At 37.7% G+C, this 576,716-nt stretch overlaps 2 protein-coding genes across 7 annotated transcripts; both read left to right on the top strand.

Annotated features, from left to right (window-relative positions):
* The first annotated feature begins 169,912 nt into the window (after nucleotides 1–169,912).
* On the top strand, nucleotides 169,913–539,908 carry EPHA6 (EPH receptor A6). Of its 2 annotated transcripts, XM_053970148.1 has the most exons (18): nucleotides 169,913–170,015; nucleotides 197,084–197,148; nucleotides 257,357–258,020; nucleotides 347,471–347,626; nucleotides 355,677–356,012; nucleotides 422,472–422,596; nucleotides 441,693–441,855; nucleotides 450,334–450,442; nucleotides 453,194–453,264; nucleotides 455,179–455,304; nucleotides 460,405–460,590; nucleotides 475,599–475,721; nucleotides 488,911–488,972; nucleotides 498,763–498,972; nucleotides 528,360–528,509; nucleotides 533,648–533,841; nucleotides 536,205–536,354; nucleotides 539,314–539,908. In XM_053970148.1, the coding sequence occupies exons 1-18, from the start codon at nucleotides 169,913–169,915 to the stop codon at nucleotides 539,426–539,428; spliced, it is 3,108 nt and encodes a 1,035-aa protein (XP_053826123.1). In that variant the 3' UTR covers nucleotides 539,429–539,908. The 2 variants fall into 2 exon arrangements, with proteins under 2 accessions (XP_053826123.1, XP_053826124.1); XM_053970149.1 differs by lacking the exon at nucleotides 475,599–475,721.
* Nucleotides 539,909–550,618: 10,710 nt separating this feature from the next.
* On the top strand, nucleotides 550,619–569,631 carry ARL6 (ADP ribosylation factor like GTPase 6). Of its 5 annotated transcripts, none has more exons than XM_053971748.1 (8): nucleotides 550,619–550,690; nucleotides 553,286–553,439; nucleotides 555,220–555,281; nucleotides 556,909–556,977; nucleotides 559,367–559,461; nucleotides 563,180–563,309; nucleotides 564,722–564,777; nucleotides 567,300–569,631. In XM_053971748.1, exons 2-8 carry the CDS (start codon nucleotides 553,317–553,319, stop codon nucleotides 567,323–567,325), a joined length of 561 nt encoding a protein of 186 aa, XP_053827723.1. In that variant the 5' UTR covers nucleotides 550,619–550,690; nucleotides 553,286–553,316; the 3' UTR covers nucleotides 567,326–569,631. The 5 variants fall into 5 exon arrangements, with proteins under 5 accessions (XP_053827723.1, XP_053827725.1, XP_053827728.1 ...); XM_053971750.1 differs by having other exon boundaries at nucleotides 550,634–550,690; nucleotides 553,289–553,439; XM_053971753.1 differs by lacking the exon at nucleotides 550,619–550,690 and adding an exon at nucleotides 550,797–551,013 and having other exon boundaries at nucleotides 553,289–553,439.
* The last annotated feature ends 7,085 nt before the right edge of the window (nucleotides 569,632–576,716 follow it).

Raw genomic sequence — 576,716 nt, 5'->3', positions numbered from 1 at the left:
TTTGTAGACCTAATCTACATTAAAATCTGCATTGTGAAGTGCCATAATCTTCCAATTTTCCTAAGGTTAAAAGGAAAAAAAAAAAAAAGTCCTGTACTTCATTTCATCTGCCCACCCTAAAACCATGCAAACACACCTGAATTTTAGCACAGTATCTTGGGCTAGGACATTCTTTCCTTCAAAAGCCCAGATGATGAGGGAAGGGAGTGAGAAGGGGACACACCCCCTTCCTAAAATAAACTTACATGAACTTGGCTTCCACAGGTAAAGCCTATGAACACCACTATTATGGGGGGGGGAGGTGTGCTGGTGGAAAAAAGAAACTAGAAGTTCACAAAGTCCAAATGTAATCTTCCAATCATAACAATTCACTGGGTCTACCTGAGAGGGGTTAATTTTCCTCATAGCAGTGCATGTGGTGCTGGGTTTTGAATTTCTGATGGAGATAGTGCTGAGAACACACCAATGCTTTGGCTGCTGCTGAGATGTATTTGCACAGAATGAAGGGGTTTTTTCAACTCCTCTCTCTCTCCCAGCAAGCAGGTGGGAAAGAAGTTGGGATGAGACACAGCCAAGACTGCTGACCTCAACTGGCCACAGCAGTATTCCATGCCATAGAATGCCATAGCCAACAGTAAAATTCCTAAGCAGAAGGCAGTTTTGGGAGGTGGTGATTCCTCAGAGACTGGCTGGACATCAGGCTGCTGATGGCCTTTGCATCACTTCTGAGCCTTTCTTGTTTCTCTTTCCCTGACTTATTAAACATCTTTAACCTGACAATTTCCTAAATTTTGCCTTATTCTCTGAGAGGGGGAAGCGAGTGAGCAACTCTCTGATGACTTAGCTGATTACTGGGGTCAACCAAGCACAATCAACTATAACACAAAGTATTATTTAAAGCAGTGTCCAAAGTACCATTGCAGCTATTTTCCTCCAATGAGTAAGGTTAAGTAGGAAATAAGGAAAATGACCTAGCACAGATAGTGCTGAATTTAGAGTCCAATTTTAATGAAATGTATTATTCAAATTAATGAGATTTAAGACAGTCATTTAAATTCAAGAACAGGAATTTAATAGCAGATGTTCAATGAACTCTATTGTTGAAACGAGTTTGTGTGAAAGTGATGAGAGAAAAGTGGGAAAAGTATTCTGTATCATAGAGGTAGCCTCTGACCTATCAGTAAGAAACCAGAAATTTTGCACATGTGTGGACACAGGTGAAAAACACACACAGACAGGCCTGCAGCTGTGATGAATAGAAGCATGAAAGGAAATCTATCATTTTTCCCACACACCTAACAAGCTCCTCAGAGTTTGATATTTACAGAGAGCAAAACAGCAGGAGTTACAGAGCAGGGTGACCACATTTTTTTTTGGGAGGTCACACCTACAGATTCCAGTGGTTTCATACTGCTGGGGTAGTCATGGAACCACAGCTCTTGCAGGACCAGAGACAGGTAACAAAACCCATCCATGGTGCACTGGTGATACCACTCCTAAAGGCTGAAAAAGTACATTCAAAGCTGTTGGGGGGAGGTTTATATTTTGAACTTTTGTATGTTTACACTACACCAATCAGTATTACTCAAGCCCTGGTTTTATTAGCAAGCCTTCTGATCTCACAGGCCTCTAAAAAACCCCGAAACAAAGGTGGTCCTAATTGTCTTTATATTTCACCCCAATCAACAACATGAGGTCAAATGCCACTAAAGCAAAACCTTCTGAAGCAATCAGGCCTTGCACTGGTGCTGTGTCCTTTTTTTTAGCAGGATTGTCTTTCGGATTATTAAGGATACTTTAATAGTAAGAAACTAACATATGGGGGTGCTGGGACAGATTATCCCACAGCTAATGATGAACATACATTGGAGAGATAGAGATGCTAAATTTTATGAGAAAGTTGTCCAAAACCCCAAACCAATTAGGAAAACTGCAGTTTCATTGAGAAATTAGTAAGCTAACTGGTTAAAGCAAAGGACCAAGAAAACAAAAAGATCACAAAACCCATTTAGTTGGAGAGTGTCTCAAAAAAGCAGAATTCCTCCAGTTCAGAAACTGAAAATCTGAGTTGCAGTACACACGATAACCCTTCCTTTTTATTCCCTAATTGTGTTCTTCCTTCTGCCAGCTATATGGGGTTTTTAATCAATAACTTAATTGAATCTTCTATAATAATATTACCACATTCCATGCTAATTTTGCAAAGCCACAACTATATCAAGGGCTCTGTGCAGTTATCACTGCCATCATTTGAGTTTATCCTGCCTACAGCATTAATAATAGAGATAAACTTAACCGAGAGCCATAATTCCTTCATCCACTGCACTAAAACAAATGGTGTTTACAGTTTGTCTGGAGCATTAATACAGTAAAAATGTCAAGTGCAGAGTTTTCTTCCAATCAAACCAACAGGGGGAAAAAAAACCCTTCTATTTTTAATTACTCCTTTGTATCTAATTTAAAAACAGAGTTGGAAATCCTTCTGGAAAGAGCATCAGCCTAATAAAACAACCAAACACCCTTAATAGCCATTGTCTTAAATCCATCTCATCATATCCAAACCAGCCTCTCCACCATTTTTCACTTTTACTTTGAATAACAAAATAGTCCACTGATGAAAGATAATTTATCCAGTTATTATAAGCAAAGTAGCTTTAACTTCCTTTAGATTTCCACTAACAAGATATAAAAAGACACTTCCCAGACACATCACCAGCACAATCGGGCCTTTATTGATTTTCAGATCATGTTCTTTAGCCTGAGATGATTCTCCTGTGGATTCTGCTTCCCAGCAGGAAAAAAAAAATGCCTTTTCTATGTTTGAATTCAATCTATTAATGCATCCCTTGCTGTAGACAGTGTCTTTTTTTCTTCTTTCCCTCTGCAGTTGATGTGTCTACACCTTGCTGGCATGGGATCCTAATGGATCCTGGGGTCAGAGGTCAAGGTGCAAAACCAAAAATGAAATTGCTCAGCTTGGGAATCAATAAAAAAATAGACTCCTAATTTTTCTGAGGGTGAAATGTGCAACCAATGAGGCATAAGTGTGTTCAACCTTGTGCCAAAGCTCTAAATAGAGTACCAAATGCAAAAGAAGTTACACACCTAAACTAAGACAAAGTTAATATTATTGTTCAGCTCGCATTAATGCCATCAGGAAATGGAATTAACGCCATCACAGCTGGAGGAACAGATACTGCTCCTCTTCTCTGTCATTAGGAAGGTTTCTCTGGTGCAATGCTGTCATCATCTCTTTGCCATACAATTTAAAAGGCTAAGAGACATTCATTCAACTTCTCAGGTAAGTTTCACAGATCAGGATAAACTGAGTGAATTTGTAATCACAGGTAAATGCAGACATATGACCAATCTGGGAAAAAGAAACAGTGATAAAAACTCTTGGAGATGGCAGGAAGGAGTTCCCACAGCCTTCCCTTGAATTTGAAAGTACATCAAGTTAGCTTTGTATTGTGCAGTCTATGGCTTGCAGGAAAGGATGAATTTGAAGAAACATTTCAAGTTTGCAATATCAAAATAGCTGCATAAAAATACAACACCTGATATCTTGTACCACCCAGTACAGAGTAATATGGTACTTAACAGCCAACAGTTACAGAGCTTACATCACTGGAAGATGAAAAATGGAAAGTTAAAAAGGCACAAAATAATTGCATGGCTCAATTTTTACTGATCTTTGTACCAGACATAAAATACAGCCATGTGATAGTTCTGGCAAGAGCTAACTCAGTTACAAAATGAGGAAGTTACTTGACAGCTAAAGAAACACATTCTAATAACAGACACTACACACACTGAAAACAAAGCTCTCAGCTGTGAGCCCTACAACATTCACGAATCCATAAATTCACTCCTCTGTGCAAGGGTGTAGAAGAACATCAACACCTGGGCCAGGAGGCTGAACTAACCTTCATTCCCCATAAAGAATAGCTGTCCTGCATTTTAAAGACATGGCAGGCACACAATCCACAAGTCCATGTTTCTGGATCTTGGTCTCCAATTCTTCTGGCACATTGCAGCCCCAGGTGATGCACATGCTCCCTTTTGCCAGCTGGGGGACAAGAAGATCTACTGCAGCATCAAGAATGAGCTGCTACAGTCAAGTGTCACGGGCTTAATTCCGGGGGGATAAAGAGAAGATCACACCCACATGGACACCCAGGGACAATTTACAAGTATTCACAGAAATGAACTGACAGCTCTTTCCGTTATCGCAGCATTTCATGACACCAAAAGTCATGCAACCAGTGGGGAACTGTATGCATTGTTGTTTTCCATGGAACACTTAAAACAGTACACAACTAACAGTGACCAAAACATCAGGTTTTATCTCTAGGGGTTGCATCCCTACTTGCATCTTTAGAGAGAACAAGAAGTTAGGGGGACTCAACTAGCAATTTGGTAGACAGGTCTCGAGAATGTTTGTGTACATTCCTGCCTCCCTGGCAAGTTTCACAAAAGAAGTTATTACAAAGCATCCAGCAAGAAAACCCAACCATCCCCTCAGCTGCCTCTTTTATTTCAAGTATCACAGTCACCAAGATCAGCAAGAAATCTGGCTCAAGGCCTTATCATCCAGTTTCTACCTTCCACCTGAACAGTTCTGCTTCCAAGCATCCCATCTACTCAAAAGTTAAATGCAGCAGGTCACTAAAAAAAAAGAGTCCTGAACTAATTAATATGAGACTGATTTTGCATTTTCCTAGTAGACCACAGGCCTCTTGCCAGTTTAGTTGTGAAATACTGAGTCTCTAAAAACAAAATATCTTCACCTTGAATTTGCCTTCCTTACAAACGTGTGAATGGGGTGCACTGGTCTCTACGTGGAATTCAGAGATTGTAAGGGCTTTAGTTTCCTCAGCCCTTCATCTATTATTAGCAGTCCTTTACCACCTGCTAAACCTCCTTCCATGGTATAACAGGGTACTCCTGCAGGGTGTCTGTCTCTGGCCCTGGAGAGGTAACTTTGACCTCCTCAAAGACCTGCTTAGAGCAATCCTGTGCTTTAGGGCTCCAGAAGAGAAGAGAGTCCAAGAGGACTGGTCTTGGAAACAGAAGACTCAGAGGAGGTAGAATTTCTGCAAGCCTTCTTTTCCCCAGTCTTCACTGCTAAGGGTGGCCCCCAGTAATCCCAGACTTAGGAGCTAGGAGAAGAAAACTGGAGAAAGGAGTCTTTTCACAAAATCACATTTTCAGTAGCTCAGTTGAAGACTATTGTATTATTAGCATCAGATGTTTAATTAACCATATCCATGCATTATATATTATTGACACTTACTAGGACATTCATGACCTACTAGAGCAGATATTTGCCACTAAGCTCTGCTGACAAAACACCTGCTGAGCAAAGACAATCCCAGTTTTGGCTGGGATGGTGTAGGGAATGTGCACACAGCAGGAACCCCGCAACAATGACTTGGTCAATTGATTCAATCTGAGCTGTGACCAGCAGGTGTCTTTTCATTGTGCTTTGAACAGCTTCCCGTGAAGCCCTGTGATTCACAGGAGCTGGATGCACATCAGTTTGGTCATACATCAGCATGTCAGGATTTCCTAATGCAAGATGCAAGCATTTTGAGCTCTCAGAAGTAGCAGCTCCCCACATGCTTCAAATTCAGGTACCTCCTCGGGAGAGCTCTCAAAAATTAACAAAATCAAAGACAAGAGGAATGTATTCATTTGAGTTGGCTTTGATGAGGCAAATAAAACCCAGTTTGATTTGTGGCTTTTCCTCCCTGTTTAACAAGTGAAGGATCAGATGTGTGCTGCCATAGCAGCCAACTCTTGCTGCAAACTGTCACTGGGCATCTGAAATACAGATATTTCTTTCTGTTGTGCTTTCAGAGAAGCAAACTACTGATATTCCTCTCTAATATTCTTCTAACATTCAGTTTGTCAGATTTGCTGAGAGGCTCAGGGTAAATACCTGAGTGTGAAGAGGGCTTATGGCATTTCACCTCTTCCCTGGAGTTTACTGGAGATTTTCTAGATCCCCGTGACATAGCCTTTCTATTCAAGCCCATATAAGACCTTTCAGTAGCACTTAACATGCACCAACATAGAAAACAAAGTTCTTCAGTGAGCTGCCAGGAAATTCAACTGCACAAATTTGTAGCAGTGCATTACAAAAAAGAAAAAGTAACTTTTAAAGCAACATGATTTTTAAAATACCAGCAATATACACACCACCATCCCCATTAGCATTTGGAACATCTGACTGAAATTACTGTGCACAAAGAGGAGTTATTTGGAATTGGCATTAAAAAAAAATAATGACACATTTAATCTCTGCAGCTTTATAATGACAACACTTGCAGCAGAAGGAGCCATGGTATTCTCAGTCCCTAAGCAATACCAAAATCCCAGAAGCAAACCAGATTCACACTCTAACTCCAAATTCTTTCACTTACACAACTGTCTGTCTACACCTTAGTCTGATTATTTTTAAGTGGTGCCTTTAGAGAGGCACCAAAGTTTTCATTTTCTCTATACAAAAAAGACCTTGCATGTGATAAACTGACAGTTTTGTAAATGGCAAAACTCAGCACATATTTTGAAACAGAGACAAGAATGTACCATTATTTAACAAGGTAACAACACAGAAGAAATAGCCACAACTGATGTTAAATATCTTTTGTGGATGGATCAATAAATGCCTCCCACAAAGGACAAATTCATGCCTACTCATTAAAGATCCAAATGAGACATAACCACAGATGTACCTTTATCTCATGTATTTCTGATTTTTAAAAATTATTCTTCATAAATGCAATTCCACCAGCAAAAACCAGCACTGCACTAAATTAAGTTTGACTGCTGCTCAAATGCAAATCATTATGGTCTGAAGCTCAGTGACATCCTCAAAGCATTTGCAAATATCAGACCAGAAGGTATCTCCCACAAAAAGTAAGGAAGTTCCTCAGGAAGAATTGACAGCCTCTCTGTATCAATGTACACATTTGCACAATCACATATTTGACCTTTTTTGTTAAACTGTCAAATGCTAGAGTGCCTTCACAAGAGGAACATGGCACTGGAGCAAATCCCAGCAGAAGGGAGCTGCAGTGAGGTAAGAAGTTTTACCAATCAGATTAAACCCTCTGAAGGCTTAGCATCAAAATACTTCACAAGAGAGCAAGTATGGCAATACTTTATGAGCAAGGTACCACTGAACTTGCAGCAGTAATTTACAGTACACACTTCTCTAAGCACAGCCATCATCTGTAGGCTCAATAAACAACCCATTACTCAGGACCAGCACCAGGCTTCTAGAGACAGCTGTGTCCTTCTCAGGAAACTCTTCATCCTTGAGGAGCTAAGACTCAGCTTTGCCACAGAAAAAGGGGGAAAGTCAGAGGGGGCTGGCAACATCCAGGGGCCACCAGGGAATTGGAAGTCACTGAAGCTAGCAGAAAGAATAGAAAACAAAAGCTTGTTGAGGCTTTTTGGAAACAGAAGCTGCAAAACGCAAGACTGCTGCTCAAGGTATGAAGACCCTGGGGGTCTGGTGACCACTGCTCCACACACTGATGTCCCCAGCAGCAGTCCTAAGCACCAGACTGGCATTCCAGGCCCTGCCATTGGCAAAGGTCATGCCAGAAGAAGATGCAGGATTTATATGCAACTCTGACCTTGCCCTTACACTTCCCCTTTTTGACCAGTAAGCATTTCCCTCCCTTCTTTTCTCAAATGAGGATAATACCCAGGAGCATTTCAGATCTCCATTTTATGCAGCTCTTCAATTCCACTGGGGGAAGAAAAATCAAGCCAAAAATCTTAACCTTGACAAGCAAGGGCTTGTAATCTTGCAAGTAATCATTTCTTGTTCCATCTCAGACCCCAAGCACAAGCAGCACTGAACCATAGACTCTGAAATATACAAGCCTAAGGAAGCTGAGGGCTTTGGGGACATATCCTTCATGAAATTGCCATCTTCAAGTCTGGCTCTAACTCTTACTACTCATTCAAAATACATCTGTGGCTTGATATGAGCCACTGCCCAAAAAAACACTGAAAAGCACTATCTGGAGCATCATTATAAATATAGTCAGAAGTATTTCCACCAACACAAAAGGCCGAAAATATCCTTGAGGTTACAGTTTCCATAACTAACTGAATCACATCAGCAATCTTATTTATAAGCTGGCAAAGGATTTAGAAACACTTGACCTTCAGGAGTCAAAGAAAGATGCAGTTGTCCTCGTTACCATTTGAAACTTCACTGCCACTTGCTGAGGCAGATTTAATGCATCCTCCCAGCTTATCAGCAGAAATGGTAAATAGTCCACATTCATCAGAACATAACCATCTCATCTTTTTGGAGATTAAGGTCCATTAGGGAATCAAAAGCAGATAAAGCAGAACTTCAGTATCTTGAAGCCTCTGCTCTGATTCTGTCTGAATTATCCTTGGGTTCCTCATAGAAAGAGAGTGGAGGAAGTGATTTATTTTCCAAGATATTCCCATTAAGAAAGAAGACAATAGATTCCCATTTTCTTATCCAGTTTTTTTAATCACATAAGGGCAGACAAATGCCAATAGAACTGACAACTCAGTGTTTTCTGGATTTCCAGCAAGCAAACACTGCTCTACATTCTGCGCTTCAAGATCAGAGCAGCTGAAGATGCTTTCAGGCAACTTACATGAGAAGAGAAAAAAAATAAAATACTCCACATCCATTTGAAATAATTTGACAAGTGTTGTAATTCCCAATTCTCAAAATTAGCGTGTGTTTAAAACGCAAGCAGTCTGGACATGGTACACAAGCAATTATCAAAGTTGTAGTAATTCTTCCTTTAACAACTGGTGTGACTCTCAGAGATCTTGCACTGGGATCAGAGCAAACACTTATAATGCAAACATGTTACACTGGGTTTTTTTTCTGATTATATGACTTTCAGTATAAATAAGATTTCATCAAGAAGCATTTTCCAAGAACTGCACTGTTTCAGAAAACTCGGTGCAGGCATAAAATATTGATTGAGACAGCCAGGAAACATCTGGAAAACCATGGACTTCAGTTCCTTGTATCTCATAGGTTTTAATTTTCAAACAACTACAGAACACACCTTTCCACATTAAAAAATACCTTTAATATATATTTTTGCTTCTCTCCCTGCACATGATAACATGCTGCAGTTCTTACTTCTATCCCTGCCATCTTATGTAAGAAAAATCCTGATAAGCTGAGCTGAAATCCTTCAGGCTGAAATATTTTTAAGGCTCATAATGAAGCAGAAAAACATGGAATAAGAAAACTTGAACAAAAAAATACCAGCTGTGTATATTTTGTGTAGAACCATATCCTTACTTCAACCACCACTCACTGCTTCCCAGGTTCTAAGCAAACTGCAAGGAGACAAAAAAAATTGTATTCAGTAAAATTGTGGAGCCACTCAGCATTCAGAGCAACAACATGTTCATTCCTTCCATGCAAGGAGATGTTATGAATGCTTGCAGTAAGTAGCTGGATTTGCATTCATTAAATCAAAAATAGTAAAGTTCTTTTCCACAGAGATTCATTACAGCACATATCATAACCATTGCAACGTTTCTTGATAGGAACAAGATGATTTTGTGTCCCCTCCGAGAAGGGAGGAACAGTTCCTGAAGAAGGTCACAACAGTATAAGAAATTTCTAACTAACATTTCTAACTAATGTTTCTGAACAGCAAGGAGAACAGAGGCCTATGTTGAAAATAAAAAATTCAATTAATCACTAGTTCTCTCAGATTGAGTCTACTCTGAAGAGGCTGACATGCAAATCCATCCAGAGACACAGTAAAGCCACGTGAACTAGCTTTGTGATCTTCTTACAACATATTGTACATAAGTATACACAGTACACATTGAGAAAAAAAAATGTTTTATGAATGCCCTTGTCCTTCCAGTGGGACACAACCATGCTTTGCATAGGAAGCTTTTGTGGAAAATACAAATGCAAGTTTTGTCATTTATAAATCACTTTTTCCTAGGGAAAAAATTCCATCTCAATCTCCAGCTCATAACGAGCAATTTCAATTTCTATACGTCAACTTATTTTGAAATTTTAAACCTCCAGACTGATTACACCTGAGAAAAGACCTATCCAATACCAACAGCTTCACTCCACCACTGTGGATCCAGGCACTGAGAGGAAATACCCAGGAACATAAGCCTGGGGCAAGGAGCATTTGTGGTGCTGCATGCACAAGCAGCTGGCACACTGGAAGGAGGCAGCACACAGGAGTGTGACAAATTTAGCCAGGTACATTCAGAAATTAAAACTGCTGCTCTTGGAAGAAAGCTAAGTTGCTTTCAGTTTGCTTTGCGCATTTGTGGGGATATTCCTTGGGTTTTATGGGTTTTATCTGGCCACTGCTGGTGAAACAGGGCACACCAAGTAGAAAATTGGCTTGGTTTTACTCCTCTGTATTTAACAGCCTCAACACACAGAGAAGTCTGTCAATAATCAAATGGACTGGGATAGAAGGAACTACTTTTTCTTCCTTCAAGCAGAGCTGCACAGCAGAACAGACAAGTGGGACAGGGCAGAAGCTGCATTCTCTTCCCCTTGGGAGGAATTCTGCCTCCAGAAGCATCCCAGCACACAGTGCTTCCATGCTCCTCGTGAAAGGCTTTGCTTTAGAGCCACCTAAGTCACCAAGTCTCCTGATAGACAAATACAGCCTGAAAAAATGTATTAAAAGCAATTTATCCAACAAATATTGATATTTACTCAGAATTCCTTTCAGCAGTTCATTATTTGACCAGCTCCACAGGATGTCCACATCCAGCAAATAACTTCACGTTTTTTTCACAGCTCCTGAACACCTGCTTAGGAATAATGATTATTATTTGACAAGCACATCTGTCAGGGTGTATTTTGTCTCCACCTTCAGTGTAATGGCACTACAAAAGCAGAGGAAAGAGGACTCATGGCAGCATCTCTAGAGGAGATTCCAGAAGTGCTACAAGCCTTGTAAGGTAAACACCAGAATTCCTGATGCAGAAGAGTTTTAGCTAAAATGAAGATTGATGTAGCACCCACTAACCCTCTGCCATCACTCACACAGAGCAAAGGAACACAGTCACTAATTCTCCACTCAGAGATAACATGCTTGTGTTGCAAACCTGCAGCCTGCTCCAAAACTGGAAGTGGATTTCACCACACACAAGAACCTACAGGACTACTCAGATTGTATAGACCTAGGGCCTAAAAATAACATTCAATCAATCCTTGCCTCTGCTGGGAGGTACAGGATGAGTCTAATTCTACATCACTTATCAAAGTGTGAGTAACATGCAGGCAACAAGACAGAACAGCTTTTTAAGACAGTCTTATAAGACCAAGAAATTGCAAAAGCAGCAGCTGAATGAAGCATTTGCAGCACTATTTTAAGCAGTGAACTCTTCCTGGGTTCACAAGGAGACACTATGAGGATATACAAGTAGGTAGATTTTCACTATGGATAGCCAAGAGCAACTATTCTATAGAGGAAAAAAAAAAGTCTAAATATAAAAACTGAAAGGAAACTTAGTGGGTTGCATTGCTCTGTTCTTTTACCCCTCCACCTCTACAATTTAAACAAAGAACAACTGGAACTACAGAGATTTTTCTGGGTTGTTACTTCCTCTATCCCTCCTTGCAAGGAATCAGCAAAACAAACTGCTGGTACCACCACACAATCTAAAGCACTCCCTTCTTGTACTTTCAAGTTCAGCCTTTTTTGCCTGAGGAATTCTCTTGGCTCACGGGTTTGATGTCAGCCCTTGATTGTGTTTTGATGTTTCTGCAGATCTACGATTGAGTTCAATTCTCAGCAGCCAAAACAGACATTTGTCATCCTGTATGCATCAAATTTCCCGTGGCACACTGCCCACTTAATCATGCAGGCAAGGGGAGCTTTGACAAAGCAAGGGGCTGTCTGCAAGCCCTGGTGACCCAGCATGTGTGGAGTCACTTGTAATTACCATTACTTAGAGGGATCACTCAAGGCTTCCCAGTGTTTCTGCACACCAGCTCAACCACTCCAGAGTGTCTGAGTAAATATTTGCACGCAACGAGGAGCTGTTGAGAGGGTTTTGTCTACAGGCACAGCCCCCAGTGCATGAAATATTCAGCACATTAAATGTCTCCACTGATGCAGAGTGGTGGGTTTTCACTCTGATTTGATTAGCAGTGATGATTCTTTCATGAGGTGTGACTGTCCTTCTAGATTAGCATCAGCCCAGATTCCATGCAGCAGTCACGGAAAAAGGGAGAGAGGAGTCGGACACGTTACAGAGTCTCTGTCAGGTCTGAGATTCCTTGTTTACAGGAAAATTCTAGAGCCTAAATCCTAATTTCATAAAAAGCATTGCTAAGTAGAACTCCAAATTTAAACACAAAAGTGAAGCTCAAATGTCAAAATTAGTAGTAATTAACTAGGAAAAAACCCTAAAACAACACAGGTTTAACTGAAGGAACATCTGAACAAAAAAGGCATCTACTCTTGATCCATAACAAGCTGGAAGCATTTCACTGGAAGACATACTTTCATATTAAGCATAATAATCATCTCCTAATGAACACTGTGGAACTTATACTGATTTAAAATGTGGCTGCATCACTCCTAAAAATTTTTTCACCTAAATACATCTCCTCACTACCCAAGCAATCAGCAATTTTCAATGATGATGATGTGACATTGGTTGCATACTTTTAATATCTATCTATTTTAAACTATTCCCTTATGGTAACAGTCGCATATTATGTCTATACCATAGCAGTGAAGTGAATCTAATGGAAGCAAGCAAATTTTGCAGGAAAAAGTAGTTTATTATTTATTTATTATTATTTAATAAAGTACTGGAATTGTCTTCCCAGGGAGGTAGAATCACCATCTCTGGATGTGTTTAATAAAAGACTGGACATGGCACTTGGTGCTATAGTCTAGTTGAGGTGTTAGGGCATAGGTTGGACTTAGAGGATGATCTTAGAGGTCTCTTCCAACCTCATTATTCTCTGGTTATTGGACTGAGTAGCTGGAATAGAGATAAAAAAGGACTGGTACTCAAAGCTACTCTTGTTTGCCAATCTGATCAGCTGCCTTGACCAACAGCACTTTGGACACAGCTCTGACTTAGACAAGTTGGATTTTGAAAATATTTAAAACTCTGCAACAAGCATTCTGTCTTAATAGGAAAGGCTGACTGTGCACCCACTTAAAAAGCAGAACACTAACCTCCCTAGTTAAATCCTAGTATGTATGTCAATACTGGCTGCACTGGGGACAAATGAAAAGCCTCTACACAAATTCACAGGCACAGCAAAGAGAAATTCCAGAGTCTATCAGACACAGAATTTTCACAATACATCAGCAGCATTATTTAGCACAAGAGGATTTTGTAATTGTCACTGAATGGGCAAGCTCAGAGTAGACAATAAGGTTCTGTTCTCTGTGCAGGCTTGTGTTAAAAAAAAAACAGAGAAGCCTATCAGTTTCTGGAGATAAGCTATCTTCCACATAAAACTCATTTAGAAACAGGATGTCTCACAATCTGCTTCAAACCATTAGAAAAGTTTTAAAACAGTCAAAGGCCAGCGTTGAGCCTGGAAGGCGTCAATCCCCACGAGCAAGTTCATCAGCATGGTACTAAAAAAATACAGCAAGGGGTAGGAGCCCACCATGCTGCTCATGGAACTCCTTTTCATTGCACCACAGGCCCCAGACAATTCCAGTTCTCCATTTAGCTCCCACTTAAACTGAGGTGACAGGAGGATGCAAGTTACACAGGCAAGAGATGCTCTAACTTCCTAGGAGTCCAACCAGCAATTGTGTTTTCCTAATTAGACCAGCAAGGATGATGGGGGAAACTGAACTACACAGGGCTAAATTAAGAAAATTATAGCAAACATTCAGTGCTTTGCTTAAAAGCATTTTAAAACACTGTCACTGGTCACAGGAAACTCCAAGATGAAGAAGCCATAGTATTCTTTGTACTGTCCTAACTTCCAGTATTGTATATGGATTATAGTCACCTACATAGAGACAACTGATGAGAATCCTATTATGCCCCCAAAAGAAGAAATGAAGCTACTTGCACTTGCTCCCAGCCACATGCAGATTTCACTACACTCCATATATAAAATATCATTTAGTTCTCTCTGTACTTTCAGCCAATTCTTTCAGGTAAGAGCTAGGAGCCCTTACTCACCCTTTCCTCAACCTTCAAAAAATAGTGGAAATTGAGATAAAGTGTGCACTTTGCTGAGCACACCAGGTGAGGTTTTGATTGCCACAGTGGCAGAGTTCATGGAAACCGTAAACTTTCTGTGCCAGAACAGGATCTTGACCCTTAATTACCTGAGGCATGATTTGAAGGGCTACTATAGTAAAATCTCTCTTTTACACATTCAGGTAAGGAGAGTTAAAATTAAAATGTGCCTGCCAAGATGAAATCCATGTTTATAAACCCCACTTTCCTCCAAACTGGCACCTGCAACCTGTGTTATTTGCAGAGCAATTGGTTAAGCCATTCTCAGGGTCAGCAGTTTATCTTGGAACTAATAAAATCCACAGCTACTCCATACAAACCAACACTTAGATGCATCATTCACACAAGCAACTTCCCAAATCACAGAACAGCACTAGATCTGCTCTGTAGAAATAGCTACAGGAGTGCCAGCAACCTCAGGAATCACTAATGATGACAAATGGCAAGCCTGGAAAGCCTACAAGATGCCAGTTTATGAAAAACTGCTGAATCTCTGCTTTCTGCTGTGTGGCCCCTTGTTCTGTCTCCAAAAAAAAGGTACTTAAAAAAACAAAGGTACTTAAAATTGCTGGAGTAGGAAGCAGAGAAGATAGGAACAGCAACACAAAAATGCTATCCAGCCAAATGAATCAGGAAATGCAAATAAACTGAGTGAATCCCCCAGGAAAAACTTCCCAAAGATTTCATGCACTGAAACAGGCCAATCACTCAAATAGATTGTGTGACTATTATTGACTTTTTGATTAAAACTGCACCAATATTTACAAGGCTTTTGTCAACAATTTCTACTGAATTTGTATGGGGTTTTTTAGCTTTGTTAGAAAGGATGGAGTACCTGCAGAAACTTCTCATATCCCTCTTATTTCTTATGGTGCTTCAAAAATTCATTTAGAGCTGATAGGCAGAATTTTCAATTTCTGTTGAGGCCCAAACCTTACCTTGAAGGGATGCTTAATAAAAATGCAACACTCCAATGATAAAATGCAACTAAATAATTTGCATTCCAACATTATGCAAGCTTCAACACAGGGTTACATTTTATACACAGACTGAATAGGGTGAGTCTATAGATCACAGAAATCAAAGACTCAATAGACCATCAAGTTAATTCATTACATATACAGGGGTACACATGAGCTCAACAGCATTAAAAGCCACAAGAGACAAAAGTGCATTTCCTGGAAAGCAATATCCAGGTGCTGAAGTACTTAAAAACCATAAAAACTACACCAAAATGAACTACAGCTGGAAAAGACAAAATGCTAACCTGATTTTGACCAAGTTGTTTTTGTTGTTACTATTTTATATTAAGTCAAAAATTCAAACTAAATAATAATCAAAATATTATTAAGAATCAAATTATCATTATTAAGAATCAAATTAATGGAATATATCTGTTGTCCCTGAAGTACCAGTCAATCATCATGTAACCTTCCCCAGCCATAAAGTGCTCTTGAATTGAAAAAAAACCAACAAAAACTAAAAGCACCACACACACAAAAAAAAAATAACTCAAATGTAAACACTCAGTGTTCTGACACAATTTGATTTTGAGACTTGTTGTTTCAAATGGCAAAGACAAGCTCATCTCTACTCTCAGCCTCTCTGCCAAGTTTGAGAATCTGAAAATCTCTTCTGTTTCTTTGTGAAATTTCCAATGTAAATATTAAAAATTAATTATGTTGGTATCACAGGAAAAAGACATGAAGATTTAAAACTAATTTTTAAAAACCTTTAAAATATTTCTAACTCTTTATAAACAGCATCACTAACTTTATAGTATATAGATATAAAAAAGTGTTTTAAGTTAGCTGGCATAAAGTTAAGAGGAGGAGTAGAAATGCCAGCATTAGGGATGAAAGAACTGAAATTCAAAACCAGGATTAAAAATTGAGAGCAACAAAATAAAACAAAACAAAAAAAAAACCTAAAAAAAGTAATCCATCCAAGCTCCACTTCTACCACACAGCAAAAACCTCTCTGTTGGGTCAGCCCAACTTCTCAGGATGGAAATCTCCATCATTAAAACAGGCCTGAGAGAAAATGTTACTTGATTTTGCATTGAGCCTTCACAGAGAAACTTAGCAAGTGGAGAAATATGAAGGCAGTTTTTTTAAAAAAGGATTTGACGCCAAACCTTATGGAAAACAAAGGTTGAAAACTCATAATTCTCGAAACCCTCTGAACATGAAAGGTTTGATGTTTGTAAGATACCGGGCACCACGGGGCTGGCCTATTTCTCCCACAATTTACAGCAAATGTAACCTCATCAGTATTCAAGATCAACCCTAACAGGGAGAAGAAAGATGTCATAGCAATAGAAGAGGAGGAGATAAAAGGAAAGCAGCAAGGAAGAAAAGCACATCACGTCTTAATTGAACTGGGGATGAGATAGGGACGGCTGATATGGCCTGGAGCAATGGGAAAACACTTCTGATGGTGCAGTGTGCAAGCCAAGCCGGGGATTCGCCCCAAAAGCTGTCACTTCCCGAGGACAGCTTCAGCAGCTCTCGGAGCACAGCAGCTGCTGAGCGCTTGTTAAAGCTGAATGAATAATTTGCCACAAACAATACGTTTGACAAACTTAGCCTCTCTCTTTTCATCGTGTTCCTAGAACACCGTGAATGGAATTGCATTATTGAGATGTAGCCGAATTTCTCTGCGGCGTTTCCCCACGTAGAGCTCAGCTGCCTGTATTCAGAGAGTTGCTGAGCTGTGTTCAAAAAAGACAATCTGGTACTTTTCCTTTTCCTGACTCGATGAACAAATGTAACCTACTTCTGAAAACAGACATGCACAAGTACTTAAAAATTGATTTCCATGAGTAACTGGCTATGTGACACATTCAGTGAGGAAAAAAGAGGATTTAGTAAACGTGAGTAGGACTCCCTTGCACACTAATAGTTAAGTTTGCTATTCAAATTTAACTGCACAAAAACCAACACACATTACCATATGCTAAAAGATGATCTTTCTCATAAAACTCACATTTTCTGGCTGTTCATGAAATCCAATAATTAATAAGTTTAAACAATTAAGCTTAAATATTTAAAGTTACAGCTGCTTACATTCATTTCATTGAACAATACTAATCCAGATCCCACTCGCATTATTGTGTTATCTTTCTTGGTAAAACACTCATTTATATCTACCTAAAAAAAAAAAAAAAAACAACAAAAAAAACAAACCACAACTTCTATCTCACTGTCCCCAGGATCTGCTTCTCACACAGTACAGCAATGAGAGCACAATTACTGAAATGAAGATGCTGGCAGCCATCCAGGTGCCAGTAAGAATACAACGGGTATTACTCACCAGTTCCTTGTGTGCTGTAATCTGCCAGTTCTAAAAACAGAACATTCCCAGCATTGCCTGTTCCCTCCTTTTGATGCCAGATTCTTTTGTAAAATGATGTCATCTTAGCTTAGCAGGAGCATCACTTATTTTTTAATTCCCTGTTGGTATTTTTCCCGTTCTCTGATGTGGACCTCTGAGATAGCTACCTTACCCCAAGAGCCTAAAACTCTGCAAATGAGCACCTAAAATCACTGCCACCTGAATTTAGCTGAGGGCAAAAGGGCCTAAGAGCCAATCTTTGGCATTTCTTCACCTGTGGGTGATGTGGAAAGCTTTCAAAGCCAAATCTGAGCAATAATTTCAGAAAAAAAACACTCTAGGCACTAGAATACTATCACTTTGGATAATGATTTGCCTGCAGATATCAGTTTTGCACTCCCCAAGCCAAGAAGAGTGAGGCAAAATGCAGAGGGGTTTTGGAGAAGCTGACAGGCATCAGCCAAAGGCAAATCAATCAGGGAAAGGCAAACAGAATAAGCATTCTGGGTTTAATTTGGGTGACTGGTTACATTTCCTGTTGAACTCTTGAACATTTGGTCAACCTTAGCAGAAACACTTTTATTCCTTTGTAGCCTCTCTTCTGTAAGGATGTGCTTGGTCACCTGCCTTAAACATTGTGAATTTCAGAGTTATTTTGGAATAACACTAGCTGGTACAAGCAAGAAACTTTCACATGACCTCAAAAAAAAAGCTGTGCTGGTAAAACCAGGCCACATTTAGTGTTGGATGTTCTCTTTCCTAGGTCACTCAGATCATCTGCTACTTGAAATATCAAACCTGGGAGAAAAAGGGGTAATATGAGGAACAGGGTTTTCTGCACCCACAGTTTCATCTGCAAGATCACTCCTCTGGTTTCTTAAATTACTGCGTCCATGAGGCTGGCAATACCTCAGCTCTGGAGCTGCAGTAGCTCTTCTGCATTCTCAGTAATTTTCTGCCTATCTGTACACAGGCATATATTCAGAAAACACCTCTTTAAAAAGCTGTTGCTTTACAGCAATGTGAAATATATTTAAAATATTATTTGCTCCTTTCCCTTGACTGTGCATGGAATACAGTGAGAAAGTGACCACACTGTCAATGTTTGGTCTCTTTAGAGGCACCAGATCCTCCCTCTTATCCCACATTACTTTTCAATTCCATGTATGCATAAACACAGATAATTCCTTGACTTTTCAAATCATCTGAAACTTAAAGTAGTTTTTAACAGGAATCACCAAAAGAAAAAAAAAAAAAAAAAACTGAGACTAGATAAATATTCTTAAATAAACTAGGAGTAAAGTACCTTTTGTTGTGGTAACTCCTTGTCCTCTAGAATTTCTACAAGTATTTACTCCAGTGTTTTGCTGGTCTTCAATAAATGTGTTGTACACAAGTGAAATATAAGTGAGGCTATGCTATGGCCATGAACCTCACAGTAAAGAGAGCTCAGTACAAACGCCAGGAATTCTGGAGGGGCATGCTCTGTAAATCACATCACCTGATCAGCTGCAGACTCAAACTTTTTTTTTTTTAACATCAGTTACACTTTTCAATGGCATTCTAATGCTGACCTGGAAAGTGAAGAAAGACCAGATCAAGCACTTGGGATGAAATGTCAGAGACCATTCCTCAGTTTCACTTCAGAGCCTGGCACAGCCCCTCAGCAAAGCTCAGCTACTCGCCCTGCTCATCCTTAGAACCATGGAATCAGCAAGATTGGAAAAAGCCTCTGAGGTCACTGAGACCAGCCCGTGACTGAACACAACCTTGTCAACCAGACCATGGCCCTGACTGCCATATCCAGTTTTTCCTTTAATGCCTTCAGGGATGGGGACTCCACCACATTCCTGGGTAGCCCATCCTAATACCTCATCACCCTTTCTGTGAAGAAATTCCTCCGAATGTCCAACCTGAATCTCCCCTGGTGCAGCTTGAGGCCATGTCCTCATATCCTGTGGCTGGTTCCCTGGGAGAAGAGACCAGACCCCACCTGGCTCCTTTCAGATGGTTGTAGAGGGCAATAAGGTCATCCCTGAGCCTCCTTTTCTCCAGGCTGAACACCCCCTGCTCCCTCATGGGACATGTGCTCCTGACCCTTCCCCAGCTCCATTGTTCATGTCTGCTCACACTCCAGCTCCTTCATGACCTGAGGGACCCAGAACTGGGCACAGCACTTGAGGAGCAGCCCACCAATGCCGAGTACAAGAAAAGCTCCTGAGACACGAGCTTAGTTCCTGAAAATTTCCCCCTAATGCATTACAAGCGCCCAGCACAAAACCACATCACTGCTGCACATCCTAAAGCATTAGTGGAGGCTCAGAAGCCACAGCCACCCCCCAGCACTGCACCCACCTCCACATGGGCCTCTAAGGGATGCTCAGAAAGCAAAACTCAGCCTGAAGGAAGGGCTGGTGTTGGGATGATGGTGGAGGCACAACCAACACCAAAGAGAGCTTCAAACATTTTCAACACTTTATTGTTCTACAGTGCAACCTTTTATACTCTTCATCCCACATGCATTGCACCCTCTGTTCCCTCTGTGGTTGGTCAGCACACCTGGGCACTCCCTGTCTCATTACCTTCACTGCTGTTCACCTGCTTTTGACAGCTGTACCCACTGGGGATGAGGCTGGGCCGCAGCCCCGCTCCCAATTACCACAAACTGTGTGCCTACAGCAGGCCAGGATAGGCCAGGATGGGCCCGATGGGCACCTGCCCTCAGCCGTGGTGCTGGCCCAGGTGTTGGACTTGATACGACATTTAAATTTTTTCAATGTAACTTCAGTCAGTTTCCACAGAATGGCAGAAGGAACTAGGTTGGAAAAGACCTTTGAGATCATCAAGTCCAACCCCTGTTCGCCTTTGTACCGGTGGAAGGGAATTGAAGTTTCTTTCCAGGGCATTGTTCCACCAGGTGAGGCCTGGTGAGACCTTAACATCTCAACAAGCTGGGAGTAGCACAGAAGATACACAAAAGATAACCATCAACAGCCATTAATTTAATTAACTCAAACATTGCCATTAAGTCCAAGCAGCACCCCTGGCATTGTCAGAGGCACGTGCTCTGGGAAAGGAGAGATAAGAGAACCAAGGAATGAGGACCTAAATATAGGAAACCAAATACTGAGAACTGTATAACTTGGGCTCAATGAACACTGAACCAATGAATTTCTATGGGCTTTGACTCTATAAGTATGTGAAAAGTCTAGTAAAATTGATGTGTGATGGAATTATTTCCTCTGCACAGCCCGGGCCCTGTGTGGATGAAATTATTTCTCTTGCACGTCCTGGCCAGAACAACATCCTGGCCAGCATAAAGTAATGCCTTGATTCTCCAACACTAAACATGCTGTTGGACAGTTTTTGGTTTTCCCTCAGTTTCAGTGACACAGGCGTGCCCCGCAGGGCCTTGAGGGACCGTGGGGACAGCCCAGCCATGGGTGGGGTTCTGAGTCTTCGTGGGGCCACCTCAGCTCACAGAACAGCACAATCAATGAGGCTGCAAAAGTCCATCATCGAGTCCAACCTGTGACCGAACACTGCCATGGCACTGAGTGCCATAAACACCTCCAGGGATGGTGGCTCCCACACCTTCCTGGGCAGCCCATTCCACTGTCTCATCATCCTTCCTGAGGGTTCAATTACTCCAAAATTCTCCCTGATGTCCAACTCAAACCGTCCGGGGTGCCTGTGCCCACACTGGAGCGTGCCAGGGGGCTCAGCACCAAGTCTGGGGTGCCAAGGGGGTGTTGGGCATTGAAAAAATTAGTTGCTTATGCTTAGGAAATTGAGTTGGATGCCAAGCTTGTTTTTTTGGCTTGTCCCCCTTATGTAAAAATCATCTCCTGCATGATTAACATGCATGCTACAACCTTGAGCTGGGGAAATCCAGCACGCCTCACTGTAATATTTTAATGGGTTTGGATCTGGATCCAAGGAAACAAGCTGGCACAGCAGTAATACAGCCCAGCCATGCACAGGCTGATGTGTGCTGCTGCTAGTAAAATCCCAGCGGGTATAATGATAAAACAGTTGTGGCCACAACCCCAGCTACTGACAATGGCTCACAGAGATATCATTCCCAAGCAAATTCCTTGTGTGTAATAATAAGTCTGATCGTAGCCTACTGATTGCATATGAGCCTGAACTCCTTCCTTGGGAGGATGTTAACAGATAGGCACTGAGCCTTGCAGTTCCCACAGGGCTCTGCAAACATCACCTTTTTCATCCTGAAGTCAGCTAAGCAGGCTGGATAATGTTACCTAATTTTACATTCAACAGCTACAGCAAGCAGATTTGGGAAAATAAATAAATCTGTAATTATGCCTTGAACTCAGGAAAGACTTTCAGGGCTGGTACAGATCTCTGTGTTTTCTGACACCTCTGTTGTCTTTTAAGGTAAACTCTGACTCACTGAACAGAGTCACCTCAAGTATTTGATGGCACCCAGCTTTGCAATGTGTTGACATTATTTTGAGATATGGCAAGGTAAAAAAATATTTTTAAAAAAAGGGTGTATCACTTTAGACTGCAAGTTAATACAGCAAGCTGAAAGTCCACCAAAAGCACCACCAAGCTTGTTCCTTTTTACATTTATTTTAATAAAAAAAAAACCAAAACTCTGAGAAATAATCCATGCCATAAAAACTGTTAATTTGCTCTTACATTAAAAAAGTCAAGAGAACAAGGTGTTTTTCTCTCATCCACAAAGAAACAAGGAGTAGAAGCACATTCTGAGAAAAACTGTTTATGAAGTAGAATTGAGAAGTTTTCAGTCAAAGCAATTCAGTCAGCTCTACTCCAGTATAACTTCATCCACGCATCTCAAGTTACTGTTTTCTTTTAGAGGATATGACCACAAAAATCTCTTATCTTCCTAAACATAAAGTGGAAAGACTGGCCCAAGCCTCTCACTAAGATACAAAAGCAGAAGCTTTGGCTCCCGAGACCAAACCAAAATCTGACTAATAACTATTCAGTGCAAAAATTACTCATCTGGAGTGCAGCATGATTTTCCATCCTTCAGTCAAGATCAAGTTCTTGATTATCACATGCACAATTAACTTCTTGCAGCTGTGAGTGAGGTTTTCTCCAAAATTTTCCTTGCTACATTGGAATACTGAAGGAAAGTAAGAGAAATGATTTTTCCAGCTAAATATAAAGACATTTTAAGTGTATAATGTACCCTAAAGCTGAGGAGGACAGCAATTAGCAGACAGTTGGAGAACAGAAATTGTGCATGAAATTGCAAGTGGTTTCTGTTCATTTGTTAAGAGAATTACATCTAGAAAGGACCTGGCCACTTGTGACTTGCCTTCAGAATGTGAATTGATCCATCTATGGTCTTTTGGACCTAGCTTTGACTTTTTTATCCAACAATCAGGAACCTGTGCCCTTCAGACTTCATTATTCACACAGATCACTTCCAAAATAACTTGCGTTTTAGACATAAAACCCAGTTTTGATAAATGAAACTGTTGTGACCCCTTTTCCCCACCTCAGTTTTTCAAGATTTAGTTGAAATTTCCAAGTTGCAGTGAAACTATTGAATGAAAGTCATAAATACCTAAAAGCCATATTGTCTTCCAGGAGTTGGATTAGCACCCAAAATAGACTCTACCTTGAAAGAGCTTTTTCTCTGCATCAGTCCTGTACAGAAGGTTTGTGATCCAGTTTTCCAGGCAACATTCCAAGATAGCTTCTTTCTTTTGACCACAGTAGGCCTTAAATAGGCCATGTAGAGAAAGACATTGGCCATTCACAGGGATGTGGGTTTAGATGTGAGTTTTCTCAAATGACAATTTTGTATTTTGAAGGAGGGAGTGGTGGGGTTACTGAAAATAAGGTGTAAGACAAATACTTCAGTTTACAATTTTTTTGGAAGACCAGAAAACACTGAGTATTGAGCAAATTATATTTCATAACTATAGGGATAAATTGATATACATTATTTAAATCATGGAGAAATATAAAGAAAATGTTTGCAGACAATCTACATCAATTACAGCTTGTTTTGTTCTATATTAAAAAATCATGGCATGGAGCAATAAGGAAGAGCTCAAGTTTGTTATTCTGACAAGAGGAGTTTTTTTCTGGAAAAACATCAAACTGACTGTGTGCATATGGTCAAAACCCAACAAGATAAATCATTAGTGCTTCTATAGAATGTTTAGCCTCAGGATCTCATAGTGTTTTGCAAACTTTAATTAATTCTTACATTAGTTTGGCAAGACAGGAAATAAAATGCTACCTCCAGATTGCCACCTCATCAGTAATTAGAGTATCTCTTCCAAGGCTGCACACCAAACTGGTTCCCAAGTAAGGAGCTGCACTCAAGTGAGGTTTTCTGAGTCCCTGCCCTAACAACTGCTGAGCTCTCACAGCCATAGCAAAGCAAAGTTAAAAGTCCTGCAGATTTCTGGTTGCTCATTATTGAAAAAGAGCACAGAACCTACAAAAAACAGAATTCAAATAAACTGCTGCCAAGGCCACTGGCTTCTGCATTTGTAAATTCTGCTCCAGACTCCCTTTATCTAACAAAACTCCCGGCTTTGATTTGGAATTCCTCTGTCTAATACATAAACCTACCTATTTTGTGGGATGGTGATAAAGAAGACTGAATTGTTTTCACTGTCATCTACTAAGAACGTTCTTAGCTGAGAGTCCAGGCTAAAAGTAAAGGCTTTTTTTCTTTATAAATGCTTTCAGACCTCAAAGAAAACAGAGCAAACCCCTATTAGTATAACAGTTTTTCTTTCTATCACCCACTACACCCTTTCAAATCATCATGGGACCAGGCTCAAGAGAGGATTTCCCTTTTAGATTTATTTTTCTGATTAGCATTGACATATTCATTACATTTTAAGGCTGATTTCTGACAGTAGGTGCACTTGCTAAAATTATGAGCTGTATTCTAATGAAGAACTGACTCCAGCTGCAATGTGTATGAAGTACTCCCAGTTCCTTACTCAGCTTTGACAGGGCTGTGTTTCATGGGACTGAGATGTGCTCTTACTTCATGAGGACCCATAAAGCAAAGCAGTCAGGGTAGGGGCCCATATATTTCAGAGAAAGGTGCCAAAATCTATTACCTTTCATTCACAGAAATTCTTGTGCTAATGCCAACCAATGTATGAAACAATGAAACTGGCAATTTGACATTTTAATACAGTAAGTAGGATTTTATAACTTTTTCTTTGCCCTTATTTACACTATTTTTGAAAGATATATTTTTACACATTTTTTCCCCTATATACTTACTGACACAATTGTGTGAAATCTATTTCAAGTGATCTGAATCTGATGGAACCTGGAAAGAAGCCCTGGAGTGCAACAGTGTTTTGGGCAATAATTAACAACATTTTAGCACAAAAATCTCAGTCAAATTAACTTGGACTGAGAATTACCAAATTAGCTATTAACTGTTTCTGGCCTGCAAAGTTTTCAGTGTCCCACTCTACTTCATCCCCTGCAATCATTATTTTCTGGAATAATGCCTACAAACATAAACCAACTGAAACCCAAGGAACTGACTCTTCTCTTGCTCCTCTTTCACCCTTCACAAATGTAGATGGGAGTAGAACTTACAGAAAGGAACAGAAGAAGGCTAAATGTCCTTTCTGCATTTTGTCTTCTTTATGAGTTAAAACCTTCTGTAGTGTTTGAAAAGGTGTGAAAAAAAGGGGTTTAGTTTCTATTTCTATCAAGCTCTGCTGCAGCAGCATAGAAAAGTTGTGTGTCCTTTGACAGAACTCATGGTGTCCATTAAAAAAATCACTTCAGTCCTTTCCCAAGAAGGCGTTAATGTCAAGTGCAGGTGTTGCTAGCCTGCAGTTAAAACCACACTTTTTTGCAAAAAAAAAATGTGTAGCCAGTGGAGTTCAGACCTTGTGAATGCTCAGGTGAAAGCACCTGGTAGCACCTTATCTCTTGCAAATCCCACAGCCTCTCTCTCTTTAGGTTTACTCAGTTTGCAGAGGATTTGGGAAGCATTTAGAACATTGCTTCCATGTGTAGGCAACAGGTATTGATTGCTTATACAAAAAAACTTCAAACAGAGAGGTAAATTTTTAAATATTCTACATGTTTTTTGCTTAGACCTCTATTTTAAACCATGGTTTCACTCATGGAAGTTGTAATTTTCTTGATTCTAGCAAACACCATGATGTATGTGAGACATTGTCTAAATTCTACATCAGCTTGTCAGTGCTTGATCATTAATTCTCTGATATCATTTGAGTGGAATGTCCCCTGGTATGTCAGCAATGTTTTCTCATATTAGTGACATCCGCTGTCTCTCTTGTATTTGTGTAACTTGTGGTGTATTTCCACCTATTTCTTTCCACTAATGCAATCCTTTAGCTATGCTGCTTTAGGCAGAACACTTGAAAATGCGGAGGATGTGCCAGTGGGTTGGCAGAATCAGGTATTTGCACAATGTTATTTTTATGTTAATCTGAAGTTTGACAAATATTCTATTTATATTCAGCAGGGCTTCTGTGTAATAAAATGTGTCTGTACATATGTGCATAATTTTGGCTAAGCAGAATACAGAATAAAAGTATGATTTATGAATGGTGCCAGATTTCTTTCATGCAATGTGAAATAATCTCTAACTAACAAATATAAACAGTTCCATTATAATGCCTTAACCCCTAAAGAATCTACCAGAGGGAGAAGCAGGTACATATATGTGTATTAGATTATAGATACACCCCTTTGTCTCCTCTTTTTCAAGCTGAAAATACAAACCAGCCCTCAAATTTCTGGCATGCAGGCTCACAGCAATTGCTGCACCGAGCCAGAGAATTAAATGACATTTAATATACATAGATGGGTGCAGATGCTGGGAGACAGGTATTAACTCTCATCAAGAACAAACTGCCTGTTACATAATGCAGAGAACTGGGAGAGAGCAGACTTTTAGTCATAAATAACCCCCCTAAATAAAGAGCAAAAGTCCCTCTGCCTGTGGTAATTTTCACTGTTCACCCTTGGACCTGTGTCTATTAATAGTTTCTATTAGGAGGATAAATGAAGAGAGTATTTCTGATGAGACTACCATTAATATGACACCACTTTACATAGGATTGTTATTATTATTATTATTATTATTATTATTATTATTATTATTATTATTATATGTGTTCTTCAGTGATTTCCAGACAGATGAAAGTATCCTGGGATGTCGTACTATGCAAACTGGGCCCCTGCAAGAACCCAGGTTAAAAGTAAAAATTTAAAACTGCTGTTCAACATTTTTTTCTTCTTCTTCTTTTTTTTATTTTTATTTTTTTTTAATCACGGTCATTTCTGCAGTTTGACTCACCCTGAAATTCCACAAGCTCATGGATGGGAAAAAGAGCAGGAGTGAGTGGCTGGAAGAAGCTGTAGGAGGGGGAACAGTAAGTGGAAGGAACACAAAGGGAAGGTAGTTATTAAGCTGAAGAAACACTGAAAACCCCTGCAAACAAGCTTAATTTCTGATTAAAGTTTTCATGAAGCTAAATTATTCATCTGGCTCTGAGAATGTTAGGGGTGATTCTTGATTTTTTAATTAACATCAGTAAAAGAAACACATTTCTGTATGAGGTGAGGGAGAGAAAGGGAAAGCATCTTGGAACAGACAAGTGGGGCCAGAATTCCTGCTCTTTGGGAAGTGGCTGTTCCTTAAGGCTCTTGGGAATGGGAACTTCCCTTCCCTGTGCCAGAGTACATTGTCTGTAATCCCAAATCAATCTTCATCCATTTGACAGATGCTCAGGCTTAGCTGCCACCTTCTTCTAGCAGCTGTCACCTAATCACAATTTGCAGTCCACACTCAAATTGTGTCCATATCCAGATTTTAGGCATCTCCAAACCATCATTCTCAGGGGATGTAGAGTTATGACCCCTGCTGTACCAGGACCACGACTCAAACGCCTCCTCAAGGCTGGTGCAGGTGACAGTCCCAGCCTTTAGATCTGTCACCTCCATCATTTGTCAAATGCTGTCAGGCTCTCAGCACTTCCACTCTTCATTGGATCACCTCTTTCAGTAGATCCAGCATCATCTTTGGTCTTTTGGACAAAGTCAGTGCATTATAAATCTCCTCTGATTAATATTTTCACTGAGATTCTACCAGCAAGAGACAGGGTTTTTCTCTCCTCTCTGGTCTCAGAAGGCTCTGTGCCCTCTTAGTGGTGGTCAGGGTGCTGCTCTCTGCATGCACAATGAAAATAATTCCCTGAAAGAGGCATTTTTGAACATAAATCCACATGTTAAATATACTTCATCTTTAAAAATACGTTTCTGTAGAGGACTTCTGTAGAGGTTTGTTTTTTTTTTTCTTTAAAAATATCCCAATTCTTGCATGACATAAGCAGACAAGTCCTGGCCTGTCTGATCATATTCCCTAGCTGTTCAAAAAGGGAATGAGGAAAGGAATGGAACAAAAGATGAAGAGAGGTTTGAGTGTGCAATGAGAAGAAAGTGCAATGACTAACGTGCACTTAGGTATAGGAAAGGAAGGCTGCAGCAAAGAGTCAGGTCACTGTCACAGGGGAGAGAAGTTCCAGTCTAAAAAAGGCAGAAATTTTCCTCTGTGAGAGGGGAAATACATTAAAAATTGATGCTACTGCCAAGCTTCAGTTCCTGGATGATTTTTCTCTACCATCTTTGGTAAAGACATTAGGAAGCAGTCTCTTGCACAGATCAGACCTGATTTTGGTATTGCTCTTGTACCTCCCAAACTGGCAGTCATGCATCTGGTTCCTTCCAGTTCTGATCCAGAGACAGCACACTCCTTAAATTAGGCTTCCATTTATCTTAGTTATCTTGATTTATGCAGCCTTCTGTGAACCATTCATCATGCAGCTAATCTTGAGTAACCTTGAGTAATATTTTAATCTTGCTGCCCCTAATTTTGCCCTTTCTTCCTCAGCATTAGCCTTTATGACTTTTCTTTCTATCTTCAAAAAACACACATGAAATCTTAGCAGGTAGCTCATATTTTCCTGCTAAATTTGTCTCCCAAACTCTTCCCTTCTTCTCAGCAGGTGTTGTTCCCCACCATGATTAAAAGTGTTGAAAATTCTGAGGTGTTTAAAGGGGCACCTCACTGGTGTGACACTGACTGCCTACAAAGTTTTCTGGAAAATTTCACAGCATGAAGTGGTTAAAACTTTGGTTCTTGCCAGTTCTCAAAATCTGGGTTATTTAATTTGGGGTTGCAGAGGTGTTTTTAATAGGAGTTTTTGCTTCTCTAGAAACTTGAGACTGTTTAAAACTTTGTTAAATTGACTGATAAACCTTTTGTGCCTCTAGACCAAATTGCTAACTGAGGCATCAAAAAATATCTCCCAGACATTCTATTTCAGAGTCCCTTCTTCAAGGACTAGACCTTATTTATTTAAAGTTTAATGCTTTTTAAACCTCAGTCATGTCCTCTGCCATCATTCTCCCACACTCCCATGATCTGTGAGCTTCTGAGGGCATGTCTTCAGCCCAGCTTCTTCCCAGCCAGATCCCTTCTAGGCTGCATTCTGCAGTCTGTCCTTCCCTTCAGACCCAAATATGATAAATTAGGATATTTCCATACCTAGGCCCTCTAGAAACAGCTCTGCAGTGATCCCTGGCAGCAGAGCTAAGTCTTTTCTCATGGTGATCCCATTGTTTCTTCTGGTCTGGTCCCACCTAAGCCTGAAACCATGAGGAAGGGGTCACTCCACTCAACCTCACTGATTCACACTGATTTACTAGGAGAGAACTCTCAAATCTCTCCAAAGGTTTGCACTCCTTCCTGTGTTTCCTTTCTGCTCCCTGTACACATTTATTTTTATTTAGAAAAAAAAAATTGAACAATAAAAAGAATCACTCCATTTTTTGTTAGCAAGTTTATGCAGCTGTAGCATGAAAAATTTAGAGGCCATGACAAAACTTTATTCTGTAGCTCAATGTAAAGTGTGAGGATCTAAAAGGTTTCCAAACAGCAAATAATTTCTCAAAGTGTACTCTATGCACAGTAATTCAGAGTGCACTAAGGACAGAATTGCAGGCTAAATTAATTTTGTGCCTTGATTTCTGCACAGTTTAGTGCTTTAATCAGAAAAATTAGCCACAGACACCCAAATTGTGCAGTTCTTAACATCTCTGTGAAGCTGTTTGATGAGAGTTTAGAGCCAGACTTGTTGCCTTTGCTTTCTCTAGAGCTCAATTCAGAGCACTTAATGAATCCAACTTGAACACAGCAAAGGCACAGCTTTGCTGCCTCTCCACGTTGATGAGTTCCTCCACGTCCTTCTGCTGAAAACAAAAGGGAAAAGCAGGAAAGCTTTTACTGAGAGATTTCCTGCTGGAGTATGTTTTGTAGGCTGGGATTTTTGCTAGTAGTACAATACAAAACAAATATCACTATTTGGTTAAATATGAATATAAAAATACATATAAACATGAATATGAATAGGTGGGATGGGGCCCAGAACAACCTGGTTTAGTGGAAGGTGTCCCTGTCCATGGTAGTGGGGTTGTCAAATGCTGTCACTGGATGATTTCTAAGGTCCCTCTCAATCCAAACCATTCTTTGATTCTATAATTTCACAAGTTCTTCTAGGAGGAAGCAGGAACAATGTCCCTGGAGACTTTCTGGCAGCCATAAAAAACACCACAGCCCAGAAGTCTTGTTGCTCTAAAATCAAGGCACTGCACTCAATTTCCCTGCACCTGACAGCATGGCAATGCTTGGAATTCCTTGCTTCCCATTGCATTAAGTAGTCTGAGATGTCCATTCTTAACTCTCAAATCAAAGTGGAAAGTAGCTTGCAGGAATTTTCAAGGGTGTGTTGAAGGACAATCAAGTTTGTTCACTTTTCCCCCCTAATTTACCACATACCTTTCCAAAAAAAAGCATTTTGGGGATCCTGAGATTTCTTTTTTATCTCCTGTTGGAGAAGGAAGCAAAGAGGATGAACATACAAATAGAAAAGCTCCCACACAAATATTGGTTGTGTTCCTCCTGGGATAAAGCAAGCAAACTTTTTTGTGGACCAAATTTTAGTATATTTTTAATAGGAGAATTTCTGTCTGGGAAAGGTTACATATTTAAGAAACATGCATGTTTTGGTGCATGCAGTTTGAACAACAATGGTGCATGCATTGTTTTGAACAATGTTGTGTAATTTTTTAGGAGAAGATCCTCCTTTTAGATCAGGCAGTTCAGAAATAGTATTAAATATTAAGAGAATTTAAGTTCCTTTCTAGCAAACACAAACCTGGAATAGAAAACATTATCAACCTTATAAATTGGATCAGTTTGAACAAGAAAAAACAGATTTCATATTCTTTGCAGAAGAGATGAAAGATATTTGAACTGTCCATCAATAATTAAAGGAGCACTGAATATGAGAATACTTTGCTATCTCACTGTGTGGTAGATAGTTGGATAAAATCCACCTTATTTTCATTTCCTTTTCACCCAACAGGAGTTCTGCTATTTTTGTCCATAAAATACTGCCACTTCCAAGCATCTCTGAATTACTGGTGAATTATTCAGGCCATGTCACAATGCCAATAGCATGGCACCTCACTAAAAACTGTTGAACCTAAATAAATTATGCATTTATTGTAAACCTAAAAAAATTAGGTTTATTTTGAGGCTTATCTTCAGCCTAAATGACTTTAAAAGTGAAATCATAGAAGTGAAAATATCAGTGCATCATTTAAAAACACAGCAAAGTCTACACTCCTAAGGAGATTTTTTTTTGTGGAGATGCTGAGCACTGCTCATATGCAGTGAGTCAGGGAGACTGAGATTCCCTCCTGGCAGTTTCTGTCAGCTGTGAAAGGATGTGTTGGATGCAGTGAAAGGATGTGTTGGATGGGTGTCATGTGGGGACAGCCCTACTGAAACACTCATTGCTTCAGCTCCATTGATTTTGGCAGGAATCTCCCTGACACAGAGCTTGATATTGAAAGGATGCTGACCTCCCTTATTACCCCAGGAGATGGGGTCTCAAGAGCTTCACTGGAGACTATTTCCTATTGATTTTAAGTCTGCTTGTTGTGACATGGATCACATTAATCTTGCAGGATGAAGGCAGCAGAGCAGCACCACAGCAGACACGATGGCCTGGGCTGGCTGCCTTTGTGGTTCCATCCATTCCCAGCAGCTGGGTGCAATCCAGGTGGGAAATGTTTATGGCAAATGACCCAAACAGTTGGCAACTTTCAAAAGCAGAATGTGCTCTGCTGAGGTTTGCAGGGTAATCTCCCACCACCAGAAGCTACAGGCTGGGGTTTGATCCAGATAAGGGAGAAGCTGACCCTGTGGAGGTGGGATAGTGTTGTTGCCTGGGATAAAACACAAAACCTTTTTCCAAACAGTGTTAAAATGATAATATAAAAGCCAATTCTTAATTGAAAGCCTTCAAGGTGTGCAATAAGGTGGTATGCACACGTGATACACTATTTCTACAATTTTATAAGTTAGTTGATCAGTATATCTATCAAATATTGTCCAATTAGAAGAGCAGTTGGTGAGGTGATTTTCCCCCAGGTTCTGCCCCGTTGGAGCCCTCCCCCCTCAGTCTCTCAGCCCTACACTTTTTTGTGTCTATGATGCATAGTGCAAAATAAAGTGCCCTTGCCAGACTAAAGGCAAGACTAAACACAATTTCAAGAATATATTATTAAGGGTTTGTTAAACTGTGGGGGAAGGAAAAGTAATAGAAATTATAACTGTGTACTAACAGTCTACAAAGCTACAAACACATGAAAAATATAGAAAAAGCTAAAAATCTTTAGGTATCAGTGTTTTTTATCATGCCAATGCCCTCCCAGGCACAACTGGCTCAGGCATAAAACTCCCCACTGGGCAGGTACTGGGACATTCACAAACAGGCTTGAGGGAATTCATCCCTTCTGGTGGGGCATAATTGACTCAAGGGGGCAGCTCTCATGTCTTAGCAGGGCTCATAAACCATCAAAGTGCCCCAAATTCATTTCTGGAGCCTTCCACCAGGGGGGTGCATGTGATTCCCAGTGTTACATCAGACTGTGTAAAACTCCCCAGACAGTGTAAAAACCTCCCCAGAGGAGGCACCTGGGTGTTCCCATGTAAACCTGGGCATTTATTGATTTATAATTCATTTATTAATATTTATGAAGATTGTGTTTCATGGGCTTCCCCCAACCCAGATGGATCAAGGTGGGACCACCAACAAATGGACATCAAAATTCAAATAATCAAGTCTTATCCCTAATTCCATGGGTGGTGATATCTTTCTATTTTTATCCTTTTTTTCATCTTTCTTTTTCTTATATATTTTCTTTAGTATTATTTTTATGCTTTTATATTGCTGTATTTCTGGAGATAAGAACCCAAATGGCTGCAAACCTCTTTTCCATTGCAACCAAATTGTCCTAAAATAAACCCACACATATATATATATATACACACAATTAGTTTGGAAAATAATTGAGCGTGAAAAAAAAGATTGAGGATTCCTAACTCTCTAAACAGACTGCTGCTCTTCTGTGAAAAAAACAAAGAGAAAAAGTCTTTATGACCCCAGCATGTTTCCATGGGAAGAAATGCTTTGTATCTTCATATCACATTTTATGTCTTTAGAAAGCATTTTTAAGGAACCAAAACCTAAAAATAAATCCTGAACTTAATTGCTAAAATTCAAGTAGCAACTTGGAATGACCTATGGTTTGGAAAAAGCCATAGATATCTGTGACATAAAATGTATTTTTGCTTTATATATTTGCATACAACACTCCATCAAGCCAATCCCAATTCTTTTGCACAAGTGTTTCTGTGTGTATAACCCTCACAGAACAAGATAACTATTCACTAAATAAAGTCTTGCTATATTTATGCAGCCACAGATTAATTTCTATCATTTTAATTCTGTGATTACTCAGCTATCCCAAGATTTTTTTTAATATCAGAATTTTATGTTCCTCCCTACAACTGCAAGTTATCTGTCACACCCACAACAAATTGTATCTGTCTTTGTGGTCATACATCAGTGCTACTCTAACTCTTTAAAGCTGGTCTAGATCCCCAGATATTACATTCCTTTGGGATTCTAATGCAGTTTACTGTAAGCATTTAAAGGGAAAAGAAAAAAAAAAAGGGCAAAAAAAGATAAAAAATAATTAAATTCATTCCATTACAGTCTCCTCTGTTGTTTCAATGCTCACATGTGGTAAAAACGTTTGGAAGGTAGACCTAAAAGAGGGTGACATTGTGGCAGTGCCAGGGCAGAGACATGGGGTGAGGGGATGTAGGATGCAGTGGGGCAGTGCTCACCCACGCCACAACACTGCCCTTATCTCAAAAAAAAAAACAAAAAAACAAAAAAACAGACATTCTCAAACAGGTATTAAATGAAAGCAGTGTGAAAATAAAACTTTTGGAATAATAAAAATTAAAATGACAGCTGTGCATTTCTTCCTCATAAAGTTTCAGCCACAGTGGCCTTTCTGATGAATATTAAGTTATGTATCCACTGCAATGTTTAGAAAACCTTCCTTAACCTCAGTTAAAAAAAAATATTTTTTCTTTATCAAAAAGAAAAGAAAACAAGTTGACCAAAAATTCACAGAGCAACATTTGGGAGAAAAGAATGATTAAAACCTACAGAGTAAAATATGTGACTGGATATGCTAAGGATGAAGCAAAGGAAGTATTTGGAGGGACACCTCTGAACTTCTTATACTGACACTATTTTGCTGTGTGAGAATGACTATTAATTAGAGCAGGGAGAAACCACTGAGTGAGAAACACTTGGATCAGAATTTCCCCCGGCAGTGGGGAGGAGCAGTGGCTGGGACACTCACCTGGGCCATTCTCCAGTGAACACCAAAGTCTGGCAGTGTTGACAGAAAAAGCTGGGAGCTCCTTCTCAGAATCACCTCACCACAGGGGCATTTCACAGGAGGGAGAGACAGATTGGAAGAAGTGACAGATTTGGGATTGCCTGCACCTTGGGGAACACCCCCACCTCCAAGCTCTTGAGCAAAAAGCTGAGCCCAATGATGCCATCTCCTAACTCTGCATTTAATGAGCTCCAACCACTCAAGATCTTTTGAGTTATCTTCCTGAACGTTTTAGGGGCCACTGAACCCACAGAGCTTGGCTAACTATCCTAGGCCAAAAATATCAATCTATTTCACAGGTCTAATTGGCATAAGTTATTCCTGCTGGGTGTCTGGGGAATTGGATGTGTGCCAATTCCTCTTGAAGGTTGTTTACTGATTTGATGTGTTAGAACCTTTCATCATATTAATTATTTATGCCATCAGTTGGAGGAAAAAATAATTGTAAGTAAATGCTTGCTGACTATTGAGACAGCTTAAAAAAAAAAAAAAAAAACAACTCCATAAGCTTGGATCCAGACAAAAAAAAAACCCCAGTCTATCTTAAAAGTCTTCTACACATTTATTAGTGTGCTCAGAAAATTATTTTGTACAAACTGCTGGTGTGCTTCTTTAATTAGATAAAAATATGTGTCACCAGGAACTTGCACCCTCCCAACTCCTTAATTCTGCTTATAAGGAACAAAACAGCAAATCCATCTGGAATGCTCTTCCCATCACTAATAACATAAACTGTGTTTGTTAGCTGACTTAAATAAAGAAATGAGAAGCAGATCTTACACACAAACACAGCCTGTGTAAACTCCTGCCTGTAGGCAGTACATCCATGGGAATGTTTGGAAAAAACCCCACTACCTACTTTATTCTAATTAATTTGTGAGAAATTGAAAACCAAAGGCAGCATCTTTAACAAAAAGGGAAAAGCTCTAATAAAATTAGAACTTCATGGCCTTTTATGACTTAAATCGTTGACCAAGAAGAGAATTTTCAAATCTGCTCATTAATTTTGAGGAGGTTTTTTCATGTTTCTTATTCCCATCAAATGATTTTTGTGTTACTTTATTTTGGGAAAAACAGAAGATCTGTGTTGCTTAAATGCAGACTTGTCTAGCCAGATAAAAACCGTAAGTCAAAAGAGCCTCATTCTTAGTGTTTTGACAGACGAAATACAGTTTCAAATTAAAAATAAATGGCACAAGTAACTTTTTGGTGGAGTGTTGGGAAAATAGGGGAAAAGGTCTTTCCAATTAAACATAACAAAACCCACCAGTTGAATAACAATGCCACTGGAAATACAGAGTGTGCATCTCATTACAAGCAAATTCAGACTTGAAGAGGAACAGTCAAAACCAGCCAAGTGCTCAGTTCTTCTTCTTTCCTACAATGAAAATTCCACCAAAATACTTTGGACCCTAGTTTTGTAGATAAGATTTCAAACACAGCATTGCTACTCCCAGAGGGAGGACCATTTTTTGGGGGTGTCCTGTGCAGGGCCAGGAGTTGGACTTGACCTTGTGGGTCTTTTCCAACCTAGGATATTCTGTGATTCTGTGAACAGGAGCATGGACTAAAACAGTGCAGGAGAATGGTTAATTTGAAAACTAAATTCCCAAATTCAATAGGCAAAACTCTTTCTTCCCCTGCCAGAGTACCTGGATATAAATTCCAGTTTTGCACAGCAGATGAGAATAATGTATGAGAGTGGTGCCTTGATACCAATCTTCCAGCTGAGAGGGACGTCATTGCACAGCCAACTGTGACAGTTTCTTTTGATCAGAGCAGCAAAAAATCTTTTGGTACAGGACATCAGCTGTTTTCTCCCCTTAGTTAAGAATGGTTTAGATGATGAGACAACTTAATTTGTTTCTTCAAATAAATTTTTGATTTCATATGAGCTAAGTAGAAATTCTATTTTGTCTGTAAGTGAATAACAAATTCACAAAAATCAGCTAAGCAATACAAGCCCACTCACACCTCAGCTGTGATAAAAGGATGTAACCAAAGTTTGATGCTTTTAAAAAGTAATTTTAATTATATTCTTAAGTCTAAACCCCCTTGTTTCTAGGGAATCCATAACTTTTCGTCTCTGAGTTTACAGCAACAAGCAAGTTTGTCTCTGTACTGATATGAATTAGTTATGCTATTGCACATTAATGCTGTGGAAAAATGAAGCTGTTGACAATCAAAAGCTGACAGTGTTGACAACTCAAAAACTGCAGGGTTAATTTCAGATTAGTGCAAAACAAATCCTATTTACCAAATAAAAACTTGTGACTTTTAAACCAAATAATATGGGCTTGAGGTTTTGTTTGTTTGTTCTCTGTTTTGTTTGGGGTTGTTTTTCTCAAAGAACAAACAATGATAGTCTGAATAAGAAATGTTCTAAGTAATGCCTAAATAAGTATTCAAACTGAAAACTTTCTTCAACACTGCAGTAAAAAAGTGTATGAAACAAAGTGACTGAAGATAAAAATGGGGATATTTCTGCTCTTTAGTGTTTGCCTTTGCCCTATTTCTCCACAAATTTTCAGGGTAGGTTTAAACCTTGGTGAACAAAAACATAATCCAAACAAATAATATAATTTTTAACGCTGTTAAGTTATTCTGTGGAGCAGTGCTGAGTGCAGTGTCTTAACACCTCTTAGAATTGTGGCCTTCAAACAAGACACTATCAGGGTCCACCAGTTTTTATTTGTTTTCATAATACTGTTTTCTGAAGAAAAATGCCCAGATTATTGGTATTTGCTGTCCCTAAGTGAATGGTTGGGATGAGCTGTCAAGGAATGGTCAGGATGAGCTCTTAAGGAATGGTCCTTGTGCAGGACCTCATCCTTGTTCTCTGCTTTCCTTTTCTCCTGGTGAGCACAGCCTTATCTTTGAGAGCACTGTGGAATTTGATTTCTTCTACAGCCTTTGGCTGCATTGGGGTCTAGCCTGGATTTCCTGCCAGGCTGCCTAGTCCCAGAACAGGGAATTATGCACCAAACCATGCTTGTTTAGGGTCCATTATGGACCAGACCATGCTTGTTTAGGGTCCATTATGCACCAAACCATGCTTGTTTAGGATCCATTATGCACCAGACCATGCTTGTTTAGGGTCCATTATGCACCAGACCATGCTTGTTTAGGGTCCATTTTGCACCAGACCATGCTTGTTGAGCTGTTCAGGGTCCTCAGTACTTTTTCTGGACCGTGGATCTGGAAGCAGCATTGGGCTGACAGGAGCTCTGCTGGAAGTTTTTCTTCCTGGGGATCTCCAGAGGGTTTGGAACAACAGGGTAGAGCCAGGCAGTCACTGCTGTGGTGCCCTTTGTGACAGGCTAGAGTGGCTCTTAAGAAGTAATCAGCTTCTATTAAGGAGCTTCACTGTGTTTTTTTCCAAAACCTGACCCTTGGCCAAGGCAAGAACAACTTTAACCAGCTGCTTCCCTCACTCAAAAATTTTCCATGACACCAGCTCCATGCAGGCTGCGGGAAGCCTGAATGGCAAAGGTGCTTGGCCCTGAGGGCACATTAAAAACCACTCAGAAAGAGTAAATCCTCCAAGGCTTGTAGAGTCACTCTCAGACTATCACAGCTCGGAGGATTTGGTGCTCAAAGAGAATTTTTTTCTTTCAGTACAAACCCACACTGGATTTTCCTCTACTAAGGTCCTTTGGGAACAGCTAGTGCAAAGAAGTTAGTCCTCCTGCAAGGTATAAAAAGTTAATCCAAGCATTCCCAAGTCCTGTGGGAGGCTGGTTCAGGCACCAGCCCACTGAGGCAGCTTCTCCCTGCCTCTGCAGATCCCTGCTTGAACAGCAAGAAAGAGGCTGAGCAGGGTGGCTCTCAGGTGATGTCTGGTTCACAGTGCTCAAGAACAACATGAAGCCAGAAAAAGGACTCTCCAGATGTGCAAAGGGTAATTTCTGCAGCCTGTTGATTGCTCTGCTCTTCCTAACATCCTGTCAGCACAGTACTCCCCAGGCTTGGGTTTTGTCTGTCTATGGAGAAAGCACACTCCCAGTTCTACACAAAAATTGTGTGTATTTTCTGCACCCTCTCTCACTGACCTTGATCTAAGGCTGGCTCTTTATTCTCAACATACAGCCAGGCAGCTGTAATTATTGCTTTATGTGCCTGATACATTTCATCTGAGACAACACATTTCAGCTGGAGGCTGATTTGACAAAGGGAATCCAGAAAAACAGATTTGTTTACATTGTCGGGCTGGCAGCATGTGGACTGCTTGACTTTTGTTTGAAAAAGTAAAAAAAAAAGGCACTCTGTGAAGTGGCTTCCAAAGTACTGCTATCAAGATTCAGAAAGTTAGTCTTTTTCACCATTGAAAAGTGTGACATTTATAGCTCACTTGCTGATTTTTTGTTTCTTTTTTTTTCCTTCTGTATGAGTAGCTCTCAGCACATTGTAAAAGGAAAACTTGAAACGTCCATTAAAAATAATTGAAGCTGAGGGAAAAAAAAGTGAACAGATAAAATTACTAGTTTTTCACTTCCATAGAAAAAGGCCAAGAAGGACATTGCATAACAAAAGCCAAAGGAAACTTTTTAAACATAAAACTTCTTGAGAGTTTGGGACAAGTGTCCTGCAGTTCAGCAGATAACCAGATCACATGCACAAACACCTTTCGTTTGGAGCAACTACAGTGAGGTTCTGTGCTCCAAGTCATTTTTCCTTGGGATTTTTATTATTTATCTATATACTAAAAAAATGGATAATATTGATATTAGTTCAATTGCTCTGCTGACTCTCTGACTTCAGATTATTTTACTTCAAATTTTTTCCTGCATCTGTAAATTTAATTAGCAAACAATAAACTCTTCTGCAATAATCACTTCTTTGTCCTTTGCTTACAGCGTTGGGTCATGTACAATCCTCCTTGCTTCATACACATAAACTCACTCCTCCCTTTAATGGCCAGTGTTGTATTTCTGTCAATTTACTACCCAGAGTAGCTGCTACGAGCTCTGTAGGACAAGAGTGGCCTTAAAATGCAGCAGGTTCAGCTCAGGAAAAGCTTCATGAAGACACGGCCAGCAAAGCCCTGGGAGAGACTATCCAAGAGGGCTCAGTTGGAGACGTTCAGGGACAGACCAAAAAGGCTCTGTGATGAGAGAGGATCCCCTCTGGGATCTCCTGGTGCTTGTTCTGTTCTTATTCAGTGATTTCCTAGGAAAACTAGCCTGTTTATACAAACAGAGTGTGACCCAAGTGTGACATCCTCACATTGTTCCTCCTGTCCAAGGAACGAGAACTTCCTCCTCCATTTCCTCCATCACTGGCCTCCAGGTAAGTGTTTGAGCCCCAAATGCCAACTCCTCCCTGTCCCTGCCTCTACAGATCAATCCCTTTCTGTCCACACCTTCCTCCAGGCACCTCTGCCCCTGTTTCTGGCAGCCTCTGACTGTTCTTTCTCCTCAGCTGCATAAATCTTCTCTTAAATGCTCCCCCACTGGGCATCTCCCCGTATCTATTCCTCTGGAAATACTCTGTGTCCTTTCTGCTGCTTCCCATGGCATGGTAGGTGTTTTAGGCAGCAAATGTAGTCAAGACTCAGGTGTGCTCCCAAGTACTTCTGTTTGCCTTCCCTCTCTCAGTTCATTGATTTCACAAATGAAAAATTGCCTTTTAGTGTATTTGAGGGGCTTAGGAAAGCTTGGAAATAGAAATTAGCCTGAGGACTATTAGAGATGTGTTTTGTCTTCTTTTGTATTTAACAAATTAATAAAGAAAAAGAGAATTAAACATACTACTGAAGAAGAGGAAAGAAGCCACACTGAAGGCAAGAAGTAGCAAATATGAGACAGAGAAGCTAAAATGAGAAGAATCCTCTTCAGGGTGAATTCAGTCATTAATTCAGTTCAGTTCAAACACCAGTCTTGCTAACGCTGCCCTCATGGCAACTCAGTCAGGTTTGATCATCAAAGGATGCAAAAACTGCCCCAGCACCGTGGTAGCACAGAAGGAAACTTGTCAGAGAGCACTGTCAGGAAAAAAATTAATCCTCAGTCCTTGGCTGCCCACTCCCTGTTGATAAATCCTCTGCAAGGGAGGATCCAAGCAGAGCCACCATGTCCCTGCCATGACATCCACGTCACCCAAGCAGCTCCTGTCCAGTCCAGCTCTCCAGACTCTCCTGGTGTTTAATCCCCTGACAGGTTGCACCAGAGTGGAGAGATTTCAAACTGCAGCCAAGCAGGATTTTGTGGTGGTCAGAGCAGAGTCTCCCACCTGACAGTGTACCTTAGCTGGTTTGTTGGCTCTGGGAAACCTCTTGTGCTCAGCTGCCACTTCAGAGCTCGTTGTTTATTGGGATGCTCCTGGCTTCCCTTGGGAGTTTTGCTCCTGGGAAAGCTCCTGATCAACAAGTAGCAGCTTGAACACAGATCTCTGCAGCTGAAGCACTGATCTGGCAGGACCTGTTGCAAGCTCAGGAGCACAATCTCAAGCTGTCACAAATGTCACCCCCCTTGCAATGCCTTCTGCTGTTCACAGTGTTTATTCGACAATGTGAAAATGCATTCCCCCGTGGTACTGAAAGGCACTGCTTCATTATCCCACATAAACTGGCATAAAATATATTAAACTTTTATGGTTTTTATTGCTAACTTTGGGTCACGGTGAAACCTGTGCTTGGCTAAGGGTGTGAAGTGTAAATATAATGAAAAGCTGCATGACACTGATAGATCCAATTGATGAGAATCTGTTGGCAATGTCAATAACACTGTCAAGAAACAGAATGTTGAATTTTTGGTCAGAAGAACCAGGCATGTTATGAGCAGGTTTTCATTTTTTAAGGATCTAAGGGGTTTTGTCGTGCCATAATTAGGCAAAGGTCTCCCTCCCAGAGGTGCCCCTTTACCACAGAGCAGGGCAGATTCTCCATGTGTGTGATTTGCTGCAAGCCACTGGAGCTTTTGATGTGCTCTGCTGCACATCACCTGTCATTAGCACTTAACAGGAGCTTATTAACAGGGTAATTTCACTGTGATGCTGCAACAGCCACAGCTGAAGCATGTGCCAAGAAACATAACTGTTTATCCATAAATATCCATTTTCTTTTCTTTTGGTAATAGAGCAATATGGGTTTTCTTCAAAAGCAGCTGGATGGATTGTTTGGTCCATGCATGGCTTATGACTGAACTGAAGTGGAAAGTGCTTGCTAGGTACTGGAAATATAAGTCATCTTTATCATCTGCTGCCAATCTGACCTTCCTGGGAAGGTGTATTCTGTAGGAAATTAGAAGCAGAAGTGGCACAAAGTGAAAGGAAGTAAACACAGTCAGTCAAGCAAAAAAAAGACAGATGTTGCACATGTTCCTGTCTTCTGGAGTAATGTGTGCAAGTGCCATGGATGTAGGAAGGGTTTCGACAGGCCAGAAAGAATCAGCACAAGCTAATATGATATGTGACATAATCATATAATTAATATAATGTAATAATATAGCCTAACACAAACCACTGCTTTCCAACACTGAGAGACCTACTTCGAAATATTTTGCTAAAATAGTATTTTCTCCTCTAAATGAACTGACAACAAATCTGAACTTCAGCAGGCAGTCTGGGGGACTGGGGGAGTCAGGAGCTCCAAGCTCTGCCAACTCAAGTGCTCCTTGAGGAAGTGGCTCCTCCTTGTCTGACTTTTGTTCCCTTGGGCATTTTCTCTGGTAGTCCTTAGGGACAGGGGCTGTCATTTACCACGTATTATAAAGGACAGGCTTGGCAAAACAATCCCTCCCCTGCCACCCTCTCTCCCTCCGGTAATCCTACCAGTCTTTAGCTATTATTTGTATCAATATTTCTATTTCCAGGGGTTTTAGGCTCCTCTCAGGTTATTGCAGTGCCTCTTCCTCAGCTCCTCTGAAGGAAACAAAGATTCAGATGTAAATGACTGAAAAAACCAGGCGGGCATCTTTACCAAGATGTATTTGTGTGGATTTGTTCTGGCAGAAGGATGCACCTGAAAGAGTGCTAATGGGAATTTGGCTCACAGGATGGATAGAAACCCAGAGGAGGTTTGTTTTTGCAGTGAATAGTTCACCCTGTTGAAAGGCTGCAATCTGTATGAGGGTGTACACATATATATTTATCACTCTTTTTTATGCAGTCGCATAAAGATACTGTTCTAGCAGCTGTTTCAAATAAAAGAAGCCTCTGTGACTGGTGCGTTGGTAAAGATCACTTGTAAAGAAAAGATCTTACTACACTGTGGACCTGTGTCCTATGCAGAACACTTGTTTTAGTTACAGCACTTCTGGATTGCAGGGTAGAGAAAATAAAGCATCACAATATATATTTTTTAAGTTGTTTGTTTATTTGTTTTGGGGGTTTTGTTTGTTTTTTGTTTTTTGGAAGAACTGAGCCAATTTTTTTAGAACTAAATAAAATAATTCTGAAAACTGCAGCCTTCCATCAGAAACTCTTGATGCTGAAGGCAGAACAGGCTGGGGTTTAGATCCTGGATGTGAACTTGGATTTGCATTTTTTCTTGTCAGAAGAGTATTTTTAGCTCAGAGGCAGGCCAAAAACCAATGACATAGCTTCACTGAAATTTCATAAAATCAATTTCTAAGCCTTCTTGGACCTCAAAGTCAGTAAAATTCAATTTGCTTTAAGCCACAAACTATATTTCTTAATGTGTTTTGGTGGGCAGCCAACAGTTCACATTTGACAAAGGCTTTTGTTCTGTGTGCATTTTCTGAACTTCTGACATTCTCTTCTTCTGACATTTTTCCTCTCTTCTGGATTATTTGAAAGAGATGCAGACTCCTGTCCCACTGCTGAAGTTCCAAGAGCACAGAGGCTCCTCCTTGCAGACACAGAAATGGTGGAAAGGGACAGAAAACCCTTCATTCTGCAGTGGGGCTGTTGACATCTTCAGCCTTCCTGAGCTGAAAACATCTACAGCCTGGACTTTGAATTCATTAATCTCATCATGAATTGGGAAAATTATGCCAATTTGAGTATTTATTTTCCAAAGGCTGTAATAGTGAATATTTAACAAAACAAGCAGGATTTTTTTTTTCATAATCTGCTTTAAAAAGCATCTGGCAGGAGGCAACACCTGTCCAAGCTACATCAAGTATTGTGGTTGCACTGACATGAAAAAGAGAAGCTTTTTCTCTTTGTATCACAAAAAGTGAAATATAAGAAATCCACTGTTACAGCACTGCAAAGGATTTCAAGCAAATTACTCTAGAGTTACCCTGGTTTAACTTGAAGCAGAAATGGGAACAGAAGTCTTCCAATTATTGTCAGAAAATTCATGATGACTGAAATACGCAGAAAAATCCCACATAGCTGTGATGAGCAAAAATCCTGCCAACTTGTGCTGCATCTAGAAGTGTAAACATGTCATGGCAGAGAGACAAAGCTGCTTTGATTAGCACAGGTCACCGCTCGTTTATTCCAAATAATTTCATTTTTCAGAATCCCGTTGTGCACATTCAACCCACTTCACTACTTCTGTGGGAGCAGAGACAGATTCCGCAGCTCTGCAAGAATTTATTCTCTTTTTCAAAATTCTGGGTGTGGGTTGAAGTGCTGTTTTCAAGTTTGTCAGCAGGCTGCTCTGAAAAGGATGAATGATAAAGCAGGCTCTGATTCCGGGGATGTGTTTTGAGATGCGATGCACGTAGGGAATGAGGGACCGACTAAAAATCTTGGAGAGCAGGGAAAAGAGAACGTGGGGAAAACATTTAAGTCTTCAAGCTATTTCAAATGATGTTTGTCATGATTTTGGAGGTCTATCATACACAGCAGGTGTGGATTTATTGCACAGATGTTCCCTTTATTGACTCATAGAATGCAGGCCTTGTGTCTGTGTTGTTCTACACACTCCTGAAGTTTCACAGCTTCACTGATTTCTGCACTAGAGCTTGGGTGGCTTAGAAAGCAGGAAACAAGCCCCCACTGAATAGGACTCATAATTTACCCAAAGATTAAAGAAAGGTGGGTGAGAGAGAGAAATAGCATGGCTTTGGGGTTACAAGCTAGGCTGTTTTCATTTTTCTCTGAGATACAGATATGTTCATCTAAGCCCTCATTTATTTAAGTGTTATAAATCTTGTTGCAAACAGCAATATATGAGTCCAAAAGATGTGAATATTTCAGTAAGGACTGGTAAAAGCTGAGATGTAATCATTGTCTTGAAATTGTCTTCCTTTTGACCCAGCAAGAGGCAGTTCCAGTTCACTCTGTTGTGAGCAGTGTTAATCCAGTAAAATCTAAAAACTTGTTCCCAAAGGCCACCGAAGCCAGAGAGAAGAACTGTTGATTTCAGCAAGTTGTGGGCCTGGCACTTCTGTTCTCAGACAGGAAGAGGAATGACCAGAAAGGAATATCTATCATTGTTTGCCATTAGGACAGAATTTTAGAATAACATCACTTGAAATTATAAAGAAAGAGATTTTTCTGAAGTTAATAAAATTACAAAAGTGTGGAAAATAGTGGTATGAATAGGCATAGACCTCTTTTCTAGAATTTATCCTATGATATTTTCTTTGTTACAATGAATTTCTGCATTCAAATGAGACATGGTCATGTTCCCATAGGAGTTAAATTATGTTTTAGAGGGAAACTTCTTTCTATTTTCTCACTGCTGCCTAATGATAAAACAAGTTGGATGATTTGTAAGGAGTAGGGCATGTTGAAGAGAATACAATGAAATAAAAATTAAAAAAAAAAAAAGAAACAAAAAAAAAAAAAAAAAAAAAAAAAAAAAACAAAGAAAGGAAAATAAACTTAAGAGACTGCTGCATCACCTACTGCTGTGAAATGAAACACTGTCCTCTTAGTCCTTTTTGTCCACAAGCTGGCCAGCTGTTATTGTGTCTTTAGTTATAGGGTGACATTCCAGACAGTCTCGCTAAACCCTGGGATGGGCTGAAAAAGAGCAAATTGACAGCTCATAAATGCATATTTGTACCTATCTGTAAGTATGTTTGATATTTGCAGTGGTCACTGACTTCAAAGCAATGTTGTTCTGTTATCACAAGGAGTTTAAAATAAGAATCCTTTTGAGCCACAGTAAAGGGCATATTATCATTTCTTCCAGAAATACTTCCAATGGCTGATTGTACAACCATTTTCATTAACATAAGACCTTTAATAAACCTCTCTTAATAACAAGAAAACATGCACAGGATGTGGAAGGCTTTTCTCTGGGTCTCTAACCTAAACATTTTCCCTCCTTTTGTCCCCTCCTTTCCCAGAGGTGTCAGCAGCATTGTGGGGGCCATGTCTGCTTTAGAACAACAAGAAATCTTGACTAGAACAGCTGCCTGGAGGCAAATCTCAGCACTGCTGCCTTCTCTCTGACATATGTGGCAATTCTAGTTTCAAACTGTCAGAAGAGCTGATAAAGCTGGAGAATTAAATCTAAAAAACATCATTTACTAACTTTCTAACCGTATAATCAGCAGCACCCTCGTGCTGCCTTCCAGCAGAGGACCAGCCCCTGGTCAGGTTGAAGGCTCCTGGTTGTGAAAAAGGTTCTCTTCTGTCAAACTCCCAGAAGGATATCACAGTTTCTTAATGGGTTTCACAGTTTTTTAATGGGTTTCTCCCATTCAAATACAACAAAGCTGCTGACTCAAAAACATTCAAACTCTTCTTTGCAGAAGCTGCCACGCTATTTAGAAAGAAGAAGAAATTAAAAACCAATGACTGTGGAATAAAAACAGGTGACTCAAACAAGGAGAAAGGAAACAAAAACCTGTCGAGCCCAGTGTTGCTGTGGAGGCAGAACCTTGCACCCCACAGCTGCTGGTGCTGCAGGTTTGCAGACATCTCTGGGTTTAGCTTTACCTTCAAGCCTATTCTTGGTTTCCTCTTCCAATTCAGGAGCAAAACTGCTCCTCTCTTCCTGTTTTTTTGTCACAGATCCCATGATATGCCTTAGAATGCATGCAGGTAAAGCAGATATTAATTTAATAAATTCATTAATTTAGATAAAGCAGAATCTAGTGAAAGGATGTGAAATACATGGAAATAATTTGAAATTAGATTAAAAAGGGTTATGAGTTTAATGGAGGGCTATTTAAAATGCAGGATGAGAATCTTAGACAAAAGATGGTTGTTGTCTGAATTCCAGTTTTTCCAATTCTCCTGAGAGACATGAGAAGCCTCTAGAAGATGGAAGACCAAAATAAAATGAAAATTTTAAAACAGGAACCATGACTTTATCCTTAAAACAAATTTATTTTCCTCAGAGCAGATGATAAATAATGTTTGAGCCTTTCCTAGCTGTTCCCATAAAAATTCAGTATTTCCCTGCAGGATTCTGAATTTATTTTCAGTTACAGCAAGTTGATCTTCAAGGATAAAAAGGGAGACTACCAAACTTGCCTCCAGGCTGTGTTTGTCACCAAAGTGCATTGCCTGGCTCTATCCATCACCATTTAGATGCTTAGGGCTATAAAACCCATTCCTAGCCTTGCAACTCCTGATTTCCACTGCTAAAACCCTACCCCAATTGCCTTTTTTTTTTTCTACCCTTTTTCCAGTCCTTCTTTGAATCTTCGTAATTTTAACTTTGTGATCCCTTCCTCCACACCTCTTGTATGCCAGAGCCAGAGAAGCCTCAGCTTATGTCTCCAGACTCACTGGGAGGGTTTTATTTCAAGTTTCACGTTCCAAGGAGTGTGATGACTCCTTGACCTGTGTGTAATTCATACTCTGTGACTAGAAGAGAAGAGAAAGAAACTGGACTTATCCCCAACAAAGCTCACTATTTTCAGTGAGGAATGAAAAGGACAATTTTGTACTCCTGGACTGAAAATTCAAAGATCTTTTCAACAAACTTTGTAATTTTCTGCAAGTTATTTTAATAATTTTGATTTTTTTTTTTCCCTATCCAGGAAAATAATCCCAACCAGGTGTAATATCTTAGTCTGCATTCTTTTTCTCACAAGTCTGGGTAGCAATGAAGCTTTGTGTGGAAAGGTTTTATTTTCAGTTTTGAGGGGAGGGGATGGGGATGTTGGTGCTCATATAGATTTTAAATAAAGTTAAATGAGGTCATAATTTTAGCTGGGCTAAATTACAAAAAAACTTCTATGACTGGTATGATTAAATCTCCTAGGCAAGACCATTTTATTTTGAGAATCATCATACATTAGTATTGCCTATTTTGGACAGTGAAAAAGAAACATCTTTGACCAACTTTTCCAGAAAGAGAAACCATAACAAACTGAGAGCATGCAATGTTTTTTTACTGTCACTAATCCCCAGGATGTTTCTGAAAATTAGAAAAGTTACTAGTCTGAAATGCAGAAAATTATCAATCAGATCCAAACTGGAGAACTAAAAATAATGTTTGCCAAAGCTGAACGGCTTAGCAAGGCCAGTTCCTTGAAGCTGGTAAAGAGTAATGAAGAAAACTGAGAGACAGAAATAAGAACTATTTAAATAATGTGTGATTTGATGGCAGGCAGCAAAGACAGGCAATTACATGGGGAGTGCCTTTCATCAGTAAATAATTGCAAATATAAAATAAAAAACTGCTTATCAAAGAAAGTACAAAACTTTTATTCTAGAGTAGAAATAATGTTAATATTGTACGTCCCCTAACCTTGAGTAATCTCCAAAATACACAGGGACGGCTGATGCAAATTAAGGCCTTGAATTGGTGATACCTTGGTTTAAACATTAAGGTTCTGCTGCTAAAGACTTGAGTAAATAGCAATCAATTTAGGCTGTGATTTTCAGTGTCTGTAACCCATGGGGACTGGGTACTGCAGGTCTCAGAGCAGATCTATTATCTCATACCCAAGATGATTTTTCATTAGTGCTTTTATTAATTTAAATCAGATATGTGCTGTGGAGGAAGCTTTTGTAATCCCCCTGGTCTCATAAAGCTGGTTCTATTACAATCTAAAGAGAGTGCTCAGTTTACAGCCTTGTTAACATGCTAACAAGCAAGATTTTATGTTCTACAAGCCCCTTAATAAAGTGATAAATTAATTAGCTTGCCTGGACAATAAAGGTCTGAGACCATCAACTAATATGAATTTAATTTTGCTTGTGTTTCAAACAGGGGCACTCACATCCCCACAACAAAGCTTTCAAGGTCAGGTCAGTGGTGTCAGGACTGGGTATCTACTTGGCCTCTCTTCACAAAAGTAGAATTTGTCCTGTAGCTCTTTCTCTGACAATTAAAAGCAGAAACCCCAGCCACCACTGGAAGCCTTCTTTGCTGCTCTAAACCCAACAGTAAGTAATATTTTTCTTCTGCAAGAAAGAAGGTTCCTATAAGTACTTGGCTCTCAGTACTCAGTGACTTTATTAATTTTTTTTCTCCTTCCACTCTTTTTATGCCAGTGGAGAGAAAGTTGCCCGCCTCTAATTAGTGAAATGCAGGATTGATCTGAATTTCCTATTCCTGTTTGGAATTTCAAAAGTTTATCCTTGCTCCTGCTTCACCCATACCTATTACTAGAATTTCATGTCATCCTCTGAAGTAAAATATTGGTTGCCCTGCTCTTCTGGCTCTACTTCACACTCTTTTTCCTACCCTTCCTCACCCCACCTTTTATTTCTTTATCTCTGCATTATTTTGTTTTTTTTAATCTGTTGTTAAGGACATAAAACTCTGAGCTCAGCCTGACCCTTGCACTTGCAAGCTGAGTCTGTTCACTTGCTTCCTGGAAAACCAATATTTTGTAGGGATGCAGGGAAACCAAGCAGCCATGCAGCCCAAGCTGGGAACAGGACACAGCTGGATTATTGGCAATTAGCAAAGAGAGAAGCAAAGGATTACAGGGCTTCAATCTATTCTGTGTGAAATAGAGGCATGAAATATTATAACCTTTTAGCATTAGCAGCAGCCATAAAGCCAAGAAAACTTATTGGAATCCTGCTTGTTTAAAATTTAATGGTGTTTTCCTGCACTGCAGATATTGTTATGGCCAGATCATAGTTAAACACATTATAGGATTCTGAACTGTAGACATTAGTGGAAACAGACACTAAAATCCAGAAGGGGTATCATTTTCTAAGTGAGGATAAGAGGTATCAATCCATGTCTTTCAAAAGTCTCATTATAAAGTCTAAATACTTTATGGATAAGAGATTCAGATAATTCCCAAGCTGTTTAGCAACTGGAAATATACCTCAGGTGATAACTTTACTAATGGGTTTTCAGCTGCAAACAGTCCAATTGTGGCTCCAAGGTTCTAGAACATTTTGTTTGTTCATTTGTTTGTTTGTTTATTCAGTGTATGTTTCTTCAAGAATAGAAATAATAGGGCAGGTTTTCATTTGTTGCTTGGGGCTTTTGTTTGGGGTTTTTTTTCCCTAGAGATCTTAAGGTGACACATGAAAATTTCTTCATCTTAAAGGCAAGCAAATAGAAGACCTTTATAAACAAGCAGCTTCAAATATCTTTGCTAAGATTACCATGGATGTCTAAGAATTGTCTGTCCAGAAGGATCTGCAGTGAGCAGCCTCTCTTTGGGTGACAGAAACCTCACAGATCTTTGCACTGTCAGAAGCAGGGAAAGAGTCCCATAAATCAGAGGAACAGACATCAGTGAAGGCTGTTTTAAACTTCTTGCAACCCATTATTCTTAAATACTTTCCTAAAATTAATTATATAATCAGTGAAGACATAAAAATTATGCTGAAAAGCAAAATGCAATTAAATGTTCAAATAGCTGCCATGTTGCATCTGAATGAGAAAGAATTTATGTTGATAGTTCTGATTCATAGACAAGGTTCAAAAATAGTTTTTTTGCTATTTAAGAGGGTGAAAATTGTAGACTGAGTGGGTGGTAATGAATAGGCTTGGAGGAATTTGGTTTGTATAAGGAAATAAACACATTTGAACCTTGAATTATGAAAAGACAGAGGGCAAGAGCATGTGATTGAAAGATAACACTTGTTCAACAAATAATTTAGAGGTAGGCTGCAAAAGGTTGGGAGAATATATCAACATGATTGCAACTGTAACATTAGGAAAAGAAGTTTAAGATTAGAAATATCTTTTAAGAAAATAAATACCCTGCTTTTAAGGGAGGAATTAGCAACAAAACACTGTACAAGGGAAAAATGAGAAACCAAAGTCGTCAAATTCTTACACTGAGTGCATGTTGACAAAGAAAGCCATTCTCACACATTTTTTAAATCCATCCTTTTTTCTCCCTCAATGTCAAATTAAGTACTTGTGATGAGAATGGCAAGAGGTAAAATCCAGAATGGATTGGGTGCACCGTGCTCTGTGATCAGGTCCCTTCAGTGAGAGCATTGGCTTCTTTATGATGCTGTACACATCTCCTGACACCCCTTTGGTGATATACAACCCCCTAAGGTTAAGGAGGCCATTTCTGCATGTGTGTATTCAACCTATGATCTTCAGCAGAGCTGCACTTCTGTATTTTACTGGCACGGGCATCTGTCCACCAGGAATTGGGGTAAGCACTGTAGGTCACTGACAGAGAGGAAGGAACAGCTGCTATCAGAGCAGAATTGATAAGTGATCTTTTGGAATGGATCTTTTTGAATGAATCTTTTCTCATTTCATCTGAGACACCCTTTCTTATCAACAGCAGTAAGGTGTATTTTTTAAAGTCTTTTCCTTGCTGGCGATCTTTCCAGTGGGACAGCAGCATTTTCAGACTAAATTGTTATTCTTCAAGATTTCTAGTAATCTTTAAGTTCCCACACTTGGTGTGTTTCATTAAAACTCTACTGCAGTTTTCAGGAATAGATCATCCATTTCCCCCAAAGAAGTGCCAGGCTCCTGTTATCTTTGGCCCAGGTCACTCTGGTACTGCCTGGGGACCCCAGTGAGGTCAGATACTTGGGCAAAAGCTCAGACCTTGGCTCTGAATTTGGGGAACGCTTGTCAAACAGGAGTAATTCCAAATCAGGTGTTCTGGAATTGCAGAACTGATAGTTTTCCATAAACAGAACTACCAAGTGTGCAGAAACATAAGGGCAAAAGGAACTGCAACTACTTCAGAAGAAATGTTGGATTCCAACCCTGTTTCAATATATTATAGGTATGTTCTGAAAAAAATTGCATCAGCCCATCCCAGGAAATCAACTTGTTATGTTCAAGGAGAAATAACCACCAAGACAAATGTAATTGACTTCATTGCAGTTCTACAGAAATAGTTCACAAACAATATTATAGCTAATAATGCCATGCTGCTGGGAAAAGGAAAAAAAAAAAAAAAAACAGTCTGGAAAATATAACCAGACTAAATAAGACACAGAGCAGTTCTCTGTTCTGCCCAGCCCTACTGAGACCTTGGCTGGATTCATGTCTCTGGGCAAAAATCTATTAGGAATTACTATTTCTCACTGTGCCCTGGGACTGAGCTGAACAGTTCCTGCCATCTTGTGCCTCATCCTTCCCAGCCTCTGATTCCCAACCAGCACTCTGTGTAAGAGAAACAAATTTATTCAAGGTTTCTGCAGAAAATATTATTGCCTTTGATTAGAAGAGGCAGATAAGTCATCATCAGAGTCACAAAGAGCAACCCCAGAGAAAGGAAAAGGCAGGAGAGCTCTGTGCAGCCTGGCTGGCTTAGGAACCTTTCCTGCTTGTGCTGAGTAACCCAGAGATGTTTATTTGCCTCCTTCTCTTCCCTCCCCTCGTCTAAAAAACAGTCTAGACATTAAGATTTAGATTTTCTGGAAAATATTTGTTCCATTTTATCAGCACACGGTAAGGTAAGAAGATTTAATGTGCTAAAATAGAAAAAGTAATTGATGTTTTATCTAGGGATAATTATCTGTCTTTCACATTGCTTTTTCCCACACAGAAGCTCAGCTAAAAACACTCTTTTACTTTTCAATTATATTTCTTCTAGAAGACCTTTTGCTTGCTAAAGCTTCTGAAAACATGGAATGGGATCTACATAGTACAGCTAATAAAAAAAGGCACTATTAATCATAATCATAAATTGTGATCAAGTCCACTACAGGTGTAATTTCTCTCTCTCAGAATATGATAAAAGATAGGATTAATCATTTAATATGCTAGTCACAGCAGTATTTTTCTTTTAGACACATTCTGGATATACTGGATATGCTGAGTATCACAAAAAAAATTGGGAGAAAAAAATAAAAATATAATTCTTTTTCAATGGAAATTACTGTAAAGAAATCTGGCAGCTCTGTTTTTCTCCTTAACTTATATCACAATTTAGCCTTAAGTCATAACCTCCAAATCTGCCTCTTGAAGTTTCCAGCTTACAGATGTTGAGCTCATAGAAGGGGATCCTTAATAAAATATCAAATGCGTTCATCTACAAATGTCATGAGGGCCATAAATCAAAATCAGGGGTTTCTGAAAAGCTGCTGTCTCTGTAAGGCATGAAATCAAAGTTCAAGATTCACTGTAGATTTTTAAAATTGTAGCTAAAGCTCAGCAGTTTTGTAGAGTCCTCATTAAATTCTAATTTTATATCCATGATGGGCAAGAGTCATAGAAAGGCACCCAGATTTCTGCCTGATTGGACAGCCTAGAAGATGAACATGGTTCTAAGAGTATTTCATCTGTGCTGTATAAATTTGCTATTAAAGCTATGAATACAACTTGTCCTTTTAAAATAAAACCCAACAGGCTAAATAGTCTAATTTATATCTCCACTGAACTCCAGCATTAGGGCATTCTGTGATCTTGTTAACTTCTGGGTCAGCAGTTTTGCTGGCCCCAAGACCTTCAATTTTCCTTTAAATAGAAACTTAACAATTTGCACTGATGACTTGGAGAATAAAGCAAAAAAATTCCTTGATTTGGAAGAAGAACCTAACAGCAAATCCATTTGGATATTCAATGGAAGTTCTGAATTTAGACATCCTAATGCTGAGTAAAAAAAAGAACAAAGATGAAGGGATCACTCACTTCTGTGCAGCATTTAAGTCACACTAGGAATATTTTGTTCAGTTTTGATCTTCCCAAGATTGATAAAGACATTGTAAAAATTGCCAATATAATGTCCTTGAGGGATTTCATAAGATTTTCAAGGAGAAAATCCTCATCTCTATTTATCCTATTTGTTATTGACAATAGGTATCTAGTGGCATCTATTAGTAGGCACCTACCTGTCTAGGGTCCTGCCTTGTTAAAAAAGTAGTACAAATAATTCCAATTTAACTTCTGATTTCAAAGCTAAGCTTTTTTATTATTTTTTAGGAGGACTGTTACCTCAGTCAAATTCAAAAATTTCAAATTTTGTGCCTGTGCTCCAACTCTTCTAGAGGTACCCTAAAAGAAGCAGCCAAAAAAACCTTCTAAATACTTTTTCTTTTTAAGAATTCAGGCCTAGAAATGTATGAAGTTATCAATTCATATAATTTCACACCTGACTCTCTATACAACAACCTTTACTGTCTGTAATTTTTTTTTTTTCTGCTTGGATGATTTTTCTTTTTTTGTATCAAGTGTCATTTTGTCCTCTGTTATTTTATGTCTACTTCACACAAAAATTGTCATACAAATGTGAGCCAATGTTTAAATCTGCAATCTCTGTACCCTGTTAGATGTGAATTCTATTTATACATATTTGTGCTGATAGACAGAATTCTACACTAGGACTCCATCACTTGTAGAACTCTTTGCCACTGGAGATTAAAATGTGATTTTTGTCTTCCTTTTAGTTAAAGGAAGCTAAAGATAGATAAGCTCAGTTCAATCGTGTTTCTTTCCCACATCTGAGTTATCTGAGGTGTCTGATAACATCTTGACCTGAAGATGTTGAGAAAAATGTATTATCTTTGCAAATTAAATTAATTTCAAAGACCTGATAATTAAAAAGGCTGGAGAAAATTGTGTAGCATTATTTTCTTCAGTTAATCAAAGAGAAGAGTAGGTGGCAGTTTCATAGGGTTCAAACAAAAAAAGTCTCTCATTGAACCAGCTCCTAGGATAAGGTAGATACTACAGAATTTTCTTTCTTACCTCTTGCAAAATGCTCATGCAAAGTGAGAAGACATGCGTTGAAATTAAGCATAAAAATAAAGCAATTATTAGACACTTACAATCTTTTTTTCAGGGTTTGCAGGTTCTTTTTTATAATCAGTATGTACAAACCACCAAATTTGTCAAACAGTGTAACAGATGAAAGCCATGCCTTTCTTACTTTGCCCTTCTGGAACTGCTCCCTGACAGATGGCCTTACTGTCAGCATCAAGGCTGATTTTTATTTTTCTTTTCAGGCATGCTGGTGAATATTAAGGCCTTTTAAAAAGAACGAGTGTGAAGGTAAAACCCACTACTGATTGTATTAATTGCCTGAAAGCTTGATTTAAAATGTAGGATTTTTAGAGAATGGTCGTTGCTCCACAGTGGAAGGAGCAGGAGCAACCTTCTAGGCATTGTTTCATAGTATTTTGCTCAGCCCATTAGATCTATACATGCTTTAAGCTGCACAATAATTTATTTTGCAACTGGCAAATCATTATATACTTAAGGAAAGGTGCAGCTTCTGAGTTTCAGCACAAACACAAAGAAAAGGGAGAGGCAAGGGCTGCAATTAGCTTCCCAAAACCTTTCACTTTGAATTCCGTGGTTGGTTTTGGGGAGACATTTTTATTCTCTTCTTCTTCTTTTCTCTGTGTTATTTAAGCAAACAGTTATGAAATAGCCAAACAAATTACAAAACAGGCTCCAAGTTAAATTTAACCTCACTATATCTGAGAATTTGAGAAGGCAAGTCAAGCACAGGCAGCCTTCCAAAAGACCTCAGTCCAGCTCTACCAGGGTCAGCAGCCAACACGTTTCCTCAGGCTCTGACTTTATCAGGAGGGGAGACAGCTATAAAGGAAAAGCAGCATTTTCCCTCAAGTAATGTGATTATTTTTACGCTTCCTCCACCAAAGGTGTCAGATGACATCTTTACACAGAGAAATAGATTTTCTTTCTTAACAGCCCTGCAACTGAAATGAGGAAAATTGACTGTCATCTCCAGTTTTTTAGCTGGGTAGCAATGTGAAGAAAAGTTAAAGGATGTGACCGAGGCAGAATCCCAGCAGAGCCATCTCAATGTGCAGCAGAGTCCAGTCCCCTCTGCTCCAAGGAGCCCATCAGCACAACAACATCACTGTTCCCAAACCTCCACACTCCTTACACTGCCACTGCTGCTGTTCACTCCAGCACAGCCAGGAAACCTGTTCCTGCCCCTTACCTCACTCCCCCATCCATATGGGGACCCAGACAGGTGATATGTGATCATTATAAATGTTAACTCATCAAATTCCATCCAAGAAGCCACACAAGGAAGGACTTTCAAAGTATTGTCTTCTCTTCCATCAGGATTCCCTGACCTGTCCAGGTGAAGTGTCTTGGTGTGAGCTCTCCAGCACAAGGCAGACACCTGAGGGACACACTCTTTCCCCACAGAAATCAAAATTTAAAGTATTTAACATTGCATAGTTCTGGTTTCAAAACTGGCACTACTTGTGCATTGATTTTTGAGTGGAGTGCAGCTACACCATTCTTTATTAAATCCATGCTCTTAGAGCATCACCCATTGTGGTTTTGTGCAAAAAATACCTCTTAGAAATTCCTTAACCTGTACCCTGCTCAGTAATTAATCTTCTGGATGACAAATACATGGGTAACTTTGACACTTTTCTTCTATTTTGACATTTTTTTGCTGGTGTTCCACTAGTGCTTATGGAAGTAAAGGGAATCTATCCCATATCAATAAATCCTGTCAAAATATGGGGGGGTGGAAATCTCTTAATTTATTCATTGTCCACAAAAATAATCCACAGAGCTAATGAGATCACCAGGTCAGAAACCTTAAATTGAAAAGGCAGATAAAAAAATCTGTCAGCTGGGATCAGAGATATAATTCCTTATTTTCTCTTACTCAAGCCATTTTTCAATGCAGACAGGTTTATTCTCAGTCTCTGAGCTCTCATCTGCTGCAGTAAGGCAGTAAATGCATCTTCATGAATGAATCCACTAAAATTTAACTAAATATAAGAAATTATACTCAACAGAGGGGCCAGAACATGTTGTGTTATATGTGTGGTTATAATTGTCCACATAGGATTTTCTCATCGTTGGTGAAAATGAACAATAAAGATTAATGTTGGCACCCTAAAGACATTTTGTTTCATGCATATGTGAGTTCTTATAAAGTCTCATTATGTTTTTATCCAGACAGAAGTACAATTAATTATTCTTTTATGCAGCTTCACCTTCCTCTCCTCAGCCTCCCCTTTCTGTGCATGATACAGGCAAAGGCAACACTGCAAAGTCAGATAAGATAAAATGAATATATATGTAAAAAATATATTAAATATATTACATGAGTTAAATATTTGCTCAAATCTGTCAGGGCAAGTTGAGCACTCTCTGTAGGCAATCTGCAGCAAAACCCTGAGTAGATGAACCTTTCTGAAGCTTCCCAAAATCTTGCTCACCTGTTCCCCAGCTTTGTCAGCTCAAGTAACTACAGCTGTCCTGTCAAAACTACAGGGTTGTCCCATGACACCGACACTCAGTTCATTCTTATTTACAGCCACATCAGCCAGACATCTCCTCCTAAAATGGTTCTCACTCAAAAGCAATGCACTGAGATCCAGAAAATCAGGTTTTCAGAAACCACGATGGTTCTTCTGTTTAAGTCTTCCCCAAACTCCACACACTCTATAAACCACAATTACAACTCATGGCATCTGGCTGTATACAAATTAGAGCTCTTAGCATTTTTTGAAACTTATTTCCAGCCTGGTTTTCTCTATGAAATTCTAGTTTACCACTCAGTGACATTTGAGAAGGGTCTACAGAAAGACTGTCAGGGTACTTTGGAGATGGTGAAATATGATGGGCAACATGATGATGGAAATTACCAATGCCTTGGAAACACCAGTACCGTAAAATTTTCTCTCTAATAAAGCATATCTTTGCAAAAGCAATCTTAAAATACTTTTAAAACCTTCTTGCACTAGAAATATTAAACTTGACGTTACATAAAAACTCAGAGGAAATATCAGTTCTTTAGACATTACTGGAAACAGGGTTATTCATTAAGTCTAATTACCCACTTCTAGTTCAGAAAAGCTATTTCATTTGTGGGCTAACCTCTCTCTCAGATATTTCAGGGGAACTTCCAGTTTCATGGGATCCTGTCCTTGAATTACCCTTAACAGCTTTTAACATTTTGGTATTTTTCTCAAGTTCACGACACTGGGAGCTGCATCTACAAAAAAACTTAGGGTTTCCTGGCAGTGGGGAGATTTCAGGGGTGGTGATGAGTATCTCTGTGCCGTTATCAATTCTTACATTTTCCTCTGAAATTTTCCTACTGCTGGTCTGCTGATCCTTACAGGGACACCTGAAATTAAATGTGTGCCCATCATGTCATTTCTTTTTAGGACTAAAAGAAACCTAACAGCTCATACACTCAAAAACTGAGTACACAAACTTAATACCTCATTGAATATTCAGGCAAATAGGCTTCAGGAAGCTCATGGAAGGCAGTGTTGATGAAAACATCAGGGAATTGAGTGACAAGTGGGTAAGTTAGTTTTTAACAGCTGGAGAGAATCAGCCATCAGTATATCTTAGTTGCAAATTACTGACTGTCAGTATTTGTTTTACAATTGTGATGTTTCAGTTGCTGTTGACAACTGCTTGTTGCTCGAAATTGCAGAGAAGTCTTTACATAAAATACGATATAGCAATTTTTTCAAATCATCCTTTCTTTCCCTAGTAATAAATTTATTCAAAGTTATATAGAGATCACTCTATTTGCATTGGCAATATAAGAAACCCATTTTAGCACTGACCTGTTTGCCCCTTTTAGCTATTTTTCACTCTTTTAGGAGGAGTTTAGGATTAGCAGAATAATCCTAACTAATATTAATAATATAATATTAAACGATAAAATATTTTCCTTTTTGCATAATATAATATTAAACTAATATGATAGGTAATAATATTAAAGTATATAATATAACATTAATATTAATACAAAATATTATATACTATTAAACTATAAAATATTTTTCTTTTTGCTTTTCCTGTCATACATTTCCTGAAGAATCAATGTCTTCTGAATGGATTGAACAATTAGAGCTCTGTCTAATACAGCACAACACCTGATTGGGGGGGGTCTATTTTTAAATTTACTTCCCTCTTTATGGGTTCTGTCCTACAAGCTGCACAGTGTGGGGTGTGAGGAACTCCTCCTCTACCATTTAACCAGGAGGCAGCAGGTGCAGCACTCCCATGCCCTGACAGATGAAAATAATTTGGCAACAGTTGAAATCAGCCTTGAAATCAAAGAGTGGTTATCAAGGACAACATAACAGGAAAACAGAACAGGGATTTTTTTTTTTGAACAACTGCTCCTCTGCCCTGTCTCTGAGCCCTGCCTTGCCTGCAGTCACTGTAGGGGATCAGGGTGCAGAGCAGCTGCTTTTAACATGGCTTTTTTATCATGTTTTATCATGTTCTTCTATGTTTGGATATCTACCTGAGATACCTGTGGTCATCAATAAGTTCAAATAGCACAGAAATAAAAGCAGAATGGAGAGGGTGAGCCCCCTTAGCACACAACGTGGCACCTGGTATAAATGTAATGTAAGGTGTTCATGGCTGTCCCACTCCCAGGTAATTTATAACAGCCTCGAGTTCCAGTATAAAAAGCACATAGCTGCAGGGATACACATCAGCTTTCCTTACACTGGCTGTCATCCCCTTGGAAACATAATAATTAAGATGTCTGCTGTAACTGCTTCTGTCAGAAATATTTTTAGATTTCAACCCATTTCAAGAAACCCAGAATATAAGGGGGAAATTACTGTATGCTGAATGACAAACTGAGGGAAGTCTTCCTACTGCCAGGAGAAACATTTGAACACATAGAGGCAAAGTTCCTTGTCAATAATGTGAAAATTTTCTTTTCAGAGAATATATAAATGACAAAAAAAGCAATTAATGACGATAGGAAAGAAGAGCATTCGTTTGGCAAGGAACAAGGGCAGCTGCAACAGAAGTGAAATGGTTGGTAGTGATGTGAGAGATCTCCATCTGGTTAGATGTTGAGTTTTCCAAGTTTTCCAAGTCTGGAGGTGCTGGTGTGAGCCGGCAGCTGCCTCTGCAGGGCTCTGGATGGATGTGGGATGATGGGGCTGAGCAGCAGCTCAGGAGCTGTGCTCTCCCAGCTGGGCACTGAGAGGCTCTCAGCTGCCTGAGAACAGCCCTCAGGAGATGAAACAAATGCAGTGAGACAGGGGCACAATACCGAGGGTGCTGCTGGGCTGTCAGAAACAGTGAATTCTCATTTAGCATTAATCAACGAAGTATGACTCAATTAAACAAGCTGCAACCAGGATTAACAAGTGACATTAATTTGCCAGTTTGGAAAGGATGATTTTTCTGCCCAGTTACACACTTCTCATGTAAGTTTCCATCTGTGGAGCTATTTAAAGGGAGATAAGTCTGCCTGTGTCATGTTCTCAGGCTTTTCTCTGTAAATATTGCCACTGACTGCTAAAAAATGTCCTGGCCTTAAAACCTGAAGTTTGGCCCTGAAGTTTGGATCACGGTTGTGGAGACCTATGGAATTAGGACACACACATACACACAGACAGAAGTCCTTAACAGAAATAACCTGAAATGATTCTAAGGACTGGAAACCTTTGAATGAGATGATGATAAAAACTTTCTTCTACAGTCTGGGCTGCAAAGAGCTCTCCCTCTTGCAAATAAAGAATTTCATTAAGCGGATACCAGATTTTATCAGATTAATGCAATATTATGTACCTTCTCCAGTCATGGATCTCCATAATTGAAACATCCTTTGGAAGGGGCTGATGCATTCAGTTTATTTTTGTCCTCAGTCACTCCATCCTCTGTTGCCATGATTTTTAAAAGTGTTAAGTTTTCTTTTATAGTTCTTAGTTTGAAAGTTCTCATAAAACTTCTTTAGCCTTCTGATAATGTTTACGTATTTCTATTGGAGTTCTCACGCACTGTTCATGTAAATAATGATTGTTTTGCATTCTTCTTTGTGGGAGGAGAGAATTGATGGACTGTTGATTTGACCAGTGTGGTTGGAGCATGACAATTCCATCCTCCAATCCACAGTCACCTCTGGAATTCTATAAATACCAGATATTTGAATAAAACTTTCTCTTTTTTCTCTTTTCAACTTACCAAGTTTCTCTGTACTCATTTCATGTTCAATAGCGACAATCCTCATTTTTTTTTTTTTTAATTTAACCTTCTGTACTCCCATCTGCCTTTATATGATTATTCCAACTAAAAAAATTCAATTCCCTAAGCTGTCCATAAATAAATATTGTGTTGGCTCTATTTTACAGCTGCCAAAAGATACTGAACAACAGAGATTAACCTTGTAGATGTACTAATTCCATCTCCAACTATCTTTCAATTAATTTTTCAGTTTTAACTACTGAAAGGAATTCCCCAAACTTTGCAGTTTTAAACCAAATACGCAGTAAATTGTATTTATCTACAGCTTTATTTCAACCATATAGTCAGACACACTTGTCTTGCAGTTCTCAAGGTTGCTCAGTTTGTTGATCTGACCTTGTCACTTGAAGTTCATGTCCAAAATTGGAGTAATTCCCACAGTATCCTGCATTTTTTTCCTTATGAATTGTCCTGTCTACTTCAGAGATTCCCAGTCCTCTGAATAATGAATGAATAATTTAAGATTCAATTTCTTAATATGTTGCATTCATTCATTTTACAATGACTTTGATGAGAAATGAAGGCACTAACCATCTTGCAGGAATGGACATATCAGATGTGATTTTATTTTTAATGACTTGTTCTCAGAAAAAAAAAAACACACACACACACAAAAAAAAAAAAAAAGAGAGATAGAATTTAAAGGAGTAATTGAAAGTGAAATCCATGGGCATACAGACATTAATTAACCCCCCTTTCTTCCTAACCCCAGCAGATGAAGCCTGTAGTTGCAGTTTAATTGATAAATTTCACTTTCACCACTTGAACAGTACAGCACTGTGGTGTGCAAGGACATCATCAGCCATGGAAACAATTTTCCACTCATTCCCACTCCTTGAGGAAATGAATATTTTGCAAAAATATGTTTTTAAATTCACCTATATATATCTCTTAGAATTCTCCAGATTTATTTGAAATAGCCACCTGTATAATATCTTCAACTACACAGGCACCTCTTTGTTCTGCTGTCTTGATGATTAAAGTAATTTTAATAGAAAGCATAGGAATTTTAATATGTCATTAATAATTAATATTTCAAGGAAAAAGTCTCTTAGAAGTTCTTGTTTTAATTCTGTTCTTTGGAGTTTCACAGAAAATCTAACAGAAGGTAATTTAGGGTAGTTAATATGCATAAATGCTGGAGGTGAGACTCACTGGAATCCAACTTTTTCGACCTCTTTAATTAAAACACTGCTTATTAACAGTTTTACTTTATTTCCTACCTTTGTCTATACAGACCTTAGTTTAGTTAAGAGAAGTTAGAGACAGCAAAAGAATTGTGATGGAAATAAATAAATAAGCAAAATAAATTGGAAACAGCAAGGAGTGGTTGATTTTAACCCAGGAGATACCGTTAAGTGCTTAGAGCTGAAGGAAGGACTGGGAGACAACACAAGGAAAAAGTTTTTGGGTACCCAACCAATTCTTACCAACAAGAGATTTCATGGTTGCTGTTGGTTTTGTCAATGTCTCTCATTATGTGCCTTTCATGAGGGCCAGCATGTCTCAAATGTGCCTTGCTTTGACATACAAATCACATAGTCAGCAATGGCTGTAGAGACTGAATCAGGGGCTAAGTGTTTCTGCACAGGACAGGCTCTGGGGCTGCATTTTATTACTTAGAGGAGGCTCTCCTGACTTCAGTGCTAATTCCTAGAGAGAGAAGGATGGCAAGCACAAACTGAACACAGAGCTGAGCACTGCTACTGACAGAAAAACTGCTCTCTGGCACAGAAAATTAAAGAGAGCACTGAGAGCCCCTGCACACAGGGTGATGAGGACAAGAACCCGTATTTATCAGTGGTGACTGCCATTAGCTCTCCTGAACCTGACTTGGGCTTAGAAAATATGTCTGGTGTGTTCATCTGCTTAATGAGACCGTGGTATCTCTTTACACTCTCATTCTGGGTATACTGAGCTTCCATCTATCAAAAAAAATCTCACTTATTCATCTTTTCCTTCCCCAAAATATCCTCTTTGCTACACATAAACATTATCCAAAGCTAGTAGGCTGCAGTCTCTCGGTTGGAGGCTTTTGGATAGACATGAAGAACTGAACTAGGAAATCAAGGGTGCTGTGGGGCTGTCCACTCAATTCCTGCTGACATTTTGGCTACCCCAGCTCATGCTGAGCCCTGATGTGTGCTGGGAGCAGCAGCATTAGGTCAAAGCAGGGCTTGGCAGGCAGGGCAGGAAGGGCTAAAAGGCATTTCTGCAGCCATGGTCACCTGCAAATCCCCGTCTCCTGTCATATTTGTTTATTTTAATTCTTAATGAGCTCATGAAATAAAGTTTAAGTCAGAGTATAGGTTGTCCTGCCAATTTCAGAGATCTAAATGGCCCTTGACATGCTGTCAGATTTAAATTCCTTAAGTAGTGTTCCTTACAGGAACTGCAAAAAGAACAAAAATAAAGGAACCTGAACTGAAAAAAAAATTGAATGCAGCTGCTCTGAGGTGTACTCTTTCCACAAGCAGCAAATCCTGAGCTTTGCTGAACAAAGCTCTGAGTGGTTTTCTTGTCACAGTGTTTAGAGAGACCAAACATTCATTGTTACACGAGTTTCACCTAATTAACCTGGCACACATACCGTGCTCTAAACCAGCCTTCCAAAAAATTAAAAGGTTTCCAACTCAGTCTTGGCATTTGTGTCCAAATAAGATCAGTTCCCTTCGTTTCCTTAAAATATAAGAAAGGTGGTTTTTTACCATTACTCAAGCTCCAGTGACTTAACTCCTTCTCTCATTAATAAAAATGCTGTAGTTAGCAGGTGTATTTGTACACCTGAGAGCCCAGAGTTCTCCATAACTGTTTGAAAACCTAACCCTAGGGAAAAAAAAAAAAAAAAGCAACAAGTTTTATGAATATGTGATTCTTATTTACTCACTGGACTTAATCAGTACCTTTTTCACTACACTACTTACAGTAGATTTTTTTTTTTTGTCTGAACATTGCAAAAAATGCCTCAGATTTTAAGTGGCATAATTGATGTTTCTGGTGTGTGGAATCAGGTGTTTGAGAGTACAACGAGTTTGAGCTCCGTATGGTTTTCCCAGACTTTAGATATTCAAAAAATACACCTCTTGTTAAGAAGACATATTTGATTCATTCACAACAAATTCCTCAAGGATTTTGCCCACTTTGCAAAAGAAAACATCAGCAACATGCAAAAAAAAAAAAAAGCAAATAAGAAAGGTTTTGCTGAATTGAACTTACAGTTTCTGCTAGGATGTAAAACATCAAAACCAGATGCAAATCAGCAAAGAGATTACTTTCAGGCTCATCATCATTTCCTTGAAAATTCTCAGATCTGCCCAACTGTTGCAAATCTGCTTTCAAGAGACCCACTCCATGAAATTTTTACATTTTTCATGTCCTACTATACCCCATGACCTCACACATCATCAACTCACCTAACTCTCTCTGACACAATTTTGCCAATTCTTCAACAATCCTTTCACTAACCTGGAATTTGACAACCTGAGAGAATCCACACCTTATTCCCTTTCATGCAGCTGATCCTTGTTAAATCATATCTGATCTCTTCAATTCAGTAAGACAATGCCTCATATTCTTACCTAAAATAAAGCACCTGAAAACAACAGAATGCCATGTTTCAAAAATCTCATCCTAAACTTTTAAAGTGTTGGGGAGAAAAAAAATCCTTGAAGGGTGTTTATTTCCAACATCCATGTTCTTCTCAGTATTAACTACTCCAACAGTAAAATAAATGAGGCACTCTCAGTAGGGCATGTGCTATTACACCCAGCAAAAAGAATGCAAAATCTGTACTTGTACCTAATCCAAATGTATGTTCAAGTCAGAAAAGACACCAAGTTTTTCAGAGACAGAGTTGCACCACTCTACCGCTTTTAGTGTCTACTTCTCCTAGAAATTAATACATGTTATAGATTTCAGACCAAGGAATTGTCTCACACAAATTACTTTTTAGAAGAAAAGTTAAAATATTGAACTTAGTTAAACTCTTAGATTAAATTTTTTTCCCCATATATATTTAAAAGCAGGAAGGAAAAGATTTTCTATAAGGTTAATGACACACTCACATGTTTTTATTGACTTAATTTTATACTTTTCAGTTACTAGAATAAAAAATAACCTTGAGAGTTTATTCTAACAAGTTTTGCTTCTGCAACATCAGGCTTTGCAATCAACCCATACTCCAACTTTCCAAGTTATGAAAATTTGCATTTGCTCAGCTAATGCTTGGTTACAGAAAGTACAGACACTTATTTGCATTTCAGAGCTAATAAAAAATTGTGACATTCCAATTTTAATCAATTTAACTTAGTCCCCATGGCAATCCTGGAGGAAATATGAGGGGAAACAGGGTGTTTTGTTCCTATTAAAAATAGCTGAATGATGGATTGATGGATTGATTGACTGATAGATAAACAGATGATGTGTCACTCATAAAAGAAGATCAGAAGCCTCCACCATAATGAGAATACCACCAAAGGCAATAGTTTCAAATGTGAGATAAACTGCTGTGAGAAAAGCAGGTGCATTGTCAATATATCTTCAGCTTTTCCCTCAGTGTTTTACACTGTCCTGCTTGGATCGATGTCCCCCACCTGCAGAAGTCTCTCACTGACAGATTTTATTACTTAAATTCAACAATGGGGAAACAATTTGTCTATTTTGAGCAGATGGATTTGCAGCATGGCAGTAAATAAAAATACTGAAAAGACAAGTGCCAGGAATTATATTGGTTTTGCATAATTAATTTCTGCCTTTATTTTTCTGGAGAGTTTGGAAAAGGAATATGAGCATTCTCAAGCCCAAGGAAAGAGCTGGAATAAACCTACCTACTCAGAACTAATTGGTATTCAAATGAATAATTACTGGCTTTGTCAAATAGATCTATTCTGATTATTTTCCCATATTAGGTCTGTCACTCCTTCTAAATTCAAACACTGTGTTTACATCAACCTGTCTTTACCAATTTGCCAGAGCTACACATTTGCACACGTAGCAATTAGAGTGGCCTGGGCATCAAAAGCAGCTCCTAATACAACTGTGGGTCAGTACATTCATTCATTAGGTTATTATCACTGATAACAAGATGGAAAATGGACACATTAATTAAGGGATTTCTTTTCTAGATAATGATTGTTATGTTCAAAACTGTATGAGGAGATATTCCCATTTATATCTTCTTCAATAATATATAGGAATAATAGTTGTTGCTTATAAATCTGTCAGATTTTCTAATATTCATGTGAATTATTTAGACTATATACATTCAGCTGTGTACACAGCACACATATTTTCCCCCATTATGTGTGATATTACCTTTTCTATGTGGTATCTAAATTCACTGCCCAAATTATATGTAGAAGCAGGGACTTTCAAGTTCATGTCTTCCACAAATATTTCTGGAATCTCTAGTGCAGCACAGATTAATGTATGGCAGATGTGTGACCAAGCAAACAAAAAGATTCAGTTTGGCTCTAGACAGTGACAGCCCAGAGCTCTCAGCTCTGCCCTGGCCCTGCCTCAGTTTCCCCCTGCCAGCCCTCAAAGGGGGAGCAGCAAGAGGCACAGGTTACTCCTGTGGTTAAAGCATCATTCGTGCAGCCCACAGCCCGTTCTGCCTGGCTGGCAATGAGCTGCAGACATGTGACAAGAGCGTGGCTACAAAACAATTTGGTTTCCAAAAGCATGCTGCAAACCCAGATCTCATTAATAGGTGTGAAAAGGTTCCCTACACTCATTTGCCCAGAGATACCACAACGAGATGTACCCCATTTTCCCTCCCGACTGTGTTCCTCAGGAGTAATGTTTTGTCATAAACTCACCCTCTGGAAAACTTCTCTCAGGGATATTCACTCCCTGCTTTCTGTGGCCTGTTTCTCACCACACTGTGGGCACATGCAAGGAAGATGACTGCACACAACTCTTGGGGCTCTCTAGAAGACATTTTTGAAGATAGAAGCAAGTCCCTAAGCATGAACACAAAAAGCCTCTTAGGTTTTAGGCCCCACAGGAGAATTCATATTCTTGACTAGGACACAGCCTGAGATTCAGCTCCTCTGATTTTATGTGTCAGGAGCTGAATGTCAGATGTTATGTGTCAGATTCAAACGTGACCTGGTTTGCTGTTAATCCCTTTTATAATTTATTTACAGTATCTTCCAGAATGACATGCACATGAATCATTTCTGTGACTTGTCAAGGATTTTTGCTGACTCCTTAAACCAGTGAACCCCACAAGCGCTCGCAGTAGACCAGCCCAGGCCAACATGCAGGATTCCCAGTGCCAAACACATCTCCTGCTTCCCTGGAATTCACCAAGGACAAATACTAAAGCAGGAGTGCTGTAAGAGAATATCAAATGCAGGCTTTAGGTGTGAACTGGACGCCAAACTGCTCAGCCCTATGAATGTAAAAGTGATGTCAAGTGGGTCCATGAGACAAAGATCTTTGCAGAACAAGACCAGTGATTTTCTTTTTCCCTCTCCCAATTTTGCCCTCAGCTTGGGCCCAGCAGAACAGTGGAGCTGCACATTTGGAACAGTTTGTAACTCAGACAGATTGCAGCTGAGCAACCTTTTTTCTTTTTCCCTGAAATCGGCAATGCTTGCGAAGTTGCCTCTCTGAGCTTGGAAACCCAAAGTAACACTCACTTCAATGAGTGCAATTTCAATAAAATCACACTTCCTACGCAAAATCCCACCTTCAATCACAGAAGGTGAGGTCTATCAAAGCCTTAGACAAGTGAAACCTATTCCCATTTGCACAATTTAAACATATTTTGCAGTGTGTTTTACGATATTAGCTTGATTTAAAATAGCCAACCACTCCTACATGAGAAAAATGGCTGGTATTATATAGAAAATCCATAGAATTTCCATGTTGATAGATCAATAATTATCGAGCAGAAAGTACAAAAGACAGAATTATATGACAGGTTCATTTGTAGACAAAGCAGGGTGTTTTGTATTAATAAAAAATGTTCTCACTCTAAGGTTAGTATTAATGACAAACATTGATTTGTTCAAACTTCTTTAGTTTTTCTCTAATCCATATAGAGCTGAATTTAAAACTCACTGAGCTGTCTATAAATATTTTGCATAGGAATAGCGATGTGCTGATCTGTGAAATATGTGGGCTTTTCTGCATAAAACGTTGCTTTTTATTTTGCTTGAGTGCAGAATGTATGGGTGTACACATCTTTTAAATTGCTTTGTTTTTATTAATGCTTAGATGTGTAATTGCTTAATTTTTTAAGTGCTGGCCATTTCACAGATGATATAATTCTTCAAGTTACCATCAATAATGATTAAAAAACAACAACAAATAAAAACCTCAATCAAACAAAGGAAAAAAAATAACAACTGCAGCAAAGAAAACACTATATTTAAGATCACCTAACAGAGAAGCATTTCTTTAGCTTAATTCTGAGATCAGCTGTGCCAGCTGCACTACTGATGACAATCCAGTGGAGACAGAAAAATGAGATTATGTTGGAAAAGGATGTATCCAAAATAGGTGAACAAAAATTTTTTGCTTTGATCATTTTTGCTGTGAGGCTTTTTGGGGTGGGGGGTTCTTTTTTTTGGTTTCTGTTTTGTTTTTAATGAAAACACAAATCCAGACCACTGCCCAGAGTACTGGGAATGTAATATGTGTGAGGTCACAAAAAAATCAGCCACATGATTTATAACAAAACGCACCATTTAAAAGTTGCAAACATACGGAAAAATGTCCTCTTAAAAATTAAACCCCTCAAGTTCACACTAAATCTGATGTCAGCACACAACCCATGTGTTCCCCAGCACCAAACCAATCTGTTTTTCTGGCTGTGTGCAAGAACAGAGCACCTACAAGCCTTGCTTGTGAATCAGTACATGCCATAAATAGGCCAGTGGCTTCACTTCATGATTTTCCTCCCTACTCCTCCACCACAGTCATCAAGAAAAAATTGGAATACTTGTGGGCACAAGGCCACTGAAGAGTTTCAGTTCAGGAATTTATTTCTGCAAACAGAGTGCAAGTGTGCATCTCTATTTTCCTTCAATTTGTGCGGTGCTGTTAGCACGAAATCAGTGTTCAGTTACAACCTTGGTCATTGAAGTCTGCACACTTGTGCAGAGATAAAACTGGGTATGATTTGTCATTTGCTCATTCAGGGATATATTGTTACTTGTTTACCTGTAAATACACATTTTTAGGTGTTGCTTTGTCTCCCAACTACACTTCTTTCTTGCAGGCCACTTCAAACCCAATATACTGTAAAATGCACCACCAATGTTTTAAAGTACACAAAGAAAAGCACTGAACACTTCAGAGATCTTCACTGCCCTTCTTCACATTGCTACCCTAAGGGAATAAAAATGAATAATCACAAAAAGCTTACAAATGTTCAGATTATTCCAGGACTGGTGCTAATAGCTACATCATCTGCTCACCCAGGATGAACACTTTAAAAGGGAGAAATAAAGAAGAGTTCACATTTCTCTGATTTTCACAATCCCTGGGTATAGTCAAGTGCCTGACTCTGTTCCGGTCCAAATAATATCCAATGTAGGCACTTCATGGGGCAAAGTGTGGGGGAGTGGAGGCCACTGGAAGATTTCTTCCCAAAGACCACTTCTCCTCTGAAATACAAAGTTTGAAAATACTACTAAATAAACCAAATAAATCTCAACTTCTGAACATCCGTATCCACAGTACACCACGACAGCGACTGGGACACAAGTTCAGAAGTTTCTGGAAGTTCACCAGTGAAAAAGCATCTCTGGAAAGCAAAGGCAGCTTTGTCTGTGAGAGGTAGGGCCTATTTTTCCTCTTCTGCTGCTCGCCCAACAACTTCTACCTTGCAGTGGGATCAGCAAATTCAGCATGATCACTTTCCACAGTCAGCTTGAGACAGCAGGCAGCACATTGAGCCTGCAACTTCCCCGGGTCAGGAAGATAATACACAAGTAATGCAAATTAGTTACTATCAAGCCCTCTGTTCACATAATGAGCAACTGATCGAAATTTTCTAGTCAAAAAAGAGTCAGCTGAGTAAAGCAGTAAATTTCCTTAGCATCTGTTGTGATGGAGATGGAGTAATGGTTCACAGGCAGGAGCTGGAGTTCTCAATCAGCTTGGTGCAGTTATGGGAATAATCACTGTGGACAGGAGTGTTTCAGGGAAAATAGAGTTCTGGATTAACAAATTGGCTGTGAATCATTAAGGGATAGGGCACGAAATGATATTAAGCCACGGCAACAAATGATTCCAATTATTTATGAAAAAAATCAACCGAGACAAACCGCTGTAGCATTCATTAAACTAATGAGGGGAAGCACCATGGACTGCAGTTTGAGGATAATACCTTGAGGTCAGAATGCAATTTGATGCAACTCTGGTTTGATCTCTCTGCTGAGAACTAGGAAACTGTTTAAAAATTAAATTTTATAAAGATCTGAAGCTGTTGATGTTGCTGCCCTTCCTTCAGAGAACAAAGGAGAGGAAAAAACCATGAAAAGTGCCTCTATGTGGTAAGAATGTTTGAACCTGAAGGAGTGCATTTGGGTTTGATATTAATATACTTGAGGAATAAAAGCTGGAAAAAGGATGAAGTGGCAGAACTGGCCTGGGTTTGCATCTGTCCCTCAGCACAAGCACAGCAGTACCCTCAGACTTCTGCAACATCCTGGCTAAATTCTGGCACGGGCAGAAGGACTTCCAAAGTCAACGTGACACCATGCTACTCACAATTCTGTCTTACTGCTAAGTTTAAAGAACAAATTATCAGGTCAGAGCCCTAAATATATATTGTGGTTGTGTAAACTCTGGCATGTGTTATTCAAAAGCTGGGGAGGAGGGGTTTAGTGCCATACACCCTGAATGGGCAGTGACAAGCCTGGAAGCTCTGCTTCACATTCTGTATTTTATCCAAGAGATAGATGAGCAAGTGAGGAAACTTCCTCACTGCCTACAACTGCTTATTCAGGAAGTAATTTTCTAATACCAGAAACTTGTCATGAGTGACACAACCAGATAAAACAAGGACAGAGGTTGATTTAGTCAAAATGAGACAAAAAATTGGGAGCAATTTTACGCAGTGCTAAGACTATAAGCATTGGAATGAAAATGGCAGGAGGGAGACAGGCTTGGAAAAAAAAAAAAAAAAAGGTGCATTTTCCAGGGATTACTTTCATTCTGAAAAACAAACAGAAATAAAATTGAAAAAAAGCATGTTTAAGTTCCAAACAAAATTATGTTGTTGTTATCAAAACCAGGAGCTTCTATTTTTAAAGGTTGTGCCATCCAGGAGATCAGACCAGGCAATCTCAGTAACCCAGTTTGGATTTTAAAATCTTTACACACACAGGACAGGAAAATTATCATAATACCTGGGCAAGCCTAGAGCAGGAGTTTGCGGAGACATTATGCATGCCAGCTCTGAAATCAGCCAGGCCTGCTGTCTAACAATCAGCTGCAGCCCTGGGATCCCAGACCAGAGGGCTTTTCATTCAGCCCCACGCTGCAATCACTTCTGATTTTCTAGAAGTAACAAAGCTGGTATTATTTCAAACAAGAGAGAAGGAGACAAGATAATTGAGTTTTTAAACTCCTGCAGAAGCAAGGCAATCCTCCTGGATTCAGGAGGAACAATTCTATTCAAACATCAAGACATTGCATCCCTCAAACTTCTGCTGAGCCATGGAAGTGGATTCACTTTGACAAATGTTTGAAATAGATGTATGTGCTTGATCTGTTTTGGGAATAATGCATACTAAATATTGTAAATAATATTTATTATCTATACAAGAACTGCATAAGTAATATTTCTACAAAGGAAACGCCATCACAAACAATTAAAGGCTTCTGAGATTGTAAGCAACTATAAACTGCTGGAAATACAAAATAAATAAGAATAAAGAAAGAATGGGATTTTCACAATGGTTCAGAACATTCATTAGTCAAGTCTGGTATCCTGTCTCTGTCCTCTACCATACAACTCACAAAATGAAAGTCCTTCAACACACATGCTAAGCTGCAGAAAAAAAATATTCCCCTCAGCTGCTCAAAATAAGAAACCAGCCTTGACAAAAGAGATTTGATTACTTCTGTTTCAGCCTGAAAAATAATAAAAAGTCATCACAAGATTATCCACACACACTGTCAATTCAGAAATTATATTTGGACCAATTTTCACTACTGTTGTACATTTTATTATCTCCACGTGTTATAGTAGTTTTAGATCAGAATTGAGTTTGTCCCTTAAACCTTTAATTTTCTCCTTCATGAGCTCACAATAATAATCTGGCCATGTTTTAAATTATTCAGTTATAATTTGCAAGAAAGTCGCGTTTTCTGTGCATCCACTGGTATCAGTGAAAGATTAAAATAAAGTGTGTTGTGCTGCAGCTGAAATGTGCTGCAGTGTGCTTGAACAGAGTTGCTTGAAAGGGCAAAAAATAGTGTTAAAATTAATATAACTGCTTGTTATTGATTGACAGGATCAGCACTGCAGAAAAAAACCATACAGAATTGGATCATGCACCAAAAAGAAATGAAGGGAAGGAACCAACACTTTCCAAACGAGGACAAACTGACAGCAAAAGGAAATAGGCTTATACATGCCAGAAATCATGATTTTTTAAAAAACACTGAGAAGTAAAGCAAAACAAAACCCACTGCAGAATTCTTGACCATTTCCCTTTAAATGCCCACGGTACTGCTACAGCTTGGATTATGATCTCAACTATTCCTGCTGGAGCAGGTGTCCTTCACATTCTGGGCTCACAGTCCTCAATCATTCATCGAAGGGGAGAGCTGCAGAAAATGCAGGGAGACCATTGGAAGTCTGGGCATTGGATACATTTTTTATTTCTTTGCATTTTCAGTAGTCAAAAACGAAAACCCTTCATCCATCATTTTGATAAAAGTCCACAGGGCATCCATTTATTCTCTTCCCAACATGATCCGATGAGTTTGGATCCTTATTTATGTTCTTTCAATGCTCAGATGTTACATTTTCTTGGCCATTATCTGAGCATTACTATTTATTATTGGTCCACAATGAAGATCCTATTGTAATGAACTGTGATGCACTGACATTTTTCACGTTGCTGGTTATACCAGATTTATTGCAATTACTCTTGAAAGGGATGGAGTAATTTCCTGAAATCTCATTGTGGGAAAAGGAACTCCTGCAGGAGGTTCTCACTGAATTTTCTATAAAGCTGTGCTAAGATCTTCCATTCCAAGAGCCTGAATGATTGCCAGACTGCCTAAGACTCATGCTTTACAGAATAGAAAGTTTTAATTAAAAATGAGCAATAAATTCATGATATATTTGTCTCAAAGCAATAGAAAGAGCACACAGTTCTAGTTTTTTTGGTTTTGTTGTTTTTTTTTTTTTTAAGATAGCATTAAAAGATGTGTTACAATGAAATTCCAAGCAAGATAATGAGGAAAAGGCTTTAATATAAAACCTTTCTTATGATATCAGGCTGTCTGTGGAGATGCCTGGTTTCAAGAGGTTCAGCTGCCTATTGGATGTCTCTGGGAATTTCCCATTTCAGCCCTTAACAATCTACACCCATGAGCTGAGCCCTGCCCCTTCCCGAGGTCAGTAAGTTCTGTGTGACATGAATATACTGACACAGATTTTCAACAGATTGGCCCTTTCTCCAGGCTGAGCTTTTGGATAAATATTGCAAGATTTCATGTAATTAAGAAACGTGCTTGAAAATTAAAAAATGTTTTCAATCAAAATGATCAGACAGACATCTTGCAGTGGTGTAGGCAGTTTTCTTTCATTCCTTACTGTTCTATTAATGATTTTGTTGGCATTGCACTTGGGATGAATTTGGCTGATTCTCCCTTGGAAAAAAAAAAAAAACCATTTGAAATTTTATTGATAGTAACCAAGTGAGCATCTCATTATATTATCCCCTAGATTTTTAACAATAGGAGGGAATAACCACCAGGGAAGGAGGAAAAGGCTAATCCATAAATTTCTCATTAGCTGAAAGAGTGAGAAACATTTGCTTGAATAATGGAATATGTTTAGCATCACAGCCTGCAGTTAATCATGTTTACTTGCCCTTACTTTTCCAATATTCACAGAATGAGAATGCACGGATTTCAGCACAAAATCATCAGCTCTCAATAAGTAAACTGACTACTCAAAAGTACATCTAAAAATGCACATTTTTAAAGCCATGAGAGAATACCTGTGTTCAGAGTAATAATAAAAACAATTAAATTTGCATATTGCACCATTATTCTACTTAAACATCAATAATAAGCAAAACTTAGAAATCAAGCTAAAGTGAATAATTCACAGCAAATAAGTTACCCAATTAATTTTCTCTAGTTTTCTGCTTAGGAAGGTTTGGATTTTTTTTAATCCACTCATTGATTTGAATTTTTTTTTTTTTTTTCACATAGACTACTAGATTCACCAAAATCCAAATTCTGTCCTTCATTTCTACAGTTTTATAAACCATTCAGAATAAAAAATAAAAAACCTTTGATAAGACAAATCCCACTGATTACTGGAAATAATTTGTGACATGAGAACAGCTTGGGAAAAGAGAGCCAAGGATGATTATAGAATTGAAAAACTTTAGGACAACTTTTGTTAAAATCTGCTCTTGTCCTTTTCATCATGTATGGGGAGAACAGGTTGTTCTCTTGCTCTTCAAGGAGGAGCTTATTTCAATATTGAATTTCTTTTTCCAGGATTGAAGCTGACGCAAACTTTCCTTGCAGCCACTGCTTTCTAGGTTTTCTGGGTTAGCCAACTTGTTTCCCTTGCCACATTAGTGGTGATGATTTATATTAATTTAATGATATGGCACAGAAAATTGGTACACAGTCTGTTTCTCTACCTGTATTTGTGCTTATCAGGACTTGTACCTCAACAAAATCTCCCTTTCAAAGTCCGTATCTCCTATATGCCAAGATCACCTTAACTCCTAAACCCATCTGCTCCCCAAACTTTCTCCTGCTATCTCATCCACATGAAGGCATTTAGTCAGCAAATTTTCACCTAGAAGTAACAAAAAAAAAAAAAAATTGGTTACTCATAGGCCCAAGAGAAACCTTCAGCTGTATTCAGTATATTCTTTCATTTTCACATGTGAATGGATGAGAAGTCACTTGCACCTGATTTTCTTTTTTTTCTTCAGTCATATTTTATATCATACTAAACTGATATCCTGTCATAAAGTATCCTTCACGAGAAAAGGAGCTCTAATGTCATGATGGAAAGGTTCATGTAATCTCTGTGATTACAGTTGATTTTCTTGTACTTTTTTTTTCCTTGGCAGTTCCCCAGCTAAAATATCAAAGTGAAGCTTAAATTTTGAATATACAGAGACATAATTCTTGAAATACTAGTTGCAAACTTAGAATTTCTTCAGTGTTTTCATTTGGCAAATGGCCTCATATTTCCTTCTAAATACTTTGATTTCTACTGGACAAGAGAACCACTTTTCTAAGGCGTAACTCCTACTGCAAGGCAGTTGGCAAAAACATTCCTTATGAGAGCTCTAAGCAAGCTGAATATGGCAGTCTGTGGCATTTAACCCCTTCACCAAGCAGTGCCTCAGATGCCAAGGTAATTCCAGTTGCTTCACCCTTCCCTGTAAATGTTGTATGACTTCATTGAAATACTGGGTTTAAATGCCTTCAAATTCCAACTCCATGGCTGGCAGCAGGAGCATCACAAGTAACAAGTAATACAGATGTACTGAGTATACCCAAAGTACTCAACCACAGACAGGTGGTGACATATCTCTCTGACAGATTTGCACAATTCCTGAGCCAAAACACCAAGCAGGTGCTCACAACAGCACAGGGCTAAGACCAAACAGAGATGGCAACATGATCCATCTTCACAGAACTGACACAAGGGAGTTGCTTGCCAAAACTAGGATGCAGAATGAAAATACATGCCAAAAAAACCAAGCAATAGTAGTTCTCTGGGTCTTCAAAAGGAGATTTCAGATGCCATCATTTTTGTGTATTTGTTTAATTTAAATGTAATAAACTGACAATGTATTGACAAGTGGTGGCTCTTAAAATACATTATATGGACAGCTTAATGCATTTTAATTTTTTTATAGCAAAATGGTGTTATTGACATGATCTAAGTAGCTGCAGATCTTACATGAATCCTGCTGTACCAGTCTTTCATGGAAATGTGATTAAACATTATAGCTTCTTGTTTCACAGAAAAACCAAGTCCTTCAGGTCCTTTGAATGCATGTGTGACACACAGAGAATACCTGTACCTCTAGAAGATGGATGTTTTCAGTTAATTTAGCAAGTATTATTGAAACTATTAGTCTTAATAGGATTATTGAGACTAATAACTGGGTGGGTATGCTAGAAACCATGCACTTAGTTTGACCTCCTATTCATTCCTATTTGACCTATCCTACAGATAATTGGTGAAAACAATTCATTTTCTTTGCAATCCAGACCACAGTTGGTTCTACTTATGGTTTAAAATCTAACCAGAAAATCTCATCACCCATTCTGTGCCTTCAGAGCTCCATTTCAAACCAGGAACATATTATCTTAAAGTTTTTTAAGTAGCCCTTCAATATTTTTCCTAGCAGAGTTGAGCTATTTGCTAAAGACAACCTGTTCTCAAGAACAGAGACCTGGAATGTGCCTCCTGCCTCAGCAGTCTCCCTGCACTATTTTAGTGGCTTTACCCTCTCTTTATATCATCCCACTTCTCAAGCTATCAAAAGCTATTTGAGACGTGTCAGCTTTCTTACCTCCTCCAATATCCCCACATCCACACAGCTCTATTGGAAAAAGCCTTGCAAAGATGATCCTTTCAGTTCTTGCCAGAGCTGAACTGAAATCAGGCCCTTTCTGTCTCTTTGGGATTCACTGTTCCATTGTTCGTCCCTGAATTCAGGGCAGTTTGAAACCTGTCCTGGAGCAAAGCTGGTCAGAGCTGGACACAATCCTTCTATGTGTCAAGATGACCCAGGAAATGCTGATAGACCTAAAAATCTTGGTTTATCCTGCTGCACAAGGAAGAACTCTGATTTTAATTGGCCAACTTAGCTGGGAGCTGCCAGAACAGCTGAGAAATCCATGTGCATGTGCTAAATCTCTGGCCTACGTTTCTGCTGTACAGGAGTCACCAGACAGTGATCACAAGTTTCACAAATACATTGAGAACTTGGTGTGGGATGCATTTGTCCATCACACCAAATTGACTTTGCTATGTCTGTGTTCAGGACTGTTTTTCAAAGCTGGTCTAGCAGTGTTAGAGATGCAAATGAGGCAGCAGGCACAAACAGAACAGCATTTATCTAGAATTTCAGAGTAATTGCTTTTAAAACCATCAGAGTTGGTTAGTTTACATTTCAGTGATTTTTTTCAACAAGTTCCCTGCTTTGAATCCCAAAGTTGGTAAAGCTCCATATTTATTCCCCATAAAAATTGAAACAGGCTGTCCTAGAATCTGTAATTTTCTTTGAGTCTGGTTTTCTACTGTAGTCTGAGCTACAGAGCAACATCCCTGAAAAGAAAGCAAGTCTTTAGAGATCACAAATAACCAATTTCACAGTACAAGCAGTTGTAAATAGAGCTAAATTCCCTTTAGTAATAAACTATTCATCTTTGTGCTTCATTGAGTTCAACGAAAAGCACTTTTCAAGTTTAAGCAATTAAGTTTACATTTTATTTTCTCCTCTTGAAAGGAAGTTATCACAAAAGCATGGGATTGAGAAGCCACTGTGGTATTGCAGGTATTCTCTGCGTATGAAATTTCAATTTAGCAAAGCATGTAAAACTCTACAGGCAGTTAAGGTTCAATACACTAAACCCACTTTGTTTTTACACCGTGTTTGTTTTGAATCATCACTGACCCAGCTGATTAGCTGCTGAATTAGGATGTCTGAACATTAGAACCATAGAATTGCTGAGGTTGTAAGAAGACCCTTAAGAGCATCAAGCCCAGCCATTAAGCCAGCAGTGCCAAGTCCACCTCTAAGCCATGTCCCTCAGGGCCATGCCCATGAGTTCTTGAAATGCCTTCAGGGATGGAGGCTTCACCACTTCCACTTTGCTTTCAGCACAGCTGTGTGAGTCAAAATTCACATTCAGCCTGCAGTCTGATTCCCAGAGTGCAAAATACCTGCAATCCTCCTGTGTCCTATGGCAGTGAGCCAAGCACAGGAGACAGAGGGACCTGGGGGCTCAATTTCTGTTGTGTCAGTGGGGATATAACATTATCTCCCTCTGAAGAAACACAAGGTGAAAAACCAAGACCCCAGCCACTTATGGATGCTGTAATGTTCCCATGGCTCTCCTGTTAAGTGCAAAATTGTTAATCTCAGTGTCTTGGCCACATTCGACCTCAGGTAATTACAGTTTGTCAACCTGAACTTCCCATGTAGATCCAAGTGGGTTTCTGTGTAGCTGAGCAGTCCCTTTGTTTCACAGCTTTTCAGCAGAGCATGAAATGATCTCTGCACAAGATTTGAATACCTTTCAAGTTTGCCTTCAGCTGCACAAAGGTAAGATCAGCATTATTAGCACCATATAGCTGCATGCTAGATTTCATGACTTCACTTTTTCGCTGGTTCCAGGGTGTTAGAGCTGTATTGACTGTCCATCCCACAGAAAATGTCTTCGCTTTTACTGAAAAGTAAGTTTAAATCCTGTCTTACAGAGGCCAGGTAAAATCCCTTCAGATTTTATTCATGTCATGGTAATTATTTTTTTTGGCTCTGTAGCAGATGAAATACAGCTGAGCTAGTTGCTTTGCATTGACTCATTTGTCTAATTTTGGCTTTTTTTTTCAGGTAGCTGAAACACGTGTGGTACTGCATGACTGTTTATTTGCACATTGATTCAGCAGTAAACTGAACCAGTAGATTGGAGAAATGACTGGAGCAAATCTCCTCATGAAAAAGTGAATGAAGACAAGGTGCTGTGATATAGGTGCAGCCCACTGAAAATCCCTAATTTTAAAACAAGCCAGAAATTTGGAAACAAATAAGGAAAGAACTGGTGAAGCATGTGACCTTGGTGCTATAAAATCAGATGTGGGAGCCTAGCAGCAATTGAAAGAAATGTTTCTGTGAGGGAGAAGCCTGTGAAAAAACAACACCCCCAATGAGCTTTTCCCATGAGGAAATATGAAATCTAAATATTCTGATGCTAAAATCCAGGCAAGGAATATTGGAGCAGCTGAACTCTTGAAAACAGAAGAACAAGTTACCTCAAAAATTTTATCTTTTGATGCAGAACTCAAATAGATATAATTCAGCCATTCATTCAATTTTCTTTCCACATATGAGACAGATGAATGAAAGCTCTGCCAATTCACTGTTGGATTTCAGTAAATCTACTCTTTACCCAAGCCAAACCAGTTGCTCAAGCCTACAAAGCACTGAAGAAAATATACATTGCCTATATAGTATTTTTTGGATTCAAAAGATTATAAAATTTAACAAGCCAAACATTTCATGCAAGTATAGCAGGTATCTTTAGGATAAAAATCCCGGCAATATGGTTAAGATGATTTACTGCAGTTAAAGGATATCACACCAGTTGTGAATGCCATTCATAGAATTTCTTTATGAGGTGCCAGCAATACACAGCCCATCTTTTCTTTACAGTACCAGTGCTGTACTAAGCACATTTAAAACTGATAGAAATCCTAGGTTAAGAAACTCAGAGCAGTCATTGTTCATTTATCCAGGGAGGGCTGGATAAGAACAGCACTATTTCCTCTCTCCTTTTCTTCACTCCTCAGCATTGCCTGTCTCAAATCAGATACTGCTTTAAATTTCATATTTAAACTATTTGAAATAATGTATAGCAGTCTAAAGTATCAGAAATAGTCAATCTATTTAGCTCACTATGTCTTTTATTATCTGAACAATTCAAAATGCTAACATTAAATACCATCATTTCCATTTTTACAGAGGAAAGACACAGTTCAGCTTGCCCAAAGCCACGGGGGTGTTTGGGTCATTGTGGTGACCTAACAGCTGTATTTCTAGATATTGAAAAATCACACAGTTTAAAATGGCAGAATGACACAAAACTCATTCTGAGGCAGCTGTAAAGTGGAATTTCTCTGATCTTGTTTTCTCTCCACACACACCATGGTGTGGCAAAGAGGAAAGACTGAGAGCAATTTTTTGGTTGCAAATAAGTTTTCAAGTAATAAGTAGTACAATTATGTCAAGCATGTGCCAGTAAAAGCTTTTTTCTGCAATTTCAAGACCCACATAATTCTACACTGAACAATAATAATTCATAATTCTACACTTACAGCTGTAAGATGCACAACAAAATCTGAATGTGGCATTACCAAGCATTGAAATCCATGGATATCCCTATTAGATAACCACTCTCTGTACCTGGATATATGCTCCATATTGATGTAGCCTCTAGCTGCCTTCCAAACTATTTTTTAAGATTATTTCCTAAAGCGAATTTGTGCCTTTGGATACATTTGGTAAAATCCCATGGGATTTGCATGTGCATATCTGAGCACAGACTTAGTGACAAATGCTTCCCCTTCCCAACACATTACATTGTTACTTGCAACTTCTGTATTTTTCTTTCTTTTTTTATCACACCTGAATCTCTGGAGGACACTACAAAAAGAAGTGCAGCACCTTCCATTTGTTAACACTTCATTTCTAAAAGAAGATTCAGTAATGCTGTATCCATGCTGTTCATGGGCAAGCATAAATGGGGTCTTGCTGCTAGTGCTATCCCTCAGACACATTTCTTTTCCACCCTCATTGAGCCTAAAAATAAAAGTTGAACAAGGCAGAAAAATAAAAATATGCAGGAGAATGCAAGCTATCCCTACCAAGTCCATGAAAAAACAATGAACTACCATAATGCTAAACACAGGATAGAAATATCAAAAGATAAAAATATTACACAATATGGCAATTTCCTCTTGCACATAAATATTATAAACCTCAGGGTCCAGCTCTTCTCCTCCCACTCCATCTGACTCAACCCACCTCCACAAGAATTATTAAAAAAATAATAAACATCCATTACATCATTAACTACAAGCTTATAGATTAGCACTGATCGCAGAGATATACTTTTAAGTTACTGAGTTCAATCAAAGTGAATCTAAATCCAAACTTTAAAATTTGTTTTTGACTTAGGATCATTCAGATGAGAACTAACAGTTTAATGTTTCTTTCACAACACCCAGATTCAATTTGCTTTTTTAACATTGTAGGTTTTTTTTAAAGTCAAAATTTCACAGTTTAAGCATCATGAATTTTAGCAATTCTGAAAAAACTCAGTAATAAAATTTCTGCCCTTGCTACCAAAACTGTGCTTTATTGGCCCAGAGTCCAGTTTCCAGGAAATGAAAAAAGTCTTTGTAATTCACTTTCCATAAGAAGAAAACAATTGTCAACAAGTCATTGCTTTGCAACAAGCTAAATTTTGTATTTATGAGGCAGTGATTGCCAAGTGGCATGCATAACACTTTTTAATTATTATTTATAATGAATAACATTAATGCTAAGGGACTTCCCCTGCAAGGGGTTCTAGGCAGGTACCTACAGGAATCAAAGACTTTCTACTTTACAGACTGAATATTTAATAATGATTCAATGAAATTCCTGACCATCCTTAAGGACCCAACAGTGTTCTCCAAAGTTGTCTTCCCTTGAAAAAAATTTCTTCCTTTAATACCTTGAATAGAAGATACCTAAAAACCTGACAGCATTGCAAATAATTTTAAAGCAGCTCAACCCATCTAACCAAACACTCCTGTATGAAAGAAAATCCCTGTGTAATGTCAATAAGAAAAATAACAAATGAAAAGAAAAAAAAAAACAAAACCATACTGGCATGCAAAGGAATTTTACCTGCAATATTTACCTCAGGTTCAATAGACTTCAACTAATCTAAACTTTTATATCCCAATGTCCTACTTGCAACCCAAAATCAGAGGGACTGGATATTCCTACAACAGCAAGGGAGGCTGTGTCTGAGGATGTATTTACCAAGCTCCTTTATCCAGATGTTTAATACACTTGTCTCGAGTTGTCTTTATCCCCCATACACCCTTTCCTTAAAAAAAGGAAGATAACAATCCTTTTAGCAAGTTATTTATCTGCAGTAAACCTTCCATGACCAGATCACGACCACCACCCCAGCCTAAGCTTTTAACCGAAATAGATTACCATGGGTTTTTCTACATTCTTTTTTTCTTCACACACATATCAAATCCTCCAAATCCAAGCTTTCTATTTTCAGACCATTTAAAACTAATAGAGCTCTGAATCACCATACTGTCATTAGTGGCCTAGCTGCCAGTCACATATTGTTGTGTCACTCTATTTTGAATGGCCTAAGATTTCTTGTTAGCTTTCTGAAAGCACAATTTTTTGTTTGAAGTAAGTTTCTCAGACCATTGTGTGCAGCTTGCAGTGTAAAAATAAATACAGGGAAATGCTGGAAATAAATTGCTGTAGAAATACTGACATTGAGCATGGCCTTTTGAAAAGAAGAAAAGAAATCTGGATATGGTAGTTACTGTCAGCATTATCCTTCCTCTAGGAGAGGAATTCAAAAGCAGACACACAGTTACACCATTTATAGCAAAACCTACTAGTCCATGAAATCAGAAGCTGTAAGAAAAGAATGTTTTTTTATTGTATCAAAATAGCAGAGAATAGAGCTTGGCTCTTGCTGCTCCCAGAGAGCCTTGAGGCCTTGAATCATGACTCTGTTTAATAAGCAGGTCTAATTCTGCAGCAAGTACAAACAAGACAAAACCACTTTGAGTGGGTTTGGAACCTCTTGTGGTAGCTGCCAAGACCTTCTTTGAAACAGACTTGCCTCTGTTTTCTGTGTTCTGCACATCAGGAGAACCAGCCTAAGGTAGGAATTAAATAAATGAAAAAGTCTATGACATCCAGAAAAATTAAAATCTACCCCTTAATTTTACCTAATTTAATTTTTTTATACAACACTTACAGCACAAGAACAGGGAAACAAGAGAACAAAACCATTTAAACGCCTACCCAGTCCAAACAAACTAAAAATCCACTGCAGATTTCCTCTTTTTTTTACCAAATAACAAGCAAAACCTGTTGTCAGATTTAGGCTTTAGAGGTTACAATTTTAGGCAGAAATAGAGGCCTTGTGCCCTGAAAAGGTTTGTTCAATATTTAGTTCCATGTGATTTGATTTCTGAAGTTGGAAGAAACAAATAAGTTATTTCTGAAGTTAAAAGTACTGTCAATATTTTCACATGCCCTTAAACAAAAGACATCTGGCTATATTTAGATATGGAACAATACATTACCTCAAGAATATTTGCCCAGTGACTGGGGAAGGACTACAGCAAACATTTGGAAAAGTACAAATTAGAGGGAATTTGAGCTTTTTCATTTTTCTTATCCCCGTGGAAATGAATTTTTACTAGACTTTAAGAAAAAAAATGATGGGGGGGAGAAAAGAAGATAAAGTACATATTAAAAAGCAGCTTCACTGTATTCATTAATAACACACAGCTACTGTGTTGTTGTGTGCATACAAACATACAAAGATTAATTTAATAGAATTGTAAATGAACCACTGGTCTTTGCAGGCTGTCTTGTTTCCAAATTTTACAGCAGCAAGGCTGGAATAGTAAAACAAGTTCTATTTGAAATGCCTTTTTTTCTGTACCCTAATTGGGATAGTGAATAGAATTAAATGAAAAATACATTAAATTATCTATTGTAGCAGCTATGAGCTCTATTTGCTGTACTCTGTCTTCTTTCAATACAAATGCTGAAGATAGAAGATACTCAGAATCTAAATCTGTTTCAAGTCTGAAGAAATGCTCCTAATAATCAGTGCCTACCAAAAATAGACTTTAATCATAGATCACTCTCTGTTTACTGATATCCTCAATAAACAACCCAAAGTGTGAAAGGTACACCTTGTCATGTGTCCTTTATTTGAGAGTTGACCAAGTTTTCATGCACTGCAGCTTAAAGAAATGCCGACTAAATACATATTTCCCTCATAAAATTCACCTGGAAGACTGGTAGCTTGAGCAGCTGCAGAAATCCATTGATCTCCATTTTGTCTTCTGCTTTTATCACCTGAAACAATTTTTTAATCCAGTTACTTGCCAAAGCTTTATAACAGACAAGACTAAGATATTTTGAACATACTATTTTAGAAAAAAAAAGAATGAAATAAAAGATTTGTTAGCAGTAGAGATGCATATTCTTTTTAAAACAGCACTTGTTAAAAATTATTGCGCACCCAGAGGCAGAATAAATATATTTTACTCTTCTTCTTGTTTTAAGTGATAAACATCAAAGGGGAACAGAAAGCTGTTATTACTCATTAAAAACTCACTATATTTTACCAAGGATGCTTTGGACTTGTTATAGAGTCCCAAGATCTGTGTGAGACCCACATGAATAAATCTCAACCCAGAAAAATGTTTGGAAGTGTGGGAGAACACTCCTAAGGATTAAGAATGTTTATCAACTTTTGATGACACATCAGGACTCAGAAGACTTGGGCTTGATCCATTAAGCCTCACTTAGTTTACAGAGCATTTTAAAGGGATATAGTTTGCATAGTGAAAGTTTTCTGTAAATATAAACATTCATTAAAATTTATTAGTATTTGTAAAAATAAATAAATTATAATATACAATCCAATGACTGTTCACAGACAAGAAAAACCCAGGGACCTGTCTTAAAACTAGAGAGAATATTTTATTTGCAAAGTGCTATAAAACACCATGCATGGAAGAAGTACTGAAGCACAGGAAGATGAGACAACTATATTTTTCTTTATTCCATGTAAATAAAATTTGTATATTTAGTGCATATTTAACTTTTCTAGACTCATTATTGTTTAAAAACTCCTAATTTTGCTTAGAATGGTTGTATTACCTTCATTCAAAAAAAAAAAAAATAAATCTGTGCTCTGATAGAAATAGAGGATGCACTGGGTCCTTTGTGTGCTTCCTGTCTTTCTAGAACTACCTTCATCCAGAACTGCAGCAAAAATGAAGTATCAGCCACACAAACACTTTGAAAAATACATTTTAGAAGCTTGCCAGAGTGGTTTGTATTTTCTTAAAAGATAATCTTAAAAACAGCTGTTAATCAAGGTGGATTTTTCTATGGTTTGTAGGTTTGCCACCTTGAACAGCTCCTTCCCTAGGCAGAGTTTGAACAAAGTTCTGCACCAAAGACCAGATTTTTGTCAGTTTTCCATCGTATCCCAAGATAGAGTCCCAGTCCCTCAGGAGCAAGAGATGTCTTTTAGGTTTGAAGATTTTGACTTACGTGCAGAAACAAATTTAAATCTGACATTTACAGAAGTTGCTGAACACACATCTTGGTGCTTTTAATCTTCTCCCCACAGATGCTGTCCTCACCACAGCAGCTGCTGCTACTCTGAGGTGGTGTCTGGTAGCTTGGAACAGGAATCTCAGGAACAAAGAAGAGAAAAAAAATGAACAGGGGAATGACTTCTAATGTGCTAACGTTTGCAAAACAGAGTTCCAGTTGATACAAAGGCAAAATAGAAACAAGATCTTTAGGATGAACTTTGTATTTTTTAGCATATGGCCTTTTTGTGTGCAAAAAGCTCAAAGCCTTTTCTGCTGACACAAATGGTAATTTAATGAGAAGTAAGAAATGGTTTTGCCATTAGGCTAATTATTACATTTTGTACAAACCAATGATGCTAAGGAATGAGGATATTTTGTTTCTTCTCAGTTTAGTGGGACATCAGCATTTGGATCCCCTAGGCAGCTCCAAAACTCTTTGTCTTAATGCTCATGTTGATGACTCAGAAATGCATTTCAACCTCTGAACTTACTTTGCAATACAGGCATAACACTAAGCAAGCACAAAAACTTAAAAAAAAAAAAAAGTGTATATTTCTAAGTATTCCCTATAGAACTTACTGAGATACAAGAAAAAAAAAAAAAAAATCTGAGAAACAGATACTAGTACAATCTACCCTGAAAGGTAGCTCAGTGGAAAATTGAGCAGACAAAGGAAGACAGTGTGAATTCATCTGGATTTTAGCAGAAATCTCAGGGAACCTGGCAAAAGAAGACCACGCTAAAATAAGGGGTAAATGCTGATGGAAAGCAACACCAATTACTACAAAAGATGTCACATAAGAAGACTGAAAGGCATCCTACAAAACAGCATTCTCCTTGCTACCTAGGCCACTATTATTCAACATGCCAACAGAGGATCTGGGAGCACAGATCATCCTAGCAGCATTTTCAAAGCAGCAGCAAGATATAACTAGACATAATCAAGTTGAGTATGGATTTATTTTCCTAATCTTATGTTTTTACCCAGAATTTTGAGAAATGCTTGTCTAACAAGGATGAGGGGAAAAATGAAAGGATTAGTTCAGAGCAAAAAGAAGCATTTAAAGATTACCCCCATGCCATTTTCTGTAGTCATATGATTTCTGGTATACTCTTAAATAAAGGCAATACTGATTGTTCATGATAAGCAAATGTGAGGTAGATATGCAGTAAAGATGAAAGAGTCATTTCTATTCCTATTTACTGACTTAATGCCAGTGATTTAAAGATTATCACTTCATGCCTTCACCACAGAGAAGGAAATAATTTTCCAATAATTCTTTGCCATTTTGCTCCTGTCTACAAGGAGTGTGAACGTCTCTCTTCACCCTGCCCTGCACCTCTCACTGCTGCATTCAGACTTCTTGTCAATTCACAGACATTTCAGTGGCACACCTCTTTGCAGCAGGAATATTCATTGATCTTATGCAAGGAAGAGAAAGCTGATGTAAGCGGAGCTGGCTGGAAGAGAGGTGATGAATCGGGATCAGCACGGTTCAGCTCTTGGGGTCAGGGCTCTGCAGGGGAGGGCCTCATCAACTCTTCTAACCCTGCAAAGCAGCAGAGGGCCCCAGGGCAGGATAAAAAGCAGTGCCCCCACTGCCAGGGATGGCCTGGAGGCAGGCAAAAAGCATCTGAGAGGAAGTCCTTGAGAAGCTGCTGGAGTTATTTTGCAGGAGCTGAGGCATGAAGAGCAGAGGCTCGGTGAGGCTGCCAGAGAAGATCAGAACAATCAATCACCCAAGGTGCCCAGGACTATCAGTCTTTGTTGTTGGATGACAGTGACAAGACCAAGGGAATGCCTCCTCCAGGAGCACTGCAGAGCTCGCCATCCTCATCTCCCGGGGAGCCAGGGCAGCAGCCATAAGGAATGGGATGCACAGATGTTAACCAGGGTCTCAGCGCTTTGGAGCACCCACTGCTGTCCTGCCAGGCATGGGAAGGATCCTTGGCCTCCCAGGCTGATCAGGACACAGCCATTTCACTACTCTGAGATCCCTGGGGTGGCTCCAGAGTGAGGGAGAACAGGATTTGGACATCTCACCGTAGAACAGCAACATCTCACCTGGACGGGCCCACGGGAGGGGAAGAGCAGGCTCAAGAATATCTGAGGAACTAAAGGTGCACAAACCCTTGGGTCCTGATGAGATACATCCACGAGTCCTGAGGGAACGGCCTGAGGAAGTGGCTAAGGCACTATGCAGCACATTTGAGAATCCACAGCACTCCAATGAAGTTCCCACTGACTGGAAATGTTGATCAGAGTTGGAACCCCTCTCCTATGGAAACAGGCTGAGAGAGTTGGGCTCATTCGGCCTGGAAAAGAGAAGGCTCTGGGGACACCTTATAGCAGCCTTCAAGTACCCAAAGGAGGCTACAAGAAAGATGGGAGTTTTTACCAGGGTGCCATTGGGAGGAAAGGGTTAAAAGCAGAAGATTTGGTGAAGAGGGAATAGCTTTGCTCAAAGTTACCTTGCAGCTGAGAATGCTAACAGTGTTGCTGTGGGAAACCTTCCCTTCATTATACCTATTGTTGTTCATCCTCTGCCTGCTTTGAGAGGAGGGATTCCCTGTGTGGAGATAACACATTCTGAAACACAAGCTTGAGTCTCCTGCTGGGAAAGAGAAATCATAAAGGCAAAGCCTTGTGATGAACTGTGTGTGCACAAAGCTCTTTGATATTTGGGGCAGGCAGCAGCCCACGATGATGAGCTGAGGAGTCTCTGCTGCCCAGCATTGTTAGGGAGGCAATGAAATAAATCTCCTTTACATTTCAGCTGTGGTTTGGTGGTCACTCTGGCTACCTGCATGTGCCCATTCCCACAGGCATGTTGTGAGTGGTAGGGTAAGGGGGAAATGTCTTCAGCTGGAGGAGGACAGGTTTAGATTAGAATTTAGGAAGGAATTATTTCCTCTGAAGGTGGTGAGGCTCTGGAGCAGGTTGTCCAAGAGGAGCTGTGAATGCCCATCCCTGGAAGTGTTAAAGGCCAGGCTGGATGGGGCTTTGAGCAACCTGGGATAGTGGAATGATTCCATGTGTGTGTTGGAATGAGATGATCTCTAAGGTGCCTTCCAACCCAAACCATTTTACAAAATACTTACTCATCAAGAGCTTATTGGTTGATACATCTAAGAACCTTTCCCTGACATGCACAGACCACTCAGGGTTTGCAGTCCTTTTAGTTTTGCAGCTAACAATCTTACCTCTGACCCACACTTCAGGAGAATGGTGTGGTATGTGCTTACACAGCTAAAATAACTTCAGAGTTAACAATTCCACCCACTGAACTGAAGATAAAAAAGTAATAAATGAGGACCCATACTGCTAAAAGAAATTAAAAAGTCATCTTTAGTGCAAAACAAAAATTAAACCTATCAAGATAGACACTACAGCAAAATTGTATTATCAAATGATATCTGAGTAGACCCATAGGTTTATATTAATAATTAAAATAATGAATATTGGGTGTGGAAGAGGAGGAAATCAAATAACTCAGTCCTATATATTGTCACCAAAAAGAGTAATGAAATTGCAAGGTTTTCTCCCCCCATGTCTATATATTCTCATAGCACTGTGATCTTCAGTTCACGCTATGCTATTTTACAAGTGCTTCATTACAAAAACATTTTGCTGCTGAGGAAACAGCTTTGAAAATATTTTTCATCTAGCACATGCCAAGAAAATCAAGTTAGTGTGGATGAAGCAAGTTTAAAGCTTAGGCAGCCACTCCTCATTATTATCCATTGTACATGTTCCCATTCTCCAACTAGTGTAACTCACTGCAAAGTTAACTCATTTTATTAAACATGTTTTAAATAAGTCACCAACTGCAACAACAAATTTTTAAAAATAATAAAATTTAAAAACCCAAGCATTCATGCTTCTTTCTCTGGTCTTCCTTCCTTTGCATCTTGCTGCCTCATGTTATAATACATACAAATATTTTTGTTTGGTCAGTCTGTAATACATTCTGAGGAGTGCATACACTTTTCTTTTTTGGCATAAAGATGTCTCAATTAACATGATCTAGAGAATAACATCATCTTATGCCCTAGAAGCACTCAACAATATTTGCTTGCATCAAAAGAAGGCTTATTTTTAGGCCTTACTGCTTTAATCTGTCCAGAGGCAATAAAATTCCAAAGGGGGAAAAAAAGTCAATTCTGAACAGCAGAAGTTTTTATAAGCACTGCTTTTCAGAGCTTGAGAGCTCAAAAAAACATCTTAACTTTTAAGTATTTTGCCAAAAAGCTTTATTAATTCACAAGTCCTGCAGAATTATAGTCAAGAATTCACATAAAGGTGGAGAGGAAAGAAAAAGATAATGGTGAAAGAGAAGCATATGCATCTCATAATGCATATAACCATATGAATTTACAAATTTTCAGCAGAACTTTATGCTCTTGGTACTTTCAGCCTTACGGATAGGCTGAAAAAAATAAAAGCTGTTTCTTTTCACAATTATATTTAAGGTAATTTACTTCCCCTTCCACCCTATTTTTAAGTATTTTATTGCCTGTAGCAAATTTAGAATATGTGGTTGAGTTCCACAGAGAGCTGTCTGATATGGCACCAAACAGAGAAAGAAATTTTTACTAAAATATTTACCAAAAAAAAACCTGAAGAAATTATAGAAAAACTAACTGGATACAAAGGAACACTGCCCAAAAAAAGCATTTGTATGACATTTCCAAGGGATATGGAAGACTTGATTTAAAGATGCTGTTATGTAAAATAAAATGAGCAGTATTTATTTACCCTGAAAAGTTTCTAGAGGTCTGCTGGTCACTGTGATCCATCTCAGAGGGGCTTGATTTGATAGTCATAAAAAACACTGATCATCTAATCCACTGATTTGGTTTTTGCCCCATGATCTAATTTTAAATATAATAAATAGGTTTCACTCAAAGATGATTTGTTGTTGTTGATGCTTTCAAAATTCCAACAGAGATCTTATTCTTACAACCTATGCATGCAATAAGTGTATTTGAGCTTCAGTTAGCTCAGTTGCAGGATTCTTCATTTTGATTTCAAGGTTTTTTTAATGTACATTCAACCACTGGCCACTGAGCTTTTTTGCAATTCTGCGTGAAATACCCAAATCTAACAACATAATTACATTTCTTTTAAAGTTGTGATGTTCTTTAATGAGTTGAATAGAAGACATTTTTGAAGATTCATTATGAAAAGCTCAAATTCTGTTAGATTCTGTTAATGTTAGATTATTTTAGTGGCTTGCCTTTTTACACTGCTCAGTATATTCCCCTGGTCGTTGACTGGATTAGAAGAAAGTCCTTCTAGTGATGACTTGTCCACATTATGATAAGGAAAAACAAGAAATTTTTTAAAAATCCATTTAAGGAGAGATTGGAGCATTTTTTTCCCCTCTCTCCCATTGACTTTGCATGGAAAACACCTGATTATTTCAAAGAAATTACACAAGAAGTGAATTCAACACTTATTTTCATTCTGCTCCAGGCTAACCCTGTCAAAAATGTAAGTGATTACAAAATATGCCCAGAACTGGAATGTTTTGCTTTCAGTCTACAAATTAGGGCTCTTTTCAGCACACGCAGCAGTTTCTTAAGAACCAGGGATATTCATAGAACTGCTTTTGTTCTCTCCAGCACACCGTTAGTGAAATGATGAAATGGGGATTTTTCAATGAGTATTGGCATGTTTATATTAACTCTTCCTGCTGGCTTTCCTCAAAACACCTCTCAGCACTAAGCATAAAAATAGAAAAGGAGAGAAATACTCAGATTTTGTTCTACCTTCAAGTTCTTGTCCCGCAGGAACATATTCTTAAAGCTTGCTTGTCCTCTTTTCATTTCTAGCATGGGATTCCACATGCACACCTTTGACACTCACCCCCTAATACTCAGGTGGTTTATTTCATGCTAATAGTGACAGAGAAAAAACTCCAGTTCACAATACATTAGAAGTATATAAGAGAGGCATCCTTATTGTTGTATGCAACTCCCATATCACAAGTCTTAGAGAAGCCCAAAGACATACAAGTACTCAACAAATCTAATTTTCTGTTCTGTGTTTCTATTTCTGAACCACTGAATTACTTATATTCAATAAGATTCAGTTTTAAAACTGATTTTAAAACTTGTTTTCTCATTTTGGGTTTTTTTTTAAAAGCATTTCCCTCAAATCCAAGGCACAATGGACCAAACAAATCTCTCATTCTCCATTGTTGTGCAGGCAGGCAGATTGCAAACTGACCCGAAGTTAATGAAATTCTGCAAAGGCAAAAAAATATGTACCTGTATAGGTTTGAGGTGCAGGAGTACAACCAGCACAGGATTTTCCTTCATTAAACTATGTATAAAAAACCCCAAACTCATAAAACCAGTTATAGATAAAGATCCTAGTTTTAAAGCCTCACTTCAACATTTACGTCCAGGAGTGCTGGAACAAATGCTAAATAAATTTGAAATGGACTTATGTACAAAATTATTCATATTGGTTTGACTGGAATGGCAGGAAGTTATACTCAAGCTGAACTGGCAGGAACAGTGTTAGAACTGTCCCCCAAGCAGGCAGATATTCCTGCAATTAGATAACAAGGATGGGTGGATCACTGGGTGATCCATGGTAATGTTAATGAACCTCATTTCCTACAAATTCAGGAGTCCAGGGAGGTGTCAGGGACATAAAAATTGCACAGAAGGGAGTGTGGAGTGGACACATTCTGTACCAAAGCGAAGCTATTTACATTTTAGGTGTCAGCAGTAATTTGCCTGGCATTTCTCTGGCTGAAACAAGTCATATTTTAAACTGTATTGACATGCCCAGAGCAAGCCTTGCTTTATCCTGAATCGATCCCAGCTCAGAGCAACATTACCATTCATCAAGTTATAGACAAGTGAAACCTCTTTATGGACCCAGGACTGCCCACAGGCAACAGAAGGGCTTTTCCCTGCTTGTTTCAGCACTGAGCAAAATTCTTATGATCCAAGATTTGTCTTGCACACAGAAAGAGGGAGATTTGGCCTATAAGTCTTGATTTACAAATAAGTCACGGTAATGCAAGTCCAAAATAGCAGATTCAGAAAGTTATGTATACAAAACCCTACCAGTTATTTTCCATTCTTTATCCTTCACACCCAAATACTGATGGAAATCCATGGTCTTCCCTCTATTTTTCTGCAAATCAGGGAAAGAGTGTCTTACTACCACTTCGATAACATCTTTCAACTATCTTCTCAAAACAGTCTTTAGAACATCAGAGTATTAATGACTCTTCAAACTTGGAGAAACTGAATTTTCAGGTGCTGGAGATCTGAGCTCTCCAAATGAAAATATAATTCAGGACTGTCACACTACAACACGAAATAACTCACACATGCACACTAGATGCAAAAGAGGGGAAAAAGAGGAAGTTCATTTCTGACTCTGTAATATATAGAATTCTAAAAGTGACAGTGGATTGGAGGATAAAATTGTTACCTCTCCAACTGCACTGGTCAAACCAACAGTCTGTCAATTCTCTCCTCCCACAAAGAATACAAAACATCCATTATTTACATGACAGTGCGTGAGAACTCTAGTAAAAATATGTAAACATCAGAAGGCATAAAAAACTTTTAGAAGAACTTTAAAACTTTTAAAAGAACAGGACAACACAGGACAGGTCAGACAAAAGCCTCCTTAGCTATGATCATAGTGAACAACAAATGAACAACAAATCCCCCTCTGTTCCTCTTTTCTCTGCCAAGCGATTTCAAAGACCCAACCTATACAGTGTTTCAGAGGGGAAAACCATACAAACAAAAAAAACCCAACACAAACAAAAGGAAAACAGCACTTCTAAAAAGGCAAACAGTAGCTAGTGTGACATCTTGAGATGGCTCTTGTTGGAGCCTGTAGGAGTGGCACACACAGGGTTACTTCAGTGCAGCAGTGGGCACTGCAAGCAATGCCAAACACTTACTTTGTAGTTAAAGGGAATGCTCTTTTATTTAGGATAAACTTGTTAGCCAGACATCTCAGATCTCATATATTAATAATTTTACCATCACTCAAGGCAAGCAGAATAAACCAGTGAGAGTGAAAAATGACACCTCACCCAAGTCTCCCAAGCACTCTCCTGTTTGTCATAATAGTTCTCCCGTGGGGAAAAAAAAAAAAAAGTGATAAAAGGGAGATAGAGGCAGATAATTTTTATAAAATAAGAAAAGAGCTTGAAGCAAGAAGATGAAAGGGGAAAATGTAGGAGCAAAATGCTGTTCTCTTGCTTGAAACATTAAGATTTGCCAGAGATTATATTGAAACTAGAAACTAGAGAAAGAATATTCTGTGATTCTGTGAAAACCTGAGTTGGAGGGGACCAACAGGGAGTATCAAGTCCAAATCTGAAGTGAATGGCCCATACAGGGACCAAACCCATAACCTCAGTATAATTAGCACCATGCTCTGACCAACTGAGTGAAGTCTTGCAGTCTTAGGTTTTCTGTCAAAAAAGGCTTGCTAAGCTGTGTGGAAACATTCTGTTTATCCACAAGGTAATTCTCAGAAAGTTCAGAGAAGAACATTGGTATCTAACTGAGACCAGTGTTTGATATCAGTCAGATTCCTGACTCCAAACATTTTAGTGGAAATCAAGGCCTTAACCAAGGGCATTTATGGCATTTGGGACAGAAATAAAAATTCACAAAAATCACAGTGTTGGAATAGAAAAGCAGAGTGAGAAATGAGAATGAGAAACCACATTCTGCAAATATTTAGGACACAGGACTTGCTAAGGGTTATCCTTCATTCAGGGCTTCACTCTGAATTATTATAGTGGAAAATCCAACTAACAGTGCTTTCTCAAGAAACAAATATTGGTCAGGCTACACTTCTCCTACGTGGCATTCAATTCCTGGATATAAGCTTAGCAAATCTAAGCCCACTCTACATCACTGGAGCTTTAAGTTCCATGAAGAAATACTGGCATGGCATTTTTTGTGGCGAGAGCTGCCTGCAGCAGGGGCAGCCAACGGGAAGAGAGCCAGCATTTTGAGAAGGCACACGAGTGACAGTGCCATGGAAATGGGATCACACACTCCTCTCTCCCAGGAAAACGTGTTTGAGGGAGGGTGAAGGAAACATCAGCTGATCAAAGCCCCCACGGAGCAAGGATCACTTGGTACATCAGCAGTCACACAGCTCTTGCTGAGAAATGAGGGAAAAGATTCCCTCCCACTCGTCAGCTTCGAGTGAGCCTTCCCACTTGAAGCAGCTCCTCGGAGCACCACAACTCCTAAAAGCTCAGGTCTAAGAAATTCTCAGAAAGAACTAATGGAAATAAATGCATTTTTAGCAGAACTCTTCCAGTTTCAGCTCAATTTTGTCACCTACATGACACTTCCAGTAAGTAAATAATTTCAGATGAGAAATCACAGGTGGATTAGTGTAAGCTTATCGATTGTCAAGGTAATCATTCTGCAGCACAGAAATCTGAGACCTCTTGACCAGAAAGGGAATGGAACACACATCTTACAGAAGCAGGCTTTTATGAAAAGATAATTTAGAGGCTTCAGGGCAATAAAGACAAGTTTGAGAGCAGTTACAATCCACTTTTAGATTATATTACCTCTCAGTCCTTTTCTCCTGAAATAACCAGATTCTCCATCTCCCTCTACCTCAATCTTCCTTCTTTCTTTGCTTTTCTTCAGAGCAGCAAGGGAATGAAGATTATGAATTATTGATGTGAGAAATACAGAAATCTCATCAGGTGAAGGGTTTTTTTCTTTTCTTCCCCCTGAAAACGCTCAGGAGAAAGTTTGGACAGGAGCAGAAAGCCTACACAGCAGAGGAAGGCATGTGCATAACCATCTGGAGCAGCTCCACACTTCCTACTGCTTTTCAGAAATCACTGAGACAAGTGACATAAGTAGACAAATTCCACCAGAAAAACAAACAAAAATTCCCATAAGACCCAGGAAACACAACACCAACACCCCACACCAAAAAAAAAAAAACTAAACCAACACCATAAACAGCAGCCCACCACCCTATCCAGAATATTCATCACAGGCATTTGTGATTGTTACACTGATTTAGACATTTTGAGACCTAGCCAGTCCCACCTGAGAGTGACAGTGAAATAACTTACATTCTTTCAAGTTTCACATCAATATCAGAGACATTCTTACTAGTCTTTGGAGTTTTATATAAGCAGGGGAGTATCCTCCTTGTGTTGCTACAGAAGGAAGGAATTTTTGCTCACCTTTTTTCCTTCAGTGACCCAGCCTACATCAAACATCCAAGGCTTCCAGCCTCAAGGCTTTCACATTTCATTTCTGCCTCACAAGGTGACAGTTACAAATGGCCATGTGTGCGAGCTGAGGCCGTGTCTGTACCCAAAAGGACCTTCAGGAGGCCAGCACAATGTAAAAGAGCTTGTAAGACTCGTATAAGCCTGTCAAATACCTATAAACTTTCACAGACACCATGGCTAGAGACTGGTTACCAATCTGCACTGGAATACCTTAGGTCTATTCTTTTCCTTTGATCCCTCTGGACATGATTTCACTGATGGAAGGTTGTGGGAACAGGTTTGTTGTTACCTCTATCCCAGAACTCTCATGCACAAGATACACTTAATATTTGAAGGCATAGGGTCAAATATGTTTTTCAGTCTCTCTCTGTCTGTGGTTTTCAATACACACTAATGGGATTTTAGGAATTATTCCAAGTTCTTTGAACCTAAATGCATCCCTTCAGCCTTTCTTAACTTTTCTCTTACTCCAGTAAAGGGCCAATCATGCCAAATGTGAATTGTCAAAGCAGATATCAATAACCTGAATCTAACTCCATGTCTACCTTGAACAAAAAAAAAAAAATAATACCACTGATGCAGCAGAAGAAAAGCAAAAGGCATCAAATATGCAAATGGAAGTCTGCAGACTGACTGCTCAAACTGTTCAAGCTGATAGCTTCAATACCACTCAGTTTTCCTTCTCACTTTGGCAGACATGTCTGCCTTAACCAAATGTCTTTGCTTCCTTTCCCCTAAGACTAAGGAAAAATGTGTCCTCATTTCTTACCTTTCTCTCCCCCTTCCTTCCACATGCCTCATTAACGTTTTTATGTAAGTTTAGGTTTAGTCTCATCATCCTCAAGAGTTTTTTACCTCAAATTCTACTTTCCTAAACTATGGATAGAAACCCCTGGCTGTTGTCTGTAGGATCCATTGATTGTTGCATCTTTATTTTTACATATTCTGCTCTTGGTGGTTACTGCTTCTCCATAATGGCTCTCTCACTTCAAGAGGGAAGAAAGAAAAAAAACAACAAAACACCCACCTTTTTTTTACTTTCTTTTTCCTCACCATCTCCTGTTCTCCTTCACTGTATTGCTTCCTATTCCAAGACTATGTTGTGTTTTGCAGTTAACTCCTACTTTGCATTTCTGAAGTGCTGTGTAACTGCAACAATGACAGTTTAGTGCTAAAAACAATTATTAGGATCCTCCATTTTACAAGGCTATAAACTGGTTTCCACTTAAAATGGAAATGAGTGAAATCTTCAATATATATCAATAGAACTTGTTTGTAAAGTTTCATGCTCTGGTAACCTTCATCTTTAATAAGGCTGAAGAAGTCAATCCCATGTGTCACATTTAGAGAAACACTGGCAGAAATAGCCCTGAAGACATAACAACCCACTAGCCCAAATAATTTACACTTTAAATGTAAATGTCTATCTTTCCAACCCCTGAAGCTTCATCTCCCAAAACCACCTCTAGAGGTTTATCATCTGTATTCAAACATAGATAAATACTTTCCATAATTTAATAAAAATAAGAAAGAGAGAGAGAAGAGAAAATCATAAGGAAAGGAGAGGTAGGATAGCGAGCCTGAAACACTGATTAATCTGCTGTGGTTAATCTATTTGTGGACTAATTGAACAACTAAACCAGTTGAAATAACCATTGGTAAGTTCTAGAAGACACAGCTTCCACTTTAGTTCTATTTATAGATTATCATTGCTTTAGCAACAAACATTTACTGACTGATTACCTCAGACTTTTCCGCCCTATAGAGTTACAGGAGGAGGTCAGGTGACATTATTATAAATCCTATCTATTCTATATTTTAAATAGAGTATATTCTACATAGCCTGCAAAATGCAGAGTCAGAAATAGAGACATCATTGGGGGGGACACACATTTAAGCAGATTCCCGAAAATTGCTCTGGTTTGACAGTCAGGTTTGGTTTACAAAGCTTACAAAGATTTCCTGACTTGGGAGCTGTGATGGAACAGTTTGTTTTAAATAAATAGGAGGAGATGAAGCTCACTATATAAAAACCTGTTTGGAAATTGTTAGAAAATGGAGATACTAAATTCTTACAGAGATTTGATTACTTCAAATAATTAACAACTCAAAGGAAAAGACAAATAATATAAGATTATCTATATATACAAATTCTATATATGTCATTTTACACTGCAAAACCTTTAGTCATTACATTATTAAGTTCTCCTACACACCTGTTAAGTTTAACAGAAAATTACTAAAATTTTCAATAAAAGATGAACTCATGCAATGACATTAGAAGTTGGATTTAGAATGTGAAACTTCCTATTCTCTCACATCTTTTCCCACTTAATTTACATTACAAATGAATTCTACTCAGATTAAAATACTTCAGGCTCTCTGTTCTTACTATATTTGATCATGAAGAATTACCTGGCACACTGGCGTTTCGCAGAAAAATCAGGGTGACGTACTTTTTTTAGGCTATTTCCTTTAATAATATTTTAAACCAAGAAATATTAGCATAACATCTATATATGCTTACAAATGTGTGCTAAATACCTATAAGTCAGTAAGAGTAAGCAAGGCAGGCATCACTCAACACCTTCCTCGCCTTAAGACTGTTCAGAATATTGGGGGAAAGAGCCATTATGTTCAGCCATTTCATATTTACAACAAAAAGGCAAATTGTGAGGGAAATAAAAAGATAAAATAATCTCCAAGCTGTCATGCACCCACTGAAAAATGAAGAATGAGATTCTTTTGACGTGTTTCTGTGTTTTACTCCTTTAATGCAGAATGTGAATTATGACATCCAAAAAAACGAAGGGGAGGGGAAGATGAAACATCAACATACACACACAAAAACCCAAGAAGTTCTTTCAAGGGCCAAATTCTGGCACAATCCAGGTTATTTTATGCAGCAAGACTGGCAACATAGTGGGAAGGCAGCCAGTAAAGAAAAACACATCTATAATCACCAGGGTTTTGGAAAAAAATTGTTCAGTCAGGTAGAATGCTATGTGAAGAACATTGGATATTCAGTCAAGCCCCTTTCTTGAAATAAAAAAAAGTTTGCACAAGGTGCTGTAGGACATCAGTCCCTGGCATTATGCAGCATGGCTGGCATTCCACCTTTGGGGATTTGGGATTGTCCCTGCATACTGCAAGGGCTTTTCTTTTGTTTTTAAAGAAGAGCTCCAGAAAGATCTATTTGTACCTGGCAATAAATATGTAAAAGTGTTGAGGCCATGGAAAAATTAAAAGAAGAGACTTCAAAAAGAAAGTTCTTAGCAGAGCTTCTAGCCTGATCCCAGATCTCCCTGGGTATACCCAAGAGGTCACCTTCTTTTATAGGTTCACTGCAAACTAAACACAACCCCAAAGAACCTTCTAAGCCTCCTCTCTTGGAATTATTCCTCATTATTCCACAGGAGAAGCTTAGCACATGACCTATTCAGGCCTCTATTGTTTTATTGTCAATCACAACCTGATCATGAGGCTTGAAGAGGTTTCATGAGCCACCATTAGTTCTGTACTACGGGAGCACAGACCCTCCCATCATCACCTGGAGTTGTCAGGTGCATTTAATATCAAGCACTTTTATTAGCCTTGCAGTTTCAAGCAAAAAGCACCATCATCCTCAGAAAAATGATCTCTTATTACAGCACTTCCTCACAGCAGGGAATGAAACAAACCCACTAAAATAAGCTCTTAAGAAGTTAAATTGAGGCACATTTTCACAGAACAAGGAAAAAAGAATAGACATCCAGTATAAAAGATTCCACAGCAGAAAAACAACAAAAGAATATTTGGGCATAAAAAGAAGAAAACAAGTAATTGACTAAAAAAAATGGTTGCTTTAAAGGCATTAAGTCATAAAGACACAAGTGCAAAGTTTCTGTTGCATTTGCTCAAGTCTGTCTTTGTAGAAAGTGCAGTTACAATGGGTGCTCTCACTGAACAGCGAAATTTACAGTGGCATCTCAAAGTACAGAAGGCTGCAAGGACAAGCTTATGCCAGCATTTGTAACCAAATGCTCTTCTGAGGAGCTGAACTGCTATTTAACATATTTCTTTAGTTTTTCATCTGAGAAGGAGATTCATTTGACACTACCACACCAACAGGGTGAAAAAAAAAAAAAAACCCACATATTCTCTGCTAGAGACACTGATCTATCAAAACCAGCTTTTAAAATCAGTTGAGAGCTACAGTGAAGGTGAGAAACCTGGGAAGATGTCCAAGTCTTTCCATTAGTGGGGCTCCATGCAGTCCCTGCATTTTCACATTCCACAGTATGGCTGGAAAATGTGGCAAAACCAGACTCTCCCCTCATTCCCATCAGGCCTGCACTAACCCCATAAAATAACAGCACAGCAGTACCACAACAGAGAATTTGGCCAAATGTCTTGTGAAGCACAGTTTGCGGTGTGGGGATATCTAGACCCAAGCAGCATCCTCGGGTTCCAAGGAGCTGTGAAGAAAACCTCAGCCTGAGGCACCTGTTTGTTTATCCCAGCGAGAATCTGCTGCGTGAAGTACTTGAAGCTCAGTCAGACACCAGATATTGAGGTGGTTTTTGCTCACAGACACTGCAAACCTAAGGTAGTCTGTGAAAAACATTGCCAGCTTTGTGTGTATTACCAAAACCAGGCTGAAAAGTGCAGCACAAATCACTGGGACATCTTCAGCCACTTTCTTGCTGTCATGGCACAAAAAAAATAGTGACATATGGGTGCCAGCAATTTAGAACCTTGTCTGTATTTCACTCAAAGCAGAAAGGTTACCCTAAGCCACAGTTACATTTCACAGAAGACATCCTGCCTGCTAACGTCGAGAAAAAAAGGAAAGCAAATTTCAAATTCAAAGATTTCAGGAAGCTCACTGCAATACAGAATCCATCTTGAGCAAATCTTGCTCTGTCAAAGCTAATTGTGGTCAACAAAAAAGCAAGCAGAATTTTAAGTGGCTAATCTTTTTCTTTCTCTTTAGATTAACTGGAATTGCATTTTCCTGAAAATATGAAGATTTCATGCTCTGACCCTTGATTTTGAAAGGCAAGAGCTGACAGCCCAATTGAAAACTCAGGCTGGTGGCAGAATTATGCACATTCTATTCCTCCTGCAAGAAAGTGGACAAAAAACTCTGGCATGCATGTACATGGTGTACAGGGAGGGAAAAGAGAGAGGGGAAGTAGCTCAAGTTTAACATTTTGTGCTTCACAATCACATATTCCCAGCATAAAACAGAATTTGCAAGTGTCTACCCAACAGATTTATATTTGAATACCACACCCAAATTTAAACCTGACATCCAAACAACTGAAAATAAGTCAGGCATTTGTAGTGCAAACTAAATTGCTTCACAGAGAACGCTCTAAAAGATGTACAAGTTTATGAAGCCTGTCAGGTATCAGCCAATGGGAAAAAAAATTTATGCATAGCAAGACATATGCACATTACATAAGCAGGGAGTGCAATCAGAATGTTAGGGGTGGAAAAAAAAAAGTAAAGCACCCAATTTCTGTGAAAAATCAGTGACATCTTAACAGAGTTTGGCAACCAAATCAGTTCCATGATGTTCAAGCCTTCCCTTCCAACACAGCTGTCTGAAAATGAAAGTCATGCTGAGGTGAAATGCATTTCTCCACACTCTTAGGTAGGGAAAGAGTCACCCCTGAATCACCACAGTGAGATTCCAGAATGCACACAATAAGTGACCATGCACTTCCACAGTTCTGAGGTTCTGTTGGACAAGAATTATATTTGAGAGGCGCTGGCATGATGGCATAAAACTATTCTATTTATAGTAATTTGTTGCATGAATACACTAGAAGGTGTCTTCAGTCATTTCATTAAGCTGCATTATTTGCTTATGAGTTCAGGGTAATGACTGAGGGGAATAAAGGAAACTTCTGAAGGCTGTCCTGAAATTATCAGTAGATTTCGTGCTCCCTTTCATTCAGCGAGACTCTCTGGTAATTGTTGGTTTTTACAGTATCATTGCACAAAGTCAGAACCAGCCAGCAAGTGCTTAAGATGATCTCACAGGAAAAAGCTACACTTTGAAATCAGAGCTCTAATTTTAAGACAAATATCACTGTCCAGAAGACTTTGGATGGTAAGAGCTTTCAAGCTTTGCCTAGCTTGAAGAGTTTCCACAGGTCACCCTCCCAGTTAGTTTTAGTAGTTTTAAGTCAAGAACATGACATTTAAAATAGGAGGTATACTGATATTCTCTAATTTATGTCAGATCTTTAACGTGTTTTGCATTAAAATGCTGCCACAAAGTGACTTGGCTCAGTGCCCAAGGTAACATTCCTTACACTGCTGTCTTGACTCACTGCCAAAAGGAGGCAAAGGAGGCATTTCCCTCAGACAACTCTGCTAATGAAAACTGTCAAAGTCCTTTCAACGCCCCTGATTTTGTTGTGCTTGTCATCTCAATTGTGTGGCTTGCTAGACTTCTGTTCTCAGCAATCTATTTCTTAGCAATATGCTCACGCCTTAACAATAACACTGAAATCTTTCCCTCTCATTGAAAAGAGCACTCTGAACACAAGAGACTTCACCTTTGGTTTCGACAAAAAAAAAAATTATTTAAAAATGACAACCAAAAACCCCCAAACCAAGACTCCTCACACCCACCACTGAGACAATAATGAAAATCTGTTCTTCTTTCCAGTTTGTAAGAACTATCACCTCCTTCCCACCCAGCAAAGTTCAGGCTGGGAAGGCTGTGGCAAGGGAGCTTGAGCTCTTGCAATCCTCTCTGCCCTGCTGCACAGCTGTGTGGCTGGAAATGCCTCACTTCAGGTGGGAACATTTCCTGAGAGCCCCACCACGTGAATATTATAAAAGTTGTTTGAATAAGAGCTGTTATCCACAGCTTTTCCACAACAAGGAAGCATTTGGCCTTAGCCTGATGGCAAATATTTCTGAATCAGCCAAAAGAAGTATCAGATGACATCTGTAGCCTCTGCTTCCCTGGAGGAATGAGATATGGTACAATTCAGGTGCACTGTGAGGAAGTCATCACTTCTCCTGACATCTGGATAAAAAGACAACTCTGTTTACCAGAGCAACCGAGAGCACCGTTCACACAAAGAGAGTTTGTCAGACTGTCTCGAGGAGAAAAAGCATTGCTGTGCTCATATTCAATCAAACTGGAGGCATGAAAGCCACAGGAGGATGGTGGCTGGAGGCTGAGCATCTGTCTCACATATAATCTGAGCACCATGGGAAAAAAAAAAAAAGGGGAGGAAGAGGAAGAAAAGTGGAACAAAGCCATCCTTTTGACTTGAAAAGTCTATCAGGAACAGAGACTGCTACAATCATTGCCTCCCAAGCCATCCTGTCACTATCACACGCTCCCATTGTGCCTTAAGAATCAAACACAGCTATTTCCATGCCACTCTTTGGTAGGCAAGCTTTCCAAATCTCACATCTGCTCACAATGTACACTAACAAGAGGGGAGAGAATGAATCCAAGACACATCCACGGGGGCCTCCCCTCAACTCACCAGAGTTTCTTGTCAATTCTCTGCCAGTCTTTCTGACAGGGACACTGGAAACACCAGCTATGAGGACTGTACTGATAAATGGAAAACATTTGGGTTTTTTTTTTTAAACAAGACAACTGATTTCAGAGCTACCTGCCATAAAAGACAGGCTGTGGCAGCTGATGAGAATTCAAAAAAATATTTGGAAGAGAACACTTGAACAAAAAAGAACTCCCAGAATACATTCAGATCATTATTGGATAAGATTCTGGTGTACATTTAATATAAGACACCCCAGCAAATAATAGGAAGTAAGCACAGTGATGAATAAATTTTCCTTCTTGCCATCCCACAGAATCCCACTGAAATGTGAATTGAGAACATTTCATATGCTGAAACCATTGAAAGAGACCAAGAATGATTTGGGATAAGTTAGGAAACATAAAATTTTGATGGTTTTTTTTTTTCAATCTCATAAAAAAATTAATACAGAGCAGGAAGAGATAGCATTAAGAAGTCCCACAAATTCCAAAGAGGTGCTGCATACGTAACAAGATCACATCAAGTTAAGTGACACAGACTGCCCAGTGAGGTGTAAATTGCCCTTCAACTCTTACCACCCACAGAGTTAACTCCTTTCTCCACGAAAATAAAGTCAGCATTGCAAGAAATCTTATTTTGCCACAAGTGACTGAAGGAAAGCAAGATGATATAACCAAGGCAATCATTTGCATATTACAGTGCTGCTCCACCTCAACCTACTCACCACATTTCATCACTTCCCTTCCAAATCCACAGTCTAGAAAAGCAAAAAGAAATAGCATCACTATTTCTGTTCTTACATTAGAGAAAAAAACACGAAAAGTGTAAAAAACATCCAAATATGGATCAATTTTCCATTATATTTCCTAGGGTGTCAGGGTGCATTGATTTTTCCTATTAGTTTATGCTTTTCTGTTTCTCTCCTCAGATACATTCTAACACTTTGTTGGGTGCAATTTACCAATCTAAAAAGGGGATTTTGCACAGCTGCAAGTCTTGGATGCCACAGAGGGGTTAGAAGAAAGTAAAAGCTCTCCAAGCAGCTCAGAGCTGAAAGAGAAAAGGAATTTTTGAGTGGTCCATTTACTGCTTTTGTGATCTTTTCAAAACCAGAGGGAAAGTGAGAGAATCAAAGGCTGCAATTTCCTCTCCCTGCTTTTCATTTTATGTATTCCTTTACTTGTCACCATTTCCTACCATCCCAAAAAAACCCCAAATCTGCTCAAACTTTTAAGCCTTTTTCTATCAAGATCTTAACAAAACTACCTTTGCTGTATTACGATGGCAAGATATTTGAAAATTAAGAGAATAGAATACTGCTCTTGTTGCCAAGTTGGTTATCAACATTCTGCCCAACCCTACATAACCAGTAGAATTTAAAAACATTTTTTAAATGTCATTTTAATTATTTGCAATACACAAATTTATGCTCCCAAGTATCAGCATATTTAGTTTTCTAGATATCACACATACAAACAGATCTCTTGGAATCTCTTTTGGCACTACAATAATTATTCTCAAACAATAAGGCCAAATCACATCTCCCTTCACTCCTTATGCTCTCAGCACCATGTGAGAGGCCTGCATCCCCTTGGTTCACTTTTGGAAGGATACTATTTTTAATTCTATGAGCTAAACACTGAACTTGCACTTCAGAAGACCATAGAAAAAGCCTCAGTCTGTGGTTTTCAAATACTTACCAGGCCACACAAAAATTCATCTTTCTTTTTATGCCCTCACATTCACTCCTAACTTCCTTTTTTATGTTTCCTGATAATTCTTCATTTAAAACAACTGCTTATAGGCACCTTCATGCTCAAACTCAGAGTTCTTTCTGCAGCTTTCTTGAAGACAAGCTCAGATTCATCACAGAGATCAAATCCACCTGAGAAAAAAAAAAAAAACTTCAGATAGCAGTCACCTGTTTTGGTTTTTTTATTTATCTATTTTGGCAGTACGAGTCCATGTGTCAGCAATCTCAGTTAATTATCTTGTTCCAGCAGTTTTCCTGATTGTCCCACATCCACCTCAGGCTAAAATGTCTGCAGAGAAGGAGGAGTGAAGAGTTGATTGTGATCTGCAGTGACAGAAAGCTTTGAATGAAGGGAGTGAATTCCTATTGCAAGCAAGTTTTTCCCTTCCAGTGCTTTCTGCTGCCCAGTGATGTCCAGTTTTATTGCTTTTCCTAGGAAGGTTTTATTGGAGGGTCCATGTTGGTGAGGGGCATTATTGCTATGAATTTGGGGAGCTCAGTCCCCCATCATACACATTTGGTAAGAGTAAGCTTGTAAGAATAGCTCCCATTTCTGTGTTTTTTTTCAATTCTTAATCAATAGATACATTTATAGGGAAATTCAAGATTTAGGCTGTTCCATAACAAAATTTCCTATTGTAAAAAGATAAGGAGACTACTCCCATTTTATTTTTTAAATTTTGTTTCTTTAGGAATAAAGACATATTCCTATTTCCCATAAAAAAAATTTAGATGCTTCTTCTAGTAATCAACTAGCTCATGGGTAATAAGTTACTTTTAATATTGTATCTAAAAATTGAAGAAATTTAAGAAATGTTTGAGGCAAACTCATCTGAGTGTCTCAGATCTCAAAAGATTTTGTGACTTTGACACCTGGGCATTTTTAAAAGTGAATTTTTAAAAATGAGTCTGGGTTAATGAAACAAAAAAAAAAAAAAAAAAAAAAAAAAAAACCTAAAAATTTTTATTTCTTTTAGAGGTATTATTCTCTTTGAATTGCATCATTTCATGTACCATTATCTCAAGAAACAGTAAATAACTTCCAGAAACCTTAATTGCCACATGAAACTTATGCATCAATTTTTATGCTTGAGCATCCCTGCAAAAGAAGAGGACATCATTTCCCCTTTTCAAGACTACTGCAACAAATAGAGGAAGCTGATCTATTACATCTAATGATTTGTCAAGTGGGAGCACAGTTAGTTGGGGGAAAAAAGGAAGCTTTTATTCTGCTCTTAATGTAAGACAGAACTGCTATCAGAATAGGCATGAGATTCTTTTCCTTTGATACTTCAGTAACAGCTAATTATCAAAACTTTAGAAATATAAGCTGAATTGTTTAGGCTCATTCAGTTCTGAGGGGCTTTGAGTGACTCCAGGAAACTTGCACTGTGGCTTGGATTGTGTAACTGCTTTTGTTGGTGTGTCTCCAGAAAAGAATAGGAAGAACTTCTATAAATGAACAGCAATTTGAAGAAAAAAAAACTTTTGCTTTTATGGGTATCATTGAAACACCACACTGAAAAGCATGTAAAAAGGGACCATTTAATAATTAGTGTAAATCATATAAATAATGTCCTGTTTCTTACAGAGATACTCAGTGGCATTACCCATTTTTTGCTGTAAGATGGTTGATGAACACAAACTCCTTAAATTGCCTTTTCTAAGTCCATGTTCAAAACTGCCAAGTGCTTAGCAAAGGGGAGAGTAAAGACAGTTTTGGTCTCCACAAGCCTTCCCCAAATTATATTCTTAGCAACTTCTATTGATTTCTAAAGGTATTATTAAGCTGGGCTAAGGACTTGAGCTGTTCCACAGAGGATTCTGTCCTCTCTCTGTGCTCCAGGCCAGCTGCAAATTGTGTGGCATCTGTCTGCCACTCGTGGGGCCCTGAAAGCTGAGTGGGGAACCAGCAAACTGCCTATGAGCAGAGCACAGCTCTGCCTTGATACAGGAGGAGAAAGGATGGGAGCAGCTTCATCTCCTGGCACAGGTTCTCTGCTGGTTTTCTCTACCTGACTGCATCTCCTTGCCTGCTGGCAGTGAATGTGGCACCTGGGGACACGACCTAGTGGAGGCCATGGCTGTGCTGGGTTAATGCTTGGATTGAGTGACCTTAAAAATACTTCTCCAACCTAAATTATTCTATGATTCTGTGAAGCCGTTCTTGCTTATGAAGCAAATTGGGCTGGAGTTATGAAAAAATATGTAAACTGCTCAGTATGCTGGAAATCTAAAATTCTACTTCTGTGGTTTTTTGCAGCAGTGAAGAGAAGCTCAGGTTCCTGTACCACAGAGGAGGTTCTGTTGCTCTTACTCAGCTGAGTAAGAGTGGTGAGCACACCATGAGGTTCACATGCCAGACACCAAAGTACCACTGAATGAGTAAAGGAAATAAAAATAAAAAGGTGATTCTTGGCTATGGAGTATTTTAGTCTGTTGGAACAATGAGGTTTTTAATATATTGAACCTCAACTTTTTTAGAAGTCAGATGAAGACAGTGCTTCACTCGCAGTCAGAAGATTAAAACTGCATAAGAAAACCAATGTGGTGCTGTTTGTAGATTCCTTCTGAGTGTGATTTTTGCAACAATTCTCAATCTCTGTTTCAGATAGAGACCTTATTTCAAGAAGGCTGGCAAAGTGTAAGCACTCAGGATCAAGCAGCTGCAGGTAAAGTATTCTTCCTTGCTGAAGGCACTCTCCCAGTGCTTCTTCAGTTGTAGATATCAATTGTAACAACTCTTTGGGAACAGCTTTATTTTAGTTTTCAAACCAAGCTCATATGAACTAAAACACACCAAAAAAAAAAAATCCACTCTTTGTTTTACCTACCATTTAATAAGTGGCAGAAGTTTTCCACAGTGTGCCTAGGTGGAATGATGCTTGTTAATGGTATGGCTGCCTTGCCAGGCTGCTCAGATGAAAAACAGCATATGAGACAAGCTGTGATGTATGCTTAGATGGAGTTCCAGCTCAACATATACAGAATGTATATGTATTATTTCTTGAGAGAAAGAACATTTTGTGTTTTGAGAACTCCAGGCTGATACTGGAGGAGCACAAGCCAGCTCTTCTTCCAGATCTGTCTTTCAATAAAAAAAAAAAAAAGCAAAAAAAAAAAAAAAAAAAAAAAAAAAAAAAAAAAAAAAAGCTGAATGGATCAATTACAAGACAGCAGCAATTGTGTGGAAAACAAAAGGGCTCAAATCCAGGCTGTCAGCCCTATATCAAATTTTTTCCATAAACTTCTTGGAGGACTTTTCAGAATGTCATGAAAATAGAGCAGTCTCAGGAAGGTGCCATTTGGTACTCCAGAGCATTCTCTTTCTATTTGAAAAGAAATATCACAGGAACAGCCTGTTCTCATAGTGGGATGGGAACTAACCCTCTCCATAAAATTTTCAGTGCCAAGCAGCAAGCCCCCATCTGTCTGCCAGCAGGAGAGAGAGAAAACAAATGAAAAAGGGAAAGGAGAAGCAACCAGAATTTGGGCACAGGAGAGAAACATCTGCTAAAGGGACAGAAAAAAATAAGAGGTTCTGAGAAAATCAAAGAATCATAAAGCAGGTAAAAGAACATAACCATGTTCCCAAAAAAAGAGAAAGAGAGGGAGGAAAAAACAGGTGGTGGCCATAAAAATAAAGGACATTTTTAGAAAGAAAGGAAGAGAAACATAAAGCCAGATATACTGTAGGTATTTACCTGTGTTAATAACAAGAGATTTGATGAACAGAATGGCTGAATAACAGTGGGTTTTGATTGCTGCAATAAATGGGCTTAATCATTGGGTTTGGTCTTAGTTTTTTAGCTTTTGAAATCCATGTCATTAAAATAAAACAAAATAAAGATCAGTCTGTAAAAGCTATTTTCCACATTTGCACAGGAATTGTGAGGAGGAAAAAAAAAAAAAATCCGCCTTTTAAACTTTAAAACTTTCTGAGTTTTTTGATTGCTCCAGTACAAACAGAGGAGCATTCCTGTGTGCCTGGGTGAAAAATGTGGGTAAAATGTATTAAAAAAATATATTAAAAAACCCAAAGAGAATAAAATGGAAATAAGTACAAAATCCCTAATCTTCCTGGAGATACACACAAGTAGCTGCCACAGATGGAATGATCCAGCAAGATTATTAATATTATTAATAATTAATAATAATTAATTATTAATTAATAATTATTAATAAAATTGCTGGGATTGACTGTTAGTTCTGAACACTTCAGATTTAGAAATTGGGCTTCTCAGAATTACCATGAAAAATGAAAATAATATCTGATTTTTTGTTGTTGTTTTGTTTTGAGATAGCTACACTTTGAGCACCTAGATATCATTCTTTGGAGCATTTTCTCTAATTTTTAGCTTTTTGTGTTTTTTTTAAGTGTAACCAATGTAAGGCTTTGTTTCTGTATCTAAATTTTCTCCCTTAGTTTCACTAAACCCAGAGGAAGACAGCACAATAAATCATTGTTACTTCCTTCATGCTGCCATGAGAATGATTAAACAAATGCTTTCCTAAGGCATTGCAAAGGAAAGCATCACTCAGATGATGCAGATTTCCATTGCTGACACCCAAATGCAACAGGTAACAGCCATGAATTTAGATTATCCTGCAGCATATTCCTGGAATACTCTTTATTCTGTGTATGTAATTTTCTGACTCTGTCAGCATTCGTGGGAAATGCTTATCTTAGCTACTACAACATTGTTGTTTTGTTTTTATATTATACCAGAATTCTAAACTCTTAATAAATCTCTGAGGTTCAATGACAGCTCCCAGTACTTGTTAGCATTTTATCACAGCTGCTCATTATAATGTTAAAAGTGCTCCCAATTTGTGGCCAGTCTTGAACAAGCAGAAATGTATCAAGTGTTTAGAAAAGGAGAAGGAAAAAAATAGACACAGATTTTCTTCTACACTTTGATCTTTTCTGTTCTGTTGTCTCATGCAAATTATTTTACCTCTTAGTGATACTTTCCTGGTGGTGTATCAGAGATAATTCACAGAAGAAAATATACCTGCCTTAAAATGCAGCAGGAGCATTTCTAGAAAGATTTCTAGATATGTATAGCCTTTGATGTTTATTAGTCTCACTGCATACTTAAAATTCAAATCAAGGCATCAGAAAACCCTTGAGACAAATGCATAATTCATATTTTCTATTTACTATACTTTTTCTATGTATTATATCAGCTTTTATTGATTTCTGTTCATGGAATATTCACAAAACAATAAAATTCTCTATTATTAATGTCTTCGGAGCTGACTTCTAAAGAGATGACACTAATGTTATTATTTATTTACCTTAACTAGTGCTACATTGGACATTTTTTAGATTATTAAATTACCAGGGGTAGTGGGACTTTCTGAAACACATGATCAGCATGTATGTCCAATTATTTTAAGGATGTCTTTCCTACTCACTGGAAACAAAGCTGATCATTTTTTCTTACTGCACAACTGCATCATATATCAATAGGGGATGGATATTTCCTGTTCATTTCTGATCCAAGAAATTATTTTAATGCTTGCTGCAAAGGAAGCTCTTGTTATTTTAGATTTTTCTGTTTTCCTCACCTGTCACTGTCACAGTTTGGAGTGGCACTTTGCATTGAGATGTTTCTACAGCTGATGACAAAAATATTTTATATTACAGTGTTGTCAGCATGACTGAATCAGGTACTCTGAGATCAGCTGCACCTCAAAGATGGTACACTTTGTGTAGAGGCTGCTGTAGGAAAATCAAATTGCAGATGGCTTGAAAGGGAGTACAAAAGGGGCCTAAAAAGGAGATAAAACTTCAGACAGTGTTCTGAAAGTCTTCTCTAGAAAAAAAAAATAAATCCATGTATAAACCTGGGAATAAGAAAAAGCCTTCAACCTTTACCTACAGGGCATCAGCAAAATCTATTTTGTGGTTCAAATCCAGCTTTAAAGAGCCCAGCTTAAAAGTATTGACTTATTATTATCTATGATATAGATTTATACACTATAATAATAAAATTTTACTCATTATGAAGTAACACCTAATGAGAGGGATAGAAGACTTAATACAAAGATGCCTTTTTATGAGGGGTGATGAAATTAGAATGGTTGTCAACCAAAATCTTCCTGCTTTTCCTTTTGAAAATACCTGAGAAGCAGTTTTCAGACAAAATTTGGAATCTCAATTTCTGAAATATACCTAGAATACAAATAGGATCATAGTTTGAGTTTCTTATGCACCCATTCTGTGGTGAGAAGTACCTCTGGGCCTTGAATTTTTGGAGTATTACAATGCTTTTTCTAATTCACATAAGAAGATGAAGAAAAGAAGCTGAAGGACAAGGACTTGCAGCTGCATCCTGTAAAATTAAAAGAAAAAAGATTGAAAGAAAATAAAAATCATCTAAGAATGGCCACTTCTCAACCATCCTAAGAGTAGTAAATATGGTGTAAGTTAGGCTTAAACCAGCATTTGCTGGGAGAACATTAGTCCAGATAGAAGCAGTTACTCCTTTCACATTATCTGTTGGATTATAAAATAATTACTGCTGACCAGTTCCCTATTTTTTGTTTATAGAGCATCTAAAAATTGAGGAAAGTCCTGAAGTATATTTTCCTATTATAAAAACAACAAAAAATTGTAATTTTTTTTCATGTAAATGTGTCTATATGTGGAGGGGAGGGAGGTGGAGGGAAACAGACCCTTTGTTTTCAATATTTTGAACTTCAGGGAAAATATTTTTGCAATGAGTTAGCCCACAGAATGTACAATATGAAACAAAAAAGAAGATTATAGAACTTATTTTTCTGTAGTATAACTTCCTAAAGGATAAAAGGCCTATTGGAGACAGGATTTAAACTTAGTTCAGTCACAACTTCTGGAATAAGGATAAAATGGAAGATAAAATATAGTAAGATTTTCATATGATTTCAGCAATCCACAAAAAGCCCCAGAGTTGTCTGTAACATCACTTCTCACAGATGATCACTGCAAGACCTTCCTGGGACAGTGATATCTCAGATACAACAAAGAAGACAAGAAAAATGCAGCAAAATGCAGTGCATAATTCCTCAGGTCTTTTGGTAGCTCTGCCAGGGAGTCTCAGCACTCATCACACACTGAAAGAAAATTTTAAGGAGCATCTAAGGGAAAAAAAACCTCTTTGAACTGCATTTTTATACGTCACTTTGACCTCATAACCTGGTTTATAGCTACCAGTTCTTTAAAGATGAGACCATGTGTCAGAGTAATTGGCAATTTTAGCATTTCTTGTTCAGAGGGACAAATGCACAATGAAGAGTGGGGACACTTTTAAAAGAACTTTTAGAAGTTCTAAACTTCTAAAAGAGCAGTTTTACCTTGCACACCAAAACCTGGACTTATTTTTGTAACTGCACTCATCCAAATACAACCTGGAATGGCTTGCAGGGCTTGTGCTGCCTCAGAGGGTACTGAGGAAAGGCATGAGGATGTTCCTTGTCTCAGAACCTCCCCTCATTACTCATGGTTTACTTCTAGGCACAGTTACCAGCTGCAAGCCATTCTCATCAATTCCCATGCAAGCAACTGCAGGACTTCAGAAAAATTTAATTTTATAAAATTGCGCATTTTTAAAGAGCACTTTCCATGGGCATGGCTAAAATGGCAGTGTCTGTATTGACAAATTCAGTCAGGAAAGGAAAAAAAAAAAAAAAAAAAAAAAAAAGAAAAGCTTCATTTCAAATCATAGCCAGCTTATTTATCACACCCAAGCTGCCAAGTATGGCTGTGCAAAATCTGTCAGTTTTTAAGTGCTACTTACTGCATATTCAAAGCCTCTTCAAAGAATATTTCCTTGAGTTACATCACATGCAGCCACCCACACCTCCCCACGTCCTGCCTACACCTCCAAACAATTCAGGTAGCAGGATGACAGAGCAATGTTAACCTCTCACATCTGAAGGGTTATGTAGGATTTTACTTTACACAAAAATAGAACAAAAACCCCCTTGCCTATTTCAACATTAGGCTTCCTAATACCTAAATTCTCTTTTGGAGACTATTTCCACAAATAATGAGTGCTGGCTGCTAGAGGCCCTTTAGGTAATGATTTCTGCAGGAAGTCTTGTTAAGCAAAAATGTAAGGAAAAAACAACTTCACCCATCAGAACTCCATGTTGTGAATATTTGTACAGCAAAATTCCAGCAAGGACTCCATTCTGCCACTTCAGCTCCACAGAGCAACACTTGGCTCAAGATGAACAGCTCATTTTAGGTGGAGGGATTTAGTTCAGGCAGGGAAGGATTACTCATCATGAGATAGAGTGGCAGAATTTGGCCAGAGATGCCAGAGCAGCCTTTGCAATACCAGCACATCATTTTAAAGCAGCTGGGAAATGGGTATTAAAAAAAAAAAGGTTATGAAGGAGGATTGAATGCTGTCTTAATTCAAGCAGGAATTCTGTTTTTAATTCATCTAATTGTGTTAAACTGCTAATAGGCTAATTTGAAGAGCCCAGCACATTCAACAGGCTGGTATTTAATTAACAAAATCACGTTTCACACAATGCCAGACAAGGGGTCAATCCTTGAATGAGGAGCTCCCTTGAGAGGAAAAGGCACAATTAATGCTGCAGAAAGTTCTCATTCATGCTTCTGCTGCTAAATATCACTGATTGGGAAGGACATCATTGCTTCCTAGCTAATTTTTTTGGCACAGCTTTCCCTCTTGTCCCTGTATCTGACCCCTGCATCCTTTCCTCTAGTGGATTTTGACCTCTATCTGCCCTTATGCATCCGTGATTATATTTATTATAAAGAGAGTATTATCCATGCAGACTTCTGCCACGGAAACAGGAGTTTCAATGATGCCATTTTAGTGTCCACCTAGAATTTCCAACCTTGTGCCAGGAAAATGGCTTCTCCTGGCTTAAGAGGATTTCACACACCCCTAAAAATACTGGGCAGACTTCAAGGGATTCCTAAAAAATGTTTCAAGCTGCTATTCCAGTCAGCCTCCACCCCTTAGTTTCAGGATAAGGCCTTGTAAGTGTTCATTACCTCAATTAAATTTTATTTCAAGACATTGCTGGGCATGAATAAGGGAACAGAATCCAGTCCCTGTTAGGGCAGCATGCACACACCAAAGTGAAGAAGTGAGAGGTTCTGGAAATATTGATGAACAAGGAAAAGAAATTATTTCAACACAAGCAAAGAGAGGCTGCTTGGTGGACATATTCAAGAGTCCTGGCAGGCATGATTATATAGGTAGAACTCAGAATAATTTTCAGCCAGGGAAGTTTCTTCCTTGCTCCCTAAGTCAGGGCTGTTAAAATCTAAGTCTACTATTGCTCAACTGAGGAAACATTCAGGAGAATACCTATAAAGAGCCGTGAGGATCTTTAAAAGGTAGTTTTTGTCAGTGGCAAGATGCTTTCACAACTAGAAAACTCTGCCTGGGGTTCTATTAACCACAACAGCCTTTCCTCTCCTGCCAGACTACTCAATTAGCACTAGGAGTTGCTTCTGGTTCAATACTTCCCATAACTAATACTGTGCTTGTTATCCTCAAGTGTTTAAATTAAGGTTAGTGACCTTCTGTTATTTATTACATGACATGGTGTTGACCTTAAAGAGCAGGTGTTTAAATGTATATGAACATATATTCATAACACTTCAGGAAAAAATTTACATTTATATTGCGTGGAAAGACTACAGCTTTCTGTGTCTGGCATTTTTGGTTCTTATAGACTTTATTCTGTGGACAATGTTAATGACTTATAAAGTGTAAGACTTTTCTCTTTTAAAGAAAATGTCACATTACCACAACATATGTGGAATATATGATTCCTCCCTGCAATTTAATCTGTACACAGTACTTGAGCAAAAGATCAAGTACAGCATCTTTTGAAAGATAAATAATTAAGAACCAATGGAAAACAATAGTGGGAGGGCAATGGCCAATATGTGGGCAGCCTTTGGTAACGATCTAAGAAAAAACACAAATTATATTTACATTCTATCAGCAAATAGGTTGATTAAAAAATACTTATTCATTGTACACAACCTCATTCCTTTTAGGCTTCAGCAATATGTTCTCCTCACTTCACAGCTGAAATAACTGCTTTCAGAATTACTTCACAGGTCTGAAAACAACTCCCTGGAAAAATGTCACTTCTGTTCTCTTTTCCCTATTGTATTTGTGTGATTCATTCACCATGAATGTTCAACAGTCTTAAACACAGAACTTTGGTTTCAGCAGTGCAATTATAGGAAAAGCAATTTTATGGTGTATCTTGGGGGCAAAAATACCATTTTATTAAGAATATGGGCATGATTTGTCTTGGATACCTCTGTGATCTAACTGTAAGAACTATAAAAATCCTTTACCATTGTCTCTCAATTCTTATGTCAGAATTAACCAGTAGAAATTAAATCTATTATGAGAATAATTTCAAGTGGAATTTTCAATAGAACATTCACATGCCCAAAAATTATATCCTTTACACCTTTAATATAGTTAAACAGAACAAATATCTGAATCAGCAGATAAACTCTACTCGTTTCTCTAGGTAAGCAATACTTTAAAAATAAAGATTCTTTAACATTTCATATTAGATTGAGCTTCCACATCTGTTCAACCCTCTAATTGCAAGCACAAAAAGAACACAATCCTGAATTGCACCTTTAAAAGTTAAATTAAGTGATTTCAGTGCCTGTGTATGATCCTTCTTCAGTGCAGCACAGATTTACACTGCTTTTCTTGTAGCTTAATTAAAAATGAAGAAATAGGTTCTTCCTGGAGAGTATGAAAATCTTTCATACAATGTGATTTATATAATAAATAACATAATTCATCATAATCCAAAGCTTCCCTTGACTGCAGTCACAGAAGCATTGGTAACAAAGTCTTACTACACTTCTGACCTGTGACATCACTCAGGTGCAGTTTCAAACTTAATTCTAAGACAGTTTGTAATATTCAAAGTGTTACTAAGCATCATTACAAAGAAAAAATATTAGAAAAGCAATAAATGGAAACTTATTAGAAATTAGAAAAGCATTCTCCCCATAGTGCAGATACAGTCCTTTAAAAAGTCCACATTCTTGTAAGAACCAAAAAAAAAAAAGAAAAAACCAAACACTGAATTTTTACCATCAATAGGTTCTACACGGAAATTTCTTGGAACTTTTATTTCTGCCCAAATTAGTCTTCTTTATCTATTTTACTTTCTTTATGCAGTTACAGATGCAAAGGCTTCATAAGAACCTCGAGGTCCTAAATCTGTTGGTGTTCTTACATTTTTACAGCCAGTTAATGGTCTCTGTTAAATAATAAATAAAAAATTTCCTTACAGAGTGTGCCTGTGGTTCTCAACAGCCTCTAGAGCCAGCAGTGAGTGAAACCCTTTATCTCAGAGGAGAGAAAAAAAGTTATTTTTATTAATCAGATTTTAAGATTTTCATTTAAGACCTTCTGAATAAAGTCCAGAACTAGTAAAAACAAAGGAACCAAATAATATGTCCAATAGAAATTTACATCTGCTTCATTTTGAAGCATTTTAGAAGAAAACTTCATTGGGAAAGAGATATCAAAATAAACTGACTAGCAGGTAGACATTTCTTAGCCCCTGCGTGGACTGGAATCATACTGGAGGTCGCAGAAGTAAATCATCAGCTTCTTTCCCTTGTTGTAATTTTCAGGACCTTGCTTATACCAATAATCTGAAACATCTCTAATTCTTTGTTTCAAAATAATGCCTTGTGAGCAGAGCAATGAAGATGCTCTCACTGTAATTATGCACAACTTCTCCAAGTGTGAGGAATTCAGAATAGAATTGTACTTTTTAATCCTTATGTCTTCCATGAGCTATGGGAGTACATTTAGTTGAATTACAGGTTTAAGAGCTGTTTTCACTATTTCATAAAACCCTACTATTAAAGTGGCTGCTTTATCAGAAATTGGTATTTTTGTGTCAAAAATATTTCCCTCTGAGTTAGAAATAATTCCTCTCATGCATTCATAGAAACCCTGCTATATCATCACTCTGAAGGATATCAGGAAAAAAAAAAAATCAGTGGATTTTTGTAGGATTTTTTATTAGGAAAAATAGGGATTGGAGTAACAAACAGGATCCCTTTATTCATCTGAAATTAGTATATTCTGCATCCCTACACTACCTCACTATAATATCTCTGAATATCTCAATGGCATACTATGTTTCAATTCTATAAATTTTGTGTAATAAGAAAAGTAAAAAAAATAGTTTAATGATGCCTGCTACTGAATTGGGTTTTCACATCTGAGTTTTGATAGGCTTTGGATTTTTATTCTCTGTTCCAACAACACCAGAGATATAAAAAAATTAGTTTTATGCTTTAAATATGTATTATATATATATATTTCGTTTCCTAAAAGCCCTGATGCAGAACATTATTTCACATAAAATTATGTAGCTTTCAATTTTTTCTTTCTTTAGATGTTAGAACATCCTAAGAAGGAAAAAGAGAATAAAGATTCATATACATAAGGAGAGATGCCTAGGTGGGCAAACCTTTTTGCTATATTGTGATTTAATTCTAAGGGCCATTAAATGCTGAAAATTTAACTGAATCTCAGCAGAAAATTACAATTCAGATTATTACAGAAGCAATAAAATAACTGAACTCTGGGGCTGTTCTTCACTGATATAAACTCTCACATGTCAACTAACTGGCTGGCCTGTGGAAATTAATGCCAAGAGACCCAGACTTGTGCCTTTGGTTTTCTCATACTACTTTATCTTCCAGTTTTTATTTTTACTGTTAAGATGGTTTAAATTTTATTTACACTGCAGCCTTTCAGCATTCTCTCAATATGTTCCATTTTTTTTTCCCAAAATATTAATAGATTGACTCATTACAAACTCAAAAAAAACCCAAAGCAAGCAAAGCCAAACCAATATCAAAAAATAGAGAATGAAAGACCCTAAATGTGATATATCATTTAAATAGAGTGTAATATTAGTATAAAATTAGATAGTTTATTCATACATTGCCTTGGTACATATTGCCACCATCTTGTCTGTAAAGATCTTCAGCATATTAAAGATTTTTGCTACTTCCTGACAAAGAGCCATCTTCAATTATAGACATGCTTAATATAAATAAAGAGAGGAAAGTCATGTTGAGAGCTTTTCTGCTTTGGCAGATTGGTTGGAGACAAAGTATTTCAACTTTAAGAACTTTGAGGAACATAACTTGGATTCTTAGGAAAACATTTCCTTGTACATCCACCTCTGAGTCCATGAAGTGTTGTTATCTCTCCTGCTTTTTACATTACAGGGACACAGGGAATTTAAAGTGTAGCACTTAAGTAGCTCTGAAAAACTTCTCCATGCCCAAAAATATGAGGATTTCAGACACCCTTTTACACAAATATTTTGAGATTGGGCCTGTCCTATATACAGATCACCTTAGTGCCTTGTTAGACAAAAGCAGAAAATAAAACTATGGCATCTGTAAATAAGGAATCATGATTCAGGGAAAAAGGGTGAATCTGGATACAAGAAAAAAATGGAGTTTAGGAGGGTGTAGAAACTTTCATGCTTTAGTATTTTATTAGTTGCAACCACAACTTCAGCACAAATGACTGATGGCTGATAAGTGAATATTTGTGTGGTTTCAACAAGTTTCATAATTCAAATGTGAGTTTTTTCCTTCTCTTCATTTCCTTTTTCACAGAAACCCTACTGATGCACTAATCAGGCATATTGGACATTAATAAATTAGCATAACTTTAGCACATCACAATTATTCACTTCAATATCTATACCCCCCTCAGATTACTAGGAGCAGATTAAAACATCTATCAATTTTTCCCTCTAACACAGGCCTCAGAAGTGATATTTTTACTGCATATTCCAGCCTTAAAAAGAGCCTCCCCAACACCATTCAGAATTCATTTATAGTTATTCAAGCACAGAGAGAAGTCAGTGAACTTGAATATCCCACCTCAAATCACTGCCCTTTGGCCTGTATTTATCAGAAACTGCATCACCTATAATTTTTTTAGTCCTGGAGATAAGGAGAAGAGTTTAGGATTAACAATTCAGAGATTTTAAGGCCTCTTATGAGAAGTGATTTAATGGACTGACCTTTTTGGAGACATTCATGACAGAATGATGAGAAAGAAAACAGCTTAGAAATTTCTCTGTGAGCATGGGCCTTCCACAAGGCTTGTGAAATACTGGCATCACTGAAATTGACTTAAATTCTGAAATTTAATTTGTTTTCACTCTTCAAAAGGTGAATGCCACCAGCAAAATTATATGCAAAACATGCAAGCTACATGTAAAGGAAAATTGATTAAATATGCAAAGAGGTGTTGACTCAGTTTTCCTGGAACACTCTCACAAGCAGAGTGAAAATCTATTCTTTAAAGTGTGTTATTGCTCTGTTCCTTCCTGGGAAGCTCTTCAGAGAATCCCCAAGTCACCTCTTCTCTTTTCATAGTTTTTTTTCCTTGAAATTCTCCTTTGATGGGAAATCCTAAATTCCTCACCAAAGTTTTGTTCTCTCTTCTCTTCTACAGCCTGGAATGTTTTAGCCTCTGCAAGTTTCTTTACCTAAACTTCCCCCCTTTTAGAGGTACCAAATAGCTTCTTTGATTATCAAAAATTGCACTATCATGTATGTATTGCATAGAAAATATACAATTACACCTACCCACACTGCAGGGCTGAAGACAAAAAAGCACAAGTAAGCAGCTGGCAATAGAGAGGCATAAACACTTCTCTAAGTAATAATTTTATCCATTTTCTCTCTGTTTTAAAGTAAGACATACACAAGGAGCCAATATTGTAGTAAAATCTTCGTACTTGTTATTGCAGTGGGTTCTTAGGACTGTTATTGAAAGTCAGCTGCTGAAATCTGGTACTGAGAGCTGTCATCTGCTGCCTGCCTACGAGCTGCCAATAGATTTTTCATTCCTATTGCCATGGAAACAAATGTTGGCATGACTTGGGGGGGGGGGGGGGGGGGGAAGTCTTTTAGACAGCCAGAGTTTTCAAACTTTGACCCAAGCTGGAATTCACCTTTATTACCTATAAAGGTCACACTGAAAGGGTGAGGCAGGGATAGTGCCTGGCATTGTCCCTTCTTTGTCTGATCTCCCAGCTGTCAAAACTGTGAGCCTGGGCCAGATTAAGTCATGGATACCTTCTCTCCAAAGTAGCTGCAATCAGGAGTGGGAAAGGAGGATGAATAGCTGGGATTTGTCTCACCTGGAAGCAGGACAGAGCTGCTGAATGTGCCATGTGTGGGAACCTGCAAAGGATTTGACAAGCATCACAATCACTGCAGGCCCTGAACGCTCCCATACTGTACCCAGAAAACACATTAATCTGTAGGAGCTGCATTTCTCATTGCAAGAAGCAAGCACTTCTGAACTATCAGCTAAAGAAGCTCTTTCCATGTCTGTTTAATAGAATAATCATGGAATAGCAGTCAAAATTTACCCAGCTTTAAGGTGGAACAACCCCTGTCACAGAGTTAGTAGCCATTCCCTGAGTCTGTCAGGTATTGAAATGTTCATGCAGGTGTTTTTATTATACCTGACAGTGGCAAACTAGAAATGGAGCTTTAAACATTTGCAAGCTTCCTTTCATCCATTTTTTCTCCCTGATACTTTGTCTTCATTTGTCACCAGGTGTCATTACCTGTGGAAGTTATCCCAACTCTTCCATTTTTTTTCTCTCAACTATCACTCATGGTTTTGAGCAATCATTTCACTTTTTAAATTATCACAATGAAAACTACAGTTTATTAAACAATTGGAACACACTCTTGATCTCAGTTTAGTTAGCTGGTGTACTTATGATCTGTTTATTAATTTTTTTTTTTAACAATGTCTTGCTCTTGACTGCTTGGACCTTCTGTCCATTACAGCTCCTGTCTGATGCACATTTTTTGCCCCATTTCTTAACTTCCTTTTGTATGACCTTTTCTTTGCTTCCTTTTACTTGAAGAGCACTAGGAGGGACCTGCTGGTGTTTCTCCTTGAGCAGTGAAGTGCCCCCTGTGCCATCCTCTAAATCCCACTGTGTAAGCCAGAGGCTTAAGCACCTTGAAGCTTCTGCAACACGACTTCTCTTCAGACAGTACCTCATCTCCTGAGCTCATACAGAGCAAATAGATTCTGTGGGCAGTATTGTACCTGCAGAACTTCCAAAACTACTGCCCTAAACACAGACTGGCAGATAAAGTGGGAAATGAATAGGGAAATACACCTGGACACACCTGTCAGATTTCTCTCTTAAAGAATTCAAGGGCTAAAGTCACAGATATCCTGGTCTAACATGATGCTTCCAGATCAATAAGTGGAGCAGCAATCGGGGTTAGCAAAGGTAAAAGAACATTACCACAGCTATAATTTGAGGGTTTCAATAGCAGCCTCTCATAAAAGTAAAGTAGACGTCCATTTTCCCTCCATACTCCCTATCTTTATGAAATTATTTTTAAAAGAAGTTTACTCTAGCCTATATCACAAGTGGATGAAAACTCACAGTACATAACATAACAATTTGGTCTACATTTAGGGTTTGGGATTAAAAATTTTAGCATTATATTTCCATTCTTCTAATTATATATGGAAAGGGTAGCAGTGGCTTTCTTGAAATGCACAACAACAAGTGATTATTTAATCATGTAATCACTACCACAGGAGGAAATGAAAAGCAAAACAAGAAGAGCAAGAGCTGACAAGTGGCAGCGCCACTCCCCTGCCAGCCCACAGGACCTGGGGAATCAGTTGGATCCTGGTGACCTGCAGACATTTACCTCACCTTCACAGCTTGTTTCAAAGGAAGCCTAAGAACAGCCCTGCCATGGAACAGCTCTGTTCTGCTTTGACAGCCTTCCTGAGCACCTCCCAGGACCAGGAGAAGCAGCTCCAGGGGACTGTAGGCACTCTGAGAGGGCAAGATCAAGCAAGGGAGGTCAGGAATGATGAAAGTGGAGAGAGCAAACAGAGGCAAAGACAGAAGTGACATTCAGAGATTTAAGAGATGGAAGAACAGGTAAAGATATGTTTGGTTTTTTTTTTTTGCCCAGTGGAATCAGTTGTGTTTCAAAAAATGTCAACATGCCGCTCAAAGGAGAGATCAAGGACACAAAGAGAAAGTTTAAGGAAAATGGGATTTGTGAAACTGCTACACAAACATCCCTCATAAACTACAGGCTAAAATTTTGTATTCAATCAGCTCCTGAAGTGGGTGAGAACACTGGCCCTTGCACTTCCATCAGATTATTTCCTTGCAGTGGCTGTCAGGGAATCCTAAAGCTTGCCTTCCCTCCCAGGTTCAGTGAGCCATGTTTAGGGCTACTTGTTTCAGTCACTAATCTCATATTTCTTAGTCAGTGCTACTGTCATTTCAAATACTAAGCTTTAGGTTCACACAGTTTTCAGTTTCTCCACTTGCTACATTTTTTTGCTTGGACATTTAAAAATTCTCTGAAAGTTTAGGTCCTCTTCTAAGAAAAAAAAAATTAATTTCTACTTTTTTTTATGGTTAAGTCAAGTGTCAAGCCACAAGCTTTATGTTTTAGTTATAAGATAAAACAGGCTTGACACAAAATCAGAGAAGACATACACAGAACACGCAGGGAGCAAAGAACAATTTGCTGCCCCTGAGTGATTTATTTTTCAAGACCAAAGGTTCCCAACTCAGAAACCTACTGAACAAAAAATGTAAAGATGGATTGAAACCTCTGTCAGGCGTACCTAGTCAAAGCCTCACAATTTTCCAAACACTGCTTTTCTGAAACTCTGGACTCCTCTTCTGGGGAGTTCTGGCTCGACTTCAGCATCTGTACCTGAAGAAAACACAGAAACTGCTGTGAAAAAGCAGAGTGGACACAGTGCAAAGAGACAGGAATTTTTGTGAGCCTGCCTCCAAAAAGAGTAACTGTTGGCTAAGCTTTGCAATTAAGTGGGATTATTTTTTTTTCAGTGGTTTCAAAACTTGTCAGGACCACTGGAAAACCTGTGGTTTCTCACAGGCACATTAAGCCTGGCAGCAGACATTACTTTCCCCTCTCTGAGCCAAGCACTCCAAAATGATGCTCCCATGATTCTGTCAGTCTCTTGTTCTCTAAGCTCTCTCTGAAGAGCCAGTTATATGAAGTGACAACCAGAGAGAGGAGGCATCTTTGGCAAGGATTTCCCCAGTCACTTTGGCCTGTCACACACCTGCAGGGAGATCACTCCACACAGTTTTCCCTTCCCCCCTCCCCGACAGAACTTGACAGTTATTTATTATTCTGTGCTTCTGCACAAAATACATCTGATTTCATTATTTCAAGCACCAGCTACCCCGCTCCTGAACGGCGCCACATGGAGAAAACTCTTCCAAGAAGACTTTTCAGAAAACCACTTTGGTGCCAGCAGAGTCACACCACACTTTGTGCGTAGAAGTTGCTCAAGTAGGAATGATTTTTGCTCCTTGGAGAATTCCACAACATGGAGCTGCTTCTTGACAAAGCCCAGTGCAGCAGCACTTGTTCTCTAGTGAGCCTCTCTTGGAGTGTCAGTGACAGTTCTCTCATCAGTGCTTTGTCTCAAAAGAAACATCTAACAAAACTTGACACGCGTTCAGATACTTTTTGGCACAGTGGAAAGCAAGACAGAATGCTCCATTTATAAGAATACACAATTATTTTCTCAAGAGGTGTAATTTAGAAGAAATAAGCCTATTTTACTCTATAGAGGGGCTCAAACTAAATGGACTTGAGCAGAGTGGCACTTTGAAAAAGTAAAAAACAAAGATATGTCCCCATAGATTAATTTTGAAGCAACATTAATAAAAGTGAAGGCCAGGCTGATCCCAAATGTGTTGTAGAAAGGTAATTATAAAACTTCATTTTTCTTCCTATTTTTCTATTTATCCTTGGTGGTCTGCAAAACAATGCTGGTTCTAGCCATGCATTTTAAAATCAAATTTTAAAATGTGAAAATTTTGTGATGAAGAGTTAATAATTTTAAAAGCATTATGCAATCATTTATGTGGAATATTTATCAGACCAAAGAGTGCTTTATCTATTAGAGAGTATAAAAACCAGTGTTTTTCAACACTCTGCAGAAACTTGGTAAGAGAATGTAAAACATTGCCATTCTCCAAGTTAGTCTATTGGCAACCAGGCAAATAAATGTTGGAAAGATATGTGCATTAGCACTTTAAAGCACCCAGAACAAGAGAAGTTAAGGCAAAATCCATGATATTAGACAGAAAATATTATCTTGCCAATGCTTTTACACAGAATTTTAATTGGCTGCCTAGTGAGTGCAAATTACCATTTGTGATTTGTTGCCACTACTACAATGTTTCATTACAGCAGTTTTGGAAAAAAAACCCCACATAACAGATCTGCTTAATTTTCTATATTCTAGTGCAGGAGTTCTATGACAAACAGTAATTGCTGTATCAAAGAGGTCTAGCTAATTCTCAGTGTTCCACATTCATGCTGGTATGCCACAATTGGTAAGGCAATTGTTTTCCAATATTGCATTGAAAAATAACAGATAAAGACCTCATGCTGATTTTCCACTGGCAGAGGTGGGAGAAGTGAGGGGAAAACATTTTAATCTTTCTCTCTGATTAATGCTGGAGATGGCACTTCTTTTTTCCTTCTTTAAAATGCACCTCATGGTTTGACCCCAGCCAGCAAGTGAGGACCATACAGATCTTGTTCCCTTCCCTGTGCCCTTCCTTGGTGGGATGGGGTAGAGAATGAAAGAAAAAAAAAGTAAAACTCATGGGTTGAGGTTAAAAACAGTCCAATAATTGAAACAAAGATATACTAATAAAATTATAATAATAATTATTGTAATGAAATAGAGAGAGAAAGAAAACCTGAGGGAAACAGGTGATGCACAACAAAATTGTTCACCATGCACTGAGGAATGCCCAGCCCAACCCTGAGCAGTAATCAGCTCCTCACAGAAAACCTCCCCAAGTTCATACACAAACTTTGAGGTATGGAATATCCCTTTGGCCAGTTTGGATCACTTGCCCTGGCCATGCTCTCTCCCAGCTTTTTGTGCACTGGCAGAGCATGAGACACTGAAAAGTCCTGGACTTGGGGTGAGCATTACCCAGCAACAGCCCAGACATTGCTGTGTTAACTTTATTATTCCCACACTAAATCCAAAACACAGCACTGCACCAGCTGCTAAGAAGAAAATAAACTCTATCCCAGATGAAACCAAGACAATGCAGCTCCACAGGAAAAATATTGGGAAGATACAGATAGGAATTTGAGCACACAGACATTGTTGTAAAAATAGCTTGTAAAAGTATAGATCTCTGTAAATTGAGAGGATGTCTTGGTTATATTTTCTCCACCTTATGCTGACTGCCCTTTCAATCAAACCTCCTCCCTTCCTGTTTATCATTCACAGTGGATTTATTCCTTCCTTGCACCTCTTCTTATATTTTTCCTCAGCCCTCACATTCTCCCTTTTACCCTACAATGTCTCATTCCATTTTCACACCACCATCCCCTAGAGGTGGCTAGGGAAAACAGAAAATAGGGTGTCTTTTTGTAGAAAGTTTACTTTGCTTTGCCTTGCTCCTCTAATCCAAAAACTTCAGCTTGGTTTTAGATAAATTTCCTCTTTTGCAAAAAAGCTGACTTCTCCAAACGTGCATAAAACCCTGTGGCCAAGGGTCTGGCTCTTGGTAACTCTTCAGGACCACTGTGCTGACCACCCTAATTCTTCTTGGTATCCACAGCAGCAACTCAACAAGGGATCTGAAACAAATCTGCCAGACACCCTAGTAGATCATACACAACTTGAAAGGGTCAGAGCTCTACAAGTTCTGTCCCAAACGGAGCCTGGTCTATGCAGATTACATTGCCATAGTGTAAGGAAAAGGTTCTTCCAGCACACAGACAAGGCAGCAGATGCCTTGACATAATACATCTTTGCTTTCAAAAATCCCTAAAAAAGAGAAATTATGATGTCACCAAACAAAAAGGTGTTCTTAAGAATGATAAGCTCCCAAACTGAATGGTATCAAAACCATCTATCTGAAAACAAAGCCTCTCTTTTTCTAGCAGATGAGAAAAGCTCTGAAGTCTGCCTAAGGCATTTTCAAGCATCCCTTTGTAGGGCGTTCATTAACTTCAACCTTGTTATCACCCCATTTCCCTCTGTACATCACCGGCCATCATTAAGTTCTTTTAAACTCTAAAGGTTAATTACAACATAATTGTTCCCTTTACAGTGACTGATCCAGAGATATGCCAGTTTTCTCCTTTTAAGTAACAAATAAAGAAATGGAACTGAACTATTCTTATTTAGGATCTGTTCTGAAAGAGATTTCTTAAATATTAATAAACAATTTCTATGCCAATAAAATCTAGCCAGTACCTATATAATTTACATAAACCAGTGGGATGACTTGAAAAGGGGGTTTAAAGGAATTGTGGGGAGGGAGATTAAACTACCCTTGTGGTCCATATTTCTCACATCAGATGCAAAATACAGCAGTAACTGTCAAAGTGCAGCTGCAGCAGCTGAGCAGTTTATGGAATTTCTAAGTAGGATTAGCAATGGGTTACAACTTTGCTGCTCACACAAGCACACACAGCTTTAATCTGGAGGGGAGTTACCATTTTGTTTATCTGTATATCAGTCAGGTGTGGAAAAGTGCAAGTAAGTCATAACAGAAACAGAAAAACACCTCCTCATTTCATCAGGATCCCAGACTTTAGTTTTTGTTCTTTGGCTTTAGATTTACTTTCCAACCATAGCAGATGACACACTCAGAAGATGTGGCAGATCCAAGAACTTAGACCACTTTTTGGTGACAGGCTAAACCTTATGTATAGTTTAAAATGGTAATTATTTAATTCTAACCTTCTGTCATTTTTATTTTATTTGTGGTTTATTTGCATTACAGGTGGCATGTTAAATTAGACTGTTTGTCTAAACAGAGGCCATGACATAGGGGAACTTGAAGGGGCTGATAGACAATATCCTGATTAATACAACACCGAGCAGTAGTCATTCTTTTTTAAAGCCCAATATATATTTTTGATGATGTAAAATCAAATAATCATATGAAGACAGAGGTGGAGATTCAAATGACAGTGCAGACATGTTGTCAAAAGTCCATCTGTGGGGGAAAAATGACAGAGGGCAAGTATGTGAAGCAGTGAGAACAAAATATCAGTGATAAATTAGTGGCAGACAGTATAAAGATCTCCTGTGTTTAGGTGCTTTAATTTCAGTTGCCAGTAGAGAGGCAGCAGTTGGTGGCAGATGTGAATAAAGTGTCAAAAATAATAAAAAAATAACCACCATTTTAGAGATATAATGTGCATTCCACCTGCAGCAGGGGAAAGGGAAAAGTCTGGCAATGAGAAAGACACAAAAGTTAGAGAAAGCAATGAGAAGGAAACAGGCAATGGGAAAAGGGAAGTTATGAATGTGAAATATAGATTTGTGCAGTAGGCTGAAAAGGGAAAGAAATAAAGGTCACAGTATAAAGAAAATGAACTACTAGACAGAAAACAGACACTACAATGCAGAGCAAAATGTTGTGAAAGGCATGGGAGAGTACAACACAGATAATGGTTGTTAGACCTTCCAAAGAAGAGGAATAAAGCAGCTCTTTAGGGAAAAGCAGAGAGGGGTTTTGAGAGAAAGAATTGTTATCATCAGCAAACATTTTGTCATTTGGTAAATCTGAATTACCTTAGATTCATTGGCATCAATTCTGGGGAGTGAAATTTCTGTTAGAGATCAGAAATCTGCAAAAAAAACTGATTTTAGATAAATGTCATTTCCAAATACCTATGTCCTGAATTACAGATTGTAACATATATCTTAGTTACATTAGGACATTAGTTGTGCTGGCAATATTCAGGGCTAAACACTTCAGAAAAGGACACCTCAAGCTCTAAAAGCTTGTACAATCCAAGAGAAAAGGTAATCCAACAAGAAGTATCTAAAAAACTATTTTCTCTGTTGGTCTCTTTTCTAATTAAGATAAAATTTTGAATTTCAAAGGTAGATTTTTCGTTTTCCTTTCTTTTCTAAAATATTAAAGGCAGTTGCTTGTCCTTGCAATTCCTGAAATTAATTAAGAGATGAAGTTTGCTCACATGCAAGCTGTGAGTGTTTAGATTCAAGTTTCTGGCAGAAGCCATATCAAATCTCTGTGTCCATAGTGCTTTTTGAAAGATGTTCAAAAGTCTCACTAATGTTACAGAATATATGATAAAACCCAGATGAAAGCATTGCACTTGGGACAAAAAAAAAACCCACTCAGTTGTATGGAAGGAAACAATGTGAAGATGTTATTCTCACTGTCTTTTGGAGAGCCTTGAGCTTATAATAATATTCTTATTCACATTTGATATAAGAACTTCTTTGGAGCAGCCAGCTGCACCTTAAACAAGGTTTAGGCTCACCAGCTTCAGGTTAGAAACACTTGGGTAGTATCTGTTGGCCATTATCAAGTTGACTTCATTATTATATCAATGTCAGATATTTAAAGATCTAATGAATATAAATATTAATTGAGAAATCTTAGTCTCTTGAACTCTTTACAAAATAAGCATGAAGTTTGCTTCTACAAAATTAGAGTTGCATTGCACTGCTAAACTGGTGTTGTATTAAATTAATAAACAAGTAATCTTGTTGGCAGAACTCTCAATCTTGATTAACATTTTGGTTGGGTATCTATTAAGACTTCTGACTGTTTACAGTATTTTTCTATTACATGTCAAACATAAAAAACATTACTTGTTTATTTCCCACGTCAGTCTACCTCATCCTGCAACTTTCATTTTCTGTTTACCCTCCCAAAAATGAAAATATAAAGTAGGAGGGGCAGAGAAATTTAACACAAATTGGTAGCAAAAACAGCATCATCATTTAAAATCACACCATGTCATTAAACTTTGTTATGATGGACTACTGGGGTTCATTTAGCTTGTGAGTCACTTAGACCTTTCACTTCAGATGAAGCAATGACAAAGCTAGAGCTCATGCAATCAGGTAGTAATACACAAAATTAAGCAGTCACCAGCTGCTCCACCAGAATTAATCAAAATGTGGAACACAGATTTCTTCTTGAGCAAAATGAGATTAGACACTTGGGAATATGTTTAATCTCACTAGGACAAGGTGGTGCAGTTACAACTGTACAGTGGAGAATCATAGGAAAACCCAACAGGTACTTTAGAACAAGCCTGGATATACCAATTTTTTTTAACAGAATTTATTTCCTCCATCACCATGTTTTATAAGCCATTCCTACATTAACTGAAATATTCTGCAGATTCCTGCTGGAGCTCTATAGAGACTTCTCTTCACAAAGGAGAAAAAAAAATGCAGTCCAAATCTCTGTACAGTTATTGGCTATACTCAAACTCCCTGCAAGGCATCACACCTTAACTATGCATAAATAAATAAAGCACATGGCTGAAATTTTGATGTCTGGTTACAAACTAAGCTCAGAAAGCAACAACTTGAGGAAGCTTGGTAAATCTCCTTTGAGAAGACAATTATTCAAAATTCCCAGTGAAATAAACTAGCGACTCCCACCGACCTTTTGCCCCACCATTTAATTTGGAGCAGTTGAATATGTGCAAAGGCTGGAGTTTGCAGTATTTAGTACAAAGTTTCATTAAGGTATCATGCAAAGGACCAGCTTTTTCAAAAGCATTAACAAGTGACTACAGATGCTTCACCAGAGCTTTCTCATTACAGCAAATGAGTTTGCAGCACTTTCTTTAGTGCCACACAGATGTCCCATCCACCATGAGAGGGATGCAGACGCTGGTTTTTAAATACCCTGAAAAGGAAGCCAGCCCAAGAAAACCAGAAGAATTGTTCAGTGATGTACCAGCAATGAACAGAGAAGGGGAAGACTTTGAGATGGTCAGCGAACCCAAATTTATTGTGGAGTACAACTGCTTATACATTTATTCTAGGAAGACTAGTAATGTTTACTACAATGATTAGGTTAAAATCACATACATAAACTTGTGTATATTACAACATTTCTTGCTTGCAGAGTTTAATGAAATTTTCTTTTTCCAGTAAACCTGTCTGATTTAATCTTCTTGCAATCTTGATTTAATTCTCAAAGATCCTTTGGCTTTTGCCAAGGCATTTTGTTTATCAAATCTCTTATGCTAATAAGGTCCAAAACCCATCATCTGTCTTGTGTCCCAATATCCCAACAGTGGCCTACTTACAAGTGATACTCTAAAGATCCACAGATTAAAAAAACCAACCCATTCTGTAATAATGCTGTCACAGTGAAGTCAGTTCAGTGATTATTTCACTGTTTTTTAGCACAGGTATGTGGAATTCTGCTCTCAGAACCACAACTGGCTATAAACATTGGTAAAACCCTCAGCAGGTTCTGAGAACTACTAATGACTTACAAAAGCAAGCTTCCAGTCTTGAAAAAGGATAGACCAGAGATTTATTATGCCCAATAATACTTTACAATGAAGCTGCTTTGCGTAAAAATCTCGCAGGTGAAATCAGAGCTCTCTGTCACAAGGGCAGCAGCCCTGGCCTTACAGGTGCTGCCCAGCTTGGCTTACCAAGCCCTGTCCTGACCAAAACACAGCCTCAGAGGTGCCCAGGGCTGGGGCCATCCCCAGCTGTCCCTGCCTTGGGACAGTGGGACAGGCCCTGCCTGCCCTGGCTCTCCCCATGGCCACCCCCACCACTGCTCCTGGTGTTGCTTAAGAACAAAAGGACAAAACCTTGCAGTGGTAGGACAGAAGCGACTCTGTAATGAAAGCTTTCAGGTGCACAAATACGGCCCTGCACTCATGTGATAAAGAATTACTACCATTTCTATAAGGTTAATTAATGTATCTTGCAGGTACATCCAATAGGAGACCAGGTAGTCCAGCACCCCACCCTTGGTTCAGCTCCTTGGAGTCGATCCAGGGGCTTCTTTGCCCCAGTTCTTGTTATGTCTCAAGTTCTGGTAGGAAAAAAAAGTCAGAAATTTTCTTCTTACGGATAAAACTAAACAGAATTTCAAGGATATATTAGTAAGAATTTGCTAAACTGTGAGAGAGGGCACAAAATGTACTAGAAGCTACACAAATTTATATATTGAAAATCCACAAGGCTACAAATATATGCAAAATATATAAAAAGCTGAAAAATATCTTTAGGCATGACTGGCACCCTGGTCCTGCTGACTCTCACTGCACACCCAAGGGAAGATAAAGTCTTTTTTTTCCCCCATTTTCTCTTTTCTTACCCACATATACTGACCATTTAAGACACAGTGCATGCTTACTCCAGCTCGATTTCTTCTTGCTCAGAACACTGCTCTATCAGGCCTTCTAATCAGTATAATCAGGAACACACTTATTACTTTCTAAGCACATATTGCAATTGTTAGGCTAACAAATGGAAAACCCTCTGCTGGTTTTCAGTAGTCATCCATTTCACTGCAGTATTTTTAGCTTGCTGCTTACTATTATTCACTTATTCCAAAGCTGAGACTTGTCAAAGCTTTCAGGAACTGTGGGTGAAAAAATTCCTTCAAGACCTTCAGCTGGGGACAGCAACAACGACGTCTTTGCCTTTCTTTTGCAAAACACCTCTCAGGACAAGCACAATGCATTTGTAACAATTCGAGTGAGATTGTTCTGCAGCAATTTTCTTTATTATTGTGTGAAACATCGTTGTCTGCACCCTTCAAAAAGGCCTCAAAGATGCAATTCACTGCAATAATCTTATTCACAACGTATCCATTCTTCTTTTCCATTTACATTCGAAAGTACTGCTCCTGGACTCCACCACAGAACAGCATTCACAAGATTAAGCACTTCTGTCCATTGAAAGGATACCGTTGAAAAAGTGAAAATTTTGGTTCTAATTGAAGAGAACTTAATTTCTTCAACATGCTCTGCTATCTACCTTTATAAACTCTGTTCCAACAGCCCTGATTAGGTCTTTTTAAATCTAGTTTTTCTCTACTGAGTGATTACATGACAAGTGACTCAGAAGATACATCCAGTAGAAGAAAAAAACAACCACATTTAGGATGGGGAGTAAGCTGTACAACAACTGGGGAGTTAAAAAGAATGACAAAACCATTATGTTTCGAGACAAAAGAATAATGTGTGGAAGTTGGCTAAATCAATAACTAATTGTAAAGTATACATCCAGTCCTAGGGGTGATCCAATAATTGAAATCTGCTGCTGGTCCTGTTTAGCAGGGTCAGCTCATAATTCAAGTGATTTTTGCACTTCTCATTGATTTTATTTAGCAGTAGATTTGTGGTTCAGATAAGACTCTTCATTCCTCAGCATTGGTTCAGATTCAATGAAAGCAATCACACTTGATTAAATACGTTTGTATGTAATCTTTAAAAACATGCAAATAAGAATCTCTTTTGACCATATACTAATAAAACTGTGCACAATAAAAATTGCTGGGTTTTTTTTCCCTCTTTAAGCTTACAATATTCATAGGAATGCTGTATTATTTTCATGATTTAAAGAAAAGCCAGTTGATAATCTTTTTCTGTAAATATTAGTTATCAGACTCAGGGGCAGTTAGAGCAGTAGGAGATGAAGGTAAAAAAAAAAAAGAAAATCTCAAGAAACTAGAGAAGTTCCTCAATTACGGAAACACACATATTAGCAAACTAAAACTGCTATTTTTGCAGTTTGACATGCTGCTTCCCAATGCAGAGAAATATCTTTTTTGTGTGTGTGAACTTTGACAATTCTATTTTATATTACGTTAACTGAAGGGAGAAAATAATAGGGGATGTGCTGTCTTCAGGAGTCATCCTCGCTGAACTGCAGTGGGACAAGATCTCCTCAAAGCTTCACTTTGTGTCTGGCACAGGGACTGTGGGGATCAGGGCCTGACTCTAGGGAAAATTATTAACAAGATTTATATTCTGCTTTTGTAGAAAGAATATATTTCACTTGTCATTCATGTGATGAGAATGTATTTCATTCTTGACTCACTTGTGATAGCTCAGTGGTATCAATGAATGTTCCTTTTCCCTGTCCCTATACTTTCCATTTCCATACCTTCAACTGTTAAACTTTTGCTTGTTTCATGGCCTTTTCCTTCTGCCTTTCTGGAGTCCACCAGACAAGAGCCAATATCAAAGAGCTAAGAGGGAAAACACCTGCAACAGCCACTGGGCAGTGAAGAACCAGGATGCTGAGGCACAGGCAGCAAAGCCCAGAGACAGAAACAGCAAACTCTGTTCCATCTGCCAACACTTCTCTTTGAGAGCCCCAGCAGATCAGCTCAAAAAGAAAAAAAGGTCACAACAAAGTTTTGTTTTGACACACAATCAAGGCAATCATCAGGACGAGAAATTAAGAGCAACATCAGAATTCTTACACCTTTCAGCCCTGGGGCATGTGCAATTCAGGCAAATGAATATTTCTGAACCAAGAGGGGTTTTTTACCCTACTCTAAAAACCTAAATAATGTTCTGCAGGTACTTGATGCAGGTTTTTTTTTTCTTTGGTTTAATCTCACCTTTAGCATTTCAGGTTGAAGACTTCTGTGATGCTCTGCTGCAATTTGCTATTGCCCTGGTTCCCATTCCTAACCCATGACAGAATTCACCAGACAGAAGGAGCTACACAGAGAAACAGAGCAATGCCTACAAATTCCTCTTTTTCAGACCTGCAGAAGCTTGTGGTGCCATTATAATCTTTGTGGGTGATGGATAACTGAGCAAGTGATAGCAAAGTTGTAGTTTTGATTTAGAAGCAAAAAAGTAAACTGTCCGTGCCCTTAAACAGTTGTTTAGAAAATGCTGCTTAACAACTTCACTATTTAATTTCTAGCACAAATTCATAGCAAACTTGATGAGATGGTAAACTCCATCAACTTCTAAAATAAAAACCCTCATGTATCAGACTCTCCATGTGTATTAAAACCACCAGAAGGAACCGAGAGGGGAAGAGGACTCAATTTTGTTTTATAAGATGATATTCACAATTTTCTTTGCAAATCCTCCAATTTATTTATGATGAGATACTTAAAGTAATATTTACTGGTCCCAGTTCTCCCAATAAGTCAAGAAAGCCTCCATTAAACCTTTTTCAATATTCCTTCATTTCTGGGACAAGAATCATGGGATTGAAAAGATTATACCTTTTTGAGTTTATCTGATATTAAGTAGAAGTAAGCTGTAAAATACAGACCACTTCTTCATTTTCTCTTTCTTTTAATTGGTTTTGGTTTGGAAATTTGTTGTCAGCACTCTACATCCTAAATAACATTAATCTTACTGCTATTTTCTCATCTACCTTTAACACAGAAGAGACCATTTAAAAACTGGAAAGTGTAAGAATTTCAGCAATTTATAGAGAAGCTTTCCTCTAAGTCAATTTTTAACTAAACCAGCCCCTTTTGTGAATGAATCTGGAAAAGACATCATCTGATGCACTACAACAACCATGTTAATATAACTTGCTTATTCACCTGAGTGAATTCTCAGAGAACTGCTTTAAGAGAACTTCAAGAATAACATCTTTTGTAGCCTGTCTTTTCTGAACCAAGAACTCTAACAACAAATAAAAGCTCTAGTCCTAGGCCTACAGAAAAGCAGCTCCCTATATAATATAGAGAGTGGCTAGTCCCATGTCCTGGCTAGAGGCTGTTAAACAGGTTAAAAAAAAAAAAAAAATCAAACCCCAGGTCTTTAATTCTCAAGTAAGCAGAAGATACAAAAATTAAATGCCTGTTTCTCTTGCACAGAGCAGTTCTAACACAGCTCCCCTTTGTGCCAGCTGGGAGGTGCCCTTTGACTCCTGCCTAACACAGAGTGCAGGATTTCTATTGGCAAAATTGCACTCTAACAGGTAAATTGCAGAGGACAGCTCAGAATTATGCTGATTTAGAAAAAAAATAGAGAGAGAGACCAAAAAAACCTATAAAAGCAAGCCTTATCATATTGCAGGCCTGCTGCCAAACCTCTGAGCTCTGCAAATATGAGAGGTTTGAGGCATTAGTGTAGAAAACAAATGTTCCCTACCCTCCACATCATTTGCAGGAAGTGTTGCATCTATGTAATCAAAACCTGTGTTTAAATATGCCATTTTCCATGAACATGATAACTTTATTAAGCTACACTGAGCTAAACAGACTGGGTTAATACCCTAGAATTGCTTGCTTCAGGACTTTCAGGTCAAATTCTGTCACTCTAATTGCTGCAAATCATTAGTGACATTACAGCTGCATCTGTACAAACAACTTGATTTGCTCCAAACCCCAAATAGGTGCTTCAGAATGCCCATGAATGAAGGCCCTTAATTCACACAAAACTTAATTTCAGTGCTCAGACACTCACATCCCCTCTGTGCTATCATACCTTGCAGCTGTGAAAACACCCAGGTCTCAAAATCCTGAGCTAGGGAGCCTTTAGACCATGCTCTTCCATACACACACACAAAAAAAAAAAAAAAAAAAAAAAAAAAAAATCAATCCTACAAGTAATGCAGTGACCTTCTGGTTCCTCAAAACAGTCATTTTAACTTTCATCTTGTCCAGTCTGTACCTGAGGCAGACTGGTGGCACTTTTAGAGAGTATAATTTCACACCTAGTGAAGAGCTGTTTTCAACAGTGCTTCAGAATAATCTCCTTTTTTGAAGGAGTGTTATTTTCAAGTAATTCTTACATTTATGGCCTCTTCCACTTTTGAAAGCATTTGGAAAGACCAGTAAAAAGACTTACCAGCCATTTAGATAGAAAGGACAGAAGAATGTGATTGTTAGCTAGAAAATCCCCTGGCATCTGCACTTGCTTGATGAAATCCAAGACACCAGGCTTGGATGCAAACCTGTAGTAGCTGATTTCATACTAAGAGCTTTAGCTTAGCTCTTTAAGAGTGCATAAGATTGTACCTTTAAAATGAATGGGACACTTCAGCATGATATACTCCTTATTTGAGGATGGAAACTACAATGCAATATTTTGCTTTAGTATTGTGCCCTCTAAGAAAACTCATGCAATTGTCCAATTTCTGCACCAGACAGGGTTCATTTCTTTGGTGTCCACACAGACCAAGGGACATTACCAAACAAACCCCCTGCACAGATCACAGACATGGACTAAATTTCATTAGCAATTCCAAAATTAGTCTTGGAATGCCAGCTAATACCCCAGTAATATTTGCTGCCTGTCAAAGTACTGTATAACATTAACCTTGATTATATATTTTAAGTCAAATATTTATTTTACCTGTCAGGCCTTCAAACTCAGCCTATACACTGATTCTAACAAAGACCAGGGTATTTCTATCCCTGAATTACACCCCCAGTTATGTCCAGAAGACTTGATATTTGAAACTGCTGTAGAGAAAAAAATTGTTGCTACACCTCTCAATAGTCGCATGTGGAAAAATAATCACCCATGCTTTTTTTTTTAAGCTTATTTTCAAAAGGAAAAAAAAAAAAACTTTTAAAAACACATCATGGAAAAAATCATACATGCTTATACCACCACATGTTTCTAACAACAAGTCTTACATGGCCAGTATAAGAAATGACAGATAAAATGCCATCTATAGAATTGCTTCTAAGAATACAAAACATTGTTGTTCCTACTGCTTTTAACTGCTATGATTCAAGTTCTTGGAAGTGCTATGGAACAATTGGACACTTCATATTGGTAATCCTAAAGATTTTATATGGAAGCTCTAATTAATGTTTTCCAGTAGCAAACCTGCATGTAGACAGCCTCCCTTCTGGTTTACCTGCAAGTTTCTGACAGAGATCACAGAATATATCAGTTATCAGCTGCTACATTAATTATTTTTAATTGCTCAATGAAATAACTTTCAGGCTGCACTATACTTGCCTTGATATATGATGACTATTCAGGCTGTTTTCTCTTACCTTTCACTTCCAAAAGTACCAATGCTCAAAGTCAGAACAGAGAAGAATTGTGTTCAACTCCCACAGCAACTCAGATAGTGAAATAAGCAAAAATATTACCATTACTGATCCTCTGAACCCCAGAATAACAACTGGACAGACACTTGGAATTGGTTGCTCAGACCCATCCTTCCACCAGCTTTGAGAGGCTTCCTTTATAGTGCTGTTTGTGTTGCAGGTGGGTTTGGCAAAGTGTGATCTAATTAAAATTATATGTGTTAGTTAAATTGTATTGCAAACATCTGCAGCTTTCACCACACAGACTTCATTAGCACAGCAACAGCCTTGGAAATACAGCAGAAGCTAAAAGCTCTTCTAAATTTCTCGTGACCTTTGAATCTTTTCCTGTCTTGCAGTCAAATATCTCAGCCTCAAAACTGTACCCTTAACACAGTCCTAGAGATGCCATTGGCTACTGAGAAACACTGTTCATTCTGCAGTGAGAAAACAATGAAATATTATAGAAAAAATATTTTATACAAATTAAAAGCTATTTGTTTCAATTCCCAGCTAAGAAGAAAAGATGATGTGCTTAGATACTGCTGTGTTAACACTCCTAGTTAAAGGACAATTTCACATACCTTGAGATGGGCTGGAAATGAGATGGAATGTGACTTCAAATTCATGTTAAATGCTGTATTTAGCAGTTCCTAATCAACTGCTAACCAAGACTCATCTACAAAATAAAGCACAGAGATTTTAAACAGTTTATTAAGATGGTAAAAGATTAATGCAGAGTTCAATAAAAATCTTTGAAATACACAAATAATGCAGGTAGGAAGCCTAACCTCATCCAGACAGACAATGAAAAATTACATATAAAATACAAGATAAATGTAACAAATTTACATATAGCCAGATACTGAAGGCAACATTTTCTCTCACTGGTGAAACAATGAACAATAATTATTACTTATACACTGTTACTTTGATTGCTACCCTAAGTTTACAAAAAATAATCAGCTTGGCTCATCTTTTAAAAAACGCTGGAGAATTTAGCAATAAGAATCAGAAGCCATGCTGCCAAGCCATGGGACATGTTAGATGTAGATCTTTAAAAAGGTCACCCCTTTTTAAAAATGCCAAGGCCAAAAGTGGCAATGTTTGGAGTAATTTTTGCAGTTTGGTACCTGTGAAGCAGCAGCTTCTGGAAAGAATGTAATGCATCATACGTCACTGCAGCATTGTTTGCTTGTGCTAAACAAAATAAATTCCTCTAATTATTTATGTATGTCAGTGTATTGCTGATTCACAGCTTCTCTAATTTCAGCTGTGTTTGGCATTTTGCCCTGGACTTGCTTCAGACCCCTGTCATTTGTCTTTGCAAGGGAATAACCATTTCCTTGGCAAAGGATGTGACACTTATTGTGAGATACTAAGTAGCCAAGCAGTTGTTTCCTTAAACGCAGTGGGAAAAGACGTTTTGAATAAAGAAGCTTTTAAACTAAATAGAGTAAGTGTCAGGGGCTTAAGATGTATATTCCATTTCACTGAGGGCTGATATTGCACCATTTATTTTCCACGGGTATGAAGTAGTCCAAGGAGTTGTTTATATTCCCACGCTACAGTAATGAATGCTTGTAGGGATTTAATCTGGGAGATGACAGCAAGGCTGACAAGGACACTAAACAAAAGGAGAGGGACGAAAGAGCCTGGAAAGAAAATGGAGGTTTTAACATAAAGGCCAGTGGGACATCTTAACTAGGTCTGCCATAGGAGATAACCTGGTGCTCTGAATTCCTGAGAATATTCTCTTCCTACACCTGAGAAGTCCTGCAGCATGGAAATTGTGTTTATGCATGTCACAGACAAACCTGAGAGCTGCTGTAAACAGTGAAGGCAACAAACCAAACAGTAATGGGAGGATATGATGGAATTATTAGGGGTAACAACTTAAAATGTAATCTCAGGCCTGTCTGTTCCTTGTACTAATCTTATTCTCTGTTGTTAAACACATTTTTGATGGGGTTCAGGCCTAGATCTCTGCATAAGTCAGATGCCTGCCAGTGAATAAATCACAATTGTCAGCTCAAGATCCAGCAAATAAGGCTATCACTCGTGAGAGCCACAGAAAATGGAAGAATTGCAGAGAAATCTCTGGGAGGGGTGACAGGGGAAAGATGATCTTGAAGTATTATTTTGTGTGGACTTTCTGAACCGAGTTCAGGAAATTGCTTTATCACTGAACATCCCAATGCCTAGTGAGGGAGACATACAGCATGTTCACTCATACCACAAGGGGGGTAAACAACTTGCAATATAGTTCCCCTCAAATAAGCACATTTTGGGATTAGGGTGATATTGGAGAAACACAAACCAGTTTCTTTTTAATGCTTTGCATGAGACTGGAGTTTAGAGGCAGAAATAAACATGTGAACACAGAAGTCATGGGCTAAACCTCTGATTTTGAAAGCTACAGAGATTGTGTAGCTCTGGACAAACCATTGCAAGTAGAACTGCAAGTCAGTCAGTTTGAAACAAAAATAGCCAGCAGATTGTGTTGTCTGTACTCACACAAGGCTGCTTATTTCCAGTGGTTACCAAAGGAGACTCCAGAGTGATGCAGGGAGGAGATTGTTTGCTGAAGGATCTTGGCCTTGTCTGTGGCCTTCACCTATGAATGCCAAGAGAAAAAGGGTAATTAATTCTTCAGCATTCAGCTATAATTTATAATTTATTGGGGGAAAAAAACCAACCAGAGTCATAATTTAGTGAGTAATTTTTAAATTCTCATCCTGCTAACAACAACAAAATTGAAATCAACAACACATTTAAATATTTATTTACCCTTTTTCCTCCTTCTTGCCCCTTCCCTGGGGTAGCCAGAGGACCCTGTGGGCCCTCCTGAGGCACTCAGGGATGTCTTTTCCAGGGCTCCAGAAACCCCCTGGGACTGCCAGCCCCTGTCCCCAGATGCCACAGCAGGGCTGGTGTCCCCAGGGAGTGTCTCCACCTTGGCAGGGGCTTGGGGCAGGAGTCCCTCCTCTGCCTGGACCATCAGCAGCCATGGCAGGCAGCAGCTCCTCTGTCCAGGTAACCTTGAAATGCCTGGAGACAGAGCAGGAGATCCAAAGGGATGTGGGACCAAGGCCATTTTGTCTCTGGGCTTTGTCCTAGAACAACCCTCCCTGCCCAGTGCTTGAGATTTTAGCCTCTGGTACATGGTGGTCCTCAAAACACTCATTCCCACTCTCCAAAACCTGGTTTTCCTCTCCTCACCCAGTGCCTGGGGGATTTCAGGAAGCCTTTTAAGTCAGGAGAGAGGGTTCACTCTGCTTTCAGGTTTCCCTCCACAATCAGCACATGGAGGGGCAAGGCTGATGCTTTGGAGTGGCTACCTAAAACAGAGGGTAGGCGAAATGAACAGAATAAAAGTGGATGTTTATTGAAGGCCTTCAATGGGTACACCTCGGGCAGTCAAAAGCCTCTGAGGGGCTACACCCAGGACACACTCATGAGTTTTTCACACAGATATAAGTTTGGTCAATTTACATATCATTTACATAATCCTCCAATTACAGTTTCACGTAATGAAGTAATTTACTCCAAGTTTGCTCCCCCCCAAATTCACCATTGTTTGCATCTCTTGGGCCTGAGACAGTGAGGTGTCCTTGAGTTTCAGGCCCAGAGAGGAATTGTTTTCTCTGAATAAAATGGGAGAACAGTAGCTGACAGGCCATGGAGTTTTAAAGTTATACACTAAAGCAGCAGGATCTGAAAAATAGAAAAGCTACATCCTAAGGCATCCCTGAGATCCCTGTGCCAGCCCTGAGCCAGCACTACATGAAACCCAGGACACAGCAGGCTTTTCTGGCTTTGTTTGCAGCTCCTGGATGGAGAAACACAACCCAGATTGCCCCACCCTGAGTAATCTGTGCTCACAGACTAAGTGTCAAGATGAGAAAAATCACACTTTAAATCATGTTGCAGCCACAGTGAGGAGGGTGAAACTACAGCTTAGCATTTGCTTCACCACTGATTACTCACTGTAAATATGTTCAAGCAATTGTGCTCCAGTGTAGAGGGTAAATGACTTTTCCTCAGGGGAGCCATATAGCCGTGGAACAACTTTATAATGTGAGATAAAACTTCTGACACACCAGTCAGAGATGGGGTTTTGACATTTAAGCACTTCCCTGGCTTCTGGGTGTCATGTTAAACAGAATACATTTCCTCTCATAATACAGGTGAAATAGACCTGTAAGACAGAAATATGTTGCACGCTGTATAAACAGGGAGGATAAAGCTTTTCCTGTCTTACTGCCTTGTAAAAATGGAGAGATGCCCAGACTGCCATGGCACAGGTTGGGAGAAAGCATGCAGACATTTTGTCTTTTCTTCTGTAACCACTTCATGCCTACTGGTACATGACATCTAACCAGTCTGATCTTTTAAAATACTCCATGTGGTTATACTGGTTCCTTTTCCACACAGTCCAATAAGATGACAAAATTAATACTTGTTAAAGTATTAATAATTAATAAGTATTAAAATTAATACTTGTTAATACTTACTAATTGTTTATTTGGGTACAGAGACTCTGTCTCTAGTAAATACATACAACACTATTTAACAAATGTTACAAGAATTTTGGGGACTTTTGTGCTTCCCATTCAGCATTGTGTTGTGAAAGAATACACCTGGCAGAGTATTCAAATTCCTGCTTTGTGTATTGGGAGACATTTCATTCTTCCCTATGTTAAGCTGTCATTAGGGTCTGATCACCAAAATGAGAAATTTTTTTAAGGCTGTAAAAGAATACTGTGCACCACCACCATTTTTTTCCCCTGTATTCTTTCAGGGGAGCAAGTAGTCAACGTGAACAAATCTTCCTTACTGACCTTACAACAAGAATTTCCTCACATATCATTTCAATGCTTGGATTCTCTTTTAAGAAACTGAATTATGGAAAGTAGATTCTCTACATAATAGAGTAGATTCTCTACATAATAACTCTTCAAGAAGGTGGACACAAAGAGTAACAGGTTAATAAAGGCCATAATTAAGTCTGTAGGGGTAGTGATGCTAAAGAGAAGGACAAGCTTCACACAATTATCTGGGGGATTCACATTTGGCTATTAGAGAGAGCCACACTAACATGCTGCTTTGGTTCTTTTGAAGTTCAGAACAGTGAAAGTCTAGATGAAAGTCTTCAAATTGATGTTGGTTTATAATCTGATTATTTAACATTCAGCCCTCCACGCTGGTTACCCGTGGGCATAGACTGAATGCAAATACATCAGTGTTACAGAACCCAGCTCCAGTGAACTAAAAATGGACTAGTTGGGATCAACTAGCATTGAAACCATCATAAGAATTTCAACAGGATTGAAAAAATAAAGCCTTGCTGTAGCTAGCTCCTAATTACATTTAAGTTTTCTTAGCTGTATGTGACCAAAAATCCAGAATACATGTGAGAAATGGTAAGTTTCCTACATCTTAAGGACCAGGAATTTCCCGTGGCTCTGTACAAAAGTTCAACATTTCTACTTCTATATTGTCGACAAATAATGCATTAAGTCATTGTAGAGTATCTAAAAAGTTTCTGCAAATGTACCAATGGATTGGATATTGCAACATCCATACACTGCTAGTAGTTTATTGCCCTGCACTCTGCAGCAAGAAACTTCCAGCCAGTGTGTTAGCACCTGGACAAATTACAGTCATTATTCCTCCATCTTCACACCATAGCATCACCCCAGTGATAAGATCTGCTTTTGGTTCAATAAGAAGGTTGTTGGCAACCATGCATTTTCTGCTCCCTGGAGAAAGGCATTCATTTCCACTTGGAATCAAACAAAAAATCTATCACAGCATCACAGAATATGCTGAGTTGGAAGGGACCCATCAGGATCAGTGAGTCCAACTCCTGGCCCTGTACATAACACCCCAAGAATCACATCCTGTGCCTGACAGCACTGCCCAAACACTTCTTGAACTCTGTCAGGCTTGATGCTGTACCTTCCACCTTGATTTATTTTAATTTTTTAAAATTTCCCAAGAGATTTATTGTGATCTACTCACAGAGACTTATTTTTCCACATAATGGCAAAATAATATTCTTGCCAAGAGGATAATTATATTTCAGTTCTTTAGATCATGGTTCTTGCTTATCTTTTGCTCAGCTAAATTTTGATGAAGTGGTCCCTGATTTGGAGGGTCACTGCTGGTGGTGGAGGTGCCACATTCTTGATACTGCAGCCACTGAATCCCTTGTGGCACATCTTGGGTGCTGCTGACCCTTGAAAAACCAATTCTGATTGCAGAAAGACAAAAAGAAACCCAGGCAAAAGTTTCTCTGCAGTAAAACCATCTATGAAATAGAAAAAATTGGCCTTTTTTAGCACTGTGATAACCATAAAATATAAATGTCTGTCTTAACTGACATAAGTTACATGGAATTGCAACATCATCCACTCTTTCACCATTGCTGCAGCAGAAGGAGAATCAAAGGCTGGGGAAAGGGGTGTGGGTTTAATATCTGCAGGCACGTGTGGAACCTTCTCTGGTTTCACAGCTCCCAGCCAGGGGCTCAGTTTGAGAACATTTTGTGTGATTTACTCAGTGATGGCAGGTGTTATAAGGCATTGCCTTTTGCTTTAACCTTTTTGTTGATTCACCAGATCTGGCTGTCTTGACTGTCATGAAAAGTTAGAACACTTTGCCTGGCAAAAAAAAAAGAAATAAACTGGCAGCATGAAGCAGCAAAAAAATGTCAGTTTGTGAAAGTAACAAAATGGCAAAGGTTTTAAGTTCCATCTCCCACTCAAGTTGAGCAGAAAAATGTATTTTCAAATGAAGTTGTTAAAACAGAATACTGGTATAACCAAATGCTGAAATGAACTAGTTTTGTGACCTGGATAAAATAAAATAAAAATAAATAAATTATTAATTGTCCCAACTGAACCACCAAAGAATCAGTGGTGTTTCACTACATTTTGTCTGGGTCCAAACTCTTCTCATGGGTTGAGGATGATGTTCCACCTCAATCCTTCAGAAATTTTCAGGGAAAACATATCAGCTTTTTGAGATTCTGAGTTAATATCCAGTCAATGGATCCTGAAGTTCTTGGAGCAATTCCTACACACAGCTTTCCTGACTTCCAAATTTGCCCCAATTTCACTTCAGTTGAGTGTTTGCACTCTACAATGGAGACAAAACTGAATGTACACCAGACAATTTTAATAAAATCACTCTCAACATAATTTCTTTTAAAAAAATATGGAAGATGGGCTGTGGAACAAAGAGATTCCTTTTAAATGAGTTCTAAATGAGGAATAAAATGTAATTACTTAGCACCAGTTAAAACTCTCAAACAATAATTATATCTCTGTTATTCAAGATTCTGCTAGATTGCAAAAGCAAAGAGCATAATTTCTTTTGTAACCAAAAAAAAAAAAAGTCCTTGCTCACAGAAAAAGAAAACAACTTTCATTATGTAACAGATTTTATATTAAACTAGGCAGTTTCAGAGGTTTTTTTCCACTCAATGCTTTTGCCAACATTTGCCCTTCCAGTAAGCCCCAGATGAAGAATCACAGCTCTTTAGAAGCATTTTGTGTAAAAAATGTTATTTTCATTTTTCTTTACTCCATTTAATGCTGATTCTATTTTTTCCTATTTCTGTTGGTCTAATGCCTGTTTATACCTTTCTGGGAACACCAGAAATCCAAGTATAACTTAAGTTCGTGAGGCTACATCTACATCTGTAGGAAGCAGACAGAAGGAAGCTGCTTCTTTAAAATAGATTTGGCAGTTTGGAAGCTGAAAATATCCACCCAGATGGAATTAAGATCCTGTAAAGGTTTTTTGTTATGACTTTTCAGGTAAATCCTTTCAGAGGGATATATTATTCTGAGGAGTGGCACAACTAAAAGTTGTAGAAGACAAAAAGGCAATAAACTACTGCTATAAACTCAAAAGGAGTAAATGGTTTTAAAATTCTGTTTAAATAAAACTTATTCTATCAATTTGATGGTTGAATGCATGTGTATCTTGCTTCATGCACTGTCTGAAAAAAAAAATTAAAGAGTTCTTGACCTATATTTCAATAACTAGACACAATTCTTTTGAGATTTAATCCAAGCATGTGTGTCCATCTCCGTCTTACCCAGGATGAGCATTGATTATTCATTAAGGTTTATTTGCATGAAATTTAGGAAGAGGAACAAATCTGCAGTTGACTAAATATGCAACAAAACCATTGTAAATTAAAATATGACTACTTCAGAACAAGAATGTGGCATGAATCTGAACCTGTAATGAATTCTGAGAGACTTTTTAGCTCCCTGACACAGGTGCAGACAGAGATGTTTTGTATTTTGTTGGAGGCAAACTTTGATTCCTTAAGAAGGATAGTTCTACTTTTCTTAGGGCAGAGGGAGGAAGTGAATATTGCAGTGTAAGTCTTCCACAACCACATACTCACCTTGGAAGGCACCCTAGAGAAGTGAAATTAAATGTTTTCTAGGGAATTCTCCTTTAGTTATGTAAACAGATAAAGGTGCTACCAAACAATGCTTTGTTCTGGTTTTTATCCACTTCTTTTTAAATTTCTTTCCCATATTTGGCTGAAGCCTTCCTCAAATTACAGAAACTTTATTTGCTTTAATTTCCTTTTGCTCATTTAAAGTTATAAATTCCCTTTCCAACTTTCACATACATTTCATATCCTCCTATCCTATCCTTAAGGTGAACAGATCTATTGAAGTGCATTTACACAGTCCTGTAGAACCTCTTGACATTTTAAAGGACTTTTGACAGGATGGGTGATGTCATTTATGGGGTGGATAGTCTAGATATGATGTATAAACAGAAGGCTGAAGAGTTAGGGTTAGTTCCTTGAAGACATTGAACATTTTCAGTTGCAGAAAGAAATTCAGTAATCAATAGCTTTCAGTATGAAATTAAAATGTCTAACATTAGAGGAGATTGGAGACTGTTGAAAATGTCACCAATTGCCTACATAAAGGCTAAATCCTCCAGGAATGAAATCAGAAAACAAATAAGTTTATAACTGTGCATTGTCTTCATGGATTCTGATCATATTTTCCTATAACATCAGTGATACATGAGTGGTCTTAAAAATTAGGTAGCTCCGGGAATACAAAGAGAATATAGAATAATATTAAAATATATCCCTTCAGCTGAGTTTTGAAAGATGGATAATAGTAGAATGATCCAGACAAGGCATAAATGTTTTTATGACATTTGCTCTTTCAGTCTGATCTAAAGGTTCACTATAAGGGACTGATATTTTTTGTGGGGATAGCACATTCTGAACTCACAAATGAGGTGCTCCCTCCTGTGTCTACAGAACATTGTGTGGGGCAGGTGTCAGTCTTGAACAAAGCTCAAAATGTGCAGAGCTCATTCTGAGACAAGGCCTTAATTCCTACAGGCAAAGATGTAAGAAATTGTAATCCATATTTTATACAGAAGGGAAAATGTGCCATAGTTAGAGAATTCTTGAAGGACACATAAAAAACTTTATCTTGAAACCAGGTGCAAAAGTCAATTTTCCTTCCAGCCCGGTTTTAAAAAATAATTTCTTCTTCTCTGGTCTTTTTATTGTAACAGCATCTCTTGTTTGACATATCAAATTATCTTATTTTCCAAAGGCAGGGGGAAAAAATGAGAGAATCTCTTCCCTTTGATCTGATATTATGGTACTAAGATGAAGATTTCATAGAACCCTTGTGAATCAGCAGCATCAGGGCCCGACCAAAGCTTTTCCCTTTTGTGGGGCAGTGCTTTCTAATGTAACATCAGCTGCTGGTAGGGAGGGGTGGAAATACAGAAGAAATTCATTGAACAGCACAGATGCCATTATCATCATAGATACCTAGAAAAAATATATCAGTTTAGGTGAGGTGAGAGAAGGAAAGAGACAGTATGGAGAGGAAACAAGCAGCACTTGTTTTATAATGATTGGAGGAGTTAAAATGGGCCTTATGATGTCAGAGAAGGGATTTATCCTTTCCCATAAAAACAGGAGCTGAAAATGTCTAAAAATCATGAAAAGGGCTCAGGATAACTTGAGCTCTTTGATCTGGGAAGTTAAGGATGTACCGAAATGTGTGTGTGGATATCTACAACATGAAATAATGTCAACTGTGCACATTACTGTACCCTTCATACTGCTGTTTTAAGAGGTTTCCTTGAAATTACATAGCTTCCCATGGTTTGCCTTTGAAAAGTCCAAATGCAAATAATCTGAACTCAAACCCCTCAGTCCTCACTAGGGTTTAGTTTAAGGCTGATTGTCTCTTTCTCTCTCCAGACCAAAATTATAGATGAAAAAGTGGTAGATACAGAGCATCAGACAACGTACAATTTTCCTATCTCCTCTGTTAGGCAAAACCCTCCTTTTGGTGTGTCAGAAAAGTGAGTTCATCTGATGGAATGCTGGAATTAAATTCTAGTCTTTTGAACTGACATAAAAGTATTGCACAAAATATGCTCCCCATAAATGAGCCATTCAGGATAAGTTTATTTTATGTCTTCATTTTGGGGGGATGCATCAATATCTGGAGAACAAACCACAGTGAATTGACTCAACTTGCATGAGAATATCTTTACTCAGACTTTTGCAGTATCATCTGTTATTTGCTCTTGTTATTGTTCTCATCAAGAGATGGTGAAACCTGATAGGGACAATTGGAAAAATATTATTGTACAGCTGATAATGCAAATATTTTTCAACTTTGTTCTTTTCCAACTCACCAGTTTCTTTTTTACTGGATGTCTGATCATGACAGGGTCATGATCTTAAGCAGGCAAAGCCAAGGTACAGTGGGATGAAGGAGATGCAGTGCAGTGGCTGCTAAAAGCTTGACATTTTGGTAGCAGCATGGTGAAAGTGGAGACCAGCAGACTGCTCTTATGAAACCATGAAAACCAGGACAGGTACTTCTAGAAGGTGTCATTATTTTCTTGTAGATTTCAAAGTCTTTCTCAATATGTTTTGGGACATATTTTACCTGTTTTATATGGGGTTTTTCCTATTTTCATAGATAAAAAATGAGTGTTAGGCTGTGTTTAATGGTGAATGTAGTAAACTAACAATATTTCAATTCTTTTAAGTAATTGTTATCTTTAATTTCCTTATTCCTTTCGTGACATTTTTTGAATGGTGGTTTTTGAACACCCACGATATAGCTGCATTCCATTTTTAAGAGACAGAAAATCTGCTGCTGCAAAAATTTTCAGAATAATTTCACAAACTGGAAGTAGATTTTCTCCCAGATTTGCTGTGTAACTCAAGTCCTGGGTTTATATGTTTTTGCTTACACGAAAGGTTAGTAGAAAACACATCCTTGGAAAGCAAATATGCATTTGGACTTGGGATTGAAAGTTACCACAGGAAACAGCAACCCAGAACTTCTGGGGTGACTGAGAGCTGGGTTTGGCTCCCATCTTCCCATTGTCTGTGCAAACACCTGAGCATCCAGGTGTCTCTGGTGCATTCATCCTGCCCATCACCAAAACCCCCAGATTAAAAATCTATAGCTCATTAAGTAAGAAGGGAGGAGTATCTTGCCTTAGAAATATTACTGTCTGTCATGGCTGCCTTGTTGCAGAGCAGAGACTTATCTGTAAAACCTGCACACAATTACTTCTTAATGATTTTATCCTGGCTCATTAGGAGAGCATCTACCACTGAGACTTAAGAGTAATCAGGCAGCTGTACCAGTGACACAGCTACCATGCATCTTGGGGTGGCACAACAGCATTAACTGGACTGAAATTACAAATGGTAAATGAGATCAAAGCCAGATAATACAAAGCTTGCAAAATGTGTCTGTGACATTCTGTTGCCATTTGCTTTGCATATTTTATTGAAAAAAATTTCTTGGACACTGTTTAAAACAGTACACTTCTAAAATTTTGGATTTGAAGTTTGCTTTACAAAGGATCGTAATGAGTTTTAGATTTGCTGAGAGTCTCTTTTCTTTTGCCCTGTTCAGAACAAGTCATGCCTTTCCAGTCACCCATGAGAATTTGGTTTCACACAGTTGGCCTAAGAAACAAGCAGGATTTTGGAATTTCCGGTGAAATAAAGTAACTGCATACCCATAACTTACAGTTAGGGATTTAAAGTAATTCTTAGAGATGTGTCCTTAGAGAAAGTTAGTTTAATATGTGAGCTCTGTTTTCCAGTTCACATCATCTCAAGCTTGTGTGTGAATATATGAAAAGCTCACCAAAACACACACAAAAAAAACCCCACACAAACACTGAGAGCAAGTTCACAAATAGGGAGAAATTGGTTGAAGGTCATTACCCTATGTCTTAAAAAAATCAAAGACCAAATCCTTGGAAAGAAATTAAAGGTTGTAGGCAAGGCCTTTTTTTTCATGATGCCACATTTTGAATCTTTATTTTTTTTTACTCTATTCCTGGGAGAAGCAGAAGCATCTTTTAAAAGACTTACAGGAGGAAAAAGCTACAAATACATTAGGTTCTGATAAACACAGAAAAAAAAAAATTGCAATAATTAGAAGATATGAAGTAAACAACCAATCATATCACTTTTTTATTTATAAAGAAACAGTCATCATTTTGTCCTTGAGTGACTCAAATTGTAAATCAAAATGCTATAAGCAAACCCATGCAATTACACTTTTTACTTTTACTAGACACACAATTAATCTGCTTGGTCATGTAGAATATACTAACTACACAATGAAAGATGGTGAATTTTGAGACTGCTTCATACACTAGAAAGTAAATAGTTGAAATAAATGTTATTCCCTATACATTATTTATTATACAAAAGTATCTGCAATGCCATCAAAGTTTCTGCAGATTTAAAACTAATAATTCCTAACCCCCACATTTTATATGAGCAAAAATGATCATTTTTTTCTGCTGTAAGGAGATGACCAGATTAATGGATGGGGGGGAAAAGCAGTTTTCCTTACAAACAATTAATGTCTGTTGCTAACATGGGGAGGAATAAACTTAATGATGCCCTGAAAGCAGTTGAGACTGGTGAACAGAAGTTCTACTTAAAAATGTCAGAGCACAGCTGTGCAGATTTTCCCTCCTCCATTTCACATTGCCTTCTAACCAGTGCAACAATGAAATCCCTATATTTGTATAAAGTTCATGTCATGCATGTAAGTTCTTACTTGCCAAGGATTTTATGTGCTTTGTAATGCACAGAGCTGGAGGGACTATAGTGAAAACTTCTCACCTCATCCATCCACCTTCTAAAGACATCCCGAATAACTTTGTGCCATTTGATATTGTCAGGATCATTCCTGAGCTATGTGGTGACCTGATGGGGCAGGGGACAGGGTGCCTTCATTGCAAGGCACCAGTGGCTTCAGCTGCCTCAGCTGGAGGAAAACAAACTATCTTTGTTTTATTGGTGGCTTATATATATTCCTATATGGTATTTTAAAGACCATATTATATTATATTTTATTATATTGAGTCTTACAGAATGCTGCATTCTTAGACTGGTATTAGTAATGCATTCAATGGAGAGTTTACAGTTTCTCTCCTGAGTCTTTATACAATTTAAAATCTTAACGTGGGATACAAAATAAAGCAATGACAGATCTTTCCTGTAATTTGGTCTCCCATTGTTCATATTTTTATATAGAACAATGAGATTTTACTCAGCAAGCATTATTACATTCTGACTTGGAAATACTTAAAATTATGTATATTTGAAAATGGCATTTAAAATTTCTTTTCAGTTGGGAAACTACACTTCTGACAGTAGAGACTACCCAGGGTAGTAGCAGGCAATATATTCCAAATGGAGAGGCAGCTGTAAATGTTTTATCTCTCTTCCCACTTTGAGTGCTTTCCTCCCTGGCACTGTAAAGCTCTGCTGACTTGACAGGGCTACTGAGAGTCAGAATCTCTGACTGCAGATATATTACTGCACTCACAGCTTGAACACCTCTCCAGGGTGGAATTTCAGTTGTACAGAAGGGTTTCAGCTCTTTTTCCTATCTTATCTGTTAAAGAAGATGTGTCAGGAAAGATAATATACTTAGATAAAAGAAACTAAGACATCCTTGTGGCCTTTATTTTCCAGTCCTTACAGACACAACTTTTCCTACAGTGCAACTCAATCTACTTCTGGATTCTTTCTTACGTAAGTTAATGCTGTATTTTTGTTTATTTTAGCTGTTTGATGGACTTTCTTGGGGACTACACAGTGATTTTGAAGATCTATGCAAATGAATATGCTCCCTTCAAATAATTTTTCTGCATTGATTCAGAACTGAACTTTGTAATACCTACCCTGTCTAAAAGCATCAAGGAGGAAGATCAGTTAAAATCTCTGGAGTTTAGAAATAGATACAATTTTTTTACTTTTTTTTTTCCCACAAAAACAACACACAAAAAAATCAGACTGTCTAAAAAATCACAGTGGTAGATTAAAAAAAAAAAAAAAAAAGGATTAAATATCTGTTGGAAAACCAGACAGGTTCTGTATCTTTGGAAGAGGAAATACATGTCCACAGAAAAATAAAGGAAAAACCACAAACAGAAGAAAAGCAAAGAGAAGGTTCATGCATCTCTTTATAAAAAAAAAATAGAAGTTGACCTGTTTTGACCTGAGAATAAACATTGCCTTTCAAATTCCAGAGGTTTGAAGGACCTGCCCTCCTTATTCCAAATGACATTGGTACATTTAAGAACTTAATAATACAAATGACAAAAAGCTCCAGGTTGCATACTTTAAGTTAGTGAGGAATTGAATTAATGTAGGCTGATGTTTATTATGACTGCCAACTTAAGAAAATCCTCTTGTAATCCTCTTGTAGGCATCTCAAAATTTTATTTGTTCCTTTAATGTTGTTCAACGTTGGTGAAAGGCATCCACTCCAAACATACCTCACTGATTGGCATGTTCAAGGCCATAAATGATTACAAGAAAATAACACCTCCCTGTTAGGAGTCAAATTCTTCCTCACACGGAAAAAGACACAGAAAAACCTTGCCCTCTAGTGGCTGGAAAACTGGGAAACAGCCATAAATCCAATTTTTACTAATTGGTACCCATCCAGGTCAGATTTACTTGTATCTTGAATCATTTAGTTGGTTTGAATAACTGAAGTCCTCCTTGCTTTCAGATCTGAAAGAAACACAAACACGAAGTCACTTGGTACTGGAACTCATTATTCCCTGGAAGGAAAAGTGTGGCTGGAGTACTAGAAATTACATGATAATTAGGTTCTGGAACAAGCTGAAGCTGGTTACACTTGTAGTCATCAGAATAATAGGAAAATCTTGCTGTAATGTGCAGCAGTTTTACTTTTCCAATCTTTTCTTCTGGAAAGGAAGAAGGCAGACATCATTTCAAAGACAGCATAATCCACTTTGCAATTAGTAAGGAATATCTGACTCTGTCTGATGTAGATCTATTGTCTTCCATTTAAAACTAAATTGCTTAATAAATAAAATAAAGCAGCATTAATAGAGAGCCATTTAAAGAACACTAGTCCAGCATTTCCAGAAGTAACTCATCCTCTGGGTATGCAATCTGTGTATACCAGGGCAGGAATTGGGAACTGCTCATTTCTGCTCTTTGCACTACTGCAATCCACTGGATTTGGAGATGGTTACTCTGCACTGGAGTTTAAAAGGATAATTAGAGCATGGCAGACACCTCTCAAACAGAAGAATTAGAACCAAGCATAAGATTGGGAAGGATCATGGCTAATTACATTTTAGAAAGCACAGAACGAAAAATCTTGCCTGTAATGTGTCTACTTAGTCAAATAAATATCCATTACTATGTTGAATTCACAGCTGTTCAACTGTGTGTCAAACAGGGGATTTATCTCTTGTGAGAACAAGGTTTTCACTTTTTTGTTCACTATGGAATGGATTATGCCAGAACAGAGTCCCTGAATGTTACTGATGACATATGGGTCAGCAGGAATCCAACTTTGGGCTGTCATGGGAGACAGTCTGTTGGTTTATTTTTCCAAAGAATGCATAATTGTTCTTTCATTGGCATTCAATTGGCATTCAAATCTTATTTGCCTTACTCAGAAAATTTGTTTCCATAAAGTTTAGTGGAACTAACCTTAATAAAGCAATACTTTTCCATGTTGGATTGGAAAGCACCCAAGCTTTATTTTTCCTGGTTTCACAAAGACTGAAACAAGAAAGAAACAGTTATTTTTCCAACATCTCTCTTACTTGGAAAAGGAATCACACATTCTCCTTTTGGAATACAATTTTTTTATTAGCTCATGCAAATTGTACACTGATTTTCAGAAGAGAGCAAACCACTGCTGTTAGTTGCTGCTGTATAAATAAAGCAGTCAATTAAATGACAATTGGTTTAGACTGTAATCAAAATCTCTGGCACGTTATAACCAATCAAATGGCAAATATGCAAAGTTTTTTGGTTTTGGAATTTGATTTCATTGTCTCAATTAGACACCTCTCAGACTTTTTGCCCACTTTAGTCTTTTCCTTTCTCATTCTATAGTGAAGTTCCTTTAGTGCTGTCTACAAATTACTGGGGAGTCCCATGTAACCAATAATATCAGTGCTTAATAAATTGGATTATTTCCACTGGATAGCCTGAACTTTGACAGAATATTGCAATTTACAATTCCATAGTAAATAAATTATTCAAGGCAGAATATTCAACAGATGTTAATAATTTACAGTCTGAAAATGGGTAATAGGCAATCTCTAATAAAAAAAAAAAAAAAACATTGCAGTATATCTTCAATACTTAATCATGGTGTACTTAAGAAATCAAAGTCTGTTATTAAACTATGCCCATAAATCTTATTCTCACAGCAATTTATTTTGTTTTTCAAAAGATAGCAAATCTAATAAAACAAATTACTTCTGTGGATCTTGAGAGAATTCTGGTTTTTGGAAATTAGGAAATATATTACCTATTGCAGAAAGAAGTTGCAAATTTATAAGTGATTAAGTTCCATTTAAGTCACAAAAGAGAGAAATATAACAAAGTGAGAAGCACAGCACTGAGAATATATGGCTGGCTATTTTCATGACCTTTGAACCTCACAGTAATTTGTCTGAAACTCTGAAGATTTTATATAAATTTAATGTAAGATGGTATTTCTAAGAAGACAACACATAAATGTAATTGTCCAACAATAGAATATACACTGTGCAAATCTAAAACAAAAGTGTGTAAAACAGATGTGTTAGGGAAAAAAAGTTGTCTATATGCATGGCAAATGATAATATTACTAGGAAAGTAATTGAATGGAATTTTAAGAAGGAATAATTTTCCCAGTATCAAAACTGTAGCTTGTGTGCCTGTGGAAAAGTGCATTGGGTTCCACTGTGAAAAGATGTAATTAAAGTTGTACATCCTCATTGCAGGAGTTAAGCAACCTGTGAACAAAGAAATGAAGCTTAACATGGTCCATTTTTAAGACATGGAAATGTAGATTTTTTTCCCCTAAAGGCTTTTTCAAGGCTCCTTAACTGCAACAGAAGTTCAAGGAATTTGCTATTGCTGATAACTCTGTTCCCTCCAGTAACACATTAACATTTAAACATTGCCACACAGGAGATGTTGTGGTTTACATTTGTAAACTTGGGAAATTCTAGAAAAATCTCAGCATTTGGCATCTTTTTTTTGAGCTGTCTGCAGCTCAAAAGTTATTTTCCAGTGTATCAGTTGTGATAAACACTTATTTTTTCCTCTTCAAATTTTATGTGCAACTTGCTAAAGAGATAAAACCTAATGTGGATGATGGGAACAGCTAAAAGAGGAGAAAAAATATTCTCCCAAATACTCCTCCCACTCTTAGACTCCTTCCATAGAAACCAGTCCACAAATATACAGGTATGGAAATTCCTTATTTATGTCATCTGCAAAAAAAAACCCAACTCAACGAAAATATAACCAAAGAAATAAAATACCTACCCCAAAGCAAACTAAAAAAAAAAAAAAAAAAAAAAAAAAAAAATCAAGAAAAAACCTGCACATTCCTCATTATATAATAAAGAAACAATGCAAATTATTCAAGGGACAAACAACCCTAATTACAGATGTAGGGAGCAGTTCTCCCATCTGTAGTGTAAAACACAAACCTTGCCCTCTCTTCCACCCTGCTCCACAAATCTGTGGCATTAAGAATCTAAAATTCTAGCCCAAAAAATTGCATTTTAGAAGTCAACAGCAACAAAAAAATTCTGATCATTTCCTATTGCTAGGTCAGACATCCCCCAGTGTGTTACTTGTGTGAATTCCATTCTAAAGACTGTCATTATTCCCATATGCACTGGAGAAAATTTAAATGTGTAAATTGAGACTAAACTCCACTACAGGGTCCAGCTTCTCAAAGTTTTATGCTCAAACATTGCACTCATAACTCAGCGCTCAAGCTTCTAAATTTATTTTATGCTCCATACCCAGAATAAAAACTGGCTGTTGGACCTGGTATTAACAACAAATCATCTCTGATCTCGCTCTCTGGAGGTCAGAGTTGGAATGCTGTGATGCCCAGGAATTGTGATTATTCTGTTTGCTCAAACAGCAACAGCTGAGCACGAGCCAGGCAAGTGGCCCCTGGTGGCTTGCAAAGAGGGGGTTGATGTCACTGTGTACCCCAGGGAGGGTTCATGATTGCACCAGGCTCTGTCAGGCTCTGATTTGATGGAGAATGTCTTTGATAAGGGCTGCTGGAGGTGCCTCAAGGCAGAGGGCGTTCCTGAGTGTGGCAGTTTCCAAAAGGGATAAATAGAAAGGAAGAAGTTTTCTGTCAAAATGGCATTTTTCCTGCAGATCAATAAATTTCCCGTTTAGTCTATGGAACTTGTGACTTGGGTCCAAAGATTAGAAAACACTGGAAAACACTGATCAACAGAATATTGGAAGAATCTTGTGAACACCTGAAAGGTGAAGTTAATACAACAAATTCAACTCCATATAAACCTTTTACATGCAATATATTGTTAAATGGGAGATCCTTTCCCACAAATACCTTTTCCATATTTCATGGTTTTTTATAAGAAGGATTCATCTCCAAATATGCTTAGAAATAGCTGTTTTAGTTAAAAAAATTATTGCCCCAAAGGATGCTTAAGTGCTTTCCAGCATTCTTATTAACAAGTTAGGCTCAGGGAAGTTCTCAAAAACCTCAAGCAAAACTACAGCTAATAAAGAATATATTTGGAAAGAAAAGGACTTTTTGATGTGAGGAATTAGCAAATTAAATAAAAATTTACTAGTCGTGGAATGACCATACCACCATTTCAGAAAAGATAATTTTGATTCTGATAGTAAATTATATAAGAGTCTCCTTAAAAATCAAAGAAAGTTTTATGTTTTCTCTACTGAAATGACCTTCAAAAGCCTGTCCTATCTATACACTACCTTTGGCAGGATTAGAATTAAAATCTAATGCCAAAACCTTATGGAGGCAACAGTAATCTGAAACACAAATTCTGGTTTCAGACATATCAGTGGTAAAATGATGAATAACTTGATGAAAGCAGTGTAAAACTAATTTTCTTTTTATTTTTTTTAGAAGACCAAATGTCCAGTTCTAGTACTGAAATTTCATCTCCAACAGATTTCTTTATGAAGGGAGAAGGAAATGGGGAGAGGACCAGGGGGAGAGACAAGGCAAGAGAACTTAAATTCTCTGGTTGGGCTGAAGTGGTTTGCCTTAATATGTGCTCCTAAATTCCTAATAGTAAAAGATTTTCTGATTTTCCAATTACTGTTAAATGTTAATGCTTATTCTGTTTTATTTTGCTATTTTGTGATATGTGTGAATTTTAACCTCTCCAGAGATTTAAAACAGAATCAATGAGGGAGTAATTGAACCACCTCTCTTACATTTTTCACTTTTCCCACTTCACACATCTTTAGTAACAGTGCCTTTTTAGATAGTGTCAGATGATGCAAAAAAAACAAAAACAAAACCAAAAAAAAACCCCAAGACTATTCCATTTAATCTACTTAATGCAAAAAATTTACTTATTATAGATTTCCATCAAAACCTTTAGTTTTATAGATTCCATTAAAACCTTTAGTTATGCAAGTCCTCTCTTCCTAATCTCAGGTGTTTGTAACACCACAAAATTATATCTGGATTAATGTATCTGAAATATAAGCTTCAGCAACTCCTTAAAGTTACCCAGTTCCATCTTTTGCTTTTCCTTGTTGTCTAATGGGGTAAATTTTACCTTGGATGTCCAAATAACTTTCTTGTTGTTTTTTGGGGTTTTGTTTGTTTTGTGTGTGTGGGTTTGTTTGTTTTATTTTTTTGGTGTCCTTCTACGAATTACTTGTTGTGTCAAGTGCAGTTGTACTGAATAGCAAAAAAAAAAGCCATTCAAGTGGCTTGGAAAAGATGTGGTGCAGCATTGCATTTTTCTAATGCTTGTAGAACTTGGCTGAAAGCTTTGTCAGTCTGGATTCTGAATCTACAGTGCACAGCTGCTGCATGCTGCAGCCTCTCAGCATTATGTGCCTCCTGAACAGTCTTTCCCTGCACAGTGCCCAGTCACTGCTCCTGTCTGGAGAGCTTAGCTCTGCAAAAAATCACATCTCCAATATTGCCTTTCACAAAGGTGTCAGTGAAGCCTCAAAATAACCAGATAAACATTTGGTTCTTCCTTACCTGGTCACTCACAAATGATTGGTTTTATACCCTTCTTTTGTTTCTTATAATTAGATCCAAATCCAAAATCTGTAATTGAAGTGGAAATATTCCAAGACATTGTTGGCTGAAGTAACCTTTCAATAGACACAAGTAACTACCACACCTCATAACTTCAAAAAAAAATCTGATTTTCTCAGAGTGTAGACCCCGTCCATTAATCCTCTTTTAGTAAGTTCAGCTATTTGTGCTAGAACAAGATAATACACAGCAGAATATTTGATAACCATCAAAGGCAGAGTAATAATTCAGTATTTTTGAGCAGCTATTAGAGGCAGAAAAGTCAACTTATCTTTCCAGGCCAAGCCTCTGTTAAGCACTCAGGAAATACATTAATTGTAAATTAAGGGTGAGTGACAACTTTTCATGGACAAAAAGAGAGAATAAACTACTTGAGTGCCCAGTAGCCAATAAATCACCACAGTCCAGAATTTGCCACGTTTTATTCTTTTTGCATATTAACAGAGGTGGCTGGGAAAAAATCCTTGCAGGAAAGTTTTACCTATGCTGCTGATTTAATCAAAATGTTCTATGATGGAGTTTCCTTTTCATTGTCTTCGTTTTCATGGAGGTAAGGTGAGTCATCTTCTTAATTTAATGTTCTGCTGTCAAATTTGCAGTTCTCCTTAAAATACAGAAAAGCCACACACAGGAAAATATTGGATAAGTTCTTAGGTATTTCAAGGGCAAAAATAATTTAAATAAAATGTTGTAAAAATATGAAGAGGTAATATTGTCGTAAAACCAAACTGTTGGTCAAACCAGGAATATATTTTCTCAGTACTCTTGATCCATTTTAAGAAGCACATGTTAAAGTTTTCTGCATTCTTCTTAAACTAATACTGTTTTGGAGACCAATTCTAATATTTTATCTATTATAATTTACTGTCCCACTAATGCATAAAGATTTATCCATTTTTTTTCTGTTTGATTTAATCTAAAAATAGGAACATGTTCTTTAAAGGCACTAGAAAGCAGACTTTTTTTGTGCAATACTTTCAAATTCAAGTTGGAAAGATTTAAAGGTGTTTCTTTTTCTGCCAGTGGTATTTTTCTAGATAAAGTAAACACAGCTTGCATGAACTAGAGAGGTAATAGAACAGATAATGACACTTTTTGCTTTGAATTAGATCCAACTGTTTCAGCAGGCTGAAATTATCATTACCTTAAATGACTCAACTCATTTGTGTCTTTAATTTCTGAGCAGTGATTTTAAAGTTTTAAATTTTATAAGGTCTAAAATTATAGCAAAAATTCAAATGTCTATAGCCTTTCAATGATAAAAGGAAACAGTCCCACTTCATTGTCTATTAGCTAATATAAATAGTCTGGAATAAAATGAAGCCAGCTATCAATGTATTTTAACCACACTTTGAGTTTTACAGCAGCACTTACATAAATATCTTTTTTTCTGATAGTTTGACTACATAGTTCACTAACAATTTATTTTTCTTTTTTATAGTAATACAATGTTTTTCTTCTTGGGCTAATGTTGCATATTTACTACCTGAAACAGATGTGTTGAAAAGCTTCAAAGGACAGAAATATCTTTCTAGTGCAGTTCAAGTGTTCATTTTATAAATGCAGGGTAGAAAATTCCTTGTCCCATTTAGCAGCTCACTTACAGAGCTGGTGCAGCCAGATCACTGCAAAGACCTCCTCTCAAAATTCATTTGAGAATCCTTCAATCCTTTTGCTTCATGGACTATTCGTGGTCTCTCTATATATAAGTTTCTCTGTTTACTTTGCATCCTGTTTTATTACAACACCCTGCTCTCACAGAAACAAACGAACTCTTGGAATTGCACAAATTGAATTTTAATCAGGGGGAGTGAGGATAACTTCAAAGGCACTTAAATCAGGTTCAGAAATCAAAACAGTCTATTTTTAGCCACGTGGTATAACAGTAAAGCTATGTTCCTGAGGTTTTTTAGGATGTCAATATTACAAACAAAATAAATTAAGATACTCATAAGAAAAGACAGAGATGGAAAGGCTGAGTCACTTTTTTGGTGTGATTAAAAAAATATAGATATAACTATATTTATTATTTATATTTCCATTTTTGCTAATAAATTATCTCCTATTCTTTCTGAAGCCCATGTGAGTGACTCTTGGCTGTACATGTCCCTCTAGTGGCATCACATATGTAACAGAGAGCCATAAAAGCTTAGTCCTGTTTCTCATTCCTAATCCCTACAACAGTTAAAATCTACCAATTAAACAAGCGTAACAGTACTGAGCTTTAAACTCATTTCATAGTCCCAGTAACAGTTCAGATTGTGTTTACATTATTCATATCATGCATCTTTAAGATTAATTTGTTTCCCTGAAAAATTTGCTGATATTGCTTAGTCTTTGGAGCAAGGTGTGTCAGGTCACCATTAGTTCTGAAATATTAAGAAGGTAAGAACGGGTTAAGTTCTCACCCGTTTTTTTGGCTTCTGGCTATAAAATAATTTTAAATGGTTTTGTATTTTGTATTTTGAAAACTGCTTGTTTAAAGAAGTCAGAAGTAATAGATTTTTTTAAAGCAGTGCCAGTGACAATATTTTATTTCACCTTTCTCATCTCCATGAGAACAACATTTGCCCTTAGGGCAAAACCCATTCACTTCTGCCTACTGTAAACTTTAAATATAGCATTAAGTAAACATTTCAGAATTAACAGCAATCCACCTTGAAAAGATGTTTTAAAAATTCAGGCTTAGATATTAACAGCATCTGTGCCAAGATATTTAAAATTCTTGCTTGAGTTATTATGAGTGACTGATTATCCCATGATCAGCAGTTCAAACAGATTTGCTCTCTTTCAAAGACTCTTTTTCTCTTAGAAGCAGCTACATTCCCAAATTGAAATGTCTAGTTTATACTTATTTAATTGCTGTTTATTGCCTTTTAGTTCCAGTGATTACGGATGTCTTTCAAATTCTGGAATTAAATAAACATCACAGATCAAAAGATGAGGTTATTCTTAGTGTGTAATGCTAAATAATAATGTAAGATTTTAGCTACTTCTTCAGTTGCTAGGTTCCCAGATGCAACACCTACCCTTTATTATTGTAGTTTTCTCCTATTACATCAGCAGTTGATGACTACAGTAAGTATATTTAGTCATTTTTATTTACAGAAATATCTTATTCTTCACAGAAATAATGTTGGCATCCAGATAGACACCTTAAAAGGCTTTTTTAGAGGTCACTGTAATTTATGTTCATTCTTAGATGATCTAGTATTAACAACTCTGACAAAGTGTTTAAGGTGATCCAAATTAATAGATATCAGGAACCAAAGTGGAATAATTTCTGTGTTGAACATATGAGGTTTGAGGGGTGGTTTTAATAATCCTTTAAAGCTCAAAAGCATTTTCCTATTGGAACACTTTCAGTTTTCACTAAATTCAGTGGACAGTATTGTCACAACTGATGCTTGTGGATTTGAGATAAAATGTACAGAATAAAATGTTGACAAACACTTGTTCCTCAAAGCTTGTGAAGAACATTGTTTACCCCCAGTCCCTCTGAGCCCTGACAGGATATTTTCAAATAGCCCATGGACATTGGTGATTTTTATATAGCTTCCACAGCACCACAGTAAATTATACTGTGGATAAACCCTGGTGAATAGAAGCAACCATGCATCTAGGAAGGAGGTGTTAAAATCCTGTTCCACATTATTAGGAAACACTGCAAGGATTAGGAAGAGGCAGCCAGATGAAGTTGTGGCAGGGAAGGATCTTGGCAAAGTCAGGCAGAAGTTCTTAAGTTCTTAGGAAATAATGAATCACAGCAAAGCTGAAGCCACAGACACCTGTGTAGAGACAATCATTGGAAGCAGGGAAGTTTCAAGGTTTGAAGTAAGCCCTCCAAGGGGTTGGTAGCACAAAATTGTCATACACACCTTAGATTTTAATTTATTTTTATTATTATTATTTTTATTGATTTCTTTGCTAAAAGATAAGTAAGCCCTTTCACCTAAATTTTTAACAGAAGATGCATTTTCTTGATTGACTTCCTCTTAGACCTGTGACTTTACAAGAATGTGTTTTAGTAATTCTAGGGGGTTTGTCCTCTATGATGATATACTATGTGATAAATTTCATTTATAAAAATTTTATTTCATTTATACAAATTTCATTTGTACCAGATTTAATGGTAGGGTAATTGGTTCTTTTTGTTATTTCTGCTCCAGTTTAGCTCTGTCACATACACCTGAACAGACCTAACCAATAATATATTACAATGGAAAGTGGCATCTCCTTTTCATTCAGAGCAATACTCCTGTTCCAAAGACCCCTTACTGATCTGTCCTTTTAATTTGGTGGAAATTGAAGGGAGCAATCCTGCAATCTGACACTTTACCACAGACAGTTGATCAGTGTGGGTCAAATTAGAAAACATGTAGCCATTTCTTTCTCATTTACCGACGTTTTAGTTAAAATCATAATGGCTTTGGCATTGAAAAACCCTGGAAGGTCTTTTGTTTCTTACTTCCCAGCAGTAACGTGCCCCGTTTTTCCTTAATGCTGTGTGTGATCGGTCAAGCAAGAAATATATTCCAAAACTTTATTCTCACAGGAAAAAAAAAGTACTTAGAGGAAAGGTTATGGCAAGATGGATGGGAAGAGAGATACTCACAGTCCAGGAAAGGGATCAGACCTTTTTTAAATTTTCTGACCTTTGGTCACTCCCTGTTTTATCCATTCCTGGCAATTCCAGCCTACGTGATCTGTTCAGCTACCTGTGATTATCGTTGACTTCAGTGACAGTGGCACAGCAAAGGGTCAGGACAGAATTGAGTTTGTCTTCCTGAAACTCACACAGCAAGTGATGCTGGTAATACCTTGCTGTCTCACTTGATTTTAGAGCCCTGAACACTTTAATTCTGTGCACCGAATGAGGCAGAGATTAGGCACTAAACCATATAAAATTATATTAGCAAAATAATAAATTGACAATGCTTATTTACAAGACTAACGCTCAAATCTTTATTTTTAACAATTTAGTCCTTGTTGCTTTGACTGAAATTATTTTATTAAAGTAAAAATGGAATTTCCAAGGTTTTATAAAATGCCTTGCAGGCATATAGCAACATTCTTTAACAATTCCCTTAATTCTTTATCACGAACAGCACTTGGAACCTCATCCTTGTACCTATCTGTTGATCACAATGTCCCAGCCCAGCATCTAATAATGGAAATATCTTGTTTATAAAAAGCATAAGAATGCAAAAAGCTGAGAAATTCACATATGAAAATTATGGAAGTAGCTAAACTTTGAGGATGTTCTTTAGTACATATCAGTATCCAATTTGTTATCAACTTCATAATCTCTAAAATCTAAAAATCTTTAAACACACATAAATAAGAACTTTCTGAAGGAATGCCTGAAGGAACAAACCCATGTCTCCTTACAGTTATGTGCAAAATTCTCTAGGACATCCAAATGCATTCCTCAAATATCCAATAAATGAGTTGAAATTGATGGTGGAAGGCAACGTGATGTCCAAGCAAAATGGTAATTTTTAGAGCTTCTGACACTAATGAATATTGTGTTTAAAAGTGTTAGATATTTTGTGGCTATTTTAAGTAAATAAACTCGACAACATATTGCCTTTTTGCAAAGTTTGCATCTCCATTCCAAGACATCTTTTTCATTTTTTAAGGGTAAAGTAAAGGCTGCCCGAGAGATCCAAATTTACTGCAGTTATGGTGACTGGCTACTTCCTATATGTCAGAGTGAGTGTGTGCCAAAGACAGATGTTTTCAGATCTGGGATAGCCTGTTTGATGCTGATACTGTTCCCAAATTAGTTGGTGTAGAATTTAGGACTAAATGGTTGCAGCAGATTACTTAAGTGGTGTGATGAAGGACCTTTGCATATAACTGAAAAGAATTTGATTTATCATTGCCAGGAGTTGTTCAGATTATATCACCTGTGCTGACACAATCTTTCCCCCATGCCTCACTCATGATGTAGTTATTACATCCTTTACCAGTTTTGTATGAAAATTGGTTCTTGTGGAGGAGGTCAGATCAGCTCGTGCAGAAATGGATGTATCACATCACACCAGTTGGTAAAATAATGCAAATATGTACAGGAGTCACTGTTCCACCACAACATTAATCTGTGGTAATGACAAACACATCTGCTCAGGTGCCTGAAGCAATTCCTGCATTAAGCTGCACTTGGATAAGGGCAAAATGATCCATCTTTATAAGCCTGGTTGTTTGCCTTTATTTTTATTTGTACTGAGCCAGCATCAACATTTTCTCATTCTCATCTACAAGGCAGAAATACCAAAAGGGAAAAACAATCAGGGAGATTTGAATCTTTAAGTACATACAGTAGTAGTTCAAGTAAAAGAGTATATAGCCACAGGGTTTGATTTCAGAAGCAATATCTACTAAATGTGAAAATGTTTCCATTTTTCTAAAGTATTATAAATCTCAAATAGGGTATTTAGATACAGACAGCTCCAATTTGTCCATAGCTAACACCATACAAAAGCAAAACTCCAGTTTTATCAAAACCTACAAGGGGAATTGATATTTCTGAACTCACTTTTGGTTTCACCATTTATATGGGTATGGTATAAGTTTTAAGTTCTTGCCTCCTCATAAAAGGGTCCAAATTTAACTCTCTTTTAATTTGCTAAACGTGGGGGGGACTTGTTAAGTTTTACCAATAATATTTCAACGGAAACCTGAAATGTTCGTCATTACAACTGAGCTTATAATCTTTTTAATGTCACCCAAATGTTAACAGCATTATCATTTCACTGTCAGTCATGGCTGTATTCACTATCACTTCTAATGGTTAAACAAATACCCTACTACAATCATTAATTGGTGGTCCATGTTCTCAGAACAGAACCTAAGAGGATTTAAGTGCTGCTAACCCTAAATCTTCTAATTTGCAGGAGAGAAGGAGCTTGGACCCAGCTTTGTTGTGTGCCCTGACTTCACCACTCTCACTCAGGGCAAGGGGACCTTTTGGATAGAATGAGTAGAATCTGCTTCACTCTCTAGTAACTACAAGGCTTTTGTCTCTTTGTCTTTCAGAGCATTTTTTTTTATTTGATCATTTTGAGACCCAACTCAATTTGCAATTCACTCAGTTGGAATTATTTAATTTAGTGAGATGGATAAAACATTTCTATAAAAAGTTTACTTGTTTTGGACTTCAAAGTTTGATTAATCTGTAATTCTGGTCTCTCTTGCATTTTAATTCAGATGCTACACATGTACATCGATGTCTCTGAAAATACCTCTGCCAACACCATGAGGAAAGGTTTGGCTCCTTCACTCTCAGTGAGGCCAAAATATTTACTTTTTGTGGTCTAGATGATCCAATCCTCTCCTTCAGGATCTGTGATTTAATTAATTCTTCTGCTTTTATCTGGAATCCCTTTGCTCTGCCACAGCAAGACTACACTCACTAAATTTAAATATTTAAAATATTCTCTGCCAAGCAATTTGTTATTCTTGAAAGATTTCCAGGATAATTTTATTAATATTAAACCTCCTGCAAAACATGAACTTCTTAGACTGTATCTACTGTTTTGCCCATTAATCCAAATAATCAGATTTATTTGAAGGAACTGCAAGTGAAAAGCATGGAAACTAACTTGTCTGTAACACTGCTTTAGAATTTGGATATATTGTTTATTTTATAAATTAATATGCAAAGGTAAAAGGAAATACTGGAACAGAAGAAGTGCTGTCATATGAGTATTTCTGTAACCTCAATATGGAAACTTTGAAAAATGCCTAACATTTTTTGTTCATCATATAATCTTCTAATCTTGGTATAGTGAAAAAATAATTTAAGGCAGTTCTAAGCCTGTGCATGTAACGAGATGGGGATGAAACCATACTGCACTTTTTATCAGTAATTTCCCTAAATTTCCCTAAAACGTGTTTTAGTGTAATTGGTTCATTTTTGCTTAATTAAATTGCACAGTGTCAGAATTAGTGTGCTCACTAATAGGTCAGAAGAGGTCCAAACCATACACAAGCCAACTCAAAAGAAAAATGTAATCTAGGAACAGAACTTAAATAATTAACAGGAAACACTTGGCCAATGACTTTCCTATATGTGTAGGAATCATTGCCTATAACAAGTGTTTTTCAGCACTGTAAATTCATAACTAAAGTGTGGATGTTGGTTCTAAAATTCAAATAATATTGTAATGTCAGAATTCAGTTAGCTATTTAGCCTACTTTTGGTATTCTTGTCTTTCTAGAAGATGTGTTGGGATAGGAAATTTCCTTTATGACTCTTATACCTTTTTCTTTCTTTATCTTTTTCTGTATCCACAATAGGAGAGAAGCCTCAAAACTTACTAAACTTCTACTTTGCTTCCCTTGATGTGTGATAGAAAATTGTCAAAATCTGCAAATACTTAAAAGCACTTCATGTGAATTGCTGCACATACCATGAGCATATTTGCGGACTATGGTAGGATGAAGAAATATTGATAATCATCTGGTGTCAGCCTGTCATGAAACACACTAAAAAATAAAGATATTGATAAAGTAAAAGGCCTGCTCATTCAAGCCACAAAAAAAAAAAGTATACAATTCTACAGACACAACAATATAATGTATAACAAAATGGAATTCACTTTCAATGTTATGGGAAAGTGTAATTTATAACCGAATAAAAGAGATACCATTGGAAGGTTCATTTCTGGTTACACTGCCAAATCAGCAGTGTGCTCTATTCACTAAAAAAGCTCTTGCCTCAGACTCCAAGAGATCAATAATACATTGTATTTTCCTTAGTATACAGGTTGTAGTTAAAGTCAGCAATTGTGAATGCTACTCTTTAAAAAATCCTAATGCAGGTGTTTTGGTCCAAACATCACAACATTTTTAACATCAGCAAATCCTAATGAGTGCTGCATGGAAAAAGTGGTTTAAGTTTATTGTAAATCTGTTCTTGGTCAGTATCCCAATTAAAATGTTTGCTTTGATCACATTAAAACATAGACAGTAAAGAGTGATGGTTCAAAGGACTAATACACAATATAACATTTTATTATGAGACATGTAAATGAAAAACTAATGGCTTTTGGGTTTTTGTTTTTTTTTTTGAGAAAGTCAGAGTTCCATTATAATTAACAGCACTAAAGATAAATCATGTATAGTTAATTAATAAAAAAAAAAAAAGGACAATGTGTAATTTATATCCTACATTTGGGGGTTTTTTTTGTTTCTTTTTTTTTTGGTTTTTGTTTTTTTTTTTTTGTTTTTTTTTTTTTTTTTTTTTTGTTTTTTTTTTTGTTATTGACAGAAAGATTATCCCTTTATTTAAGAAAATAATATAAACAGAACAGATGTTTTTCTGTTCACAGGGCAGATCACATTCTGGCTTGTTTTAAGAATGGTAATATATGGAATTCCTTGCTTCTACAAAAACACACTCTCTAGAAATCTGAGGATGAAGGTATTCAAACTGTGGCTCCCTTTCTTTATTTTACCTGGTGCAATCATCCTGTTTAATACTTCAAAGTTTATTATACAAAGTGGCATAAGTTTCAGAAGGAAAAATGTAAAAGTAGAAATCTAGTTTTTTTATATTTAATATTTTTGCCATCCTTTATTGCATTTAGTATGTTTGCATACATCTGAAAAAGCACAATGGTTAAGATTTTGTTTGGTATTTAGAATAATAAACAAAGTTACAAGAAATTAACCTGTGTGTAGATGAATGAGCACTGTTCTTACAAAGTTGTTCCCCTGGAAATCCTGCTAAAATTCAAATTAATAGCTGGTGCAGGGACACTGTGGAGGGAATGCCACCCATCGTTTTTAACTGTTTGGTTCCCCAACAGTTTCCTGTGACTTGTGGAGTTCGAGGCTGGCAGGAGGCAAAGCTGGGAGAGGAAACACACTCATTTTGTCTATGCTGCTGTCACATCTCTCCCTGCCTGCCTCCTTTTTGTATTCAGCTGTAGTCTGACATGACTTGTAAAAGCAACAGAAATGGGAAGCCAGACCTTCCAAGCTCCTTGAAGAAGGAATTGCCTGCCTGATGCGCACACAGGTGCACGTGAGGATGCACAAGTGCTCACAAGAGTCTGGAGAGTGCCTGCACAGACATAAGCATATAAATACACCTGCTGCTGGGGTTGTCTGGGAGCAGCCTGGTGTAAAACCCCAAATCTGTGCCATGCAACAGCAGAAGTGAGGGAAGGAACCTCAGTTCACTTTTGCTGTGCTAATTAATTGGCCTTTCCCAGCGATGTGTGAAAAGTTTTTGACTGCTCCAAATGACTCGTCTTCACCTGGGGCCCTTTACACAGGATATCCTGCATTAATATTTTATGATAGTCTGGCTGGGAAGCATCTTACTACTCAATCAGGAACTGCCAAAGAATTAAAGCCTGAATTCTCACCCCTTACCCAAAAAGAAAACTTTGGTAGGTAGTTAGTGCTACTTTCCTTTTGTCTGTGTTCAATCTAAACCAGAACAGTACTGAGACTCATAGCATCAGAATTATTTGTGTTGGAAGGGATCTTTAAAAGTTATCTAAACACCCAAACTGCAAAAATTTAACTTTCTCCTTTTACTTGCCCTTGAAACTTTCACTCTTTACCTGCCCTAATCACCCTTCACTATTTTGAAATTTTTTCCTCAAGCTTTTCTTGTTGACTTTCTTTTTGAATAAAAGTTCTCCTTATAGGATGTTGTTAACGCAGCTAACTGTAGGAAATATTCCAATGTGGTAGGCTCAGTCTTCTCTTTAAAGATCCTTCCAAATACCCACAAATACATATTTCTGTGTTGGCTTTGCTCATTGAACAACTCCTCTGAAAATAATCCTTAAATTAATAATTTTTAAAAAATTCTTTATTCTTGCATTACAAAGCTAAGTACAAAGCTTCTCTAAGCACCCATTTAGGCACCTCAGCAGGAACTTTGGTATTCTCTGGTGCAGACTCTTGTAGCTGCATTACCCACTCACTTCAATGGGATTCTTGAACACTGGGAAGCATTGGGAATTAGCTTTTCTTTTTTTTTCCCTCATTCTTCTGGGTTTAGACACCTGGTTTGATTCATATTCAGAAATACGAATATCAGTATCTTTCTTTGGGTCGGTTTTTTTTTTTTTTTTTTTTTTTTTCCCCGCCTTTGTAGAAATCCAGAAATTGAAATGTTCGATATAATAATAATAATAATAATAATAATAATAATAATAATAATAATAATAAAGACGACAAAGGCCGGGATGTGGAGCGTGGCGGGAGTGCGGCACTTCCACAGGGCGCCCATTCCAGGTGCCGGCGCACCTGGCCGGGGGGGGGGGGGGCGGTGTGAGCAGTCATCAGATCAGATCAGATCAGATCAGATGAGCGCACAGACACCCGAGGCGGCTTCCCCAGCTCTGCACAATCTCCTGGTACCCGGCGGAGAAATTAATTCAGGGAAAAAAAAAAAAAAAAAAAAAAAAAAGTACATGTTCCAGGGTTCCGGGGATGCCCGGACGCGGCCGGCTCACGCTCGCTTGTCCCTTGCATCCCCTGGCCGTAACTTTGCGCAGCAGCGGCAGCGCAGTGCGGCCCCGGGCAGCTCCCCTTGTCCCGGGAGCCGCCGCCGGCCGCGGGCGGGGCCCGCACCCCTTCGAGCGGCGGCCGCGGCCCTTCCCGAGCCGGGCTGCGCTCCGCCCGTGCCTTGTCCGCGAACCCCCTCTAGCGCCGAGCCCGCACTCGGCCCGGAGCTGCCGGCAGCGCCGAGACGAGGGGGCGCTTCCCGCGCCCGCCTCACGCACCGCACCGCACCGCGCCCCGCGCTCCCCTCGGGCGGGCGGCTGAGGAGGGGCCGCCGCTCCGACGCTCTCCTTCCACCCCTCCCTCCCTCCCCCGCTGCCCCCGGGCGCGCCGGGCCGCCCGCTGGCTGGCGGGGCGCAGTGCCGGAGCGCCCCCGGCGCGGGGCCGCGCTGGCTCCCGGCGGACCCGGCACCCGCCGGGCTGCGCGCAGCGGGGCGGCCCCGCGGCCGCGCCGGAGGAGGGGGCGAGCGAGCGCTCCGCGGGCGGCAGGGGAGCGGCGGCACCAAAAAACTGCAGCCGGCAGCGCGGCACGCAAATCAGGAGGGAGCAGCGAGCATCACACCAGAGCCGCCTGGTTCCTGATTGCTCCGCGGCAGAGGGGGAGAGACAGAGACTGACTGAGAGAGGGGCGAGCGGCACAGCCGGGCACGGCGGCGGAGGGTCGGGGATGCTGCCCCGCAAGTTTCCTTGATGCATTCGGGAGCGTGAGGAGGACTCGCCGACCCTTCTCGCCCTCGTCGCGCTCCACCTGGGGAACCTGAAGCCCCTCGGCGCTGCCTCCGGCCGGGGATGCGGGGCACCGTGCGGCGCGGCCGGGGGAGGAGGCTGCTGCCGCGCAGGAGGCTGCTGAGGCTGCCAGGGGCGCTCCTGCGGGGCTGAAGGTGCCACCGGCCCGAGCCGGCGGAGGGAGCGGGGCGCGACCCCCCCCCCCCGCCGCCGCCGCCGCCGCCGCCGCCGCCTGGAAGTTGCCGGAGCTCTCCCCGTCCCCAGCGCCGCCGCCCCTCGCGGCAGGGCGGCAGCGGGGGTCCCGGCGCCCCCGCCCGCCCTCGCCCTCCGTGCTGCCGCCGTGCCCCGGGACCCCGGCGGTGGATGCGCCCGCCCCGGCCCGCGCAGCCCCGGGCGGCAGTGCAGGCAGCGCAGCCCGGCGGGGCGGCGGCGGTCCCCGGCGGCCTGAGGGAGCGCGGGCAGCCTCGGCGGGCCGAGGTCGCGGGGCGCTCGGCGGGCACCAGCCATGGGGTGTAGTGAGGCGAGGGCACTGCTCTGGAGAGTCGGCCTCTTCCTCCCCCTGCTGACAGCGCGCCCCGCCGCCGCCGGGCACGTCGCCAGCAACCACGGTGAGTGCGGGCGGCCGCGGGTGCGCTGCGGGGCGGGCTGCCCGCAACTTTCCGGCGGGCGAGGGCTAGGAGAGGATGGATGGAGGGAGCGGTCCGCACCCGCGGCCGCCAGCTCGGCACCTCCCGGCCGCGGACGGGAGCCACGGGGATGCGGGACCGGGCGCCTCCCGGCGGCCACCCCTCCCTGCCGCCCCCAAAAGTTGGGGGTTTGCGGCCGGAGGAGCAGCGGGGCTCCGCTGCCGTCCCCCGCAGGGGATAACTCCGCGGCTGCCGGGAGCTCTCCGCTGTCGCCCCGGGCACCTTCGGCCGCTGGGGTGTGGGAGTGAGAGGAGGGAAGCGAAAGTTGCCTCCCGGCGAGGTGGAGCGGTAGCATCATTTTATTTGAAGTGTAGGTTTAAGGTTTGCTTCGGTCCTGCCGAGCGCAGATCCTGTAGAATGGGTTTGAGAGGGCTCATCGCGCCTTAAAGGGAATTGCTGCTGGTGAGCGAACTGTTCAAAGGTGCCTGACTGCCCTTAACACCTAATTTCTGCATACTCCGGGTTGATTGTCTGAAAAAAAACCCATTCAAAATCTTTGTAACAGGTGCATGCTCATCTGGTCGCACCGAAGACGGTATTTTAATTTTTCGGGTTGTAAGGTGTGTGTTTTAGAAAATTACCTCTGGATTAAGAAGGGAATCATCCTGTTCGTAGGAATAAAAATGCATAGCACGCCCAGAGGATACAGTATTTTGTTAGGAAGAACTAAAAAAAAAAAAAAAAAAAAAAAAAGAGCCCAGACCTGATTATGAAACATCATGTTACATGTTACCAAGCATCTGGGTAGAGCGGAGGATTTCCTGAACTCCTTGTTTTATGTACTTCTGTCTATTTAAGTTGCATATTTTCCAACAGTATGAAAGGCTTCTGTACCTTTAACATTATTTTTGTACAATTTGGCTTTCTTGATGTTTTAGTGTGATGTGACTGAAAATACAGGAACTGAAGCGTAGCTCTAAATGTTGCTGCTGACAGAAATTGCTTTACCTGCTATGTTGAAAGGAGCATTGAAATTGGCAATGGTGGAAAGTAACGGTGGAAGAAAACAAACTGGGTTTAGTCGTGGAGTACTATCAAGTATATAGTTCATGTGTTTTCACAGTTTTGCTCTGCAGTGTGTTTTCAGTGCTCTTTGTATCAGTGCTCAGTATCAGTAAAATCAGAGAATAAGATCTCTAGAAAACAGGGAAGAACTATAGCATGGCCACAAAGCCCCTGTGCCATCAGGATGAGTTATGGCAAGGACATTCCAAGTTAGTATGATTCCTTTACCTCTCCCATGCTAAATGTGATTAATAATTCCAGTTTGTAATTGTAGAGCCTACAATCATATCAAGGCTGATTTTTGCCCTTTTTTTATGTCTTGGAAGACATCAGACTCTCACAGTGGCACAACCCAGTTTTCCTTTGATGTCACAGGCATTAGTGCATGCTAATGTCTGCTGCATTATCACAAGGCCTAACACCACACATGAATGTAATTTTAAAAAAATCTATTCTTGGTCTTGTAGAATACATAAGGGAGCATAAAAGCATCAAAGGCTTTTTATCAATTAACACAACTTAGTTTAGTTTTCCAAACTAGTATTTTATATTCTGTGATTAAATTAGTAGTGTTTTAATAATGTTTTTAAAGGATGGGGAAGACAGTTGCCAGAAGTTTGTCAGGGTTGAAGTGGTTTCTTGATGTAACTTTTCCTAAGAAGTCCAGGTGTTGTGGTGTTGGCTGCAGAGAGTACTGGTGAATTTCCTAACTTCCGAGTAACTTATTTTTCTGCACATTGCTTCCAAACTTCAGTAAAATCAGTAGCCTCTTACCTTTGGTACTGCCATATCATAGAAATCAAATAATGAACATAACTCAACAAAACCCGAGTGAACTGAAAATGGACTGAATTAATACAGGTGCTTTCATACAACCCCCCCACCACCACTTTGTTAATAAAATGCTAGCAAAAAGAGTCTGCTTTTAATGATAACTTTCTCTAAATCCAGGAATTGAAGGAAAGGAAATTACTACAATAAAAAAAGTTGTCCATTGTATAAACACTTAAATGTGGAAGGTTTAAATGCTGGTTCCTAATACTTGGAATCTCAGCTGCAAAGACTTTTTTAAGATCTTGTGAGAAAACACAACTTCTTTAAATTTTCCTGAAGTGGTATTTTCAGCATGCATGTCTTGAAAACATCTTTGCAAGAATTGCTGTTGGGATTTTCACTAATAATTATTATAATGATATATTAACTTTGCTATCTGGTATATTTCATCTTCTATTTTGTGTATAGAAACATACCAGCATTAATAGTAAATTGCAAAGGAATGTATTGTTTTGTCTCTTGATGGTTTGGGTGAAAAGGATGGAAGGGGAATAGGTTTATTAATCTGACTCAGTAAACAGACAGCCCTTCCACTTCATTCTTAATGGTTTGTTTCCTGTTATTAAAGAGAGATTTTCAGAAAAATAATGTACTCTGGTCTTATAAATTGTTACCATAACCATGTTGGGATTAATCTTTTTTGGTCTTGTCAAACAGAAAGAAATAATTTTATATATATATATATATATATAGCTGTAAGGCTCTTAGCTTGTCATTCTTCACCCAGTAAATCAATGTGTGGTGTCTTAGAGAATTTGTAGCAAGGCAGGCACAAACTATACTATTGGCAGAGAAGTGAACTTACTCATTCATCTTCATGGAGTGGTCAGTTCAAAAACATATTAGGGCCATGCCAAGGGCTAATTTTTACTGCTCAGAAAAACCCTGTAGGGTTTGGAATTGCACAGGAGGAGTAACCACTGCAGTGTGTGGCAGGACTGCTTGGGACAGAAGGCTCAGTTAATGGTGGAGGTTGAGTGCTTGCATGTTCATACAAATTTTCAGTGGTTGTCCCTCACATCCAGTATGAACAGGCTGCTGTGCAAGAAGTTTCAGCATGCTGTGGTGTAGCTTTGTTCTTTGCTTGCCAGAACACCTTGAATTGGGCAATTGCTGTCAGACCTAAAATTACAGATAATGGCACCTGACCTGTGCAGCTCCTTGTGCAAAACTTGTGGGAGCTTTCAAGATAAAGGTCACACCAGGTAATGGCTCAACAGTTTCCTGTGCACACATAAGTGTTTCTACATATATAAAAATCAGAAACTGTATTTGTTTCTACGTATATGTCAACCAGAAAGAGTTTCTGTACCCTGGCTCCTTTCAGGTTGTATCTGCCATTATGTATCACCAGACAATTAATTCCTGAAGCCAATTATAGAACTTGCAGAGTTTATAATGAGTCATGTCTATCAGTGAGGTGTAAAAAAGCTGTTGCTTTTTCAGTTTCTAGGTATCATTACTTCTTGTCAGGTTATACAAACGTGGTCTTTTTATTCATACCTCTAAAAGGCATCTGCACTCATTTTTCTCCTCTTACAAAAAAGAAGTTGAAGTAAGAAATATTGTCAAATGTCAGTTCTGAAATTCATACAGCCTTTATTTTCACAATGATTACACTTGATGTAAATTGGGTGGCTTAAAGTAGGTAATAAAGCTTTTTGATTCTGGTAGTGAAATATCAGGTAGATTACTAATGACCTTGAGGTATTCATCAGTTCAAAGAAGTTGGCTCATTTTCATTCATATATTTATTTTACAGAAGTGCAGTCTAGGCACTCTTTCTGAATACAGAATTCAGATTTTTTTTTTTTCTGTAGCAATAAGGAGACCAAGGACTAAGTGTGGAGAAATTGAAATTCTCTCTGAATGAAGCTGATGTTTTACTGCTAGGAAATATCTCTTACTTTGAGGACTTGAAGTAATATAGAAAGGCTGTGCTGCTGCTTGTGTTGTGCTACTCCTGGGGAATTCTGATGTTCAGTTGTCCAGCTGACTTTAATAAGCTTTTAGATCATTACAGAAACATGAGAAAGTTAAATAAACAAAGCCATTGCACTAAATATGTCATTCCCTTTTCAGCATATAGATAAAATCATGAGCAAAATCATATTTTAGTTTCAAGTTCTTAAGAAACTTTTATCAATAGTTTTACCCATGTGTAAAATCCTACATCCATATGGACTTGTGTGCTAATGAAGGCCTGGGAACCTCTGCAGTTGTAGATGTGCATGAAGTGACTTGTTATCCAAGAGCCTCCATTTGTATGCCATGAAGTGAACAGATTTGCAATTAATGGTTCAGGATACATTCCTGGGTTGTATATGGCAATACTGAGGGCTGTCTGGATATTTTGTGGGGTTTGTTTTTTTTTGGTTTTTTTTTTTTTTGTGTGTTTTTTTTTTGTTTGTTTGTTTTGTGTGTGTTTTTTTTTTTTTTTTTTTACAAATGAGAATGATTGGTATGGAAATACTAAATATTAAGAAATGCATAGCTTAAGCAGACACAGTTTAAAACCAAATCAGTACAGCAATTTTTCATGTAATTTGCAGGAGTGAAAGCACCACAGAGGAGCAGAAGTGTTTCCTGAAATTTACCAATTTAACTCTCTGGTCAGACATCATTTCCTCTGAGAGGTCAAAAAGTTTACCGAGGAAAAAAGAGAGAAGGAAAAAGCATATAGGAAATTGAGTTTTTCTTCTGAAAATCTCCTCTGTCTTTCCAGATAGATACTTTTATATCTTAGCTCTGCATGAGGGTTTGTTTAGGGCATCTGATGTTAAAATTTTCACTTGAGAATTTTAGAGAAGTCAAAAAGTTCAGCAAGTTGTTTGTCAGTAAGATACACAGTAAGTCAATATCCATTTTGTTGGCTTTTTTTTTTTTTTTTTAATGAGAAGTCTAATGTTTAAAAATCTCATTTAACTGATGAGGGATATTGAGAAAATTACGCATGTGGTACAATATGGGAGGCCTTTTATTGTTCTCTATGTGCCAATATAGCATAGCTGGGTTAGGATATATTCCTATTCCAGCTGTGTGTGTTAGCTGGAATGTTTCATTAGCATCCTTGGATTTCCCCAACGTGACGTTGACACAAAGATGAGGCTGGCCTTGTGTTTGATATGCCCTTTAACATGCTGAACTCTGTGACAGAGAGAATGATAAAATGGATGAATTATTTATCCATAATCTATCCTGACCCCCAGAAGCGATCTTATAATGCAGGAGAGGTCAACAAAAAACTATCTGTTGTGAACAATTTGCCTTCAGAAGCTGGTTTTTAACTTGTAAATGATATGTCAGTCTTTATGATAAGCTGTTAAAACTGAGAATTACTGCTGAAAAGATGTCTCTCCCATGATAAAAACATGGGTTTTTTTGCAGGATTTCTTTCTGAGCCATACAAAAATGATTAAAATTAAAGAGTGAAATTATCTTTAGCTTGTTTGTTTCTCATAATCCCCTCAGTCTTCCTTAAACTTATTCCACTATCCTTATTTTAGTTCCAAGGATGCTTTCATTATCAATATTGCAACAACTTTTGTGTAGGTCGGCTATTGATCATTCCCACATCTAAGAACCAGTCTGTTCAAAATAATCATTAAGGAGAAGTCACTTCAGTTAATCCAGCAGCCGTTTGTGACCTCAGTACTAATTTTAATGTGGTACAAAGCAACGCTTAGAGACCAATCTTGTCTTTAAATAAACTGCACGTTCTATATTTGAAGCTGGCTAATCCATTGTATTCAAAAACCCAAAAAGCCAAACCAAAGCAAAACACAAAATTGTCTCAACAAAACCCAAACCAAAACTTCCTAAAGATTTTTCTAGTCAGTAGTTCTGCTGATTTGTCTCACCCATACAGCATAACACTTCTTGAAGTCAGCGTTTCTCTCACTTGGACTAAATTCTGTCATCCTGTTAAAAAAAAAAAAAACAAAAAACACTGAATACCTTGATAATTAATAATTAGAGATTTGTTAATTTTAATAAAGGAAGGTATTTTAATGAGGCTGTAGATAATTTTATAGATAATAAAAAACCTCTGCCCAAACAATGCATGGGTATTTCTCCCCCTCTGGTTTACGATACCGTGCAAACCGTTTTCTGCTCTTTAAACACTTGTTTTCCAGTAGGTTATAGTACTCCTCCACCTTCAAGCCAGTAGCTACTATTACTTTCTTTTATGGGTCTATTCTCATTCTAAATCTATAAAACATCAATAGCTGTTCTGTGTTTTTAAAGAAAGGGGTATTTTGATCTTTAAATTAAAACTAGATTTAAAAAATGCTGTAATGTTATTGACATTTCTTTTGACAGTCAAGTAGGGTCAGGTCTTTAAAATTCAAAAGCACTTATTTCATGAAATAAGTGAAAGGAAATTTAATGAAAGGAAATTTAAAATTTCTGTAGAACAGTCGGAGGACTGAAAATGTATTTTGTCTCTAAATAGAAATTCCTGTTTGTGTTTAGGTAGATTTCTGAGAAGCTGATAGATTTTATTTTTTTTCCTCCTGAGAGATGGTTTTGTTTGCTGTAAGTTGACTGAGTCCCAGACACTCTTTGAAGGTGTCTGGTGTTTGCTGACAGATTCTCCAAGAGGAGCAGCATCCCGTTAATGAGGGGAGGTGGGACAGCACAAACAATACTTAGGTGAGAAGCAGTGACATAAACACAGCAATCCAGAGGGAGCATTTTAATCTATGGGAACGTTAACTGCACTGATAGCACAGATTTCCTTGATGCCAACATGTTTCTGACATTAACACAGGGTTTAGATTGAAACAGTGCTGTGTCACTTCAGTGCAGAAGGAAAGGTGGGCAGCAGGCACAACCCCCTGTGGAGGTGCACACACACAATGAGAACACAGTTAAAAGGTGAATTTTCTGGGAGCTCCACTGCCTCAATCCACTTAATGGCTTCTGCACCTAGAACAAAAGGGGAAAAGTCACATACAGCAAACAGTATCATTGATGCATGTAATGAGTGATTTGTTTTGGCTGGGGACCCTTGGTTAAGAGTGCACTTGCTGCTGTAATTTGTATTCTCTGACTGCTGGTTGCTTCTTGCTTAAAATAAAGGAATAAAAGAACAATATAGAAAGCATTCCATAAGATAATGCACTAGCATTTTAATCTGGATAAAAGTGAGATTCTTTCTGACTGTCCGCAGGCTAATTTTCTCAGTGGGTTTCACTTGCTGGTTTAAAATAAAAGTTACAGGAAAAAGAATTTTGCTAATATTTAGAATTGTTTAAATATATTTTGGACATATTAAAAAAAATCAAAGGGGTCCTAGTCAGTTTCTTCTGTAGTGCTTCCAGTATTTGTGCCTGGAAATTGATTGCATGGAAAACATTTGGATGAAGGATTCATATTTCAAAATGTGGTTTGAATTCAGCACTTTCTGTTAAAGAAAGTGGGACCATACAAAATTGCACAGTCTTTTACACTCTGTTGTGTGTGGCTGCTGAAGACCTTTGAAAAGGAAAGCAAGGGAAATGTAAAACCTTTGTCTCTGGTAGATAGCTTTTGTTTGTAATGCAGAAGTTGCTAAACAATTCCACGCCGCAATGACACAGTAGAAACACCCACTTAAAGGATTATTTTAGATTTAATAATTTAGTTTAGTGGACTTTATTTTTTAGAGGACCATTTAATTTAGGTACATATGAATACTGTTAGCATTTAGGAATGGAGAAAAGTGATGAGAGCTGTGACTCACAAGAGCTTCTCAGCCAAACTCTCTCTCAGCCTCCATCAGATGCGATGGGAACCCAAACTCTTGCTTTTGAGACAACAGTAGGAATGCTTACCCTGTGATGTTGGTATGTGGTAAAAAAGTCATGAAGTTACAGATTTCCAGACACAGAATTTCAGAAAGAGCTAAGCCAACTCTCTTAAGAAATATTGATACATATCTCAAGGTAAGGGTAAGAATTTGCCTTTGTAAGATGGTGTTCTGAAAGAGGAGTGATTGGGTGCACTACACAGAGGAGAAATGGTCCACTGGAGACAAGTATTATATAAAAGCTTCATCTGAAGAAATCTGGGATTACAGCAGGCAACCAGGAAATCAGATAGTATTCTATGTCATTTTAGTGGTTCCTCTTGATGCAGATGAATATAATGGTATTATATACTCCAGTTTTTCTACTGATTATCTAAAGAGCATGTTGTCTAGTGTAGAAAGATGAATGCTGGTGGTTGGAAGGAATCCAGCATTTTTTGCCACTGTTGTTTAATCCAAGGCTCTGTGCAAACTTTAGGTTGCATGCAGAGTTCTTTCTTCAGCGTTGGATCTCTTCAAAGCTACTATTTTCAAAATATTCTTTTGAGTAAGCCTTCGTGTCTGTATAGCACTGATCTGAGAAGAGGTAAAGGCCAAAGCTTTTAGTTTAGGTGACTAGTCTGTGACACCCAGTGCAAATCCCAAAGAATTAGTTTTTGCTCAGATTTGGGTGGCAGAGGTAGATACAACACCTTGCCTTTCAGTGTAGTCATCCGTGAAACTTATTATTTTTATTCGTGTCCATAACTAAGTTGTTCTCTGCTAGGAACACTGTCTTCCTGTTTTAAAAATCCATGATATATCAAAATTCAGTTTCTCAATATGCTGACTGCAGATGAAGTAGGTTTGTACCACACAAATTAAAAACCAGAAACCTTCTTGCCATTTTGTGTACCTGGTCTCTTAAAAGCCTTCCTGAGGGCAGGGTCTGAGCCTCCCACCTGGCCCAGGGAGCTGTTTGACTCCCACTGTCAAGGGAACCAACTCTCTTTGATGGAGACTGAGCCACAGGGACTACTTCAGCTCTGGCTTTTCCTGACTTTTGGATGTGGAAGTTGCTAATCCCATTAGGGTAAAAATGTAGGTAATACAAACTTTCCTACTAGAAATTTTATTATTTTGAAAGCTTCATTTTTTTTTTTTTCTCTCTGCCTCTTCACATATCATTCACCTAGGGTGCTTTATTTAGACTGACAGTGCAATCCTCTACTAAATCACCTGAATTACTTAAGGCAAGAGAGCTGCCATCTTCCAGGGTGTCAGCATTAGATGATAATGAAAACCTTCACCTTACATGTAGTTTACATTAAGCAACAAAGGAATTTTGAAACTTACGTGCTCCATGTTTAAACTCCATGTTTAGAAGGCAAAAAACTCTGTTGGAAGTTCAAAGAGTTAATTAACAAGAGACAAAACCATAGAGGAGGCCAGTGGAGGTCATACTTGTAGTGAGTTTCCTGCTCTGTTACTTTCTCATGGCATCCCTTCAGCATCACTAAGTACATTAAAAGTTCCAGTAATGTTCATCCTATTCACTTTACCACTGATAATTTTATTATTACCACTTACAAATTTTATAACCAGTAGTTTGGATTGTAAGTAATGCCCTGAGGCCTTATCATTAGTAGGTTTCCATTACTTTAAAGCAAATTAGGAAATTATTTTCAATAGCTCTCATCTGACAGATGCATTTTATACTTGAGAGATGTGCCTGAAGAAATAAAAGCTGATGGAAATTTGTGTCATAGATGAATATTTTGAAAACAAAAAAGACGATCAGTAATAGATTAGGCTTGATTAGATGTTGACATTTAGAACTGCACATAGATTAAGTTAAATGTAGTGACAACAGACAGTGTTCTTCTTGATTTGCATTTGTCCCTCCATTTGTGCTTCAGGTGGATCATGGGACACACATTGTAAAGGTTAATGGATAAATTACCATATAGCTCATCTGATTGTTCAGGATTCAGCCTGGAGGGCTGGATGGTTAATAATCTAGTTTGTTTTACGTGGAACAGAATTTGTTTAATTCTTTTTCTATGAAATTCTGAATTGCTTAAGTGTTTAGATAAAATCACTAAATCATGGTGTGGTTGCATTAACAGAGATCCTGGTCTGGTCTTTGTTGCCTCTCCCGAGCTGTAATTATTTCCATGTTATTTGAGTAAATGTGAAATGTGGCCTTTTGATAAAAATGTCATTCTTAAAACCCTGTGAAGATTTTTGGCCTAAGTATCTTCTTCACTTGTACAGATACCTCAAAACAGGAGTTTTCAATGTGCTCTGTTAGCAGATAATCTACATTAGTGTTCCCTGCAGCTTTCCTTACCATCCCTCCGTGTGGTTAGTAACTATATGTGTCAGTGTTGGTGGAATCAAATTACTTCATTTTTGTAAGGGACTCACCATTTAAATTGGTTCCAGTAATTCACCTGAAATTCCAGAAGTAGGAATAAATGAATGAATTAATTAATGAAAAAATCCCTTAATAGCCATTTTCCCTGCACAAAGATAATTTACTGTATGTCCATTTGCAAACAAGGATGGCTGAAGTGAATCATCTGGAACTGCACTCAGCTGTGTAAATAAAATCAAGGGTACACTGTAATTCAAAGATGCAGTGTTTGGTTTATATAAAATCATACCCTTCAGTTAAGCATTGCTCAGTTAAGGGTCTTCCTTTCTATAGTGTCTTAGGAAAGGAGAAAGTTAATGAGTTGATGTTCAGTCTGTGGAAAGAGGAATTGAAGAACTGCTCAGTCTTTTGCAGTAATTTATTTTGCCTTTAACTGTGATTTGGTGTTCTTGAGTCTCTGACCCAAGTGATTCTTTTCCTGATACCTGGTGTTCTTATCTCCAGATGGGATGTGATTGCACCGAATTCAGTGAATGCATCATCCAAATTACCTGATTTTTTGAGCTGTCAGGTAGTAGCTCAGGTTGACTTCACAGTTATTCAACATAAACAAAAAAATTACTTGGAATATTTGGGTTTTGGGGCCTTTATTGCATGGGACATATGTTAGAAGTTTTTTGATCTGATTTAAACTAAGAGAAAACTATGAAAAGAAATGAAGAAATAGTCTTGCCATGACATGCTTTATGAATAAAGGAAAATTACTTTTCGTGAGCTTCATGGAGGTAGTGTTCTTTGAGCAGAACATTTATGCAGTTGTGGGGCACATCAGTATGATTTTCATTACACTAAAGTAATGAATTTTTATGACTAAAGCTAAAATAGGAGTGAGCCATCCTTTATTCAGATGGTGAGATGGAACAGTACATTTCTGATAAGGGAGTGGAGGGGAAGAAAATAGGAAGAAGGAAGAAAAGATAAAAAATAATCTAATTTTCCTGACTTTCTTATGTGAATATTGTAATTTACAAAATTTTGAGTCTAGTCTGGTGGTAAAAAAAAAAGAAGTTTATATAACAATGTTTCATCTATAGCTGTAAGCATAGAGATTTGTAGACTCCAAACAGGTCCAAGTGCTTTTAAAAATGTACATAATTTAAAAAATACAAAAATTAAATTAATTCCAGTGTAGGGTAGGAAAGAAATGTTATCAACTTGAGTCCATTGATTCTATTTTTATTGCTGAAAACTGCTACAGTTCATAAAATGCAGTTTTACAGGCTATTAGTCCATAATGTGGATTATGCCCTTTGGACACTTACGTTGAAGATAAATGCAGTAGTTTGGAGAGATCTGTATTGAAATTCTGTGAAGAGGGTTCTGTTATTATTTAAGTTCTTTTTACTGTGAACAAAAAGCAAATGGGTTGGAGGGAGAGGTGACCCTTGGCTTCCAACAGGAATTGAAATTAGCAGTGGAAGGGTCAGTTTGTCATTCAGGAAGTGGCTTCCTTTCCATGTAGGTGAGGAAAATAGGTCGCTGAAACATTACTGGCATTGAAAGTGTTTTTTAATTGTTCTTGAGAGAAAGAATTGTATTTGCATTATAGTGGTACCTGCCAAGATTATTTACACTGCATTGTGGGGCACTGTAACACAGGGTTGGGAAAGAGATTTCTTACCACAATCAAATACCTCCAGTGATTCTGTATAAAATTATTCATTTTCATCTTCAATCTGGTTAAGCCATGTTCCCTCATTGCTCCTGTTGGAAGGTTGTTCTGAACTTCAGTGCTGTGAAATTCAAATGCATTTATGGGCTGCATTTATTAGTGAGTGGTGCTTATTCATTTATCCTTGTGCTGGCTTTGTCTCAGAACTCAAGAACACCTTTCCATTCTCATTTTTCATCCTGCTCACTATTATAGGAGAAGTCATCTCTCTTGGGTTTTGGTGTGTGGTTTTCATCTTTCACTCAAGAAATTTTTGATCTCTGTGACACTTATAGTTGCCTTTGCAACTATATTCTTCATCCTGTTGAATTCACTCTTTCTTGAAAAAAAAAGAGGTGGCCAGTACCACATACAGCTCTGCTGGTGGGATTTTACTGGTACTTTGTGCAATAGTAGTATTTTTATCATTCTGAATATTGGACAGTTTCTGTGATTTTTGTCTCCTTCATTCTCGTGTTGTTGGATTGGTCCTTGGTTGGCTCGTCAGCAGTTAATATGCAGATGTCTTATCTTCTCCAGCTGCTTCTAGATTCCCATTTCATGAAGGAATTCTGCTTGGCTCCTCTTGGATTGCCTGATATTTTATATTTAATGTCCTTCCTTCCTTATTATCCCAGAAAATTATTCCTTCTCTTCCCATAGTCTCCCCCCCATAGTGTTTCAGCCTTCAGTTGAGTTGACAATGCCTCCCAACTGTTCCATGAAAAAAATCCCATTAGACCAAGCCTATGCTGGACAAGGAAATTACTTAAATAACAAATAATATCAGTCTCATGACTTATTTTTGAGGAATTGCACCGCAAATTGCACAGGTAAATCTATTTGTCTCAAAACCATGTATTTTATGAACTTGCTCACATTTTTAGCTCCGTATTTAAAGCAGCTAAAAACTCTTCTACAACTTGTTTTCATTTCCTAACCCAGACTTATTTCTGACATTTATACAATGAAATGTACATGATAAGCTAAAATGTTCACTACCAATAGGGTGCTGTCACACAATCAGTAACTTCATTACATCTTAAAAGAAAACATAAATAATTTTTATAGATTAAAAACACCTTTTGGTTCGTATAATTCTGAATTAATGCTGAAAGAAGTACTGCTTTCTTGAAGTCACATTGAATGAAATTATCCTCAAATTCAGCTGTAATTTTACCTTAATGCATTATAATTCAGATGTCAGATTTTTCTTCCATAATTTGATTCTGCTTGGCTATTAGGATTGCTCAGTGCTTACTCTGTTTTATTGCTCTTAGATGAAACAAATTAAGCTGTGTAGCAATATAAAAGATAATATTCATTGTTATAAATTTGGTATTTACACGAATGAAACATCTTAAATTCCCCCTTCATCTGTTTTAAATTAAGTATGAGATTTAAATCACTTGATCTGATTGAGAGCAAGCACTGGAAATGAAGGGATTGTGGGCAATCAAAAAAGCACTCTGAGATTCTGATCAAGGCATTCATTATTGGTGGTGGGAAACAGCACTAAACAGTAATTGATTGCATTATGGAGAGTGTAGAGAAACCTGCCACGACAAAATATTCTATTCATAGGCTGAGAATGATTTTGAACAGGTGGAAAGTGAGAGCAATAAGTATTTCCAGTTCCTCAGGTATGGTGGTCTCTAGCTCTAGTGAAAAAGGAGCCTTTGGATCAGTCTGGATTTATGAAATTTGTGTGATAAATTTGTATTCAGTTTTAAATGCTATCCCCCTTTATAGCTGGTCTTTTAACTAGGGATATAATCATATATTTAATTTTAACCATAAAACGTTTCTTTTTAACTCTGATTTTCTCCATCTGACTCCTTATAATCCTCAGTAATTCTTTTTATAGGCAAAAAAATCAACCCCATACATGAGGCAAAAAAATGCTTGGCCTGAAACTATTCATAGATCCAAGACTCTCAATTAAATCTACGCTAACTCTCTCAAGGATGTTGTTCACTCCAGAACAGCTCTATCATTATTGAAAATGATACCTTGCTTCTCACAGACAGCCTTATGCCATGCAATCTGAAATAAGAAGTGAAGACAGCTTCAGTTGTCTTAGTTTTAGTGTGTCTGGTAAATTGCTGCATATTGAAAGACAGTGATTTAGATTTTTACACAGATCAGTTACTTACAGCGATTTAGAATTTTACACTAAGCAGTTGCTGATGATGTATTTTGGATTCTAGCTATAGTTGTGGTGACAGGTTGTTTTAATGGAAGTAAATCTGGGCAAAACCTGTTAGCTGCATCCGTTTTCCAACTCCTGCCTCATTCCTCATGTGCAAAGGATAATAATGTTTCTTTTCAACACTCCGTGTTCATTGTCTTCCTGTACAACATCTAAATATGTCACCACTTCTCAGTACCCCTCCTGACTATGTAGCATTCTCCAATCCCTGTTTTCCTTCAACTCCAATTCTGCCTTCTGTTGTGAAGTTTTTTTGCTTTTAAGCATAACATCTCTCTTTCTTTCTAGTTTAAATTGAAAGAGGGTAGATTTAGATGGGATATAAAGAAGAGATTCCTTACTGTGAAAGGAATGTGAAAGGGTGGTGAAAGACTGGCACAGATTGCCCAGAGGAGTTGTGGCTGCCCCATCCTTGGAAGTGTCCAAGGCCAGTTTGGATGGGGTTTGTAGCAATCTGGGATAGTGGAAGATGTCCCTGAACTTGACCTGAACATTTGACCTGAACTGTTCTATAATTCTATAATTCTGTGGTATGCTGGATAGCCTTCCCAGACAAACTGAGCATTTTCATTATGTTGTAGTCTTCAGATAGGAGAAAAGAATTTTTTTTTTTAAATATTGCCTATTTTTTCCCTTAATAGAGTAACTCATCTCCACAGTCATGGTACTGTTTCTGGCCTTCTTGTGTTTTCTGTGCTCAGACATTTCAGGCAGAATGGCAAAAGAGGGGCAAAAAAAAAAAAAAAAAAGTTTTGAAGAAAAATGTCATAAAGCACTTTTTAATTCAAACATTTCCTTTGTGGTAATCATTGAAATATAAAGGTTCCTGTTTTCTTCACTGGCAGTGTGCATGTATTATTATATAGTCTATATTTGGCATTGCCTGCAGAGTCCCTGGGCAGTGCTCCAGCCATCCTCAGTGACATTGCTCTTGCATCACTGGGTTGTGTAACAGGCACTTAAGTCTCAAGTAGCCCATTGAAGCGGTGCTTTCAGCTAAGTCCCTGAGAGCTGCTGCCTTTCCAGCACTTGACTACTGCTGCAATGCTGTACCTGTCTAAATTATCTCTTGCACTGCAGAAGATCTGAAAAAGAACCTTTAAAAAAATGAAAAGAAGTCTTTTTGCCTTCACTTCTTGATGTGAAATCAGAAAAAATAGTTTATTTTATCCAATTAGATTATTTCATGTACAAAAGGAAAAAGGAGGGTAACTATATACTGTGAAATAGAAGCCTAGTTATTTAACAGTTTACTACATAAATGATGGCATTCTCAGATCTATTTAATGCTCTTCAGTTATCTTTGAAATTTAAATCTCCATGAATGTCTATTAAAAGTATATCATTCAAAGCTGAAAGTCTCTGCATAGTAGAGGTGGGTACTCTGTGCTGTCCAATATTTTACAGTAATTTGATCTTTGGTTAGATACTCAGACTTATTTCCTGTCAAGTAAGTGACATGATGCTGTATATTTATTTGTTTATAATGTTAAAAGTATTGCAAACCTGATTAATTGATAAAAACAGTTGAGCCTTCATGTTGATGTTCCACTGTACGTAAAGAGACCAAGATTTTTAAAGCCACTCATTACTGGTGTGTACTTTAGCTTGACAGCATGACCTAGCACCTGTAAAATGTTCATGCTGTGAAAACTTGGTGCTTGACACCATAAATTATAGATGAAAAGCTATGGAAGAAGGGACACACTGACGAAGTGGAACAGAGAATTACAAATTAATCAAAGGAGAGAAAAAAATGTTTTAACATCATGAATATAAACCTAGGAGATTCTGGGAATATCTGTCACGAGAGTAACAGCTCTGCTTTCTAAGAGTTGCATTTATTTTGGTATATTTTTGAGGTGCTGCATTAAAAGAAAAGAAAACATGTAATATACCAAATGCTAACCTCATTTTCTGAGTTGCCTTTATGTTCCATCCTGGAAGGTTTTTTTTGGTATAACTTCTGCTAAACTCCTCCTGTCTACGTCACGGTGACTTTCTGACTACAGTAGTAAGGCCAAGTGTATTAAGTATTTCACTTCTTAGGCAGATAACTTATCAAACAAACGAGATACACGTCAAGAAGCAAAGGAGAAAAACTGATCCATTTGCTTGAGAGCGTTTTACACACTTGAAAGTCATGGCTGCTTCTGCTTTGATGTGCCCACAGCTTGTGGCTCTGCTGATGACTTTCCTCATCTACTGACAGCTAAAGTCATTACTAACCACATTACCTCTACCCAGCAGGAAAAAAAAAACCCAAAGTAGAGTCCTCCTCTAGCTTTTGCATGTCACTTGCTTTCTTGAGTGCCATTGTTGATACATTGCAAGTACAAGGCAGCCACTTACTCAGTACCTCAGGTGGGATGGAGAGGAGCATCAAAAAAAAAGGTAAAAAAAAATAAAACCCTTGTTGGTTGAGATAAGAATAGTTTAATAATTGAAGCAAAGTAAAGTGTAATATAACAACAACAACAAAACAACAACAACAACAACAACAATAATAATAATAATAATAATAATGGTGATGAAGAAGAACAACAACAGTTGGAAGTAAAAAGAGAGATAAAACCTAAGAAAAGTAAGTGATGCACAACTCACTTGCTCATCTCTGTCCAATGCCCAGCCTGTTCCCAAGCACTTCACAGCCAACACCCTTCAGTTAACATATGGAGCATGATGTTCTGGGGTGTGGAATATCCCTCTGGCCAGTTTGGATCACTTGCCCTGGCCATGCTCTCTCCCAGCTTTTTGTGCACTGGCAGAGCATGATACATTGAAAAGTCCTGGACTTGGGGTGAGCATTACCCAGCAACAGCCCAGACATTGCTGTGTTGACTTTATTATTCCCATACTAAATCCAAAACACAGCACTGCACCAGCTGCTAAGAAAATTACCTCTATCCCAGCCCAAACCAAGATGCTGGGTCAATAGGGAGATCAGGGAGCATGTCTTATTGTTTTAGTAGGAAATACTGACTTCATCCTGTGTGTGTGGCAATGCCATAGGTCTGGAGTGGATAATAATAAATGTCCTGTCACTTCTGGAGGCCAATTTGTATGTCTTGTGGATGAATTCTGAGTGGTAGTTCAGAGTACAGCTCTGCAACAGATGGAGATTGAAAACAGCTGTGCTTTCCCACCCTCTACACCACTTCACACAGACACGTTTAACTTTCCTGTTAGCTGGGTAAAGCAGGCAAGTCAGGATCTGCCATTTCTGGGCTGGATGTTTGCTTTGCTTTCTGCGTTGTAGCCTTTCTGCCTGCAAAATAGGGATGACCCCATTTCATTTTGATGTAAAAATATGGACTGGATGTAGGTAAAGTCTGATTTAGCTGCCTGGAGTTAAAAACCTAGGCTGAATTACAGAAATAGTAGAAGATGGTGAGAGAACAGTAAAGCATCTTTGGCTTCAGTGGGTGGGTCTGTGCAGTGCAGAAGAACCCTCCTTCGTGTTTCATGTCTGGAACTTCCCTGACTGTTGTTTCCAAGTCTGATTTGCCTATGTGAGAGTTTCAGACTCCCAGTTTTTGCTCTCAGCCTGTCTGAAGCAGCTCTGCAGCTCTGAACACACCACCCTCAAGGGCTCTGCCAAAAATCCTGGACTGGTCCCTTGTCTTAGTTCTTGAGCCAGAGATTCTCAAACAGATCTTCATGGGCATGTGCTGCCAGTCAAGCACAAACTTCAGTTGCTTCAGCCTTTGTTCCTCTCCTAAGATTTGTCTGTTCTGTTCCTCAGAGTCACCAAACTGCTAATTTTTCATTATGGTTATTAAGTGACTACTTGAGTAAGCAGTGGCCATCTGTCCTCTCAGTCCCTATTTGTTCTCTTCAAAACTTCTTTCTTTCAAGGGACTGCTGTGGAACATTCCACACTCCACACTTCTCACTCCACTTAAAAAGAGACAGATTATGAGGTTGAAAGTTATTTCTGTATCAACCTTCCCAGGTATTGATTAGGAAAAGGCAGCAAACCTTTGCAATGCCATTTCTTTCTTTACTATTAGAGAGGCTATGTCTTTGGATCAGAGCAGGGCAAGTAAGAATGAGTGCCTAAGGTGGGTTTGATTATGCCCATGAACTCCACAGGGAAGTTTCTACCCCCCTTGAAGAGGAATTCCCAAAAAGTATGGGTATAGGAACAATAGCCATGGAGTTATTAACTTTGTAATTAGTTTGTCTGACAGTTATGTATAGGTATTGTTATAATTTCCCAAAAGCTTTTGTATGTTTTTTTTTTTTCACTTATGGATGTCGTGACATTAACTTTTTGTTCATTTTATCACCACCCAATATAAGTATTAAAGTAAAAGACATAAAAGAAACTGCTTGTAAGGATGCAGAGTAAAAAAGGTTGACAGCAAAGTGAAGAATATTAAATTTAGCATTAGTCCCAACCTAAGAGAACTGGCTTCAACACACAAATCATTTACCAGTGCAAGGAAAGATAAATCTGTTTGTCTGAATTTCAGTTGTTTCTAATTTCCCTAATTAAGATATACTTAGGTTAATAAACAGGGCTGACAAAACTGTCAGGTATTTGTGTTCATTTAGGAAATGCTGCCCAGTAATCTACTGTTGACATGAACATGATGGTGAATTGAATATCAATTAGTATTTTCAAGGCAGAATGAAAATTATGAAGTAGGGCAGCTGGGCTGCTGTCATCATTTTGTGACTCCTCTTTTTGTCAGGATTGGCTCTTGATCTTTTTGTATTACACATGTGAAACCAAAACCACAGAAAAATAATACCGGTCTGGTGGTGTTTTCTGGAGCTGTGAACAGCATTAATTTATCTCACTTCATTTTAACAGCAATCTCTGCTGTAAAGGAGTATCTTAAAGCTGAGTCAGTGGTAAGAACACATTGTTTCCCTGGTACCTAAACTCCTTTTTCCCCATCTCATTCTTTGTGAGGAGCACATTAAAGTGGAGCAGTCTGCCTCTGCCTGCCAGGACTTCCTCAGTTCTGTGCTCGCTGCCTGTCCTGCAGGGCTGACATTGCAGAGCTCAGCCCCCTCTGGTGCATTACAAACGTGGGAGTTCATCCCTCCTGGCTGAGCTGTGCATTTCACAACCTTCTCCTGCCTTGCTTTCCCGTCTGAAAGTGCATTGATCAACAAAATCACTTTGATATTGCTCTTGGGGAAAAAGCTCTGTTACAGGCTAGGAGAGATAGGACATTACCTACTCATTTTCCATTCCACAATTACCTGAGGAAAACTTGGGGCCTCATCTTTTTCTGAGGTAAGCCCATTTATTTTGGATTTGAGAATGCTTTCTTTTTACATCAGTAGTTTTATTTTTTTTCTTGTGCTGATGAGTAAGACTCACATGGGAGAAGCAAGTGCCTATGTGAGACCTCAAAATAGGAAATGTTTACAGCTGTCCTGGAGCAAGATAACCTGCTGGGTGGCAGAGTAAGTAGTTAAGATCTAGCCATATACAATTTGGAATTGTAACTGTTATCCTAGAAATATTTCAGTGCAGAAATTGTCATGTGTTTCTGCACTGACAGATTTTCTCTATGCATTTGGTGCCACTGAATGTATCAAGTGGATTTCCAAGGCTTCATTTGGTATTTGTGAAATAAAACTTGGAATCCACCTTACTGGGGAAGACTGAATCTCTTATTGACTGTTATTGCATGCCTTTAAATGATAAATTGTTGAATTTCTCCCCCTACTTTGATATCTTTTCCGGAGTTATAGACAGGGATAAAAATAACGGAAAGAAACAGAACACAAAATTGTACTGTTATTTCTTTTGGGTGCAAGGATTCGTGTTTATTGAAAATAACTCTTGTCTTAGGTATTTATAAATTGTAAGTTACAGTAATTGATTATCAGATATTTTGATAGGTGTTCAAAATATTGCAGTTGCTTATTTTATAGTGAAATGGCATTGGTAAGGGAAGAAAAATGCTCTTGTTAAAATATATTTGTGGTTGGAAACTTGAAACCCTGAAGTTAACTTAGAGCTTGCCAATTTTTTAAAAAAATCTGCATTTAAATCCTATTTTCAGAAAGACAGGTGTAACTGATGTAACTGAGGGGTCTGCAATGGTTGCCAGTGCTAATAATGATACAACATGAGAATAAAGGGGTTCATGTTGATTTTTAACATGAGAATGGAAGAAAGTATGAAAAAAGGATGTAGTAAAACTGAAACATTGAGTATGAAAATGTTGGTTTCCATTCCAGAGAGAGATGGAGCAGTAGGGTTACAGCAGCCTTCTTCTCCTCTAAGGAGAACATGCATCTTTGCATATGGAAAGGATCGTCATATTGGCTCTGTAATATGATAAATTTTAATTTCATTTGAAAAATGATCTTGCTAAGAGATAGGTAAGAATGTGTTCTAGGAAAAAAAGTTGAATGTAAAAGGTGAGTGGGAGCTTTTTTTTTTTCTCCCCAAAAGAACCATTGTTTGTTTTAATCTTGTTTTCTCAGAGCCACAGGATCTCAAATTATACCTATCCAGGAAGTTGTAGGAAACAGTAAGACTGAAACACATAACTGAAGCAAATGAGAAAAGAGGGGAAATAATTCCTTAAGCATCTGTATGTAATGTATGGAAAGAAAAATGGTGCTGTGGGGGAATTGGGTTTTGAAGATTCTCACTGGAGACCTTGTGTAATGGAGTAAAACAGTACCAAGATAAAGAAAGGCATTTATCCAATATAACCCCATCTAATAACATTGCAAATTTCTTAGCACTGACAAGATGAATGTATCATGAATGAGCTGTCTGGCCAGTTCTCATTCATCAGAAGAGAATTTTAAAAGTGTTTGTGTGAGTGTGCAAGTATGAGAATAAGAAAGGTGAAAGGGGAAATTCCTTTTAAAAGTTCTTGATTAGGAAATCACTGATCAGTAACAAAAGGCCAGCTTTGGATAACAGCTCAGCCTACATTGGAGGCAACATGAAAGCAGAAACTAGAAATATGAACATTTCTCATTAATGGAAATCATTAATGGAAAAGAGAGGATAAATGTGGAAATTAGCACATGTTAGAAAATACCTAGTGTAGAAAACTGAAAATAAAAAGTGTGTTAGATAAATGCCCAAGTCTCACAACACTCAGGAAAATGGGAATTTCTCTATTGCATTATGAATAAAAATGTTTGTGTGAGTGGTATTGAACTATTTTTAGAAAGAGGCAGAAAATAATGTGTTTGAAATTAGGAAAATAGAAATTAGTGATTTATTCATATAACATGAAGAATATGAAGTACTCCCCATCTGGTGTAAATAGTTCTCTTCCAAGAGTCCTGAAAGAATTGGCTGAGGATGTCTCTGGGCTATTGATGGTAAATTTAATGAGTTCAGGGACTCAGGGAATTCAGGAATACTGGAAAAGCGTAGGTGTTAGAGATGTGGTTTGAAAAGAAAAGGGAAGCACCATTAACCAGGTAACTAGATTTTTATAAAACTCACATTTGGAGAAGTCATTTATCTCCCCTGCTCTGCCCCAAGGCAACAGGAGATTATGCAGAAACCAGGCCTGACAGTGTTCAAGGTGTCTTAAAAGCCTCCTGGAGTGGAGATTCCCCAGCTTCCCAATTAGTCACAGCTCTCCCTCTTCTTTGTAAGGTAGCAAGGATTTTCTTGGAGTCTGACATAAAACTCTTGGAAATGTTGAGGAGAGTGGAAGGATTACTCTCTCTGTTTTGCTGGCTCTAATCCTGCTTATCTCAGGCAAACAGCATTGTCAATACTTTGTTTACTCTCTGATTTGCTGTGACTCCTGTACTCTTCCCTGGCAGAATTGCTATCTGGACAGGTGCTCCTCATACTTTATTACTGCATCTCATTAATCTTGCCTGAACCAGATAGCTGTTGAATGCAAAATAATGAAAATTATGGAAAAGGAATCTATTGATATGTGTATAATGAATGCCAGTTTATTTGGTTTATGTAAAACAGTCCTGGTCATAAAACCAAGCATTTAAATAATTTTTCCCAGTTGATTGCATGTTAATTACCAAGGTAACTTGGATATTGCATATCCCCTTCTTCTTTCTGTCTTCCTCAGGCAGGCAAGCCACAGCAGTAATATGTTGAAATTTTTTTATATTATAATAGAATATGATAGAGTCTTCTGACAGTAAGCTTCAATTTTTCTACCAAATAGGTTTTAAAGAAAAACCTGAGGTATAAGGAGCCTTAAAGTAGTTCTAGTGACTGTAAAATCACAGAATTTGAGATATTAGTTATTCACCATTATACTAACATTTTCATTAGTAACATGAAAACAAATATAAACTCAATACTTGACAAAAGAGCAGTAAGTAAAGAAAAAAGGAGAATGTGCAGACAGGTAGGAGCCTTTATCACTTAGTAAAAGTCAGCCCTTGCAAATGAAATTTGTTTTAGTTTAAACCAATGGATCTTTGTACATTCAAGAGCAAAAATTTAACCCAAACTGAAAAAAAAAAAAAAAAAAAAAAGATGAAAAGGAGCGAATCTGTATAGGACAGTGATCTTGTAGAGTAGTAGCAGCCTATGAGTGCAATGCTGCAGCAAAAAAAAACAGGCTAATGTGACCGTGGATATCTAAACAAGATATAAAAATAACCAGGACTCGTAATACATACTGTTAAAAGGAATGATTTCAGAATACTGCATGTGATCCTCTTCCTAAAAATGAAAAAAAAAAAAAAACAACGAAAAAAACCCCTATAAATCCTGAAAGAAAGTATAGACACTTCAGAAGACAGCAACAACTCTCTTGGGGGCTGGAAGTGAGAGACTTCAAAAGCTCTCTCTGTTTGCCTTATAAATAAACTTTGCAGTCAATAATAATGTTCTCAGGGAGAAAAAAAGGTGCCAGTTTTGCCCATTTCTGGGGATCATCTGTAATGTCTCCCTACCTTGCTGGAAGATACTGAAACTTTCATATTTTTGTTTTTTTTTATCTTTTACGCTGTACAGACGAGATGTTCCTGAGTCATTAGTGCTGTCTTCAGAAATTAATGTCTGTGTATTGCTTTGCTTTCCTTGCAAATCTTAGGCTTACCCACTCTAGAGGTAACAGTGAAATGTTTAAAATGAGCAGATCAGACTGGGTGATCCAGTATCAGATTGTGATTCCATGAAGTTGTCCAAAATCCTGTATTAATTGTGTTAATTCACACATACCCTGTCTGGAGATGTGTAAACAAAAGAAGAAAAGAAACTAGCCAAATGAATGTTTGAAAGGCTTTTTTACAGACAGGATTGCAGAGTTCATCTTTAGAAGAGTATTTTGGAGTGAAAATTAGGACCCTGTCAGTCCTTGGAGCTCTGCTCGTCATAATTTTAGGTAAAACAGTTTCCTTGGGACCAGCTAAAACCTCTGAAAAGATTAATTTCAGTTGTAAAGTCTAATAATAGCAGTGTAAGATAATGTCCAGAAAAAAGGAAACTGAAGCCCAATATGACATAATGAGTAATAATAAGATATATTAAAGTAGGTGCTGGAATAAAAAGCTAAACGCTTCTATGAATGAATGAAATGTGCAGGTAATTAAACAATAGACTTGCAGATGTATGTTCAAGTCTGTGTATTATTATGCAAGTGTTAGTATCCCCAGTTCAGTTATTCAAGAAAGGACATTCAAGTGCTAAATCTGAGTTCTTTTTATCCAAAGAGTTTTTTTTTTAAGTGTCTTTGAGTTCATTTTGAATTGTGACATGACTTTGTACTGGCAGACCTAAACTCTTGTTCACTGTGCAAGTTTAAGAGCCATCACCTCAGAAAAGTGCCTGCTAAAAGTGGAGGTTGGATGTCACAAATGTCAATAACATTGCTGAGTCTCAACCAGTGTACTCAGAGCTTTTCCCATAAAATATTAACTGCAGTAGTTCTGGACACACTTCTGTTTATGCCGGCAGCTAATGGCTTGTCCGTAATGGACACTTTTCATTTTTTTTTAAGAAAAATTGAGCATTTTATGGCATACAAAGGAGCATAAATAAGTAAATGTAGGGACAAAGGTCAATAAATATCACTTTGTGATTCCATTAGCTTTTTAGGGAATTTTCTCAATATAAGCATCGCAGGAGTAGTGCCCACCATCTTTTTTTTTAGTCTCTGCATAGAATTTCCAGTTCTTCTGAAACTTTCCCTATCCTGCAGGCAGAGGGGGAGCCTCCACTCCTGTGTATAATTCTGATGTTTACCTACTGGCATTCCTCTTAGCCTGGAGCTCTTTGGCAGAGGGATTTTCTGCCATAAGAGCTGTGAGTTGGAAGCGCCTTGGCAGTGCAGATTTGTCTGCCATCAGGTCTGTGCTGCTGGGGATAGGCTGCTTCTTAATCACCTCATTTAAAGATAGCTTGGGTGTCTCTGTCCCACACTGAAGCCTAGCATGTAGATATCTCCAAACCTCTGAAGTGCTCGAGGATTTTATTGCTTTATCTGTGTCCTCAGTTGAATAGCAGACTCTCTTGAATCCACAGCTTCACTGGAGTTTGTGTTTCTTCAGCACAAACATAAGGTTTACTTGATATTTCAGTATTTGCACATTTTGGACTGATAATTATTTCATGTCTTGTAATACAAGTCCTGTTAGAAAGACAGTCTTTTCATTGTTATGATTTTTATTTCTGACTCTGAAGGTGATACCATTGTAGTTCTGGTTAACAGTTGTTTGGTGGTTTGAATTCTCCATTTGGAGAATTCCCCAATTGGTTTGAATTTTCCAGTTCTTACAGATTTGGTAGCTACAGGTGAAAATATGTGAGCATTCAAGAGCCTTGGTATTTCAAATGTATCAAAAATTGTATTTTAACAAAACTCAATTACTCATTAGGGATGTTTGGTAAATGTATATGAGGAATATTATCAGATCATGACTCAACTAAATCTAAACTTAATATACTTTCAGTGATGAATTTACTCTAGTTTTTAATTTTTTTAATGTATAGCTTTGAGCCTTCAAGTAGTACTTGATTAATTCAGGCAAGGAATTAATTAATTCAGGCTCCACTGAAGAAATGAATTAGTTTTCCTTTCTGTATTTTGGGTCTTGTTCCACAGAAGTATTAATTTTGAATACCTGGATGATGTTTATTAAATTGTGGTCTTGCTACCACAAAAATTGCAAAACTGAAATGATACTTCACACCCTAATTAATGCTGGTCATAGAAAATTTTATTTCTGCCTGCAGGTCTGTAAGAATAGCACTTTACAAAGAGCAAGATACAACTTGAAACGCAGCTGGAAACAAAGGACATAATAAATAGTCCATGATTTCTGGGTGGAGAGAGGATGGGGGGAGAGATGGAAAGAAAACAAACACTTAAGATTAACTGAAATATTCTCATTCTCTCTATGAAAAAGAAATGTGTAAACCCAGGTGTTTTTTTTTTTTTGTTTTGTGGTGTTTGGTTCTTTCTTTTCTTTCTTTTTTTTTTTTTTTTTTGGAGTTAACAGATCCCTAGTTATAATCTACTTAAAAGTTTTACATGGGAAAAAGCTGCATCAAATGTCAAGTGAGAAGATGCTTTTTTTGACTCTTCCACAAGAGCATGGTAGCCTGACACAAATAGAAAATACTATGACAGCTGTAAATCACAGCTTTTTAAGCAAGAGGAAGACAGCAGTAGTCTCAATGAGGATAGTGATCCTTTTTTTTAAGTAAAAGTAAAATAGGGATTGTAAAAAGTTACTAATTTATACTCATATTATTCACAATTCATACAGTGAAGTGGTGAAGAGGTGGAGAGCAGAATACTCCCCTTTGTTGAATATATTTTAAAATTGTCATTATTTCTTCACATAAACCATTGAGCTTTTATGTGGTTTATGCTGAGCTTTTTACTTGCCTGTAAGGCTGTCAACGAGACAGCAAACTTCAGTTTCAGGTTAAAAGTCACCATCCATTCAAACACAGAGGTGCTCTAAGTGTCACTAGTACAAAAGAGAAGGGAAGATGCTGGGTCAGGTTCCATCTAATAAGCTTCCAAGTTCAGTGTCCATGCCAAGGTGCCTTTTCCATAAGGCAGAAGAACATGACCTGGCTTCTGCTGCTGCTGTACTGCTTTCTAGAAACACATTATATAGATATTATATTATATATAAAATAAATATATTATATATATAATATTATATATATATTAAATAGAACACATTATATAGGTAGTTGTACATTGATTATTTGGACAGACAAGAGGTAGAAGATAGCACACAGCAATATAAACCCCACAAATGTGTGGACAGTGGGGTCATGTTTCAAATTAACTGCTTAATTATTTTTCTCCATCGTTTAACCATTCAAAGAAGAACTGGAATTAGTGGGCTGTAAGGAGGAACGCAGCAATCAAAACACACCAACTCAATAATTACAATAAACTGCCCTATATAACACTTAATTTTGTGTTTAAATCCTAATATAGATTTCTGAAGTTAGAAGGTCAGATGAAACAATTCCATTAGAGGGTGGTAGTACCTGTGGGTAAAATGTCTCATGTGCTACATGTATTTTCTTTAGCATCAGTGAATGGAAGTGCAAAAGGAAGTTAATGTAATTTAAGATTAAAATAATGGAGAAACATTTGTAATATGCGATAATGCACATCCTATCCTATATCAAAAAACTGAACATGAATATGAGAGAAGTGATGCAAAATATATGCAGCTGATATTAACACTGTGATGCTCCATCCAAGAGAGAAACTGAAGTTTGTCTTTCTATGTTCTCAGTTTGTAAATTGTATAACTTTATGTCTGGGAAGTTTATGGGTTTCATTAAAAAAATCTTACTTTTGAAACTGTGTATTTTATTAGCTTTAATGCTACAGACTTTCCAGATTTCCAGGCAAGGGATTGCAGGAATGTGCATGTTTGATCAGGCATCTTTTAGTGGTTAAATATCAGCAGTGGTCTGTGATTTGGCAATTATTTCTACAAAAGATGTAGGGTTTTTTATGAGTTTTGAGGCTTTTTTGGGTAAGAAATGTAAGCCATGAAAGCCCAAATGAACCTGGCTAACATGGCAAGTTCAGTCCTTTCTGTTTTAATACTTTGCTGTGTCTAATCCAAGCAATACCACAAACACAATTTCTTTTTCCATTTTCAGTTGTGTTACTTGATACTACAACTGCCCTCGGAGAACTAGGATGGAAAACATTTCCCTTAAATGGGGTAAGTCTGTCACCATTTTGGTTTTTTTGGTCTGGATTTTGGCATTCTGAAACTCTGGAAGTAAATGTCTCTCATACCTGGGTGGATATTCTTGAAATGCAGACTTATCTGGAAGATTTTAGTTGTTCTTGGGACTGGAGCTGCGATGCAAGAATGACAAGAATACACATTGTTATGTTCTTCTCTTCCTTTTCTGAGTACTAAATATCCATCTTAATTTAAATCCAATTGTAACTGTTTTAAATTATAAAGTTTCATATAAAAAAAATTCCTGTGCTGGGGGAATGTGTTACAATTCCTTCTTCTATTTTAATTTTTTTTTTTTTTTTTTTTTTTTTTTTTTTTTTTTTTTGTGAAATAAAAGGAAAAATAATTTTCTGTTTTGCAAATTGGAGCAAATATCTTATGGTTTAACTGAGCAGAAGTATGGACTTTAGCATCTGATAATATGGCATTAGATTACCTAAATCAGGAAAATGAAAGAATTAATAGTGTCTGTTGTTCTTGGGGACAGTGAGCATGGGGTAGAACAACATTTTTGCTCTCTAGAGTTCAACCATCAGTCCTTTGCCAGTGGCTGCACTTTCAGAACCTTTTCTTTCCAACCAGCTAATGCATGTCACAGATTTTTAGGGGCATTTGGAGTTTCACTTTCAAAGATGCACTATTCTGGAGCATTTAACATGTTCTGCATCAACTTGTATTTCTGATGTCACTGTACATACTGTGTATCACTTATTTTTATACTAGCTTGCATTATCTCTTGATTCTTGTGTATGAAGCATATAATTATTTGCTTCTCTGAAATGAGCTCAGAAAATACTCTTTTCCTGAGAGAAACATCTTGTTCCATTTTCAGTCATTTTATTTGCCATGTTCTGTTCCAGAAGGAAGTAGAAACTGTCTACCCTCAGCACCTTAATAATCCATTTTTATAAAATGCCTTCTGTGTCTTTGCCTTCAGGGATTTCAAGCCATATGACATTTCTTAATCTCAGCCTGTTTTCAACTTTATGGATTACTCTTTTGCTTTGTATTTCTGGGCATAATTTCCATCTCTCACAGATACTTCTGTGTTTTACATTTTGTATGCAGTCTCACGCAATCTGAGTTATAATTCTGAAAGTTTTGTTTCCTTTAAAAATCCCAGACAAAGTAAATAGAGTCATACACCACAATGAGAAATGAATTTTTGCTCTAGCAAAAAGTAAGGACTGTCATCTACCATGATGAGAAAAATCCAGGGAGGAATGTTTTGCTTGAGCACTGGGATGAGCTCCACTGAAGTGCACAGTACACTTGGAAAGCACACAAGATATAATTGCAGTTATTGTGTAAATTCTTGAAAGCTTTAGGTACTCCAAAACAGCCACAGTATACAAACACAAAAACATGTGTGCTCCAAGTTAATTTAAAACACAGCTATTATAACATGTATTTTTTGGTTCATCATACATACCCTAAACAATAGTTTTGCAGCCTCATGAGGGTTTTGAGTGTCTTAGGACCACTGCTGTATATTAAGAACTAGTAGCACTTAATAGAATACATAAAGGAGTTTACATTTCAGTAAGAACCTCGGATTCAATTATTAAAATATTTTCCAAAAATGTACAAAGTGGTTTGAAAAAACAAAAGGAGCTAGAGTAAATACAAGGCAGAAAAATGGTTTGTAGCATAAAATCATAGAATCATTTATGAATGATATGAATCATTGTAAATAGAATCATTATCATAGAATCATTATGAAAAGACCTTTCAGATCACTGAGTCCAACTGTTAACCCAAGACCACCGTGTTCACCACATCCCCAAATGCCACAGTCACAGACTTTTTGAACACTTCCAGGGATGGTGATTTATATCCACAGTGCTACCTCATCTGAGTTACTCTTGTATCCTGATATAATCCAGAATATGGCACAATCATTGGTGTGATTGAGATTATCACTGCAGACATAAGAATCTGGTTTGTCCCATGATGGGCTCAATAGGATTTTCTTGTTTCCCGAAGGAGAGTGACAGATTTTGAATTGTTGGTGTTTTTTGAAAGAAATTTTTGTTCAGATACTATTGAAATCTAATGTGTTACTTTAATCAAACCTTTTATTTAAAAGTGTTTGTGTAGTGTTTATGTGTGTAAGAAAAATGTCACTGACATATGATTACTGCTCTGCTGAACATTTTTAATGTTAGGAGGATGAGATGATGGGTTTTCCTGAGCCTGTGACATTAGCAGAAGTCATTAATTTACTGGCACAGTCAGTCACAAGGAATGTTTTCATTAAATTGAAGAGCAACTGAAATAATAATGCTTGGGATTTGGGTAATATTGAGTATGCCTCAGAGATTTTAAACTATCAGGCTAGGGTGAAGTGGGATAAAAAAATCAGGAGGTTCTTTTGGAACTTGCAGAACCTTAACCTTTGCCTCCCAAACTTTTTATTTATAGTAGATTCATGACATAACATTTTTAAGTTTTCAGCAGTTTTGGTCATCATTGAGCTGCAAAGATAACTGTGTTATCTATGTCTTGGGAATGCAATGTGTGATTTTGTCTTTAAATTTTCTTCCCAGTTATTTGTGCATTCTTCCTGAAGCATGAGAATGCAATATTTTTTTCTTACAAATGTGTTTTATTTGTGTGTCAGATTTTTTTCCTTGTATTTTGAACAGGTCATAAATTTAGTGCTTAGAGCTACAAAAATGCAGCATAAAACATTAATATCTCTGAGGTCAATGGCATCAACTTTTGTTGATTGAATTCCAGTTTAGCTTCTTAGTGATGGGCTGTCTAAAATTTCTACCTTAATAATGGACACATCTGATACTTCCTCTGTTCTTTGGGCTATAGTTCGAAATGACCGATTGATTTATGAAAAAGCATGCACTATGAAAGGAGATCTTTACTCACCAAACTGTCACTCCATAACCTTGAAAATATAGAACAGAGGTTTGGGGTTTTTTGATTGGTACAAAAAATGGGAGAGAGAAGTTCATGTGTTTCAGAAGAGGATGTGAATGGTAGCTGGTGGGCAGTCTCAAGTGCTCAAGTGCATGTGAAGTAAAATGCAGCATTCTAACCAAAGTCAGTTTGCTGACCTTGGGGACACAGTTAGGAACTAGGAAAGAAATGAAAAAAATCTCAAAGTCCAGCTGAAATGCAGTGGTCCACAACTTTCCTTTACACATTAGCAGTAATACTAATAAAATAAGGTACCTTATTAACTGCAGTTGGTGAGGTATTTTCCTTCTGTCTTCAACATAACTTTAAAAAAAAATTATTTATTTCCTATTGCATTAATCATTGCAACACAATTCTGTGAGCAAAGTTTGCTCAGAAGCTATGGTTTGGGGACAGTTGCCATAAGGGCCTGCCCAGTCCTGATACATTTCTGCCATAGAATCATAAAATGGTTTGGGTTGGAATGAAGCTCAAAGATCGTCCAGTTTGAACTCCCTGCCGTGGGCAGGAGGCCACAGGACCACACTGCTCAAACCTCAGAGCATCCAGTCTGCCCTTGAATGCTTCCAGGGAAGGGGCAGCCACAGCTTTTCTGGGCAACCTGTGCCAGGGCCTCCCCACCCTCACAGGAAAGAATTTCTTCCCAATATCCAATCTAGACCTCCTCTCTTTCCGTTTAGAGCCATCAGCTCTCATCCTATCGCTCCATGCCCTTGGGAAAAGTCCCTCTCCAGCTCTCTTGTGGCACTGGAAGGTGCTGTAAAGTCCCTCCACAGCCTTCTCTTCTCCAGGCTGAACAAGCCCAACTTGTGTGTAGCCACTCCAAAAATCAGTTTAAAAGGAGGGCAAGGTGACTCACAGCACAAAGCTGTGAGACATTTACCTGTGGAAAAGACTTATAAAAGCTATCTTGACTTGTCATTGCAGACACAATGTATGGCCTCAGCAGTAAAGAACCTTCTAGAAGTCCTCTAAATTATTTGACAACTCTGTGAGTGATGAAACTACTTTAGTTTCCACAATTATTTGAACAGTTTCCTTGTCAATTGGCAATTTACCTATTGATCTATCCAGGGAAATAATTCTGGTTTTAATATCTTGTTTCTATAGGGGATTAAAATATATTTTTTAATAACAGTCACTAATATACAGTATTAATATTCTTCCTGTGTTATGAATTTTTGAGACTAATCTTGTTATAGTACTGATGTTTTTTCCCTACCAGACTGTTTATATTACCCTCTCTGTTAAAATAATTGTTTTACAGTAAATGCATTTATCAACAATCTATTTTTTAGCTGATTCTTAGCTAATTAGGAGACATTTCTGTAGTTTATGGTAACAAGAGTTTTGAATGGCTTGGTACTGTTTGTCACAGATGGCACTGATGTTTTCCTGTGCTGGCCTGCCAACATTTCTTTCAATGCAGCTGCATTCACTTTCACCTTCATCTTTTAAATATCTCAGAAAGTGATGGGGGGAATATATCTTGGGACATTCTTCTACAATACTTAACATTTTTAGCTATTCATTTCCTTAAGTAGACTGTCTTTGAACTGTATTTATAAATGTAAGGAAGTTTATATACTTAATACTTATTTTCTAAATAAAACAATTGTGTGTTTTCAGCACTGTTTTGGTCAGCAGTATAAACATAGCACCAAAGGGCAGCTGGAAAGGAATTAATTCTGTCCCAGAGAGACAAAATAAACATAATTAAATCCAAGTTGTGTGAAACTTACCAGGATACAACAGCAATACCATAAAAAGACTTCTATCTAAAAGTATTTCACTTCACTTTTCTTCTAAACAAATTGTAGAGTCATTTGGGCTGGAAATGATTTGGATCACTGAGTCTGACTATAAATTAACACTGCCAAGTCCCTCACTAGGCCATGTCCATGGGTGCCACATTGACTTGTCTTCACACACCTCCAGGGCTGAGGACTCAACTGCATCCCTGAACAGCACGTTCCAATGCTTGGTAACCTTTTCCATGAAAAAAAAAAATCCTAATATCCAATCTAAACCTCCTCTGGTGCAACTTCAGGCCATTTCCTCTCATCGTGCCACTTGTTCCCTGGGAGAAGAGACCAAGCCCTGCCAGGCTACCCCCTCCTTTCAGGGGTTGTAGAGAGTGATAAGGTCCCTCCTGAGCCTCCTTTTCTCCAGGCTGAACTCCCCCAGCTCCCTCAGTGGCTTCTCACAACACTTCAGACCCTTCCCCAGCTCCATACCCCTCTCTGGACACTCTCCAGCCCCTCAATGTCCTTCTTGTCCTGAGGGGCCCAAAACTGGACACAAGATTCAAATTGTGACCTCACCAGTGCCGAGTACAGGGGGACAATCCCTGCCCTGCTCCTGCTGGCCACACTATTCTTGCTTCAGGCCAGGATGCCACTGGCCTCCTTGGCCACCTGGGCACACTGAGCAGTCTGTGGAACAGAGAACTGCAGCTGTGTGGGGAGATGTTGCAGAAGTAGCAAGAAGTAAAGTTTTAACTAAGAACTGAGGAGGTTTTTTGAGAAAAAAAAAAAAAAAGAAGCATCCGAAAGTCTAAGTTTTTCCCCCTATTACAGCAGTTCAGCTATGGTAAAGATATGTAGTTACATCTGTGAAAGCTCACCAGCAGAATTTCAGAGGTGTTACAGAGGCTGTGGTTTTAATAAGAACTTTATAGAAGGTAGGGATTTAGCTGTCAGAACATTTAACAGGGATGAAGGGAAGGAAGCTAATCAGATTTTCACACAATATGGGGAATTTACAGAGATGACATTAAGAAAAAATATTGGCAGTCATGTATTTGAGCTGTAATTTGGGCATAATCAGATACCATCCTCTGTAATGCCATATTTAGAATACTTTTTGACAGTCAAGTCATTATTTGAGGAAAAAGGTTAAATCAAGGGGTAAGATTTTTGAGAGTAATTTCCATCTGCAGAGATTAAACAATAAGGTATATCCATGATCTAGTTAAATGGCTAGGAAAGCTTTCTTAAAGGAGTTGCAGTTGCTCAAATGAGACAACTTGCATGTGAGAATCCAGTTTCCATGTTTCTTTTAGGAGCATCTCTTAGACCATAAAGGCTTCTCTTGAAAACTGAATGTCCCAGAAACTGTCAGTGTCCAGGTAGATTGGTGCATGTCTAAATTTTTGGGTTTGTATTTCCTGGTAAAATGGCAAAAATCTTAATTTTCTTGGAAAACCCTGGAGCCACAGAAATAGCTGTAGCTCTGCTGGGAATTTGGAGTCTGCTGGATGGATGCAGGGTCATGGTAGCATGGTCCATCAGAAATAGGTAAATTCACAAAATTTGCCAAGCACTGAAATGTGATAGTATTTGTCACTCTCAATTTTTTTGCACATACACTTGAGCAGTATCCTGATTATTTTTGTGTGGAACATGTAATTGCAGATTTCACAGAGGCTTGACCAAATACATGGTTGTGTTCTTATTTGGATATTGCAAACACATTTTGGGCCCACTGGTGCTTGCCACTTGCCAGGTCTAAAACATTCCTAGCCTAATGACACGTCATAAATTAAAAACAAAACAAAAAAAAAAAAACCAACAAAACAAAACAAAACAACCAAAAAAAAAAAAAACCCACAAAACAAAAAAAAAACCAAAACAAAACAAAAAAAACCCCACTACCCATCCTCCCAAAAAAAAAAAAAAAAAAACCACCAAAAAGAACCCACCAAACAAAAAAAAAGCTAAATACAAACCTACAAACCACTTAAAGGGAAGCAGATATAATGGAGGAGGATTATAAACAAATTTGTATACTCCAGTGCAGAACAGCCATATGCTTGCAGCTCATATATAATCTGTAATAGTACAGCATTAGAAGCAGTCTCTGAACTGCTCGACCAAATGCAATTTATTGTGTTTTTAGTGTTATTATGTGGTAAATCTGAACTTGATGATAGTAATGTTGCATGGATTTTTGCATTAATTTTCCATTCCTGTTTAATTTAAACAGTCTTGTGTAGATACACACTCCCAGTAAAGGCAAAATTTATTGTATATATTGATTATTTTTCAAAGTATATTGTATATTATATAGCAAAGGAGGGCAAAGAGTGTCAGTAGCAGTATTTCTATTTTTTTGTTGTGTTTCTTATTTTATGTGTGAGAACCATTCTAACTGGTGGAGCACAGTAAACATTTAAGTTTTTTAGTTGTGCACACAAAAAATAACTTTTAAGTCTGTGTAGGCTGCACATTCATCTTTTGCATTCATAAGTTTGCAATATTTTGGCTTACCAAAGAGGGCAGTAAGGAAGAAAAAAAAGAAAGAGAGTATAATTTAGTGAAAATTAACACATTCTTGCCTTTTTTTTTCTCTCTTCGTAGAGAACTGTGTTTGAGAAGGAAAACACAGTAGGTTGAAAGAAGAAGAATGGTTGATTTAATTTTCTGTTTGGTGTCTTTTCAGCAGTGTTGGATTCCAGAATTTTACGGTTTCTGTCACGCAAATATTTTGAAATTCAAAAAATTCACTCATATGTATATTCCCAATTAAATATAATATTTTCTGTTATAATTCAGCCTTCACTGTGAAGACAAGTGGAGCAAGAAAGAATAACAAACTGAGTGCTGCCCTCAGTAAAAAATCAAGGAAAAGCCAGAACAAAATGAAGTCGAAGAAAAGCAATATTTATGGAAATACCAGGTGCATACTGAACACCTCTTTATCTGAACCATTGTATTTTCAACGACTTCAGAACTGCTGCACTGAACTCTTGGGAAATACCCTTTGAAATTCCTGTGTGCTTAGGAAATGGTCTCATAAATGCTAAAGTAGGTGATAAATATCTAGGTATTCTGAAAAGAAATCTCTCTGAATTGTTCCAGAGCCATAAAAATATTTTTTTTCCCAAGAGGGAAGGTAAAATTGGCCGCAGCAGAAGATGCTTCACTGTCTCATGACCAGGTGCTGCTTTTTACTCAGATGCTGTGTTCAGTAATTTAGGGGAACTCTAACCAAACTGCTGCTTTCTTTTTATCAGTTTTAGTGCCAGGAATAATTTATATTCTAAAAGTGGATCTCCTTATGTATAATGAAAAACAAAAGAATTAATATATTCTTAAGGATTTGCAGTAGCCTGACCTTATATTGGAAGCCTTTACTTCAACTTAACAGAAAAGAAAGCTAAAAAAAAAACCCGAACCATGCCAACTGTACTTCTGAGCCTTTTACAGATGTTTAAATACATGGAATGAATTTTTAAAATTACAGACAAGTAACCCGATTATCAAGCTTGAAGCATTCTCTAAGCCTCTTTTATGTTCTTAGGCACACAGAGTCCCTTTTGCAAATTGCAGTAAATCATTTATGTTCTGATGGTGCTTTAAATGATAGGATTATGGGATGTTTTTGGGTACTGGGAGTTTTAACCATTGCCAGGATGAAAATAAAGCATACAAATAGTTTTTCTGCTCTGCTGGAATTCTCACCAAGTGAGGGAAAAATACTCCAATTGGACTGAAACTGTGGTTGCTGACGAAATTCTCCTCTGCTTTGCCCTCTCTGCCAGTAGATGTCCAAACGTCTGGTACAGCATTTGAGCTTGAAAACCCCTCTCTGAAGAACAGTTAACTAAATGAACTGTGCAGCAATTGCTAGTCCAAAATATAGAGAATTGTAAACTTCAGATTTAAGAAGATACACTTCAGACATTAATTTTCACCCGATTTAATATCCTGCAAAAGCATCCAGGCGGGTACAGAGGCCTTTACCACATGGATTATGTATTTATGTAAGCAGTCCTAACAGAATTGGATACTTTTCACATAATCCTACCAATCTACTTCAAAAAGTGGAAAATAGATAGTTTGTATTTGTGTCTATTGGCTGCTAATAAGGAAACATAATTATTTTTAATAATTACAATTCCATGGAGAACAAAATAGAAACTCAGTATAAAATCAATGTATTTATGAATAGTAATTTATAACTGTATTTTAGATGTAAGAGTATAATCCTCTGCTATTGTTTTTAATCCAAAGAATCCTATCCTAGGAGTTTAAAACATAATACATGACTTGCAGAAATAAAGTGAAAGATCAAAAGGGCTGTTGAGATGTAGAACAGTGTTTGAAGAGCACAGGTGTTCTACCTGACCTTTTGTTTTGTCTTGTAAGAAGACCAATAAATGTTTCTTTTAGATTTCCTAGTAGTGTTAAAAGCTGGGCATATTGTAGAGGAAGTAAAAAAAAGGAAAAAAGTTATAGTTTAAGTTAACAGACACAACAGCTGAATAATGTAATGATATGCTCAATATGGCCTTGTTCAGTGATTTCTCTCCATGTCTGTTAGTAATTTTCATCAGCTTTCCATGCTATGAGGAATACTCCCAATTTCTTAATTTTCTGAAGGAAGAGCTCCAACATTTTGTTTTCCCTCTCAGCTGATGGATATATGGGTACTCTTGCATTATGGCTATGATCAACAGGTCATGAAGTAGTGAGCAGCTGAATTTTTATTCCATAAAAATTGAATAGAAATGTTTTACTGTAGGTGTTACTGCATCCTCCTGTTGGTTCTTGGCACATCAGAAGAGTGCTATTAATAATTTTATATCAAAATATTTAAAGGCTTGATAGAGTTCATTATTAACAGTAGCATAACTAAGGAGATTGCTTTGGTTCCCTTTTTCATGTAGGCTACTAAGGGGATTGACTTTAGCTCCCTGATTCTTGCCATGATGATTAAGGGGATTTGTTTAAACACCCCATTTCATGTGGTATAGCTACTGTAAAAGGATTAGTTTTGGATTCCACTTCCACGTGGGAAAGCTAAGGGGATTAGCTTTAGCTTTTCATTCCATGACAAAATAACTAAGGGCAATTGCTTTCACTGTCCATGTGGTTGCATCAAGATTTGTCTTGCTTTTGCTGTTCTTGTTTCAGTTTTTTCCCTCTGCTCTTACTGCCCAAAGTCATTTGACTTCAGGCTTTCTGACCTCCTGATGGTAGTCCCACTGCCCATACCGAGCTTTGCATCTGTTAAGGAAAACTAAAGAGGCGTGATGAATTCCCATGTGTTTTGTTCTTTTCCTCAAGGAATCTCAAATGATAGAATTCCTCTAGATAACATCAAGTGTAGGAATTGCCATAACTGTGCTAGTCCATGTGAGGCAGTATTTGATTTATGGCAACGAACAGGACCATGAGCTTCACCTGTAGGTGAAGGTCTTGGGGGATTCTTTACGCTGCCCATTGGAGCGAAACTGTGGAGATTTTTGATAAGATCCAACAAAGCTACCACCTGAGCCAGAAGTGGTGTAGCCAATTCAGTGCAGCACCAAATCCACACCAACAGGCACTGTGTAAGGATACAATTTGTTATCTAAGGAGAAAAAAAAAACCCTAGACCTGAGTGCTATCAGAAACTCTGCTCGTGTTTCTGCACAGCTCTGCTTCTGTGAATCCATTAGTCCCGGGAGAAAAAGCTCTCTGAGGTCTTTGTACCAAATTGCATTGTGCAGCCAGCACAAATTAATATTTTCAAATCACTTAAAAGCAAATAAGATTCCTATGTGTAAATTCAAAACAGGCACTTCATGATCAGCTAATGAAGTTTTGTCTGAGCTATTAAATAAACCAGGATCTGTGCCCTGGCTTTGAAGATGGGTGTCTCCACAAAGTGGTTTTAAATGCTTGTTCTTACCAGTGTCTGACTGGGGAATGAGCAGGTTTGAGTCTAGAAATCCAGAAACTAATGAGGTTCTTCCTTTGGCAGTCTTTATTTTATGTTGGGTTTTTTTTGTTTGTTTGTTTGGGGTTTTTTTAATGGGTTTTTTTTTAGTGGGTTTTTTGTTGTTATTGATTTTTTTGTTTTTATTGTTATTTACTTGTGTAGTGGAAGTGCTTGAAACTTTACCCTACAAAAACACTTAAACATATCAATCTTTATACCTTTAAAGAAGTGAAGCTTAAAATTGAAAAAAAAAAAAAATAAAAAAAATTAATTAAAATCTTATCAGGAACCAGCCTTGTGTATCCATCCTGTGTCAGAATAATCATAGATGTGAGCAATTAGGAAAAAAAGCAGATGTGAGCCACTGCCCAGCCCTGGCACTGCACTGGCACAGACGTAGCCTTAGGAGCAGGATTCTGAAGAGAATCCTTCCAAAAACACGTGTTATTTTTCCAGTATTTCAGTTCTCCATGGTGGAATATAGCAGGACTCTTTCAGCAGCTGTAGTTATGAGCTGCCAGCTCAAAAGCTGGTTATTTCTACAATGTGCAGCCACTTGAATTTTATATATACAGTCGTAACTGTATATGAACATGAGATGTGCATATAGATCCACACTCCTCTAGGATTGGATGTGCCCATACACTGGGAGAGACATCCTCTAGGATTGGCTGGCCCACTTGAGCTGTACAATTCCCTATTCTGAGCTTACAGCACATTCTGGAATTTACTTCACTCTTTGTGCTGCTCAGTAAAACCCAGTGTTTGAATTTGTCCCTTCAGTGCCCTGCCTCAGCTTTAAATTTCTGAGGCTCTTTTGCTGTGGTACTTTTCCCTTTGCTTCTAAAAATAAAACACATCAAAAGCAATTTAAAAAGAAAGCTGAGCTTCTATGAAGTTTTACACATTTCTTGAGGGAAAAAAAACAAAACAAAACAAAACAAAGAAAAATGCAATGGAGAAGTTCCTCCAGAAGTACTCACCTGCAGAATAATGTATATCTTTAGTCATTCATGGAATAGATGTATGTTAAGACAAACAAGCAGGAAACCACCTCAGTAAAAAATCTAATTCTCTGTAATGTATTTCAGGTAGCAGTGCCATGAGAAATATTACTTTATCTCAAGTCTTACTGATTTATCCACAGTATACAATCAGTGTTTGATGTAGATGAAAACAATCAAATTTTTTTCCCACTTGGGTCAGTGCAGGAAATTTCCTGAGGGAAAATGTTTTGTTTTTCATTTTTTTTTTTTTGTTATATATACTGAAAACTGTTTATAAGGTTGAAGGATTTTCTCCTTTGACTGCTGCAGAAGAGCCAGGATAACAGGATAAGAGTTACTGCAGTGGCTTTGATCTGAATATTCCCTCCTCATGGGAATCATCCTGAATCTACAACCTGGTTGCCTGAGCTAGAGATCATTTATAATCTGTGATTATTAGATTTTATATCTCTAGACTCCCTTGGAGTACTGTCACTTCCTGCATGTATTTTAAAGTTATGAATATACAATAAAGTAAAGGAATATCAAATTAATCACAAGCAATGAGATAAATTTTGTGTAAGAGCAAAGCTTGAATCTTTACAGAGTGTTGAGGCAGGTTTTTCACTGCTATCATATTTATGTCTTTTTGAGTAGTACTGTTGTATGTAGCAGGGTTTTTTAAAATTCTCATCACGTGTTTTATGTCCACAGAGTTAAGGTTAGTCAGAAAAACAACAGAACTTCTTTGGTGAAGACAAATTTAGGCACAGGAGCACTTACTAAGGGTAATGAAAGGTAATTTTGTTTGACAAAATGACAAAAAGTAGAATAACAGCAGTAACTTAAACACACAGTTGTGGTCAAATGCATTATGTTAAAGAGAGAACAGAGGCCAAGAAAGCTTATTTAGCTTGCAGCCCCACAAAAATCTTCACTTTTCCACTGGAAGAAAAGGTATTTTTTTTTCTTTTTAAATCCTTATTTGTATTTTCTCTTCACAAAGTAAAGCAACTATTAGTGATGTGTTGGGAGTTAGTAAACAAAAACAACCTTACTTTGGTTGCCTTAGTTCACTTGCCACCAAATAATGGAAAGTTTCACAACAGAAATTAAACTGAGAATAGACAGTTTTTTGAGAGCAGTACAAGAATGATTTAATATTTATATGAACTATAGTCTAAAATCTCCTAGCACTTTAATGTTCAGTGAACATTTCAATGAAATTTTATAATTGTGTACATATTTTAACCTACATTCTGCTGATAAATAAATGGTATAGAGATTCAAAATATTTAAATATATATGCTGACTAAACAGGATTTTATAATTTGGGTTCTTGTAAAATTATGGAAAAGTATATTATAAAGATTTTATGTTAAAAATCAAGTAGGGGATGCTTTTGTAAAGCTTCTAAATTTTAACTAAAACAAATGGTTGCATTTGAAATTACCGTGCTAATTCCTTTTTTGGAGTTGTAATTTTAAATAGAACTGTTGTAGTTGCTATGTAGAATTTAAATATTTTCAAAGAAAAGTGCAATAAGTGTTAAACCACATGTTAAGAAGCAAAATGCTTTGTTGAAATCACTCTTTTCTGTGACTTTAGTGAAGAGGAAATGGATTAGCTTCTAACTTGTGGTTTAAGAATAAGGTCAAGGATATCAAAGAAACCACAAATATTTCTGGAGATCAGTGAAAATTGTTTCTCTGCAATTCTGAGGGTATTTCATACAGTTGTCAGTTACTTTGGGTAGATTTGGTGGCTTTTCTTTTCCCTTGTTCTGATTTCTTGAAATTTCATTTCAGTACAAAAGTTGAATATTTAATTCTCATTTTTGATCTTTTTACGTTTGCACTGGTACATCAAAGCTGTTTAAATTTTAGGAATGATACTGGCATAGAACATGTAAAGAGTGTTGAACAGTGCTATAAAAATTCTGCATCAATTACATCCCACCTGGATTCCTTGCAACTCCTTGTTGAATTGCATTCAACAATTTTTAGATCCTGTGTGGTTCATATTGAAAGGGAAGCACAGCCCTTTAAAGCTCACATTTTTGTATGATACAATTTATGATTATTTTCATTAGCCTTGGGAATGTGGCATTAGAAGAACTATTCAGTCTTAGTTTGTCTAAAGTAATGCCACAGCCAATGCTGACTGACAGGATATTCAGGGCAGCAACTTTCTTAATCCCAGGATTTTTTAAAATCCTTTTAAAGAGTACAGTATATTTTGAGACCTTAAATTAAAGGCAAATGTAAAGTTTTTTACAATCCATGGATTCCCCAGCTCTTTTTTCACTTATTAAAGAAAACAGGGGACTAATTTTTCTTTTTTTTTTTTTTTTTTTCTTTTTTTTTTTTTTACTTACTGCACTTTCTGTCAGAGAGGGAAGCACACTGTAACAGGGGAGCTGTTCATACTTAAAAAAGATCTGTATCTTTAGTTTCAGGCATGTCTCTACTAGTGCACTTAATTTTTACATCCATGGATCCAACTCTCCATTCACCCTGGATGGGGGCTTCACAAAGAATGTTTTGTCAGAAATCTGTAGCATTTTACAACAGGAACTCAGATGTTGATTAGAGTGCAGCTGGAAGAATAGACATTTTAAGGATAAGGGAATTCAATAAAAAGTTGTAGCTGAAAATTCGTTTCCATATCCATACAATTTTTAAATAAAATGAAATACCAAGGGTTTCCTTCCTAAGCGAATTGTTATATTAACATATATTCTAAAAAGGAAGCTCAATCTAGTTTTAAGCACCCTATAGACAACTGACATAAGATTATTTTCTTTCCTTGGAATCTGATTCTAATTTGAGAATTATGAAGGGTGTCGTGTTGTTCCATGTAGAAATACTGTGCATTTTTCTCTCCTTCAACCACAAGGAAATTAGTCTTCCATCAATGGGACAGTATATTTCACATATCTGATATCATACCTTGTTAAAGAGTTGTTAGATTTCAGCTAGCTAGGAGAAAAAAGAACACTACACCAAACTGCTAAAGAAATTTTGCTCTGTGAATCCTGGAATTAGGCAAGAATAAAGGAGTTCTACTCTGGTTTTCTTTGTACACAGAGAATGAAATTCATTTTCCAGCAGAAAATTCACAATGTTTTAGGTAACCATGACTATTTACAGCTTAATTAAAACACTGTGTTAAATGCAGACAGTATTTGTTTAATTAGTTGGTGACTTGTTAATAGCAGTAATTGTATCTAATATAAATATCTATAGATCATTCTCTATAATCATGCATTCTTGAGCTGTGCTGCCTTTTAGAAATGACTATTATTTCCAAATTGTTGTAAGTTTGGCTTTTTGTACCTGCTGTCTCACAAGTTTCCTGGGTGCATTTTCCAGTTCCTTTGGCTCCCTTCTCCTCCTTTCCAGGCTGCCAGCAGGATTGCAGCATTCTCATCTCTGCTAGCTGCATTGCTCAGGTTCCCCTCAGTGTTCAATCTGTTCTGCATTCCCTTTGCCACCTTCTGGGCTGCGTTTGGAATGGTGTCCAGAAGCAGGAGCTGACAGTTGGTCAGTTGGAAAATGGGACAGCCAAGAAATTGTGGTGACATCAGTTTAATGGACTTTAAACAAAACAAAAAAATTACAAAGCATATCTAGCGTAATTTAATAACAAAGTGCTGCATTTATTACATAAGTATTTGGATTGAGTTTTCTGAGTCAATAGTGAAATTTTGCCTTTTTAGAAAATGTTGATACCTTGTAATTAAATATGTAGCACCCATCTTTAAACTTTCACCAGCATTAGGCTAACTGGGAGGGGTTTTTATTGTCCATATATATATATATATATATATATATATATATATATATATATATAAATGCTATATCAATTGAAGATGTGACTTGGGTTTTTTTAGTAGGTTCATGTTCATATTGAAACCTTAAACATGTACAATACATAAAGTATCTTTAAAACATTGCACAGCCTTTAAAAAAAAACACTAATTCAAAACAATACCAAGCTGGCCAGGCCCCCTGAAACATAACTTTTGGCCTTCCTCTGTGCAAGTACATATTGAAAACAAATGTGCTTTTTTCCAAATAGAAACAATTTGGAAATAGAGATGTTTGCCTTTTTAGCACAGTGACACTGTATGATAGCATCTACTTTTAAAATCTGAAGTGCTTTTTTGTTACAACTATGCATTTGTGTTAAGAGGATGTCAGCAAATGGATGCTAAAGTGTTCCCTAGGAAATTTCTGGGGGAAAAAAATGTTTAAATTGTTAGTTAGCAAGACTTTTTGCATGAAAGCTGTGTTGGAAATTATAGTAACCACATCAAGGAACAGGACTTAGTAAGACAGTGCATCCTCCTTTAGGTCATGTTGACCAGGTAATATTGCATGTGTCTCATGCAGGAATCATTGGGAACAGCTGGGTTTGGACAGATGTTCAAGAATTTAGAATAAAGAACTAGAGATGTTGACGACTAGGCTGTCACTACTGTATTTAAATGGTGAAATCTGCACTGAAATAGCAAGACAGGGATTTTGAAGGTGTCGCCATTTGAAGAGAAAAAGGAAACTAAAAAAACAGTCATAATATAAAAGATTCTTATCAACAGATAATAAAATGATTTCTTTAAAGTTATGAATGACAAGGTCATCTTGTCTTGGTATATATGGCTGTTACATTTTGGTGTTATGCATGATTTTATTACCAAATAGAGTAATAGATCAGGATTCTGGTTTTTATTCAGGCTGATGGGTAAAGCAGATACAACACATCAGGCCAAATGTTTATAAAGTGTCTGAAGTGCTTCAGAAGAATCATGTGTATAACATAAATAAATTGCCAGAAAAACAACTAAAAATAATAATCAGTGTAATACAAAAGTGCATGAAAGTGATATAGGACAATTAGTAAAACTGATGCAATAAAGATTAGACAGTCATAGACAAAATATTTTAGCTTACAGTAGAATACATTGATCTGAAAAGTACACAGTGATGTTTTGCTACAGTATTAATTTCAACAAAGCTTAATAGCTGAGTATATTTTTAATATAAATTTGACAGACCAGTTGCTTTTTGGGAGACAGTTTTTATAAAAAAATGGATAAAGAATGATGGTAAAGGTTTAGTGTAGTATTGGCTCAGATAGACAAGGTGATAAAATGCACGACAGAAATCTTTCAGATCAGTAAAATGGATCATATGGCAGGTAACTCCAATTGATTTTGGCACAGTGGTCTTAGCCACAGTTTTGGAAGTTTGGCCCATTGATAAATTTAATAGACTATGAAATAATTAGAGCAAATTTTAAAATGCAAATGTATGTGTCTTCTAATACAAAAAAAAAATTACCAATATTCCCATGCTGAGTGATGAGATAAAAAAAGGCTACTAATTTTGCAAGAGAGAGGCAGAGAGGCCTGCAGATACCTTGCAGGGCAGGATATTGGCAAACTGCCTTCTACTGTCATGAAACATTCTTTATTTTAGACTGTTGAGACATAAAAAGTTGAATCAATGGATGGAATTGAGAATGATAATAAATTTAATTTGTTAATTGACACCACAGAAAGGAAAGAGGAGAGAATGATGGCTATTTTGAGATCAATCTGCATGGCTATGAAAAACTTCCATAATATCTAATTTTTAAAAATTTCCCGTTTCTATGGGGAGGTGGGATTGTGGTCAGTTAAACTGTGTAAAGTAGGTAGGTCAAAAAGTGTGGAAAGAAATAGTCTGCTTTTATGTAGAAGTTATTGTGCAGGTGGAGAGTTTGCATATGTGAACAATTAAAACTCTGGTCAGATGTAAAAAAAAATTATCACCAATCTACTTTCAACTAGAGACTCTTTGTAGGTGTGGGTTCTTTCCAAGATTATGATAACATTTCCTAATTTATTATATTGTTATTTAAGTTTTTGAGAAATTTTAAATATTTTAGTCTGATTTTAGATGTTTCTGATTTTATTTGTGTTAACTTGTAGAAATACTGTGTTTTGTATTACTATTGCCTGTTGAGAAATTGCTTAAGCATAATGGATTTTGTGGTCATTTGTAGGGCAAGCACAAAAAATCATGTGATGGGTGTCTTTTCTCTTTATACCCGTGATTATGGCACAAGTCAAAAGCTATTTAGCCACTTTCATTTCACATCCTTCTGTTCTCCGTATGTAACAAGAGTTTTCCATATTATTGCCTGCATGAGAATTCCAAAAGATGAAAAGATCAGCCCATTCCACATCAGTTAGTTGCTGAATCTTCTCAAGAAACCAAAATAGAATGATTATTTTTAACCTATGAAACACTGTGCTCTCCATTATGACTCATGTTTACTCATAGAATTTGCTCCTCACCACTGCTGCTCTCCTAAGTCATTAGAAGCCATGAAATTACTGGGAGCATTTCTCAAACCAGTCACAGTCCACTGGAAACCAGTAAGGAACTGGAGGGTAATGAGCCTTTTCCAGATTACTCTGCTGGTCTGCAAAAAAGGGAACCCACAAATGAAATATCACCTGGGACCCTTAACACAAAAGAAAAAAAAAAATCCCAACCATACAAAACAGAGATTAAAAAAGATTGACAGAAAGCTAAATTAAAATATTCTCAGGTGCACTAGAAATAGTGAGAAAAAAACCAGAAAGTTCTTTTTGGATGAATGCTGATGATCTGGTTGCTTTAGAGGAAAGACACTACTTTTTTCTTGATTATATTCTCATCCAAAGAAACTCTCTTTGTCTTTTGAAAAGTGACTTCATCAAAGAAGTAATTAACTGCCTGTATTACCTATTATGCTTTCTACCAGGAAACCAAATTTTGATCAGTTTACCTTGTTGGGAGAGAAAGCTGACATCAAGAAATGTTCATTTAGATAAATATTAACCTCTCAAAGTTCTGTGGTCAAGGAATAAAAATAATATATCAAATTAAAATTACTCTTTTGGGAACATGGATACTGGAACTTCATTTTACTAAAATACCAAGTAGGACACTTGGAAATGCTGGGTTTTTTTCAATTAAAGGAAAAGTTACATGTAAAATATGACATTTATATTTCCATTATTAGCATATAAATAAGATACCAGAATGCTCAATTTAAGTTAATCTGAAGATTCTTCATCTTTGGAGGGTGTTGAGACCTGACTGGACAAGTCCCAGAGCAGTGTAGTTTGAATTCACTATTGATCCTGGTTTGAGCTAGAGGTGACTTTGCAAAGTCTCTTCCACCTTGGATGAGTCTATAATTAATACATCAAAAAGAAAAATATTTCTGCCTACATCCACTCATTTTAATTTGTTTAAGGACATTTCTTGTCAGCTCTTCTCTATTCTTTTGCCTCCAGACTTAAAACAAAAAAAAAAAAAAAAATAGGTGAAAGCACAGCATTTTTTATCAGCCTTTGTGTTACCACTGTAAAAGTTATTGAATTTATGTGATGTAGTGACATGCAGTGCTTAAAGGTGCACAGATACCTGAATGAATACACACAAGTGATTGAAACATATTTTGACCCAGTGACCCAACAGCATTTGGGAACAAACAGCTCATTCTAAATGTCTGAATGTGTAAATGACAAGTTGCTTATTTTTGCCTTTGTAACACGTTTTCTAGCTAACATAATTGACCTCTTTGGGCTTTTTTTCTTCTCAAAATGACTTGATATAAAGCTTGTATTCATTATCTGTCATAAAAAGGAAGGCAAAAGATGCAAAGTTCAAGCATTGAAAAAAAAAATAAAACCTGACACTATAAGGTTCTTCCTGCACTACAGGACTGAATCTGAAGGGTAAATCTTTAGTCTCTCTGTCTTGATCAAGTTAAGATGCTTTTGCCATTTTTGATTGTAAAGAGCATCACAGAAGGAAATTCCTGACAAGAATGAATCCCAGCTCAAGTGAATTTCTCTCTGTGCTCTATAACCTCATAACACTGATTTTTTTTTCCTGGAACATAATCTCAAGTTTGGAGCTGTGACACTTACCCTTTGGGCTTTGATTCTGTATCAGAGCACCAGTTAGGAAGATTTTCTGTGGGATTATTACCTTTATTAACTTACTGAGTTTCTCCATCAGTTCTCCAGAGCAGGAAGAAGAGAACCTTAGTGCAGCTGTAGTTGTCCTGGGAGATGCATTCCCCTCCTATCTTCCACAGATTTCTCCTCTGTGACTCCAAAAGAGTTCAGCTTACCTGGTATTTCTGTAAAGCAAACAGGTTTTAACCTTTCAGGCTTACTGAGGATACTGCCAATGATATAATGGCAAATTCTTCCCATGAAAAAGATCAAATCTTACTTGGGAAATGCAACAAAAAAAGAAGTGGCTTATCTCACTCCAAGCTACCTCAGGGTCAGCCAGTAGTGGGCCCACATTTGGAATTAAGATGCTTTTAAATCTTGGTTAAAGCGTTTTCTTTCTCTTCCATTCTCACACTGTTATATTGTATATAATGATCTGCCTTTCCACAAGAGCTGCAATCACTGATCCTACGCTGGGGTTTCTAATCTGACATTTCAAAATCAAGATTTACTATCGTGAGTATTTACACGGGGACAATTTTTTCAGGGAAAACTCTGGACAATTCTACAGGAAGCCTGGTTTCACTGCAAGAGGTTAGAAAATTTAATCAAAACATCTGATCTATGGTAGGAGAGCCTTTTCTCTGTAGCTTAATTCCTTAGCTCAGTGGCACATGAAAAGTTCTCTATTTCACAGGATCAGAAAAGTTTTATTTTTTTCCCCATACTTCACCTGGAACCTACATTCAAGTACAGAGCTCTGCATGCTGATACAGATCTCAGCAATTATTTGGTTTCATCTGAGGCTGAGGAAACTGAAGGAAAATATGCAGATAGGTGACAAGAGTGACCACAGCAAAGAGCACATCCCGTGGAGCTCAGAACTGGAGCACTGGGATGGAGACTTTTTGGAATAACGGGCCAAGAGGGAAATGTGCAGATCACAACAGCTTTAAATTACAGCAGCTGCTTCCAGATTTCCTTCAGCCACAGCGAACAGCATTCACAGCTCTACTCACAAGGAAAAAGAAATTCATTGGCAGGGAAAGGTGCTGAATTAATTTGAATTCCTTTCTATAAAGATTTCCCCTCTTCATCTGATTACTTGCAAGTCCAAACATATTTAGTAGATGAACATGAGTAAAATGTGATTGTTTACCAGGGGGTCTTTTCAAAACAAATGTTGCGCATGAATATTTCTGACAGAAAGAAAACTTGGTTGTAATTTGGCCCATGTAGGAAAAAAGGTTTCAACTTCTTTATATATATATAAATTTATGAGAAATAGTGCTCCAGAATGGCTATGTAACAATATTTTTAAGCTGGTTTAATGCTTTTGGGTGGAATAGATAGATTAGAAACATAATGTAAGTTGCTATTTTTTCATTTTCTTTCCATTTTTTATTTCCAGGTATTGTTAAAGAACCACAAATGGAATAAACATGTAAATGGGGAAAAAATAAGGCTTTATTAAAAGCCTACTATTCCACAAAGAAGAGCATGCTTAAAGCTTCTCTGTTTTTTATAGATGATGACCCAAATCTTCTCAGGTTGAGCTCTGCAGTAAGTTGTGGGAAATGGAGTTCAGTAAAGGACAAAGCTTCCTATGAGGCTGCAGGTTACTAAAGTGTGTTTAAGCAGAGCTTTCCTGCTGCCTTTGATGTTCTAATTCCCATCCCATTGAAGGGAGGGTTAACATTGCATTTGTTTTTTTTATATAATGAATGTTTTTCGTATTGATAAAAACAGTAGCATTAATGTGCAGTAAGAGTTGTACCAAAATCTGAATGCCCCATACTCAACTGCAGGTAAAATAATGAACATTTTTATTCACTGTAATTAAGGTGTTGGTACTATGTAGACATAAATTAGACAAAGTTTGTAAATAGAATTAGTTTAATTCATTAGACTGCTTCAGCACATAATCTTCCATGCACAAAAGGTTTTCTTCTGGTCTGCTTGGAACAGACTCGGAAATTTCTCTGCTTTTTCCACAACACCAATTCATGTAGTAAAAACTGTAGCAACCACTCCACAAATCTTTAGTTACCTATGGAATAAAATGGTTTGTTTCAACATCTAAACTTGCAATCATCTAAACAATAAACAGGATGCAAATTTTGAACACTTAAAATCTCAATTATGGGAAATGCTTAAAATACAATAACTACTAAAATATTTATCTAGAGGAATTAGTTAAGCAGTGGATAATTAAGAATACATCAGGAATATTGTCTTCAATAGTATTTTTATTCCAAATTTAATAGAATCTTCCAGATTTGCATACTTTGATGGGAGTAAATAAAAATGCAAGTTTCAACAATGTGCAATGTGCAATTAAATGCATAAAATACACATTTGTAATAAAAATCTAGACCTCTGTGGGGTTTAACTAGGGCTAGTTGTAGATAATTAAATCTTTAGCCTGAGTTCATTTAATTATATGGAGGTTTTATAGAAATAGCTGCACGTAAGAGATTCCTGTAAACAAATGTTCATAAATGCTTAATTGTTTGCTATATAAAGGCTTAAAAAAGAATATTTGTTTCTAGAAAAACTGAGACATGGATTAAAAAGAATCAAGGAGTTGAAGTTATTTTTGTGTGGACAGCCCTCTAAATAATAAATTAGGCCAAATTTTCATTCAAATTTGTATGCTCCTTCTGTTATGTTTTATTGATCCTGCTCATATCCCAGTGCAGGGCATGGTCCTTAGAGCTCTCAGTGATAAGTGGATTTTATGTATCTCACATATAGGCTGAGTAAAGTAACTGTAAATTAAATATGTTAAGCCATTCTTTAGACTTGTAACACCGTAATTTTATGAAAATTCAAGAAAATTCCACATTTCCAGTAACGTGGTTCCGCTCCAGGTGTTTATTAGATGGTAGTTTAGGACCTGCTTACTCAAAAATGTGACTTCTGTTGTCAGTTCTTTAAATGTAATTGCCTCTGACCATCATGGCAAAGACTGTACCATTCCCATTCTAGTTCCTGATAAAGTCAGCAGGAAGAGAGGAGAAAAAAAATTGCTGTTTCTGTGTCTTTCTGAGTGCTCTCTAGAATGAACTCAGTACCAGGTTTTATTTATTATGAAGGAAATTTATGTTCAGAACAGCACAGATGAAAAGATATACATACAAAGTAGAGACTGTTTAGTCTCTGTGTTCCTAAAATTGATGGTTTATTAAAAAAGAAAAGCTACAGTATATAGTCAGCTAACAGCAAAGTGGGCCTGGCCATAGTTAATCCATATCCAGCCACAGCATTTCTTCAGAAGTTGCTCCCAAAAGGAAAAGTGGAATTCCTGACAGCAGCCTTCTATCTAATGCCTAAATGTGGCTGGAACAACACTCCAGGTGCATGCCTGACAGTGGAACCCCAGAGCTGGATTTGAGTTTTCTTCATGCCAGTGTTACACTAAAACAGGAGAATATGTCTTTAATGATACTGTTTTCTTTCCCAAATAAAGAAGATGTCTTTCTTACCTGTCCTTGGAATGCTCCATGGCACAAACAAATCACTTACTTAATGCCATTTTCAGTTTACTGATAAAATGAAGCTCTGTAATCAACTCTGCTTTGGGGAAAAAAATTACAGAGGCTGATGAAAACAGACCAGGCTCTCAACAGACTGTCTTGGAACCTGCTCTACTCAGCTGTGATGACGAATAACTTTTGTCACCACAGCGTATTGCCAATCTCTCAAATCAGTGCATCCTATGCAGTAAAGCTTCCATCAGAGATCTAATCCTGCTCCTATTTAAGTCAGCAAGAAAAATAGAATAGGTTTGAGGCCAGTATATGCAGAGAACTATAATCTCTGTAAATAAACAGACATTGTACTTGTAATCAATCACAGGGCAAGGAGCAGCAAATATTAGGGGAAAAATACAGATCATTTGCTTCCATTACTGTAATAAGCCAATGATTTTACTGGCTTAAGACTTTTAGTACATAACAGTAGATAATACTGCTGCTACAAGGACAGAAAATTGGTTTTTGTCTCTTGTAATGCTGCCTGTCCCTGAAGGATAGAATGTGGTAGGAAACCCTCCCTGGGGTTTGTATTCAGTCCAATTCCCAGCCAATAACTACCCACACTATTTATTTATTTGTCTGATAACTTGGAGCATCTATTCTGTTTTGACTCCTAAAAAATTTGGAAATATTTCCCCTGTCTGGTCTTGACTGAGAGGCTGCAGTTGGGCATCAGTAGGAGGGTAGGAGAGTACCAAGTCACAAATAGTTTTTCAGAAAAACTAAGGAGAAAGTTGAAAGGAATTTTTTTTTTTTTTCAGCAATTTGCTGGCTCCCCTTACATGTGTTTTTATGGGTTTTTAACACTAAGCATGAAAAATAAAGTGTATGGCCATGTCTTGGTACCCAGTTCTTTGACAGTTTCATTATTCACAGGCATGAATGCCCACGTAGCAAAAATACCTAATGCAGGTATTTTATTTTATACAAAACTAGGTTCTAGAGAAATATTGACATGGCTAATGATGACAATGCTTTCATTTCCAAAATGAGGGAAACCATGTTAATTCTGTGTACAGCAATAAACTCTTTTCTTTTTTTTTTTAATCTTAGATGATGAGATTTTGGGCTAAACAGAAAGAATAATAGTCCCCAGCATAAGCTGGTCGGAATGCAGATTCTTTCAAGTGCATAAATGTGTAAAAGGGATAGCTACATCTTGTTTTCCTGCAAATAGGGAGAAAAAACCAAAGGTGTGTAAGAAGATATAAAGCACAGTTTACAGGATGGGTAACTCAAGCTTTGTGTGCTTTTTCCTTCTTACTTTAAAGTCTCACTTTTTTCTTTTTTTTTTTTTTCCAATAAAGGCAAATGAGGCAGTACTATTTAAATACCATTCCAGGAGCTGAATTGATGTCATTTCAGTGCCTCTGAAATGCTGATGTTAGGTGGCAGAGCTATCAATAAAGTTGGCTGCACACAGTTTAATGGTAATGGAGCAAAGGCAGCCTTGGACAAGGAATAAAAAAACTATAAAAAAACCAGGAAAAAAAAAAACAAAAAAAAAAAAAAAAAAAAAAAAAAAAAAAAAACAACAAAAAAGGGCCAAGTGACAGAGCAGTACAAGTGGGAGTGGGGTGAATGCCAAGCCTTACAGATATTTGTATGAAATATGGAATTTTTTTTCATATATGTTCTGTGATTTGTAAAGAAAGCATGAAAGTAAATGAAGTAAAACAAAAATGTATATTTGAATATTTCAGTACATAGTGGGCCTACATCTCCCTCTTTGTAGGTACATGAATTTTTTGCTTCATCTGTAGAAGTCAATATCCAATCCAGAACATCTGTACACCCCTCAGGATACAATAATTTAATTTATTTCTTAGTGCAATTTCATATTGATGATCCTTTGTATCCCAGACCAGTTGTTTTTGACTGTTCAACATCTCACCACAGTTTATCCTCAGACTGTTACATTTCTTCTACCAATAATTGATAATTGCACAGAATGTAATAGTTCACAAAAACCAGCGCTGGCTTCTTTGAAATCGTCTTCCAAAAATCAAGTAGATTTCTTGTATATTGAGAATTTATCTTCAAATATATATTTTATGGAAGGTTAGACAAATGGTTATCTGTTTGCAAAGGCTGTAATTAGAAATAACAATCACAACATCTTTTTTAAATGGCAATTGTTTCAGTAGTTTGCCTTATGTAAATTACCAAGAATTTCTTCTTTCACATCTTGAAGATTCCTTTCTTCTGTGACCTTAACATCTGTGACGAGTCTAATGAAATCCAAAATACAGCTTGATGGATGAGAATATTTAAGAGACTGTTTTCACTCTGTGGTGCCTCAGAGAGGGATCATCATAGAATCTTTTATAAACTACTTATTGTAAGTAAAAAATTAGTAAGATTGATTAGATCAATTAATTAGACTTAGAGAACAAATTGTTTTATAAGCTCTATTTAATATGCACAAGGACATATTTTCTGTCAAATGAATCATAGGAGCACTATATTTAATTTAGCCTTACAAAAAGGGTTACTGACATAGAATCATAATAAAAAAAACATCCTACAAGATAAGCAGTGTAGGTGATAGACTGCACAGCATTCTAAATAAATCACTGGGCCTCCACCAAGCATGCCAAGGATGCATCAGGATTGTTTTGGAAAGTAATCAGATAAATCCTGTTGGAAAACCTGAGTGGAGAAGAGGTTGCTTCAGGAATTTTCTCCTCACTGTACGTAAATATTGATATTTATGTATGTATGGTAGTGGGAAATGCCGTGGTAGTCGATATCATTAAGTCATGGACATAAGTTTTATGTGCCATACTTTAATAAATAATAACAAAACCAGAAGTTTCTGCTATTTTAGATTGACACATCTGTATATTTCTTGTTACTGTTGTTGTATTGAGGCAAGTAGTACCTTCCTTTTAGGCAGTTAATCACTTTTTCTCCATAGATTCATGTTCAGGTTTAGATAAAATACCTTGAAAAGTATTCATCTTCATATCCAAGCTGAACAGCACAACTACAACCTTTTTTTTTTTTTTTTTTTTTTTTTTTTTTTAATAATGGACATAAACAAAAAACTGGAAGAACATTTGCTGATTAAGCCCAAGTAATGTCCCAGATAAAAACCCTTATAAAAACCCAAGCTGACTGGCTGTTGATGCTGCTCTGGAATATATCTTTACATGGATTTTATGTTCCTGCATCAGCTGTATTTCCCAAGAAGTGCCATGTCTCTCTGTTAATATATGAACCTTTTAGTTTACTGTCTTCCATAGCCTCTAATAAATCTAGTGAGGAACAATCCTTCCTTTTGAAACACATTTGATTGGAATTTATTCAGGGGATGGATAGTTCTTCTGCCTCCTCTAAGCAGCATTTCAGCCTTTGAAGCAGCACTTGTCCTTTTTTGAGACATCAGGGCCACTCGAAGGTTTGGGGGGAATCCTTCCCACAGCCAGGGCTGATCCATCATCCACCTCCTTCCTGACCCTGTGCTTTTCCATCTTTTCTGATGAGCTGCCCTCATGACTGACCTCTCCATTCTGTACCAATAGATGTGTTATCAAACAGACCTGATGAAGACATCATATTAGGATAGGTCCTTTCACTGAGGTCAGATACAGTGACAGCTAACAGCAATGTAGCAGGAGTGAAAAATCCCTGAAATCCATCCTTTGCACTGTTGGCAATAAAGCAGATTTTAGAGATGACTGTTCTAAGGGATCTGTTGCTTTGGGCAAACACGCTGTTTTATGTAAAAAGGCAAAACCTTCCCTCATATTCTTTGATGGTGAACGTGGGCAGAGTCCTCATTACAGACATTCCAGTGTTGTGCTCGACAAGTAGAAACACAGTGATAAAATACATGTTTTCCACTCCCTAACCTCTGTTCTTATCCTGCCAACATTACATGAGATATAAATAAAAGGGATAATGTGCATTAAAGTGCTTTGCAGCATTGATTTATAGAGACTTGTACTTCTCCTTCTGTAAACTGTCATCCTGCTTGATGCAAAATGGATGCAGGCTTTTTTTCTCCTCTTTTTCAAATTCTATATCTTAGATGAAAGCTACTGGATGTATTTTTAATTCAGAAAGTGCCTTTTTGAAGTCCTGTCTGTGTTTCTCTTTAATCTCTTTTTATATTATTTTGTCTGGTTTTTCTATTTCAAATGTAAGTCAAAGTGAGGCAGTGTACATATTCTATACTTTTACATGCTTCCAGCCGCTTCTCTACAGCTGTCTTTTCTGCTGCATTGATGAAGAATTTTTTTTTCATTACCTGCCCACACTTCTGCTCTTTTTAATCCTTGGATGTATCAGTATAACTCTTTTTTATCTTCAGAAATTCTGCTCTTGCCCAAATGCTGTCATGTACAGTAGGGCTCCTCTACGTGTCCTCCCTTGGCTGCATGTAGATCTTTTCTTTTCTTATATTCTTTTCTGTCCTTTAGCCTGTTCTTTTTAATATGTCTATTCCAACTTGATAGCTTAGTGCTTTTAGCCTAAGTAATTAATCACACAGGACTTTTAATTAAAACTTTCCTACAAATGATATGAACTATGTTCTGTATACAGATTTTACATATTTTGGTGCTTACCCCTTCAGTAGTAGAGGATAAAAACTTTTGATGACTGTATCTTTGTTTATGATCTAAATTTCAAACTGGGGCTGCTGTAGTTTCCATGATTTTTTCCTTTTTTTCACAAAGTAAATTTAGCTTTCTATTTTTTCATACCATCTGGACAAATTTTCCTTTTGGTTTAGTAGCCATAAAATGTACAGTGTGGCATAACTTTTTAATGCTTATTAAATATGTAAAATGGAACTGCCTTAAATAAAAATAAGTTTCACTGTACAATCTTATCTTTAAATCAGTAGCTTTCCTTCACTAACCTTGAACTTAGCTTGAGTAGTTCCCACTGCCAGTGGGCAATGTTGTACTGCCATTATTAAATGAAAAAGTAATTTATTTAATAAGAAATGTTTCAGCACAAATACCCCATGGCTGAGCTCTGGAGCTCTGCAGTGGAAAGTTGCTCTATTGAAAATGTGATGAGCTTCTGAGCACCAAGGTGTTTGCTGCTTCATACTGTGAGGAATTTTGCAATTCAAGTTTGTTTGAGCCCTTCTACTGAAACCAAACATTAAAGGTAAATGTAGGTAAATGTATAGCTCTCTTTTTCTTTTTTTAACATTTTTTAGTAGGTAAATATAAAAAGAATATTTTAATTTTTCACATCTTGTATATAAGATTCTACAGTAATTTAATTCACTGAAAACTAGGGTCACAACTCTTCCTAACACCCCAGTTGATACTAAATTTAGTTGTTGTAAGACTAGGTAATACAGGCTGAGGATGCAAATTCATTCCAGAGAGGACAGTGTGGGCATTGTTTATTAAACAAAGCAGATTTGCCATCAGCAGGCAAGCTTGACTCAGAGTGGAGGTTGTCTGAAAGCTGTGTTCAAGCAGAAGATGCTGATCCTCTGGCAAAGTACACAGCCCAGATTTGCAAAGCTGGATGGAAATTAATGGCATAACAACCCTGTCAGTGTTGGAATTGCAGCAGACTGGTGTGGCCACAGTTTTATTCCTGTTAATGAACTATTAGGAATGAGTATATGATCAGAAGAGCAGCTGTCCTGGACAGAAACTATTCATTTGGTGTCTGCTTCTTGGTGGGAGCATCTGAGAGACAAAAAATAATTTATTAACTACCTTCCTCCCTTGTAAAAAAAATAGTGTTCTAGTTCAGGTAACTGTGAATCTGTTGTTTACCTTGCCTTTCATGGCGCTTCTCCTAGGATAGAAGCAGGAGGAGGATTTAAAGAGTAAAGAATCATAGAATCCCAGAATCATTTGGGTCAGAAGGGACTTTTAAAGGTCCTCTGGTTCAGCCCCTCTGCAGTGTGCAGGGGCATCTTCAGCTCTGTTAATTGGCTCAGAGCTCTGTCCAAGCCTGACCTTGAAAGTTTCCAGGGACGGGACGTCTACAACCTCTCTGGACAACGTCCTCCCTGGTTTCAGTGCCTTCAGTGTGAAAAATTTCTTCCTCAGAACAAGCCTTTGCTTAAATATAAGGCAGATAACTGGGAAAAAGACCAGGAAAAGATCACCACTCACTCCCCCATCAACCCATATCTGTCACCACACATGCACCCATCCAGGGGAATAGTGCTTGTAATGTCCAAGGAAATAACTGCTTCTCTTCTGGAAAAGGTTTTATTTTCTGGCCAGAAATAAATGAATAAATAAATTTCTTCATTCAGCTCTAGTAAGCTAAAGTTGCTTTTAACCATATTCTTCGTTAATTGTAATTATCCTTCTGTGACTAAAAAAATAAGGAAGTTTCTCAATGAAAAGCAAAAGTGAAGACATAAAGTGGCTTAACACAAATGATGACAATAGTGATAACAAAGATAAGAATGCATAGTCTGGCCAGTGCCTTTTCTCAAAGGAAACCAGATGATTTTTAAAATCCAGCTAAGAACTGTCTAAATGAACAAATGAGTGAATGAAATGAGTATTCAAGTAAACCCAAAATCTGTTTCATTGTCCAGTTCTGAGGGATGCAGATATCTGGGAGTAGAATTGTCTCCAGTATCCTGTGTTCCGTGGAGAAGAGAGCTCTGTCAGTATGATGGATTTTTTAATGCTCTCTTCTCCTCTTCCTTTCTCATTGGATTGCCCTTCAATTTAAGGTTGTTAAAATAAATGTCCCTGTTTTGCCAACAACTTTGGCTGAACAAGTAGTAAATGCTTTGTCCATCTTAATAAACAAAGGACACATTAGGGGTGTGAAGTACAGGCAAATTGCCAGTGTCTGGAAGTTACTGATGTTAGTTTGTGTGTGTACCCCAAATGTCCTCTTTTATTACATTAGCAGATTAAGCTCTGTGAAAAAATTTCCAAGGGTGAAATAGTTTATTTGTGAAAATAATGTCAAATAGATTGTTTGGGCAGATACATCAGGGATCTAAAAATCTGGCCATCAGCATAATCAGTTTGGAAGAGAAGGTGCAGCAAAAATATCTTTGTTTCCTCTTCCGACATTTACCTTGTTTGACTTGCTAATTTAATCATTGGTGCTGAAGCTAGGGCTCAGATATTCAGTGGAAGAGGTGAGTGTTTCCCACTGATGTTAGTTAAAATTTCTGCCTGATTTGAATGTAAATCATGAAGAAGAAGCCAACCAATCAAACGGGTTGGGGGTACTTCATTTTCCAGTGGGGAAGGGAGTGTGCTCTACTCATCAGGGGTATGTGTTTAATTAAGAGCTTCTGCATTAAGAGCCCTGTAATAAAGTTCTGGTTTTCACTGGCTAAAAAGGGGGTTTTACCACCATTTCATGCATGGTTTTATAATGTGCACAATTATCTCAACTTAAAAACACTGTGGCATCCTTCCCACTTGGCTTATGGTTGACCATCTTTGATTTGAGTTGCAGGCAAATTGATCTGTCTTGTATACTCCAGAAAAAAATGCTTCTGAAGAGTGAAAACAAGGTGTTGTATGACTGTAGGCAGCAGTGTCTGAACAGAGATATCCACATTAAATATTTCCTAACTTAATCTGTTGCCTCAGAGATGAAAATCATACACCACTTGGCTGGAGTTATTTTGTAATAAATATAACAAAGCCATGAAGTAGTTCTGAATTCATGATGTGGACCTGCATTAATTTTCTTATTCATCATTGTAGGAAGGAGTATTGAAATCACTGCACTTAGAAATACAATTTTTGTTGGTAAAGGGAGGGATGTAGATGTTGGGAAGTGAATTACTTTCATGCAGGGAAATCATATTTTGCCTTAGACTGAGAGAATCAATAACTCACAATCCTTCTTTGCTATTCAGAAAGGCAAAGCTTACTGTTAGTCACTGAGTTATTATACCTTTAGAACTTCAGGCATTTTCTCAGGACTCAGATGTCATTTGTTAAACGTACTGGCCAGGATTTCTGATACAGGCAGATATGCAAAGTATATTAAAGTCTTAAGGAGCTGGTGTAGAAATAGGAGCCTGTGATCTTTCAACAGTGTTCAATCCAAGTCTTCTCAAAATTCTCTTAGGAATATCTCGATTTTTCTTTTTCAGAATTGAAATGTGAAAACTATAAATACTTGAAATGTTTGATAACCTACACTGACCCTGTATCTAGAACCTGCAAGCACAGTGATCTTCCATACACCCAGTACAAACCTAAATACTGAGTACTTTTTCCCAGGAATTAACAGACATGCAGTGGAACTTACTAATGTATAATTTAGACCAGTTAGCACACAATGTGTGTGAAATAATGAATGGACTTTTCTTATTCATACTGTGATGATATACATTTCCCTGGTGCTCATCCTGTCATTAATTCCAAAATTCCATGCTAGGAAATGAATTTTAATTATACAATAACTTTTAAGATGGCAGCCTGTTATTGGCATCCTAGCTTTTCTTGCTCTCTTCTCTTTCTTCTCTCTATTAAAAAAAAAAAACAAAAAACAGAAAGAGAAAATTGTATAGCACAATATATTTTATCTAAAAACTTATATATTATGCTTAGAGAGAACTTGCTATTTTATTTCTCTGCTTACTTATTCCATCTATTCATCTTATTAGTAAAATATTAAATTATACATCTTTGCTGACATACTTGGTTTCATTGTTTTGCTGTTACTCCTATGGACTTTTATTTCAAATAATTATCAAAACTGTTCAACATGGGTTAATCTTCTCCTATTCCAGTAGCTAAATAGTATCCTTTGGGTAAAATATCAAAGCTTCTGCCAGCTTTAAAGGTAAATTTAAAGGTTGATTTGCTTTCTGTGTCACCTTGGTAAAGGAAGCAAGGGAAGGGGCCTCAGCCTGGACTTGCAGCCACCAGGGTATTGCACAATCCTCATGGGAGAGGGTGTCCAAGTGCTCCCATTTAACAAATGCTGTGGCCTTGTCATCCACGGGTGGCCCCACAGACACAGCTTCTGGGAATCACTGCCTTAAAGGCAGATTGCTGCCAGAAGTATTTGTTAGCTGTGTTCCCAGAACAAGCTCTGCTTTCAAAGCCTTGAGCTGTCAGGCACAATGAGATCAGGATTAAGTCGACAACTTTTCTTTGTTGCATCCAAAGCTTTGCCTTTCTGGTGCCTTTGCTAATGAAGGGTGTATGTTTTTGTGCTCCTGGCCTCTCACTGCCTGTGTTTGTTTGTGCTTTCCCAGTAAGGAAGCAGGAGTTGCCTGCTAACTTCATGAAAATCCTTCACAAGAAGGTTCAATGTGGCTGCTTTAACCTGCTCCAGTGGTTCTTACTTACTGTCTTAAGTAATTGAGATTTAATGTGGATGAGTGTAATTTGGGTACTACTGCCAGTGAGCCCTGAAAATTCCTTATTTTCTAATAAAATATTGAGAATACAGAACTTCTGACCATGTCACTCTGTAAGCACTGAGATGAGCTTTGCTTCCTGTCACAAGTCCAGTATGCACTTTTGCCTGTCCGATGAGCTTGAACTCCATACCCTTGCTCATGTATTTTCCAAACCTCATTTCTCTCCTTGTTTTGTGTTTGAGTCTCACTGTTTGGAGAGTGGCTTGTTACCATGACACCTTATTTTGTACTTTCTAATTGGATCTGTAGTGATTTGCAAATGTTAATACTTCAGGTATGAACAGGCACATACTTCAAGGGGAGTATTAGGTTATTACTGGAGGCAAGCTTTTCCAGAACTGTGGATTTATGAATGTACAGAATAATAGTTGTTTTCAATTTGTAGCTTGCATTATTTGGCCAATTCTGTAGCTCACATGAGACCTGTAAACCTTCAAAGCTTGGTTAGTGAAAGAAACTGTACTGATTTTGTCAGGATTTCAACAAACTCCATTTAGCACCATGGCAGTTGCACTGCTGTGAGGTGACAAACCACAAACAAAGAGAAGGGGCTCATTTCCCCTGTTAAAAGTACAACAGCCTTGTGGATCTGAAGTTCCTACATGTCTCCTGAAAGCTGAGAATTACAGGCGAGCAATACAGATTTGTAATATCAGTGCACAGCTGCAGTAATACCTCCCCAGTTTATGGGTCTGATTTGCTGATGAGCTGCAGCTGGGGGACCCTACCAGGATCATTGCTTGCAGCTGGCCATACTGGAAAAACAGGAATGAGGGAACAAAGGAGACTTAAGATGTGTGTTGAATTCAAGGAGAAGTTTTTTTATCTACTGAGAGGTGCATTTAGAACATAATTTTTATAAGAGGTAAAGCGGAGCTTTCATTCTTGGAGAATTTCTTCAGTTCAGGTAGGTCCAATGATTGTTGTTCAGAGAGTGTTGTGTTTGCAGGTATCTTTCTCCTAGACTGTGCTCTGTGTTTTAATTTTTCTCTGTGTGTAGGTAGCGTCCCAGCCTGTTTTTCAAGATGCTTCTGTGAATTTTAATCTCAGTTTAGTTACATGACCCACTTGTGAGTCACATGAGCATTTCCCTGGTAAGCCTGGCTGAAGATCAGGTGCCTTCAGAATTTATGTGTTTTTATATCCCATGAAGATGCATCCTTCCTGTGCTACTTTTGTTTTTATTAAGGCTGTAGTAGAGGCTGTGTACTGCAGTTCAGTAGATCAGAGTCTGGCTCCATCCTGAATAAATTCCTAGTAGTGTTCAGTCCTTGCTTCGTAGAGTTTACAATCTAGTTCTGGCATAATTCTCCCATCCTGCCTCCACAGAGAAGATTTTTTTTTCTCAGTCACTTATTGACTGGGAGCTAAAAAAGCCCTTTTTTGATGTGAAAGGCTGAATTCCTGAAGCAACTGCTTTGACTGAAGACTGTGAAGTTCAGATAGGAGTGGTTGACCTATTGTGTGTGAATACAAGCAAGCATTGCCTCTGTTGTCGAAGCTCCTGAAATTGTGTGATTGTCCCTATTTAATTAGGGCTGTCAGATTATTTTGCCTGTTCATCTTGTTTTTCTTAGCCAGATAGTTTGCTGTAGCTGTTGTCAAAAGGCTTTTAGCTGGAGTAGAAAATTCAGCCCTGAATTCAGTCAAACCACACTGTTCTATCTAGTTCTTGGAGTTTGAAGTTCCCTTGTGCAATTTAGCAACTTCCCTCCTGCCAAACCACGCTGGTAGATTTTAATTTACAAAAAAAGCTTTGTAAAAGTACCTCTGTACACCTTTCCTGCCCCTCAAAAAATTTCCTCCAGATGCCCATTTCTCTGTTATGAATGAGTACTTTCCAGCAATGCATTATTAAAATATTTTCTGTGCAGGGTTAATTGAGGAAAGGTGTTTGCCTGTTTTGAGAGAAAGAAGGGATAGAAATGCTGAGTTTTGCATTTGAAGACCTGAGATGGGCATATTGAGGAGCACTCACAGGTGTAGGATTGGGTACCAGAATGGAAAATCAATTCTCATGCTTTTAATTGTTTATTTGAGAAGCAAAGGGCTCATGAAATTGTCTTTATCAGAGCATTCCATGTAGGTTCCTTTGTTTTCTGGAAACTGTCTGAACTTAGAATACTTGCAAAATTTTGATATGCCATAGTAGTAAGTGGTTTGTTTTTTCAAATATCATCACAAGCTGTGTTCCCACCATCCTGAAAAAACCCAGCTGGGGAAATTGGGAAAATCCATCTTGTTTTGTGAACAGTATTTCAGCAGGATGATTCTTTGCAAAGAAGTAAAGAATTCCTAAAGCAGTGGTAACTGCTGAGTGTTTTCTTTGTGATTTACTGACTAAAAAGCTCTGATGGGGGTGGAGATAGTTATTTGTCATGGTGGCAACTGAAAAATAATGTGTAGAAATTAATATAAAATTTTTAATGTGTCATTATAACACTTGGATAGCTGAAGTAAAAAGTAAGATGTGGATAATTGGCAGAAAATAATGCAGGTAATCTAAATCACACTCCAGTCCTGCAGTGTGTGAGTAAGAGATGTTTAAGAACTAGATTTTAAAACCAATGGGAAATTTGAGTAGTTGAGCTACTAGCATATTAAAATCCTATAAAGAGTGAAAAAACTGAGTAGTGAATATTTTCACATAATTAAAGGTTTCCAAAAAATGTAGCAAAAAGATCTTTGCATTTATGTGTTTTAAATATTTAAGTATTTCTGCATACTAATATAATTTTCCATAGTGGAAACAGCGTTCTCAAATTAAAATTATTCTTCATGTTCTTCTAATTTAGTTTTTTCAGCATCAACCTAAATAAGCAGGTTTGAATTGAATAATATTTTCTGAAAGTGACTTTTTTTGGTTAAGAATTTTTTTGTCCTCTTTCTAGCCTTATTTTAACACATACAGTGCCAATAGCTTCTGCTAATGGCCCAATAATTATGGGACAAGTTTCTGAAGGAAACTTGACACCAAAAAATAAAAAACCTCAAATAAAACACTTCTCCCTACACAGTTGTAGGAAAAATGACATCAGAGTTATCTGTCTCTGCCTGTGTCTTAACTTTTCTTAGAGTTCAAGTAGGGATCTTGTGTTAGAAATCTAATTTGGTTTTTATGTCCCTAGGGATGACTTCTATGTGTTGTAATGACATTCAGCACAATGAATAATACTGAAGTATTTCTTTTTATCAACATTTTTTTTTATTTGAAATGTGAGTAGCCATTTATTATTCTGTTTAGTCTGCATGCATAAGAGTTTGGGAAACTTTCTGAAGGTTAAAGCAAAAACCTAAAGAAGTTGAACTCTCTAAAGTTTTGAAGACTTCCAGTATTCAAGGGGACTCTGTATTCACTACTGTGAGTTATTTACTCTTTAACACCATTGGGTTGTCAATAATACTGTTAATAGATATTCCCAATGACTTGGCTCTGGCATACACTGACAGAATAATCAGAAAAGACTGGTTTTGTTGGTAAAATAGGCAACAGCTTATGAATCCCCTGAAGGGACTGCCTGAAGGAATTATCCTTCATCTACTTGCTGCTCTGGAATTTCACATTTGATCCATGTCTGTATGTCAACAAGTCCAATCTAAAAAGCACACTTTGGGGCAAATCTTTGTGCTAGTTATGACAAAAATCTTTGTGAAGTTATGACAAAATCTTTGTGAAGTTATGACAAAATCTTTGTGAAGTTATGACAAAATTTGCATTTACTCTCTTGCTGTGAGGGTGTGTTGTTTCATCTAGAATTTTAGGGAGCTGCATCCTATTACAGAAACATAAATTATGTTTCAAATAAACATCAACAGATAGATTTAATATCAGACTAATAAGAAAATAATAACTTCCTAGATATTTCCAAGAGTGAAAATTAGCTCAACATTGAGTTGAAAACTTTCTAGTCAGTACTTCACATTTTTTTGCTGACAAACATACGCTCAGTATTGGTACTGTGACTCAATCCCTGTGAAGTTAAAAGTGTTTAGTATTTTATTTTCAACCCAAATAGGATAGGATACTTTTCCACAGAGAGTTTTATGCTATTTTATGACTGAATTACAATGCTAAGTGTTTCTGAGTATTAGCTTATTCCATGTTTGACTTCAATATTTCTTAGACATTCTAAACATGATAACTCATTTAGAACTGGACCCCAAAAGGCAGTTAGTGTTAAAATTGGCTTGTTGCATTTCTGTGTTTGCATTTGGGTGACTTGCAGGAGCTAAATCTTCTCTGTCCAGCAGCTAAATAACAAGACCATGTAAATGTTCCTGGTATGGATTTTGATGCTGTCTTACCACATCTTGAAAAATTTGTGTTGTCAGCTTCTCAAATCACTTTTATCTTCTAAACCTCGTCAGCTACTCTAATAGGATTTCACCTCTCCATTTGTTAAAGACTGGGATGAGGATTTCTGTGGCAGCTGGTAGGCATGAGGCAGCTATTCCTGTTACCAGTTGTCACCAATTTCAATGAGGGTTGCATGCTCTGGTGGCTGTGACTTCCCAAAACTCCAACACTAAGTCTCTGTTGGGTTGTGCCCCACCTCCCTTGGGCTCCAAGCTGCAGTTTAATGTTCAGATCCACTACCTGCAGAACATCAGGCTGCTCCAAGATCACTGTGTCAATCCTGCTACAGCTTTCTGTTGTATTAAAAAATTTAAACATGGAATACTCGAGCTGCCGTTTATGGATGAGCCATTTAGGGCTTATTGAGTTTAAGTTATAAAGGATTCATAGCTTAATAAATTTCCATTTGCCTTACACTTTACAGTATGACATAAAGACTAGCTTCGAAGATGTACTGAACTACTCAAATCAATTGGGATTAAACGTAACAGAGTGATTCATCGATTCACAATGTTGGTTTCTTACCACCTAATAAACTTTAATTTGCTTTTCTGTTGTTTTGTCTGCAAATGATCAATATTGAGAATATCAGGGCAGCTGCAGGGCTTAGAAGATAGGTATTTCCTTGAGGGATTCAAACCTTTTTTTTGTAGTTTTCTTGCCATATTGCTCATTAGCCTTTTGATTTGGTACATCTCTTTAATGCCTATAATTAGCAGTTAAGTATGCATAATGACTTCTGAAGGTACCTGGAGAACTGTTAAGCTCCTTTGGGAGACTGCTGTTGAAAACAAGTAATAAATTAGTGAAGAGGGGCCTAAAACAATATCAAAGTATCCTTTATGTGCTAGGGACATTTATGAAATACTGTGCTAAGGGTGAGATGTTGCTGCAAAGGGATGGCTCTTTTAGGACTTTGTCATTGGAGTTGTCTTCAATGGGGCTATTTGTAAAGAGATCAACTTCTTAAAAAGAAATGCTGAGATGGAAGATGATTGAGTATAAAAAAGTTGAAGGATTTGATGTCTATTCAGGTCGGTTGCATTTGTGTATTGCTTTAAACCTGCCTAAATTTCTTTCTCAAGGTTTTTTTTTTTTTGGAGAGGAATCTGTGGTCAAACTATGGTGTTGTTGTGTTACCAAAATACATCTCTTTCTTGTAATAAATGTTTTTCAGCTCCTTTGTATTTCTGTTAAACATATCTCTTTGTTTTGTATGTTAGGATAATATGTGGGCTGTAGCTTTCTGGTTGCCTTCAACATATGAATTGGCTTTCTGTGTTGTTGTGTCCTGTTATAACTTTGTTTCTCCCAAATGAGCCAACATGTACTTCTAAATTTCTTGGGATTTTTATTATGGAGAAGTATTTTATTAATTATGTCAATTGATGTTCAAAAGAGCTTTAAAAATCTAGTAGTAGGAAAAGAGTGGACTGTATTGTAAAAGGACAATGATATTGAAGCACTTTTTTCAAACACTGGCCTTTCTTGTGTCTTGTCTATAAACATTCATTTAAAATATTTTACTGTAAATGAATCAAAATTAATGTAGATCTCTAAGGCAGTACTTATTAACTATTTCTTAGATATGTTGATTCTAAATCTGCAGATATCTCAATAAAATTAATTCGGTAGAAAGTTGGAACGTAAAGATACAAAAGACTGCATTAGCATGTTGCTTCAGTACTAATTACACTTTAATTACTGTTGCTATTACACCTGTTTCAGGAAAAATAATTTTTAAAATTGCAGCTTTATCAATATTCAGCAGTGTAATAATTTTACTGGAATGAAAAATCCTAGTTGAATATTTACCTCTTAAATTTATGGCCTCTAAGGGAAGGCTTTTTGCTCTTGGGTACTTTAATGTGAGCATTTGAACTGTAGTAGTAGTAGAATGTAGTTCTTAGGTAAAATAATGATTAAAAGTTACTTTGTTTTAAACCTTCTTGTGGAAAAAAAAAAAATATAATCTGAAATGAAGTCTCAGCTAGGGAGTTTATTTTTTCCAGGAAGCTGAAAAATGTATTTATTGCTAATAAAATCCATGGGAAAGGCTTCCTACTAAGGAGAAAAGAGTGCCATCTAAAATTTCTCTTGGATATACTTTTAATTACACTTCACTTGTTTCATGGCATTTGAGGTTTGAGTTTTCTCAGGATGGAATTTCAAAAAGGGAAGGGATCTTCCAACAGACATAACTTGAGAATAGTCTTTTTTTACCAGTGTCTCTTGTTAATTACATTATCTTGGTTTATTTACTGTGCATGCCATGTTTTTACCACCGCTCACAGTATATCTTATTTCTCCTATACAGGGAAAATATTTGTATTTCCCCTGAAAAACTGCTGCAGAAAGAGAGATTGAAATAAAAGACAGGATTTTGCTATTCCTATGTGATGTATTGAGGATCAACAGTCAGGCACTGGAAGTCAATTCCAGTGGTGGATCCCTGGTGGATATGGCAGAGGGCAAAAGTAGCACTGCTTGACTTCTACTGTGATTCTCCACTCCTCCCTGGTGAATTTAACTGGGTATTGATACAGGTTGTTAGGGATGTTACACAGCTGATGAGAGAAAAGGAGTGTTTTTATTCTTGGTTATCACAAAACATCAGCTATGAATGTGCTTTTAATATTAACTACAGAGAGACAAGCAGGCTCTTTAGGTCCCAAAGAGGTAATGGCAGCATACGAGATATCAGTAGATTAAATAGGCCTGGGGATTTTTATTGGAATGACTTGCAGCTATTTTGGAGTGTCTTGGCCTCTGGAAGAGGGTCACTGTGTGCACACTGCATATTAAAAAGGGCCTGTGGAAAGGTTTGATTTTTAACTCTGAAAACTGTGCCTGGTAGGTACCTGGAGAGTTGTCCAGGTCACAGAATATCCTGAGCTGGGAGAGAGTCACAAGGATGATTGAGTCCAGCTCCTGGTCCTGCACAGGACACGCCAGGAATCACACCCTGTGCCTGAGGGCATTCTCCAAACACTGCTTGAACTCTGCCAGGCTGGTGCAAAATGTGCAAGGGATGATTCCTTCACTATGGAATAGTACAATAGAACATTGTCTAAGACTATTAATAGACAATAACAGCTCCATCATATACCAGTGCCTGGCCTCTTTCCTGGACACTTCATTTTCCCATTTACTGGCTTTCTTGGGTATAGAAATGATGAACTGACTTTTAAGCTGAATTGAAGAAGCTGATTGTATTTCTAATTGATCAGGGGAAAATTTGCTGTCCTGGAAAATCCATGAAGCAGGTTAGACAATTAGTAGCCCAGCTGAAATGCACCAGGAAAAGGGGGCTGAAGCAATGATGTGTAAGGACCAGCTGGGGACTGGAGTGGGGTTTGTTCAGCTCCTCTCTGCCTGGAGAGGAAAAGCTCAGGGGACCCAGTTGCAGCAGGAAAGTGACCATGGGCCTGTGACAGTGGATTTTTAATTGCACAGCAGTTTTCCACTGTCAAACTCTAAATCAGGTGTCAAGGGGAGTTAGTTGGATGCCCATCCCCAGGGATGAGCTGAGAGAGGCTCCAGGCATCTTCTTCATTTGCTTTTATATCTGCTGGGTAGATAAGGTGGTAGTAGACACCTTCCAGATGTCCCTTTTTTAACTTTTTTTTTCCGCCTCCCCTTCTCTGTCTCCACGTAGCCACTGCTTTTCTGCATCATGGTGAACTTCCTAAAAATGTAGAAAAGCTGTTGCTCAGTATACTGTGCTAGGCTGTAGAGAATGTATTATATTTATGTATGTATTACATTAAAAAGTACTGCTTGCTGTGATAAGTAAACTGCTTGAGACTTGCTGAACTCATGCTGACTAAGGCCTTTCAGGCAAGCAAAAAAGACAGTTTTCATCTGTAAAACTAGATATTGTTAAATATATTTCATTCTGGACTGTAGACTCGCATGTGTGCAAAGCTGCATCCCGGTGTATTAAACTGAAAATTAAGGGGGAACATGTTCTGCAACCTTCTTGTTTTGCAGTACAAACTGTGGGTTTTGAGTAACAAGATGATAGCAGTTCAATCTTAGAATAAGGGAAAGTGTTTCTGTAGCTTTGACAGTGTTTTATGAGCTGTTTGCTTGTAGTTGTGCTTATTTTAGTGCAAAGAAATCAATCACAAGGCACCGCTAATTGCACCTTTTAAAAACTTCATTGCATTTATAAAGTACAGCTTGAAATAGCTTCTGTCATTAATACTGAAATAAAATTAGCTAGCTAAAATGAGATTTCTCTGAACCCCTATCAGCTGTAGAGTGTACCACATGTGTTTCTTTATGGGGAGTGTGTTTATTCAAGTATTTGGCCATTCAGTTTTTCAGTGTCAAAAGAACAGAAGGGATTTGTTTGGGGTTTTTTTAACTTGTTTTGAGCAGGTTTGCTTTTAAACCATAAGCTTCACTCTCCTGTTTTATCACCAACATGTTTATTTTTAAAATGTTACCAGAATAAACCATCATTTATCCTAAACAGTAATTCTATTCTGTAACACCTTAGCAAATAACATAAACTCCTAGAAAGCACTGGGATGTTTTTGGGATTTTTCTTGTGGGGGATAGCCAGATGATTTCAGCAGACATGTGACATAACAAATACTTAGATTAAAAGTGTATTTCATACATTCTTCCCTATCCCAGGTTGCTTGCACTATAAACTCCTATTATGATATGCAGTATTTTTGTTGGCTATTATTCTTTCTACAAAGATAAATCACTATTGACTTGTAATGATAATGAAAACTCTTGAACTAGGATTTCAATAACTAAAAGGAAATGGTTCTAGATTTATTTCCTAAGGGCTTCCCTTGTGCATTTGCCTGTACTGGGGAATAAGAAATGCAAATTATGGATTTCTGTAACCATTTTACAATTTGACTGTCATTGCTAAAGACATATTTTGGTTTTCATTACTTACAAAATTTCCATAATTGGAGGAAGTAATTCCAGAATCAGTAGCTCTCTGTTAGCAGCAGCAGCTGAAGATGATTACTGGGGAGTAGAGAGATGTGAAATGGAGCAGGGAAATTCAAACAGCCATTGAGAAATTCTATTTGTGGCTCATCTTTTCTTCTATATTCTGTTCAGGAACATTTATTTTAAATAAAGGAGCGGTACAAACATTTTGTCATTCTGTGGAGCTGTGGTGATGCCTTACTTTGTAATATAAATCCTACACTAAATGTACCTTGAAAGTCCTATTTGTGTTTTGCCACTGGAAAGTACCTTTTGAATGGACTAGAAATAAATAAGTAGCTGACATCTGAAGGTATTTTTGTTTAAAATGAACAGTAACAGAACACTCCTGATATTAGAGACTATTTTACTTGGGAGGGATGCAGGAGGTAAGAGATAGGCTATGGTCAGCAATTGAAATAAAAATTTTATATTTTAACACATTTTTGAAGAGTAAGGCACAGTTGTGAGCTGCATCACTACAAAACATGAAAAATAACCCTTTAAAAAAAAAAAAAGTTCTTATTAAGGGTAGTAATCTTTATCATGACTGTGCATGAGTCATGAATCTGGAAGCTGGGCATGAGCTGACCACGCTGCTTTTGTTAACACAGTAAAAGAACTAATAAAAGAGTAGTTTTTAGTGAAAGCTTTGTGACTGAAGACAGAGTTGTGGGACAAGCACCCCTTGATGAACACTGGGAAACTATTGCTCTGTGAAAAAAAATCTGTTTTGTTTCCTGTTTTTCCACTTGAGTGGTAGAAAAATCAATGAGGCTATCTGTATTTTATCTGCTTGGTTTGGTACAGCAGTCCCAAAGCTACTTTGAATATGGGTTTTCTTTTTAATTTAGAGCAAAATCTACAAATACTGAAAAATAGTTTGGCCTCATATTGTCAAAGGCAGCAAGAGTTTGATTTGCAGAGGGACTTGAAATGTCTCTGCTTGAGCAAATTCTGCTCAAGTTTTGAGTTAAGCTTCACCACCCTTTTGAGATCTTCACTTGACTCTTCTGAAAATCTCTCTGAAAGTATGAATATTATCCCAGACTAATAAGAGACTTTAAAACACTGCTGTTATTGTGTCCATATTTGTAATTTTATGCACAAATTCATATTTTGTTATGCCCTCAAGAGTAATGGCTTATTTAAATTACGTGCTGTACATTTTCATGCTGACTGCTGTCACAGCAGTTCCCTCAGCATCCCATCAATTTCAGAATGTACTAAACTTCATCTGCTTTTCTTGCCCAGTTTATTTAGCTTATATATGTGTAGAATTTAATTATAAAACTGGAATATGAGAAAAAAAGCTTTGATAGTACTATCAAATTTTAATAATAAAATTAAAGGATCTTAAATATTTGATCATCTGTGTTGCATAACTTGCTGCATGGAGAAAGTCATTAATGCCTGGTTGTGAATGCAGATGAAACACACAGTTCTGTAAAAGGCTTTATTAATCATGAAGACACATTCCAAATTAATTGGATTGTTAGATCACACCATAGTAGCCAGCTCTACTAAGCAGCCTTATCTTTGTGGCTGTGAGAAATGCAGAATATTCTTCACCAGGGCTAATAAAATACGATCCCCACTATGAATCGGAAATTAATTAACATAAGAAAAGTCTGATGAATTTGGAAGGAAGTCTCCTTTTCTTCAAAAGATAAAGGGAGAACAGACTTCAAGAAATAAAAGGCAAACTGAGAATGGTGGTGGCTTTGAGACTGTAGGGTGTTTTTATTTGGGGGAGGTGCATGCACACTATTACATGAAGACAGACACCCATAGGTGCAGAAGGATATGTTTGTCTGTAGTGATTAAACTTAAGTACTGAATTCAGCACAATTCATGTCTTCTGATTCTCAGATTTGCTGTTTGTTTTTGTGATATCTATGCTTAAGAAAACTTGAACTTTAGTAGATATCTGTAAGCCTGGTATGCCTGAATATTAAGATTTCTTTGAAAAAAACACCCCTAACTCTACATGGCTTGGGTTTTTCTAGCTTTCCTGTTACTCTTGTATTTGTTTTCTGTCTTTTAGTGCAGTGGTTTTGAATTTCTGTTACTTGAAACCCTCACATTTGAGGACTCCATCTTTCTCTCACAGTTTTTATGAAACTTGAGCAAATTATTTTTTCATTAGTAATGAAAAAATTTAAACTGCAAGAATGGTATAAGAACTAATATTTATTTGTATGTTTCTTGGATTTTAAACATTTCTTAAACCTAGTAATTATGATCTTTACAGGTTACAGTGCAGAGGATCCCATAATTTTGAACTGGGGGGAAATGTAGGTGAAAATCCAGGTAGATTCTGTGGGTGTTGAACACTAAAGAAAATTTCTGTGACTTCACTTTTGAGAGACATATTCCTTGTAGTCATAAGGAATAGCTGCAGGTATGCACTGACAGCCCTGTGGCCCAGGCAAATCCATTACAAATAAGAGTGGTAAATAATGATTTTTAAAAGTGAGATGATTTTTTTTCTCTCAGTATGTTTTACATATGAATAAAGCATTTTTACTAAAAGACTGAACTGAAAAATATAACTTTTAAATAAAAGTATCTTTGCCTTTTTCCCAGTCTGCATTGGAATACTGATGCCTCTGTTTAGTTTCATTATGCAGAATATCAATTGCAGTTTTCTTACACTGTCAGAATTTAAATTACCAGAGGTCTGCAAGATTAGTCCTGCCTGGTGTGCTGAAGTTCAGTGTGCTCTATTTAGATGGTCTGCCTTAAATTTACATTTTTATAGGCACGCTTCTATTATGGAAAGTAAGTAATGTTAATTTCTAAGGAGGGGGAAAAAAAAAAAAGTAATCTTGTAATAAAATCTGTGATTGAGCTTATGGAGCTCAGGGTGGAAGGATGTGCAGCCACAGGCCCCACAAAACAGAGCTGCAATGCTCTCATCACTGACCTTCCTCCTCACCTTCACAGATGGAGCTCAGCAAGTTAAAAACCCCCCAAACTTTATTACCCGTGCCCAGCAGAGTAAAGGTTGTTTTTCTTTCTCTGGCTATATTAATGACTTTCAGCTGACTGCATTTTAATTAAAAACACCAGGTAGCCTCTCTTGGCTCAGCACAGGGCAGTGCTGGCTTTCAGCATCTGCGGGTGCTACCTGTGCAGCCAGAGTGGGGGCCCCTTGTCCTTCACTCTTTGTATTTGGTTTTTTGGGGTTTTTTGGGGGGGTTTTGGGTTTTTTTTGTTTTGGTTTGGGGTTTGTTTTGTTTTTGTTTTTTTTTTTTTTTTGTTTGTTTGTTTTGTTTTATAGGGATAATGTCAGACATCACAGGGAGGCTCTAACAGACATGAATTCTGGAGCTTTTTGAGAACTAAGGGCAGAAGATGGGCAAGTTGCTGAAACAGGTGCTGTGTTTCATCCTTGCAATTCAGAAATTCTTGTTCAATTCTTTGTTCGTGCAAACTGTGCTTGTTTAGACAATTGCATACCAGCTATTTTCACCCTTATCAACAGTGAAATGCTATTTATCATTTAATGTAGCTGTTCTTAATTTTGTGTGCATGGAGATACCTAGAATCTTTGTGCTCTGACACCCGTGCCCCTAATGTTAAGGCCATGGCTGCATGGTGCAAAACTTGGTACAGAGAGGGAAGGCAAAAGCAGGACTTACACAAATCTGAAAATATTAATTAGTTCTAGGTACCCTACATGCTTTTTAAGCTACCTCTGGCCAAGAACTTGGATATGAGGATATTAGAAAACAAAAATATGATTGTGTTCTCTTTTGTACAGAAGAATAAGGACAGAATGCATCAGACTTCCTTTCCTTCCTGCTATGCCTGGAGAACAACTCTGAATTAGACCATCCATTTTTGGTTCTATTTGCTGTTTTGTAAAGAGGTTTGTTTTTTTTTTTTCTGGAAATATACATGGGAATACCATGACAATACAATACGGACAAGATGTTCCTGGGACAGTCATTCACTGCTATTTATCTTTGCTTTTCCGGGTAGATGAGGGCAGAATTGGAAAAACATGAGATTCAGCTGTGCATGCATCTGTTTTTCCCATCCAGCCAAATCAAGGCGCTTGTTTTCTGTTTTCCCTGTTTCCTTTTTTTTTTTTTCCTCCTCTCATGTGTCTCTCCTGTTTTCCTCTCAAACTGTACTGTGGTTTCATTTTGTAATTTTGGTTTGGCAGGGAAGCCTGGGAAAAATTTATGGAGATAACAGTTTGGGGAGTATTCTGGATTAGTGGCCCTACCCAGTTCTTAAATTTCTCAATGACTCTCTCAGTGGTCACTGCTAGGAGTAGGATGTTGAAGCAGCTGGGGCTTTTCACTGTTTCTGCCTTTTCTCCACCCTCCAATCCCCCAGTTATTTTTCTCTTTCTTCTATAATTATATGAAGAAGAAAATACTTAGATTTTGAAAAACCTCTCAAATATTAAAATGCTGTTGTGTAATACACTTTGCATTTGGTATAAAGAAACTTTAATGGTGTAAATGCTCTAATGAAAAAGGTTAAAAATGGGTGAGCTGCCTAGATTTATTTTTTTATTGCTGCTGTGATTTTCTTAAGACTTTTTGGGCTGAAGCCTGCCTTATCAATAATACCTGAGATTACTGGAGCGCTTTGTTTCTTTTAAGCATAACTGCCATTTTAAAATAAAATGTTGCAAGTAAGCAAAACTCGATGTTAAAAGCTAAAAGAGCAGGCCCAAGGGTCTTAGTTTGTATTAAATATTGCATGCAGTGCTATCGATTCGTGACACTATAGCATAGTTGTTGGTGTTCTGGTACAGCTTTCCAGCAAAACAGCAATTTTAAAGGCCAAATATTCTTTGGGAAAATAAAATTGCAGGAAAAAGCAGGAATCTGTACAGTTTCTAACATAACTTTATTTGACAGCATCATTAAAATAGCATCATTTTACAGATACATACTATCAGTATCTGTATACTAGAGATACTTTATAGATACATCACTTGGTTCTAAGTAACTGTTCATTTCAGCAAGGCAAGTCCTGTCAACAGAAAAAGCCCACCAGAAGGAGTTTGTGCACACCAGAGCTTATAAGATTACTTCCTAGATGACCTGCTAAAATCTAAATGATGCTTTGTGAAGGTGTGGGAGAAAAAAGCATGGGAAAAGGCAAAATAAAGACTTAAGTCCTTGATTTCAAAGATGCCAGAAGTGCAGTTTCCAATAAAATGGGTTTTTTTTCTGCTCACTTTTTTTTAGCCCTGCGTTTATTTAAGCTTCCAGCCAGAGCCTCTGAATCACTTGAGTCAAACAAGTATGACTCAAGAGCTGTTGTTTTATGTACTAGAGACTCGTGTATTTATTTTACTCTTAGATTCACTACATTTTTAGCACACCATGGTTTTCTTCTTGGTAGAAAAATGTTTGGGTATAGCAGATGCTCTCTCTTACCAGGTAAAAGCTGCTTTAAGTGGCTTTCATCTGAAATTTTTAGTAATTTTTTTATTCTTTTCCAATCTTGGGTCTAAGTGCCTCTCCTGCATATATGAAGTTGATGCAAGAATACACACACAAGGCAAAGAATGATGAAATTTGTGAAATTATAGTAAGGATTTGTGTCAAATTTAAATAAATGGTTTCCACAGGAAGTTGGACTTGAAAATCTCAATTAATAGGTAAAACTTTATTTCATTTGTGAAGGGAACAAAAATATTAGACCCTACTCTTGAAGCTTTTAAATTCTTTCACATGTATTTATTGTGGTTTTGTCAGCTTGAGGCTTTAGTATAGTTTTCCTTTTTTTTAGTAGCACAAGTGTTACATCAAAGCTGACAGTTCATTCTGTGCCTGTCTTTTTTTTTTTTTTTTTGGTTGCTGATCTCCTGGTTTTGTGTTTACAATGCTAAGATTAAGTATTTCTTGCTGTGCCAGAACAATGAGCAATGCAGCAACTCATCAGAGCATGAAAAAACTGATTGCTGTCAACTGTGGTGCTCTTCCCTCCCACATCAAAATCACAGGTTGTCCCAAAAACTCAATCTGATGTTTCTCATCTCCAGCAACTCTGAAAGGTGAACTTGAGCATGCCAGATTACCTGAACTGTCTAATTGGCCTTTGTGAAAAGTCACCTGGTTATTTTCAGAAACTAGTATTGAATAGCGGGACTGAAATAAAAGCACAGATTGTGAGGTTCTGTGACTTGTGCTGTTACGCCCATTTTATTGCTTTCCTGTTGTTGGTGGCAAAGATTAATGAAACTTTTATAAAGTTAGATAGAAACGAGAAGGGAAGTACATTAAACTACCCCAGCTTGCTGTGCACTAATTATTGTGTCAGATCTCATTAGGGAACGGATGCACGCAGCAGACTCTGCTTGCTTATTTTAACATGTCTGCTTCAAGAAAGGATTCTGCAAATTGCAGAAGGGTTTGAAGGTCAATATTCTACATATGTCAATTTACAAAAGACATTTTTTTGCTTCTAACTATCCTTCATCTCATGTTTCAGCAGAAGAGCAGAATAATTAGGGAAGAGTTGTACTGTGTTTGGGGCAGTGGTGGGTGAGAGAGGACTTAAATTCAGCACACTGTGCTCTATGAAAATTCTCATTTTTGCAGGCATATAATTTCAGTAAAAGTGATCATGAGACTGTGATTAGCAGATAATAGAATTTCATGGGTTTTCATATGCAAGCCTCTCAAATGTGATAAATAAGGGTAGAAATCTTGTGAAGTGTTTTCGTGAGAGTCAAAGCTTTGTATTGAAAAACGGGTATGTAAGAAAAATATGCCCTTCATGTGGCTGTACATAACAAATGCAATGCAGCAAAAATAATACAACTATCTGTACATTAAATTGATAGAAACGGTTTGTTTCAGTCAGTCATACATGCTCATTGTCTGTCTACTCCAACCTGCTTGGTTGGGATTGATGAAGAGGACAAAAATGTGGTTAAGGAATGAGTGATGGATCGGTGATATCTGTGATTATAAGGTTCTTTTCTATCTCCTTTGGGCTGTGTCTTCCTTCTTGGGTAGCCTCAGTTCCTTGCTCCTTTGTATGGAACCATGGATCCTGCAGCTTTTTCGTTTCTCACATGCTCCCATTTTTCTCTCCAGAATAATCAGAGTTAGTGGGAGGATGATATATTCCAAGATTTTTCCCCATATACAAAAATGTGAAAGGGTCAAAGCCTTGAAGATTGCAAGGTCATGTCATAAAAAGGGAGAAGTGTTGCTCCTAAATACTTTTCCATTCTGTTGTTAAGAGGGAGTTGCAGAACTCAGATTTCTGATTTGATCATAGGCTAGTAAAGAAATTTTCAGGGAATTGTGAGAATTGTGTTTCTCCATCATTAACATTCTGCAGTACCAAAAAATAAGTAATTTGGAAATGTCAGAAAACTACTAAATGGTTATCATATATTGAATCATTTGATTTCAGCAATTTTTATCTGTTTGATAAATATTTTGCCTTTAAAAAACGGTAGCTAGATGTAGTCACTGCTGTGGTTCCCAGGACAGTTCTTGGACAAAGAGAGGAGAAGGAAGATAAAGTTGGCTTCTTCCTCCTTTTGGTTCTTGTCTAACCTCCTAATTTTACAGGATTGACATTCTCTTCATAACTCTCAAAGCTGAATTGTGCTGCCATCTTCCCCAGCCCTGCAAATACTCCAACACTGGCATTCTAGAAAACTGTGAGATCTGTTAAAAGCATACTTGTAGTAGCAAAAAAAACCCCTAAAGAGTAGTTGTTTCCTAGCAAAAATTTCTCATTCTACAGAAAAGTGGTTAAAGATTTTTAGTAATATTCTTTAACTGTGGCCTGCTTTTGGTGTGCTTTCTTTAAATGATACTAAATCAACTTTTATGAAAGCTTTTTTTAGTGTTTCATACTTAGACCAGAAAGTCGTGGGATATTTTTTAAATATATATATATGAAGAGCACAGTTTGGTTAAAAAAAAAACAAAAACCAATGAACTTATGCTGTCCTTCATTTAAAAAAAAAAAAAAAAAACCAACCCTGTGAGGACATATGCCAAGAAACCTTTCTCTTTTTACTGCTCTGAAATGACAAACATAAATGGCTTTTCCTTTAAAAGGACATCCTGCTGGTAGGTGATATATTAACTAGAGGCACTGGACCAACATCTCAACAATTGTGTTCAGCTGTAACTTAATAAAGCATTGCTCTCTTAGGGTCAAGTTGGTTGTGACAGCAGAGAAAGTTCTGCAAGATATATGTGCAAAGTGTAATCTTTTGGTAAATTGCAAAAGAACCTGACATCTAATTTGACCTCTAGTTGACATTCCATGACCACCCCCTGCCAGCTGCAGTGATTTTTATCTACAGTAGGTTCCAAATAAAGCTCTAGGTTTCAGTTGTGGGTGAAAAAAGTCTTATTGTACTTAAACACTGAAGTCAGGTACAGCTGTTGCAATTGCAGTATCTGGAAAATAAAAGGATAAGTATTATCTATCAAAAAAAAAAAAAAAAAAGCAAACAAAGCCAACAATAAATTAAACTAAAAATTGCAACTTGTATTTAGGTACCTCCTTGATGAAGACATGCCCCAAGCACAGTGTGCCCACATGGTTTGTGTTCCTTTGTGTTATGACCAAGGTCCTTTTGGAAAGCCAGAGCTTGTTCTACATATCTTGGGGAGATTGTGGTGTTTCTAAGTGTGAACTGAAAATAGAGTAAGCAAATGTATAAATGTATAAATCTCTCCACAGTGCCATAGGTTGTTTTCCTTCAGTAACCTGAACAGCAGACCTGTGAAATAAATGTATTTACTGAAGCTCTCCATGTCTTGTCACAGGAAGTTCTTTGTTAAATACCTTTTAGCTGCTTTCTAATCTGGATGAACCTAAAGGGATTGCAAACCTACATAAGATGTCCTGGCCTACCTACCAAGTAAACTGAAATACAGTCAAATGAAATTTTCACCTTTCTCCCATTAGCTCTGCCAGAAGTTGATTCACAAAATTACTTTTAATGTAGCTGAAAATATGAGTAATGAGATGAGGGAGGTTGAAAGAGCATGGGAGTCATTATTATAGTTCACATCTTTTCTCTTCACATACAGGACTATGTAGAAATGAGATGTCTGAGAGTTTGTTTTGATGATGCACTCCTCAACTGTAGTGAATGGAGTGGGTTTAATGCCAGTTTATTTATAGTATAGGATAATTAAGAGTTTGATGCTCCCTCCATTTGTGCACTCAGAAATGGGAAGAAAGGAAGGAGCCCTGGGGAAGGGTAGCAAGTGATTTTCTTCCAGGACATTTTAATAAGTATGTCTGAGCCTGAGCTCCCTGAGGAGACAGTGCTACTTTACAAGTCCTCAGTAAATAAGTAATTACATAGGAAGGATGAACAAACTGATATACTGGAAAACACTGGTAATTGTTTTATTTTCCTTTCTCTTCCCTTTTTTTTTCCTCCGTTCCTTCCTTGGAGTTCACAGACTATAGATAAGGTTCATATGGATTGCTTTTTTTTTCTTCTAAAAATACTCTGGGCTTCTTATTTTATGTTCTTATTTCTCAGCACATTTTGGACACTTTGTTAAGGATGTTTGCAACCTGTAATAGAAGTTGTACCATGGAGTTTTCTGGCATGGCTCTGTTTAACCTAGAAAATGAGTGAGGTTGTAATGCATGTAACTGAAATACAGAAGCTTATGAATTTACATGGAAATAAACTGAGTTGCTACTGATGTTGTTATTCAGCTTCTCCACTTGTAATAATTGATTCTTCTGTTCACCTCTCAGATTTTATTTCCAGAGGTTTTAGGCTCAGTTAAATGGCACTCTATGATAGCATTGCTTTTGGCTTTCACTGGAGTATATCAACATGATCCCTTGCAAGCCAATAAATATAAGTTTGTGCCTTTAATTAGTCACATAGCTCTAATCTTGGTTTCCCCCCTTTTGATCCCCTGCCTAGAAGGGATAAGTAGCTTGAGAAAAAATGAAGTCATGAATTTGTTATTTGTAGATAACAATAACACTTGTTAGGATGGTGGTGGGAGGCTGGAGGGCATTTATGAAAGGTGCAAGTGTTCAGTTCTCCAGCAGCAGTTTGGTCACAGGTATTCCAGCCAGATGTGTGCTGCAGGAATGGGCTCCACCAGGCAGCGCAACAGCTGGAGGGGAATGGAGAGTGGTTCTAAAGGAGCCCATTAGTAAATGCTCAGAGGAAGAGTTGTGCTGCAGGGGAGCTTTGCAGTGTCATCAGTTCAGCTCCTGTGGGTAGTGTCAGATCAGGGCATCCACAGTGATGCAGCTCCTGACACACAGCATGCTGGTAAAAATCACTGATCTGTCGCTTCACCTTCCTCTTAATACCTTTAGTTTTGCTTCTTTAGTTTTATGTCATAGGCTGAATGAATGTGTTAGTGTTTATAAAGCACTCCACAGATGAAAAGCCTTACATAGCTGCTTTGTGTAATTATTATTTTTAATTGTTTCCATTTGTATAATTTCAATTAGAATCTCTAATGGACTAGTACGAGCTCAATAAGTAGAAAAGGCAGGATTTTTTTTTTCTTTTTTTTTTTTTTTTTTAAGAAAGTAGACTTTAGAAAAAACTGGAGTGAGATGGAAGAAGTGGACAGATAGTCTTCTGGGTTTCAGTTCATCCATATTAACCTCATTGACTGCTTGCTAGCTGCAGGAATTTAAATATGCCAATGCCCACATAAAAACCTCTGAGATCCACTGCTTTTCAGTGAGAAAGGCCGGAGCTTGAAAAGGTATTTATACAATTTCTGCCATCAGTGCTATGGAAATGCTTTTTCCCTGGAGTGACTAGTCAGGAAATGAAAATGGGAAACTGAGTCATAGCCCTCTTTGTAGGTGCACATAGCCAGGACCACTGGTGTGCTGGGATTCTGTGCTAGTCACTAAAACTCCACTGCTTGGAATGGTAAAGGCAGAAAATATTCCGTTGCTGAGGGGGAATTTCAAGTATCAGAATTGTAGATTCAAAGCAGGGAAAGCAAGTAAAACAGAACTGATATTTGGAAATTTGTGCATTCAAGTCAGGTTTGTGATGTGATGCAATACACAATTTCTGAAGAGTTTAAGTGGTAAAAGCAGTCATTGGACTCAGTATGTGCATTATATCATGGGGCAGACAAGGTCAGCTCTCAAACTGAGGGCTGAGAAAATCTACCAAATATCTCTGCCTGCCCTTAAAGTTCTTCTGGCTTCCCAGCAGGCCAGCCCAATTGGCAGGGTTAAAGTTCATGGGAAGTGCAGGTCTGCCAGGGGGGAGCTTATGGCCCAGCTTGGCTACCAAGGGGCTTGGCGAGTCAGAGCCAGTGCAGTGGTGATGTGACAGCCCAGGGCTGCTCACAAACACCTGAATAAGATTAACAGGCAAACTCTGAATTTGTAGAAATTTCTAAACTAGAAATGTAGAGCTTGCTCAAGGCTTGTTCTTTGGGTTTTTTTTTTTTTTTTTGTTTGTTTTTTGTTTGGTTGTTTTTTTTGTTTTTTTTTTTTTTTTTCTTAAAGCTTCTTCCACACTGTTTTTCTGTGATTCTAAATACCTGAGGACACACAAACATTTACCACAGCATTATCTGTGCTACTTTGGAGATCCAGCAAGGTCCCCCAGGCCACATAGCTGATGCAGACAGCTATTGTGCAGCATTACCAAAGTACCCAGTGGCTTCACTGAGCAGTGTTGTAACATTCTGCTCCAGTTACTCCAAGTGTACGAGGCACTGGGAAGGGCAGTGGCAGGATTGCTGCAGCTCCCCATATTAGGAAATAAAGCAACACAGCAGCAAATAAGTCTTCTACTATTAAACAGCTAATACTTGTTGGAGCTTAATTGGAATATATCTACAGTTTGATTTAGTTCTATTCTGTAGTTGTAATTTATTTCTCAGTCCTGGTCCATCTTATTCCAATTATAAGGAAGTATAAGCATTAACACTTATGTATTTTAAGTCATTATATATCTATATACTAATCATATTTACTAATTTACTACTACATTTAGTAATGTAGTGATAGGACAGGGGCTTTAAACTGAAAGAGGGCAGGTGTAGATTAGGTATTAGGAGGAAATTATTTCCTATGAGGGTGGTTAGGAACCAGAACAGAGGTTGCCCAGAGAAATTGTGGGTGCTGCAGCCTGGCATAGTGGAAGGACCCCCTGCCCATGGATGATCTTTAAGTCCCTTTCAACCCAAGCCAGTCTGTAGTTCTGTTGAGTGACCAAACTTGATCCTTCCATCCACCCATCTGTTATTCCACAGTAGACCCCTGTGTTTCAACATATGTGTGTTGATGTTTAGAGCCGTCACATTCTTCAGGTATTCCTGGTTAATCCCATAAATCTCACTCAGCCAAGTGGGGGTTGCTGGGCTCTTGTTCCCCTTGCCCTGCCAGCATCAGCATTATCAGCATTATTCTGTGTTTTATCACAGCAGACTCTGCAGCTGCTGGCAGCCAAATGTAGCACATAACTATTGTGATTAGCCAGACCCAGCTCTATTCTAGTGAAAGATACCTGTAAAACCACTGGGTTATGTATTTTTTATTATTTCTTTTGTAAGACAGAGGCCAGCAGAGAAGGTCGCTGTCACAGGTCCCAGGGACAGTACATTGCCAGATTTTTGAAGGGCACAGAGCAGGGTTAAGTGTTATGAACTGTAGTTTCTTGAAAACGTGTAGACTTTCTGTTCTCACTTTCCATTCAGTTCTGAATACACGGGAAGTGTTGCATTACAAAGGGATAAGATGCCCCTGGAAAGGTGATCAGCAGCACTTTTTAGAACTGAATTGTGGCATCTCTCACCACCTGCTGAGGTTTTACTAGTGTGTTTAATTTGTGGCACACCATCCTTGCAGATCCTTGGTGCAAGTCGTTGAGTCTTTCATAGTCAGTAATGCATTCAGGGAAACAATGGTCTTGTTCCAGAGTGCTGGGGGGAAAGGTATTTTTTATAGTAGTGGCTGGTTTCAATGATATTTCAGTTTATAATAAACAGCCTTCATGTGTATGCATATGTGTGCGAATTCTTTTGGGTTTTCTTCCCATTTTTCTGTAGATCTCTTCTGAATGTACTTTTTCATGATCTATCAGGGAAGAAATTATGTATTATCTTCTCTGCCTTCTGTTTTATACTTTAGATGTCCTGGCCAGACAGTATGAACATCATTCTGTGTGTAACTTTTTCACTGGTGCATTATCATGCTCCTGTCTAAATTCTGGTCAGTCAAATAAATGGATTGCCTCACTAGCCTGAGCCCTACATCAGAGTAGGTATTTTGACATCCAAATACATTAATTCATTTCTTGTCATCTTGATATTTTCTAGCAGATGCACAAAGTTCTTTTTTCAAGATCTCTGATGCCCTTTCCTTCTGGAACAGTCCCAATTCACTCTCAAAAGCTGGAGCAGTGCTCTCTTATTTTGCCTGCTGATCCCAGAGTCCTACGCTGGCTAATCCCCAAGTGAGGGTCAATTGTTTCATGTATCTGAAGTTGGTCTCACTTGAATTCCAGGGTTCATCCCCCAAATCTCACCTAATCCAGGTCTTGCTTGCCTGTAGAAAACATTTATATGAACCAGAAGAGTTTTCAGAGCAGAGTTGGATCACCTGGAGCAGCTCATCTCTCAGTTGTTCAGTGCTTCATGTAAATAACAGAAAAGCAACTCACTTCTGAATTTCTGTTTTGAGTGCATGAACAACTTTCTCTCCCACATTCTCTTGTTTATATTGCCCTAACTATTCTTTATTTATTCAATTCTGATTTTATTTCCTTTTAATCATGTTTACTTTCACAGATTTTGAGGGCTTTGCCCTCTTACTCTCATATTCTGTGCCTGTATAGAAAACAGATGTCACAATTTCCTCTAATCCTGCATTGTGATTGTCATTTTAGTTCTACAGAGCTAATAAAATTGTGCTACATATTGCTATTCATTCCCTAAGCAACTTTAAAACACCTCAACTTTAAATGTAAGAACATAAGTTGTTCAGTTGCTGTTTTATTTTGCCAGCTACATCGACTTGCACTTGCTAAGATATATACAAACAGCTGGGGAATTTTCTCTGTTTTTTTTCAAATAGGCATATTTTGGGAGTTCAGTGTTATCACCCATCTTTGGGGGTCTGAGCACCTGTTTTCACATACAGAACTGTAGATCTTGGGAAAAGTGAAGGCAAAGAAAAATGAGTTAGTGTGAAAGGGGAAAAATATTACCTTGATACCTTTAACTTAGAGCAATTCTGGAGCTCTTTTAAATGTTCTTTAGTCTTGCTGTTTTCAATGTCATTGTAAATGGAACTGTGCCTTAAAATGTTCATTTCCTAAGCACGTTACTTTGAGAGAAGTTTCTTTTTCTTCAGTTCTGTTATGTAGTGTGTAGCTAGTTTTGCCTGAATGTCACTACAGCAGTGAGGTGTGTAAATGTGCATTGTCAGATGGCAGCTGCATGCCAAGTGCAAGTCCTGCTCTGGTGTTTCCTCATTTGGGCCTTTCTGATCTCATTTTGTGAACATCATCTCACTGGAGATTAGTATAAGGGAATTTTAGAAAACTTTAAAAACTCTCTTTATTTTTACAGTTCCGCTTGTTTCCATGGAAATGGGATCTATAAGATTGCCAGGCGTGAGCAGCTGATAGTGTTCTACATGTATAGATTTCATTAGGTGACTCCCAGCTGAGATCTGGGATGACCTAAATAAGTAGTAAACCATTTAATGGGGTAAAAAAAAAAAAAAGAAGCCATTTAGAGAAAACACTGTATGCACTCTTTTTGTCCTCATTGAATGTGGTAAGTAAGAAAATGCTTATTTAACTGGGTACATGAGTTGCATGGACACACTTGCAACTTTCTTCAGACTTTTTCAGGGTAGTAGCAGTTCTGTACAACAAACACAGTCCATCCCTTTGATAGGATGGACTTTTTAACTGTGACCTGAGCTCTCTCAAGTGGATGTTTGTGGGCAATGAGGGATATATATGTCAGAAAATTGCATTTCTACAGTTCAGGTTCACTGAATTTCCAAATGTCAGCCTATGTTTGCGTGTAAGAAATAGTTGACAATTCCATTTCTGAAATTACCTCACTTGCTGAAGCCAAGAGAGTAAACCAGATCTCTCGAACATGAACCTTATATATTTGTTCCTCAGTTTAGAATGGAAACCTTCCTTTTGTTGCCAGGTAAGAATAAAACTTACCGCCACTGAGGATTTACCTTAACAGTTGTGTCTTTCTTAGCAGATAGTAAAACACAGAATGGCTGAAGTCGACAGGTTTTGCTCCCCAGTTTCCTATCTCATGTTATTTTCAAGCACTACTTTTTCCTTCAGTTCTCTGCATGGAAAGCCAGTGCTTACCCTCATGTGTTTTGCTCAACAAGTGGTTTGTGTAGGATATTTTACCCAAGGGTGCCATTGTGTGCCTGATACCCAAATGTGTTCATGTTAAATCTGCCACAACCTTCAGGGGTGAGCTCAGGTACACTGGTTAGGAATGTGCAGGTGCAGAATCCTTCATTTTTAGAGAATTATCCTTAGAGTAAAATTATAAGGATAAAAGTGTGTGGGGGGGGGGGGAACTTTCTTGCTTATAATACAGCAAATGCTTATGATGCAGCAAAATTAGTAAGAGCAGATGGTTTCTTTCATAAACTGGTGAGTGAGGGCATGGGCTTAAGTAACCAACGTCCACTCTTTTTTCTTAAAATGAGGTAAAATATCAATAAAGAATCTTAAAGGTGTGCAGGATTCTGAAACTGCCATCCCCAGTTACCAAACTGCTGCTGGGCTCGGTGCCTCGGTAACTGTTATCTGAGGTAGAGAACCCAATATTAATCCATCAATCAGTGTGACAGCTTGTGGGAGAGGTGTCTTTCACTACATGTGAAGTTTACCTTGATATCAGCTCATTAGGAAGTAGATATTTTCACCTGCATGATATATCTACCCCTATTAATTGGAACAGCTTTCAGAAGTGATGTGTACTAAAACATTCTTGCTGATTTTTTTTAAATCTCCAGTGTTTTAAAATAGATTTTTTTAAAAAATGGAATCCATGAAGATAGATTTCAGTATTATACAGTTTACAAGCCTAAAGTTACATGATTTGCTCTTAATAGTGTTCTCTGTAGAGCTGTTGGATATTAGTGAAGTTTAAAAATGAGAAGTTGTAAAGTAGTTTGTAGCGGTATGGAAACAGCTGAGACTTTATCTAACTAAAATCCCAGTGTGGTTTGTAGCCTAATCTCATATTTTGTACTTGGATGTTACGAGGAATCTTGGAATCTTCTCTCCACCAATATTCAAATTCTATGTTCTCCTATTTTAGTGACTTACACCTCCCTTAATGCTGCATGTAAAATGTAAGCTCTTAGCCATGCTGTTGTTTATTCTATTGTTCAACTAGAATTTTGAAGTCTTTCCTCTAAATGATGCTTTTAACATGTCTTTTCCATAAGTCCTGCAACTCCAGGTATAAGAATTAGCTTTATGCTGCTGCTGCTTCCATCAACATTAGGGGATGTTTTCCTCATTTGAAAGGACTGTAATCAAAAGGTTTTGAAGGTAAAGCAGCACACTGGGATGGGCAAAGTTTGAAGGTGGTCTGAACTGTCAGCTTGTCTAAGCCAGACAGCTCCTGCCAGCTTTTGTGAGTGTCAGGTCAGGGATTTTTGAAGGAGCCACCACATTCCTGTGCAGACATCACCAGTGAGATGCTTCTGTTCATTTGGTTTTGAAGCTTTGCACAACTTAAAATTTGATTAAATGAGAGCTATAATATGAAATGCACCCAAAAGAAAACCTGTGTGTTTGATAAATTGTCTAGTTTTTTTGTTGACTGCACTGAATTCAACTGCTGCCTTTCCTGACTGAGAATTCAGGTAACATGAAAAGCTGATGGTATTTCATGGAGGGAGACTGTGTCCATGTCAGAGACTATCACAGAGTGAGTTCTGTCAGACTTTTCAGTCACTGAAAATGACATTTTGCGGTGGTGCAATAATCTTGTTTCCACTCAGTATCTAGGACCAGTACCTAACAGCACATTCTGTATTTGTAACCATACTCACCCAGCATGGCCCAGTGCAATAGCTAGGTTGAGATGTTCAATGTTAACATTTTTCCAAATATTTTATGTATGATGTTTAGACTACTGGCTCTATTAAAACATTTTGCAGATTTTAAGCAGTTTTCTTGCCCAAAGGTGAATTCCTCTAAAATGAGAGATCTCAGCAGGCTATCTGGGAGCACAGTGGAAAGACACAGGCACAAAGCATGAGAGATCTGCTTTGAATGGACTAAAGCCCTGTCCATGTTTGATCAATCCATATTTTTTTTTATTCTTTGAAACCACTTATTGAAGTGCTGAGCCTTTACTTTCCTACAGAAGTAATAGATTTATACTATTAACTGCATGGCTAACAGCTAACTTTAGAGCTTTAATTTCTAAGTTCAAATTAAGGTATTGATTCAGAGTGAATATATAAATATTTCTGAGGAGAATCCCCTGGTAAGAGGAGGATATTTTGGATATTTTTTTCTTCCTTAATAATTTTAAGAGACCGTATCATATTGAGACTTTTAAATTAAGCTGGCCTATGCCAGTTTGGAAAGCTCTTCTATATTTTAAAAACAACATTGTTTTTTTTAAAACAGCCAACTACTTTTTAATTCTGCTTGGTGTGCTGGAGTTGTTTGGTGGTTTTTTTAGCTCTTTTTTCTTTTTGAGACCTCTCTGGAGCATCCAGCGTATCTTCCTTTTAATGCGACTTTAATGTTGGTTGGTTTTGGTTCTTATTTTGACTTTTTTTCCTACTGCTTCTACCCCAATGGGTCAGTACATCTAAAAGCTAAGCTAAAACTTCTGGTGTGATACAATATTTTTGGATACAGAACTATAAATATTTCTGTGTTTTGATTAAAAAAAAATCTCTAATGCTACATTGATATTTTGTCTGCTCAGTAGAAAGTTGATTCTGTTGTATTAAAGCTGTTTTTGGGAGGTTGGTAATCTTTTGGAGTAGCAGATTATATAATATCTGGTAAGCCTTTGATATAAAATATATGGAGAGATGTATATCTGTAAAACATAAACATGGCCTGTATTTCCTTCTTTGCTAGGCCCCAGTCATTTTTTAATATTTTTATTAATAGAAATTTATAGTGGACCTTCAGAAATCAAACTTGTGTGGTGTTCTGTAGTTATCATCTTTTAACCACCATCTTTCCACTAAACCTGAAGTAACTATTCATAATTCAGCCATAGGTGCATATACATGGGGCACTTGTGTGTGTGTGTATGCATGATACATATTTTTCCTGGTTTTTAAACAGTTTTATTTTCTTTCCAGTGGGATGCCATAACTGAAATGGATGAACACAACCGTCCCATCCACACTTACCAGGTGTGCAATGTGATGGAACCCAACCAGAACAACTGGCTGCAAACCAACTGGGTCTCCCGCGACGCCGCGCAGAAAATCTACGTGGAGATGAAGTTCACCCTGAGGGACTGCAACAGCATTCCCTGGGTGCTGGGGACCTGCAAGGAAACCTTCAATCTCTACTACATGGAATCAGATGAGCCTCATGGAGTAAAATTCAAGCCAAACCAGTACACCAAAATTGATACCATAGCTGCTGACGAGAGCTTTACGCAGATGGACTTGGGCGACCGCATCCTCAAGCTCAACACGGAAGTTCGTGAAGTTGGGCCGATCAACAAGAAGGGATTTTATCTTGCTTTCCAGGACATTGGAGCGTGCATTGCCTTGGTGTCAGTCCGTGTCTATTACAAGAAATGCCCTTTCACGGTCCGTAATTTGGCCATGTTTCCTGACACCATTCCAAGGGTGGATTCTTCCTCGTTGGTGGAAGTACGGGGCTCCTGTGTGAAGAGCGCCGAGGAACGCGACACTCCAAAATTGTATTGTGGGGCAGATGGGGATTGGCTGGTGCCTCTGGGACGATGCATCTGCAGTGTGGGATATGAAGAGCTGGAGGGTTCCTGTCATGGTAAGTAAACATTGTTTGATTTTTTTTTTTTAATTTTTAAGAGAAGTCATATACTGTCATATTCTCTTCCACTGTCCATAATAGTTTGAAATTACTTGAGAATAAGGTGCTTTTTTCTTTAGTAATGGTTGTAAATAATAATATCTCATTGGCTGCTGAGGCTGTCTGCTGTGATTCAACATTGGTTTTGTAGAAAAAGGGGGAGAGAGAGTCCAGACCCATCCTTTATAAAAATGACTCTGTCATTTTGCTCAAGAATTTCTCAGATTGGATGGTGCACAGCAACTTTGGATAATAGAGAGCATTAAAAGCACTATGCACTGTAATCAGAAAATAAAATTCCCTTGGTTGTCTGATCTTGCTGGCATTAATTATAAAAGTACACTCATTGCAATGATACAGTGTTGACAGTGCCATTATTGGGAGCCAGCATAATTTCGTACATAAGGTCAAAAGGTTTCTCTCTTAATGGGATAAGGATTTTCTCTGAAATTTTAATGCTGAATGAATTCCTGTCCATTATGCAAGTGAGTCATACACTAGATCTGTACATGAGCAATATAGGCAGCAGCCAAAGTCTACCAGAAATGTTTTCTGCAGTACATTGACTCCACTGGTTTATTCAATTTGCCATCTGATCTGTTGAACAGGACCTTCAAAGTGAAATGAACTACCCAAAGCCACGAGTTTTTGCATATTCTTACCTATTTTCCCTACTTTAGAAAATTCTAATCTAATAGAGCTTCCACATATTTTGAAATAATTTTCATAAGTTGATGTTGTCCATTTAATCTTCTACAATGAATCTGAATTTTTATGCTATTTTTTTTTTTCCTGACAGTTTTTCAGAATACATTTGTCTTGCATTGCTTTGTGAATATCATGCCCAGGGCAAGCCCAGCTGCATGAGATGCTGTTATAACTAAAAAGCACAATTTAATTTCAGTAGTTGCCACTCTGCAGTGTGTAAACCATGAGTGGAAGGATTCCTCCTGTTCAGGGTGGCCACATTTGTGCCAGAGCTGATGGTAGAAATGCATATTTGGACAGCTGGGAATGCATTTGTACAATGGGATTTTTTCGGTGTGACTGTGCAGGTTGTGAACTGAACCATGATATGCGTGTTGATAGACATCTTTCAAACAGCCATAATGTTCTATTTTGAGACTTTGCTTCTTGGCTGTGACATGTAAAACAAATCCAGAGTTTGAAAGAGTTGTTGCTTGTTAGTAAATCCTGAGCTTACTCTTAAATACCCATTAAATAAAAAAAAAAATACCTGAACATTACTAACTCTCTGAGGAGAACATTTTTTGAATTTACATTGAGCTTCTTTTCAGGGAAGCAGAGAGGGGAGGACTAGGTGGAGGAAGAGTGGAAGCCATGCTATTTTAGCCTGACAAAAGCTGATCTATATTTATAAAATTTTCATATCTTTTCAGGTCCTTCTCCTAAACCCCAACCCAAAGTTTTGCCCCTCCCATTCCCCTGCTAGAGTTGTTGCAAATCTGAGTCTTAAAAGTGTTTTGCACCATTCTGTCAGTGCTTTGTGTAGGCATAATCTGTGACATACTCAGGAGAGAACCATTTATTTTTTCTGCATGAAAATAAAAAGTCAGAGTAATAATTTTGCATCTTGAAGTCTGTTCTGAAAATTAATTGGGTGGTGGGTAATACTTGCTGATACTTGAATATATTTTCTTACTTACACATGGTGTCAAACTTTTTATACCCCAACCTGTGGCTCAGTAGGGAATAAGCACTTCATGGCAAATATGGCTTATCTGTCACATAATTTAGAGAATAAATTTCTGGTTTGATGTTTGTGGAGATACAGATTCTCTATTCACACAATACTAAGTGACATAAGGAAGGATATTCTGTCATTGTCATTGCTCATCATTTTGCAAAGCAGGAAGGATGGGAATAAAACCAGTCTTTGATCAGTTTTACTGCTGCTGTTAAAAATCATAGGTTATTTTCAGCTGCCTAAATCTCATTTACCTGCTTTCCTAACTGGCAACATTTCAATTATTTCAAGATATGTCAGATTTATGCATCTCTCTCTGTGGATCTCCCAGTATTCCCTATCCATTGCATTTTCTTTTAAAAGCATAATTTCAGAGCCAAAGTGTCTGAGAAGAATTCCCAATTGGATTGAAAATATCCATACCTGTTAAATGTATACCCAGATGTCTCCAGTTAGTTCAGAGGCATATTAATAGGGAAATTTTCAGTAATTTGGGACTGTTTTCGTTTTCTGAAGTCAATGGGGGGAAAAGTGGCATTGACTGCAAGAGATTCCCAGGTATTTGTGTGTTCTGTACATTTTTAATGGCATAATCTGGAATATACCAATCTTCTCTAAGTTTATTACATAAACTGTCTCTCAGTCTTTGATTTTAATATACTTTTCAAGATTTCCCCCTCAAAATCCTGAAATAGCAACATCATTCACATGTTCTTCTGTATCTTTAGCCATAATAAATAAATCAGAAGTAGTAATTTGGCACTGCAGATCAGAAATGGCTCTGATATGAACTGCTGGCTTTGCCAATTCATTGACACCAGCCCCAGTACCAAGTTTCAGGTTAGAAGGAGGAAATGCTGCACAGGATTCTGGTAAACAACAATTAAAAGTGGCATGTTCAATACTCTGTTTTCTGAATGTCAGCCCAAGATATGAGTTGTGCTAAATTTAGTATATTATAATATGTACAGGTCATATCAGGACTTTTTGGTGGGGGTTTTTCACATAGGAGCAAACAATCATGACAAGGAACCTTTTATAAACTTAATCATAATGGTTCAGTTCTGTTAAGGCATGATATAGAAATAATTGGATGACTGTTAACTGAAGTTTGACTTTTTAATGATTTACCAAAAATTATCTGAATTATTCAAGGTTAGGAATTAATTGCAAAGAAAAATTCAATTATATATAGCAAATACTAATTATTATGGTAATTTCAGATTTTACTTTAGTCTTAACCAACCAAACACAGTGCAAAAGTGTATTTTGCCAGCCATAAAAAGTTGATTCTTCTTGAGGAATATTCTTAGGGAGCCATCACTTCCAAAGTGGGATATATTTGGTATAGCTGAAGCAATGCTAAGTGTTAAAAATGTAAAACAACAGGCACTGACAGACTCACCTGGTTTATTTTAATTGAGACAAATAGAGTTAGAAGTGAAAATGTAAAATTCAAATTCTTTGACCTTGAGTTGAGTAAACAACACTTCCTAGGGATACAAATGCCTGAATACATGGAATTTTTAATTGAACAAACAGTTCTTTCCATTATTCATCACTTGAATCACTTGTAATGTTTCAGTGTTAGGATTTCTGCTTCGGCAGCTGATCTTTGTGTTCTTTAGCCCTTCCATCTGATCCAACTGGAAACTACTCTCGTTTTTCAATTATTAATTAATCCCCTCCTCATATATATATATATATATATATATGTAGTATTGCTTTGTTTTTGGGAAACCAAGCAGTTCATGTTACAGTCATGCTTTAGTTACCTGTGTGCTGGCATCAAAACAGGAAAAGGGGGGAATAAACTATTTTGGAACTGCAAGTTACAGAGATACAGCATTGTGTAAGGTTCCTCTTGGGTTTTCTTCCATGTGTTTATTTGCTCATGAGATCGAATCTTTACCAGGCACTGAAGGAAGCATCTTTAAATGAAAACCATAGAAAGGTTTTTGACTACAGAAAAAGGACAATGAGAGATTAAATAGAAAATTTTCAATGGCTACAAATTATCTTTTTAAGGGAAAACCTTTCCATCAGAGTCCTTCCTGCAGCAGAGCTGGGGCTGTTCCACAAATGCTGGAGTAGATCCCTGAGATACAGGGTGTAAAATTCCAAATTTCTCTTTCCTGTCAGCCAGAGACAGGAATTTGTCAAAGAACTCCTTTTGAATGAGTGGAGAATTAAGAGAATCCACAGACTTTTGTCTTAGTGGTGGAATGGGGCAATCACAATCCTGTCTGGTTTGATATCTCACAGAGATAATTTAAATAGTTGTCTTTTAATTGATTGTCTTTTAAAAAAATATCTGTGACTTATCAGATCAATTTTTAAAAATTGCATTAATTTTTTCAAGTAAACAGCCATATATTTAATGAAATTTATAATACATTCTTAACTGTGACTGCTCTGAAAGGAATCCACACTTCTTTCCTGTGCTTAGGCAATGATGGTTTATTTTATATAATTTGTGCAGAGCTTTACATTTCACCATTTCAGTGGTAGTATTTGAAACCTTTGTGATTATTCGTGACATATTTTTCCCTGAAAAACCTCCTCTTTAGCCTGTGTAAGGCTGCACATCTGTGAACACTCAACACAGATTTTAACTTTCGGTTCTGAATATGGATAAAGTTGCATTGTGATTTGTCGATTCCAGATTCACTTCTTAGGTGGAACTGCTAAATAGTTGTTTTTAATACAATGCAAGAACAAGGACAGGAGAAAAATAGAAGTTGTGGATAATTGCAAATGTGTAGGTTAGAGTATGGAAAAGTAATAGATAATGACTGTTCAAAGCTTCTGAATGTATTTAACCACATATAGCTGCTAGCATATGGAAAAACTCTGAACTCAAGGCCTGTATATATTAGAAAAAAAGAGTATTTTCAGTAGACAAAAATATAAATTACTCTCTGTTCTGAAGGGACATTGCAGATGCTACTGGAAGCATTTTAAGTTCCCATATCCTGGTTTTAATTTCTAAATGGCAGGTCGTGTGCCAAGCTATTTCAGGCTGTATCTCTCATTTGTACTTTTTCCACTTGCACGACGAAATTCATTTTGTCCTTAAGGCTTGCAATTAGTGTGAATTAAAAATAACATTGTTGCCTGGCTGAAATAGGAGGTAAATGAGGGATGGTGAGCTGTGGTATGGATGGGATATTACTTACTGTTGAAAGGATGAATTTTTAGTGAGCTGTACTAATCTTGAGAGGTCTGACTTGGCTGGATTCAGTAATTTCACCTTTTTTTCAACACTTTTATGTTGTTTTGATGGCTGCTTCTGGTTTTGAGTTAGTTTGTTGTGTTTTCATTTGTTTGGACATTTTAATTGTAGCATTTTTGCATCATCTTTTCAGTGCTTTAAAAATGGGGATATTTAAGTTAGTTACGGATTTTGATTTTTGAGGGGGGGTTCTTTTTGGTTTTGGGGTTTTTTTTTTAGTGTAACAAAGTTGTAGGAATTAAATAAGTACCTGAGAGCACCTGTCTTCAATGACTGCCTGAGTTAACAGCCAGAAAAATCTCAGTGCTGTATAAATTCACATTGCAGCTCACAACCAACCCTTTCTTACGTAATCTACAACCATCTAAAGATTGTTTAGCTGGATAAATTGCAACACAAAAAGTCTAATAAAACACCTGGAAAGGGATTCTGCTTCAGAAGTAAGGATTTAAAAGACAAAAAAAAAAAACAAACAAAAAAACACAACCCTTTACACTTGATTTTGCATAGAAAGGAAACTCCAGTGATAATAGATGAAAAAAAGGGTTTTTTCACATGCTTGTCATGTCATTCATACTTGCATTATTTTGAGCAAATAAAGAACCTTTCATTAGTCACTGTAACCTGTTTTCCACAATATTTCACTGTAAAAATTCAAATCAAAGCCTTTGTTTTGTAATTGCACCTAAATAAATTATGCATTAATAGAAAACTTCTTGTTTGCAAACTGAATTGATGTTGGAAATTGCTGTTTTTCACTCTGATACTGAAATGTGCATTGAATTGAAACCTGCCTTGATAGCAGAACAAGGAAGCCAGCTGAGGTTAAATAGCGAGGTTCAAACTAAAAATCTTCAATATTTTCAGTTTGTACACATAGACATGAAATTTCAGCAACAAAAGCTTGCTGATAACTCAAGTGTGTCTTGCCTCAGGTTTTGCGTTAGTGAATATTGCTGGATATTGATCCTACCAGCTATCCTTGATAAACAGTAGACAAAAATTGTCCAAGGGACTGCAGGGATTGATTTTGCTCTTGTTGTGTGTGACTTGGTAACAGAGCTGCATGATTTGACATTAGCAGGAGCCCACAGTAAATTAGCTATTTGCTCTTGCTCTGCTGAAAGAAGTGTGGTGCAGTGATGGCCACAAGGAAAAATTGTGGTACTAACGGGAACAAGCTGTTGAGCTTTTACAGAAAGTATAAATACAAGTGTATCTGTACATCTGTTCAACTGTATATAGACTAAGTACATTGTAAAACTGTTGGCTATTTTTTAACTTGAAGTTTCTCCTGTGTTGCCAAAAAGCAAGAAGACTGACAGCTTGGATGCTGTAGTGTGTCAGGAGGGGAAGAAGGAAAGCACTGACTCTATGTTGTTGTCCTGTGTCCCTCACTGTCATAGGATTTGTCCTCAATCCTAGAGACACTATCAGAAACTGTGGCCTCCATTTTTAGGTAATGCAGCTTTCCCTTGCTTGCCATGGGTTTTTTTTGGTGGTTTTTTTTTTTTTTTTTTTTTTCTTCATCTGGAAGTCAGTAGCTAAAGCTTCAGCTCAAACATTTCACGTTAATTTGCCTTGGAAGATGTTCATTGCACTTTACCTATGATCAGCTTTAACTGTTTCAACAATTAAATGTATCGAATGCGGGTGAGTTTTGTTTGAGTGAAACCCTTGGCCTGCTGTAATTACTGAATGTAAAATTTCAGCATTGGTGGCTTGCATCTTCCTACAGCCGAAGAGGTTTTCCTGCAGCTGGAAGAGAAGTGTATTTTTGTGTTTTGGTTTTTTTTTTGTTTTTTGGTTTTTTTTTGTTTTTTTTTTTGGTTTTTTTTTTTTTTTTTGTGGGTTTTTTTTTTTTTTTTTTTTTTTTTTATGGCTGAGTATATCCTCAGCATGTGGGTTTCCTCAGTGTGCTGGAAATGTACATTTGAGTTTGGAGGAGGTCTTGTGTGACCAAAATGGAGGAGAGTAAAACCATAATGCTTCACTTACAAAGCCCTGATAACGCTTGTGGAATACAAAATGCCTTGTGCTACTCTTGGAATTTGTTAAAAGTCGTGACAGAGAAATCCTTTGTGAGGAAACTGCGATGAGCCTTGGCCACCAATTTACAAAAGAACACAACTGTGTGCACAGTACAGTTGTGTTTTAAGGACTTTCATGGCTATTTCTTATAGGAGAATAACAGTTCTGGCACAATAATAAGGGCTTGATATATTTGTCTTTGGAAATTCAGTTTCTAGAATAGTTGTTAGTCCTGTTTGCGCCCAGAAAATAGATATAAGCTAAGAGAAAACATTTTAGTCATGTTGCTCAGTGAAAGTTTCCGAAGTTTTTACACTACAGTGGATTGTGGATTTTTCAATAATGATAAGAAATCTGAGTCAATTTGTAGAATATATGTAATTCTAATTATATAATTATATGTAATATAATGACTCAGAAATTCTCAAAATCTAGGAATTAGATTTTTTTCTGTTTGAAGATTTTTTTTTTCTTAGGCTTCTGAGCAAAAGCACTTAAAATTTGTGCTTTGAAATAATTGAAACATTTTAGAATATCATTATTATTTCAATATAGGTTATGTCCCCTTTGAGAACCCATAAGGTAGAGATCCAAAATCTGAAGATAATCAGCAGTACTTCCTCCAAGGCAGGTTACTAATCAGTAACACTTTCACAAATAAACCATAAAGCATGTTCTGTAATGAAACTGTTCCTGTAGAGGTTTAGCATCATTTCATTCAGTCAATTATTAAAGCATTTGTGCTGAGAAATATAATTTCAAAAGTGATCAATAAGAGGTTTTCTCTGGTGTGGCTGAGGAATCACAAGCAGGAGTGAATGCACAGAGGGATTTCCGAGTATGTTTGTCTTGAATACAGAAGAACGTCTGTGGGTGTTTAAAAACTTGAACTATATTTGCTTTTTGCAAGTCTCAGTAATAATGTAAATGAGACAAGATTCCCTTTAGCCAACACGCTCTGCCTTCTCTTACTAAACCTTATAGTGGAGAATAATATAAAAAATTAGTATCACTTGTCTTACATAGACTATAAGGTCATTCTGTGTCACAGAATAACTTAGATTTTAAAGGCAGTGGTATTCAAAATGTTCTCAGAAACTGCACCAACCAAAATATGTCTTCTCTGAGGCTTTTTTTGGGCAAAGCAGTTTGGAGGCTACTCACAAGCTTAAGTTCTTGCTAAATGGGAAAAAATGAAAAATTGGATGGCAGAGACAGTACTGTTAATGACAAAATTTATAACTGACACCTTTGTATAAGATAAAAGGGAAATGAAGAAAAACTCCTGTGAAAGGAGAGGCACAACTTGGAGATTTTTCCATCCTCAGTTAGTTTCAAGAGAAGTCGTGAAGATGAGTTGGCTTTTGAGCTGCACTGCTTTTGGAAGACTCTTGCAGGGCTCTTGGCAGGAGGAGAGGATCAGTACCTGGAACTCCAAAATGTCAGCTACCTCAGTTTTGGATGCCAAATTCTGAGAAAGACATTCTAGATCTAAATTAACGAAGATTTACTGTTTGACATGTCTCACAGTCCCATACTGTTTTAGTAGATGTGCTGAAAGTTCTGTCTTAAAGGGTTTTGTGGGATTTTTTTGTTTGGATTAGCTTCCACCTCCCTTAATTTTACTTTTAGGAGTCCCATCAGATCTCAGGAGAATATTCTGCTGGGAAGAACCTTGAGTTTACTGAGGTTGCTGACCTGGAGATGGTGGCCTATTGAGCAGGCATTTCTATGAATCTTTCTATCCTGCAAAGTAAATATCCCAGCCTGGGAAGGTGATCCTTGGGAGCCAACCTGCTGCAGTGAGCCTGTCTGTTCTAGCTGTGTATCTAGGGATGTGTGTGCTAACAGCAGAATAAATTATGTAAAACTGGTCTCGTACCTACCAGGGAAACATCTAACACAGTCAAGGACTGCACTTGAAATGTCTCTCTTTAAAGAAAAGTTGCTTCAAAGGGATACTGATCAAAGCATGAATAAATTCCCAAAGGACATGGAAATGTATGCACAGAGAGATTATACTCCAAATGCTAACAATGAATGTTTAGCTATTTGGTATCTGGCTATTATATAATAATAGTTATGGATGTGAAATGTCTTAATTTTGCTGTGACAGCTTGACTGTATTCCCAGATGTTAAATATTTCAAAGCTTATCTTACATATATTCATAAACAAGATGAAAGTGTTAATTCTAATTAAAATGATGCACAGTTCAGTAGCAGCCCTAATAAAGTCCCTGTGGAACAGTGAATTTAATAGCAGTCTATCTTTTATGCAGAATCAAAACGTAGATTTCAATTTTACTGTAAACCAATCTTCAAGGAGAAACTGAGCAGTCAAGATGGAAGAACTGAAAAATCATATTAAAGAGTTATTTCAATATATGCAGAATTTTACATACCAGTATCTGTGTGTAATAGTAGTTCAGAAAGAAACTGGGGGAGGAGGGGGAGTACAGGCAGGCAACAACCCTTCCCAAATTTAAAGAATATTCCAGTGTCCTGAAGTACATGTTTCACTGGGTGAATATTTATAGGTCATGCTTGTGGTAATATTCCTCATCATATTTACCTGTTACAATTTTTCTTGCAATTATTTTTAATCAATATTTGAGAAACCACTGTTTTTTAATGTAATTTAATACTTACACACGTGTATGTTCAGGATGCCTTCATAAGGATAGCAAAAACTTAAGTGTAGAATTATTGGGAGGTGAAAAACTGGAATAAAAGATGTAAAAATATTTTTTTTTTTATTTTAAGGCAGAACAAATTTTCCAAAACAATTACCAGAAAAAATAAAAGAAGGTAAAAAGTCAGGAGATGGTAAAGCCCTGGGGAGAGTCCAAGGGGAATGCCTGGAGACAGGCTTGGTTTGTAACAGTTAGGATACCAGGAAAGGCAAATCACAGATTATGAGGAAATGTACATTTTTCTTTTCAAGATCTGAATAGGGATTCTTTGACATGCAGTAAATTAATAATGGGTTTAATTACTTCTGTGTTTATTTCTTTTTGTAAACTAGGAATGATTACCATTTTGCCTATTTATCTCAATTTAATGTTATATACCCAGTTACTGCAATTGGCAGATCATGTTAAATCATGCTAGTAAGAGAAATTCTGTGAAGGAATTTCATTTTGCAAAAAGTCTTTTTCAGTTCTTAAGAAAGACCTGAATTCTCTTCAGAAGAAAGTTCTGGAGGAAAATTTAGATTGATCAGAATTTTTTTTCCCCTTCTATGTTCTTTCCTTACAAAACATTAAATAAACTGATGGAGGAAAAAAAATTATAAATTCTTAGTCCAGTATAGAAAATTCAAAACTCCATTTTAGAAAGCTTTTGGGTATGTTGGATTTTTTTTCTTACTGCAATCACACAAAATGTTTAAATTTTGTCAGAAAATCGGATTCTAATCACAAGGGATTAGTATTTGGGGTTTGAGGCATTCATGTTTGTTTCAGTTTTTGTGGTTTTGTTTCTTTAAGTATTTCACTTGTTTTGGGTTGTGTGGGCTACATTTTTTTTTTTTAACTTGTATTGGTGGCTAAAACTTTGAAATCAAATTTCACGTTTGAAACTTCTTAAAAATTGATGAAAATCCAAATATTTAGTGAAAAGTCGCCACATAACCTGCAATGTTTAACTGAAAAACAGCTAAACAATTATAGCAGAAGAGGATGAAGTCTGTATATATTGCCAATATCCTAGAGGAAATGATAACCACGTTGACAAAATCCCATTAGAGATTTTTCACTTTGCACTGGGGGATATCTCTGAATGGCTCTTTGTCAGTCTGTGAGGGGCTGGCTGTGCTCCTCCTGCTGAGCTTCCTTAGATTTTCCCTTTGATCAATGGCTCGGGTTAGCTGGGAAAAAAAGGTAATTTTCACCTTTCTTTTCTATGCAACTGATGTGTTTAACTGTTTATTAACTGTTGCATCTCAACCGGTTCATAGTCACCGCCAAATTTTGCAATCCTGTCTGGTCAGCTGGCATCACCAATATTAGAATTAAAAATGCAAGAAGAGGCATGAAATCATTATTAATCAGGATTAATCTGTTAACAGGAGTGAGGTGGTCCAGGGCCATATGGAACAAATCATGCACTTCTCTCAAGTTAGGCATGAGGTGGACTTGCAGATAATTATTGAAATATATTTCTTGTCTGTGGACTTTTAAGGGGTTGTTTAGAACTTCCAGTGATAAATCCTGATTTGTGCTCATGGAAACACTACACACTAAGCTCAGAATTTTCAATATCAAGCCATTTAATCATTTGCAGCTCTGGGTTCTGATCCTGATGAGACTTCTTAAATTAATTTGGAGATAGGGTGATGGTGCAGTCTGGGGGTAGTGAGTGAAAGGTCTGTGGTTTCCAAAGGAAAATGGTGACTCATTTCTGTTAAGGTCATGGAAATCAGAAACAAGTCAGTGCTTGGCTAAGTGATTGTTAATACATCAGGGAAAAAAATCTAGTAATCAACTTTATAGCTCCAGAATCCTCCACTATTGTGATTTAATACTTATGCAGCGCTTCATAGAGTTTGTTGGGTGCTTTGTTTTAGGGTTTTGTTTGTTGGTTTGTTTTTTAAGTATAAATGTGCAATATATGAAGTAAAGTTGCCAGGAAAATCTACTCTAAGGGTTCAGGCTGTTTTATGCTATGGATCTGCCACATGCAGATGAATCATTGTGGCATTTTTAAACTTAGAAATAACTTTGTGATGTATTTAAATCTAAAAAATGCCATAACACAAACTCCTCTAAGTAGAGAAATCTTGCTTAAACTGAGTTCCTCCTCTAAGGGAGGAAGTGGCCCAACTAAATGAGAATAAATTTTACAGCAACCCACTCGTGCTCAAGGTAGCTGTTGAGAAGAAGTAATGACAATATAAATGTAAAAATCTGCAAGTAATTTTCCGATTGCTCTCTGTGGATATATTTTGTTGTTTTAAAAATACAGGTCATGCTATTCACCACAGCCTATAGAGAGGAGTAATCTTTTTTTTAAAACTGTAAAGTAAAAATTTGAGAAAGCTGTCCATGGATAAAATGATATGATTTCATGAAATACATTGCTGAGTCTAATGAGCCCAAACTAACCTAATCATTTTAAAAGGCAGCCTTGAGATTGCTCTTATCCCACGAGCCTTGAATTAGAATAAATTTCCATGTGGCAGTATTGTAAGAGAAAAAGATCCGCAGATGAAATAATGTTTGATATCTTACCACTCTTGTACCAAAGCATAATCCTCTTGCATTGTCTACATACTTTTTAAACATTTTCCAGTCTTTTCAACTCTTTTTACTGGTGCTGCAGTGTCTAAGCAAGGACTCCTAAATGTAGTACTGACTCTTTCTGCATATATCTAGGAACTACTGCATTGTAAATGTCTTGTGAAAGCTACAATTTTGTGATTGTAAATAAGTATTTTATCTACAATGTGAAAGTTCTCATTTCAAAATTCTCAAATTTTATTGTTGTTCGTGAGTTGTTGTTGGTCGGCTTTGGTTTATTTTTTTCCCTGAAGCAGTGTCCAGTCTTCTTAGCAATAAAAGTAATATAATTTGTAAGAAATAACAAGCAATGGTGGAATCTACTGGGCAGTAATACTTACAGTTAGTTAGAAAAGGAATTGTATAATGAAAGATTTTCCTTCAAGAGAAATGTGTAAAACTTATCTTTGCTTCTGATTTATGGACTTTGCTACACTTCAGGAATAAATTAGGTAAACCTGAAATAACTGAAGGCTCAGTGGCTATAAAACAACGTATTGATTTTTGACTAAATCTCTGTCTTCGGTAGTTTTTACAGTTGCCTGCATCCAAAAAATCCCACAGTGTAACTACTACGGAAACAATTTAAGTAATTGGTATTTGATTGGCTCTTTATACCTACACCTTATTCCTCTTTACCTAAGTGTTAATAGTAGCAGCAATTTAACCTGAAAATCAAGGACAAGGGCACAATGAAACTCTTCTGTTAATGTAGAAGTGAGTGGTAGTAACAGTAAAGATACTCAAGGAGTGTTTATTTTTTTGCTTTGAGAGCATCAGCACTTTTCCTTTTTCACATAGATTCTCCGGGGTCTTTCTGCAGCTTCTTTGTTTTCCCTTTCTGAAGGGACAGAGATTGCGCTTTCTCGGCATTTTTGGGGTTTATTTATTTGTTGGGAGGTTGTTTTGTTAATCAAGAGGACTTCAGCAGAGATACAAACCATGGGCATTCTGAGGAACAATCAAATGGTTACAATGGCTGTCATTCCTGAGAAAAGTCCATGATAAAGCTATTGCAATAATTATACTCTTTTTCTCAAAAAGGACTTGTGCCTGAGAGAATTGCATGATCTCAACTCTACTGTGAGCAATTAGCTGTGGCAGGTACCTTGAAAAGGGGATAACTTGAAAGAAACCTTCAAGTATTTTTCTTCATTAGGCTTCTGTGCTAGTGACAATGGGAAAATGCAGTGAATCCTTAAACATATTTAAAAATCAGTAGAGTGTGCAGCTTGCACACTTAGTGATCTTGCTTAATATCCTGTTAAAATAATCAGTTTAAAAATATTACTGTTTAACCTTTGCTGCTAGTTTTTATTTGGTCTTAAATGTTACTACACTCCTGTACTCTGAACTTCTTGGAGCATTCATTCTGCATCCAGACTGTGCTGTAGCAGGGTGGAAAGGGGACAAAACTGGTTTTTTTTTACATGTGGAAAACAGGTTGTAAGTGTATTTGAAAACTGTTTTGGCTTCCCTGCAGAATTACAGCAGGCATATTTGTGAGATTTAAAAATAGGGACAAATGAGTGAATGTATTTTATTTATTAGCAGCATCCTTGAGATATTTCACTCTTTACATTTAAATATTGTCAGGACATTACATTTCAAAACATAATAATTCCCCTGGTAGAGTGTTGTGGCAGAGCTTGCCGTAGTCAGTGCTCATACTGCATTTGCCAAGGAGTGTTTATCTCTGTCTTCTCGCTCAGGTTGTGATGCTCCTCTTCTGAGGGGATGTCTGCTGGTCAGTCAATTTCTCATTCTTTCAGAACAACCATTTGCATATCAAAGGCCCGATAGGAGTAAACACAGTTTATACTTCCATCTGTCATTCTCTTCCCATTGAGACACAAAATAAGAACAGTGTAGCAAGCAAGAGGTTTAATTTTTTGTTCTTTAATTCTATACCATTTTGCTTTGAAATATGAAGGATGCTTGGATACAGTTTTCCACAGATTTCTTTCTATTAAGGTCTCTTGACTGCAGCTACCCTAAAAATAAAATCAGTACTCTTTGGAAAAGTGGCACTTCTGAGATTAAAAAAAAAAAAAAAACACTTTGGAAAAGTGGCACTTCTGAGATTAAAAAGAAACCAAAACCACATTTGTTCTTCATTTCTTAACTCTGTATTTTCTAATATTTAAAAAGAAGCAAAAGAAAAGAACATCTTCAGTCTTTGTCCAGTAATACAACTTGAACTCTACATATCTTTATCTTCTTGCAAATTAAATATTAATTAATATTGTTTTCAAAAGCAGGCTTAATTTTTCAGTGTCTATGGGAAATGTGATCAGGTTTTGTTTTCATTTCTCACTTCTCTTGCACTGGTTCCCAATATAAATTTTGCTTTGTAATTTCAGGGAATGAACTTGTTAACAAACCAGGATTAGGGCTGTGTTAGAGGTCACCAGCAGTGATCAAAGTGCCATTGTTCTGAGTGCGTGCATTCAAAATTATTTTGAAAACTGCACTCATTCCTTGACGGGGAGTTTAGGTGAGCATCCAGCTCACATCTCTGCCCAGCCCAAGCAGGTCTGCTGCTAGCAGGGTGTCACTGGTGTGAGGAGCAGCTGCATGAGGATCCCAAGGGAACAACAGTTCCTCTGCTTATTAACCCCTTCTGGGATGGTCTCCACCGGCTCAGCAGGGAAAACACTACTGGGACTCTGCTCTCTCCCATCCCAGCACGTGCTTCCATTGGAGCAACAGATCTCCCCCTTCAGTTTGCATCATGGAATTTTTAGAATGAGAAATCCAGATTCAGTGCTGACTTTTCTAGTCTCTTTTCCCTTTTCATAATTTCTGAAGCTCTGCTGTTCATCACTTGACAAGGAGTTCATTGTGTGAGACCAAAGAGAAAATCGTCTGAAGTTTCTATTTATTGTAGCTTGAAACCAAATCTAGATTTGCTGCCAGAGAATTTTACTGTCTTTGATGGAGAGGATGAGTTCACAAACTCTTTGGAGCGTGGATCTCATATTTTCACTTGAACTTGTATGGTACCAAGCTCACTAGGGTCACAACCTCTGCTGGGTTCTTTGAGCAGTATTTTAAAGCTATGAACTTCTAAGGCATCTGCTTGGCAGTTCAGAATGTTGGATGCAGCCAGAGGCCTCACTCTCTTGTCCTTAGAAGTCATCTTTTTGGCAGAGGTTAGTGTAGGAAAAAAATACTCAACTAAATCAATCAACTTTTGTGTCCAGTTAAAAAAAAAAAAAACAAAAAAAAAAACAAAACCTGCTGTGAAAGACCTCTAAATGAAGCTGGAGGTTTTCCTTTTCCCCTCAGTAAAAGTTTCTCAGGATCAATTAATCTGGCAAGAACCACAGTGCAACTGCATGGGCTCAGTCAGTGAACAGGTGTAGCTACTGAACTAAATTATCTTCTGTCATGTGGGGATGCAACACAGCAAATATTATTTTTAAATGCCAGGACAAATATGTCAAAAATAAAGCTCTAATATGACAGAATGCACACAAGGAGAATATCTTAGAACATTTTACTGGTTTCCTTCATCATTTTACTTATGTTTCTCATTCTTCATCAACAGCAGCACTGAAATTATTAGAAGAATATGTTCAATTTTTGGCATTTCTTTTCTTAGGCTTTGGTTTGTGGAGCTTTCTTCTGATGGACCTGTTCATAGTAGGATTTTGAAATAGAGGGGATTGTTGTTAAAAAAGCAGATGCCTGCATTTCCTAAAGAGCAGAACTTGTTTCATAACTGGAGTTTTTGATCTTGGATATCATAACTTGAAATTTGTCCTCTGCTTTGCTTGAAGGAGACACAAGCAACCCCATGTGAAGACTGCTTCATACAAATTGTGTTGTAAATTAGGACAGTGATTTAAAGTGGCATCCAGTTCTTACAAGGCTGCTTGAAAAACTGAGCTATTATTCAAGTTGAGTTTAAAAAGAGAATTTTATAAGACGCTGAGCTTTTTTATCATGACCAATAAATCCAGTAGACTTTTTATAAAAGAGAGAGAAATCTTGGGAAGCTCTTCAAGGCTGTTGTCCCTTTCAGTGATAACTTGATACGTTGCTTTTCTTTCACTTAAGCTGGTTGCTTTCCACTTTGAAAGCCACAAATGATGGTCTTTGAGAAGGAGGAAACAAATCTTACTTTCTAATTGATGCCAGTGAAAATCATCCTAATGCTTGCACCATGCTTTTAATTTGTATTGGTCATAATTTTTGTTCCAATTGAACTTGAGATATAAAACCCTCTATTATTATAAAGATTTTACCTGTGACTTCATGGTTAAAAAGACACACGTGTATTATTGGTATTTTTCAGAAGTACATATCTGGCAGTTGGACTAGATGATTGTTGTATTTTCCATCTGTTCTAATTAGCAATATTTGAATAGGTCATCCAGCTAAGCATTTATTTTTAGTTTTGAACTGGATATTCAAAGATAGTGATGGCAACTTTGTTTTTGTAAAAAAGAGAACAAAAACCACCACAGGCAAAATCACCCAAGAAATAAAGTCTTGAGTGTTTTTCCCTACCTTAAAAGCATGTAATACAACTCCTTTGCATTCTATTTATTAGTATTTAGAAACTTGGAAGGGGAAATCATACTTTGAAAAGTCAAAATATGGTAGGTATAGATGTTTCAATTCTACATTATTTCAAGTATTTTTTTGATCTAATGAAATAAATGAGCATATCAATCTCCCTATACTTTTTTTTTTTCACAAAGCATTTTAGCATTTTGGCTGGATCAATTCTGAAGCCACCCTCTGCTATTATTTTCTCATAAACTTTGAGTACATTTGGGTAATGAAGAGGGACTGGAAACAAATTATGCAAATTAGGACAGAAATATCTTTACTGGGTCTTCATTCTGTGTTTTGCTGCAGGTGGCAGCAAAGCCAAGAAACATTATGCAAACAGAGACACATTGTCTGAACAACGTCAGAGCTGTGAAAAACATAACAAATTCTGATAAAATTTAATGGCACATAAATAGCTTCCAACATGATTGATAAATTTGAAATTCTTTTCTGAGGCAGAAGAATGAGTTGTTGTTTGTACATTTGCTAAACTTTGGGGGAATTCTTGGTAATTGCAAAGTCAAAATCTATTTTTTCTTTGGAAATTTCACAGGGTTTAGATTAAAATGCAGTCAGTGTTGCTACTTTTAAGTTGTAAGGTAAGATTTTTCAAAAATATTTCTGTACATCCGTCCATGTATTGGCGGAATAGGCACAGAGTCTCTGGCAAGGCTGAAATCTTAATTAAAGGAGTTCCATATTTTACATTAAAAAGTCTTTAAGCAGTCCTAGCCCCTCAGAAGACATTGAAATGATATTGTAGCAATAAGTTAAAAAGATCTGCCTGGATTATTCAAACAATGAAACAGTTCAAACTGATCTTATCCATTGTGGCTGAACTTACCTTTACATAAATTGATAGCCTGGAGGTTAATGAGGGAAGATCATAAAATAACTCCAAGAATCTTGGACTTTACAAGGTCAGCAGTGTTGTGGAACTGGGCTAGACAAAGAAGGAACCTAAACTGCCTTAAGCTGCCTGCATTTGTTTGGCCAGTTGCAGTGTCAAGAGTGGAAAGCTTTATTTTAATGAGTACATCTATTAGAGTATTGATTCAGCCAGCAGCTGAAGGGGGGGAAAGGATTGAAAATTTCATATTTGTTGGGGGATTTCTTTGAGAAGATGCTCAGATCATACAAACTGATCAGTGCAGGAGGAATGAGGGCTTGTGTTAGCATGGTGGAGTAATCATAACAAAAGTGAGAAGTCAGATGCTTTCTTTTTGTCAGGAAAAAAAACACAAATGGTGATATTCTTTAAAGATACATCAATAATAAAGAAATATATTATAAATTAATAGCCTTGCCGTATTTTGTCATTGTGTTACTTATATTAGTTAAATGTTCTAAGTGGTAGAACAGAAACCTGTTATATCTAAGTGCTGTTTAAAAGCTGCTATAAGAATTTTCCTAAAAATACACTTGCAGCCTGTTTTGGCTCCCACAGGTGAATGCAGAGTAGATGAGTTGTTGCTGGGCAGTGCAATGTCTACAGTCTTAGCTCAGAATTGGCTTTTCAAAATCATTTGTGCAGGCTTGATGGCAGGTGAGGGAGCTTTCCAGTAGGAATAATGAAATTATTCTTCAGATGTTTATGAAGCAGGGAAGCACAAAAAATGCCTGACTGGAAAGGTGGTAATGAGGGTTGGTGTTTGAGGCCAGCTAGGGAGAGGGGAGCTGGTAGAATGCCAAGGGAAGTGAGCTTGGGTAGACCAAAAGCAGCTCTCAGGAAGACAAGGGGCTTGTATTTGACAGTATAAAGAAGGAAAAAGGAGAAAAAATGGAAATGCAAAATGCAAAAACCTGTAAAGGTGATCTTTGCAGTAATATTCTGAACAGGGACGAGCAGAGCAAAATGTGTGGTCAAGGCAAGAGAGAGGGTGTTACAGTAATTCAGTATTAATAAATGAACTTGAGTGTCTTGGGGATGTAATAAAAAAACCACAGCCAACATCTGTCTCCATGGAGGAGAAGGCAGCATTTTGATAGGAGTCTGGTCATTTAATCTACTGCACAAGTGGCTAAGAACAATATTTATAAAGTTTTGCTTCAATTGAAGTTGATCAAAGTCCATTTGGAAAGAAGCTCTTAATTGCCTGGTATTTTTATCAATAAATGCTTCCTTGGATCATCCAAAAGATGCTGATTGTTTATTTTTAATTAGTAGAATTAAGTAGCAAACAGAAAACTATGAATATATTGAATATTTAATGTAAGAGCAGCAGTCTCCAGAAAGAGGGACTTCCAACCTTAGACATTTGGTATATGATTGAAATAGCAGATTTTAATTTGTTTGAATATGACTCCAAAGAAAAATGAATTTTTATGCTTTGTTCCTTTGTACTCTTTTACCTTACTATTGTACAACAAATGATAGAAACCCATGACAATCTATAATTATTTAATATTTTCTCTTATTTAGACACATATTTCTGAGTATTTTCATCCTCTTAAAATATATTAAAAATACATTTCCCATACACAGCTAGAATAGCACACATTTACTCTCTCCCACATACTGAGGCTATTCTTTACTTTTTCCAGAATTACTTTATGTGATGCAGCCCTGAATTCCTTCACAGATGGACTGTTCTTGTTCTTCCAGTGTCTGAGGATAATTATCATAGCAATTAGATGAAGAGATTGGGTTCCATTTACATGGAATGCTGGGTGATTTAGATTGATCGAGTAAAAAGTGACACGATTTTGAGTCTGAGGCTTGTGTTTTGGGGGCTTTTTTTTTGAATATTTCTATTTTCAAGTATTTGTGAAACCTCTGCCAAAGTATTCTCATTGTTTAATGCTCTCACAACATATGCTTATGGTCTCCAGTGCTTTCCAAATACCTCCAGCATTGTCATTTTGTCTTAAGCCCAGACTGTTCATTTTGACAAATGTCTAGTAAATTTTAGAGGCTATTAAGCATTGTTGTTGTGCCAGTTATTTTTCAACCGAACTTGTCACTTTTTGTGCAGAAAGCAAAACTTCCTTTTGCTTTCATACTGCTTGGAATAAAGGTAAAAAGGAAATATTTTCAGTTATTCTACTAGAAGCTATTGCAGTATAGAATACTGTATTTAACAAATATATATATTATTTTTGTTAGCATTTTATGTATCTTTACCTAAGAGGATTAATTTCCATCCAAAACATTATATTTTTCTCTCTTTTGCAGACTAAGGTAGAGCTGTTGTTCCACACAAATGTGATTTGGACAGTGAGAACAATGAACATTTTTTCAAAATAAAGACATAACAGCAAGAAAATATTATTTCCTATTTTAGTTTTGCTGTATAACGCTTGGCCTTTTATTTGGAATTATGTGTTTTTCCAGGAATAAGCTGCACACTTTCAGGGATCTTAATTTGATTTGTCATCTGCTTCTATCTGCATCTCCAAAAACGTCTTGTTATTTGATGAATTTAATTCTCAGTGTGAGAGCTGTTCCTGAAATGCTCCATTCTGTGGTAGAGTTTCCTTTTTTGACCTAAGGAATGAATTTTTCATCTTGCCTGTGTGCAGCAATGATCTGTGCTGCATTGACATTCATGCCCTGTATTCTGAGGCTGGGTAACACCTGGGGTGTTTTGTGGGTGTGCAGTCTGTGTCCTGCTGAAATGAACTGAGTGAAGCCTTTGCTCTCGCATCACCAGTGATGATTCTGGCACCTAACAAGGCACACACAGAGTCCTTTTTAACAGAAGATTTCTGTGTGCTGTCCTTTGTTTTCAGGACAGGCTGTAACTACAGGAACTCAATCCCTTGAGGGAACATTGGCAAACCACATAAGAGTTTGTAGGGCATTATTTACCTCTAGCTATAAGTGAGGCCATTGATTGTACACTATTTTAGTCCCCAGCATTTGTTTTGTAAGAAGAAATCAGAAGTTTTGTTGGGGTTTTTAAAAGATGAGGGTAATGACTGATGCCATACAAAAATAACTCTGAGCCACAGTGGTGTTTGCCTGAGCATTTGTACTGTTACCAATCATCTGGTGCCTCAGCACCTTCCATTTTTAAATCATTACACAGAGACATTGCTGATGATTTTCATGGAAATGGAACAAGGCTGCTTGATTGGGAAAGCTTTGATTTTAAGTGTAATCTTCACCAGAATTACTTGTTGCCAGTCAGGGAGAGCAGATCACACACAGCCTTCCCTTGGGTTTAGGACAGTATTAGTTAAACTGCTAGCTTTGGTCCTCCTGAGGTTAATCAAACTACTGCTCTTATTGGTACCAATTCAAAGGATTCAGAGCATATGAATTATGGCACCAAGCTACTGAAATCTCTTCCATTTTTTCCACTGACTATCAAAGTTAATCCAGTGCATCATCCAAAGGCAGCATTTTCAATATCCCCAATGGAAGGCACAGCTGCTGCTCCAATTTGTGTTCTTCAGTGCAGCCTGGAAAAGTTTTAACTGAGTTTACCACAGTCTTGCTTTGCTACTTGCCTTCTCCTCAGGTGCATCCATGCAGTCTGTAACATGCCTATAAATATGCAAGCTTCCAACTAAGTGTGCTGGACATTTACTTCCATGCATGAAAAATAACTCAGGTTCATCTTCTCCCTATGACTGAACAATCTTGAATGGTTTGATTGCAAAGTCTTACTAACCGTGAATCTCCACAAAAGATATTTATAAAGAAGGAAAGATAAAGATACTTACATAAAACCTATAAACTTATTTGCTAACCTTGTTAAGTATTTTTCATATTGTTCTCTTCTAAACAAGCACTTGAGATCCAAAGCAAAATAGAAAATCAAAGCAGTAATGTCCTAAAGTATCATGAATTAAATTATTTAAAGGACCCTCAGTGTCCCCAGAAAACCTGTGCACTCAGATCTTGACTGAAGATGTTCCTCTCAAAATGCCTCACATCATCAAACCCTTCAATACTTGGAAGCTTTAAGTGACACTTTCTGCAGAACTGCATCCCACACACCTTCTACTTCAAGCCCTGCAGAAACTCTGAGATTACCTTGACCAAAGGTTATCTTTATGCACCTGGTGTGAATTGAAGAAGGGAAGCTACATGCTGGCTATAGAAGATATATATATATATAGATATATATATAAAATAAATAAATAAATATTATTAGCCCCAAGCCTAAGAATATTTGAATTTTGAATTGGTTTTGGGGAAAATCACCTGCAGCTAACTAGGGGATCACGAGGTAAAGGGAAGACAGAGGAAAGGAAAGAGACTCTGGGGTTCTAGACCTCATTGTCACTGTGATGTGTGACTTGTGCTCTTCCAAGCTCTGCACAGTTGGAGGCACAATATTTCCGTGTTTTCCATCTGATAACCTGACTCAGAATTCACCCCAGTATAGAATAAGATGTTAGAGTGTTTAGGGGTTTCTTGTAAAACCATCAAATGTCTGATGAATGGAGCTTGCTGCAAAGTGCCAGCTGGAATGGTACTAATATTTCAAGCAGAGCACAAAATCTATAACTAATTTGAACCTTAATTTGAGTAACACTTTTGAAAAATAGTCATCTATAGATGCATTAATTAAAGCATCGTGTGGAACATCCTGACCAGTACATAATTTGACATATAAAAGTCAATATAGTGAAGTCGAAGAGTAAACTAATGAGGTATTTAGTGATTTGAATTCCTAGGATCAGAGAGGCTTGACAGAATATTCTGGATATTGGAATCTTGTACTTACTGCGGTTTTCTTCTTTGCTAACTTTGGACATTATATTATCATTTATCAATTCTAATTGATTTTAACCAATCTGTAGTAACCCAGATACACACAATTCTTTCTGTTGGGCTGGTACTGGAGTGAGAATAATTTAATCCCAATTGCATTTGTCAGATCCTGCAGTGACAATATCATAATTTTTCACCTTATTCTAGAAGAAGGAGGCATTCCTTTACCATGAGGAGCAAGAAAGTGTAATTAAATTAACTGCTGATGAGCATCTTGAAAATGTTTTGTTTTTCGCTTCTGTTACACTTTCCAGCATTGCCATCTGTATTCCATTAGGCTAAATGAGAGATGTTGAGGATTAAAATAGGGGAAAACAATAAATAAAACCTGTGCTAACCAGATACACCCAGATTTCAGATATGCTGTGCTCTTTTGTTTCTGTTTTAACTCTCTTTTATACAGAGCTGAGAATATAATATATTTATAACTTTGCTGATGACCTTCCCTTATCCACCTGCCTTCTAACTCTTTAACTGTTGAACCAGTCACATACGTTGTTCTGGGTTTCAATCATTAAACAGCTTTACTTGTTAAAATTTTATCAGTTGACATGACTTTTGTTCCTAAACTGCCAATATTATATGAAAAAAACATAAAATGCAAGGTTTGGCTGAGGTTGACTGGCTTTGACTTGCATTTTAAGCAGTAAAAAGGGATATTGAAGCTCAGGCATGAAGATCTGTTGTCCTGATTTCTGCCCTTAATTCTACTCCGAAATAGCTGAATTATACAGGCAATTAGATGATTATAAATGAAGTGCTGTATTTATTAATATACTTAAGTGGTTTAGCATCCCACTGATGACAGAGAGCAGCTGTGAACCCCCCTTACTGAGTTATTGTATTGTGGTTACTGCTTGTGAGTACTGATGATGCCTCTAAATTATTTCCCAGGTTTTTTAATTCCTCTTTTTGATTTTTTTTCGCATTCCTATGTAAATTAATTAGTTGTTAAAAATTAAAGGGAAAGAAAGGGAAAAAAAGAAACCAAACAAACAAAAAAACCCAAATAAACAAAAAAAACCCACAAACAAAACCAAGAAAACCCCACCACCCAAAAGACAAAACCCCACACCAAAAAAACAGGAGCAGGGAAGTAGCTTGCACAGTAATTGGAGGTTTTTTGAAGTGTCTAGTATTTTATTCCATGTAGGAATGAACTAAAAGGTGAATTCAGGAGATACCATACATCTCATTTAAAGCATGACAGAATTATACCGTAAGTGGGCATATGGAAGCAAAAATTAGAGAATACTCATTAATAACACACATCAATGTTACTTTCACAAAATACAGAAATTATGTTAATTTTGTTAAAAATTAATTACAAAATATATACTAAAAACTGTATTAAAATAAAGTTTAAAAGCACAGACTGGTAATTTAATGGAGAAATTAAAAAGTAATAGTATTTAAACCATCAAAATTGCTTAGAGACTTATAGTCACCATAATGCCAAAAAAAAATTTAACAGACATCAGAAAAACTTTGTATTTGCAGTGTCTTGTCCTCATCCCCAGGAGGGAGTAACTACCTCCCTGCTGCCAGAAAATGTTCATTTTGTGCTTAGGATTTCCTATTCTACATGTATCCCACAGGAAAGTACCTCTGACATCCAGGGCATTATGTGTTTATGGCTCCAGAATTATCTTGATTCAAGAACTTTCAGGATTTGCTGAGGCAACGGCGTTTTCATTATTGTGCTAAGAACGTGCACAGTGTAGTAGATAATGATGTGCCAAAGCTTTTCCATTAGTCTTCATTTGCTTATGATGACTTCATTCCTCATTTTCAATGTGGACTTTCTAAGTATGGCTGAAATTAATCTAATTAAGAACACCAGTATGCATTTAAATGTGTGTCCATATATGTCTGATTGTTTATATTTCTATACCTATATGAACAGGCACTTTTGTGTGTACACCTCACATTGCTCTGTTCTTCTCAGGAAGACATTTTTAATACAACCAGAGAGCAGTTAAAAAGATTTATGCTCCATGGGGTAGTCATTATCTCTGTTCTAGGCTTGAAGTATTTTTATTGTACTGGAATCAAAAGTTTTACATCAGTGGGATTTTATCAGATGTATTCCAGAGGTTTTATTAATCTCAAATTTTATGGCACATGCAGTGATTTTTTTTTATAATTATTTTTATTGATTTGATTTTCTTCTGCCTCTTAATACTGCTCTCTTTAAAGCAAGGGAAGGATGCTTTTGACAATGTTGCTTATTATCTACTTAATTTTTGCACACTTATACCACTAAAAGACTTTATTTCGCTATAATGCCCACAAGGGAGCATTTATTTCTGTAGCATTAGGATAATCTTACTGTACTTTATAGACTCATGGAATGGTTTGGCTGGGAGGGACCTTAAAGATCATCTGGTGCCACTCCCTGCCATGGGCAGGGGCACTTTCCACTATCCAAATCCTGTCCAGCCTGGCCTTGGACACTTTCAGGGATCAGCCACAATTGTTCTGGGCACCCTGTGCCAGGGCCTGCCCACTCACACAGTAAAGAATTTCTTTCCAATATCCAATCTCTCCCTACCCTCTTTCAATTTAAAGCCATTCCCCCTTGTCCTATAACTACCTGTCCTGTTAAAAATCCGTCTTCAGCTTTCTCGTAGCATAGATGGAAATGAATTATCACAACTGTGACAAAATGTAAAAAAAGAAAAACATTTCTCTTTTTTTTTCTGATGTATCCTGAACATAACCTACTCCTGCACGTTTCAAATCCACGGTTCATTGAATGGTTGCAATCAACCTGTGTAAAAATATTCTGAAGTTAAAATGCTGCTTTTGCTTGCTAAATAGAAAAGGGTTTTGATATCTAAAGGAAAGGAATTTTTTAGCTTGAAAAGAAGAAAAAAAAAAAAAAAGGAAAACAAGAAATCCTGATTTCACTTTGCTGTTTCACAAGATGTGAGCTGATCATGTCACTTCATTTCCCTCTGTATTGTGGAAAAGAGGACAGGGTTTTCATGGGTAAAGCTCCAAATTGTGTTCCCTTTATTGTGTAACATCCAAACACAGTCTGGTCACCATATTCCTCTTCTTGGCTTTGTTTGCATGTTTTCACCTCAAAATTACTTTAAAGTAATTAAAATTACTTCCATTCATAATAATGGCTTTGAGTGGCTGAAAAAACCCAAACCAAACAAAAAAATTCTTAAAAAAAGGAGCAGGGAAGTAGCTTACACAGTAATTTGGAGGTTTTTGAAGTGTCCAGTTCCACATTTTATTCCTTGTAGGAGTGAACTAAAAGGTGAATTCAGGAGATACCACACATCTCATTTAAATCATGACAGAATTATACCATGAGTGGGCATATGGGAGCAAAAATTAGAGAATATTCATTAATAGCACACATTAATTTTACTTTCACAAAATATAGAAATTATGTCAGTAATTTTGTTAGGGTGCCTTCTTAATGAAGAAACTAAGAAAATATGTCTAAAATAATGCAGATTCTGGATTTTCTGTGCTTTCACAGCTTCTGAATTTCCAGATGACAGAAAAGAATGGAGAAAATACTTCGGAACATCAAACCCTATGCCTCAAAACTGAGTTTCCTTTCAAAAAAAATTGGAGATGTATGTCTGAAACCTTAATGCTCTGAAAACCATTAATTAATTCTCAAGAGTATTCTTTAAGTTAGGGTACAAAATTAGAGCATGTTTTTTATCAAAATCTTGTTAGACGGATGCTTCAGTGAACATTTCAGTACAAACCTGCTGCCTTAGATAGAGAAAAATTACAATTAGGCTTGCATTGATTATTCACCACTTTGTTTCAGTTTCAAAGTTCTATTTCAGAGTTAGACTACAGCAGGAGAGAGCATAGTTTTTTATTCTGTCTCCTATTTAATTTTTATATTGCCTAGGAATAACAGTATTATAATCCTTCTGGGGAACAAGCTTTAAAATCTTATTACTTTACAACAGTGGGAAAGGTGTAGAAGTCTCTTGTGATGCTGAGAGTTATGTGCAATTTTTTTCAGTTAAATGCTTTTTTTTATATCTAAGTATGTCATAGGAGCCATTTATGTTAAATTATCTTCCTGTAGCTATATAATAATTTAAAAAGCAAGCAAATCTTGCCCGTTCTTGTCATAAAGATGGTCTTTTCATACCTTTGCCAAACTTAGTCTGCTTTCTGTAAGGTACATCTGTACAAATTCAGTGATCCTCTCAACAGGGAATGACAGGAAAGATGTTTGCTAAATCACCTTTCTGCATGAAATTTTAAAAATCTACTTTATTATATTTTTCAATATATTAAACTTAGCATTACTAGTTCTCCTGCACAAGTACTTAGCCACTATTTCATTTTTTCATCCCTTCATGTGTTTATCATTATTCTTCGAAGATCTGTTCTGAATAAGCAGGCTGCCTAAAAATTAGGCATCTGTAGGAGAAGAATTGAAAAGGAAAAATTCTTTGAGATGAAATCAGCTGTGAGGTCAATGAGTTTAGGGTCAGAGAAGTATTCTCCCTCTCCGATTAGGTTATGGAATCCTATCTAAAAGTCAAAGGGAATATTTTTGTTTTTTCTCTTTGTATAGACCACACTCTGTGAGAACTTCAGAATTTCAAAATACCAAAATCAGTGAGCAGGATTTGTAGTTCATGAAACTGCCATTTATTCTCTGCAAATGCTTGGAGTAATGAAATTCTCTGAAACTGAATGAGACAGCAGGCTTGACTTCTCTTACATTCTTGTAAAATTAATCTCTCTCAACTTGTTGTAGGAATTTACTTCTTGACTTGCCCAGAAATAGTGAAAGAAGGATGGATACTGTTACTTATGCAGTTGAATATACTTAGTTTGAATGCAAAACTTTTAATTCTTTCCAACATCCAAAGAGTAAAGACCAGCTTTTAAAACTCTTCAATAAAATGTAGCTAGGCTAAGAGACAATTTCTTTCTAGTTTTGCTAGAAATTTCCTGGTATAGCTGATGCTGCAGACCTTATAGACACATCAACAATTACTGATTTTGCAGAAGATGCACAGAGGATGCTTTCAGAAACAGCTAATGCATTTGAATTTGATAGTCTACATCAATTAATATCCATAAGCTCAAGTATCTTGTTTATAGAAAGACTTTTTGACTGGGTCATTAGGTTTTGGAAAGATTTGTAATCTTCCAGGAATTTGATTCCACTGTCAAATCACTGGGGGACTCCTCACTTTTAGTTGGATATACTTGAATTATGATGGCAGGAAGCAAAGATAAGCTGATTGTATTTTTGGCTCAGATGCTGAGGCAGATATTATTTGGGAGGGTTCTGCTCTCAAGAACTGAAACATCCTCATGAAAACAGCAGTGGTCACTGATTCTGATCTCTCATCTGTTTATACTCTTGACTGTTGTGTGTCAGAATTCTAAGGAGCAGCTTCTCCTCTTCACACCCCCCTCTTCATCTTGAGGTTTGTGCAGCGAGAAAAAACGAATAAATAAAAGTTGATTCTATATGGAGCCCTAAATTAAACTGCAAAGGAGCCTAAAATTAGACCAGTTTCTGAGTGACACCTTTAAGATATCGAGACTTCAGTCAAAAAGTTGTATCACTTAGAGAATTCCTTGTGCTCTCATTAAGGGATGAAAAATAACAGTAGAAATGTTGAAATTTTACACTTTTGCAGTGCCTTACCTCCATTATACTCTTGATTTGTGAAGTGTCGACTTAGCTAAGAGCTAGAAAGGAAAGTGTGTTTTGTTAACATAAATTCCAGCTACTGCTAGAATCTGTTAATTAATCCCATTGAAATAAAATCTTGCTGCAGCACTAGTACTTCATACTAAACCTTAATTATCCTACTGTTTATTCTATTGCACGGCTAGTGCTTACCAAGTCAAGTCACACCAGGTATTCCAAACAGCTTGAAGATTTCCTGAGATATATGGTGACTTGACTTTTCTTTGCTTATCATATGCCAATCTTCTCTTTTGTCAGTGATAATGCACTTAAACTGAATGTTCTCATGGTTTGGAGGTAGTGGATCTAATCTGGAGTATTGGATGGAGTTCTTTTAAGAAAGGAATTATTTAAAAGGGATTCTTAATAAAAACCCAAACACTCAAATTTTTTTTCATATCTACATTTAAAAATAAATGGAGACATTATTAAAAAATACTATAAATAAATAGATGTAGTAATTGCTGGGTAAGTGAAAAAGTATGCCAGAAGTCTTCTTTTACATTGCATCTGGGTATCTTACACTTGAAATTTGCTGACAGCTGCACAGATTTTGTTTCTCTTATGTTTTTTTTCTCACCTCTCTCATTCTTAAGTACATAACACCAATGGGGAGCCTAAAAACTGCAAGCACAGGCACCTTCAATGCTGTACCCAGCAAATTACCCCCAGGTTAGGAAAGCCCAGTAGTGCAGAGCCAGAAACTGTTCAGTAAATGCTAACTTGTTCCCTCCCGTGTTTTTTATGCAAAGTGAGATGCACACCCACACCACACTACTCGCAGTCCCTGGAACCTGGTGTCTGAAGCCCTTTCATTATTTTACACCACGTTTCATTTTATAGCAGAACAATCTGTTGGAGCAGATTGGCAGAGCTGTGACCGGGCTTAGAAACGACCGAGGGAGTGGAGGAGTCGTAAAGTTTAGCAGCCGTTTAGATGATGTTCAGGAGATGGTAGCAGATGTTGAGCAGTTTAGCAAATTCCTGCAGAAGGGCTCTTTGATTGTTAGGAAATGGAGCTAAATCTCGCTCAGGAGTGATTCAGATGCCTTAGGGAGGTAATCCTATCAGCCAGAAAAGAAGTATTAATTTTACACAAATGATTGTTATTTTCATTTCTTCCTTTTCAGAAATGTTTTATGAAATAGTTCTGTAAGGCTCTGAACTTCTTTTCTTGGCATTAATAATTACTTTCGTTACCAAATTTCAAAAGTCTTTTTATAGGGAAAATAAAAAAAAAGTTTGGATGAATGTGTGTGTGCTTTTCTTCCCCAGTGTTGGAGATTATTTACACAGTGGTAGCTGTAAGTAGACTATGACAGTGTCTGAGTGAACCATGCTGTGCCTGCATAATCCCTACCTCATCCTTTCTCCTTAAATGAAACAGGCAGGGAAGAGTGCTCTGACACTTCTGAAGAGTGTAACTAGTAACTGAGCTTGTAAAAGAAATGAGAGGTGATATTTGATAAGCACAGCCTTGTCCTGAATGCTTGACAGGTTTCTGAAGGGAAGTTTGAGTGCCTGGAAGCCTTTACAGAAGAGCAGCCTTTTTTATTTCTCTCCCACTTTTTCATCCCTGCTACAGATAGTGCCTCATCCTCTCAGTTCACACTCTTTTGAGGGAAATACTTTTATCTTTTGCCATTAATTCATTAGCATTTTAGGTGTTACACATGATAAAAGACATAATTCTCTTTGAGAGGTACTTAATTGGACATGACTTGTAGAGGCCTGAGCTGTCTTGGGTGGAACATTTTGCAGGGGTTCCCTGTTCTTGGGGCACAGCTGCTTCATAGTGAAATTTCCATTTCCTTTGTTCAGTTACCTCCTGCTTAGACCCTTCTGTGTCCTGGTCTGCATGCACTTTGGGAGATAAAAGATTTTCCTTCATCACTGCTTATTACTGAATTTACAAGGAATAATTGAAACCAAGCACATTTCTGATGTCTCTTCAAAAGCTCAAGTGATCCATATTCATATCACCAGTCCTGCTTTGAGGCTGCTGAAGATGCACCACACTTCTTAGTTAAGTTGAGCAAACCTGACTTTTATGAAGGAAGGGGCTTCATTTATTGTAGAACTACAACTTTGCTCCCTTCCTACCTCAAACACAAGGTATTAAATGTATAAATGCCTTGAGAACACAGAATAGCTTCAAATATTGCAAGGAACTCTGTCACAACTGAAGTTTTAAAAAGAAGCATGCAGTGCTCTGTAATATTCCTCACACAGCTGCTGTCTTTGATGGAGAAGTGGGAATGTGAAGCTGAGCTCATGTTGTTTTGTCAGGCTTTTGGTTTTGGGTATTTTTTTCCTTTAAGTGCCATCAGAAACTAGCTTTGATTATGCCAACTGTGCACTCTCCAGATGATGCTTGTCCTTCCAGATATATCAGGCTATATGGTTAAATTTATGATTTTTAACTAGAAGTCATTAGCACCAGCTCTTTGGATTTCATTTTGCATCCTCTCTCTCTCATTTCAAAATATTTCTTCATCAATGCCACATTTTCCAATGATTGATGACATTTAAGGAGTAGCAAAGTTGGAATACCAAAAATGTTTTGTACCACACCAGCCTTGAATAATGCTGAATGTACAAAACAGACCACTGGAAAAATAGCTTGTAATACAAGTCTGGAATGAATTGCAAGTCTTATTAATCATCCATAATTGTGCTCAGAAAGGAAAAGGGCAGTGTTTAATACTGATACTGAAAATGGCAGAATCTTGATTAAATATGAATATGAATGGAAATGAATCAGCTGAGCGTCGTATCAGGGAAAAGATATTTTGAGTCTTCTGCTACTTGTTTGTGAAGTGGAAAGAAAATAGCTCAAGAAGGATGGGAATATGTGAAGGAAAGGAGAGAAAATGAACAGAGTAGCTAGAAGTGCATTTTTCAAAAGTGCTTCTATATAACTACATTTTCACTTAAAAGTTTGTATGAGATGTGTTCATAATAGAAAAGTATCTATGTCAGAAACACAGTTTACTAAATGTGATGCTGTGGTTCTCTAACAAGAGAAATTTATTTGAACCACCTGAAGTTTGTGGTTTAAAATATTTTTGGGGGAACCTTTATTGTTTCAGTAGGTCTATATTTAAATTCTGGTGGAGTTATGAGTGTTTCCAGAATTTTACTTGCTGCACATTAATCAAATACTTTTTTGTTAATTACTGAGATGTAGCTTCCAGCATTTTTATCAGTTTGGTCACTGCTTCTCCTGTAAAGAATATGTTCTGTTCTTGTTTCAAAAGCATGTTTGTGTGCAGCCAGGTCATTTTTAATTTGGTGTCTGTTTAAAAAGGCTGATCACTTGCACAGAGTAAGGAAAACCTGCTCCACACAAAGAATATCTTACTTCATGGAATTCCTTGTTGCATCAGTACAGCATTCACAGCTTTTTGCTTGGTGTTGGTCTTTTCTAGCTATAAATTTTATTTAAAATCAGATTTAAGGGCAAGTGCTCATGCACTCAATATCTGTAAAACAAAATATTTTACCTAGAAATATGATCTTTGTTCTCTAATGTTTAATAGATCATCAGTACCATTTGAGGTTTTTCAGCCTGTGACAAAAGCTCTGCCACATACTGTTTATTTTATTTAACATCCCCAATGCCAGCTCTTCAGGGTAGTTGGTCACACAGACTTGAAAATCCATCAGAAGTTCACCCAGAAAGGAAGGCTTTTGTGACTGTTCTGTGCTTTAAGGGCTTCCAACCCTTCTTCATCTTGCAGGTGTGTGGAGTGTTCCACAGTAGATAGTTTCCTCCCAAAGGATAAAGTCTGTATTTTCCTCTGCTGTGTTACACACAAAGAGCTCGCTCCCCTGTGTGGTGCTGGTGTGCACACAGAAATGTGGTGTCCTGTGTTAGACCTAAATATCCCCTGGCTCTCAGAGATGTAAAAACCTGTGAATTTACATGTGGTGAGGAATTGATATCCAATGATGAAAGTACAGAAACATAAATGAGGTGAAAGACACATGAAAAAGCTTTTGTAACAGTCTTAGTATTCTTGTGATCAGGTGCTTGCTATGAGCTGTAGGGTGAGCTTTCTTTCCAGTTCTGTATGGAATCTGTCTTGGCATCGGCTTGTGTACCGATTATGGACTGGTGCACTGGGAAAGGCTGCCTGAGTCTGGAGGTGTACATGGATTTATTTTCTGCCTCCCTCTGGCAGGGAAAACTGGGAAGGCAGCACTTCTGTAGCACTGGGCCAGCACCAGAAGTGATTCCTGTTTCTGCAACAGCTGACTCGTGAAGTGATGTGGCAGAAAGGATGCACGCTTGTCATTTAGCATTATCTCAAACCCTAGCTGCCGTGATGCACTGCCTTTAGATGTGCCTTAACTTTGAGGAGTGACTTCCCAAGGAAGGTCATGGAGTGTTCTGTGCACGCTGCTCCAGTAAATCCTTAACTAAACCAGCTGGAGGGCTCTGTCCTTCAGAGACAAATCGCACCAAAACAACAGCAGAGACCCTTCAGTCTTCTTGCTGCACGCAGGCTTTGCTTTATTCTGTCAGAAAGTGGCCTGACTGTTAGGGCTGAAGATATCTGACAGAGTGCCTAAGCAATTAGAACCTTCTGGGTCATAAAATTTACATCAGAGCCCGAGTAACGCTGCTATAAACGTGAAGTGACACAGCACACAGCCAACGCTCATGCAGAAGGAATCTCTGATGCAGTGATGGAGTGTGACCTTCCTTGAGGCAAGCTGCTTCCTGAGTGAGAGCTGAAAAATACTGTCTGCTGCTCATGGTACGTGGCTGGCCTTGGAGGAACATGACATCAGCTTGTCAGCAGCTTGACTTGCAAAAAATCCAGAGGTTTGGCCTTGGAAGATGACAGTTAAAGAAATGGAGAAAGGCATTCTTGATGGTTTCAGAAGGAAAATAGCAGCCACAATGTAATACTTTATAAATATAATATAAAATATTTAATGTGTATCAATATAGACATTCCACAATATTTTATAATGCAAACAGATGATAATAGCACTAACTCAATAGGATAACATGAGTTCATTCCTCTGTGTGTGTTTTGCTTATTTTCTCTGGCATCCACTTGCATTTCTATTAGCACACATTTGTTTGTGTGAAACTCCGAAGTGTGAATAAAGCCCAGAAGATCATGGAATATTTGCTGTATGGCCATATGTGCCCGTTGCCATATACACACAATGTTTAGATGCAGAAAAATGTCAGTTTTACTTGTTTTCCCATCCACTCACAAAAGCACAGTTTGAAGAGGGCAAAGTGTTGGAGATCTGAGAAGATGCTGCTCTCCCCATGATGGTTTTGAACATGAAACAGGTGGTGATACACTTGTCTGTGTTTTATCTTAAACATAATTTCCTAATCTGTCTATAAAAAGAGCTCTTATGTATTTAAAAGGAAATAAGTATATGGATTAGTTTACCAGACAAAATAAGGTCAAACTTTAACATTTATTAGGTCAATTCCTCCTTGTCTTAGAGCAGGCACAGTTCTGCAGTGAATGGAAACTGCACATACCAAGTTCCACAGCTTGTGCTTCACAATACAGAGTTACTTTTAATGTATTACCAAAACAGCTTTAATGTTTGAAACCACATTCACAGCCAAATTTAAAAAGGAAATTTTTTTTGTCAAATGAAGATTAAAAGCTACTCCATGTTTTTGTTGTCTTGCTCATTTGAGAGATTTGCTGAAGATTTTGCTCTGTTGTAATGAATAAGATTATACTGTAATTACAAATATGGCATTGGGCCTAAGGAGTAGATGTTAAGTTAATATATAGGACAGTGATATATTATCCTAGAATCAATAAATGGTCACATATTTGCTCATGTAGTAGATTCTTAAGCTTTCAACTAGAAAAAGGATAATAAATATTATTTCCAAATGATTAATACCTTCTTTTTCACTTGTTACATTGAAACAGTTCCAAAATGTTCAGCTAGCATTTGCAGATACCAGAATGGAGTTACATGAATCTTAATTTGCTGGGCTAAAATGTCTTTGACAATAAAGAATAAAAACATATGAAATGAACACAAAACATTTTAAACCATATTTTTTTTTTAGTTCAATTGCAAAATAAAATCTTTGCCATGAGCGAAAAATGTACTTCCCAGACTGAAATGAATATTTTTTGATATTTTCTTTTTTGAATTTTTAAAAACTCCTTTGAAATTTACTGTTGTCCTCAGAATTTCATCAAGTCATTCCCCTATGGCTGTCATTTGGAAATCTAATAAATAGAGTTTATCCCCATCACAGATTTTTTTTAATGGAGAAGGATTCTTGAACTGGTGTTATCACTGACTTCCCTGCTGGCTGGCAGTGGTAGCAGACAACGTGGTGGCTTGTTCTCATGGATATATAGTCAGCTAAATTCAAATATCACAGCTAAATATGCTCACTTGCACTTTTAGGTTTCAAGAATGGCAATAACATGTTTTTCTTTAGGATGAAATAGCTCTCTGAAGGCTATCTTCTATGAGCAAGACAATATTTGGAAAATTTGTCTTGGTTAACATGGTTTCTAGTTCATTTTTTAATAAATATAGTGTTAGTGAGGCTTACTACTATGCAAGTTTTAATAAAAAAAAAAGAAATGTGAAGTCCTGGGCTATGAAACTTGCAGCTTTCATTTCAGTGTAAGAGGTGTGATTTCAGTTTTATTTCAGTGAGTACAGTAAAGCAGAACAAATCATGTCATGGGCTGCCTACAGCAGATTGAGAGTTTTGTAAATGCTCTTATTTATTCTGTCCCTGTGAAAAATCAAGTTTCAGAAGCAAGCAAGTTCAGTTCTATTCACCTGCACAAACACTGCAGCACTACAAGATGAAACTTCAGAGGCTTTCCCTTCTCTCTGCAGAGCTGTTCTTTAAAGGCTCTTTCTGGCCCAGACTATTACTGTAAACTCTTCAATCTCCTTTATCTGCAGTAAATGGGCCTTTTGCATCAATTATTTTTTTCCTGATTGAAAAAAAGGGACATTATAATCACTCCTTGTAACAAATGTGCAACAGAGCTATCGATTTCTGAAAGAGCAGCTATTACAGCTGCTGCAGGAGAAAGGCTTGGTGAATATATGCAATTATGCATGAAAGCCCCCTGCTCATTCAGCAGCACAGTCTGATACATTCCTGATTGTTTGTGCATGGCCTGCAGCCATCTCAGGCTGCAGATTATTTATATTTCTTCCCACTTGAAGCCCAGCCCCACAAAATACTGTATATTACTCTGCACACCCAGTGTCAGTAGCACTGGTGATTTCAGCCTTAAGTCTGTGTTACTTTGCTGCAGGTGTGGGTTACAGGGTTAACACTTCTGTGGCTATTTTTTTTCTCCACTTCCCACTCTCTTCAAGAATATTAGAGTTGTTGGCTGTCACCATAATCCAAGATTTGCTTTTTCCTGCCCTGCAGGCAGTGTTGTAAGTGGAACATGAAGTGGGATTAATAACATATTCTAATGTGTTACCTGCAGTGATCAGAGCACTCATGGAAATATGAGCCTTGCAGGGACCTCCAGAGGTTATTTAATTCAGCTGCTGGCAGTAATGCAAGGTGTACTGTACTTCATGCACACCCTGGAAGATGTGTTTAAAATTTCAAGTTCTTAAAAATTTGACTAAAGGAGACGACCAGCTTCCTGTCGCTGCCTTTCATCACTGCAAGACTGGGAGAGCCTTCCCTTTTATTCACCTTGATTCCCTTTGTTGCAGCTTAAACTGCATTTTGTGTCTTACAGCTTCATCCATAGGATAGCAGCCTCTTTATCACACAGCAGGATGGAGAGGTTTATTCCTCTTCTGTCCCTCTCCTTTTTCTATCCTCCTAATCCCATTCCTTCAGTTTTGCCTTTTTTTTCAGTTTTTTAATTTCATCTCATTCTTCTTACCTCCTTTCAGGCTGGGGTTTTGTGGGGTTTTTTTTAGGTTAGGTTTTGGTTGTGGGTTTTTGTGGAGTTGGGGTTTTTTGTTTTTGTTTTTGTTTTTTTTTTGGTTTTTTTGTTTTTTTGTTTTTTTTGCATACTTTTAGAAGTATACATTTATCCATTCTGAATTCCTTTCAACATAGTTCATTTACCTTACATTTTGTTCCAGTTACTGCACAGGCAAATGAAGAAGTTGAGTTTAAAATGTGCAATAAATGCCATTGTCAAGATACACATATACATAAGATACTAAAGATGGATTGATTTATTTTGGAGAGCAATGTAAAGGTTTTGATTAATGGCACAGCCTGCAAGTACATGATTCATAAGTACCTATAGACAGGGACATGTAAAAATATGTCTTGGCAAGCAAATCATGCCTGATTGACTTTGTTTATTTTATTTACATCTGTGTTTAATATCACATGTCTGTATGAAATGATTTAAATCCCATCTGTGCCCTATTATGCCAGTCAGTCAGAATTCCCCTGGATGTCTCTAAAGACTGTAGTTGTGGAGGGCAGAAGTTGAATGTGATGCACAGAAGAAACAACAGATAAAAGTTTAATATTCCTTAAAATGCCTTTAAGTACTGCAACCCTTAAAAGCGCAGGTCTGTAAATACTCCATTAGAAAAGGAGAATGAACTGTAAATCATCCTAAAGCAGTCCTGTGGTTAATGCTGCTGGAGTTTTTAAAGAAGATGCAGAGTGGGACCAGGTGATGCTTTGGCCTCAGAAGGTCTTTCTGAAGTGAAGAGAATGAGTGTGCCAAGTGTGGGAATGGCTGTTTGTATGGCACAAGCTTGTGAGTAACACAGGCATTTAGCCATTATTTAGAATGAATTTTCTTAACTAGACCAGGCAGATGTAAATCATTAATGAGTAGATTTAAAATGACTTGTAGAATTCATAATGCTGATAGTAAATACCTCATGAAGAGACCAGGAAAATTACTTCCCTTCTAATTTCTGTATTTCTGTCAGTGTAGCCATCTCAGCAGTGATGGCTGAAACTTCTTTTTTTCACATTATTTTAAATTTATTCTGTTTAGTCCAGTCATATCTGAATCAGAAATGCTGCATAAGTATATAGTTTTACTTGTATTCACTCAGTCAAATCAGTCCAATGTCTCTATGTGGATCTGGCAAGATTGTTGTCATTTCTTATAAAATTATTTGAGAGAAGACTCTACTTGAATTTTGAGCAGATTATTACCTGCATCTGGAGCACTGGCAAGTAAATAATTTGTTTTGCCTATTATCCACATCTTGGCCTGGTCAGTTGATAGACAAGGAAAACCAAAATTTAGTCTCTTTTCAAAGTCAAATCACTATCAAGAGTCTAAGATTTCGTGCAGGAAAAGAGGGATTTGCTCCAAAAATAGGACGGGGAGAGGTGTCTTTCCTTCAGCAAATCTGGAGAAACCATCTGTCACTAAGGTGGCTTTGACAATTACTTCTAGCCAAGTGTGTAAGAGGTCTCTCATCTCCCCCAGCTCTGAGCTCTTCAAGCCACACTCACTTGCTCAGAGACTCTCTTAGGAGCCCCTCATGTTCTGTATCATCTGTCAGTAGAATTTCACAGATCTGTAACAATAATGTTGGGCTTTTTTGGGTTTCTACCAAATGGCTACTCTTTCCAAGTGCTGAAGTGTGTTTTCCTATTAGATATGTGCAAACAGCCCAGGTGAGTTCTCACAAGATGCTGGCACCCTGAAGGATTGCTAATGCTGCAGCCCATCAGTGATAAAACCTCTTCAAAAGTTTGTTTACTCAGTTTGATTCTATCAGCCATTTTAATTGTGCTCAAATATCTCTAATGAGGAGAGCTCTATTAAAGTGAGATTGCTGATCCCTTTCATTCATGGTCTCATAAGTATATGTATTAAATGAAGTCACTTGAGTCTTTTGGGGAAAAGTCCAAATTGTAATGTTTTGGCAATTAAGTCACCTCCGGTAGTACTTATTCTACTTAGATGATGATAGTGCCCATTAAAATGAGAGCACAGCACACATGAAAAGAAAATATTCCCTACCATTTACTATTTTGAATGAAGAGGAGAGTAATAAAAATTATGCTGAAATTTGGCCTGCTTTTAATTGCCGTGCAGTGCACAGCAATTGATAGCTAAAGTGCTAATTATTTTTAATGTAATTACATTTAATTATCATAATTGCTACTCATATCTCCTGTCCTAATAGAAAGATGTTAAGGGTCTTATTCACAGAACTGTTATGTTCCCATCATGCAGAGGAGAAATGAATAGGGAACGTTCTGTGGATTGTTAGACAAACAGTCCCAGTGATTGCTTCATCTGGGGACTCCAATTTGCAATAGGTGTCCATTGCAGTGTGAAACTGAGCTCAGCTTTTCAGAACTCTGCCCATGGCTCTTCCTTTTGGCCTGTGCAAATGGAAGTCCAGAAACTGGGAACAGACACCAGATAATCCTATTTCTGGTTTTAAATTTTATTCAAAAAAGTATCCTCCCCCCACACACCACCACTTCAAAAAAGAATCAGCAATTACACACATGATTGCAATTATAGCAGTGATGAGATGCGATCTGTGCTGATTGACTTGTAATATTCACCAAGATTTTTGCTAAATCGGTACACAGAGCAGGCAGTTAAGATATAATGTTCACTATTTCTGGTGTTAGAGCAGATGTTCTGTGTTTTATCATAAAGCCTACAAAGTGGGACATATGTCAATGATGTTCATATTCCACATGCTATATAAGGAATTTTTTTTTCTCTTTAAAAAGCACTAGCTAAATATTAAGAAATGGTCACTGGATTTTTGCTTGCCTATAGGCATAATTACATTATTTTCTTCCTAGAAAGTTAAAACTCATAGAAAGGCATGTTGCTTGATGTGACTGAAATTCAGCACTGGATCATTATTCACAGACTTTTGCACTTTGCTGTTCATGTTAACAAAATAGTAGGTACAGCATCCTTTGGGGGGGGATCAAGGTCTTTTGTGGGAATACTGAAAACTTTAAAATCAAGTGGATATTGAGACGTAGCGTTAAAACTTCCAAAAGCTTTAAAATCGAGCAGCAAAATGAGTGTGCATAACTGAATGTCAGATAGAAATAAGCTGTGCTAAAGCTAGTGCTTGTGCTGGACAGAAGTGGTGCTTGTGCTTCACTGCTTCTGATAGATCTGAGATGTAAGAAAGTGCACAAGTGTATTAACTTTCTTTTCAACTCCTCCATCAAGTGAGCCAAATCCCTGTGAAAAAGAGCATCATCGCAAACCTTGTGATGGTTTGCTGTTAGTACTTCATCAGTAACTAGAATGGGGTAGATTGATTTCATTTGCTCAAGCCTTGTGCTAATTAAACTATTCTGAACTGAAGAACCATCAGAAAAGGAAAAGAACAGTTGTGTTTTAAAACCAGAGCACGAAATGCCGTGCGATGGGAACGTGGCCAGTTTGCAATGAGGGAACCAGCCACAACAGATACAGAAAGTGTCATTTTGTATTTGTTGGCATGGAGAGGATGTGCTTAGCAGTGTGAGCCTAGACATGGTTTCTGGGTTTGTAATTGTGTTTGGAATATTTTAGTCGAGTTCAAAACTGCTCAAACTGAGTTTATGTGCAGGACCAAAATCTAATTTATGTTTGCATGGATAAAACTGGGAGTAACACTCAACAGTAACTTACATTCTTCAGTATAGGCGCTGTGAGATTATGTTTCTTTGTAAAGGCATAATTGCTACAAATTGGATACCTGGAGCTCTAATTGCTCTCTCTGGCTTTATATTTATCTGTTATTGTTATATAGTGTAATTCCTGAAGTCTTCAAACCAGGTTATATTTAGGAAGCTGATTTTATTTTAATAAGTTGGGGGTTTTTTTGGGTTTGTTTTTTTTTTTTTTTCTGGTGGTAAAAGGCATATAGGCTGATAATGTATTTTTTTAATAGTCTTGAGATTATTCAAAAGGAAAGAACTGAGGAAAAGGGGGAAAGAAAACCATAATGAGTGAGACTGGGAGCAGGATATAATGGAAAAATGAGTGATATGGCTTTGAAGAAAATAAGGATGGTTGTAGGAAATACTTGTCTTTTCCAGGATGGGAATTTTGAGATGCAGGACTCCCAAAAAGAATGATACTAACTGCAGAAAGGCTGATGAGGGCTTTTATGTCTATTTCTGTAGGTGTTATACCAATCTCGTAAAAACTGATAATTTTTTTTCTCAGTGTTGTCTTAATGACAAACTGGAAGGAGCACAAGCTATCAGTTTCTGATTATGGCATTACAGTGAATGAGATCTCTCCTCAGTAAGTTGTATAAACACAGATATCAAATTATACTTAGCCTTTGTCTTCCAGTATAAGGTCTTTGTCCAGGCAAAGAGACAATTCAGTTTTGAATTGTGTTCCAGTTGTCTGTCACCAAAATGAACTGTGAGGAGTCAGTCCTGTGAGCTTTCATCCGACTGCAAGTGCATCTCCTGGAGTTCTTGTATGATTTTTGAAGTACCTTTTCTGCTCAGCAGTGACTCTTCCAGTTCAGATTACTTACAATTCAGTTACTTTTTTTTTGTGATTTTACAAGAGACCTGAGAGTTTCTGATTATACAAGAGATATTGAAGTAGTTTTTACCACTTTTGAAACAGCTATGGATTTTTGTAGTTCTACTTATTTCTTGTCTATTTTCTAACCTTTGAGCAGAAGTTTTCTGCACATTGACGTCCAAGAAGTGCCTACACTGTAGATATGTCTATGACAGTCATTTGCACAGTGTATGGTGATCTTTCAATATGTATCCAGTGGCTCTTGCAGCCCAGCTTGCCTCCATCATTGGGTTCTTAGAATAAAATCTGCAATTTTATTGCAGACACCTAGACCTTGTAGTCCTCCCAAGGAGAGAAGGTGCTGGGACTTGCATTTCAGCAGTTACAGATCTTCCATCTCCTGAAAATGGGTTCTTTGGAGGTGATATTTCAGCTGTGGCACTGCAATGCTGTTTCTGCCAAAGGAAAATCTGTAACAGGAAAGAGATGAAAGAATTGAAACTGGAGGAAGTTGGTAACAGATTTTACTTTCTGGGCATTCAGTAGTTACTGGAGATGGATATAAGTCTGTTTCAGAGATCTTTGCCGCTTTGAAGGTGTGATTCTGAAAGTTCTTGGGCTGAAATGGGAATGATTTTTCTTTTTTTCTAATCAGAGTTAATCTCATGTATTCCTGCACAAGTACACACCAAGAGTGAGGGAGCAGCAGTTGAGCTGGGAGAGGGCAGAGTTAAAACACCCAAAGCAGTGCTGGTGCCTGGGCCAGTATGTCGTAAATGCTGCAGCTGCATCTAAATCCTGGTGTTACATCCCAAATAGGACAGCTTAGTAAATGTTTTTACTGTTCCTTGTTCACCTCCTTGCACCACGCTGTTATATTTCACTTGTTTTAATTAAATTAACTTCTTACTGAAATGAGTTTTCCAAATCCTAATGAGCACTCCCTGATTCACACTTTTTTTTTTTTTTTCCAAGTGACAGATTTAACATTTGGTCCAAAATCCCCCTCCCTCATAGATAAAAAGATAAAAGGCTAACTTTTTAATAGAAATTAGGCTATTCTAAGTCTCTGGGAATAATTAAAAATCTAGTTGACCTATGAATATTTATAAAAGTGTTAATTAAGGGATGTGTGAGTGAATCCACCTTGCTGTGTCACAGAGTCATTAACCCTAGCAACTCCCAGATGTTCATCGTGTCAGTGTTTAGGACAAGCCACAATTCCACTGTATTTGACCAGTTTGAGGAGGGCTTCCCAAGGTGGTGTTAAAATCTTTCAATTGCCAGAGGACAGGTTCAAACGTGCTCCTCCAAGCCAAAGTTTCATGTGTGGGGCATTCACCAGTGTAGCTGTAGGGATGATGCTATGAACCCAACCTTGAAGAAACAAAACACTTTTCAAAATTTTATTTCTCAGTTAATTCTGTTTATCAGACTTGATTCAGTATTGTGCTTATTTTTAAAAAAAGCCCAATTACTGATACATGAGTGTAATAGGGGAGGGGCTTACTGTGTCTATTTTGTTACATTAATTTAAAAAAATACCTGAGGTTTTGTGCATGATTTTTCTGAAATTGTCCTATTAATAACTTTTAAGCATCTTAGTGAATTAAGATGCTTTCTGCAATGTAGCCCTTAATTTGTGTGGGCTGAGGAATTGTCCTCAGACTTGCAAGTGTTCTGCTTCTCTCAACGGGTGTCCCACTCTTCTGCCAAAGGACACATGGGATATTTGCAAGGCAAGAAGGGCAAGAAGAAAGGAGAATGGGGGAAGAAAAAGTTCTCAAAAAGGAGAACTGATTTTTTTTTTTTCAGTGCCAAGGCATAACACTGATTGTGGTTTTGTTGTTTTTTTTTTTGTTTTTTTTTTTTTTTTTTTTTTTTTTTTTTTGCTTTAGTCTGATCTTGGAATACACCTGGGACATATTATGTGAAAGGTGACAACTGTTCTGTATTATTGAATAAGGGTTAGTAAAGTACATGTATCTTCCCCATTGCACTAGAATTCTGAATTAAAAGAAACTAATATTAGAATACAGCATTTTTTTTCCTTTTTTTTGGGGGGGGGGGGTTAGAGTTCATGTAACATAATTTTAAGAAAAGTTTTGACTGTAGAAGTATGCAAGGCCTCTTAAAACAGTGGCAATCTAAACCTCAGAGTACATGGAAATAGTGGAATTCGAAGATGAAAAAAGCCCTGTTAATTACATCACCTTGCATATCAGCAGTGGGAAACCTTGCTGCTTTCTGTGTCTGCAAAACCTGGATTTAAAAGAGCTTAAATGGCACATGGCTGAGTTCTGAGCTGCCAGCATAAAAAACCAGCATTAAATGTCACCTCTCAAAATGCAGGAATTTGGCTGCAGTGCCATGCCAGCTGTGCTGGCTCCAAATGTGTCGCTGCCCAGCTGCTGCAGGTCAGGTCAGAGCAGCTGCGTCCCTGCCAGCTGCTCAACAGGTCCTGGAGGGTTGGATGAGCTGCTTTCAGAAACACCTGCAGGTACCTGCAGCTTTCACTGAGCAGCTGGACAGGGCTAATGAAGGAACTGTATTAATTAAGCAACCTCCTTCCCGTTTTATGCTTTATGGGGTGGCCAATAAGTGCTAGGAATCGGCAGGGTTGAGGTGTGGGGTGTCCTAGGCTGGGATGTTTCCCCTCTCCTCCTTTTCCAAGTGACTCCAAGGCTTTCCAGCAGCAGGAGGAGGAGGTGCAGCTTCCCTTGGTGGGCCTGGCTGGAGGGGGGAGTGCTGCTTGCTGAGATAAAGACAAGCACGGAGCCATCTGGACCAGGGGGAGCTGAAAAATTTGTGTCCTTATGTTAAAAACCAGACCTCACAACCCCTCCAGTCACATACCAAATATAACTTATTTCCCTCCTGAAACAACATATTTCTCAATTTTTGGCATTTTTTTCCCTTTATACTCGGCATTCTGTCACTTCTGCCAAAAACCTGCATATCACGCAATTTAAATTCAGGAGGCTTATTTAAATTAAAGTTGTTCTATTAAACTACCTTTCCTTCAGTGTTCGCTGACAGAGTGTTCCCTACTGTTCCAAGATAAATTGGAAGCAATGAAAGAAGCTTTATCAAAGGCAGAAGATCTACAAGTACTTAGATTTTATTAGGTTTTATTAAAATTAAGTATGGCTGGATCTGTTTTGTTGACTTAGCTACATATTGGAAACCTAGGATTCTGCCCAGACTGAGGAAAAGTATTTAAGTTCATAATCCGCTGTTTTCCCTTAAAGGGCATAAACAATTCAAAATTAGTTAAACTGATGTTTAAATGTCAGACTAATTATCCCACTGTGGTCATGCTCCCAGAGGAGAATGAACCTCTTCAAGGCAAAACCCAAAGCTTTTATTTCCATGCAAATAGGTTTTTTTTCCCCTGAAACTTCTCTTGCAATAAACATTATTTTTCAAGTTAACAGATATTCTAAATCAGTATTTTAAAAATACTTTTTTTGGTTGCAGGTATATCTTTGGCAGTAACTCCCTGGGGCTATTTCTTTTCAAGTTATACTTTTGAAAGAAAGTGGGTAGGGTGGAAAAAACAATTTCAAAATAGTTTTCATTTTAGGTAAAACCCCATTAAAAAAAAGAAAATTAAAAGAATATTCTCTGAGAATTCCTATATTTTGTTTTATTTGCATATGTATTTATGTTCTAGTTTACAGAATAGTGAGCTTTTTACGTTTCAGAAAGGATACTTCTGAGTATAAACACTGGGATGTTAAGTTTATCTCCTATGAAAGCAATGGGAAATAGTTTCAGGAAAGGCATATAATGATGATCTGGTAGAGAATCAACATCTCAGACTGAGAGAAACAGATAAACAAAAGGCAAATTAGTAGCTAATAACACTTAGTGCTGGCCAAATACTTTGTGGTTTTAAGTGTGTGTGTTTTTGTTCTGTCATTAGCATCGGAGCTGAACACATTTTAACAAAATTGCCGTCCAGGGGGTATTTCTGTTTGTTTATTTTAAAGGTGTTCTTGGAAGAGCAGATGACTGCGTAGCAAACTAGGCCAGGATTTTTGTGTAGTAATAATATTAGAAATAATCACGTTAAAATATAATGAGCTGTGTGCTTTTTGTTAAGATAGAATTCATTTTTAGTTGTTTCAGTAGGTGGCTTTTCAGAGGGACTCTGATTGCTGACTTGTTGTGTTAATGGAGAGAAATTATGCCAGTGAATTGAAGACAAAAGTCAACAGGTGTAATTTTCAATTCAGAATAATCACTGCTAATATTGAGAAACCTATTTCTAGAACACCATCACACAGCGTCCTTGTTTGCCAGAATAACAACTTCATTTTTGATAATGTTCCTGAAAATAAACATTATTCAAACTTTAGGATTCTCATCTGAAGGCATTTTTCTAAAGTAGTAGGGTTTTTTTAAAAGCATTTTGAACTGAGATTAAGAATAGTGTTATTGAATTTGTTTCTGAAAAAGGCTGTGCTTCTAATGCAGTCAATATAACGGGAATATTTTATAATACTTTATTCTTTCATAAACTACTTCCCCCTTGTAATTCTGTTGGACAGCTCATTAAATATCTTCTCACGTCAATGCCTTTTATATTTGTTTATGACAAGTTTTTGTCCAGCTTCATTGTTCTGGAGTTCTCATTAAGGAATCCAAAATCAGGGTTGTGCCTGTGAAAAACTGGAACATGTATATTTTCTCTTTAGAATGTAGCTATTTATATTAAAGATTCAAATTGTCTTAATTGTCATTTACACATACTAATAAAATTGCATTTATTAATATTGACAATGATCCCAGGCAGTTTAGAAGCTCAGTTATTAAAATTATCTCTAAAATACAGTGGTTATCTAAAAGGTTGTTTTGATTCTCCTAAATTTAGCCAGAGAGCTGGGTATTATTCCTCTACATTAAATAATTCTGATGGCCAGCCTTGTGGTGTTAATTTTTGTTTTAAATGTGCAATATTTTTATACATTGGATGGTGAATTTTCTCTAAACTCTAAATGTAGCACATCTTAGACTATCATAATTATTAGATTTTTTTTTTTTTTTGGAGGTTTTTTTTTTTTTTTTTTGGAGTTTTTAAAATCTGGTTTTGAGATAAGCAGCTTCCCAGATGGGTAGAATGAGGAAGAGCCCCCATTTCCAGCATTTCTCATCACCTGGCTAATAAGAGGGTCTTGCTTCTCCTTTGGCTGCAAGCTGAGCTGCACCTTGATTAAATAGAGAAATGAAACTGCTACAAATATAAATCAGTGACATGACCAAAGTCCCTGCCACCCCAGGAACCCCAGAGCTCATTTCCAGCCTGGTTTTGTAGCCCTGATTTCCAGTTGTTCCTCACAGGGTGTCCACACTGGGAGAGGCTGAAGGAGATGCAGGTCCCTCAATCAGTTGCTGGAGAGGATAAACGACTTGGGAGGTATCTTCCCCAATATTTCCACTGTTTTTCTGTTTAAACAAAGTAAAGAAATCCTTCCCCAGTGAAACTCTTTGAAATGGAGAGCTCAAGGTTGCACTGGACTGCGCCAGCTGCTCGTTTTGTGTCACTTGGTGACTTCTGAGCACGGTGGCAGCAGCTGGAATTGGTGAACTTTAAGCTCCTGCAGTCTTAAATCAAGAACCTGAGCTGTTTCCTATTTTCTCCCTGGAGCAATAAAGTGGCTTTAAAATTCTGTGGGCTTTTTGTCCCTGAGGATTACATCTCCATTAGTGAAAAAGTTCCAAGTTATAGTCCATCTGGGTAACTAATGTTATCTTAGTTATGAATACAAAAAACACATAAAACTTTCATAAATGGTACAAAACTCTTTTTTGAAGCTTAACATTTTATTTTAAAGGGGTTTTGGTTTTTTTTCATTCAACAAAAAGCCATTTTCAGGAAATTCACCCTTTTTTATCGGTGAGATTTGCAAAAAATTAGTCTCTCAGTGCCAAATATTTTATTAGTTTTTTTTATCAGATGAAAGTATTGGAATATTAAAACTTTCCCCCTGAGTATCCCTATTTCATGCTCTAGCTTTGAGGGGGAGAAAGTAGTTTAGGAGTCATTAAAATTCTCAGACTACTTTGTGTTATTCACATAACTAAATATTTTTAATTTAAAGGAACAAATGAGACCCTCAGGCAGAAATCAGCAGCCATCCCTTCACATATAGATGCAAAATCAATCTTTCCTACCTTTTTGCTTCTCTAAGTCAGAAAAATCTTCCGAAAGTTTCTCAACCTATAGATCATAACATATTGCTCAGTAGTTTGCAGAAGTATTGGCAAGAAAGAAAAAGATTAACAATGTGGCAATTAAGATACAAATTTAGCTGTTGCTTCTTTTATAAGTAAGGAAATGGTAACAGTGAAACAAAGTGTAGCTCTGTATCTGCTGTAGTTTGTCCCTGAGGATTTTAATGCCCTCTGTTTTTTCATCGCTGTTCTTTTTAATGTTTAGGTGAGAATTATTTATGTACAAAAGGTGATCTGCTTAAACATTGTTTAATTTCATCCCTCTGCAGGTTCTCTTGGGTACAGTTTGTCTCATATTCAGTATGAATGCTGTGTTGGGATGGCAGTAACTTACTAACTTTTCTCATTCTGTTTTTCTGTGGCTGAGATTGAGGGTTTGTTTCTTAAAAGAAAATAGCAAACTGATTGACGAGGAGACCCTAAATTCAAAATCTGGAAGGCAGGGAACAGATTGCCAATCAAACAGCGTTTTCTCTGTCAGTGGAAAAGAGTAACAGAAGGATTTTCAGTCGGAGAAAATCATATGAGTAATGTAAGCAGGATCTGAAATTGCCTGCTATTTAAAACAGAAAGAAAATTGCAAGTGCAGTTGGCAGAGCCCTCCCTGGCAGCATTATTCCAGAAAGAAGGCCCGAAGAGGCAGATGGATAATGGTATATATATCATGATATATCAGCTACAAAATGGACCACTGGTTTGGGTTTTTTGTGGTTTTTTTTTTGTTTTTTTTTTGTTTTTTTTTTTTTGTTTTTTTTTTTTTGTGTTTTTTTTTTTTTTTGTTTTGTTTTGGTTTTTTTTGTTATGCATCTCTACTTCTAAATTTCAGAAAACTGTTGTCATTAAAAACTAATTCAGTCATATTGAGCAAATGGGTCAGCATTCCCCATATAACTTGTTCATTAATAAAGGGTTTAGCTTTGAAGTGCTTGAAATGGAACCTCAGATAGATTTTTTTTTAAGTAAGCTTTCATCCAGTAGGTCACCAGGAATTGAGAGTGATGGAGATCTGCTTTTCCAGTGTTTTTATTTAATCCAAGCAGGGTACTCAGGGAAGCCTTACCCCAAAAGCTCATTATGGGCAGTGTTGTTTTGGGAGTTTTTCAGAATGGTCATAAGTACAAATATTTTCCTGTTTCTTCTTGGCTAAGAGGGCTGGCTCATTTCCAGCAGCTGTATAAGTGAAGCAATGTGGGATCCCAGCTGTTCCACAGTCATGTGACTGGATGGAAAAATGGAAAATGGGAGAAAGGAGCTGTAAAGAAATTGTAACTGAACACTGAGGTGGAAGTAAGCAACACTATGAGTTAATTGCCTGTAAAAGTTCATATTTGAAATATTATGTCAGTGACTTTTTTTAAGCATGTATGTGACATTCTAAATATGCACACATAGTTAAAAGGAATAGTATTCAAAATAATGAAGGAAAAAGCAAATTGTAATTTTTTTTTCTCTGATGCTGAATTTCAGCCCTGAGAGGATTTTACCATTAAAATTACAAATTATTGGTATGTTACTGTTATAAAATAAATGTGAGTCATAATTTGACATGTAGCTCTTGAAGGAACTAGATGATCTTGGATTATTAACATATTTTTATGTTCCCAAGCAGAACATTATCTCACAGTATTGACCAACTAGTTTTTCAGGACCTAACTCTTCCTGTTGGTTTTAGCAGTAACTCTGATGCACACAATTTGGCTTCCATCTCCTAAAGAGAGAGTAGTTTGATACAAATGGCCCTTATAATTCAGAGTTTTCCCTAAAGAGGGGGAGATCCCTTCACTTGTCCCACAAAGGCAGTTTTTAGAGCCTTTTCATCTGTAATGTTGAGGACCAGTCTCTCCACGTCACTGTTAGTGGTGTCTGTGAGATGTTAAGACACTTGAAAAATCAACTTAGCAATGTAGAAACATGATATCCAAGAGCTGCTTTTAAAAGGTATGCCAAATTTTATTTTAAATCTGAATTTTTCTATTTAATTTATTTAAGCATATATAAATAAATACTTAATGAAGAGACTTCTATGTATAACAAATCTGAATTAATTTCTCATCTCCTGCTGTGCATGAAGCACCCACCTTACATTAGCTTAGGTTCTTAACTTCTTTTTATGCTTAATGCAGATACTTTGTTACAGTATATGTACATCACACCAAGCACCTGTAACACTTCCTAAATATACAGATGGATAGCAATATCAAATTCTTTAAGGATTAAATATAAAGTGAATAATAATAAAGTACTTTTGTAGAGGATGGGAACATCAGTATCCTTTCAAAAAGCACTTCTTTTTTTTTTTTTTTTCTTATTAGTGGCAATTTCCATTTTCATTTAGGATATTATTGGCAAAAGGAACAGGCCAGGATAGGCAGGTTCTTATCTTACACAGTAAGAGGAGCCACTTTACCCAAAAATTATACATTGTGTCTTGATGTTTGAATGCATATTTAATGTTATTCCAATATACTCAATCCTGGTTTGGGTGTCAGGATAAATTCTTTTTAGGCAATTTTTGATGCTGCAGAGTGGTTGTGTGTGTGGAGGCATAATTGGAACAGGGATCTTTGTAAAGAAGGGCAGCTAGCTCCTGTCTTGCTGATTGTTCTGATTCAGTCAGGCCAGCAAGTGTTGTTTTTTTTTTTGTTTTGTTTTGTTTTGTTTTTTATATACAAAGTAGGTGCATTTAGTGGGCTTTAGAATCACTCCTGAATAATGGTAGCAATATATTCCACGTGAAGTGTGCAAGCGAGCATAGTGGCAGGTTGTTTTTCTTCTATAGTTTCTAAACAGCTGCATCAGATTAAAAAAAACAACTCTGCAGCAGCAGCCCATGAGATTTGCAGATCTTTGCTGTTGGGATGTAGCAAAAAGTGTTTCCTCTTTCCACGCTCAATATTGAAAAGGTGAAAACTGAAGGACAGTGAAATAATTGCCAAGGAAAGAATACAAACCATCTTGAGATAATAAGGGGGGTTTTTAAAATTAATTATTTCCTTGTTGTACCTGTACACTTATGGTTAGTGAACCACCAAAAGTGCCTTCACACTTCTGGTAAGCTTTGTAGCAGTTGCTGTCACTGGTGTTAGGAATTAGCTCAAATACTGGAGTCTGTTGCACGGAATTCCAGCTTTCCTTCAGTCTCAGGCCAATTAATGCAGTAGATCAGCAGTTTGAAACATCTGTGTAGCCACTTTGTTTACATCTAGAGAACATGTATTTATAAAAGAAATAAGCCATGTAGGAGCTCATATCTGGGGGACTATGAATGCATAACAGCAATTGGTGTTCTATGCCAGTAGGGCTGGATGAGGATTTTCCAAAAAGTTACCTTCTACTGTCTTCCCTTCTTCTGTCCTGTCCAGGATGGTTTTTTTTAAAACCTCTGAAATCCAGCTCAGAAACAGATACTGGGGTGTTGCTTTGGTGGGGAGCACCAAGTGCATTTTGGGGTTTTCCAGATATGGCAGCCAAGGGGAGGGCAGTGATCAGCACCAGTGGGGCCAGTAAGAGTTGATTTGGCTGGGGTACAGAAGGATAAAGTTTAAAAATGGACAGAAAGCATGTTGGAACTAATAGGACGTGATCTGAGGGAAGAAAATAGGGAATTTCTAAGCAGAGGTTTTGCTTTGGGAGCATGACGCCTCTAAGCACTCAGGTCTGCAAGGAGAACAAATTCGAGGATAAGGGAGGATGGAGAAATTTGGGGAAGGAAACCTTTGTGAAATGCACACTTGGGGATACTGAACCAAGTACGAGGGAACTCAGTGGCAGAAAATTCTGTAGGATTTCAGCTGTGAGGTGAAGGACTGGAGGATTAGTGGGGACAGCCTAACTCTGGCATGTCTGACTTGGTTTTGAGGCAAGAATTCAGACAATGCCATCAATACAAGATTCTGGCACCCCTTAAAAACAACCAAAAAGCAACAGAAAGGTCGTAGCCTTACTAAATGAGTTCTGATTTTGACAGAAGCCTGCTGTGAGGTTTCTCCCTGCTTTATACACCAGTCATTGCTTTTAGGGCAATTCCAGCTCTGTGGAGGTGCAAGAGCAGGAGGTGGTTCTGCTGCAGAATGCTTGTGCCGCTAAAGCTGAAACTTTTCTCATTCAGCAAAGTTGCCTTTGTAGCAGCACATGTGCAGGACAGGGCAGGCAATTTGGATTTCCTTGATGATTCTTGTCAGGTTCTAACCACAAAATCAATTCTTGTTTCCCTTCTGCTGCCTTTTTATGTTCTTACATACATCCTCACTCTCCTCAGCTCCTTTTGTGTTGTAAAATTCCTCGCAGAGATGAGTCTTCCCTTCCATAGGCTGTTCCAGACTTCACTAACTGGATCTTCACCCCCACAGTTGGCAAATTTGGCTGTATAGGTGTTGTCAAGTAGTTTCCATTAGCTTTATTTTTAACACCTTTACTTTTCTTCACACCAGGTTCATCTCCTCCTTTCTACACACAGGCAGCTTTTCTCTCTCCTTTTGAAGATGACATTCACTCTTTCCTGCTTCACACCACCACAGACAGTGCCTTTCAACTTGATTTGCTGTTTTACTCAGTTACCAGTTTTTCTGTTGCCATACAGCACTAAACAGTATATTTCTCCGTGCTTTCCCTTCTCTCAAAATAAATTTTCTGTATCTAGTTCTGTTTTATTACAGAGTTTGCAATAGCCATTATAAGATTAGTAAGCAGCTACATGTCTGGCCATAAAAGGATAAAATGCCAACTTTCTGAATTTAAATAATGAAAATGGAATTTGTTCTCCATTACACTTTAGAATTTGTCAAAACATGAATATATTTATTGGTTCTAACAGGGTAACATCTTTCTGGTCCCTGAAGCAGAAACCTAAATCTGAAGCATTGAGGTCGTTTAATGTGCCCCCAAAATGTACAATTTAATGTGCCCCCTTCAAAAGCTCTCTAAGAATGGGGATTTTATAGCTTTATCATTACAAGCCACTATAATGTGGCTTTCTAAAATAATAATGAATAATAACAAAATCCTACATTTTTATTTGCAATAAATATTCCAAGGACTCATGGGTGTTTTTCATCTCTGCTTCATTACATTGTCAAAATAGCAGCATATGTTTTTTTTACAGCCTACAAAGCAATACTTCAAAGCGTCAAGATGTTATTTTTCAAGATGCAGAAAATAAACCCCTCAAGTTGCCATTGACTAAATAGCTTGAATCACAAACACAGTGACAGCCTAGTTTCCACACTGATAGGCAACTGTAACTTGCCATTTGTATTTATACCTTTATAAACAGAAAGCAAAACTCAATTTTGATATTTAGGCAGAATTCTTTGCAGTCTTGCTTAAAAAAAAAGAAAAAAGTAGTTCAGTTTATGATTCAACAACAAAGTAAAAAACATTTTCGTTGTTATAAATTCTGGTAGGAGCATAAAATATCTGAAGCCAACTGATGAAGCATTTCTGTCATTTTAGGATGCTTGGCTGTGTAAACTGCCGAGAAGTGGAAATGAATTAAGCTGAAAGGTCCGTGTTTGAATGGATGTTTTATACTACTCAGTTTATCAGGATACAGAAATAAAATTACTTACGAATAAAATAAATAGCCTTCATGAGATCTACTTATACTCTTTTGATTAGGACAAGAAGCTGCATTCTCTAGGTCAGTACAACCTAAACTTAAACTGAACCTAGTGTTCATTGCCTTTATTGTCTCAATTTTACTGCATTTTCTGTTGCGTTAACACTTTACTGTAAAATAATGTTCGTGCCCCTCAGCATGCTTTTCATAAAATGGTGTTGACTAAGAAATGCTAATTCCAGGTAATGATTTAGTCCTGATTCTAGACAGTGTCATTTATTGAATAATCATCATCTTCTGCAAAATCAGGTCATCCTTGAATTGCTCTGGCACTGAGCATTAATTATATTTAAAAGTAATTATAGTAAGGAAGTAACTTTGGTTTGAGTGTATCTAGTAGAATACGTTCTGACTTTTTCTGAAGTTTTGACTGAATAATCAGTGAACTGACTCCTAGTTGTCCCCATTTCTTTTTATCAGTTTTGATAAAAGCTTAATTCCAATTATGCTTTATGAAGCATAAAACCTAAATAGGAAGGTAAAGAATCTTTTAAAGATAATGATGTAGATTTTATTTTAGGATGACAAAACGATAGAGGCACACACAAGATAATGAAGTTGATTCTGATAATGACTTAGATCCATGTCTTCACTTAACATTGATCAGACTTCCTCTTAAGTACACAGGACTCATCCCGTTCTTTGCTTCTCCATTTTTGTTCCTGATAATTTAACTTTGCTAGGAAGACATTCACTCATTCTGCTGAGAATTTCATAATATATTGCAATGTTACAACTGACAGTTTAGTAGAATGAAGTTTCAACATTTCTTGCCAATAATTGTGCCGGTGTTTGAATCCAAAATTGAATTCATGAATAAAAACATGGCAACAGGAAACCATCTGTGTCTGTTTTCTTCTCAACACTTCCATTCACTTGGAGGTTGATTGCTGCTTCACTAAAATAGACATAGGTTTTTTTTTCCTCAAACTATTCTGTGACATGAGATGAAGTTAGGCAAATTACACTCAACCTGCATTTTCTTTCGAGATTTCCCACAAAGGAAGCTCACTGCAGAGTCAGGCATCTGCAGATGGCTGACACAAGAATGGAGCTTTTCCTGCACAGTGGATGTGGCCCAGCAAGAGCAACACAAACTGCTTTGGGGTTTCCCACAGCACTTTCTGTCATTTCTACCTTTCTCTGCCCTGGTGTTCAAATCTCTGCACTCTGCTGAGCTCAGCTGAGCATCCAACTTCAGCTCTCTTTGGAAAACTGGTCTAGTCTTGTAAGGGTTGTTCAGACTTCTGCTTAGTGTAAAAGCACGACCCTTTCACCATGCCTGAGCACATCTCTTGAAAACGTCTCATTTATTTCTGAATTCTACCCTCCAGGAGACAAAGGTTTAAAAGTCATTTCAGGTGAAGGAATATGTCCTAATGGGTGAAGATTTGATAACAGTGGATTCATCAGATTGTTGTATAATGGTTATTTTCTCTTCTTGTTTTTTCCTTCCTTACTTATTTGAAGATTTGATGCATCTTCTTTGGATTCCTCTCTATTTACCAGCCTCCCACCCTGTGATGACTGAACAAAAGGAAGGGCAGAACAGTTTGAAATTATAATTTGAAATTATACTGGTCAGCTTTGTTTTGAATTAACACTGCTTTATCTAAAGACCATTCAGGAACTTCATTGTACTGAAACAGAAAGGGAACCCTAAAATCACTGGAATGAGAAAATGTCAACTGTATGTAAAAGGGAAATCTGAGCCTTTTTATTAGTCAAATTCTGCTCTGGTTGTACAACCCTCAACCAAAATAAACTGAGAACAAACAAGGAAGTTCCCATATTCTTCTTGAGCACTTCTAATCAATGACTCTTGTCCATGAATTGAAAGAAACACCAAGATAATGTTATAGCGAAAGGCAACAGGAAATAATTTGGAATTATATTTGTGGATAAACAGGCACCTTCTGGGCTATTACATCTGAATATTGAGCAAATGCACCACATGGTAACACTGCGGTAAATGTTCCATTGGTTTCAGGCAACAGCTTTTAAAGTCTTCCAAATGTACCCATTATATGGTGAAATTCTTCTAAAGGATGGGGTATTTTCTTAATTATGATGTTAAGTATGAAATCAACTATCCCATGTATTCTACAGAAGAATGCTACTGCAAAATAGAAAAATGCAGGAATAATATACATTATTTTTTTAAGAATATATAGCAAAATTTTTGAAACCCATTTACCTGTTGTATTAGAAAAGCAATTTGTTCGAGTTGTTTCTAATCTGGTTGTTCTGAGCTGCTAAATTCAGACATTTCAGCAGATTTTTCATATGATTAGATAATTTTGTCAGGACTCTTTGTGACTTTCATCAATATTCTGAGATTGACATTCAGAGATTTGAATATATTTAAGTTTAGTTTGTAACATCTGCATTAAATTATTATTAGAATAACATCAACAATTATATAGTCTTGCATACATTATTTTTTTCTCACAGATTTTCTTTCAGCTGTATCAATTTCCATCAGCCTAAAATGTGTAATGGCATTTGAATTTCATCATATTTTAAAATAAAAAAGCCTCACAGTCAAAAATGAAATAAACGAAAATCACAAAGCTCACGTATAACCTGCAGACTAAGAATAACTTTTTGATTAAAGTTAGATGATCTTGTAGTCAGGTTGTAAAACATTTTACTGCTTTTTGTAATTTCTGTGACTGAAGTATTCCATATTAGTAGCAGCATATTTGTTTTGTGCTGAAGAGTCCTGAGAGTTTTTTTAGTGCTCTAATATTGTTCATGTTAAGCAGATTATATCCATTACATCCATCATTCCTTTTCTAGTTGTATTGCAAGGATTAAACTTCACTTTTTACATGCAGGTAATAAATTAAGTGACTTTTGAGTGTTCAGAGTTTCTCTCTGCTCCTGCTGAAGTAAATGTGTGATGCCTGCATGTAATTTATTTTCTGTTCTGATGGGTTTGCAAACTGGAGTTTGGCTAAAATATAATAAACATGTCTATCTGCATTTTTAAAGGCTGTTACTAAATGAAAGAAAAATCAGGGGCAATCTTGATTCCTGGCACACTCTTTGAGGCTGTTTTGCATAGCATATGGAATTAAAGAGTATGTTACTGTGAGGACTGAAGGCAAGAGGGTTCATCTTAAGAAGCAAAAATGTATTTTGATTGTTTATGGTCTTAACTTAAGAGGCTCCTTTTCCTGTTCTATCAAGAAGTAATTACAGTTGATAAATCCCTAAGTGTTCACTGTGTTTTATGAAGAGGTTATTGCTCCTGAGTGCAGAGGTCAATGGCAAATTTCACCACGTGTGAAGGATCCATTTAAACCTCAGGGATTCTTAGAAGAGATGAAAATTTCTTGTCTTTTCCAAGGTCTCTAACGGGTGGTCCCCTCCCCTGATATTCAACAGACAGCTTGAGGGAGGCTTCCCTCTTTCCTAAACCACAATATCTTCTAAAGCATCTCCTAAAATTCACAGTAGTTTTCTGAAAAACAAGATTTGTGTCTGCTTACAGTAAGTTCAGTGCCTGCCCACCAGTTAGGTAAAGAGATTTTTAGAAAGATTTAAGAAAAACTCCACCTTTACAAATAGTCAGATGGAACAAAGAGTAACTTTAATCAACAAGGACTTCATCAAACTAAAGCTGAAACTGTGAAAATCAATACTGAGAATTTCAAGAGAGCGAGGAAGAGTTATTTATGCAGTAAATGCTACTATAAGTGTTTTTTCAGACTAAAAGCGACTAATGAAAAGATGTCATTAAATAAAAACCTAATACTTGGAAGGGTCTGTTAAGGAAAAAATAGTGAATTTGCATGAAGAGACCGAAGCCTTAAATTTCTTCCATTTTTTTCTAGTGGATGACTGTTTTGGCTGTTATGGAAACTGTGACAGTTCTTAGCATTTTTTTTTTTTTGTGAGAAACACTCTTTATTACACATTCATTTTTTAAAAAAACACTTTAGTGGGAAAAGGTCTTTATCTATAGTAATACTTACTTGATTTTTATATTACAGTGCATGTCTTTTCTTACTATGTGGGTCACAACATTTCATTTAATAGGAAAATAGGTGTTGCCCTCCTGACTCAGACAACTTCCAGCCACTCCAGCCTCCTTTCTTTGATAAAGCCAATACCAAACTCTTCAGAGGGAAGCTAAGGTTCTCCACAGATGTGGTATCATCAGCCAGAGAGTAGCTGCTATCTGGATATCTAATAAGTAAATTGCTGTGAGCTTTGTGAACATGAAATTCTATATCTCAACATTTTTCTTATAAATTATTCTGAAAATTCTTGATATAAAGATATCATTTTCTTAAAGTGTGACTAATGTACTTATTTTGGCTCTTACAGCAGCAAGCATCATCTACATGCCACATGATTTTTGGAAAGAAGGCATCTCACTTTTTATACTCCATGTCCAGTATCCACTGACTGTGACTGGGTTACAAAATAGAAAGAAATTAAATCTCTAAGATCTCTCACCCTTTAGTGTTCCTTACCTCATTGATTTTTATCATACCTTTACTGTGGTCTTCTGTGTTGCCTTGAACACTGCACAAAATTTTGATGGAGTAACTAGTGCAGATCACTGTGGCATATATCAAATAGATTAAAGGTTGTCTAACCTGTGCAAGAAGCACTTGTGTTTAGGGAATGAAAGTTGAAGTCTTAAAAAGAGTAGGAAAAGGATGCAAAGTAGAGTTTCCAAGCAGCTAAGTGACTTGTCATAAATGTTGGCCTGCAGTAAATAAAACGTGTTTGAGTACCATCATCCAGTATGGGGTCAGGTATCCCTTGGAAAGGGTTGGAGGCTCTAAATAAATGTTTGCAGAGGCTCTCAGGGAACAAAGACTGACTCTGATAAGATTATACTGTGACATTAATGAGAAATTCCTTTGATTCCAGTTTAAGTCCAAATTCAGTATAGAACATCACATCTATTTGTAATTCATCCAGGACTTAAAGCATTTGCTTTTTGCACTTTTGGCACATTTTGTTGTATGTTTTGGTAAAGAGCAGCAGTAAATCCCATTGTTATTTTATATCTACACAAATGTATATTCTTTCCTCTCAGTGCACTGTGGGTGTAAAAACTTCTACAGCAGTGGTTAACTGTAAAAAGCCAAATATGGGGTAGCAGGTGGTTCAAATTTAGAAGGAAATCAGTTGCTTTAAATTAAATATCCCACAGTATTCAGAATTTCAATTTTCAGATTAAAATAATTTCTGAAAATGTTGTTGCTGGTTTTGCAATTTCACAGCACACATCATCAGGAGAAGTTATTGTCCATAGCATGCAGAAAGAAAAGTTGCAAATCTGTATGAAGCGGGCAGTTGGCATATGGATTTTATACAATTTCTGGGGTGTAGAAATCGGCATCAGAGTAAAATTACCAAAAGCACGCCAGTCTAATTTTTGAAGTTGATGTGCATATATATATATACATATATACATATATATATATATCTTTCCAAAAATCTTCAAGAAGCAGTTCTTGAGTAGTCAGATTTTCAGAGGTACGGATTGATGCTTGACACAATTTTCAGGAGCACCAGGAGGAGCTGAACTTTCTCTGAAACCCGTAGGTTTATGTTTTCAGTACATGCTGCTGGTGCATTTTCCCTGCTCAGAATTTTCAAGGCTAATTATTACAGCAACCTGTTCTTTCTTCCCATCTGTGTGTTTACCTCTGAGCAGCTGAAAAGATCAGGACTGTGCAGGCACACTCCTGGGCTGATTATTTACAAAAAAAAACATGTATCTGTTGCAAGGAGCAAATCCCATTATTGAGATAATTACAAGATGATTATGAAACACTTTGGAGATGTTGTAGTTGAGAGGACAAGGTCATTTGGCTGAAGCCACCTGCAGAAAGGAGACTGAAGCCAGTTGCCCTGGAGCTCAGGGCTGGACATATTGGCCAGAAGATTTTGTAGCAAGAGATATGTCACAGAAAAATGTTTTTCTTCATAACATCCTTTAAGAATACACAGACACCAATAAGGATTTGTCTGTTTAACAAATGAGTGGGAATAAACATGCCATGAACCTGATCATTTTTAACCAAGACTTGAATCGGGGAAAAAGAAGTCTTCAGAAAATATCTTCCGAACACATTTTTAATATCACCAGGCTTCTCTGCATTTTTGTAAGTCATGGGTTGTGGTGGCGAAATTTGCAGCCATACCAAAGTATCAACACAGAGCCTAAACTAGCATGAACTTTAAAATAAATCTCAGCCCCATGGATTTGTTGGGGGTGGGGGGAAGCCAGTTGTAAATATACTTTCCTATTGCTTGGTTTTTTTCAGCATTTAATACATTAACTCCTGCAAACAACAAGGCAGGTACAGGGCTTGTTACAGCTACAGTGTCGTCACAACTGATGTCATAATTGATTAAAAATGAGAAAATTATTTTCTAAAAAAATTAAGATGTCTATCTTAAGCATTCTGTTGCATACAAAACTTATACAAAACCCAAAATCTTCTATTTGAAGTCTATATCTAACACATTTTCATGTTCCCTGCTTCTTTTGTCTGGCTTGTGTAGCCAGTGAGCTAACTTAGGGGACCCAGCCAAAGCAAATAGAGAATCAATGGAAGGGCTCTCTTTGCCTTCAACAGGCTTGAGATTAGTCCTGTGTTGTAAACCTGGTGCTTACAGCCCCAGTGCACTAATTTTGGACAAGTTTCATAGCTGGAGGAAGGTCTTACATTCACTGCACACTGACTGTGGAAATTCCTGCTGCTCAAGGGGACAGAGCTTCCCCGTGGAGCAGAATCCCTGTGGCTCACTGGATTCTTCGGGTGTCTGAAGATACTGCTGGATTTAAATGGTTCAAACAGCCTGGAGATCTTTTCCCATCCCTTTCTGACCGTGTTTGGGAATGTGTTGATGTGAATTTGTGTTCAATGCATTTGAAATGAGTCTGGTTTTGCACATTGCATTACTGGATAATTGCAACTCTCATACACAGTTTCATGGGGAGTGAGTGTATGGGGTACAGCAAATTTTCCCCTTTAATATGTACAGAGGAGACCAATAAACCCCTTAGATGTGTTGTTAGGTTTGTATAACTAGAAATGTTATGTGTACAAAATGTTCTGGATACTTAGGTTTATTACTTTGGCAGTCACAGTTTGCTTAATGAAATTTCAGAGTGTATGTAAAATCAGTGAGAAACCTTCCATTTATGTTGGCTTTCCTATTGATGAGCATAACTTGTTACAAATAATTTTTTTTTTTTGGTTGGCTGTGGCATTTGATTTCATCTCAGAATGAGAGAAATCTGGCTATATTTTATATAAAATCTTGATTTTTTTTCTTCTGCTTACTGAATATGTAATCTTTAAGTATGCATTTTTTTATCACAATGCAGGATCCTCTTAATAATGCATTAGGCATATTTATTATTGAATGTAAATTTATATCAATATATGGGAGAAAACTTTTATATTAACAATAAAGATGTCTAGTTAATTGGAGTTTATTTTATGTCAAGCAAAAAGACCCTCTGAGGCTCATTATCTACACTTACAGATATACAGAAGGCAAACTTTGACAGATTATATTGCCACTAATATTCAGTTGTTCTTCTTGTAATCAAAAATACAGGCAGGCTAAAGAATTTTTCTTTTTTTTTGATCCTATTAAGTCACCTTTCACCAGATCATAGTGCTATTGCTATTTTAAGTTTATTCCTCACTGATTTCCATGTATACCTTGGAAGAAGGTGATTCTAGTGGAAAGCAAATTCAGGAGAGCAAAATGCCCACCTGGCTGTTCAGGTCCCTGATGTCACCAAGACATGCTGTCCCCTTTGTGTCAGCTCTGCTCTGTCCTCCCTCCACCTCCTCTGGGAGTAATGGAGAGCAGTGGGGAATACTTGGATCTCTAGGGATGTTCTCTTGGATATTCTGCTGAAATGAAAGCAAGCAGCTCAGCAGTTTCCATCAGTTTGCTGCAACTAAAATAGGAGGGTTTGGATTTCTGAATGGCATCCTAATGGTTGTGGATAAGGAGGTGCACATGTAGGTAGCATCCCTTATTCCCTTCCCACCTGCTCTGCTGCCTGGATCTCTTTGGCACCTGCCACCATCCTGCCCTTCCAACTGAGACCTTGGCTCTCTTCATTCCCAAACCCTGTCTCCATGCAGGAGGTCCCAGTGCCCATCTCCCATCTTAGGCTGTGTTATTTGGGTCCACATCCCTCTTTGCACACTCCAGCTGTTCTCCTTCTCTGTCCCCCTCAGAGTTCCCTTCCTCCATGCCTCCATGCCCTATTTCTGCATTCCTTTTCCACTGGCTCCCAGCCACGAGCAAATTGTTATTCAGCCACATTCTCCTCCACTTTCCTGATTTGTTTTTTGTCTTTGCCCTTTGAGCCCTAACTGTGCCCTCTCTACTTCAGCTGCGCATTGGATCTGAGTCTACCCAGCTCCACAAATATCCTGGGTGGGATTTTCTGACCCCTTGCTCTTATTTCAGGTATCTGGCACAGCTGTAGCCGGGTGCAGCCAGTACAAGGAGGATCCAGCTTGGGGTTGAACCCCTGGCCAGGCTCGTGTTGATGCCTTCCCTGGGGATGATACCTGTGGTGACTCATGCACAGGAACTGTGTAGGTCAGAAAAATTCAAATTGCACTCCACAGCGCCCTTATTGCAGTCCAGCTGTGTGTCTGCCTAAAGCCATGGCCTGTCTCATCAGCCACATGCTCCTGTCCCAGCTTCACAGCCACCCGCAGTGGTAATTTGGCAACCACACAGCAAACAAGATCAGCCCTGCCAGTGGCTGACACAAAATGAACCTGTCAGACCCCAGAGCTTTTCTCTTAACTCTTCAGGCTGATCCAGCTCACTGTGTACTCATAATTGAATCTTACACAAGGAAGGGGGCTGCTCCAAGTGGCCAGGTTGAGAGAGGAAAGGAAAGAAACACAAGGACTTTCCCTCTTGGGCAGCATCCACCTTGTAAATCCAATCTTCGGGCTTTTGGAGTGGCTGCAAATGCCCTGATTGCTCTACATCCACGTGCAACATCTTTTTCTTCCAGAAAATCCAGAGTTTTCCAGCACTTTGCTTGTGCCATTAGAATCACTTGGCAAGAAAAAAAGCCAACCAAACAACAGCTGATGTTTTCAAGATTTTTTTTCCCCTTTTCTGCTTTTCAGCGTTTTAGAAATTTGGTTTCTCATCAAAGTGAGCAATTCCTTCTCTGTCTATTCTGTCTGGGAAGAACCAGGATCCTTTGTTCAAGATGTCTTACATGCTTAATTCTTCCTGTTTCTTCTCCACTTTCCCAGTTTTTTTCTTTTTTTTTTTTTTTTAATCATAAATTAAGTTAGCAAAATAAGTTCTTGCAATTTTTCATTTTGTGAACTTTTTTTTTTCATTCATTAGTTCTGTGCCTTGGGCATGGAGATTGTACTCAGAAGAAAACAAATGATCTTCTTCTGTAATTGCTTTGCACAGACACAAACACACACAAAATGCTGAAGGGTGTTAAGGGCAGGATTTTATCTAGGTAATCATAACCCGAAATTGATGCCATGACATGGAAAAGAGACAGATAAGGAGAAATGAAATTAGTACTTATTCAGGGTAGCTCATCCTTATCATCATTTTGCACACTTCATTATGAGCTATAGATCTGAAAAATGCTTTTCAAACTACATTTTCTAATGTTCTAAAATACATTTTATCATCAGTTCCTCTTCTGACTTGTACAGGAGGATAAATGAAAGAAGTGGTTCTGCCAGGTTTTTTTTCCCCATGGGGATAAGAAAAAACTATACACTTCAGAATAGAAATATCCTGATGAATGTAGTAGAGTCCTCTCAGCTTTATGGTGCTGCAGCTCTGTAATGGATAGCACTGAGCATCAAAGAACATATATTTATTTAAGTGGGTTTTCAAGGATGAGCAAGGAAGTTTGGCTGCTAAAAGATTTTCTGCTAGTACATGTAATGTAGGGAAAGGCAAAAGAGTAAAGTGAGATTTTTAATTATTTAGGCAGCTGCAAATTTTCAACCATCTATATGGGTGTAATTCCTGAGACCACAGAATTGATGGTTTGGGTTGGAGTGGACCATAAAGATCATCCTGTTCCCATGGACAGAGACACCTTTTACCAGACCAGGTTGCTCAGAGCTCCACCCAGCCTGTCTGAGCACCTCCAGAGATGCCCAGGAGTGGCAGTTTCTGGATGAGGGCTCAGTGGTAGGAGACAGAGAGCACTGTGGGCTCTGCCTGAATTAGAATGGCATTTGAAAATACAATGCTGCTAGCAGGGAAAATTAATTTATTGGGTTTTCTTCACTATTAGGATCAGAGGCAAGTGCAAACAAGTAAATTATTCTGGCCCTTAAACAATAGCCATGAGCCTGTAGCCAGTAATTATTTGGCTCTTGAGTGCTGTATATTTCTGATCCTGGAACAGTAATTTATCAGGGGGGTGAACTGAGAGACCAGTTCTTCTTTCTAATCTAGCAGGGTGAGATTTGTCATACCTGACTTTGGATGTCTGCATCTGAACCAGCAGCTGAGTAGTTAGTAGAAAACACTGGTGATTTTGGTGCAAGGACAGTATGTTGTATTTTAGAGATTTTCTTTATACTTTTATACAAATATATATGTGTGTGTGTATGTGTGTATATATATATATTTTATTTTTCTACATTATTTGGCTAGCTTAGCTTAATTACTGTAGACTAAGCAGAGCAGATATTTTGCCCATGACTTGCTTTGTTTTTCTAATCCTTTATAAGGACTGAAGTAATTAGCATTATTGGAAAACATCTGCAAAATTACCAATTACTTCTGTATGTGGGTCACTGCCAGCTCTCAAGCCTGTGTTTCCTCATTCTCTGAGAACAGAATTGAAACTTCTGTAGCATCCTCAGGTGTCAAGACAGGTGTCAAGACTTACTCTTGGCAAGCATAGATTCAATTTAATGAACAATTCTTACTGCTTTCTTTGGAAAACAGATGGAAAAACAAATAAAAATAAAGGAAAGGTATTCTGGGTTTGTTGGGATTTTTTCTTTCTTTTTCCCTCAGCAAGTTTGAATCTTGCTAAGGAATTTAGGTAGGATGTTTTACTGTAATTTTGGAGGCGGAGTTGTTTTAGATTCCTTGTGATTCCTTGGTAGGGAAAACGAACCTTTTGTACTTTAATCAGCTTTAACATGTGCTGGACACAAGTCAGTAGCATTTCTCACTGGGATTAATATAGTCAAGGAACTTCTCTCTCAGCGATGAACATTCATAATTCTATTTAAAAGTGATAGGGAGTTATGTGCACATGTTCTTAAACTGGAAATATAATTTCAGTATGAGAAAAGAAGTTGCCACAACCCAAAGCTGTGCAGAGGAAATGAAAAAATCCCATAAACTGCATTGATCCTAAGGACTTCTCTTATGTCTGTAATTTCAGAAGGGCCTGCTGAGTACAGAAAGTGGTAGCAAAGGTGCTAAAATATTTCCTATCAACAGATCTGCTGGAGACAGCAATGATTATTTGGGACAGCAAAGCATAGTGTGTTCTACAGTCATTCTAAATTTCTCATGGTGAGGAAATTCCTTTGTCATAGCCGATTCATTTTCTTATGTTTTAGTATTTATAAATTAATATTTGACAAAGGTTTACTGTCATGAAATAGGCAAATGAATTCTGTTTAATCTGGGATGATACCAGGAACATGCCTTTGATGCTGTATGTTTTCTGGTTTGAGCACCAAAAAAAGAACTCACGGTGCTTATTTGTACCTCCTTCGAAATTCATCATCACAAGCTCAATGCATTTATGGAAAGTTGAATGACAACTTTCATTGTCATGAAGAAATGAAGAAATGCTATAGTGAAAGTTTTTAAGACTGCCTAAAATCTGTTTCTTTTCTCAGTGTCTAGATTTAAGCTTATCAACTTTAGACATCTAAAAATTAGTTTTATTCTTATATTCCGTAGGAATATGTATGTGGATTAAAAATCACAGACAACAATATTTATTTTCTAAGCATTTATCTAATGTGAAAATATTGCAATATCAAGGCAAAAAAAGAACTTGCTGTAGGAAAAAAAAATGTCCTGGAATAAAACCCCCACTTATGGATTAGCTGAAAAATTATTTGATGCCACCTTGGAAGGGAGGAGCACGTCATTTCTGAGACAAAAATCTAGTCCTACTATTATATGTTGCTATTTTATCTACCTCATGCAGTAATATGTGTTTATAAGCCACCTTTAGGGGCAGAAAAAGCTCAATTTCCCCAGATCAAAGATCCCTTTTTATGCCCCTTGGGAGAGGAAAGCATAAGGCTGTTTCCTCCAATATTAACATTATGCCTCAGGGCAAGTGGCAATATAATCCCTATCATTTTTACTCCCTGCTGCTCCTGTGGGAAAACACAACCCAGCCGGGCGTGTGTTTGTGGCTCTTCCTTTCATTCGTGTTTCCTGCTGTGCCTGTGCTGTAACAGGACAGCAGCAGGTGGCATAAATAAAGGAGAAATGTGGCAGAAAGCTCCAGACAGCTCCTGAGATTTCCAATTTGGCCATGAGCTAGAGTGCCATCTTCTCCAGGAGAAAAGAACAGGTGGTTTTGTTTTTGTGGTTTGTTTTTTTTTTTTTTTTATCAACTCCCCACCCTTTATCAGGAAGCAAAAATAAAAGGAATGCTTTCATTGCTCCTAAGAACATAACTTCATGATTACATGATGTTTGTTACTGTGTTTTCCACTGCTGGCATGCTTTGAAACTGGTTCAAAATTAAATCCAAACTCACCAGGAATCAGTGGGAAAGGAAGAAGTTTATTCACGATGCCTGTACATTACTCTTCTGTGCAAAGGCTTCAATGGATCCATGTTAAATCTGTGAAATTTCTTTACAGAATACTAACAGACAAAATGTATTATAACCAAATAACTTCCAATTTCATGGAATAATTGAAATTATTTTAAATTATTATAGGTTATCTTATTTTATATTTGGTTTTTATACATTCTTGGTTTTTATACTTGGTTGATTTTCTGGAACAAAGTTTTTCATGTGTTATTAATTTTGATATTTTATTTAGAACATCTCATATCAGAACATAAACCACAAAATGTTTGTTAGGTAGATTAACAAATTAGACACAAAATTTCAATTTGTTTTGCAAAATGTGGGTTAAAGTATTTATAGTTGTTATGGAGTTTTCATCACCAACATTATTGCTTCACATTTTTTTTTTCTGATTCTAAGAGGTAATTATATGAATTTTAATTGTATCTCTGAATTTAAATTTATACTTTAAATAAAGGGTAGGGGATAATCTGTGTGTATTTTCAGGACAGTGAATCTGTGTTTGGGTGGCAGATGTTACCTTTACTTTACCAGAGGCAATAATTTGACTGGGAATTTATAGGAATTAAATGCACAATTTGCTAGAAAAGGTGAAACCACTGAAAATAAATCTAAATAAGTAATTTTTAAAAAAGAAAAAATATTGAAATCACAAATCCATCTATATGAATCTGAAGTGTATTGAGTGCTTCAGTTACTTCAAGAAGTTGATAATAGAAGACTACAGATATATATATCACTTAGAGGAGCAAAACTGAAGTGACGACAATTGCTGTCACAAAAATATGGCTGCAAATAATCAAAGTGAAGAATGTAGTTGTTACAGTCTCTTGAATCAGCATGAAACTTTGTGTGCATTTAAAAAATTGAGTAATAAAAAACGTTCTGCTTTGCATCCCACAGAAGATGGCTCACATTCAATGAACAGCCAAGTCACTTAAATGCAGGGCATAAACAGATGGATGATGATGATTTTCTGTAAGATTAGACAAAGAAACTCAACCATAGAAAATCACACATTCTCCACTGAAAGTACAGCGTAGAAAATTACCAGATTGGATAAGGGGATTTCTCTGGCCTCTCTTTTGCTTGTAGTGAAGCAAATTATTAAAATTTAGCTTTGAGAATCTCAAACTTGGCACCTGTGACATACTTCCAAGTACTTATGAAAGCCATGTGTCCAGAGGGTTCAGAGCATGCAGACAGCTGAGCAGAGGTTGCTGCTGCTGCCAGTGCAGATGGTAGGATGTGACCAAAATATTTATAGTCCAAACTGGCTTGAAAAACCACAGGTTTTCAAGAAAAAGAACAAGCTGGTTGCTAATGTTAGTCTGTGTCTTGGAGTATTTGGATAGGTAACAAATAATGGATCACTTAATAGGATAGAAGGGGATTGCTTTTTGCTATTCATAGTGAATGAGAAATTAGGGGGGGAAATGTGGTAAAGCATTCAAGGTGCCTGGGGAGTGTCAGTGTAAATCAGAGGGATTTCTAGAAGTCAGATGGAATAGGAAGTTGAAAATATCATTATTACATAAAGATGAAAGAAAACAGTGGCAGATTTTTATTTTACTGGTGTTAACTGGCACCATCTACTCTTTAGCCTCCCAAGTCCTTGAGCCTCAGTGGAAATGAAGATCCAAAGTATTGGAAAATGGAGTTGGGGAGCACTTAAATCACTGGAGGCTGGCCCATGAGACCAGACTGGATGCACTCAGGGGAGCTGAGCAAAGTCCTGGTGAAGCTGCTTTAAAGGTCACAGTGCTCCATGGAGGTTACTGGTGACTGGAAAAGGGGAAATGCCACACCCATCTTCAAGAGAGACAAGGTTAAGTGCATCCAGACCAGTCAGTATCACTTCAATCACCATGAATGCTGTGGAGGAAATCCCCCTGAAAACCACATCCAGGCACATGAGAACAAGAAGTTGCTTGGTACAGCCCTCTTGAATTTATCAAGGGCAAATTGTATCTGATCAAACTGATTGATGATTGATAGATTCCTTTCAACTTGAATTATTTGGGGATTCTATGAATCGAGAATATTTTTTCCCAGTTATTGACCGGTAACTGAACTGTCTTCCTCAAACAACCAACAAAATTTAAAATGTATTACTATAACTAAGTAACACTTAGACTTTTCATGAAAATGTAAAAGGACAGAAAGTAAGAGAGATTTTTGTGCTCCCTGAGACTCTTTTGAAGCATCAAATCTTATTTCAGATAATGAGTTTCTGGAGGATGTGGAACTAATAAAAATTTTAACAGTATTCAACCCCGGAGTTGTGGTGTCTTAGCTGTAGTTCTCCCTCTCCTCTGTCCCTATAACCACTAATCTTTGTGGTCTGGAGCACACCTGCTCCTTTTCAAAGTACAGCAGAGCAGCCACTCTTTCCTCTGGCCCTATAAACATTCACTGTAAAAGAAAAATGAACATATTGGAAAACTGTAACCTCTAGCAGCTGAATGTGAAAAACAAGGTGAAGATAATGAACTACAGTGCTTCCTGCTACTCAGAAACAGAATTAGGAATCATTCCTGCTTTGGTTTCTGGCATATAGGAAGAAGATATATTGACTTGGATTTGGGGGTTTTTAATTCTCATTGGGAAGATGGCAGGGCATGGTAAAACGAGATATAATTTAATATATAAATTAATTTATACTTAATTTCTGAGCCCCAGACATCCAGCTGTGCATGAATCAAAACCTAAAACTGATCATTGCATATTGTTTGAAGAGAAAATCACATTATTTTGGTTTATACCCTTTTTTACTTTCTTTTCCATAGCACCTCTTCTGTTCTGTAGCACTTTGAACATGCTTAATAACATTTCATCAACCATCAACTATCCCTAGGAAAGCCTAAAAAGATACATTGCATTGTTCTGTGCAAGTGAAATTCTGGTCTTGAGAACAGATGATTTTCTGTAGACTTCCTCAGCTATGTGGCATTTGCATATTAGTATAGAGAGGTTGGACTTACTGCAGTTATTTTTACATTCCAGAGAAGATTTACTACTTGTGACAGCACTTGAGAGTGTGAAGTATCTGCCTGCTTTATTTTAGAAATTTAATTGTGCTGAAGTGGAAGGAAATCAATTTAAAAGTGTAGGTTGAAAATGAGGAATGTTCATCCAATATTTGTGTGATAAGTAGGGAATAATTCAATTCAGCACAATCATACTTGAAATATAAACCCATTTAAAGCCTATTATTGTAATTGCATTAACTATTACAACAGAACTAGCCATATTCTGAAAAGTATGTATTGAAGTTACTAATTTCTATTGGAAGAAAATTTGTTGACCAGTTCTACTGCAAAATGTGTATTAAATTTAAATATCTAAAGTTTTAATTCTTTGTTATGCTTCAGGTTTAGTTTCTGGACTCTTCTTTTTTCTATGCTGAAGAATCAGGTACAGGAATCATCCTGTCCTAATCATCTAGGATGACACCAGAACTCAGTTTTATTATTGGGATGAAGTGTTAGAAGATATAACATTATTTTACTCACCATTTTTTAGTAGGTAACTTAATGTTATATCACCTTCAGACACAAAAGGTAGCAGTGACCAGTGGCTTTTTTTTTTTTTTTAAGAATGGGGGGAATATTGGAATATTCTGGTGTTAATAACCTATCCTGAGAAAGTTTAGTGTTCCAAGAGCCACAGAAGTGCATGTTCAATGTACAGCATCTACTACTTCATTTTACAGTCACATTGTTTATTTTCTTGTTAATGGCTCTGGGATCATCAAGGTTGAAGGCAGCTAAATAAACTTCTGTCTGATTTAATCACATCAGTGGAATTTACTGAATGTTTCATGGTTGTTCATGGTTGGAGTTTCTAAGGCAGTTGTGCGAAAGGCTCAATCTTGCATCAAATTGATGTCATTCAAAATCCTTAAAGATATCTAAAAAGAACAGCTCCTGCAGTGCAGAGCTTGAAATAGAAACCTTTTTGTCTCAGAGTATTTAGGATTTGGCATGACTATTAGTTTTAGCCATCTTCATATTAAGGTAGATTTCCACTGAAAAGGACAATACATTTAAATATATATAAAAGGGCAAAAATGGAATCAGGACTAGGAAGTGTAATTGACTTTAAGCCCTGTGGAAAGCTGCTTTGATTATGTCACATTACCAACCTGTCGCTGTCCCAGTATGAAATAACAAATAAATTTAGATATAAAAGTAGCAGATAGCTTTTAAATGTTTTTTCAATTAGTTCAAAATAATTTCAAGTGTTTCATCAATCCTGTATTCACTACTGAAGCCTATGAATAAGATATCTACTTTTAGGTTTATTTTTTCCTTGTTCTCTTTGATCCATGCAGATTTGTCTGTGGATGTGGTGTGTGCACATCTACAGGAAAAACTATAACAGCAAGAGTTGATTTTCTGTAGTTCTGGTAATCAATGTCTGCACTGCCTGTCTGTGAAGAGCAGCCTCATCCCTCTGTTCCTTGCTGTGCTGATGACCAGTTGCACAGCGTAGCTAAACACATTTGTGGTTCCATAGAATGAAGGATATTTACATTTTTATTGCACAGGCTGCACACCATTCATAGCTTTGACCTTGGGTTACTGCTGTTGAGACTGAAACTTCATGGCCAGTGAATATTTGTTATGGATATGGATTCCCTCAAAACTCTCATTAATACTCACCCAAACATTCTGGGCTTTGACATTTTCTGTAATTTCACATCATGTCCCCCTACAAACACGAAGCTTTCCTTGAATTTGGCCTGTCTGTTGTGCTCTTTACCCATGTTCATGTTTGCAGCAATAGAGCAAACCTGTGTGCAATGGAAAATTGACCAAATTCCGTTATCAAGGTGCTCTTGACTCAACAGTGATGTATTAATTCTCTGTAGCTCTTTATTTTCATTAGTGTTCTCAGCTGCTGGCATGGCATGCAAATGTTTTATTTCAAACTGCTAACTTGGCCACCCAGGAGACAGCTCTTTGAATTCTGGCACTATTAGCGTGTTCTAGAATGGGAAGATGTTAATATTTCCTATAGATCTTATACACCTTATAACAATACTACACAGATATATTATATGAAGAGTATAAACATTAGGTATAAGAAGAATAATCCAAGTCCTAAAGCAATCGTTAGGCCATGAGGAAAGCAAACATCTTTTGTGGGTTGAAGTTGTCTAGGGCCTGTTCCCCCTATTTTTACACTTTCTGGTTTAATTTTTGGAGGAGAAAACATACATCCTTGCTAGTTTTCCCCTACAATTCTTTGTGCATCTCCTCTTTGTTGCAGTGCAAGAAAGTTCAGAAAAGACTGCAGTAAAGTCATGAAACCCATTTAAACAGAAACTTATGTTTCCTATGTACTGCTTAGGAACCTTCATCAGGAATTAAAAACCATAGAAACTGCTTGTATGAGTAGAATGGTGTGTTTGGAATACATTTTTCAGCTGTGGCAACTACAGATTTTTGGAGAAGAGTTTGAGCAGCCAAAGCCTGGCAATGTCAAGGCTACTGTTCACCTTTTCCTCAGAAAGCCCAGAGATTGAATCCATCATGCATTGCTAGATTCTCTTCCATTTCTTATTCTGTTTTGTCAAGGTTTATTAATGCTACTCTACCCTTGTTTTTAAGGGTAAATGCAGCTGCCAGTGGGCATCTATGAGTGTCACTGAAGGCTAAACTGAGCAATCACTGATGTAGCTAATTCTTTAAGGAAAAAAAAAAAAAGCCAGTGGGAGACTGCTTTCCTCAAGAGTAATATTTCCTTTTTATCACATACTTTGATTATTTTATGTTGGTATGATGGGACTTCAATTGCAATCCGCAGAGAATTCTGCCTCTGAACAAGGTGAAGCTGTTGTCAGGTACCTCTGTCCTGGCAGCATTTGGAGCTGAAGTTGTTGATCCCCAGCAAGTTCTTCAGGATGGCTGGCAGGAAAACAGGGCACGTTGATACAGATTTGTTACAACTTCTTCTTTCCCTTCTCCCCAATACATCAGTTTTCTGCAAGTAGCATTTTTCCAGGGGAAAATCTATTTCAGTGGTAAATTGCTGATCTGCTCTAAACACCATGGGCAGGAGAGGTCACTCTGTCACTTTGGCAGTCCCATTACCCGGCCATTGCTGTGGCCCTCTGAGTTACCAGCGTTCATTTACGGGAATTGAATTAATGAGGAAACGAGGGCACCCTAATGGCAGTAATGCCTCAAGGAGGGAACGGGGCAGCAGATCCCAGTGCCAGGAATACAGATTGTGCATCTACTCAGAGCATGGTGTGTTTAGGCTGCGGATTCTCAGCCTAGTTGGAAATGCTCTTGACTAAAATGCTTCTTGAATAAAAGCTGGGAGCTGCACAGTGAAGGACTGGTGTGCATGGAGCTGTCTCAGGGAGAACCTGATCCTCAGTTAGAAGCTGCCACAAATTTCCTTGTAATAAGAATAGAATCTGTTCTTCTCTGCTAAAGATAATTTGATACTTTTCAAAGTAAATAGGATTATTAAGTGTAGTAAAATGGCATTAATCACTAGTATTAGTAGATAGAAGACAAAGGGAGCAGATCTGCTGTTTTAAGATTATATAGTTTTAATTGTGAGAGCTATTTTTTTACCAGGTCACATTTCTATTTAAAATCCTGTTTCAAGCAATCTGCCACATTGGAAATCTTTAATATTTTAAATCATGTGTGATTTTCTCATTTGACAGTGTTACCAGCTTAGTCTGGCAGCAGAGCTTATCAAAATCCTGTCTCCTCAGCACCGTGAATTTGTTCACATTCTAAAACTTCATTTTTTATTAAATTAAGAAATCAATAGCTAAAAGGATCAATGGATTTGGTAGCAGCTGGCTTAATCTCAGCAGAAATGGATTGCTGCCAAACTCTATGTTGCTGTTTAAATTGATTCAGCCAAACATCTTTTGCTCAAAAAGTCAATTGTGGTGAGAGAAACGCATTTTGTTTAAAAATGGCATATAAAATTGGTAGTCTTTTGTACATGTGTGCACATGGACACACACACTCATTTTTTTTTTTTTTTCAGAGACCCTAGGAAACAGAAATTGCTTTACTGAAGACACCCTCTCAGCATCTGCTTATAGGTCATTTTGCCCAAAGTTGGCACTGCTGTTTAGAAAAATGAAAGAGCATTTAAATTTTTTTCTGTTTATGTGTTGGTTTTCTGCTCTACATGTGTAAGCATTTGATACTGCTCTCTATTTTCCCAGTCATTCAGCTCATACATACAATACAGGTAATTTTTTTTTGCCTCGGAGTGCCAACTAAAAGACAGCTAAGAACACAGTAGGCACTTTACAATCCTTATCACACACCATTAGACACTAATGTACTACAATAATGATCTTGATAATTGCTCTCTCACCTCACAGCACACCTGCAACTCAGTTAATAACTTTTTTGATCTTTTTCTTTTACATAAATGAAATCTCCTAATGAAAATTCTATAATGAACTTTCTATGATGAACATATAGAGCACCATATGTAGAACTGTGATTTAAATGGGTGTGAAACATTAGAAATTCCATCTCTTTCCCCCCTGTCTGGGTATTTGGGGCATTGGCTTGATTTCAAATCCAATATTGGAATCCCCCCCAAAAGGCTTCTGTATTTTGCTGGGTTTTATAAGGCAAACTGGTAGCTTGACCCAACTCAGGTAACTCTAGAGAATAAAACACAATTGTTGGGCTAACCCTGGAAACATAACAGGCAGTTCCCTAACTGAAAGCTGGTTCCTGAGGAGTTGCCCAAAGGCAGTTGGATTCCTCCCTGAATTTCTTTCCCTGTTCTTCTTCACACTCTAATTTTGGCAGGATGAAGTGAAACAAGCTCAGGGCTTAGACTGTGCTGGGGTTGGGCCCCTGAAATTAGGGTAAGACATCATGCCCTTTATTTTTCCAGCTGCTGTGTATCAGCAGCTGCCACAGTTTTACCTGACAAGCATATCTTCCTTCCCAAATCCTCTTCTTTTGAGGATTTCTTTCAAGAGTGACTTTTTGAACCTCACTTCAGAACACCTGTGCTTGAAGATCCATCCCAGTGCACACTGAGCAGCAGGGGCACAGAAAGCCTCTGTCCCCTCTAGTGACAATCCAGCAGGTGTCAGAGACTCAGTGAGAAGGCTAGGCTGATGGAGGGGATGCAGGCTTTTTATGGAACCACCCTGAATTCCCCAGAAATCTCCCAGTCTGATGAAAGATTCCCTTTCCATGACAGTCACCTCTTGTGATAGATCCCAGAGGTCTCAGGACTACCACTGCCAGCTCCGTTGCTTTGGGAATTCTGACTCACTTCTAGTCAATTCCCTTCATGACAGTGAGCTGTGAAACAAAGGTTCTCTTCTCTTTTCCATTTTCCCTCTCCACCTTTGGTTTTTTGGACAAGTTATCATGGTAACACACTACCTGGGGCCAGGCTGGATCATGGCCACTGATAGTTTAGGAAAGCCATGACTCAATTTATACCTACACTGCCTGCCTGGCCAAGTACCTTTTCAGGTACCACTTTCCAGAACAGCTCTACTCATATGGCTCTTGGTGTTTTCAGTAAATTTGAGGGGCTTGGTATCAAATGAAACATCTTGCTACAGTTATTTCCTAGTGCTATTGGGAATGCTTTCAGTCTTCAATTCCCTCTTAGTGTTTGACCTTAGAATACAGACCTTAAACATCACCAGAATTGGGTGTGAGAGATGCCCACAGTGTGAATGTACAGAGGAACAACACACCTTGAGGTGCCTCCAGTGACTGATGGGTTGTATTCCCTCCACAATAAGCTCAGCATGTTCTGGAGAGAGGCAGAGCATGGTGTGTTTCCTTCACCTCGTTGTTCAAATTGTCACTACCAGCACCTAGCAATTCTCTTCTGTCACCCTAATCCATCACAATATTTCAGTGGGATGGAGAATGGCAGGCAATAAAATGTCTCCTGGAATATAAATCAGCTCCTAATTTGTTTTTCTCTAAGCCATTATTTCTTGTGTGATGGTCTTCTCCCAGGTGTTTCAGGCCTGTCAATCAGTTGCTGCAGGCACTTGTTTTCCCTTCCCAGGTTGTGCTATCTCTGGACCTGGCAGTAACAGAGTGAAGCACCCAGCAGCTGTAATGCCATGTTAAACCCAAACAGTGTTCAAAGCTTGTCACAAACAGAATCTGAAACACAAACTGCATTAGCAGAAGGGCAAAGTGTTCTGCACCAGGACCTAGTTCAGTTCCCTGGGTGTTGTTGAAAGAGTGCTCTGAGCTTCCTGATCACTGGTGGAAAATTAGTTGCTGTGAGACGTTGATTGATGGAATGGGAATGTCTGTGCTTTCCATGTCACAGCAGAGTATTTTGGGACAGTAACAAGAAATCCTGTGCTCCAGTGCTCTCTGTATCTGCGTTACAGATGCTTGCCTCACAGATGTGCTTTCTGTGCTACTTCTGCTACTTCTGCTGGAAGTGACATTTAGTCTTTGCTCATGTTCTGAAGGCCAACAGCACAAGCTTCCTGACTGATTGATTTCCAGGTAATCAGCCTGTCCAAGAGGGATTGATTAGTTCTGCTTCATTTGTGAGCATGTCTCAGAAGATCCTTTCTTAACAACACAGAGCACTCAGCCACCAGTGCTCCTGCACTGACTTCAGTCATAGGGAAATCTGTGATACCATGGGCTAACTAATTATCAAATTGAGATGGACAGAACTGGAGTGTAGTGCTTAAAAATATGAGTTATAAACCCCCAAAACCCATTAGGTTATGTAATAAAAATAAAATAAAATACTGGCATACAGTGAAGAAAACAAAATCTGGCTGGTTGCCAATTTACCATATTAAATTCCAGTTGGCTGTTTTCTCAGCAATGCCCAGTTAAGATTCTGTGCAATGCTTACATGAAGTGTCTGGGTCACTGTCTGTACTGACAACTCCAAATCATCTCTCTTTCTACTGTTTTCATTGCCCTTTGGTACAAGACTCCATCAACTGGACCCTCCTTTCTGACCATGAATACCTAAGCCACAGGATGCACCTTTTCAAAGTGCACAATAAATTAACAATCATTTACTAGATCAGTGAAAACAATTTCTAGTCAATGTTAGCAGGTTTCAAACTAGTTGCAAAATTAAGGGCTAGGGCTTCCTAAGGGTTAGGGTTAATATTTTATTTTATATTTATTATTGTTTATACTTCTCATTTGATATATAGTGCATCACCATCTGAAAGGACCTTCTCTTCAATTTGACAGCTGGGCATTTTAATGTACATGTAAGTGTTCCTATAAATTGTCTCATACAAAGGAAATTCTGGCAGTGACCAAGTGTTTTTCTCCAGTTAGAAGTACTAACAAATTCTATTTCTTTCTATTCTGGGTAAAGCCCACAGTCAGTAAAAGGCTGCATTTTTCCTGTAACACCTTTTTGCTTTTGAAGCCCAAGAGAAACCGCCAGTCATTTGTTCAGGTCAGTTCTATTTCTGTGTGCTTTGCTTGAACTTAATGTGGCAGAGAAGTAGAGAAGAAAAGTAACTCCATGTCCCTTGAATTATTTTAGTGCACTGAGATGAGTGAAAGTAAGACAGAAGCCGTGGCACATTTCATCTGATGAAATAATGTTCAATTTATTACAGCATTTTAAACCCTGGCTGCTGCACTACCAACACGGACCCTGAGGGTACCCTTGTCAGCTTTGCCCTGCCACTAAGAAGGCCATCATATTCTAGAAACATCAGCTTGATCCCATGTTTCTGGTTAGTGCATACCAGGCTTGCCCAGTTAGAATGACACTTTGGCACTTTAGCTGAAATCCGTCCCTTCAGCTTGATATTATGTAATAAAGGTTATATTACATAAAATATAATACTTAATAAAACCCAGCGCTAACTTATCAAAAATTATTCCAAATAACAGTTAGGAAGCAACAACCCACTGCTGTGGAACTGATCATTAGCTCTCCATCATTGCTTTGAATGTGTGGGCATCATATTTTTTATTTAAACAATGTGCCAACAGCAGGCTGTGCTAAAATGCATAACCATCAGCTGCAACAGCTTGATGAATGCATAAATTAATTCCAGCTGTTTTCTTACTCCACTGTGTATCAAACACCTCACCTTTGCTTCGGTATGTTTTAGAGAAAAGATGAAAGACAGATGATAGATACTGTTAGTGGTCAATGAAAATTTTTTGTAGGCAAACAGACATCTCCTCCTTGGGGATTGTCTTGGGGGTTTTCAAATTTTACTTTACCTGTGTGGAGATTAACACAAAAAAGTATCTCTTCATCTTTTTTACGGTTTCAGGCTGTTTTTATAAATCTAGGCAAACTTGCATATGTAGACTCAAGGAGCCATAAAGGGACTACTGCTGTTAGTGGTGTGAAGAGAATTCCTTCTTTTTATCTGTTTTTGAAAAGTCAAGTTACTTCTTTAATTCTAGTGCTTTGTTCCTGGCTATGAGAGGGGATTATCCAGGATGATTCCTCCCATTTGCCACATTGTACTGAACCTCACTCTTCATCTTCATGGCCCACGTCAAAGCGAGCTCTTAGGAATTCAGATGAGCTCGCTTCCATCTTGCTGGAGGTGAGTTGTGACTGCTGCTCATGAGGACTCAGGGACAATCTGTGTCTTTCCCCAGTGTCTTGAATGTTGATGCACCTGATGAGCATTAGCATCAAGGAGAGAAGGGTTGTTGCAGCTGTAATGCAATATCAGCACAACCCTAAACTCCAGTTTGTCACAACCACCACAGGAGTTCTTTCCTCTTCCTTCTGTCAGAGAACATCTTTAAAAGCTCTTGCAGAAATATTTTCATTCTGAATTAAGGATGGCATTTAAAGTTCCCCCTGCTTTTGACTTTGACCAGATGAGTTTGTAGGGGTTCTGATTTCTGAGTTCTTGTGGGCCTCCCATGGAAACTTTTCCATTTTCAACTCACTCCTTGGGAAAATACAGCTCCTGCTTCAGCCTGCTGGGGTGGCATGCTGAAAGCAGCACCAGCAACACAAGTGAGAGAGTAGAAGAGAAAGCACAAATGTTGCTGAGGTGGCTTACTTACTGTGACCAGTATGAACTTTTGGTATTTACATTAATGTTTACAATTAATTTTTTCCTAACCTTCTGCTCAGCCCTTCAGGGGAAAGGCTGACGTTGCACTCTGGAAGCTGATACTGCTGAGTTTGATTAGATTATAGGGAAAAAAGATTTTCCATCTTCCCACACCTCTTGCCAATTAAGATTAGGAGTCTCATAGTTGATTCAAATCTCATTATTCCACAAACATTGTTAAGATTGCATGCACTTCAGTTTTGCAGTAGAAAGCAGTCTATAAACAAGCAGTTGTAATATTAGGGATGAAATTTTAAAGACTTAATTGGGATAATGAAGGAGATACTAGAGGCACTATGAAGGCTAACACTGTACCTCTGAACAGAGGTTGCTTGCAATTTTATATTTCAGTAATATTATAACATAGTAACTCACAGATATCCTCTTTGTATTGACTTCTTTTTGTTTTTACAGCTTTTGATTGCTGTCTTAAGTCCTTCTGTAAAAAAAAAAAGTATCTGAGGTCATTGATTTCTTCCAAATATTATCAAAAGTGGCAGGGAATATACCTGACAGGCCTCTTTGTGGGACGTTTGTATGCCTTGAATGCGTGGCCTCAAGAACATAAAGAGACTGATCAGAATCTATTCTGCAAGGACAGAATTTATAATATATGATGGAGGTAAGGGAAATGAGGATAGAGAGAAGGTGTAATTAATTCCTAATTATTGGAAATATTATAGGTGTGTAGCCTGAGCTGATATCAAGAAGAATACTAGAGATGATGTATATGTTTTCCCAGACCAATGTTACTTGTAAATGAAATTACCTGTAGCTCCAGTCCTGTGCCTTTCTTAATTGGACTGCCAGTCAGGCCCCTCTTTATCAGCTGTGATAGGTTTGAAATGTATAGATGCAAATTAATAACTAAGATGAGATGTATTAATTTAATATTGATTTCCATTTTCAACCTAAGCTTCTGCTTCCGTTGAACCCTAAAACATTTATCTTTGCAATAATTACGAATCAAAAAGATTGTTATTTACTGTCCTTAGGTAATATAAGATAATCTTTCTGTTTTAAGCAATGTTAAATTTCATAACAAAAGTTCTTGCACCACATAAATGGCATTAAGCATCATCTAATGGAAAGGTCTCAATTTCAGATTTTTTGGGTTGAATTACCAAATTCATCTTCCTGTCACATTTTACATAGGAGACTGATCCCCACCTTGCTACAACCTCCTTTCATGTGGTTCTAGAGAGTGAAAAGGTCTCCCCTGAGCCTCCTTTTCTCCAGGCTGAACACCCCAGCTCCCTCAGCCACTTCTCATATGGCTGACTCTCTAGAAATATTTTTTTTAATTCCCAAATAAAATTAATGTATTTTTGTGTATATATTTTTATATCAAGTATCTAGTTTTCTAAAACTAAACATCTGTGGCTATGTTGCTTGTTATTGTGATTGAAAGTGTTCATTTCAAGTGTAGTTGAATTATTGTAGCTGAGTTTAACAGCGGCTGTTTGTCTCACTTGAGTTTTCTATTAAAAAATTAGCCTATAAAATAAAAAAAGATGCCAAATGTATAGTCCATTGTTATTTAGATGAACACAGATTCCTGAATTTTACAAATACTGAATGAAGGCACCAGTGTCTCATTTACTGTCAGAATTGTAGCTCCTGACCTTTGTCTCGCAGTCATTTTGCTCGCAGTATGAGAAACGTGAATGTAAGTGAAGGAAAAAGGTGAAAATTGACCACATACAAGCAGTGTGCCACCCCCAGGTGTGAAATAAATGTAATGTTAACTACTGGAAGACTGAGACACAACCAGAGCCCATAGATCAGTGTGTGAGCTGTAGATTCCTGTCATGTGTCCACACCTCAGCTAGTTGATAAACTTTTGAGTTTATCAACTCAAAAGTTCTCTGTCCTGCACACTTCCTAATGAGTATTTAAAAGCTGAAATTGAGTTAAACTTTATCAGAATTAAATTCACAATCTGATGAGGAACGGCAATGCAGCATCAGTAGTTGTCATTTTTGTGTAATCCTAATTCTGAATTTTATTTTTCTTTTGATTGAGGGATTATTCCAGACATGTCTAATCATTGGTCAAATATCTAAAATGATACATAAAATTTGATGTCAGGTTTTTTTTTTTTTTTTTTTAGTTGTGTGATTACCCTGAAATGTTACCAAAACCACATATGCCTATTTAAAACTTTAAACATTTTTCTTTCAGAATGAAAACTGTCATGTGAATATACATACTTAAACATAGCAGGATACCATATTCACACAGTCCTACTAAGGTGATGCTAATAACTTCTAAAAAATAATTTTTTAACTAAACAGTCTGTAGTTAAGAGGTCGGTTTCATGCCAAATCTCTGTCTGATTGTACATTTGCAGCTGTGAAGAAAAGTGGGAATAAAAGAATAAGTAAATTCAGTTGTAAGATGACCTTATGGTGCTGTTTTGGGGTGTTTGGCTCCTCATTTAAAGAGCTACAGCCCCATCTGGCCTGTGGCATGTGAGGGCCTGGCACCTGTAGTCAGGATAATTAACTGCAAGAAAATCCTGAAGAAATCCCACTGACCTCTCCAAGCTTAAGGCTTTGGTTGGGAATTTTCAGGATGGGGATAATGTTATTTTCTTCATTTGGAAAATACTTAACACTGCAGTGTGCATCCAGTAGAGTTGAAAACTAGAAATAAACCTCTCTGGTACTTCTTCAGCACTTTTAGGAAAGATGCAGCTTTTATGCAGATTTAATATGTTTTTATAGTAATACTTACCTGTGTTCTGGAACTCAAATTTATCACTCAACACTAGAAGTCTTACTGGAGGGAACATTTTTCATATCAACCTGATTATTTGAGAATTCATATTAAAGTCATGGTTCATCTCTGTGAGATTCCTGTGAAATCTCAGTGTGTTCATTAGAAATACTTAACTGTCATTCTTGTCATCAATAATGTGAAATATTCTAGACACAAGGATTGAAGATTTATCCCACATAACTACTTCAGTGAAACACAAATTAGAACCCTGCTCAGCTAAAGAGCACCTTCCTGATTTTTGCTTTATTTATATGGGGTTGGATTTGCATCATCAAAGGATTTATTCCTGTCCTAGAAGGCCAGTAGATGAATATTTGAGACAGTAGTCAGAGCTTTCCCTTGGGTTACCAAGGTATTGCCTATACATTGAAATTCACATTAATCTGAATATGATAATGGATTGGGAGAAGTTGGCAATGTTTGCTTATGAAAAAAAAAGAAAAAACAAAGAAACCAAAAAGAACAACAAAAAAACCCAGAAATGTTGGTGTTATCTGTACCTGTGTAAATACAATTAAATAGTTGCTGTAAATTGGGGCTAAGTACTGCAAGTGATTCTATGTGGATGTGAGGAAAAGGAAAGCTTGAATGAACTAATTTCAGAATTTTATGTGTTGGTTCCATGGCAAAATAGGTATTTGAATACTGTGTTAGTTGCTGACATAAATCACAGAATTTTTGTTCACAAGTAACACATTGTGTTACTCTTATGTCTTAAAGCAATGATAGAATAGAATAAGATTACATAAAATTGAGTACAATAATGTAGAAGGCAAAAAGATGGGTTGAAAATAATTTTTAATAATCAAGATTATTTGCCTGTGAGCTTATGGGTGTTCAGAGATAACAGAAAAGAAAATTGTATTTGCTTCTCACAGAGGCATGAGTACTTTATTTTCAGTGGTAAGTCAGAACTGAAATAGTCTGGGAGTCACTAATCATGTTTGGTGTCTTTAAAAATCAAACTTGTGAGCTTTTCTGCAAACACATCCAAAAGGACTCTATTTCAAAGGCCAAATGCCTGATTTTATAAGAACATTTCAGCATTTTTTGCATATGAATTACCCAACTTTACAATTGCCTGTTTGGGTTTGGGCATTTAAATATTCCCCATGATTACAGTAATTTTGTCTGTGTGCCCAAACTCCTGACTTGTACCTGCAAATAAAGCAGGGCTTTAAATAAATCACATATTCAAAATCTGTACCTGGGTGTGCAGTCTTGGTAACCATAATTAAAAATGCAAGCATGATTTTAAGCCTCTCCTTTTAAATATTGGATTATTTAAAGTATTTTTAAAGTGGGTTAAATTGTTTTCTCATTGCTATTGCATCTTTCTAATTACATTAATGTAAAAGAGACAGTTACACAGAGAAGAAAAAATTGCATCACTTTAGCTGATCTATTGTCAAAATAATTGCTGTAGTGAAAGCAGTGACCCCCAAAAAATTTAGTTTTAGATCTTGAGCCATTAAAAACTGCGATGTTATATTAAGGCCATGACAAGAAACTATAACCTTGTAAATGGAGACTGCACTGTACTTCAGATTTTTATTGTTAATAACTGCCTGTAAGAATATTCCATTCCTTCAAGGTCTGCCTTCTCCAGACAGCTTATCCAGTAGTAAGTCATGGCAGGGGGAGCTTTTGTAGGATTTCAGTGCACACCTTGAGTGCTTCTGGAGGCATGAAGCCAAGTGACATTAATTATTTGAGAATGGCTCAAATTACTAAACAGTAAATTACTGTTTTCACACAGAAAATCAGTCTGACATAAAGCCAGCCAACAAAACACCATTGCAACGACACTCACGCTGGAAGTTTTGGTCTTTGTCAAAAGTGGAAACAGCCTCAGAAAAAAATTAGTTTCAAAAAAACCCTACGTGCAAAGCAAATTGAGTAATGGCTATCATAGGAATTAATTAACCCAGGCTAGCAGATTAATTTGTTGTCGATAGAGAAAAGTTCATCTGCAGATACCAAGGGGCTGTTATTGCATAGGAAAAAGAGAAATCCATGACTAACTACCTATCATATGTTCAGAGCTGAAAACAGAAAGGCTTACTGGGGGGAAGAAGGAGGGAAAATGGGGAGAGGGACAACGGAAATGACAGTTGATGTGATATGTAATAATATGTGTTATTTTCCCTCTATGTCCCAATAAAAGGGACAGAGAGGGAGAATAACACATATATGAGAGCATTTGATATAATATGATTGACACACTGCTCTCCATAAATGAGCAATTTTTGTACATGGCGCTTTAAATCTTTCTAATAGAGGGAGGGATTTTTCTAGCATTTGGTTATTATTTTCAGGCCAGAAGATGATGATTCTGTAACTGAGTTCACCAACAAATACAGGAGATAGATAATGTGCAAAGGAATTAGCCACAAAATGCATCTGATCTACTCAGACCATTTTTTCCTCTTGCAGAAAGAAATGTTTGATATGGTCTAATGGCTGTTTGCAGTGTCTTCTGATAGGTTGTACACAGGAGCATGAAAGGTTCTGTGAAAAGAGAAGTTGGACACTAATTCCTCTTGAAATAATACAGAGAAATTCCAACAAACACAGGTTCCTTCTGTAGTTAGAATAAATATTTCATATTGCTGCATTCACTGCAGTGTTGAGAAACTTACCACACTCCTGCCGTATCCTTTCCCCTCAAAAGTCCTTCCAGCTAATTTCAACAATGGAACAATGATTAAAAAGTAAAGAGGAACAATGAAATGAAGCATTACTGATATACTTTAAAATAGAGTTTTCACAACTACTGTGGACAGATTGGAGGACTCAGTGAGTAAGTTTTGCATTGCCCTGAAGTGTTCTCAGGGTTACATTTCTCCTTTTCTGTTTAAAGGTGATTGCTGGAGATGCTGGAGATGGCTGCTTGCAGCTGTAATGATCTTTTCCTTCCATTCTTTTCCTGCAAGACCTTCCTGATCCCAAGAGTATGCACTGATATATGGCAGGAAATTACTTCCCTCCTTTTTCTCTGATATCATGTTCCTCGATTACCATTTCTATTGTGTGCCCTAATTACCCTGACTGATTCCTTTCATTCACTATCTTCCTAAAACACAGTGATGCACCTTTAAAAATTATGCAGTATAGAACACAGTATTTTTACTGTCTCCTTTAAGGGTTTATTAAATCTGTTTAATTGTGCAATTAGTTTTTCTATGGGGTATATCCATGAAATATCAACAGAAATAAAGACTAATTTGGGTGTGGAACAGTGCATTTGAGTGTTTGTAGTTCCCACCTCAACCAATTTTTTGGACTTCAGGGATCTCCACCACAGAATCAGCAGCACAAATCAGTGAAGTTGGTTTTGTGTCTCTTCTTCCATCACTGATAAAGCACCTCAGTCTTGCAGCCATTTTTGTCACTGCTGCCATTTTGGCACTGCTGTGAGACTTTAGGAAGTATCTGAACTAAAACCACACAAAACTGCTGGAAGTTGCAATACAGCAAATTTAAAAAAAAAAAAATCTCTTGAGTCATGAGTACAGTTTGTGAAATATTTTTAAGGGGTAATTTGAAAAGGGTGCAGCCCCTCTTTGCAGCTGCGTAGCCTGAGTTATCAACAGGGGTTTTTTATGGAGATGGTCTTTATCTGGATTTCAGTGCTTGATATTTCAATGAAATGAACCTCTTTTCAACTGCTTATTTTGTTAAATTTGTATTGATTTATTGTATTTAATGGAACACTATTTTGCTAATTCTGTATTCGGTGGAACATGCCCTTACATGCCATCTATCTGTTGTAGTAGTAAGTTTTATTTACTGTATTAGTCTGGAAAAAAAAAAAATCACCTAGTTCTAAGAATTAAGTGAATAAGAGTTTATCAAGATTGAAAACATTTTTCATCTCCTTCTTTGAGTAGTATCTATGCATTTAGAATCATATTCTTAAATTATAGCATTTAGGATGCTCATTTTTGTTTTGTTTAGGGGTTTTGTTTGTTTGTTTTAGTAGAACAAAAATGAGTCTCTGCAGAAGAGGATTCACCTGGGCTGTGTAGCACAGCCCCCAGCTCTTTGATGAGTTGTTGGATTGTACCTAGTATGACAGGCAGTGATAAAATTAATATAATCAATATCTTGTCTGTATGTATTTTTTTATAAACTTCACATTCTTTTAAAACATCCTATGTGACCTGAATAATTGTTCAAGTTATTTTGTTGAAACTAATGTTTTATACAGAGAAAAATTGCACTGATGTGAACTGAAAATACTGTTTGATAGGTGGCAATTATCTCCTTTGTCATTTCTTCTAATAATTTTCATTAAAAAACTTCCATAGGATATTGAAATGTGGGAATAACAGAAAAGTCACTGGGGATAAAAAGAAAAGCACAAAGAGGAAGAATATTTAATTTCATTTGCCTATTGTCATTATGTAGTCATATTTGAAGAAGCAGCCTTCTACCTGCCTCTTTTTGTCTCCTCTGCCTTGCTCCTCTCTAATGCCAAGGGTTTGAGTAACGCTCCTATCAGTTCTCCAAATCTAAGACTAGAAATATTAGAGAGCAGAGATATTGGCAGGAGAAGAGATTGACTGCAGCATATGAACACAGATGCATTTAAGTGCAGACCATAGGACCCAGAAATATTAATTATCAACTTTATTGCAAATGAAAAAGGGAGATCAGTCTTTTGTCCCCCCAAAGTTGGGTCATTCTGTCATTAAGTTTGCTAGGGGTGTCCCCTGTCCCATCCTTACTCTGTGTAGGAGCTAAATGAAACTGGAGCTTTGCTTTCTCAATACCATGATGTCTTTTATTTTTGTAGTTTGAACTAACCAGCATGTTTGATAATTTATAATCTGTGACAGCTGGCCTTCCTCCACTGGATTCTTCCTCGGGTTTCTAGCAACTCATGCTGCACAGTCCCACTATCAGTTTGAACACGACCCAAAGTGAATCCCCCTCACAGTCCATTCATGACCTGAATAAAACAAGAATCATGTGAGAAAGATGAGATTATTTAACCAGATAGTGCTCACAATCAAAGGTTGCCCTCATAGCTTTATTGTCCTAATTCTGTAATATCCTAATCTTGATTTTGTGATTGTATTCTGCCTTTTTTAATATGGAGCATCCAACTTTCACTGCATTCTTTTTTCATGTTCTTTTCTATCTTTTCTAGACACTTCTACTAAAATATAAATTGGTTAAAGTAATATCATAGTTCCTTCTTTCTGCAGAGTGGTAGAATAGAACAGGCCTTATTGGATTGCTCTTTTTTATAAAGTGAGCAGATGGAAGAGGGGTAAGAGGACTTTAAAATTGAAATAATTCAGAATATAACAAATATGAAAGATACCAGTCTCACAGGGTATTAGCGGGATCCAGTAAGCAAGGTTAAAAAAATGTATGAAGTGGAAATGCACAGCAAAGTGTGTGATGCAGAAAGATTAAAACACCTCTTGCACGGCTACCAACGGTTGCCATTCATTGTAAATGACAACAGAGTCTTCTTTGATTTAATTTGATTGATGAGTTCTCAGCAATCTATAAAAAATCCATTTTCATGACAAATACCTTCCCACCCACAGACCAACAGTACCTAAAAGTTGTTCCTAAGTTTCCTTTGGACTCATCTTCAACTAGAACTGTAGTGGTCAATTCAGCTGTTGTGAAAATGAAACAAGTGAAAACTGGAATCTTGGACAATGATGTGCTCCCACAGAACAGTGAAAATGCTGCTGCCTTTTTTTTTTTTTTTTTTTTTTTTTTTTAAGGAACAAGGTTTTATGACCAGATGACTGCTGCATATTTATTTTCTGGGTTTTGTGTCTATAAGAGCCTCGAGCAGTAAAGACTCTTCCACAAGAGAGCCCACAGCTGTGTTTTGGAGTGATGGAGCCATGGCCTTATTTACTGGACTGGGCAATTCAAAAGACCCTCAGGTGGCCATGGAGTGAACAAACAAAACTAAATCCCATCTATTCAACATTAAATAAGGAAAATTAAATCATTTACGAAACTTCTGTAGTTTCCAAAACTCACAGTCAAATCCTGGTGAAATGTGCAGCAGAGCACATTTACAGATGTGTTTTCTTTTATGAAGCCAATTAAATTATCAGTGTTTCTCTGCCTAGTCACTCATATTTCACTGGAGAAACATGTAGTGTCTTTGAACTGTTGATTCAGATACTCTGCTAATTACTGAACCTTATAGACAATATACTGTCTTTCCCCAGGCTTTACAAAAGTCAAATTTCATACAGTTCTATAATCATTAACTCATAAAGTCACCTGTGGTAGAAGACATTATGGGAAACAAAATGTCATCCAGTGATTTGGAAGGTAGAAAAAATACTCAGTGGTAACAGAGATAAAGACAGACCCTTTTTTTTTTGGGGGGGGGGGTAGTCATCTAGAAATCATTTGCAGATTTTTGGTGGAAAATTGTAAATTTAGTAATTATTTTGGTTAATTTGCCACTGAAAGACAATAATTGTTGTCAGAGTCCAAGCGTAGATATGTATAGCAGCTGAAGTGCTGTATTTCAGACTGAGGTTGCATATTCCTTGACTTTGACACAGTTTATTTTCTTTCACCATGAATGCTGGCAGTCAGCTCTGAGTTAGCCAGAGGGATGAGTTTTCACAAGCTTGTGATCATTTTGGGGCTTTCAGCTTATGTTACTGTATCTTGTTTATGAAGGGCTGTTTTTTATTTGGAAGTATCCAAATAAACCTCTCAACTGAAACCCCTCAATTTGTAAACCTCTCAATTGAAAGCTTTCCTGGTATCCCTGTAGCTTCTTTGCCACAGAATTTGATACATACTTGACTTAAGGGATAGATGTACTTGAGTTGAATTCAGAAGAAGTAAAGTTATCTACTTTAATCCATTTATTTTTTCCCTCCACCTTTTCCATGAGTATGTATGTGCTTTTTTTTTAAAGACTTGCCACGTCAAAAACATAATTGCTTTAAATACAATAGAGACTACCATTTCAGAATAAAACATTTGCTTTTTATTTTAATTAGCAATAAATCTTCTTCCTGAGTTTTATTTTGAAATAGTGAAGTTCTTTAATTTTATACAAAATATTGCTCTTGAAAGAGAAATCTGTGTTTCTTTTGATCCAAAGTAATTTGTTGTTTGGCAGAGAGAAAGGAAGAAGGAATGATTTCAGAACTGACAGACATGAATTTCAGAAGTAATAAGGATTTTAAAGAGCAGTCATTTTGCTTTGAATGAAACTGTAATCTGGAATTGTCAGCCCTTTAGTCACAAATGTCACATATGAAATAAAGCAAGAATTTAATATTTATCAGGGCAGGATTTGGGCATGAGAAGATAAGGAGGGAGAAGGCAAGCACCCTTCTCCCAGTTTTGCCTTACCTCCTCTCTGCCTTCCAGCAAAGCTGAGAGGAGGCAGTGCCTACAGCCTGTGTCTACAGTGCTGCCTTCTTCCCTGCACCAAACCTGCTGCCTTTCCAATCAGTGGAAAATTGCCACTCACTATAATCACAATTGCATCAGGCCAGTAGTCTACTTCCAAGGGGAAAATCCCTGCTGTTCCCACCCCTTTTATCTCTAACACCAGAAATCCTTTTTTTTTTTCCCAGTCGGTGACAGAAGGGCAGGATACCTCCCTAATGTCTATTCAGCAAAGTCAGAACAGCACACTAGGAGGAGAACTGCTGAAATTGCTGGGTCAAAATTAAGCTCTTGAAATTGCATTTGAAAAATTGGCTCTTGGGTCCTGAGAGGCAATCAAGTGTTATCTTTTTCAGTGTCATCTTACTCCTTTTCATTCAGCTGCTACTGAAACTGCTTTGATATCAAGAAAGGCCTTCGGAATCAGAAGAAAAACTGATGCTGTATATGCTATCTATGAGTTGATACTTTTTAATAACTCAATTATTATGAACTGACACTGAATCCATTAAATGCATACTTTGAGGTACTTTTTAAAAACACTTAATTTTAAATCATTTTGTATCTTATTACAAGAAAAGGAAGTACTGCCTATTTCCTCTAGCAGTGTAATGAAATTAGTCTTGAATATGTCAAAGTGAGAAAAAGCCACATGGAACCTAAAAATTATATTTATAGTGCTGGTTTCCATTGTACTACTGGAGGAGTCAAGAGGAAAAGGAGCCTGTAAAATCTGCACATGTCTAAGTTACTCTTTAATTTTTAATGTTTTCATATGGGGAACCAGAAGACAGAAACTGCAACACATGCTTGGCATGTGCAAATGCTGTAGCTGGCAGGAAAAGAAAGAAATCTCTGTTTAAATGTGTGTGATGAAGTCTGAGGATGATTTTAAAATAATATCTCAGTATCCATGCCCAAGAGATCTGGGATAAGATTTATTTTAATAACTTGTTTCTGCTTTAAATGCCAGCAAAAAACAAGGCTTGTGAGCTTGTGCTGTGGTTAAGAACAGCAGGGACACCAGCTCTCAGTAACTGGGGAAGTGATGAGCTCTGAGCATCCCAGCATTCCCTGTCCAAGGCTGGCTGCTCTCCAGGTTGTCTCCCAACCCAATCAGGAGAGCCTCAGGCTTGTGCAGGTTTGTGCTGGATGCTGTCAGCATCTCCTTCCTTCATCTCTTCCTTCATCCCTTCCTCATCCTCCACCCTCTGGTGTCAACCGCTCTCAGAGGTTTTTTGGGGTGCTGTAAGCAAGTCAGACCAACCATAAATATTTAGGGATGTCATCCCTGTCTCATCAAGGAGTTGTGGGGGTAAATATTTTAGGTATTGCAAGTTGTCCGTTACTTCAGTAAGAAAGCCTTATAAACAGCTCTGGCAGATATAGAAATTATACTGTCTTTTTGGTTAATACATGTGGAGAAAACATACATAATGTTTAGTGATAGTAGTGAAGTTATTCAGAGAAAATTTCAAGCAGCACCGAGGACTGACTAAAAATTGGGGAGTTATCTTTCTTAACAATTCCCCATTATATACCAAGAACAGATTCTTAGGTTTTTTTAATCCGTATACCAAAATGAAAAATATCAAAAATTGTATCATCAAAGCATCTGTATCAGAAAGGAAAGAAGCAGCATTATTACTGCTTGGAACAGATTTTATTTATGACCAAAATTTTCTTCTATTAATGAAATGTGTCTTCTTACTTTGCAGCTTGCAGGCCTGGATTCTATAAAGCATTTGCTGGAAATGTGAAGTGCTCCAAGTGCCCTCCACACAGTTTGACTCACATAGAAGCAACTTCTGTCTGTCAGTGTGAGAAAGGTTATTTCAGAGCTGAGAAGGACCCACCAACTATGGCATGTACCCGTAAGTCTGTTCATTACCAGTGTTGGCAATTCTGTTGCCTCCTTTATTTGATTTTGTATTAAAAGGACCCCAAAACCTATAAGTTTGTGAAGAATTCCATTCCTGCTAATCAAGAGATTTTTTTTAAAATCAAAATTCAAACAGCACATTTCTGCTTAGTGTCTAGATAACCCCAAACTTACCCAGGTTTCTTAGTTTGGTGACTTTTGAACTTGTAATTCTGAGATATAATAGGAGGAGGAAGTGTAATCATTGACATAGATAACAATGTGGTGTTTTCACTACCAGTAATGTGCATTTTATGTATTTGAAAATTTGCTGGTGCAAAAACTTTCAAAAAGCTGGAGCCATGTAAAGGAAAAAAAAACTGATATAACATGCTCTTATGTCCCCTAAGATTTAAATGAAAAGTATCAGACAAATATCCCCACACAATCAACTAAAAACTTAATGCTCTAAAAAAGACAAGAAAGTAATTTTTAGAAAGGAAAAAAATATATCAAATCAGAATGAGATATCATTTAAACCTCTTGCACCATCACCTTCTTTTAACAGAGAGTTATTCCCTCTTATGCAATTGTGATAATTCATTTTTTGAGATGAATTTTAGAATGCATAATTTTGTGATTTTTGACTAACCTAAATTTGCCCTTAAGACAAACCTAATACCCATCATTCTGGGGGCAGAAATTCTGAGAAAAGATTTTTATTACTTTGATCAATGGACTTTTGTCTAGAAATACATAGCATAAGTTTTCTTACCACTTAATAAAATATTTTGTATAGATTTCCGTTCATGATTCATTACCCACTGGGATTAATTTATTGATTGTAAAGCAACTATATCTGTTTAAAAACTGGAACAAACAGCAGTATTTGAAAAGCTGTGTGTAAAATACTGTCTTTTAATAGGCTATTAAAATCACATCTTTAATAAAGGTGATTAAAGACTTTGCAGAATCCTCTAAGACATCCAGTTTTTGGTATAACACTTTATTAATTCTTTAGGTGGAGGATTTGATCTTGGTGCTTTTTGTGCCACAGTTAAGAGAATTCTAAAAATCCAGCATGTTAAATTCTTAAAATATTTTGACATATTAAGTATACAAAATTTTTAAGATATAAAGCCCTAAAGACAAAGTGCTGTTGCAATAACCATCAGTGCATAGCTGTGTTTTGGGATGTTTTATGCATGATCACAAAAAAATAACTGAGCTAACTAATTGAGCTACTTCCTCTGCTCATGCTGCTTTTTCCACTGACACTGGAACTGGGCAAATTTGGAATAGACCTGATAATTTAAAGCTGATTTACAAATTCATAGGCCCTGGGGTCATTACCAAAACCAAGACATTGTCCATCCACTTCATGAGGGTGATGGTCACGAAAATGGCACTCCTCAGACCCAAGGCAGAAAAGTGTTTAATCTAACCAGAGGGTTTTCAGGGGGAAGGTAAGACCCAGCCTCTGGGTACCTCAGGGGCTTGGGGTTCAGAGAGTGTCCCCCAGTCCCATCTCACTCTGGAGCAGATCACATAGGCCTGGCATTTTGCATGAAGTATGTGAGGGAATAAACAGCATCCTTTCAGGCTTCCCACAGGAAAATGGGGATTACAAAGAATTCCACTCAAATCAATGCCACAAGCACAGGCCATTAAAAGCTTACTTCCAGAGTCAAAACATCCCAGGTGTTCTTGACACTTTCATGCTTGGGAAGAGGGTACATACATTATGCAGATGTGGCTCCATATTATTTATAAGTCATTGATTTTTCATCGCCAAAAGAGAGTTCTTTGAAAAATTACTCAAACGTGGCATTATGATTCCATAATTATCTTTCAGGGCACAATTTTAAGCCCTGATACCCTGAAATGTTAATAAGGTAGGGAAGAGCATGAGAGCCCTGTGGCATCAGAGTGCAGTTACTTCAACACCCTGCTGATCTCTTAACAAATGTGAGTGCAGAGAGCTGCTTTGGGTGAAAATTGTCGGGAAAAACTTGGTGCCAGACCTCCACATTCCTGCTGAGGATGTCAGCCAAAGTAACTGAGTGAGGTGAGGCAGGGCAAAAATCAACCACAACAGGATGTCAGTGCCTCATCTCACCTCAGCTTGGGAGAAGGAAGAAATAAAGGAGACAGTGAAGCACATTCTGGTGTCTTGGTTCAGTGCCACCATGCACTGTCTTCCATTCAGCCTAGGCTGCAAGGTATCAGTACATCACTGATTGACACAGCAGATGTATTCATCTTACACCTACAACGATGATTATTTCACTAATTGTCAGCTCTGCTAATGACACTGGAGCTTGACAGGCAGACTGTGTTCTTACCTTGCACATCAGCAGTAATGGAGAGTCTTCAGGCCAAGTTATTCCCTAAGTGATATCTTCAGCCCCAGTGCTTTCAAATTAGTCTCTCAGTTATTAAAATTATGTTTCTGTCATAAATACAACCTCACTGCTTTTGGTGGATATGTGCAGATGTGGCTAATTTGAATTTAATAAACAAAGATGCATATATGAGTGGAATTTAGATTTTTTCCTTCCAAACTGTCATGTTTTACTATAATAAAAGGAGTTGAAAAGTTTTAAGAAAATTAAGAACTTTGACTAAATAGACAGAAAATGCTGTGCAGAAATGAAATGCCATTTTTACATAACCACCTTTGGGAAAGATCTGCATTTTCCATATTCATTTTCAGATTTCTATCTTGGCATGTGAGACATGACATAAGAAACAGAAATTTTTCTTGGGACCTTTGAAGGGAGAGATATTCTTAAATGAAACATTGAATGAACAGTGGATTCCCCTTACAAATGTCTTCATGTTCAAATATTTTGACTGACTTCATTGATGCCCATTTTCTTTGCTCCCCCATGTCCTGCAAGGTAATATGCTTAAAATAGATATTTTTTTTTCTTTTCATTCCTGTATAGGGCTAGGCAGTATGGGGTTAGGCAGTATTCCTCACTCCAGAGCTCTTCCTCAGTACTGAGAAACTTGCATATGTAGCATTATGGGAAAAAAAAAAAACACCTTGATTTAAGACAAGCATCCACTTCTTTTAGATGAGTTTCAAATCCACTTTAATTAATTCTGTGAAAGTACTGTGTGCTTTTACAAAATTGTACAGCTCCCATTTTTACTTTATGTAGCTGCATTTTGTAGAGGAGAGTGTTCACTTTGCGGAACACCATAATAGAAATCTAATTTCAATAAGAGGAATGAAAATTACATTAGAATATATTGTTAATCTCCTTCTCCTAGGCTCTTTTCATTTGACTTACACTTCTTATCAATCTCTCACTGCTACTCTTCCTTCTTATTGTATTTCTTTGCCATATGCAAGTACTCTATCAGAAATCTCTGCATAAACAGTGAGCAACAAATAGCATCATATCTAATCCCCTGTCTGATTACTCTGTACATAAAATCTAACATTTCCCACTATAAAGTAATTGGATGAATTGATCCATCATTTCAAGGTCAGGCAGGCTTATAGTGGTTGTCTGAGTTGTCTGAATTCCTCTCTTTTAATGTTATACTTAAACAATTTGAACCTGACAAACCTATGCTGCGTTCAATAACTTCTGCCACAAAGTGTATCCTCTATTTTTAAGTCAACACTGAATTTCAGCAGCAAAATCAGGCAGCACATTTGAAGTCTTTACTGCCTCTATTGTGTGTGTGTATATATATATATATATATATATATACACACACACACTTTTTTGCAATTTAACCTTATGCTCAGACTTGGGATATTGGTTTGCAGTCACTGGCTTCCATTCTTCCTGCCTGCCTCACAGGAAAAGAATAAGTGAAAAGCGGAAAATGTGATTCTATATCAAGTGACACTATTTATCTATGCTACATATCAAAATGCAATTATGAACTCAAGGGGCACAGCCAGATGCTGATTCTGAGTATCCTAAGGTGATGGTTAATCTTTGCCCTTCTGCTGTAACTTCAGTAGTCAAATGACATAAAATTCTAAGAGTCCAATGGTGTATAATGGACAGTTCTTACTTTAAAGTAACAATTTGTTTTTCAGACAGTCTTCACTCTCAAGTGTGTAAAATACTGCATTGCCCTCACCAGACTTCTGCAGTGCTGGGTTTGCTCCTCTTCCTTCCATACACAGGAAAATGCACTTTACCTTCAGAGAGGAAGAGAATACATAAAAGGAGATGAGGTGCAAAGCACTGCATGAGGCACAAACTCAGCTCTGTAGCTTTCAGAGTAGACCTGCTTCACCATAAGACATCCACGCCAGTCTCCTCCACAGAAAGTGTCAAAATACTTCCTCATTGTAACTTGTAAATGAAGCAAAAGACATTACTCATGCTCTGGCTGAGTTCCCTCTCAGCAGAAGAGCTGCTGTTTTTATAATGCTCATCCATCTGAACTGTATTTTATTCTTTCGCATAAAACTCAAAGTCATGAATTTTACTGTGAGGAAAAGATCCCTTATTTTCACGAATATACTTGTTTTTCTTAAAAATCAATATAAGGAAAACCACAAGAGCTTTGCATACAGATGTCTGCAGAAGGGTTATTGCTGCCAGCTTTTTCCAATGTGCCAAATAATCTTTGTATAATTTATAAATGATAACAAAGCAATCAGGCCACATTCATAAAAGCCCAGTGACACATAATTTAGCTGAATCTGAGGATTACAATTAATTGTCTCTCTTTGTTCCAAGTTCTAAATCTTAGTAAATGATTCACTGCGTGTCATTACAGCTTAATATTTGCATGAAATCACAATTTAACTGGCATAATTTAACAGCAATTAAAAAGCTATTTAATCCTCATGCAAATTGGCATGAGGGGCCTTGAGTATGAAGTGTATTTGTGGGTTTTTCCTGCATTTGCAAGAGGACAGTCATATACTTTAATACACCTCTAACATAATCGATAGTTTTGCTTTTCACTGAAATGTGAATGCACAAGAATGTGTGATTATTCTTACAACTGAGAAATAAGTCACAAACCATGACTATAAGAAGTTTCACTCTCTAGTACAAAAGAAAAAAATATCTTTTTAAAAGAGTATTTTATTTACTGTATTGGTTCTCCTATAGATGCCATTCCATATAGTACAAGGAAAATCTGATAGAAAATCAAAATCCACAAAGCCAGACAAAACCCTCCTATTGCCCAGATGCATATTCATTCCTGTTTGGGCCTGCCAAAATTGATGAAATAATATCAAAAATACTTGAGCTGTGATGACCTGTTGTCATACTATCTATAGTTTATGTAAGATTAAATTTAAGCCAGTTTTAGAACACTGGCTTCAATCCTTCAAGCAATTACACAGCTGCTTAGTTTTACGTGCATTAATATTACCAATTATTTCAAGGGGATTACTCATCTACTTAAAGTTATGCACATATGGAAGTGCGATTACGGCTCATCCTCCATATTCCTAAAACTCCTCCATGGTTTTAACAGTGGGAACTTGTTAAGATCCAGTCATTATTTAATTCTCACAGCATGGTTTTAGAGGAAACATAATTATTCCTGTCTTCTGAATATAAAGAATAAGAACTGAAGCTGAAGTAATGTGTGCTGGTTTTAGCTTATTCCAATCTCAGGACTGTTTTCTAGAGTAGCTAGAACTGTTATCCTCATAGTTATTTTATGGGAAGATTGGTGATCTATTAACCATAAACTGTGGACAGATAAATGTATTAATAAATGCTCATCCATTCAAAAGATTTTAAACTTTCTTATTCACTAAAAAAATTCAAAGCAGCGTAACACTTCCATCTATTTTAAATATCAAGTGAAATCCAGCAGGTAACTCATCATTTATTTCAGGGCAAAGTTTACTCTCTTATTAAAAGTTACAAGTAAATACCAGAAATGAAAAAGTGGCTGAATTACAGTCCACAGAAAAGTTTAATGTTTATAATTCACATTAGCCACTCCCACACAATACCAGCTTTTTTATTTACAAACATTCCAGGTTTTAAACCCATGTTTATGCCACATAAGTAAATAAAAGCCATCACTTAAAAGTTATGAATGTTACACGCTGTATAAAAATTAGCTGGTGTCATTTGCAAACGTTTCTTGTAGCCTTTCAGTCTGCTTAAGAAACTCTGAAATAAGGAAAAGCTCACTCAAAATTTTGCCAGTGTCTCAATCAAAACTTTATGCCTAAGTCCTCTTGGCACTTTTATAAATCATCAAAAGCTGCAAAGCAAGCTGAAAGTTTTCCAAGTTCTGCTAACCATTGGTGAAGCACTGTGATTTTATTAAGAGCTGGGAATATAATGCTTATTCAACTCATTCAGCCCAAAAACCCCAGAGGTCAGCAGCAGTGTTTACCACAGTCATCTCACATATATCAACGCTGGGAGTATAAGGCTTCACATTTTTCCAAGTCCATGTTTCTTATAATAATTTTTATTTTGGGATTACTTCTAAATTGATTTTGAAAATCATACATCTGTAAGTGCTTGCTTGAAACATGTTAAGTGGAAGAAGAGTAATACAATAAAATTGAGATGATTCAGATATCCTGTAACAATTCTTTCCTTTCACCCCTTCATTAATTCCTATCTAAACAATAATTAGGTGGTAAAGTTCTTCTGTTAGACTGTGGAATCTGATATGGAATCATAGAATTATGGGATTGTTAAGGCTGGAAAGACCTCAGAGATCACCAAGTCCAACCTTAGACCAATCACCACCTTGTAAACCAGACCACAGCACTAAGTGCCACATCCCGTGGTTTCTTGAACACCTCCAGGGAATTTGGTTTCACTGCCTCTGAGAGCAGTAAATTCTAATGCCTAGCCACCCTTTCTGTGAAGAAATTCTTCTTGATGTCCAGCCTGAACCTCCTCCTGGCACAGTTTGAGGCCATTTCCTTTTTTCTGTCACTCGTTGCCCAAGAGAAGAGACCAATCCCCACCTGGCTGTACCCTCCTGTCACTGGAGAGCACTAAGATCTTCCCTGAGCCTCCTTTTTTCCAGGCTGAACACCCCCAGCTCCCTCAGCTTGTCCTCATCAGTCCTGTGCTCCAGACTCTTCTCCAGCTCCATTGCCCTTCTCTGGACATTCTCCAACCCCGCAATGACTTTCTTTAAGTGAGGGGCCCAGAAATGGACACAGGACTCGAGGTGCCTCACCACTGCTCAGTACGGGGACAATCACTAGATCATGCTATATATTTATATATGATTTCCATGTGATCCTACACAGTAAGTCAGCAAGCAGATTAAAACCTGTTGGACAGTCCATGACTGTTGTGTGATGAGAGGGAAGTTGGAAGTGGGTCACTTGTGGTTCTCTGGCAGTGCACAGACAGCTCTGACACCTGCTTGTTGTCTTTGCATTCCTCCTCACAGCCTTAAAGTACTTTTTCTCCTGCTTCCTGATCATCCTTTTAGACCTTTAAGTTGAAAAGTCGATGTCTTCACTGTTATCCTGATGCTGATGAGATGCCAGGTGGGAAAGAAAGAAAACTTGTAAACTGTTTCTTATGCCTAATAGTCTTGGCCTGTTGCCAAGACACCTAACCCTGTTAATGAACAGCAGCAAAGAAATATCTGGCAGTGCAAAACTAATACAAACAATTTAACCTCTTGTCTTTATTCCAAAGCTGTTATTTATTTATTACTCAATTTGTCTCTTAAAAAACATTAAAGATTTTAAGTCTCAGAAAGGCCTACATTACTAGACATAAAATAAGGATATAAATTTTGTGGTTAGAGCTCTGCCTCAGTATCCCACAGCATCAAGAGCCATTTATTGAAAATTAGTGTTATCTAGTCTAGGTTTGACGTTCCCAAGTCTTTTTTGTGTTGCCTTAAATTCTTTCTGAGTTAATTCTAAGTTGTTTTTATCGTTCATCTTTTTATGATGTCACCGATTTACTGTTCTTTTTTTTTCAAGGATTGTATGTAGACAACTTTTTGAATCTGTCATTGAAATGTAGCTCTTATTCGCAAATAATTGCCTCAAGGCAATTTTTTTTCTCCAAAGAAGATAACACTGGCTTACCAGGCTTTCCCCTCCTTTTCTGCAGGGCCACCTTCTGCTCCGAGGAATGTGGTTTTTAACATCAACGAGACAGCTCTGATGCTGGAGTGGAGCCCCCCGAGCGACACGGGCGGGAGGAAGGACCTCACCTACAGCGTGGTCTGCAAGAAGTGCGGCTCGGACGCCAGCCAGTGCGAGATCTGCGGCGGCGGCATCCGCTTCATCCCCCGGCACACGGGGCTCACCAACTCCTCCGTGACCGTGCTGGACTTCGTGTCGCACGTCAACTACACCTTCGAGATCGAGGCCACCAACGGCGTCTCGGAGCTCAGCTTCTCCCCCAAGCAGTTCACAGCCATCACGGTCACCACAGACCAAGACGGTGAGTGCCAGCGCTGCGTGTCTGTCGCCGTGTCCCTGCCGCCCGGGCGCTCGCCGGGGGGGATCCCGCATTTCTTGGAAGCCTGGGCCAGTGGTTAGGGGGTTTTGCAGATTGCTGAATGTTTTTTAAGTGCCTTCCGTGAGGACTTTGAGCTTCTGCTGATGAGGGAATGCGTTGTCATTAAATGCTTCTGGCAGGTGGCCCTTGACCCCGTCACACAGGGCACAAACCCATACCTTTCTATTTAAAATGAAGTGCAGGCTTTAGCCAACTGAGACCAGCTGTGTCAGTAGCTCATCAGGGCTGGAGTCTGTCTGGTGCTTTTGCAACTTCAGTTTTGCAAGAGTAAAACACCACAGGTTATCCATTACAGCTCCACAATTCGAAGGCAGAGGGAAAGTGAACTCACTTTCTTTGGTATCTGTGCTTCATAGCACTATTACAGCCTGCCTCACTGTAATATTCTTCTGCATCTGCATGAACCATTTCCTCAGGCGCGCTATCCTAATAGATTCTTTTTTAGTCCTTTAACTATAAACTTCGCATTATTGTTTTGAGCTTTTTCTTGCCCCCCATTTCAGTTTGAATTCATGTCCAAGGTGAAACTTTGTGAGGAACATGGGAAACTAAAAGAGCTCTCTATTTTTTGTTTATTTCTGGAACTTTTTCTTCTTTAGAAATACTTACTGTGCCAGGAAACAGCATCATAGATTAGCAACAATGCAATCCATATAGCACTGCTCTCTTCTGGCTTGTGTAACTGTAGACAAGAAGGTTATTTCAGAATTATCCCTTGCTGACATTTGTTCCAGAAATGTTTTTCACCTGCTGTGCAGTGACATTGCAACTGCAGCTGAAGTGTTTAATGCAGAACAGGAACTGAGCTGGCAGAACTGCTGTTTGCAGTAGAACATATTTGATGATATGTTTCTGCTAAGTAAAAGTGCTAATGTTCAGGAGCATCCTGTTATGTTCCACTTGTAGGGAAGGCCCTGGGTTCTTTCACTGATCAGCCTAGCAAAAATCTGCTTACCTGTGTATCTGGGACGAGTAGTTTTGTCGATGAGTAAGTAATGACTCGTTTGCCTTTGGGCATACAAAAATGAACAGCTTGCTGTGATGATGATGATAATAATGACAGTGATGGTAATACTAATAATATTCATGAAAATTGATTTGAAAAGGCACAAAACCCACTCACTCACTGTCCATGATGGTAAGAGAAGAGCTAATGATAGAAGATGCCTAATGATATATAGGCCTTGCATTGAGACTTGCCTGAAGCACTGAGGCACTGTATCATGTTGGAAACCTGCATCTCCCTTTTCCTTTCTCACTAAAGGGAGAAAGTGAGGTGCCAGCAACTTCCCTTGTGGAAACTTCCTTTTGGATGTTTTGCTCCATGGTATTAAATGCAGTCACCAAGCTCGCCTAGGTGGAAGTCACCTGAAATAGAGTTCATTTTTAAAGTGGATAACAGCTGTGTGAACACAGCTTGTGATGTGTGTTTCAGTGGTAGGCTTTTAAAAAATAATGTCTTTTGCTGTTGTCTGTCCCTGGTTTAAGGATATAGATTTTCTCTGTGGTTTACTCAAAACAGGGAAAAGACCAATGCTTTGATAGTTTTTGACACACTGACAGTAAACTCTAGACTGTTTGCCTTCCCTTTAATAATTCTTGCATTACTAAAAATGCTATTGGAAAGGCTTCAGAGGATTTAAGACCAGATTTTCAGAATATCTGTCAGTTTATCTGGATATAAAAAGACAGCTTTGTGTGAGAAAGCACTGTAATAAATGAAATGGAGTCGTATATAAAATGTAGTTATAAAGAAAAAAACATCTCTGTAGGCATACAGGCTGTGTAGTTGTATAAAACTATAAGCATGGTGCCTATATAGTTATAAAACAAGAAAAAAAATGCAAGTGTTGTATGAAATGTGGAAGAAAATTCACAGAGTTTTTGTTGGAGGAAAGTACGGAGAGAAAAATGGACATCTTTTTGAGTTACTTTTAGTCATAAATAACAAGGGATATAGAAAAAGGTAGGGTATCCAACCTCAGAAAAGTAAGCCGTAGAACTAAAGCTTTGGAACATTGCAGAAATTTTATTATAAACTCACTGTTGACAGTCTTTCCTTACAATCTTAATTCTTATGAAATGGGTAGTAGTTATTGCATGATGCTGCAGGTTTGTGCACATATTCATTCATCAACAAAGATCCAAGATGAAACATATGACATGACAACAAAAATATATTCATTTTTACAAGGATTGCTTTTCCAGAAGTAGAAAGATATTGGTTTAAATCCATTTTTTTTTTTCATTTGATATGTGTCTAATGTGAAAGATACAGGTGTGCACTAAATTATTCCCACACAACATATTTATCCCATGTTGATACTACCTTTTTATATGCAGTCTTTTCCTACATACTGTTTTATTGGTTTTGGTATGCATATTGCATGAAGTGCAAGATGTCTTTATAAATACATTAATTGTTTTATTCAGTTGTCATATCTTTGTTAAGAATACACACCAAAATCTTCTGTTGTTGTAAGTCCAAACCATTCTGTTAGCGACAATCATTTAGAGTAGTTTTTTTTAAATTTTATTTTATTTGAGCATATTGGATTTACTCCCTTCTAGTGGCCTTTTCTTTTGACTGGTTTGTGTGAAATTAACAGATTCGTCATTAAACATGCAAAATTATTAGCTTGTTCTTCGGGGGATTTTCTTTTCTCTCTTTTTGGAGAACAATATTGCTGAATAAAGTAATTCAGTGACGAGTTCTGTGGGCATCCACAGAAACTGAAGAATTGTATTCTGCCACATTAGTGAAGAGAGCAGTCTGAGAGCATCAAAGAGGGGAAGTATTTGCTGACAGGAGAAGTGAACTAATTCAAAAGTGATTCAAGCTGATTTTTATGCACAGAGCCCTACCACAACTAATATTAAAATCTTAACTGCCTCCTCATGCAGTCACAAGTATCAAGAAGATTAAGTGCAGTACTCAGCTTTAACAGTGACAAGGAGCAGACTGAAGGAATGTAACACTTTAAAAAGGCTTTGCAAACTGCATCCCTTAAACCTCTGTAATTTGATGTCTAAAGCATTCCAGACCTGATCAAATACTAAAAAAAAAACCCAAAAATTACTAACATTAATATGAGTAAGTCTTGTAAAATTCGCTTGGTAATATTGATTACCTTTTCCTTTAATTTTATACAAGGACTCATAAGTTTGACATCCATGGGTTTGGTTTTTAACCCTTGGCTTCATTAGGAAACAAAATTTCTGTGGCCACATTGTCTGTCAGGCACTACAAAGAAATATGAACCCATTAGCCAACATGAGTTTGATAACAGCAGAATTGTGAAGAATGACCCTTCAGTCACCAAGCCCTTGGTTAGGTCTGCAAGCTGAAAAGCAAAGTTCAGCTATGTGAGGGTTGCTTTCTGTATTAGACACCAGCTGACTGACCACTCGGTCTGCCTGCTGACTGGCTAGCCAAGAAAATATATCAATTTATGGTCTTGAGCAAGCACAGCATGTGCTGTGTCTTGTCCAGCCAGTGTGGCAAACAAAGATAGGGCAGGGTGGGTTAGGAAGTACAAATGTTGCAGATGGAGAGATGAGGGAAGTGATCTATATGCTACCCTTGAGTAGCTTTGTTTCAAAGTGTTTTGAGATACCAGAATAAATCCCCACTTTAAACTCAGATAAATGGACAGATAAACAAGATTCTGCTCAGAAAAGCACTTAAGCAAAGTTCCTGCTCAAGAAGGAACATTAGTACATATTAAAGCACTTTCCCAAATCACTGCTGAAGTGATTTGTAAACAACTGAAAGATAAAACATGTTTTCACAAAAAGCCTCATCAAAAAATGTTTAACAATGCTATTGTTCAGGAAAGTGCCTGGATTCCCTTTCTTTATGAGAGGAAGTTTTATACAGCAGTAAATATGCTGAGTACAAAGTAATTGTGCTCAATCAATTTTATATCATTGTGTGAAGAAGCAGAGAATTATATGCTGAATTGTGATTTATGGTTCCCTTATGACTAATGGAAGGAAAAGACATCTCAATATATAACTTTCTTAGCATGCCATAGTGTCTGCATTGCCTAAAGAAAATTCAGAAGTACTTGAGGTTTTTCATGCATAATTAAAGTAGTAAATCATGAATAATTAAGCAAAACAGAACTTAGACCAGTAGTTCCTATTTCCAAATAACAGTCCATGTATGCTTTCACTCACTGTGCATTCATACATTCTATTCCTTTAGAGCAGAGGGGGTTTTAACTTTACACTACAAGGAGTGGGACTATGAGACATATCCCAAGTGGTGGAAAGTTTACACTGGAGAAATTCCCTTTCTGCCATTGCATCCTGGAAAGTCTTCTCCTTGCTCAGTTCTGCAGTTTGTGGGTGACTCTGGTTTCTCTGACATCAAAGACCTGCTACCAGCTGGTAGAATCTTAGGCACAAGAGGCTTCACTCTGAGGGCACACACCCTACCACTGGATTAAACACTTGTCTCATTTTCTGTGTCTGTCTAGTGTTGACAGCTGAGAGTTTCAGTCAGACCCAAAAGTGCAAATCTGTCAGGATTCTGTTGTGTAATACGTCTTATTTTATGTGAGCCATTGGCAGATACATCCTAGGTGATGTTTCCTAATCTGCTGGTAAAATCTTGCCAATGTTTGGAAGTGTTTAATCTAATTCCTTTTTCTAACTAAGTTAAGGTCTATTTCTAGTACAGGTGGCTCCTCAGACATATTTATAGCTCAGTGGAGACAGTCTGTAGAAAGAGGAACCTCTTATCATTCATTGCTGTGGGAGTTGATAAATATCTGGAAGGATTTTGGTGTCTCTTCCAGGAATAAACATGACTGTATCACCATGAATTAAAGGCATGAAGTATTATAATCACTGTGGAGATAGTGTAAGTGGTTGAGAGCCTCATCTGGCTGACATGCTGTGTCTCAGTAACACTACGAGGACAGGTTATCAGTTTATCAAGATTAATCCTTGTGGCTGGTGACAGTAGAGTTTCAGGCTCCTCACCAGGGTGGCAGGGGGAATCCCTGTTCATTCATCCTAAACTGATTCCCACAGTAGCATCCAACATTCACCCTAATCAAAAGTCAACTTTCCTTTTTATCCCCCTGAGTCTCAAATCTCTGCAGAGAAGGTTGTCATGTGTGACTTTAAAGTCAAGAAGGCCTCTCTTTTCATAATGACACGATGAAGCGCCTTTGAACCATCTTCCAAACTGTTTATGTTAATAGCTTATAAATCTAAAGGAACAGCTCTTTTTAATGGCTGATTTTGGAACAGCAGATCAAATAAAAGCCAGTTATGAAACAGTGACAAAACCCTCCATCAGATATTGCTAGAGCTTAAAGCCCACATGAGAGAAAGAACATGACATTTTCATAGATGACAATAAAAAAGAACTTTATGGCATTTGTTTACTGGACATCTACAGCTGCATTGAGAGTTCCACCCAACACTGCACTGTTGTCAGCATTGCTGATGCTATTTTTGTTAAAAATTTGAAGAGAAATATCAACTTCTTGGTAACTAACTAGGGACAGTCTGTAAACGTCTATACTGAAGGTGATGTGAAGACAGCAAAAAGTACAATATTTAAAAAAAGCTTGAAATGCATGATAATACATTTAAACAATACATTTTTTAAGGAATTCAGCATTATGTAAACAATATTCAGTGTGTTTATGATATGAATATGTATGCATATTTATAGCAGTGTGTATAAAAATTAAGCATTTTCAAATGGAAAGAAAACCACAAGAAAGAAATCCTGCATCTCAGTTCTTAAACTTGTACAGGTCTGCCAGAATTAAGAGTTTAAAGCCAAGGTCTTTGTGCAACATACTTATTAATCACTGATTTTCATCTGCTGGTCATCTCTGTACAGCTACACTACTTGTAGCTGATGTTTCTTTGCACATATGCCTGATTACTATACAGTATTCATAGGAGAAAAGTGCTTTTGAAGCAATCTTGATTTTTTTTTTTCTGAATGACTTTTTTAATGCTTATAAATTTTTTAACAGATATGTTCTTTTCCTGCTGGAAAATCTGGATGACCAGTCATTTTTTTAAGGCAGCAAAAGTCAACTTGGTTGCATTTACTTTCATCTCTCATACACCAGAATTAGCCATAAGTGAGTCAGCCAATGCATACATTTTAAGATACATTCCTCTCACTTGCACAAGTGAGGAGAACAAAATCAAATTCTAGTTTGAATGAGAAGGGGAAAGGTTAATCGATGCTGTATTTTTTCTCACAATTTACTTACCAGTGTGGTCTTTCAGCTTCTGTAATCTTTTCTTTCATTGCAGAGTGCACCATTATTCATAACCATTAGCAATTTGTCCATGACATGCATTTTCAGCAGATTTCTGATTTAAGTGGTAAAATGCAACACCCAAGTGCTGCAACAATTTTATATTTAATAATAATAGTTTATTTCAATTTGTGAAAGGGGCATTTGTGGAGAAATATGTAAAACAGTCATTACAAAGAAACTGGCAGGCACACAGCACTGAGATAAGAAATATGCCTTGATTTTGTTTGTTCCTGTTGTAGTCAGTAGCTGTGAAGGGCATTCAGCACATGATTAAAACCCCTAAGAATGAAATGTGTATTTATTGATTTTGGTGATTTTAACTAGAATGTCAAATGAGCTCATTGGTGCTATCTCCACACTCGCCTAAGAACCATGTTAAGATAATTAAGCACATTTCAGTTATCTGGTACCTCTCACAATGAATGATACACAGTGGAAAGGATCACCACTGAATATTCTAGTCAGGGTAGGGAGCAAGGTATTTCAGATATGAACTGAATTAGTGAATCAGAAATTTCTGCAACAAATGTTAATTGACCAACTCAGGAAAATCTTCAGACAACCTTCTGTTTTCAAAGTTTACCAAAACATTTCTGAAAGATATTTAATTAAAAAACAAAACCAGCCAACCAAACTAGAAAAAACAAGAGCAACACAAAACCAAAGGAAACTGTGGTGTTTACAGTGCATGATAAGCAAAATTATGATTTCTGTTGCATTCTTGGTAAAAGTAGTGATTTTGGTTAAGTGTAGTAAAGGAAGACGTTCATCATGAATGGTCAATCTGAAAAAATTCACGTTTATACATCTCATGACTTTGACACAAATCTTTAGGGAGTGTGTTCAAAATGAAAGATACAGGAAATTACAAACCAATTCTGATAATGTTCAGGGTCTTTAAAGCAATAATGTTTCAACAGTTTGCCTGATTAATTTGCTTCCTAATAGTAGTTTCTTCGTTCCACTCAACAACTCTTGTCTCTTCCCTATGCATTTGCCTTAGGCTCACATTTTGGAAATAGTTTTAATTTATACACAATAATGACATTAAATTGTGCACTTTGGAATGAGAGCAGATTCAAATTTACATTGTTTCCTAAGCTTTAGAAGTTGATTTTACAGCTCTGTTAGCTTCAAGATATTTCTAATAACGTGCTTTTACCTTTTTCTGCCCTGACTAACAATGAGAGACATCTGTTGGCTGTCTTCATATCTGTGTTGCATATTTAAATGTTTTCCTATTGTGGTAAAATTTATGCTGTGCTCCTATGAATGAATAATAAAGATTGCTCTTCTGGAAAGTTTATAGTAGCCAGAGTATGCACAACTAATATTTTATTTAGAAGTGCATGTTGTATTTAAAAACACCCTTTCTTGTATTTTAAAAACACCTATTTGAAGTGAGACTTCATATTTGAGTGTGAATCCTCACCTGTCAGAGGTGAGACAAGGGTCAGGATTGGGGGATGTGTTCTTGGCCAGGGACAAAAAAGGAAAAAAGCCACTCTCATAATCTGCTAAATCTAATTTCCATCCAACATGCAATGTCTGGTTTCCAGTGAGAACTGATTTTTGCATATTAAATATGCATTTTTTTCTTTGTTTCTCTTCTTTTAAGGCTTCCCTTAAAACCTTCAATTAAGCAGGAATAATATCAGATATTCAAGACATGCCTAGAGGTTCCAAAGTGGACTTTTTCAATAAAACCATTTTAAATCCTTTTCATACTTCTTGACCTGGAGCAAGTGCAACTAATTCTGTGAAGGACTAGCTTTTCAGAGTATTTTGTTTTTTGTTGTTTTCACTTGCTAAAGTGACGTACATTGCATCAGATACAAGCATTTTATTTTGCTATCTACATGTAGAGTCAGGATAGCCACAAGGAGAATGAAGATGGCACACAAAACCATTCCCATGGCAAATCTGAGTGAAAGAAAGAGCCATGGTAATGAAAGAATATATAGTATGAAAAATAAACTAAAAAATTTTAATAATTTTTTAAAACAGGTGTATTCAGCAAATTTGACTTATTTAATCGCCATATTTCTTTCTTGAAATAACAATGTCATCTTTTACATTAAACCCCCAGTGTTTTAAAAGTGAAGTTTTAAAGCAAATATTTACAAGCAATCTCTAATTGCAAAATTAGATTTAATGTCCCAAAGCTGTTTCACTACCAGTCAGTTACAGATGTCCCACTGGATAAAAATGAAAGGCAGTCCTCACTCTGCTCCTGTTCCCTGAGCACTCCTCTGCTCTTGCTTAGTTCTTTTGCCTTTATCCTCAGTACTTGGATAATTAGTCACAACTTTTCTGCTGAAATTAATGGCAAACCTTATAAATTGCTGCAATGTTAATTAAATCTAATTCTTTGAATGAATTTACATTTGCAAGAATTATCTTTTTGCTTATTCTGTCTGAATAGGAAGTTGAGTTTTTAAACTTTTATTTTCCATTTTATTTTAAATAATGCGTGAAACTGCTTTTAAATCATGAGCTTGATCTATAATTGTATTGAAATGTTTAGATATTAGTGAACATTTTCTAAGTGATTTATAAATTCTAACTCCTTACACATGGCAAACAGCAGTTGTATGTTCCTGTAAACCACTGACAAGTTGTTCAGCCAGTTTCCAATACTGACTTTTACAGTTTAGAAGTGAATTACCATTATATTATATTAGCTCAAATTTGTCTGTAAAAAAAAAAATTGTCTGATTCCAGTAACTGGTTCATATATACATAGTATTAAACTCCAAGCTCTATTTTTCAAAATTAGATTGTTCTTCTAAAATTTTCTAATAATTCTGTCTTTTATCCTGTAATTTAAGATCAATGAAATCTAAAAAAAATTTACAGGGTAGGGTAGGGGAGTACTGGGATTGAGGAAATTCAGTTCAAGGATGATGGGCTGCAGTCTATCAACAATAAAGAAAATATGAGTTTGTCTTTTCCCTCAATTCATACATTTTTTTGTCAAGCTAGAAATATCACTAAGTAGACATGAGATGAAATTTTGATATCTCATTCATAGATACAATTTATTCTAAAAGGGAAAATATTTTAACTGATGCTTCAGCATCTCTCTATGCAAATTTACATAAACTATTGATTTCAGTTTATAAATAATGCAACTCTGACCTAGGAAGTCTTCAGAGAAAGTAAATAGAGGAAGTAACATTTTTCTAATGTGGTGTTGAATAGCATTTAACTTTAAATATGCTTGCTTGAAATTGGGAGTGAATTTTTTTTTGGTCAAAGAAGCAGGTTGAGAGCATGGAAGATGAAAATCTGTACCTTTACAGAGAATAAATGTGGCTGCAGAGCTGTATTAACTTACTTCCCTGATGTGTATTATTTTGGTGCTGGGAAATTATTTCGAGCAGAAGAGCAGAGTTTAATCTGCATTCATCTCCTTGACCTTTTCCTGAAACAATCAGGTTCAGTGGTGCCAGTGTCAGTACCTTTGCTGCATGAAACAGCACATTGTAACACTGAAAATTGGTTCATCTCAGCTAAACAAAAAAAAAGTTTGTGAGATTTATGAAGGTAAATTTCACTGAGAATAGCTTCTCATGGTGCAACCCATGGGAGCAGATGTAAAAGAAAGTTGTGTCCCAACACCTCCAGCCCTGCTCCAAACACACCAAGGCACCACCATGGACTGTAAGGGTTTACCACCACATTCCAAAGTGTGTCTCGCTGCACTCTGCAGGGTTAGGGACATGCTGCAGGAGGTTTTATCTATTGATCTGTTTAGCAGCTTATCCAATATCACATTTGCTTCATTGTTGTCTCCTTTTATAATTCTTTCTTTACTGTAGGAAGTAACTTTACTATAATTCTTCCTTTACTTCCTTTACCTACTCTGTAACAGAGCTGGTTCATAAAGATGGCCTAACATTTATAGCTAAGCATCAGGGATGTTACAGCCACAATTCTGGGTGGTGAACAATTCCAACAGAAAATCTATGCAGATATTGGTCTTCCATATTCATATCTATAGTAGAATTCTGGATAAACTTCCTAGATAATCTTTACATTCTCATAAACATCATAAAGCTAAGCTCTTTTAAGCAGCACTGTGAATAAAATGTGTTTGCCTTTCAAGATGATGGTTTTATTGTCAGACATTAAAAATGTGGCTTTCTAAGGCAGTTTAGGGAAGATAATGCTGACGTCTTCAAAAAAACTGGAGTGGGTGGAATACATGTCAGTTTTTATGAGCACATCACTATTAGTCTCAGTTGATGGAAGATTAAAATTAATTAAAATATCAATACGATTCTTTTCTATAATTAAAGATATTTGAAGGATAAAAAAGGCATAATACTATATATAGTTTTGTTTCTGCATGCATCCATATATTATAAAAAGAAGTCTTTCAGTATATGTGTAAATAGTGTGAAATAATAGTTTATCACTGATCCATTAGTCTTACTAAAACTAAATACAGGTTGATATGTTAACATCTTTCTACTTGCTATAAGAATATTTAATTTTGTGGAAATATTTTGTAATACTTATATATTTTCCATAAACTTTTTCAGATTATTTGTTCTTTCTTCTTAGATATTTCTGCTTATCTATTGGGGTTTTTAGATACCCTTACAATAAATACAGATAGAAAGAATTAATAAGGGTAAATATTATTATAGCATACTCTATGGACTTTAAAGTATGAAAATATTCCATTATTCTGAGTTAGAGCAATATTTGATAGTCCTTGCAAAAAATGCAATATTTGCAACAGAAAAAAAGAATGGCACAAATTTGTCTGCAGCAATAAATATTCTCAAGATTTAAATAAATCTTTGGTGACTTTCACAGCCATTTTATGCAAAACAAAATATATATGATCAATCCTTTAATGGGTACTGATTTTCTATGTGGTTTTATTTCTGGAAGCTTATTTCCAGTGTGGGACATTTCATTACAAAGTGCAGCAGGTTCCTTTTGGCTGCTTTACTGCATAATAAATTGGGAAGGGAACCAACTCAGAGTAGTAGAGTGGGGGTAGATAATCCTGTAAATTTAAGGATTTACAGGGAGACTAATGAGAGAGAAAATGGCCCTCAAATCATCTTTGGCTATTTCACAGCCAAAATCTTTGGTGTTAGGGTGACACTAGTGATCTCAAAACAAAAAATAGTGATTTACCAAAAGATTAGGAATTATTTAGGAAATCGTAGCATCTCTTTCTCCATGGAAAATTATGGTCAAGGAAAGGCTATTTAGAAAATAAACCAAAACAAAGCATTCCATCCACATATCCACATTAAGTATATTTTAACATTTTTCAATTACTTCCCAGTTTATACAGAAAAAGACTGTTTATTATTGTGTAATACAGAGTTGTATGGAGTAATATATGGACTTCTGTTTCTCTCCTTCACTCTCTATTTTTCTGACCTGGGTGCATGAGTGTTTTTATGACACCACTATACACTGACATGTGGATGTCTCTATTCAGTCTTTATTTTAGTACATCTTTTCACAAGTAATAAAAGTAAAAAAAAATTTACCTGTGGCAGCAACTCTCTGGCCACATGTACCTATCTCTTTAACCTTTTAAAGTGATATAAAATAATTCTAAATCAAATTAACTTCTAATTGAGATGTTGGACCAAATAATCCAGATTATTCACCTTCTAAGTGGTTCAGAAATCTAACTGACATTTATTTTCACAATAAATTCATATGAAGTATGTTCTTCCATTTACAAATTCCTCTCAAGTTTTTGCTACTACCTTCCAGCAGTGAAATAGTGCATCAAAGGTCTGAAAAGAGAACAGTACCAACAATTAGACAGTTCAGGGATCGACATTTGGTTATTAGTTCATGGTTCTTTAGGTTGGTGCACTCACCTTTATTTGCTTCACAATATTTCCTGAGAACACATCATCAATAGTCGGCATCTGTCCAGCAAGTGGTGGCTTAGTGCTGCAATAAAATGTTCTTCTCAGTTTAAAGTGGGAAAGGAACTGTTTGAAACGTTAAATTCCTTCTGTCAGGCAGATGGGGATTTAACTGGAGCACCCTCAGTTATAAAACAAGTTTTCATTGATCTGAGTGGTTGAATTCCTTATTTTCCCTTTGATTTTGAATTCCATAAATGCCAGTCATAGCTTTTAGAATGAAAATCTTTGGCATGGGAGTTTAAATTAAAAGTGATAAATTGAGACTGCTGCTGACCACTGCCTTATCCAAACACCAATGCCATGGCTCTGCCTCTAAACATTGCTATATGCTTCATTTTAAATTGTTACAAATTAGGCAGGGAGCTAATTGCTAGCTTGGAATAAAAGTGATGATGCTGATTGGAAAAGCCATCCTAAACCAATTGATTTCTTTGCAGCAATGCCATATGACGTATCAAAAATAAAGAAATACTAATAAAAATTAGTCTGAGTGTAAAAATGGGCATTTGTTATGGGAATAAGTGTGGCAATAGCTGTGTGTATGTGAAGGTGACTTCCCTTCAGAATGCATTTGCCAGCTTAAAAATGTAAGAGAAGACTGAAAGATGCAGGAGACATTGTTCTCCCTCAGCCCTAGGTTGTTGGGGGTTAGGGACATATATCTCTATCACTGCTGACTTGGTATATTAGAGTTGCTATCAACTCTTTTAGTGGCAGCAAGTGCCAGGATGAGCAATTACTCATTAAGAGAGTGTGACCTTAAAAAGCAGGCAAAGCTGTAAATCTTAACTAGTCTCTCATTTATTTTACTCTCTGTCCAGAAAATGCACAGCTGTAAAAGCAGGCACAACAACGTTCAGGGATTCATCAGACAACAGTTTCCTTTTTCTGAAGTTCTAGATTTAGTGCTAGTTTCAGCATCAGTGGGACTATTTCACAACTAATCAGTTGTTTGTTCTTTCTAGCAATGCATTACTTCCTTATTAGCAGCATGAAAAGGCCCTTGATAGTATATAAAGTGATGAAATATTTATCTGTTTGCCTCAGGTGAAAAAGTATAAAAAAACCTAAACCAACTACAAATGCTGCATCAATGCAAGGGAGTCTGCCTCCTAAACCAAGGACAGACGTATTTGAAGATAAACATTTATCATGAGTTTAGACAGAGCTCCCAGTGCAAGTGTGAAAGTATAAACAAGAATACTAAACTGAGCTCTTTGTTTTCCTCATTACTGAGCAGCTTGCTTGGTACTCACCTCTCCACCCTTCCACTTCCTTTCTGCTCTGCTGCTTGATTTGTTTTGCCACTGCAAAGTTGGTTGGTGTAATTTGTGGGTGTTGTTCTGCCTTGGAGTGACTTGTAATGCATGTATCCATCCATCCATACCTTACCAGTTGTCCTGGGAATTTTGCTACTTGTTGGTTGTTCTTAGAGGGCACAGCCTGAAAGTTCTTTAACCCATGAGTGAATGCACAGCAGACTTTCCATGTCCTCTGTGGTTTTGAGTCTTGTACCAGTTTGCTGATCATAAAGTAAGAAAATTGCTGTATGCTCTCAAAAAATACAAACTGTCTTTATTTTGGAGAGTTTTTAATCAAATTTTGTTACCGTGCTATGTGGTTCTGCGTTTATACAGTTAAGAGTTTTCCAATATTCCTACCAAACATGTTATCAAAATTTGAAGATTCCACCATAAATATTTATTTTTCAAGTTACAGTTGTAGAGCATCAGAGCAGGAGTTAAAATTTAGTGAACTGTTAAAATAATTGTGGTAGGATGGTATCATGACAAGAGAAAAGATCCTAGTAGTTTGGAAACCTTTTCTTTCACAGCTAAAACTTTCTTTGCAGCAGAAAAAAATGTTGCAAGATACTAGATAAGACAGACCAACTGATGCAAAAGAACTGAAAATTTTTAAAAATTAAAAAAAATTATGAATTTATATGGATTGCATAGAAAGTAGCAACTTCTGATTGGATTTTGGAGATGCACCTTTCTGCTCTGTTTAAACTATGCTGTTTTGTAATACCTGCCTGTTACTTGAACACCAATGGTAGGGCTTAAACAAGGGAGCTTCAGACCTTGAAATTCAGAGTTTGAAATCCTTGTGCAGCTCACTTAAGCTCACAGAGCTGGGTATGAGCTCACTAGAGAAACATGAAACTTTATTTTGAGAAAAAGGCATTATCTGAAATAGTCCTGCATTTGCTGCATTCAAAATCACCTTTTGAAATATATCTTTTATAGAATTACTTAAGTTGTATAACTACTCTTAGATACAAGCTGCTAATACCTCATTAGGGAACGTGAAAAAGGCAGTTTGTAGTCAGTGTGTCTTGCAGTTCAAGTGTTTAAGTGTTGTTTAAAAGAGTTGGTTTCAGGCATTTGCTGCTTATATTCCTTCTCCTAATCTGCCTGAGTAGTTCTATATAAACCACTATTTTTTGGGAGAAACTTGTCTAGGAATAGATTATTTTTACATAATCCGAAGTTATCACAGATTCTGCTGTGGCATTTTCAGTGAGGTTTTGTGTGTAACCATTTACCAGCTTGCTTTTTAACAAAGAGATTTACCTACTCTGCGGTGATTTAGAAGTGAGGCATCATCTTGGAGTCATGTCTTAAAAGACTGGTGTAAAAATCACAATAATTTTTTTTTTCTTTTCTTTTTTCTTTCTTTTTTCCTGGCAACAGAAGTCTCAATTCTAAAGAACATGATGCCTCCTAATAAAATTTGTTCCACTTAATTAATCTCTGGAAATTTTAATTATCTTTGTACCATGCCTTCATAAATACAGGTCCTTAACTTGAACTTTGTTAATTTAATAAGTTCTGGTTTCCTTTTGTAGAAAGTTTTAGAAACTACATTTTCTCATATCCAGAGATATCTCTGTCTGAATATAGGATATAAATAGATCCAGACATGTATAAAGTCTTTATCAAAAGTCATGCCTAGCAGATTTTAGCCTTTTACTTCTTTTTAATATGTATTATCTCTGTGTTTTTGTAAAAATATTCTTTCTTTTTCTCTTAAAGACTTAATTATTTGTAGTATCAGTAGCACTTCTTCATTTCCTTCACATTGGTGCTTGAGGCTATTTCTTCTATTTCCTACTGATTTGGCTGAAAGACAGGTAGAAATCACCACAATTCATTCAGAGTTACACATTTATTTCTGGGTCTATCTTCATGCAGATATTGATTCTCAGGAAAGTTACAGAAATAGATCTTTTGGACTTCTCTATATTTGTCTGAAAACTGCCAGTTTTCTGCAAAGTTGTTTGTGAAGAGCTAGCAAAAAGATGGGCAAACAGCACGCTCCCACAAAGTGCTTTTGCAGGAAGAAACCTTGTTTCATTTTAAAAGGCACTATTTCATTTTACTTAATTTAGTTTCGGGTTTTTTTCCTTCGCTGAAGAGAAGTAATGACAATGCCAGAATAAATTCATTAGGGTTTTTCATGCTTGTCAGGCCTGCGTTATTTTATGCACAAACAGACATATGCATACAAGCATATCTATATATGTACATATATATATATATGCATGCTTGTATGCATATTTATGTAGAGAGATAAAAAGAAAGAAATAGGTCATACAGTTTGACACCTTTCAACCCATTCTGCATTCTGTTGCAGGCAACACTTGGCCAGCTCCAGCTTTGTTCTCTGAGCTGTGGCCAGGTGCCATTGCACACCTCTCTGTACCTTGGCTGTTTCTGGAGTCCAGTTTAGGAAATAGAGACATTTCTGCAACTGGGACAATGAGCTCTTTGCTTTAGCACATTGAAACTCACCATGCCAAGCTCAGCACAGCCATGTCAGAGAATAAGCAGCAAGCCCTGTTGTCCCCAAGCTGTCCCACAGAGCCACAGCAAGACAGTGAAAACAGGAGTTTGAGCCTGGAACTGAATGAAGGGGCCAAGCTCCAGCTTCTGTTGCAGCTCTGAGTTGAGGTGCCTGGGGTGGCTGCTGGTGCCCACTGCCAGCTGATGGCAGTGCCTTTTCTCCTCATCTGATGCCCTGGTGCCAGCCTTCAGTCCTTTCTGGAACAGAACAGCTTCTGGCAGATTTTCTTCTTGTGTTTGATGGGTATCTTCAATCACTGTTAAAGCAGCATCACAGCAAACCTGCTGGATGTCACACCTCACAGGCCTGTGGGTGACAGAACTGTCATGTCATGTCAGACCTCATGGGAAATGGGGAGGCAGAGACCCTCCCTCACACAGTCACTGGGTTGGAAAGGGTTGTGCATTGATAGGAAAGCCAAGATTTCTGCCTGCCCTCTGACCTTTAGCAGTCAAAGCCTTGCACTGATGTACTTTGGGCAGCAACTGTTATTTTACTCACAAGTCCCCTGAAAAATCGGACAAGGTCATTTCTAGAAGATCTGGCATCTTCAGTAAAACCTTTGTTTTGCCAAAATTAAGTTTCTGATATTCATGGCTTCTTGGGTAATGGTCTTGGTTTGCACTAACTTAAGTTAGTGCAAAACTTCTGCTAGATTTTAGAAAAGGGTTCTTCACCCAGAGGGTGGTTGAGCAGTGGAAGAGGCTCCCCAGGGAAGTGGTCACAGAACCAACCCTGGCAGAATTCAATAAGCGTTTGAACACTGCTCTCAGGCACACGGTGTGATTCTTGGGGTGTTCTGTGCAGGGCCAGGAGTTGGATGATCCTTGTGAGTCCCTTCCAACCCAGCATATTCTGTGATTATATTTGCTAGATTTTCAAAAAGCTCTGTTTTAAGATTTTTGCTTTAGGGTACATTTTTTTTCATTCAGCAAGAGTCTCAGTTTCTGTTTTGATACACAAATACTTTTTTCTGTTTGTCAGCAGTTGAAAAACAAGGTGAAATCCTGCAACCACAGAAGTCCTGAAAACAGTTAAGTCCCCAGGACTGAGCTAAGGCTTGAGAACACCCTACTGCAAATAGGAAAATCCTATCTTTTTGCTATACTTCACATAAACAGACAATTTCATGAAGCAGAGCTGGTCCCCATCACCAAATCCATGCCTGTGTTAAGTTCTGAAGCTTTCCACATATGTGATTTATGTGTGACTATGCAAATTAAATTATTAAAGCCAAACATATTTGCTTGGAAAATTATCAGAACCCATTTTCTATACTCTTGAATCACAAAGGAGTCATTTGATGGGCAACTTGGAGCTCTGGAAACAAGGCTGTGAGAATGGACACAGCCAGGGAAGACACTGGACAACATCTTTGTACTCAAAAACGCAGAGCAGAAATAGAAATACCCCAAAGAGCAAAGAGCTTAAGATATTTTGATTTTTCACATATGCTACAGATTGGAGATGGTGACAGTTCTGGCATTTTCATGGTGATTTCTAGACCCATGATGTTCAGATCAGTTGTGAGGAAGCTCTCCAAATTATGGCTCAATAACAAAAGCCTCAGTAATGAGAATGCAGCACATCTATTCCTATTTTGTTAATTTTATTATTTCCTACTGTTAGTGCTGCTCATACTGTTATTTTAAATATTGCCACCCCCCCTGTAGTCCTTATCTAGAGTCAGATGGTTGAGTGTAAAAGGAAAAGGGAGGAATTCTGAGGTGGGTTGTATCTTTTCGCATCAGACTGCAAGGTGCTACCTTTATTTTTTATGGAATTCTTCAGCTCACGTAAAAAAACCAATTTCCATTTCAAATCAAGGTTTTAATAAAACATTTTATTGCAGTTGCTAAAGCCTAGTTTGAGAATGTCTTGTAGAGGAATTTGTTTTGTTATTTGGCTGAGCTAATTACTTGTATCAACCAATATACTTTAGAGGGATTACAGGCTAGGGCACTTCAGAAAGAGGCCTTTGCTTGCCTGGAAAACATAATTTTGGTTGCTAGAACAGATTGCTACCAGTTTCCATCTTCATATGTTCTGCATTAATGCTCACTAGCATTCATTCAATTTTTATTTAATTTTAATTGCCTCACCAATGAAAGGGAAAAAAAAAAAAAAGCAATTGGGGATAAGGGAAATAATCCTGTACAAATTGCTACCTTTTTAATTCTTCACAAATACTTTATTTGGCTTTACTCAAAATGCCAGATATGTCTGGCAAGAATCTTATGAGAAGCAGCTTTTCTTAGTGGTATTACAGACCCAGCTACTGTATATAAATTTACACAGCAGTTCACTGGTTTCTGCTGCACAAAGATGAAAATGTACTATTCTCTGAAAATCTGCTGTATTTTTTTACAAGTCAGTTTACTTGCAGTAGTTGTCTTCTGAAGTCCTTATGACTTCCATAAATAATAGGAACTTCATTCCTTGACTGTGGCAGTTCTCAGTACTTTCTCAGGTACATTTTCAGAGCTCTGGGATGAACAAGGTGCTGAACAAGCAAATGGGATCTGTTGCTGCTGCTGGTGATTGTGTCCATGCAAGGAGGTTTTATCTCTCCTTTCCCCTCACTAAAATATCAAGATCTTTCTTGCAGTCCAGGGGGAAGCACTTCTCACCACCTTTGAAACCAGACATGGGTGAGGGGGTGACCTGAGCATGCACCAAAAAAATCACAGAATCATAGAATATTTTGGGTTGGAAGGGACCTTAAGGGTCATCCAGCTTCAACAAAAAGCAGGGAGTTATGGGCTGAGAAAGGCAGCAAACGAAACAGTTGAAACCACATAAGATTCTAGGTACTTATAGGAAATAGAATACAGAGAAAGGAATGTAGTCAAATTTTAAATTAAAAAAATAAACCCCATCATTTTGAGAGGATGTGTAAGTTCAGAATGTGTCTCACAGCCCAAGTAAATATGGAAAGCCTTCAAAGTTTCTGCCAGTGTAAACGACAGTGTTTTCATGGTTTCTATAATTTCCCAGCTCATCAGGTGTCCTGAGCAAAGCTGTGTGACTAATTGATCTTTCATCTCACTGGCCATAATGAATATTTAAAAAAATAATACTAATTGAGTGTTAAAAAAATCTAAACCATAGGTTTAATTTAAGCATGTGTAGGGGTCAAAACTTTATTCCTTCTCCAAATGCAATCGGTTTTTTAACATTCTAAATTCACGACCCTCCTTGATAACTGTTTATCTTTCTTGCCTGGCAAAACCACGTAGACAAGATAATTAGGTGTTAGACATGATGGAGGGTCCATTTAAAATTGCAGGGGTTTTAAATGACAGGTCTGAGAAGCTGTCTATAGCATAGCCATGATTCTGTCAAATGTCACTAACAGGGACTCAGAATTCTGACTGATAAATAAATTGCTAGATGTGTTTGCTGTTAAAATGCAATGTTAGCCACAGCTATACCCTGTCATGATTACAGAGATGCTTACTCTTCTTTGTTTACAGAAATTTTGGATCATTCCCTGATAAAGGGCTCTCATTTTTAGCACTTATGAAATCTTTTAGTGTTAGTCATTAACTAAGCAAAAGATACAAGATTATTGATTTATGCTGCTTTGGAGGGTTTTTTCTTTTTAATATTATGGATTGATTCTCAAAGAGTAACATTGGAAATGGTTCTAGAAATGCAGTAAGAAATAACTGGCAGAATACAATGAAACAAAATGGTTCCTGAAGTCAGGGGGAATTTTGCCTTTTGCTTCCCTTGAAGTTGGTCCTAGAATTTCTTTTTTTTAGAGTTTTTGGTGGCATTAGGTCCTGTCTATACTGAGAAATTAAGAAACCTGTATTTCTGTCTGGAAAATTCTCCTGCTAAACATACTCTATCTATATGATTAACAAAAGTAAATGTCTTATGACAGTAAATATGTATTTATAAAGCAGTCATTTCTCTACTCAAAGTTCTGAACTTCATTACTTCAAGGACCTTTCTGACTGGCATGGAAGGAATTATAATAATTATTATAACAATAATACAATTTTTTACCTTTTTTCAATTTAGCATAGAAAATATGCTTTAGCAGATCAGATAATTATCCCCTTAAGCCATTAATTAATTTTTCTGACAGTTATCAATACCATAGAATTCAGAGTAAAATTCAAGAACCATTGACTAGTTACAAGGTAATCATCTGAAGTTAAATGCCATGTATTTCACAGTATTAGTTAGATTTTATCCCTTTCAAAATATTCATTTGCTTTAAAATAACTTCCTGTTGTTTATCTCTCAACATCCAGTCAGTTTTAGGTACATTTGGTTTAGAAAACACAAAATCCTCACTGCCACAGAACCAAAACTTCAGACTTTTATCCTAGAAAGACTAATATTCCTTTATGCTGGACAGATCTTCACATTGCCCTCTATTATTTGCAGTAGACTTAAAAAAAAAAAAAAAAAAAAAAAAAAAAAAAAACTTGCAACATTTATGATTCTCAGAGGCTTAGCCAGGAATCTGCTCAGTGTCATAAAAATTTGACATAAAGCTCAGTCCTTTGGGGACTGAAGGTGTGTGTGACTTCCAGGGCTGGAGGCAGCTCACTGTGAAGGTCTTGCTTTGCTTTTCGTCTTGGAGAACTCAAACCCAGACAGTTCCAAGTGTGCTGCACATAGAATAAAACCATTGTGGGATGATAACAGTGAAACACAAAATTCTTCCTAAGGTTGTGAGGCTGTTTTCAGTTTCTTGAGTATTTAAGAATATTTTTTTCTTTTACTTTTCTATCTTCTTCACCACCTCTTTCCCTTACCATGTCCTACTTATTTATTAATTTATTTTTTTAGATTTTGCACTTTTTAATTGTATGGAATTGGAGCATATCATACATGATCTGCTGAAAAGCTTGGTGTTTTTTTAAAGGCTTTTCTATATTTCTCTGACTGCTGATATTATACACTAAAAGGAACAGCTGTCTGAGATGCCAATTTGTCACAATGGAGTAGAAATACCCATGGTGGTAGTACACTTTCCATTGACAAGGAAAACGGTGGAAAATCACAAAATTACTTTATTTTCTAAGTGATTTATCAAGTTACAAGACAAGTTATCTGTCACTATTTGATTTTTCAGAATAGTTTTCAGAACAAGGAATTCTTCCTTTGGATTCAAATAATGCAAATATTTTTACTCGCTCCTCTTATTTTACCTATTTCTTAAATGTATTCTGTGCTGTTTTCTGCATTTCTTCTGTGCTGTTTGCAGTTTGAAATTTTCTGGTGATACTGTACTGATACAGCCCAAGACAATTTAAATGTCAGCCTGATGAATGTGGCAATAATGGTATCTGATCGATTTATCAAGTGTTCTACACAATGCTTGTGAATATCTGTTCTTACCATGGTAGCACCCAGTGGCTCAGAATAAGAATAAAAGAAGACACAGGGACCAACATGGAACAGAACAGCAGAATAATTAAATCAAACTGATCATCCAGCTATTTTAGCTTTCCTTTGTGTCTTCTGAATGTAAGAACAAGGATGAAATGAAGGCGTCTTCTTTGGGATAAAAACATTACATAATTACATATTGTTAATAGGTCATACTGTTTGTATATAACTGTACAATAATGATATCATTGCATCAAAATACTGCTGGAAAATATTTGGTATTGATCCTTACTGACAAAAGTACTTGTCATAGTAAATTTTATAAATATGAAAAGAACTAGAAATCCCAAAACAGCATGCAGTTTTTAGCCTGAAATTAAATCCACAAATTTCAAATGAAATGCCTTAATGAAATTTAGGATTAATTTTGTCTATGTAAAACAAAAAGTGTTGATAAGTGAGGTAACACTATCAGAAATTTTGCAGAATAAACCTAAACTCACAATCAAAATAATTTCTAAATGTCAATGAAACTTCTGGAATTAATATCTCATTAGTTAGTTGATAATTCCTAGTACCTGGCTTCTTATTGCCACCCAGTAACCAAATGATAGGGAATGCACTCCATCTCAACTTAATGCAAAAGTAATGTTTAATTAGAGCATAACTGAATTCAGAAGAATAAAAAAGATACAAGGGAGATCAAGAAAATGGAAGGGGTTGGCTGATGTCTTCTCTACATTATTTATGAGGGTTAAAAGGAGCCCTGCCTGCCTGGGCAAAACTCCTCTGCAGGACAGTGCCCTGATCCTGCTCAGGCAGCTCAGGTGATTGATACAAATCTGAGAAAGCATAAACTTCATGTTAGACAGAAAGTGAGACTGATTTTCAGAGATATGGGATGTCTTGGGCCGAGTCTGATTTCCCAGGACTTCCTGTGCTTCCCTGGGTCTGTGCTGTGGGGAGTATGGAAGTAGATCCCCAATGCAGGTAATCTGACGAGGGAGAACAGATGAGTTCCTGACAGTTTTGTCACTCTTGTTTGAAATGCTCTGTCCTGTGGTGTATTCTGAGTAACTGTCACCACATCTGCAGGGATATTATCCCAGGTGTGGACAGAAAAGGATGTACTGACACATGATTCAAAACTTCTGAATGCTAATTAGGAAGTGGGTGTTTCACTCCATGTATTCCTGTTTTAACATGGAACTTCAGCCAGTTTTCTGTATAAAGAACTATTGTGATTATCTAATTTGTATGCACACTGAATAGAAATAAAAAAGTATTGGCAGTAGGGAAGCAGATAAAAAGAACTCAAAACAGAAGACATGCCCTGTTCCCACAGAACAGGACTCATTAACTATAAAACACATGTGAGAATAAATGTGCTGTTTCAACATTCCTTATTTCATTTGTGCTACATTACAGCATTCATTGTTTTATTTAATGGCTCTATACTGGCAAATTTCATTACTGACGTTAGGATTTTTATTATTATTTTATGTATGCTGTGAAGATATTCACTTAGGGAAACTCCTAAAAGTGTATTTGACAGGTTAAGGTTTCTCTGTGGTGTTGCCTTCAGCACTACATTTCAGTGAAATTTTCACTGGGTGCTTTCCTTCTTGTAAGTGACCAAACTGCTCTTGAAGTCATCACCTCACAAATGCAGTACTTGATTTTTTTAATTATTTATTTAATTTTAAAATAGTAATTGAAAACTCAAGTTTTTAAATATCATAAATATCAATATATTTCTTCACCATGTAAGTGATCTCAAGAAAGAAAGAAGCAAACTGTTTTGTTTGTTCTATAACCAACCCCCTTTTCGATAAATGACTAAATGTTATGCTTCAGCTGCTGTGGTTATGGTGAAGAATAAAATCACTCTTAAAAGACTTATTGGATGAATTTATAAACATCAGTGACTAAAAACAGAAAAATACAGAATCAATAAATACAATTCATAGCAGAAGTAATTTTTCCCAGAATTAGAGCATAGAATAATAAACAGCAAAACAATGAGTTAAAGACAAGATAGGTCTATCTGTGGAAATATTTGAATTGGCTTTAGTGCACAGTCCTTCACATTTATTGGGATGGGATTGTTAGGTAGAAAAGGAATCATCTGTTCAGAAGAATGTATTTATTCAGCTGTATTACAGGGAAAAGTGTCAATCCCCTTGTCTCCTTTGACATTAAAGTTAGAAATTTGGCATATGTATGTGTCAATCATAGCATGTAAAGCCACCCGTTCCAGCAATCCACCAGTAATATGATGCATGCTTGAAATACTGATTTCTAATTCATTTTCTCTCCAGACCAAATTAAATCACTTTCAAGGGAAAACTCAAATCTCTATTACTTATGAAAATACACAGCTTTTTTTAGTGTCTGTGTTCTAAGCCCTACATTCCTTTTAAACTTTATATATCAGGCTGAAACCCTGTGGTTCAGTCCATGTGCACGATTTACACACACACAGCTCATGTGGCCTGTCCCATGCCCCACCTCCAGTCCTGCAGGAATTTCTGCAAGAAAATATCTTGCAGGGTGATGTTGGAATAGGAGGGAGAGAGATGTTGGCAGTCTTACATGAATAACAAACTCTCCTTCCAGAATAACTCCCCTAAGAGTGTTCTTCTCATGGCTTCATATGCAGGAGGAAATAAGTAGCCAGCTAGAACAAAGGAAAGCAGAGACTTAGGAGAAAAGCCTTTACTTGTTTAGGGATGGTGATGAGAGATCAGAAATATCTAAGAAAGAGGCCATTTGGCTTAGTATAAGAGGGAAATTAAAATTTACTCAATAATGTATACAGTATTACATTGCAAAATTAAGCTAAATTTGCAATATTCAGAGGTCTGCTGGTGCAGTGTTTCACAATCAGCTTCAGAGTTGCTCTGTTTGGTGGTGTAAAAAAGCACCAAACTCTTTATATATTATTTTTATCTGTTCTGTTATCAAGTTGCTGTGTTTTTAACATATTTACTTTGCTCGTTAACATCCTAGAGTAGGATGTTAAGGCCTAGAGGAAAATCCTGCTTGCTTGGTTTTTTTTAAGCATTATCCTATGCAAAGTAGAAAATATTATTTGCATTTTCTTTCCATCTTTAAGGAAGCCTCTTGGTAACAAATGGAACCTTCAATACAATAAAATTTGCATGAAACAAGCTGCCATTTGAGAGCTGTGTGGTTGGAATGATGCCAGTCAATAATAGATTGCATACCTCTGGTTAATTTATTAGCCACCTGTTCCAGAACCCATTACAAGAGCACATTAAGATGCTATCAGGTTGGGGGAGCATTTTGAGCTTCAGGCCTTTGAGGATGTTTTTTGTGTAGAAAGTCAAGCTAATAGAAAACTGAAATGCACAATGGAGAAGGGGAATATTCCACAGGTTGCTATTTCTGCCTGCATCCTCTTTGAGAAATAATAGAGGGGTTTATGAAAACTTCTTCTCAATTAAAATGGAAGCTAATAAAGGAAACCTAATAATGCAAAGATTGCAAGTGTTAGTGCAACTGATGGTCTTCACAGACATGGGAATATGACAAAATGATGAGGTATTATAGGCTAATTTGTTTACTACTTTTCATGAGTGAGAAGGCATCATTTTCCATATAAATATTTCTGCAATTCAGAGCTTAATTTTTCATAACCCAGCTTATGAGAGTGTATTGATCTCACATGCACAGTTAGAAAATAGAGTTCCAAAACCAGAAGCTGAGAAAAATGTAGAGTGGAGAAGCAGATTGCCAGAGGAATTAAGATTTTAAGAATATGCCTGGATAGAAAAGGTTTGGATCCCTTCTGTGTGCTCATTCAGTCTGCACCACTGTGTATGGTGCACACACAAATGAGACAAGCAAGTGACACAGGTTTGCTCTCAATCCTGAGGAGTAACAATATGGCACTGAACAACAGGGATATCATGGAAAAGATCCTAAAATATGTCAAAGTTCATGCAGTAGGGTCCAGGTAGGAACTATTACACCCTTGCTTTTAGAAAATACAGGAGAATTAAAGAGGCAAGAGTGGGAATAGCACACATTCTCATATTCATTTTGAATAGTACTAATGGCAAATACTTATGTATAAGTAAATATTTGTACATATACAGGTATACATAATACATGTATAATGTATTATACATACTATATCTATAATATATTATGTATAATATACATAATATATTATGTATAATATTACAGGCCTGGGTGATTAGCAGTTTTTTATAGATATCAGCTATTTATTTATCTCTTTTTCTATACCTATATATATATGTGTATATTTATATAGCTCAGTTGGTGAGAGCATGATGCCAATAACACCAAGGTCATGGATTTGATCCTTGTACGGGCCATTTATTTAAAAGTTGGACTTGATGTTTCTTGTGGGTCTCTCCCAGCTCAGAATATTCTGTAATAAACAGCACACAGTAACTTTAGCATTGATTGAGTACTGATTACAGAGCAGTAACTACTGAGCCATCAGGAAAACATTCCTTCAGTATCTGAGTTTGTTATAGAGGTATCTTGTTCTGATCCTTGCTGGCCTCATGTGAAACGAGGATAGCCAGAGGGGTATTGCTGTAGGCATGAAGGGAAAGAGGGAAGACAAGAGAAAAGGTGAAAACCCTAATTCATCATCTCATCAGGATTGCCAGAATAAAAGCCACATTTGTGATTAATGCAGTATACCATCACTATCAGAATTACCACATTTGATTCTTTAAACTTTAATGAGACAGCGAAAGTTTTCATGACCTATCAGCTCTCTATGTGATAGAATTAAGTTTTCAACTGTAAGTTGCTTAATACTTAAGGAAGGATAGAATAGTAAGACAGGAATACATATTCTTGAAACAGCTTCAATGCAACCACTTGTTTCTGGGTATAAGATGGAGTCATACTGCTGAAAATGTCTTTTTGGAAAGTTTAATCTGTCTCTAATGCTACTGCTGGATATTCTCAGCTGAGAGAGAATGATTCAGGTTCTGCGCTTACAGCTGCACTTGGTTTCAGCCAGAAGGAAAAGTAGCAATAAAACACATGGAAATGTGTGTGTGATCCTTTGGTACTTTTCATCTTGTGTGGACGTGTTCAGTTTTGCAAAGAGAAGGGAAATACTGTTATTGTGAGCTGATATCTTTTAGCCCTCATACTGTATGAATGCAAGTACTTACAGAAGATACATTTCATTGAATAAGACTCAGTATCTCCTCAAGGAACATCCTCACTAATATGCCATTCTTTAAAAAAATGTTACAGATACCTGATAAAGGCTCTGCAAAGTCCTACACGTTTCTCCAAGCTGTCCACGTGTGCAGCTTTTGTTCAAGCAAACTGATGCTGAGAATTGCTAAATAAATAGACTTTTTTAAAGGAGTGATAGCATGGAGCAGAGTACTAAGTGGATCACAGTGTTGTAGTTCAGAAGATCCTCTGTTTGTATTAATAAAGCAGAATTTATTTTATTAACAAGTTCTTATTAATGACCTCAAAGTGATATTTTGGGTGACTTTACTGTAGGGTTTATAACTTAAGAGACCAACAGAGGTGGCATATCTCTGTTAAATATAAATACAGAATGGCTGAGTCCTCTCATTCCTGTTCTCCATTTTGTTGCAGTATGCTATAAACAGAGCAATTCCTCTGGGACTCTCCTTTTTATTAAGGTGCTTTGTCCTGGAAGCCCTGTGACCACACTGTTCCTTGGCCAGGCTGCCACACTGAGCAGGCACAGCGTATCTGAGCCTGTGCCAAGCCTGAACAGCTTCTGTGATTGCTCTTAGCGCTTCTGGGGGCCAAACATCCTGCCCCAAACCACCTCAGTGGCATTAAGCCCATCTTTTTCTTCCACTGCCTGTGCTGACTTAGGCAGGAGAATAAATTCACTAAGACCAAGCAATTTTAATAATAGCTCAAAAGTTGTTGCATATATTTTCATGTTCTTTAGAATTTTTATGCAATTTTGTTCCATAATTTTAAGCCATTATTAAAGTGGCACCTGTCTTGCAAATGGCTGTTCATTTTAACATAGTCCTAAGTACTGAAAGCAGAACAAAAGATTAAAAGATCACTGCTGAGTAATTTTTATGGAAACATCTCATCATTCCTAGCAGATTTAAATTAAACTAAATTGATTTTAAAGCAGTAGCACTGTACTGTTCCCTCTGGTGAACTCTAAGATCAGTGGAGAAAAACCTAGTTTAAAAAATCATCTTCCTATCAGATCAAAAATTTTGTATTTCAGACTCTGGAAAGAACTAAGTTCTGTCTCACTGTTCATTATAAAATGTGCTACAATAGTCACCTTTAAGCAATACATAGGCCATATAAAGTCTGGACAAATTAAGGGAGTTTTGAAGCAATTATTCCTGACCTTGATATCTGTGAGCATTGGCTAGAAACAGAATGATTTGAAATTGGTTTCAGAGAACAGTTTATTTTAATGTTTAAAAATGCAGTTAGAACGCTTTCTAAGGAAGTCCTATCCTCTCAGCTGGGTGGACTCCTAAAGCAGTGAAATTTCCACCACAGTGTGGGGAAGAGTAATTTTCTTCATTTGAACAGAAAAAAAGGTAACATGTATGTCATCACAACAGAGATGTCTGCTGTGAAGAATTATTCAAAATTGTCTGAGGCTAGAAAGCGGCAAATGAAAATACAACTGTTGAGAAACTTCTTTTCTAGTAGTGAAAACCTCGGGATAGTCTGGCATAAAAGAGCCATCTAGAAGAGGCATAGAAACAAAGGGTTGAAGCAGCAGAGGAAGGGAGGGTGAAGAACTGCATCAGCAGGGCATTTTTATGAAGGCTTCCAGTGTGCTGGACCACTTAAGCTTTGAAAAGAAAGATAAAGTCTTTCACAGAACTACAGATCTATTCATAAGTTCCTGGTGCCTTATTCAGATTTATTATGAATAGTTTTGCATGTTCCACTTAATTTGCATGGAAATTAACTCTACCTGCAAAAAAAATAATTCTGAATACTTTAGAGAAGTGAAAATGAGCTTTCCCCACCTGTTTCCCTGCCATTCTTGGTCAATAGTACATTTCCTCTGAGGATAAGAGGATGTTGGTCCAGCCTCATGAGTGAGTCAGCATCTTAGCTGTGTGTCCAAAAGGAGGCATGAAGTGAAACACTTTGGGTTCATTTAGTGGATAAAAGCCTTACTGACAAAATAGGAGGTGTTGATGTTCAACACCAAGAGTGAAGCCTGAATTCCAGAGACCCCATTTTGTTAAATGTCTTTGTGAACATCCCATGCAACAGGTATTGCATCAAAGCACTGAAAACACAACAGCAGGAAAATAGCATTAACAAAGTATGTTCTAGTGACTAAAAATGGGTATTACCAAAGGCCTGACTTTATGCTGGGACCACATGACTCTTCAGAGCTCTTTGCCTCAGCAGCTGAAGAGCTGTGGGGAATCAGTATCACACTGACAATTTCACTGTAGAGCAAAATCTGTAAGTCTGTAGTCTTAGAGAGTTTGGAGAGATCTCATCTTGTTCCCCTTTTCCTTTCTCTCCGTGTGACTGATGTTTGTTGTATCCTTTCAGAAAGAGAGGAAATAGGGATTTTAAAAGTCTGTGAGATGCACAGAAATATTGAGCATTGGCACAGGATGTGAAATGAGGGCTCTGAAGCCCTCACCTTGTCCATCACAGGACATTGCCATGGGAGGTCTGTGAGCACAGAGGATGCTGCTACAATTTCCAGGCTGTGTGCTGGTAGATTTGCTATAGCAGTCCTAAAGAAACCCAAGACACAGTGTAGACTGGCATTGTCCCTCTCAGAGCAATCTTAAGCTAGTAGGGTTTCTCCTCTGCCTCTTAAATGTTTGTGATGTTAACAATTATTCAGGAGTGAATGTGTGTGTGTCATAAATGGAGCATGACTGGTTTTGGGAAAAAAAATCAAAATTATATTAAGGTATTAAATGGTGAAAAGGTGGGAGGAAGATAAGGGGAGATGGTAAAGGACTTCCCTAGAACAAGAATGATGAGAAAGAAGAGGGATTCATTTTGTTGCTGAGAGGTTTTGTGTCATTGTAGCACCTGCTGGGAAAACTTCTTGAGTTTGATTTTCCAGTATTATGAAGATGTGTCTAAACCATGTAAATTTTACAAAAGTGCTGAGGTAAGATGTATAAACTTACCCAGATATATAATTTTATTTTAGTTGCTTTTATATGAATGCACTTCTACTCTTCTAATTATATCAATTGAAAGCCTCACACAACAGGATGCTATTAGTATTATATAATCATTAATCCAGAAATCATAACTCTTTAAATATTAAATATTTCCATTAAATTCCATGCACATGTTCATTTAGACTCAGCTCAAGGAAATCTGTGATTCAAACCAAACATTACTTGTTTGAATGGTGACTGTAGCTCTGTGTCTGTGTGCAGCAAATTTCCATGCTCCACTTTACCAGGTAAGCGAAGAGGCTCTGCTCCTACAAGAGAAAAATAACAGCAGTATCCTGTAGCTTTGTAAGTACTGAAAGCAGTGTGTTCTTTCCTGCCATTTAGGCTCAAATTATCCTAAATTCCAAATCTGAGTGTTTATAATCTTTGCAGAGGAGCTGAGGCTGGGAAAATCTCCCTTTGTTTGCCAAGACCGCAGCTGGTGTCTCTCCTGTGCTGAAATCCCTTTGATGTCTCATCTGGCCAACTAAATAATCAGTGCTGGGCAACAGCTCCTTGTTGTTGCCGAATCTGGTGAAGTGTCAGGGCATGCTCAGAGTTGAGGGCATGCATGCTGTCTTTGAGCTGGCAGAGCAGTGGGGAATAGTGCAGAATATGTGAAGGAAGCTGCCAGTTCACGTGCAGCAAATGAGCTCCTTCCTGGCGAGGCAGCGCCGCGGATAATGACGCACTTCAGAGAGCTGGCGTCACGAGAAACTCTCCGGGCTGACAAATCCTTCTCAGGTAAAGCAACAAATGAGCAGTTCACAGGAAGGAAAGAAGGTGACAAGACAAAAAGCAGCTCCCTGCGAGGGCTTACGAGGCAACTTCCTTTCTCTCTTCCCTCACAAGATGCAAGTTACATAAATATTCAAAATAAACATCTGCCGTGGATGTACCCAGCCCTGGCTATAAATTAAAAATAAAAACCAGAACAGAGCTGGTGGGGAATAAAGGGACAACACAACACAGCTGGCACCTTTTCCTTAAAAGTGAGTAAATATTTGTCTAGGTGTACCCTTTTCCCTTTTGATCTCTGAGAAAATAGCACATTATAAAGCCCCTGAAACGAAACGTTCCAGGGACACCCATGGCAATTACTCCATCACTTGCTGTGAGGGTTCCTCAGGTGCAAGGTTCTTCAGCTTTCCTCTTGTAAGTGACTCAGGAAGGTTTGGGAGATAAGCAAGATGTGTCCTTGGCCTCCTAAAGGGAAGAGCATGCAGTAGCTTGTCTACATTTGGAAATTATCTGAGTAGCCGTTGCACAATAAATTATTCCACAGTAGCTGACCTCATACAAGCATTATTGTGAAATATTTATTGCATTTTCTGACTAATTTTTCAAAGAAAAAACAGTTTTTCTGAGGTAGGATAACCCCACAGGGAGTTAAAGGGCTAATTCTTTAGTAATCATTCCTGTGAGGTGACCTAGACAGAAAGCTTCTTAGCAATGTTACAAGTGAAGGAAAAGGTTTCACTTTATCTTCTTGCGAAAGGGCACACTAAGTTATACTGATCCAATTTCACATTCCTTTAGTGATCCAACACTGCATGAGATTTCATTTCTGTTGACAATTCAAGGAAATAAATATGTTTTGTGATCAGCACCGCTGAGTTACTCAGAATAAAATATAAATGAAGCCTGTGTATTTAACACTGCATGCTCACTGAATAGATCATAGCCATCCTGTTCAATTGTGCAATTAATTTCATCTTTTCCCTTATAGCACATGTTTGTAGGTGGGAGGAAAGAAAGTATCTTGCTTTGGAATTGCACACCATACAGTTTAGTTCTGTTTTACATGGGCAATACTGATGGATTTAATTGAGCTGCAACTTGTAATGAAGATAGAATTTTGCTATCCCAGTGTTTACTTTCCAGTTAACCTGTACTTCTCATTTATTAGTACTTTAGTTCAAAATCCATGTCTCTGCTTCTTTTCTATTCATATTAATTAAACTGATCCCTTGCAAGAAGAATTCTTTCAAGTCTAATAGTGTTGGCATTCAAACTTATTTCTTTTTTGTGAGTTAAAATGTGAGGCTTTAAAAATACATTGGGGAAATGTAGTAGGGGCCAAATGAGTCATCAGAACTCATTCTGGCTCTCGTTTACTAGTCTGCTTTCCTCAGGATGTGCTATAATGATGCTCAAATTGTTATCTGCATTTGCTAAGTTAAGAGAGGCTGTTCTGTAGGATGAAAAATAAATGCAGATTGGAAATATCTGAAGGGAAGGTGGAAAGAAGACAGAGCCAGGCTCTTTTTGGTGTTGCCCAGTGACAAGAAAAGAGTTGATGGGCACACACCAGAACACAGGAGAGGCTGCCTGAACATTGGAAAACACTTTGCTGTGAGCCTGACCAAGCACTGGCACAGGTTGCCCAGAGAAGTGGGGTCTCCATCCTTGGAGATAAAAGCAGGCAGACATCAGAGGATCCAGAGGGTTTCTCTGGGCACCTCAGTTCCCTGCTGACAAAATCTTTAGCTTGCAATAACAATATGGCAGGTGCAAGGTTTGTTTATTAGATTTCATAAAGCAGCAGATTGCCATGTTGCCAGAATTTGCTTTTTCACTGCTGCTGGTTAATTTTCACCCTCTGTAGAAGGAGCTGATTTGCAGTTTCCCTTTGAGCATTAAAAATCATCAGACCGAGGCAAAGTCAGGAAATTGTTCAACAGAGGCTCTTTCCCAGGAGCTGAGGGAAAAAAAATGTTAGGTCCACAGTTTAAAAGTACTTGGAATCTTTTCTAGAATGCATATTTTTTTTTATAAGTTCAGGTTTCTGAACAGGTGAAACTGTACCGTTGTAGATACAAAAACATACTTACAATAGCAAAAAATATTATTTTTTTTTTTATTTTCCTCCTTGCCATATCAATTTATAATACCTGTCTACTTCAGGGATGTAAGAGAGCATAAATTTTGATGCGGTTTGCTCTTGTTTGAGAGTCTACCTTTCATCTTTCATTATTACTTCTTACATAATTAGGTTTGTTTCCTGTAATCCTTTACAAGGAAGTATCCCAGTTGAGTTGGTATTAAATTCCAACTAAAAAAAATCCATGTCTTTTCACAGTAAGAGAACTGTAGCTTTGATGGAGAATCTCCTTTTAGGCAATGAGAAAGTCATACCTCTCTTATTTAAAAAAAAAATAAAAGAAAGAATTAGTGGTTTGTGTTTCTTCTGCTTAGTAACTGAAAAATTGCTGATGTCTCTATTCAGATTAAAACTGGGTTAGCTATTGATGTCAGGGAAAGGAAAAAAAATCAATAATTTAATTCATTCTTGACTGTTTGACCCAACTCAATGTGCCTATGTATGCCACAAAATACATCTACCAGAAAAGAAAGCGAATTATTTCTGGAAATTAGGGCATGTTCACAGTGTTTCAGCAACTGAACTGAGAAGTTTACTTACTGTCAGCTGCAGCAGGAATGGAGAGTGGCACAACAAGCAAAGGCCAGGCCAGGCCACAAAAAAGGGTTTGTGTGGCACCAATTCTACAGCATGTCTGATACCATTTAAAATTATTACTTTGAGGAAAGACATTCATGTCCTTTTAAAATATGCTGTGGGTTATGGACCAGTCTGTGCAAAGAGAAGAATTCTCTGCTTTGGGCAGGATGAAGACTACTGGACAACTTCAGTCTGTCACAAGCAGCTGAGCAATTTTATATTACTTGACCCCAAATAATGTGTTTTTATAGACAGAAGACAGAAGTGGGGCTGACATGAGCTCCTGTTCTTTCAGACTGCATGAAAATCTGACTGTATTTAACCTGAACAAATATCCAGGTACCTGTGAGCGTCCCAGAAGTTATAAAAAGCTGATTATTTAGAGGACAGCATAAACCCTTCAGGGAAAAAAAAAAAAAAGCTTATGCACCACACTTGGAGACGCAGAGTTCAATTATTTAGTTTTAAAATTGATAGAGCCAGTTTTCAAAACTGTGGGTCCCATTTGCAAAAAAGATTTTGTACTGGGCTTTTTTTCTGCCCAGCTCCCTAGGGAATGCACCTGCAGCAGATGCCATATGGTTGGTACATCCCCATGTTGTCCACTGATCAGTCTTCATTCACTTCTGAATGTTTGTGTTGCAAGCTGTGCTTGTCTCAGGTTTGCACATCAGTGGAAAAGCTGAGGGACAGAGGCATGAGGCAGGAGAGATTTCACTTGCAGTGATACCACAAACCTCCAGAACCCCGTTTAAAATCTGACCCTGCATTATGCTCCCTTCCTCCTCTCTGGCAGCTAAGGCTGCACTTCAGAGCTGAGCTAAAAGCTTTGAGTGGAGCAGTTACATTTTTATTCCTGTTTCTTTCCAATAAATCCAATAAAGTACCTGTTAAGAACTATTTAAAACAGTCACCAACTCATGAGTCTAAGTAGTTTCTTCAATATCGATGCATTGTAGGACTTTGGTATTAAAAAAACCCCACAAAGCATTAGCCTAGAAACAGAATAGAATATAGTCACATATATGTGTGCAACACAGATTGAACTGTTTGGCATTGCCTAAAGAAATAAAACTTGATAAATAACTCTGCATTCCCATCCATATTTCCTTTTACTTTAGTAATAAAATGGATGGAGAGACCAGGATTAACTTCAGGAAGGAATTTCAGGCACCCATCATCTGCTAAAGATGTGCCCAGATAGTAATGTGAAAGACTTTGACCAAATTCCATTCCTATATAGGATTTAGGACTCCTACTCCTGTTTAGGATTTTTATTCTGCTGGGCAAATAAATTCCTGACAAACTCCAGTCCTGGTGTCAGTGGGAAGCCTGACAAGGCAAGAGCATCAGTGTACTTTGAAATCCTCATGAGAGAGGAACATCAGACAGTCATTCTAATGTGGCTTGTTTATTTATTTCATATGTCACCTACAATAAGGCAAATAGGGTGGATTTTGTTGTTGCTAAATGACTTTTATTTTTATACACACTTCAGTGCTGTTTTAGTAATCAGTAGCAGAGGCAAGTTATTGTTTTGTACATTGCTTCACTGTTAAAGCCATTCCCAAGACAATTTCTCAAGTATTTCTGATAAAGTAAAATGAAATCCTTGCTGCCATGCCCACAGAATGATACATACTGAAGATACAGAGCAAAAATAATGAGAAAAATGTCAAGAGCTAAATTGCCTAAGACAGAGGGCTAAATTGATAGAGTCTTTATGTTATGCCTCAACCACTTGAACAGAATTTTTAGTTTATATCTCAAAATGCTCCAGGAGGAAGGCATGGGGCTTTTTTGTTAAGTGCAGAGCTGGTGGTTCAGGATGATTGTCTTCAAGCATTACCTTGACTTTCAGATGTTTATTTTGATATGCTGTTAGTCAATACTGCAATCATGACATTTTATGCTGGAAGCTGCTATGTCAATAAGCCCCTTATTCTCTACAGGCAGTGCAGTGGCATTTGCTAACATTTTGTATAAGATCTTCATTGAGCTGTTACAGTGTGAATGTCACTAACTGAAGCAAATTTTAAATTAAAAAAAAAAAAAAAAAAAAAAAAAAGGAAGGAAGGAAAATACCTGTGGTTTTGCTTCCATAATATATGACTTGAGATATCTCTGATTTCTATAAACTTATTTTCTTGATGCAGTCTTCTTGTTCAAAATGTGTTCTTAATTAAATGCACACAAAATGCCATGCAAATGTGAGATCCATGTAGGGCCATAGCCTCCTTGACTTGCAAACAATTTTTTTTATCTTTGGGATTTGTGCTATCTACAGAATATGTTTTTCTATCTTGAATTATACAGTCTTAATCTTTGTTTAATACTTGAAGCAAAAGAAATGTTTAAGTGCATTTTTAATCTAGATCCTATTCTGACATGTCATCAAAATAGTACTTTTTATCTTTCCCATCCCGTAGTTGATAAAAAATGATAAAAAACTCCCATCTTCAGATGCTTTTGAGCTTCTTTTTTCCAATCAGCCAGAGCACCTATTCCCCATCCTCCCCCTCAGCTGGATGCTGTGTGCTTTCTCTGTTGTTTTCTGCTAATTTTCTCTTTGTGTGGAGTTTCCCTGCTCTTCCCCTTTCATCTCAGCATGTGATGTGTCAGCATTTCATACTTTTTAGCCCCAAACCTGCCTTCACACCCAGTGCCTAGGTCACCAGAGAATATGTGTGCCATGGCTCAGTTTCAGTTTGGGTCTTTTCTTACATCTGTGCTTCTGAACACCTGATCTCTTTCTCTTTTAGCAAAGGAAGGGGTTTATTAAGGCACACAAATGAGTATGAAAAAGCAGGGTATTCTGTTGTAATTCCCAGTATCAGCTATTCCAATTCCACCCATATCAGCAAGAATATATTGAGGCATATATGAAATAAGGCTCTGGTGTTAAAACTGGTATTTTCAGGACTTAGGAAGAATGGGTGGTGTGTGGTACTGGTTTAGGATGCCATAAACTCATGGATGATGATTTTTTTTCCTATTCTATATTATGGAATGCAAACTTTAGGGCACACTGTCTCAGTGTAGATTTCTCTATGCCAGAGGCAGCATATATGTTTCAAGAAACTTAACTTCTAAATCCTTGCCTTTTTTTCTTCTTTTCTTCTTTTAAATATAGAAAGTAATTCACCTCACAAAGACAATTTTGACACTCCATCTTGGTATTACATTTACAGATTCCTAGAATGGGAACATGGCTTTTTAGAGCCAACAGCAAATATGATCTGGGACCACATTTGTTCAAGATAAGAAATATTGAATTACTTCCTATTCACTGAATATGATTCATCCCATTCAGTAAATGAAGTGGTGGAATAATGGATTCATGCATGTAATTAAGGATAATATCACAGTTTAAATGCATAGTGTTTAATTGGTTAATAGCCATTCTTAACTCTTCGAAATTTTGAATGCTTTCCTCTGCAATCTTACCTTCTAAACAGAATTAAATATATTGTTACCTGTGATAGCAATACATATATAACATTACCAGCTTATTAGTTTTTATCATAATTTTTCAAATAATATAATCACAGGATAATTGAGGTCAGATTAGATATCTATAAATCATCATCATCAACATCAAGCTCAAATCAAAACATATCTAATAAGATCAGGTTGCTCAAGGCCTTTCATATTTGAGTTTTGAATGTCTCCAAGAATACTCCACAGGCCCTCCAGACAACCATTTAAAGGGTGAGAAACTATATTTCTTTATATCTTCCCAAAATGGAAGGGCTGCAACTTTTGCTTCTTGTCCTTTTGCTGTTCAGATCTGAGAATAGTCCAGCTCTAAACAATCCTATGTGGTACTTATGGATAGCAGTAACACCTCCCTCAGCCATCCCAGGCTTTAGCAGCTCTTTCTCCCCACATATCAGCCACTCCTGCAGATTTGGTAATGACCACAAATCTGGTGAGAGTTTATTTCATTCCATTGCCTGAATGGTTAATGAAGACATTAAGTCAAATTGGGCCCAAGCAATAAAATAACAGTAACAGACTGTGTGTGTATAAAACAGTGCCCTACACCACATCATCACACAGAGCCAAGCAAAAGCTAAAAGAGATTAGAAGATTGGTCATGTGCACCATGAGGTACTTGCTGTGATCAGCTGCTTTAATTACAGCTCACCAAGGGCTGAGATGACTCCAGAGACCTCTGTGTTTTAGCTTAACCCAAAGCGTAGGCTGTCACAGGCAGCATCATGTTTACTGAGCTGTTAAGACAGACTTAAACCTAAATCTGGACTATTCAGACAATTTATCTTTTCTCCAAAGTGCTCCTGGCATGTTTTCTGATCAGTAGAGGTTTTTAATAATACCTAGTTAATCAGCCAGAGGTCTCCTCCCACATAAGGATTAAATCTTTATTCTAGGCAACCTCTATGTGGTGAGAAATGTGCCATAGGGAAAGGGTTTGAGGCACCTCCATGACATCCAGGATGACACATGACCAGAAATTGAAACTCTCCAGGCTGTGCCTTCATGTCTTCAGTGTCTCACTCTCAGGTCAAAGAAAGGCAAAGTTCCTGGCATGAGGAGCACTTTGCAGAGAGTCTAGAACAGCCAACAGACTTGGAGAAGGAAGCCAGTGCAAAAAACTTACCTGAATCAGTGACCACAGATGTAATCAAATCCCAGCACTGCTGCTTAAAAGATTTTGGGTTGTTTTTTTTAAGAAATTACATTATTCTTAATCAATCTCTTTTTCCTGAGAGTTGATTTGTGGTTTCATGGCTGATAGGTTTAGCAGTGCTTAACTCACTTACTCAGCTGGGCTGTTGAGCACTCAGCAAACTCTAGGACCAAATTAAAAGTTGTTGGGTGGCAGTTTTGGAGAGAAATGGGTCTGTAGATCACTTGATGTTCTTACAGAGACTAAGTTTTCTCTTAATCCAATTTGTTTGAATACTTTTCTTTACACTGAGAAACAGAATGAACAAAACAAGGCCAAAGAGCCCAGCTCCAGATCACGTGGAAAAATTGACCTCATAGTTTCAACTACTTAGTTGTTGTAAAACTTCTCTCTGTGTATAGTGATGGAAAACTTAAGTTCATTACACATATTTTCCAGGCTAAGTCTGTGGTATTCTTCCATTCACAATCAATAATCATTCACCTCTGTACTTACTAGATTAGCTAACATAATTTAGCATATTTAAGGGGATGCTTTAGTGCTAGTGTATTGCTACAATTGGCTGTGATGTAGATTTTAGAAAGGTCTATCAGTTTTTTGTGAGTTTCTGTCCAGCAGAACACCTGGTTCTGGGAACAATAAACATAGAGAAGCCCCATGTGCTGTGATTTCAGGTCTCAGACACTCCTGTGTGGATTGTCTGGTGTTTCATAAAGGCTGAGAGCAGTCTTTTGTTCGATGAAAGATGGTAAAAAATGTTTTCTAATCTGCTGAAATACTTAATACTTGTGGAAACTTGACACGCTGCAGACTTCTATCCTATCTTGGGAAATACTCAAAACTTGTTGAACAAAGCCCAAATCTAACTGGGCTCTGCTTTGAGCCAAAGGTTGGACCAGGTGCCCTCCAAAGTCCTTTTCATCCCAAATTACTCTGTTTCTGTCTCCAGCTTGATTGGGATTGACCATCAGATCAGAAGTTCCTGAGGAGGAGCTGACAAGATATATATGGCAGACCATGGAGGTCTTTTCTTTCTAAAATCTGATGTTAACAATAATCCTAAAGAGGGTTATCCAAATACCCTAAATTTAGGTAGAAGTAGTAAGCAACTGCAAGATGCATTTTTACAATAAAACAAGAAAGAACACCCTATTTGAATGAGCTATCTTGCTTGCATTTGACTTGTGGCTCATGTAAATGGGATTTGCAATTTGATTTTGCAGACCACTGATGAAATGCTAAAATATGCAATAAAATCTATGGGCTTAATTAGACAGACTACCAGATTTTTTTTTTTTTTTTTTTTTTTTTTTTTTTTTTTTTTTTTTTTTTTCTTCCCCACAAACATCTGGTACATATTTATACTATGCAGTAGGAGGGTCCCAAAATATTCTGGTCTATAAGCAGAAAAGGAACAAGTAGTTCTTAGTAACAGCATTTCTAAAGGTTTTTTGCTTTCAGACTTTGGTTTAAATAGAGAAGTTAATATTTCCAAATAGGTCAAATGTAAACCTGAGAACAATTTTAAAAATTACTGTAAGCTCCATACCTAAAAAATGTGCATTGCAGTAAATGCAAGACCTCTGTGTCCTTTATGTAGAAAGGAAGAGCCCATCTAGGAGAGTAATTTATAGCTGAGGTTGTTGAAACCATCATTTTTCTAGATTTGGTGGATTAAGAGGATTTCCTGGCTCTGACAGGAAATAAAAAGTCATGCATAACATGATTTTAAGGCATTCTTCTGAGGTCTCAGAAAGAAAGCATCATTCCCCCTCCTTGGTCACTTTGTGATTTCCAAGCATCAGTGTTCACATGAGGGCAGAGCTAAATTACGTATTTTCTCCTGCATTGCACTGTGTTCTTAAATTTTTATCATGTGGCTGTCATGGTTTTGAAAAAAACAGTTCATATTTGTTTTTCTGTACACTTGCTAATGACAGAAAGAGAAACTGGAGCATTTCTTCATCTTCTTCAAAGGCGTGAAGGTTTTTGAAGGTGTTGCCTTGGCAAAAGCCAAGATTTTTGAAGAAGCTATTTAACCAGCAGCTCATCAAAACCAGTAGATATTCTATTATTTGCCTCTGTTGACCACATTCAGTTGAATAAGATTGCTGCCAGATTTGAAGAAACAAGAAATCATCAGTCATGCTCTGAAATGCCCTTGTCTGCTTAGTAATTGCAGAGAGAACTGACACAGGCTGGTGCAGTTCAACACCACATTTACCTCAGCTCTACTTTGGGTGGTGGAGTGAAAAATTCTCATTTCAAAGGCTACCTAATTTTTTTTCCTAGCTGCAAAACAGTCTTTAAATGAAAAAAAAAGTCCTCATATTCTTCAAAGTAAGGCTTTCCCCCAACTTCCTCTTTAAACAGCAATAGAAGATCATAAATATTGTAGGGAAATCTAAAAGAAAAGCTTCAGAGACAGTTTTCCTTTACTAGCACTAACTGTATTTTATAGATTGAGTTTCCATTTTGTCTCCATCTTAAAGCTCTAAAACAGCTCAAGCTGTAAAAATATATGATTGTATATGGTCCTAGAAGGACTAGAGAGGTTTAGGGATGGTCTCATGAATTAATGCCATTAATCTTTCAAGGCTAATCTCTAACATCAGTCATTATAATTCTACTTTGTAATATCAGTTCAGATGTGCTCTCTTTCTCTGAAATGCCTTTCCTTTTTCTTTCTTCTCAAATAAACCTTCTTTTCCACTGATGAGATTAAAAAAAAAAAAAAGGAAACAAAAGCTTCTCTCTTCTCAGTCTCATCATGGAGAATTATCCAGAAGTTATCCAGTTCCACCACACTTTGTTTTACCTTTTTACGTGAGTGGTGCTGCAATAAAAACGGTTGTGCTAATATTCCATGGCTAGGCTATATTTTAATTAAGAAGGCTTTTAAACCTAAATAAAACCAGTGATTATAGGTATTAGGAAAATCATTACATTCCCTAGAACAACAAAGGGTTTCCCACTTGGTGGTTATCCTGTTTTACCTATGGGTACCTGTTAGTATTCAACAAGTCCCTCTGGCTAGTCCAAAGTGTTCCATTTCAGAAATAAATTGAGTAAAAAAATTAACATTAAGTACATGAGAGGAAATTAGATGCCCTAGGTTTACTTTATGATGATGCACATTGAAATGTAATACAGGGGATACTCACATTTTCTACTTTTGGGCACCTCTGTTCTGCCAGCCACTGTCAGCTTCCCACACAGCCTGGGAATGAGAGGCCAACTCCATCAGGACATGCCCAAGTTAGGTCTGCCCAGTGTATTTATGCCACACCTATGAATTTCACAAGAAAATACTGGGTTTTGTCACAAAAGGGTCAGCAGCTGTCTCAGGATGCATTTCAAAAGCAGTGATGATTTCTATGTTTTCTTTTTCCTCCTCTGATTAAAACTTTCAGTTACCTGGCAAGAAAAATATATCAAAATCAAAGGAAAATTTATATAACATGAAATTCTGAGAATAATCTTGATGGACTAATCCCAAGAATACAGTAAAAACTTTTCAGAAATATGCCGTTTCATTATGCCCCTGCTTCACTCTCTAAAAATAAGATGTGTAATAACTTTATTGTTAAGAGGGAATTCAGTCTTGAAAATTAATCTCTAGTGTCTTTCAGGTATTGTAGACTTTGAAAATCCTGCTATTAAAAAGACATGGGTGGCTGGCACTAGCAGTTCAGTGTGATTGACCTCACATTGCTTCATCTGCACAGCTATTGATTTTTCTTTTTCTCTTCATTTTGACATTTCACATGATTCAATCCAAGATTCATCATTTTGGAAATGTCAAGTTTTAAGGTAGGTTTTTTTGTATTGTTTGGAAAGAGTGATCTTTGAAGTGTTTTGCTGCCTAATTTTTTTCAGACACATCAGCACTGAATCAACTCAGAATTGAGTGGTTTGGTTTGGTTTTTTTCTTTCCTAGTGTATTCCAATGTGCCTTTTCACTGCTTGTATCAAAGTCAAAGATAGCAGCACTGTTTTGGATAGATTTACAGTGTCTCAGCACTTTCATGAGAAAGCTCTCTAGGGATAAAAGCCTTTATGCAACACCACGCTGTGTGATGGGAAAGCAATAGAAGGCAGCCGTAGCACATAATAATGGAGTGTATATTACAGAAATATCAGATAACATTTCATGACATTTATTCAGCACCTAATAATTACAGTTATACTCACCAGTTGCACGGGGCATGAGAGCAGTGGAAATCTGAATGGAAACTGTCTGAGCTGAACAGAAAATTCTGAGCAAGCACCATAAACTTGATGATGTGGAGCTGGTGCAGCTGCCTGGTTCCACTTCACTCCTGTTTGCTCTCCAGATACAGCACTTGACTGAAAGCCAAAGAGTCTCCAAAACACGGTGCAGCCTTGAATGTCCTTCTAATGGGTGCTGCAGCACACATTTAAAGTGTTGAATGGCTGCTAAAAATAAAACTTAAGATGTTTGCTCACTGTGTCAGTGTCCCATGAAACCCTGAGAGCCGCAGACCAAACTGCGTGACCGATCAGGATGCACGAGTCGTGTGCCACATGTCAGAGAGCAGAGAGGAGCTGGCCACCAGGAAATTACAGAGGCTCCCTCCAGGTTGTGGATTTCCTTTTGACACAGGACTGGAATCAGAAGACAGCTGGTTGCCAGGAGAGCCCAAGGAAATTGCCTGTAGGTGTCTCGCTTTCTCAGCATTGCTGTGGGTCCATGCTATATCCAGCAGCCCTTGTGGTAGCCCTGCTCCTCTGCCAGGCTGGAAATGTAGCAGCCTGTGAACCATGGGGGAGCTGATTTCTGGCTTTCTGAAAAGGCCTAAAAGCCCTTTAGGGACTGGTCACTCCTCTGGAAACCCACATGTGCCCTGGTGCTGCTCCAGCTATAGCAGGCTGTGGCTGATCACTGGCCCATGGAAATTTTCTCTCTGTACAGATCTGATCCAAAGAATCCTTTACATTTCTCCATTTTACCACTCCCTCTCTCATCTCTTTTTACTGACTTTTCTCCATCTGACAGAGTTTAATTGCTTAGTCTGCTCTCTCTTTACACCACAGATCCCAGTAGTGTAGACCGTGCATGCTTGTCTCTCACTCTCCTTCCCAGTGTGTTCCTCCCTAATGGGTGCCATTATTTTCCCACTCCTCAGAAAATTTTCCCTCAGGGTTGGTGAGGGAGGAGCAATATGTCTCATGCAGAGCAGTCCTGAGTTTGAAACGTCCTGGTGGAATGTATCTAGGCAAGATAAAAACAAAATTTGGAAAAGGTCTTCTGAAACAGTGAAGTGCTGTGGGGTAGCTGAAATTAAGGTGATGATTTGTGCAAGCAGAAGCTGTCAAAAAAACCATGCTGAAACATTTGAAAGAAGGTATTATCTCAGTGAAGGTTGATTAATTAATTTTTGAAAGACTTCTCTGATCTTTGTCTCTTATGAATTTAGCATTACCTGGGCATGGTAGTAGCTGCATAAAGCTTTGTCAAATTCTATGTCCTCATCATCTTATTATTCAATACACCTGCCAGGATCCAATTTTCTTCGGTGTTGGTGATTCAAAATTTCTTCTATTAACTTCTACTAACATTCTTATGATATTAAAGAGATGCCCCTAAGCAAATAAGAATTTGATATTCTGTAAAAGAAGTTAATCTAAATTTAAAATACCAGGTTTTATGAACTGTGGGCTCCAGTACACATAACATCCAGCCCTTTGCTGAGTTATTGGGTTTCTTACCTTGAAGTTTCACAGGTACAGAATGTTTTTCTCTACTCTTTGTGAAAAATCCCTTTCATTGTACTCAGAGTTGCATCAATTTTGTTCAAGCTGTATAGGTATTTATTTAGTGATTATCCATACACAAATTGAGCTACCTGTGTCAATTTTCCATTAATATTGGTAGTGTCCTCCAAATTCTGAGTATTATGTGGGTAAAAGTGGAAACAAAGTTATAAATAGAATGTAGAATATAGTTATAAATAGTATGTAGAATAATCTACATACATTTTTAAGCAAAATAATATCTTTATTGAAGACAATTCAGTAGTAGTAGTACCACTGCATTAGTAAAGGTTTCTTTGTAAAATCCCAGAAAAGCCTTTTCTCCTCCAACTCTTGTAAGTAGATGACAATAGCAAGTCCATTCAAAGTGAGACTTAGAACATGATTCATTTTTTTCATAAACTATTGATATCTTCCTAAGTTGGAATTGACAAGGGAGAGTGGAAATTCAAGAGCATTAAAAAAACTAACCAATAACCAGTAGAAATAATACTTCATTTACTCACTTGCTAATGTAGGAGAGTTTTCCCTTTATAAAAATTTAGTTACTTTATTGCTTTTTTAAGATTGGCGGTATCAGAGTTTGAGGGTGAACTCATATCAGGGTGGAAAACAAGGGCAGTGCAAAGGTCAGCACTTTGAAATCGGACTAATCTGTCAGCACAGCTCGACTTCAGTGCCAGTGAACCATTTCTGGAAGTGTTTTGTCTTCATCCATGGCATCCCACCTGATCTAGTGGAAGGTGTCCCTGGGTAGGAGCTAAATGATCTTTAAAGGTCCCTCAACCCAAATCATTCTGGGGTTCTGTGATTTCTGACAGACCTGGTGCCTTATTGGTGACACTTAGGGTGTCTGTCTAGTAAAAATAAGTTGAATTATAGTAGTACCGACATCTATAATTTTACTGCCCATTTTTAATTTGCAATAATTTCATAACTTCCCTTTAATCTTAGAAATCTTGAATGCCTTTTTGTGAAGTGCATGGGGTGTCCTCTCTGAAAAACAAAGCAAAACAAAGCAGAAGTTTTTTCTCTTCTTAAACGATTCTAAGTCTTGTATAGGAACCTTATCAATGCTCATAGATTCCAGATATTTCCCATTCAGATGGTTTCTTCATGCAGCATTTTGCTACCATTGTTTCTAGGCATTTCTTGAGCAGAGTGCTTCTTACAACCCAAAAGCTGTGGTACTGCTGTGAGAGCCACAGGAGCAGATGCCTTTTGAAATGATTGCAGGTTGGATTCATGGGAAGGGGAACAAAAAATACTTCGGCATTCTGAAATTAGCATTTTTCAAACAAACGTGAACATTAGAAGTTGTATTTGTCAACTACAAAAACTAGGTGTTGCAAGAAAGAGATAAACAATGACAGAGAATGAGGGTAGAAAAACAGAATAAGGCTGGATTTGTCCAGCATTGAGGATCTCTTATCAGTTGTGACAGCTGTGCAGTCCATGCACTATGTGCCATTTGAAAAAACAATAAAACCTCCAGTGAGTGTCTCTGCTGACTGATTGATACTCCTGAAGGCTCTCTAACACTTGAATTTAGTAAAGGTGGGGCAGCACATGATGTGCACAGCACACAGATAAAAATAGTTTGTTAAACAAGCATGTTATCTCAGCACTTTAGGTTATAAGAAGCAGTTCTTATCATTAGATTTATAGGTGACCACTCGTAAAGAAATATATTTTCTGCCAGATCTTGGAGAAACAGGAAGACAAGAGAATGAACAGGAGACATTTACTCTGCTCTGGGTGTTCTGCAGCCATTCAGAATAAGTGTTATCAGTTACCTTATTAAACATATCCAGTAAATCATTTTCTTACACTTTCTCTTTGGTATTTTGAAGTAAAAAGCTCTGGGTTTTTGTTTTTGGGTGTTTTTTTTTTGTTTTTTTTTTTTTGTTTTTTTTTTGTTTTGTTTTGTTTTGTTTTTTTTTTGTTTTTTGTTGTTTTTTGGTTGGTTGGTTGGGGTTTGGTTTTGTTTTTGTTTTATTTGTCAGGACAATTAATGCGCATGTTTGAAAACTATTTCAATATTTCAAACTAGAGCGACTTGAATCTATTTTCTTGATGTATTCCTGACAAAAAGGTTGATATTTGCTGCTGATAGTGCTTGCAAATAACAACATTGCTACTGATCTCCAGTTCAGCTTTATCTTTTTCATTGCATGACATTTTTTTAGATTAGCAGTTTTGAGACTGTATATTCAAGGTGATATGGAGTCATAGTTTTCCTATATGTAAATATGATATTTATTCTATTCCTTTATCAGCAAATCTACACCAAATCCCAACACAAAAATACAAGGTGAAGGGCCCTAATGTACCTATTTTCTGAGATATTTCTTGACCAATACAGTAAAATATAGTTAATATTTTTATTTATATATATATGTATTTATAGTTTGGGGTTTTTTTAACTATTGACAGTAACTTTTAGTGCAGAGAGGCCTAGAATTTGGAAGGGAGGCATGAAGGTGTCAGAAAAGCATCCTCTGAAGAGGTGACAGGAGGACATGTGGCCCTTCCTCCCAGTGAGACAGGGCCATGGTGCAAGGCAACCTTGCAGAAAGCTGAGCTAATTGCTGGCATTTTCTTCTGCTTTAGGCAGGAACTCTTTGGATAGGAAATCTGACTTTCTATTAAATTAAATTTGAAGAAGTCTTAGAATGAGCATTCTTTAATGAATACCTTGTTAACTCCATCTCACCCGTGCCTTCTCTACAGGCAGGGCAATGCTTCCCTTCCAGCTCACTGGGAAATCACTTGAAAAGTGTGAAGGTTCTGATGTTGGCTCTTTGGGAGGCAGCAGTCAATAAAAAAGATCATGAACTATCTGCAGTAAAATATTGCTGATTCCCAGAAGAATGAACAAAGTTGTGCTCCACTTAACTGTCTCCATCTAATACTTGTCTCTGCTTGTGAATGCCAGGAAAGATAATCAAGAAAAAGCTCCAATGCTGCCAAATCCTATAAACTGTTAAGCAAGTTATGGGATATTTTTTCCTTGACAAATATTGTCAGACTGTAGCTCAACAAGGAGCTATGAAAGTAAAAGATAAATGAAAATCGAATGCAAATGTGATTTAAAACTAAACAGGGCATCTGTCTTTCATCACTCTGTCAAATGGGGCAGAAACACAGGTCTGTGAACAGACAAACTGTTGTGTGCAATTTGTAGCAATCACCTTTCTCAGAATGAATGGGAGCAGCAGGAGCAGCCTCACATGTGTGAATTGCATTAGAGATGGCAATTGAGTCATTGTAACTTAAGGCAGCAGGTTCTAATTGGGAAATGCTATCCGTAAAGAAAACAAAGATGGCCTTTGGGATGAAACTGAAAGATGAGGTGTCAGGGAAAGAGCTCCATCCTGGCATATTCTGTAGATTCTCCTCATGGGTGGTAATTTGAAGTAATGAGTAGTCCTTGTTGAATGACCTTGTACAGCTGCTGTACTGCCTGTTCAATCTGTAACTCACTTTCCATCAATTGCACTTTTATTACAATTAAATGTGCCATCATAAAGCCCTAAAAATGAGCAGCACAATCTCTGCATATGTTCACAGCCATTTAGCTTGGGACTGGGAGGGTGGCAGAAGTCCATCCTAAACCTTTTGTTCATGCCAAAGTGCAATTTGTTGATTGAAAGATGCTGGGTGATGGAGCTGGAGAGGATGGCAGGCTTTGTTCAGCATGCACAGAAGCACTCACAAAACAATTTGAGATTGGAATGCCTGCTTGAGCCAACATGCTGCCAGGAGGCCACCTGGATTGGGGCATGAAGAACAAACTGCCCTTTCCCTCCCCACCCTCAACACCTCATCCTAGGCAATACAAAACATGAACAAAAAATGTTCATGCACGTTGCCATTTTGACAGCAGAGACGTTCCTGTTTTGTCAAGATAATGATAACCACAATGAATGTGGTTGACAGGTTTTGGTTCTACTTTTATTTATAGGGGAGAAACACTCATTCCAGTTTTTCACACTGCAGTATTTAGACAATATACTGCTTTTAGTTACTACTGAAGAGAGATGGAAGGAATGGATGCTGGTGGTTCCCAAGTTATTGTTAATATCTTTAAAGATTCAATTTTGGATTAGTTTCAGCATTTTGTTGAGACAAATACTGCTTAGCATCATATTCAGAATTTTTAAAATGTGAAGTAGGTCATTGTGATTGTGTGAAGGCTGGATTCTGCTGTGTAACAACAGAATTGCTTTATTTCTTTTGCCTTTACACATTGAGACATCCTTTTCTGGATCAGTGAGTAAACAAATGCAATTGAGTGAAATATTTGTGCTGAACACAACGAACAGTGAAGAACTAACTGTATTAAAATTTCTTCTAAATTATCCTTTCCTTTAGTGTGTTTTAATGTGGTTTGCTAAATTTGAAGCTGTTACAGGATGGGGTTTTTTGTTCTTGATATTTGGTCAAAGCATAAATTTTTGTGTCTATATGATTTTCTTCATTATGGTAGGAGAACATGGAGATTTTAAGTATGAATAAAAGATGTACTTGAAGTCATCTTTCAAAAGAATGGCTGTTAGGATAAATTGTCCACTTTTGTAACAGAAGTATTAGAATCGTAATATAATTGTGTGAGCTACTCTGGAACAATTAATTTAAAGATCATATGCATTTATTTCTATAGATAGCTTTAAAGAAAGCTGAATCCACATAGGCACTTTAACATTTCTGAAGCTGAGTCATTCCAAAATGATTCCAACAGTAACCAGCACTGCTTATACATTATTTAGGATACAAATGCTCTCAGATAATTTCAAGTAATTTTACTAAATTTGTTACATATTCCAGACTTTGTGGCAGCCTGCTAGAAGTGACAGGAAAACACAATTTATGTCCTCATTTAGGAAATCATCTCTTACTTCCCCTTCTGTTTTTAATCCTTCATCTCTCATATTCAAGCCTTTGAGACAGGGACCTTTCCCTCCTACTCACAGTCTTCATGTTAGATCATAAATAATGGATCATAATCAAGCACTCTGAAGTATATTGGCTGCCAGTGTCATCTCCAGTATTTATCTTGTCTACACTCCACTTCAGTGTTTCCAAATGCAGTAAATCTGAGACTTCAGCCTGGTAACAGTCCTATCTCTTTATGATTTCATTGACTAGGAATTCAGATGTATACTTTTCCCATCTGTCATATCTTAAGAGCTTTTACCACATTGTAAATTGTGCAAGACTAGATTCACTCTGTCTCAGGAATATGATTCTTAGCCTGGTCTGATTTTGAAAATTCCCCTCTTTCCTCCAATGTCTCATTTGCCATGCTTGTGGTGAAGCCAGCCCATGGAGTTCTGGGATTAATTTGCATTCACCTCATCATTGTATAAATTCTGTAAGATTTTAGTGCATCATTTTGATCAGATGCATTTTTAATAAATGTACTCTGCCTATGTCTCAGATATATATTTCCAGTGTGCTTCAGGATGGACCTATGTGCTCACTAGCATCCAATTTTTTTGTCATTTTGACATCTAAATAGGTAAGTATATCCTACAGGGAGAAAGCAAAAAGCTTAGAGATGTAAATATAGACCAACTGGTTTTTTTGGGTTTTTTTTATTATTTAATTTTTTTTTTCCTTTAAAATCATCATTTTCATTGTGCAAAGTATTCTTTTATTGGAAATGCTTTGCTTTCAGAAAAAAAACTTTGAAAACTGAAGTTTGGCTTCAGTTGAAGCCAAAAGTGGAGTTCAGGTGATCAGAGCTGAAATTTGCTCATGTCACCATCTTCTTCTGTCTCCTTGAGGCTGTTGCTCACATCCATCACAATGGCCTGATGTCCCAAGGATCAGTTGCCTAAAAAAAGATCTAGTTACAACAAAGATCTAGTTACAACTAGAAGAGGAATGGTGTATATAGGAAATCTGGTAAAGGAACAAAGTCATTATGTACCTGAATAAAAACTCAAAATGAAACATCCCCAGCATTCCCAAATTAAAACATTCAAGAGTTATGGACTGAGTTATCTGACCTTTGCATTGTGTTTACACAAATACTGAAATGGATAATTACAATATAAACACTCTTTATTTTCTGCCAGGATTTTCTCTGGCTGGGAAAACACCCTTGTCTTCAGTGATAGAACAGAAAGGGAAGCAGGATGGCTTCTAAATAGGAAACCAAAGTACAGAAGTGTTTTCTGTGTGTTTACTGACCACTTTGACAGCATGCCTTCTTTAAACAGCATGCACTAAGAGCAGAAATAAGCCATGTGGAAAGAAAAATAACTAGAGTTTTATGTCTAAATCAGTTGTATTTCCTTTGGTTGCTCACCCTGTTGATCCCAAGTAGCATATGTTTGCTCACAAGGCTAAGCTGTACAGTTGTGTACTGTAGATGGAATCTGAGATAAATAACCACTCAGTTTTAAATGCACTTATTTATCAAGTAAAAGATGTCTAGTGCAGTTACTAGATAATAATAAGAGATTCTGATCTCTACCTGTTTTGTTTTGCTTTATTTTAAACAATATTATTTATTCACAGAAAAATATGTTTGAAGGGTTAACTGGGTTACCATAATTGTTAGGGATAGATATGCTTCAAATACAAAATTACTTATGAAAATGAAAGAAAAAGCTGAAAAAAAACCCTACTGTGGTGCTGCAAACTGAAGTGAAAATACTTTGGACAACAAAAATGCTCTCTCTAAAAACATGTAAGGTTTGATATTTTTTTTGGGAAGTCTGTTTTTCATCTTGTGTTTTTTTCTTGCATCACTGTGATTGCTTCACACCTCCTAAGTAAAGCATACAGACTTTCACAAGTATGCAGTGTACTTCAAGTTCAGAATATACATGTTCTCTGCCTAAAAACTTTTCAGTAAATTAGTAAAACCTGACTGAAGCCATCTGGCATATCTCCGTATTCATACTGTTGTTTCTTGCCACTGGAGAAGAAAACTCAGTTTAAACTTCCAAAGAAGTTTGTGTCTTTCCTTATCTTTCATTGCATGATAACAGCATAATCATGAGTAGAAAATGTGGGAGCAGAAGGGATGTTTTGGTTTGTTTTTTCACATGCTGAGGCATCTCTTCTTTCTAAAACCAGTTTGCAGTGAATACATATGTAGAAACAATGACAGAAAATGTAATGCATTGTAAAGCCTCCCAGAAGCTGCCTGGTTTTATGCATATTTAGGTTCACATGCCAGGCAGACTTACAAACAATCCCTGCAGAGCCTTGCTTCCGGGACAGTTTAGCTAAAAAGCCAGTTCCTGTGCTGGTGATCCATTGGACTGGTGTGGGCACAGCATACAAATGTCTGCAGGCAATGACACGTCCATCAGGATGTGACTGACAGCCTGAAGTGCCACCCTGGTCCCTGAGCCTGCAGATGCTCCTCCACCTGCAGCTGAAGGAGCTGTGGGGGGCTTGCAGGGCACAGGCAGGGCAGGACTCAGCTCACGTCTCTGTTTCAGACACAACATGCCTCAGCCCTTCTGCTGCCAGCACACAGATGGGGCAGCTTCAATCTCTACATATGTTCAGTTTGATCAGTAGCCAAAGTGTGCTTATTATTTTTTGACCTGTGGAAGGGGAGTAGATATTCCTTATTTTATGTACTGCAGGATATAAGCAGTGAACATCCAAGGTTTTATGAATTACATCCAGACTAAACGTGCTATGCAAACTTTATGAAGTAATAAATCTCTCCACATGAGTTTTTCCATCCATTCCCATCTTTACTGAATTAAATGGTTGCTATTTTGATAGTGATGATACTTAAGACAGTGCTTGAGTTCTTAAACCAAGAAATTCATGTTAAGGAATAAAGCTCATACTTTAAAGAAATTAATGTTTCAGCCACTCTGAGGCTTATGAAAAAAGATCAATCCAGTGGTGTGTGAATTTCAGCACCAACTTCGTGTGGCTATACAAATCCACAGGCAATGCAGATAATGCAGATAATCCACTCACAGATGGGCTAATATTTCAGCATACCCCATTTTTGGTACCTCTAACTCCCTGTAGATATTCCAGCAAGTTTCATTGCAGTGCTTCCCTGCAAAGGATCTTTTCTTCCTTTGCTACTGCAGTAGATCTGATGTCTTGAAGTGTCTTTGCAGCTGCATTTCTCTTCACTCAATGCATATCCTGCAGCCTTTGTTCATCTTCAGGCATGGATAACAAATGGTGATGCTGAGAGGACTCTTCCCATTCCTGACCATCCCAGAGGAGTTTGTCCTCTGACGAGTCTGCCCCAGGCCAAAGACACAAAATCTGTCTCCCCTAGAGAGTCAGCCAAATGCATGCACCTGTTGTTAAGAAATTCCCACATTTCTCTGCCCTGGCAGATTCCCTTCTGGAAGACTGACTGGCTGTCCAAAGAGCAGATGTGCAGGGTTTTGGGAACTGCCTGACTGTGGGGGTAGCACCCAGTGCCTCAGCCTCCAAATGAGCTGAAGAATTTCTTGGTGTGTTGTCCATAGGATCTTGTGGGAGTGTGCTGCACTTTAGGTTTTCTTGTGTATTTCACTCCTCTGCCTTCAGGCATGGTCAGCACTTCCCAGTTTGTGATAAACTGTCTCTCTGCTCACAAAGAATACGTGCAGGTGGACTCGGTGATGGATGAGTGCAGTGAGTCTGAGATACAGCAGAGGTGCCACAGATGGCACAGATCCTGCAGTATGCAAGATACAAGCAGTTTCTCCATGCACGTGCAGCAGACTCATTGAGATGACTCCAGGCTTCTCACCACCATGCATACACACAGAGAGATGAAAACACAAAAAAAAACAAACAAACAAACAAACAAACAAACAAAATGGCTAAGGCTTTTCATCAAGCTACTAAGTACCACAAAAGGCAGCAACCCTGCTCTCCTCTTACATTTTGTGCTCCTGTTGACTGTACAAAAGAGCAGCTGTACTGGATCACACCGTTGGCTCATCTGGCTTCACATCCTGTCTGGCAGTAGCCAAAAATTGAAGACTGGAGCTGATTGAGAGTACAGAAAAAGTTTGCAAGATGCATTTACTGAGTACTCAACCAACAAGATGTACTTTGGGGGGACATCCTTGCCCAGTAGAGATTAAAAATTTATTACTAAATACATGTTAACATGTACGGTATCCATTGGCAAGGAATTCAAAAGCTTAATTTCACATTTTATTCACATCCTTTCGACTTGCCATGTGCAGCTTTTGTGCTGCAGGAAGAAAGGATCACACCTTGTGTTCTTTGGATCATTCCTGCTTCAACCTTTCATTGCATTCTTCTTTTCGGAGCCCACTTATTTTCTTGAGTTAGCTGTGTGTAAGCCATTCCACAACTTTAATTTAGTAATTACTGTAGATATTCCCTGTTCTAACATACAAGTTTTGAGATGACAAACCAAAATTGCACGCAGTATTCAAAATGTGTTTCAAATATGCACATATGCTGTCACAGTATGAAGGTCTGGTGGCTTTTCTTTTCCTTTGTAATCCCTAACATTTCATTTAATCTTTTTTTTATTATATTGGAGCACAGAGCTGGCATTTTCATAGATCTATTTATTAGAACTCAAAATTCTTGTTCCTGGGTGGAAATGGTGAGCTCAGAGCTCATTTTGCTTATGAAATTAGGGGTTCTTTTCAGGTGAGCATTCCATCTGCCATTTTATTATCCAGTCAGCTGATCTCATGAAGCCCCTTCACATTTCTCCACAGTCCTCCTATTTTCCTACTCTCATTAAGTCTAGCAGACTTTCTCATCTCAGCAGATCATTCATAAGCATCTGAAACAGCACAGGATAAGCAAAATGTATAGCAGAAGGCTCTTGGTAGACTTGGTCCACTGTAAACAAAAAGCATATGTAGACTGTGGACATATTTTTCAGACACTGAGAACAGTTTACATATGACCCTGGAAACAGAATTATGATAGCTGAATATTTCAATTATGGATTTATCATAACAATTGTGTCTTACAAATTATTATTCTGAATCATAAACCTTCTAGAAATCATTCTTGAAGAGGTGAAATTTTCTTAATTATTTAATCAGCTTGTGTAAGCATTGAAATATGGCAGCTATTGTCTTCCTTGCTAGTTCCAATTACTTGAGAGTACTAATAAATGTCTGCCTCTCAGCTGTTTCATATTTTGTATTCAGGATTGTGTGCTTACTGAAATGTCAGGTGATGATTATTATATCAGAATCTGAGGCTCCATGCCTGTATTTCTGTCTCTTTTAAAAGGAAGTAAACAACATCTTTGAACTTGGCAATATAGCAGGATTATACCTGAATACCTGATGGGAGGTTCAGACACAAAATATTGCATTATGAAGTGTTTAATACATAATTTAAAATATTTTTCATGGTGATATCAATATTTATAGAATGGAGTAGGGTTAGAGTGATTGTTATCTTAAAAACAAAACCATTAAGGTGGTTTTGTGAGTGTAGATTAAAGGAAACACATTTCACTGGTTGAGGAACGAGAACTCAAGTGTCTTTCCAGTGTAGGCACTGAGGAGAGATGCAGAGCATGGACCAGACAGGCTGACATAATAACATTTGTAAGATGTGCCATCTTACAAACTTCAGATTAAATAGAATTGCTACATTTCTTCTGATAAATGGTTCCTGATGCTTCTAAATTTAGGTGTTCCCATGGAATTAGATGCTTAAAGTAACTGAGAGTAGATGGTGTAAATATAATGGGACCTGACCAGCAAATGGAGACCGATAACAAAAACCATCAAACTCAAGGAGTTCAAAGAGTTTGAAGAGTTCTTGTCAGCCAGAGCCAATGAATTAATTATCAAGATATCCTTTCTTCCTCAAAACTTTATGCTTTCAGTTAATGTGGAATTTTTTGGAAGGACATTTCAGGGGAAGATCACCTTGTATAACATAAGCAGTTGCAAACCCAATCAGATATATATCTGACCAACACTACAAATACTTTGTGATCATGATCACTAATGAAATATGGAAAATTCTGATATATTGCAGAGTTAGCATGATGTCTCAACAAATTCATGATATTGATGTAAGACCATCAAAATGATAACCAGTATATTTTAGAACAAAAAGTTGCAAATAGTCCTTTTGTTTCCAGTAATTATTTTCCACAAATTTATTGGCACAGAAATAATCTGTGCAAGCAGAATAGTATTTTTTAGAAGCTATTACAAAGCTATCCTGTATTATTTATTTTGTTGGTATTTTTGAACTTCCTTTTTGACCAGATTTTATTAACCCTTATTTTTTGAACAGTACAGATAAAGAGCTAGAAGATCAGGAATTGACACATTTGAGTGTGTCAGGACACTTTCATAGCCATGGGAGGTTAGTGTCCTCTAGATGGCATTCAAGGAATTGCTGCATGTGTGGAGGATTTTTTTTTTTCCTCATGTATCAAAGATTTCCTTAGCTGCTGGTTTTTTTTTGGTGGGGTTTTTCTTGCCCAGGTTTCACCATATGTTTGAGATGATTGTCTGCTGTAGAAATTTTAAGATGAAGGTCACAGAAATGGAGATCACTGCCAAGCACTGAGACATGGGTCTGAATTAGCAGGTCTTACTGTTTGGTTTTGTTTGTGTGCCAAAAAACTTTAAATGTCCTATGTGGACACACTGATTTCTCAAACCTTCCAAACTACAGATTCACAACTGAATCACACATCAAAGTATGACGTTGGGCAAAGAGAATTGCTTAGAATACCTAAGGAGGATTCGGAAAGGGAAGATTTTCTCCATGATAAAAATAAAAGAGGCTGAGCAAAATCTTACTACTGACATTATTTGGTGGGTTTTTCCAATGAAACAATATTGCAGTAGTGCAATAGCAATGTCTAACCTTGGTGTTTAACATGAGCTGTCAAACTGAAAGTTGTCTAAATTGTCAAACTCCAGTTTTGTGCATGCTCTGATTTCTTCTGGGTTTGACAGTGTTAAGGAGCGTAGGCACAGAGTATAACTTAACTCTGAATATTATTCTGAGGATCAGGCATCTGAAAGTTAGACCCCAAAGCACTCAGCTGCATGTCACTAATGCACTGTGTGGATATGAGCCATTAGTTCTTACAAGCAGCTCCCAGAGCTGCAAGAGCAGGGTGTTTTCTCTCTGTAAAATTTCTGCAGTGCAGAAGGCTCTTTGGGGATAGATGAAAGCTTGTTCCAGAAGGAGGCTGTACATAGCCAGCTTGCCTTTGGACTGAGCTAATCAGAAAGCTTTGTAACCAGATAGTGTATCTGAATTTCAGAAGGCTCATCTAGTCCATTATTTTTTTTTTTTTTTCTCTTTCAATAAGCTATGGGGTACGCTGATGGAAGAAGATCAGGAAAATATCAAATAATTCCTATCCGTATGTGGTCTTCCAGTTCCCAGCAGCATTCAGAAGCATCTCAGTTAATAAGGAATATTTTCTGTTTCTTGCTTCAGGGTCTGTCAACTCCTTAACTTTTTGGACACCACAGAATTTTTATGGTCCTTTTTAGAAAACAACCAGTACAAATTCTGCATGTGCCAGTAGGTCCCCTAGACTTCATCCCTTGTTCAAGAAGAGCTTGTGGAGGACAACAGTGCTCAGCTTTCCTCCTCAAACTTTCCTTTTCTTTTTTTTATGTGGGAAGCACATTTGTTCTGCTCCTAGAGATAGGAAATGAAAAATAGACCTGGGAAAAAATCTCCAAGAGCAGAGTTCAGCACACATAATGTTGAAGAACACAAAAACTCATTAAGTGTCAAGAAAAAGAACAGAAATACCAAAGGGGCATAATGGAAGAGTTCTGACAATTCAGAGACTCTTGCTAGGAGGGCATTCCTTGGGTAATTAATTTCTTGGAAAGAAAAGGCAGGCTCCTTAAGCTAAGTGATGTACTGACCTGGAGGTGTGGATGCTCAGGTTTCCTTCTTACATGAATGTCTGTCAGGAGATTGCCTCTCCACGAGCATGGATATGTGTAGTAGATATTAAACCACAAGCTGCAGGGCATGAGCTAACTAGCAGCAAATAGTTGAAGAGGCTTCCTTTTTGAAAGGTTATTCCATAATTACCAGCCTTCCACAAACCTCTCTTGGAAATATATTTTACTGACTATCATCTGATCTAATTTCTACACTTCTCTTCTTTCTCGGTGCTTTAATTTGTATACAAGTCAGAAAGATGAAAACTCTTTAGATCCCAATGGTTTTTCAGCTCTGTGGCGTTTTGTCTTTGTGAATAAAAGCAACTCAATCTTCTTGAAAGAGGAAAACACACAAAAAGAGACATTTCTTTTTCAAATGCATTTAATATTAGTGTGACAAGTTTTCAGAATATGAGTTCTGTAGTCCAGAAAGAGCCACTGGCCTCTTCCGAAGCTCAGGTTTTAGACATAACAGAAGTTAAAGGCCAGCAGCTCTTTGCTTTTAGAGTGGATTTGCCCTGATACCATCAGGTGTCATTGCTTCTATCCATCACCTTGAGAGCCTGCCCTCAGACTCAGGGGTGTATAAACATCCCCAATGAGCTAACTAAAAGAACATAAATGGTCTTTCACTGCAGAGCATGTGCCTCCATATTTTGTCCATGTTTTTTTTGGTAACTTAAACAGGCTACTTCACGTGGAAGTATAGATACACCCAACTAAAAAAAAAAAAAAAAGAAAAAAAAAAAAAAAAAAAAAAAAAAAGAAAAGAGAAAAAGTTTATTTAGCATCTTGACATATCTGAAATTACTCCTGCATTGCTGTAGAGGTCACCTTTAAAGAAGATCCATGACTGACTTTGCAATGAGCTTCTGTGCTGATGGTAGTGATGCATGTGTTAAATACTGTGGCTGAAACATTTGATCTACCAGCACCCAAAGCAGGTTCAGCATCTCATCTCCTGAATACAGAGGGATTTAAGACAACTTGCCAAAACGAATCCCCAGTTTTTTAACTTACTTAAGTCAAGTCAGATTCTACCCTACTTGACTAGAAATTGAATGACTAACCTACATTTGACAGCAGCAGTGCTTTTCAGTGATTCGTGTGCATCAAGTACAAACCATCGACTTCCTGGCCTCCTAGAAGTGTTTCTTGTCTGTATGCCAGAGTTTAAAAGGGTCTGCTTTTCTGTGCAGAGGTTTCCACATTAAAGATTTAAAAGATACCTGACCCTCACTAAAAGGGAACTAGACTAAGCCTTTGGAATATTTTTAGCATTTATGGAGTATATAATAAGTTACATAGTTTGTAACATCATTCTGGGAATTAATTTATGAGGCCATATTAATTTAGCATCACTGTGGTTTATAGAATGCTTTGTCAAAATCAACATTTTTGGGGAAATCATTTGAAGATGTACATTTGAAATCAGTGTTGGATGTGACTCTATGCACTTACACACATTCATTCAAAATATTGAAGTACAGTAGCTCTGACATTCTCTGCACATGCCAACAAACACAGCTTTTACAGAAGGCTCACAGAAGATGTTCACATAAAATATTCATGATATTCTTGCTAAAAGAAAAACCTCTTTCAGGCCTGTAAATTACTGTTTGACAGAAAATTCCTTACAACCTGATCTAGTCTCATATTTGGATATAAACAAGAGCGGGAAAGATTTGCTGAAATGAGTGTACATTTTATGTGTGCCTTTGTTACATCGCAGGACGAGTGGCATTTAATGGAGTGAAAAGATGGCAGATTTCCTAGTGCTTTTTAACCTGCTTATTTCATTTTCCAACTTCTGAGATCAATTTAGCAGCAGGAAGTTCTGCAGAGCAATTTGGTTGCAGTTGACCCTGGAGGGGTTGTTGCTGAATGAGACTTAGTTACAGCTCTGTTTCCGTAATGACACCTCGCTGCAATAAATGACGCCTTCTTAACCTCAAGTTGTATTTCCAATCAATTTACAGCAATACCCAAGTTACACCAGGAGGCTGAAAACAAAGTTCTCTGAAGAACTCTGTCACCACAGGTTGTCCCCACATCACAGGGCACCTAGCAGCACTGGAATGATATTTTTAACTTATATAACACACGGGCTGGAACACATCTTTCTTCATGCTGATTAACATCGTTATAGTAGCAATCTGAATCTGCTGATAAACCAATTTTTCCTGCCTCCTTCTCTTTTAGCACAGTTTTCCTCAAAAAGGAAACCCCATAAGCCACTCTGCCTTCTTTTTTAGAGGAATCCTGTGTGTTAGGAATAGTAGCCCAGGAAAGCACACACACCAATTTCAAACATGCCACCAGCTGACACTCAGCGGCTCGCCACAAGGTCTGAGTTAGGAGGAGCAGTGAACAGCACAACACAAGAACATTTGAGGCTGTGAAAGCAGAAAATCTGCTGGTTAGGGACATAATGTTCTGTTACTTCTCCTCTAGGCACCACAGCAGGGTTTATAATTGTCATAAGGAGTGATAGGAAGGGAATGGACTTGCCTGGAGTGGCCTCTTGCCTGGTGTTTTGATCCAGAACAACAAACCTTGAAGAAACCAACCCTTCCCTGGTTTTTGATCCAGAACAACATGTCCAGAAGAAGCCACTGAAGAGAAGGGCCTTTTTTCCCCAGTTATCATTTCTTTACTGTGCCATTCAGCCACAGAAGTTGTTGCCACCTGTTGTGAGCTGATGTACCAGCCTCACACAGCCTCAGTTTTGCCTTCTGCCAAACAAGCAGAGGGCAGCTCCGGTTTTCAGAGAGCTGTTCCCTCAGGAATCCCCGTGACCTATTAGGTCTTTAAGTCTCTTATTGCCTCCTGCTGCTCCAGCCCTAGAAGGCAGTGGAAAGGAGCCAAGAATCTGCTTATTCTGATGCAAATCCCTTTGGTTGCCAGAGGCCTGTTGATTTGACATTATTTCCATTTATGTGGTCAGCAACCTGGTTTAGCTTTGCATTTTTTTTTTTTTGTTTGTTTTCATCTGATTCCTGGACTCACACCCATCTATGCTTTCTTGAACTGAATTTATTCCTCTTGGTTCAGACACACAGAGCATATAAAGTAACTCCTTAAAACATACATGTAGGTAAAGCGTTTGCATGATTATTAAAGGGATACTATTAAAAAAAAAACCAAAAACTTGTAACTAAGATATTTTTAATCATTCATTATGTTATAAATTGTGTCAAATACCTCACAATACTTTTTGCCTTTGAGGTTTTGCACATCATCAGAGAGAGCAGAACAGCCACACAGTCTGACTGACAGATGAGAAGGTTTTATTTTATACTGTTGTTTTAAGTATCTTCTAGTAAAATCCACTTTGAAGTATCAGAAGCTGAGTAGGTCCTGTAAGAAGTAAAGGTTTAGGAGTGCTTCTATCTGAAGCTCAAAAAATGGAGAATGGCAGCACGTTCTGGAAGTGAAAGAAAATCTGTAGCGTTGCAAAATCGTGTGGATGAATAATTACTGTCTCCTTACATAAGATCAACAATAGATGAAAGAGAAATTAGGCAGCAAGGAAGAAAGAATTGCATTATGGAACACACAAAAAAAAAAAAGCCATGTTGAATCTACATTTACCCTAGAGGAAATCTGGGGGTTGTGTCTATCATGACCTTTAGCCCACAACACTGTAAGCAGAATCCAGTTTTTGACAAGGGTATTGGGTTCACTTTGCTTCCAGCCACCATTTCTGAGCAAGCAAAGGAGATCTGCAAGGGGAAAGACTTTAAGATGGAGGGAGAGATGATAATTATAACTTGCTGGAGGCCTATTTTCAGTAAATGAAGTGCTTCAAAAGAAGCACGCTGCTCTGCTTTCTTTTGAGTGCAAACCTTTAGGGAACTAGTGTAAGAAAATGAAGTAAAAAATACTTTTTTAAACTCCAAACTTGTTAATTTGCAAGCTGTAATGCTTTGTCAGGGAAACACCATGCTCAACTTTGAACTCCAAGGTTAGTGCCACTAATAGTATCCCCTCCAAGCACTGTAACTGTGAATTACTACTGAAATTATTAGGAAGATAAGAGACTCTATTATGGGAAGAATCAAATATGTAGTCACTGTACTAATTGAAAGCAAGCTTGTGTGGTAAGAAAACAAATTCTTGCTGAATTCAGTATAAACCTGAAGATGTTTCATCCATGTGAACATCTTTAATATAGAGAGGTGGGTTATGAACTGGGGATATTTTTAATAAAAATTTAATATCTGTTCATATTTCAGTGGTTTGTTTCCCATGTCAGCTTGCGCTTAGGTTTTAGTCTTTTATATTCACACACTCACACTTCTGACAAGAAAGTGCTCACGTATTGCAAATAATGGAACTTATTGACATTCACATTGTGTGTTAAGATAGCTCAGTCAAAAGATTAAAGAAAATCTCTGGAGCACAACCAGAAAAGAATATAAACAGAGGTCTCCTGGATCCCTATCACATCCCTTGTTCATAAGATACTCTTTCTTCCCTTATCCTACAAAGATAGCAACAGAAAGATGAACAAACAAACACGAAAGGAAGGATGAACTGCATCTCTGCTGGAGGATTAATAACCATACTGCAGGAGTGAAGACTGCTCTGGATGATAGAGAACACAACTACGTCCTTCAGGTGACTGATCATATGCTTCACACATGGCATTAGTAATGCAGGACCAAGGCTTCAGGCCTCTTAACTTCCCTGGAAAACCCTTGGCAAATAGCTCAAATAGGTAAAACACTGGAGGCACTACCATTGATCAGGAAATATTGTTTCATTGCTTCCAGTTCTGTTATTGGAGTAAAATGTCTTCTCTAAGACAGCATCTTTCTACTGCTTATAACCTTTCTAATAGTCTTCCTAGAATCAGAAGTAAAAGCAATATTTTTCTTACTGTGCCCTGAAATAATGTCTCTTTTTTTTCCCCAAATGTAGCATTGTGAATAAAACCTCAGTGCTCTTTTTATTGATATTTATAATATAAAATCATACTCAGTGTCCAATAGTATAGGAATTGTAATATAGTTACAGAACATAGGCAGGTGAAACACTGTAACATTATAATAGCATTTTCTGGTAGAGAAAAAGTGCAAAGAGTGTTTCTACCATCTGGAAGAACACTTGAGATTTGGACCTTGATACATCTCAATACTGTTTCATTGATTTCCTAACATTTTTGTTTAATGGGTTTGGAATTATTAGATAACTCTAACTTCTATAGGGTTAAGCATGGTTTACTGTTAATTTGTGCTGTTAACCTGTGACTGAAACTTGAAGAAGCCCTTTTTTTTTTTTCATGATCAAGAAAATAGTTTTCTTTTGTTCTCTGACCCAACACAGTCAATGTGAATTACTCATTACAGCACTGGTATCTCTTCCACCCTCAACTGTCCTTCTCTTACTGAAAGAACTTAATCCCCAACAGGAGGAATGCAGGTTCCCTGCAGGATGTTAAAGCAGGTTTCCTCCTCTGTCGGGTGAACCTACACGGATTAATGAGTTTTAAAAGAGAAGCAAGGGGTTTGAGTAGAGTTTAGTCAGTATTTTCCCATAACTGCAGTTGAGAAGTGACTGAGATAAGAGAGGAGGAAGAGGCAGGGACAGGGGTGGATTCCCTCCTCTGAAGGGAAGCCCCTGCTCAGAAAACAGGTGACAAAGCCCTATATTTTGGTGAGTGTGATCTCTCCTATGCCTTGAAGCAGTCAGAGGTCTCAAGGAAAGAATTACAATTAATTATGCAATTTGTGTCATTGTTGGCAATGGCAGAGGTATAGAAACAGCAAACTGAATTAAACACGTGATCCCAAATGGCATTATTTTACATATTGAGACCCCAAATATTTTCCATACTGACACCCACAGCCTTTTCATGAGGATGCTGTCCAAAGGAATGAAGTTGCTCCCCACAGCATCCGTACAGTTCAGATCCCACTTTCACTCTCTCCTCTCCAAATTTGTATCTGCTGGCACTTCATTGGTTTTGGGCAAAACAAATACAATTCAGGGGGAAGGAAGGAGGAGGACAAAACTGTTGCAGCTGTTATTTGATGGTAGATTTTTTTTTTAACAAGGAAGTGACAAGAAAGGGGGAGGCCTTTGAGCTGTCATGGTTTCTCTTCACCAAAGAGAATTCTCATTTGAGATGAGATATGAAGGGGTGGAAGATTCCATGCATAAACAGGTATCAGGTGAGCTTTGGTCATCAGCTGCCATAGGGTCTGAAGCTTCCTCACCACGAATGAGCATCCTATAAAAGCTGTTCAGTCCTGGAAATGGGAGACATTTCTTTGCCTGCTTTTGGGAGTGTGAAACAAGAAATAGCACAATTAGAAAATGCACTACAGGAAAAAAGCTTCAGCAACCCTACAGATCACCTATTTTGAAGCCAGACAGTTATGGATAATGGAAGTCAGCCTCAGAAAAAGAAATTTTCTAGGGAAAAGACACTTAGATGCAGTCATTGTTTAACATACACATTTTCTCTCCTGTATGTAGTGCATGAGAAAAAAATGATTCTGAAAAAGAGAAGCCAAAGGAATTTAGAATAAAATCAGCTCTCTCTGAATTAAAGAATGAACTTCCATTATTCAATAAAAATTTGAAAAGACCGAGAAGCTTATTGGACTAAATTAAATGAGGAGCTCACCACATTGTAGATGACTCATCCTAATTCAAGAAATTTACAACAGTGTAGAAGAAAACAGATGGTGCAAAGAATCCTCTGTACAAAACACAGATCAGTGCTGAGCTCCAGAGCCAGAAATCACCCTTCAGCCTAGGACCAATGGCAAGAAAATGCTGCCCTTAAAGTGATTAAAACCCATGCTGCTCTTCTAAGCATTTATTTTTTGAAATGTTTTCACTGGGTAACCATATTAGAGTTCTTCTGCAGCTACTGGATTTGAAACAACTAATTAAAAGAACTTCTCATTGATTCATAGGGACATTAGAGCAGCCTTTAGGAATGGGAAAATAGGATTTACCTATCTTACAATCTTCTGGTTAAAAAGAGTTTTAACAACATGTGGATAGGATCTCTAAGGTCTAATTGACTTCTGCTCTGGTGAGCAACAGTTATAAGGAGCTGAAATTTCTCCATAGAACTGAGTGCTCTTTAGTAGCACTTCACAACAAAAGAAATAGAAACTCAGCTAGCTGTGCTTTTAATTACTTGGGGTTTTTTGTCTGTTTCTTCATACAATAAATTTCTGACTGGAATCCTATCTGGCAAACACAGGATCATCCTTTTCTGCACATACAGGAAATGGTCAGTGGTGATTCTTCAGTGCCTTTTTGTTAAAAACCACACTTTTTTTTTTTTTTTTTTTTTTTTACTTGATGAAAACACAAATACACTTTTTATATTCACAGCTTTATGTGCACATCTCTGCATTTGAATTTAGATGATTCAGTGCCGGCACAGTGCCACAGGTGTGATGTGAGCCTTGCTGTATGGGCTTGCTGGTTTCAAGTGCAGGTCAAGCACAAGTGGTTTAGGGGAGATCTAAAGTAATTTTGTTCCATTAATTTCTGACTGAGTTCTTTCCCAGGAAATTATATACTGAATTATACAATATACTTAATATTTATATACTTAATATACTGAAGTTTTGGGAGGATCTTCCAATGCACCAGGACTGTGCTTTTGAAATGCACTTCGTCAAATGGAAGAATTACTGTGTTGAGCTCAGGCTGAAAACATGCATGAATTGCTGTATAAATTTAGAAGTTAGAACACAAAGAAAAATCACCATCATGCAGTACATATGAAAAGCTTGTAAAGTTTAGGCTACAATTTGAAGACGTGTTTTATCAACAGTGTCTCTTTTATGAGCCTAAAAGAGACAAGAATATCATTTTATCTACAGCTTAACCTGGTGTTTTCTGTCATCAATCTTAATAATTTTGCAAATATTGGGTTGTCTGACCAGTGAACTCCCAGATGCTGTGGGATGAAGCTGCAGTGTGCTGGGAAGGTGGCCCAGCTGATGCTCATCACCTCTAAGCAGGCACACAGGGGGTACCAGATGTATCTGACAGGTTTCTATAGCTCCCTCAGACCCACTTGTAAATCACAGCTCAATGCCAGTGAACGACTTAAAATAATAAATAGTAAAACTATTTATGTGAGCAGTGCCTTCCTTGGCCTTTGATCAGTGTTTAGCAATTACAAATCCATGTTTGCTAGCTCCTGCTTTCCTTTAAACTGACTTGTCTTTATATCTTGCTTGGAGAAGCTGATTGTACCCCAGAGAAATATTGTGAGAGCTCAACTTCACCCTCAGTTTCAAGAGTAAAAATTTCATTTCAGCTGAGGGAGTAGTTATACCTGCCCAGGGATAACATTTTGGTTCAAATCCTGTGAATGCTTTTTATTTATTAGTTTGTGGTTTATTCTGTTCAGTTATTTACACTATGCTGTTTAAGGGCTTCCTGAAAACCAGGTTAATCTTTTATTCTGCATGGCAGGAATATTTTCTTTTTTTCCTCTGAAACACTTGCATCAGGCCTGTGGTTAAAGTGGCAAAGGTGTAGAAGTTTCCTGTGTAAGCTCTTACACTTTGGTAGGGTTTTTTTCTGGTGTTATGTGTTGAGTTGGGTTTTTTTTTCACATCAGAGGGGACAAAATTATTACCCCACAGAATAGTTGCCCAAAGGTAAGACTGGATGGAAGTTAATTTTCACTCTCAGATAAATGGATTATCACAGGGAAAAATGCTTATGTCTCTGTATAGAGTTTCCCTTTTTCCAAAGACAAACACATGGTCTTGTTTTCTTCAGTGTTTGTTTGCATTCTAGAATTTGTTGTTTTCATTTCTTAAGCCTCCTGAAATGTTTAAAGGAAAGAGAACTAAGGCGTGAAATTTTGTGACTAGAAGCAGATTCTCTTTTCATTTTCCTAGGGAGATTCTTTCGTTCAAAAGATAAAACCAGAAGGAATAAAAATGTGTTATTTTTAGGAGACAACTCCATGGAAACTTGGAAGAAGTTAAGTAAGATTCAGAAAAGAGATGAATGGGGGAGGGTGCGTAATAAGCTAATGTATTTTAGTGGAAAGACAAATAGTGAAATCCATGGACCACTTATGGTAGCTGGATTGTGGATCTTAGTTGTGTTCAAGACTGTTGAATGATATGACTGGGTTTGCTGTAACATTTGGGAAAGCTGCACATCAATACTATTTAAACCACATTAGTGTCTGGAGAATATTTTTACATGCTTGACCAGATTAATAAAATAAGCAAAGATCGTTTTCTAGAACAGAATCTTTGCACCATTTGAAATCATTGCATAGATAACCGTGCACCTTCTTTTCCAAAAAGGCAGAAAAACTGGTTGTTAAAATTGGTTAACCCCAGAGTGAGATAATTTGGCTCCTGGGTGCATCCATGCATGTTGGGCCCCTTCCAGAAGCTGCTTTTGCCCCCCAGTTTGCCCATACCCCAATCCCCTCCAGGGGCTCCTGAAGGAGCTGGCTCTTGGTGCACACAGACACCTCGCAGAGGGCTTGCCAGAAAAGGGATTCGTTGCATCTGTTTTGAGCTGTGTCGCTTTATTTTACCCCAAGGAGTAAACTGAACGTACATCCTAAACAGTTGAGTCATAACATTCAATGAAGATTAACCTGCATGCAGAATTTGCTGCCTCTGCAATGTGGTTCTGCTCTGGACACGGTGTCCCTGGAGCCAGCAGTGCTGCCTGCTTGGGGCAGGGCCCAGCCCAGGCGTTTTTTCTGTATTTTTGCACAAAGCCATTTTTCAGAAGCTGCTCTGCACTTCAGCAGAGGAGTTACCAGCGTGTACTTGAGCCATTCATTCCAGGTTAAATGCTTTCCCTGAGAATTGCCATCTGTCATGCTTTTCTGTCTGGAGGTCACTCCAAGTTGCCTCGGGTTGGTACCTCAGACAGGAGGTTGGAAGGATAAACCTTGTGCTTCGTCTTTAACCCTTAGTTATCCTTTTCCCTTTCAGCACCCACCTTGATAGGTATGGTAAGGAAGGACTGGGCTTCCCAAAACAGCATTGCCCTCTCCTGGCAAGAGCCGGACTTTCCCCATGGAGCAATTCTGGACTACGAGATCAAGTACTATGAGAAAGTAGGTCTCACTTACAGCATCACCCACACTCAGATCCTAAAGAGCAATGTGTTTTGTATTTTTAATAGTATTTTTAAAACGTTTTTCACTTGACCCCACGTACAATGCTGTGTATGCCAGACATTTTATTTTGTGCTGATTTTTTGTTGTTTTGCTTCTAACTTGTTAATGACTGTCTTGTTTCACACCAGAATCGAGTAGAGCAGCAGACAGATTGTACATTTACTCATCTCATAGTAACTACATTTATAAACATGGATAAATGGATCACATGCTTCAACATATTTTGATCTATGGACTGTAAAAACTTCACATTAGAGTGACACTGATGCAACAGAATTAAAGTGAATGGGAACGTGATTTCATTTTGAGGCAAAATATGTATTTATTTATTATTGCTAAATAAAGCAATAATATGTGCTTAAAGGATAGAGTGTACCAGCCTTGTTTAGAGAGTTACAAAAGGTTACAAGAGAGAGAAACTGTCGAATTTCTGTTGCTCTGTCAAAACTGGGCAATTTCACCCAGAAGAGAGCTACAACATGCATTACAAGTAAAGGTACAAGGTGTACATACAGCAGGTGTTGGCAAAGCATAATTTTGAGCATAACTCATGCTACTCCATAAGCACAAAACATATTTGGTCATTTCCAGTTGCTACAGGGCCTGGTACCAGTAAAAAATTCTGTGCTGACCAGTGCCTTCAGTCCTGAAGACGTAGGAAGATTTTGGTGTCTGTACCTTAAGCAATTCCCTGCTAAGTCAGTTCTTGCAGTTTCCCTGCCCCCATCTGAAGTCACAGTGGAACTGATGTGCATGCATGAAGGTCACAAAGAACAGAAATACAAACCAAGTCATGAAAGAAAGGATTAGGGATATTAGGCTCTGTAAATATCTGAGAATTTTATTCCTTGAATTCTCTGTTGAGATTATGCAGCCTTAATGATGCAGAAGAAAGGATAAACTGGGAAAAAAATCCAAACCATTTAAATAGGACAGCTAGAAGGAGAAGATGGATTGCTTAGAATATTTTGTAAGTCACAGCAAGGAACCCTATTTTCCTACACTCATGGAAGTCCTTCAGGTTCTGATCCATTATCATACTAAGCCCCATTATGACTTGAACTTCTTTTCTTCATTGATATTAAAGAGGTGAGTTAAATATGACAAATTGTGAGATTTTATTCAGTTGAATTGGAACAGTTCCAAAGATCTATAGCCATTCATATGGATGTTAAATTATAAATCTTAGATATGTGTTTAATAAAATCCTTTCTCAACAGATTTTGTGCCAAGACCAGTCAGTGCTGAGTGACAAGGCAAATAATTTTTGTTAGAGGTCTACTTATTCCTTAGCCTTGACCATTGTGCAGCAAGACTACATGCACAGGCTTTAAGACTCTTTGCTAGATAAAAGTTTAAACTACTCTTATCTGTTTTTACAAAAGAAAAAAAAAAAAAAAAAAAAAGAGAACAATTGTCCATGTCCACCTTTTAAAATATATAAGGAGCATCTTCTATCTATAAACTCTTTCCTCTGAGGTCAGGGGAGATAAATGCACTGCTGGCATCTACCAGTGCTGTGGCACAGGTGTAATTTGCAAGACCTCTCTTGGAGACCAGGTTCTAGATCAGAGAGATTAATAATCCAGTACTGCAAGTCAGTCTGCTTATTTACAGCATTAAATTGGAAAATCTTATTTCACACCACTTTAATAACATTTAAATCTTGCTTTAATCATATTTAAATCAAGAAGCATACATTACAACACTAGCTAAGTGTAGTGGCCAAATGAAAATGAAAATTTATATTGAGAAAGAAAAAGGGATGGTTCCTACCTCAAAGCCAGAAAATATTAATATGCACAATTAATTTAATTTAAGTTCCAGTTAATTTTTTCTTCTTCACTGTGGAGCTCTGTATATTAAAAAGCACAGTTTGTGTTATGACATGGCTAGATGTGGCCAGTGACACTGTAATCTCTCAGCCTTCCCAGGGACTCTGAAACAGGGGAATATCAGCATTCTTGTTCTCAGCAGAAGTGACAAAATAGGGATGTTGTTGCATGCTCACAGGAAATATGATAAGACTGAAATAATTTTCTACTGGATCTAGTATGAATTTATCACCAAGACATCCCTCTAACAGAGACCAAAAAATGCAGCTAAAGAAGAACATGTAAAATATGAAAAGGTCAGAAATTTTATTAATGTCTTAGGGAGTCAAGAAAAAGGCAGAAAACAGTAGTCTTAGCTACTAATAAACACATTAGGTAGAAAAATGGAACAACTTTTGCAGTCCATCTTTATCCCTTTCTAGCTGTCATTTGCATTTAATAAAGGGTTTGTTCTGATAAACAATATAAGAAATGGAATGTCTCCATCACATACAAACACTCAATTCCTCAAATTCAGCTGATTATATCAGTTGCTTTACTTCTTGAAGCTCTGAAGAATTATGCAAGATTCTAAACTTTTACAAGTATTACTGCTATTTTTTTTTAAGGTTCCTTGTTGACATTTGAGAAATTGTCAGTACATCATAGGTGAGCACATTAGGGGAGCAGCCTGCTTTTAATTATCACCAATAGCTCACAAATTCTGTGGCTCACAAATGGAAGTTGTATCTTGTCATGGGCTCCCAACGTTTTCTGGAAGACCTGTAAACTTCAGGAATCAAATAGCTGCCCAATAAACTGTAAGCACTCCACAAAATGGGGCAGTTTCCAACAACTTCATAAGGAAGACAAATTAATGATGATGAACATGGAACATAAAGATGCATCTTTGCATGCATTTCCAGAAGAAGCACAAGAAGGGAAAGAGTCTACACTGTGCCAGTTATGCAAGAAACTTATATTTATACTCTTGTAAAATACGAATTACTCACAGAGAACTATCAAAAGATCAAGTCCTCTCTGTTAAAAATATTCTTCTGAGGAAGACTACCAAGTTATAAAGAAATAAAGTAGAGAAGGAAAGTTACCCAGAGGTCTCAATAAGTTACAAATAGGGTTTCATACATTAATTTCAAAGTACAATAAAGCAGTGCAGTAATTTTTCTGCTTTAAAGTACCTTTTCCTATATGACCTTCATTTCTCCAAGGAATTGCTGTAAAACACTCAGAACTTCACGAAATATTGTCTCTAAAAATGAAAATCTTGTGCCAATAACAAAATTTCATCGTGAGCCAGTTGCACAAATTTGTAGTTTCTTATTTAGGAGCGCACTGGTACATTTTTATGTGGTTGTCTGACAAGAGGTCATTTTGTTCTGCAGCCTTTCAGCCAAAAATACAGTGAACAAAATCTGACCTAGGACACAATTGGAGAGCTGATTTGGCCTAGGAGAACAGAAATTCCTCAACATTCAGTCCAAGATTCTCCGAGTTCTGTCACAGCAAAGAGAAAGGGTTTTCCACTGTTTGAATAGTTGTGTGATATAACCAGGTAGAGAATATTATAATCCTGAAATAATTGCCTTGTTGAGGCTTGGTAGTTGAAATACCTGATTTCAGGTAGATTATGAACAGTCTGAAGTCTATGCCTTGGACAATAAGTGAGTTTTTACAGCAACACACAGAAGATCAGTTAAATGTTTGCCCTTGGAGATCTAAGACATGCTCATAAAAGCTTTTCTTCATAGACATTTTTTGGGGTCTTGAGACCCCAAACATTACAAATTTGCTAAACATTGCAAATTATCTCTGTTGATACAGGGTGTCTGCCCTATTCTGCACTCTCTCCATTATATTTTATGATCCTTTGATATCATCCATAACCACTATTTCTAAAATGAAAAAAATCTCTCGTGGGCTATATTGTCTTTCCCTTTAAAAATCAAACTCTTTTATATAATCTCAGTGCCATTGCTAATTGCAATTATTTTTTCTTCTATACTTTTAAACTTTTATTCAGACACTGACCAAAGCTTGCGCTATTTGCAGGATTCCAGGGCATCATAATCTCTTTACCTCTCATTTTATGTTTGAGGCAGATGAAGGAGTGGGGCCTTGTTAGAGCCTTGTAGTGACACTGAATCCTTCTGTAGGAATTCCCCCATGGGAAAGGGAACACAGCACACAGTGGGTATAAACCTCACCAGCTGCACTCCAGCTTGTGCAGCTGAACTGGAAAACACTTATTCCTCCCCTTTCCATCCAAACCCAGAAAGTTAATCATCAAAAATTAATGCTCCCTAAGACCTGTATTAGGCATACCAAGCTGTATTAAGGTGTTTTTTGTTCTCTCACGTGGCCCAAGCCCACCAGCTGGATTACATTTCCTGTTACACAAAAGATAATATGTAATTGGTTAAGGAAACCTGTCTGGAAGGGATTTTAATGGAATGTACCCAAGCAGTAACCCAAGGCATTGCAGTGAAATCTCTAAATTGAGAAACCAGAGAATATTTTCAGAATCGGGATTTGGAGGAGAGGGCTGATATTTCTTTGCTTTCTTGTCTTTTGATGAAATTTAAAGCCAAATACTTTTGCCAAACTACTTCATTTTGTTGGGAGACTGAATTTGCAGCTCACAGGCAGCTTTCACATAAAAAAATTAACCCACCTCCATAGGAAAGTGAGTGGACAGGATATGTAGGATGTCAGCTATTACTTTTCCTTCATCTCAGTGTTATTTAGAGTTGAATTAATAAATAGAAGTGAGAGACTATCTGAGCAGTAGAGGCAAGAGGGAAATTAGTTTTCCAATGAGATTTGAAAAAGAGATGAAGAGCTGATGAGGCAGAGAGATAGAGGAAAGTACCAGATTTAAAGAATTAGAAAGCAGCATGACCTTGTTAATTTTTCAATCAGTCTACAGCTGTCTTCACTTAACTTATACAAGAAATGATGCTCAGTCTTAAAATCTAATATTAAACCAAAGACTGCTATTTCTTTGAGTAATCATTAATATGAATTAAAATGAGACATCCTGAATTTGAGTGACAGACCTTTAGGTAGATTACATTATAGGAATAATGAGAGATTTTAAGACTCCCAGTGCATAATGTTTTGAATGACAGAATTATTTTTATAAGAATTAATATGAAAAATTATAAACACCATGAGACTCATCTCAGTTTAGAGGACACCAGATGTTCCTCTGTGTCTTCTCCAGCTAAGGAGATATTGCCTTATGATCTCACGTTAATTAACCTGACCATGCTTGAGTATGGGCTGGAATCAGCCTCAGTGAACAGGAGCCACACGTGTTCCCAATAGATAAAATGGGAACATTTCTCATAAGAAGCCACCTCATGTAGATCAGATTCAGTCCTCAGAATTTCTGGGTGGAATTTTGGAATCATGCAGTAAAATCAGTCATTTCTCTTGTAAAGCCCTCTGCCTTTCTCTGAGGTCTGCATGGAGTTCATTGACCCTCAACCTTCCTACTACTAAAACAGCCAAACCTCTCCATCCTCTCCGCCTCTTTAGTCACCACTTTGCACAGTGTTAACTAAGTTAGAAGGGACACATTTTTTTCTGATATGGCTGTTCCAACTGCCCTATTTCCTTTAAGCACCAGCTGTCACTTTTTTGGTTCAGATTTTTCTTTTATGGTAGATTTTTATATCCTGAAGAACAATGTATGCAGCAGCTCCCAGTGGCATGAGGCTGAAGGGAGCCTGGGGGCTGTGTGACATTATCCATGGGCAGAGGTGTTTGTTTGGTGCTGGTGTGGCTCTTTCTCTGGGCATATTCCTTTATTGTTGCTATCCCTGTTGCTAAATTTTAAAGTCAACATCATTGATGGGATTGGGGAAGAGGTACAGACTAACAACAGTAGGGATAAGCACCTGAGCACTTCAGGTATCTGGCCATTTATTGAGTATACACAGTATAAAACGCTGTTTGCTTCAAAAGATCAGCTGGGCAATTTTTAACTTCATGCTAATATTTTTTTTTAATAAGCAGTTTTCTTCTGTAATATTTTTCAAATTATTCAAATCATTTAAGGCATAAGTAGCAATCTGCTGCCTGCAAGTAAAATGTTTCTGATATGACTGGAATCAAGAAACGTAGGACTCGTGCAATAATACATTTTCATTACATTTTCAACAATTCTCATCAAAAGAAAAGTGCTGAGGATTTGGGATGTACAAGAGCTTTTGAGCAGTAGTTTTAGGCTGCTTTTAGTGTTTGTTCATAGCATGTCACAGGGAGGCACCAGGGCACTGATCAGCACCTCAGGCATTCTCAGCCCTTTGTAGCTCCTGGGAAACGAACCATGTCTGCTGAATGTTTTTAAAAAATAATCACTACAAATGTGCTTTGGGATATAATCATTAAAATGAAATCTCCTAGCTTATTTTAGCATAGTAACTGGTGTTAAACAAGCTTCTTAGTTTTTCTGTTCTGCTGTTATTAACCCAGTTTCCCAAGGGAAAAAAATTAAAAGCCTCAGATTCTAAAAAGAGGAAAAAAAAATAGGTCTCAGAACTGTTGAAAATGAGAGTGACTAATTACCAGACTCTCTGACCAGATATAATTTTTGCCTTGCAGGAAAGAACCTAAGGACCTTGCAGCAGCCATTATGAATGTCACCAATGTAATTACTATTAGGAGAAAAAGAAATCTGGCATCTAAATATCAATTACAGGCAGCAAAGTTTTTAACAAAGAAGTTCTAAGCTAGACCTCTATTAGATGCCTGGTTTGGCTTGTCTACTAATCATTGTTGTCAATTATTTAGAAACAGCTTCTGAACTTTTGTATTTAATAATAAAGTAGCCCATAGAGGTATTGCTGTTGTTCCTGCTGAACCAAAAACTCTCGATGAGAAGTATAATGCTGTTTAAGCAAGCCTGGTGGATTTGATACTAAAAAAAAAACCCATACTTAAGTATGCTGATCTTGTGTTCTTGCCTGTAGCCAATACCATTTTATCCAAGGAAAATTACATGTGCAGTGCTTATTACAGTAACTACTAGAGGAGCTGCACAAATGCAGAAAAAGTGTATTAATGGTTTTGTATAAGTGGTTTTCAAATGCTTTCAAGGGCATAGGCATAAGCATAGGAGGTATGCAAACTCTTACAAGACAAAAAACACAAATAGTTCCATACCTCAAATAAAGCTAGGAAAGCTAAATCCATTGATAACAAAGATTGGTTGCTAATAAAAGTAATTATTTTAATTAATTTTTTTTCTATCCACTAAAGCATAATAATAATAATAATAATAATAATAATAATAATAATAATAAATAATAATAATCTCAGGAACCAGTGTTAATCTTAAGTATGTGTTTAGGTGGGGTCAAAAATCAGAAGCAGCTGATTCATAGAGAAGAAAGTTTCAGCTAAGGACAACATTTAGATGATTTTGATGAACATACTGTAAAAAAAAGAAATGTTTTCTTGTCAGAGATAATGTATCAGTTACACAAAAGGAAGTGGTAAGGAGTTTAACATGTTTAATCCTGAATTAACACAATAGAGAATGTACTCACAAAGCATTTTATTTTTATTGTTTCTGTTATTATTAACTGCCTGCAGTGTGTTCACCTTTGAGTTTAGGTGCAGTACGTTTTAGTTGCATATGATATGATAATAGAGTTGGATTTCCCTCAGATACCTTAACAGAAATTCAGGAGTCAAACTTTGGGATTGAAAGTCTGACAGATTTTTACAAAAAAGAATGGTAGGTTTTGTGAGCAATGACCTAAATATAACAAGCATACCTGCCCTAAGATGGTCATCTAAAAGAAAGTGATTTCCTTATTTGTAAATTAAATACAATATCTACATCTCCATTTCTCTAAGACCAGTCAGAATGTTTCCTTTAGACCCTCTCAAAATACAAAGTAGCTTTAAAAATCAAAAAAATCTTCTGTGAGCCCAAACTCTTTTAAAAACTGAAGCTAGCACAGAGTTTTCCATAATATACAAATGACTTACTGTTCATAAATTGTTGATTTGCAGCCATAAAGGTGGAGTCACAGATTAAATCAAGATACGTACCTTGAGACAAGAGTTTATATCTTTGTCTAAATGAAGGAGTGTTCAATTATCATTTCATTTACAGTTTCTTCCTGCAATATTCAATGTATTCAAGAGATACCTGGAGAGGTACAAAGGTATGCATCATTTTGGAGAGTAAAACCAAAAAAAGTTCCTTTTTTTCCTCTGGCTCCTTTTTTCTGAGACTGCATTTCAGTTGTACTTTAAGCACAGAAAAGGACAGGATATTAGTTTTCCTCTTTGAATGGTCTCTTTTTTCACATTAAATGAAGCCACTGACTGTGTAATATTGGCAACATCTTTTTTATTAAGCAGCAGTGTCCCCAAAGCAGTCATTCTGGAGGAAGGGAGAAATATCCAAAGGGAAAGAGGAAGCTCTTTTAGGGAGAGCCCTTCTATCTTAATGCACTAAACCACTACTTTCCTGTTTAATAGCAGTATAATCACTTTACTATGTATTAAACAAAAGCTGTGTGTTTGGCGTGGGGATGTGGTTGTTGGAATCAAAATGAACATTAGAGGAGCTTTTAATTTAAATTAATAATTTCATCAGCCAACTTGAATTCATAAAAATTGTACCTCATTCAGTAACTCCCCTGTGGTTTTGCTAGGTTTGTACCCGAATAAACTCACAAATGTTTATTTGATTGATTGAAACAAGTAAAATCTTACAATTCTCTCTTTTTCTTTTGAGTTTTTTCATGTATTTGCATTAATAGTTTCAAAGTGCCCTTTCTTGATGTGCTTGTTGGGATGGCTGAGTTAACAACCTATTATTCTGCACTCCTTACCGAGCTCTTAATAGCTTTAGAGTCTTTTGCAGGAATTCACCTGCTGCTCATAAACACATTTATGTTGCTGTAGGAACTTCACCAGGTTGATGCATCTTGTATTTGCAATGACCTTGCACAAACTACCTGGTTTTCATGCATATACAAGTATTCATATTATATTAACAAAATTCTTTAGTGGCTAGAGCAGCTCTTTTTGAAAAGGTATTGACATCTATCTGTGAATTTTGTTAACATTTTTTCTTGTTGTTTTTGTTTTTACCACCACCAGAAATGATATTTCTGCTCAAGTTAGCTACATCAGAAATGGGCACTTCTCAAAAAAAAAAAAAACAAAAAAAACAACGAGCAAAAACTTGCTGTGTCAGTTTTGAAAGTGCAAAATCAGCTTTTTGATTTACTTGCTAGTTTGTTTACTTTGCCCTTGAAATTCATGTTCAATTAATTGGAAAAAAGATTGCTGTTTTTGCTTTACACCCCATTAACTCACCGAGGTGTTTGAAGAAAACATAAACTTGAGGAATATGCTGTGTTTATTGTTGATGTATTGCCAAGTTCTACACTACAGTCATGACACCAGAGGTGAAACCAGCCCTTCTGAGTTAGCATTACAAGATAGATGTTTGCTGTTTACCTGCAATGAGACACAAAAAGATGTTTGCATGTGCTCACAAATACACCAAAAAATGTGATATTTCAGTGACTTTTCAGCAATTATTATATGTTTCTATCTGAAGAGGCTTGCATAATGAAAAACAATACACAGTCTCTATAGAGATAAACAGGTTCCCTCTTGCCTCTGATTTATTATTTGTATTGCACTGATTAAAGCCAAACATTAGTTAGTGTCAGACTTTGTGTTTTAGGGCCAAAGTTCTTCCTCCAAAATTGATTTTTGTTGGATAGTTGAAATCTATCTTAATATTGTCAACATTATTCTATGCTTATAAATCCCAATTTTCTTTGAAAAGGGAAGTATTTGTACCAAAGACATGTATTCACAGTTAGCATATGAAAGACTTGTTACCATTTAACATTCATATGGTCTGAAATGAATCTTAATGACTTCAGTCATTTTTTTTCCAGAATAGAAAATCAGAATAGCAATCTGAATCAATTCAGTTTATAAAAGTAGATATTTTGCTTACTTAAATAAAAGTGATAGCTTTATTAATACCACTGAATTTGTTTTCAAGCTGCTGTATAACAATAAGGATCTTTTCTGGATTTGCCAGGCAGGAAACATTCCGTAGCAAATGAAAAGAGAAAATTCTGCATTAGTCTGCTCTTCTAATATTAAAAGTTATTTCTGTAGAAGATTCCAACTAAGCTGAAACCAATCTTAAAATAAGCCCAGGGAGTCTATCTGTCTTAACATCCTAAAAGGCTGCAACACATCTTAGAAAGGAGTTGGAAAGGCATGATTCCACAAGAGGCTTTTAGTACAAAATGTAGTTTTAGTCCAGAATGTGGTTTTTACGAGGGTGTTTGTGGAGCTGCAAACATCCCACAGCAGTTAAAATTTCCCAGCGAGATGCTACAAACCTGACAAAATATTCAGCACTGAAAGGAAGCCCTAATCCAAATCCTGGCCCTATCTGCCTGTGAATATTGTAGGGATTCTGAAGTTAAGTGAATTAAGGCAAGTTGTCAGCAGCACCATTAGAGCTGAGCTCTGCATAGCTGACTCAGTGCCTTCCTATATTTTTGGATTGGTAGAATCGATTTTCACAGCTTTGAGCATATGTTGTGGGTTGTTGGTATTTTTGGGGGGAGGGGGAAGGGTTGTTTGGGGGTTTATTTTGTTTAGTTTATAGGGTTTTTTGCTGGGAGGGTTGTCAAAGAGCTGGCTGCTCTGTACTGTAGCACGTCACCTCACTGCAGAAGTCTTCTGAAGAATTGGATTGCTCTTGTACTGAAATTCCACTTCCCTTGTAAGATGCTTCTCTGCATTTAAGTTGCCTTCACACTTCAGTAGGAAATAGAATCACCAGACTTTTGAGTTCTTCCACAAAGGGACTCAGCAGTTCTGTGTGCACAGCTGTGATGTTGCCCATGCTGGTGATGCTGGGTGTGAGAAAATTGCCTCCCCCATGGCTCAGCAACTGGGAGACCTTCAGGTGTTTGGACTGTGACTTTTTTCACATCACACAAGTTCTCCCTTTTTGTTATCTTTCTTCCAGGGTATTGCATTTTCAATTTAAATATTTCATTATCCAGTGACCTACTTCCCATCTCTAACTAGAAGTACTATGATCCACACAGATATTTTGAAATTGGCTGAACATACTACTGATATGGATTATTATTCACTATTTCTTGTAGACAAGAAAATAAAGTATATTCAACAAAATAGTCAGAAAGTGGATTTAAAAAAAAAAAAAGCCCCACAGTATTTTTTAAACACAGTTTGTAATTAAACTTGTTGCCTAGGGATGTTTTGGAGGCTACAAGCAAAATTGATTGAAGGAATAATTACAGAAATTCCTGGAAGAAAAGTCCATGAGCTGTAAAACAATGAAGCAAATCTACTTAATTTAGAAAGCCACTAATCTGCAGATTGCTGGCCTCTGGGGGAGCATTAAGGGTAAGAATGAGGAGAAGGAACCTGCAGTGGGACCAGGACCTTGTTCAGAATTGTGAACCATGAACCTCATACACCGAAGGAATGACTTGGGAATCAGCCCACTGTATATCCATAGTTCTCTGGGCTTGTTTCACAGCAAAGAAAGTCACAGAAGCCTTCCAATCTTCAAATGCTCAGGATTGCTTCTGTTTCCTGTTGCACTCTTTTTGTCAGCAGGTAAATTACATCATTATGGAGTAAACCTTAGTGTTTGGTATCCCAGGAGAAACTGTGCTTTACTGTCCTAAGGTGAATTTTGAGTACTACTAGAGTTGAATTTTAACATTAGAAATTTAGTTAGTGCTTTCAGTAGCTTCCTGCTTCCTTACAACTGGAAAAGAAACTTAAAATGAGGGAAAAGATAAGAAAAATCTTTGAGGCAGCTAGAGAAGCTGGCACTTGTATATACAGAAGTTAGAGAGACTTCTGGAGGTGCTGGTGCAGAGGTTTTCACTGGTAAATATTTTTAATTAGCACACAACCATTGTCACAGTAGCTTATTAGTGCCAGAAAGATGGGATTTAATATCTGTGCTGATCTGACAACCCAGGCCATGTTCTCCAGCTGCCTTTGTTACATGCTGGATTGCACCCTGTTCCATCCCTAACTTAAGGCACAGGCCTGGTTTTATTTCATTTTGATCTCCTTGTCAGGACAATCAGCTCTGTCCTGTCTGCTGCCTTTGCACCTGGCAGTCCCACTTGGCCCAGTGTGTGAACCACACAGCTTTTGCTCTGCCCAGCCCTCACCTCCCTGTGCTGCTGAGAATTTTAACACTGTTTTAGAGCCTCCCTGTCCTCATCTCTCTCTCCTCATTTAATTTTCTGCTTTTCATGGTTCACCTCACATCAACTCATTTCTGCCTTTCCAAGTATCTAATCCAATTAAAATGCATTTTGTCTGGGGTTTGACCTTTCTGTATTTTCTTTATGATTGGTTATCTGTTCTTCCCCTTTTCACGTTGACAGCTTCACTTCATATATGGAAAAAGTGATGAGCTGACTGACAGACAGTCAAAATATAAAATATTGAATGGCCAAACAGGTAAAGGACACTTGAGTGTTTCAGCTCCCCAAACTGTTACATCTCAGGTTAATCAGGAGGGAGGCCAAGGAGGGAAGGGACAGGGTTACAACCTTGCAGGGGCTGATGCCTTTAAGTGCTGCAGATTTCTCCTCTGAAGCAAACACTAGAGCCATTGGCAATTTTCTCTCTGGTCCTGCTTCTTTGCTGCCACAGTTTTCTACTTAGTTTAGATTAGTCCTCAGATCTTCGCAATCACTTTTCTAAATTTCCTTAAAAGTTTGTGTTTCAGCTGAAAACCAGAGATACAGGGGTTTTTAGGAAGAGCATTTTTTTAAGCATCTTAATGGTATCTTTTAGCTCTCTTATTGTAAATTTTCCTACCATTCTGTGTTACATAAAAAATTTATCAAATCCTGTTGATCAGATTTTAATCAGTAATTAATGTTAGAAGCACATTTTTGAACATTTAAGTGTTTTCTAAAATCCTCAGCCAGCATTCCTGTTAACAGATGTACTGTAGGTCAAAATAGTTTTCCAGGAGAAAATCACACACAAAATTAATACATATAAAGCATCTTTCAAAGGCAGACACCGAGTTCCATGGGTGTAGTTAACTTTATTGCTTTCAGTGTAATTAGTCCTTATCTACAGCAGTCTGTGTAAGGTGACAAAGGTGCTATGACTAGGGGCGACAGGCATTCAGAAATTGTATTGTGAAAATATTTTATTGTAAAGAAAGAAAATACTTTTTGAGAATCATTGGGGGAAAATTAGTTGTGAGAGGGATATACTTTCTGTAAATCAGAGGCACTTTCCATAAATTAGAGCTATGGAGACTCTGTTTTTATTGATCACAGAAAGTACAAACTCCACAGTTTGATGTTATTTGTCTTTAACAGATTCTATTTGAACTGATTAATCAATTAATGATACCTAATAATTAACTACTGTGTTATCCTAATGGATAGCACAGCATTAAAGGTCAGGTGACTAAGGAGTGCCAGCATAGCTGATCCCATGGGAAAAGTAAGGAAGAATTTGGAGATTTTGTTGCACAGTGGACTAGAGCTATGATCAGTAAACATTACTGTCTTCCAGAATCGTAGTCATTCCTTTAAAATAATGATGTTTCCTCTGTAGGACACATTGTGTGTGTTCCTCAGACTGATGTATCTAGGAAAGAGGAAAGATGTGACCAAATGGTCTCATAAAAAATGCTTTTTTATTATTGGTGCTTTTATTTAAACATTTATAGCACCTGAATCATGAAACTCCAAATCTTCTTTACTTTAATGTGGTACTTACTCAGCTTTGACATTGTGCTTCAGTGTACAGGATAAAGACCTGGTCCCTGTGGTATATAGATTTAATCTCTGTTAGTTCCTCTTTCAGTTAAATAGCAGTGCTCTGAAAAGGCCAGGCAGGATTATGGGGCTTAATACAGAATTTTCATGTTGCAGGACAATAGGTATAGACTAGAAAATGTGTTTGCAAACAGCTGATAGTAAATTCAGTTACTCTCCCTGGATTCTTGCTGCACACACACTCTTGAATTGTGGGTACAATAAGTCTCTTTTAGCTGGCAGAGGGTGGAAATCTCTTTCCCTAGGGTCAGTTTAAGAAGACTTTTGTTACTCGTGACACTCAATGAGCTGAATACCTCCATTGTCATTCATAAAATAAGCTAGACTAAGAGTATATAGCTCCCATTATATATTCTAAATCAGAGCAAATTATATTTGGTTATCTTTTTAAATTGCTAAAGACTGATACTATTTTTACTAGAGCCATGTCTCTTTCAGCCACTCAAATATTAATGATGACAAATCACGTATGCCTGAAAGTGCCAGGATTTTATCAGTGCTTTACTGGTAAAGTTAATATTTTAAAGGTTATTTCAGCACTACAAGCAAAATTTGGCATTTCAGCTTTAATTTCTATTGAATTTTTTTTTTTGCACTAAAGGTTTTGAGATAAATAATCTTTCTCTCACCTATAACATCAGTATGTGAACTCTTTGATTGCCATAGGAGTCTAAAGCGATTAAAGGTCATCACATTTTGGTTTGCCTTTATCAATATTTTTCTTATATGTGTCCACAAAGTCTTTATTTCTGTGCTCTTTTCCTCTGTACTAAGGTGGGGATAAAATTAGAGAGTAATTTTTTCCCACAGGTGCGGTGTGTGATAGTTTATTTATTTAATATAGTTATCTATTTAGAGTTATCTATTTTAAATGGTTAGTGTTATTGGGGGAATCCCCTTTCTTTTAATTATATGAGAAAATGGTGCTAATCATCACAATAATAGAACATCTGGATATTGACTGCTACTCTGCTGCACTGCAGAAGCAGAAAGCATTTCATTAATATTTATCCTGTGATGGTGCTACTCCATTAAATGAGGTTGTCTAGTCCTAGACCATTAACACCATTGTGCCTTCCACTCGGCCAGTCTGTCTCTTTAGATATGAAAAAAATGCCTTATCTATAAAGCCAAGTATAAAATTAGGATAGATACAGATTCAGATAGGCAGAGGTGGCTGCAGGAAAGAATTTGATTCTGAAAGGTTTTCCTGTTCATGCACAGAGCAAACTGTCATGGGTTTGTGAACACTTTTCCTCATAATCAGAACTGAATCCATTTACAAGAAGAATCACACAAACAATAAGAAAAATACAATTTCCTTAGAAACAGAGATAGCATTTTCAAAGTTCATAATATAATTCTGTTTAACTAGGCTAGGTAGTCATAGACTTAGTATTACATTGTGTAATAACATTGGCATAGCTTGCATTTGCGTTATATTTATGTTTTAATTACAGATTTTCACAAAGATAAATTTACAGTAGGCTATGGAAGAGGTCTTATGAATTTTCTCATATCAGATTGTGTCTTGTAGTTATATATTATATTAGATAGACTCCTTTAACTCATGTTTAACCCCTCAGCCCCTGTGTTCTCAGAACTGCTTCTTGTGAGTTCTTTGCCATCTTAAGATCATAAATGCTGCTCTGATACTGATGTAAAGCATCAGAGCATTTCTTGAGTCCCTTTTCTTTTTGTGAGCACTGAACCATGCATAGTGGCCAACTATATATTATCTTACTTCTTATGTGCCATGAGAGGTACAGCCATATCACTTAAGCTTATGTTTTATTTTGCAGATTTTGCAGTCTGTAGTTACCAAGTACAGAATAAATGTAGTCCTTGGCCTTTCCCATTGATTCTGGCCCCGTCACTGTCTAGGTCAGAAATCTATCACTAGAGATAGATCCTTCTAGCACATAAAACCATGCTTCCTTTTGATGGAAAATAGGGTGCATGGTAAGTGAGTTGATACATATCTATATTTTGCCACAACATGAAAGCAGGATCTGGGAAAAGCATGCACTAACATCCAAGAAGTACATGTAGGCCCTTCAGTTTAAAATTGACTTTTTGAACACACAATCCCTGCAAAAGTGAGTGTATATGGTCTATTTGCAAGAATAATACAAAGCACCCCATACTTCTGTGCAGACTAGAATTGTATTTTTTTGTTCTGAGTCCATCTTCAGCCTTCCTGGGACAGATCATGGCAGAAGGAGTGGCCAGCCTTGCATCTCTGTGGAAAGCTCTGGCTTTCCAGGTAGGCTGCAGATCAATTGTCAAGAGAATGGAGTGATGGCAAAGCATCCACTCTTTGGAGAATTCTCCGTATGAATCCAGCACTAAAAGGCTGAATTCTTTGTGCAAAACACTCCAGCCCTGGGAAGTTTCTGGCTATGAATCATTTTGTCTTGAGTTTGAGCAACTTTTTCCTCAAGCTCCTGAAGCTTGTTCTCAGACCAAGGTGACAGGTTCCCTTTCCACTATTTCACGTGCAGTAACAAATCTTGCCCCCTTGCCCATATGACAGCACTATTACTTTTAAGGTTGTGTAGCCCCAGACATCATTTTTCAGTCTGTGGGATGGATGGCATGAGAGGCTGCAGGAAGAAAGGACAGGGGAGGGCAGGAAGAAGGGACCCTTCAGGGCTTCCTGCAGGCAAATCCAGGCAGGTGGTGAGGAACCAACAAGCCAGACAAGCCCTGGAGGTAGCCCAAAGGGGACAGGGGTAGCCCAGAAGGGACAGGCAGAGATGGCTGCCCCTCAGGAGGTTGAAGGACCCATTTTGTTGATTAAATGTCACCATCACAGCCCTTGTCACGCTCATGGTCATTGACCAACTACAAATAATGAATTCTATTTGCTGCCGGCCTGTCCACACCCCTGTCTATGCAGGCAGTGTATCCCAAATGTATGTTTTACACAAGCAGTACTTAGCCTGTAATAACATATAATTGATTGTTTTGTTTCCAAAAGTCATTTTGGAAACAATTTGGAAAAGAAACTATTTGGAAAAGAAATAATCTTTCTCAGATTCTTTTCCAAAAGTCATTCCCACTTTTTGCTGCCGCTGGTTTTTTTTTTTTTTTTTTCTGCAGGCTTCAGGGAGTAAATCTTGTCACTGGATCTTGGGGAATCTCCACTGATATTTTTTTTGAAAAAACTTCAGTTTCCATCCTCCTCCTAAAGACCCTATTTCTTTTTACAATTCCATCAGGTTTTTTTCTGCAATCTCTCCAGCAGGTCAGAAGAAGCAGTACATTATTAAATGCTAGGACTTGATATCAAGCAGTAAGGTAGTCTAGGGAAAAGAAACAGCTTGCAACTATTACACTGTACAGTGAAATCCCTTAGGTGCTGGTCTCTTCCTTGGCTTACCGAGTCTAAATAAAAATTTCCAGAGCATTCCAGAGTATAAAGTCTCTGCCCATCTCTGGGCCATGACAGAGCACTTTGAATCATGCTAATACATGTATAAATCAAGCCTCTGCTGTTTACATAATCTGCAGTGAAGATTTCCAAGATGTTTCCTTCACAGGAAGTCATGTAAGCTTAATCAGAAAAAAAACCCACACCTATCACTCTTCTGTCAGAAGAAAATGGGTCGTTTCTGAAATGCATTAAAGTATGTCTAAAATCCACTATATCTGTTGAAAGTGAAGCTACAACATTTCAAGTAATTGGGAGAAGTCTTATATTTAAAGAAGTAATTAGATGGTGTATTAATTATAGTCTCTATCCATAAGATTACATGTACATTTTATCCTACTATTTCAATTTAAATACCTACTTCTCACGGCTTCAAATTTTGGTAACAGACTACAGAAAAAATCAATACTTCCTCTTACTATAGTTTCTCAAATTATTTCCACTGCTTGAAGCACAGGTTAAATGCAGTTATTTTTAATATTGATCAATGTTGCCTTCTTCCTGCTCCTTCCCTTAGCAGAATCATGAGGTTGCTTCTGTGTGTTTGTTTTTTAATCTGGTTTTCTCAGCCATCTCCCTGTATTCCTACTGGGGAATAGTGATCCACCTGCTGCCCAGTGCTAATGTGATTTGTTACACATGGCTGAAGTTAACTCAGAGGGTTTTATAACTACTGTTTGTTTTATTTAAAAAGTGCATGCACATTGCTGAGAAGAGGTTAAAAGTCCGACAGAATCTGACTGAAACCTAATCCTCTCCTGGTTATATCTCTTCTGTGAACTAGATTTCCTTCTGAACAGGCTGGAAGCACCCTTTGAATAATTTACACCTGCTCTAATATCACTGCATGGTATAATAAACCTATATGGTGCCCTGTGGGTGTCACAGTTGGCCTGTTAAGCACATGCCAAGGGCATTCCTGCTCAGTTTGGAGACAAATCCTGCTCCAAGGGAGCAAACCTAGCCTTAAGGCAGCACATAAAATATTACAGATTACTGGTTTATCAAGTAGCTAATGACTGGGAATAAATGTTCTTCCAAGTCATCCTCTCATGTAAAAGCACCATCCAAGACCTGTCTAGCAAAGCAGCAATCAGTTAAAGCATAGAAATTTATGTTTCAGGTCTCCATACTGGAGCAGCTGGTCTGCAGTGGTAATTCCCAGAGACCATAATTCTCAGGGATCTCTGTGAGCACTCAGGAATTCCCAGCAGCTGCCTGGGATCAACTGCCAGGAGATTAACTTTTGTGCAGAGTATTTCTCCTTATAGAGTTTCAAAGTGAATTTCATGTATAACTACATTACAACTACCTGGAAAAAGGCATTGAGCTCAGCAGCAGCAAAGCAGCTGAACCATGCTCAAAGTTGACAGGCTTTAAAGAAAAAGTTAATTCCTATTTTCTTTTACCCACAGGTCTACCCACGGATAGCGCCGGCATTTTGGCACTACCTGCGGGTAGAAGTGAGTAGCGGGTGTTTGAATACTCCCACATCTTTATTTTACAGCTTGGTAGTGTTTACTGACCTCCTAGTTTGTCCATTGTGCAAAAATAATGAGCTTCCATTCTAGTTGCCATTCTTCTGTGAATGTAGTCTTGTAGTAATTCATGTTGGTTTGACTACGGTTGGGTTGGTTGCTGACCTGAGTCACAAAAATATGTCTATATGCAAGGTTAAAGACAAAAAACCTGAAATCTAAAAGTCAAGGCCATATCATACATTCTGACTATAGCACAGACCCAAAGTACAGAAATCCATACCTGCACCTTCTTTTATAAACACATTTTACATTCATGAGAAGAATATGGAGCTTCAGTTCTGTTATATCATTTTTGCAAAGATTGTTCAACTCAACTTGATATCATTTCTTCCCTCTTTTGTCCCTCAGGAGCATGAGCAGCTCAGCTATTCCTCCACAAGGTCCAAGGCTCCAAGTGTTATCATCACAGGTCTCAAGCCAGCCACCAAGTATATATTTCATATCAGAGTCAGGACGGCAGCAGGATACAGCGGCTATAGCCAGAAGTTTGAATTTGAAACTGGAGATGAAAGTAAGTTTCACTAAAGGGAAAAAAAAAAATAAGTCCAACAAAAGTAGCATCTAATTCTAAACCATTGAGACACTGGGAGTTTGAATGGCTGAACCAACCCCTACCATTTGTTTATCACAAAATGACTGGTGCTATGTTATAAAAAACAAGCCTCAGACTCACAGTTCTGGATTTGTAACAGCACACAGAAATGTTAGCCCAATGCTACAGCTGAAGGAATGTTCTCTTCCATAAAATTTCCTTATGGGTCCCTTCCAAGCTAAGATGCTCTAGGATTCTCTGATCCTTTCTTTCCTTATAGAAGTTCTGCCTCTTGACATCTAGAAATACCCTTAGCCAGGCTTTCTCTAAGTCCAGCAGCCCCACGCAAGCTCCCAGTGATGGACTCTTCACCCTGTAGTTGTTAGTGCTCCCAGACTCCACAAATAAAAAATTGAAAACTTTTATATGCACTTCCATCAACAACTAAACCTACTAAATTTGGCACAAAGAAGCAAGAAGCCTTCCTATTCCTACAAAATATGCAAAAAGGCTTCATGTGTGATGTTCACGCTCTGAACAATTTTATATTTGTCGTGTGTTGCCCTCCATGTTCAAAGAAACATAGAAAAAGGTATTTTCATGTATTTGAGAGGAAATTAGTGTAGTAGATACAACACTAAAACACTCATTAATTAAATTACTTTAATTAGCCAATTATGTATACCATGTTTTCATTAGTGTTTTAGAATTCAAGTTGTTTAAGCTAATGTACAGACTCAGAACTATGTAAGTGCTTCCAAGAGCACCCAGGGATTTGTGTTCCATTTTTATTGCTTCTTAACTTCTATTTCAAAAATCAATCAGGGATAGATTTCCAAGTGCTTAATGCCTAATTGGACTTTTTAAAATTTGCTGGGTACTTAAGCCAATTGGTTTGAATAGGAGTTGAGCACTTGGGGGCTTTCAAGAATTTCAGTAGATCTTGCCTGGTGCAATAAATACAAGGCTTAATTCATGTAAAAAGAAAATAGTATTTAAACCTCTGTGAGGTTTCACATTGTGAAAATGTCGCTTGCCCATCTGAATTAGGAAGACTGTGGCTCCAGTGACATTTCCCTCATTGGTACTGAGGGAATCTCCTGGGAGTGACATTCCCCTTCCTCTGTCCTAGCGCCATCTCTCTCAGGGCACTGATGCAGCTGGCCCTTGGGCTGCATGGTAATCTTAATTTTGACATCCTTTCTGAAGTACAACATCAAAACTGAACCTGATACTGAAATCAACTGGAAAAATAAATCTGTTTATGATGCCATAAACAGACCTAACACAGTTTATCTCTCAATAATTCTGATTTCTTTTACTTTTGTGTCTAAGCACTTGCTGCCTGCACTAGTGCATGGTTTCCCATACCTCAATAAATAGAATATAGCAATGGTTTTGTCAGTATTTCAAGATACTGAGTAACATTTACACAGAGAGATTTGGGAGAGTTGTGTTGAGATTTGGGCTACTTGGTTCTGTCAGTACCTATAAATGTTAATTTACCCTTGCTGGCCTGCATCTGTCTTACAAACCAGTCCTAGTCCAGCTGTGTAGGAATGTCTCTTTATCATTTACTATTCTGGCAGTGTGCAGATCAGCTGAAAAATTTTCTGATTTTTTTAATATACATTTTTCTCAATTTTCCTGAAAGATAGCAAATAATAGTAGTCCAAGGCATTGTATTGCAACTCCCTCCAACCCTCCTCACTTGTTTTCACCAAGAAACAAGTTACTGGGTGAAAATTCCACTTTTGCAATTACTTTTTGTGGACTTTCAATTAGATTTGAATTAACTCAAAAGTAGCATTTTCATGAGAAGGCTGGGAAGAATAGAGTGTTTTAAAAGTCTGTGTTGTAAAAAAAAATTTAGCAACCAACACTCTCATGAAAATGACAGAAAATATTTTAAGTCATGTGTTTGATAAAAATCCTCTTTAATCGACCTTAGATTGTAACATCCTTCAGCTCTCTGCCAATTGAATATGGTACAGTAAAGAAAAATTCCCAAAACATTTGCAGTTAAACATCTAAGGTTTACCCTGCTTGAATTTTGACAGAATTTGTTAGTAGATGGCAGTAAAGTGAGCAGTCAAAAATTAGAAGTTTTCTTTAATAGACTAATTACAGAAAATTAATGATTCATCAGCTGTGAGATGTGAATGTCAATGTCTTAAAATACAGTGTCCTTTGGCAGGGCAGTGTCCTGCCTTCTCTGATGTTCTGGGTGAAACACTACCTGTGTCACTGCACTTTTAAATTGTTTAATTTTTTTTTATTTAATTGTTAAATTGTTAAAGTTTAAATTTAAAGTGGGATTGCTAAAGGTGGTGCATGAGGGAGAGAGAAGACCATATCTGCAGTAATAGTGGAAGTTAGTTATTAAGGCTGATGTGGTTTTTGGGAAGCACCACCCTCACTTACTGACCCACAGACTGAGACAGCCACAGCTTGGGGAGCTCTGTTGTGAATTCTTCTCCCTGCTGCAAAGACAAACAAGTGGAGCATCCAAAAGAGTGAAATTTGTATTTTCTTTGTGATAGGAAATGGAGTTACCTAGGACATTCAGGAAAAAAATCTCCTCAAGGGAAGCAGGGATGGATGAATGGATGCTAAAAGGCATTTCTCCCCCTTTTCAAGCCCAGAGGCTGCACCTGGGAAATGTGAAACCTTTCCAAAGCACAGCAACCACCACTTGTGACTGTGTTTCTTGTTGCCATTTTATTCAGTCTCTGTTTCAGCACCTTACAGGCAAAACACTCGTAGCAAAGCTGGCAGGTTTTCATACACTCCAGCACACACACAGCTGCCACTGCTGGGGCTTTAAACTGGAGCATAAACCTCACTTGTAGCTCCTGCTTTTATCTGTCAGAATTACCAGAAGGACCAGAAACACTATGGTCCTTTCTAACAGAGAATAAAATGTGTTCTGACAATTAAGAAAAACATTTTTCCTAGGGCAGAGATGCTTTAATCTCTGACTGTTACCCTCTCTGGGTTTTTCCCCCCTCTCTTCTAACCAGCTAATTTTGGAATACCTTTTTTGGTTGGTTGGTTTTGTTGTTTTGGTTTGTGTTTTTTTTTTTTTTTTTAATTAATGATTCAAACCTTTTGGGTTTTTTTTTTCTTTTTTTTTTTTTTTCCTAGAGAAGTGGTCATTACCTCAGCAGTCCTTCTGCCCAGAGGAATTTGTAAAATATTGAACAATTTACAGCTTTCAGGCAGTTTTCATGCCAAAGCAGGGCTTGTTCTAAAACCTAATGTATTTTCCTCCTTAGCCTTCCCATCATTAGGAAAAAATAATCTGCAAGTGGAATGGTTGGCTTGTTCTGGAAGGGACCTAAGGGACAAAGTAGCATTTATGCACTGTGTACTTGTGCTGAACAGAGTGATAAATGTAAGCACAAAATGATATTTAATCCAAAAGCAATACAGACTTTGTATACTTTAAATTATTAACAATAAAACCCTAAACATTTCAGAAATGTTAATGGAATACCTGATTAGGTGTTTTATAAAGTTGAAGACTGTGAAAAATAATTGGCTGAAACACCAGTCTTGATGGATCAATAACTTTAATTTCTTTACCATAGTCTCAGATGGTGTTTTTTGTGTATTGCCAGAAAATACTGCTGAAATTTCACATTCTTCTCCCTCTTCCTACATCCACAAAATCTATCTTTAACTTTTCATCCTCAAATCAAACTATTTTGGGTTTTCCACCAGATGTGACTCCATTCTTTCCAGAAGTCCAAAGCTCAAGCAAAAGGTCCTGAATCACTGATTTCAGTGCATGTCCACTACTTGTTTAAGCACATGCCCTGGTTCATGCCATGACAGAGAAGCCATCCCAAGGTTTTTTAGAAAATCTATTTATTGCATTACCAATGCAAAATGGAGATTTTGTTTGTTTGTTTGTTTTACAATATTTTATGTTTCAACAATAGCAAATTGAATTCCTTGTTGAAATAAAACAAATCAGATGACATATATCTCATATTTAGAAACTACTTGTTGGATCTGTCCCCACCTCTGCCTTGTCCTACTGTTCATTCAATATTAGTCAGCTCTGGATACCAAATAATGTCTCACTTTGATCTTTAAGTATTTCCTTGCTGTGTTTAATGCTTTCAGCCATTTCTTCTTCACATTTGATTTTGGTCTATCTGATTGCACCACTGTATGTGTCCAGAAAACCCAGACTTCACTTCTCCTCTGCATTTCCTAAACAGGAGCAACATCCTCGTTCAGATCTCGAACTGCCTGCACAGACTTTCCATGTGTCCACTGGCCAGGAATATTAGGGGAAAACACTTGGAAGAGAGCTTTTCAAGTGAATAGACACCAAAAAGTTTTACATTCTTATGTTAGTGACAGTCCCTTTTAAGTTCACCTTTCCTTTGCCTTCTCATTTCCCCTTTGACTGGAGCCCATCAGCTCACTGTACCACAGGAACTGCACAGGAGCTACATTTGCATTTGTGGAAATGTAAAGGTTGCCCTAATGAGACTTTTGTGTTTTTCTTACCTATTGTTCTTAAGCACTGTTGTTTACAATGCCTTGTAAATCCCCCTGACAGCCTGTTCCTCTCTATTAGAGCTCCAGTGCTCACTGTCCACACTTATCTGTCTTACAGCTGCTCACTGTTATCAGTCTGGCTGTCTTTCTGTCACTTTTTTATCTTTCAGTCTGATGGTGGGTCTGCTGCCTGATAGATGTCAAATTGAAGTAACCAAAGGATGTAGCTGAGAGACAGAAGTGAGCTGTCATTAGGGCTTTTATACCAAATACACAAATTTGTAAAATGTTTTGGAGAAATTTGTTTAAAGAAAGTGCAGAGAGGAAAGATTCTCTCTGGTTCTCAGCCTCTTGTACTGTGAATAAAACATCTGCACCATTTCTTCCAGTGTGCCCAGTGAGGAAAAGAGGAAGCCTCAGGGTATTTCCCTTCAGCCCAGAGGGGAGGGAAAGTGCAGCTCCTCCTCCATACATTTGGATGAAGAACCTAGAGAGAAGATGAGACAGGGCATGGATGTAAAAAGTGAATTGTAGGGGCAGAACTGACACCAGGCTGGATGCAGAAGGGATTTCTGGGCACAGTGTTAAGCAAGGAAGCTGGAACGATGCAATTAGGAACTTCAAGCATCATTTTAGGCATATAGCATGAGTTAAGCATGAAGAGCAATGGCAGTGAGGAGTTTATCTGGATAAAAAGCTCTTGGGTACATATATAATCCATGCTGCAGTTTTAAAATCACTTGGACTAATCACATCAGTTGCAGGTAAAACGTGCTTGAAGAGTTTTGCCACCCAAGCATTGCAGTATACTACTGAAACATCTTGGCTAAGTCATAAATTCTCCCTTTTCCTTGTCTTAGCTACTCATTTTTTAAGTGTTTTCTGTCCAAATGAACTCATTGAGTAGATAGGTAAAAAGAAAGAGACATAGTACCAGACTAAGCATACAGCCCAGTTAGAGGGGTGCTAAGCTCCCTTAGCTCTGCTCATGGTTTATGATAAAGTTGAAGTGCCCTGGACAGTGTAGAGACAACAAAATACTGATTTTAGCTATAGGAATGCTGCCTTGTTGTCCAACATGAGATTCTGGAAAAAAATGCTGTGCACTTCTGTGATTAGATGCAGCACTCTCATATGTACACACAAAGGGATGAAATGAGGTTGCAGGAACTTGCTTGGCTTTGCAACCTGAAAAAGTTGTTTTTTAAACTGTTTTTCTTTCTTGAATAATCAAGAAGTTCTGAGGAGAAACACGGGGTCATAGACCAATATACACAGGAAAAAATAAGAAAGGAAAAGTGACAAAAAATATTCAAGAACATGCACAACAAAAACAAATAAAGCTCTTAGTATTTACAGCTTTAACTTCACCTTAAGAGAAGGCTGGAGAAATGAGAAAAGAGCAAGGAGGTTGAGAGACACATAGAATTTAATTTAAAATGTTAAAATGCTGTAAAAATTCTAGGTATTGAGAGTCCCTGATCACTGTCTTCTTACTGCCTAAACAGTTTTTTGTGGAACCTTTTACCTGTATGTGATAAGTCTGTGTATAAATATTTCCATCATTTTGCCTTACCAGCCTCTCTGTCAGTTTTTAACAAATTCACATTTTCCAATTATTCTTGTCTGTCATTTGGCATTTTTATCTGACAGGTAAATTAAGATCATCTGGAAGTTTCAGGCTTGAAAACTCTTTGAGGTGATTTAACTACATGGAAAAAAAAAAGAAATCCTAATGTATCCAACTCTGGCCTCTAAAATACAAACAAGGGAAACAGAATTATCACTTTTCAAATAGGTGCAGTCTCAGCTAAAAAATCTGTATTGTTTACAGGCAGAACAAAAATAAATCAGTCTGAATTTCTCCCGTTCATTAATGTGACTTTGGTTCCTGATAGAAAAATGTATGTTATTGAATGGGTGGATTGGATTCGGTTTTAGCTACAACACCAAAAATTAGCAGCTCCATCCAGAAATTGTCCAGGACACATCTTCATCTTGATAGCTGCAGGTGCTTCTTTGGGCCATGGAATCAGCCCCTACATTTGCACCAGGAAGGTTCCTGGGTTCTTGCCTTGGCAGTGAATGTCTGTTGAAAAAAAAAATCTCAGTTAATTTGTCTTTTGACAAATAAATTTTGCTGTTAATTTTGAGCTTGTGTTTTGCTTTCCTCCTGCCAAATTCACTGTTTTTGCATGCATCTTCTTCCTATTATTAACAAAAGGAGAGCTGCAGTTTGTCCTCTCCACTGCAGAGATGGGCAGGAAAGACTCCTCTGAAACCTTCTCTGTGTGCAACTTCAAACCATGCCTGACTTGAATAATCTTTGCCACATTTAGCACAACCCACACTGGACTGAAAATTGTATTCAGCATTTGCATTGTTACATGTGTGGCATGATATTTGTTGTGTTGCATTTTTCCATCTAAACCTGAGCCTGTGGAATGTAACACAGAGCTGGAATCCGCTGCCATAACATCACTAAATATCATTTAACTATTCAGTCAATATTTGCTCCATCATTTCTTAGAAGGTATAAATTTAACTTGTTTGGCCACAGGTACTGAATCCCTTGTAATTTGCTGCCTGTGCATTCTTCCATCAAATTATTTGGACGGAAACCTAAAAAGTTGGTTTTGGTGAAAATTTGACATAAGCTGCTGTTGGTTTAATTTGCTTTGCTACTCTTACAAAGCTGGTTTACACCATGGGTTTTCAAGCCACACACAAATATTGTTCAGAAGCCAAATGCTTTTCTAGGAACCAGTGTTTTATGAGGCTTTGGATAGCAATGTGTGCATTGCATTGAGCTTCATCTGCTGCAAAGTGAGAGAATATCACCTGCTGAGGTTTCTAGACAGCAGCCTAGACAGCTTTAATCACCTGATGCCTAAAGAAAGCTGAAGATTTTGCTTATTGAACAGTTTGCAAGTTTACAAAATCAAAGTTGCTTCCCTGATGTAAAAATTATTCCCTTTTCTGTATTTACTCCTGTTTTCAGAAGGCATTGAATAGAATTATTTCTTCTTCTTTCAAAACAATGTTTTATTTCCCATGGAAATAGTAAGAATTGGGTAAATGTCATGTGGTGTAAATGTTCAAGTGGAACAGAGTTTAACAAATAAAACTTCAGAGTCACAAGACAGGAGACAGAGGAAAAAAGGAGCCTAATTCTTTTTCTGCTCATGTAGTATTTGGACAGTGAGGACCACCTGGACTCTAGGTAAATTCTAAATGGAAATATTTAATATTATACACAATAAATTAACAAAATTAGGAAGTGTCCAGCAACTAGATAGTTTCAGGTGATCTCTTTTAACTTCTAAACATCCTACAAAAAGCAGAGAGAACATCAGGAGGCATAAGACTTTTATTTCTTTTGGTCAACTACAGAGTTGCTAATCACCAAAGCATGTTATGATAAACTATATATATTTTGTGACAATGAAACTGAACACCAGACATGCTGAAGAATGTGTGAAGCTGCACATTAGGTGTGGGGGTTTTTCTTTTGCTTCCTTCTGCACCCAGTTTAGCATCTTCACATACCCAGCACTGCTGCTGACTTCACTGGGACAGGGGGATGGAGAAAACTTCTGAATTAGGTGCAGGATTAAGATAAATAAAGCTAAGGAAGAGAATACAGTTTTGTGTCCAAAATCCTGTCATATTCAAACTTTAATAAATTGCAAGTGTCTGACAGGGACAAATCCTCCTTTTATAAACCTGCAAACATCTTCTCCCCTCCATCCTAGTTGAGACATGGGTTATGGTTCCTCACTTCACAGACACATTTCCATCCGATGCCCTTGCTAAACTCTGAGGGAAACATCAAAAACAAATTGCAACATTTGACCATTGAAATTATTTCAGCCATTCTGCAAAATCCCTGGGTGATGGATGGAGCATCAACCCCTTTTCTCTGTGCTTCTCTTTCAGCTTCTGATATGGCTGCAGAGCAGGGACAGATTCTTGTAATTGCCACTGCTGCTGTGGGTGGATTTACTCTGCTGGTCATCCTCACTTTGTTCTTCCTCATCACTGGCAGGTAATTAAAACACTGTTCTCGTGTAGTCCCATCTAAAATTAAGAATTTAAGAATGATATTCAAGTCATTAAACTACATTTTCAGAGCTAAAATTAGGGTTAGACAAAGTGGAATATCCTCTTTGTTCAGCAGTGGTCATACAGCTCTTTTGTAACTGTGGTTTTTCATAAAGACACAGTTTGGGGAGATAAGAAATTATGTGATATCAGGAAGTAGTTTGGATATTTAGAAATAAGTTTCTGGATTTCTTGCCTGCAAAGTGATAATTTAAAAATGCAGTATACCTGCTGCACCCTCAAGGCTCTGACATTACAAGGAAAAGAAAAAGAAAAAAAAAAAAGAATAAAATCCCCACAGTGAATTTTACAAAAATCTTACAACTGTCAATTGCAAAACTTTAGAGAGTGCACTACTCAGATATCAACAGAGGGTGCTGCACTTTTAGATTTGTAATTACACATCAGTTTTGTTGGTATAGCATTATCTCTAATTGGAGCAGAAAGTGAAGTTCTATCAGTGCAGGCCAGAGGGTTTGTTTGCAATACCCTAAATATGGCACTGCAGTAGCTGCCATTATGTGAATTAATGCTCTCTTTGCTAAATAATAAAACCAGTTAAATCTAACATTCTGGTGAAGGTAATGAGAGCAGTTAACCTTGGAACATATTGTGGCCTTAGATAATCTTAGGGGCTAAGTAAATATTCCTGCAATTACTACAGAAGGTGACAAACAGTAGGATCTTTCAGAAGAGAGAGGAATTATTTAGACAGGGACAAATTTCCAGAGAAAATGATTGTGTGGAATCCATATGTGAAATGCTGAAACAACTCAAACACATCCTTTAGAAAAAAATCACTAAACTTGGGAATGAAAAAAAAAAATGGAAATGGGTTTCCTTCTGTGTTTCTTCCTCCTGTTTTCTACTGTTAAGAATATCAGAGATTCTCTTAGCTTTCTACTGCCTTACTCAATGGGACCATTTCAATTATGTAAGATAGGAAATCATTTTGAAGAGCTGCTTAAATGCAGTGATAAGAGCATGTTCCACAGAAGACAGAGCAAGAAAATTTTGAATAAATACTCAATTTACTCTAGGACTGGAGGCAAATTTCAGCATGAAAAACGGGACCGGTACCCTACAGATGTGCTCTGCTTCACTGTTTAGAATTAACAATTTGATGAGCTGTCGAGTCTCAGGGCTGCTGATGAGCCTATTCAGAGTGGAGAGGCTGGGGGGAAATGAGCACCTGCCTCTGCACTTTGCTGGGTCATTATCCACCAGGAGCAAGCAGGAAGCAGGGCTGTCAGTTGCAGATAGGAATATGAAAGCAACTGAGGCTTCAAGATGCAGGACTGGGGTCCTGGCTCAGTTTCAGGAAATGGGAGGTTAAAGCTCAGTCTGATTTAGCCTTATCTCCAATTGTTCTGCAGCCAACATGAGCAGGGCATGAGGAGACTTCTCTGCTGGTGATTAATCACTGGCTTCTGAAGTCAAACTTTGGGGCCACATGGATGTTTAGGAGGGTTGAGTAAGGTTAAAGTCTTGTTTCTTTGGCTGTTCCCTTGGGCAAGCACTTGGAGTGCAAGGACTTGTGTTTAGGGCTCTGGACAGACCCTACAGACCACTTGTTCAGGTCCTAAAAATGGCACTGGCATCCTTAGGGAGTCCCAGCAACTGGTGTTCAATCTCAAGGTTTCCAGAGAGTCTGAGAATCCACTGGTTTGCACTCCCTCCACAAGGGCACAGCAGCTTCAGGAGTTTCTACCCTTTATTTCCTCACCATCACCTGTGTAGCAGTGAATGAACTTGTGACTGTTCCTGCTGTGTTTCAGCAATTCAAACAAACCACTGAAATGAGGTGGGTGTGTTCCCCTATTCCTCAAAGATCTCCACTCTTAGTATGGATTTACTGATTGTAATTATTTTTGTTTAATTTTACACTGCTGTTAATGTTCACACAGAGGACAGACATTTTTTTTTTTCCCCTTGGGACTGCATGTCTGTACTCCAGAGCACACATCCACAGGCATTGCTGTTCTCCACAGGCATCAGAGCCTCAACAGCCCTTTGCTATCCTTTAAACCAAAATATTTCCCTCTAAACAGTAATTTTTAGGCTGTTCAGTGAGCAAGAAAGAGCTTTAAGACCAAGAGCAAATATTTTGGCTTTTCTTGACTGAAACAGTTGGTCCTGCCATGTGACTCCCTAAATCAGCATTATCAGACCTGCAAGTAGGCAGTGTTCAGCAGCTCAGGCTGCACAGAGCCACTCAGCAAAAGAGAAAAAAGGGGTCCTGATATGAAAAAAATATTTTCTTTTTTCATGAAACATGGTGAAGTCATTATAATTCTGTTATGAAGAAAATGAGAATGTATTTTAATGTATATGAAAGTTAATGGGATAAGATTTAATTACCACAGGTCTGTGTACACAAACAGGAATGCAGGAAAGTAATAATTTATTGAAGTATCAGAATTCTTTGGAGGAGTCAAACTTAAAAAAAAGTATTACATCAAACTTAAACTCAGATAGTCATTGTCATGCTAATCATTCAACCATGATCTGTTTTTCTTTGTATATAATCTGTTTGTAGTTCATCATGTATATTTCCATCTTTAGATTAATAAGTAAATATATATTCCAAATGCAAAGAATTTGGCTTTCATAAAATTGCAGATAAAACTCAGTGTACATCTGTTTTATTCGTGGCAAGTATTTTATTTAAAACCTCACTTGTTTTTCTTGAAAGATGCCAGTGGTACATAAAGGCCAAAATGAAATCTGAGGAGAAAAGAAGGGCTCATTTGCAAAATGGACACTGTAAGTAGTTCAACATTATATAATATTTATATTGTGTTTAAAATGAAGAAAGTCCACAGCTTTGTGAACAATTTTGCCCTTGGTGTTTTAATCTGGTTATTTGAGTAGTTCCTTATTGTCTGCATCATCAATGGTCTTTATTTTTGTTTGCAATTTCACTAAATCGGTTCTAGTTATTAAAGGGTTTTTTGGTATTCAGCTAATAATATTTAGCAGGTTTTCAGGTATATTTCTTTGAATTCTCAGTTGTTCTGGGTACTGAATTTCTGCCTCAAAATTCTTCTCCTGGTGACTGTATGACTTATTTGTATCTAGTTCTCTTTGGATTTAGGGATCTACACTTCCAGCCACCCAAGAAATAAGAAGTGGAATGGGTTGTCTTCCCTCATGTTCCTGCTCACTGATCAGTACAGTGAGAGAAAATCCTGGTGATCTCTCATGGGCAGTAATTAGTTTATATAACTTAGTTTAGCTACCTACTTTAAATGAGTTGCCTTACTGTTTCTTGTTAGAGTAGCAATTTAAATGTATTTTTTTTTTATTCAAAGGGTATTGCACAAAGGGTATCAGATTTTATTCTTTCATCATTTTGATAACATCTCTGGAAATGCTATGATCAATACAGAAGTTACCAGAAGTAAAATATTTTTTTGGGTGACACCACTATATCGAGCCAAGTGTCTCTTTCTGTCAAGGAAAAGGGCACATTTGCCCATAAAGTGTACTGCCTAGAAAGATGGTTTTCTCATTTGTTTCCAGGCATGGCCAGAAATAAAAGAAGACAAAAACCCTCCTCCTGGAGAGTTTGATATATGCCTCTGAGACCATGACTGAATTTGAAAAAAGCCTCACTCAGTGTCTTTCAGGCCAGGGTAAATGATGACTGTATTTCATGCTGACACAAAGCTTCATCTCAGAGCCTTCTTATTCATTTGTAGTGATCTCAGCATCACACTAGAGGGGGTGAGTCTCTACTCATATATGTGCTCCACAGAACCAAGAATAAAGAGGAATTACTGTTTTAGACTCAGCTATTAACTGACAGGAGAAAGAAGGCTGAGAAATGCTTCATTCTCTTTAAAGGGATTCTCTGGACCCAGCTGCAGATGCCTCTTTTTATCCTGATAAATTGATGGATTATTAGCATCAACTTCTGATAATGGATTGAAAGTTTTCCAGAACTTAATCATGATATGGCAGCAGCCTAAAAGAATTCCCATCCAGATAGTCCAGAAGAAACAACACAAGCTCTTGAACGTGCTATACTCAGGAACACAAGGGATATCAGCCATGCCAGGAAATGACAGCTTGTTGGAGCCTGCCAAAGCAATCTGGCACCAGCCCACTACTGCCATGGTCATCTCCAAGGAAACAGACAGAAATTATCTTGAAAATGGATTTGGATATTTTTGTTGTCATCTTTGCACCTGGCTCTCTGGCTGTTCCAGCTGATCAGAAGAGAACAAAGGAGCACAGCCCTCCAGGACTCATCCTGAGAGAAAAGGAACTCAAAGATTTGACCTGTTTGGCAAAACAGGATGTTCAGCCATCCACTCCCAAATGAAAGGAGTGAAGTAGAAATAACTGTTCTCAAAATAAAGGGCATATTGCCTCAACTGCCCAAGGAGCAGCAAAGGGGAAGCTAAACTGCTTTGGCAATAATCATTGTTGTTTTGAGACCGTGCTTTTCCCCATATCATTGAGCCCTCACTTGGTGCCTCTGCAGACCCTTCTACAAGTGACCAGCTCTTCTGGTGGCTTCTGAAATTTTAAACCTGGAAGATGTAATATATTATTTTCAGTCATTTCAATTGCCTAGTCAAAAAAAAAAAAAAAAAAAAAAGGAAAAGAAAACTATTGTGATGCATGAATGTCAAGACGTTCCTGATTCCTATTATTCTCTATTTCTTGCAGTACATTTCCCAGGACTTAAAACATACATAGATCCAGACACTTATGAAGACCCATCTCTTGCTGTCCATGAGTTTGCCAAGGAGATTGATCCTTCAAGAATTCGTATTGAAAGAGTCATTGGGGCAGGTAAAACTATCCCTACTGTAAAAAAATCTCTGAGCATGGCAATACTGCTTTTCAGAAGATTTAGGAAATTAATTCATTATCAGTTTTTTGTGTAGGACTGATTTTTTGCCTGGTTTCTTTGGGATTTTTTTATTTTGTTTTGTTTTCCAGATGTATTCAAAACACTGTCACTCAGCATGTGCCATAGTTATTGTCATGTATTCTCAGGCACTGAGGGTGAAATTAGATCAGAATCCCTTTCTATGGGGATATAAATTCTGAATATAGAAGACTGAGAAAAACTTTTTCTTAAATAGAGAACTGGAGGAGTGTGAGGGAGGAGAAGGAGAGGCAGGCTTGGGATAGGCTTTTCTGTCTAGAGATGGATCAGTGGCAGAGAAGGAAAAGAGGAAGATGTGTTGATAAGATGTAGACAGTATGAAAGATGATGCCCTGTAGTCCTTCTTTTTTATATTGTTTCATGTATCTTAATCACTCCAGAAAGGAAGGATATTTTTCAGTTTAAACCCCTCATTTAATGATATGGTACTACACTGATAACCATGGAAGTATCCCCAGTGTTGCTAAGAAGTGTTGTATGCACTAGAAAATGTTGTGCAATAATCCTACATAAATAAAACCATGTCTGGTAGCAGACAGGAGAGAGAGAAAGTAAAAGATAAAATTCTCTTCCACATCATCTGCAGCTGGAGCTGTGCACCTCTGGAATTATGAGCCTGGAAGAGCCCCCAGAGGGCTGACCTCTGCAGAGAACATTCAATTTGCTTTCTTCTATTTCTTCCCTTTCTTCAGACACACTATAGATATTGATGTCTTAGATTATAAAGCAGATTGAGCTACATTCCACATCTGTGTAACTGCTGATTTCAGTTGAATACAAGAGGCAAGGATTATTTGTTTTAGTTCAGGTTAAAGTTGTGTCCTTAATCTCAGTTTAATTCATTTATGAAATCTCTTCTCTCAGCTTCTCTCTCTGCTTTCTTGTATGCATGGAAGTGTATGCTTTGACATATTTTACATCTATGGGGTTTATTTTTATGGTTTCTATTTTCTAAAATTACATGGATAATTTGTCAACTTCAAAAATACTCACCTAACAGGACTTGCAAACAGGTTACAATGAAATTTAAACCCATTTCCATGCATACAAGATACAGGTTAAATACCATGGCTGAGGCAGGGGAAGTACAAATTCCCATAGTTTTATATTGTTTTATATAGAGGCTTCATATAGTAGAGGCTTATGAACATAACCTATCAGTATAATTCTCAGCAGTCCTAAAGATTTCTATGCATTCTCTCTAATTATGTGTTACACATTTCAACTGGATATAAAATGGATTTCTTATCACAAGATAATTACTTTTTAAAGATATTTACAATTTTCCCCAAAGTGAAACCAAAAATCAACATCTTCTCTTTTAACAAGTCAATTAATAGATTCACTTCTAAATTTGTTCTGTTTTAAAATTATATTTTGGCCGATAATTCTCATTTTTAATTTCTGTAACTTTCATATTTCAAACAAAAAATATTTCCATTCAAGAAACAAAATATTTCATTCTGAAACTGCCAAAGTGGAAAATCCCAAATACTTGAAAAAAAAAATTTCTAGCATTTCTGGTCATGACATTTTTAAAACTGTTCTTTTCCTGAAAGCAGTTTCCAGTTTGTTTTTTCAATGGAAAAAGTCATGTCCAAAAGTTCTTGATACTTCACTACTTGCAGTTCTGATGGCTGTGACACTCAAGGCAAGTATTTTTAGTTAGTTTCTTTATTCAGCTTAACTCCAACTTAACTCTGTACCCAAGTTATACTTTAAATTACTTGGTAATTTTTCTGCACTTTTTTCTGCCCCATCTCTCCTTGTTTGGTTTAAGGGTTCAGCACCTCTTCAAGGAATGAATTCCCAGAGGTAACTTGTCAAGTCTGTCTTAAAATTTACAATTATCCTCCTATTTTCTTTGTTAAAATGTTGAAACTCGAGGAAGAGACCAACTCTTCAGTTTTTCCCAGAGCAGACAATATTCTTTGCATGACCTACATCTCCTGCAAGTTCTCCCACAAGTGCAAAGGTTGAAATGGGGAAGGGAGTTGAGCTGTATTTGGTGCTGTGACCTTTCAGTTCTATCAGCAGCCACTGTCTGTGCTGTAAGACATTTGTTCTGATCCCATGCAGTAATACCAGGCTGCACATCAGACTTTTAAGTGACTGACTGCTCCTGTTTCGCTTCCAGTATCACATATGCCCTGCTGAATGCAAAAAGGGACGTGTGGTTTGCACACATTAAATTTCTAGTACTGCTCAATTAGCTCCTTTTTGAATAATATACAGTAAGGTGGATGAGGTTTCTGTTAATAAACCAGAGATTATTTACATTTTATTAGAACTGTACAGGCAGTGGACTCTATCTTGTCCTCTAGTTGTGATCAGCCTTTTCCCTGGAGCAAGGGAAAATGTTGACTTCATTGACATCTGGCTCTTGGCTTCAACTTATTACACATGCAGTCATGAACCTCAGCTGCTGCAGGGTCAACATTTATCCTGTTTATCTTCAAACTTGAGCAGTGAGAATGAGATTCTTAGATTTAAAAAAACCCTTTTGTTGAATCCATTCCCCTTTGACGTTAAAAACATCGAAAATTCTTTATCTGAACAGAAGTGTAGGAAAGCTACTGTGGGGTGAAATCTTGTCAAAGCCTCAGTGTAAATAATTCAATGCTTTAAATTATATCATTGATGTCCATCTAGTCTAAAACAGAAGTTATTATACACCTTAAGTTTCTGTCTGTTCTGTAGCTGATGATCTCAAGTTTGACATTATGTCACAAAAAAACTGCTGGTAGTCTTTGTCTTCACCAGTTTATCAATCCCAAAATCCAAGGGGAGGGAAATTTCTTTCTAACTTTCCAAATCAGGCATCCAAATAAAAGTAAAAGAAACAGGGGTTCCTTCCCCTGCTTCGGATGTTGTACAGATAATAAATCTTGGAATTGCAAGTTGTTCAGCTGCCTCTTTCAGTTTAATTCATTTAAAAGCACTTGGCAACAGCCTTTTACAGTCCCTGAGGGATGAATGTCATTATTTATGAAATTCTGAAGCTGTAATATTCTTGTATAATCTTGTAGTAGCAAAATGGTTTAGTCTATAACCTATGCTTTACAAATTAGTCTTAAAATGAGATTTTACAATTCTGCAGATTTATTGGTCACAGAATTTCTTTAAAAATCTGATATTAAGGCTCTGGTATTTTTGCTTTTCACTGCTTCATCCAGAGAAAGAATTGGAAAAATGTCTCATTTTAGGCATTTAAGCTTCAAAAACCATCAAGATGCAATAAGGTCATGGTTTTAGAGGAGGGTTCTGGTCCTGCTGAACATGTCACAGAACAGAAGATTGATACACCATGTCTCCTGCAAAACATTCAGGTTTCATCACTTCTTTTTATGGGAGCACTTTACAGGTCCAAATTATCTACTGGTTTTTCAGTGCAAGTAGTCAGGCAAGCAAGCTTTTAAGGAAAGTCTTCTAAAGGTAAAAGGGGCAAAATCATGTAGGTAAATCCACACACAACTTCCCCTTTTGTCAAAAGATTCCCAGAGCATCACTCTAAAGACATATATTTTCACATATCTTATATTTGCACACATCTTTATTTATTAAAATTAAGTGGAAATAAATTGGTGGGAGGAACTGTACAAGGAAGACCTGGGACCACTTGATTTTTTTAGCTGTTTAGGAAGCTGCTAATTTATTCAGAGGTTATGTTCAGCATGTGTTAATTGTACTCCTGTCATTGAAGTGAAAGACAAGCTATGAAATTGTTCTTTTAATCTCACTCTTCCTGGATTTAAAGATAGTAAAACTTTGCTTTGTTTTAGTGGAAGCAACAAAACCTAATAAAACAATATCCATTCTAATCCTGTAACATCAGGGACTTAAAATTTTCGAAGTGAAGGCTGTGCCTTTAATGTACCTCACTTCTAGATTTGCTTCATGTCAGAAGATGCATTGTTACAGAAGACAGCTCCTTTATTTTGTTTACTTCTGTCCTTAAAGTTTAGGGAATACTAATGCAGACAGCACTCAATGCAATGTTAAATCCCCAGTTAAATATATATCTGTTCATTACTTGCTTTTTGGATTTTAGCAGTTCTGATTCCAAAATGACTGGGGTAAAAATTTTAGATTTTATGTGAAAGCAACCTGTACTGAGAAATGCTTTGAAATATTTCTGTGAACATTGTTTTTCATTTACTGATTTGTGACCCATTGAAAACTGACCTGCAGTCATCCAAGAGGATGTTTGGTAGGGGCTCTAAATAACTTCTAGGTGACTTCAAGATCAAAGGAAAGTTGTGATTTCCATACAAACTGAATTATTAAATGTGTAAGGAGAATTCAGGGAGACACACATCCTTTACAGGCCCTACATACACAGGGAAACATCAAGGGAAACAAGTTTTGAGATTCCTCTCACTGCACAACTCCAGATTTGCTGGGAGTTTTGGCCTTTGGCTGTGTGAACAGGGAAATATGTAATTAATTTCAGGTTGGTGTGGAAGTCCATTTAAATAAATCATATGCAAGTGCTTTTCTAGGTCATAACAGTATAAAGTACTTTTTAAATGCTTCTATAGATGAAGGATAGTCAAGTGTTTTGATAGTCTCAGGGCTTTTCTTAATATGTAGGTCTTAGTGCATTTCACCCCTAGAGATAAATATTTCTATCAATAGATATTTTACATCGATATTTTGTCATCAGTGGAATAAAAATCCAAATGTCATTGCATTCCTTCCTCAGTTATATATCCCAAACATGTTGATACCAATGTTCAATCTCAGTGGGGTGGGCTGAAGGTTTGCCTTTTGCAGGCTCAGTAAAAGGTCCCCCTGATCTCTGCTGTGGCACGAAGGAAAGGTGATCATTTCTTGTGAAGTGCTGCTGAATACTTTGATTTTCTGGGATGTGATGACACTCATAAACCTGAATATTCAATCAGTTATTTCTCTATCCACTTCTCTGGGATGAGTGAGTTCCTTGAATATTCTCTGTACAGGCACTGTGAGTTACTCAACAGATATTTTATCTGTTTAAGGGGAGTTTGGAGAAGTTTGCAGTGGACGTCTGAAGACACCAGGAAAAAGAGAGATCCCTGTTGCCATTAAAACTCTGAAGGGTGGCTATATGGACAGGCAGAGGAGAGATTTCCTGAGGGAGGCGAGTATTATGGGACAATTTGATCACCCAAATATCATTCGCCTTGAAGGAGTCGTTACAAAAAGTAAGTCACTAATCCCTTTCCTTAATTGTTTTATGCTGTATGCTGGCTTTCCCATTCTGTCTCATTTAGTATTGGAATTAAGCATTATTTCCTTGTTCAGTATGGGTTACAGTTCTCAGAAATCTTCCAAGTCATTGACAGTCAATACTGCAAAATTTGGGATCATAATAGGAAATGCATAGCCTGTCTGTTTTCAATGTGAAATGTTTCTTTTTCATTTTTTAATATCAATTACCTTCATTCAAGAGAAGTCTTTACAGGTTCTTATGAAATAGAATGGAGAGTTTGTGGAGAAAACCACAAATGTAACTGAGCTGACTATGAAGCCAAGTCATCTTGTAAAATATCTTATTTCTGCAAAATTGCTCATTATTTATTTGATTGAGATTTACTGATTTGGGTACCAGAAGAGATGAATTTCCTGTTTTGAAGAAATAAAAAGTAAATTCTTTGTAGCTTGTTGTATACTGAAAATGATTGACTAAAATTACAGAATAATCTTTGAAATGTTTTACTTCTTATAATTGTTGCAGCTGCCAACAGAGATCCCTTACCTCTGAAATTCAGCAGGTTTAGTGGTGTTATGGACTTTTCTGAAAGGCTGAAACATCTAGCTGTCACTTAACTATTAAGAAGTCTAATTAATGTGCATATAATTTCCTCAATGGCAACTTCTTGCAGTAAAAAAATCTCATGGTACATTCTTTCCAAAATTAATCACTGTCTTAACCAAGCCATGTTGTTTGCTCATTTGCAGAACTTATATTTTTCTTTTAAAGGGAAGTGTGTTTATAATGCAGTGCCCTCCTACCATCACAGTAAAAACAACAAATGTGTTATGAATATTTCCTGTTTTCGCTTCATTACAACATCCAAAGCTATGTTTGGAAAATTAAGATCAAAGAGGAAAGTTTAGCTCCTGAGCTTGTGTTGTTGGAATGGAATTTCAGTAGATTTGTGGAATGACATGACCATGTTCAAATCTGTCTCTCTGTTGTTCTAAATGAAGATGATATTTTTCTTTCCTCATGAGTATTGCAAGGATAAATTTATTGGTTTTTAGGTATGTTTAGTTAGTAGACTAACAAAACCCATTGCATTGCAGGAAAGACACAGCTTAGTCTCTCCACTGCTCTCCTGTCAGTAACAGCTCTGTGGCAACAAACAGGAACACAAGTAAATGCTGGCTGAGCAGCACTGGAGATCTTGTCAAGAGATGTAAATGTGTAGGAACTTAAGTGAATTTAGCTCTTGCTTCACACTGAGCATATCAGCAATTAAATTCCACCAGTGTTCACCAGCAGGGGTGGTTTATGAATCAGTATCACAGGTCTGGTTGGGATCCACATGGTGGATCTTGTAGGGTGTGTCTCATCTGGAAAAGGCAAAATGTTGTGGTTTAGGAGCATTATTTAAATCCATTTAAATGGTGCACAGGGAGTACAGTATAATAATGTCCTTGGCAATGGCATGATTGTTTAATCTTTACATTTAAGAAGAAGTAAAGAAGAAGTTTTCTTTCTGTAATGCCTCATCATCAATCTAGAGAGAAATCAAAGTGGCATTCAGAAAAGAGAAACAAACAGATAAATCAGTGCTCCAATATTAGAGTATTAGGTGTTGTACAGGAAAGATTATAGAGAACTATAAGCCAAAAATTCATCATTAGCAGTTCTGCTTTTCATCAAGGAGTCAACAAACTTCATTAAGGTTTTGTAATGTTTGTTTGAAGGTAGTATAAAAATAGTGGGTGTTACTGTTATAGTCACACTGTTGTCTAAAAATATGCATCTGTCAGATATAAAATAATTAGTGGAACTTTGAAAGAAAATGTTTTGGTATCAGGCAGGATTAAAAAAAAATAAAACAGTTATGCAGCCATAATTATAGAATGAAAATAGGCTATGTGAATTATGAGCAGAGTTCACCCCAAGCACAGAAAGTGCAAGTCACATAAATTGTAAAGGACAGGGTTGTGCAGCACTGCTCTGCCACAGGGAAGGAGCCTGAAGCAGGCTGAGCCATGGACACATGCACCCTGCTTCCCATTTTGTCTTTAGGGCGTTGCCTTGCATTTATACTGCCCCATCTGGGGTATTTAGAGAATAATATGATTTCAGCTTGGAGGAGAGCAGTTGCCTTGCCAAAGTACTAAGTCTAGGATCACAGAATCCAAATTTCATATTACTGAAAGGTGTGCTCTAAAAGTCAGACAAAACTTTGTCCTAGCCAAATTATTTATGCATTGATAGCATTAATAAAAGGTGTTTTGTTCTAAGACCTTGATTAATAACAACAGAAACTATTTATCTAATGTGCATTGCAGTTCCACTAAGCTATAAAGGCACATCAGATGCAGTAAATTTGATTAATAGATGTGTACTGCTGTTCTTAGCACATGCTTTCCTCTGTGTAACCATTAGTCATTAACTTCTAGTTCTTGCTGATAGATCTTGCATCAGTTTGTAAGCAGTGCCTTCCATTACAGTGTCATTGACTATTGAACAAAAAAGAAAAAGGATTTGGTTGTAATAAGCAGAAGTGCTGTACCAGGTCAATAGCTATTGACTGGGGCAATAACAAATTTGCCTGCTCACTGCAAACGAGAGCTTTTATCTGGTGCTACCAGCTAAGCAAATGTTAACTTTTAAATTATACTGTTTTCAAAATTGCTGTGGAACATGTACAGTAGGGGAGGAAAGAAATGCTAAACTTAGCCTGCTCAAAAGTAGCTCTGAAACAGAGTTTTAATTCCCTTTTCTCATGGCTTCATCTCTCATTTGCCCTAGCTGCAATCCCTAATCACAGAGAGCAGTAAGCAGAACAGTTGCTGTAGCACAAGCTTTCTGTTAGCAGGGAGTTCATTTCAAGGGCAATTTGCTGGGCCAAGGCAAACACACCATGGCACAGAATCTGGTTCCACTTGTGTTGCTAACCAGAAGTCACAGGGGAAACTTTATTCTTGTTTGGTTTTGTTACAGCAACACCATTCCTTGCATGGTTTGCCATAAAAGACTGCTTGAATGCCTCACAAATTTATCATAGATGCTTGGGCACTTGATAAAATCATCCATGTTTCCTTTCAAGCCATGTTAGCACAGTGATAATTTTGGGTGCTCTTTTGGGTGTGCCAGGGCATGCTCAGGTGAGTTTTATGTCTGTGGCCAAGCTGCTGCTATTTCATAAACAGGTATAAGAACAATAATTTCCTTCTCCAGTGCATACACATGCGACCAACACTGAAAGCTGGGCTCTAGAGGAGTAAGATGTATCTTCATTTCTACATCACGTTGAAGAGTTTCCATGGAAAGTCTATAAATTAAATTAAAGCTATGCCTAAAAAAAAAATCAGGCTGTGTAACTATATCTACAAAAGGGTCCCTGACTATTGTAACTGTACTGGAAGAAATCCAGACTGGAATCTTTAGTTAGTTTTGCTTGGCAGCGCCTTACACAATAGTTTAAAGCAAAACCTAATCAGTACTATGTAAAAAAATACAGTACTATGTAAAAAAATCAGTACTATGTAAAAAATATCAATGCATGCAAGGGCTTTATTACATTCATAATCTGAATGTAAATAACCTAAATACCCTAAATAACTTCCAATTCTTGGAAATTAGTTCTGAGGAATTGTTCCCATTCCAAATTTTGACTGCTGAAGGATTTGTACCGATCACGTGTACAAGAGGAATCTTTTTAAGGCATTCATTTTCTTTGACAGCATTATGTACATTTGTATTTTCCAGAAGGATTTTCAAAATAGTCCCTTCACAAAAGGAGGATAAATGAAGACAGCACCCAGACCTCTGGTTCTGTGTAAACTCACATCCTCAGACACTGAGCCTGGCTTTGGAATGACACTTATGACTCCCTTGTTGTCTCCTCACTGTTTTGATTTCATGGCTTTCAAATTGTAAAGAGTATTGCAGTTCTGAAATCTTCAGGCACACATTTGCAGGTCAAATTTAAAGTTTTAATCATTGACTTCCTTTTTAAATTACTGTGTATAACCCATTCAGTGCAACAAAAGCCCTAAAATCAGTACACCTTACCTTGTCCATGAGGGAGGCAAAGCAGCAACATGATCCTCTTTCTCTGGAATTTACCATATATAATATCTGACCATTTTTTTTTTTTAATTTTTTTTTTCCTTTTTTTTTTTAAACAAAAGTTCAGGACATAATGAATTCTTTTTTCAGCCAAGACACTGTGCTCTAGGCCTTTAAGCCTTTATGGTAATGAATTTACTGTTGCCCTTTTCTCTCACCTGTTAAATGACATTCATGATCCATTTCAGAAGGTGACATATTTTGTAGTACATGTGTTTATTGTACACATAATGTTGTATATTTCGTTGCTACACAAAAGGATTGAGTCACTTTTGTGGCAATATTGACAATATTCTTACCTTGGTCATGGATGGTGAAATTGTACTCCCAGGAAGCATGATTCTGCAAAGTTTTAAATGTTGTTTATGGAAAATCCACTGGGGTGGTGAGAGTGTTTGTGTGTCATATTAGCCAGTGGAACCTTACTTGGCATTGAGCATAAAGCTGAATTTTTCTGATAAAATATTATTGTAGTTGTGCACATAATGATAGACAAAACAGCAGGATCTCATCTGTGTTATAAATTGTTCAGAAAGTGGAGCTGTAAATTTTAATTTGGCTCACTGCCTTTATTTTCCTTTGTATCCTTATTCATAGATAAATATTGCAACACATTACTGAATCCAGAGTTGGCATGGCCATCAAATTAACACAAAACCCACAGCCACCACCTGCATTGTTAGCCAAATTTATGAGCTCAGTTTATTGAAGTATCATCCAAAATACAGAGCTGAAAGTCAGAGCTGTGCACATAACACAGACAACATTAAGTAAGTGTAGCCTTCTTGCAAAATAGGTTACCCTTCCTGACTGGTACTGGAAGAAATGTAATTAATGTTGATAGTCCTGAGCTATTTTTACACATGCATGCATCCATGTGGACATTTCAAATTACACATGCAAACCACCATGCACCCATGTGTTGGAGGTTGCTGGCAAAAGTTAAGAATCCACAATACTCAGTTCTCCTGAATGACATATACTTAGAAGAAATTAGCTTTTAACCCTCTGGAAAAATTTACATTTGTCTTTCATGCTTTACATTCTGAGAATTTTGGTCCAAAAATCAAGGGGCCATTTTGGTTTCCTGCAGTTCAAATCAGGCACATTTCTGTGTTCTGCTTTTCCCTTTTTGCAGTTAGCAAGCCATACATCTTGACTGTCAATTCTGCTGCTGCATCTTTCACAGGATGATAAGCAGTGAAGAAAAAGCACATTGTCAAACAGTCAAGCAGTAACACCCTGTTAACAGCAGCTTAATCTGACCAGGGTACACTATCAAACATAACTAAATTCCATAATTCTGCTTTCATAGGTTACAGCTGAGAAACAGGATTTCAGATTCTTCAGGGTCCTTTGCCTTCAGATGTCTGTGTTCAGACACACACAGGACCTGACTTTCAAAGATATTCAGATGCCTTGACGTGAAATGTGGTTCTAGTAGAAAAATATGTGACTAAAATGATTCCTGCTAACAGCTGTAAAAAGATAAAGTCCTGTAGATAAGATATGGCCTGGCTATTTCTTTTTCCTTTTCTTTTGAAGGGAATGCATGGTCATAATTTTTCATAATTAGAGTCGTTATTAACCAGAAATTATTGCTTTTCCATCTAAAATATCTGAATACAATATGCAATTTCTTCATTTACCATGAAAGTAAAGAAGAATATGGTAGAATAAGTTAAAGGGCCAGATATTTAGAGTGTGCAGGAGATATATGAAGGGTTGGGGCTTTTTTAACAACAGCAACCAGAAGATCAATGAATATCAGGGAGAGACAAGATTGCACTGTGCTGACAGATTTGCTGCACAACATGGCTGATCTGTTGCCTGTGCAGGAAAACCATAAAAGCAACGATGAGAGCAATTATAAATGACAATGGCAATTGCAGCTGACAGCCAGAGGAGTGAGGGGGTTAAAGAGTGTATAGAAAGCAATCAATAATCCCAATTCACAAGTTGTATTTGGCTGATTTATTTTGATAAGTTCAGATTCATTTGTTCTTCTGTATAGAGGCAAAAACACACTAGTAAATGGGCATGTGATTGAGCATGGGGAAAGGCTGGGGAGAACTCTGCATGCATAGGGCATAGTTCAAGTTGGTTTACCCCATTCCAGGCAGAGCATCCTGCTACATCTTCCACTGGCAAGCAGGAAATAACTGTTTTAAAATGTGAACTGTGTTACTCATCTTCAAATGTGTGTGGTTTTTCAATAGTAGCCATTATTGGGTTTTAGTATTATTTATGAATATTTTTGCTTATTATTACCCATAAACCCTCCATGTCTAGTCTCTCCATACAAACCTCTGCTGCAAAAGTTTGCATTGTGATATTTCCTACAGCTTTAAGGCTCACACCCAAATTTCTAATGCAAAGCAAAAAGCTTAAGATATCTTTAACAGCAGATTCATATCAAGAAGTAGTAGTATTGGAAAATGGACTGGTAATTTTCTCATATAAATATCTGATATTGCATTTTATGGAAACATGAGAGTTAGATGTGAGGAAAAGAAACTATTTCACTGACTATAATTATCTTTCTGATTTTAATACATACATAGTTCAGGTTCCAGAAGAATAAGTAACTTAGATGCAAACTGTTTGGGATCCTTTCCAAACTCCTTGTTGGAAATTCAATTTGCACAAAATAATCCTTCATAAATGTTACATTTCTTCAGAGATAAACATAGTGCTTGTAAATCAGGAGAGGATGATAAAACTGCTAAGGGAGACACAATTGAAAGAGAGAAGCAACGTGGGAAAAAAAATAATATGATTTTAAAACATCATAATAGATAGTGTGAAGTTACAGAGTATTCAGTTTAAGTATGTTCTAAATATAAGCACAAAACATTAATGACAATCCTGTAAACACATTTTCAGAAGCAAATCTATTCTACCAGGCATTCTCAAATAGATTCATAACAACATCCATCTGTAAATATTGTCATTTTTCAACTAAACTTTAACAAGGTAATTTCTCCTGAATAAAATTTGAAAGCAAATAAGTTTAGCTGATAATGACTTCATTTCAATATTTTATCTAGAGAAGCATAGTACAGAATTTTTATAATAGTAAAAAACTGAAACAAATCACTGCACTGTTGCTAGAATTCACATAATTGATTACCTTTCTTCCTGAAACAACAGAAACTTGTTAATATCTCCCTAGACTGACAATAATTAATTTACCCACTTTGGAAAATCTCCCCTCTTTCCTTTCTGTTTTTTTCCTCTCCGCTGTAGTTGAGCACATTGTTCAGCACACAAGTGTTTCAGGTAAGACTGGCAATTCACTTCCAGTTTTCAATGAATGCCTTTCTAAGCATTGAAAAAATGTGACTTTGTGGGCTAAGTAAACAAATGCTGCCCAGCATCCATCCTGGCAGAGTCACCCTTGCCAAAACCAGCACAGGGAAGATGAGGTGAAGATGTTTACCACATGGTAAAACCTCTGAACACCAAGTGGTCTTTGAGCTGCAGAGAAAATCCTCTGAATACACTTGATACCAACAAGGAGGTAATTAACAGTTCTCTTTGGTCAGCAGCATTTCTCAAAAAAGAAAGCAGAATTCCTGACCATGTGCCTCAGGCCATCAGAGAGCAAACACAGCTTGTCTTGGTTTACCAGGTGTGGGCTGGGACACCTTCACTGAGCAGTGGCAAAGAGGATTTTCTGTCTAACTTACAGATTTGTAAATCTAAACCAGCATTTAATCCACTTCTAATCAAAGAGTTCATTCCAAGTCACAATTCTGGTAATGACAGCGATTTTCCACTTCTAATCCTGGCATCTTTTATTTGAGGAAGTCAAGTGGTGTTTGTTACAAGGAAGGAAATCCAACCTGTGGGCTTAATTTCATTGATATTACTGCACAGTGAATTTTGAAATGGATGAATGTGAAATAGCAAAAGGAATCCTCAATTTGTACCCTACATTTGTTCAACAGAAAAATCACTCAGCCCCAAGGGGTTTTCTTCAACTGAACACAGTGAGGCTTTTTCAGTGATACTGATTATTGTCTACAAGTGGGGAGTGTGTCTCCTAGCCCTGGTTCATACTGTAGCAGGGAAACAAGGCTAAAAGAGGAGAAAATCAGAGCTTTAGCTGCAGAACTGCAGACTGGACAGCAGGCTGCATGAACACATTTGTCTTCAGATGCCACCATGAAAAGCTATTTCACTCATTAAATTAAACCTTTCTGCTATTTCTAAACATAAAGTACAAAATTAATCCCCAAATCTTTGTTTTTATGGAAATACCATGAAAATGGGCAATTGAAAATTTAAAAAGCCCATGGAACTTCTTAACCATCCCATTCATTCCACCAACATTTCACATGGGAGTTTCCTGTCTTAAAGGACAAAGAGTTCCAAATTATAGGAGTGCTTAGATTTTTCCTTCCAAAATAACAAAAAGTGGGCAATAAAAAGATAATTCAGCTAATTAGTAATAGATTCATAATTCCCTGAAATAATGATGTATACAAAATGAATCACAAAGGTTTTGGCTGATATTACAGGCTTTGTTTTCTTCTATTATGAAAAATGTGATTTTAAAGTATTCTGTTTTCATCTAATAATGAATGCATGATAATGAAATCCAAATGTACAGCAGTACTTGTAGAAGTGTCCTGGGTTTCATAAATCCCTATAAACACATAAAGATTTCAGGTTCTTATTTAGCATTGTGCCAAAGCTATTTTTAAAGCAGGGCCTGAAAATTCTTATTTAGTAGACAGCTTAAGCATACACAGTTTTATTCCATAGAAGCTCAGTATTTCCCTTTCTATTCCATTAAGACTACAATGATTCAACACAGCATTTTTTATGGCTGTTAAAAGCCTTAATCATATTAATGTTGTCACACTAATCTTCCCAGCAACCAGAACTTCACTGTGCATTGACATTTAACACATCACAAAATAAATGCCTGTAGTGTTTGTAGAACTCTTTTCAAGCAATTCCCTCACTCCCCCCCACCCCCCAATCACCAGTTTGTCTAGAAGCAGCAAGGGAAATTAAATGGGATGTTAATATTCTCCCCAAATATTCTGTAACTTACATCAGTTCCTCCTTAGGAACTGAAAGCTTCTTTCAGCATTTGCTTTTTGTCCCAGAGAAGTCGTAAGTAAAGCCAGAAGTTGTTATAATTGGGGTTTTCTAAAACAGTCTCAGTCTGGGTAAATATTCCTGCCTCTGGACTTATTCCCATCTGCCAGTCAAGAAATGAGAGTGCAGGTTTGTAGGGAAGCGTTGTCTTCCACAAGCATCTCAAAGTTAAACTCATCAGGGATGGAGGTCTCAGCTTTGCCTGCCCAGTGTTTGTCTTCTTCATGTTTCCAGAAAGACCCTGTAAATTTAAATCTGGAGCAGAAATTAGAGAATTGATATAGAAAAGCAGGACTTTGAAAATATGTTCCCCAAGAGCTGGGCTAGAAGGGTCTATTCCTCAGAAATGAAGCCAAAGCATAGGAATGCTTCATTATTTTCAAACCAGTAAACTGCAGGAAATTCAGAGTTAAAATCTAACTGAAGAATAAACCTAAAAAAGCATGGAAATAACTAATCCAGACACCAGGAAAAGGCAGTCAAAGGACTCTGTGAGTTCTTGAAAGTTCACTGAGGGGTGACACAATTATTTGTGGGTATGATGTCAACTACTCTGGTGGAATCTGGGGAAACAAAATGGGACCAGCCCTTTGAAAATCTGCTGCTGAACATATGAATATAAATTTCCCTTTGCACAGCAGGTTTGGTTTTGCTGGTTTAGGTACCCTAGAGCAGAATTCAGCCTTCAGGAGTTTCACTGTGTTATTTGCAAGGTAATGGAAATCCTCACATGATTCACTTGGACTTGGTGGCCTCCAGAGCTCCTTTCCAACCTCAGCCATTTTGTGTTCTGTGATTTCAGCAGGGGTTAAGCACAGTAATTTTTGTCAATTTTTGTCATGCTCTAATATTTTGTGATGTCTATTAAAAAATACAATTTAGTGATCTTGAAAATTAGATTTTTCTAAGAGATATGAATTATTTGGGTAAGCATTTAGGCATACCATTCTGTCAGCCTTTGCTTTCATTAAAAAAAAAGCTCTAAAATAAATTAGGAGCATATTCTAAGTCTCTAGATTATTGCATTGAAAAAAAAGTAAAAAGTTTATGTTTTCTTAATGTAGTGAAAACATGATCCAACAAATTCATCAGGGATAAATTTTTTCCCTGCTTCTGATTTTTTTCCATTGCAAGTCAAGCCTTTTGAGTGCTCTAAAAATTGTAATCTGACATCATAATTTCAAAGTTTTATAAAGTCATTCCTTATAAAAACCTTCCATATGTTCCCTCATAAAAGATTATGAAGTAATGTGCCATTCCTGGTGGTCTAGGAAGGATAAATCAATAAAATCATGTGAGGGAAAAGTCGACCATGTTTCAGTACTTTCCATAATGGATATATTTCAAATAATTTTGGAAAAAAAATGCTCTAACCCTGTTTCTAACTTCCCCAAGGAAACACTAGCAACAATAAAAATAAGGTTTTATTTTAGAATGAGAAGTGCTCATAACAGAAGCCAGTCTTCTCTCAGACATTAAGTGATAAAATTGAGTAATTACCCTATGCAGAAGCAGGAAAACTCTCTGCATTCTGTCCTCCAGTATTTGGTTACTAAATGTTCAGCCCACCCTGCCTGAAAATGCAGTTTGGAGTGAAAAGAGCCAGTTTGCTTCCTGCCAAAGTGAATGCAAAAGCTCCTTCCAGCCCTCACTTCCCCAAAGCCTTCATCTGCAGATTCCTGAGAACTTTCTCTTAGCTGGGTTTTAACAATCCCTGCATGGAAAGCATCAAGAGGACTGACTATATAGAAACAAAGAGCAATGGGATTTTTTACATTAAATACACCACAGATGCATTTTTCCTTTTTTTTCCCAAACCAAATCTGTGGGAAAGGAACAATAGCCTAAAGTCTTCTTTTGCTGGAGCCAATAGAGATGGTACTTGCAAAAACAAATAGAAGAAGGCAGTTGTGACTTCTCTAGCACATCTCAGTCCAGGTTGTTAAATTAAGCAGCCAGAGAGCTACTTCTGAATTTGTAGCTTTAGAAGCACAGAAATACACAGCACATGAAATAGTCAATTCCATCTGTATTAAGTATTGAATAAATACTTAATAAATAATAGTAATAAATAAGGAAAAGCAGCAGTGACAAAGAACAGGGTACAGTTTTGTCACTGGCCATGGGATTTGGGCTGGGAGCAGTGGCTGTTCTTCCAGGCTGACCATGCTGTGACCACACAGTGCCAATAAATGGGTGTGAATTAATGTCTGTGCTCTGGAGCTGAGCTAAGAATATGGATTTCCTTTGCCCAGCCACCTTCTCCTGACCTTCTGCTCAGGGGGATAATATCCTACTTAAACCCATGCCACCTTAGGACACCGTACCAATCAAATTCCCTATCAAATTCCACAATTTGTGGGATGATATTCCCCCAGGAACAACAGCAGAAGGTGGAAGGCAGGCTAATTGATTCAGCACTCCCCCACTGCCTCTGAGCTCAGGCACTTAGCTGTAATTATTGTGAAACAGAAGAATTTACATTGAGTTATAAACTGGTATCACAGGGCTCAGAAAGTGGTGGATATTTCATGAACTCTCAGCTATTCTGTGTATTTCTACAGTTCAACACACTTTTCCAACTAATATTGTAACTTACGTGGTTTCCCATGTTAAGGTGACACAATGTTCATAGCATGTAACTGTGGAGCAGGGAGAGGTTGGGGTTTTCTCCTCAATAAATCCATGACTGTAAGCTGCTAAATAACAAAAACATTTGAGGGCACTGAGGAATCATTATTTAATATTCTTGCCTCTTTTTCCCAGTTTAGAATCGTGTAGAAAGATCTTTCCCATCAGTGTGAGTGCAGCCACTGCAAAAAGGAGTGTTAGTTCTTGCAGAAAACAACAGAAGTGGTGGGAAGCACAAGTCTCTGTATGATGTGGGCTGACAGAATGGCATAATTTCTCAAGAAATCTGGTTAATTAGCTGGCTCCAGGGGTCCCTTCCAAAGTTACACATTCTGTGATCCTGCGTCATTCATTAAAATATTTCATCAGTCTTTATACAAACAAGTAAATATTTGAGTAACTTCTAAACTACTGTAAATGCCCAAAGCTCTTATCAAAGCTCTGTCCATCTGGTGGTGATTGATGTGGCTTAACAAGAATTAATTTGCTTTATCTGCAGTGATTATCCCCTTCCCAATATAAAATCACATAATCAAGTCTCAAACCCTTTTCACATTTGTGCACATGATGAAAAAAACACACCTGGGGCTGAAAAAAAAGTTCATCCTGAGGCTGTATTTTAATTCAGAGCCGTGCATGTTTAAAGATGAATGAACTTTTAATCTCTCATTTGTCTGCAGTTTTTTTGTTGATACTGGTCAGGGCTGAATGTCACCAACCTTGTCCTTTTCAGGTGTTTTGGGACGTCTAGAAGAGACTAAATGAGGTCTTGTTCTAGAAACTCTGAGTTCTGCTTAGTCAGAGACATTTCTGAGGTGACAGGAGGCTGGATGGGATTCAGTTGCCTGAAATGACACTCAGTGCCTACTCTTAAATATCCAACTGCTGCTTTGCCTCTTACAGCCACTTTCAGAGTGGAAATCTCCTGCTGATCATGTCATGTCTGCCACTCAGCTGGGAATGTCTCAGATTTTTTAGAGCATCTCAAATGACACAAACCATTTACACTTAAGCAACTGAACCCTGACTTTTGAGTGTGAGAGAAAAGTGATATTTGTATGTATTCTTTTAGTTATTTGCAGCTTATAAAACCTCAATAATTTCAGCCCTCTAGTTCTCTTGGTATTTATAGACTTACTTGCTCTAAAATTCACTGCTCCTTGTTTGGTTTTTTTTTTTTTTTTTTTTTTATTTCTGAATATGTAAGTGAAATAAATTTGGGGTTATCTTAATTTCTTTCTATAACAAAGTAACTTATTGTAAGAGTGTTTAGGACACTGGAGTTATTTGCCATTTAACAGCATTTAAATAGAGGAAAATGTCAATGGTGAAACTGAAGCTGTTTGGCTTTTCTGAAGGTCTGTCTGTACATATGGTGTGTGACTCAGTGGCTGTACTTTATGATTGGTATCATTCATATTTTGAAACAGGAGCAACATTCTATTTGGGAAGTCTTCATATGTTCATTATTTAGCCTTTATGTTTTAAGATGCTGTTTAGTACCAAACATCTTGGAGTTACTGGAACAATTTCCATTTTAAAATTGAATTTTTCTGTATTGTATTCTGTACTGTCTGTCCAGGATCATTTCTGCAAATATTTTAAAGTGAAAGCCATGGAATATGGAAACGCTTTTATAGGAATGCCAAAGACTTCTCTTGAGTGTCCAGAGGGAAAACTTACCTTTAGCCATCAGATATAAAAGTACTGCATCTAGATTACCAATTAAATTAATTATTTTTCCACAGACTGCAGCATGACTAACTAACAAATTTAAAGGACAGATGGACTGAGAGAAAACATTAGAACTCTTGCTTGAAAATAAAAGTAAAAAACTCAAAGCTCTCCTAGGCTACTTTAAATTCAGCAAGTGCACATGTGTTTTGAGGGAAAATCTTCCTCAATGTATTTTTATTAGTGGAAAAAAAATCTCAACTGTTGAAGGCCATTTATTTTTCTCATTTTCTATAAAGATCAAGATGCTTTCTGTCTCTTCAGAGAACAAATATGAAGTACCTGCAAGGTGAGGAAAACAAACTTGCCATTGGCTAACTTTTTGGATGGATGCTTACTTGATGCACTTGTAAAAATACCCAGATTTTTCTGATTGTTTAGATTTATTGCCAGGTGGGAGAATCTTGAGCCTGTGCTTATAAGTTACATGTTCAGAGCTGTCATTTCAGATCCTTCCTTGATGCTGGCACTCACTGAGCACTAACATGAGGAAGTTGAAATGATGTCTGCAGACCTCTGTACATCTGCTGAAAGCTGAAACAGTGAATCAAATGCTAAGGCATCTTTATTTCTCACCACTGCAGTAGATATGTCACAAATACTTGTTTTAAAAGAGGTGGATGAGATAATCATCGTTTCCAGGAATAAAACCATACATGTAGGCAATGAGAAGAATATACAGTTTATTATAGTGAAAGCATAAAATTTGTTGAACTTCTGGTGACAGCAAAGCAGAAGGGGGCCATGTCCATGTTGCCTAAAATCAAAAACTTACAATGATATGAAAAATATATAAAAAAAAGCTAAAAATCTTTAGGCATCACCCATACTCCTGGTTTTTGCCTGTATCAATACATTGACAGGTGTTGGAAGGTTTGACAGAAGCTCTGACTGCTGGAGCTGCCTTGACACAGAATTCAGTATTTTAGCTGCAAATTCTGATTCCCCTTTGCCCCTTGCCTGACGTGACTTTTGTCAGGTGGCTTTAAAACACTGGTGTAAAACAGCTTTGCTGGTATATCCTCACCTCTACTGGTCTGTCATTGATTTGAACACAAAATTGTAACCTCTATGCCTCTATGGTGGAGTCATTTGGAATGCATTATTGGAATGCATTATAATAATCCCACAGGTGCAATTTGCTGTTGAAACACCAAATTTTTCTGTTGCTCCTACAAGTGCTGGAATTTTCCATTTGCAAACTATGCAGAAAACCTTTTTCTGGTTAAAGCTGTGTGTTCTATGACTTGGTTAAAAAGCAAACAAAAGCTTTTAACTGATTTCCATGAGATCTGTTCCCATGAAACCACCGTTAACTCCGCAGAGATTTGGTTGTTCTTTCTTTAAACAGTCAACTTCTTTTGTCAGCCAGAGATCAAGTCGTTTGATTAATGATCATTTTTATTTCTTTGAAAGGATCCTTTCCGACCATTGGGGTGAAGTCTCTTTCGAGATTCCTGAGGGCGGGATTTTTAAATAGCATCCTGGCCTCACATCCAGTGGCAGGGGGTGGATCTTTACCCCCCAGCATTTCCTCTGGTAGGTATTCCAGCCTGTTCCCACACATCAGGTTTTTTTTTTGGTTTTTTTTTTTTTTTTTCCTTCACTCTCTGCCCCATCTCTCCACACATCTCAGGGAAATAAAATACGGTATTTGTCAGACAGGTAGATCAGATGTCTGTTCCAATAAAAAGCCAAACTAAAAGGAAATGGAAAAGACAGTAACTTCTTGGGAACAAGCCATTTTCCTGAACTAATGTATAGGAGAAATTATGAGGGAAACTGCTGTGCAGTTAAGTGGCCAACCTAAATATTGGAAGAGAAGGCCTGGTATCCTCTAAATCATCCATTTCATGAAGCATGTCCATGTGCACCAAAGAAGGAGAACTTTAAACATGCCACTGTAAAATCTCAGAATTTGTGTGACTCTGTGACTCTTCCCTAAAAATTTATATTCCCTTGCTAAAACATGGAAGCAAAACAAATTTGGAAAGGGAAAACTTAATAATTTATTAATTTGGTATTTGAAACCTTTGTGTGGTTTGGTAGCTGCAAGTTTTATCTCATGAAAACTGCCTTTTTTTTTTTTCTTTCTTTTTTTCTTTTTTTTTTTTTTTTTTAATGACTTTTACCATTATTTGAACTCTTATAATTCTCTTTAAATGAGTGAGGACAGATTAGAGGCTACTTGTGTTATCCTTTCTCTTCTGGAGCCATCAAACACCATCTTCCATCAAAAGTAATAAAGGAAGAGTAAATACATATAACTATAGTTAGAACTGAATCAAAGTTCCTTTCCAAACCACATATTTCTGTGTAAAACTGGATCTGTGCATGGGCTAATGTCAGGCTGGTATCTTTTCTGGACATCCTGTGTTATCTGTAGTGTTACTTAAAAGTTAGTCTTGAAAGAGAAAAAAAAAATCTCTTCTGGTAAGAAAAGGGAGAAAATTGGAAAATTGCATAATGTTATTGACTTGCTATACAAAAGAAACTATTGTACTTCTCTGTGCCCCGTTTTACCTACTGCAGTAATTCTAATTACAAGGTGATTCTTACTTTTCTTTTTATTTCAAGTGCTATTATTTTTTTCTTTGCTTTCTTTGAATAGAAGCGTGTCGGCAGCTTTGATGTCTTTTCTTATGACTGTTTGGGTTTCTTTTGTCGACAGTTTGTGAAATACTTTCCATATTTTTTTTCTCCATGGGATATCTCAGAGTGTTTAATAGCCCTTAGGAATTGTGGCAGTCAGCATCACAATGAGGTGGTACCTGTAACTAAACAACTGTTGAGCAGGAAATACTGCAGGCCCCATAAAATTCTGTTTTGAACACAGTGTTATGTAGAGCATCCCACTGATTCTGTTAAATTACAAATGGCCTCAAATTCATGAACTGGCTTCTCAACTACTTCCCTACCTACAAGTTAATTTTGTAAGATCCTCAGGACTGTTGTTTTTCTGAGTACTTGTAAAGCTTTTGATCTTATGGACTTAAAACTCTTAAATGCAGTTTGTTTAATGAAGGTCATTCATAATTCCTTGCTATTAAATGTCTTTTACTAAGAATTCTGATTCAATCTAATGAAACACTGAAAATGGGAAAAGATGGAAATGCAACTGCATGATGTGTAACAGATATCCTCGCAAGGATAATGGAGAAAAATGTTATTTGGAGATAATGGAGATACATAATGGAGATAAATGTTATTTGATCATATCTAAAGCAACAACAACAACAAAAAAAAAGTGGGCAAAGTGGCAACCCCAAAGAAAGGGAAGATTTTTGGGTAGCTGAGAGGCAATGAAGAAGTGTGATAAATCCAATGGATGAGATGTGCTCCTCTGACAAAGAATGCGTGTTGGGGGATAGGTGGCATGAAGCTCTGCAGTGCAGGTCAGAAATTGCTGCTAGCAGTTGCATCTCAACAGTTTTGCCTGTAGTGCTGCTATTTAAGTCTTCCTTTTTTACTTTATCATATTTACATTTATATTAAGCATGGTATGAATTCTGAATTGCCTCTTCTTTCATCAGAGATGACCAGGGGATGCCCTTTCCTTTTCTAGACTGCTAAAAGCAGCTTTGCTTTATTTGTGAGGAATAAAAAAATAAAAAATAAAAAATCCTACACATTAAAAAAAGGAAAAAAAAAAGAAAAACCAACCAAGAATACCATGAAAACAAATCTTGACAAGGCCGTGCTGGTCTGGGAGATAAGAGACTCAAAACTGACTCTCTTGCTGTGCATGATTCAGTGGAGATGTTTGGGCTTGTGTTGGACAGTAGCTCTCATAAGCCTAACAGAGGTACTTAACATTTAATAACTGCAGAATTATAACCTAATTGTTTCACATATTGGTTATGGGTAAGATTCCAGTTAATTTAACTACATGGGAGACTTAAAATGCCAGCATTATTCTGCTATTAGGCTCATTGGGAACAAAGATCATGAGATGCTTTTTATTTACCAAAACCTTTAACTCAAGCTAAGTGGCAGATTCCCTTCCAAATACTCAGAAAATTTATTTCTAACTAAAGACAAAATGCTTTTAGATCTTTTTTCTACAAAATTTGCCACAGATGTTTTAATGAAACACAGAACTAAACTAGAAAGCCTGCTATAAATACATGTCTGGAAAGCAGCTTGGCAGGGCCATGCAGCTGTTGGTTTCCTTTTTTCCCTTTCTACTTTCATCTCAGTAGTTGAGAGGAGTGTATTTCTTTTACCATTGCATTGGCAGCTGATGTTCAGTTTTGTGTAATTCAGCTTTTACACTGTGCAGAGATTCTCTCATGTAAAAGATATCCTCATTTAGCCAATTTAAAGATTAATTTATGCTGCTGGGACGAGGCATTACGTCTTTCTGCATAAATAGATTGTCTTGAATGTAGGTGTTTTTTAATCCTAGACATAACTTCTAATGCAATAGTGCTTATATTTGATAGTTACATCAAAAATCTGTCACTGCTGTAGAGCAGTTTCACCAGAAGCAAAACTTAAAGCGGGCCTGAAAAACTTATCTTAGATTCTTGCAAAAACAAGCCCATTTGCCGACAATAGCTTCCTTTTTATTTATCTATCATTTATGTCACAAATTACTTCATTCCTTGTTATTCCACCTGTTAGCAGTACAAATTGACATGACTTAGCTGATGTAGGTCTGCACTGACAGATGGATTCACATGAGCAATAAGTACTTTTTCTCAAGTGATAGCCTTGCATATATTAAAAAGAATTCTTAAACCACTTAGCATTTACATCACACTGACACTGGCACAAGCTGCTGAAGCTTCCTTCATGACACACACACACACCTTGTGAAAACCCAAATTATAAACTTGCCAGAGCTGCATCTCTCTCTTCACATTCTCTTCCAAACTACACACCCTGTTCTTTGCTCCACTTTGGGGAAGCTCTCAGCTCGCTCCTCCTGCAGCTCCTGATTGAAGTGTCCTGTGAAGGGTTTGTTGTGCAAATGCCCACAGAAGTTACAGGCTGGAAGCTTCATGATGCTCTGCTGTCTTTGAAGAGCCAGAGATTGCTCAGCTTGCTGAGCTGGGAAGGTAAAAAGGGAAAATAAATACTTCTCCTACTGTTCCTTTCAAGCTAAACTCCTTCACTGAGTTTTTCTGTCAACAAGATCTAGAGATGGGTGCCAGGCTATGAGCTACCATGGAAAGGTTCTGGTAGCCAAACCTTTCCTTCAGACTGTTCAGCGTTCAAACTGCATTATCAGGAGAGAACCATCAAAATTATTCTTGCCATAAACTCCTCTCTGTAAGTATCATCTCCCCATCGTGCTGTGGTCAGCAGCTGGATCATTGTCCCCTGTTCCACTCACAGAGCCCCTCTCTGGAGCTTCTGTGGAGGCATCCTGATGTGACTTTTTAAATGAAGTGTGACTATCAGTTATTTCCTGCCACTTAATTTGTGAGTGTTAACCATCCAGCCCCTTGACATTGTGGGAAAAATAGAAGCAAAGAAATTTGGCTTGATGAAACAACCCACCTTTGTGAACCTCAAAAAATATATTGCATGCAAGAAATTGAGAATGCACTTACTTTCCAGAAACTGGAAATGATATAGGATGGTTTGCTCACTGCTGTCCTGGATTCCACAAAAAGCACATTCTACAGAGGATATCCCCTCTTCAGTGTTTTACTGCCTAGTTATTTATGGCTGTCTAACACACATTACAATGTTCACATTTATTCCACAGAGCTCCTCAAAAAACTCATGCATAATTGTAGAGTACTACACTAGATGATTAACAGTTTTCTTTTGCCCAAAATTAATATTTTATTACAATTTCCAAGTGCACCTGAGTGAGCCCATTATTCTTGATATTGTATAAACTGACATTTGAAAGCAAATTGTATTGACAGACCCTTATTGAACAAAATTACTCAACAAGAAACCATCAAGGAGCAATTGTACATAGTGAATTCAACTATGATTATAGTACTCCAGTAATGAGAAAAGTAACTTTTTTCCCCCAGTTAATGCATTTTCCTCTACTCTGAATTCCAGCACCTACACTTCTGTATTTGTTGTTAAATGAAAACTGCTAATCCTCTCCTAGTGACTAACAAATTGATTTTTCTATTGCATATGCATTTCCTGGGATACCTGAGCCAAGTGGCTCTTCCAGTTTATTCTTTCCAGCCTCAGTGTTCCACTGGAATGTTTACCTTATAGACCCTATAACTAATACATCATGGCATGTATTTTCTGAGAACAGAAGTTCAAATGTAGATGGACTTTCCCATTAGGCAGGCAGGCAGGGAGTACTTCAGAACCAAAATAAGGATAAGTAGCATTAATACTGAAAGAAACATATTTTATGCTAGTTCATTAGGGTCAAGATTGAACTGTAAAACTGGGGTTAAGCTCTGAGTGTAGGACATGGTAAAAGGAGGTTTTCATTCTTCACCATTGCTAAATATCTTATTTCATGCTCAGGTGGTCATAGTAAACAATTCCAAACATTTAAATCCTAGAAGTTCAGAAAAAAAGTATTTGCATATGTGGTCATTTTTACATAATATACACTACTATTGTATATTTTTAAAAATCTGACTAGAGAAAACATGGAAATTTATTGTTACAAGCATGTTAGTTGAAGAAAGTTTCTGTTGCTTACTGACAGAAGCAGAAAGATATGAAGAGGAGAGCAGGAGGGGCTTGGCAGATATACACAGAAGTATATTTGTAAATGAGATGCACACAGATTTTCTTTGTTTCAAGATTAAGGGAAAACTGAACTCCATTTTTTGCCAGTGGTAAAACACTGAATGTAAAAGCATAATCAGAACTGGTTCATTTTTGTGAGATGGGAGGCAGAAGAAACAGCTAACTTGAATAATGTTTAAATAGTTTTGGTCTGTTTTAGGTAGGAAGCCAGTGTGCCTTTACCAAATTCAACTTGCTGCAGTAGCATTCCCAGGCCCAAATACTGAGCATGGGAAATAATCTGCCTAAATATGAATTTTACACAGTGGTATTTAAAAAGCCCTTTTAGGTGGCTTGTGCAGTTGGTGAAGACTAGACAATCCTGTGCAGACTCATATCACCTGTCTGTGACACACAGTTAGAGTCAGAGCTGGAGGGAGAAGCTTGACACTGTGTGCCTTCATGTTCTGAAGGTAAAAACCCTCAAAAACAAATGATGAAAAACCCCAAGAGATCACAAAAATATCACAATGTTAGGTCCAGGGCATCATGTATTTGTTGGAGCCCTGACTCATGATGTTTTGTTTTCTTAATTTTGGATTTGCAGCCCACATGTTACAACCAAAAGCTCCTTTGTGGGTTCCAGAACCTTCAGGAGTGTTGATGTGTGACCTCCACTACTTCTGCACAAGAGAAGTGATGCCTTGCTCATAAAGGAAGAGTGGTGGATCATGAGTTTTTTATAGCTCAGTGGTGTCTCAGATATTTAATCTTTATGTAGACTAAAGGGAAATGGGGCAAAACAGCTCAAATGGTAAATGGAAAAATACACAAAGGATATCCCACGGTCATGTCAGAATCTTATCAACTTCTCAATTAGGGATTATATCAAATAAACAACAAATGACATTTTAGAATAGGATTGAAATAATACCTTAACCACATCATTAGGCTTATGAAAGCACAAAACCCTGTTTCATTGTAACCTTGTGTATGCTTTATTAAATTTTGCTCCTTTTCAAATTTATATTGTAGCTTACAGCTTCTAAATATGATGCCTCTATGATAATAGGTAAATTCACAACAGAAGTTAAGTAGGATTTGCTTCTTGTGTTCCCTAAGAACTTGTTATGAATCGTGGCAGACTGAACATGAAGTGCAGAAGCCCCCAGGGCAGGGATTTCACATGGTTTAAACTCCTTTACGTGCTCTGGGGTCAGCAGGGCGAGTGATCATTGATGCAGTCAGACTCTGTGGTCTAATTCTGAACCAAAGAACATCCCTTGCCCTTTCCACAGGAGGATGTGGCTTGGTATGAACCCTGAGGAGCTTCAGGGTGAGATGTCACTAGATTAAGTGAACTATGCTGAATTTCAGTTATAAAGTAACTGAGGTGAATTGTTTTGGTTAATCAAACTGGGCAAAAGTCTCTCAAACTGAATCTGAACAGAATGCATTATCTGTTATGAGTTTTTCTCTTATTTTTTGCTTCAGCGCTAAAGCAAAAGTGCCATTTTTTGTATTTATCTAATATAATTTTAGCTATTATTTCTCTCTCACCTACCCAGCCCCTAAGTAGTGCCAAAAAACCCCTATTTCTTCTAGTTTACCCTCTCCTGCATTCCACTTGCTTCTGTCAGGGAAAGATAAGGATCAGAAAATCAATAATGGAAACAACATATCTGCTTTCTCTTTACAGTTCCACTTCCCTTTCCTCAAAATCTTCCAGAATATCTTCTGTAGGCACACTGGAGGATTGATGTAGATTAGGGCATGCAGGAGCAGCAGGACTCCACAAATTTCTGCTGTCCAAAGCATATTCTCCCTTTGTCATGTGAGGAGCCAGGAGAGCCACTTGCAGTGCTGCCTGCAACACGAGGTTGCAGGTTCTCAAACCAGGTTTTTATAAATATTTAATATTCAAAATATTTTATACATATGCATGCAGACTTTTCCTGGCTTCTGAAACACACCAACAGGCAATGGGTCACAGGGTAGTAAGTGGGAAAGCATTTAGTGTATAATTACAGGAAAACAGGTTTATGTTGTGAAATATTTTCAGATTGTGTGGATACAATAAATCTTCAGGTAGCAGTGGTAGCTGTGTGGCCATACCTTACTAACATTTAAACAGGATCTTATGGTCATTCATGTGTTTTGATTGCTATTAATTGATTTTGCAGAAGTATTTTCTCCTGACTAAACTAACTTAAGTAATGATATTTGGTACATAGACATGAGAAAATCCAAAGTGCTCTAGGAGCAAGATAAATGGGTTATATCTATGGGATTTCCCATGGTAGCAGGATGTAAATATGTTATCCCATCCTGTTTGCAGTCTCTGGCTTCTAAACTCTCAAAAAGGAGTTTGCAACTGCAACTTCTATTTTTTGATGCTGCTTGGACACAGGTCTTAGTCAGGGGCCTTCTGTCATGTGAGTCAAGAATTCAAGTGTAGTAGCTTGCAGTAAAATTCACATTGGCTTCATGTGAATTGATGTGGGCTAACAATGCAAAACCAAAAATGCAAAGTGGCAGAATTATTTTTTATTGCTGTTTTTTTTAATAATCTTTAGTTTTCTTTCTTTTTTTTCCTCTACCTGTTTTGTATTATGGAAATTTTATTTTTAATTCACTGGAATTCATTCTTTCTGGTGCATACAAATGCATTTCAGTGATGACAGGAGAGAAGCAGCTGCAGTGCCGTGGCCAGTGGCTCTCTGATTTGAAGGGGTGTGTAAGGAATGGAGCAGCTGTGAGCTCCAGGAGTGCCTGGGCATTCCCCTGGCCTTCCCTGGGAGCCTGGAAGGCACAGCCCTCACCCAGGGTGTGCCCCTGTGTTTGGGGCTGGCTTATCTCTGCTTTAGCAGGAGATAAATCCCTGGCAACCAGCAGCAGAACACGGCTTTGGAATGAAGAGGTGCCTGACAGGGAGGTGATTTCCTGAGCCATGTGGATTCTGATCCACAGAAGTGGTGGAGCAATATTTTCTAATATGAACCAGGGAACAGGTGCCAATCTGGGCTGTTTTAAGTGAAGGAATGGGTACCATGTGTTTATGTTAACAAATCTATCCCCATAATTGGTATTAGAGATTTCATTGTAAGTCTGTGGAAAAAGAACATGTGCTAACTATCCTTTTTGGAGGATTAATCTTACATAAAACATTCATTAAAGGAGGCTTTGCTGCATTATTTAAAATGACAACAAGAGACAACAAGCTGAATATTTTGTCATTGATATGACACTTCAGATTCTCTTCCTTATTCATCACTCTGGCACTCAATTAAATTGCATGCTATCAAAATCTTGTGTTGAGGGGAAAAAAAACCTAAAAATATATACAATGTGAATTTCAGATTTAATCAGTATTTTACATTATTTGGCAATTGATGGCTTTTTTTTTTTTTTTCTTTGCATTCCTGCTTGTTAAAAACATGACAAGCAGATTGATCAATGGAAAATACAAGATTGCAGCATATTCTGGGGTGGCATGACATCAATACAGGTTGTTTGTCATTTTTAGTGGTTTTGTTTGAGTGGCACTGTAGTGCAGCTGAGTGGGAGAACTGCAGTGAAGAACTTTCTTAGGGAAAGTTGTCCAAAGCAGTCAGCCTCTTGTCACAAGGTGGGAGTTGCCTCAAAATAGTGAACAGCCCCTGCCCCTTCCATAGATTCATCTCAGTTGTGATAAATTGAATTGCTGGCCTTTTCCTGCATCATGCCAAGCCCCAGTGCTGCTCTTGTGTGGTCAGTGTGGCTTTCTGGGATGCTGGAACTCTGAAATGGATCTCCCAGAGCCACAGTTACTCCACATGCAAGGAGGGAAAACTGCTTTAGACAACATCCCACATGTGTCTGGGGCGGGAATATTTATGCTTTCCCAAAAATTCTGAGAATTGAGGATGTATGAGAATGTGAGGAATGGTATCAGTGTGTGTGTCATGTATAAATACAGTTATTATTTCACGTTGTTATCTTAACTATGTAGTAAAATGATACACCTGTTATAATGTGCTGCAAATTATAAATGTGATATATGTAGTGTGTAAAATCCGTACTTAGGGTTCTGAGGACACTATAATTCCTCTGCTTTAAAAGCTCTGTTTTCTCACAGTACTCCCCACTCCAGCAGTGCTAGGCATCTAAAACTGCTGCAAGGCTGATTTGTTTGACTGATCTCATCATTGAACCAGCTTCAAACATTTTTATTTCATCCTCCCCCAGTTCAAACAAGAAGCTGTGTGCTCTCCTCCAGCAACACCCACAGTTTTTAGCTCTGTGGTTCCAAGCCCTCGGCTGACACCTTTTTCAGTGTCCTTTTTGCATTCCTTCTCTTGTGTGGCTCTTAACTGCAAAATTAACTCAGTTCTTCAGATCCTTCTCCTGTACTTGTTCCTGTATCTGTGTGGAAATACTGCCCTGAACATTCCCTGGGCAATTCTTTGGACTGGAGGTGGGTGTGTTCCTATCCCAGGAGGTTCAGCCATTGATGGAGGTCAGGAGTGCCTTGGCTGCCATCTGTATCCTGCTGCTCTTTGTCCTTAAACGTGTTTATTCTCCATTTTTTGTGCTGTAAGCAATTCTGGGAAAACAATTCAATGCCTTCCAGCATTGCATTAGCCTACCCCTTAATAAAATAATCAAAGATTGCTTCTCTGTCTCAGAGACTTCTCTGCCTCACTCTCATTTATTCATCCCTGTTCTTGTTTTGAGGATGAAGACTTCTTAGTGCCATGAGAACATTGTGAATTTTCGTAGTCTAAGTAAGAGCTTTTTAAAAAATTTATTTAGATGCAAACACTATAGTAGTTTGGAAATCTCCCAGTATTATTTTTAAAGTCAGTTTTGCAATTCTTTTTAAAACTAAAGCAGTATTTTGTGTCTGTACAGGGGTCCAGCACATACAAGTTTTTCTGGACTCAAATTTCACTACTCTGTAAAGGTTAACATACTGGCAATAGAGCCAGTGTTGCTGCTTTGGTGGTAAAAGTTCCCACTGGATTCTGCTGTGTTCCAGAGTTTTTTACTATGTCTTCAAGGCACCCTGACAACAGCTGAGACACTTTTAATCCACGGGTGCTCCAAAGACAAATACTGTGCTGACTAAAAATGTCACTGTCACAGTCTGGCTTGGAATACATAAATAGCTCCAGGGATACCTTAAACTTGCAGCCAAAATCAGGTGGCTTTTATCAAGTGCTGTCACACTAAAGACCAGATTATTTGAGAATTTGTGTCCAGATTAAAGATTTTTGCTGGAGATAAGCAAGTGATGGAGCCAGGTTTATTTTCATGGTGTCATGACACATTGTGGTGTCTTGACACAATCCCACCTCACTTTCATTTGAAATTTAGGTAGCATGGCAAGTGCTACAGACAGTGGGAAGCTATCAGCCTAAGTGACTAAATTTACTGATGATATGCTGATTTTCTGATATACAGCAACCTGTTAGAAGGACAATGCTGCTTTTTTGGTGTATTTAGTGCCATTCCTGTGCTGTCACTTGGAAGAGCTGGTTTTGTGTTAAGGCACATCATTTCAAGTCATTCAAGTTGAGTGCTTTAAAATCTCATTGTCCAGTGAAAAAATACAAAAATATCTTCTTTAAATCCACAGATTAATGCATATAAATATATTTCCTAGTTACTTTAACCTAGGAGCATAAGGTCTGAGCAAAAGGAAGTACAGGTGGGGTTTCTTTGGAGGGAGGAATATTTTGTGAGAGAATGTAGAAGACTTAATAGTTCTGTTTAGCAAGTATGAAAATAATTTGTGTTGAAGGATATGAATCTAAGGAGCATAAAAGCTGCAATGAGAGCCTGTGAACCTCTAGAGAAAATTACAGCTTCTGGAAAGTCTAGAGTGCCAAAGGATTACCCACAGGAAACCAGGAGTTCTGTTTTAAAGCTCCATTTGTCCTTCCCTTCAAATGCAAATTTTCTGTACAGGTGTTTTAGCTGTTGATTTACCCAGAAAGAGAATTTTCTGACCAAATATGCCATCTGAAAGCCAGCTTTACACCCCTATTTATTGACAAATGCTATTGTCTGCATCAATTCAGAAATTACTACTTGCTCAAGAGGGTTTTGCAGAGTGTAAGATTCTCTAGCATCAGGCTGTAGTTTGTTTACTTCCCTAGATTTCAGGATTTTCCTTTCATGTGGAGGTGTCAGCCCTGTCACAGTAAGAAATGATAAAGGTAAGGGAATCTGGGGCATTCATGTGCTTGAAACTAAAGAGAGTGGGCTGTACAACCAGTCATCATTAGCAAATTGAACTAAAGGAAACATGAATTTTTAAAATGCTCTGATCTCTAAGAGCTTAAAAGTGATGTATCTTTTAAGTTTATAATGCAAAACCAGGGTATAACCAATGGGTGCAGATAAATATAATTGATTTGGTGGCAAATGCACATCAGCAGCTGAGACTAAGCATTCAGTTAAAAAAAGAAAGAAGGTGGTTATTCTTCACACTTCCACGGGCTATCCATAAAAGCTATCAAGGCACCTGGGAATTTTCACACACACACAAAAAAAAAATAGTATTGTGACAACACTGTGAAATATTTTATTCATGGAAGATGTGAACATGAGAGTCAATAATCACAAATTTTGAAGAAATAATGAGAGAATCACAAATTTTATTTGAGGAAATGAGGGAATGTTGATAGGAACTACAAAAAGACCAGACTAAGCTCTGTGAATGGGCATTATCAGGAACCCAAAACTCTGGGTCAGCATGCTGGAGCAAACACAGAAATGGATCATTCACTTTTTTAGATTGAAGGTAAACTGTAACAGCTCAGGAGAAGTACCTGGCTGTGGCCTGTTGTTCATTGTGGACAGTTTAATAAACACTTCCACTACTAACCAAACTGATCAGAAATGGACAATTGTGCTGGAACAATCAAAATGTCCTTCTACGCTTCATCGGCCTGAGCACTGTGTTTGTTTCTCATCCCCTCATCCAAGAAAATCACAAACATAATTTGAGCAGAAGAGGGGGGGAAAAAAAAGTGATGAAAGAGTCTTCTTTTGGGCTTGAAAAATATTGGCCCAGCTAGTGTGGAACTGAGGAAGTGAAATAGTGGACTCAGTGTCAGCACTTGGCATAGCTCTGGTTTCCCACAAACCCCAGAAGAGATGGGCATTCCCAGGAAAAGAAAGGTCTGCCATTTTAAGCCCTTTCACCTCCTTCCTAATCTTTGTAACATTCTTCTTCATTATTTTTTTGTGTAGAATGGCTGCTTTGTGATATTAATAATTCTAAGAATTGCTGTGCAGCCTGGTTGGCAGCCTGATTGCCCCTCTCCTGTCAAGCACTTATAGAGGGTTTTATTGTTTTTAAAGGGTACCAGCAGTGAGCTGGTGCTTAAGTTAAGTACACACTTCAAAGGTGTATCTTCAGATTTGGATATCCTTCCCAGAAATAAATGTAATGTCTTGTTCTGCTTCAGTTTGGATATGGTGCCACCCTGGGACTGTGCTGGTTGAGCAAAGCCGTGATTTGAGTAACACCGTGTATATTTTAGGTATTTACAAACATATGAATTCAGGGTTTTTCTGGATTATACACACCCAATGCACACAGCAGATCTAGGAGAACTTTTTTTGTGACACCCCATTCTATCTGTCTCCTATATTTCTAAGTCACTGAGATTTATTTTTGTTTAAAAGGAAAATTATGACCCTCAGTTTGTAATTAATTGGACATGGCTTATGAATATTTGGATTTTGCCTTAATTCAGATACATTCCAAAATATTACATGGCAAGTTTTGCTATTGGGAGATAGCAGGCTCTTCTTTGATCATTTCTTAAGGGAGAATACACCAAAGTGAATGATGTGCATTCAGCTAAGAACAAAAGAAAAAAAAAATGCATAGAAAATAATTCTTAGGATGAACACAGGGAATTGTGTTTGTGATATAAATGAGAATTTTGGAAATATTTTATATATTCAGCTACTGTGAATAACCTCTGCAGAACAGCTAGAATTGTAAAAGCCCCATAAAATGTCCATAATCCTGATGTGTCTCTTTGCTGTTTTGCAGGCAGACCAGTAATGATTGTAGTTGAATACATGGAGAACGGATCCCTTGACTCCTTCCTGCGGGTGAGGTGCCATTTCCTGATGACATTTGAATCAGAAACCATTCTAGGTTAAGATTTTAAATCATTTATCACAAATTAATTTCTACATAATGTTATTCATGGATTTCTAGTGAAGAATGGAAGCCTTTTCCCCAGGGTACGTTTCTGAGGTACAGTAATACATTAGAGCACGGCTGGAAAAAAAAGAAGATTTAAACTTCAGAATATAATTGATTTCTTCTACAAAAGGAGGTCCTGTATTTAGCAAAATGTATTTCAAATTGTTTTTGTGAAAGAAAAGATAAATTGAAGCATAAATGCCTGGCCTTATGGAAGTGGTTCATTTTTCTCAATCACCTTCAAAAATACTCTGTTATGATTTTTTTGGTTGGTGAAGCGTAGAATATACTCAGTAATTGATTTATAATATTTATGGCTACTTGCATTTAACAAATTGAATTAGAAAACAGTTCATGGGTGAAATGTCCTGGCATTAATTAACCCCCAAAGGTCCTTAGTAAACATTAAAGAAGGGCTACAGAAAATGTGATTAATATGCTAGCAAAATTGTATTTAATTCCTTTTAGAAATGTAAAAGGAAAGGATGACCCCCCCCCCTCCGTGAGCTAAGCTTATCCTAAAATAGTCTTCTTTTTAACAGAACCCCTGAAAGTGCTCCAGAGACCCCCTGACCTAAGACCCTGGGGGAATAATTTTAATGTCAAGTATCTCAAATTTGTCTTAAAAAGTAAACACCAGCCCTCAGTAGCCCACCTTGCCCTTTCCATCCTGCAGAATGGTAAATCTGGGCTTGTGGGAAGTCAGGGGCCTGTGGGTTTGGGAATTTGTTTGAAAGGGTATCCCAAAGGAGAGACATTCAACAGGGAGCTGTGGAAATACTGGTGTGAAAATCTTGGTGGTGGTGATTGAAGGCTCTTCTGTGGTAGCAGGAGGAAGGAACTGCATAGAGAAAAAAAAGTGAACAAGCAGGAGGGGAAAGCAGCCAGCACTTCAGAAAGATTAAATGAGAGGGGAGAAAGTCATGCAGGCAGTACTTGTTGGGAAGAGGGGAAGCCACCAGAGAAGAGCATTTGGAACAAGGATACAGCCCTGAGAGTACAGCAGAGCCACTGACACAGATACCTCCAGACCCTGATTCTCTTTACCTTCTGGTTTGGATTATTCCACAGGAATTTTTTCTCTGACATTTCTTTGTTCTCCCCTTCACCTACTCTTCCAAAAAATTTTTTATTTTCCATTGTCAAGAAAAATGACAGATATCTGTTATGTTGTCAGAAACACACCAGCAGTTTCCCCTGAGAATTTGCTGATTTCTCAAAGTTATTTTTATGAAGCATTTGATATCATCCATGTCTTAGACATGGGTAGTTTTTAAAAATTACTCCCCTTTCCTTTCTGGCTCATCTCTCTGTCCATCTGCAGCAAGGAACTGCCCCTGATTTGAGTACTTGCAGCTTTCCTGCTCTGTGATTTTTCAGCAGGTCCCCAGGAAGATTTGTCTGGGCCTGAAACATTGTTCTGTGCATGTGTGTGTGGAGAATTTCATAGAAGAGAATAGAACCAAGTCCTGAAATAATTCATGAGAGAGAATTACCTTTCTCTGAACTGCTCTGGTGTGGTATCTGTATTCCAGGTTTATTTCACATGCATTCATGTATCAGAACAGTTACTACTTATTAGGATACTTTAATAGAAAGTGGCATCAGCAGAATTATGATGTTACTGTGGAGCAATGCTTCTCACATTGCATCAGATATATTTGGAAGCAGAACTGCTGGGGGGAAATGTGAGCTAATAATTCCTGCAGCTGTTTTTCATGTATATTATTTTACAGCTTCAATTCACACTTCAGATATGGGTTATTCTTCTAAAATGCTTTTTAAATGTACTTTAGATAATATTCAACATCCCAAAGCACTGTAGATATATGTCAGCATTTCTGTTTATAATTAGCAGAGCAAATGGCTTCATAGTAACCTATTTAAAAAGAAATCCAGCTGCTTCATTAATAATAGTTGTTTCCTGTAGATATAAGTCCACATTTTTAAAAGCTTTTGTGAAGATACAAAGCAGCAGAGAGGCTTTATCTTTAGCAATCCTAATGAAAGGCGTTCAGTGACTATAACAAATGCTGGGGGATTTGAAGGGCTTATCACACAGTCTGTCTTTCTTATTATTTAAAGGAATCAATTGTTCCAGTGCAAAGTGTTTTTACACAGAGGGGAAAAAAGTCCATTTCTGACCATAAGAAATACTTCCCCACGTACCACAACCGGCAAAAATTCCCCAGCACATCCCTCCATCTGTCTTTCTCCAAAAGCCTGCAAAAATGGGTCAGTCTTACAAATTCAAAGTGAGATTCTGTGGTGAGCCACGTGAGGGTATTCCAGAGGAATAATTCCATCACCCACCTCACAGCCATGGTGGGATATTTGCTTTCATGCCAGTACAGGCTGAGCCACGAATCAGAAGCCTCTCCCAACCCTTTAATCTCTCACCCCTAAAATCTAAATAGCCTTTACGTCCTTGCTTTGGAGAGAGCAGTGCCCACTTTCTGCTATTTGTATGGATTTAACAGCAAGCTCAGCTGAATTATGTCTTCCCCACCCCACAAAGTATCCTGTATGCCGGCTGCTAATGTTGAGTTTTTGGGTAAAAAACATTGGCATGGATTTGCAATATGAAGCTGCTTCAGAGATATTCTGAAGTGGGAAGGCATCAGCTGATTAGAACCAATTTTGTAAGATGATGGTAATTAATTTCAGTGATTGTGCATCATCAGACATCCTAAATTACTGGATACACTTGACACTGAATTTTCCACAGAAATACTGCATTATTTTCGCAATTATCTAAAACTCATTTACAAAAGATGAAACTTAGTTTTTTGTAGTGTTGTTTGGGGGGCTTTTATCATGTCAGATTGAGACATGTAGGTTATCATCCCACAAAAGCATACCTGAAATTTGCCATCAATGAAACAATTGTCTGACCAGAAATGAGGTTCATGTGGCTTCATTTCTGGTAACACTTGCAGAGATTTCTCTGAAAAAGGGATGTGGGTTTCCAGCTAAGTATTTCCTCAGGGGCTAGAAGCCTCTTCCAGCATTACACCAACAGCTTCCAGACAGAGGAAATCTGTGCTTGGAAAGAAAGTGGCTAACCCTGGGAATTGAGGAGAGGCAGGTAAATTTTCCTGTTACCAGTTTCACACAGACTTTGGATGGGCCACATTGTCTTTATGTTTTAGTCACCTGCCTGTGTCATGGAGTTCTCAGCAATCCTTTATTCTGCAGGCATATGAGGCAAATAATAAAGGCAAGAAGGGTTGAAAGGGCAGCTCTCTGTATTGATAGAAAGATGTTAGTGATTAGACAGGGCAGTAGCAGTCAGATGTGTTTGCTCAGGCTTGTGGATACAGGCTGCAGAAGAGACAGGACAACCAGGAGAGATGCATAATAACCACAAAGTAGAGAAAAAAAGAAGCTGAAAACCCACAAAACCTTTTTAGCAAGCAGCTTGGCAGTTTTCCCTGCTGTGGGTTGGAGATGGCTGTTGGAGCCAAGCCTATGAGATGATTGCAATAATTCCTACAAAAGTCCTTTCCTCGAGGTTGGTTTTTTCACCCCAACACATCATCCCCCACTCATCCCACTCTCCAAGCCTGTGCCTCACAGATTCATGGGGCTATTCAGGTTAAAATCTCATCTGCTCCATTTTGGTTTCACAGCTCCATTTAAGGGATCATTCTTGGCTAAAATAATTGGATTTAGCATCACATGGAGAGGAACAGGGTGACTAGGAGGTGAGGTGGCTTCTTGGGAAGAATGATTCCTGGAGAGCTCTGAGCTGGCTGGGGTCTGTGCTCACCTCCTCGTGCACCAGGCAGTGTGGGCATGGATTCAAACACAGAAAAAGAACATGTCTGGAAGCTGCTTTTTGGAGGAGGTTTGTGGTTGGCTACCGAGAATCACGTAAAATGAACCAAAGAATATCACCAGAATACTGAACTTCTTTCAGTATTTTTCTGCAGCTGCAGAGTACCAGAGCTTTGCTCCTGCTCAGTGTCCAAGGTGTTCTGGATAGACAGCAATATTCAGGTTTGAAAGATGCTCCAGTCTTCCCCAGTTTTGTGAATCTCAGAGCTGTGAAAAGAAGGGGTAATCACAGCACCACCTTGCTTTCTTCATTGTTGCTATTTGCCGTTGTAATTCTCCTCTTCCTACTCAAAACTGGTGCTGATGGATTTCCATTCACTTCAGAAAATTAAAATACTTGTGGAAAAAAAGTTAGATTTATATACAGGCAAGCACAGTAAGTAAAAATGCTGCCACACATTTTTTTTTTCTTTATAAGAGTCTATAAGAAATATGCTTAATTGCCTTAGAGCACCAGCTGCAGCAGACTGTACAGCAAATGAAACCCTGGAATTCAGTTTTAATCCCTCAAGGCTGGCCTAGCAGAGGCTAAGATAAGTGTTACTAGACAGAGAAAATATTGTGATATATTGCTGTTTCTCGCTGTAATCGTTATGAAGTTATCCTCAGAGCAGCTTTGCCATCACACTCACCCTTTTTTCAGCTACAGTTTAGATGCTGTGGCAGACACATTTAGCAAGTTTGGGGGGAAAGTGAGAGAAGACAAAAATGAACACTTGCAGCAAATTCTGTGAAACAGTGTTGTAAAGTGTGTGTTGTATATCCATCTAACATGGCCTCACCAGACAGAGTAGGCTGTGGGGGAAAAAAGCCAGATGGCCTTTCCTAAGTTTAATGGTTCCTGTTATTATTTATTTGCATTCAGAGAGGCAAAAACATTGGAGCTCATAACTAATATTCCTTCTTTTGCTTTCCCACGCAGCATTCATGTGCATTTTAATGTATTGGAGGCATGTTCCTTTCCTGGCAGGATAAAGGTGGCATTTTGCATTCAAAAATCAGTCTGTAAAACAGAAAACCTGCACTGGAAACCTGGAAACTGCTGATACTTTTTTTTTTTTTTTTTAACTAAACTGAGATTGAGCAATTATAAAGTGAATTTGAAAGACTGAATTACCTTAACAGTGAAATTGTAAGCAGCATGTATTTAAGTGACCTAAGACTGCACTGAGAAGCTGTCACTGATGCTACAGAGCCAGCATTTGCTCTCAAGCAATGTTTTACCCTCCTACAAGGATGTATAAAACAGCATTTCTGATGCTGCTATGAGAATTTGATTTAGAAATACTGGGCATTTTTAATATGTAGATATTCTTACTTAGACATTAAATACCGTAGATATTCTTAGTACCGAGCAACGATAAATTTATTACAAATGGTCTTGTATTTGAAGGCAAAAAGAATTTGAAAGGTAATGTGGACTCTCTCAGTGTGCTCTTTATGAATTTGTCAAGAATGAGAAATCAGAAGATCAGAACAGAGTTAATGTCTTAAATGAAGGGATTTTGAATGTGTTTTAGAAGAGAGGAAAAAAGAAGCCAAGAAATTACAGGCCAGTCAGCTTAATGTCAACTGCTGTAAGATTTCTGGAACAAATTATCAAACAAAGTCTAAGCATCTTAAAGATAACAGTGAGATAAGTGTGAGCCAACATGGATTTGTCAAGAACTAATTCTGTCAAACAGTTCTGGTTTCCTTTTGTAACAGGGCTCAGGCTTTGTGGCTGTAGGAGAAGCAGTTGATCTATAAACTTTGGCTTCAGTAAGGCTTTAAAACTCTCACATGAGATGCTTGTGAGCAGCCAGAGAAATATGATCTTCATGAAATTTCTGCTACATCCTGTTTGGAGGGAATGGAATTTGGATGGGAAGAAGTATGGGGTAGTGCTGTTCTGCACTCTGTGTAGGATCACTCATTAGCATTTAAAATGAACTAAAGTAATTAGTAATTGAATTAATGGGATCTATTAATAATAATTAAGTCTGCATGGAACTCTGTCAACAGTTGAATGAAGAAGAAATTATCAGCTGACCTCATTTAGTACCAAAAATAAAAACTTTAATGTGACACACGATAGTTTGAAGCATGAGTTACTCTTCCAGGAACTACCAAACTGCAACTTGAATTTTGGAAGATTTATCTTGACAAAGTTCCACCATTTACTTTGCAGAGTAAAACTCTAACAATAAATGCATAGCAAAACTGTGTATTTCACCCAGTGACCAGTGTCAGTGGTGAATATGACCTGAGTTAGACACAGACACACCATTTTCAGTGCTGTTCTCCACCTAAATTGAGATCTAAATAATCTGCAGTAAAATTTTTAGACCTCTAGTAAATCCTGCACAGAGGATAAAGGCCTGAAAGTTTTCTGAGTCCTTTGGCACATGAGGAAGTGGATTTTGGAATAGATGGAACTCCAGAAACAATACAGAAAAATCCAGTGGCCACACCTCCAAAAGATTACTAGGTAGTGAAATAGAAAAAACCTTCTGAAGAAGAAAAATTCCACGGGCTTGTAGAAGAGTACTCAACTGGGCACTGGAGCTGAAAACGGGAGGGGAAAATGCAATGAGAGAAATTCTGGATATCCTCCTTCTTCCCCTGCAGTAACTGAACCTCTTCAGCAGCCCATTATAAGTTAGTGCTCTTGAAAGGTCTGTGACACAAGGAGAATATTTCACTTACATGAGGTTCTTAAAAGCAAACTGTAGCTGAATAAAGATCTTTTTTCAGGGCATTTTTAAGGGCTGTGTAAATGCAAGAGCAACTACTCAGATATTGCTTCTATACCCAGCTGTTGAGAAAAGTTTATTTAGCAAAGCCATCAAAGCTTGATTAAAATTTAATGGGATGATAGGATAAATGTGGTGAGTCCACTGAGGTCTGAATTGCTGCCAGTATTGATTAACACCCTTAACAGCCCAGTGGGAATCCTATCAAAAACATATTTCAAATCTAAGCTATGGGAATCAGAATAAAGCCCTGGGTAACAACCATGCTATCAGTCAGATGAGTGTTTTATTTCCCTATATGCCAAGTGAATGAAACAAGATAGTGGGAAGTTGCCAAAGGATTGTACTGGGGGGCTTGAAAAATGCTGAAAATATGAGGTCAGATTCTACCTGCTGTAATTTCATCAATCTAGCTGAATTTTCTAAAGGTTAAATATAGCTCATAGTCTGTATCCCAACCAGCTTACATCAAAAATCTTTTGATCTATTGAATGATAAGATTATAGATTGTAAGGGGATACAGCTGGCATGGAAACTGATGCAGAAGTGATCACAAAGAGATTTGACAGAGGAAAGACTGTTCTGCTGACAGTAAAAATGTAGTTGGTCCAACTGCAAGGCTGGCAGTGAAAAAATATAAAACCAAGCATGAGAAAAGAGAGAGGAGAACAGATGCAGTAGAGAATTCTGAGAAACATACAGAGGGAGAAGGAGGAGAGAATAAAATTGCAGCTGGTATGTTAGCAAGTCTGTCATTTCTTTAACAGTGAAGATAAGAAGCTTTAACTTTTTGTGTCAAGGCAGAAGCCCAAAAAAACTTGAAAGAAGGATGGAAAGAATGGCAAAAGCATGAGATTGTTTTAAACTCAGGCATTACAGCCATACTGGTAAGGCAAGTACTGAGACTTGGAAAGAGCAGACAAAAGGTTATGTTTTATGAAAAATCAGCCAAGCATGGTCTAGATTTGAAAGAGGAGAAATTAAAAAAGGAAGGAATGAATGCTTGCAATCCAAGAAGACAAAAGGTTAAGGGAGGTGTTGCAGATGACTCAGGTTTGTTGAAAAAATGGAGCTGTTAAGGAGGAGGTTTGAGGGGTTGGTTTAGTTTGGTGCTTTATTATGGGGGTAGAGAGGGGCTTGAATTGTCATTCTGCAAAAATCAGGTGCTGGCACTTTGTTCCAAATCCTAATTCTACATTTAGCTGAAAAAAAGTAATCCATACATGGTAAGTGTGAAGAGTACTAACTGTTGGCAACCAGCTTTGGAATTTTTTTATCAATTGAACAATTGGAATTATTAAATAAAAGGCAAACTCAGAAATCCCATGTGGCCTCATTACAAAAATATTGGCTAGAATTCCTGTCCTTCCTTTTCAGGAAGCAGCTTAAAGTAGTTAAGGATATAATCTCTTGTCCCTCTTTGCTTAATTGCTGGATGGGATGAGTTTATTTGAAACATCTGTCACTGGTAGTCTGGGACTCATTGTGTCTTGAGCCTCAGCTGAGTGTCCTCTGCAGAGCCAGGTGCTCATCGGTGGCCTTGATGGTGACAAGGAGGGAGGTCTCTCTGGGAGAGCTGCCTCCACTTCAGTGTGGAGATTTTAGAGACAGAAAACTTTACTGCCATGATACAAGACACTGATACTTTCAAGGGGGAAAAAATTGCTCTAAATCAGTTGTAAATAGCTGGTTTCAAAGAAGTGTCATTAAATGTGCTTTCTTGGGAGGTGGCTGTGGTTTTTGGCATGGCTCCTTCAGTACAAATGTTGCTGAGAAGTATAACGAGGCAGTGAGGTCATCTAGCTGACAAGGTGTGTTGGTGTCTTCCTTTTACCATTTTCTTTCTGAGTTTTGTCGTAGTCTTTAAATGTTCATATCCTGACTAGCTGGATATAGACCCCAAATCATTGACTCATTATGGGAATGCTGAAATACTTTGCTCACCAGGGATAAAGCTAAGCATAGTTCAGCCTGTTGCTTTGCTGAATCTAATGAATTTGCTGAACTTCCTGTAAGCTTCTCCCCTGTAAAAATCATCTTGCTTAAATGCACGAGCTAAGCAATAGAAGTGTCCTGAATGCTGATCAGAACTTGTTATTTGTCTGTAGCCCAATGCTAAAAGTATTGAAAGAGACAATGGGAAGTTAAGTTGTTTGCAGGAGTTGGTTTTGTTTGGCTGTTCCTGTGAACATAAAAAGCCTTGGGTCACTGAATAATCCATGAGAAGCTGAATGTCTGCCAGTTGAGGTCACAAAAATATTCCTGCAAGCAGTCTGCTGTGAATGGTAATAGGGCAGGTCTAAACAAGGCAGAGAGCCTGCAATCACATTTCTGTGCATGTCCCCACTGCTACGTAATTCAGGAGCTGTCTGATGCAGGACATAAAGAAGTGATTAACTTTGATACTGCAGATGGAGAAACTGAGGCCCAGCAAGGCTGCCCAGCTGGGCAAGCACAGTTAATGGAATAACTCTTATTTGCATGTTCAACTCCAATAGATTTTGGAACATGTTTAATGCATTCATGGATATGAGTTTAATCTGCTAGGAAAATTTTGGCAAACCTACATAACCCCTGAATTCTACCCCATTTAATCTAGCATTCAGAGATTAGGTGTTAGGTGCACAAGCAACATGAGCTAAAGCCCCAGACTTTTTTCAGGTGATTTTGGGAATTTTTATTTTTTTTTTTTAACAAACAAACCCTCCCCAAAAAGGTACCATAAAAGTGAGGTAACAGCAGTACCTGAATGCGGACAATCAAGGCTGAGACAATAAAAAGAAGTTTCTTTGTTTCCTGAGGCCATAGGTGAAGAAATTTGTGTCCTTTCTCATTGTTGTACTAAAAATAGCGTTGGGGGAAGGTGCTCATAGTAACCAAGTATGAAAGCAATTAAATGTTGTCAGCAGGAAGACTGTGAAATGTGTGAAAATGTGGAGGAAAGGGGGATAAGCTGCACAATGAGACATGTGATGGGATGCACTGGCAAGCAACTCAAGTCCTTGAAAACACAAGCTTGCAAGTGGGCAGCTTTGCTGGACGGGTGGCAGAGGTGTTTCAAATACGGGCTGCGGCATGCAACAAAGGGGCAGTAGCTGTGTTGTTTCTCGCCTTGCAGAAGCACGACGGGCACTTCACGGTGATCCAGCTGGTGGGAATGCTGCGGGGCATCGCCTCTGGCATGAAGTACCTGTCGGACATGGGCTACGTGCACCGCGACCTGGCGGCGCGCAACATCCTGGTCAACGGCAACCTCATGTGCAAGGTCTCCGACTTTGGCTTGTCGCGGGTGCTGGAGGACGACCCCGAAGCTGCCTACACCACAAGTGTGAGTTTCTTATCTAGCTTGAGCGGCTGATTGCCTGGTGCCTCTTCTTTTCCAGTTTCAGATTTGTCTGTGCCGTAGGAAGAGCAGTTGGGGATTGGCGTTGTTCCCTTCCCAGTCATGTGATTCAGCAAACGCCCTGGCAGTGCTAAGGGAAGTTGTTTTGATTTTTGCCTAAGGGATGTGTAATAAACTTTGGCAAAAGTTTATTTTAAGCAAATGTGCAAGTGTAAGTGGGAGACCTTTTTCATTCTTTGTGGTTTTGTTGGCTGTGGAGGCTCTTTTCCCATGTTGTTTCCTCTTCTGGCAGTTTGTGTTCATTTACAAGGATATGTTTGTGAAAGAGAGATGGGAGAGGAGGGAATCTTACCAGCTTCACTGTTGGAAGCACGCTGCCAATGCAAGCCTTGCATTCATAAATTAGGATTTTAATTTTATTTCACTGAAGTTTATCTTCTAGCAGGACATGTAGGACCTTCTTTGCATGGTTTAGGTCTCAGTTTATTAATACTTAACTCCTTATGTGATGCATATAAACTGGAAAATGGGATTGGGGTGAGGGGAGTTGGAGTGGGCTTTTTGGTTTGTGATGTTGTAGGGGGGTTCCAGTGAAGTGAAAAATTCTTGAACGTGAAGAAGACAAATGACAAGTTCCAGTATACCATTTTTCCTGATACCAAACTACATTTCAGATGCAATTATTATCACAACAGTTAATTGTAAGCTGATTTTCGAGTAACTTTCATCTCTATCATTTAACCTAAAACTATTTCAGAGGCAGAGTGTGTTCTCATTGCTGTTCTCACAAAATGTGCAGAATTTCTATATTCCCATGATAGGGCACAGTGACAGAATTGTAATAGAGAAGATAAATGAACATTAAATAATTTATTTTACCCTTTTTTTTCTATTCCACTTTAAAAAGTGATGTATGGCCAAAATAAGGAACTCATCTAATTTCTCTGTACTGCAGTAAGTATTGTGGTGCATCTACTGAATTCAATTTAGATATTGTAATGGGATTTTAGATCTTGTATATTTATATATGTAGAATATAAATTTACTTTTAGTTTAGGCCTGAAATAGAGGTGTTCTGATAATTTTGCTGAAACTTCCATTTCTTAGATGTTCTATACAGAACTGCAAGCTGACCTAGAGGAAAACAAGTCACTTTGCAAGGTTTTCTATTGGTTTTAATATGCCAGCTGGGGGAAAAAAAGACCCCAGATTTTACTTTGTAGCAGAGATTTCCTTCATTTAGTTCTCAGTGTCAGCTCTGAGCCCAGGCTAATGGGCCCAGCTGGTGCCAGGCACTGGGAATGGCCAGGCAGCCCCTCTCCCAGTGAGGTACAGGAACAAGACCAAATGACAATTGGAGGCTTTCAGCTATTATTTATCCTGTAATTTTCTGCTGGATACCGACACAGAACAATTAGTTTTATAGAGTAGTTAGTGCCTGTCCTGGTCATCATGGCTAGAGCTGCTTTTCATCAGGAAGTGCTATGCTGTGAAAAAAAACAAACAGTGCCACGACATGCTCCTTTTTCCCTTTATCTGCGCTGAAGGACTTCCCTGAAACGTAGAACAGGCTTTGTTGAAATGCTCCCTGTTTTCCTGTCACTTCACCCAGCTGCTTAACATGGTGTAGGTGTAGGACTCAGAAGTGCCTCAGAGCCACTGCTCCACCCTGCCAAGGCTGCAGCCAGGTGCTCAGCTACCTAATGCTGCTGAGCAGGTTCCTGGAGCGTGTGCAGCATGTCACAGAGGCTGATGGCCAGTGGCAGGTCCCTGTGTCAGCCAGGCATCCAAGGTGAATCTGTTTTGACCACGGACCCCCCGAAGAAGATCAAAAAGCTTGGAAACTAAGGTGGGGAAATGCTGCGTACCCTTATGATATGAACTAAAAACTTTGTAAATGGGAAGGATTCAAAGCAACAGAGTCAGGTATAATGAAATGAAAAGCATTTCAAATCACTTATTCCTTCAACTCCAGCTTTCCTGTCCTTGCACTGACTGTTTTAGTCATTGTGGCAGAGCTTGCCCAGTCCTTCCTGTCACCTGTGGTCCTTGGGAAGTGTCCTTCCCTCATTCCTGAGGGCAGACTGAGAGCTGCAGCCAAGTTCTGTGTTGCACTCACTCTGTATGACCTGGGGACAGCTGAGTTTCTGTGGGATGCTCTTGCCTTCCATTGGCTCCATCCCTGGGATCTTCTTCCCCGTGAGCAAGTCCAGCAGATTTCTCTGTAGGAACATTCAGCAGGAAGTCAAAAACCCTGTCAGTTTTTAAAAGGACTCAGCACAACTCTGACCAAAATAGGGTGGGGACGCAAAGAAGGAAAGATTTGTCACAGTGGCTGTGGAGGACTCAGGGAAGGCTTTCAGAGGGGACTAGAAGCCCACAGTGGGTGCCAAACCCTCCTGCAGCTCTACTGCCCATCATTTTGGCACTGCCCTTTTTCTCCCTCATGAACATCTTCCCAACAGCAGGCCATGTGTATTCCTAGAGGATTTTATAGCAACTCTTCAGTTCCATACTGTGTTTTCAACATGTGAAAGTTAAACCCTCAGTGTTCTCTCAAAGATTCTGGTGATTTTACAATTCATGTTTCCTCTCCACAGAGATTTTTATTGATAACAGCCTCATACCTGTATCTGCAAGAAATGAACAGAGTGGGTCTGCATACTGAATAGCGGTGTTTTAGCCTCACACCTCCCAGTACAGCACTGTCAGTGCTCAGGGGAAACTGATTATTTTATCTTCCCCTCTTTGTCGTAGTCCTGGTGTCAGAAACTGAATGGTACAATTGGGTGTTTTCCTTGGAAATTATCTACAATACACTAAGCCAAAAATAGACTTTTATATCTATGATGCAGTGGTCGAGTATTGTGTAAATGTATTTTTTTGTTTGTTTTCCAGCCTATTGAGACAATGGATGTAAATATGTCTTTGATGAGAGGCTTTTTAGGAAATAAAGTATTGATTCCTGTTTGTTACCTGGAATCAAAAAATTTACAGCAAGATACCATTTTAGAATAGGAAGAAGGAATTAAAAGCCAGGAACGTTTGACTGCAAATCTTTGGGTTCCAGATTGATCAGGAAAAGATAAGGCAAACTTTGGGATAAATGAGTACTATGTGGGTTTTGCCTTTGGAGACAAAACTTTCATTTTTAGTAATGGTTTCCAAGGCAACAGTTAGGCATCAAAGGACATTTCTAGTATATAAACAAGATTTTCTGTCCATACAGAGGACGTCTAGGCTCTTGCATTCCTGCTTTTAGATAGACTGTGCTAGATGTTGTACATTAATTTAGTTTGAAACATGGTCAGGGTTCATATGTATTTCAAAAGGAAACAGATGTCCCCAGAACAACACTTTACATATAGCAAAATATTTATAATCAGAACAGAATTTGTGGCACTACTGCAAAAAGGACTAAACTGGTATTTCTCTTACAGGTGACACCTTAATAGTCTGCATTAAATCTGATTTTTAGCAAGACAAAAAGCTGCTACAAACAGAATTGTATGATAAAGAAATGTATTCTAGATTTCTTTTATCAGCTTTATTTCTGAATCCATTCTGAATTCATTCATTCAGCCTTAGCATGTGAAATATTTTCTTCTTTCCACAATAGGAGTTAGAGAATTGATTTATTGCATTGTATTTCCTGAATCACTTTGTAAACTTTATGGGTCTGATTCTTCTCAAGCCTGTTGGGTGAAATAACCTATCCAGGAAGTTTTCAGACTTATTAGATTCATTAGAGGAGCAGAGATTGATGCCAGTAATCTTTATAAATACTAACTTCAGAGGGATCAGGATGAGACATTGATATTTTTTGACTTTGTTATATACTTTCCACTTTGCAAGACACTTTCAGATTTCCCTGAGTGGTACACAAGTAACAGGTTTGGGGAGAGCAGGTTTAATTTGCTGAAAAGTAAAACAAGATGTAAATTTTCCAATTAATTTGGGATGTTAAGCAATATTTTCTGAACAACCTCTGTGCTATTGCAAGCGTACTGCCTAGGTATTTACTTTAAGGTTAGAATTAATCATGGACTGTAGAGTAAATTGGTTATTGGCAACCACTGAGAAAAAGAAGCCGCAAAGGTCTGCATTAACCTGTTTTCTTGAAAACTCATTGGTGATCTAAGCTTGAGCATAAATGCTGCCAACTCTTTAACTCCTTGTGTGGACATGAAGGGTCTGGACACCAGTATGATGAGGAGGGGCTGGGGGGGCTCAGCCTGGAGAAAAGGAGGCTCAGGGGGTCCTTACTGCTCTCCACAGCTCCCTGAAAGGAGCCAGGTGGGGTTCAGCTTCTGCTGCTGGTAATGAGTGACAGAATGAGAGGAAATGTCAGGTTGCTCCAGGGGAGGTTTAGATTGGATGTTAGAAAAATAAAATATCCTTCCAAGGCTACTGTGTGAGATTATAATATCATTTGCCAGACTAGAGCTACAGACCTCAATGGGATCCCAAAGGGGCTGTCTTTGGATAGGTCACTTGGTGCCATCTTCTGCCAAGAATCATCAGGATTCTTGTGCTCTTGGGCAGGAATCCAGCTGCTGCTGCCAGTCCCCAGACACTGCAAGTGCCTGCTCCTAGCTGGGCACCACCCTGCTGAGGGCAAAGGCTTGCTTTTAACTGCAGTGTAACTGTAGGAATTACTCTGCTGGGACTCTGGCACACACATCAGTATTTCGAAGAAGAGAGTAAATATCTCAGAATGTGGGCAGGAAGCAAGTTGACAAGAGCTGTGCTGATGGGCCCAGTTGTGAGAATTGCAGTAACTGGTTTTAAAGTGTGTGATGGGGTTTGTGTCCAGTGGTGGTGAGATCAGCCACCTAGCCATGAGTGCCAGCTTCAGCTGGATCCATTCCCTGCTCTCAGAGGATGCCTGGGGCTGGAAACTCTGCATGTGCCCTCTGTCATCTGCTGTGGTGACCTGGGCAGAGCATCCTCAAGGACAAGTAGCCAAAGGCAGGAGTGCCTTGGAAAAAAAAAAAAAAAGACTTTTTGCCTTTTGGGCTGTACCACTGTGAGGTGTGATGACTTTCAATTAGTAGCTGTGTGTTTAAAAGTAACAGAAATCCCAAACTGAGCCATTCAGTGCAGGGTGTGGTGCTTGCTATTTATTTTACTTATTTTTGTTGTTTGTAGTGGCCCCTGAAGATGAAAATATGTCTGTGGCAAAATTTAAACATTTGGAAACATTAATTTTCAAATTCTCTCTTCAGCTTTTATCTAGCTGTGATCCCAAGTTCATCTAAGAGGTTTTCTGGTTTATTTAACCCTCCTTAAATTTAGTAATAGAAACAAACAGACTATAAAAGACCACAACAAAGGCAGACCCTTAGGAAGAAGGTCCCAGGACAGGAATGAAACATAAATATAAAATTAAACTCTCTCCATGTTTTGTCAAACTTTGTATTTCTGTGAGTACTCACTTCCACAGTCATTTGAGTTTTGAGAATGCATAAAAAAAAGCATACAAATTTGCATTTAAATGTGCAGAAATTTAAAAGGAGCTTAATGGTTGAATTTAATTATAAAACTTAATCTCATCCCTGCTTTTTTCTTCCGCACCACTCCAAGCAGGAACTCCAAATATGGATTTGGCAGAGAAACACAGTTGGAAATTTGCATTTCACTTTTTCATTCCCAAAATTATGATGTTGATGAATTCAACACAAGTTTGTTTTAAGATTTTGGCTGTAAAAAAGGTGGTATTTTATACTTCATTCCTAATGTGGCTTTCAAAGCAACATCCATCATTCATTGTAATCCAATTTAATTTCAAATTAGAAGAATATATTGTAGTGTAATCAATCTAAAGGATGCTGCCTTTAAAGATTTGCAAGCTCTGCCTTTCTTTTAGCTTAGATTTCAGCTTTTTGTCTCTCTGGCTCCTCCCATTTTCATATAAACAAATTTGAGTTTTGAACTGTACATGTATGTGCTTTTGCTCTTTCTCAGGTTGACTCTCTGAACATCTCTCAGTGCTTTAATTTACAAATGTTTCATAAGACTGAGAATGAGCTACTTACAGATCTGTAATGCTGGTGTTCTTGGGGAGCTTTGCATCTTAGGGGATAACTGATGAATCTGTTTGTGACATTTAACTGTGAAGGTCACTGCATTTTTTCCCCTCAGAGTCACAAGTGTCAAGTCTGTCTTTGGTGTAAGATTCAAAACTTGCCAGGATTCAGTCCATACCAAGATGCAATGTTACATCTCTGAGCAAACCTTAAGTAGCAGTGCAAGGACAGAGGAGGTTGAAAAACTCAGTTCACTGGCAAATAATTTCTGAAATAAGAGTTAAAAGAGGATTATGAATCTCAGAAAGCTACAGGTGGTGTTTTTGAAAAGACATGGGGCTGACCAAGGCACCAAAGTTACTGATCTCTCAGCTGGGCATGAAGACCTTGAAAAATGGTCTGTGCACACTCTGCTCCTTGGAAAGCAGCCCAATAAATGTAAGCAGTACACTTCTATGTGTGTGTACACATGCACTGCATACTATGAGCAGTCATTTGGTTGTTAATTCCTCATACTGTTAATAGATTTTTTTTTTAAAGCTAACAATTTTCAGAATATTAATCTAATTTCAGATACAGCTGGGATTTGATTGCATGCATTTATAATTTTTAATAAGAATTATTATTTTCAAACTACAATTGAAGAAGCTATTGTAAACATGCAGAACATGCTTACACATTTTTAGTGAGATCTTTATTCACTCAGAACAATACTATCCACACTTAGGAGTAAAAAAAGTAGGTGTACTGGCATAAAACCAAAGTTATTGCTCTGTTGCTAATTCTGTGAATGAATGTAATCTTGAATGCCTGTTTTGTTTATTGCAAATGAAGGATCACAGTTCACTTAGGATTTTAGTATTCAATGTATTGACCAAGGTGCAGTAAATCATCAAATACTTTTCCTGTGCTGGAGCACACCTGCACTGTGCACAGCTCCTGATATACTGTTTAATGAGCTTCAAGGCAGTCCATTAAGGTCAAAGCAGTTGCTTTCAGTAGCATGTTGGCTGACAGTAATTCCCATAGGTTATGGTATTTTGATCTATAGAACAAGCAGGACAATCTCTTGAAAGCCTTTGAAAAAGAATGTAGCTTATTCATGTAGGTGTTATTTTTTTCCCATTAAAAACTACTGGTACCTTTCAAAGATGAGTTAAGAAACTATTATAAAATTTGTTTACTGTGTGCTTACAAGAGGTAAGTAATTCACTGGGAAAAGAAAACTAGCTCCAGTGAGCCAAACAGCTCAGCTCTAACTCCTTTATTTAGTTATTGGTAGGTGAAAGGAAATAAGATCTGGATGATTTTTTATTTTCATTTGTTGTACCACACTCAATGGGAATTTATGAGCCACATTAAATACCACTGTAAAAAGTAACTACTCTGCATACAGGCATATAAAACTTCTGGGTAGAAAATTTGAAGCACTTGGCTTCACCAGGCTTTTGTAAAGCTTCATAATTAAATCTTGACATATTACACAGCAGGGTGTGTTATGTCCATGAGTATAATTAAATGAATTCTTGACTCTAGTCAAAGAAAAAAAACAAAAAAAAACAAAACCAACCACCTGTTAGACTTGATTATTTAAAAGCAGTCAGTTGTTCAGGCACAGTTGAGGTGTATATTTCAAAGTTCACATGGAAGGAGCTTGGAGAGGAGGAGACTCATCCTGTGTCTTCAGCTGCTGTAGATCATTTGTGGTTCTGTCTCATTTCCCCTGCTGTGCTGTGTTTTGCACTGAGCTGGCTGCCTCAGCTGGACAGCAAAGAGTTATGACCCTGGAAGAGATGGAAAATTCTCAGCAGTGCTGCTAGATTGTGATGAAATCCTGTTTATTTTTCAAGAGTTGGGAATTCCTGTGTGCTAAAGATCTGACATATGGTTGCACTGTTTTTTAAGGGGTGGAGGGTTTTCTGACTGGTTCCTGAGGAACCACCCTACATTGTATTTGCATGTGACTGGCTAGGTCTGTGTTTCTTAATGACTGTCATCAATTTGAAATTTATCAAATGAAAAAGAGGCATTAAAATTTCAGAGACACTATCTATGTTCATGTTCCGTGAAAATAAATGGTAACACAGAAAACAAGTTCTGTTAATTTAGCAAGGACTTGACCCTGATTGATTTTAGCCTGGAATTCTGATATCCAGTCTTCAAAACACAAGTCTAGGGAAAACTGAGATTCCTTTTCTTCTTTTACTTGTGAAGAGAGCAAGTGGGGACTTTCTGGGGGCAAATATCAGCATTATGGATATGTTGTGTCACCATGTGGATGTGGTACTTAGGGATGTGTTTTAGTGATGAACACAGTGGTGATGGGGTAATGAGTGGACTTGATGAACTTAAAAGGTGTTTTCCCAACTAAATGGTTCTATGATTCTGCCTGCTTCTCTGGGTAATGTTGCACACCTGGGAGGGTTTAGGATACATTAATGATGGAAGAGCTCACAAATAACAAAGGAGTATCTTTCCACATTGCTCAAGTACTCTTTGTATAAAGAGTCTGCCAAAGAGTAGATCCAGTGAAATATGAAACAGGGTAGTTCTAGCCCAGTATGATCTTGCTTTTGTGTTTAGATGTAATACTGATGTTTCATAATTTCTTCTGGGAGAACCTGTGGCCTGATTGCTGTTGTGTCAAGATTTTGGTATTCACTTCAGGAAGTGAAAAAAAATGCGCATCTCACATGCTGATGTATTTTTTTGTTCACTTTGATACCAATTCTAATATTTCTCCTGTACATTATATCAAAGTTGTTGTAAGTGGGATTCTGTAATTACAGAAGGAAGTTTCTGAAGCAAGGAAGACACGTGTTAAACTTAATCTACTTTCATATTTCTGTAATAGAAATGTTAACTTGGGAACAAGACTGACCTAGTTATTCACCTAAATAAATCCCCAGTGAAATCAACCAGGGGAATTTCCACTGACCATGTAGGAACTGTGATTTGTCCTAAATCAAAGGGATAACTACAGTAAGAAGTTTTTCACTGTTGCCTGTTTGCTTACAAGAATGAAAGCTAGATTATCTTCAGTCATACACAAACCCTTGAGAATCTTGCTGGTGCACTTTCCTTATCGATCAGATTTTCAAAACTTTGCAAGGGTAAACTTTTAGTTCCTTGTGTTCTTTTTTAGTCTTTCTCTTTGGCAGACTTTCAGATAGCAGCTTCTTGCCCAGCTGTGAGTTCTTCCCTTCATTATAAGGGGGGAGTTGGGAGGGGAGGGTGATTCACAGTTTGTGGTTTCTGGTTTTTCCCTTTAAACAGAATGTCACAGGAATATTGTGGCAGGGTATTTCAGCTCGTCTGGCTGAAAAACGTGTTAGATTGGTGTGGTTCTGGTAAATTTCGGTCAGACATCACAGTCTTTGCTCACTACTCACCCAGGCAAAACTCCTGTTGAGGACAGTGGGAGTTTTGCCTGACTAAGCACTGCGGGATTTTGCCCTTAGTATCTAAAATATTTGATCTGTTCCTTGCGCTTTTGGAAGTGCTCTAGAGGCAAATCTGGTGTCTTGTCCTTGACTGCCTCACTGTGGCTGTATCTTCCTCAGCCTAAAGGCTCACGGATTCTTGTGCCTCCCAATATTAAGCATCTCTTCATTGACAGAACATTTAAAAAAAAAAACAAAAAAAAACTGCACTACTTCATATTTATTATATTTAAAGTAATTCCAAAATCTGTGTGGTAACCATGTGTATTAGTGCATGAAAAGGAAATTATATTTTTGTATTCTGGACTTCTTGTTCCACTTTTTTCTGCTCTAGAGATACAGAATTTTGTTTTCAGTTGTGAGGGCTTGGGGGGGGGGGGGTGAGAATCTTTACTCTTAAGAAATCTCATGGCTTTTTGTAGTTGCCTATAAAATATTTCACAGGTTCATATCACTGCCTGTCCCATAGAGGCTTTTGGTTCACAGTTCAAATGTCAGAAATTCATTCAGTGAGGACTAGGGTCAGTTTTGTGGAGTAAAAGATGAGGCAAACAGAGTCATTAATAAATTCACTACTATCTCAAAACAGTTTTGTTTGTAAGTAAGGCATTAGATGAACATGCTTAACTGCCCTCACAAAGAAATGTGTGCTATTTGGACATAAAGAGACATACATAAACCCACATGGAAGATCTAGTTTTCTTCTTAGTAATGTCACCATGCTTAATGTTAAGATTTTTCATTGTTTTTCTAAAATCAGCTGATGTGCACTTTGAGATGAGGCTTATCATCCTCCCCCATAACACCACATCACTGACTGTGCTTTCATTTCTACCCTAATTTTTATCTGCCTCTGTCTTCACTCTCAGTGCATTACCTATTAGTGCTTCCTCTGTTTCCTCTTTTCATTGTATCTTGTTTTATATCAGACCCTCTGGAACTGGAACTATCACTTTTTTTTTCCATCAGGCATTCTGCTTTTCATTTAAATTCCCTCTTGAAGATCCATATCTGAGGGTTTACTACAAACCCTTTTGAATAAAAATGCAGTCGCCCTATTCTTTATTTAAAAAAAAAAAAAAAGCTCTAGGGTAAATCTCATCATAAATGCATTTCACAGCTCCTTAGAAGCTTGCTTATCCTTACTCAGGCTGAAGAACTCCCAAATCTTCAGAACTTCTCCTGAAATAAGTACTCCTAAATGTGGATAAGGTGTTATCCAGCATGAACAATTACCTTGAGCTCTTTCTCCCACTGTAGCTGTCACAGCCTGTACAAAAGAGCACTTGGTAAACAACCAGTTATAGCCTAAGAAAAATATGCTAGAACCATTTCTCCAAAATGAGGAAGCTGGGAACAATTACTAAATATTTGCCTCTCTTTACACAGCCTCCCTTAAATTCATCATTATAACACACACAGTGAACTCCAGGAAAATATTAATTTCATACCCAAATCCTGCAAGTCAACCACCACACTTAGCCATTCCTCTTATTTCAGCCTCTTTAGCAATGTCATGATTATAGATTAATTTATTTTATTTTTAAACATAGAGAGGCTTTTCAGTGCTGATACACTCCCAGAATTACAGAAGCAGTACTATTGTTTAAATATGTAGGCAGACACGCTGTTCATAGTCATTTTTTTCCTGGAGAAGCATGGGATGTCCATCAGCCTGGCCCTGGTTTCATTCTGCATCAGTGAATAAGCCTTGCACAATCATTGTAGTGTCACTTTTGTATTATGCTTAATGTACTTAAACACATTTCTCTGAATTGATCGCTGAATTTTCAGCAAACCATTAATGAAATTGTTGGCTTAGTGAAAGTACCTAACATGAAAAGACTCTCTTCAGCCTTTTCTCTAACAAGCTAGAATAATTAATTCAAGTTGCCAAATCATGTATTCAACAACATCTTTAAGTAAATGTTCTTGATATAAAGTTTAATTTGGTCTTTGTACCCTTGGTCTGATTTTTGATATAATTTTCTCAGGAATAGCTCTCTGACTAATCTTTTCCTAATAAGTTTAGTATAGTTCATTACAGGAGTGAAGTAATTCAAATGTGTTTTAAAAGTAAACAGCTCCTGTTCTGGGGCTGTGGTTTACTCAGGATACTTTTCAAATGTGCAGATGCTGATTAGGGATGAAAATGTATTCCCAGAAGTTGAGAGAGCTGGTGTGTATCTGTCTTGAGTAACAATGATTCAGCTGTGTTGTTCTAAATTGAAAGAATATAACATTTATTGGTCTAGATTTGCTCAGTAAACATTTGGAGTTCTTAAACGGGGAGGAAGTCAATAAAGCACCCTACAAATCATCCAGGGAAGTCAAGGATCCCTATTCCAGCATCTCTAATTAACACTGTGTAATTACACACATTTAATTCTTTTATTCATTTTTTGTGCTCAACCATGTGGCCTTAATTTTTTTTTTTTTTCAGAATTTCCAGTTTAATATGTCATGTAAAAAATATTCCTATAGCCAGCTCTTCTGGATAAGAGTGGAAGCAGGATTGCCACAGTCCCCCTTGGCTTTATGATCAGAGATATTGAATTGCCCAGTTAAACTGGGGCTTTATTCCATGTGCTAATTGAAATAACTCTTGGCTTTCTCTTGTACTTGCACTAGAGTAGGTCAGCAGCATTTCTGCTCATGTTTTTGTAGTGAGTCTGGCCTTGTGCATTTTCCTGTCTGCTTCTCAAGATTTCATCTCTGCCCCTTGTTCCTTTGTGCTGGAGACAGGCTGATGCTGGGTATTGCCACTGAAACAGGAAGGCATGCTTTGTACCATATAAATGGATTATTTCTTGTGAGCAATAACTTTCTTGGACTAGGCCCTTTTTCTTTTTTTATCAAAAAGATTGAAAAACTTTCTGGGATTCCTTTAGTCTCTTGATCAAATTCTTTGGGTTTTTTCATGGTACAGAAATGTCACAATAAAATTAGGTATAGAAAAAAAGGGAGCAAATAGAAAGATACACCTAACAGCTGTGACTAACAAAAAGAATATATGTCATTGCATAGTATTTCTTCTGAAATTTGCTCAGTTTATAGAATAAAAGGGAAAAAAAAAACCCACAGCACAATACACTGTAAATTATTCAATGAAATGAATGCACACTGTGTTTGCAAAATTTCTTTTCAGTCTTTTTTAAATGAGAACTGCCAAAAATTCATGGAACTGTCATGCTTATAAATTGTTTAGGATATCAGCTACACTCCTCTTGAAAGAAATATGCTGAGATCCATAGCTTCTGTATTTGTTGAGGTTTTAATATGTTTTTTTTTTTCTTTCCAATTGCATATAGAACATTTGGCCTCTGTCAGAAATAGGACCATAAATAACATGTGCTTCTTAGTTAGGAGAGAACAGTGAGGGGGGCTTGTATATATTTTTGGCAACAACTAATTCCACAGAATAGTAATATCCCATTGGTAGGTGACAGAATCATCTCAAGAGTCATTTTGACATGCAGAAGATACAAGGTTTCATGGTTAAATATTTTAATTTCAGCTTTAAGTCCCTGTTGGAAATTGAGGAGAAAAGACTTGTGACAGGACCCTGAGTCAGCCAGAACTTTGGGCGAAAAAATGCGGATCTTGCTTGAAGGTTAGGCTTAGTCAGGGACTTTATGAATTGTGCCAGCCCCTTCTCATCTCTAGGAGGTTCTTCCTCTCCTCTCTGAAGTTTGGCTGCCAGATCATCACAAACTTCTCAGGGCTGTCTCTTGCCTGCCACATCTTCCCTTCTCCTGTGTCCCTCCCTGAGCAGAGTCAGTGGCAGCCCAAGCAAAGAGACCTCAGAAGTAAAGCTGGAGGAAATCTGGAGCCTCCCCCAGGGCTTTCATCTAAGAACCCAAAGAAAAATTTAAAATATCCATCTTACAGGATTGCTGCCTTTATCCTGTTCTAAAAAGACCTATTATTGCTCCATCTCCTGACTGGATGACTGACAGGACAAGTAGCAAAAAGTATTTGTATTAGTCAGCTGTACATGATGGCATGTTCTTTGCTAATCTCTGCAGTAAAATAGAAATATCTAAAGCTCATACAAAATTTTAAGTAAAGATTGATGTGGCATACCAAAGATTCATCAAAATAGAGACGATTTCCTCAAGCTCTGAAAGTTCTGTCCAGAAGGTCTGTTCCATTAAGAGAAATAGCAACTCTGCTGTTTCATTGCTAGCTTCAATTTGTGTGCAAATTTAATTACAGCAGACACATAGGCTGGGCCCCACAAACTGCTGGCATCTCACTTGTCAGAATGGGTGATTTTACTCTGAGTTATCTTTGTTTGGGAAGCATCAACTGCTGGAGTGAGCATGGCACTGAAATACTGGTGCTTTTCACAAAAAACCTTAAAAGTCCCTCTCAAAGTACTTGTTCAAAATACAAAATACAAATTCAAAATACAGTGAACATTTTCCAGTGGGCCCATATTATTTTTTTTTTTTCATGGGAGATGAGGCTGGGACAGGCATTTATGAGGTACCTGCCTCTCTACACCCAAGATCTCACCCTGGCACTAGAAAGATATGTACTTTGATAGAGTTTTTGGTGGGGAAAAGCTATTTTTCATAGCTAATATGCACACAACTCTTGCTGCTGGCTGTGCAACATCAGTTTTATAGCCCATGTGAATGGCACCTCTCAGCTGCTCAGCGTTCCTGCAGGTTTCTTTGGCATCACACACTTTTATTTGCAGTTGCTCTGTTGCTGACATCTCCATGGACCAAGCTATTCATTGCTCATGAGCAATTCCTTCATGTAGGCACATGTGTTGTTTTCTTTATTTCAGGGTCCTTCAAAATACCAATTCCCAGTGTTCTAAGTTTTTATAGGGCACAACAGAAGTTGGTGAGACCCCGTGAGGATTCTGGGAGGGTTATTCACACACTTATGAGCCATCACATTCCTACTCAGCTACTAAATATAATTTCACAGTTTTTCCTACTTATACCTGCCTTGTTGTTTGTAAGAAAATATGTATCTTGTCACCACAGGGAAAACGATAAACAAATCTTCAAAGAAGGAAATCTTCTGGGATGAGGCATGAAAATCACATGGATTTTTTTTCCCCTTTTCCCTAATTTTGCCTCTTTCACTTTTGCTTCCTGCTTTGTGTCAGCTTATCAAAAGTACAGAGTAGGTGAGGGGACTTAGCTGATCTTGCTGCTTACTTATCCAGGGTCATGACAGTGTGGATAAAGCAAACTACGATGTTTATCCTAGAAATGGACCAAATGCTGTGTGTTCATTGGAACATCTGTGAGTTTGGCTCGATGACAAGTCCCAGAGCAACACAAGAAACCAAACATTTTCCTCCTGCAGCTTCATAGTGCTGATGTGTGTTTAATCAAATTAATAGTAAGAGGAATAAGACTTAACAGAAAACACACCAAAAAAAAAAAAAAAAAAAAAAACCAAAAACAAATCCAAGCCTAAAATATGAAACTGAATTTCCATTATGAAAGTTAGCATGCAAGTTGAATAACAGAAAAAGAGAAATTATCAGCTGATTTTTTGAGCTAAACTGAATAAAGAAAATAGAACAGCTTGTGTGATCTTAGAGCTTGAATACTATTCTTCTGGTTTTGCAGTGTTTACAAAATCAGAGGTAGGAGATCAACACCACTGTACTTTGGGACATGCAACACAATGTTGCACTGAGGAAAAGGCTTGATTTATTATAGTGAATATGATTCATTATTTAACAGCCTAGAGGTTTATATGTGTTTCTGTGGCTTAATAACTTCAGCAACATTTCTCCATTGCATGTGGAATATAATGCAGGATTGGTAAGCATTATAAAGATTGTTCCAAGGTGGAATTGTTAGAAGTAATACCTTTTTTTGAGTCACATAGTTCATCCTTTCCTGGTTAGATGCATACTGAGAATAATTGTGATTTTTCATACCAAATTAGTACTTTGCCTATAACTACTTCATTCTTTAAAATCTTTATGTGGATTTTTTTTTACTGAAGTGAACACACTGCAAAGGAGAAAGGTGCCCACGTAAGCATTCATAGCAGTTGGCCATTATTTTGTTCTATTTTTATAAGTACAGAATCAATCATAAGTCGTATGTGAGATGAAGGCATGGCCCAGGAACACAGCAACTGCATAAGTTGAAACTTTACTTCAGAGATTCTTCTCTTCTACCATGCTGGTTTACCCATATAAATCATTTATATCCTGCTTTCAGTAATAATGAGCATCCAGAAATCCAGTTCTTGCCAGTGGGAGTTGCAGGCATTCAGAATATTTGATGGTCCTCAACTTTTGTCTCTGTTTTTCCCACTGTGAAATGGAGACAGCAGCTTCTTCAGAGGGTTGCCATGAGAGTCGTTATTTGGGAGCTGTAAAAGATGCTGAGGAGCAAAATGGCTGAACAGTGTTACTGCAACATTTTCATGTTTAATCATTTTAGCAAAATCACCTCTTGTTTTTGGAAATACATATAAAATATGAAGCGTGAAAAACAACTCTGCAGATTTGGTTACAGTGCTTGGAAAAATCATTATTGGTCAGCATACCTGAAAAAAAAAAAAAAGCTTTATAGGCTTTTAGGGAATTGTGAAGACAATTGAGCAACAAAACAAAAACAAGATTGTTTATCTGACTTGAGGTTTTTGCATGGTGCATTTGCTGTGATTATCATGAATCTAAAGAAGGCAGTTTCAACACTGAGCTTTTCAACCCTCAAGTGCCAAAATAAACAAAATTATTTAAGTGTATTCATGCTTAGTTTTGCTATACATTTTTAATAAAGCAGCAATTGTCTGTATTCCACTGCTGAAAATCTTATACAACTGAAAGATTTTGAAGCACTAAAAAAGATCAAATGTGCAATAAAATGCTATGGCATTAGTCCATGGAAACACTGTGTGTATTGCAAAAAGCAATACACATGAAAAAAGGTTGTTCATTCCTTCCATTAACTCTTTTGTGATTGGGGATGGAGGACATTACTTTGTTGTGGGTTTTTGGTTTTTTTTTTATTAGGCTGAGTTATGCCAGAAGTGCAGGCTAATCTACCTTTCACTGGTTAGAAGAATACATGCCCCAGAGATATTGATGCTGTAGTCATGGGAAAAGTCTCAGAGAGTATTCCAGAAGGTGTGGAAGTTTAAGGATAGAGGACTGATCTGTATCAATTTCCCAGAGCACATCTTAAGGCTGTAATTAGTCAGCTCTCTGGTACCTGGAATAAATCAAGTAGTGTTCTGGAAGCTGATGATAAGGAATGGTGGCTTCTTTTCAGTGTTGTTTTTGGTGGTGTTAAATCTCTGGACACACTGAGTTTACCTGAAAGTTTCTCATCCTGATAGAGCTGTTTTACTGGGTGAAAGTGTGATCCCCATCCTCTGAAAGATTCAAGTTCTTTCTTCAGTTCTTTCACTGGATTTTTACTGGTTGTTAGGAATTCCTGAGAATGATCACCAGGCTGCTCCAGGAATTTCCAGTCTACACCAAAAACAAGCAACTGAGGAATGCATTTGTTATAAAATACACTCTACTGTGTTGTGAGTGTGAAAATAAGTATTTCTTGATTAGCATTCTGGGTTGGTTTCTTCTCAAGTGATACAGATTTTGAAGATAAGGTTGAACTTTAGCACTTCACACAAAAGACAACAAGAAATCAAAACCATGCATTAGTATTCCATAACTTTTTTGATATCAAAACCATTTGGCTTTAATTTCCTTAACTATACAAGATCACAATCCAGAAATCAAGTGGAAGCAAAAGAGTAGGTTGTTAACTATCTAGAGACTGAGTAGAAAAATGCATTTTCCTTAAAATGTCATTAAGTTCTGCTGAATGTTTTTTGATTTATTCTACCTGAAAGAGTTTGCCTTCAGATGCTGCAGTACAGCTGCACTAGAGCTTCCTGTTGCAATGCCATTTCTTTGTTTGTCCACCAGAGATTTGGAAATCCATTTCCTAACTTTATATTCATATATGCATATGTTCATTTTTCAGTATATAAATGTAACTCAGATGATCGAAAAAGAACTGTCAGTGCATATGATTTTGTAGCACAAAAAGATGCTTCCTGCAGAAGTTGCATCCATATATAATGCAAGTTTCCATGTAAATTAACATTTCAAAATTAAAAATAATTATTAAAAAAAAAAGTACTTGTTTTCCAAGATTCTGAGCTAGGTAGATTTTTTTTTTTCCTCCTGAAATAAACATGCTGGATTTTTTTTTTTTTTTTTTTTTGTAGAGACTCTAAAAGGTCAATTTTCAGCTACTTTGATGAAGCTTTGTGGTGAATTTGTGAAGGTAATGCAAGAATTCCGACTGCTTAGAGGGTGTCATTATAAAATAAACCCCAGCTGGTCTAGCACCAGGGCAAGTTTGATGTCAGAGAATAGTGATAGAATCACAGAATAGTTTTTCCACTATCCCAGGTTGTTCCAATCCCCATCCAACATGGCCTTGATATCCAAGTACTTCATCAAAATGTTTCCTTCTGATGATGTCTTACTGTAATATGTCATGGAAGTGGCATATTATATGATAAAGTAAAATATCCCCTGAGCAAGGTACAGGAATGATAAATTATGTTAATATTTTGTTCCCATTATGTTATCATCAGTCAGATGATGATTTAGTATGATGCACCATCAGAAAAACTCAAAGTGTTATGTCATCTGCAGATTTCAAGGTGTAAATCCAACTGACTTATGGCACAAAAGGTATTCCAGTGCCACAATTCACAAACAGCCTAAATTAGAGTATGCCAAGATACAGGAAAGAGTACAAAAGTCTAGGAAGTGCCATACTAAGGGGTGTGACTGTTGTAAAGGCCAGAAGCAGATCCTCAGTGTCTGTAAGCCAACATTACACCAGTATAAACACCAGGATGTGAAACTGGCCTTGCCACTGGTGTGACTGGGGCTGCCATCAGGCTCATCAGTCAGGGCTTTGCTCTGGTGAGTTGCAGATGAGCGTGACATAGAAACCAGCTTGATGCTCAGTGCCCTTTGCTCAGGCAGCTGGCAGAGATCTGGATGAATGTGGGTATCTGCAGGAAGGCTTGGCCACATTCCTGTGCCAAACTATTCATCATCCAACAGATGGTTATCCTATTATTCAACAATTTGCATACTGCCACACTGCAGTGATCTATGGCCACTGCCACTGTATCACTACACCAAATAGAAACATCAGAGAAGCTTTGTTGTGAAGCAGCCCTTGCTTGGACTGAAAACTACTCTTGTACATTCGTTTCTTTGGGGTTTTTTTTGGCAATACACTTCATCTGTGTTTGTGCAGTTACAGTCTGACAACACTGTGTTGCACCTTCTGCTGGACTCCATGATCCTTGTGTGTCTCTTGCTACTCAGAAAAAAAAAATCTGTGAATCTCTGGGATACCTTCCAGGGTCAGAGGAGAGGGGAAAATTTATTTCATTTATTTATTTTAATAAAGCCCTGTGTCCTGGTGCTCCATTACAGACATCAGCTGCATCTTCATGCCACAGTTACCCTGGTTCTCAGGCTGCCTTCTGCAGCCTGTATAGCACAGCTTCTGATCTTCTGAGAATCTCTCCAGACACCTTCACAACACCTCCAGCTTCTTGCTGTGCTCTTCCACTTCCCTGATAAAGTTTAGATCCCTCCCGTGCTCCTGTGGGCTCATGCAATATCAAATTACTCAAGAGCCTTCCACATCCCTATACCTGTCTCTCCAGTAGCCCAAATATTTGCCAGCTGGGCAACTTGTGCCTGAAGCTGTGCAACCTGATGGGCCACTGAGCTGCTGCCTGGCCCAGAAGTACAGCAGCATCTTGAGCTCTTCCAGCAGGATCTCTCTGCTTTGCTTGGTAGTGGTTTTCATTAAACATATGGGAAATAGGCAAGGGATGAGCTGTGTATTTGTAGAGGCCCAATGGTCCCTGAGATCTCTGCAGAGAGCTGGCAGACACAAGACAGTGGGAGACCTGCATTTCCTAAAGCGAAATGCACCTCAGTGAGCAGGTGACAGTGCCAAAAGGGACACCAGAGACCCTGTGGAGGTGATTGGACCTAGCCTTGGATGTCTTTCCCATCCTGCCTTCCCACCATCCATGCTTTTTAAATTCCCAGTGGTTCTGAGCCCCCAGCCTGGGCTTGGCAGGCAGACAGATGTGCTGGGGTGCAGCTGTGGCTCGTGCACTTTGTTTCTTTGGAAAACCAGCAGGGTGGCACTGGGAGCATTTTGGCCTAATGTGGGAGAAATGGCTGTGCCATCCTCTCCTCTGCTGAGCCTCACTGCCCACCCTGCCTTGGCAAGCCTTCCTTTCTTTGTCCCTCTGTCCCCAGATGGGAAGGCAGGACACAGTGTTCAGTGTTTGACACGTCCCTGGTCCCTGTCATGCTCCTTGATCCATGGCCCTGGATTCAGCTGCTTCACCTTCATCAGCAGCTGTTCTTCCATCTCCCCTTCAATATATGAACCATATTTTTATACAGCATGGGCAAATTTAGACATGCAACTTGCATGATTCTCAGCAATCTGGGAATACTTTTATTCCATTTTTTTTACTCCTAAGTGCAGTTTTTTATTGCTGGTGAAAGATATGATGCTAAAATCTTTACAAGACAGTGTCGTGTCTCTATGGAGCAGACACAAGACCTCCACATGCTCATCCAGGAGTCAGCCCCCACTCTCAGGGCAATACTTTTACATGATTCTTCTCCATAGTGTGCAGTGCTTTCTCCTTTGCTAAAATTTGCTAAGAGTAGAATTTATGATTTCCTTTTGTCAAAAGAGGTTTGGTCACAAAAGATATCCATGAACATGGTAGAGACATAGGAATGTAGTCATAGAATCAGCAACAAAAAATGACCTGTGATGCTTCAGCTACCCATCTACAGTTATACTTTTTCCCATCAAAGAACACTTCACTTTAGATTGCTTCCTTTAACATTAAATTTTAAAGTTTTTTCAACTTTCTTTTCCTCCAAAATGCTGTTGACATGTGCATCATTGACCTTTTCTCCAGTGACACTGTTAACCATGTGCTTATATTTCACCTGCAAACAAACTGAGATGATGGGAAGAGATGAATGGCCTGAGACAGCTGCAGTGCTTGTGAGCTCCAAAGCATGAATCCAAAAGGCAAACAAGCAGGAGATTTCAAGGAGGAATTCCAGATTCTCTGTAATAAGTGCACATGCTGTGCACATGATGCATTCTCAGTTCAGGTTATTGAGCTTTCAGCAGTCTGTGTCTCAAAGACTTCTTTAAATCAGAGGCAGGTCTTTGTGTGTAATACCCTTCACAAATATTTCTCCTGTAAATCTACCTGTTGCTTTTGGAAAGGTTTGAATTTTTAGAGACTGTGACATCCTGTAGCAATGTGTCTTTTAAAAAAAATTGTTTTGTTAACGTTTTTAATCTGCTGCTTGCCACTTATGTTTGATGTACTTTGGGTCTATTCTCTCAATCTATTATCTGATCCATTATATTCAGGGTTTTATAGACCATTCTTCTTTCTTTTTTCTGTACCTTTGTTCACCTATTCTGTCTGTTAGTTTCAATATGTCCTTTTGGAATGAGGGATTGAGACTGTGGTCAGTAAGCAATATGCAGGAATATCCTAGGTTTCAGCAGTGCTATGCTTCTCCTTTTCCTGATTATTTTTACAATTTCATTCCATTTTCCCCCTTTACTCTGCTTTTGAGCAGGGGGTTGATACTGTTATAGAGCCAACTCTGTGCTATAACTACAATATCCATCTTGTGACAGCTTAGTACAGTTATGTTATTTGTTATGTAAAACTAGGAGCATTTTAATCTGTGTGCATCACTATAACACTGATTTTTGTGACATTTTATCAGTTTACAATTCAGTATCATAAGGTTCTTTGGCAAATTTTTGTAGTAAATCCTCATCATCTTTACTGCCATGAATACTTTTGGATTTCTAGTACAATTTTAGATGTTCCCAGTTCAGCCTGTATTATAGATTCTGCATGCACTGCCAGCAGGACATGAGCATTGATCTCTGGGGGATGCCACTCTAAAAACTGACCTTTTCTTCCTGACTGTTTGTTTCCTATCTTTTGACCAGCTACTTATCCATGAATTGACTGAAACTTAAATAACTAAACTCCTTCAGGATAAAATGAGAAGTGACCTCACAAAAATGTGAGCAGAAAATGTAATCCATCAGTTACTTAGCTATTAAGGATGAAAACTAAAGCAGTGATACTTGCAGAGTAGCTCAGCCTCATAATAATTCTGATCATCATCCATGTGTGGCACTGCAACTCTCAGAAGAAAAGCCTAATTTTCGTGGTGTTTCCAACTTGTTTCTGGAATAAATTTTGAGGAGGCCCTAGGTAAATAAAATCTCATGTACCCCAGAGCAAGCTGTCTGTTAATTCAGTATCTAGGTTCCTACATTCTCTCTAGAACAGCATCCCAAAGAATGGAATATTCAAATGCTTACTGCAGACAGTACTATAGCCTATATAGTATTAATTTTACATTTAGATCCATTTCAGTTTGTTCTCACTTTCTGAGCTCCCAGATGCTTCTGAGTTTTTATTGGCCACTTCAAATTGTGTGGTATAGAAGGAATTATGGCAGGGTTCAGGGGCAGGGCAGAGGAATGAATTATCTGGGCATTATGGCAGGACAGGGAGAGGCCACTTGATTCCTGAAATTTGGGAAGTGTTTGCTGTGCATGTCAGCTAGATACAAGTGTGGAAATCACGAGCCATGAAATCGTTAATGATAGATAATAACATCCAGTGTTCAAGCAGTGCATGGTAACAGTGTGTTTTTGATCCAGTAATACAATACTTCATGAAGCCCTGGGCAAGGCAGAGGCATAATTTCTGAGATGATCCTTCCTTGATGCTTTAAAGAAAAGGTAGTGCCTGGTAAGTTCTTTTTTGTTTTCCACTTAAATTACTTGAGTTTAGAGAAATATTTGTGTTTGGTAACTCAGTGCTGCTGGAAGAATGGACCACATAGCAAATTCCTTTGTTGAAGAGTTGTGCAACATAAGGCATCCTTCAAATAAGCATCTCAGAACCAAAAAAAAAAAAAAAAAAAAAAAAAAAAAAAAAAAAAAAAAAATCCTTTTCACCTTATCCATTGACTTTGGTAGGACTCCCTGTGTAAGCAAAGTGGATGGGCTGGATGTGCAGATTGAAGGACTCTGGAGGAGTAACTCTCAAGAAATTGGTTACGGCTGTAATGTGAGCTGTGCTGACACAGCTGGTAGATAGCTTGAAATTGATGCTCTTGAAAAGAGATAGATCTTTGCCAGAAATATTAGTTTCAAGGAAAAATGACATTTTTTCCTGTCATTACTGTCAAATAGCGCTGTAGTTTCTAAACTGGATTTGGTAGAGATGCATGCTCCCGATATTTAATTTCAGAAGAGGAAAGGGTTTCTCTGTGATCGAGAGCCAAGCACACAATACTGCAAAATGCATTCTTAATCCTAAAGAAATGTGAAGTCCCACTCTCTAAAACAGTATGAGACTCCTTGGCCCCTCCAGTTGCATCATTCCTTTCAAAAGACCAGTCTCAAAGAGGTTTTACAAAATACTTGTGTTTATTTCTCTTTGTACACTTGACTGGCTCTCACCAGGGCTCTGAGGATATCACCAGCCCTCACTAAGCTGCCTGGCCTGGAATTCATTTTAAAACTAAACAAATATTTTTAAACTAATATTTCTGGCAAAAAAAAAAAAATATCTATCTATTTTCAATGAGCACCTTGTAGATAAAGGCATCCTGTCTGACAGGAAAAGATGCATAATCCAGTTAGTTACACAGACAAGAGGCAATGGTATCAACCACTTGTATTTGGGAGTTCTTTGTCACTGTATAAAGTTCCTTTAATTGCCCTGTCAAGAAAATAAGGCAGGATAGATGTAAATGGTCAAAAATAATCTCTGCCATTTCACTTATGTGGATTTTGAGGGTCAGAACTATGCATTTTTTATCAGCCTTCTCACTATCTCTCAGGCCAAGGTAGGATCAGTGCCTCAGAGCAGGTGAGGGGCTGCTGAAGGGCTTTGTTTCAAAGGAAATGAATGCTGCTGCCACTCCTAAAGAGAATCTCCACTGTGTTAGAGAGTGTTTCTGATTTCACAATTCTTTGAATTTTAGCAAAGTCAATTAATGTTTTAATTCCTTTGATTTTTGAGCTAAAAGGTGACAGGGTAGGATATATCTGCCTTGCTGGAGGTTTGCATATGTGTGCAGCACTACTCAGTTCATGCATCTCATGGCCAAAATGACAGGATGGTGTGGAGTATTTTGGAGTAGAACCCTGATTCACCTCTTCTGGTTAATGTGAAGTATTTCTGATGATCTCTGGACAGGCATTCTCTCTTGTCTGCTTTAATTCTGCCTGTACCTTCAGTGCTGATTCCTTCCATCCATCAAGAGCTTTCTCTCTTTTGGAAGACACAAATAGATGTGCAGTGTAGGGGTTAACAGCCACTAAAATTAACATACTCTCAAAACCATAAATAACTTGTTCTGAAAATTTGAATAGCTAACTTGGGGGGGAAATCAAGTTCCACATATTTAACTTCAGCATTGTTAATCAGGACATTTGAAAGAAAATTAATATTTTCCCAGGGATTAAAAGCAAATTCAGTCTTTTTGAAAATCAGGGGGGTTTATTCATTTCAGTTCTGAGTGAAATGAGACTGGTAGAACTAACTGGAATTGGCATAATGAGTGCAAATTCTGAAATGCTTTTGCAGAGCAGTTTTGTTATCTTGCCATGTAGTTTCTCTGATATTTCAATAGGCACAACAGAAGACTGTTGATGGTACTGAATAGTTCTAAATTATGACTGAGGATGTTAAATTCTGCCTGCTTGTAGCATTGCACATGAAAAATTTGAGTATCAAATAAAAGCATCACTCTAGTGAAGTGGCAGAAGGTTTTTGTACAGAATGATGAATTATGTCCAATATTTAAAACTAGTCTCTTTCATTACTCGTGTCTCTCTTCACTCTGAAGTTGGTTTTTTTGCCCCTATTTCTGTCATTGAGGTAAAGACAGGTACTCTACTCATGTTTTGGAAAGTGATTGCACCATTCAGTGGCATTACACATGAAGGAGCAGTAACTGACAGGAATTCCTGTGCCAGATCAGACGAATGGTGCACTCAGTTCAGCACCTTTTCTCCCAAAATCAGACAGCTCTAGATACCTGTGCACCTGGATCTGGTGGGTTTGCACCTCAGCATTTAGGAGACCTGCAGCCAGCGCTGTGACAGTCCCTCTGAAGTGTCTGTCATTCCAGGGGAATACAGAAGGGGCTCTTCCACAGAAACAGGCATTTTTCACACCTCTGGGGCACAGTGAGCCTGATGCACTCACTGGGTTTGCTGCTGGCTGCTCACACACACCTTGCCTTCAGTTTTGGTGCTACCACTCCTCATTTTAATCAGACACCAGGGCATGCCAGAAGTTCTGGGCATCTAAAAGGCTTCCTCCTTTGTTTCTTCACATCACACATTTTGAGCTTGCTGATGCATCCCGACCTATTTTTGGTAGAATCATGGGCTGTAGCTGCCAGGTACATTGTTCTGCAGTGTAGGAATATAAAAAGGTAAAAGACTTTAGAAAGTGCAAAAAGGCCCCTGAAAGTAGACATAAAGCTGAGAAAGGCTGAGAAACTTCTAACTCTTCTCATGGGAAGCTAGGAAGTTAAGAACCAAGTTAATGCATTTCTATTTATCATAAGGAACAAGAAAGAACAAGAAATTATTGACAGTTCAAGATGTGAAAAGTCCTAGATATAGGCTTTGCAAAGATAGAAAAAGTTTCAGTCTTAAATAATGAATTATTGTGTATTGTTTGAAGTTCATAGAAGTCCTTTTGTTAATGTTAAACCCACGTGGGTCCTTTTCTTATTAGTTAGAGTATAATGACTTTTCTTATATATAATGATCTTTTCTTTTATGCTATTAGTTCAGAGAATGTGTAGAAAAAGGCTTTGCATAAGCTGCCATCTTGTCTCTGATCTGGATTTGCATGGATGTTGTTGTTTCTCTGTGTCTCTTGCTTTTTACTTGTATGATACAGACAGATAATAAATCCTAAGTCTGCAGCCAGTCAGGGTCCCATCCCGTTTGTGAGACACGGACCGATCCAACAGACTGCTGGAAACACGGTTAGATTTTAATTAAAGGAACTGTTAATGCCTCCTGGTTTTAAAGAGATGTCTAACATGTAGAATAGGGGAAAAAAAAACCTAACTGGAGAAGGCAAAAACACAGCTGTGGCCACACAAGACATCATCAGCACTTTTTGGTGGTGTAAGCTCAGAGATGGCACTTGGTGAAGACTGTCTCTCTGTCATGCATGGCCTGAGGTAAAGAATGAGGTGTTCTGCACCACGGAGTTCCAGTCCTGCCTTTAAATGTGTGGCACACAGTGCTGCTGCCAGTTCTGCAGGGAAAGCCAGAGTGTGTGTAGGTGTGACTGAGGGGGTAAATTTCATTTCAAGGGCTCATCTCTGAGCAGTTCTATAAGCTAAGCAATGTGAATCTAATATTATAATTCCAAGGGGACTCTGATGCTGTGTGGTAAAATTGCTTATTAAATTACAATCACAAAAAAAATCAGGAGATAGGCACTGTTCAGCTGGCAGCATACAGGGAAAAAAAAAAGCTGAATTCTAATTATTTGAACAGTGGAGTAAGTGTTATTTCACTGTGTGAAAACAAAATTAGGCTATCACTGATACCATTATTAATGTATGAGATGAAGCAGAAAAACAATTTGTTTCCTAACACCCATTCTGCCCCTTCTCCCCACTCCCCAGCCCCCCCCAAAAAAGAGAGAATAACCTAAAAGCAAAAAGGGCTTTCTAACACAGGCAACTCTGAGAGATCTCATTGCTATAGCAGCAAAATGTAGGTGATTTATAAATTATCTTAATTTGAAGGTGAGGCATTGTGCAAACAGTAAGTATTACATTTATTATTTCCCCAGTTAGATTAAAATATAAAAAGGCAGATCCAATATCAGTAACACTGTTTATTACTCTAATCAGAAAACAGGAAATATATTTTCAGCCACTCTAAACCTTAGATGTTCTTTTATTATGCATGAGCAGCTATTACTGTTCAGTCATACATGTTCCTTAAAGTACTCATATTGCAATCTCCACCTTTTGAATGGCTTTCAAATAAATAAAACAACTTTTTTGCATAAAATTATATTCTGCAACCATAATTAAGTGTTGAAATTCACATTTTCATGAATATAACAACTTCACACAAGATGAATCCATTGTAAAAATTTTAGAGGTTTTTAGAGCCAGCACAAAAGTGTTTTATTTTACATTACAGCTCTGAACACATCTTATGCCCTTGAATGTGAACTGCCTTGAATTTTGTTAAGATTCAGTTCTTCATTCTCATTTTCACACTCAATGAGCCGCTACTGTTTCAGTCCAAAAGGGATCAGTCAGTGAAGCTGTGTCATGAAAGTAGTTATAGAGTCTGATAAGATTCTTTAAAACTCATTTTTATTTAGCCAGGAGTCACAAATCTAGCTGCAAACACTGCTCAATATGTGCCCTCTCTTTTGAGTATAATTTGAGAATACAAAATCAGATTTAGGAAAAGGATACAGTGTAAAGATAGTTTTCCTGTTATGTCATCCATACTATGTTAATATATACATTAAAAGTAAAACCTATAAATATCCAAATTCCTTTTATTCACATGTATAATTTTGTCTTCTACCTACCACTGGATATTTAATTATTAACATAAGAATTTCATTAAAATTCAAAAATAATAAATTATTAATAAAACTCTCCAAAACAGGAATCTTTCTGAGGATGGAATTACATAAGTTTAGTGATAAAATTTTTATAAGTAAAGAACTAAACCCGATCCAGTAGAAAGGACAAGGCTCACAACTCTGAGGTGTGAAGAGATATTTTTGAAGTATCTTTTACAGTTAGACCCTAAAACTCTCTGTTTCTCAGATGCATCATTTTGGTTTGTGTAAGGTACACATTTGTGGCATTGAATGGTTGATTTTTCCACTACCTCAGGGAGCCTGGCTTTGCATATTCCAGGAAAAGACCTCTGAAACCAGACTGGGCAATCAAACACCCAGTGCTCTTAACCAATTTCTTTAGAAGTTATAAATAAATACTTCTTGGAGAAGAGATAAGAAATCAGCGTGGCCTTTCCTTGGAGAATGTCCTGTTACAACTCTCTTTTGTCCCCCTGTTTCTTCATTCACATTCCCAAAAAGCATTTTTTATTGCTTCTGAAGTGGAACAGCTGTACCAGGAGGGGACCAAGAGCATCACACACTGCAATGCTGGTGAGGGCAGGTGGCAGCAGGTGAGGCACAAAATCTTTTGCATCTCTGATGTGCCAGATGAGTGATCTGATTACCAGGATAATGGATAAATAAAAGGCAGATAGTGGAGGTATTTGGGCAAAAATACAAAAAATACCGTATTAGTGCTTAGCTCAGTGGGTGATTTACCACATGTGAGGAAGCCAAGGCTTTGTAAAAGCAGCTGCAAAATATGTAAAAATGTCCAAAGGACATCTTGGCCACTGTCTTAGAACATAAATGTTAACCATGCATTTTCCATCAGCAAGGAGAGCGTGGCTGAGTGGCACATCCCCACAGACACAGAGCCTGGATTTGGAACAATTTATTGGTAGAACAAACAACTTCTCAACCAGCCAAAGTCAGGCCTCAACAAGTCTCAGATAATTTTTTATACATTCAAAGCAAATTAGCTGAGATTTACATGCTTGTTTTTAACTGTGGCCTCTCTTCATTGCCAAATGGATGTTCTAGTTCATTTCCTCTTTTGTTTCAGTCAGAAATACAATTATAACACTGAGCAGAATCTATTACTGCTTGTTGAAAGCAGCTACTGCTGAGTGAGCTCAGCTCTACTGACTGCCTCTTTCTACCATCTAGTGGCACCTTCACTATACTGCTTTTCTCTCTCCAAAGAGTTCAGTGAGAACGGTAATAAATGTACACTCTTGGAAAGCAAAAAAATATACTTTTGAAATGAGCAATGTACCTGGAGAGGAAATACCTTTTTTTTTTCCTGAGATGGAAAAGTAGTTTTCACACAGAAACTATTTATGAGAGAGCAGAAGGGATTCAGTGATATAAAGTACTAATGTCAGAGAAAAATTCTGCATCCTATGGTCTTGTAAACATTAAGTCAGGTTTGTTGATTGATTTCTTACTTTTTTTTTTTTTTTGGTGGGAGAGCGTGGATTTTAAGTTGTAGGCTGCAGAATGACACTGTTGAATATCCTAAGGAAATGCCTATTTAGAAGCACACTTCTTTGTTTTCTACCTGGATATTTGAAGGGCACAACAAAAATTAAAATCTATCACCAAATGCAATGCTTTGAAGGTGTACAGAACACGTGTAGTTTCTTTCCTGATTATACAATTTTATTAAGAGCTTTCAGTGCTCCATTTTGCAATAGATGTTTCTGTTTCATTTAGGGAAAAAGCTTAAATGTCAATGAACTAGGAATTTAAGGCTTGGGATGTTTTCAATCAAAATGCATGTTCTGATTATTTATATGACTGACCAAACATTAATCACCTCAAATGCTTTCTGCTCTTTGAACTGGGTCGTTTTCACAGACTGCAGGTATTGGTGAACTAGACTACATATGAAATCATTTTCTTTTTCAAATTCCATATAAAAAGGCATATCTCTTCATTTCCACTTGCAGCAAATTGACAAGGCAAATTGATGGAAGTCGGAACATAGAATATCAGAATCCAGTGGTTGTTTGTTTTTTGGGTTTTTTTTCCTTTTTTTTTTTTTTCCTTTTCTTTTAAAACATATGTTATTCTGTATCCTAAACATCTTGACAAGTTTTCAACCTGTTTCCAGGGTGGAAAGATCCCCATCAGGTGGACTGCTCCCGAAGCCATCGCTTACCGCAAGTTCTCCTCAGCCAGCGACGCCTGGAGCTACGGAATTGTCATGTGGGAGGTGATGTCCTACGGAGAGAGGCCCTACTGGGAGATGTCCAACCAGGATGTGAGTGCTGCCCAGGATTCATCTGCATCTTTTTCAAACGTTCTTTAAAAGTTATTGCCACTCCCTGCCCTGCTTTGCTGTCTCGTTCTCTTTCTAGGCTGGAATCTCAATTTTAAAAAAGAACAAAATTTTCTTCTAGTGTAATTGAAAGCTTGTTCTAGAAAGAGAAATATGGGAAAGGGGAAATGGTGGGTTTTTTTTTTTCTCTAGCACAATTTAAATTTTCACAAATTCTCTTGTTTGATGGATCCCTGTGACAGCTCAAACTGGTACACTCAGTCTTCACACCAACCATCAAGCTCTCTGTCAAAATGTGGAATATCAGCCAAGCCACCTTAACCTCTCTCATATATGTGCCTAGAATATTCCTGCATTGGTTCTGAAGAATTGACAAGACTTTCCCAGATGGCTGTTTTTACATTGTTGCTAAGTTATTCAGCTGTTCAAGTCTGGTTGCTTGTTAAGGCTGATCGGTCATTTGGGGATAAGGATCTGAGACAGATTTTAATTTAAAAAAATAATTTCACTGTTTCAGGAAGAAAAGGAAAGAAACAACCAAACCTGTCAGAAACAAAAAACTATCACAAACCTCTCCATTTAGAATATATTAAATAATCAGCTACAGCATGAAGACAGAAACATTTAATTACTCCTACATCCAAAATAGAAGTGTCTGCTAATACAAAATGATGCTGCAGGCCCTAATGATGCCAGTTGCTGGGGGCTTTCCCTGCAGTTCAGCAGTTCCCAGCACAAAAGACTCCTTTTCTCCTACCCAGAGGATTTCAGTGCCAGAATGGGAGCAGTGAGCATCTGTGACCTTCTACATATATTTAGTGACTTCAATTGTCATTGGGAAATTTCAAGTTATTAGACATAATGTAAAGTTTATTTTACTGGATATTGGGACCATTCTTTTAGTACAGTAAACTACTGTGAATTCACATGAGCTGATTTTGCAGAAATAATAGGACTTTCAAAGGTCAGTGGTACTGTACAGATGGCAGGGAAAACAACAGCGAGGGATGTGCACTAAACAGATTCATAAAAGACACAGGATGCAAACAACAGTTACTAAGGTCTTGCATGGGTATAGTCAGAGGCTCTGCTACATCAGAATGTCTGCTGACATTACCATTAAGACACTTACTGAGTTTTGATCATAAGAAAGCCCTTCTCTAGAAAGCAATTAAAATATTTCTTGAATTGGGTGGATTTTGGTAGATCACCAAAAGTTTTCCAAATATAAACTCTGCAGAACTGTTTTGGGGCTTTTTTTCTCATTCCATCTTAAACCAAGTGCTTTTCTAATTATACAGCTTTGGGATATGAACTCACTTTTTTAGACCATGGCTAAGTAAGTGATTAACACAGCTGATGAGAGAAGTTTTAAACTGGTACGTGCCACCCAAATGAACCCAGTCTGGTGTTCAGAGACTACAGCTGCTCACAGGTATCCAGAATGACTCAACACCTCTGCAAATCCAGCATCCTCTATTTATATTCCCCAGCAAGGATTTGGAAGCTGAACTTAAGGAAACCGAGTTGCAAAATGTTTCTCATAAAATTAATACTGTACGTGGCATAATGCAGAGGCTTAAAAATGTTGCTAAGTTTGAGAACTGCTCTTGTTCAGATGTAAATAACCATTTTATTATTGTGGTAAGTCACTTCCAAACTGTGTTGGTGCTGATTAATGCACTTCTTAGATGTGTGGCAGGCACCAGAGATGTCCATTAATTAGGGCTGCTGCACAGTCTGTCGTGTCTTATTGCTTAATTAATAAACATTAGCCAAGATATTGAACTTTCCAAGGAAACTAGTGTACTGATGAACAGATTGTGCTAGGAGTCTGGCTTGCTAATGCTCATGTGAGGGAAGGAAGATTTATATTCCATGCATTTGGTTTGTAGAACAGCTGTGAGTGAAGTCTACAGGGACACCTGTTAGAGGCCACCGTATAAATTAATGCGTGTTGCAGAGCTGCAGTATTCAAAAAGAAGTGAAAAAATGAAAAGAATATTTAATGGGTTGTAATTGGTATGCAAGGAAACTACTGTAGCAAACAGAATAAAATTCCTTACACTCCTGAAAGTTTCTTGTAATATTGAAAGAAACCAACTTATCCTAATATAGGTCTTTCAACTCACAGATATCAAAACACTTGGCAGGTGCCTGGGATTGGCTCTGTACCATGAGGCAGCAGCAGCTGCCTCTCCCTCCTGGTAGATTTTTCAGATGTCAGGAGGACACAGGGACAATGTCCCTCTGGACTCACTTCTGTCTCAGTCTCATTAAAAAAGCTGTCAGTTAACTTTTGAAAGCAAGAATCCCTGTTACTATTAATAATGAAACTATCAGGAAGATTACAGCTTCATTTTCAGGTGTCATTTGCGCCAGTTGCCAATTATTTTGAAATTGCATATGTATAAATTTTGTGTAGAAGTCCATCAAATATTGCTCAGACAATCATAAACAATATGTAATATTAACTCTGTTAATACTCAAACTTGACAGCTATGTCTAACAACAAACAAGCTGTTGCTGTACCCTTCCTGTAGATGCAGATTTCATGATTGAGGTGGTGCTTTGTCAGCCTTAAACTGACAAGGGAAAAAGGCATTTGAGAGGCGTTAATTTGTAAAATCTTAACATGTTTTAGAATATACCATTTTCTATTACTAAGAAAAACTTAGTACTTCTTCCCTTTTAGGTACATGGATATCTGATTTCTTTGAACAGAAAGATATGGGTACTATGCACGTGGCAAAGCAAGAGCTAAAATAAATATATAAATAAATAAGGAACTAAAATGCTCTAATTCATCCTTTGAGGCTTGATTCCCATTGCAGTATTAGACACTTTTCACATCTTTACTCTTGCTTCTTAGAATCTAAAAATAATACTTGCCTCACAAGGGATACTAATGAAGCAATATTTCCAGTTTATTTTTTAAATGTGCTGGTATTAATGAGAAATTATAATTATCCCAGTACCAGCTGGCATTTCTCTTCATAATGAAATGTTCCTTTTGAACAAGAGAGGAAACAAAATTCACTGTGACTTCATTTTCAGAGATATGTTAAAATAAAGTGTAGCAGAGAAAATATGTCTGGAAAATTATGGTTGCTTTTGGGTTTTTCCTGAATAAATTACTTCAGCAAAACCTCATCAGCCCTCTATTGTTTTGTTGAGCAAATGCTATATGTCTCTAAAAAGTAGAGCAGCTTTCCTGTTGCCTTAAAAACAAAATGCATTTCATAAATTCTACATTTGCAACAGGCACAGTTAAATGTAAAAATTTCAGTGTCTGCATTTCTGGGCTGCTAAGGATGGCCAGTACCAACTAAGCTCTGCCCCTCTCTGTCAGGAGTGTTTTATGAACCCACTTCTGACAAACTGCTTAAGATACACTAATAACAAATGGAAAAACAAATGTGAATAAAATCCCATGCACATGGTTGAGTTTTGCCCATCCTGTGTCCGTGGGGGCATTTTTATCACTGGGAGGCAAGGTTCTGAAGGAAATATTTCCCTGGCAATGGGATGGTGGCATTTTTTCCTGTAACAGCAGCCTGTACATTTACAGGACCAGGTCACCTGTATTTATAAAAAAGACAAGCAGCTGTGAGCAGCTACAAAAGGCTCATTCCATTTCCTGCCATGCCATCAAGGGGAGCTCGGGCCCTAATGAGGCTTCCTTACTCTTATTTTATTTACATAATGCTTGCAGCATAAGCATTGCTGAGCAGAGCCAGCATTAATTCAGAATTCAAATAGAGAGGGATATATTCTAGGATAATAAGATTGAATATATTGTAGCCAGAGCTGGTGCTGTAAAACATTGATTTGCTGTAAACAGTTTAATGTAACCCCTTCCAGCTGCATTAATACGTCTGCAGCATGTACATCACACATTCTGTGTGAAAATGATGAATGCCTCCTTGCAGCTCAGTGGTTATCAGTGCAGGAGGTATGTTCCTCCTAAGTGCACTGTGTGGTTATAAATATTGTGTGCAATCATTTGTACATTAGAAAACATTTAGCATTGGCTGAATTTTTGTGTGGGAGGGTTATGCATATGTGGTAAAACTGGTCTTTTTCCTAGCTTCGTTTTTGATCAGCCACTGACTAGTTTTGCATTCCTTTTACATAAAAAAAAAAAAAAAAATCCTGCCTGTATAATTTGTAACATCATCCCCACTGCAACCACCACTCATTGCAGAACCTCCTGACTTTCCCTTGTGTTTTTTAAAGCTTACGTAGGATGAATCCATGTAACCTGTTATGAAGCCATGACACTTTCCATGGAACTTACCTAGTTTTGCTAACACCTATCAAGCCAGGCTGCTACTCTTCTTTTCAATCAATGTTTCTTGCTACCCATGTTACTAAAAATAAGCTGTCCTTCGACTTGGATCAACATGTGATTTACATGATTTCCATACATGTGATTTTCCTGTGGCAGCAGACCTGTTTATTTCTGAATCTTTACCAAACACATTTTCTGTATCTGTTGAATCTGAAGGTCTCACTCACTTTCGGGTAATACCATAATTTTATTAACTTTTGTTTAGTCACAAACATCTCAGACATCCAGGTATCTGAGGGAGAATGTGCAAAATAACCTTGCTGTAACTTGGTGTGGGAGACATTGCCAGAATTAATCATACTCTAAGGATCAGCAGAAACATGTGAACACCAAGTAAATTGTCAGGTGCCACAAGGTGTATTTGTGGTGTTTGATTGTATTGGGGTATGGCTACACACAAACACTGTGTCAAAATGCAAATATTAGAGCATGGTGGGATGCAGTGGCCACACCAGGTAAGTTTGTGGCCCCCTGAAGTGGAAAATGGTGGAATTCTTTATTCCCCTCCTGCTTTCTTAGCTGTTTGAAGAGGATGACCAGTGACCCTAAAAAAGTTCCTCCTGTGTTTCATATGCCTACAAATTATTTTCTGTCTCGTCTGGTCACACCCCTGCCAGTCCTGATTCCCCCAGTGAAGCCCCAGCAATGCATGAAGTGAGGGTGGCTGTGCCATGGATAATTTATCATCCCTGGTTTCTAATTATCAGTGTCACACTGTCCTTTCAGCATTTAATGCCTGGTAACCATACAGATTGTATTTCTGTAGGTTATACTGTCCATTGAAGAGGGCTACAGGCTTCCAGCTCCCATGGGCTGCCCAGCTTCTCTTCACCAGCTCATGCTTCACTGCTGGCAGAAGGAGAGGAACCACCGTCCCAAATTCAGTGACATTGTCAGCTTCCTGGACAAGCTGATCCGCAACCCCAGCACCCTTCACACCCTAGTGGAGGATGTACTTGTGTAAGTCCCTTCTGGTACATTCTGGTTTTTCATAACACATAGTGGCTAGCATTATGTGGTTTAGGGTATTAAGTAGGGGTGGGAGAACCACAAAGTTATGAGTCCAGAAAGTCATGCAGGTTCGAATAATTTTAAGCCCCTTTTAAGGTTTGCCTTATTGTTAATATACTGTTGTAAAAGGAGGTTTTTTCCCTAAAGCCATGCAGATTATATTAGTCTCTTTTATTATATTTTTTGTCCGAGTTCTGTTTGTGTATTATCTATCCTTAATCTTTGTGAATCTCTTTATTCTTTTTTTTTTTTTTTGTGCTGTGTTTTTCCTACGGGCTTGTTTTCTCTTTGTAATTTTTTTTCTCCATTCAGCAGCCTGTCTCTCCATCTGACAGTGCTCAAGCAATTTCTGAACTGACTTGGAGTAATATCTCGCAAAAAGTAGCTGTGTCTTAGCTTGCTAAATCTTTGTCTGCAGCAGAATGGCAGCAGCAGTGACCAAATAAGAGACTATGCTGTTGCCATCCCACAAGAAATTCTTGACAGTGTTGCCCAGGGTTCTTTTTTTTCATTAATAATATTTCAGAAATGAATGCAGCCACAGGATAAGCAAGGCTGAGGTGGAAAAATTTGTCAGTATTTGTAAGCTTATTGATCCAAGCTGTCCCTGCATATATCAGTTGAAATCAGCAAAGGTCCAAGTGGCCTCGCTCTCTTCAGTCACTAAGAGTCACCTTAAGATAAAGGTGTTTTCATGGAGACCCCCCTGGGCTTTTAAGGGGTTCTCAAGCCCTGAGTGAGGCTTGCTGAGAACCTTTCAATGTTTTTGAGGAGGGCTGAGCAACAAGGCAGAACTGGGGCTGGTACCTTGCTGCAGGAAAGGCTGAATGAAGAAGTTGATAGGAAAACCTGGAGTGAGGGCTACAGCCATTTCATCAATACAGTCTAGGGAGATTTGTGGGATTAAATATCCATGCCCTGGAGTTAGCATCCTCTATGTGTGTATGCATATAAATATATATATATGGGTTGCTAGTTGTACTGGATCACTTTATTTAGCATCAGATTAATGTCTTTTTATCTCTTTTTTATTTTGAGTCATAACTTAAGGTCTAAAAAACTTATGCTTTATTGAACTATGACTGACTTCACCTGCTTGTGAAAGTTTTTTTCCATTCATTTGAGAATGCTTGATGCAGTTGTTGGGTAACCTTCTATAGAATCATAGAGTAATTCAGATGGGAAGGCACCGTGGTAGGTGTTTAATTACAGTTTGTACTTAACAGTGTTCTCCTGTCCTTCAGCTTCTCCCTCTGTCATTTTGATAATATGAATGAAAATCACTGTACTTACTGTATTTGAGTATGTGTGGGTGAAACTTGGTTCATTAAGATATGAGGCTGTGTTGCTTCCTACGTTACACATGAAGTCGTGTTCCATCAGTAAATGTTGGCTGGCTTTTGCTGTCTAAATTGTCATTTACAATAAATTGTGTCTTTCTCCTAAGACTATCATAAAGGTTTTACAAACAGCAGTGTGCATTTTATGCATTTTGTTCATACAATTTTTCTACACAAAATGCATAAAGCCAGTGGAAGTTGTGAGCCCTCCCAAATGTGGCACACAACAGAAGACTGAAAATTAGTGCCTCAAAATGGCAATCTTTTTTTTTTTTTTTTTTTTTTTTCCCATCTTTCTGTTTCAGTTGTGATAATATTAGGGAAAAGAAGTAAAAAAGAAATGTGACTAAATTAGCTCCTTCCACTTTATTTGCTACTCTGTGTAATTCTATGTAAAAGCAAAGATAAGACATTTTTTTCTTTTGGCTTTTTTTAGGGTGAGTTTTAGCTTTTGAGTACTGTAATCAAAGTGTTCCTGTAGCATAATGGTATCACAATAAAGAGCCATCTGGGGTGGCAGGGGTGTAGATAAATGTAAAAATCACCTCATGGTGTTTTTTAATTTTTTTAATTGCACCTTATGCTAAATTTTCATTGTCCTCTACATTGACTTCTGTATCAACAAATTATTATAATCCTGAACACCTCAATCTGCAGGGAAATATTCTGGGGAACAAAAAGAAGTGCAGTGGGAGAGGCCCTTTCCTTAGAGTAATACTGAGCTGCAGCTCTTTAATAAAATGTATTGTTTAAGTAGTGCAGCTTGGCAGACTGAAGTGGTTTATAAGTTTTAGACAAGAGGTTAAAGAGATCCTTGGTTAAGGTCTGACCTTTACAGCTCAGACTCCTCTCTCATTCCTTCTGCCTTTTAGTAAAAGCTATGTCTACCAGGGTAAATTTGGTGTCATATTTTGTATTGCTTGGTAACATTTGCTTGTTTGTTTGTTTGGTTTGGTTTGTTTATATTTACAGAATGCCAGATTCACCTGGTGAAGTTCCAGAATATCCTTTGTTTGTTTCAGTCAGTGACTGGCTGGATTCCATAAAAATGGGTCAGTATAAAAATAACTTCATGGCAGCAGGTTTCACAACTTTGGATATGGTTTCAAGAATGAATATTGAGTAAGTATATAATCTATCATCCCTACAGTGACTAATTATCTGAATTTAGATGCTGCAGACACACAAATATCGTGGAGTATGGAACAGTGCTTTCATTTCCTTTCATCCTTCAGCTCACAAAAGACAAATATAGTTATTTAGCAAAACAAAACAAGAGAAATATATGATGGAGAGACCCAGAACTGATAGATCCACTCTGTGACCACACCAAACACAACCAAAGGCCAGGGATGAGCGTGTTTCTTGGAGAACCAGTTTTGATCTAGACCACTGAAATCAGTGGCAAAAATATTTTCTTACTTTGCTATGAATATCAAGACTTTATCAGTCCTAATAACGAAGTTGTTCCAACCATCTCTGACACCACCCTGTGGTTTTTTAATGCAAACCCTGCACTCAGTATAGAAGTGTTTGGACAAACTATGGATTCATATGGTAGCATGATGATGGGATCTGTTTTGCTTTCTATTCCCTTCCTATAAATTCATAATCTTTTATTTGATGCTGGGACTGCCTGTATTAATGGTAGCTGTCAGTTATGATTGAAGAATTTTACACATAAAGTTAGGACTGATTTTCTCCCATGTGCATCATTTAATACTCACCTACATCTAATTCCATCTAATGCATTATGGCATAGTCACTTAGTCTTGTGAGATCCTTCCAAAACTCTGCACAGCTGCCCCTTTCCCTTCCTACCCTGAACAATTCAGCTGAGTTATTCACCTCTTGCTCACCTGTTTTCCCAGACCATTTACTGATTTGTTGAACAACAATAATGTTCAACATTATCCCAGCAGAGGTCCCTGCAGATTTATATCAATAACTACATTGTAAAACCTGACAATTTACTGCTATCCTCCTGTATTTAAACCAGTTATTTAGTCATGCAAAGACCACACTATGCTACATATTATGTTATACCCTATATTACACAGAAGTTGCTCCTTATTGTCATTATAAAGCTTTTGTGAGGAATCTTCTCTAAAGCTTTTGGAAATCCAAGTGAGGTATATCAAATGGATTATCTCCATCCATTGGAAACAAGTAATTTTATAAAACAGAACTTTTATTTGCAAAAGCCATGGTGAATCAAGTAGCTCATTTATCCAAGCATCCAGTAATTTTGTACTTTCCTGTAGTTTCTCTTATGCCCTGTAATGATCACAGACTCATGGGTCTGTGGTTCCCCAGATCTTCCCTGGAAACATTTTGTCTGGCACCATGCTCCATACTTAGGCACTAAGAAAATTTTTAACATGTGGAGCACAGCTGGTAACTCCCTCTCTCACAACCCTGATAGTAATTCCATTATTTCATCTTCACGTCCTTTTGGAACTTTTGCCTAAATATAATCTTCTCTGGACATGGGCTGTTGTTTTGTTGTTGTTGTTTTGTTTTTTTTCCAGTTTGTCCTATAACCTGCCCTGCAGTCACTTCAGACAGATAACTCTGGCAAGTCCCCCAGAAAGGATCTGGCATGGGAGTCATTTCAATTTTTTCCACAGTGAATGTGAACTCAAATTGTTAAGTCTTCCAACAGTGGCCACTCCTTCAGTGCTCTTTTATGCCCAAATCATCGTTAGACTCTACACATTTTATGGCAGGTTTCTTATACCTAGTGAGTTTGCAAGAAGATTTATTATAAGTGTTATTTTTTTCTATTTTACTGTTTGGGGTTTTTTTTCTGTTTGCTTCTCAAGTTAGTCTGCCTTACTGTGCTTTTACAGCTAATCTAAGGTTATCATCCTTTCTACTTTCTTTAGATCCCATTTCACCTTCTTGAGTGATTCCCTCTCATCAAATCATTTGTGTTACACAAGACCTCCTGGCTTCTTTATGTGCTTTATCTAGGCCTTCCTTGATAAATGCTAAGCATCAGTCTTGCATTTCTAAAACCACTCTCCACTGTAAAGCTTTATTCTTTAAACTGACTCCTTTTAGCTTCTCAGATGCTCAATATTTTTGCTGACCTCAAGTGTTGTCTAGCATGAGAATGTTAAGCCTAAGCACTTAATAGTTGTAAGCTGTGCAGTGGTTCCTCAGCTGGAGGATACCAATCTGGAGATCAGATGCAGACATCTGGAAGTGCACATCTGAAATTCATGAAGGCAATGCCTTATCCCATAAGCTCCTTTACTGGTTGTATCATACAGTTTTTGAGGATAAACAGGAAATATCTGTCTATGTCCCATTGTGGGATTTGCATAATTGACAAATCTGGCATATCTGAAGTTTCCTGTCCTCAGCACCTCTGTGATCTTTCTCAGATCTTGCAGCTGGGGATGTTTATAGAAAAACTAAGGTGGTGGATTGTGCTGAACTCTGGTGGCTGTTGACTTCATTCCTGCCAAAGAGTCAAGCCCTGCAAGTGACAAGAGCTACCCACTCTGGGGTGCAGGGCTAGATGAGATGAAGGGGAACTGGGAGGGAAATCAGGGTCAGTCTGGAAGATTCACTGCTAAGTTGATCTTTAGACCATCCCTCACTACCTCACTACCATTCCCCAAATCATCAGAAGCACAATCTCAGTTATTTCTGCCTCAGAACTGTGATATTGAGTGTGTAAGCCCCAGGCATTTTCAAGTATGAGTGGGAAACAGCTGCTGCAATCGCATTACTAAAAATGGGCTATTGGAACTCACCTGATTAGTCCTTGAGATTTGGAAAGATTAATTGACCATTAGTATCACTAATAAGCCCCAGTATCACTAATTCAGAGCACTAAACCTCAGTGCTATAAATACATCTTTTTATTATATTCTTTTTCTTAAATTACTGGTTTTTTCAAAAAATTGAAATTGACAGATGCAGAAAAATTGAACATTTGCAGCTTTCTTATATGCCGTGGCCAGGAAGGTAAACTGACCTGGAGAAGAAGTCATCATATAATTATATTCTTTTGTGCACCAGAGGCTTTATTATATTTGCATCCAAGATGAAACTTTTTATCTTGCAGTGACATTAGAAGAATTGGAGTTGCACTCATTGGACACCAGAGACGAATAGTCAGCAGTTTACAGACTTTGCGGTTACACATGATGCACATACAGGAGAAAGGATTTCATGTATGAAAGTAATAGAAGCGACTGTGTTTTGTGCCTCAGCATTTCTAAAATGGAAAAATATTCTCATTCTTCCCTCCTGCTCTTCCCAACTTCAAGAACTGCAGTCTCCAGTTCAGACTATACAAGTACTTCTATGTTAATGCTTCCAAACCGGAATTTTTAATCACACTGCACAGCTCCTCCACCAGTTCTCTGCCGATAAAATCCTGGCCTACTGCAAGACTCTTGCTACACATTGATGAATAACTCAGCATGGATGTGTAACTTTGTATAACAGTATTTGGGAAACTTTCATGGACTTACTTGAAAGTAGTAATCTATTTGGCCTGGTGTGGCTTCTTTATCGATGTATTTAGAATTTGCTGGTAGATCAAAAAGTATTTGACTTCTTTCATGTTCTTGTGACCATGTAACTTCCAACACCAAATGTGCAATCAAAAAGAAGTTTAACATAAATATTTATTTTATCTCTTAATTAAATCCAAATGTATGTGTCCTATCATTATATTACTTTCTAATAGTTTGAATGCTGGTAAGCTGGTGCCTCAAAACATAAGTATTGTTTGCAGAAATGACTGATGGTTTTATGTAGCGAGTTTTCATTGTGTGAATAATTGGAAGCATAGTGAGAGTAATCTGTTTGAAATCTTAAGGAAGGTTCTTGATTTTCAATTACTTTAGCACTCGACACTTTTTATGCTTTAAATTTTAGATTAGGTTGGAAAATTTGTTTATCCTTGGGATTCCTCACCACCCTACAATCCTTTTTTTTTTTTTTTAATATAATACTCAGCATTTGCTTCTACTACTGGAAAACTGGCTGTAGCATTCCCATGACCACATGTAAAACACGGTTGTCAGCTCTGTTGCAGACACACAGATTTCAGAAGAGCTTTGTGTTTCAAACATGCAGGTCCCTGCTGCTGGATAGGGAATCATCTCCAGCAGCAGCAGCAGAGCTCAGAGGGCCAGCCATGGGTGGGGTGATGGGATCATTCCCGTAGGAGCAGGCCAGCCAATATCCTCCTCCAGCTGAGGGCAGCGGTACAGCCCCACTGCTGCTGGAAGTTACAGGCTGCAGGATGCAGTGACCTTGCACAAAGGCAGAAAAGGAGATGCAGGACAGCAGTGTGGTAACATGTTGCCTTGAGCCTACTTCTAACTGCTTTTAGAAGTTAAAAAGCAAACTCTGCTGAAAGGGAGCTCTGGTCATTCCAGGCCAGATCTTCATTTAGTACAGATCTCTAAAGGACATCCGAGGTATTACCTTTAGAGCCCTTCAATAGCCATATTTACATGCAAGAAAACGTCAGCAAAGGCCTAACATAATATTTGTACCTCTCTAAGACTTCCAGCTTCCATGTTTTGTTCAGACAACTGACACAGACGTGCTGGGCTACATTTCCAAACTCTTGCATGGGATATGCACTCCTGGGAGCAGGGGCAGGACCGCATGGCCGCGTGCTGTGGGAACCCCACGCAGATCTACAATGCATGTCACATGTAACGCTGTGCAGATGCTTCTCTTCACTCCTGTGCCCTCTGGAGGGTATTTTTGAGTTCCGTGGCATTCCAATGTACTCAAGCATTGCAGTTCTTCTGTTAAAACGTGCTTTTGGGTAATTAGTATAATCTATGTGTATATCAAAAGGAACTAACTACTTTGTGTAATCATAATGGTATTTACTGCTTCATTTACAGCTTGTAAATCACAAGGTATTTCCTAAGTCTTGGAAAAGACTGCCACTGTATATCAGTGACAAAGAATGAAAATCAGAAAGCAACTCAGAAAAGATTATGCTTCCAACCAGATCACAGAGTAAGACACACGAGGCCTGATTCACTGTTGTCAATTTTTGTTGGAATAATTGCATTAGTTTAGGTGAGATAATAGTAACGCACTAAGTTGATTTTTCTTTCTTTCATTAAAAAAAAAGGGGGGCAGATGTAACTGAAGAACAAATTTTCTAAAGATCAAGAGTCACTGGTGTTCTACAATGCCAATTTGATGAGCTTGTTTCAAGAAGGGCAGCTTCAATCTTGTTGTAGCTCCAAAGGCAATTTTGTCAGCAGGAGTATTCCCACTGAAGTCATCAATCTGGCACAAGGACATGAGTTTTGCAGGATCACAGCCCTTCAGTGGGGAAAAAAACATTTGTTCTTTTCTGTGACTGTCACTTGAAAAATTCTGCCTGAATTCCACATCTGTATAATTTTTTGGTAGAGGTGCTCTTACAGAAAGAAAACTATACTTACCTGAAGCCTTTCTAAAAATACTAACACACCACAGAGTAATTTAAAAGTGGATTTTGCTTCATCATTTTATTATCCATTCTGCCTATCATTGCTTCCATGGCCAACAAAAGGACATCTGTGGAATGAGCCTTTCTCACAATTAAATCCATTACTGAGGAGGTATGAGTCTGTTATTTGTTAATGGGATTTCGAAATCATTCATAGCTCACCCAGACCATATATATGTGCACTTTTAGATTGTCTTTTGCCAGTTTTTTCATTCCTGGTAGTGAGGATGCAGAATTGACATAGTTACATGCACACAACCTGGATATATTTAATGAAAATTAATTTCTAAATTTATCACACTACTGAAAATATTTTTTCAATAGAACAAAAATATAACAAAAGTAAAACATTTATTAATATTTTTTATATAAACAAGAGTTTGGCTGACCAGAAAGGAAAGAACAAGGGATTCTTTGAGTGAGCACATTTGTTAATAACAGTAAATCCAGGAGTTTGTGGCTTTATGCAGCTTGTTTTTCTGTTGCTGTTGTGGTGCAGTATGACACTTCTAATACTTATCTTGATGAAATTTACATTTTCCCCATTTTGGAAATGTTTTATTTGCTCTTGTGCTGATTCCTAGTCTATTCTTGCTTTAGTTTAGGGATTTTTTCTTTTTTTTTTTAATTTAAAAGCAAAACAAAAAACCAACCCTAACAGGTATTATTTTTCAAATGTGAGTTTAATTCTGTACAGGCCACAAATGTATATGTGAAATTAGAGTAGCCTTCTTTGTTACAGGAAATTCTTTCTTCAGGAGAAAATTAGCTCTAATTATCCTGCATACTGCAGTGGGCAGCTGGAATTTAAATTTGATAAATTAAAGCAAATTTAATAGGCTGTTTTTGAGAACCTGGCCCACATTGCAGAGTGCTTTATGACTAAAAGTACCCATTGACAAAATAAAGTGTGCGCGACATGCAAGCAACAAAAAAAAAAAGGTGTTATAATGTGGATGTCATAAAGAAATAATTCTTACCTGTTTTTCTGCATTCAGTGATAGCTCATCCATTCAAGTATCTGTGCTTGGTCAGATGGATTTCATGCCTTAATTGTATCCAGTCATTTTGCTGAACCTGTGAAACAGAGAGGGTCTTGTTCATGATGTTCATGGTGTTAAAACTGAACAAGGCACAGCAGAACATTTAGCAGAATTTACTCATGAGGTGTTTGCACATTGGAATTACTGAGAAACAGGAAGCCATGAGGTGAAAGGAAGAGAACTGAGCCACGTCATTTAAATTTTTCTCAAACAAAATTTACCCTTTTTGTTTCCTGTGAACTTAAATCTGTCCAATAAAAGCTTAGAAACATGCCATGCTTCAGGACATCAGACAGCATAAGGCAATCCTTTACTTGGAAATAGTGCACTCAACAATAAATTCAAACATTCTATGTCCAATATTGTATTAGATATTACTTGGATTATTCTGACACAGAACTCATACACTGCAGTACTTTGATTTTTACATCACTTAAGACTGACTATCGACTTGCCATTTTTAATATGAGCCTAACACAGGGCTTCATTAATTTCTTTTTCAATGCAGATTCCTACAGGATCCAAAGATGGGTCATAAATAACAAGCAGACCCCCTTTATCCAGAATCAGTTGAGATTTACCATGAGGAATAGCTGGGACTGTGGAGGTGCCTAGTGAGACTGCATAACCCACAGCAATTTCCATGTCAGAATGACCCCATGGGACCACATCAGCCACCAAGGTAAAGCAGCACAGAACATTCTTGACCTTGTGTTGAAGAGCAGCTCCTCATTTCCAGCTGGCCCTGTTGTAAACTGCAGCATTTATTGAACTGTTTTACCACAGCTGATGGAATGGTTCTATGGGACACATTCTGGCAGCTCAGAACTCTCTTAAGGACACAGGTACCTGTAACTACCTGTCATGGGTTCACTCTGTCTTGGAATATTCCTTCAGAGAGTGAAAAGCAGGACTTGCCTCTAATCCCGTCCAGCAATTTTTCAGTTAAAATCATAATAAAAAGTCTGTCTTCCGTTGCATTTTCCAGGAAAAGTACTAAAAATAGAGACACTTATGGCATTTGCACATGGTTGAAGAACTCTGTATTCTGTTAAACAGTTTTCTTCCAGAATACCCTTGTTCACCAATTGTAATGAATCTTTCCTGAATAAATTGCAAAGATAGTTTCTTTTTTATAATAGTACTATAATTATTTTTTGAGAGTGAAGGAAAGATGTGTTGGGCTGGGCTAACTCTTAGTAGGACAATAATCTTGAAATCTCCTGGGGAGACAAATGAATCAGCTCTGAAAAGGAAGAAAAAAACTCTACAATAAGATAAAAAGCAAAGAACTGTCCATACTGTGACAAGGAGCTCAAAAAAAAAAAAAACCCCAAGAGTTGCATAAGATAGTGCCAGGTACTTACAGCTGACAAAATTTTCCACCATCACATCCTGTATTTAGTAGTGCACACTGCCCATCCATGAGTGTTGTATATAATTCCTCAGATCATGGACCAAGATATGGTGAACATGTTGTGGTTCAAATATTTGTCTATATGTACATAAAGAATTGTAAATAGGATGTATATCATAAAATCAGATTTTTCAAACCTACAGAATGAATTACCTATTAACAACAACACTAATGGGGTTTATTTGCTCCATTTGCTTTAAAAAAATCTAGTGGCATGCACTGTGTGTGTATAGTTCTTCCCAAAATTCCTTGGCTCATTAGCTGGAAATGGACAGCCTCTCTTTTGCTCCACTGGTAGAAAAAAACATTTTCAAACTGGCTCAGAGAAAGCTGCCTGCTCGCCCTTCTGCTGCCACCTCACCCAACCCCTTCCTGCTGATTCTCTTCAACTCAGCTAATTACTGTAGAAATTAGTGATCCCAAAGGGGAAGCAAGGTGCCCATGAGGCAGCAGAACTAGGAAGATGGAGTCCATGCTATAAAGAGTTTTCAGTTCATCTGCTGAAATCGCCAAAGATGTTTACAGAGTATATAAATTATTTTCTTTTAAATGACCACTTATAGACACCTAGGAGGTTAAAATGAGGGAATTTTTCAAGGCGTATGAGTAGGGATATGCCAACATATAGCATAAAAAGATAAGCTGACTTTCGGAAGGGAAAAACAATAACAACGGTTGATGAAAATCCTAAGGTTAAAAAATAGATTAAAGTATATTTCCATCTTTTATATGTGAAATAAGGTGATACGAGTTCAGTGGAATCTATTTATGTGTATATTTCTTTAAATATCCTGCATGAGTATATCTTACTTTCCTTTTGTGCACGAGATTTCCCAAGTACCTATCTCTTCTAGAAGGGTTTAGCATATTATCTGATATTTTCATATCTGAATAATTAAACTGGAATAAAAAATGCAAGATCTGACAGTGAAGTTATGGGGGGGAACAATAGAATTAAAAGTATCTGTCTCAAAGTAATTTAAAGTTTTCACATCTGTTCTACTTTGTTCCTGTCCAAAATTTTTACCTGTATCTATCTGAGGATTTTGACTAGTTCTGCACACATCTCAGTGCCACCTCAGAAACTCCTGAATCTGTAAACAGTTCTGAGCTTGTGCAGCTTAATTCATATAAAAAGGCTGATTTGAAATGGGACTTTATACAAGACTAGAGTTAGGCATAATCAAAAATCAAAATCCCTATAAAATATCTGTCAGACACCATGAGATAAGATATTTTGCCTTATTATACTAACACCTCTTCTGATAATTCAGTGAAGAACTGGTCAGCAGCAGCATGTATGTTGAGTGGTAGGTAAGCCAAAACCCTGAGATTGAAACCCCACAAATCAAAGAGAAATCCAGGTCTCTGCATTCTGAACTATGGGATGTCAAGGGACTCTGAAGAAAGTAACCTTGAATGTAGAATCTGGAAAATCAGGTTTGGGAGAAATCTGCTTTGGAACCGAAATACTCCTTTCTGGTTGTGGGTGATGGAAAAGTGCCCAATGAAACAGTCTATTTTCACAATATCATCACCACATAATGTTCTGAGTGGTAAGAAGGGAAAAAAAAAATCTATTTTCTGACCTTTCAGGTTCTAGCCCAGAACAAAAAAAAAAACCAAGTACAGTTGTCATAATTGATATTGGAAAGTCCAGCGGACAGAATTCTGAATGATTAATTGTTCTTATAGCTACACACTGACTTTCTTGAGAGGAACCTAAATAAATAATAAAACCTAGAAATCTCCAGTTAATATTGGCTTAGAAACCGAGTTTTCAGTTTTCTCTCATTCAGACTGGTCTTTAACTGAAAATTATTAATAGGAAAAAGGAAAAGCATAATAGGATTATTATTTTTTTCCTTTAAGAAGCTGGATGCTCTGAGCTGTATAAATTACCATCACAGTCTCTTTGTGTAAAATTGGATTAGCTGAAAAAGACAAAGTGCAGCCAATGTTCCAAATCTGTAGATTATTTGTCATTAATTGTCAATTTGGGAAGTTCCATTTTTGACTTGGGCGAGTTCTGCTCTACCACACCCGGTACTTCCAAATCCTGCTGAATTATTTTAATGAACATCTCAATTAATTCCTGGGAGAGTGATGTGACTGTGAGGAATTAAAAGTTCCTGTGTCAACAGGCAATAATCTTGCTGTGATCTAAAATCATGAGAGTTTGTTACTGACTTCCATGGCAGTGGGATAAGTCCATATATTCTGCAAACAGACTCTCCTTTCCTGCACCCCACTACTGACATGGTTAATTTCTTGTTAGAGAACCAGCATTTATTGGGACACCGGCTGTCTTGTCATTCAGATGGATTGCTAAAAGTTTTTGCTGGTTTTAATTGTTCTGTTGAAGTGTTTCAGGTTGAGATGTGGGTTGGTCCCTCAGGGCATGATCCAAAGTCAGCTGTATCCATAAGAAGTCAAGTGAGTGAAACAGGTTTTGAATCAAAGGTTTCTACAGATTTTCCTGGAAGAGATGGCCTCATTTAAAGGGGAGAAGAGAGTGCACTGAGCCTAAAAGAAAAGGCTGCTACCTCAGGGATGTGATCAAGTAAGCTGTGGTTACCTTCAACATGGAAAAGGTAAAATGCAAGGTACAAAAGTTGGGTGCTGCAGTGTTTGTTGTTTTCTCTGGAATGGATGGTCAACTCTGACTTTGGAATTAGTTACCTAAATGACCTACACATCTAATAGGGTATCTAGCAGAAATGGTCTGGCTTTGTGGGGCTTTTTTCCCCAGATAATTTCCCAAAATTCTGGATTTAAATTCAGGATTAAACCACCAGCCTCATCAAACAAACAGAACCTCCAAAACAAATAGGACTTTTCCATCTTTCTTCTTTCCTAAACATAAATCAGGATGCAATATGATCCCCATTTCATAATACAAGTCCTGGCTGATGATTTGTCTCTTTGAACAGGCTGCTTCATACTCCTGGTGCACTGCAGTCTAAGTTTTCAGATTTGCCAGTTAATGAATGGCACAATAGCAAATAAAATAACAAATGCCCTCTTAGTGGTTCCATTTATTGGATTTTTTACTAATTCCCTATCTGAAGAAAACCATCCCACTCCAAGATTCCTAAGAAGGAAACCTGTAAGCATTTTACAGCTTGATGGCCTTGATTCCCTATCTGCCTCTCCCCATGAAACAGTGAGCTTTGAATTGGCAGTGTAGTGTTTTACTACCATTTCTTCTGCAGCAATTTCTTCTCTCAACTCTTCTAAGTAAGGTTGAGAGGTCTGTTTCACACTAAAAGTGGAAGAAATTGTTTCTTTGTTAACTCTGGTGACAGGATTCAGTGTTTGTTGCTCTTCCATCTGCTTCTGTTGAGGCCAATATCAACATTCTCTGGTGGTATCAGTTACATCACACGCAGCGCTGCCGTGACTGAAAACCCAGAGACATGAAAAGGGCTCATTCTTCTCTGGTGTGGTTTAAATCCTACTGACTTCGGGAACTTCTCTGCACTTCTCAGGATTGCGCGTGCAGTTTAGCAAGAAAAAAAAAAAATCTTTAAAAGATCATGTGAAACCCTGCTTACTGAAAGGCAATAGTTTATTTTCTAGCAAAGCAACATTCATCGATCTAGTTGGAATTAACAGTTTTCATTTTGTCATCACGTTTTAAAGAAAAACCACTTTGACTTTCAGAAAAAAAAAATACAAAAATAATATTTTGCTACCTTCCAAACATTAGCTTTGATTTACTTTTGGAAGATAACATGGTTGGTATGTTTTCTCAGGATAGCCTCTATCTATTTCTGTGTGTTGGTTTTAAATGTATCTGAATTTAAAGGGGTTTTAATCTCTGTCTCTTCTGTGAAATTAGATTGTACAAAACTAAATATGACTGCTCTTCATAGTTTGCTGTTCTAGCATAGCCATAAAATGTATCAATGTATGTGTATATATGAATAAATATTTGATGACAGACACTTTAGATTATATATTTAAGCAGCCATGTCAAAACTTCAGAGGTAGATGGCTTCAAAAGCAATGGTATAATCATAATACTTGCAAATTATTTTACAAAATCAAACCATGGCCTCAGCACAGATCTCATATCCTTACCAGTAGTCTGAAACCCACCTTTTCTTTAAAGACCCCTGCTAAGGTTTGTTTTGCCATTGCTTCTTTAACCGAGACGTATTTGAATAATGACAACTGCCCGTGGCTCGGTCTTCAGCTCTCATCTCCCGGCAGAGCCGCCCTGGCGCTGCAGAACCAGCGGCTCTGGGCTCCACCTCCAGCGCTCCGAGCTCCTGCGGCTCTGGAGCCGCTCCTTCTGGGAGCCAGCGTCGATGCTTCCCCCTGGGACTGCCTCACTCCCCAGATTTTCTTCACCTAATGCATCTCCCATACACGTCCCACTGCAATTTCCTTTTGCCTGTTTATAACGGTACTGTAGGAATATCCGTGGAATAAAAAGCTTACCCTACTGATTTGCAGTCCCAAGGGGAATTTACATTAGACGTGAAGTTGTTATTATTTACTGAAAAGTGGTGTTATCTTCTTTTCTTTATTATTATGATTATATTCCTATGATACTATGATGTTTCATGTAAATTTTCATGTGCTGGCATGCCTACAAGTTAATAGTGTAATAGAATGCTCAGCTCTCAACATTAGAGTGTTTTTAAGGTGAATTGCATCACATATGCCATCTCTTTGCAGAAAGAATATGGGGTTTGGCAAAACTACCTGCTGAGCAACATAATGAGATTTTTGTACAAAGTACAAGTTATTGATTATTATTGTATTTTATTTTTCTATGATTTCCTAAGAGGCATTATCAGGTCTTACAGATGGGGTAAGCCTGTTTATTAAGATATTTATTAGCAAATAAAAGTTACAGTACTGGTGGTTATTTTTGAGTTAATGGTGTTTGTTTGGCCTAAAGTTACTAATATAATGATCCACGGTGAAGCCATACATGATCATGCAAAAAAAAAAAAAAAAGAAAAACAAAACCCAACTGCTTAACACAGGGTGGTGTACTAATAAAGATGGACTGGCAATACTCTCCAACACTTTGAGATGCTTCAGGGTGGTGTTGTTTTCTCCAGCTAAAAAATGCTCTTCTGTGCTTACCACTGAGCATTCACGCTCAGAAAGCACATACAGTTCACAGCATCAGGGGAAAAAAAAAACCTGTGCACGTTAAAAGCTGCAAAAAGCCATGCTCTCTCCTTCTTGGGAAACACTGTGAATCTGAATTTTAAATGGCTTTTAATGTGCTATTAAGATTCTACAGTACTGTTCACCCTCCTCATGGTGATTCACTGAGCCATGCAACTCCTCTAGTATTTGTCAAAGCTTTCACTGACAAAAGCAGTTTTAAAACTGATCTTATTATGTAAATAACACCAGAGCAACGCACGACGATTCACAGAGAAGTGAATGCCATATATAATAACCATACCCTACCTCAAAAAGCTTAAAGTCATAATGAGCCTTTCATTGCATAAAATCACATGCCTGCAATGCAAGACTGAACAGAAGAACTGTAAAGTAATAGGAAATGAGTGTCAGATGCCCACAGTCCATTACATCCTCTTTATTTTACATGGGAAGAGCTTTCTCACCGAGGACTGTCAGGTTTAACACAGTATACATGATGAAGAATGAATATTTCATTTTAGATCTGGTTACAGAAATGCCTTTGCCGATCTGTGTTCTCCACTGAATTCGGAAGGACTCCTCAGATACAGACTGATTTCAAATAGAAAAACCCTCCTCTACCATCTGTACCTCACAACTTGATTAGCGTTTAGGAAGTGCTTCATCACAGAGTTTCACTGTGGGATTAATGCTGCCCGCCTTTTCCTTCAGCAGCTCATAGGGCCACTGGACGGGAATCTCATTTTAGTCGGAACCTTCCTGATATACGAAATTGAACAGACATTGAACCAATCTGACGGGAACTATGCTATGTAGCACACAAAAAAAAAAAAAAAAAAAAATCCGAAGTGTATTTGCAGCCCTTGTGGCTGGCCTGGCCAGGCTGCCGTCCTCCCAAAGCCCCGCTGCTGCCGCTGCCCCAGTGACGCGTGCGCTTGAGATTTTCCAGACTCCGCCAAAGCGCCCGCTTCGGAACGGGCGGTGCTGTCAACACCTCGGGTGGCCGTTCTTACTCAGGGGTTTCCTTCTGCGTTCATCGCAATCCTCAAGAGGATTTATCCAGGCACTCTCGTTGCTGCTGTGCAAGGAACAGGGGCAGCGCTTAGAAACAAACATTCCAGAGGCGCTGGACGCGGAGAGTGAAGGGGACGAGCCTCGGCCCCGGCCCGGCCCCCTCAGCCCCACCGCGCCGGGGGCGTGGCCTCGGGCGGGCCCCGCCCCAACGCCCTCCCCCCATTGGCCGGAAGAGGCGGAGCGGGTGGGACGGCGGGCCGGGATTGGTGGGGCGGGGAGAGGGCGGGGCTTCGGTTTCCTCGGCAACGGCGGCGGCGGCGGCGGCGCGGGCCCGGCCGGCGCCTCCCGGGCCCAGGTCGGTGCTGCGGCCGCGGGGACGCGGGGGCCGCGCCCGGGGAGGGGGGACCCGGGGCCGGCCTTCCCTGGGGTCCCTGTGCCGGCTTTCCCTGGGGACCCTGTGCCGGCTTTCCCTGGGGACCCTGTGCCGCTCCTGGAGAGGAGACTCTGTCCTGGCCTGGGAGAGGGGATCCGCGGCCGCTGCCGGGGCGGCTCGAGGCGTTGCGGTGCTGACGGGAGGGAGGGAAGCCCTGGAAGCTGCGATGCCCCGCACCCAGGCGTTGTCCCGAATTAGGTCCTTGCAGCCAGTGTGCCAGAGGCCGAGCCACGCACAGAGCCGAGGTGTTTGATTTATTTCTGGTTCTGCGCAGAAAGGGGCGCTGGGCGGCAAATCCACCAAGCAGCGCGGCCACCACCAAAGCTTTTCACTGTTCATACATTTTAGCAAACAAAGGCATTAATGTTCATTGACTGCAAGTCACCTGGTTCCCTTATCAGTTAGTATCCTGTCTTCTGGTGGCTAATTATTCTCTCGTTTCCCATGCTAATTAGTCCACATGCTCAGTCTTTCCCTTCTTTTGGGTCTTAGACCATTGAAATATATCCAGCCCTAAAGCTAAACAAGGAAGTTCTACCAAAAAAAATAATTTGTCTTTCTAACACCTGGACATCACTTAGAACTTGTTTGTTGGTTGCTCTCTATTTCATGGATTAAATCTCCTTTGCTGTTGATTAGGCTTGAAAATGGACAAAGATCAGACATGAAAGAACATACTTTCTTAAGAAAAAAAGCTTAGAGAGTTTGCTGTTAAGCTCTTGGACCAGACTCTGGCTTAAATAATTTTCTGAGATGTCTGATGTATGTTTTGTAGCACTGTAGACAAAATATCAGCTGGAAAAAAAGAGGGGGGAAAAAAGGCACCTGTGTTAGCTGTAACTGCTGTAACTCTTCATAGGTGAGAAAAAACATGAAAATAAGGGCAGGGCAAGAAATAAAGGGTACATTTCTTTCCCACTGTGTTCTTAAATAATGACTGTGCCAACTGGTAGGAAATTTTGCTAGAAAAACATGGCTCTCATTAAAATGTTGCTAGCAACTGTTGTGTATTTAGGGTTTTAGATTTAAAAGTGAAGCCCTAGAAGTATTTTTAAGGGCTTGTATTTCCTCTTGTTTCATTTTAGGAGTTCCTACAAATGTGTTTTTTGACCCTCTAGAATGTATTTTTGACCCTCTATTTTTTTGATCATCTAGAATATATAGGTGAAGCTCTTAATTGGGTAAGAAAGTAATGTGTCTTGGAGCAGGGTTTTGTCAGGTTAATTTCATAATAAACAGCTTTAATCTGCTCTCTGATTTGTATATATGGATTAGAAAAGGAGTGGGGCATAAAACAAAGGGAGATAGAATGAGAGACTTGCTATAACTAATGTTGGGTTTTTTTAACCTGGTAATAATTCTGTGTAGCTGTAATGTAGATTATAACCAGTCCTGCATCAAAGTGCACCAGAGAAAGCTCTGTGAAAGATCTGTGTTTAAAAAGGAAAAAAATAATCCTTTAGCCAGAATGGTTACTTGTGTGACTTTATTAAATGCAATATTTTAAAATTATTAAAATTGCAGTTAACCATCATTTTGTAATCAGTTAGTGAAGAAGTGTGATCAAAGATTTGTTATTGATGGGTTTTTTTTTACCTTTTCCCCCTCCTGCTATGATTTCCTCAGCTTGACTCAGAGTTATCCAGTGCTGTGCGTTATTTAATTTATTAAGAAAAAAAGCAGCCTTCACCACTCCAGAAATCCTCTGACATTAATTAAATACTTTATTATTCAAGGCATCTCAAAGGTTTCAGTTGTCTGATTGCTGAAATTATTTCTAGTGGAATTCATTCAGGGCAGACAAGGGTTATGCTCTTTGCAGAGTGCCTGTAGCCAGGTATTGCAGGGGAACACGTGATGTAAGCTCCTTTGAATGTGCCACTGCCAGGTAACTTCAGCCACAGTCTGGGCAGCAGCATCTCCCTGACGTGTGGGTGAATGTTTTGGTGTCTGTTAGATCTATTTTAATCAGTTTCTATTTGTGGTGAATGAAGAGTTCCTAATTTATACATGTCAGTAATGGCAAAACCTGAGAATTAGAGTTTGAATTGAATCAACAGAGAGTGCTTTATTTAATGCAGGGTTCAGTAAATTATGTAGCAGGTGCTGAAGAAGGGAAATACAGTTTTGTTGTCTGAATGGTGTACTGCTGACAATTTGAGGTAAAGATAATGACCCTGCTTTTGTTTTTGCCCCGTTTGGTGGCAGCCCTGGTGGCGCTGCATTGTGCCCCTGTTTGGGCTGCTCAGAGCGTTTTCTGCCCAGTGAATCAAGGGCATTGTGTGATATAGACAGGGCTATAAACAGCCAGTCTACTTTGGTATCGAGGCCTCCTGGCTGTAAGCAGCTTACCCTCCATGTGCTTATGTGCAGGGCCAGCCCCTGGGCCAGTGTTTGTGTAGGGTCCTGCTCACACCATCACTCCCAGGTGTGAGGCTGCTCAGCCCCATGCCCACCCTCGGTGCCAGCACTGCCCTGCATGTAGCACTTTTCCAACAGCTCTGATTCCCTGAACAGCAGGTGATCCCTGTGATTTCCAGCCACGGCCATGGGATTGTTTGACAAGCTGGCAGGATGGCTAGGGCTGAAGAAAAAGGAGGTTCACGTCTTGTGCCTTGGCTTGGACAACAGCGGCAAAACAACGATCATCAATAAACTTAAACCTTCCAATGTAAGTAGCCTGCTTGGTTCCCTCTGGGTGTTTGTTTGATCTGGGTTTGCATGCTGTTACAAAGGATGTGCCCATGGAAAAGATGTGCAGAGCTTGTGATTTAGCACAGTGGAACAAATACATTTTAAGATTTTCCAACTAACTAAAACTAAGGGTAAGCATTCACACACACATTATTTTGGAAAAAACCCTACTGTTAACATGGTACACTTTTGTTAAGATCATCCAACAAGGAGGGGTTTATGATGGCTGAAATCAGGATCTGAAATGGTCACTTTAATCACTTAAATAATTGTCACAAGATTGCAGTTACAAGTGATGTTGGACATTTAGGATTAATACAGTTGTACAACTTACCACGCTTATTTTAATCTCTTCCTGAAAAATAATAAATGGATAAGAGATAACAAAATAAGAAATAAAAAGAAGATGCACATTTAAGAGTGACTTCACTATTTTTAAAGCAAAATCATTTTCAAAATAAGTACCATTAATACTCACGATTCATTCATCCAGTGAAAAGTGTTTGAGGCCACTAGGAGTACCTAATATTCTGAAAATAAGATCCTTATTTCTAGATATGTTTATGGACTCGAAATAGATGAATTTGGGTAGGCATGTTCAAAGCCAAAGGTTGTGCATCTTGGTTATTTGATCTGGGAAACTGATTTCTGCTGGTTATATCAGGACACAGCTTTATTTATTATTATTATTAATTTTCATTGAATTTTACCTGATAAGTTCACTGGACATTGTTTAAAAAGTGTGACATAGTGAACAGTCTGCTACTCTTCCCTTCCTGGCAATTATTCTTCCACTGAAAATTGAGTAGATTTATAAACAAAGACTATAAAACTCCTTGCTATCTCCTACCAGTTGTTTGGGAGAAAGGCTACAATGTGTACCAGGCAAATTGTACTTTATGTAATTACTGAGACCTTTTTTGTAGAGGGTTTTTCTGTCATGCCTTAAGCAGTAAAGGATTCCTAACTACAGTTGAACTCAGACTTGAAGATTTATCACAATAATGGGCATTAGAGAAGCTCTCAATGGAATTGCACAAATAGAATAAATAGAATTTATTTGTAATGAGAATTTATAGAAGGATAACTTTACATCCAACTTGTGTAAGTCCTACCCTTGCAAGACATGCCAAATAGTCTAGCATGCAACAAATGTCATTAGATCAAAGTTAAGAAAACTGTTTATTTTTAGGAAGTCCAGTGGACAGGTGATTTTGAGCTGTGGGTCAACCCAGTCTTCTTAAGAACTGCTGCTTTACCCCAGGAGCATTATACTGGAGCTGGCAAATCCAAATGTTTTTCCATCTCCCTGCAGCTGTTTCTGCTGGACCTGCCTATGGATGGTGTTTGGAATAAGGGGCTCTAGGAGTCTGTGCAAGGATTGCATGTCACTTTCTCAGACAGCTCTGTAATCTATGGGATGTGGCCTTTCTTTCTGCTCAATATCCATGCTTCTTAGAGGAGCTATTCTTTTCCACCAACTTAGCTGAGAGGTTCCTTGACCAGTTCCATAGTAAATCAGTTATCAGACAGATCTCTTAATAATGCTTTGTGTTTTGGCATTTCCAGTGGTGTTTGCTCTATTCCCCAGAAAATACAAAACCCTTGATTCTGAATTATTTTACTTTTTGGGAACTTTTTTAATATTGCACAGTTTGGGGCAAATATAGATCTATAATGTATTCATGTTTCAAATATGTTTCAGTATTTGCATTTTCTAATTTGATTGTAAAATCTGTGCTTTCTTTCCTTCAAAGGCTCAAACTCAGGACATCGTTCCAACAATAGGATTCAGTATAGAGAAATTCAAAACTTCAAGGTAGTACTTTTTTTCTTCAATAGCAGTAGTGATTTTTATACAATAGTTGGACTTAATTGTGGATTTGTCACTGAGTATCATGTGTGGTGATGTAATGACATGACATTGCAGTTTGTTGAAATGTAGTACCCACGAGACCTAATCATGATCCAGGACTGAGTGTGTTAGAATACAATGTGTGTTTTGTGGTGCTATAAAACCATTAATTTTTTTTTTTTTTTTAATTTGAGGGGTTTTTTTCAGTAGCATGTATAAACATCTCACTGTCTTTTGAGAGTTCCAGAATAGGGCACTGTTACAGACTGGAGGAGAGACAGCTGCTGAGGTGGCAGCTTAAATTCCACTCTCAATCTGGTAACCTAAATTAAGCACTCTCACTGGAGGTACTCTGAACAGATTGCACTGTAATCTCATTAAATGCAAAAGGATGGCTACAGCATTAGCAATGTAAAGGTGGCAGGAGCAAAGGCCAGGAAACAGAGCAATAAGTCATTAGTTGAATGAAGACTAAGATTTAGATTAAGAATGTCGTGACACGAGGATATTTCAAGGAGGCAGCATCATTTTATTATTTTGTGGCCTTCACTGGGTGTTTTTGGTGTGTGCAGTTAGTCTTCAAACCAAGCAGTATGGCCTCACTGGGCAGGAGATGTGCAAGAAAATTGTTTGTTCCTTGAGCTGAGAAAATTGTTTGTTTCTTTTAGCTGATATGTTATACTGAGAGGGTTCATATTTCTCTAAGAGCTTCCACAGCTGAGCTCTGTCCCAATAAAGTACATCAGACAAGTTTGGGACTTCCCGTGTGAGAATGTAAATTAATTTTTTTTTTTTTTTTTATTCTGATCCTGTAGGAGGAGAGGTGATGACCTGTAAATACAGCATGTAGAATGTTTAAAAAAACAAAACAAAACAACCTCTAAAAAACCCACCCCAAAACCTAAAACTCTACAAACTGACAAACCCACAACTCTATGTCTGGACATAGAGTGGGAAGAATGTCTGGAGAGCTTCCTTTTCCTAACCTCTTTGTTTTGGTGGCCTTCACTTGGGAAGCTACTTGGGGCTACCCAAAAAAGGAGAGCCGAGTTCTGAACCAAAAACCAAAATGTACTCTTTTTTTTTTTTTTTTTTTCCTAAAGGTGGAATTTATTTATTTTTTTAAAAAGCCTTTTATTTTGCCCACATTTATACCTGTGTAGGGACAGAATTTAAGACAGGCCATGGACTTTAAGTCATGGTTCATCTGAATTTCACTTACACATGAACAGTATTTTATACTGCCATGATAGAGAGTGAGATTGAATGGGAGTTTCTTTTGCATTTGATGTAACTTTAAATATTTGGTTTATTTCTTTTATTCAGGTAGTAAACACATTCTCCATTGTGAAATATTTCTATTGTAGGACTGAAAAACTGAGTAGGATCATCTGAGTGCAACCAGAGTTCCTTTGGGAATTTTTCTCAGTTGATTGAGATTCAAATTGATCTGGATCTGGTGGGGTTTTTTTGGGTTTTGTTGTTTGTTTTTTTTTTTTTTTTTTTTTTTTTTGTCAGAGTAGCAAAGAAAGTGGATGTGGTTTGGGTTTTGTTCTTTTTTCTGGGCCTCATGCACTTCTTTTCTTTGCAGTTTGTCTTTCACAGTGTTTGATATGTCAGGTCAAGGGAAATACAGAGACCTCTGGGAACACTACTACAAGTAAGCCTAATTTCTTTTAAAGCACTGCTGTTCGTATTAACTGTTGTGTAGGTTATTTCAACAGAAAATTGATCATATCTAGTGGTTAGAAATGATTCAGAGAAGACTTATACCTTGTGTTTGACAGAAAAATACTGGATAAATAAAACTTTCTATTCTAACAAATGAAAATTTTTATCCAGTGTTACTCTGTGCTTTCAGGGACATCTTTGGGGAACATACTAGAGATGAGATTTAAATGTTGAAACCTGAAAACCAATCCTGTAAGAAAGCTCAAGATGAGTTAGGTTTCCAGCTTTTCAGTTCTTCTGTAGGTCAGTTACTTAAAACCTCCAAGATACTGGCTGATGGCTGAGATTTTTAGAGGTGAGGGAAATGAACCTCAGAGATTAAGGCACATGTAACTAAGAATATGAATGAACATTCTTAATGTCTTTATTAAAATGGATTTTCTCTGTATTTTATAACACTCTGGTATTGCCTTTTGGTAGTAGATGGACACCATTCTCTGGTTTTGGAGCTTTTAGTGAAACTTAATCTTTATTTGCATTGTCTCATTGCTATTCTGTAATGCCTGATCCTGATCTAAATAACATGAACAATACTAAACCTTGCAGAAGTATCTTGGAGAAATAGAAGGGAGAAATTCTGAAGATTATAATATTGATTAAATATTAATATCAGTTGTGGTAGAGCTTAAATTGTTTTTTAATTGAGGATTACTGCTTTCTCTCCTTCCTTTGCAAATTGTGTTAGCATTGAAAACATTTGGCCAGGGGATGTTCATTGTTCAAGAGTGTTAGATTTGCATTTCAGCAACTGATGCCCTCAGGCTGCTCTCAAAATTCTAGCAGAGTGCTTCATAAGCAAATAATTTTTGTGTTTGCTGTATTTAATGCAGTAACTTATCCCTTGTGGGGCACAAATGGCTTTTGCATCTTAACAATAACTCCCTAACTGTAAGGGAGTTTTTTAGGTTATGCTGAAAGTGAAATATGCACTTGTATCCACCTCTGGTCCTGATCCAGCACCAGTAGGCACATATTTAAGATTAGCTTCTAAGAATAATATTAAAAAATATTTTCTATTAATTAAATAAAAATATTAATAAAATAATTATGTGCTGTTCAGTTTATAAAGTTAAGCAATATTTAATTTTGCAGGAAATTAAATCTGGGCAAATGTCAAAGTAGTTGTCTTGGAGTCCTTCAAGTCTGGACTTTTCTTCTATTTAGCTTGAAAGTATCTTCTAGGTCATCCTCTAAGTACATTTATCTTAAATTATCCCAAAATCATGTTGTGTCCCTATCCCTGTTACTTCTTTGTGAAGTTATTTTTTTGCTGGTAAATACATGCCAGTACTCTTGATTCCTCTAGTAAAATTCTCTATGCTCAGGAAAATTGCTTAGGCATTTTCAGCTAATATGCAAAACTTTATTTACTAAAGGTTCTGTACACCAGAAAAGAATGGGCCTCCTCATACAATCTTGGGCTGCTCAGGTTATTTCTGGTTTCTAGCAGGTATAGAATTGTTTCTTATCAAAATACAAAGATAGATGGTGCTGGAGGGCAAAGAATGTATTCCTAATGGTGCCTCAGAGAAATGTAAAATGAAGTAGAAGTGAATATTACATTAAAATATAAAGTAAATATACTTTCTGTGGGTATTTACAACAGGTGAATTATGTATTGGTGAGATTTTATTTGGTTTTCAAAACAAGTTTCAATAAATGGAACATCAAGTCAAAATATCAGTAAACATCCTGAAATAATGAGTTGAGTAGCTGCATTTATGTTATGACTGTGGTCACACTACCAGCAAAATGTCCTAATGATTTGAAATAGTTGAAAGTTTTTCCCTGTTATTTGAAAAAAAAAAAAAAAAAGAAAGATCCTGTTTATGCAGGATATGTAAAGGTTAAAATAACCTGCATATGCCTAGCTGTGGACACAGGTTTTATCTAAAAGGGTATTTGACCTTTCCCTAAATAAACTTTAGTACAGGAAATACAGAATTTCTGTAAAGATCTGTCTTAATGGGGTTTTTTCCTGCCTGACCACAATGTCAAAATAGCAGAACATTTTGAGTTCATCTCTCAGTCTGGGTAGTAAAACCAAGCTTTTCTAGAAGGTGTGTGGAGACTGAAGTTTGTAGGGGCAGGCAACAACCTCATGTCTAAAAAAAATGATGTCACCAAAAGATTGAATTTCAGAAATAAGACTGGATTCAAATGTTAATGGTAAATAACAATGACAAAAATTAGAGAAAAAAATCAGATTTGTTTGGACTTTTTTTTTGGTGTTTCTTCTGAAGCCTTTTCTTATTCACAGAATACTCATTTCTTTGAGAACCTATAATTTGCCTCTTTGCTCTTTTTATGTTATGCAGAGAAGGCCAAGCCATTATTTTTGTCATTGATAGCAGTGACAAATTAAGAATGGTCGTGGCCAAAGAAGAACTTGACACCCTTCTGAATCATCCAGGTGAGGAGGCTTTTTTCCCCTTGTGTGTCTGTATTTGTTATGTTGCCTTAAGAAAAGCCCTTATCTGACACATTCTTAATACTTTGCAAGTATTTTAACCTTTCATGAATATTAGCACAATAATAGTCTTCAAAAACGTATTGGGTTTTTTTTTACCTATTCACATTTAGAATTTGGTCACACTTCAGCTTTCTACACTGAGTTGGGTTGGTCTCTTATAATCAATATAGATCAAAAGTTACATTGTTTAAGAAAGAATAGACTTTGAATTGGAAGCTGGAGAAGCTTCTTTGATGAGCAGGACAGACAAAACTGTGTGTCTCCCTGTCTGTTTTTTCCATGAAGACAGCTAATTCCTTTAATGTAACATATAACTTTCTTTTGTCATCTTCATTATAATTTTTATGTTTTAGCCAGAAATATGGAGGGATAATTACACCAGTTTTAATTCCCTATGAAAGAGGATATGAAAGGATTTGTGATCAATCCTCTCATATCCTCTTTCATAGGGAAATTTTTTAGGGGTTTGGGTTGGGTTTTTTTTTACATGAGACTGCACCTTAATTAAGTTCTGATATCAGTCAGTTCTTTTCCTTTCCATGTATCCAGCATTACTGGGATGTGTCTGTAAGCAATATGCAATTTTGACTTTCAGCACTTTTGGTAGTTGCTCTGCCTGACCAAAATATTAAACTACATCTAGGAAGTTTAAAAGTGAAATAATCCTGTGATTCCTTAATTATTTATTAAAGTGATAGAGCCTTAACTTCTGAAATTCCCATGCTGCAAATAAGAAAGGAAAAGCTGAGTTGAATTTCTAAGAAAAACAATGTGTGATAGGGACAAATATATTCCCATGTCTTTATTTTCCATGAAGATTATATGTAACACTTTAATTCATCAGCAAAGATGTTGGAGCTGACTGGACCTTCTTATTCTCATGCTCTAATTTCTCATTCAAGGGTATGGGCTACTTCAAATGCAGACACTGAAAAGGCAGTGTTACAAAAGTCACAGGGAGGATGGGGTGAGCCAAAGGCTGCAGGTGGATTACACAGAGGCCAGGGCACTGTGTATCAAGTCAGGAATTAACTGCAGCAGTAAAACCCAATTCTGTTAGTAAAGTGGAACCACACAGGGTCAAGGGTGAGAGGTAAAGCTGCTGGAAGGAGTTACTGGCTTAACAGAGGGCAGAAGAATAAAAATGTTTAGACAGAGTAGAAGCAACCTCAGGTGGGGCTTTTCTTTTAGGCATTAATAGGTCACTAATGCTGACCTAGCAGGTCAGTGCTGTTCAGTTGTTCATGAATTTGTGTCTTCAAGTTCAAAAGACCAGACTCTGGCCACTGAGTGCAGTCCTGAGAACCAGGAGACAGCAGTTGTGGATTTCTGCCCTGGAGTGGCTTAGCTCCAACACAGCAACAGTGTCACTGATTTATCAGTTTTGATATATCAAAGAGCTTAAAAAGTTCTTCTAGGATAATGTTCAATAAAAGTAGCTGTTAGGTGAATCAATATACAACTGGTTTGCTATATCAGTACTTTTATTTGTATCAATGTTCTGCCTTTCTTGCTGCATACCCTACTTTCTCCCAATCTATGCTTCTGTCGGTGTCATCCTCCTGGAGTGGTTTAAATGTATGTATTTACCTAAGTTTTACATGGAATTGAATCGATTCCTGTCTCTGAAAATCTTAGCAATCCCGCAGTAAAACAGTTCCCTGTCTTTTTGCCAGGCTTTGCCTGAGGGAAAGGGAAGGGAATGTGTCCTGTGAAGCATTTATGGGGCTAGAAGTTGTACTAGCTGGGACTCTTGTGTGAATCAGAGCTATAAATTATCTTTACCTACATTAATGGACAATGCACTCTTCAAATAGCATCTTATTTAATGATAACTGTATCATATTTTGGTTTTTTACTCAAATGTCATTCTTCAGCACTTTGAAAGATGGTAGCCATAGATTACCTGGATTAGATGATCACTCTTGGGTCACTTCACCTCCAGCACACGCTTCTAAATTAAACTGAAATTCTTGTAAACTTCAAATTATTTGTGTAAAATTGCACATCACATATCTAGTGTCTGGAATATTTTTAAATGTGTTAATTCATAACCACTTGCAGCTAGAAAATGTTTGCTTTCCATTAGTAACTGTGAAAAGTGTGGGAGGGGAAAACTGCACATAAGGAAATAATATAAATTTCTGTGACCATGACTTTATTTAGCAAATATCTTTGGGTGTGCATTATGAGTCCAGGTGGGTAGGTTGTGCCCCATTCAAATTGTTTAGGAAAACACTGGAAATTCCTTTATTAACTTGGCTGTTTGCATATATGATGTCAGCTAATTTATGTGGTTTTAATTTACCCATAACCTGCAACCTGTGGGTACCAGGGTTCATTTAATTATACTGTAAATTACTGTAAAAATTTCAGTCAGGAGACTCAATAGCTGTTCAACTATGGAATCAAAACAGAGATTTAATTATACTGTGCTTGTATTTTGAGGCCTTTGATTTGTGCTTATGGATATCAGAGGACAAAAGAGCTCCAGGAAGGGTAAATAGCTTGTGAAAATTGTCTGTTTTGATCAGCACTTACCATCTCTGAATGAATATGGGGAAGTAGTGTTATCTCCACTAATTCTGTGGAAAGGTTTAGTGGGAAGGTGGAAAAGAACATAATTAGGAAAGTACAAAGCATTTCAGCACTGACAGTTTGTTGGGATTTTGGGGGGTTTTATCATCCTCCTGCCCATCAGCAGGGCCAGATGGTTTATGTTTGACATTTTAAAATAAATCTTTACCTCGTTTCCTGTGTGACATAACCTTTTCTTTTTGCTATTTTAAAAAGATCCTGTGTAGCAATTTTCATTGCGATGGTAGTGTGTAATTTCTTCTCCTATCAAGCACTGATGGATAGACTAAAACCTAGATTTTCTCTAATTCTGGATACCATTCTTTGTATAAATAATATGAAAAACTTTGAGAGTTAATCTTGGTGCTGGTAATTTTTTTGACAGTGTTACATATGTAACTTTGAAGAGAGTATGTTTTGGTTCCTTTCAATCACCATATAGTCTTTTGGGGTAATCTTAAAGTTTAAAGGTTTAAACTTGTCTATGTGTAAGTATCCCAGAAATTGCCAGAGTACTTTGCTTGGTCTGTAGTTCTCACTGCTAACTGAAGGAGCTTCTGGAGAAGAAGTCCTTCTAGGGAAGGGAGAATAAAGGATGTCCACATGTGCATTTTTTTCCAATTGTATAAATTCTATGAAGTAATGGATGCTTTCCAGGACACTAAAGGATAATTCAGACTACTCTTCTGAACTATTGTGATGATGTGAATGAACACAAATTATTTTTTCCATCCATTTTATACATCCAGTCCTCACTAAGCAGAGATGTGCAGTGTTTGTAGGCAGTGGTTTGATCTCTTGTTCCTCAGCTTCAGCAGCAATTCCTATCTCCAGCTTGAAGCGTGGGTATAAGGTAGGGGGAGAGGGGGGTGAAAGATTCCAAAGCCTGCAAGGAACTTTGTGAGCATTTTGAAAGCATGCCAGGTGACCCAACAGTGTGTGCATCTTGGTAGGATACAACCTGCAGAGAATTGCAGCTACAGGTGACCAAAATACCTCCCTGTGTTGTTTGTACCTTGTTACATGCAGAGATTAATGAGTGTTGCCTCATGTCCTGAGTTCTGTCTCTGCTCTTGCCTAGACATTAAGCACCGTCGGCTGCCTATTCTGTTCTTTGCTAACAAGATGGACCTCAGGGATGCAGTGTCATCTGTGAAAGTGTCTCAGTTGCTGTCCTTAGAAAACATCAAAGACAAGCCCTGGCATATCTGGTAAAGTTCTACTTTCCTATCCTTTTATTGGCATTACTTTGTGCATTCCTATTTTAGCCCTGTCGTGCCACTCACTAATGTATAAAATAAATGGAGTAGATAAAAGACAGATTCCAGTGAAACAGTAAATTTAAAACAGTAATATTAAAATACTTATTAAATAGTAAAAAACTTATTTTAAATGTACAATGCATTCATTTAGACTGTGACTTTAAAGTTTTCACAGCAGAACTGCTAGCCAAGTAATGGAATGGAGGATTTCCAGTGAAATCAGAAAGCAGGGTTGATATGAGAAGAACAGTTGACATTACATTTTACTGGGAAATTGAGTAAATTGTTATCAGAGTGCTCCTGCTAGATTACCTTGCAGATTTGAGAATATCAATAATAAAACCTTTGGAGTTTTTTTTCACTCAGCAGGTGCTTCAGTAAACTGTTGTTGAAAGGCCATTTAGTCATGTTTGAGGGGATTTTTAGTTGTAGGAGCTAGTCTTTTGTTCCTGAAGGATGTAAGCTTTACTTTGTGCTGGTGTTCACAAGGAAAAAACTCTCCTTTTACCAGAAGTGCTTTATAGAAGTTATTTTTTTGTCCTATTAAAGTCCTCAGCTGTTATAAATAAAAGTGAAATCAGCAGCTAAATGCTGCTGAAAGCTACAATTTTTATTTTAGGCCCGTTAATGTTAAACTTGGTTACCTGCACGTTGTTTTTGTCCAGAAATGACACTCAGGAATTCCCAAGCTTCTTGGAAGATCATTTTATAGGAAACTGCAGTTACAGTCCAGATTCACTGCTGTGCTGGTTGTCATAAATTGAAGAATGAAGAGCATTCAAACAGTTATCCCCCCGTGATTAGAAGGTGGATTTACACTGCTCTCAGTGTGGCAGAATAGTTTTGTACATTGACAGACACTCCTGGGGTTGCTGTTACAATGAAGTGTGTACACACACACACAGTGCCTCCTTCCAGTACTCCAGCATTCTCACTGTGTGTAGGAACTGCTTGGAGGACATTTGGGCTCAATCATCTTAAAGGTTTTTTCCAGCCTAAGTGATTCCATGATTCACGGCTGGTGTTGGAGGGAGTGAACATCTTTCACAGCGTTGTCTGAGGAGGGAGGTGCTGCAGAACAATGTGTCTGCCTCGTGTGGGAGCTCTCCCAGAGCCCCTCATGTTCTAGGAATGATTCCTTGTACCTTGAAACTGGAATTAAAAAAGAACACATCATGAAATGATGTTTCCCTGTGGGGAAGGTACCATATATTATTTGAGGAGCAGTTTTCTGTATAGGAAGAAAACCTAAGGAAACTACCTGATGCTACTTTGCAATTATGTAAATTACAAGTTTGGTGATGACTCAACTAGAACTGGTATTTTTACAATGTTTTTGAAATTTGATTTGTTTCTTTCAGTGCCAGTGATGCTCTTAAAGGAGAAGGATTACAAGAAGGTGTGGATTGGCTCCAAGGTATATCATACGTAATTCTCTTGCTGTATTTTCATTCTGTTGAACTCTTTCATTTTGTAAGGTTTTTTCTTTATTATTTCCTTTGTTTTCTTTCTGTCCATTTCTGCTGTCAGATCAAATTACACAGTGAGTACTAAAGCTCTATCTCATATTTGCCTTTCATTTACCTCCTTAATGTACACAAAACATAACGTGGGCTTCCCTGACCAAAGTGTGTATTATGAAATACTAATGCACACTCTTGCGAACAATACCAGCTCCCACACTTCAATTTCTTATTGCGGTAGTTCAGTTTCTTCTTTAATTTATTCTTAATGTCCTGTCCCTGTTTTACATAACTTAATGTTATGTATCAAGAAATGGTGAAGAAAATAAGCCAGGTTCACAGACAAATACACTGGTTTTAATTACACGCCTTCAGCTCTTAAATCCAGAGCCAAAAGAAGAACTTCTTACACTATAACGATTATAGGACATGCAGACACTCATAACTGCATGGAAGAAAATATCAGATCCAGCTTGGATGATGACTGACATCCAGCATCTTTAATTACAAACTTGGTACGGATGTTGTGTAATTAAAATCTTGGTGCAGATGTTGTGTCTCCTTCTGTTGTGTGCCACTAAGGCTCTGGTCTCTCTTGTGCTCCTGCTCAGTGTTTAGATTAGTGAAGTGTGGCATAGTTTTGGCAGACTGGTCCCAGTTTTAGCTCCCTGGCTGGCGTTGCTCGTGCTGTGAAGTGCTTCGGGTGGTGGGGGCTCACTGCGCTGCAGCACCCGCCTGTGCTGTGCCCCGCTGGCCGCCGGGTGTCAGCGCTGGCCCGGGGACAGAGCCTCCTTCCAGAAGGGTAACAGCCAGCCCTGGCCCGGGTTAACCCATCCCCACTGCTCTGGGGACACCAAACTGTCCTTTCTACTTAGACTCGTCCTGCTGACCAGAAAAAGATGGTTTGTTTTACCGAGTTACTGTAGTGTATAAAACCATTCGGTGATGTTTTCAGAGGGAGGGCTGCTCGCCAAAAATAGTCTTTAGAAAGAGATTTACTGCCCTACAGAAGAGCAGTGATGTATCCTCCACCAGCTAAAATAATTCTGGGGTAGGGAACCAGGATTTTGATACTGGGTTTCCTCCTCTCCTGTATCCTATCATCACAGAGGCAGATTCCAAATCATAATTTTTCTTAAATTCAGGCATAGTTCTGGCTTAGTAATGTTTTCTTTCTGTGTTCAGGGTCTCTGCTTCTCTTGGGGGAACCTTTAGAGTTTCAATCCAAATTTTGTGTTTGTACCAAAATTGTTCTTCATGCTACTTAAAAGGATCTCAAATGCTTGTGTAAATATTTTCTGACAAAATATTTAAGTTATATATGTAGATTTTTTAAGCACAGCAGCAGATGCTGTCACAGATGCTTCTGCTGTCACTCACATAGCTCTTCGTAGCCATTCACTTCTTATGAAGTGTTAAACTTCTTAATTTTCTGAGCTGAAAATCCTCATAGATGGGCTCTATCTGAAAATCTAACTCCCTGGTTCAGCGAACCCAAAATCTTAAGAGAGGCTGAGTTTAAACTGTTACCTAAGCACATGCAGTTTGGCAATTATATGTTTAAAGGCTGAATACTTTGATATTTCAAGGACAATTTTTTACTCTTGATTCTCCTCATTCCTAGAGCACCAGATGGAAATATTTGGAATAACTCTGTAGTTATGGTAGTCCCTAAATCACAGCCTGGGGATGCCATAAAATTCAGAGGATGAAATGACACCTGGTGAATTAGTGCACAGTTCTTGTTAGCAGCCAAGCTTTCCTTAGTTACCCTTTCCAGACCCACTTCACAGTTGGGGTGGCAGGAGTAGAAGGTTTTCTGTATTTTTTCCCCTATTGGAGGCTGAGGTTGTTATTTCCTTATTTTGTAATGGGGTTGCTTTTGCAACAGTACATCCTCCATAGGGTAAAACAAACCTGTCTCACAGCATTCCCCCTTAGTGGGGGAAATTGTGCTGATTTCCACATTTTGTAATGGGATGCTGGATGCTCTTGGTAACCAAGAAAACATTTGAAGTGAGTTGAGAAGTGGCAATCTGGCAGCAATATGGAGAAGTGTGGCTACTGAGAGCAGAGTTTTCATGTGAGTTATTAGAAACCAAACTTTAAATCTTTTGCTATTGGGTGGTTTATGTTGTTAGGTGGAAGCCAAAATGCCTACAAGGAATTGAAATGCATACTTCATAAAACAAACTTCCAAGTCTTATGGTCATCAAAATGATCTTACAAGCCTGATGAAGATAAAAATTGTATTAGATGGAAGAGTCTCCCTATTAAATTAGCAAGATTTGAAGAAAACAACTTGGCTGTACAGGAATTTCAGAAGTGGATGAGAGAGCAAGTTGAAAACAGCTCCACATTGTCCCCCATTCTTGTAACTACACCAAAATATCTAGGTCTATTTTATGTTTTCCAAAAGCAAAATGCAGCAAGAATTCATCTTGTGCTAAGACTAGATGTTTCTTTTTATTAACAGGTCAGATGCAAGCAATGAAGACATGAGAGATAAATAAAGGATCTATGAGGTTCTTTTACACCCTTTGTCAGTAGGTGAACAAGTTCCTTGGAAAGGAAGAATGATTTGAAGATGAACAGTTCAGCTAAAATATCCTGTATTGACTTGTTTCAGTTTAGTATCTCTTCCAGGAAAACTGAATGTAGACAACCTAGCACCTCAGGTATGCACATTGATGAATTAAATTGAATCTTGTGACTGGAGAGCATATACAAAAAAAAAAAAAAAAATTGTGTTAACAATAAACATCTGCATACAATTGAGGTTTAGGTGATAATTAGCCATCAGTAAATGCCCCTCTGTTTTTTGGGGAGACACTTTTTGAGCAAATGGGAATATTTCTTTTCCAGAGAAAGAATAATCAGCACTTCCTGAAATCCAGCTACATAAAATACCTACTGATTTTAGTTGCCCAGTTTTAGGCATTACTGCCATATTTTTATATTAAAGTTTGATGTTGGGTTTTTATTATCCATCTCTAATATACTTCTATAAGAGTATTTTGATTAAAGATATAAGGATTCAAATGTTCAGTGTATTTGCTATAGATGATTCCAGATGTTTTTAAGAAATTTATTTTAATGAAATGTTACTAATTGTTTTGTGATTATGCCATGGTTATATTTGCATTCCCATCAATAAAACTTGAAATATATGACATGCCCTGATTGGGTTTTTTAACTTCAATATGCTCATTAATGGTCTTTACATCCTAGAGATTTTTGGGTTTTTTATTTGTTTCATTTGGAATTTGTTTATCCATATTCCAGTGGATATAGCACTGTATATGTAATAAAATGGTATCTCTGTTGCCAAGGGGTTTTTTAATTAATTGCATGTATTTTTTACACTACCTAATCCACTAGACTTCTCTTCCAGATACTTAAGGAGCATATGAATCACAGGATGGGTCAGACTGGAAGGGACCAGAGTACGATCATCTGTCCCAACTTCCCTGCTCAGGCAGGACCATCCCAGAGCACATGGCACAGGATTGCATCTGGGTGGCTCTGGAATATCCCCAGTGAGGGGGACTCCACAGCCTCTCTGGACAATCTGTTCCAGTGCATGGTCACTGCACAGGAAAGTTCTTCTCATGTCCAGGTGGAACTTCCTGTGCCTCAGTTGTTCAAAAACACAGTTAAGGGACAGCTCACTGGTTTATTAGATCATTATTATGAAATGTGTTATATACTTTTGTTGTGTATAAAGAGTGTTTTACTTCCAAAAATAAATTTAATAAACTTTCTGGCTCCAAAGTGTACCATAGGTAAAAAATTAAGAACTTTATTTTTGTTCTGCCGCTTCAGGAAAGAGCAGACTGGCCCTGGCAGTGCTGAAGACTCCATTTAACTCAGTGATTACCTGATCCCTGTGGGACATGTAATATGCAGCTCTTGCAGAAGCTTTCCCCCACACCCATTAGCATATAAGACACACAAATGTTCTGTCAGCATGCCTTCTAGGCCTCACCTCACAGAGGAGTATTTGGAGCAAAGGGAGCTGAAATGGGAGAACAGTGTCATGTACTCTGTTATTAAATAGTTAAATTTAACTCCCCTGCTTTGCCAAAACAAAATCTCACTGTAAGAAATCTTTCTTACAGGATGCTGTGGTTCTTACAGTTCAGTTTGTCATGGAAGTATTTTCATGTCTCTTTCTGTGACACTGTTGGCCTTTTGTCAACTCTGAATCTATCTATACAAAAATCAAATACAAAAAAGGATCAGTAATATATAATTCTGAGAAATTTTCCTCCGAATTGTGAGCAGATAATTTACAGGTTTACTTTGCTTTGGATAATACAGTAATTAAAATAATGGGTTGAAAGGGACATTAAAGATCAGTGAGTTCCAGCCCCCGCCTTGTTTGGACAAGGGACACCTTCCACCAGACCAGGTTGCTCAGAGCTCCATCCAGCCTGGCCTTGAACAATTCCAAGGGTGGGAAGACTGCAAATTCCTTGGGTAATCACTGCCAGTGCCTCACCATGCTCTCAGTAAAGACTTTCTTCCTAATACCTAATCTAAAACTATTCTCGTGAAAGTAATATTTGTAAAACTGTTTTGCTGTGTATAAGTATTTTGTAATTATTGTGATTCATTTATATGTCTTATTTAAATGAAACATTTAGTTTTAAGTTAACAGATTCTTTCCTACAAAAGAAAATGTAAGTTCTTACATAGAATCCATCTGCATTTCTGCCTTCCTTGAATGGTATGGATCTTGATGGTTTTCTGATAATTTTTGTTTGTTTATCTTAAATTACATAAAGTGCTATATTTATCCTGTGGATTGCCTTTACTGTCATGGGAAGCTGTTTGAACCTACTGCTTTGTTCTTCCATCCACAGATCCAAGGGAAATACTCTAATATGTTTTATTTTTTGCTCTCTAATGTGGTTAGTTAGTGCTTTTTGAAAACAGCAGTTAGTTTTGTACTTTTGTTATTGTTCCCCTTCTTGATTTTTTGGTGTTTGATTTTGTTCTGCAGCATCTCTTTCTGTTCCTCCCCTCTGAGGCCACTGGTCTGAATGAAGACCTGTTGAAAGGAATGGAAATAGGAACAGTTCTATGAGTAAAATGCTGGATTTTTATTACCCTCCCCCTGCTTATTACTGCTTCACCCATTAGTTATCTTACTTTTGGAACCTTCTGAGGGTATCTCTGCATGTTCACCTCTCCTTAGTGTACAGGCATAAGTCACTAACATCCACAGGTGCTGGAGCCCTGAGTTGCTCTAGAAATGTTGAATTTTGTTGGTACAAGGATCCTATATTGCACAAAATCCTCATGTATCTGTGCAAAAAGGCTGCTTTGGAGTTGGTTTTTGTGGCTGTCAGACTTCCATGCCATTATTCATTCTCCCAGTACATTTAGGATGTTAAAGTGTTCTATCTGGGTGCTCCAAGACAGTTTGCATTGACAAGTTCTTTGTGTCTGAGGAACAAAGCAGACAAGGGAATATTCCTTTTTTTGATCCATGTTACTATAGGTGTGTGCATTAAGTGGTAACTTGAAGGGCAGTAGAGTGACCAAAAGAGACTCAGGGATTTTAGTCTTTACATGCACTCAGTGTTTTGTGCTCTTGCTTCTATGCCAGCTGCCCACCTACATATTTATTAATTTCCTTTAAATATGCCTGGTCAGGCTTAAGACTAGCATTTTCAGCTGAAATATGCTGCAGTTGTTTTCACATACAAAGTGTTGCCTTCTAGGTCTCTTCAGTGAGGAGGGAGCTATCAGGTAAATGTGTAAATCCTGATTTTCCTAGCTGTGCCTCTCTAGTACTGAGAGCACCAGCCCATGGGAACCTTGTGTTTAACTACTCCTTGCAGCTGTGCTGAGAGCCTGCGTGGCCTCAACACTCCTGGGCAATTTCACATGAAGCAAGGGCAGTTCTAAGTGTGAGGATGTAAATGTAATGGAGCCTCCTTTTAATCTCAGCCCTCTAACTGTAATTTCCTTGGGGTGTTTTATTTACTAATATGAAAGATAAGCTGCTGTAAAAGACCAGACATAACAGCTCAGCTTAGTTGTCTGCAGACAGGCATTCTGATGTGGTAATACGTGGAATGGTAACGTTGCACTTTAGAGCTTCTGTAAAACAGCTGTGCAACTGTTTTAGAAAGCAGCTTATCTCTTAGGAGCTTTAAGTAGGAAATATCATTTTGTTGGTAATAAGAAGTAAAAGTAATGCTGATTCAAAATGCTTGTCCTTAAAAGCAAACATTTATTAAGCCAAGACATGGCGTTTAATCTCAAAAGGGGTGGGGCTGGAGGGAGGTTTTGTTTGTTTGTTTAAAGTTTTACTTGTTTTTAAAGTTTTACTTGGTTGAAAAAACACTCTTTTTATTACTAATTGCTGTCATCCATTTATTTCATTCTTTCTGGCCTGCCTCATTCCCGTTTTACAGAAATCCTTACAAATCTTGATCCTCAACTTTTTGGTCTGCTTCTTTTAAATTTAGCTGAGTATTCTAGTGAAACTTTGCAGCTCCCTTCCCTGTTGTTTTGGTTTTAGGTGGGTTTTTTTGAGTAACGGAATAGATAATGAGAAGAGGTCACAGAAGCACTATAAAAGCAAAAAAGGGTACTACCAAGAAAGTCTCCAACTCTCCTCTTTCAGAAGGGTCAGGAAAGTTTGCTTTCAAAGGTTAATTTTATATGCCCTGATACTTTTTTAATTATTTTTTCACTACTTAAATTTAAAAATGCACTATTACTATGCAAAACTAACATTGTGTGTAGTAGCTAATCTGAGTTTGGAACTTTAAATGCTCTCTTGTAACAAATGCCAAGTGTTTTTAGTAATATTTTGTAACCATCCTTTAGTTCAAGATTCTGTAGCTCCTGTCACAGTAAGTTACATTAGGGAAGCATCTGTGTTTGTGTGAACCAGCACTTGGTAATTAATTTGCCACTGTTCAGTCAGTTGGATTTACCACTTAATTGGTTGAATTTTCCTGGCCATATGAAAGTCTTGCTCTCACAAGTACAGCATGTATGTGATAATGTACTGTTCTCCTTCAGTGCATGTCAGGATCTCACCATGCAAATCAGCCGTGTTTGCTTTTCCCACTTTCCTAATGACAGCATGAAACCCCCTCCCACTACTGTTTTTCAAAATAAATCCTTGAAATGAAAGGTAGGCTCTTAATGTCTGTCTACCATTAAATGATCTTGTGTTCCCCAAACTGTTTCCCAGGAGATGAACTTAATTGTATAACAATCATATTACTCAGGCACCAGCTCGAAAGGGGGTGTTTGTAATTTCTCTGGGATTCAGGGAGCACCTTTGAAGAACAGAGTAACTTGTGTAGTAAAGGAAGTGTAAATTTAGCAACTCCATGCTAGGCAGTCTTTCGGCAAACAACGTTGTCTTTGAAGATCAGTAAGTAGATTGAAGGCCTAGCAAAATAGTTACTGAACCAAATTTAGTTTGCTGAAGAGTTGCCTAATAGTTCTCAATAAAGGGAAGAAAAGACAGTAAGGAAAGATTTCAAAAGTCAAGGAAATTGGGATGTGTGGAGGAAATTTCTTTGGGCTGGAGTCATGCTAGTGAATATTAAAGAAACTTAAGCCTCATGAGGCTCAGTGAGGTAACCATGATAAATGATTGAAGTGGATGCTTGGCAGTACAGACTATCAAACTGCCTTTACAGAGCAAAGAGAGCTGGTGCTGCGAGCCTGATATCCTAATCTGTGTGGCCTCAGTTTCCTTCAGCGTGAGCCTTTCCAAGGGCTTCTCAGTCCTTGGAGCATGCTGTGCACTCTTGGCTTTGAGGTGTAGTTTGATCCAAAAAAGAATTCAGCTTGTGTCCTCCCAGCTAACTCTGCCATGTAAACAAAAGCACTCTTAGTGAGGCCTGTCTTTAAAATACCCTCCTGACCTGAGTTAATGCACGAGTGGAGGCATGCCTGTACAAACCTAAGAGGGAAACAATCCTAAAGTTTTCAAACCATGGGATTGGAACCATGTGAAAGAACAGCAGAACTTGGCAAGAGGTCTCCACAAGCCAAGGTTCCCCAAGAATAATGCAAATTAAATATTTAGGAAAAGTACAAGTTTGTAGTGTGCTTCACTTGGAACTGGGAAAGTTTGTTCCACAAATACAGGATATAACCATTGGACAGGGATTAAGGGGTAAGACTTCCAACTTGAAGGAAATGGCATAATGTCACTTGTGAAAAACAGGCAGTCATGAGTAAATAATAATAAATATTAGAATCTTTATGTCAGTAATAAAATGTCAGGCATCACTGCTGTTCTTGGCATCATCTATTTATGATCACACAGGTTTCAAGATGTTACTAGGAAAAGAACTTTGCAATCTTTTTTTTTTTCTTCTATCATTCTTTTTCTATCACTCTGTAAGTAAATCTCTCTTTGTTTTAATCTTACCCACCAACATTTAGTAGCATAAAGTAAAAAGGAAAAAAGTGTCTGAAAATTGGTGTAATGAGTAACAAATGGAATCAATGAACCAGAAAGTGGATGTTGTTTTCAGTGATAGCAATATTCCAAGGATTTTGTTCATCGTGTATTACATCATCAGTGGATTACATTAAAGCAACTTGGACCCAATTGAACATTTCTGTCTGTGAGGTGATGTTGTTGGCCAGTCATTAATGCTTGCTTTAGAGTAGTAAGGATTGGTGAAAGGTTTCTTTTCAGGGGTGGAATGTTTCTGCTGAGAAAGGTGGTGCTTTTCTCTTATAATACTTGTTTTTATTCCCTCTTCAGCCCCCTTTCTCGAGGCGGTCTTTTACATCCTTAGGTTGTTTTCAACAGGGAAGTATTACTCCATTTTGAGATGCCTGGAACCTATGCATAATTGTTTTCCAAGTCCTCTGCTGAGCTTTAAATCAAGAGCAAGTTGATGCTCTAAAAATTATTGGCAGCAGTTTCAAAGCAGGCTAAATTGATCTATAAACTAATCCAATCTAGTGGTTAGAAAGTATTGCTGTATCTTTTAGTCTTGCTATTTCTTTCATTGGTACCATTATAAAATAAGATCAATCACTATTATGTTAGAAAACAATTGCAGAACAGCCACTTCAGTGCTGATTTACCACTACTGTTATAGGTACATATACTACTAATATTATAAAGTTATGTTGTAGCTTTACAGTTCCTGAAAATTAAAAGACATATAGGCAAAATCAAATCGTTCAGGTTGTAGGAATATTTTTAAGTACCAAATTTCCTTTTTACCCATTCCATAACTGTTAAAGTACTACTTAGTTCTCCATCTGCTCTGTCATGCAATGATTAAAAAAAGCATTAAACCCCCCCTCTTTTTGTGGGTAACAAGTCCCATGCTTTCCTTGAGGTGTGTGTTCTGTCATCATGTCAGGTAATGCATTTAAGTCCTTAATTTATGCAGAATACAAACTGTCTGTGTGATTTCTTAAAGGCTGCAGCAATGACTGACTTGTGAAGTGAATGACAGGTGGTTTGATACTGGCATCAGACTAAATAGGAATACTTCAATCAGTTCCTAATATAAAGAAAAATTGACAGCTTTATCCAGAGAATTGATTTACCACAGAGATAACAAGAGCCTTTATTTTCAGCAGCAGTTCAGCACACCCTGAAAATTGGAAAGCACAGAGTACCTCTACTATTTATGAACTACACTAAATGCATTCTCTAAATACCATCTTCCATTGAAGAGAAACCCCTTTTTCTTCTTAGTCATGTTTTATTTAGAGCTGTGCACTAAATACAGAAAATATTTCTAAAGAACAATATCAGATAAAAAGACTGTTGCAGACTCATATCCTCATTTGCCAGAAGTTTCCTTGTGATGGTGTTGACTTTGCTAAAACAGCAAAGTTTTCTTCCTTGACTTTACTAACAATGAATGCTTGAGTGAAGAAACATGGATTAGTCAGAATTTTTGTTCTGGGGTATTAAAAGAAATCTTCTTTCCTTTATTAAAGGTTTTGTTGTGTTGGGCTTAAAAAGAAAAAAAATCCCACAAAACAAATGAGTGTGTGGGAGGGGTCAGTTATTCTGTTACTTACCCAGCTAACCAGGCAAAGTCCAATCAACAGTCACTTGAATTCTTACAAACTTGTCCTTTGAGATTTCTTTCTTACCCTTTTCCTGTGTGTTACACAGACTGTTTACTGTTATGTGGAACTTGTGTGCCAAGAATTACTCTGTTTTTCTGTTTGTTCTGTAATAAGATTGAAGTATTTTCTCCCTGTTTGGAATAACTTATGGATATAATTTGCATACATAAGAAAAGGTCTCTTCTTTGTTTTCTCTCTCTCTCACTTTTTTTTTTTTTTTTTTTTTTTTTTTTTTTTTTTTTTTTTTTTTTTTTTTTTATTATTTCTTACTGGGAGCTTAAATGGAGAGGAAAATAAGTTGTTCCATGAAACCAGATGGGATTCTGTAACATTAGCAGCCAAAAGCTTTTTTGATCCTTTTTGGCTCAATCCATAAGAATTCTGCTTGTTAGAGACTGGTGTACTTAGAGTAATTTTTATATACAGAATATTTTGCAGCATATTTCTCCAGACACTAAAGATGATTATTCCTTTCAGAATATGCTTACACACCCACTCAGTATGAATGTGTTAAGGGGTTACTTTATATATATCCATTCTGATTTTCAAACATTTTAAATTATATTTTATAAAGAGTCCAGAACATTGGGTTAAAAAATACTCTGTGTTGTGAAATCCAGCAGGAAAGACAAGGGGCAGCATTGGTGTGTCTGTAGTCAGTGGTTCTAGGAAGCCTTGGGGTCCCTGGACCTGTTTTAGGAAATCTTTGAAAGGTAGTTAAGAAAGGCAAGTCTGCTGTCCAGAGGCTTAAATTTACTGTACATAGACTTGTACCACAATTCAAAACTGCCTAGTAAGCTGCAAATTTAAAAATGTCCTTTTGTGGACATGAATGGAAATGCAGTAAGCCCATTAGAATAGTAATTTGATTTTATATTTGAAAGTGCGTATATTTGTAGGTGAAAAGGTGTATTAGAAAGGGTGTATATTCATTTTTAACCACACATCTGATATTCAAAAGACATTCTAGGTGGAAAAGTGTTAAATGAATTACAATGTATAAGTAGCTGGTAATGTGTTTCATGGATTTCTTTTATTTGCATGTAAGACACCTCTTTTGAAAGCTCTTGCATTCTTATGAATACTGAATTATCTGTGCTGCTTTTTACACTATCTACAATATATGTTAGACTTACAGCTTACTGAAGCACGTTTTTTAAACAGTTTTTTGTGGAAGGCTGATGGTGATAGACAGGTTGTCTTAGCAGGTGAGCAGACTCAGAGCAGGATGGTTTTACAGAGACCTCATTACGCTAAGTGCAGACTTTCCCAAGCTCTAGTTAAGGTAGGGTGGTTTGCAGTCATTAACTTGGTAAGAAGACAAGCGAGCTTAATTTTTATTTTGGATTCACACAAGTTTAATTGATAGGAGGTGCTGTCAAAAACATCTTGGGAGCTTCCCAGACAAGCTGTTCTAATCAGCTGAAAGTTGTCAGATCTTTTGGAATTAGGTACATACATCCCACCACGGTATGAGGCTTCTGAGTGCTTTTTGTTCCATGGCCAGGTGCAGTGGAAGTCTGCTTTAAAAAAGATTCTGTAGGTGGGTTGGCAGTTTCTTGTTTTGTACTTCACAGTTAGTTTCCCCTTTTAGCACTTTTGCTACTGGGTAGGTGTAGATGTCACAAATTTACAAGTGAAAACCAAACAGAGAGGAAAACAAACAGAAGAAGCTTTCCAAAAAGATGATTTAAAGATTTTAATTCGTAGACTGGACTTTGGCCATAGGTAGCACTGTGTATAAATCTTACCCAAAATAATAAAGAACACAGTTACAGGTCTCAGAAGCTGCTGT

Source organism: Vidua macroura, chromosome 2, assembly GCF_024509145.1.
Source record: "Vidua macroura isolate BioBank_ID:100142 chromosome 2, ASM2450914v1, whole genome shotgun sequence".
Taxonomy (NCBI): Eukaryota; Metazoa; Chordata; class Aves; order Passeriformes; family Viduidae; genus Vidua; species Vidua macroura.
This window is presented reverse-complemented; position numbering and strand designations above follow the sequence as displayed.

Excerpts from the sequence above, each read along its gene's own strand:
- EPHA6 (XM_053970148.1), top strand. The coding sequence starts at position 169,913 with ATGGGGTGTAGTGAGGCGAGGGCACTGCTCTGGAGAGTCGGCCTCTTC. Across the intron at positions 422,597-441,692 it reads AGATCAAGTACTATGAGAAA|GAGCATGAGCAGCTCAGCTA; the intron begins GTAGGTCTCACT and ends TTTGTCCCTCAG. Across the intron at positions 455,305-460,404 it reads TGAAAGAGTCATTGGGGCAG|GGGAGTTTGGAGAAGTTTGC; the intron begins GTAAAACTATCC and ends TATCTGTTTAAG.
- ARL6 (XM_053971748.1), top strand. The coding sequence starts at position 553,317 with ATGGGATTGTTTGACAAGCTGGCAGGATGGCTAGGGCTGAAGAAAAAG. Across the intron at positions 559,462-563,179 it reads CACCCTTCTGAATCATCCAG|ACATTAAGCACCGTCGGCTG; the intron begins GTGAGGAGGCTT and ends GCTCTTGCCTAG. Across the intron at positions 563,310-564,721 it reads GACAAGCCCTGGCATATCTG|TGCCAGTGATGCTCTTAAAG; the intron begins GTAAAGTTCTAC and ends TGTTTCTTTCAG.